This window comes from Hippoglossus hippoglossus, chromosome 8, assembly GCF_009819705.1.
Source record: "Hippoglossus hippoglossus isolate fHipHip1 chromosome 8, fHipHip1.pri, whole genome shotgun sequence".
Taxonomy (NCBI): domain Eukaryota; kingdom Metazoa; phylum Chordata; class Actinopteri; order Pleuronectiformes; family Pleuronectidae; genus Hippoglossus; species Hippoglossus hippoglossus.
The window spans coordinates 9,125,879-9,573,593 of NC_047158.1; the positions used below are offsets into that span (position 1 = coordinate 9,125,879).

The 447,715-nt window shown below is 42.9% G+C and overlaps 19 protein-coding genes, 3 long non-coding RNA genes and 16 other non-coding genes across 55 annotated transcripts in view; 19 read left to right on the forward strand and 19 right to left on the reverse strand.

Moving 5' to 3' along the window:
• rprml (reprimo-like) overlaps positions 1 to 155 on the reverse strand; it is a 1,480-nt gene extending 1,325 nt beyond the window's left edge. Inside the window, exon 1 of the mRNA XM_034593481.1 lies at positions 1 to 155. This exon is cut by the window's left edge and continues 1,325 nt beyond it. The gene's annotated coding sequence lies outside the window, so the exon portion shown is untranslated.
• A 6,351-nt stretch (positions 156 to 6,506) lies between these two features.
• itgb3a (integrin beta 3a) lies at positions 6,507 to 18,738 on the forward strand. The gene is made up of 15 exons (XM_034593480.1): positions 6,507 to 6,794; positions 8,239 to 8,324; positions 8,655 to 8,856; positions 9,014 to 9,266; positions 9,395 to 9,557; positions 9,664 to 9,825; positions 9,916 to 10,011; positions 10,099 to 10,188; positions 10,280 to 10,414; positions 10,491 to 10,920; positions 15,266 to 15,488; positions 16,156 to 16,256; positions 16,487 to 16,606; positions 17,084 to 17,250; positions 17,435 to 18,738. The coding sequence occupies exons 1-15, from the start codon at positions 6,698 to 6,700 to the stop codon at positions 17,498 to 17,500; spliced, it is 2,391 nt and encodes a 796-aa protein (XP_034449371.1). The 5' UTR covers positions 6,507 to 6,697; the 3' UTR covers positions 17,501 to 18,738.
• A 2,933-nt stretch (positions 18,739 to 21,671) lies between these two features.
• Positions 21,672 to 25,553, forward strand: mettl2a (methyltransferase like 2A). Its single transcript, XM_034593430.1, has 9 exons — positions 21,672 to 21,855; positions 22,529 to 22,617; positions 22,878 to 23,134; positions 23,909 to 23,958; positions 24,069 to 24,129; positions 24,229 to 24,368; positions 24,471 to 24,577; positions 24,851 to 24,916; positions 25,016 to 25,553. Exons 1-9 carry the CDS (start codon positions 21,704 to 21,706, stop codon positions 25,177 to 25,179), a joined length of 1,086 nt encoding a protein of 361 aa, XP_034449321.1. The 5' UTR covers positions 21,672 to 21,703; the 3' UTR covers positions 25,180 to 25,553.
• Positions 25,554 to 25,809: 256 nt separating this feature from the next.
• On the forward strand, positions 25,810 to 37,437 carry tlk2 (tousled-like kinase 2). 2 transcript variants are annotated; one of them, XM_034593428.1, is made up of 21 exons: positions 25,846 to 26,530; positions 27,604 to 27,686; positions 29,113 to 29,190; positions 29,296 to 29,365; positions 29,454 to 29,497; positions 29,672 to 29,770; positions 30,322 to 30,423; positions 30,630 to 30,722; positions 30,908 to 31,018; positions 31,130 to 31,266; positions 31,535 to 31,687; positions 31,790 to 31,856; positions 31,967 to 32,064; positions 32,158 to 32,239; positions 32,725 to 32,816; positions 32,941 to 33,030; positions 33,171 to 33,340; positions 33,814 to 33,952; positions 35,500 to 35,611; positions 35,868 to 35,975; positions 36,145 to 37,437. In XM_034593428.1, exons 2-21 carry the CDS (start codon positions 27,606 to 27,608, stop codon positions 36,316 to 36,318), a joined length of 2,100 nt encoding a protein of 699 aa, XP_034449319.1. In that variant the 5' UTR covers positions 25,846 to 26,530; positions 27,604 to 27,605; the 3' UTR covers positions 36,319 to 37,437. The 2 variants fall into 2 exon arrangements, with proteins under 2 accessions (XP_034449320.1, XP_034449319.1); XM_034593429.1 differs by lacking the exon at positions 29,672 to 29,770 and having other exon boundaries at positions 25,810 to 26,530; positions 36,145 to 37,436.
• On the reverse strand, positions 37,168 to 38,904 carry LOC117766426. Its single transcript, XR_004614709.1, has 2 exons — positions 37,948 to 38,904; positions 37,168 to 37,893 (listed from the first exon to the last, which is right to left on the reverse strand). It is a non-coding gene; the product is annotated as an uncharacterized LOC117766426 (long non-coding RNA).
• A 1,691-nt stretch (positions 38,905 to 40,595) lies between these two features.
• mrc2 (mannose receptor, C type 2) lies at positions 40,596 to 68,673 on the forward strand. Its single transcript, XM_034593418.1, has 29 exons — positions 40,596 to 40,949; positions 48,635 to 49,039; positions 52,059 to 52,232; positions 52,387 to 52,551; positions 53,575 to 53,688; positions 53,886 to 54,029; positions 54,127 to 54,318; positions 55,382 to 55,536; positions 55,667 to 55,771; positions 59,241 to 59,356; positions 59,471 to 59,613; positions 60,940 to 61,157; positions 61,257 to 61,399; positions 61,484 to 61,580; positions 61,711 to 61,840; positions 62,030 to 62,062; positions 62,184 to 62,350; positions 62,671 to 62,839; positions 62,928 to 63,070; positions 63,207 to 63,315; positions 63,492 to 63,658; positions 63,758 to 63,866; positions 63,968 to 64,206; positions 64,318 to 64,480; positions 64,600 to 64,749; positions 65,030 to 65,143; positions 65,584 to 65,763; positions 66,093 to 66,116; positions 66,213 to 68,673. The coding sequence occupies exons 1-29, from the start codon at positions 40,829 to 40,831 to the stop codon at positions 66,431 to 66,433; spliced, it is 4,410 nt and encodes a 1,469-aa protein (XP_034449309.1). The 5' UTR covers positions 40,596 to 40,828; the 3' UTR covers positions 66,434 to 68,673.
• A 41,809-nt stretch (positions 68,674 to 110,482) lies between these two features.
• rnd2 (Rho family GTPase 2) lies at positions 110,483 to 140,660 on the reverse strand. Its single transcript, XM_034594598.1, has 5 exons — positions 140,150 to 140,660; positions 139,604 to 139,691; positions 116,850 to 116,959; positions 114,272 to 114,406; positions 110,483 to 111,639 (listed from the first exon to the last, which is right to left on the reverse strand). The coding sequence occupies exons 1-5, from the start codon at positions 140,249 to 140,251 to the stop codon at positions 111,370 to 111,372; spliced, it is 705 nt and encodes a 234-aa protein (XP_034450489.1). The 5' UTR covers positions 140,252 to 140,660; the 3' UTR covers positions 110,483 to 111,369.
• Positions 140,661 to 147,253: 6,593 nt separating this feature from the next.
• Positions 147,254 to 178,641, forward strand: vat1 (vesicle amine transport 1). The gene is made up of 6 exons (XM_034594583.1): positions 147,254 to 147,993; positions 154,769 to 154,976; positions 166,531 to 166,701; positions 168,673 to 168,762; positions 170,586 to 170,827; positions 174,474 to 178,641. Exons 1-6 carry the CDS (start codon positions 147,568 to 147,570, stop codon positions 174,762 to 174,764), a joined length of 1,428 nt encoding a protein of 475 aa, XP_034450474.1. The 5' UTR covers positions 147,254 to 147,567; the 3' UTR covers positions 174,765 to 178,641.
• si:busm1-163l24.3 lies at positions 176,499 to 189,822 on the reverse strand. Its single transcript, XM_034594560.1, has 6 exons — positions 189,776 to 189,822; positions 185,830 to 186,013; positions 185,307 to 185,410; positions 182,079 to 184,739; positions 180,668 to 180,876; positions 176,499 to 180,563 (listed from the first exon to the last, which is right to left on the reverse strand). The coding sequence occupies exons 2-6, from the start codon at positions 186,011 to 186,013 to the stop codon at positions 180,491 to 180,493; spliced, it is 3,231 nt and encodes a 1,076-aa protein (XP_034450451.1). The 5' UTR covers positions 189,776 to 189,822; the 3' UTR covers positions 176,499 to 180,490.
• Positions 189,823 to 191,644: 1,822 nt separating this feature from the next.
• Positions 191,645 to 194,903, forward strand: phb (prohibitin). Its single transcript, XM_034594589.1, has 7 exons — positions 191,645 to 191,779; positions 192,290 to 192,386; positions 192,984 to 193,145; positions 193,298 to 193,440; positions 193,542 to 193,658; positions 193,752 to 193,847; positions 193,952 to 194,903. Exons 1-7 carry the CDS (start codon positions 191,702 to 191,704, stop codon positions 194,162 to 194,164), a joined length of 906 nt encoding a protein of 301 aa, XP_034450480.1. The 5' UTR covers positions 191,645 to 191,701; the 3' UTR covers positions 194,165 to 194,903.
• A 1,944-nt stretch (positions 194,904 to 196,847) lies between these two features.
• On the forward strand, positions 196,848 to 216,009 carry znf652 (zinc finger protein 652). Of its 5 annotated transcripts, XM_034594577.1 has the most exons (7): positions 196,874 to 197,170; positions 201,494 to 202,998; positions 205,478 to 205,625; positions 205,840 to 205,955; positions 210,443 to 210,587; positions 212,492 to 212,749; positions 212,780 to 216,009. In XM_034594577.1, exons 2-7 carry the CDS (start codon positions 201,976 to 201,978, stop codon positions 213,136 to 213,138), a joined length of 2,049 nt encoding a protein of 682 aa, XP_034450468.1. In that variant the 5' UTR covers positions 196,874 to 197,170; positions 201,494 to 201,975; the 3' UTR covers positions 213,139 to 216,009. The 5 variants fall into 5 exon arrangements, with proteins under 5 accessions (XP_034450463.1, XP_034450468.1, XP_034450465.1 ...); XM_034594572.1 differs by having other exon boundaries at positions 196,848 to 197,170; positions 212,492 to 216,009; XM_034594574.1 differs by lacking the exon at positions 196,874 to 197,170 and adding an exon at positions 197,173 to 197,305 and having other exon boundaries at positions 212,492 to 216,009.
• Positions 216,010 to 217,921: 1,912 nt separating this feature from the next.
• Positions 217,922 to 220,736, forward strand: phospho1 (phosphoethanolamine/phosphocholine phosphatase 1). Of its 4 annotated transcripts, none has more exons than XM_034594590.1 (3): positions 217,922 to 218,144; positions 218,580 to 218,659; positions 219,033 to 220,736. In XM_034594590.1, the coding sequence occupies exon 3, from the start codon at positions 219,126 to 219,128 to the stop codon at positions 219,978 to 219,980; it is 855 nt and encodes a 284-aa protein (XP_034450481.1). In that variant the 5' UTR covers positions 217,922 to 218,144; positions 218,580 to 218,659; positions 219,033 to 219,125; the 3' UTR covers positions 219,981 to 220,736. The 4 variants fall into 4 exon arrangements, with proteins under 4 accessions (XP_034450481.1, XP_034450482.1, XP_034450483.1 ...); XM_034594591.1 differs by having other exon boundaries at positions 217,923 to 218,144; positions 219,175 to 220,736; XM_034594592.1 differs by having other exon boundaries at positions 217,923 to 218,140; positions 219,175 to 220,736.
• Positions 220,737 to 221,923: 1,187 nt separating this feature from the next.
• eftud2 (elongation factor Tu GTP binding domain containing 2) lies at positions 221,924 to 236,322 on the forward strand. Its single transcript, XM_034594562.1, has 28 exons — positions 221,924 to 222,065; positions 222,625 to 222,740; positions 222,843 to 223,005; positions 223,139 to 223,217; positions 223,406 to 223,481; positions 223,664 to 223,729; positions 223,831 to 223,866; positions 224,121 to 224,211; positions 224,341 to 224,423; positions 224,537 to 224,703; positions 225,638 to 225,762; positions 225,866 to 225,929; positions 226,039 to 226,129; positions 226,236 to 226,371; positions 227,057 to 227,184; positions 227,488 to 227,681; positions 227,774 to 227,885; positions 227,977 to 228,117; positions 228,343 to 228,444; positions 229,092 to 229,174; positions 229,466 to 229,552; positions 230,795 to 230,921; positions 231,661 to 231,748; positions 231,879 to 231,997; positions 232,306 to 232,400; positions 232,822 to 232,975; positions 235,640 to 235,747; positions 235,841 to 236,322. Exons 2-28 carry the CDS (start codon positions 222,636 to 222,638, stop codon positions 235,934 to 235,936), a joined length of 2,916 nt encoding a protein of 971 aa, XP_034450453.1. The 5' UTR covers positions 221,924 to 222,065; positions 222,625 to 222,635; the 3' UTR covers positions 235,937 to 236,322.
• Positions 236,323 to 242,160: 5,838 nt separating this feature from the next.
• Positions 242,161 to 291,048, forward strand: LOC117767042 (gap junction gamma-1 protein). 2 transcript variants are annotated; one of them, XM_034594580.1, is made up of 2 exons: positions 242,161 to 243,013; positions 289,379 to 291,048. In XM_034594580.1, exon 2 carries the CDS (start codon positions 289,433 to 289,435, stop codon positions 290,888 to 290,890), a length of 1,458 nt encoding a protein of 485 aa, XP_034450471.1. In that variant the 5' UTR covers positions 242,161 to 243,013; positions 289,379 to 289,432; the 3' UTR covers positions 290,891 to 291,048. The 2 variants fall into 2 exon arrangements, with proteins under 2 accessions (XP_034450471.1, XP_034450472.1); XM_034594581.1 differs by lacking the exon at positions 242,161 to 243,013 and adding an exon at positions 281,516 to 281,770.
• On the forward strand, positions 270,397 to 270,468 carry trnac-gca. The gene has a single exon. It is a non-coding gene; the product is annotated as a tRNA-Cys (tRNA).
• trnac-gca lies at positions 271,728 to 271,799 on the reverse strand. The gene has a single exon. It is a non-coding gene; the product is annotated as a tRNA-Cys (tRNA).
• Positions 272,068 to 272,139, reverse strand: trnac-gca. The gene has a single exon. It is a non-coding gene; the product is annotated as a tRNA-Cys (tRNA).
• On the reverse strand, positions 272,635 to 272,706 carry trnac-gca. The gene has a single exon. It is a non-coding gene; the product is annotated as a tRNA-Cys (tRNA).
• trnac-gca lies at positions 272,926 to 272,997 on the reverse strand. Its single transcript has one exon. It is a non-coding gene; the product is annotated as a tRNA-Cys (tRNA).
• trnac-gca lies at positions 273,512 to 273,583 on the reverse strand. Its single transcript has one exon. It is a non-coding gene; the product is annotated as a tRNA-Cys (tRNA).
• On the reverse strand, positions 273,995 to 274,066 carry trnac-gca. Its single transcript has one exon. It is a non-coding gene; the product is annotated as a tRNA-Cys (tRNA).
• trnac-gca lies at positions 274,323 to 274,394 on the reverse strand. The gene has a single exon. It is a non-coding gene; the product is annotated as a tRNA-Cys (tRNA).
• On the reverse strand, positions 274,604 to 274,675 carry trnac-gca. Its single transcript has one exon. It is a non-coding gene; the product is annotated as a tRNA-Cys (tRNA).
• Positions 274,943 to 275,014, reverse strand: trnac-gca. Its single transcript has one exon. It is a non-coding gene; the product is annotated as a tRNA-Cys (tRNA).
• Positions 275,520 to 275,591, reverse strand: trnac-gca. The gene has a single exon. It is a non-coding gene; the product is annotated as a tRNA-Cys (tRNA).
• Positions 291,049 to 297,465: 6,417 nt separating the features above from the next.
• On the reverse strand, positions 297,466 to 303,730 carry st8sia6 (ST8 alpha-N-acetyl-neuraminide alpha-2,8-sialyltransferase 6). 2 transcript variants are annotated; one of them, XM_034594586.1, is made up of 7 exons: positions 303,469 to 303,730; positions 301,761 to 301,835; positions 301,590 to 301,664; positions 300,576 to 300,720; positions 298,346 to 298,458; positions 298,159 to 298,251; positions 297,466 to 298,072 (listed from the first exon to the last, which is right to left on the reverse strand). In XM_034594586.1, exons 1-7 carry the CDS (start codon positions 303,549 to 303,551, stop codon positions 297,595 to 297,597), a joined length of 1,062 nt encoding a protein of 353 aa, XP_034450477.1. In that variant the 5' UTR covers positions 303,552 to 303,730; the 3' UTR covers positions 297,466 to 297,594. The 2 variants fall into 2 exon arrangements, with proteins under 2 accessions (XP_034450477.1, XP_034450476.1); XM_034594585.1 differs by having other exon boundaries at positions 303,451 to 303,668.
• A 6,552-nt stretch (positions 303,731 to 310,282) lies between these two features.
• On the reverse strand, positions 310,283 to 313,803 carry rpl19 (ribosomal protein L19). The gene is made up of 6 exons (XM_034594599.1): positions 313,676 to 313,803; positions 313,200 to 313,306; positions 311,745 to 311,867; positions 311,362 to 311,482; positions 310,836 to 310,946; positions 310,283 to 310,477 (listed from the first exon to the last, which is right to left on the reverse strand). Exons 1-6 carry the CDS (start codon positions 313,678 to 313,680, stop codon positions 310,354 to 310,356), a joined length of 591 nt encoding a protein of 196 aa, XP_034450490.1. The 5' UTR covers positions 313,681 to 313,803; the 3' UTR covers positions 310,283 to 310,353.
• Positions 313,804 to 318,635: 4,832 nt separating this feature from the next.
• On the forward strand, positions 318,636 to 350,406 carry cacnb1 (calcium channel, voltage-dependent, beta 1 subunit). 7 transcript variants are annotated; one of them, XM_034594569.1, is made up of 15 exons: positions 318,638 to 318,922; positions 324,933 to 325,019; positions 335,411 to 335,530; positions 335,693 to 335,815; positions 336,271 to 336,407; positions 337,033 to 337,100; positions 339,315 to 339,478; positions 342,168 to 342,248; positions 342,710 to 342,768; positions 342,870 to 342,979; positions 343,793 to 343,801; positions 345,400 to 345,551; positions 346,676 to 346,771; positions 346,886 to 347,071; positions 348,789 to 350,406. In XM_034594569.1, the coding sequence occupies exons 1-15, from the start codon at positions 318,833 to 318,835 to the stop codon at positions 349,320 to 349,322; spliced, it is 2,016 nt and encodes a 671-aa protein (XP_034450460.1). In that variant the 5' UTR covers positions 318,638 to 318,832; the 3' UTR covers positions 349,323 to 350,406. The 7 variants fall into 7 exon arrangements, with proteins under 7 accessions (XP_034450462.1, XP_034450460.1, XP_034450461.1 ...); XM_034594570.1 differs by lacking the exons at positions 339,315 to 339,478; positions 343,793 to 343,801 and adding an exon at positions 339,976 to 340,004 and having other exon boundaries at positions 318,639 to 318,922; XM_034594565.1 differs by lacking the exons at positions 318,638 to 318,922; positions 324,933 to 325,019 and adding an exon at positions 329,308 to 329,663.
• Positions 324,232 to 324,303, reverse strand: trnac-gca. The gene has a single exon. It is a non-coding gene; the product is annotated as a tRNA-Cys (tRNA).
• Positions 350,407 to 352,698: 2,292 nt separating the features above from the next.
• arl5c (ADP-ribosylation factor-like 5C) lies at positions 352,699 to 356,637 on the forward strand. Its single transcript, XM_034594601.1, has 6 exons — positions 352,699 to 352,934; positions 353,732 to 353,792; positions 353,894 to 354,041; positions 354,760 to 354,843; positions 356,019 to 356,170; positions 356,316 to 356,637. The coding sequence occupies exons 1-6, from the start codon at positions 352,889 to 352,891 to the stop codon at positions 356,362 to 356,364; spliced, it is 540 nt and encodes a 179-aa protein (XP_034450492.1). The 5' UTR covers positions 352,699 to 352,888; the 3' UTR covers positions 356,365 to 356,637.
• Positions 356,638 to 357,377: 740 nt separating this feature from the next.
• trnac-gca lies at positions 357,378 to 357,449 on the reverse strand. Its single transcript has one exon. It is a non-coding gene; the product is annotated as a tRNA-Cys (tRNA).
• A 4,244-nt stretch (positions 357,450 to 361,693) lies between these two features.
• Positions 361,694 to 378,324, forward strand: LOC117767043 (plexin domain-containing protein 1-like). Its single transcript, XM_034594582.1, has 14 exons — positions 361,694 to 361,924; positions 368,974 to 369,140; positions 369,427 to 369,570; positions 374,982 to 375,051; positions 375,182 to 375,304; positions 375,379 to 375,497; positions 375,608 to 375,707; positions 375,808 to 375,903; positions 375,997 to 376,078; positions 376,164 to 376,224; positions 376,316 to 376,427; positions 377,325 to 377,360; positions 377,437 to 377,594; positions 377,707 to 378,324. Exons 1-14 carry the CDS (start codon positions 361,849 to 361,851, stop codon positions 377,815 to 377,817), a joined length of 1,455 nt encoding a protein of 484 aa, XP_034450473.1. The 5' UTR covers positions 361,694 to 361,848; the 3' UTR covers positions 377,818 to 378,324.
• Positions 370,229 to 370,300, forward strand: trnac-gca. The gene has a single exon. It is a non-coding gene; the product is annotated as a tRNA-Cys (tRNA).
• trnac-gca lies at positions 371,860 to 371,931 on the forward strand. Its single transcript has one exon. It is a non-coding gene; the product is annotated as a tRNA-Cys (tRNA).
• Positions 373,074 to 373,145, forward strand: trnac-gca. Its single transcript has one exon. It is a non-coding gene; the product is annotated as a tRNA-Cys (tRNA).
• Positions 378,325 to 378,733: 409 nt separating the features above from the next.
• On the forward strand, positions 378,734 to 409,071 carry lasp1 (LIM and SH3 protein 1). 2 transcript variants are annotated; one of them, XM_034594596.1, is made up of 7 exons: positions 378,734 to 379,245; positions 388,772 to 388,866; positions 394,450 to 394,534; positions 400,493 to 400,600; positions 404,096 to 404,171; positions 405,094 to 405,191; positions 405,921 to 409,071. In XM_034594596.1, the coding sequence occupies exons 1-7, from the start codon at positions 379,177 to 379,179 to the stop codon at positions 406,092 to 406,094; spliced, it is 705 nt and encodes a 234-aa protein (XP_034450487.1). In that variant the 5' UTR covers positions 378,734 to 379,176; the 3' UTR covers positions 406,095 to 409,071. The 2 variants fall into 2 exon arrangements, with proteins under 2 accessions (XP_034450487.1, XP_034450488.1); XM_034594597.1 differs by having other exon boundaries at positions 378,920 to 379,245; positions 405,097 to 405,191; positions 405,921 to 407,871.
• LOC117767058 lies at positions 401,290 to 404,014 on the reverse strand. Its single transcript, XR_004614821.1, has 3 exons — positions 403,392 to 404,014; positions 401,723 to 401,841; positions 401,290 to 401,596 (listed from the first exon to the last, which is right to left on the reverse strand). It is a non-coding gene; the product is annotated as an uncharacterized LOC117767058 (long non-coding RNA).
• Positions 409,072 to 410,766: 1,695 nt separating the features above from the next.
• Positions 410,767 to 412,762, forward strand: LOC117767057. The gene is made up of 3 exons (XR_004614820.1): positions 410,767 to 411,082; positions 411,323 to 412,552; positions 412,586 to 412,762. It is a non-coding gene; the product is annotated as an uncharacterized LOC117767057 (long non-coding RNA).
• Positions 412,763 to 447,715: the final 34,953 nt, after the last annotated feature.

Consider the following 447,715-nt stretch of genomic DNA (forward strand, 5'->3'; position numbering starts at 1 on the left):
AAATTCCATGTGTTCCCGACTCTTGGTGAGTCTTCTTACACGGCGCGCAAGGTGCAAAACGTGTCCCCCCCCTGATGTAATAAGAGACAGACAGTCCCTGTGCTCGCCTGCGAGCGCTTCTTTTGTGCCAAGTCTCTGGTGCGTTTTAAAGTGATGATGAGCTCCCTGTGGACCACACCACTATATCACTGGAGGAGGCAGTCAGCTGGCCAGAGAGAATGCGCTCCTCCTCAGATGTACAAAAGATAAAGAAATAAAATGAAATATATATATATTAATTTGAAGTAGTAATCTGGCATTATTATCCTTCACCTATTCTTTCTTTCAGGAGGCAAAGTGTTTCCTAAAAAACCTTCAAAAAGTGAATGAATTTCAAACAAGTGCTACTCCCTGTCAATGTTTTTTTTATTAAAAATATTAGCTTTCAATGAGGAATGAGGCCAAATGGTTCATGAACATGGATATTTTGAAGTGTGTTCTTCACAGATATAGGTTCATTTATGCACATCAATAATGCCTGGATTCAATATTGACTCAGACATACATTAACTTCAAAGGCTTCTCATGAAAGTGTCAAAGAAAACGTTCAGTTCAGTTAGAATAACAACGAGAAGCAGATTTCTATCTGCTCTGAAAGACAATTAAAACTTTGACAGGCGAGTTTACTGCAGGTTGCTGAGGAAACTGTCCCTGTGACTTATATATAGGAGCCTTGAGAGGTAGACCAAACACAGCACCTTTAAATGAAGACATGAATTAATAAACTATGATTGAACCATGGCAAATATTTATCCGAAATATTGGCTCCACCACGCCTGCTGCTTCCTTTCCTCGGGAGTGGCTGAAATGAAACTCCTGAGAAGCACTGAAGCTCTATTTTTATTAGACAACGTTATCACTTGGTCTTTCAGGTGCTTTGTACCTATATACAGTAGATATATATATATATATATATATATATATATATATATATATATATATAGACAGATTGTTGTTCCATCTAAATGATGCAATTTATTCTTCATGCACTCACTGGCCACCTTATGCATTGTTAGGTTTCATTTTATGTTGTCAGTGTTTTAATGACGGAAATAGCAGTGATGATTTACTCATCCAACAGTTGCTCCTCTATAATATAATAGCAGCTAATTTGTCACAATCAGTCCTACTTGTAATTTTAAAATAACTCCAGTTTTTTTATTACCTCTAAGTTGATTTGCCTTCATTTACAACCCTCGTTGAAAAACACTGACTTCTCTTGGTGTGTCTATTTCACACAATTAGACATTTTTGCACTTGATGGATGGAAACTTGCCCGCTGGGTTTGAAAATTACCCAAGAGACAATTTAGTGGTGCATGAAAACAAAGTGACAGATGTGATTTCCATTTGTGCTTAGAGATTTCAAACAATTCCAATTTATGAGACTGTCGGCGCATTTTTTTATGAAGTTGTAAATGCAGCAAGAAAGGAGGAAGAAAGGAAAAAAAGGTTGTATGAGGAAATTAAAAACTAAAAGCAAATTTGGGCTGACTGGGAACCAATTTAATATGTATTATCTAATTACACCACCAAAGGATTACGTATGTTGTCCCCCAGACTGTAAATATCATGTAATTATGACACTGAATTTGTCTTTTCCCATTTTATCCTAATCCCTTCACTCGCACATACAGTATATGGATACAATTTCAACCGTTGGGATGAACTCTGACAAGTTGATTTTGAAATGACTCCTCAAGCTTTGACAGCGGAGGCCGTCACATTAATCTGCTGTTTGTCTAAAAACAAAGGCCATGAGACTCAATTTGGTAGACAGTATGTCTGGGTAAGCAGCTTTCAGCCGGCAACTGACAAGCATGTGTACAAACAATGATTAGCTCCGGCCACAAATACCTTCCATAAAACCCGGAGGAAAGAAACAACAAGGAGTGTTGCACTGTGTGCTCTTTTGTGTGTGCAATAAAATCAAATAATCTCCTCCGCTGATGGATTTGGCGTAAATTAATTGGCAGCATGTGAATCGATGCTGTGAAATGGGATTTGGCTCTATTATTCACTGCAGGGCGATTATGGAAAATAGTTTGCACTTACACTTCATCTCTCTGTCAATATGTAAATCCTCGGCTACAGTAAAAACAACGAACAATGCATCTGGGGCTTAAACTTCAGAGAATTCACAAATGAGGAAAAAATTTAGTGCAAATTGGAAACCTCAAAGAACACGTTACTCTTCAGAACTAATTATCAATATCTTTTTTCAGTGAAATGTTTTTCCCTTTTAAAAAGCTGAATACTGAAGAACCTGTTGCTGAACCTGTAGGTTCCGTCTCAGTGGAACATCACACGCTCTGAACTGGTTGCGAGTGCCGCACATTTCATTGATGTAGTGGCCACTGGCAGAGGTGCATCTCTAACAAGTGGTTATTGTCAATATATAGCGGAATATGAAGATATATTCATTTGTGGATGCATATAGACATGCGAGTGTCTGACTTGTTCCTAAGCAACAGTAGACCTGTGAGCCCAGTGACAGATGGTTGGTGAAGTTATTTTGGTTTAGAGGAGAAGGAGGGAGGGAGGGATGAGGTGCCTGGACGGAGGAGAGGGAGAGAGAGGGGGGGGGGGGGGACGTTTCCACTTAACATGAGGGAATTGGCAGCCTAGCAACCCAAACTAAGTGAAGACATCCCTAGCAACAAGGAGGAGGCGTTTGACCCCACCCACCTCCCCTCTGCCCATCATCATCATCACCATCATCATCATCATCCTCAACCCTTAGTGTACAGACTTTCCTCACAAGTTCCCTCTCTTCAATTAACAGATTATCTAATCAAAGTAGACACAGGGTAGCGAGGAATCCGCTGTGTGTGTGTGTGTGTGTGTGTGTGTGTGTGTGTGTGTGTGTGTGTGTGTGTGTGTGTGTGTGTGTGTGTGTGTGTGTGTGTGTGTGTGTGTGTGTGTGGGTTAAAGGCCGTGTTGTGTCCTCGAGGGTTTTATTACATTTAGGACTCTTAATCACGTCGATGTAAACACAGTCGTTAATTACACACGGATGCAGTTTGCAGGGATGCGATGCCACAGCAGAGAGATGCTCCACGTCAGCCCACAACTATAAGCAAACATCAGTCATTAAAGTCATTTTAAGGAGGTAATGGCTTCATTGCTTTGGTTTGCAGGGGGATATAGATATTTATTATTAGACTTCCTTAAAGTGTGTACCTGCAGCTCGTCTGTTTGACTGGCTGGGGCAAATTAGTTTGAGATACCGATTACAGACTAACTAAAGAAAGCTCCGCTCGGAGTACGGACATCTCCTGCACTCAGCCACTATCCATTAACTTCAATTCCATTGAGACACATACATCTCCACAGTATAACGCAGGACACAATCATCTGTACTTTATATCCTCCATTGTCTGCTTTGACCAGTTTGTTTTCTTTGTGCCTTCTCCGTTATTTTTCTTCTCTCCTATATTTAACAACAGGCTTCATTAGACTTCTCATAGTTCTGAAGTCTGGATAAACTGTAATTAAAAAAAATACAAGCACAGAAATGCCCCGCTTGCCCTCTTTCTTTCCCTCGTGTGTTCTCAGTTTATTTATATATTTTTTACTCTCTCCGCATATAAGCCGCTGTTCCCCTGAGAGAATTTAAACTGCAGATCCGGAGAGGGAGCAGGAGGAGGAGGAGGAGGCCACGCCAGAAGGCAGAATGGACAAATACACTTTGTCCATTAATGTCAGTGACTCCAGGGCACATTTCATAAGCCAGCGAACCCTTCACCCGAGAAAAACTCATATCTACCACGACGACCTCGGCAAAGCAGGAAAGGGGGAAACCAGCCGTAGTTAACCAAACACAGATTTTGTCTGAATGTATTATGATATTGGCTCTCCGCACAGGTCAGGACTCCTCCATCCCCCTTACATCCTCCACCCCTCCTCTTTGCGCTATGCCTTTGGTCTTAATTGGCCGCCTTCTGACCCAGTCTCTGGCTTTTTATACAGGACAACTGGCGCTATGCTCTTCCCAAAATGCCATTCATCTGTGGGGGTGGTCTACGCAGGAGTCTTTGGAACCAATAGATCCCAATCAGTCAATACTGGAGAGGGTTTTTTTATTGCCCACAGTGTATTACCTGCACCATCCGCCCACACAGAGAGCTTAATGCCAGCAGAACAGTTGACTATTATAGCTTTTCTACTTATTTCTGTCATTTCTCCTAGCCGCAATTCTTGGACACGGGGTGGCAGTAACTTAGCAACCATCTGGAGAATAAGATCAGGGCAAATGGATAAAGATTCAATAAATGGCCAAGTGAGCGATAAGAAGCATCATGTGCTGCTTTCTGAGACTCACCACAAACACACACACACACACACACACAAACCAGCACCACACACATTTCCCAAAAGTTCATTTCTGTGGAGCAATCTGAGCTTTTATCTTATTTTCTGCCTCATTTTCTTTTTATCCCTCCACCCTCCTCCTGTGTTAGATGCTGCTCCATCTTTCATCGAAACAGGGAGAGGTTTTCTGTTGCGGGAACTTATCAGACTCATACATTTAGTGAAGAGGAGATGTAACACAGCAACAGCTTGCAACAGAGATTGTCTTTTTAGACCCTGTAGAATCGACAAACGACTGATGATAATAATAATAAACCTTATTTATATGGTACCTTTAAAAACAGAGTTTACAAAGTGCTTCGACAGCAAAGCAAAAGGCAAATACCAGACAAATGACAATCGGCAGGATGCAATGTGACAGGAAGGCCCAGACATCATCATTGAGGTGGTCGTAAAAAATGTCACACACAAACTTGATGACATAAAGGCAGTAGAGGGACAATAAAAATAATTAAATACATAAAATAAAGGTGATAAGAAAATGATAAAAAGACGATAAAAAAAGACAACATCACATGAAAGCAAATCTATACGAATGGGTTTTAAGAAGTGATTTAAAAGAAGTATCTGACTCTGAGTCTTATCTCCTCAGGAGGGTCGCTCCAAAGGCGAGGGGCCCTGGTCACAATCACTCTGAATTCTCATGATGAGCACTATCATTGTATTTATCCTCTCGTAATTATATTTTTCCCCCACTAGGGGTCCTTCTATCACAACTCCACAAGTTAGTGTTGCATTCTTTAAGTTACTGTGGGCACTCATTTATTGAGCCCAGAGTTTTAAATGGAGTTACATGGCAGATCTTGCTGTTACATGATTTGAAACCTTTATTAACTGTTATGTTGTTCTGTTTTCAGCCCCGTAGAGGACAGGGTGACATGCAAAGGAGGTTTATTTTGTATTCAACAGGATGTTAGTGGACTTTGGACTACTTTTCCTGAATGGTGGGAGAGGCACTGGTTTATCTGTAACTTGATTGTAAAACAAAAGCACAGAGATATCTCACCAAACAGACTCAGCACAGTGTGCATGTGCCCAAAGAACTGCTCATCTGCCACATGAAGTTAAACATTCGCCCCAACACTACAGACCTATGTCCACACTGATTCTCATAAGTTCACATTCATGACAAAACAGCATGTATTAATTAGATTTTTCTACAACACAAATCACTGTGGAAACCAAACTTTATATATCGATGGATGACATGACAACTCTCTAAAACGTGACATAATCAGCGGCAGGATAGTAGCACTGGTATCCAGGATATTTTGGCCTTATTTCTGGATAGTGGCAGGAAAGAGGGTACAACTGGCATGGAGGCAAGACGGTTTGAAACACATGGTGGCGTTATGAGCCCTGTTCAACACTTGCATGTGATTATTAAAACCAGAATTTATGTGTTGTTTCACCAAAGAACAGTCCTGTATTTTAGTTTACAGCTCAAAAAACAGATGTAAGGGTGCAGTATCTCTTTAAAGAAAAACACAAATCATCAGTCATAAATCACTTATTTATATGCTATGGATAAATATTTGAGTGTAGCATTTACATCATTTCATTTAGGAAAAAGAGTTCAACTAAAATACATTCATTTCTGGACTCATGTTGAAGCACATATTGGATCTGATAAATGGATTGTCACAAATTGATTGTTAGTCTGGTTAAGTGAATCTACTGTCACTTATTAAGATTCAAGATTCATGAACTTCATTGTAGATAGATAGATAGATAGATAGATAGATAGATAGATAGATAGATAGATAGATAGATAGATAGATAGATACTTTATTGATCCCGAAGGTAATATAGGAAAAAGTACAAAATATAAGTAAACACTGGTTGAGGTTGGGAGGGTGGGTTATAGCAGTGATGTGATGTAGATAATTACTGTAAATAATAAATGTGTATTTAAGTGGTGTGACGAATATGAGGGTTATTGCACAGAAGGTGACATGATGAATATGATGACTAAATACATAATGCACACGATGCATCATGTGAAATCCTTGCACAGTATTGAGGAAGAAGCGGTTAGTCGTTGTTTTTGTGCAACAAAGTTTTTTTTTTTAATGTATTCATCAGAAATTAGTAGAAGGTCATCATCATACCACGGAGAGACGAGTCTCAGCATGCTCCTGACTCGGCTCCCCGGCAGACTGACGGCTCAGAGGGGCTGGTGTGTGAGGCAGAGCCGCAGCTATGACCCAACACGAGTTTAGTCAAGTCAAGGAAAGAATGAGGAAAAGCGCAGGACGAGCCCACAGAGAACTCACAGGCACCTCATGTCGGCTCTGCTCCGTTACTCCTCAGCCATGGGAACTTTGACTCTCCGTCCACTGCTGCTGCTTCTCCTGCTCTCATCCGCGGCGGAGGTTTTCAGTAAGATGTTTTTGTGTTAGTATTATGTTTATTCTGAGGAGGATTTTTCTTTGCAGAGAAACTTTCACCTGCTCCGGCAGACCGAGGGTGTTTTCCTTCCCGACTTGTTGTTGTGTGGTTTCTTTGAAGGAGACAGTGTATTAACTGATGATCCTGGTTTTTATTATGTTCTCAGACTGAATCAGTCCCTGTTCGCTGAACTGTTTGGTTGTTTTTGCGCTTCATGGAGCTTTCGCAACCTTTTCCTTATATGGTCAGGATGTGAAAATGTCCAGGAAGAGTTCCTTCACGGGAAAATCAATATCGTCTCTTCTAATGATCACTTTATAACTCAGAATGCTCACATGTGTATTCAATGGGTGGTTTCATGTGAATTGTGACTTGTTTTCAATTATGTCAAAACCTAACTGCATAAATATAACACGGTGATAGACTATTCTATGCAGTTTGTATCATAATATCAGTTATATATCATAAGTCATATATACACATGTGAAACAGAAATCGTATACACACACTGTGGTGCTGTCAGCTCAGTCTTATGGGCCTGTTTACCTCAGGGGCCCTTGAAGGCGTAGCTGAATTGCGCTTACATGATTTCTGTTAGCAATCCAAGCGTTATTATGTTTATTTTAATAAATGTATTCTGTCAGATTGCTGTTTTTGCTCCATATTTAATTTAATTTATTATTTTATAAAAGTTTATTAGCAGTAGTGACCGTGTGTTTCACTCTAGTGTGCCACACCCGTAGGCCACACAAGATAACACATAGAAAAGGGTTTGGATTAGATGTGTGTGTTGACTTCCATCAAATGAAGATTTTGATGTGCAGTAGGAGAGTATACGTGCTGAATCTGTTTAAAAACACAACCTGTGGCAGATCAGGTAAAGGTAGCAGACCTGCACCACAAAGTCCTAAAGGTTTGGGTATTAGGCGTTAGGAGAGAGAGGAGGTGCTATTAGAAGACATGAGACTTCATAGAACACGGAGACACAATTTAAAGAAATCTATTTAACTGTAAGAAAGCACAGTTAAAAACAATCGCAATTAAAATGAATGAGATCAAAAAGAGCAGAGTTAAAGAGGATAAATCTGAATAAAACTAAGATGGAGTTAAATAATACAGATAAAATAGATGGAAACGTAAAATGATAAAATGAAATAAAATACAATGGAATGGATGACCTTAGGTTTTGGAGTTAAAGGCAATATGAATTTAAAAGTTGCAAAATGATAGGGGAAACAAAAACGGTTACATAAGTTTTGGAAAGCATACGGAGTATTACTGTCAAGAGTGAGCTGCACTGTGACTTCATCAAGCAGTAGATGTGTGAACATGTGTTGTCGCAGTGGTGTCAGTGTTGAAGGGAGTTGGGCAGAGTGGCCTCAGCCACAATTTAAAAAAAACGAATGTTTGTGTTGACGGACGTGATCTTCCCCAGGCTCCAACATCTGCACATCACGAGGAGTCACCACTTGTCAGCAGTGCTTGGCTGTTCACCCCAGCTGTGCATGGTGCTACCAGGAGGTACGAGCACCACACACACACACAAGCACACACAAACAGCATCCAGTAGCTTCTCCCATCCATCCATCATCGCATGCAAGTTGTGACATAAACCTCATTTCCCAGCAGTTCATGCTGATCCTTCAACATGTTTATACAATACTGCTTCGTAATGACTCACCATGGGGCCCCCTGTACTCAGGAGGTACCTAAACCGGCTGTAGGATAGAAAAACAGTCAACTTAAAAATCTCTTAGCTTTTTATTTTCTTTAATGCAATGGTGCTACGCTAACTCGTCAATGTCTCGAGTGCTGAATGGATTGGATGTGTTTGTTATTTATTTTTTGAAGTCTTTTGGAGTGGGAGGATCCAGTGTGTCCCGCTGCGACACAGTGGACAATCTGGTGGATGGAGGTTGCGTTAGATCACATCTGGAGTTTCCCTCCAGCAAACTCCATATTCAGAAGGATCTTCCGCTCAGCAGCAAGGCCTCTGGTACAGCTGATGTCACTCAGATACAACCGCAGAAACTTCACATTGTACTAAGACCAGGTACGTTTACACACATCATCAATAGCAGAAATAACAATAGAGCCCGGCACTAACAACCGTAGACAACAAGATACATGCAATGGTGCCATTACTATCACCATCTGCAGTGTTTGATCCTCTGTCACTTATCTCCTGCCTGTAATTTTTTCCCTCTGAGGCGATTCCAAGCGTTTCACTGTGTCAGTGAAACAGGTGGAGGATTATCCAGTGGACCTCTACTATCTTATGGATCTTTCGTTTTCAATGAAGGATGACTTGGCCCGCCTTCGCACGTTGGGCAATGAGCTCGCCGAGACGATGGGAAAGGCCACAAGCAAACTACGCATGGGTTTCGGAGCTTTTGTGGACAAAACCATTTCCCCTTACATGTACACTTATCCTCCGGAGGCGGTTGTAAACCCTTGCTATGGGTAGGTGGGGAGATTTCAATGAGGAAAGGGAACTGAGGTGGAGATTTTCCGATTTTCTGAGAAAACTTGTTCAATAACAACAATTTCAAATGCGTTATTTTTCTTTTTCATCTATTCAATATATGCAGAATTAGTCAAACATGCCAGGCTCAGTTCGGGTTCAAGCATGTGCTGGCACTGACAGAGACGGTGGCACGCTTCACTGAGGAGGTGGAGAAGCAGCAGGTGTCTAGAAATAGAGATGCTCCAGAGGGTGGATTTGATGCCATCATTCAGGCCATGGTGTGCAAGGTATGAAAAATATAAACTGTTCAAGAGATAAGAGAAACAACCACATTCATAATGTTGTGCAGCACTGAGTGTTTACTTTACTCTTTTCTTTGTCCATTGTCATTAGGATAAAATCGGCTGGCGTCCGGATGCCTCACACCTACTGGTTTTCACCACAGATGCCGTAACTCACACTGCACTGGACGGGCGTATAGCTGGCATAGTCCAGCCCAACGATGGACAGTGTCATCTTGATAATGACAACAATTATAACCTATCTACTGTGCTGGTAAAGGCCGAAATTTAAGTTATTTCAGTAATTCACAGAGGTTTTCAATACCTATTTCACTCAAGAATATTTGTGTCCCGTGTCTTGCAGGACTATCCCTCCCTGGCGCTCATGAATGAGAAAATGGCTGAAAACAACATCAATTTAATATTTGCTGTAACCAACGTGGTGCAGCCACTCTACAAGGTGAATAAACGGTTCTTCTTGTGCCACAGCATAAGTTTATTTAAGCTTTTCTCATGAAAAAAATAAAAACTCATGTTGTCATTACAGGAGTACAGTAAGCTCATCCCAGGCACAACAGTGGGAACTCTATCCGACGACTCTGGGAATGTTATTAATCTCATTCAGGAGGCTTATGCGGTAAGGAGAGTGAGAGAATTGATGTCTGTTATTTCATTTGTATCATACAACTAACTACATAAAGTGTGATTGATGACTTTATGTTGTGCAGAAAATTCGCTCTAGAGTGCAGCTGGACGTGGTCGGAGCCCCAGAGGAGTTGCAACTCACCTTCAATGCCACTTGCCTCAATGGAGAGGTCACCGTCGGACTCAAGTCCTGTTCTGGCCTCAACATTGGAGACACAGTACGTATTTGCTGAGTAATGTCCCATGTCTTCTATCTGCACAAAGCTATGAACAGAGACATGTCCTCCTCTTCAGGTGACATTCAGCGTGGAGGCTAAGGTGCAGGGCTGCCCAAAGGAGAAGAGCAGCACTTTTACCATCAAACCCCTCGGCTTCAAGGATGCCCTGGAGGTCACGGTGGATATCGCTTGCGGTTGCAAATGTGAGGCAGATGCAGAAGCCAACAGCCAACTTTGCAGCAACGGTAACGGCACCTACGAGTGTGGTGTGTGCCAGTGTCACCCGGGTCGTCTGGGCCCTTTCTGTGAGTGCTCGGTGGAGGACTACAGTCCGTCTGACGATGCTAACTGCATCCCAAAGCCGGGCAGCCCAGTCTGCAATGGGAGAGGCGACTGCTTGTGCGGACAGTGCTCCTGCCACGCAAATGAGTTTGGCCAGGTGTGGGGGAAGTACTGCGAGTGTGACGACTTCAACTGCTTGCGCTCTAAAGGGGCACTTTGCTCCGGTGAGTAGATGCACTTCTTTCTGTCAAGATCACTGGTAGTTTTCTCTGCAGTTTTGCAAACATTCATTCTAAATAGGGAGGTTGTCTCATGGATCTGAACATAAAACATGTTGCAATGGTCGGCAATCAATGTCTACCCCAGTAGAATTCTGCTTCAGCTTCCTTTATTATAGTCAGGGCCGGCCCTCTGCATCAGGGGACCACTAAAGCAGGATAAGTTTGGGGGACCTGCCTTGCATTGGATAGACCAGCTTTTGTTTACACTTCTAACTTATTCACTTGAGGTCTATTAGTCTAAATCATTCTCTTCATCATCATACATCAAATATAGTACATCAGGTCAATTAGTTTTAAACAATAGATTATTTTCACTGAGCGGCTGCTGCGGCTGCTGCGGGGCCCTAAGCAGCCGCTGAGTTGGCTTGTAGGAAGGGCTGGCACTGAGTATAGTGGCTAAATAATGAAAAAGAAAAAGGACCAACATGAACTGGCATCACACTGGTCTTCCACCGGGGTCAAACATTTGAATGTGACTGTCAGCAGGAAAGTCGCCCTTCCCTTCCTCTTTGCTCCTCTGACACATCATCCAGTCTCAGTGAAACACACTGTGGCTGTTTCCCATCCCTCTCAGTCTGTAAACACACCTTCGCCAGTTTACATAGTTTCCTGTTAGTCAGCTTGACAAATCAAAAGTCAACATACTTATTATGGCCGTCTTTGCTTGCTTGTAAAAGACGTGTAAATAATTGCATAATTCAACTGCAGAGCATAAACAGTAAAGCTGATAAATGACCTGTTCTCTGTCAGGCCTGTAAACTTGTGTCCTCCATTAAAGGATAGTCGGAGAAGAACACACCCAGTTACTGCTGCCTGAGTTTGAGGGACGAGCTCTTACCACTCACAGCAGCACGGCGCTCTATCTCGCTCCGTTACAAGTCTGTACAGCTCAGTGCAGAGTTACTCAATCACAGCGATAAAACTTTAATCTGCTGCGTCACTGGTTCATTTAATGCAACAGCAGTTTGGGCCTGTGATTGCAAGGAGGGCGGTGTAGGAATATCAAACGAGGAAAACTGTCAAACTATTAAAATAACGAGTAATAAGTGATGAATAATGAGGGATGTCACCAGCACTATCTCATTTTGGACTCTGAAGTGTGGGGTGCTTCAAGTTTGAAAGATGTGGGTGATTACTAGAGGGTCTGAAAGATGCCACCAAGTTGAATCATGGGAAGAGGACCTGCACTTATTTTGAACTTTATGACAGCACAATAGTAAATAGAGAGTAACAGTGACAGTACAGTCTTTCCTTCAATTTTTCTCCATTGACGTTTCAGAAAATCCTTACATAAAGATTTTTAAACCGGAGCCATGCCGACCATCTACGAGATGAATCGTGACCATGAAACATTTGATTCAGAGCAACAGAAATTATTTCACAGCCTCGTAGCTTGTGAAAAGTCAACATTTCTATCGATTTTTACTTCCAGACCCAGCCTGTTGAGCTCTTAATTTCCACGAGATAATCTCAAGATAAAAGTTTAATTCTGTTCCACAACGATTCTTTAATTTGACATGACAGACAGAAGCAGTGCCTACTATTTAATCATCACAGCCTCGCAGAGCTCTCCCTGTGGGTGCACCAGGACCTTACAGAGAAGATGGACGATAACATGTGATATGGAAAGCTACATTTCTCTAACAAGGAGGAGTTTGGAGGTTGTTTTTCTGAGAGACAGGTATTGAGTCACGCAGCGGTGAAACCCAGGGCTTGTGCTCCGACCTGATCCCCCACACAACAACACACACACCGTAGCTGTTGGATGACAGTCCACAGAGCTCAATTTGCGACCGCTAAGTCACTGTGTCTCAGTGCAGTCATGCCGTTGTTGTCTCTAAAGCGCAAGCGTCCCTCAGAGTGAGCTCGACTGGAGCAACAAAAAGCTCCAGGTCTGTGATATTCCCCGCGGCTGTGTATTTCTTCCTCTGCCGAGGGGCCCTGCGACTGGTGCAGGTCCAGGGAGCAGCAGTCAGCCGAGCGCAGCCCCAGGGCCCATAAATATGAGGACACGGAGAGAACAGGAAAGTTTGCATTCCCGTGCTGGCAACTTGCCCAAACTCTTCCCTCTCCAGTACGTCTCTATCTCCACCATCTCCCGTCTCTCAATCCAGCTGTGTCATGTTGTACTTTTCTGTCTCTCTTCCTGTTTTCTTCGTTTATCATGGCCCCCCGACGTTTGCCCTCTCTAAAAGCCAAGGCATGTGACTAATGGGCAGGATTACTGTGCAGTCTCACAGAGCAGGGCGATGTGAACCTAAGATAAAAACTCTCTTTTCTAAGTGTGCGAATCAACTTTTAAAATAATGACAGCAAAGATAAAAACTTACTCTCATTAATTAAGATTATAAAAAAATATCCATTGCTACAATGACAAGGTCTTGTAAGGTTTTTCTACACGTCTCAGCTGCTATCTTTAAGACTGAGTAAGAGATATTACTCAACGCTATGAAAAACATTACATGTATGTTAACCATTAACCAGTGACACCACCACCAGTAAACACGTCTGATCCTGTCACCGCTCTGAACGCAGTTCAAACGAGAAGCTGTTCCGTGTTTACTCAGGGGAATTGTTTCCTTGAGGTTACAACAATGGACGATTTGTTTTGAGCCCTGGAATTAGGGACCATATAGGACCCTCTGCGATATTTCATGACCAGTCACTCCCCCAGTCTGATCCAGCTGGGATGTGACTCATTGCTTGGCTCTTAGTCATCCAGTGCCTGTTTGGTTTCTTGCTAAGAACACTGTAGTCTCTGGGGTCCTGCCTTTGTTTCTAATGTGCTGATGTGGCACGGCTCTCTGTAACCCGGGGGAGAGAAGCGTGCCTCCAGACTCTGTCAACAAATGGCTCCACTGCTGTAAAACTCTTCCTACACTGACTACTTCTGTGCTTTCTACACTTACCTCAGGATGTGTGTGTGTGTGTGTGCGTGTGTGTGTCCAGGTACTTCTCGTGTTGTGGGGACCTTAATATGTTCACCTAGTCACATTATTTCTTACTTCTCTATCTAATGGGAACAAAAAGCAAATTCTTATAAAGAAAATCATTAGAATTTAAGGTGACGACATATTATAAGGTTAAGTTAAAGTTAGGGTTAGGATAAGGTCTATGTTAGGTAAGCGGTAACTATGGTGAAAGCAGGAAATTATTATAAGTCAATGGAATGATCTCTGATGTCATGGAGACACGCCTGTGTGTGTGTGTATGTGTGTGTGTGTGTGTGTGTGTGTGTGTGTGTGTGTGTGTGTGTGTGTGTGTGTGTGTCTGTGTCTGTCATGAGAAGGGGGGAAATATTAGAGTGTCGAACAATAGGGAGGATTGTGAGATATTTCCCTCTAATGTTCCTGTCTGAGATTAGACCTCATTTAAATGACAGACAGTCACAAAGTAATTTAGTACATTTTATTGTTTTTAAGAGGATATGTTACGTAAAAACAAAGCTGCACAAAATGCTTATGTAAATACAGCTATTAAAAGTACTTTTTCATTACCCAATTGAAACAGCATAAATTTATAGCCACTGTCGTCTGATGTTGATCATTGTTATTTAAAATCCAGGCGGGTGCTTAGTTGTTTTGTTTTTTTAAATGAACCAGGACCGAGTCCATAAAGTTATATCGCTAACAACAAAGGTCCTCATATTTTTAAACGTAACAAATAAAAGTTAAGTTCATAAACATTAAGTCACACCTAACTAGCAATTAAATGATTGCTTAATGAACAAATGCGGCAACAGGTAGGCTTTCCTAAGACACACGGCTCAGAGACAGTTTACACCCAAAACAATAAATCACACACACTCTGATTCATTTTCAGATTGAGTAATTTGTAGTCAATAGCTTTGTTTGCGTGGCCCCACCTGTGTGATTATCAGTCATCCATTATCTATATCGCTTATCCTTTAAGGGTTGCATGGAGGCGGGAGCCAATCCCAGCAGACACTGGGTGAGAGGCGCCTGCACCCTTTACAGATTGCCACTCTATCGCAAGGCCGACAAAACAATGTGTCGCTCTAACACTCACATCAGCGGTCAATTTAGAGTCTTCAGTTAAATCTGCATGTGTCTGAGTGACCGGAGGAAAACCCACAAATACAGGGGGACAACATGCAAACACAGAGCACCACACAGAGAGACCAAAGCAAGAACCATATTGCTGTGAAGCAACAGTTTCCTGTGTGATTATGGACACAGAAAAAAACATATCTGAATGAACATAAAGATGTAATGTTTAAATCTTTTGACTATTATCAACATCCTCATCCCCTTCTTAATTCTTTCAGATCATGGGAAGTGTAGCTGTGGCTACTGCCAGTGTGACGCCGGCTGGAAAGGAGAAAACTGTAACTGCAGCACAATCATAGACACCTGCATGTCCAACATTGGTCTGCTGTGCACGGGCCGGGGGCACTGTGAGTGTGGGGTCTGTCAGTGCACTCAGCCCAATGCCTACGGAGCAACCTGTGAGAAGTGCCCCACCTGTCCGGATTCCTGCACTATAAAGAAGTGAGTTCTCCATCGCAAAGAGTCCCTTCTTCTAGACGCTATGATTTGGAGAGAATAAACATGAGGTTGGCACTCGACTAGAGGAAATGCCAAAGGGTTTATTGCCCTGGGAGCATGAGTGTGCTTGAGAAATTCCATGCAGTCTACCATGAAATCAGTTTATGAGATCCAAAGTTGACATTTTGATCTGAAGGTGGTGCAAAAGGAGAGCTCAAAATGGAAAGGGTTGATCCTTTGGGGATCATGAATGTTTAATCTCAATAGATTCAAAAAACACATGACATAGGAATATCCAGAGAAAGAAATATAATGGAAACTCATCCTCTAGTTTTCAATAAGCTGTAACACGATATGCACGGAAATGTGGGAGATTACCTTGATCTGATGGTGACACCAGATAAGATTTTGTTATTACCCTGTTCCTAAACAACTGACTATGCCGTCTTCAGGCCGTGGCACAAACATTTATATTATTGTATCATGATGTGCTGATAGTCCAGGATGATAACAAACTACTCCCTCACACATCCGCAACAAATTCAGTTGTAGTTTCGCGTACAGCTGGAAAACATCAACCTTTCTCCTCGGCCTTGACAATCGGCAGATATTAACAAGGGTTCATGTGATATAGACAACGTCTTAAGTGTTTCTGTTCTTTCGCCCACAGAGAGTGTGTTGAGTGTCAGCACTTCAAGAGAGGACAGTACACCGAAGACAACAGCTGCAGCAAGATCTGCAAAGATGAAATCAAAGTAGTGGATAAACTGGGTGAGAAATCTACAATCTCGAATTTCCTTAATTTCATAGTGTAACTCTGAGGTGTTGTGCAAATGATTCTGTTTTTCTGATCATATTAGCAGAAGTTTCAAAGTGGCGGGAGCCTTTCTATGCACATCGTGGCAACAGAATATAATGGACTAATAAATATTGAAGATAATTCACCGTACCTTGAAATCATTTTCATTACCCTGTTTCTTCTTCTCATCTTTATCCCGCAGTTCTCCATGACACAAATGCAGTGAATTGCTCATACAAAGACGAAAATGACTGCGTGGAGCACTTCCAGTATTACGAAGATGAAAGTGGCAAATCCATTCTGTTTGTGGTGAAAGAGCCAGGTACGGTGAGAGTTTCTGTGCGCACACTTAATGGTTACATTATTAGGACAGAATGGTGTGTTCTTGAATGTCATTTCAGTCTGTATCTGGCACGCCTCAGCTTCAGGGGAACAGTATGTGCATCTAATAACATGCTCCTCTGTAAAGAACACATCGTCGGCCAGATAACTACAGCTACGCTCTGCCACACCACAGAAACCCAAATACATCAGTGTAGTGACTTGTTGTAAATGGTCTGTATTTATATAGCGCTTTCCTAGTCTTGATGACCACTCAAAGAGCTTTACAGTACAGTTTATTGCCATTCACCCATTCACACACACATTCATACAATACATCCATGGTGCATCGGTTGTGCAGCAGAGTGTCTGACACTGGAGTACTGCAGTGTTTGCTTAACTTTATGTGTCCTTTAAAAGAAAATATCATGGAAACCAGCATTCGATATTAACTATTTTTGTGGCTCTCTTCTCTCAGAGTGCCCCGAGGGCCCGAACATCCTGATTGTGCTCCCGTTGGTGGTTGGAGCCATTCTGCTACTGGGCATGGTTGGCCTCCTCATCTGGAAGCTGCTGGTCACCATCCACGATCGCAAAGAGTTTGCCAGGTTTGAGGAGGAGAGAGCCAAAGCCAAATGGGATACGGTGAGAAATATTTATAACTGGGACATAATAATAACATACACTAGCTGCTCCTGCTTTAAGGATGAATGGAGTACTGTAACAGAAGGTGGCTGCCCTCTGATGGGCATCGACGTAACCCTCCAAAAAGTTGGTACTTCAGTGTGAGATTGAATTAAACATGCTCACTTCTGTTTTAATTTCCCAGGGTAACAATCCTCTGTATAAGGGAGCCACCTCCACCTTCACCAACGTAGCGTACCGAGGCACCTGATGACGAAATGGAGAGAGAAACACTCAGGGGTCAGTGACAAAGATGGAATGTAGCAGAACAGAAATGGACGGGAAGAAGCTTACACTGTCATGTGACCAGCTACTGTAACTGAAAAGGAAGTATTGCTGTCAACAGCCTGATGAAATTTATAAAAAATAATGAGAACTGTTAATATGAGTCACATGAAGGGGTTACATGCTCTTCGGTTTTTGTTTTACACTGTCATGTCTACAGTGAGTGGGTTCTGTCCAGGTCCTCCCACAGTCCAAAGACATGCACATTGGAGATAGGTTAATTGGAGGCTCTAAATTGCCCGTAGGTGTGAATGTGAGCTTGAATGGTTGTTTTGTCTGTATCTGTGTGTTTGTTTGTATGTTGGCTCTGTGATACGCTGGCGACCTGTCCAGGATGTACCCCCCCCCCCCGCCTCCCGTCCAATGTCAGCTGGGATTGGCTCAGGCCTCCTGCGACCCTCACAGGATAAGCTTTATAGATAATTGATAGATGATTGGGTCTCTCAGCACTTAAAGTCAGCACTTAAAGTTCTAACAACTACAGTTCAGATTTCAGAAGTGCTGCCACTGCTGTGACTTGTCTTTTTGGGAAGCCCTTCTACCACTGCAATATTTGTTGTCTGCAATATATTTAGGATTACTAAATGTTACTCTTATTGCCATATTTTCAGACAGAAATGGGAATCACCAATACCTAATAGTAATACGTTGTCATAGAAGATACATTCTGTGGTGTTTTTTCAGTTTCATCAACCAAGATTGATGTATTAATGACTTCTCAGCCTTGTTTCTCTTCTCTTTTTTTTTAAATGTGGTTATTTTCAGTTTCAGAGTGCAGCTGCAGCCTATTTTAAACTTTTCTTTTTCACAAAATTAAAAAAGGCAGTTTCAGGCCAATCAGAACAAAGTTTATTAGAATAACTCAAATGTGCACTATAGAATCTCCAATGCCTTTCATATACATTGCCATCTCTTTTTTTTATAATACAAAATAGTTTATAGTAATGGTTGAACCTAGCGTGTGTTTAGAATGACTTGCTTTACAATGCCTGTGGTCTATATTGTTTTTGAAATGCACACCAGCGATGGTAACTTTATTGGTACCATGACATGTTTCTTTATCACTGCGTCGCCACCTCTTGTTGTGCTTGTTGGGCTGTTTTTCTATTTGTTGTATTTGTACATAGGGATTTGTCCTGCCATTGCTGAACTGTAAATTGTGTTACACTGAAATTGTATTGCACATGACATGCTATTAGTCTTGGAATTGTGAATGACAAACTTGCGCTTGCTCCTTAACCTCTTTGTGTTTACGGGAGGTAATAATAGTACAGTGTGAGGTGTATTTTGGTTAAACAGCTCTGATCCTCTCAGGACATGGTACAAAAATACACTGTCTGTTTTGTGTGTTTGTTTGTTTTTGCACACTAAAAAAAAAAAAAAGAAGAAGCTTGTGGTTTATCGCTTGTTCTTTAAACCGTGGGAAACATAAAGATCTACAAAACATGACTTCCTCAGTTTGGTTGAAATGTGGGTTATTTTCAACAAATGTCAAAGCTGTTTTTAATTCCTTATCAAGAACAGAATTACAGAAGAGTGAAAGACTTAAATATTTCAGATCCACGTGTGTTTAGAAATCTGAACAGAGATTGTAACTCCTATACTTACTCTGTGAGAAGATCACTTTCAACGTGTAAACACTTGAGGATGTTTGTGGATCCTCATTTTCAATTTATGTGTCTTGGATTTGGATAGCTAAGTTCCTGCGTTCAATTCAAACAAGTTCAATATGATGTGAGTGTTGGAAAACTACTAAAATGAACATCAGTGTGTAGAGTCCAGAATGTCTGTCTGATAACACTTTTATCACGGCATAGAATACTTCCTGTTGCATGACATGTCATCAAAAATTAGGGCCTTATCACCCTCTTGCATGTTGTTCACTTCCCTGATGTTCAATATGGTTCCAACTGAAGTCACATAACTCTGCACATTGCCAAACAAACACTGCATATCTGTGTGACCACATCCTGCTCACATCAGTCTGATATGTAAACTTCCCTATAAGGCAACAGTCAGTCTTTACATGTACGACTCTGACAAATATGTAGAGTCTGCTGTTTATCTTACTGGTTACGTGTACATCAAATATGCCGACGCATATTCTAGCATTTTCTAAACAGGTGCATTGTTTGATTGGATAATTTTAGGGAGATTACTGTGCATGTTTAATCCCTTAGACACCTAATTTACATTTTACTTATACTGTAATTTAAAGGGTTTGATCCTTGGTAAGTGGGATTTTTCCTGTTTTCAGCTGAATCTCACTGTAAGTCCTCGTTCTTAATGGTTAGCGTCTCTATATGCAGTGCCGGGAGGAGGTCTTTGCAAATCGAATTGCTCAGTCCAGATGGTAACTACCCTCCTGACTTGAAAGTCATTCCAACCACCAGGTCGAGATTGTTCTCAGTCATGTAGATAAAGATTTTACAGATGCCCTTGCATGCAGAAGCTATTACTTCCGATCTGCTTAAAACTGTAGAAAAGACAATCATAACACACAGACTTCAACCCATTTTAAAGTGAAACTTGGCACTAGCATATGACTGGTCTCTTGTCATTCAGGGGGTAGAGAGGGTTGTCCACAAACCATTATGCCGGTGGTACGATCTCAGATACCTCCACACATTCCGAAGTCCCTTGGGCAACATATACTGAAAATAGGGCTGATTAAATGTGAATGGTCTGTATCTTTATAGAGCTTTTTCACACTTCCTTCACCCATTCACACGGCGCATCTATGTGCTGCACTTTCTCTGTCACACATCACTCATACACTGCCAGCAAGCCTGTCAGGGGAGATTTGCGGTTCAGTATCTTGCCCAAGGACACCGGCACACAAGACAGGGGGGAGACAGGGATCAAACTGACATCCTTCTTGTTAGCGGACAACCCGCTATATCTCCTGAGCCACAGTCAGCCGTGGCATGTGACTTTAAGTTGTCGATGAGACATAAGTACTACATAGAAACAGTCCATTTACCATTACCAGTAAATCTCTACCTCTAAGCAATTAATATAATTAGATATATACTTGTTAAAAAGTTTTTTTGTAGGCTATGCAAAGACATTGCTTAAACCCTTGGGGGGAGCCCACATGTGGTGACAAAAAACAGTCCAAAAATGCATGTTGACCAGCTTGAATGTCAATTCTGATAATCATTTCACTAACTTCGACTCATGTTAATAGTAACAGAGTGTTGTTGTTTGTTGGTTTATTTGGGCAGCTGAAAGACTTTGGTGCACACGTGCGTCATTGTGTGTAATTTCATTCCCAGCATTCTCCTCATTCGTGTGGCCGTGAGCAGCAGCAGTGGGCCTCAGCAAAGGGAATCCTGGTATTTGTCTCCCTCTGGTGTAAAAAACAATGCACTGATCAGATGTTGCCAGGAGAAGATGTCCCTGTCTGTAGAAGTGCTGTGTGTTCCTATTGTCAAGCAGCACGTGTGCTTATAGTGGGGTTATGTGGATCAGTGGATCAGGGGAGTTGTACATCTGGACCACAGACTCTGATCTGGACAAAGACTCCTGTCACCTTCACGTGTCTCGCACGGCATCGTACATTTGTAAATCTCGAGCAGTTATGCCCAGACTGGGATTTATGCTGCAGTCAACTCCTGATAAACAAGTAGTGCATTGAACGTGAGTAATAATAAAGCAGATGCTGTGTGTTATGTTAGCAGACCTAGTCCCGACGAGTGTGTTTGACCAGTTTTAATAGGCATAGTCAAAGTAAATTACATGTTCCCAACACAATCTAAATAGATTGCGCCCCCACCACCCTTTGCAACTTTTTGTGTTGTATAATTTCCATTCCAACTTCCATCCTTCATTTTCTGACACGATACTTTACCATTTGTGTATTTGCACAGCATCTACAGGCTCATCTATCTATATAACCATCCATCCATCCATTCACCTCCCCAAACACACTCACCTTTCTATCTATCTATCTATCTATCTATCTATACATCTATACATCTATACATCTATCTTTACATCTATACATCTATACATCTATGTATCTGTCTGTCTGTCTTTTATTTCCCAAGTATTTTTATTTCCTGGGTGTCTGTGAACGCAGCACACTTCATTGGCCCGGCCCTTCTTCCGTCGCGTCAGATCCAACATGGCGGCGCCCCATGCCGTGGTCGCGGTGGAGGCAGGCAGCGGTGAACCGGGGCTGGTTCTGAAGGACTCATCCACCGGGGACGTGAGGAGGCCTCAGTTCGGGACTCGGCTGCTCACGGACCCGCGGCAGGTGTTCCAGCACAACGCGTGGTCAGTGGATCCGAGACGTGACATGAATGCATCCCTGTCACGGATCCTGCTCCCTGTCTGTCTGTCTGTTGTTATGATAGAAGAGTAACTGAACGATAGATCCTGTCAGATAACCTCAGGTCATAGCATCATTTCAACTGAGTCACTCTGTAATACTGTAATACAAACGTATATAGTAAGGGGCTTCACACAATGTGTATCTTATTATTGTGCTAATACTTTTCTCAATTGATCAAATAATGAATGAATGGATAGTTTAATATAACATGATCTCAAAAACTAAAGTGAAGTCTTTTCTTTTTTGATTCGACCAACACTACAAATATTTGAAAACTTTTTTTTTCTTACAGTCCAGTATATAAATATGCCAGTGTGCAATCTGCCATCCTGTTTCACTGTAAATATACTTGTCAATCTATATATTCTTTCAATTTTTTTGTATTAGGTTTATACTGCACGTTTACTTATTTATTACTTTAACTGCTGTCTATGTTTTTGACTGTCTTTGCTGCTACAACACAGCAAATTTCCCCGTTATGGGACTAATAAAGGATTGTTTGGTCTTATCTTATCTTATCTTATTGTATCGCATCTTTCCCTGTTTATGGTAATGCTGGAAGATTTCCCATCCTTGTATGAATGTCACATGATGAAGGTTTTCTGTTGTGCACAGGGACAACGTGGAGTGGAGCGAGGAACAAGAAGAAGCTGCTAAGAATAAAGTCTTGGAAAACAGTCAGCCTCTACCTCAGCAGAAACAAGGTTGCATTGTTGTTGCCGAGATCCGTTAACAGAACTATAACTTCTCATTATTGTATATCTGTGCACAAATATACTCATAAAGTCCTGGCTGTAATCCATTTTGGGGTTTTGTTTAAATATTTGGCTTCAAGCAAGCTAAAATTGAAACGACACATTACTGTTACATGTGCAAGCCGTGCTCATCTTCATGTTGATGATTCGTGAACATGGCAGAAAGTGGTAGATTGTCAGGATCACACTGGCCTGACCTTCTCTTGCAGAGGAATACGAAGGCCGGGCCAATGAGTACTGGAACGATTTCTACACAATCCACGAGAATCGGTTCTTCAAAGACCGCCACTGGCTCTTCACGGAGTTCCCAGAGTTGGCCCCGAAGTGTGGCCTCCTGAACCCCGAATCCCATCCTGAAGACTCCGGCACAGATGGCGTCCAGCAGGACAGTCTGGATCAAGAGCGAAGCAGAGAGGTCGAAGACGGTGACTTTCCTGGCTCCTCTGCCACACATCGCATTCTGGAGGTGAGAGATTCATTTGAGCACGCGTTACCTAAATTTTCACCACACACACTAAATGAAAAAAAACTAAATCTCCAAAACTTATTAACAGATTTAAATAAATTTGGTGTAAAGTAACCATATTTGTGAAAAGCCTATTTTTATTCTACTTCTAATGTACTACTGCACTAACCTAAAGGAATAAAACAATCCAGCTCATGCAAAAATTGGCAGGTTGCCCTCAGTAAATATTAAAGAAAATAAAACTATATTTTTCTCACTGACTGATCTCACTGGATGGTTGATGGCAACAACTCAAAACAACTGGCTATATTTTAATCTCTGCCAAGGAGGTTATGTTTTCACCCCTGTCTGTTTGTTTGTTGGTTGGTTTGTATGGTTGTTTTTAAGCACTATTACGCAAAAACTACTAAACAGTTTACCACTAAACTTGGAACTCTTTTTTTCACTTTCTTAAACATTTTGAGAGTTTTTTGGATCTCCACTGATTTCCCAGGGAGATAAATACATGGCTCTTGATTTAAAAAATCCGGTCACATTCAGAGGACTGATATCTACGAGTGTGTGCAATTGGGTGCAGCTTGACATTAAGGGTATTTTTGGGGCCTTGGCGGAGGTATGCGCTCTACTGAGTGACATTGTAGTTTGCTGAATTAAATTTTGTGATTTGTTCAGCCATTGCAGATTTATACAGTTTCTAGTAACGGTATCAACCTGTATTTGTCTGCAGGATTTATTCTCTCTGGCTGCTGTAAATGTTACTACTTGTTTTAACAGGTTGGCTGCGGTGTAGGAAACACATGTTTTCCGATACTGAAAACCAACAAGTAAGCGCGGCCAAGACATTGACACGTTAAGATTTCAGACCATGTTTGAACTATACAGTGAAGCAAGCGGAATCATTTACTGTACATAACTGCAGCTTTGCTTTTTGCAGTGACCCGGGCCTCTTTGTTTATTGCTGTGATTTCTCCAGCACTGCTGTGGAGTTGGTGAAGGTGAGATGATTAGGTTATTGTAACAATGATGTGCTGATTAGGACTCATCCCTGGGATTGTGGGCTAACCCATGAATTAAAATTGCCCTCTTGTCATCAGACTAATCCAGAGTACGACCCTGAGCGCTGCTTCGCCTTTGTTCATGACTTGAGTGACGTGGAAGCCAATTACCCCGTCCCCGATGGAACCCTTGATGTTATAGTGCTAATCTTTGTACTATCAGCATTGCATCCTGACAAGTATGAACTCTTTCTCTGCCCTCCCTCTCTTCTTTTTTTTGTGTTTCTACTCAATGGCTGTCAAAAAAAAAAACACTGCATTGGTTTTCTCCCCTGTCTCAGGATGCAGGCATCCATCAGTAGATTGGCGCGGCTCCTTAGGCCTGGGGGAGTGATGCTGCTCAGGGACTATGGACGCTACGACATGGCACAGCTCCGCTTCAAGAAAGGTTAATCAGACTAAAATCCAGCCAGAGTCCAGTCCTAATAGCTGTTAAGATTCAGAGATCCATTATTCATGGTGGATCACTTGTGCTGATCTTTGAAAATGTGTTTCACTGAGGTCTGTTTTTCTGATCGCAGTATTTCAGTACTAACCACTACATTAGTGTTCAGGCATTTTAAATGACAGTCAAAGTAATCTGCTTTTAAATATGTAAATGATTATTGGAGAAGACACTTGCGGAAATAATGTACATTTCGACCCTTTATTTATTTTATAGGAAGGTGTCTGTCAGAAAACTTCTATGTCCGAGGTGATGGAACAAGAGTATATTTCTTTACTCAAGGTAAAAATAATGAAATCAAAAAACAAGTCTATTGAAAAATAAATGATTTGCAGAATTGTGCCTTAGTAAAATACTGCTGTGCTTCTTGTTTGACTTCAGATGAGCTTCATGAGCTGTTCGCTGAGGCAGGACTTGAGAAAGTGCAGAACCTTGTAGACCGAAGGCTCCAGGTGAACCGAGGGAAGCAGCTCACCATGTACAGGGTGTGGATCCAGTGCAAGTACCGCAGGGCTCGAGTTCAGCCAGCTGAGAACCAGGACTGAGGCCGGAGGAGAGCCGCCGCCGCCTGCCTGTGACCTTCAACCACAACTGAAACTCGCAGCTGAAATCAAGGCGTTGCTTTGTTTCGTTTTTCTCGGAGGATGTATGGAATTGAAAAGGTCTATTGTGATTGGGAAAAAGGCCATGCAACTGGATAGTTTATATACTGTAAAGACTGTACACTATCCCAGCTGCTGTGATATCGACGGACTTGTTTTTTGGCGAGTGCGTCTGATGGTGCTGCAGAGTAATGACTTCTCATTGCCTGCTGATGAGAAAGGGCTGGTTACCCCGGAAAATAAACATTTCTGCTCTGCCAGAGGCGATTTTTCAACGAGCTGAAGTTTTGATACTAATCGCATGTTTAAGAAAAAAAAAAAAAAAAAAAACACGACTCATTTTTGTACATGGAAAAATTAAATAAAGATCTGAACTGTAAATATGTTGATCATTTTGACTTGGTATTGAACAATAGAAACGTTTAAATTCTATTGATTGCAATGAATGCTGAATCCCTATGTTACCCTGCAGTGGCTAAACAATAATAGTTTTCCAAATTACCTATACCATGGAAGTGGAGTGTGTGAACATCATGGCAACTTTCTGATAAGTGATCATTTTGTTGTGTGGGTGGGCGCTGTGAAATTGTGTTGTGCGCTCAGGGATTTACCATTGGTCCAGAGAAGAGATTTGGGGGCAGGCGTCGACTGAACTAAGGTGAAAATACTTTAACAATCTCACGAGAAAATATGAGATTTTACTGATTATTGTTTACATTGCAAAAACACGAGAACCGAACCGAATCGATCCGGATTCGGCTGAAACGGAGTCGCGGCGGCACAACTTCCCCGAAACAGATTGGTTTGTCCCCCGCAGCGAGGAAGACGACTGGAGCCGAACTTTGTTTTGATCGGACCCGAAATTCATCTCACCGCCGGGGGAGAGAGGAAAAGACAGGGGGGGTAACTACAACACTGGCTCAAAGACATCATATATACCTGGTGGGAAAACGCAGGATTTCGAGGGTCGCCATTGTGTGGGAGGAAGGTACCCAACGTAGCCGCGGTATGGTCCTCGGGGAGAGGGATGTGATGGGGATCCCCGCCTAAGGAGAACCGAAAGGCGGGTTTGGGATACCCGGAGCTGTCGAGGCCTCCCAGGGAATCCTCCGTGGTCTACCTCGAGCTACACCGCGCGCTCCAGTGTCTCGGACGCGAACAGGCAGCAACTCGAGGGACGCGGCTGTGGATGCGGCCTAGCCTGGGAGGGTCTGCCGAGCACCGGGGAGACAACGGGGACGGTTTTAGGGTTAACTACCGGCCCTCCGGAGGACCGAGAAAATATAGAATTACAGTAAGTATCTCGTCAGGGTGTTTAAAAACAATATTCCGGCACGTATCTCCTGATGGAGTCAACCCGGGCGTCGTGGCCCGAGCACCTGACAACACAGAACCGAGGAGATGCTTCTTTTTGACAGACGAGTTGACGCTAGCATGTTGGCTACCTAACGTTAGCCATCTTCTATATGTTTGTTACACATTTGACTGCAGCGGACTGTAGTTGTGTTGCATTTTTTGACTCGTGAGCTAACACAACAACCCTGATTTGACCAACACAGATCTTAACATTTCCCTCTTTTGGCTTCGCTTCTAAATCATATCTAACGATGCTAGCTAGCGTTACCGTTAGCTCCTGGAGTGCAAATGCTAAGTGATGGCCAGCATCGACAGGCTCGTTAGCTCGTGTATTCAGTGTTAGCTAGCTCCATCACTCACTGGTGGTGTTTCTAACCATTTGGTTAGATCGTTATTTTTGTTAAACCCACTGCAGACCAACTCGAAACGAGAGCGAGGACTTGAACGTGTCCCTAAGTGGACACGAGTGGTGCAGGTAACATTATTCATTGAATGTATGCGAGCCACAGTCACAGCAGGGCGTGTAACTTAAACGTCAACCTTTACACAAGCTAGCAAGCTGGACACTCATTGTCTTTATTGTGGCCTTTTCCATTGCTGTAAGTACACTTGGCAGTGCCCCCATTAGTGACCTTTCAAAACTCCAGCCCCATGTAACTTAGTCTTATGTTGCCAGGGCGTTATCACGTGATGATTTAATTCCCAAGGCAGAGACTCTTACACATCTGGCCCACGTCATTGATGCATACATCTATAATACCTGTCATTGAGCAGGTTTTGGCCCAGATATTATTTTAGCACTCAAACTGCTCGGCGGGCACCACATGATAGTGGCGAACCTTATTGTCAGGTTTATTGATGACTCAGAACAGGAATTTTCCACATCCATATAGCTAAAAACAGCCATGACTCATCACAACCAGTGCCCTTTGAAACAGTGATCCGACGCTCCCATTTGAATACACCAGACCCCACAACGCCCGTCCTTAATCTTTGCTCTTGTCTCTGCAGCCATGATGGAAGAACTGCATAGCCTGGACCCCCGACGGCAGGAGCTGCTGGAGGCTCGCTTCACTGGTGTTGGTGTGGCTAAGGTTCGTGTTGCAGCAGATGTCACAGATATGGAGCACGGGAACGGCGTCCCGTCAAAGTGCTCGAAATTACAGATTGCCCTGATTGCACAGTTTTTTGCGAATCTCTTCCCCTCTTTGTCTCACTTTGCCTCAGTATCATTCCGCTGTTTGGCCTGGACCAGCTTGGCCCCACTCCTTTTCTTTGTCCGTCTCTGGAGAAGGTTGAGCTGTGTCTGTGTTTTTTGGCTGGTGTGATATGGCATCTCTCCCTGGCTCATGATGTAGCGGCTGTATATGCAAGTGGCGATGCCTGCCAAAAAGGCCACAGACGGGACAGGGGTGGTAGGGGAGGAGGAATGAAGGCAGAGGAGGAATGCAGAAATAGTTCTTGACCAGGTGTGAGTGGAGGCAGCATTTACCCTTCCGCCCTCTTGTTTCCGACGTGGATGGAGCTTTCTATGTGGAAGGTGATCTTGGAACAGTTAGGGAGCGAGAATCGGCGCCAGGAGTGGGCCCCGTGCCAGCCATAGGCAGAGCTGAGCCCAGAGCATGGCATGGCTGCTGCCGCAGAGAAAATGGCAGCCCTCGCTAAGGCATCATGCCATAGCAACCCTGTATGACAAGGGATGCAATGTGTGTGGGGGGAAGTGAGAGAGAAGTGTGTCAACTAATGGCTATGAAGAAATGTAGGTTGGTGGTCTAAAAACCCTGCCGTGTCGCTGAGCAGCTTCGACTTTTTTTTCTTGACCTTGAGCAGCTGCGTGTCACTGCTGTTCTCTCTGACATCGCTGAAAGGAAAATTGTCGTCCTTTGATAACAAACAGGTAGCACACCTTTTTGGTAATGGAGCAGCGAAGGCCCACTAAAACGACTAGAAAGTGTATTTCCTTTTGAACAAGCTTGATATCAGATAACCAAGGTTTTGTGTGGGATGAGCAGCCATTCTTAGATCAGGCAGAGGATCTTTCGCTGGCTGTTTCCAGAGTGAAGGGAGAAGAATGGTTAAGACTGGTGAACAGGAGAAAAATGGATGACATTATCCAAAGGTGACAGACAGACGGAGGGATACATCGCCAGCAGCATGCCTAATGTTCAGCCATTTTAGGAGGGTTCAGTGAGAGAGCTCTAGTGTGCTCTGAATGACTAAGTATCTCTTCCTGATTGGACAGTGCCTCCTGAATTCTGATGTGATTCATTTGACTGACAGGCATCACCTAGGGAACCAGCGTTAGGACTGATGCAGGTCTTGATTCAGTGGGGAATAAATGGTGACGTTATTTAGCCAAACCTCACTCTTGTGCTCTCTAACAAGTGCACACACAACAAGTACACAAGCATGTACTTTGAGGATACAGTTTTGTGTGGACAAAACCTCTTGCGTCTTTTTCAAGATCCTTTTGTATTTCCTAACTAATTGTGCTTAATTTTTTTTGCCTCATTTTAACAGGGCTCAGGTCAGAATCAAAACGAGTCCTCCAATCAGAGTTTATGCAGTGTGGGCTCGCTTAGTGATAAAGAGCTAGAGGTAAGTCTGAATCCCGTGCTAACTGTTTTTCTTTTTCTCCCAACCACCTCTGTGTCGCACCTTTTTTATTGCACATTTGCTTGATTCTCGCTGCTTTCCTGACAGACGCCTGAGAAAAAGGCGAATGACCAGAGAGTGCGAAAACGGAAAGCAGACCACTTCGACGGCAGCCAGGGTAAGTTTGGTCGACCGCTGCAACGCTTTCATCGTCTATCCCAAATGTCAGCGTCTCTCTGAACTCATCGCTGCTCTTTCTCATCCAGGCAAAGCCGGAGCAAGGGGGCATAAAATTAGTGATTATTTTGAGGTGAGTGGCAGAACATTTTTCTAATTTGTATATCCAGCAGCGCTCATGTACTTTCAAATGCCTCAGTATTGGGTGCATAACTTTTCATACTTATTTTTTTAACCACTCGTTTTAGCCATCTCTGGCTTTCCATTGAACTACTTTCCTATCCCTCTTTCTTCACATGTCTGTCAGTTTGCGGGAGGTAGCGGTCCTGGTACCAGCCCTGCCAGGGGAATTCCACCAGTGGTCCGCTCTTCCCCACAACACTCCCTATCCAACCCCCCTGTCACGGTGAGCATCTTTGCTCTGTGGTCTGACTTGTGTGTTTTTTATTTTATTTTTTTGTTAATCTCTCAACACTCTTTCCTGTCATTCTTTTTTTCCTGCACTTTTTCATGGATGGGAAGAATCTGTGTTGTAACGTTTAGTTTTTAAGTTTTTGTAACTCATCATCATCATCAGTCATTATTAGCCAAGGTCTTTTCCCGAAAACCAAAGAAATCAATCAATGAAAGTAACATAGTTGAAATGCACATACACATGGACATTCAGATGAAATAAAAAATAGTTTAGATGAACCTGTTGTACAAATGTTTGGGTGTTTGAGTCTTTTTTAATACTTAAATCTGAGAGTTTATACTTTTAATTTGTACAGTCTCATGTGCTTCTAATAGTTAATTTGAGTGTTTACAGTTGGCCTCTTACTTCTGCTAGATTAATGTCGTGTTTTATCATGACCGGTATCAGCTCTTAATTAATTCATGTAATCGAATGAAATTCACACATTAAGATACCCTCTGCATGTGTAAGGTTTTTACTGTTTGAATGTGTCTGCCTCCCAGGTGCAGCAAGGAAGCCCCTCTTCCATCGGCTCGGCCAACACAGAGCACTCGACGTGTTCGCTGAAGCCCGCTCCTCTTCACATGCTCCACAAAGCCACCCAGGTACCTGACACGTCATCAGATGGCCATTTATCTGATTTAACTCGACTGTAATTCAAAAGTTGTTCAATACTTGGCATATCAACAAAAAAAAAAAATCAATCCAAAATATTGTTTGATGGGATGACTTGTTGCTCTACTATTTGTCACTGATACAGAATGATGCACCATTAACATAAACACTGTTTTGTGCTCACTTTACCCTGTAGTCTGACCTTACCATAGAGAAACTAACCGCAATGGAGAACAACAAGAACTCTGACCTGGAGAAGAAGGAGGGCCGAATAGACGATTTGCTCCGGGTACTAATCTCATTACATTTCATTTGTTACTCTGCTTGTCACTTCAAGTGGCTTTGGAAATATTTTTTTTACTCAATGCATGTTGGAGTTGAGACATTCCTTGTGTCTGTACATGTCTAAACAAGCTAATATTTAAATTCTTATTACCTGACCTTTTCCTTTTTGTTTTGTATGTTCTGCTCCAGGCAAACTGTGATCTGAGGCGGCAGATTGATGAACAGCAGAGGATGCTGGAGAGATACAAGGAACGCTTAAACAAGTGTGTGACCATGTCCAAGAAGCTGCTGATTGAAAAAGTACGTCTGTTCAATAGCAATCTGATTTATTATGAGCTATTAGTTACCAAAGTGATTGGATCACTGTGGGCTAGTTATATAAGCTCTAATTTAGGCCTGCTCTTCCTTTAGTCGAAACAGGAGAAGATGGCATGCAGGGACAAAAGCATGCAGGACAGACTTCGACTGGGTCACTTCACCACAGTGAGACATGGAGCATCTTTCACAGAGCAGTGGACGGATGGATACGCCTTCCAGAACCTTATCAAGTGAGGATCTTTCATGCTTTGCCCCTGCAGAAATGAATGTTAATTCGAGAGGTACAGAAAATACAACAGACTTCTCTATGTATTATAAGTACGATTTTATTTATCTTAATTATCTAGACAGACAGCCTAACATGTTTACATTATCTTATACAAGAGGTAAACCCAGCCTCTCAGTCAGGGAGCCAGATAAATTACAGCAGATCATACACAGACTAACAGAGAAATTACTTAAATCTGTATGCGGCACCAATGTACCATCTTTTTTCAGACAACAAGAAAGGATTAACACCCAGCGAGAGGACATTGAAAGGCAGAGGAAGCTACTGGCCAAACGCAAGCCTCCCTCCATGGCCCAGACTCCACCCCCGAGCTTGGAGCAAAACAAACGCAAAAGCAAGACCAACGGAACAGAAAGTGAAGCGTACGTGTATTTTGGTTATTTATCTTCTCTTTTATTACCCACTGGTTAACCATGTGTTCATATTTTTGAACTTGCACTTCGGTTGGTTCTGTGTTCTCGCAGGTTATCGCAGGCAGAGTACCACGAACAAGAGGAAATCTTCAAGCTAAGACTAGGGCATCTTAAGAAGGTAATGCCCATTTATGAGTGACAGGTTTTTGCTTTCGACACACTTCCTCTGGTCTTTCCTTGTTTAGTCGTTTTTGTTAATAACATTGCTTTGATTGTTTTCCTTTGCAGGAGGAGGCGGAGATCCAGGCGGAGCTAGAGAGGTTGGAGCGAGTGCGGAATCTGCACATTCGTGAACTGAAAAGGATCCACAATGAGGATAATTCCCAGTAGGGCTTCTTCTTCTATGGTCCTTTCCTAGTTGATCTGATGCATCTCTGGGCTCTGTCTCATTCCTGAACTTGCGTTTTCACTCTGTGCAGATTCAAAGATCACCCCACGCTAAATGACCGTTACCTGCTTCTCCATTTACTTGGACGAGGGGGTTTCAGTGAAGTTTACAAGGTGAGAGAAACTGCATCCTTTCTTGTGAAGGAATAAGCTCTTTGTCCCCAGAGTGGTGAAGAAAAAGGTCAACCATTCAGCATTTTCACTTTTTTAAACTAATGTAGTGAGTGTAGATCTTTGCCAGAACATTCCCTAGTGTTAGTACTCGATGAACCTTATCAAATAGATTTACGATAAAAGCAAGTTTTCAGCTGCTTGTATGGTGACAGGTGTTGATTCAAATTAAGTTGTCTTTTGGCATTGTAGTGTAAGATACTTTGGGAAATATTTTCAGATGCATTTTTCATTACATTACACTCAGTTGACATCATCAACATTTCAAAGTAAATGATTGTCAGAATGTGAGTGTGATTCCAAGAATCTGTTGTCACCTCTGTAAAAGTGCTGAAAGAACAAGGCCATTTTATGTTAGTCTGTATAGCAGCCATAACAAGTTTGTGCCAAATGCCGCTCACAACTAAATAGAGACATTTATTTTCCAGGCCTTTGACCTAACGGAGCAAAGGTATGTTGCGGTCAAAATCCACCAGTTAAACAAGAACTGGAGGGATGAGAAGAAGGAAAATTATCACAAGTGAGTGCTGTGTTTTTGAAGCAATACATCATTTTATGTCCTGTCACACTGTGTGTGTGTGTGTGTGTGTGATACTCGCATTTAAAATAAATTGTGTAAAAGTTGAACATTATCTTTGTTTCAGACATGCATGCAGAGAATATAGAATCCATAAAGAGCTGGACCATCCACGAATAGTTAAACTCTACGACTACTTTTCGCTCGACACTGACTCGTAAGTCATTTCCTCTTAAAAATATGTCATCCAAAACATATGTTCATGCAGAGTGTATGCAGAGGACTTTTTCAATATGTAAAACCTTAACTTTGTTTGCACTGACACTAATAATAGACTTCTCCCTTGTTGTGGTGCAGGTTCTGCACCGTCTTGGAGTACTGCGAGGGCAACGACTTGGACTTCTACCTGAAGCAGCACAAGCTCATGTCCGAGAAAGAGGGCCGCTCCATCATTATGCAGATTGTCAATGCCCTCAAGTACCTCAATGAGATCAGACCGCCCATTATCCACTATGACCTTAAACCTGGTGCGTCTACACATCACAGTGACTGCTACACTCCGAGAGTTTACATGATGTTGTTTTGGGGGTTACTGCATATTAATGTAGAAGTGAAACTGTCAGTTAAAGGAAATGCTTGAGACTCTGCTGCAGTGACGTTAGTGTTAAGACCGAGTTTTTATTCTGGTTCAGTCTTTTTCCAATAATAGCTATGATTTATTTATCAAAAGTATTTGGACCAAGTGGGACAGAGTATTAAATCTGTCTCTGTTGACAGTTTAGGGTATAATTTGTGAAAGAGTTAGACAGTTTGACCTCTAACCTAGTTGCTGCCCATTATTCCATCAAGATTGTTTTGAACATAAAAAAAACAGACAATCATTATGCTTTGAACAGAGCTGAATCATCCGTGGGATAATCGTCTTTTTTGACTGGAAATGTTATCAATCTGAACTGTGAGGACATTTGCTTTATTAACTCATTTTCTCGCCCCCGCTCAGGCAACATCCTCCTGGTGAATGGCACTGCATGTGGTGAGATCAAGATCACAGATTTTGGCCTGTCAAAGATAATGGATGACGACAGCTACAACTCGGTAGACGGGATGGAGCTGACGTCACAGGGAGCAGGGACCTACTGGTAAGATGTACAGTGGGAGTCGACACTCTGCTGCAGGGGTGCCATTGTCCGTGATATGATAAACTGTGCTTTTTATTTGTTCTTTTGAGCCTCAGGGTCAAATTTATTTCAGATAGTCAGGCCTGACATATTTCTCTGTGCCTGAGTACTTAAAACATCATAGTACATTATGAAGTGTGCTTACATCCATCCAGAGAACACATCAAAGAATATAAAGAAATAGAAATCCTACATATGGTGCTGAATGATCAACCCATTCCAACAGCTTCCTAACTGAGCAACATCAGCCTTGCGACACATTCTCGTTCTAACATTTTACAGTATATCCAAAATGCCTACCCTATATCTGTAATGGCAGGTTAGTGGATCCCCTTCGAAACATGTCATGAGTTTTGACAGCGTAGTGTCCACTATGGTCACTATGTGCGACTGAGCATCGGTTTGACTCTAGTTTTGCCTGAAGGAGCACTCGAGGCTCAGCGGTTTCATTGCTCGAACGTGGGGCATTTTATTGCAACAGCCACGAAAGAGATAATAAATTCCAGAGTGTATAGTGTACTGCGATTAGATCTGCAGATAGTAGTAATGGGTTATTAATAACAAATGAAAACCAGTACACTGCAGTACACTGCATACCTCAGCCTTTCTTAGCAAAAGATTGTGTTAGTTCCACTATATGTACACACACAATGTAACATGGTCTGCAAATTAAGTTCTTTGACACATTGTTGATGCTAATCTCCAATTTGAGGGACTAAATCAACACTAACAATGAATTCCTCTACAACGATATGACTTAGGAAAAACAGTCTCTGGCTACAGACACAGAGACGTTTTTTTAAAGTGTAGCAAGTCAGAGACGTCAGCTGAGAGAGAGAGAGAGAGAGAGAGAGACAAACGGAGAGAGAGCAGCAGAGTCAGTGTGTATGTGTGTGCGCGCGCGCTCTGTTACTTCCCCTCAGGTTCGGGGATCATAAATAAGCTTCACAAATCTTTTATATAATCATCCGCTCATATTGATGAATTTAACTCGGGACAAACGTGATCACTAGAAGTTCCCACAGTAGAGTTTAGACGGGAGGAGGCGGAGGGAGGTTTGACGGAGCCGCCTCGCAGTTCTCTGTTTTCTCTCTATTCTCTTCTTACAACAGTGATTTACTGACGGAAAAAGTCAATGATCTGAATGTCTTTAATTTATCATCTAGGGCAGCAGGGCTCCATCTGATTGGCCAAATACATTGACACAACATCTATCGTGCACGGTGATATCGCAATGACGATAGATTTCCGATAAATCGTGCAGCCCTAGTAATGCGCTGGGTTTTCTCAGAGCAGATATAATATTACCGATGTTTGTCTTGACATATGTACCTACATGGCTTCAACATCCATTTATTTGAAAATGAAAAGTAGAGGTACACACCCTGAGGTCCCCTAAATATAACATACTGCCACACACACAAACAATTAAATACACTGTATAGACAATACATTTAAGTCATGTAAAATTTGACTAATCTGAATGTGGCTCTTCATTTCTCCTTTAGGTACCTGCCCCCTGAGTGCTTTGTGGTTGGGAAGGAACCACCCAAAATCTCCAACAAGGTGGATGTGTGGTCTGTGGGAGTCATTTTCTACCAGTGTTTGTATGGCCGAAAGGTAGGAGACACAAACTGGAAATAATATAAACATTTGAGCTATTATTGACCTATAAGCTTATATTTATATTGCGATACAGAAAAAAATACAGTTGGGATTATGTCCCTATGTTATGTTACATTATTCAACTTTAAATTCTAATCGTATGTATCATGAATTGAATTGTTCCTATTCCTATCCTTTATTTAATTCAGGCTTCATCCACTTTTTGAACATGTTTTCAATGACACTTCTTTTCCCTCTCTTTGCCTTCTAGCCATTCGGTCACAACCAGTCCCAGCAGGACATCCTGCAGGAGAACACCATACTGAAGGCAACAGATGTGCAGTTTCCTCCTAAACCAGTAGTCACACCTGAAGCTAAGGTAATGGACTCCCTCACATCTATGCATCTGCAACTAGCACAATAAGCTCCATTAATTCTCCCTTTCTACTATAGTTAACAATGAGTTATTATATTTTCGTTCAAACATTGTAGTAGTTGGTATTTGTAGCTTATCAGTTATAGCAATCTTTTATTCTTTCTCCCTCCAGGCCTTTGTAAGGCGCTGTTTAGTGTACCGTAAGGAGGACCGCATCGATGTGCACCAGCTGGCCAGTGACCCCTTCCTCATGCCCCACATCCGCAAGTCGGTGGCCTCGTCGGGCACTTCGGGCACGGCCGTGGCCTCCACATCCAGCTCCTCCAACAGCAGCGCCTCAAACTGAACTGACTGACTGAACCATATGAAAGAGTCGAGTGGGTGGGGGCGGCACCATAATGTGTCCACCTTCCCATTAGCATCCCACCTTGCCATGAAGAGTCCAAGATAAGAGGTCGGACGACAGCAAAGGGTGCGTGAGGAGTCATGGTTGGGTTGGCAGGGGAGAGCGACGTCACCCCTTCAGCCCTCTCATGTCCACCCACCCCAACTTACCTGTCCTCCTTTCTCAAAAAAGGGTGGCATTGTTCTGGGGGTCAAAGCCCTGGATGACTCACACAGCAAGGGGCGAGGTTTGGCACTATGTTGGTTAAAAGGGGGGGGGGGGGGGGTTCAGTGTTTTGGATTTTTCTTTTCAGCTCGAAAAAAGAAAATACAAAGAAGTACAGAACTGCTTCAGCTTGGCCAGATGAAAAGGACTGCGGGAGGCATCATACCTGTACGCACTCACACACATACACCATGCATGAGCCATTCTGCTCCAAGGTAGTCTGAACTCCCCAAGCTCAAACATTTAGTTTGTTCTCATTTCCCTGAACCCGACTGAGAGAACCAGTCTGCCCCGTTATTGTATTGAACCCTAAATATCTATGGCTCCACTTTATCCAACTCGCTGTTTCTGGGATCCTCTGCCCCACTTAATTTCCAGACCCAGATAGTTTTTGACGAGGAGGGACAGAAGCTACTATCCCATCTCCACGCTCGCCCTCCATCTCCTCGTCAAACTCCTGTGACCAAAGCTTTTAACTTCCAGCTGGTGGCAGTGTTCCACCTCAGTTTTTATAATGAATGGTTTTAGAGTCGTGTTACGTGATATGGAGTGGAAGCTGTTGAGGAATGACCCCTTTTTACATTTTTTTTTCCTTTTTTTTAAAGAACACTTTTCAATGCAACCAGTTTTATGGACAAAACTGTTGTTTTTTCAAGTTGCCTTTCACTAGAGCTGTTCTCGTTTTGATTGATATCCCCCCCCCCTTACCATAAACACATATTTATTTAGGTATGTTTTTGAATTTATTTTTGGCCAATGAAATGCAAGGGACTGGTTTACCTTATAGTACTGTGGGGGAGATTGGGCCTTAGCAGACAGTTGCATAAACCATTAAATACTATTGGTTAAAATGTGTGTGTTGTTCTGGGTTTAATATCACAGGACCAACTTCTGTTTACAACACAGCTGACAATGTATTCATGAGTATGATGTCTGTACTTAGTTTCTGTTCATTATTGTTCTCTGTAAAATTGGTTTCACAGATTAGAAATCAAATATTTATCCAGGTGCATTCAAGCCTTTCCAAGTCAGTGCTAAAACCTCGTTGATAGCTTGTAGTGTTAATATACCAAATAACGTCTAGTTTTCTGATAAGGGAGTAAATGGGTCAGTAAGCAGATAGTATATTTCGATGGTAATGTCACATTGACTGTAGCCTGCTCCATAAATGATCAGATTTTTATGGATGATTATAATATTTGTGTAGTGCACAAGTAAAATTAGTAAAGCGTCTAAAATCTGGTTTGGGAGTTCAGGAGAGGCCCTGCTTCCGTCGGGAGAATACAAACGCCAAAGCTAAATATTCAACGGCTTCTTATTTGTTCTGTGTCTCAAGTGGCATGTTGAATAATATTTGACACACACATTTGAGCACACAATCCGGGATGCGTGAGAAACTCGATAAGAGGCCGCAAATTGGATATAACTGTCTCACACACTTCAGTAGCTGACCACTAATGTTATTTCATTTTTTCTAGCAAGCAGCTCTCAGCAGACATGTTTATTGGACAGGATATGTCAGCTTTAGGCAGTAAGATGAATGACTGTTTTTGTCAAACTATATTTGTCATTAGAAAGCTTTAGAAGACTCAATTACTTAAAGTGGTACTAAATCATATCACTACCAAGATTCAAGTCCACTAAGACAAAGGCAAATAATGATAAATGTACTGTATAAGCTGTGAGCACTTAACTGAAATATTACAATTGTGTGATTGAATTTTACTCTTCCATGTCAGGACTCATGGGTCGACCACACAAGCTCGACTTTAACTTTCGTTCATATCAATAACACATCCTCACACCATTATAGATAGTTACTAGAGAAGGGAACTTAGCACGGGCAACATATTGGGTCTTTTGAAAGTATCTTATTTTGTTTAGTCTTTGGCTAAAACAAATGGACCAGTAATCGAAATGACCGAAGAAAAGTCTAAAGCTAAAATCTTAGCAAAGAATGGCTAAGCTTGCCTAAAATAATATTCTGGATTCTTTTGTCTGGGAGGAAATATGCTTTTGGATCAATGATCCAGCTTTCCATTGGGATTAATTCAGAAAAGGCTTGCTCACTTTAAATTGGGTTAAATCACCATAGCTGCACGGCTACTTCACGCTATCGGAGCAAAGCCTGTCAACAGCCAATCTCCTGAAACCCTCACATCACTGGAAACATGCAAGTCATTGTTTCTACAGGGTCCTGACTGGGACAAAAAAATCTAGCTTTACGCAAAGATCAATAGAAGTTTTTATAGTTAAGTAGAAACATTTTGCAGTTCTAGTTATGCCCAATTATAATAATAATTAAAGTTAGTTGCACTTATATATTGCACTTACATGTAGCACTTTGTAGTTTGGCTTTTTTTAAAGCTAATGTACTTAAATGATTCTTGTTGTTCTGGGTTTGTACCCTCATGGTTGAATGCACTTTTTGTAGTCGCTTTGGATAAAAGCGTCAGCTAAATGAAATGTAATGTAATATGATTTTCAAACCAATGGAGGGATAGTTAATTACAGAGAATGTAGACTGGTGACATTTACAGCTGTTTTAACTGTGCAAAGATTCTATAATTAGGGTGTGTGACAGTGCAGCTCAGAAAAAAAGTCATGTCTCATAAGAAAAAATAATCCACACATTGTTAAATATCTGGTTATAAATTCCACATTTCTGTCAGAGTGGCAACAAAAAACAGGATCCCAGAAATTCCATGTGCGTCACATTCATAATAGTTAGTTCCTCAGACAAAAAGGAGAAACAGAAGCTCATAGATGAACAGGATTAAATGGAGCTAAACAAACTCAAATAAGTATTTACTCTTGCTTCTTGGCAGCAGACTGACATTTTAGATACATTTTCCAAAATGACAAATGCCGTTAATTGGCTTCTGGTGTGTGATGTCACAAATGCTTAGATAAAGCTATTTCGCTACGATTGAAAATGTGCACATCCAATCTATTTGAAGGATAACTAGAATCTACCCCTTATATTGAAAGCATTAATATAATTGACAGAAAAATGTTTTTGCGCCATAAAAGTGACTCTAACTCCCACATTCATTCTAGGCTGTGTAAGTTCAGGTGTCGCATCGTTAAAAGATCGAATCAAAAATGGGAAGGGCTGGTCTAAGGAGGATTCCCTATCTTCATCAGCAGCTTGTCCTGGTCTTACCTGCTGAACACGCTGCAGCTCAGCATAGCCAACTCATTAGCTTCATCACTGGTGCACAATGAGCCCTCGGATGGGTTGGCCCTAAAAAGATCCACACGTCGGAGCTTTTGTTGCTCGGACGTGGAAGAACACATTTGTCGTCTGTGTTTGAAGGAGGCTTCGAAATGGGAAAGCTGAGAGGCAAACGTACCTCCTTTTACACCAAGAATTTGCAGGTATAGTCCCATACATGGATGTTTTTTATGGCAAAAAGGCGATTGACTCCTTTATCATTGCGAAAACAAGGGCTTCCCTTTCTGTTTGTTTTCTTCCTCAATGAGTCATGTTTGACGTCACATACGTGGTTGGAAACCTGCGCTGTCTTGCCTGTGTTGCATCTTGCACAACATGAACAAAAAACTTGCTGTTGCACGTTGTTTCCAACGCCCACAAGTTCAATGGGCGTTGAACTTTTGAATATGTCACAAACATAAATATTATATTAATACAACACTTACTGTACCTATTTCAAAGTAAAAGCTTTACTATACCATTTCTGACTGAAACCATTCATTAGTTTTAAAAAGCCATTTTTGTAATTTTTGCAGTACTGGAAGATGCGCGGCTTCATACAGTAGAGCCTGGCATTTGGTTGAGTACGTATATATGCCTACTTTTATTTGAGGAAATAATGTAGTAATTTACAAAACAAGACTGAGAACATGTAGAAAGAGGAAGTTCTCCCTGTAGCTGAAACCCTCTGACCAGCCCTCATGATGGCCTCTGGAGGTCCCCGGACCTCAGGTTGGGAACCATACAAACACTGACACTCACGCACACACACACACACACACACACACACAAGCTGGTGACGCTGCTCCATTCATTCCAGTCTCATCTGACTGAGGAGGACGGAGCTCTAGCGGTGAAACTCTTCTGCAACCTCCGTCTTCTGAGTCAAACACTCGGACACTTGTTCACTTTCTTTCCTCCCTCTGGTTTCTTTCCTTTTTTTCCCTCCTGCAGCGTGTGCGTGTGTGTGCATGTGTGCATGTATATGTGTGTGCGGGTCTGCGTGTGTGTTGTAGCCCAGTTGTGAGCATGCAAGGCAGCGACCGAACCAAGGAACCGAGGGGAACATGGACGAGCCGGCAACTTCTCCTGTACAGATGCACTTTATATTTATTCATCCTCAGTGTGGAGCTGCAGAGGAGCGACTCCGGTGCGTAAAGATCTCAACTCTCGCTTTAAATCTCATTCTTGATTAAACTGTGTGTGTGTGTGGGGGGGGGGGGGGGGGGGGGGGAGGGCACACGGTGAAGCTATCGTGCATGCTTTAGTTCTTGCAACGATTTATTGTCATAAAACTGTAGGAAAAAAACAAAGATTCCGAAAGCAGCTCTCTCTCTCTCTATCTCTCGCCCTCTCTCTGTGTGTGTGTGCGTATTTGGTGCTTTGGTATGCCACGAACCAAAAGTCCGAGCAGTGAGTGGAAACAGATGTGGAGAAGCTGGGGGAGGAGGAGGAGGAGGAGGGGGGGAGGGAGCTGGGGCTGCAGGTCTATACTTTCTCTGTTTTGATTTATATTCTATGCCTAAAAGTTTATTTAAAGCTGCGAGGTGAATGCGCCTTTTTTCGCTTTTTTTGTGTTCTGGTTCTGTTCCGGATTCTTTTTTTTTTTTTTTTATGTCGACATTGTTAAAAAACAAAAAGTGACGTGGAGCGACGCCTCGTTGGACAACCTGAGGGCAGATGTGACCTTTACATCCTGTTAGACGCTGCAATTAACACATTCAGTCCAGTGAACAGCAACTACAGTCATTACGATGTTATGGGATGGTGTGTGCAGGGGCAGGCCACCCAAACAATGTTTACTGGCAAAGATCAGATTGGAAATTGACAGCACTTTTATAATCAATACAGCTTTTGAACCAACTTTAATTGACTTTCCCACTGCAGTGTGAGGGAATAGTGTTATGAAGTGGACTGCAGGAATTGTTTGAGGGCATCACATTTTATTAGATAAGATAAGATAGGATGGGTTGAACCTTTATTGATCCCAATAGGGTAAATTCAATTTGAAACTGCATATATATATATATATATATATATATATATATATATATATATATATATATATATATGCATATAGGGATAAATATAGTAAGACATACAATAAGAATAGGAACAGAATCCATGTAAATAAGATACAAAATAGACCAATTCCATACATGTGTAATATGGCAGTAAAATACTGTTTGAAGTGCTTGTGCAACAAGTCCCTTAAATCCAGATTCTACATGTGAACTTTGTCCATGAAATACAGATTGTTATTGTAAATGTGCATTTATGAATTCATGCATGTGTATTTATATAGAAATAACTAAAACAGTCGGATTAGATTAGACATCCGTCGATCCCCTGTAGTGCAAATCCAATTTGACACAGCAGCACAAGAAGTAGTTGCACAGGGAGGAAGATAGTACGAAAAAAAAGAGACAGAATCCAAATAGACAAGATGCAAACATATAAATGCTATAGACAACAATATACAATGAATTATGGACTTATTCTATACATGTGCAGCAATATGTCTGTGCGATATGTCCCTTAAATCCAGATTCTACCCTACATGTGAAATATGTCCATGAAATACAGATTGTTATTGTACATTTGCATATGTGTATACAGATAAAGATAATATACAGTCACTACCCAACTATTTAATATAGTCAAATCTGGGTCATCTCTGGTCATCATAACACAGGCAGCTTTCGTAGAACAAATTTGTTAACCACATGTTTTCTAATCTGTTATCATTTAGTCACATTGATCCCTAAAGAGGGTCTAACGTTGTTTAAATGTTAATTTGTCTTGCTAATTTACTATGTTTTTTTAAACACTGAGTTAATGTGGGTTTACACACTTGCTCTTCACACTCTCTTCTCGTAAAGATATACAGATCCAAAGTTATCTGAAGCTGTTTACATCAAGGCCTCGTTTTAAAACGACCGACACCCATCTGCCAAAAAACTCCCCCTTTGCTGAATCTGAGAATCTCTTTTCACTCGCTCTAAAACCAAATGGTGGAGCTGCACAGGGAGACGAGGGTTTGTTCCTTTGTTTTTACGAAATGTTGTCTCTTTGGATTTGTTTCTTTTCTTTTCCCGCCCACCAGAGTTTAACAGTGAATATATATATAATCTGGGATCTGCAGCAGCTCAGCTTGTTGCTATGAACTTTCTTCTACTGTTTTATGATCAAAAGAAAAGATTTCACTTTGATTCGTCTGTGGCAAACAAAGGATGAAAGCTGAACTGCGACAGTGATGATGCTCAGGATTATTTATATGAAATTCGATTCTGGTGTATGACTATAGCAGAAGAGTTTGTTTGGGGCATGAGAGACATTTGAACTGCTGTGGGATGACATTGAGTCTCCAGTTGGGCAGCATGAGTGACAACACAACAACTATCTGAATATAAGTTCAATATAGATCAATATAAATCACCATGATGCTTGTGGATTGCACAAGTATGGTGAGAGGTATAACAGATGAAATCATTTCCTACCCAATAGAAATGAAAACCATGTTTTTCTTCCACTCTTACCCAGGAGCAAAAATCAGTCTTTAAACTAATAAATCATCCTTTGGCATTTATCGATATCAACTGAAATGAGGATTTTTTTTATCGTGATGACATTTTTGGTTATATCGCCCAGCTCCTGTTCCCAGACAGTAAAGTGAGAAGTCCTTTATTTTGCTGTGCTCTCTGCTCCTCCTGAGCTGCAAGCATGCTTAAACCTGCAGCGTGATAAGGTGTTATCTCCATTATACTGTGCATAAGTGTGGGGGTGATGGAAAGTTTTCGACAGTGTGCACTCAGTCTGACTCTGGTTTCTAAATTTGATTTGCGCTTTACCAAAGGTTCCGGTTTAGCTCTGTTTTCTGAGTGCGGCTGCAAAATGCAAATATAACCTTTTCTTCAATCGCCTCCTCCCCCCCCTCCCCCTCCCCGCTCTTCTCCCCCTGTGCTCCTTGGATGAGGTAAAACCCATCCACGGTCTGGATTGCCTCAGAGGCCAGGACCACCATAAAACACCAAAGACACAAACACAGCAGGCTGGAAATTCCTGCCTGTTTGTTGTTTGTCACTGTGTCACACTGACCAGTTGAAGAGCAGTTCTTTTTGCATGTGCTTCGGTTTAGATCTTTAGATCAGATATACAGAAGGAATGTTGGGACAAAACAATGTACCGAAATGTAATTATCTGGCTGCAACATTGAGTCACACTCATCCACCAATCGGTAGTGTGATTTAGAAAAGTTTATGACACTATTTCTGACAAAAAAACATGCTATTGATTAGTCACCCACAGTCCTAAGTATTGTTCTCAAACCTGATGCAACAGACGACTGTGTTGAGGAGGTGGAGGTTCTGGGAATATCTGCCTCTCTTGGCAAGTACTGCTGGTTGTTCTTGGCCGTGGGTTTCAGCCTCTCTCTTCAGCCGAAAACTGTCTTCAGTGTTGAGGAAGAGAAAAAAAAAGAAAAAGAGGGGGTGACAGGGCAGAGAAGAGGATGAGATCACAGCTGGAGAGCTGTTGTGGCTGAGCCTTCACAGAGCTCAATGGCTTAAAGTTAATCTGGAATTCTGCACTCTCTCTGATTGCCCGGGAGTTTTCTCACATCAAACATCCCATCGTGTCCCCCCGCGCAGACTGGCATTAAAACCTCTTTTTGAATTTGCTTCTTGCTGTCTGGGACTTAAGCCCCAGGTTGTCGAGTGGTTCTGTAGCTTTTCACCAGGAACGTCTCATATTGTCGTTAATACTGAGCCTTACGTTCACACACTGAAGTGGATTCAACACAATGTTCTGCTGATCTTTACAAGCGGGGTTCGGGTGCGCAAGGCGGATTTGTGGTCTGTTTTCTTAAAATGCTTTTTTTTTGCGTCGTGAAAATTACCAAGTGACTGATTTATTGGCATGTATGTCTCCGGCTAAACAAATATCCACATGGGTTTTACTTGTAGCCAAATCCTGAGCTGAGATCACAGCGTAACAACATTTTATTGGTTGTCGTGGCAGAAATCACACTGTAGCTGCAGAGCAGAGCCAATCAGAACAGGGAGTCTGTCGTAGAGGGTTTTATGTGGACCATGAGGACCTGATGCAAAATATTCGGTATGATTTTAAGAGCTGAAATGATTCACTGATGAATCACTGACAAAATTTGTCATTTTAAATCTTGGGGGATTTGGGGATTTGGAAAATAGTGAAAGTGATTTTCACTCTTTTCTGACAATTACTTAGATAATTAAGGAAAATATTGATACGATAAATCAACTTTAATATATTGATCTGGTAGAGGTCAGTGAGGTTTAGGAGTTCACTGGGGACGCCTGACATTTGATGTTTACCTCCAACAAGGAGGATGCAAAAACTACTCAACTGATTTCCATGAAATTCTGTGAAGGGGCGGGACCCAAGGAAGATGCCATTCAACTTTGGTGTGAATCCGGATGAGGGCGTGGATCCTGGATTTATTTTTACACTTTTTTTTAACAATGGGGCGAAAGGGAGTTGATTTGATTGATTTCTTGAATTCATAGATCGTTGCTAAAAGAAATCTGCTTCGGGGAGAGATATTCATATACAAATCTGGATCTAGTCAATTTCGATGTGGTCTCATAAGGAGACTGTTTCTCGATTGCCTTTCTCGATTTTGGACATTTTCTTCAGTCCTGGATTGATATGAACAGATCAGCCTCATGGAAAGATAGTTTGTGTTAGTTGGACAAACTTTATTTTTGGGGGATTTAAAGGTTTTTGGTGTCCCTGTCAGACAACACACTTGCTCTGATTTGAGTCTTTCAAGTTTAAAACAACAAACAGGCTGCAAACAGGCCCAACAGCTGGGTATTAGTGGATGATGGATGGCTTTATAAAAAGAACAGGGTGGTTATTATATCTGATTATACACAGAGCACTTTTTCAAACTCATTCTGAGCCGCTCTGCCACCGAGGCTGTGTTGCTGTGTTTGCTGTCGACCAAACGAGCTAACGCTGCTTCTGAGAAACTCGACCACAGAGCCCGAGTGCGAGGAGAGGGGGCGTGTCGGCCGTCTCCTCCAGATTACAGGGATTTTTTTTTTATGGGGGCCTTTGATGAGACTCCATTGTCTCTGTGTCCGTAAAAGCAGCGCAGGAGGTTTGAGTGTTTCGGCTGAGGGGTAGGAAACGAGGGATTGAGCGGACTGAAGTAGCCACACATGAGAGTCGTGTTTTTCAAGCAAATGCCCAGTGATCTTTCCCACCTACCCCACTTCCTGGCCTCTCACAGGAGCAGGCCAAGTAGGAACGCTGAGGGTCTTACTGTCTCTCCTCTGAATCTCGCGTCAGGGAGAGGAGCTTCATGTTTATGTTGGGGATATGTTTTCTTTTCCAAAGTTGTTTTAATTTACAGTCACTCCTACAAGCCTGAAATATATTTCTTTGTCTTCCTGCCTTCCAACTTCACACACAATCATTACCACACACCAGCACATTCGCAGTCCTGGCTCTTTTGGTTGCCAATCTCTAAATCCTGCAAGAAAAAAGAGAAGAAAAGAAAAACAGAACTGAAGGAAAACCACATATTTTTATGGAGAAAGGGTGTCGGGTTTTGTTCCCGAAATTCCAGTCACTGCGCCTGGCGTCCGGCCACTGCTGCGGATGTGTCAAGTTCAACACATTTTTTTTCAGTAACTCCCTATTTTTTGTTAACATCTTTATTTATTTGGGATGTCGGGAACATGCAGGAGAATACTGCAAGGCTCTGTGGGTAACACCTCACGAGCAGATATAGCTCCTCGGAGAATCAGACCCAAGTAAAAGACATCAGTGTGCGGTGGTGAGAAGTCGGCAGCGTGAAAACAGTTACCCAGTTCACCCCTGAGGGCCATTACAGTTTCATCAAATTAATCAAATTCAGACCTGTTAACATTCACTTACATGAGTCAAATGCATGTGTGAGTCACTGTACAGATTCCCATGATGGTGTCATCACATATTCATGCACCGCTCTCTCTCCGCAGTTTAACCCAGAAGAAATAGACACCACAAGCTGTAGTGAACAAAGAGAGAGGCTTTTCCAGGTCAAACCGGGGAATGGGGTTATTTCTTGAGATGCACTGTGAAATACTTCAACCCTGATTCCTGACCTAACATTAAAAACATGTGCAGCCCCCTTTCACAGTTTATAGCGTGTCATTTCAATGACTTCCTGCTGAGACCCCTGTCGTATAATTTGCATGCAGGATTTTAGGGTTATTACAGGATTACTAGAGGATTAATACATCTGAAGTGCAGGTACATCAGAGTCCACTGCTCAAACTAGTTGTAACTAGGGTTGCAAAATTCCGGGAATATTCAAAGTTGGAAACTTTCCATGGGAATTAACGGGAATATACGGGAATTAATGGGAATAAACTGGAAACTTTGGGGTAATTTATACTAACTGTATTTACCTTGTCATATACAGACATAAATATAAACATTTTGTTTTGTCATAAGCAGACATGCATGCAAACATTTCTAATACAAATTTTAAAAATGACATTTTTGACTTAATCCATTTGTGAGTAGAACTCTACCGTCTCTATGTGGATCTCAGGATAGAACCCGGTCAGTGAAAACCTGCAGGAACGATGGACTTAAATATGAAAATCTGACCTCAGCAGTTTCCTCTATGTGACAGTATGTTGGAGATGAGTATTGGTGGTTTCTGAATATATACTTTAGAGGAAATGGATGTAAAGTGCAAAGGGGAAGTAGTTTTACACATAAACATCAGTAGTTCACAGGTGTTAAATGTCTCCTGTGGCTCAGCGGAGGAGAAAGCGATGTTGATGATGTCATCGACCATGATCAACCATGGTCTTGGTTGTTTTAACCAAGATCATGCTGCAAGATCTAGAATTGCTAACGTTAGCCACTTGCCAGCAAGACAATTTTGTTCCTGTGGACTATAAATACAGTCACCTGTTTGCGTTGTCAATCAATAATGGATACAGCGTGCTTTCTCGGACAAGAGGACTTCGGACTTTCATTTGACACATTTGATCATGTCGGGTTGAGAGAAAAATAAAACAATCCATTAATTCTGTCAATTTGGTTTACAATAGCTAGCTACATCCTTTTCAAAGAAACACAGCGTGTGCTGCATTCCATACATCTTTAAAATAGAGTTTTGAATGACGTTTTTATTGCTCAGCCTTTAATTACTTTTATTTTCCATAAGCCCAACTCTCGCTTTTTTGATGGACCCTAACAGCCGCGAGTAATCGAGGTGATGGTGTACTTTTGTGTGGACATACATACATCCTACTCTCACTGCTGTAAAAAGTTAGCCTACTGTATACAAATAAACTTGGTATTAAAATGAACATGGCTTCAGTGTAACAAGTAATCAATATGCTAGGTAATGACAAAGACGTTCAAAAACCACAGAAAGTCATAGCTTTACGTTTCTGGCAGACAATGTTCCCAACTAGCTGCATCCAGGTTCCAGCTGAGCTTGGCTTGCCTAGTCTGGTTTTCAACTACATTTAAGTTCCCTGTTATAAGCTAACATTTGCAAAAAAAGTGTCAAAATCTCCAAAATTCCCGAGCTTAACTTCCCATGGAAAGTTTCTGGAAAGTTTACGGAAATTTACCGGAAATTCTCCGCCCCTTTGCAACCCTAGTTGTGACCCAGCAGCACATCCAGTAATGGAGATATCGATCTGCTCCCTGACCTCTTCTCCTGCCACACTAGCTGCTAACATGGGATCCTGTTTTCATTAGCATTATTGACTCACACCACTGTTTCTCTCTCTCTCTCTCTCTCTCTCTCTCTCTCTCTCTCTCTCTCTCTCTCCACAGCGCCACTGGACTCTGATGAGTTTGCTTTCTTCCATGAGGGAGCCAACGGGTGCCTGGGGGTGCGGGATCACTCCCTCGTCCTGTCAAAATCCTGTGAGGAAGACAACCAGCGCTGGAAGTGGGTGACCCGAGGACGCCTGTTCAACCTGGGCTCCTCGCTTTGCCTGGGAGTGACCACCGGTAACCTCACCTCCAAGGCGGACAAGTCTCCTCTGGGCGTGTACACATGTGACCGGGAGCCCCCCAGAGTACGCTGGACCTGGACCTGTGGCCAGGTGCTGGAGAACCTCAACAACTACCTTCCCTCGCCGTCGATTTTGAACTCCTCCGCCGCCTCCTCTCCCTCCAAGCTGAAATGGACTCTGCATGGTGGCATGCAGGACCTGTGTGGCAAAATGTATCGTGCTAAGAACCAGGATTACGGTAGCTCTGATTCTCTTTACCTCTCTTATCCAAAAAGGTTTTCAAAATAATTACACTTCCAGATTCCCATTAACATTTTCAAACCATAAATCCTGTGCAATGCTGAATATTAAATAGAAAATGGAATAGTAAGAGATACAATAGGAATATGAATGTGATTGTTTTCATTAACCCAAAGAAAACTTACAATTTTAACATAGCCTAGCAATCAAAACAATAACAAAGATAAACTTTGATGACGTAGTGAAGCAGCGTTGAATCATGTTCACGGATGAGGCAATGTATTTAAATTTTATAGACGTTACTCAGCAAATTGCAATAAATATTTGGGATCCATTCCACAATGGAAGGGGGAAAAAAAGCAGATTGGCTCACTGTGTTTTTCCTATGTCATTTGCCACTTTCCCCGGAAGTTATAGGTGCAAAGCCATGAGTAAAGTGGATATGACAAAATTAAAAGGCGACCAAAATTAAAAGTCCCATAACCTTAAATAAAATTGGGGATTTCACTGGGTTTGAATGTTGTTGGAAACATTTTTGGTATACACAAGTCAACAAAATATATAACTCTCACTATATATAACTGGGTCTAGATGTTTTTAGACATTTTAATGAAGAATTGTTACGTATTTTATCTTCAAAAGTAAATATAAATAAAAAAATATAGACAAAATGATACAGCAAAACAAAAGTGAGGAATGACATACCAGATGGGGTTAGGGTTAGGGTTACGGTTAGGGTTAGGGCTTGCACCCAATCAAAGAGTCTGCACCTCATTCATCATCAGTGATTTGGCCTGAAGGATGAGCTGCTCCTTCCCTGTGTGTTGTGCTGCCTCTCTGCGGCAGATAGTCTTACTGTTGTGGGCGCCACAGCTGCATCCGATCAAATGGACGTTGCTGTGATGGAATCTTCCGGGACACGCGGCTGGCTGCCAGTCAGAAAGCCAAGCAAAACACTGCCGGTGTTTGTAAACTCCAGTAAACACACAGAGTTGTCCCTACCCTCAAGTATATTTGTATTTATTTATAGTTTTCACTCCAGATTAAATCTGACCACGGTGGTTTGCAGCTAAGCCTCATTTCCGCTGTCAGTGCAATTCTTACCCGTATCGAATGTCATGGTTGTTCGTTGATAAACTTCGCCGTAGCTGTACGACTTTCTGCTTGACAGTGATTAAAACCAGATCTGCCAAAAATATAAGACCAGAAACTCAACTTATACTTTATTCTTTATTATTCCTCTCCTCTTTTATTTTATTGTTTTGTGGCAACTTGATCCATTGACATATTTAACTTTCATGTGACGATCTTCACAAGTTTTCTTTGTGGAGTCAACTCGAAGCTGGAGAGGAATACCTCTGACATTAGTCAACCGGGGGAGCAGCTCCACTGCAGCCAGACAGTGGTGGAGCACAGAGGGGAAGTCAGGGAGGGAGCTTCAGAAATCTTTCCTCCCTCATTTAACATGTCTGCCCTACTTTCCATTGGCCATTGGTGTTTTGGTAACACTACAGATCCAGGCTCCCCCTCTCTCTCCAGCTCTCTCCCTCTCTCTCCCTCTCTCTCCCTCACTGTTGGCCTTCTCTTCACACCAAACTACACTGGTGGAAAGAACAAATGGACTCCTGCATTTTGGGGACCTCAGACGATTTTGTGAAACTGCAGAAATCAGATATAGAATAGAATGGCACTCAGTAGAGCGCGATATCTTCGCAAAGGCCCAACAGTTCCCTCAGTTAAATTCACTTTACCCGCCCCCTGATACGGATGTGGACAAAAATTTGGTTGGTTCTTTCTTGACCCATACCACTTCCTTCCACCAAATTTCACGGTAATCCGTTCTCTTGTTTTTGTGTATTCCTGCTTAATAACAGATAAACAAACAAACGAAAACATAACCTCTTTGATGGAGGTAATTAAACTAGTCTAAAAAACTGCTCAAAGATCCAGCTTTGAAATACAAATATTCAAAAAGATACAATAGTCATCTGATTGCTTTCATTACACCAAAGTTTGAGTAAGATCAAAAATAAAATCACGAAAACTTAAACGTTTCATTTGTAACTTCGGCTGCCCGCTTCCGTTTCAAGACACTAGTACTTGCGTACCGTGCTGTGAACTGATCGGGCCCTGTCTACATCGAGGACATGGTTAAACCTTACACCCCTGTCTGTCCACTCCGCTCTGCATCGGCCAATCGGCTCGCTGCTCCCTCACTGCGAGCTAGCCACTCAACAAAATCACGACTGTTCGCTGTCCTGGCTCCTAAATGGTGGAACGAGCTCCCCAATGACATCAGGACAGCAGAAAGTCTTCCGAAAAAGATATTCCGCCGCAGACTAAAGACACATCTCTTCCGACTACACATTGTTTAAGAAGATGATGTCTAATAAAACACTGTCAACTCTGGTGTTTATATTAAAAATAAATAAATAAACAATAAGTGTAGTTGTACTTATATGGCACTTACATGTAGCACTTGTGGTTTGGCTTTTTTGAAGCAAATTGTACTTACTTGATTCTTGCTGTTCTGGGTTTGTACCCTCATGGTTGAATGCACTTATCGTAAGTCCTTTTGGATAAAAGCGTCAGCTAAATGAAATGTAATGTATATCGATGAAAATAATAACAAAAGACCTATATGAGGACGTTGTGAAGCAGTGTGGGATCACTGCTAAAAGAAACTGCTTTAGAATATAAATATTCAAATCCAGCCTTTTTTTCTAAATCCACAGCTGTTGATTCAATTTCCACATAAACTTCAGAATGAAAATATTGAGTTTTCCTCATAACCTGCCTTTATTTATTTGTTTGCCCCTCCCTCTGCTGACCACTGGTTGACTTTATTGTTTTGACTGGAATATCACCCTCTGTTTGATTATACGAGTCGCTGAGAAAACAGATACGGTATTTCAGTTCAGCACAGCTCGCAGCCATAACTTTAGGCAACTCAAGCGAGTCAGGGATTTACAGTCCCCCCCCCTCTCTTTTCCTGACAGAGATCTACACCATCCAGGGCAACTCTAACGGCCGCCCCTGCCACCTGCCCTTCCTGTACGATGGCCAGTGGTTCCACACCTGCACCGGTATCGGCCGGGAGGACGGTCACCTCTGGTGCGCCACCACCTTTGACTATGGCAAGGACGAGAGTTGGGGGTTTTGTCCTGTTAAGAGTGAGTGATCACTTTGTCAGTTCAGGACTGTACTGTTACAGCTCACTGGAACCCTATTATCTCACTGAGCTTCCTTTCAGCCATGTCAACTCCGGTGTCCTCCTACTTTCTCCTCTGCTCTGACTGACTCCTCGCGTCTCTCCCTCGCTCTCAGGCAGCGGCTGTGAGACATTCTGGGATACTGACCCGCTGACGGACAGCTGTTACCAGTTTAACTTCCACGCTACGTTGTCATGGAGCGAGGCACGGATCAGTTGCCAGCAGCAGGGGGCAGACCTGCTGAGCATCACCAAGCTGCATGAGCAGACCTACATTAATGGTAACGTCAGTGTGAAGGAGGTGTTCACATCTGTTGAAGCTTCTGAAATAAATGTTTTTTTTTCCTTTGCCTACAATTTCTGTGACACAGTACTGATAAAGTCTGAATCTATTCCATGAAATCATCTGGTTGGTTTTATCTGTTAACTAATCCTCGACATGAAAAATGGTCACTGTCTGTACACATGTTGCTTCTACACTGAACACAGCTGTTAATCTAAACACAACACATCAGAAATATGAGGCAAAAATCAATGAGGAAATCTACGGTGGCCCAGAAGTGCAAATCAGATTAACAAATTAAAAAAACACAACAAAAGAAAAATAATGGCAAATAAGAAAACACAACAGCAAAAAGTAAAAACACAACACATCAGAAATAAATCAGAAATGTCAACCAATTAATCAACATGGAGAAAATCTACGGTGGCCCTGAAGTGCAAATCACGACGACAGCAACAAATCACAAAACATAACTGCAAATCTACTTACTAACTAACACACTATACAAAATGGGAAAAAAATGTAGTCATTTGGAATTTTATTTTCATGTTTCACCCTCTCCTCTCAGAATCAGTGATGATTTGCACCTTGATTTCTTGAAACTTGAATTATTTCTGGGGTCCAGTGAGACCTCGTTCAGGGAGGCTGTGTTACCACCTTTAGTTTCACAGGTTGCCTTTGACAAATTCAAAAGTCAGTAGCAGGGAAATGTGCTTACAGCATAACGTCTTACAGGCAAACACTGTCTATCTGGTTTGCTTATTCGATCCTCCAACAGGAATAGTGGATTTTCTTTCTGGTCACACTTTCTTCTCACTATTCTCACAAAAAACTCAGTTTTTTATTCAATCCTGTGTTGACAGTTAAAATCCTAACTGACTTGAGAGGCTCTTCAGCCTATAAGTGAAAGCAGTGTTGAAAAGTCATCCTTGTTTTCTGTCCTCCCTCTCAAAAGTGCACAGAGAAAACCGTTGTGTCATATTTGATACCATCTGAGAAAGGTATTGTCCTGCTGTTATAGGTTTTCTGTCCGGCTACAGCGCTGCTTTGTGGATTGGCCTCAACGACCTGGACATCAACGGGGGCTGGCAGTGGGCCGACACCTCACCGCTCAAGTATCTCAACTGGGAACAAGGTTAGCCTGGAAAACCAAATCAAGCTTTGAAGCCTGATGTTTTTTTTTAAACATTTGCTTCCCACAGAAGGCTGAATGTGTCGGCCTTCTCATTTTTAATTCAAACAAACACAGCCACAGTCTTTTACTGTTGAGAATGTTGTGCTTCGATCGAGGACCTGAGAGATGTTCTGATGAGTTCTATGTCTCATCCTCAGACCAGCCGAATCACGAAGAAGAGGAGAACTGTGCTGTGATCAGGACTGAGTCATCAGGTCGCTGGCAAAACCGCGATTGTTCTGTTGCTCTGCCGTATGTCTGTAAGAAGAGGCCCAATGCCACCATGGACCCCTTCACTACAGGTCTGTGCATTCGTCCATTCAATCATGTAGCAGTAACAGTCCAGCCATGGTGCCAACGTCCACAGCTCGATTGTTTTTTATCTTTCTGCTCCCATAGATTCTTGGACCGATGATAAGAAGTATGAGTGTGATGTGGGCTGGCAGGCCTTCCAGGCCGGTTGCTACAAGCTGACTTCAGAGAAGAGCGACTGGGATACGGCTCAGAAAACCTGCCAGAAGATGGAGTCCAACCTGGTCAGCGTCCACACCCTACCTGAGCTGGAGTTCATCATTCGCAACTTGAAAAAAGGTGATTTCTGTTTTTATAGCACTGTACCTTTCCCTCTGAATTGCACGAGATGAAATCCTACAAATCATATTCCCTTTTCACTTCGTTTGTGTTTATTCACTGCGACATGTCAGATTTGTGTTTCAAGCTTAAACTGGACTTCTGTTCTGTCTCTGAGAGCTCTATGGCTGCTCCACAGGGATTTCATCTTGTCTTTAGATTGACGGAATGAAATGTACAATATTTGTATTAATATTTTCTGTATAAATGTAGAAGAAGAAAAAAACATCAGGCTTAGCAAAGACAAAAAATGTAAATGTTCTGAAGTACAGTGGGTCAGGGTCCACACACTCAGATCTATAACAACAATAAAAATTCTCAGTGTTTTCTTAAGTCCAAGTGAATCTTTGTACCAAATTTGAAGAAATTCCCTCTAGACGTTCTTCAGATGTCGCCGGGATGGTTGGATGGACGACCTGAAAACATAATGCCTCTGGCAATTATGGAGTAGAAGCTTCCTGGAGGATTTTGATATCTTTTCTGTAAAAAATATAGTTCAACTACAATAGCACCTTGCACCAAATTGCACACACTCATTAATATCAGTCACCTAAACATGCCCGCTTTAGTTCATCATGATCCATGAATTATTCTCTGTAAAATCAACGAAAATGTTGAAAAGCATCCTTTCTGGCAATGTTAAAGAAAGTGAAAAGAAATTCCCGGATCCTCCTGCTGATCCGTATCCACACCGAAATTGAATGGGTTCTACCCTGACACATACCACATCCTTCCATTATGTTTCGTGGTAATCCAGTCCATTATTGTGTTCTTGGCGGAGGTAAAAATATGGATTATGTTGTGTTTTTAGCCCATGTCTTCACACCAAGCTCAAATGTAGTGGAAACGAGACAGTTCCAGCTTCCTTCCTGAGCTGATTAACAGCACATGATGTGAGAAATCAAATATTTAGGTCATGGATGTTCTCCAACTTCATTATTGAACCCCTTGGAAAAAGTGAGAATTTCATATGAAGGCCATAGTTGCATAACTGCATTCTTGTGTTGTGTGTGTCTTCTGTCAGACATCGAACAACTGTGGATAGGGCTCCATGACACCATAATGCAAATGGACTTCCAGTGGACCGACCACACGCCCGTCATCTTCACCTACTGGCACCCGTTTGAACCCAATAACTTCCGCAACACCCAAGAGGACTGCGTCTCCCTCTGGGGGCTCGTGAGTGACCACCCTCACCCTCACGCTGACCCCTCTCCAAAGCCAAAAGACTGTCAGCAATTCTCCTCCATCTGTATATATTTAACAGCTGTGCTCTCTCGTTTTGTTTGTGTCTTGCTTGCATGTGCAGGACGGCCGCTGGGACGACAGCCCTTGTAATATGACCCTGCCCTCCATCTGTAAGAAACCAGGAACAAAGAGTGAAGGGAAACCTCAACACCAAGACTGCAAACAAGTAGGGCTCTTTTCCTCTCTTGACGATTCTGCTGAGAACGTGTCAGTGATCTTATTCCAGCTGCTGACAGTCTGCAGTGTTAACGGGAACATAACTATTACTCTTATTATTATGATATTCCAGCCATTTCTTCACCTTTGACCCCTTTTCCCAGAGCTGCTGCCCGGCTCTCACCCGTCCGCCCGCCCACTCGTCTGCCCTGAGCCTCTAACTGTAACATAAATCACTCCCTTAAGACTTGGAAGTTTACCAGGCATACCAGACACACACACACACACACACACACACACACACACACACACACACACACACACACACACACACACACACACACACACACACACACACACACACACTAAATGCTTCTGCAAACTCACTGGAAAGACAAGAGAGGGATAAAGTTAGAGTTAAAATAAGTGTTTTTTTTAAACAGCTATCCTTGTAAGGACACTGCCTTGACTTCATTCATTGTGAACAACTTAACCCAAACCTTTTAAAACTTCCCCTATCTAATTGGTCCTGACCAGGACAGTGTTTTTAGTGGGGAAGGTCCTAGAGAGGTAACACACACACACACACACACACACACACACACACACACACACACACACACACACACACACACACAGAGCAATTTGGCTTCATGCATAATTTTAAAAAGCCAAAGTGAAAGTAAAAACAAATCAAATTGAGACGTTTGTATCTTCATTCAGTAAGTGCATTCACTTCATACATTAACATGCACTGTGTTGCGCCCACTACTTCAGCCACATGATGAAGTGAACCACATCTGGAGGATCCATCTACATCTGTCTCTGAGTCCACACATCTTAATTCTCTCCATATGAGATCATACAGCAGATCATACCTGACTTCTACCTGCTTACTGAAAATCTTTATCGTTAAAGTTAGTGGGTTCTTTATCAGTGATGTTTGAATTATAGGGGACTATCACAGTGTGTCTGTGTAGATGAAGGAGTTACATCTTTGTGTGTTCATGTGTTGACTCATGATGCAAATGATCTGAAGCTGAGGGTCGTGCTGGATCTCAGCTGCTCGGCTCTCAACAAAGATCTCTGTATGGATGGACCATTTGTTTGGCGTAATGAATCTTTACCCCCGCTCCCCGGGGAGCGAGGCGTCATGGGTGGTAATGTGACAGGGGTCATTTGGCATGGCGCGCGCTGCAGGGCCCTGCGGCGGCGCGGCGGCTTGTTTTTGAGCAGATGATCTCACTACACGCAACATGTGAAACAACAATGAGCGAGAGCCCGCTGACCGTCTCTGCAACATTCAACCACACAATCCCCAAAACCATTTACCCCATCCTGAGCTCATTCTTCCAAAAAACACAACAGATTGCTCATTATTGCGACGCCGTCATCTTGAGCAGCGGCTCCTCACACTATTGTTTTCTTCCGTCTACCTAGCAAAGATAGTGATTTTATTATGAGGGTAGCGCAGCTGCTTCATGTGCGAATAAACAGTGAGATCTGAAAAGACTGATTGCTAAAGTCGGAGGCACCCTGTGGTGTCAGCAGCTGCTTAGGCCCCTCAGACACAAGGGGGGCCCGAAAATAATGAAAGTGCAAACTCCCTGGGTTCCTGTGTTCATTCTTGTTAATGTTTAAGGATACAGTTGCCGAAGAGTACACCAGATTTCTTTGAGATTTTGGGATTTGAAATTACAAAGATAATTTTGTAACTCAAAAAAAGCTTATGGTGCGACTGTCTGTCGGTTTTATGCGTCTGTGCCAGTAAAGGTGAAAGGTGAAGATCGCTGTGACCTTACAAAACATGTGTTTGGTTTATAAAAGCAACAGCTCTTAAAGACTTTGAAGCAATTTCTTTAAATTTAGTACAACCATTCACCTGGACTCAAAGATAAGCTGATTCTATTTTGAAGGTTAAAGGTCAAGGTCACTGCGACCTCTCAAACCTCTTAGTTTTTGCCTTGTGAACGTGTTATCTTAAGACCACCAGGAAAAAAATCCTTTCAAATTTGTCAAAAATGTTCACTTTGACGGATCAACTGGTTAGATACGGGTGGTGAAAGGTCAAACCACAAGGTCACGGTGGCCTCAAGACACAACAAACATGTTTTTTTGCTCCTTGTCTGCCTTTAGGGAATATCTTCAACTTTTGATAAGGTGTCACTTGGACTCAAATATTAACTCATTCAATTTCAGTGGTCAAAGGTCATGGTGAACCAGGTGTCTGGGGAAAGAATGCATGTACCCTGAAACTGCACTGGGTGACCAAGGCATTCCATCAAAATTCTGTATATTTTCAAATGATTCTTGTAAAATCAAATTGAGGGTATGGGGTTGAAAATTATATTTGCACATTTGGTCATATTGGGGAAATCATGGAAAAATACTCAAGATGTTTGATGTTCTGCAGAAAATAAAGACAGAAAAGAGGGAGAATATTTGAAGGAGATGTGAGGTCAGGCCTCTCCAGCAGGTATAATATTTGAGGTTTCTGTCTAGATGCCAAACGTGGCTGTGCAAAAAGCCCGAGGTGGAGCTTTTTCACAAGAAGCTGCACTTTCTCTCCCTTCCGATCTCACTCAATATCTCACCCCTCGTGACCCTCGGCGTGTTGGCTGCATCTGCGCACTTCCACGACTACAGTGCAAGAGCCGACAGGAGGGATCGAGGCCAGGGAAAAGTTATTTCTGCGTGCATAGACTTGTTCGTTTTTGTATTCTGCATTCAGGATAAAATCAGGTCATATGAGTGGACTCACTTCTGTTGCTTTTTCGGAGATCGTTTGTGTTTTTCACTTCCCCTGTTTGTCTGTCTGTCTGCTAGTGAGCAAAATGTGTTTTAAAGTATTTAACAGATGTGAATGAAATTCAGTGGAAGATTAAGGGCAAAGGAATGATGTGGTTAGTGTTTCAAGTGGAGCGATTACGTCCTCCACCCCAAAATAGTTGAATGCTATTTGATGGTGTTTTCCTTAAACTGCTCCAGTTAGTTGTTGCCATAGTCCCTAACTTTGTGCTGCTACTGAGCTGTTTAAAATTTAGCACTGCACTTCCATTAATATTAGCATAATTGCTGTTCACCTGTAGTTTGATGCCCATACAGTGATTTCAAATTATTGAACCAGAATGGCACAGAGCAGATACCTTCGTCGAGGCCTCACAGTCCTTTTAAATACAATCAAGCTGCGCCAAAGTTCACACACGCTCACAGATATCTGTTCCCTTAATGTGTATGATTGTTTTCATCAAGAGCCATTAATTATTCCTGGAAAACAGTGAAAATGTTGAAAAATCTTGTAATGTTAAAAAAGTGCAAAAAATAGAAGTTCCTGTATCTGTCCCCTGATCTGGATCCACCAATACTCTGAGTTTCCTCTCTTAAGGTGGTTAATTTCCATATCTGCTTAATTGCCTCTTCTCTTCCTCTTCCTCTTCCTCTTCCTCTTCCTCTTGCTCTTGCTCTTCCTCTCCTCTCAGGGCTGGAAGTGGCACAGTCCAGCTTGTTACTGGGTGGGAGAAGACCTACTCACCTTTGATGAAGCCAGGAAATCCTGTGAGGACTACGGAGCCTCCCTTGTTACCATTACAAACAGGTGTGTACAGCAGCGTGCACACACCTGGACACACATACACTTTACCTTGAAAGTCGCCACAGTCTGCCTCGTCGGTGCTTGCTTTCCTTAAAGCCCCTATTTAAACCTCCGCAGGTTCGAGCAGGCCTTCGCCAACAGCCTGTTGTTCGGTCGCTCGGGAGATTCCCTCTGGATCGGCCTCCACGATCAAAGCGGGTCTTTCCGCTGGCTCAGTGGTGACGACGTGACCTACACCAACTGGAATCGTGACGAGCCAGGTAGCCCAAAAACATGATTTACAGAATAAACTCTGAGTTAAGTTGTCAAAACAGACAACAGGAAAAGAACAACCTTTTTGGTCAAAATCAGGGTGTCGTAAAGGATGTAAATGTAATGATCAAGAGGAATCAGATTTAATTGTATATTGATGAAAAATCGATTAAAACCTTATAGATTTCAACATGTTTTTACAAGGTTTTTCATTGGTCTACCTGATTCAGCTCTTGTCTTTTATTACTGCTGTTGTAATTTCATTGTGCTTCATTTATTAGTTGTTACCACTGTCGCTGTGATGAGTTCACTTCCCTGAGGGGATTATTATAGTTTCCTCTAATCCATCGCTGTGGATTTTCAATTGCCCAAAACATGAGGTCCAGTTTGGGACTTAATCCAATTCAAAGAAGAAGCTGGATTGAACTGGATTTGTTTTCTTTTAAATGCTGATATGCTGATTGCTCTATACAGAAGCATTGATAAGCTGATTATCCGAGCGCAGCAGACAAAACCTGAGGTTTTCTGAGGTTAATGCATCAAAATTTGAACCATTTGTTGAGGAAATTGTGAAACAGTCTTACGACACATTGCGAAGGCGGCAGCACAGGAATGAGGCAGGAAATGTGATCATGGTGTTCTTTTTATACAGATAATCATGAAACCAGACCTTTTAGACATTCAAAACCTGGTCATGGCCGAGTCTTCTGGCCTGATAGATCCAGATATTTGGACTTTCACCTCTGCATAGATTATAGCCAGAGTCTGTTACTTCAGTTGGATTGAGTGGCTGGATGGAGGCCGACGATGTTAAACTTTATCTGAAGGTTTTTGTCATAGGATGATATTTTTTGTATTGACACGAGTACCATAGACTGTATATACTCATAATAAGGCTTTAATCATAACACCCCAAATCCAACACCAATGATTGACTTGTAGAAGAAACCTTTGGTTGGATTTTTACATGATTTATTATTATTATTATTATTATTATTATTATTATTATTATTAAACCTCACTTCCACCTCAAGACCTTTACTTTGAAGCCTGTGATTGTATCATGAAGTTTTGTGAGAAAAGCCGTAGGAACAGTATTTCTTAATTTATTTAAGTAAATATGTGTTTGCCATATACTAACAGACCACACAGCATTTTAGAAAATATGATCCATAATGATGATCGGTAAGAGAGTTTAGAGAAAAATAGAGTTCACTGGCTTATAAGATAATGTCCACAGTCCTCCTCATCATTCCTGTATTTCCACATGTTTCATCAGTGCGGTATGTTTTCTTCTCTTTACTCACCTACGTTTCACCCTGTGTCTATTTCAGTCAACGTCCATGGCGGCTGCGTTTCCATGGCGACGGGCTTCGCAACAGGTCTGTGGGAGGTGAAAGACTGTGCGTCATCGAAGGCGAAATTCATCTGCAGACAGGACCAGGACAAGTCTGTGAGCCCCGAGCCGCCCGTCCCCCAGCCCACCCCGAGTCTCAGCGGCTCCTGTCCCAGCGGCTGGAAGAGCAACAGTAACCTGCGCTACTGCTACAAGGTTCGTCCCAGAAACGTTTCACACCGTGTCTTTGCAGTTAAGTCAAACTTTACCATGTGTACTTAAAATGTCATAACCTCTTCACTACCTGTGTTGCAGGTGTTTCATTACTCGCAGCTGGAGCAGAAGCTGAGCTGGCTGCAGGCTCACCTGTTCTGCCGGAGACACGGCGCCGACCTGCTGAGCATCAGCGGCTCGGACGAGGAGCACTTCGTCTTACAGGTCCTCCATGAGGCCTTCGGGTAGGTGGGCACCTCTGACCAGCTGATAGGGGATGATGATGATTGTGATGATGATGACGATGATGATGAAGCTTTGGTCCATAGGGAATCCGAGGACCATGAGCAGCATTGGTTTTGGATTGGCCTCAACCGCAGGAACCCCATGGACAATGGTAGTTGGAAGTGGAGCGATGGATTGGCTGTGAGTATTGAAAAGATATCTGCGCCCCCAAAAAAAGGCAACTTCACCATTTAAAAAGAAAAACTCATTGTCCAGATTGTTTTTTTAAAATGATGCTTGAAACAGAATCTGTTTGTCGTTTGTGTTTCAGTTCACGTACCAGAACTTCGGCCGCTACAACTATAACATTCGGCAGTGTGCTGCGGCAGACTTGGGCACAATGACGTGGCTGGCCATGCACTGTGACTCAGAGCTAGACTGGATCTGCAAGATCCCCAGAGGTACAACTACACCGGACCTTTTCTTTGTGAATATTTAAAAGGTCCTGTGGATGAAATTGGTATTTTAGTCCTGGGCATATTTAAATTCTACATCTGAAATATTGTTTTCTGATTTGTGGTACGTCATTTCTCCCTCCGGCTCATGTTGCATTTCATTAACACACCTTTCCCTTGCTCCTGTCTTCTTAGGTAGTGTTGAGAAGGAACCAGAAGTCTCTGAAGGTCAGTTTAATTTTCTTTGCTTTCAACTACACCACTAAATGTAATGAAATAATCTCATCAGTGTTTATTTGAAAACCTTCCTGTGATGTCTGGCCATGTTTCTCGCCACGTGTTCTATCAGGCACCTCTTCACCCGAGTGGATTCCCTTCCAGGAGGCTGAATATAAATTTTTTGACCACCGCAACACTTGGGACCAGGCCCAGAGGATTTGCTCCTGGTTTGACTCCTCGCTGGCGTCCGTCCACTCAGCTGAGGAAGACGCTTTCCTGGGCAGCACTTTACGCAAGGCACTGGACACTTTATCAAAATGTTCATCATCCTTTATAGGAGTTGATTTAACCCGAAGAGGCAATTGATCACCATGGTGTCTGCAAGCGGTCCAGTTTAATCTGGGCAACGCCGTGATATACTGACCCTAAATCACCACTAATTATGGTGTCTGCATACTGCATCACCACCACACTGTGTAACTACAGTTCAGGGTGAAATAACTGTGCATTTACAGTAACACTGTGGTATAAACCTGCAGTATTTCTTTTTTTCTGAACAAACTTTGAATATTCAAGGTCACTGCAGCCTTGTTCACAGTTTCTCTCTCACGTTTTAGATGGTGAGAGCAGAGGGTGATAACTGGTGGCTGGGGCTTCACACCTACGAAAACGACGGCCGTTTCCGCTGGTCTGACCACTCTGTGCTCAATTACGTGTCCTGGGCCCTCGGGAGGCCGCATCCGCTCAGCCGTGATCGCAGATGTGTTCACATGTCGGCCAACAAAGGTACAAGCAGCCGGGATGTGACACCTCAAGAGGCTAAATGAAAAGGCAGTGCACTTAACGCGCGCTTGTGTTTGTCACTTCCGAACAGCGGACTGGGCCGATCAGAAATGCCCCTCTGACCTGCCCTACATCTGTAAGAGAGTGAACGTCACAGGCACCATTCCTCCGACCCCGTCATCCCCCCACCCCCCCGCGGGCTGCCCGGATGGATGGGCGTCCTATCAGCATAAGGTAGATTTCATTGTGTATTTATCGTGTTAGTTGTATAGCAAACAGGCAGAGAGGCATAGCAACTAAAGAGTAATAGTTTATCTAATGCACCTTTAACTGTCCGGACGCAAACTGACCTGGGCTGAATTTTGTGAAGTGTTTCAGGGTGTTCGATCAGTCGTACCGGGTCACGTGGTCTGCGTCCAAGCTGAGATGTGAGACTCAGGGAGGTGTGCTGGCAGTGGTGACCAATCATCTGGAGCAAGGTAATTACAGCAGAACACTCACAAACAGAGGAGAGGTGGTTAGATCCAATCGATCTGTCTATCTATCCATTGGTATGCACTTGCGTGTCCTTATCTTTAAACCTTTTCTGAAGTTTGTTACCCAAGTCTCTCCACGCTCATGCCCACTGTGACACAATCGATTCTGCGCCCCACAGCCTTCGTCACCACCCTGCTGAACAACGCCAGTGTTGACCTCTGGGTGGGTTTGACCTCGGACTCTAAAGGTCACTTCCAATGGGCCAAGGCTGGCCTGCTCAGCTACACCAACTGGGGCCCCGGAGAGCCACTCGACAACAGTGGACCGCACCAAAACAAGACGCGGGTATAGCTACTCACAACAACACCCACCAATCGCAGCTCTGATGCTTTGGTGTTGTCCTCGCTCTGTCCCAGTTCTGATCATGTCACTGTCGCCTCTCAGGGAAACTGCGTGGTGATGATTCACGGGAACCCGCAGAAGAACGCCGGCATGTGGGCCTCCCGAGCCTGTGAGATGGAGAGTAATGGCTACGTTTGTCAAAGGCATCAAGGTGTGGAGCTCATTATTACCTCAAGCGTGTGTGTTTTTAAAACTGGAGACTTGCACCTGAAGCAGAAGTGTGTTGACGCACAGTGAACCTTGTTTCTTCAGACCAAGGTCTCCCTCCGGCACCTGCCCTGATTCCTGCCTCCCTGTCGAAGCCTGTGGAGTTGGGTGGAGTGACGTACCGGGTGGTGGAGAAGCGCCTGGACTGGACCGGCGCTTTGCATCTGTGTGAATCTTTGAATGGGACTCTGGCCACGGTGAAGGATCCCTACCAGCAGGCGTACCTCACGCTGCTGATCAACCGTCTGCACCGGCCGGCCTGGGTGGCTCTCTACAACTATGGAGTGAGCCTAAGAACTTAACTTTAATTGAATCACTAGAGTCACACGAGGCACAACAGTGTTTTCCACGCTACAGGAGGCAGTGATTCTCAACTTGTACTTTCTTTGATTCAGGGACGGAGCTTCACCTGGCTGGGTGAAGAGGAAGTGTCGTATTCCAACTGGAATGATGGGGAGCCCAATCACATGGCTGGATGCGGTCACATGACCACTACTGGGCGGTGGACCATGACTCCCTGTGATGCTAAGCTTGATGCTGCAATCTGTCAAATTAGTGGTATTTATTTGTAAAATAACACCAATATACAACAGTCTATACATTATAAAAACCTAAACTTGACTTTCATTTGAGTTAAACTAAACTTAGTTAATCCCTGATGTTTTTCTCCCTGCCAGACGAGCCTGTGGGTCACCAATGGATCTACCCTGGCAAGTGTCCCAACTCTGTCGGGGATTGGTCCTGGGTGTCTTTCAGAAACCACTGTTATGCCTTCAACCTGCAATCACTCAGACTACAGCAGGACGCTCGCATGTCCTGTAAAAAAGGTAAGGGGAGAGCTGCAGGAGCGCGCCCGTCGCTTACACTCGTCCTGTTCGGCTCAGACTCCTGCTGCGTTGGCCCGCACGGCCTCGCGACACTGACCTGAAAGCCAATTAAGTGCGACACTTCTGACCTTCTCCGCTGCAAACAATTGACCAAATCCATCAATATGTCTAAATTTAGAAGTGTTTCATTGAGCCTGCTGCACCACTGGTAAATCTCGCTGCACAATCAATTCCGGTTTGTTCCATTTCTGTTCTTTCCTTTCTTTTTTCTCTCTTGTAGAGGGAGCAGAGCTTCTCTCGGTCTTGGACGAGACGGAGAACGGATTTGTGTGGGAACACATCCAGAGCTATGCGGAGCAGGCACATGGAGCTTGGCTGGGCATCAGCGTGAAAGGTCCAACCTCAAACAACATCCACAGCAGCAGACTTATCAACCTTCAGAAAGTTTAAATCCAAACATTACAGTTTTGTGCCACTTTTAGTTGAATTATCCTGCTCTGTTTGAATCTAATTTAGTCAATTTTACCGGATTAATTATGATATCGTTTACAGAATAATCATGAAAGAATTAATTAAGTAGCGGAAACATGATAAAGACTGTTTCTCTCAATGTGATAGCGAGGTGCCTTATCTTCAACAAGTTAATTAATTTAAACATCATAATTACTACGACTCAATTATATAATTTGAAACATGCTTGATAAGCTAATGGAAAGAACTAAAGCCAATCTTGGAAACCCTTATGACTCAGCATGCTATACAATGTGCTCTCCTTAAGATAAAGTGAAAGAGTGTTTACGTCTCCGGGTGCGTGCGCTTGTGTCCCCGCTGCAGGTAGGGGTCTAGTGTGGAGCGAGGAAACAGAGATGTCCTACACCAACTGGGAGACGCACGATCTCGCCTTCTCCGTTCTGTCTCCCAACTCCTGCTTCTGGATCCAGAGCAACAGCGGCCTGTGGAAGCCGGGCTCGTGCCGAAATCGCACGCACGGGGTCATCTGCAAACGACCACGCAGTAAGCTCACACACACGAGGCCGCGTCATCTGAGCTGAGTCTGTCGAGTCTGAGTCGCAGACGAGCCCACCTTACAAGAGAAGATTTCCGTTGTTCAGTGTTTGATAAAAGAGGGAAACGTTGATTGTGTTAGATAATATATATAATAATGATATAAACTGAATATTGGCTATGTCCACCATTGCATGGGTTCCAAATAAAGAAAAACAGAAAAATGTAAAAATCACTCAGAAGTGCAAGTACAATTGAAATTATTATAAGATTATTGCTGAAAAATTTAATTTAATTGATTCAATTAATCAATTAAATTTCCCATCTTCCATTTACAGGTGCTGAGACCTCAGCTGTAACAAGTAAGTGTGATCATTAGCTGCAATGTTTGTGTGTGGCCCATTTGTGTGTATTTGTGTGTTTGCTAATCGACATTTCCATCCTCTGTCTCTGCCCAGTGGATGACGACCATCTGCCCACTCTGATTGTCGTCATAGTCGCGGGCCTGGTGCTGGTGGTGCTGATCGTCGGTGTGATCTACTTGTACCGTCGGAGAACTGTTGGGTCGCGGGGGTCGTACGACGGGGCCCGCTACAGCCGCACGAGCTCCAGCCTTTCCGAGCAGGCCGAGAAGAACATCCTGGTGTCGGACATGGAGCTGAACGAGCAGCCAGAGTAGCAGAGCTTTGCCTGGACCGACCATCCAACCAGCCGCGAGGCTGGAGCCGACCCAACGCCGGAGAGGCGTTGACTCAAAAAAAAAGGAAAAACCCATTGTGGCGTTTATGTCGTCTCTTTTGAAACCAAAAAAGATTTTTTAAGTGCTGAAGGGCTGTGTAGAGCGCAGCAGATATTTAGATTTATAATTGAATCCCTCGTCTTTTCTGTTGTCAAGACAATTCAAGCAATTTACCCTCCAGTCAAATCAGATCATTCCTTTTACGTACAGTTTTTCCCCCAAAGCATCCAGGAAGACCATTTGTGGATCTACTGGGAACTTAATTTTATCACAGTTGGAAAAGTTCAAAACCGTTTTCCCTGGTGCCAACGTAAATATTTGGTTGGTGTACAGTATATTTCCTTTCTTCTTCCCATTTTGATTGAAAGACAATCACACAGCCACAGATCAACTAAAACCATTTGTCTCCGTTCTCCAAATACACAGCCAGTCTTCTTCAGGACCAAATTCCTTTTTTTCAGTTTTGTAAGGGTCTTTGCCATGACAGTATTTACCGGAACTTGAGGTGTCTTTTTTGTCTTTGTTGTTGTTTTGTTGCATTTGTGCGTCCTTCCTTGTTGATTTGTCGTTATCTCTGCAGCTGCAGAAAACTGTTACTGATGATGCATGTGTGGTTTGTGTGAGCCTGCCTCTCTCCTCCGCTCGGATCGGACACGTCAGCACCAGCTGTCCGACGCCGAGCCGAGGAGGGAGAAGTCCAAATGTGAATGTGTGGAAGGTGACAGGGACCAGTGACCTCAAACCGTCTGAGGGCAGCACACTAAAATTGTGCACATAATTAGAACTTAGTATTGAAAGCTGGTCTTTAAAATAGATTACATTGTCTTTGTGGCACAGCAGGACTTAGGGTTGTCATCAAATGATTAGACTTTCAGCATCTATGGCTTTGTGTACAGTTTGGCACTTTCTACTCTTATCCTGATCTAAATCGGCCTTAGTCTCCACCACTTTTCGACCTTTTGTCATTATCCTTAAGACACAGTCGCTGCTCTGTTGTTTGTTTTGGCTCCTCGTGCCACCATCTGGAGCTGATTCAGCATTTTTTATGGACAGTCATTTTCTTTGTGCTTGCCATGAAAAAAGGTTTTGCAATTTGATATTTGTCTGATTCATCACTTTTATACACCACAATTCACAATTCACTCTGTAATGTTTTATCGCTAGTATACTTCTCTCTCGTTTTGTCTTTTCGATGATGCAGGTTTCATTATGCGATTTCGCTTAAGTACAACTGGTGAAGACATTTGGAAACTTCACTTCTGTTATGGGATAAACGCCAACACTTGCCCCCACAGAGGAAAACATCCCTCATGCAAATGACGACGTTGTATATATGAGAGCCAGAGATTGTTTAGCGAAAACGTACTCTTTTCGTGAGAGAAAAACCTCCATCGTCATTTTTACGATTTCACGTTTGTGCATTATAATGACCATAATGAGCATTTCATTTGCCTCCTCAAACTTTCTACTTTTTCCTGCGGCTCTTGCCTCTGAGTGCATTTCTGTCTTCCTGCTCGGAGGAATGCTTTGGAGCCTTTTCAGTCTGAGGCTCACTAACTGCCATGAAAAAAAAAAAAAAAAAAACGCTTCTTTTGCTCTCTGAGTTGGACTAAGATAGAGGGGGAAGGTAGGAGGAGAGGGAGCAAATAGTGTGTGTGTGTGTGTGTGAGAGAGAGAGTATGTGTGTGAGTGTGTGTGTGTGTGTGAGTGTGTGTGCAGTCTCCAGCTGTGGAATGTTGAGTCGGCAAGAAGAGCTCAGTGGCACGTCTGGAACCAATCAGAGAAGCTGGGCTCAGGGATATGAAGGGTCACAACGACGATTGAGGGAAAAAAAAAAGGAAAACCAGATGAAGGAGAAAAGGGGAAAAAGGAGGAGTTGGGGAAGAGAGGGAAGAGAGGGAAGCAGGGAAGGAGGAGTGCAAAGGGTTCAGTGGTGTGTCAGAGGCTTACCCCGGCCTCTGCTGGTGGTTCACTGTACAGGTCGGGCCTCCACGTGCAGGAGAGGTGAACTGAAAGGTGGTGATGTGAAGGTGCATTGGCCCTCGTGTGTGTGTGTGATCGAGTCTGTGATGCAGGCTGGCTCACGTCCCTGTGAAGGTTACCTGAAGCACCTGCTCAACTTTTTAAGAGTGTTTGTGTCATTTTTATACGAAATGAATAAAGTCTATGTTCTGAAAAAACCTATGCTCTTATCGTTTTTAATGGCTTGTTATTCATTTACCAAGTTTACTTTCCATTTGTCTGTAATTCAGTTTCCTTAATGTTGAGTTTTCAAAGCAGTGTGCTGGACAATTAAATATGGAGGAAGTAACGTATTAAACGTGGACTGTGATGTTGATGTCTTTCCACAAGGGGGCACACCTCGCCCGGTTTGTGAGACGCCTCATGCTCATGTGAACATTTGTTTCCCTTGACTCTCACTGTGTGTTTTCCATTGTCTCTACAGAGGCAAACAACCCAAACATACAGTGACTACTTTTGTATAATGATCTTACGCTGCAGATTGACTGCCTGCTACATGTTGACTGAAAATCTGCTTTGTCATTGTAACTGTATCTGAACCTCAGCTGTTAAATGGAGATTATGAGAGATTTGAGCCTGATAAGACAATTACAAGGGACACATTTATTTAAAGATATAGAAAATGTCATTGTATCAGCAGAGTACAACGGAATATAAAGGTGCTGCTCCAGTGATGCATAGAAAACAGAATAAAAGACAATGCACTCAATCCAGTGTACTAACACAACATAAACACATGCACACGCATAAATAAATGCATTCCATATCCATATACGCATATTGCACATGATCACTATAAAGGTATGATAGGCAGATCTATGGACAAACAATGGTTGTTAGATCATCACCAGGCCAAACGTCTTTCTTCAGACATCATTGGCTGTGGCACGGGGGTTAGAGCGGTCGTCCTCTAACCAGAAGGTCAGCGGTTTGATCAAAGTGTCCTTTTATATTACTAGATAGATAGATACTGAATCCCCAAATTACCCCTTCTGCTAGAGAAAAGGGATGCACATAGATGCACTGTATGAATGTGTGTGAATGTAAAACTGGATTTAAAAGTGAGTGGTCATCAAGATATATAAAAACTGATTATCCATTTACCATTTACTTTTTATCATTAATATCAAAATTTCTTTTTTAAGAGACGTGAAAACAAACATTAACCAACAGAATTTGTAGAAATAATGATTTAAGACTAGAATGTCCCAACAGTCACTTTCTGAAACTGCTTTTAAATTCACCACTCCAGTGGCCAAGCAGTAGATCTACGTTTGTAATTTAATTCTATTTGTTAGCTCACGCTAATCGTGTCTATCCCCACATTAATCATTTATCTGACCTGTGCTGGGAACCCAAAGCCTGAGAGTCGGTCCAGACACAGCAGCTTCCTGCTCCATCCCCTCCAGCCCCTGGCTCGACATGCTGGGACAGGTAAAGGCCAACAAAGGGGATGAGAGTTTTAAACCCAACGGTCACGGAAGCTTGGGACCTCCTCCTCGCAGTGAAACCGCGCCCCTGCAGCATCACATCTGAGCCAGTAAATAGCTTGTAATTCAAATTAAACTGGCTCAGTGTAATCTGTCTCACTTAGGATGGATGTCAGAACCCATCCTACTGCGTGCCGGGGGCACTCTGTTTAAAGAATCCTGAGGTTATGTGTTGCAGCAGTTGTTTGTAAGTTTCCCGGCCCAGTTTCCTGTCGTCTTTAATGCGTCTCCAGTGTGAGGAAACTTATCCTCAAAGAATTTCTCTAACAATTTCTCTCTGGGTTGATTTACACCTGCAGCTCAACCTCTATCAGCACCTATTTGCATGCTGCAGCTGCAGCTGCAACCTGTTAGTCCTGTTGTGTTGAATCCAGCTTACCTTGGTGTTTTACTTTGTTGTCCTCAGCCCAAGGAGAGTTGAATTGATTTGAGGGCACCTGGACTTGGCTGTAGCTCTGAGATGTTTCACCTCTTATCCAGAGGCTTCCTCGCACAAATGAAGCCAAATCCAGTCGCCCTCAATTTAACTCTGCTTGGATAAAAACATCATGATGACTGAGAGTTTTCACAGATATGTGTTTTCTTCAGTATTTATCAGAAATCCTGCGTAGTTATATATATATTCTTAAATAATTCTTAATAATTAAAAATTCTCTGGCAACAGTTGAAGTAAATATTATACAGTTTTTGTTTGTTTGTGTGTGTGTGTGTGTGTGAGAGAGAGAGAGAGAGAGAGAGAGAGAGAGAGAGAGAGAGAGAGAGAGAGAGAGAGAGAGAGAGAGAGGGCGAACACCTCTTAACACCAGCAGTGTGTGTGTGCATGGGTGTGTGTATGTTTGTGCATCTGTGCATGTGTGCATGCGTGTGAATTGTTTTTCGTGACGAGAGTATCTGATCTATCAATCTGAGATTTGTTTTTGGCAGCCATCTACTTTTCAATTGAACAACTTCAGTTTGATTTATTATTTGTACGTTTCTCTTCTCGCCTCAGTTACACATCTTTTAGGTTTCCTCCCTTTATTCCCTCTTTTGATGATGCAGTGATGCATCACTGAGCGGTCAGCATAAAAGTGTCAGCTTGAGGAGAAAGAGGTTGAATCATGAGGAGGAACTAATGTGACTTGGGGGCCTCCTCTTCGCACATGTACAGCTTCCATTGCTAAGGAAGCAGCCATCTTGCCTGAGGCTTTTTAAAACGCACCTGTCTGGGGTTTTGGAGTTGAAAGACAGACAGCGGCGATGGAGGTCTCAGCTGTGGGATTAGCAGAACAATATCACAGCTTCGCCTCTGAGACACTTGAGTTTTAAAGTAAACCCTTCAGGATTAATTAACCCACTGAAGAAGAGAGAAAGAAGAATGAAACTCTTCAAATATCTCAGCCCGTGCCTAATCAATGTCCTCTTAATTTGAAGGATGGTATTGAGACCCTGCTCTCGTGTCGGTCCCAAACTGTTGTTTATTTCCCCCCCGCTTCCTATCTGACTGTGTTGGCACTGCAGGTTTGAGGGAGGGGAGCGACGGAGAGAAAACAGCGTTAACAAGTGAAATTAAAAACCCATTCACTCTCCTCAGTCATCCATTTGGAGGCTGGCCAAGGGAGAAGCAGCTGTTGGGCTGGCAACAGAGGAGAGACAACACAGAGAGAGAGAGAGAGAGAGAGAGAGAGAGAGAGAGAGAGAGAGAGAGAGAGAGAGAGAGAGAGGGAGAGAGAGAGAGAGAGAGGGAGAAAACCTCTTAACACCAGCAGCAGAATAAGTTCTATTAAAAAGAAGCTGCCTATAATAATAATAATAATAATAATAATAGTGAAAAATAGCAATAATAACAAACTTTCTCTTATCTGCTTATATAATGAAGTGTTTTTAATACTTCTTTTCCAAAAGGGCACCTAAGAGAGAGCTGAGACCGACTTTATGCAGATGATCAGCAAACAGCTCATTCTCATAACCACACAGCAACTTCACTGAATTCATTTACAAAACAATGTGCGCTGATTAAAGTGGACAACATGTATTGTAACAACAATAATGCAGGTGAATGTTTATGTAACCTTTACCACCATGTGTTGGTTTTGAGACATTTGTCACTCAGTGTGTGTGATTGGCTGTTTGGGTTGATATCTGTGCACGAGTCAGACAGCTTCTTCATAACAGTAAATAAGGATAGTTATCTTTTCTTGGTTCAAAAGAAGAAACAGTAAAGTTCTCAGCTCAAACTGGCTCCATAGGATGGTTATGGTTAAGGTTTGGTTGCTTTTGTGTTTTCTCTTTAAACGTGCTATATAAATAAACCTTGACTTGAACCAAATCACTCAAACTAAACTCAATATTCCTGTAAGTCCGTCCTGCACATTGATTTGCAACATCGCCAACAAAACACTAACAGAATGTGACATTTTAAAAAGATCACATCCTCTGTATGGAGGGTAAAGCAAAATCTTTGAAGGGTGAAATATTTCTATCATCTCTCAGTAAACATCTTCGTAACACTCAGCCCGTCCCAATAATATGATGGTGGATTGAAATGTTTCCTGCTGTGACTTTCAGAAAAACTCTAAAGCATCAAATGAAACTCAAACTATGTGGATAAGAGTAAATAAAACATTTGTATGTGTGATTTGGGTGAAGCTGCTCTCGAATCAATGTGGTTCTTCTACAAGGGGCGCGGTCCCGATAGTCTGCTTTTAAGTGGTCACGCTGCTTTTGCACTTCACCTGCATGGTTTTATATAAGGGCACTGCAGAGATGATGGTGTCACCACCTCTGTTATCTTCGGTGGTAAGAGCTCTTGGCTGAGATTGCTTCTGGTGTGTCATCGTTCAGTATGACAGCTGTTGTCACCACATCACCAAACTCCTCTGAACTGTGAGTGTGGAGTCAATATAATAATCTCCTCGGCCAGCGGGTCGCCTGATAATCACTTTGCGGGGAGCACCGACATACCCAGTGATGATGCACTTCACTCTGAGCAGACAAAGCCCCGTCTGAAATCTGACATTGATTTTTAGTCCGAATTTTTTTTTTTTTATGGCCACGAAAACAACCCCTGCGTGCCGGCTCCCTTAGAATGAGGTTCAAATTCCCTAATCTTTGTCCAAGTTAAACGCTGTACACTTCAAAGTGACTGGATTGGCAGAGATACACACAGGGCGCCAACGCCAGAGCAGGAGGAAGAGAGGGAAAACAAAAAAAAAAACACTTGAGTTGCTGTCTGAACTCATTTTAGCTCCTGTCTTTCTTCTCTCTCCTTGTCTTTCCAGTGAGTTTGCAGCGGCGTGGAGTTTGTGTGAGCGTGTGCCGTGATGGACAGTTGTAAGAGGGAGAAAAGGATGGAGGGGCCAAGGGGAACGGATGGTGTGCAGAGGCAGGTTGGTGGTGGCGGAGGAGCTGAGCCTGGGTGTGTCGTGGTTATCTCCTCTGTGCAGATGAGAACATGTCCCTGCCTGCGGGATGCTGCTCCGTCTCAGGCCAAGGACAGCGTCCGTGTGGTGAAAGGGATTATGGGCAACCTGTTCCAAGCCTCTGTCTTTGGGGAGGCTGGGATCTGCACTTGGTCGTCTTGTTTGTTGGTCTGGTTTTTTTTGGCGTGGTTGTGTAATTAGCATCCTTAATGGGCCTAATTAGGGCCTCCATGGTTGGCGTTAATTTCGAAAGCAAATACTATTATGTACAAATGATGAACGGATACAGGAGCTGAGGGAAAGTATCTCACTTCATGTCTTATTTTGTATCAGACATTGTTTGTTAAGTGTGATTACACGAAAAGTACATAACCAATTTGCACCAAACTTAATGGAGAGATGGGGAATAGATGACAAAAGACTCCATTACATCGAGCCGCAGAAAGTAAAGACCTGCTGCAGGACTCAGTCCACAGAACCCTGAAGCTGCACCCCCGCTGCTGCACAAAGAGCTGTTCACCTGTTTATTCAAAGTTCAGTGAAGATCGACAAATTCAACACTGTATTTCCTTAGGGCCCCTAACAAATACACATGCCAAACATGAGGCCAATAAGATGAACGCTTCTCGAGGTATGGGAGCCACAGACAGACAGATAGATTTCTGATATTAGTAAATAAACAGATAAGAGCTAGAGTTACACATGTAGAATCATGTACATTTGCATTCTAGTGCCATTTTAGTGGATATTTCTGTTTTCAATGCCATTTTCTGCCCCCAGAGACACAATTTGTTCAACATTTTTGGGGCTTTTTCTTCAACAATAGTGCTCTTGTGTTAACTGAAGTCACAAAATGAAGACAAGTGAAATAGCAGTGACTGGATCACTTCAGAAGGTGCCCACTCCTCCACCTGCCTGATGGTAATTCCTCACCATTATTGTCACTAACCATGGGACGGGATTAGACACAGACTCATTTGCATGGATTTCCACCCAAAAATAATAATAACGGGGAGGAAGCACCAACGAGGGAAGAAATAGAGACAAAAGGTAAAGTTAATTTATGGAAAGCTTGGCTGCTCGGAGGTTCGCCGCTTTGATGCCTAATCCGTTATTAACCCCCTCAACATTAGGCACACTAACACGAACATGCGTTCACTTGCACAGTTCCTCATGCACGCACACCTTGAGGAGCTAAGGATTCCTGAGTCAGGAAGAACCAGATACTGAGGCCAACATTATCCCTCTGGGAAATAAAGATAGTCTGAGGAGTGAGATGAGGCCACTGCGAGGACGCGCCGCAGAGCAACAACCCAATCCCACTTGTGTTTACTCTCACCGGTTTCCAGGGCGATGGCAGAAGGCTCTGCCTTTGCTGTGGAGGCAAACCCACTTAGAGGAGAAAATGTCGGCCTTCAGAATGAAAATGATAGGTGGGTGGATGGGTGCTGGGGGGTGTTACATTACCAGGACCCTTTTTTTCCCGGCGTGCAGCGGGGTTCTCAGAATGGAATGATGCAGACTGCATGTGTCCATGCGTGTGAGTGTTTTAAAATTAGCCATATAAAAGAAGCGAAACTGCTTTTCAACCAATGAGCTTCTTGGTGTAATCTCATTATTGACAAGTCACGTCTTATATCTGCAGATGTCTATAGGTGCTGTTTTCACTAATAAGTATGTCCCCCGCCAATTTGCTTGAAATAAACTGAGCAGAAATAAATGTGTGTGTGTGTGTGTGTGTGTGTGTGTGTGTGTGTGTGTGTGTGTGTGTGTGTGTGTGTGTGTGTGTGTGTGTGTGTTTGCCGCTGAGTGTTTTCCTCCATGCAGCAGTCAGGATATGCAGAGATGAGCTCCATTGTTGGCATAAATTGCTTGGCCCAGGCATGCTGCCTCTCCACTGGGCATCACCCCCTCCCCCCACCACACTGATCGATCTAATCCTCAGCTATAATGAGTTTCTCTGTCTGAGAGCGAGGGGTGGGCCGGGCTATGAAGTGGAGACGAGAGGGAGAAGTGGCGGAGAGATGAGGGGAACTGTTGTTGCTGTTTGTGGTGATTAAAGGAGACAGGCATGGCCGGTGAGAAGTGACTGTAATGTGTACGTGACCACACAGGGACAAAGTTTTCAAGTTATGATATGACAGCAGATTGTCTTCATGAGGTGACCCATTCAAAACCACTTGTAGTGTGGGCATTGCATGGTGGAAGAAGCTCCATCTGGATGTACTAAGATATGACCCACCCTGACCCAGCAGTAATAATTATTTCTGTTATTAATTTAGCTATATAATATGTCAGGGGGGAAAGCAGTGAGGAAAGAGGAAACAGGAGTTTTGGGTGAAAGTTTGTATTTGCCCCAAAAATGCAAAAACAATATAAACCAAAAAAACAGGCTGATTAAAGAGTTCAACAAAATATGAACAACTAAATGAATAATGTGTTCAGTATACTAACAGACCTCCCATAATTATATAATATTATTAATAACAACTTTATTTAAAGGTCACTTTTCAATACAAACTACAAAGTGCTCCTCAACAGAAAACAAATTGTTAAATACAGAAGGAAGTTCATAAATACATTTTGGTAAAAATAATAATGATACAGATAAACACTTATATACACGATATATACTGGTTTGACCAATAATACACAAAGGGAATACGATGGACGCAAGTAAATACAAAGCAAACCTAACTAAAACAAATCCCCCCCATGGTATGGCAGCACATGGTTTAATCCATTCACCTGGCCCCAGCATTTAAGTGTCCTCAGCCTTTAGCCACGCCTTTTGTTGAACCAGGAAGTGACCTCCCACCATGATCACGGTAACATGTGGCCATCACAAAACACAATGGTTTACTAAATATTGTACCTAAAACGTTGACTAATGCCGATCAATTTCCACAAAGTGCGAAGTGAGAATCATCAAATTATATGGAACAAAAGAAATATGTCAGAAGCAAAGACTTGCAAAAGTTAAACTTTTACTTCATTAGTGAACAAAAGTTTTAAACTAATTATTGTTAATAATCAGATATATGCAAGAACATTGCTAGTAGATACTTTGTGTGTGTCATGCTATATTTCCGATTGTTGTGAGTAAACAAACCGATTTTCATTGTGATGACATTCTGTTGTAAAATCCAGTGTCAAAGTATCATAAACCCTTTTGCATGTTTTGGTGTCGGATGAGTCACTGAACTCTTTATTACTCAAACCTCTCATCTCACCCATAGACTGTAAATACAGATAGACAGCTCATTTTACTTTGAGTCAAACTCAACTGTCAATCATGATGTTTACCTAAAATGGCAGAAATCATCTTTAAGAAACATTAATATAATGTGTACTTAAAAAAAAATTTGATTGGTCCATGTCCCATCGATAAACATTTAGGAAGGGTTTACCACCTGTACCGCAGCCAGCCACCAGTGGGCAATCAAGGTAAGTTGGCTATAAAGTGCTATATAAATAAAGTGTATTATTATTATATTATGTCGTCAATCTTTATATACAGTCTCACTAGTATCTAATGCACTTACGCTTCAGTGTGAGAAGCATTACATTACATATCATTTATCCAAAGCAACAGAAGCAGCAGTCACCTGCTCTCATATCGGCTTCTGCGGACTTTCTCTAGGCGGACTCACTCGGACATTTGCGTTCACACATACACCCTCTTCGGAGAAAATGTCACATGTGTTAGCAACATGCAAATCTAGTTTTTTCTTCAAAATCCAAAGCATGAAAGAGACCAGCTACCTGCCCCCGAATTCCTGGCATGCATTGATATGATTGAAAACATTAATTCAATACCCCATTGTTTAGACACTGGGCAAAATGAAAATAGCACAAAAATGCAAAGTAGGTGGTGTATATACATAATGTCTGGATGCTCAACCCTAGAACACGGTAAGAACAACCCTCCAAATGTCACGACTGCTGAGCTGGAACAAGCTACAGCAAGATGAAACCAGGGAGGTAACAATGAAAGGCAATGTTGCTTCCCTCTTGCAGAGACCAGACAGCCGGGGAGACGAATAGCGAAGCAGAGAAGTCGAGACAGAGCAGACAGGACTGCCTGCAGTTCACAGACCGACTGTCCATCATCTCCCACGGAGCCGGCACTCTGCACATCAAGGTAGAAGACATGAAGATTTCTCACTACATAAAAAGGCTTTAGAGGAGCAATAAGTCACAGGGAGCCAATGTGAATATATATCTCCCGTCTCTGAACCTTCACACACCGTGTGCGCGAGGCCTCTATACGTAAGGTTGTCTTCTTCTCATCCCTTATCTTCAAGGAACTTTGAGACAAAAGAAGAGTGCTCTGTCCATTAAGCTTAAACATGATGTATGAGAACGTTCTCCTCTGTAAGAACAGGTCACTGTTCTTTTCTTTCTTGCAAGTACTACTTCTCCTTCATCTGTCACTGCAGAAGAAACACAGGATTAAAAAGGAAGAGCTGCAAATTATCATTTTGATTATTTCCACTCTGAATTCATCAGTCAGGTAGTTTAATTGTCATTTCATAAAATAGTGGGGAAAATAGGTTTCGCAGAAAACGAGTTTTCAGATTGCTTGTTTCATCTGATCAACATCCCTGAAGCTTCAGGTTCAAATGATTAATCAATTGCCAAAGGTGAATTTTTAAGTTTATGTCAGTCAACTAATCAATATTTCGACTGATTCTCTCATCTCTGGAGGCAAGAATCGAAAACGGCCCTGCATGCTATGTCTTCCCGTGCTCAGTGTGTCTTTGCATGGGCGAGCATCTCTCAGCGGTTTAGCAGGTTCAAGTGTAGCTAATGTGACCACCACGTGCCTTCAAGGCAGCGGCCTGGCATGACAGCGTGGTCCGTGTGAAAGGCCTCCTTTGTCGAGCCGTGTCATCATTGGAATTCAGCAGGATCAAAGTCTCCTCGGCCGCTTAAAAAATGTGTCCCGTGGCGAGTGTTGCAGGAGCGGTGAATGACGGAGCCAAGGGATGCAAAGGAGCTGCAGATTTACATAGCATGTGACTGTGTGAGGGATCCAGTCCAGAATCCCCAATTTTTTGGGATTGTGTGGCCATGGATCTGTGTATGCCTTCAGTGTGTTTTTGTGCAGTGGCGTGAATAGTAAGCGTTGAATGTGTCTACGTGGGTGCATGTATGAGAAAAGGCTTACAGGAGATTGCTGAAGTTGATCTCAAGGCTGCTCCCCCCCACCCCCCGACATCACTTTCCTATAATCTCTATTTGTCCTTTTCACCTTTATCGGAGTAGTATTGCAATAAAGTTTCAGACAGAAAATATCCACATTAGTCGCAGCCTCATGATACCGTGCCTGGATAATGTGAATTAAATCTCTTCTTCTATGCTCGGCGACCTGAGGAAGTGGCCTTGGGTAACAGTGGCAAACTCAGTTAGCGTAGCATTAGCTAATTGATGTCGTGATGTGGGACTTGGCTCCGTGTCTGCTTTCAGATAGACAAGGTTCTGTCCTAACTCTTTTCATAAACTATACATGGAATTATTAATATGGAAGTTGTGATATGTTCCACAACCTTTCAGAAGGAGTGGAATCAATAGAACAGAATATACTGAATATGCCTCTGTAACTACATTACATTTAATCTTAAGCAGCACCCAACCCGGATGCCGTGTATTTTTCATAATGTGCACATTAAAGTCGGACGACAGCTTTCACATTAGAAGCTCATTTGTTTCACTAAGTGGTCAAATCGGTTGTGATCTCGCAGGCCCACCAGGCGGCTCCACGTCACAGCTCGGCCTCTCTCCTCTTCATCACTCGAGGCTGTCGGAGCATACACACCGATTACACCGCGGCCGCTCTGACATCCGCCGTCTTCATTATCATGGCAGACGCACAACAGGAAATCGATATGGTCATTGTAGACTTAATAAAAGGTAATTTCTCGGGCTCATTTCTCGACTCATTCTTACCTTTCGATGCTCCTCAATTTGTGGCGAGGGATCGATTCATGAGGAATAAAACCTTCCACAAGCAGAGTGTGAAAGAGCAAATGGTGAAGGTTTTATTTTAGGATTTGAATGCAGCAAAACTTTTTAATTGAGTGGCTTGTTTTATTGAGCATTTTTATGAGCCATCTTGGTCGTCTTTTTTTGGGGAAAATGCTAGAATTTGAACCGAACTGATCAAGCATTTTACTGTTTTCTCCACACCACCACATCAACTTAAGATATTCACCTTCTACGTACAGTATCTACATCTGTAGAGGGATGTTATTAGAACGAGAGCATGATCTATGTTGACTACTCCTTTCTCTTGACTGAGTAATATCTGTGCCTGAGCTTTATATTTGACTGATCAGTGTGTAAATGACACTATATGTGCTTTACTCTCTGTTGCTAGATTTTCCCTCCGTCACGGTTGGTTGAGACTGAGATGATGAGGCCACACGTCGATGCACACACTCTCACATTTTATGTAAATCTGTCTCCTCCATCTGGAGTTGTATTACAAAGTCAACAGCCAGCAACACTCATATCCAAGTAAACAAGCAATGTACATATTATCTACAATAATGACAAATATATATACATAACATTTTAGTTTGTGTGTGTGTGTGTGTGGACCTGAAACTTGTTTTCTATAAAAGAACTGTTGGCGAGGCACAAGATTTTGGGGCGGAAATTCTGGTTTCCGTTTCTAACAGTAGTTTGACCAATCGCATTTGAGCATTCATTTGGCCGTCAATAGAGATTTGCCAAAATGTCACCTGGACCTAAAATCCCTACAAAAGTCTCACTGTTTGTGTTTTGTGTGGAGAAATGTTCGCTCCTGTGATGAAAGAAACTAGTCGGACTGTAAACAGTGTGTTGCAAACAGAGTCTTGGCCCGGATGTCTGCTGTGTACACCAGAAGCCCCCAAATATTGGCCGTTGCTCCCAGAGGCCAATCCTTCAACAGGCCATAATCATTTGGCTCCGAGTTTGCCTTATACCTAACAAGATTTTCAAGATTTTAAATTGTGCAGAAAATAAATCGTACCGACCATACGCTGTAATATTGTCTATGGTCCGGACCAGACCTAGAATATCCTCATAAATGGAAGTAATTCTGTCCCTAAAGAGCAATTATCCGCCTAAAAAATAAAAACAAGCAGCTAATTTCTGCTGAGAGGAGTAAAGAGTCTTTAAATGAGTGTTGCAGGGTGGACAAGTGGCCGGATAAAAAGCTGGTTAAAAAGGATTGTCTAAGCTGGTGTGTAGCCTTTGGCGAGTGATTAAATTATAAATGGGAAACTGTGGAGGAGCTTGCCTTGCAGCCATGCATCAGATGGAGGGCAGTTTCTGCCTGTACACAATTTAGTTTGCAGATTAGTATTCTTTTAAAGCAGAGTTTTAGTCTGTTCAAAGTTTATTTTCCTCTCCACTCGGACAAGCAGGTTGATCTGCTGCAGCTGCATCACAAGGACCATCAGAACCTATTCGCCTTAATGAGGGAGTGTGCAGCTCAGTGCCATCCTGAGTAACCAGGGAGGCTTAAATACTGGGAGATGTGATGTTTCATTCCAGGCCTTCTGACTTGACTGTGCCGACATAAATGCCGCCGGCGAGCCCAGGTAAGTTGACTGAGATGACAGTGGCCCAGCTTTGGCCCGGGGCATGTTGTCTTGAGTGTGTTGACCCGAGGCTGCCGTGTTTATCGACTCGTATCTCCTCTCTCCGCTCCTGACATGCCTTTGGATTGGAAGCGCTCCTTTGTGAATTTTAATTTAACCCTTCTGACCAACAAGATTGAAAATCTCAAAGACTATAATACGTACTTTTCCAGCGTGCGCACGATGTCTCATCGAAAACCCCGTGGCACATGGGAGCACGGGTCAGTGGTGTTCACTAAGAGCGATGAGGGTGCTGAATTATTAAACGGACATTGAGAGGCAGAGTGGCGAATAAGGAGGGAATCAGAATTCAAAGAAAATGGACTCTGTGCGTTGAATATGATATTGATTATTTTCCTGTATAAGAATATCATCTGATTTGAATTTGTCTCCAGACAAAGTGGGACAGAGTTTAGCTTATACAAGGTTCACATTAGCGTTTCACTTAAATGATAATTGGGACGCATACCTCAGACAAAAGGCAAGACCCAATAGTCCCTTGAAACTGCACCAAATTGCACACACTTATAATATCAGTTCCCTACATGCACCAGGTTTTCCATCAAGAGCCATGAATTATTCCCTGGGAAAATATCAAAAAATCCAGCAGTTTCTGAGTAATCTTTCAAACAAACATACAAACCAACAAACAAACAGCCTCCTTGGTGGAGGAAATAACACAGATACAGTCATTAAATAATTTACCAAGATCTCTGTCTGGGAAACCTTGTCAGAAAATCTTGTGAGTTAGTCAAACTTATTTGGAGGAGAAAATAAACTCCTGTAGTTGTGAGGGATTCATATTTTAGATTATGTAAATTAATTTTGGTTTTGCTTTGAAAATAAAGTGATAGATAATCAGGTTAAAATGTTAGAATTTTTCTCACAAAGTGTCCTGTCATCCGAGAGTTTATATTTACTGCTCCATCTTACTTATAATCATTCTGCCATGTTCCCAAATCTCAGCAGTTTGAGTGTGACAGAAAATTGAAAATAAGAAACTAGAATCATCTTTTTATATGTTCATAGGATTGTGTTTACATGAAAAGCACATTGGACAGTAGATTTGCATGTTTTGTGTATGTGTGTGCTTAATGTAATAACTAGTGGGGGGGTAAATGTGTAGCCTGCGTTCACAGAAAGCCAGAGTGACACAATGACTTGCATCAACATGCATATCCCAGCATGCACGCTGGTTTTATCCATGATATCCTTCACACCTCCTCTCACTCACACACACACACAGCAGACACGGCTGATTTGCATGGACCCCTGTGCACGTCACTCCAGTGAGTCTCAGCAATGTGACGCCAATCAGCCAACATGGGCTCATGGAGAAGTGACGTTGAGCGAGAGGCCAGTCGGAAGCAGCAGCAGCAGCATCGCGCCGCCTCCTGACCGCTGCCTTTTTTTACTTTGAACGTTCACCTTAGGTGTCTGTTCGCAGGCAAAGTTTAATTCCACATTGACAGCAGCATACAAGCAGTGAATGCTGAGAGGTGTCACTCATTGTTTTGCATGGCGTGTGCTGCACTGAGGCGGCAGTTTCTCTTTTGCATTGTCATTTCCTCATGTATCCCTACTTATCCCCTGCATTGTTAAGCTTTGTGGTTTAACTTGCATGTCTTACATGGAGTGAACATGAGCAACGTATGGTTGTATTTTAGTCTTGATGCATCGCCGTCTCGTTTGCGTCTGTGTATCGTTGTCTGGCTGAGCGCTTCATGAGCGATTCTCTCGACAGGCCCCGGTTATAATGAGATCCCTGGGGCTTAAAACAGGCTGCCTGTAAAACAACAGATGTGACTGGACCCGCTCAGTCTCCCCTTTCTCGCCACTAGCTGACAGAGCCGTCACTCAGCGGGAGAGGGGTTGACTGACAGGCGGGGAGGGGCAGGAGATGGGTGACCCACTGGGAGGAGAGGAGAGGTGGTTACCTGCGCTGACTCTTGATCCCACAGCTCGGTGGTCTCAAAAAAAGAGTCTGATGGCTGAAACATCCCAAATCACAAACGGCTCTATCGCACCGGGAGATGTGAAGATAATGAGACCTTATAGCTCCTCAATTGAAAAGCAAACAGAACAATCTGATATTTAAGATGTCTGGAGGCTTTCAGATAAGACACCATTTATAAGCTGCACATATAGAGGAAAAATCTGATATCTGATGAACATACCAACCGCAAATCCTTCACCCTCCCCCACTCTGATTCACACTCTTCATAGGAGAAGTAGTTCAGTATGTGATTCTTCACCTGTCTGTCTTCTCTAAATCCCAAGACAGAGGCAGGCGAGGGAACTGGCAGCGCCCGCCTCCCCTGGTCAAATGTTGCTGCAGAGTGCCAAGAAACATCACAATAGAGGTTCTGTGTGGGGAAAAGAGCAAATGGAAACACACACACTCACAGAAAAACATCCCTCTGCTCCTGGGCAGACGGCCACTGGCCCACGGAAGCCTCTGAGTCAATAGGCGAGTGTTGTGCTCGCTCCAACAGGAACCTTCTGCAGAAACCTGTTAGTGCGCCCGCGTGCAGGCTACAGCAAAATCTCACAATTAGCCCAAAGCTTGCATGAGAGAGAACCCTGCAGTTCTTCTTTTTTGCTAAAGACTGTTTGCATGACTGAATACCACTTGTGAGAAAATCCACTCTTATCCACCCATAATTTTGGGTGAGGTGACACTGTGACCCTGGCTCTTGTTTACAAAATACCGTTTATTAGAACAGCTCATCTGTCCACAGCCAAACAATTAAGATCCGAGAGGTGAATCTGAAATATGTTTTTTCTCCGCTGTGCTGTACACTAATCCATCTGCTGTAGCTCCCTCTTTATGAGACAACATGCCATTAGCCAGATAATCAAGCTTGTCCCCATTATCGCCACTCATTTTAATGAGCTGTGTACATCCACGACACGGCCCTACAGAGATGAGCCGTCACACATCGGGGCCCGGTTTTCTCCCACACTCTGATTCTCTATCAGTGCGTTTCAAACAAATGTAAACACACACATAATAACGTTAAAGTACATGACAGGTAATCTGTATTTGAAGGCTGTTAATTTACAAACATCGACAGCAACTTTTGCGCTGCATAGCAACCCCCATATCTGCTCTATTGCAATTCAGGAGAGATATGCAGCGTCGCCATCATCAGAGAAGGCTGTGATGCTTGACCTGCTTGACTTGGTTTATAAATGATATATCAAAAGCACACACACACACACACACACACACACACAGCTAGTGTAGGTAAAGGCTGTGGACGCGGCGAGATGCGAGCCGGGAGAGGAATGAGAGCGAGCGAGCGTGAATCTGAGTAGCAGAACGTGGCGGCTCCAGATGGTGTCAATGACAGGTGTGATCATCATGGGGAATTGGGCAACACTCGACGACACAATGTGTGATATTTCAGTTCTAATTTCAGCTACACATCACACAGGAGAAGTGCCTTGAACACGAGTGGCTTTTTTAAAACCAACATTATCAAGCACAAGGACAATGTTCTCACTGTGGTTAAAATGAAAATAATGTGACTTACAGTGACATTAAATCCAAATCTAAGCTTTCATTTTGCAGAATAAATACTGTCAGCTTTCTGCTGCTCATTTTTATAATATTAAATGTATTGATTAATCATAATACATTCACTGCTGCAAAATGTTCATTTTGTCTTACATTATGTACAAATGAAACATTTTTATGTTAATGAACTGGAATGGTTTCATTTTGACATTTGCATCGCAAAGTGCTTGGTTCACTCACTACCTGCTGTTTACCATCTGACAGTAAATGAACTAGGGAACATTAATATCACTTAAAAGCTCAACTCTATTGGAACTACCATACCATCTGAAGAGGAAAAAATTATACAATTTAGAGAAACAGTAATACATGATTAGTTATCTCAGTACCATAATCAAAATGTTGCCTCGTAAAATACGAGAATAAAATTATTCATTGGGAGCTTGACAGTGTGCAGATTTGATTTGCAGTTTTGTAAATCCTGTAGTGTAATTTTAATAGTTCCAAATACACTTAGGTAAACACAAGGTGTGTGTGTGTGTGTGTGTGTGTGTGTGTGTGTGTGTGTGTGTGTGTGTGTGTGTGTGTGTGTGTGTGTGTGTGTGTGTGTGTGTGTGTGTGTGTAAATAGTTAATACTCACCATGGACCATTTAAAAAAAAAAAACTGCAAATCTGTCAACTCTGGAAAAATAACTGTTTAGTCCCCCCCCCCCCCCCCCCCCCCCCCCCCCCCTCTCTCTGTCTAAGGCAGTCGCACAGCCTCAGCTATATGGATTTGAGGGGACTTTGTTCCAGCACAGCACTTTATCACTATTAACTTCCCTCCCAAGTGCCGTGATTTTCTCTCCATTTATTCGAATCTCTCCACCAGACACACAAGCACTTTGTGACACTGCTCGTCACTCGTCCTCGGTCCTCTCCTCACTCTTTAAACTCATTTATACATTTATGCAGATGATGTCGCCTTATTGCCACGATGTCCCTTTTCTATATTTTTCGCATTATCTCTGAAACCACTTCACTTTGTTGAGAAGACAGAGGGGAGGGAAAAGGTTGAGACGGAGTTTCAGACTTTGCTCTGAATGCAATTTACAGCTGACAAAAATGGAACTCGATTCATATTGACACTTGGCTCAGACAAACATGCTCATTCGGCTTAAAGTTGCTGTTTTAGCAGCATCTTCAGCTCAAACACCCATTATAATTGTCATTAATTCAGTGCTGTGAAAATGTAATTTCCAGCTCAAGAGTTCCAATTGGAGCTTAGCTGAAGTGGGGAGCATTACACTATCAGGTTCTGCATGGCTGAGATTGCCCCAGCTCTGCTGAGAGGGATGGGTTAATAGATAGATGGCGGACGAGGCTGAGAGAGTGATACCGACAGAGAGAAAAGAAAAGCGGGGGAGTGTGGTTATTGAGAGGTAAAAGGAGGGAGAGAGAGAGAGGCATGTGAAGGTGTGATGGGGGAGTGAATGATTGGCTTGATTTCCCCCGTGTCTGTCATCATTGGGGGAGCTGCTCTGGCTGCATCAGCCGGCCTGGGGCTCCGCAGCAGCTCCTAATGCCGCCCCTGCCGACATCACATGGCCATTTGCAGGAGGGTGCTATGGTTTGATGAGCAGACATATTGGTCATCATTGCCTCTTTGCAGGAAATGAACGAACAAAGGGGGAAAGGCAATTTCTCATTTGCCCTTCCCTCCCTTCATCCCTCTTATAAATATGATGTGGAGATTTTCTGTATTGTGTTTATTCATGCTGAAAATCTTTTATTAGGCCTTTGCTTTGTAGATTGTTTGCCATTTTTCTGTCTTTCTTTGCTTCTGCTGCGTTATTCCAATCATCTGATTCTTTGTGTGTGTGTGTGTGTGTGTGTGTGTGTGTGTGTGTGTGTGTGTGTGTGTGTGTGTGTGTGTGTGTGTGTGTGTGTGTGTGTGTGTGTGTGTGTGTGTGTGTGTGTGTGTGCGTGCGTGCGTGCGTGCGTGCGTGCGTGCGCATGTGGCAAGCACACCCTCTGCCCAGTGGTCGTAGCTCAGTGTTTCCCCTACCATTATATTAGGGGGGCGCCCCGCCCCCCCTGGAAGGTCAAGTTAATTTTGTTAATTTTATTTATTTTTTTATATAGCGCCAGATCTCAACATAAGTCATTTAAGGTTACCTTTCCTATAAAACAGGTCTATAGCTTGCTCTTTTATTAAACAAACTAAATGGCCTTATGTTATTTATCTTATTTACACGACGGCATGTCATTTCTGTCTCTACATGGTCGCGCGTTTAGATTTCTCCTCTGCTCTCTGTATCGCGCACGGCGGAGTTCCATCCCGATGTGCACACGCGCACACACAGACACGTGCGCGCACACACACACTGACACGTGCACGCACACACAGGTGAGAACAGTCCCACCAGCGGACAGAGAGCATCCATCGGAAAACATGTCGCATCAACCACCTGAAAAGCAGATCAAATATCCGCGTTGGTGAACGCCAGGGTGGTGAAGATGGCAACACTCACTGTCCTGCGAGAAGCAGCCGGAGTAGCTCTCCTGCTCCGGGTCCAAGTACAGAAAAGAGCCCAAGTGTTGCACGCCCTGCCCCAGACAAGCATCAGTCCAGTCACCACCGGATGACAGGTTTTGACCCGACTTGGCTGTCAGAGGGGAAATACTCCCCCTGGCTGTACAAGACTGATCTTGTTAAGTAAGTAAGTAAGGGCCCGTCCACACGTAACCTGGATTGCCTGAATGTGGAAAGAAATGTTGTCGGACCTGCCTTCCCTCCACACGAACCCGCCAGCGGATCCGTGTTCGCACATTTTCTAACCCGATGACGTGAACGCACCACGCCTCGCCTCGCAACCTCAGCCTGAACCCTTATTAACCCCGCTGCGTCACTTCATAACAGCAACAACATAAACCAAATCGATGTTGTTAAGAAGCTGGTTAGGAAAGGGATGACATTACCAAGCAACACTTTAATCTATCACTGTTGAATCTATTTTCATCGGACCATTGTTCAAAACCGGCAAATCTGACGTGAAAAGATTTTTATTATAGACGGAAGTTTCAAAACGGTAACTTAACACAAACGAGGGTTATGGCGAAGTGCGCGATTCTAACTAGTCCTGTTTGATTGCTGTGGTAACAGTGATTTCAGGTGGTAGAGAAGTCGTTGGGAAGATTGCTAGTAGGATCTCGACTTTTGTCTTCTTTCACTTTATGCGCATGCTCCATGACGTCTTTACAGCGATTTCAACCCCTCCGCTCCAGCGTTTCCGTGTTTTCTTGACAGGGCTTCGTGTAGACGGATAAACAAAAGTACCGGATCCAAAAATGTTTCCGGATTCAGGCAATCCAGGTTAGGTATGGAAGTCAGTAAATACATACACTACCGTTCAAAAGTTTGGGGTCACCCAGACAATTTCGTGTTTTCCATGAAAACTCACACTTTTATTTATCAAATGAGTTGCAAAATGAATAGAAAATATAGTCAAGACATTGACAAGGTTAGAAATAATGATTTTTCTTTGAAATATTAATTTTGTTCTTCAAACTTTGCTTTCGTCAAAGAATGCTCCATTTGCAGCAATTACAGCATTGCAGACCTTTGGCATTCTAGCTGTTAATTTGTTGAGGTAATCTGTAGAAATTTCACCCCACGCTTCCTGAAGCACCTCCCACAAGTTGGATTGGCTTGATGGGCACTTCTTGCGTACCATACGGTCAAGCTGCTCCCACAACAGCTCAATGGGGTTGAGATCTGGTGACTGCGCTGGCCACTCCATTACAGACAGCATACCAGCTGCCTGCTTCTTCCCTAAATAGTTCTTGCATAATTTGGAGGTGTGCTTTGGGTCATTGTCCTGTTGTAGGAGGAAATTGGCTCCAATCAAGCGCTGTCCACAGGGTATGGCATGGCGTTGCAAAATGGAGTGATAGCCTTCCTTATTTAAAATCCCTTTTACCTTGTACAAATCTCCCACTTTACCAGCACCAAAGCAGCCCCAGACCATCACATTACCTCCACCATGCTTGATAGATGGCGTCAGGCACTCTTCCAGCATCTTTTCACCTGTTCTGCGTCTCACAAATGCTCTTCTGTGTGATCCAAACACCTCAAACTTTGATTCGTCTGTCCATAACACTTTTTTCCAATCTTCCTCTGTCCAATGTCTGTGTTCTTTTGCCCATATCAATCTTTTCTTTTTATTGGCCAGGCTCAGATATGGCTTTTTCTTTGCCACTCTGCCTAGAAGGCCAGCATCCCGGAGTCGCCTCTTCACTGTAGGAATAGCCTTCATTTCTAAGAACAAGAATAGACTGGCGAGTTTCACATGAAAGTTCTCTTTTTCTGGCCATTTTGAGAGTATAATCAAACCCACAAATGTGATGCTCCAGATACTCAACTAGCTCAAAGGAAGGCCAGTTTTATAGCTTCTCTCACCAGCAAAACAGTTTTCAGCTGTGCTAACATATTTGCACAAGGGTTCTCAAGGGTTTTCTAATCATCCATTAGTCTTCTAAGGCGATTAGCAAACACAATGTACCATTAGAACACTGGAGTGATAGTTGCTGGAAATGGGCCTCTATACACCTATGTAGATATTTCATTAAAAACCAGACGTTTCCACCTAGAATAGTCATTTACCACATTAACAATGTATAGAGTGTATTTCTGATTACATTTAATGTTATCTTCATTGAAAAAAACAGTGCTTTTCTTTGAAAAATAAGGAAATTTCTAAGTGACCCCAAACGTTTGAACGGTAGTGTACATTACATACATACATACATACATACATACATACATACATACATACATACATACATAAAATACAGTTCATAGAGAATGAATAGGGGATTATTTCAGTTTTCTTTTTGGTTTTAGGAATGTTCTGTCGAATATGTAGACAGCATAAACAGGCAGTTGTGAGAGGAAACCAGACCCGGCCATTTATAGAGTCTCCCTGCCAGTCCTACAGAAAGGACAAACTGGACAAACACATGACGTCTGAGCATCACAGAATAGCCTGTCAGCGCCAGTCGCGTTTGACAGCAGGTAAAAATGGTTTATTCTATTATGATTTGATCAATAACATGTTTGGCTCTTCAATGCTGATGATGCATATCATTTCAGGCAACACTGTCCTTGCATCATTTGAGCCCACAGTTGTCCTGGAGCATGAGGCTGTGGTGGGGGCATTCAAGTGCTTGTACTGGCTAATAAAGCATGAAATAGCCCACCACACCAACTATTCAGCCTTGCTGCAACTAGCTCATCTTTTGGGCTGCACCTATTTTGACAAGCTCAATGTAAGCTTCTTTTGTAAATGTTTACCATATTTTTGTTTTGTTTTGTCTTATGCAATGGCTATATTGACAATGAATTGGATTTTTCTTGCATAAAATTAAAGAATTCATATATTGCATTTAATTGTCAAGCATCTTTGAATGTTAACCTTTCCAACATTTAGATCATAGATTGGCAAAAGCACCAACTATAGGTCACATCGAATAGTTGATGAAATGCTGGAAATTCTGGCCGCTGTCTTCGAGAAGCCAATATTGAGGGCTATTTCTCAGTCACAAGCCATAGGCTTGGAGATTGATGAGACCACAGATGTCTCTGTGTGCACTTTGGTCTACCCAAAGTGTAACATTTCATTGACCAATAAAATTTCAATATACAGTTAATTGAAATGTATAAACTGTATCATATGGACATTATTAGATACTTGGACAACGAGGGGAAGGTCTTCTGCCAATTCCTGGATCTGATTTGCCTGACTGACGGGAAAGCAGATTCAATTGTGGCAGCACTAAAGAATATTATTCACACGAAGGGCATCCCCACACACTTAATATTTGGCCTTGGAACTGATGGTGCTGCTGTAATGACAGGTGCCATACCTTGTTTTTTGTACATAATTAAACTGTTCTAAATATTTAGTTTCTCGTTAAATTAATAAACAAATGTATTCAATAGGAAGACATAATGGAGTTGCAAAACAGCTATCAGTGGAATGGCCATGGCTCCTAAGTGTCCACTGTGCTGCACATAGGCTAGCTCTAGCCTGTAAGGATGCATCTGAAGAGGTGCCTTACATGGCTACATTCAGAGACCACTTGGAACAACTGCACCTGTACTTCAGAAACAGTGCAAACCGCTCTGCTTCTCTGAAAGCCGCTGCAGTGGTTCTCGGTGTGTGTGAGCTGAAAGTGAAGGTAAATAAGTTATGCCTCAAATAAATTGACATATGTGAATACTTTACTTGCATTTATATATATTTTTGAAACCAGCTGTTTTTTCTGTCATTGACTAGCAAGTAAAGGACACACGATGGCTCTCCCAACATGAAGCAGTGAAAAACCTCCTCAGAAATATAACTGCTGTACTGGGTGCCTTGGCAGAGGAAGTAGAGACCCGCAAATGTCCTACTGCTAAGGGACTGTATTCATTCCTTGCCACCTATCGCTTCAGTGCCGCCCTTCACCTGCAAGCTGATGTGCTCCCTCACCTGGCACGCCTCTCTAAGCTCTTCCAAAAGGAGGATGTCATGTTCCTGGCAATCAAAGAGCAGGTAACTTAAATAACTCAGCTCAACTGCTATGTTTTATCTTCATGTTTATTTTGCACAAACATAGGGTACCACAATTAATCTTTTCATATGAGTCAATATGCTTATTTTCCCAGGTCCCTGTCACCCTGGCCTTAATAAAGGGCATAAAAGATTCTGGTGGTCATCAACCTGGCTCAAACTTGAGTAAGTTGACCCAAAATTTGGATGACCCTTCAGGACTGGGGGCATTCTGCATCTCTGCTGAACAGGAGAGAGGGAGAAGAGGGGATGATGCAGGAGACAGACAGCAGTACTGGCAAAGATTTCAATCACGGGTATGATTATGTGGCTTTTGGCTGACTTTACAGATGTAACTTCAATTTAGTTGTTGCAAAGTTTTATTTATACTAATAGTTTACTGACATTTTTCATGTGTTTGATCAGGTGATGGATCCATATTTGGATGGCCTCATTGCCCATCTCGAGAGACGTTTCTGCGAGGTTGGAGTCGTGGCTGCATTTGGGATACTCGGTCCTCAAGCAGCTACACTCCCAGACGACACTGCACACACAAAACTGAGGATACTGGCAGAGAAGTTTTGTTCCCGTGTCGATTTTGGCACAGTCCTTGAAGAATGGGCCTCTTTCAAGGAGCAAGTGGTCGCTGGTCCACTCAAGGTTACTTAAAAATGTGACATTTTCACATGACATTATCATGAACACTATACTGTGTTACTGATATCATTTTGAACCTTTTCAGAACAAGACACAGCTGGCCATACTGTCTGATCTGTCCTCAAAATATGAGGAGTTTGGTGTCCTGTACCCAACTATGAGCCTGCTAGCTTCCATTGCCCTGACGGTCCCGGTCAGCAGTGTAAACTGTGAGAGGGACTTCTCAACCATGAACAGGGTAATACTTTTCACAATTTGGATTGCTGCTTTAAGCTATACAAAAGCTGCACACTTAGTGGATAATTCCGTTCATGTTTAGTTCAATGTACAGTTCAAAAATTGTTCAGATGCTATATTGACTGCTGTCATTAAAAGAAACACATGAACCCCCCCCCAAAGCTGTAAACCTAGGGGAAACACTGTAGCTATTTCCTTTAAATTCCTGAACCTTGATTTCAGAGTGCAGATACAAACAGAGTGTTTTGACGTGGAGCCTGAACACTGAACTTTCACATACACAACAACCACAACAACGAAGAGTGAGGCGGACACGCACACCAACTCCCTGCAACAACTCCACACACTGGACCAACAGTAGCTTTCCATCCACAGACCTCTCCGCCAGTACTCATGAAGAAATGTGGGTTTGTTTTAACAGCAGCTTATCTACTCTACTCAAACATGTGTCCATCACAACAACACACACACTTCCTGATCTCTGATCTGTTTTTTAAATTTTTATTTTAAGAAAAGTACAGCATGAAACACAACTCGTCCAGATTTACTTTCTGTTTCTCGTTGTTGTGCTTCCTTGAATTTAAGAGTTTGAGCCCAGGACCTCCTGCTGCGTTCTTCACGTGTGAAAGACTATCGTCAGAGAAAGTCCAGTCCCAAGTCTTCTTCTCCTTCTTTATTCGGTTTATTGGCAGGTGACAACCAACGTCAAGGTGCATTACCGCCCTCTACTGTGTGTCAATATCCTACTTCCTCTTCTTCCCCATTCGGTAGCGTATCTCTTATTACCCTTGATATTTGATAGCTTCTCCTTCGTTCAGTTGAGTGGCGGGTGACAACCTCCTGTGTTGGAGTGTATATCAGAGTTATCTAGCTCATGTTAAATCAGTTTGTCCAATCCTGTCTCCCTCAGCTAATGGAACATACTCCCTATTCCAAAGGTAACTACTATTTCCAAGCTTAGTTCTTCCTCTCTGCTTTGCACTTTTCCTCTTGAGCTTTTCTCGTTCTCGAACACACTTATTAAAGTGAAGCATTACATGCTCCACTGACTCTTCTATAAAATATTTTGTGCGGGGGGGTTCAACACACAGTGGAAGGCGGTAATGCACCTTGACGTTGGTTGCTACCCGCCAATAAACCAAACAGAGAAGAAGACATCCTCCGCAATTCATGACTGAAAACGCCCTTAAAATAATAATGTCTTTGAACAAGAGGCCGGGCTTTCTATTAGAGTCACAATCTTTTTGTGGCTTTGATCTTCAACATTATTTGAGATCTTTAAAATTGTCTTTGGGTCTTTATCATGTCTTTGATGTCTATATGACTTATGGTTGGAAGAAGATACCCTTCATGTTCCATATCAAGGGGCGTTTTGTACTACCTTGGTCAGCAGCGCTAAGTGGAAAGAAACGGATCAAATAGACCTAAACCCAGATATGGAGGAGACTGCAATACAGACATTCACCATGGATACATCTAATGCATTGGAGCTTCCCAGCATGACAGTGGAAACTATTCGCATGCAGATTGAGGATCTTTATACCAAGTTGACTGCGGACCAGTGGGAACTGTTAAAATCAGAAACACCAGACAACGTCACAAGGTTTCTGTTGGCAGAACTTTTTCTGAACATGACTTTGTCTGTGTCCTCAGACCTGATCACAGCACATGGACACAACGACTTTCCCTTTACTGCGGAGAGTGTCCAGTCCAGTCTGGGAGACGCTCTCCGTCAGAGTTTAGCACCGGGCAGCTTAAAAAAGTCTGTGAGTTTGGATCAACTCACTGAGTTGGTTGCAGAGGAGATGACAGAGAGGGTCAATTCCCGCCGGTCTGAGCGCTCCACCAGCGGATGCTCCACCAGTGGATGCTCCACCAGACTGCCACAGTGTCACCAGACCACAGCCAACAAACTTGAGAAAATGGTCAATTGTGTTTGCAAAGTGTTGAAGAAATCTGCCGGCGACATCGAGGGCTCGTTCAAGCCGAAACTACGCAGTCAAAAGACATTTGAGCTGATAAACGAGTTCCCTAGGGGGAAACCAACCTCTTCACGCACTGACTCTTCATCATGCAGTTCTAGCTCTGACAGACGAACATCCTCAGAATCATCAGTCCGCAGCAGTGACTATAGGACAAGTGAGGCCGTCCAGGAAATCATTGGGAAGGAGGTGAGTGACATCATCGAGCCCTTTGTGGACGAAATGTCCGAATCTGACCTGAGTGGGCTGATATCTGAATCTTCTCTGGAGTTTAAAGCTGCTGCAGATGAAATCTATCAGATAATTAGTGAAGAGGAGAGCGTCAGATCATCTGATTCGAGTAGAGGCTCCAAATCCTCAAAGAGCAACAATAAGTTTTGGAAAGGAGTGGGGAAGAGGATCAAGAAGCTTTTTGCAAAGTTTTTGGCCACAGCATCGATGCTCAAGATGGGGACACAAGTCAGGAAGAAGTTCAGTAAGGAGACCCAAGTACCGAGCAGTGAGTCAGTCAAGTCTCTGATGGATAGTGTGGAGTCTCTGCTTCTGACAGAGACCAAGGACAGAGTTTCACCTGCAAACGCCACCGTCCTTACCGATGTCCTCTATAGGCACGTCACAACTGACATTTTAGTGGCGAGTCCAGCTGAAGTGACGAAAGTGTCTGTTCCTAAGTCCCACAAAAAGATGTACGCGGACATAAAGGAGAGAGTGATCAATTTCCTGCCATTGATGAACTGGTGGTTCTCAAAACAGGCCGGTGACTACACCAAGAGGGTGACCTCCGCTTTAATGGAGATTGAGCCCATCGTAGGATCTCCGGTCTCAGAGATCAACAGTGCAACGGAACGGGCAGAGCCCTGCAAAAAGATGTATGTCAATCTCGTCATCGACCAGTTCGTCACTCGAGTGTATGCAAAGTCCAAAGTGAACTTGTGTGACGAATCAATACACCTCACTCAATACCTGTTTGAAAAAACATGGCCCGAAGTCCAAGACATTGACTTAGACATGTCCCCAGATATAATCAATGTCCTCCACAAGGCCGTGTTCAAGGACCTGTGTAAGATGTGGGACTGTCCAGAAACGCTGCTGCTTTCCATTTATCGAAAAGAACCAGAGGTCGAGAAAAGAATCGCCGCCTCTATGGAAAGCCACATGTCCAAAAAACCCGGCAGAATGTCCAGATTCTTCTCCTCTTTGAGCAGATTCTTTAAACGGTAGAAATGCTATTGGTTTAAATGAGGACGTGCATATACGTGTCTTCTACTGAAGGGGTGTGGATTCACTCTGGAAGCTACAGTTTACCACATCCAAACAAAAAAAAAGTCTGCATGAAATGTTTTCTGTAACCATTTTCTGTCACAACTGTTAAAAAAGAATAAAAAATAAGAAGATGAGTCGCAGAGGTTGTCCTCTTGGTGTGAAAGCAGCCAGTGTGTGAGGAGGACCATGCAGGAAAGAGGGGGGGAGAAGGGGGAGCACAGGGGGGGGGGTCTGCTTCATTAGAACCGAGCTTTGGTCCCATGAGCTCTTTTCACATCTCATAGCATGAAGTTGTGTGTGTGTGTGTGTGTGTGTGTGTGTGTGTGTGTGTGTGTGTGTGTGTGTGTGTGTGTGTGTGTGTGTGTGTGTGTGTGTGTGTGTGTGTGTGTGTGTGTGTGTGTGTGTGTGTGTGTGTGTGCTGCTTGTCTGTCAGCAGGTTTTGTGCTGTTGCGTTTTAAAGTTTTTGGGGATTTGTTCTGCACATCAGCTCTGTGGCTCCTCCCTGAACTGTTTGGCTCCGGCACAAGTCTTTGTGATAGTTTGACGTCTCTCTGGACTCCTCGCAGCTAACTGAGCAACGCTGGCACGTCTTGGTGTTTGTTAGACAGCAGGCATGTGTTTGGTCCCACCTGGCAGGGGGAAATAGACGGGGAGGGGTGCTTGAGGGAGTGTGAATGAGAGGCCTGTTGTGACGCTGTGGGTAGCGGGTGGGCATATTGGAGAGCAGCAGGTGCTCGGCCAATCTGGGAGGTGGCCTGAGACCCCGAAACGGCCCCCTCAAAGGACGGAGAGCCCCTGATTGGCTGCCGGTCAAAAGTGACAGGGGCAGCGACCACGCTGCTTTGCCAGCGACCTAGTCGGAGTGCACCTGGTGTGGAGTCACATGACCGGAGATGTCTCAGACAGACCCTGTGTGTGGCGTTTGTGTGGCTGCTTTGAAGTCCTTGGGTCTGGCTTGTTTGTGTTGTGACCACATGGAGAGAGAAGGTCTGGCCCTTCCTCTCAGGAGGACCAGTGGGAATCGCTTTGTCTGTTTGCCAGTTGCTTTAGATGTGGCTGCCTTTCAGCGGATGCCTCGTTGTTTTTTTTAGCTAATTTTATTTTATTTTCACACCTCATCTCTCCAGACAGAGGTGTTGGGAATATTAAAACATTGGCGTAGCCCAGCCCAGAAATCTTGTCATCCAGTATTTCAGAGAAAATTAACATAAGGCTATGTTGGCGATTTTTTAAATGATCTCTGTCCAGACATGCATTGTAGCTTTGTATCAGGAATAATCTGACCATTGATGCATGATCAGATCCCATAGGTGTACATTATTTCATATGCACTATTCCAAGACTAGTGGATGGCAGCAAACGAAATGCAGCAAAAGTTAATCATAAATCAGCACATTTATGATTTACCGCAGTGTAATCAGTGGATTCTGGGCTCCAATTTCATGTGTCTTCTAAAATGTCATCTAACCTCATCAATGCCCTGTGCCAAGAACATCACAGAGCCCGACTAGCCTGCCACAGAGCCCTCTTCTTCTTCGCCAACCTCTCTCACGTCCTGACTCATCAGCTGCCACGGCAACAGGAGAACACTCTTCCTCCACCTCCTCTTGTGCATCATTGTCTTCTTCCCTTTTCTTTTTGAAAAGCCTCTTCCATTCATACCCAAGAATTAGCTTCCACCAGATGCCAAATCTGACAAGTATCCTGTGTGCTCCCTCCTTCTCTCTGTCTCTTGATCTGTGACTATCCATAAAACATTTGGGGCTGTAGCCTCAGACGCCCAGGCCTAACAACGCCTGTGTCTCTAGGGGTGGCCCATCAGTGTTCAGGTTTGCTAATACCAAAAAAAACCACTTACCAGTACCAACCCTCAAACCCCAGACCAGGAGCATCCACCCCCTCATCTTGTGTCCTTTGAGTACACATGTAGGCCATCAACGCCATCTGGAAACCCAGCATGGCTGCCACTGCTTCTGCTGCCCATGTATTCCACTCAGGGTTTCGAAGCATTGGAAGAAGTAAATAAAGCATTAGGATATCACTGCCAAGCTAGTATTTTCAAAACACTAGAGGATTACAGGATTTGAACCAGATGCTGCACCACAGGCACTTTGCAGTCAAAAACAAACCCACCACGCTTCCAACTGCATTAGGAGCTTCTCTCTGGGTGCTTTTGCGCTTTCACTCTGGGGTTGGTAATTCCCTGAGCCTTGTAAGTTTCGTACCCACACTCTCAGAATTTCCAAGCAGTCCTCTCACACACTGAGTGATTTGGTAGGAGACGGTCGAGGTCCATTTGTCAAAGTCTACAAGGCTTTCAACCGGGTGTTGGACCACAACCTCAAAACTTGAGAGCAGTCCAGCTGAGCCGCTGTGTGTTCGCAGTGCGGAGTGCCTGTAGGCTGGGGAACTGAACCGCACACTCACATGGCCACTGCCACCCTGTGCTGCACATACAATATTAAGACCCCTATGTTCAGGATATAAACAATTCTGACCATTAACTATTATAAAATATAAAGAGTGACTTCCCAGACAGCAAAAGTTGTAATTCAACAGTGAAGTCAGAATGTGCGACCTGCCAATTGCTCACCTAAATATTTCTATTTAAATGAAGATTGGGATGCAGGGATATGGACGCATTCTTTTCACTGTGATGTGTTCAACTTGTTTGGTCATTTACATTTTTTCCAGGTCCTTGCTTAAAAAAAACAGTACAGCGCATTCCTCTGCCCAGAGTCTAATCGTCTTAAAACCAAGCTGCACCAAATTGCACACACTCTTATCAGTTCACTAAATATGCCCGATTTTTTTTTTCATCAAGATCCATGAACTATTCCCTGGGAAATCTGGGAAAATGTTGAAAAACAACCTATCACTCACAAAACAAATCCTGGGTCGGTTCTCTGATCCCAGTCTGCATCCCAATTGAATGTGTTCTTCCCTGGCCCATATCGCATTCTTTCACCAAGTAATGTGTAATTGTGCTTATAAACAAACCAGCAAACCAAGCAGGTAACTAGTGATTGCTGTTGCTGGATACCTGAAGATACATAAAAAAAAAAATGAGTCCACCCTTGCAATAAATCTTAGCTTTTCATTCTCTATTCACATATAATTTCTCAACATTCTTTCCATTCAGAGTTGTCAGTAACAACTCTGAATGTCAGTAACAACTCTGAATGGTTGTTGAATATTGAACGGTCATTTCCGGCATGCAGGCCTCATAATCCAAAAATACATAATTCTGTAAATAACACAAAGGTTTCTATTTCTTGTTTCCAGGAGACAGACTCGAGCCATCTTATCTTAAATAATGAGTTGAGTTTCCACAATGCTAAGATTATGGGTGTCCACACACATGTGCTGTCCTACAGTCAGTCACAATGTTCTTTTTGTACCAGGCGACACAAAAATTACACGAAGACCGATTTTAAACACACACTCCGGAGTAGCACACACGCACACGCAAGTAATTAAGTCTGAAAATCTGAAATTAAATCACAAACACGGGCTAATTTTCCTGGCGACGGGGCGCTGAGCACATCGCTCCTCATAGCTGGTCATTTTCGAGTGAGTCTGTGTCATTGTCTTAGAAAAAGAAGTAATCAGCACGAAAGAGATAAAGACAAAATTAGAGTAGAATAGCAGCCTGAAAAAAGCGAGAGGGGGTTGAGGGAACGGGAGACTGACGGAGGGAAAAAAGAGAGAAAGCCTTTGTGAATGCAAGTGCTAAATGTATACATCTCTAATCTGCTTAATTTTACATGCAGTTTAAATAGGCAATCCATTTTTAAATACTTTCCCATTTTCCTTGGCAAGCACTTACTGCGTCGAGGTAAGAGAGCTCTTTTTTTTCACTGCCATTTACCGCCTGGCTCCGACACCGAGGAGAGCTGGAAGTGCTGAGGCCATTACTGTAATGTTGTAGTGAAGCTACGTCAATCATCGAGACACGTCTATACTTGAAAACATAACACTGAAAACAATCTGGAGAAAACTTGTGTCTGAGCTGTCCTGTTTCTGGGACACTCAAAGTGAATGTTTACTCAGATTTAGAGTCATTATGATCACCTATTTCACATCTATTCTGTTTCCCTGTTATCTTCGTAATTTTTCTTCTTCCTCCACCTTGTTAGACGATATATCTTAGCGCGTGCGGATGTCAAACCACTTCAAGTATTGAAAGATAAGCACCATCCATCAGCGTATGTGTCTGCTTTATTTCTTTACAATCATTGTTCCTTTTTTATTGTCACCAAAAACCTTCCTGTGTGGCTGCCAGTTGGCAAAAGTTTGATTAAAAATGTCTTCATGAAGAAAAATGCTGCTTATGCTGAAAGCGATTACTTTACACATTCATTTCCCCCCCTGGAAAATATCAAGTGAAACGCATTGGGCTGCCTACAGAGGATTTCCAGGGAACTGCGTTAAATCTTATTTAACAAAAAGCCCCGGCCTCATATCAGAAAGCCGTAGAAGAAGAAATGATTTGTGTAAAATGGAACACAGCAGTGCAGCGAGGGAAATAAACCACCAAGTTAAAAAATCATGAGTATTTCTAACAGTAAACCAGCTGTCAGCTCGGTACCTGCACCTCTTACAAAAACCACAGATCCTTGCAGCTGCCAGCTTCAGCTTAGTCAACAAACCTAAACGTGCGCTTGTGTTTCGCCTCGGGGAAATCTCCACGGCGCGAGATTCGTTCACGCCTGCGTGGCTGCAGTGACCAGCTCTGGGCGTTTTCAACGAGGTCCTCTGGCTCCGCCGAGCTAACTTTCCTCCGGTGTGCCAGATCCTGACCTTGGCTCCAGGCCTGCCCTGGGGGTGTAGGACTCATTCATAAGCCAGGATGACATTCTGGTGTTGGATGTCTCCCATGTAACCAGCTCAGTTGGATTGTGTAGTTCTGAAAATTTCATTAGAAAAGCCACCAGCTGCAGCTTGTATGTTACATGGATGTAAATGGAGAAAGGAGCATATATATAGCTGCTGTGGTTCAGTTCGTTTTCTCCTCTGTCACTCTAAGTCTGAAGAGGAGAGGGGGGGGCAGGGAAATATATTGTAGCTAACAAAATGTTGAGGTAGATCGTAATAATCATTTGTCTTCAGAGCTTCAATACTCTGTGGAAAACCCCTACAGAGTTTGGTGAACATTCATTCCGTTATTCTGGACAAAGAAGTTGCCTGGATGTGAAAGTTGAGGGTGAGGAAATGCAACGCTGGATGCTTCCTCTCTGTGGCCAGAGTTGTTATGGGGGTGATGGGCTTGTGTGTGTGTAGTCACTCAGCGGGGGAGGCAATGATTTATGTGTCGTGCAGGAGGGAGGCTACACATCTTGCTGACACAACTCAGCCATCAACAGGAGTTATGTCCACGGAAAAAAAACTCAATGCAAACTCCGAGGGTGGACCAAAGCAGGACATAAAATAAGCTTTGGTTATTACCTCTCACTGTCTCCACACACACACACACACACACACACACACACACACACACACACACACACACAGAGAGAAAAAGCCTTCAGGCCAGCCCTCCTTCACTCGCTGTTTGTTCATCTGTTCCTCTTCGCCCAGCATAAATGTATGCATTGCCATGAAGCATAAATAAACAAAGACACACACATGCACACAACACACGACCAAAGCCATAGATTCACTCATACACTTCATTGCATAACAAACAAACCAGATCGCACGGTAAATACGCATATTCAAACACACTCGGCTGCAAACCTACAGCATGTGCAGCTCGTTGAGGGATGTGCACATCAATAATATGGTTCTACTGCTTATCAGGAAGACACAAGCCGATGGAGGCACTTGTTGCTCATAGCAAAGTGGAGCATGAATGCCCTCTACACGCATGTAAGTGTGCGATAACATGTCTAAAATTACATGCATAAATGTGTGGTCGGGCTCTCGACGTGCGAGTCTCTCCCTCGCTTCACTCGTCTGACTTACAAACTGCAAGTCGAAGCCGGCCAGCTTTACACTGCTGCCATTTAACTGCCGAGGCAACCTATAACCAGCGACTCCGCAGCAGCAAGTCCACACGACAAAGTTCCCATTCTGTTTCTCGCTCTTGCTTCTGAGTCTGAAAGCGATCACTGCCAACTTGGTGATATGCCATCCAAAGAACTGGCAACAATGGCTTAGCTGGGCCTGGACTGCAGCCAGTACACCCCCCCCCCCCCCCCCCCCCCCCCCACCACCACCACCACCACCACCACCACCACACACACACTCCCTCTTATGGAGCACACGTATTCGCGGAATAATAGACAGCTGTGCCTGTAAAAGCAAAGTTCAATATAATATAAAGAAACAAGCTTGTGTGGGTGTGTGCGTGTGCGTGTGTGTGTGTAATGTAGGCCTTCTCACACACACACACACACACACACACACACAGTGAAGCCAAGTGAGCTGCAGCTTGAAGAAGTCCGAGGAGTTTTCGTACAATCCTGGCAGCAGCGTCCTGAATAACATTAGTGACCTTTTACAATGCAGAGCCAGACAAAGCAGGATGAGGGGGAAAGGAGCTGGGCAGTCAACTAAACACACTCCAGCCTCTGCATCATGGCGGAGTGTGTGCTCAGGGCTACACAGGTCTGATTAGGAACGGCTCAGTGGCTTTTTCCGTACCAATAAACCACCCATGTCCACACTTCCTCTCCCTTTCTAGTTTTCCTCCGTTCGCCTCCTTCCACCGCTTCCTCTTTTTTACGTGTTGCACTTTTTGGTTTTGCTCGTTGCTCTGAGGTACAGCCGAGCGACTCACCTCCGCCAGGTCAACCAGGCGACGTGTCTTGGACGCCGCTCATCAACATTCTGAAGCATCGCCGCACACGGTTGCCATGACGTCAGCCCCTCTGTGGAAACCCGTCGGGGTCAGATTCACATTCTGCCACAATCATATTACTATTCATCCCGTCAGGTTGTCAGAGAGCCCACTTTGAATAATTTGCTGTGTTTCTTGTCTGGTCTCTGTTATGATAACAGCCGTGATTTACAATCAGCTCTATTGTTCTGCTGCTGATGCGCGGCTGGAACGGTGTGAAACGCCTGCGGGCGCACATTTGGGCGGAGGACTCTAACGGCGCTGAGACGTGGCACAACACCTGACTGGTTCGCTAATGTGTGTTTAATTGTCCAAACCAGACTCCTATTGTCTCAGAAAGCCTCAGGTACGCAGGAGTAGGGTTTTTCAGCAGCAGATTAGTCGGCCCTCACAAGTCGGATCTGTGATACACAAGTGACATATTTTTTATTGCTCCATAATCACCTCGGCTGAGCTGGTGCAGAGGCTGAGATGCTTTCTCCCCCGAGAGAAGACGGATGATGAGCCTGCCTCGTCGCTGACATTATATTTGGACTGTCTGGGTTTTCTTGTTCTCATATCCAACGGGGCCAGATTATAATTATCTGAAGTGTTGTTCTCATGCACATGGTACATAGTATTACATGCAAGCCATTACACACGTTCAATACCAAGCTGAGTGACTGCATTAAACAAAGCTAAAGGACTGGCTGATTATTTAATGATCTCAATTATGTCACTTAGAGTTTATTGAAGCCTTGTAAAACCCAACAGGTGCATAGAATCATTTGCATGTTGTTGTTTTTTTTTTGCTTTTCATGTCATTTTACATGTCAGGATTTCACCACTAACCCTAAAACTCTAGAGTAATGCACAAATGCAAAAATTCCCTGAAAGTGCTTTGCTGTTTATTGCATCATAACTTGTTATTTCTTAGATTGAAATCTTGTTTTTGGTTGAAATGTGTTTATTTCATGATGACACATTTTCTGTGGTTGGTCCTGCTGTGTGGGTTGGTCCTGGTGTGTGTGTGTGTGTGTGTGTGTGTGTGTGTGTGTGTGTGTGTGTGTGTGTGTGTGTGTGTGTGTGTGTGTGTGTGTGTGTGTGTGGTTTGCTTCGTCTCGCTCTGTGTCTGTCTGGCAGACACCAATCCTCTGTCAGTTACCATTCTATCACAGAATCTACATTATAACAAGGTACAGTGGGGAAAAATACAAAAAACTGCTGGACAGATTATCACAAAACTTGGTGGAAGGATGGGGTACAGGTCAGGAAAGAACACATAAACAATATTTGTGGAATCGGTTTAGTGTGAGAATGTGGTTTTTTTTTTGTATGATTGGGCATTTTTGGACGTTTTCATCTATTTCTCAGACAATTATCTTGCTGAAAATAATATTTAGGCCATAAATATTATTATGGTATATTGATGGTTGTGTGCAATTTGGTGCAGATCAAAGTAAAAATCTGGATCTAGTGGATTGAAATGTGGTTTAGTGCAGGATTTTTTCTGCTACTCTTTGGTAACAAATAGGGTTAGATACCTGTAACTACCACCAATGTGTAGCTGAGAAGCGTAATGTACAGCTGTGAGGCTTGTTTTAATTTAAGGGGACTGTTGGGCCTTGGTGGAGATATGCGCTCTGAGTGCAATTCTAGTTGGAAGATGCTATTTGGTAAAGGTCAAGCTATTTATTTTGATAAATAACAGTTTAAAAAACAGTGTTTATGATGCGTACGCTTGATCAGTAAAGCACAACCCTATAGCACATGAAACTATGTCAATGTTTAAGAAAGGTTCTCTTTCCCATAGAAACAAGTTTGATTAGATTTCCAAGCAATTGAATAATGTACTAAACCCACTGCTACCTCTCTTCTTCCAAAATGTTCGGTTGACACTGGGGCCCTGTTCATATCCAGCATTAAGGTGCCTCTTGGGTGTTGTGATCATAAAGACATACTGAGATCCATTCGCTCAGACCACACCTGGAGGTGATGTGAGACTCATTCTTTTAGCTGTGTGTAGGCAAATGTGTCCGGAACCACAATAACGGACCACCTACTCAACTGACCTCCCCTGTGTAAGAGGAAGTACGTACTCATTTGCCTTCTCACATTGCTGGCTTTTTATTCTGCTTTATGTATTGTAGGTTCTCGTCTGTGGGAGTTCTGCGTTTTCACCTGCATGGCTACAAGGCCAATATTTCCTGCAGGACAATAAAGTTGAACTCATAATATATATTACGTCTTGCTGCAATAGAGAGCAACCTCATGCCAAAAGTTTCAATATTTAGGAAGGTCAAACAATATTCTCTGTTCAGCATGAGTGCTGCTTTGCAGTGTGGTCACATTTTATTGACCAGCTGCATACAGGGGAGGAAACAAGAAATACAGGGATGTGATGAAAGTAAGTTTCATCACATCCCTGTGTTCAGGTTCACAGCAGATATCCAAACCACGTCCTCAAGAACCTGCGAACCACAAATAAGCTCTTAGATGCATTATATTCAGAGTTTTTCATATTAAGAAAAAGATATGATGGACCAAAAGAACAACATGTCGGGTTTCCAATGGAAATTAACTTTAAATCCAAATGACACTTACCTTCCTTCTCTGACATATTTCAAGATCTGATATATTTTTTAAACACTGGTTAGTGAAAGAAGCTCCCCTCGACAGGTCAAACTGTAACAGCGATAGGTGAAATGATCTTACCTCATTGGCAGTGGTGAATAATGAATGCTCTTCCCTTCCGAAGCGGTTGACAGTGACGTGCCCTTTATTAAGGCCCAGAACTCCGGCTGATCCAGTCGAGCTGCTCACTGGTAAAATGGTGAACGACTAAAAGGGCATCTCCCTAATGTGTGACTGTGTAACCGGCTGCTACATACTGTATATGAGAATTTGAACCCAAGTGACTGAGGGGACAAGGACATGTTGGGATTTATTTACCCACCCCAAAGCATTGCAACAATTAGAGGGATTGCTTAAGACCAATAAAGCTACAACTGCAGAACAGATGTTTGCAAAGTGACAAAGTGCTTCAATTGCAACTTGCTGCTGTAGTTATTTAGCACACGATTGGCTCCTGACAGTTTACCAGCTTGATCATATGACTTAAAACAAATGTACTTCAGAATCCAACAAGAACATGTAGCTGCTACAAGTTAACAGCGATAGGGGCCCTGTCTAACACCCGACCCAGACTGACTCCAAGCACATCACCACTGACTTTGTTAGTTTCAGACCAACCAAGGCATTTTCCCATCAAGCACCCATATTGTTAAAATAGCAAGTGACCATTTGACCACTCATGCTGTGTTGGTCTAAAACAAGGTGTGGTCAGGCTATAGACTGTATATAAAGATGGATGACATGACATTTCCCCAAAAGTGAAGCCAAAGAGTCTCGATCGCCACCTGTTGGCTGGCTGCAGTACAGGTCACACAACCCACCTCCTCTATATTTGTGGAAAAGGATATGAGCCAAACTAAAAGGTCAAAGTAAATAAATGGTTTGTAAAGTGTTCATTTGTCCAGTAAGTTTGGTTTTAATTACTTATCTGATGCTACAAAAAGAGGATTAAACGTCATGATAGACAGCTGAGATGTGTACCAGTGGGACCTTGCAGTACAGACTCTGGCTCCAAATACACAAGATGGCAGCGTTTGTATCCTGGTTATTTAACCTCCATTTCTGGATGGTGGGAGGAAGTGGAAAGTGATCACACTTTTAACCACACTTTTAAAATCTGATCTGAAGTCAGTGGCACAGTCTTTTTCTGTTACATGAAGGGTGCATTATCAAGATAGTATTACGCACCTACGTATGAAGCCCAAACATTAGCGTGAAACACACAGAGGATTTATTCACGTGTATTGCGAAACTGTTTCCTCTCCGGAGAAGTGTTCTTTCCTATTACCTGGCAAGTCCGCCTTTTAATAGCAATGCACCAAGGTCCAAGCTCACCTGGCTTTTAAAGGGAATAGGAGCTGGCTCTCTGATTGATTTATAGCGCTTTAATTGACAAATTGGGATTCATTAGGTGAGCAAGTACAACCCTTTACAAACTTTGTTCCATCCTGAAACGAGCAAAAGTGGATTTGGAAACAGCCCAGAATGCACTGTGCGCTTTAGACCATGAGCTGAGATAATTAAAATGGAGCCCTAAGGCTGCAGTTTCCTACATTTCCTTGACCTCGATGGAAAATGTCTTCAAGTCGAGGAAAGATGTGACTGGATGACGTAAGAAAATTGCTCTGCTCCAGCTCTGATCGTGGCTGCCATTTTCAGAGCGAGAAAGACATAATGTTAGTAGTACGGCATTAAAACAATTAACTAGGCCCAGCTTAAAGAACACAACAGCTCAGGCCGGCTCCAGCTTTGCAACACACAATAAATCCTCAGAATTGTTCACCTCAATCACAGATAAAAGCTGGTTTATTTTCCATGGAAGCCCTCCAAGATATGAATCAGTCTGTGGACTCCAATTTAAAGACTCGAGCAGTGGATTCTGAATATCGCTGCCAAACCTCTCCATCTTTTACATCTTATCAGCCCCAACCACCACCACCACCACCACCTCCCCGTCGCACAGCTCAGTCACACAATCTCTAATCCCTCAGGGAAATATGTGTGCATCCATCTGAGAACACACCTTCTAAAATATCAATAACTTCTCCCTTTAGTCAAATCCTCCCCTGTTCTACTTTTGAGATGTTGGTCCCAGATGTAAACTCAGTCACAGAGACAAATACAGATAAAGATGTTCGCGAGTACACACACACACACACACACACACTCGATCAACTATATTAAAGCACACGCTCACACATTTTAACTATAGCAGAAAGCACTAAACCGTGGCCTAATTAATCTCCACAGCCTGTGTTTCACTGCTAACCCACCACAGGGAGGGGACCAGGTTGGACTCTACTTTGTCGAGTTTATCTGCTGGGAAAGAGGAAACAATAAAGTTGAAAATCTTAAGAGGTAACAGGGGAAAGGTCGTCAGATTAATATGCCGTTGAAGGCATTTTCTTGTGCAGCGCACTGATCGCCAATGCCATAATCTCTGCCAGTTTCGTGTGTGTGTGTGTGTGTGTGAGTGTGTGTGTGTGGGTGGGTGTGTGGGTGTGTTTGGCGTAGTCGCATACTCCTTCTCATTACAAATCCTCTCATGACTGTATTTAATTTGTGGCTGTGCTCTGTGGCCTTTTGTCAGCAGACGGGCCAAGTACCGTCTCTCTCGCTCTCCATCACCCCTCCTCCGTGTGTCTGGGTGTGTCAATCACTTTCTCTCTCTCTCTCCATCTCTCTCTGCACTCTCTCTGTCGCTCTGCCATTTCTGAGGACACAACCCCATCTGCAAATTGTAGTAATTTGCCAAAGAACGCTCCGTGATGGTGGACTTCCTGTGCACGTGACGTCACCTCTGGTTGCTCAGGGCTGAGATGACTGGGCTCTCTGTGTCGGTCAGAGCCGGAGAAGGGAAAGTCAAGAATGCAGAGACGGAGCGTGAACCTGTGAAGGTACTAATCCTCCTGGCGTCTCAGAGGTAAAGGGCAAATGGCTGATCAGATTGCTGAATTTGAGGACATCCTGCCGTAATAAACCTGCCTCTAAGTGGGACTAGATGGTCCAGATAAACTCAGATGTGGGTTTAATTTCACAAACAAAGCAGCAGCTGATTGGTCTTCGTCTTGGCAAGATGTCCACGCGTCTGGCAGCAGCGTCTGGATGACTTGCTTTATTTGACGGTTATGCAGGCTGATGGGGGAGATGCGGGGCAGTGCAATGGAGATGATGCCATCACACACAAACATTTGCACCGCAACACTAATCCTGTTAAGCATCAGTCTGAACTGTAGGAGCCTGGTGCCCCCGACGCGGGGGTTGCCCTCATTTCCACTGCTCATTTCCTGCCCTGGGCAACACCTCTCTACCGCTCCTCTGTGACTAATGTGGCCATCCTAGAAAAATTACAGCTTCTCTTTCTACTCTTTGGGACACACCATTAAAAATTTCTCTTTCAAATATCAAACACTCACTTCCTTGTGGGTTTAATAAGTGGGTGTTGTGCCAAAAAGCGATCATCCACCAGAAGCTGATTGCACAGCCTCTTAAAGCTGTATTGCCTTGTTTATATACATCTGCAGGTGCTTATCTGGATCCTCACTTGCACACACACTGAACTTTATGTCCCTGATAATTAAGGCATGTCTTTGTGTTTACAGTTTAGAGCGTGCAGGCATGACATTTACACTACTTGATTATAGAGAATACTATTGTGTAGCCTATGTGTGTTTGGTAGCCCATGTGTAATATCATTTTTGGAAGCTTCAGTGTTTTTAACTCGATTTACAGATGGGTTGCTCTTTGCAATTATCCTTATGACTCTGCCTTATTTTACCTGTCACATTTTGGTGGACAATCCCTCTTTGGTATTACACTGGCGATTCACAGCAGTTACAATAGATTAACAATAGAATGCAAACCTTTGTAAATGCCTAACATTCCTCTGGTTGGTGAAAATGTCAAAAAAAATCTAAGAAATTGAAAAGAAATCAAAGATTCTGGGTTTTGTCCAGATCCACGCCAAAAATCGTCTGCATCACAGATTCCTGACCTGTTTGCCTTGTTACCCTTTGTAGCCAACCCGTGAACCCTGGCCACTCACGGCATGAGCTGAGCAGTTCAGCAGATTGATGTTTCCTTCCCAGGCCGTCGAATCCGATTGTTTCTTGAAGCGCGATGATGAAAACAAGTATCTCTGAAGAAATGGACAAATACTTGAGAAAGCCCCAAAAAAGTTTGTGTTGCTGAAATGGTTTTTCTTTTCTATCTTGCCGCTGATTTCTTTCCATTGATTTTTTTATTTTATTTTTCCTATTCGTTCTTTGGACAATTTGATGCATTCTTTGCCCTGACGACATTGTGAAACTGTTGTAACAGCTGTGAATCCATCTCCCATCCTACGTGAGGAAACAAGCTGCAGGAGGTTTTGATATTTGAAATACATATTTCTGTCTGATTATTCCTTCAGTTCTTCCCCTCACACACCCTCTGTCGCTTCCCCTTCAGTTTCTTCTGTTCGCCTGTTTCTCTCCACATCTATCCTGGCTGTCTAGCAGGGATTTAACACCAGTTAAGTTGTCAGACAACACTGACAGTTGTAGAGGTAAAGCTTTTAGTTGCTGCCAGAGTGATTTCGACTTACAGTGGACGGGCCTGTCCACGCTCACCTCCACCTAAATCCTGTCAGGAAGCAGCAGCATCTTGCCAAATGCAAAACCACTCCAGACAGAAAGTCCTGCTGCGTAAGAGAAACTGTGTTCCTGGGGTCCAGAAGAAGAAAAAAAGTCTATGGACCAGCTGGACACCAAAATTGCTCCCTGTCAATATAAGAGCTCGCATGTCACGTCATCTGTCGCACTGAATAGAGTTGAAGTCCCTGAAATAGTTTGGAGTCGGACACTTAAAAAAAAAAAAAAGATTCAGTGCTCGGGTGCTGCTGCATTGCAGTTCAATTTTGTTTTTGCCGGCACAGAGGTCTGCAAGGTATGTGCACATTACCTCAACAGACCTCAGGCTGCAGGAGAGCACAGAGATGGCATTAACACAGGAAGTGGAGCCTTATTATTTACAGGCTGATAAAGGAGAATAACGATCGTGTAAATGATTTATTTGCTTCATCTGATTAAAATGAAACAGTTGGTTGAAGTGTGATAATCACATGGTTTAATGACACCCAGTAGAGTGCATGCTTCCACCAAGGCCAGAGAGTCCCCTTATAAAACCACATTTAAATTCACTAGATCCAGATTTGGATTTGGATCCACACCAAAATTCATGATAATCAGGCCCCGAAACATGCCTGATTTCTTTTTTCATCAAATTCATCAAGAAATTTGTTAATGTCAATAAAAATGTCCTATCTCGCAATGTTAAAGAAAGAGAAATAATATTTCTGGATCCGCCTCTTTGTTTAGATCTGCACCAAAATGTAATGTGTCCTTTTTGTGGAAATCTGTTCAGTAGTTTTTATATAATCTTGACCAACCAACCAACAAATAGACAAGGGTGAAAAATGAACAACCTTGTAGCAGTTAGGAAACATTTAGAATGGGACTCAGTAGAGCACATACCTCCGCTAAGGTCCAACAGTCCCCTTACGAAACCACGTTTAAATTCGCTAGATCCAGATTTGGATTTTTATCTGCACCCAATTGCAAATTGTCAGTTTTTGTGTTTCATTAAGATCCATAAATGATTTCCTGGTAATTCTGTGAAAATGTCCTATCTCGCAATGTTGTGAATGTGAAAAGAATTATCCTTTGTCGGGATCTACTTAGGAAGGAAGGAAACTAACCCGTTGTCTCCCTGTAGGGTCAAGCTGCTGCTTTATTTCAGAATTCAGTGAAAGTACAACAAAATAGCCCTAACATTTTCTCACTTTATTTTCCACAAAGAAACAACTTTAAAATAGTGACAACAGCATTAACTTCAGTGAAACTGACACAAGTTGGAGTCGTTGAGAAAAGTGGTGTTAAAATGAGCAAAATAACATCAGGTTGGCTGTGCTGTGGCATTTTTCTTTATTCTTAAAATGCACTTGTGGTTGTAACGCACACACACACACACCTTCACAGAACTTCCATCAGTGTCACAAAATCTCATTTCCAGCTCCTAATGTTTGGTTTGACTCATCGTTTCACCTAATCCCTTTTCAGCAAGACTGTACATACAAGTTTCTCTCTCAGATATGGCGACAGGAGGCAACTACAGGCCGAAGCTGGACATTTAGTCCTCGTGCGCTCAGCGACATTGTCTTTGACAGTTTCATCCACAGACGTCCATCTTCACCGTGGCTCCTCTCACGTCACTCTCCTCACCGCCCGCTCCGCCGCACAACCATCCTTTCATTTGAGCCGTTTCAGGAAATGAGTTCCTCTTTAATACCCAGGACGAGACGACACTTCCGCTGTCGCAGCTTCCACGTGTCCGGAGAGTTAGTCCAAATTGCCATCATCTCAAAACAACACAAATATGTAAACAGCTTAGAAAATATGCACACAGGCAAAACAAAATAAATCCAAAAGCATTTTGTTTTCACAGCGCAGTGTTTCTTTTATCCCCACCACTCTGCAGTGCAAAAAAATGAAAACATGAGGAAAAAAACAACAAAAAAAAAACAATAAATAGACTTCCTCTGTTATATATTTCTGTGTTTAGATATATACATATATATATTTAGAAGAATGGGTCTCTACATGAGCACGCAGCTCTTGGCTCGGTCCTTCCTGATGGTCGGGGCCTGGTCAATCTGCTCAGTCCGACCCGGCAGCGGCGGCAGGGGGAGCTGTGACACTCGCTTCAAGCCCCTGCGGGAACTGCTGCGTTTGAGCTGCGGCTTTTGCGCCCGCTGCACCGACGCCAGCGTGGTGATGTGGAACACGTCTCGGACACTGTTCTCCGAAACCTTGGAGGTGCACTCCACGTAGGCCACCGCCCCCATCTGTCGACCTATCGTGCTTCCCTACGACACAAAGACGGAGAGAGTGAGATTATTCGTAAGCAAGCGAGTTACAAACTGCAGCGTGGTGAAGATGAAAAGGGAAAGACACGAGCGCATCAAACCTTTAATGAGCAAAACATCAGCATAACTTTTTCAGCTTTTTTATCTTTAAGCCATTTTCTTCCCCGTTTTCTCCTTTCAGTGGTTTTCAGTTGCCGCTTTTTTTCTAGTGCAGTGCAAGTTCTAAACCTGTCTGATTGGAATAAGCCGTTTGTTTGGCCTGTGGTGATGCTGATTGCAGCTTTTCTCTCTGAAACTGTAAAAGTGACCAACAGTATATGAGCTGCAGCCAGTAAAGACCTGCTGCAGGTCTGAAGCTGCACCACCGCTGCTGCACAAAGAGCTGTTCACCTGTTTATTCAAGGTTCAGAAAAGCTCCACTCAGTAACCCTGAACCCCAAACTGGAGAATCAGTTGTCGTGAATGCGCCACATTGTCGTGAACGTGCTGTTGTCATGATCAACAACGTCACTTTTGTTGATGAGTCCCAGCGGTAGCAGCTACAGAGCGCTGGTCGCCTGTTTCTTCAAAGTCAATTAATAATGAAGGTATCACGTGTCCAAATCACACCAAATTCGACACAATGCACTTCATCAGGCCCTGAACAAATTCTTTTGTGTCCTCTGACTTTTTAGTGGACGTTTTTCGACACCACTGCTGTTTGAGCTCTTCACAAAGAGACTGAAATCTTCCAGCATGCACCCCCCGTCTCTCACACTACCTTGGCACAAGCAGGCAATATATCTCCACTGTAAAAGACGAAATGTCCCAGAAAGAGGCAGCGGTCCAGAGACAAAGATGCGGATCGGGACCGTAGACTGAATGTCAATGATCTAAACATGTCTGGAGACAAATGAAGCCCCTCCATCCGAGGCATGAATAATGCAGATGCTCTAACTCCTTGGTCTGTGGTAACAGAGTGGGAGCGGAGCAGCACAGAGCCCAGAGAGCCAGTGTTGACATGGGCTGTGCAGCTATTTAGAGCGAAGAGGCTAAACCCTTAACGGAACTCCTGCAGCATTAAGCGCTCCCCTGAGTAATGTTACAATATGCCCAGTTAATTGAGACTGTAAATTGTTTGCTTGAAATCAAATCAGAAACAAATTTAATTTAGAAATCCCCCGGCCTCCCTCTTCACTAAAGCACAGCGCGGCCTCTTGTTTAATCTCCTGTTTCATGATCGCACTCATAAATGCACGTTCAAGCAAAAATCAACCGATGGAAAGTTTCCTAACGGATGAGGCAGGACTGCGTTTTTTCCCACGACCTTAAAACATCTCTCTGCCACAGAGGGATCTTTTCATCCGCAGTGGACGGGCCTTTGACTTTCGTCGCGGCCACGCAACGCGCCACATACATGTACGAGACGCACTGACGTCCTCCATTAGGTGGAACGACGGCCAAGGTGGAGATTGGCACGAGAAGCAGAGAAGCTCGATCGGATCTCCGGGCAGATTAGCGCGGAAACGTCTGGAGTTCACCCAGTGGTCACTTCTCGCTGCCGACTCCTCAGCTGTGTCGGAATTCAATTTAAGATCGACAACAGGATAACAACACAGCCCTGTTGGATTAGAGCACCAGAGGGTTCATTGTGTAAAACTTTGGCGTCTGCTGTGCCGACACACATTTTCCGGACACGTTTGCGGCACAAACTTTAACTGCCCCAGACAAAAAGAGTGACTGAGGAAGAGCGGAACAACAGTGTAAAGCAAGCCTCGACACCAATGGGCCCTCGCTATTTTACATTCGCTAAGTGCTTTGCCTGCTCCATCTTTTGTTTATGTATCTTATTTACATGAACTCTCTGTTTTTCAGTTGCCGATTTTTCCGAGGCTGCATGTTTTTAGCCTCCAGCGCGCTCTCAGACAGCAGCGGGGGGGGGGGGGAAGGCTCCCTTTGTTCTGAGGGCTTTTGTGCGGCGCTGAAAAAAAAGAGCTCCTCCACTTTTTGTATGTCCGACACGGGAGAGCACGAAATGAACACGGTGAAAGCTGATTAAAAATTCACACATTTACAGAACAGTTTATCATCCCCTCCCTCTCCCCCGTCCCCTCTTGGCTTAGAGGTCATGGCGGCGTGCGATAAAAGGGCTCGCTCGTTTATCAATGTCCGTTTTTTCTATTCATCCCTGCATTTTGAGAAACCCCTAAATCTGCATGAATATTTCATTTCAGGGGGGGGGAAATGTGTCCCTAAACTCCACTAACCGCCTCCTCCACGGCCCCTCGCCATGAGCAACCTTACAGCCCTTGTCAGCAAATTTCAGTCAAAATGCCAACCCCAGCAACATGTCCCCGAGGGGGTTTCACACAGCTCTGATTCTGCAGCCGTTGATTGTGTAGCATGAGCCTCGTCTCTTACTTCCCTCCTACGGGACTTCACAAAAGTGAAATGCCACTGCTGACCCTAGACGGGGGAAAAAACCACTGATTATATCGCTGGCTTGCTTTCTAATGTATTTTCTGCATGTCCTGTTGTTTTCAAATCGGTCTTTCTTCCTATAGGGCACCTCCAAACTCCTTCTCTCGTCATTTATACCAGCCTCTCCCCTTTTTTCTCCTCCTCCTTTATCCATCATGTTGCCTGTGCTCACCTGTTCGTGGGTGACGGGGATGAGCCGCTGCTTGGAGAGTTCCCTCAGGGTGTTGACGTCTGTCCTCATGTCCAGTTTGCAGCCCACCAGCACCACCTTGGCATTAGGACAGAACTCTTGGGTCTCGCCTTGCCACTGTGGAGGAATGAGTTGGCAAGACAGACACAGAAATACATCAGGGATTTGGCCAAATATGGAAACGGTCGCAGACAAATGCTCTCTTGATAAAAGACATTAGTTCTGCTAACCGGTCAAATGTTTTATGAATGTATATTTTCTTTTAACATTTTAAGTATATTTATATCAACATCAAAGATGAGTTAGCTGTTATTATGATTACGCAAAAACTACAGAACTAATTTCTACGGAACTTGGTCGAACGGGGGGACATAGGCCAAAAAACAACCCATGAAAATGTTCATCATTTTCTTTAGGACATATATTGACACATGCACCAACTTTCCAGAATTCATGGATCTGATCTTGATGAAATAAGTCAAGCACATTTAGGGAAGTGATATCCACGAGTGTGTGAAATTTGGTGCAGCTTGACTGAATTTAAAGGGACTGAGGGGCCTTGGCGGAGATATGCACTCTACTGACTGACACAAGAATATGTGTAACATTTTTTTTATTCATTTGAGTCAATTGAAAATGTTTTGGTTTTTGACAGTTGATTGGACAAAATCATTAATCTCAAAGAAAATGTTGAGATTAATAACATGGTAATTGGTAACTATGTACAGTTAAAGTAGAGTCATAAATAAAATCTATTTTAATTAATTCTTACTATCAAAATCATTGTTTGGTCAATATGTCAGAAAGTAGTCAAACATGCACATTATTTCCTAAAGTGCACTGTGATGTCGTCACTTTCCTTTTTTTGTCTGAACTGTAGAACCAAAATATATTGATTTTACTTTCACATAAGTCAAATCTTGTGAAAAAGGAAATGTTGAATATGATTGAAAATCAAAGTAGTTGTCGATCCATTTTCTGTCAAATGACCATCAATTAATAATTTTGGCTCTAAATAATTTATTAAAGGCACATAATTGTTTTTGATAATGCACAATTCACCGTTTCACTGTTTAAATGAGTGATGTGAAAAGATGATTCATGCAGGCTTGGTTTAGGTTTCTGCGCGACCTTAAGCGCGTTATATTTTCCTCCAGACAAACAAATCTATTTCAGGATCTCTACAGAAAAGGTTGCGCAGGCGTCTTCCTTCTAAAATCGCCCTGAGATTAAATGTCTCTCCTGAAACTCAGCTGAACCAACAAAGTGGTCTCTTCTGCCAGCGACACAAATACACAGCAGCCGCTGCCAGCCCTGGAATACTCCACAAGCCGTGTGCAGAGTGCCTTGGGTATCCATTCATCTTTCACGAAGAAAACAGTGTTGGGACTTTCAGGACCATCCCTATTCTGCCAATAACATCCAATCAAAAGCTTTGATGGTTTAACCCTCACTCCTCCCCCAGCTGTCACCCAGAGACCCTCCGGTAACCTGCTTGTTTCCAGAGGTCAAGAGTCTAATTTGGGACGGTGATTGTGCAACAGGTTTTCCATGTGCCCCTGGGTTCCAGAGATTACCAGGGCGACAGCTACAGGTCAGGGGTCACGGCAACCCCCTGCCAAGGGATTCATGGGAAAACCAGAAGCTTGACAGCAGCTCTGCTTCCCCCTGTTGACAAAGTGCACTGAGGCTTGAGAGATATTTGTGGGTTAAAAAAAAAAAAAGGTGTCTCGGGTTAGATCTACAAATTCTGCAGGGGCATTTTAGCAGCTCTCTTCAGACCACTAAACACGTCAACGGGCCAGACGTGGGAACGGTCCGAGGGCCACAAAGAGCGCAGTTCAAAGGGGAGAGCGCAAACACATGGATTCAAGATGACAGACCACTAAATGGCACTGGCCTGTTCTACATGAAACACGTGCACGCAGACACCACCAATTAAGCCGGGTGTCTCAGAATGTGCATTAGGTTTTTCACAGTGTGTGGCACAGAGTCTGCCACTGGCTGTAAAAACATGACCCCAACCTCGCCCCCGCCCACACTTAACCGCCACTCAATCGCAACTCCAGAAATCTCAGCATCTGAACCATAGGCCTCCTTACCAATGTTAACTTTCACCATCTGGCCAACTGCTCTGCATAATACTCCGATTTTGAATTTTAAATGTCTACAAGAGCAGGGATTTCTAGAACTCTTGAGCCGGCTTTGCATCGGCTCTTTGATATGACTGCTGTGGCTAATTTGCGTATCTGATATTCCTCTCGAACCCACCCGGCAGCAAAGCCTCTCGTCTCATTCTTCAGTCTGACCTTCCATTCCTTTGAGGGACGCGGGTCAAGTACCCATGGACATTTTGATGAGATAAAGGAACGGGGAGGCTCTAAACTCTGTGCTGATTTGCTCAATTGTCGAGCCATGAAAATGCAATCTGCTGCCACAGCGATACAAGATGCTGATCGGGGGGAAAACAGGTTTTTTTTCCCCGGTTGGTACTCCGGTGTCGCAGGAGATATTAAATGCAGATCCAAAGTGTTGAGAGAAAAAAACACAAAACACTGACCTTTTTTATGACACTGTCCAAAGTCTCTGGGCGGCTGATGTCGAAACAGATGAGTACCGCATCTGAGTCAGGATACGCCAGCGGCCTCACGTTGTCGTAATAAGAGGAACCTGCGGACACACAAAAACATACGGCATAAGTCATCGTGGCTCGGTTTTAATCCAAGGAGCTCAACCATATGGCGTTTTTTTTTCTTTCGATAGGAAAACAAACTGGAAGGGGATCAAAACGCCATCCATACATGGATAAACCCCAATTGAAGCACGAGCTGTGACGCACACTTGGACATGCAGCGGCTCGAACGTGCCTGTTCACACTCTGCACATGCAAATGAGGGTTAATGTCAACAGTTGTGCGCACGTGTTGAGGATTCTTTGTCTCGTGATGTTCCAGGGATGTCCAGGTGTTACACGCACACTCAAAAGTGAATGATAGTGGGTGGAGGACCGGAGGACTTAAGCACACGATCCGTAATCATCTTAGAACGACAGAGAATGTCGGCACAAAGGCCAAACTAAAGGTTGAGCCCCTTAATTCTCTCGACTCATCCCTCTTCCTGTCTCTCTTGCAAATGGCTCTTGCTTTAAATACTTTTTTTCCCCTCCTGATGAGATGAGATTCACAGGCACTCGCCCACTTTCCGTTCACACACACACACTTTTCATTTCTATACCTTGATCAAATTTGAAGGCAGAGTGGCGCCTCTGTACTTTCACAAGCCGCTCGGTTACACGACTCCTGCTCTCTTGCAGCTCTCATTAGGAGGCTTGTAAAAATATCTGGGCTCTCCGGGAAATGTGGCTGTGGGCGTCCTGCCTCGCCTGGTAACCGTTGCTGACCTGAACTCTTTTTCGATAGCAACAGCCCCCCGAACGCATAAATTAAAAACTCACAGGTTTGGTGACAGATCGCTCGCAGTTGCTAGAAATGGATCCGTGATCCATAATTTGCAGATGTCAATCCCTTGCGGTCGCACAAACATATTCTGATAATAATAGATGATATTTGTTCAAGCTGTCGCTGTGCTTCGTACCTGACCTGACACACGCCAGGCAGTCGGCCTGTTGAAGCTCTGTGTGCCTTTGTCTGGCAGGGTAAATGGAGTCTGCACAATGGTGCTACAGCCTGTTTTAGCACCACTACGTTCTCTTTGTTAATGTCGGAATGAGACGATCACAATAGCTGCATGTGGCCCGAAGCCCCCCCATTACTCAGCCGGCTGTCCGTGGTGACCTGCTCCCTCTCCAATCAGGACAATGCAACAGGCTTCATGTCGCAGCATCACTGGCTTAATATTAAAGTTTGATGGTTTTTGAGTGTGAAACATATTTCGTTCCCCACAAAAAATGCTCTTTGCCATAAAGGATTAACAACGTGTTTAGGGGACTGATATTTTTGAGTGTATACAATTTTTGGTGCAGAGCCAAATACAAATCCAGACCTAGTGAATTTAAATGTGTTTTCACAAGAAGACTGCTGGGCCTTGGCAGAGGCTTGCACTCCGAGTGTCCTTTCAGTTTAGCAATGTTTTCAAACATGCATTGTTTGTAAGTTGGCTTGCAGTCTTTTTCTTTTCTCATTTTATTGTGGTGCTGATGCCGGTGCCAATACGCTCCCTCTGGAAAATGCAATCTATCGTGCCCTTGCTCAAGGTGTGTATCATCTTGGATTGTGTGTGGTAATGAAACTTGTTCACCAAATGCCCCTTGAAAGGTTTCACACTCGTCTGCATTTTGGGGCATTGAGCGTTTGCACCGACGCTGCACTCTCTTAATTGAAATAGGACCTTAAACTGTGGTAATGAGAATTGTAATCATGCAATTTTGTTTTATTGTTTTAAGAGCAGATCCTACCATAATGATTAGTCACAGGAGAACATGAACTAGCCACCCCCCCCCTGTGCGTCACATGACCTGCAATTTTGACTGTAACCACCACCACAAAATTGCTGCATGTACAGCCACGTGCATCTGGACATAGAGCACCAGATACAAACAATACAGGGACCCACTTATCAAATGTTTGCGCTCTTATTGCATGAGAATCAAAAAAAACCCAAATGGTTCTTTTAAACTTTGCAAAAGCCTAAAGGCAGTTTTACAAAATCTCTACTTTTATAAATATACAGTATACTACAAGTATATGTTTAATGTAACGTAATGAGACTCATTTTCATTATTCTACACCATAAGCGACATTTACTAGAATTTATAATCCCCTCTTCATCTTATAAATACAGGATTGCTACTTTTTTCCAGTGGGGTGAAGAAGGGCTAACACACACACCTCCACACACACACACACACACACACGTATACACCAACACTTCCAAAAAAGGCCCAATCACACAGATGCCGAGTCCAACCGTCCGCAAAGCCCTCACTGTACGACAGCGGGCTCTGATTGGTAGCGGTCACACATGAGATGCTGTGAGTGCTGAAGTTGGTCTTTAGTATGTATCACAGTGCAGCAGGCCCGTACTGAGGTTAGAGCAGGAGAAGAAAAGAGACGGAGCATGTGGGGGTGGAGAGGGGACAGAAAGGATTTAATGACTTTGACGCTGGAGCGAGGGCAAGGTGCAGAAGCATGCGAGGATGAGAAGAGCGAGCACAGAATGAACACCGAATCCAGATGAAGGGCGAAAGACGCCGGATGAAGGCAAAGTTGAGACAATGGTGCTTGTTTGAATGAAGAAGTAATTAGTGGCTGGAACGAGGCCGCCGGGATTAATTTGTCAACCCCAAAAGATCAAGATGATTGGCAGGTCATGTGCACGACGGGGCTCGTCACAGCACAGCAACGCAGAGCTGCTCTGCCCTGAGCGACAGGGAGGCTACCTCAGCACTTTTGCAAAGTCAGAAAAAAGTCCTCTGCGGGAAAGCAGAGGAGAAAACGGGCTGTGTTTAAAAACAAGCTGAGCAGGAACAAACAAAAGCCAATCACCATAACAATCAAAAACATGAGGAGGAGGAAGAGCAGGACAAGAAAGGGGGTGAAAAAGATAAAAAAGCTGATGTAGCTGTGGAGGAGAGGAGGAGGAGGAGAGAGGGGGAGCAGGGGGTGTTTGGGTAGGTAATGAAAGCACTGGGCTCGGCAGGACAGATCAAATAAAGAGGTATGAGAGCTCTGGCTTGGCTATTGGTCGAGCTGGCCTGCGCCCATCCACTGTGAGGTGGAACAAAAGGTCAATTGAATTTCAGACAGAGGCAGGGCGAGATGGATGGGGCAGGAGGGAGAGGAGCCCAACCTGGCAGGAACCACTAAAAACCATCACGCCTGGCAAGCTGTTGGGCCCCGCCACTCCGTGCCAAGGACGGGCATAAAACACCCCTCACAAAACCTCCAAGTAGAGTATTAGCATTAGCCTGATTTAGCACCGGCAATCTCTCATTGTGAAAAGTGGATTTCTGTCTTTATTTCCCCGGGGCTAATTAGCCCTAAGCCCGGCTGCAGCGCCATACAGGAGCCGCCGCCAAGCAGAGGTGACTGAGGTGGGAGGGGAGCGGCCCCTCGCCAGCCGTCAGTCGAGCATCCTCAAAGGCCAGACACATCCCAGAGGAGGTTGAGGCAGACAGAAACTTGGTGAAACGCTAATGCACAGTAATAAGGCTCGAGGGTTTGTGGTACGACTTCATTTATGCCTCCTGTCCCTGACCACATCGCCCCCCCCCCTCCCCTGTGGGGATGATCCATCTGAAACATGAACTGACGGCTCTCTATCTGCTCATTCGAACCCTCATCTGTGTTTCCACTGTCTGAGAACACACAGTGAAATTAACTCAACAATAAAACACAAACGGTGCAGTCTGATGGGGAAGAATCTTCAGGAAGCCTGTGAAATTGAGTGTGCATCAGCATCTAACGAAGCCTCCCAGTGTTCAGCGCATTAATCTGCACCATCACTTCAGGAATTTGTCAATTTCGCCCTCTGTTTGTTGGCCGCCAGTTGCAGACGCAGCTAAAAAGCAAACCATAATGAGTGAGGGGAAAAGAATAGTCTTTGCCTCGGGGCTCTCTGATGTGTTCATGCACATATGGCAATATCAACTAACAGCCTCATTAGGGCCACATAGACAAAAACGTCCATGCACACAAACAAAGGCAGTGTTTAGGGTAAAAAACACCTTTTTAAATATCACCAAATAAATAATAACGATTGAGTAACTGCAACTTTAGTAACACAACAAATTCAGCACCACACACACACGTGTGTGTCTCTTTTCTTCCCCTGTTTTCCTCCTGAAATCAACCTTCAAAGCAAAGGCAAAACATTTCAAGTTAGGGGGGCCGAGTATCGTAGCAACCTGGAGGGATGCAAATGACTTCATTGTGAGCCCCTGAAAGGAAGGAAGGAGGAAGCGAGCAGGAGAGCAAAAGGGGGATCGCGGACGCTAATGACTCCGGTGCACATGGCGATTAGAGGCGTCTCAAAGGAGGGAAGATGAGGGTTGGCACTCCATCTTCCAAGAGGGTTCAGCAGACTCGCCATTGTTGAAGGTCCGGTCTGTGTTGTGAACTTTTATCGCTCCTCCTCAGTCAGGGTTCGACTCAAACGGAGATAAACAAAGGCCGCTGCCAAGACACGGTTGGAGAGGAGGTGGGGTTACTTTGACCCAGTGCATCACTCTGGTGTACAAGACAGCACATGTATTATTATGGGACTGTAAGGCTGCACAAAACTGTCCCACATCCAGAATCCAGTACAGTCCACCACATATGGACCCAATGACCTTGTTCCCATAGCAGGAAAAAAAACTCACTGTTCAGGCGGCGGTGAAAAACAAATTACACATATACTGCAGGTAGGGACTTAAAATGTAAAACTCATTCATGTCAGCTACTTATTAAACCTACACATTCAAATGCAAGCTCCTCCATTTTTGGATAATAACAATTAAAATGGCCATACTGTTAGCACCCACTGGTTTCCATTCACTTCCGTGTGATATGAAAATCAATTAGTACACTCGTGAAACTCGTTTGAGTTGTGTAATCCATCATGGTGATGATACAGTGTGCATTTGTTTTGCCCAGCATTACATTGTCGCCGCTTGATGATGCAGTGTAAGTGCATATTGATTTGCAATGCCTCATTACAATAATGTGACAAACATTCATGTAGACTTTATTTTCACCGTGATGGATTGCACAACTCAATGTAGGAGCCGACTTCGTACACAGCAGGGATTAAAAGTCAGGAGATCTCGGCCACTGTTGGCTGTTCAATGTTGAACTTTTTTCAAGAGTACATTTTTGGTCCACCTATTCACTACTTTACATTTTAGGAGCTACCTGCAACCTTTGTGGGGAGGTAAAAATCAGACACCTCTATTAGGTCTAGTGAACACTGTCCTACACTCTCTTGTCCACAGTTTCATTCTTTCAGTCTCTACCCAGACTGTAGGTGAGGATCGGAATGTAGATAGATTCTTCAACCATAATAGGTCACGGTCGGACGTAGCTAACAGAGTCACGTGGTCTGCAAAGAGCAGCGTTGCAATCCTGAGGCTCCCAAACCTGTTACTCTTTTCACCCCTAGAAATCCTGTCTATGACAAAACTATGGTGTCCAACACCTTTCAGGAACATGTCTGACATTATTCTGAGGATATGGACGCAGCTGTCGCTTTGCTTCCAGAGGACAGTATGGCCGACAGCAATGGCCCCTGTGCCCCGTACTCCTGTAGTACTGTGCCCCAGGGTCATGGTCGTGCACCTTCTCAAAGTCCAAAAAAACACACATAGACAGGGTGGTCACACTCTCCTGACCCCGCACTGCGCATCAATATTCCTCCGAATGTGAAAGTTCTTATTGAGATTGACCATTTTCTATAAATCTGTTGATTCTTCTGACTGAAATCTGTCACATGCATGTTTCCCAAAATATTCACTGCTCTTCCAATGATAGGTCCGAGATATTGAACCTTGAGGGCGATATTGCAATTACTCCATCACATTTTGGCGAGATTTAATGCAGTGTGCAGTAGCAGAAGTCACATAAACAGACCATTTACAGCTTTGATATACAGCCTTATATAAAGGGAGCTTGAGGGAATGAATCTGAGCGAAAAATCAGCTCGATCCAATGAAACAAACCATAAAAAAGCCTGTAATGAAGCAGCCATAGCTGGCGTGCAGTCAAGACGGGGGCTTATGCTGTATCTTAGGTTGCACAGTGTGACATATAGACATCACAAGTGTACACACGCAAACATTCTGTGTGTGATAAGGCCGTTTATCTGTTACAGAGATGGCTGTGTCAAGTTTTCAAAGGCATTAGCGCAAAGACGGGGACAGTGGAGGTGACACTGGGTTAAATGGCCATTAACCTTCCGTGTCTGCAGCCTTCACACAAGGGATATTGATCAAAGCCCCCCTGCTCTTTCCCTCCGGAGGAAGCGCAGCCTTTGAAGGGCGTCGAGCACCTTCCGCAGATCTGCTCTCAGCCCTGCTGCCAAGCGAGGAGTTAATGCCCGTGTCTGTCGTCCATTCGCAGGTTGAAACGCGGGGCTGGACGTGGCGCTGAAAGCAGATACAAGGGGGACAGAGCTGCATTGCCGTCTGTCTCCTGCACGGCCCAGGGGGATATAGATGGAGATGGAGCGGCGAGTCCACTCTCAGTTGCGGTCCCTATATTATAATCGCACATATAGACACACACTCGCACTCCCATTCCACTAGAAAAATAGCTATGTATTTCATCTCCTGTTGTTTGATCCCTATATACAGAATGTCTATGGCTCCGGTTTGTGCTGTGCTTTACCTTTAAAGATCACTATGCTTTTTTTTGTCAGGCACTTCCTCTGCGCAATTATATATTCCCTTTCACGCTTAAAAACAAAAACACCAATCATGCAGTCTCAATTTAGATTTTCTTCTTCACACAGTTTGATAAATTACTTCAGACTTGGCGTGGCCGTCTTTTTTTTTCCGGTGGTGGCACCAGATGTCAACTGCTTGGAGATGTTTAGATGTTATAATACCAACACTACCCAGCGTTTGTTTGTGTGAGGAAGTCAGGTAGATGTGAACATCTGCGCGCAGGGGAGAACATGCCGAACCTGTTTTTTATCTGTCTCTGTGTTTCTTCAAGCTCTGCATCTCTCACACCAGAGCCGTGGAGTCTGCTCAAAAGCGGCAGACTGTTTGGACAAGATCCACCAAATAACACAGTTTTAAAAAGACGAGAGCTAGTTAAAGAATACCAGATGCTGATTTAGGGATTATTTGTTCTTTGCACAACCTCTTTCACCTCCCAAGCCAATCAGTGTCGGACCCCAGCTGGTTCCGATAGTCTCAACACAGGCTGCAAGTCTTTTGCTGCTTTGTTTGTTTTCGTCTGGTTGCTCAACAGGAACATGTAAAAACAGAAGGAGCTCACGCGGGGGAACGAGCGCATTTTTTTCTAAGGAGGGTAGGTGGAATATCCAGTTTCCGTCCTGAAAAGCTGGTGTGTTGATCGGATTGGACAAAGGCCTTCAGGAGCCCATCTGTGCTGCCCTGTGTGCGCAGGGGCCTCTGCTTTAGACATCCAGATAAAAGGGGAATATCAAATCAAATTACACAGTCAGGATTAGGTTTTTCCAACCAAACTAAAGAATAGGCACAGTCTGCCCAACTATGTGTTGATACTATGTACCTACATAACCATACAACAAAACGTGAAGTAATTATGTGCAATCTTTAGCTGCCAAACTATCCTGACAGCTTGCAGCCATGTTCAGACAGCATGATAAACCGAAACCCCCTCATTCATTTCAATGAGACCACGGTGCCAAAGCAAAGAGCTCAGGCAAATGATTGCGGCGCCAGCCAACAGTGCAATGTAGTATCATGTCTCATAGCACTGCACTGGACAATTAAATACAAGCATGTGCTCATTCCTGGCAGATTATGAACATGTTGAATTCAACCTGGACTCTAATACCTGTTCTTGCACCGTGTAACTTTGGTTAGCAGGCGTGACCAGTGTCCAACCAAATGATATGATAATCATAACTGTCTGAATCAGGTTTACCAAGAGTAAGAGAAATGCTGAGCTGTAGATTATTGAAAAAGAGTCTGACCAATACTGATCGTCGATACTGATATTAGAGAGTAAACTAAATTGTTTTATTTCGTCCGATATATATATTTTTAAATAATTGGCAATGAATCTTGAGTTGTTATACGACAAAGAAATGTAACTGAGGCTTGATGTTTTACAGTTTAAGCAAAAAAGATATTGTGAAAATAAAAGGGGAAAACAAATACAACTTGTTATATAGAACTCAAAAGATAAATATACGTTTGCCTAATATGTAAGTGCACACCTTTTCTGCGTTGTTCTGTAAAATAATAGTTTTCAAATCGGTACATTTATCTGCAAACATGGACGCAAATACGATAAGATGATATGTCAAAGGCTCATATTGGCCTAACTGACTGATGACATCTCGACGGAAAGCCTTTGTTTTCTGTTCATGAAAACCGCTCAACTGCTCGGTCTTGGCAGCAAAGAGAATTAAGAACCACTTGCGGCTGCAGATGCCTCGTTCGATCAATAAAGTGTCATCAAGGCAAACTTTAAATATGATGTTTGGATAAAATTCTGGTTCTCTCAGCCAGTAGCTTGTTAAACGGCGCCTCCACTTGGCAGGGATGCCAATAATCCCCCCCCAAAAATTAAGGTGAATTGATTTTTTCATTTCAACAGTCTTTGAGAACTCGCCAAAACAGTTTACTGCCAACGTTTAACACCCACTCTAATTTTTTGACCAAGTGGTGGTGATTGCCACGCTACAAGGAGTTCTGCTCTTCCCAATCCTCGACGACTTTCATCCCCTCACATACACGCCGTATTCAAATGTTATTCCTTTTCACATGTAAAACAGCAGAGATCACATCGTTTCTGCTCCTGCACATATTTCAATCTCGCTCTCCTTTTCAAAACTTGTTCTGGAGCTCGACGATTTTCATTAAAAGTTGTAATAAGACTGACTGCAGCCTCTCTGTCCGACCGTCTGATATGAAAGGGGTGAATGAGAAGTGAGAATATTCATGTGGTAGCTACGCAGGCATATGAAAGAAAAACTTGGAGGGGAAAGGGACAGCCTCCGCTCCGACAGCTCCACTTCCTGCAGCGCATAACCATCCAAACACATCCCTATCATGATGCTATCTATCCCCCCAGTCCACTCTGTGACCCCCCAGGGAGCCGCCGGGGAGACGAGGCACCACCCCAAGTGCAATTTCACTTCCACAAAAGCGGCAGCAGCGAGAAATAGAGCGCAAGTGGATCTTGTTTATAAATAAAGTCATCCATAAATGATGAGATCTGTTGAGTGTGTGTGTGTGTGTATGTGTGTGGGAGCGAGGTGCAGGTGGAGGGGGAGGGTTGAAGGATGGAGGTGAAAGTCAGCCTCTCTCCCCGTATCCCCTTACGCTCGGATGGGTTGCAGACGGATGCTGAGTTCCTGGGTTTCGCTCCCGTGGAGGTGGGGAGCCGGAGGGACCGAGCGCTGCAGCTCTGGGAGCAGCAGCAGCAGAACCAGTCAGTGTTTGAAGTGGGCTGATCAAAGCTGGCGCTGCATCGGGTTCTGTTGCACTCAGCAGAGGGAGCTGACCGGGAGAAAGCACACAGAGCCACAGTTCCCTGGGTGCATGGGTTTCCTGTCTGTCTGGATGACTGAGGCATTCACTACTGCTGCTGCTGCTGCAAAGGAGTAAACACCCTGTTTAGACTCAGGGTGGATTAGTTTATGCTTCCTCTCTAGTTAAAGTCAATTTTTCCAAACACATGAACAGTGCTATAATGTAACTTAACGTGTTACTGTGAGCACATGACTGCTCCCGCTAATGCAATAATTAGTTTTTTTAGTAATGACATTACAGTTAGTGGTTAGAACTGTGTTCCTTCTGTTATATTAGACTTTAACTATTTAAACAGAATTAAAACCTGCAGGTTTATCTGTCCATCCGGTCAGTTGACTCAGGAATGTCTTAAGATGGACATAGTTTTATCAGAGAGCCTTTGCTGATTTTACTTGCATCTAAATTTGCTGATTTCATTTGAACTAGTGCAGTGCCAGTTTTAAACCAGTCTGTCTGGAATGGTCTGTTTACTTGGTCTGTGGTTATTGCAGTTTTCTCTCTGAAACTGTAGAAGTGACCTGTGGCAAGTAAAGACCTGCTGCAGAACCCTGAAGCTGCACCAGCGCTGCTGCACAAAGAGCTGTTCACCTGTTTATGCAAAGTTCCATGAAGCTTCCCTCAGTAAGCAGAACCCTGAACTGGAGAATCAGACCAACAACGTTACTTACATTGATGAGGCCAAGCTGCTGCAACAGAGAGCTGGTCGCCTGTTTATTTAAAGTTTATTAATATGAAATTCATCGTGTGTCCAAATAATTCAAAATTTGACCTTGCACCTCCTTCACCCTTAACAAATCACTGATTAGAGCCGATAAGATGAATGGTTCTCGAAAAATATGTTCCAAATACAGACAGAAAGTAATTTCTTAAATTGTAGATTCAAATTTTCATGACAAATTAATTCAAATGACTTGTTTGTGTTAATTTCCGGCTTATAATGCACTATGAATCTGGATTTAGAAATCGCTCTATAGATAAATATTGTGATTATTATTATAGATCAGGTATAATGAAGGACACAGCTATGACTTAGCTATGCTTATAGAACTGCAAAGTGAGCAAAGATAGCAATGTTTTCAAATAGAGCTGCTCTATTAATTTAAAATGCTGAAGAAAAACTTTGATCCTCTTTTAATATCTAGCAAAAACTATTTTGCCCTGGTTCAGTGGCCTCTGGCAATTTGGGCATGAGCCTCTTCACTAAATGATGAGAATAATTTGCCCTGATAAGTAAAAATACTCTTTTGCCTTTAAAATAAAGAGTGGAACAGAATATCAGTGTAAAAAGCTGCATCCAGGTGAAATCTTTTAAAGCACAGAGACAGAAAATAGTCCAGTATCTAACTGTGGGTTTTTAGCATCTATCATTTATTCATTATAAAATGAAAAGCTTCAGAATCAAGTAAGAACTCTCTCGGTACAAGTGTTGTAAAGTCCATGTGCCCTTGAAGTAACTCCATTTAGGATCAATAACTTCCTGTTCAGTCAAAGGATTGTTTTCGTCGTGCCGTAGATCACGTTACTTCAGGTCAGTGGAGACAGAGGTTGCATAATTAAAGCATGCTCCCTCCGTCTCTGAATACAATGGACAAAAGCACTGCGTTAAATCCCTCGCAGGACTGTTTTATATCGCCGAGTGTATATGCAGATGAGTGTTTTGCATGTGAGGGCTGTGCAGTGTGACACACATTGGGGGATTGTGTGTCAGCTTCCCCAAGGAGCGCAGCGGGTCAGGTCCCAAGGGTGCCACCGACAAACACACTCACAGAGTTACTCACAACACAAAGCCTCGGAGGGTGGGGGTCGGAAAAAGCACAGATGTAGGCTTCTCCTTCTGTCCACTCCCTCTGTCCCCTTTCCCACTTTTCAATCCACTGAACACTTGCAGCTCTTATAACATGTACTAAGGGCAGCACCCCCCTTCACCCATGCCTCACACACTTCAACCCCTCGCTCCCCCAATCTCTTTGCCTATTGGTCGAGGCAGCTGCTGTGCTCTCCAGCCTCATTGTGTTAAGGCTCCCACCGCAGCAGCAACCCTCATCAGCCCCAATTATGCCTCTGGTCAGCTGGTAAACAATAGGAAGGGTTACAGGGTCATAACTGTTGGAATTCCCATACACGAACCCATTCAGTCACACACATGCCCACACACGTATACGCTCTCACACGGATCTATCACATCAACATGTTTTTCTTTTGTACCTATTGTATTCAGCTCTCTACCAATTTACAATGCATGTTAAATATTCAGGCTTTCAAAACCCAGGTTAAAGTATGTCAGATGACAATGTGAAAACAATGTGCTAATGTGTAAGGCGTAACTCGTAGTGCTGAACCATAGACTGTAAATAAAGATGGTCGACACGCCTCCACTTCCTCCCGCTACCTAGAAATTAGGCCAAAACTTTGCGGATACGAAAACCGCCATCTTTGCGATTAGATTGGTCCATGTCCCATCCACGAACATGGAGGAAGTGGGGTTTATAACCTATACTGCAGCCAGCCAGCAGGGGGTGATCAAGACGCTCTGGCTTCACTTTCGAAGAGCTGAAATATTTTCTATCTTTATATACAGTCAATGTGTTAAAACTATCAAGTTCAACTGTAAAGCTGAATCTGCAGCTGCCCTCAACTTAATGGTATATATATATATGTATATGTGTGTGTATATTTGTATATATATATATATATATATATATATATATATATATATGTATATATATGTATATGTGTATATATATGTATATGTGTATATATATATGTATATGTGTATATATATATATGTATATGTATATATATATATATATATATATATAGCAATATGTAAATATTTTTGTTTAAAACATTCATAAATGTACTAAGAGTATAAACAGGTTTGACCACATGTCAAAGATGTAGTTGCACTGTGCTAACCAGCTATCGGCCCCCTTTGTACCTGACAGAGGAGATAGTGAGTGACAGTCTGCCCTCAGTCCAACATGGGAGGATGAAGGAGTAGTAACTGAGTGTTGTTCTCCCTCGACCACATTCATCCACTCTTTCCTCAGGCTCAGTTTTGCTGCTCTGTTCCTCAGCCTCAAACCATGCCATCAATACATCTGCCCTGTCTCTGTGACTGGGAAGACTGGGTGATAAAAGGGCATCAGCAGTCTAACGATAACCAAAGAAAACAACCCACCAGTAACATAATCAGATTGTAAGATTATTGTAGATTATTGAACATTGCTCCCTAATCCACGCGGGTTAGTCAACATGTTGACAGATGCACTTTGCTGAGGCTGCAAGCTGACGTTATGTCAACGTGAGGGTGATGGTTGACACTTGTTTTCAGAAAGCTGTCATGTGCACTCTAATACACACGGTCACTAAAAACTTTAGGGATGGACCCAGTGGACGATGGCCCCCTGGGATTTAGTTTAGGGGAGGGGGCGTGGACGTAAGAGTGCAATTTCTTGTTCCTAACAATAGGGGCAAGAAATATATGCTGCCTCCAATTTATTTAGAGTACAGTTGGCCAATTCTACATCTTTTAAACCAAAACTAGAGGGTATGTACGCAGATTCTTTAAATGCTGTTGAATCCACTATAAAAGGCAATCGACTCCTTTCCTGATATCCATAGAAGAGTCTGCCTCGTCACAAACGTGCTGGAAACCAACGCGTCGGAAACCTTGCTGCCTTGCCAGCGGTGAAAATGACACATGGACATTGTTCCCAAGATGTAAAAAAAAAACAATAAGTACACAAATGTTCACCGCTATATTTACGCATCAATGTCAACCCTCAAAACTATACAAAAAGAAGAAGACAGAATTAGCACGTTCACTTTACTGCAGAGCCATTTGACCTGGGAGTAAACGCCTGTTCCATTGCAGAGAAAAGCCAGATGGTAGCGGGTGTTGGGGAGTTTTCTGACCAGTTGAATAAAAGCTTAAGGTTACGTTTTTTTCACTAATTAACTTCAATTCAAAGCACAAATTAGTTTATACACTGTGTCCTTGATATATAAGTGAAAATATGGCATGAATGTAGACGTACTGTAATGAAGACGAATGCTAACTTGATTTAAACCTGAATTGATGATGTATGGTTTTGACCTTCTGTGATTTACTTTGTTTTTGATTCCATTCAGCGTGTCCTCTTCTGTGTGTTGTCTTTGTACTTTGAAATATATTTTCAAGAAAAAAATCTGTTGAAAAAGGTCAATACTGAAAGAAAATAGAAAGATGGTGTCATTTCTATCAAATGAAAATTGAAATATCACGTAATGGTAACAATCTCAGTATTGTGCGTCCCTAATATAAATTTCTGCCCAGGAGTATTTCTGTTTTCTTTTCTGCTTGCAAACAAAACGGTTAAAATCAACATTTTATCCTTTGAATTCCTCTGTCAGTCAATTTAAAAGCTAAATTCTCCTGTGTTAGCGGCGCGGCATGGCGAGGTTTAAGACGAGGCTTGTAATCTGACTCATAGTGAGCTCATCAAAAGCCTTAAGTCCTCTTTTCTTTACAAAGTACCAAAAGACTGCTTTTAATTCTGTCCAGGGAACGTTCAGTCCCTAATATTCCAATGGTACATTAACTAAAGTAAAAGCCATATACGGCCTATCTGCAGTGTGCAGTGCTGCTCAGCAGTGGACATGCCATTTAAGCAGATTATACACTTTCGCCTGCTGCTCCGCGTTAAGCTGACAGTACATGGAGGCTGAGATGTGGTGAAGGAATGTGTGGTGGCTCCCAGCTCATAGCTGTATCCATGGTTTCATTCCTAGCCTCTCCTGATAGAGATAAGAGATCACAAACTCTGCGGAGCTGTATCCTCCGAGGCCTCCCAGAAGTGCTTGTTTTATGGGCGGGGGGACATTTGGGCTGTTCAGGACATTTAGTATCCATGTAAAACGAGGCAGAACAGGGGCTGAATGTCAGGCTGCACTGTGTGTGGGAATAGGTGTCTTTACAAGTGTGTGTGTGTGTGTGTGTGTTTCACCGTGTCACTAAGGAGAGCAGATATTCTGTGGTAATTACAGCCTGTGTGTTCTTGTCAGCGCGGCTGGCTGGCATTCATGCAGCACTTCTGCCCACCCCCTGCTAAGCACTGCCCCTGAATGCTGGTGACCTCAGCGCAGCGCTCCAGCAGCCACCTTGGCTAATGGCTTATCAGAGACGGGAAAGAAGGAGCAGAGGATAAAAAAGATAGCACAGACAAAACTGGCGACCCACCCCCAGAGAAGTTATGTGATGCACTCCTGTTTCCTTTGTTTCTTTCTTTTTCTCTTATAGCCGCTGCAGCGTGTGTGCAGCCATTTCCTCTTCAGCTCGTTGACCCTTTGTGTAATAGTGTGAGAGCAGGAGTCACAGAGTGCTGAGCTCCAGGGATGGAGCACAGCTGCTTGGCCGCTCAAGAACCAAGACATCCAGCCCAGCAGCGAGGACTGTCGGCTCTCACAACCCCTCTCAGAGAGTCAGGGTGCAATCAAGTGCAGCACCGTGCACGAGAACACCAGTATTCAAGGAGTTTGGAGCATAGAGAACATTTACAATGAGGGAAAGTAGACAACGGAAATACCTAACACATAAGGGATGTGTTCGTAAATGTCAAAATAATTATAGAATATTTATTAAATTAGGTATGCAGGCATATGCTTTGTTTAGCTGTAACATACATTTCAAATACTGTTTTAATGGGAAACCTGGACATTTAAGACTTTTAAAGGCAAATGGTCATTCCATGTACATTCTAATTTATGTATTATTCAGACTTGAAATATATTTATTTGCATTAAATAGGGAGTAAATAATAGCATAAATGGAATTATAATATTCAGTTTTACAATGCTACCCTCACTCATCCAGATCGAGATCAGTTCAGAAGTCTCTAAACTCCTAAATGTGTATAATTTACAACACAGTGACACACAAACACTGCTGATCCCCTTCGACACACACGGCATTCGTCTCTAAAACATCTTTGTGGGTCTAACGAATGACCGTAATCTGTGGGATTATCAGACTCAGCCTGCCTACAGGGCAGAGGCTACGGGCTCAACTCAAATCTGACGCCGAGGGCTGAGAGTCGGGGAGGGGGCCGGATGATATTCTCAGTGGTCCTGCTGCCAAAGAACAGAGATTGAAGACTTGGCACAAAGGCACAAGTTTATCTCCTACCCTCGCAAAAATCCAACATGGCAATCACAAGTCAAAGAGCATTACAACAAGCTTAACTCGGTGCTCAACTGTTCCAGTGCTCACACTTCAGCCATCGACATTGAAAAAGGGAAACATCCATTAATTTTTTTATAAAAACACTAGCACCATGCAGACTGTCACTCCTTACGTGTGTTTTCATGCTTCTAGAAGACTTAAAGTCTTCAGTCAAGTGGTTCTGTGGCGCTGCACAGCAGTGCTTTGAGCTACATGCCACTGTCGGCATGGCAACATGCTGGGTGTCTTCTGGGTTTTTGTCTGTTGGTCGGACAGAATTAGAAAACTGAAGACGTCACTTTGGGCTCTGGCGTCATTTTCACACCTCAAAGTCTGAAACATAGTTCATGTCTTTGTTACATTGTTCACATTTGATCCAGTTAGGTTTGGTTTCACATTGTAATTTAGGGAGCAGACGAAAAAGACTTTTGTAAGACACACGTGCGTCCTGTCGTCTTCACCTACATGGACTGTTGATTGGTTTGTGAATGTGCAAGCATCAAACACATTGTCAATTCAGGGATTGTATTCGCTAACCTTTTAGGATAAAGTGCATTAAAAGAAGTAGTCTCTCTATGAATGGAGAAAATTAATGAATCCATTCATTCCTTTTTTTAGTATTGAAGATATTACTCAAGATATTATTACCAGTAAAATTTACTTCCTCATAGATCAAACATTATATCATCGGAGCTGAAGAGAGCAAGCAATACTGAGAGACACTTCTGCATCTTTGTCTTCTGTTTCTTAATGTTTATTCAGTGTCAACTTCCTACATATGGTCCCAAAGTCCAAACTATTTTTAAAAAAGTGTTTTCACACAGCAAACAAACCAAACCATGGTTCTTGTTGATCCAGACTGAGACCACCTCTTTTATTTGAACAGAATTTCGGTGCATTGATCCGAGGAACATTTCACACCTGTTATTTTGGTTCAGACTAGACTGAAAAGTCCGAGGGGTCTGGACCAAACAAGGTACGTGTGAAAGCGCACTGAGAAATTGTAATTGGCAGTTTTTCACAATTTTCTTATATTTTCTTCATAAATTAATAAATACTAAAAAAGGAATCCTCAAATGAATCAATAATGAAACTCTAGTAAGCCTCATTGAGAACCATTACTTTTTTAGGTGTAAGGATTTACTGGTTCATAAAAGCAGGGATTTTCCAAATTTCTTCAGTGTATGTGTTTATTTTATCATTGGGACAGAAATTGTTATTTTAAGTTCCAGCTTTTCCCAAACTTTCCTCTTCTGTTTACTCATTACCCAAAACTGTCATGCAGGCATCTCCCCCCCCCCCCCCCCCCCCCCCCAGCCTGCTACGCATAATCAAAACCGGTTTCGTTTAGTCAGTTATTGCCCTGGGCAGGTAAGGCAAAGGAGCGAGAGCAGCGCTCAGGGTGCTTGGCTCTGTGCAGACATTCAGGCTTGTGAACAGCAGGTGCAAGGATGTCGTCATCCTCCTTTCAGGGGGCTGACAAAAATAAATAAAAGTTGTATTTACAGTGTTTGGTTGAATGTGTAACTGCCTTTCCAGCAGGTTGAAACCACCTGAACAGCATGTATTTCTTGAATTGTTCAGAGGAGAGAGAAGGAAAACGAAAATGTAGCTTTTTTAATAATTTAACACAGTCTAACATTACAGTAGGGATTCAGAGAGGCCAAAAAGCAAAACAGGCAGAGTAGACAATATTATCTCCTGTGGTCAACATGCTCGCTACTCAGATCCAATCAGGTCTGATAGCACTGAGCAGTGAGCTGTAGGTTTGAGGGCGGAGGAGGGGGGGACTGTTGATTTTATTTCTGCTCCGTGTAGTGGTTGTAGTTCACTCATCCTCTATTAAAAATTAATCAAGCGGAACGTGTCGAGGAACGGAAAGCCCACTGAACTCAGCGTGTTTTTACAGGCCTCTGGATGCCCTACTGGTCCAGTGCGCTAAGAATGTGGAGTTTAAAGAACATAGAGTAACCAGGAATGTTGGAGAGTCTGTGTGAGAGGAGGGAGAGAGCGCCGGGTGCTGCGATTCAGAGTGAGTGCTGGCACTGGCGTTACACACTCGCACCATCTTGTTATCGAAACTCGTGTCAAAACAATCACACCTTTGACTGCCGTGACAAATGAGTCAGAAGCACACGCTAAAGACGTCCGTGACAAATTCATTCGAGCAGTGATTATATTGAAGAGAAATACTCTGTGATGCTGCTCCAAAAAAATATTCTGCTTCCTATAAGTGATTGTGCAGCAAAAATAGTGCTTCAAGCTGTAGCCAGGTCACGGAAGCTTTTATATTTATTGTTTTCAACAGCCGGTGTCAGGCAGGTTCTACTGCAGGAAAAATCCTCCTCTGCTCGGCAAGCCATGCGTTTCATGTTCCCAGCAGCAGAAACAGCAAAAGTAAATAGAGAAAACGGGCAGTAAGAATGTGAAGCAATAGCTGATCAGACGGCAAGACTCAAACTCCCCCCGCACAACTTCTCAGGATGAAAGTGATGAGCATGTGGTTTCAATGACAAGTGATTTCTGGGAAGTCGAGTGCAAAAGCACCGCAGCACGAGAGAGATTAGTGCAAAGATGTCAGTAAAAGACGAAGAGGAAAACAAGATTCCTGCGGATTGCCTCGCTGTAGCATGACTAAACAGAATGAAAGAGTTTCAGTTTTCATCTGAGACACAGGTCAGGCATTAGTGAGGCAGCAGTGAAACAGACGGAGAAGTGAAAGTACTCCGGTGTGAACTTTGGGGAAACCCAGCTAGTCCTGACTTGGATTTGTAAGAAACTGCCAGCACAAATCTCTTAGAGGGTTATTAGTCTGAGGCCAAGGCAGAGGAAAGTGTTCCCAGGCACCCTGGCCATATTGGGAAGAGGGCAAGAGTGCATCAGTGCCTCAGGCTCAGTAAAACCCCAGACTGGCTGACTGGCAATGGGCCCCATGAGCATGGACAGTAATAACTAATGGCCCTTAGACAAGTTATCACCAACCACTGACACTGAGCAATCGTTTAGTGATAGCTGACGCTAACGTTTGTTTAGAGGTTTCTTTAAAAGTCATCTGAGATGCATGCTATGTTTCAATTTGTGTACTTCCATACTTAACACTTGTTCCTGTGATTGTATAAGTTCACAATGACAATTATAGCAACTGACACTTACTCCCATACTCAAAATAGTCAAAATGAGAAAAAAAAAAATTTAGCATGACTATTAGCTTGGTCCATGCTCCATCTGCTAACATGAAGGAGGCAGGGACACATATGACCCATATTATAGCCAGTCACCAGGGGGCGATCAAGATGATTCGGCTTCACTTTTGGGGAGTCGTGTCATCCATCTTTATATACAATCTACAAACTGATGTTTCCTGTTAGAAAAACAGCAACAGAGACATACTGTACAATGTTTAAACAGACTTCACCATCCATCACTATGAGGCTGCTCATTTGTACAACATACAGTACATGCTGATGCATGCAGTGGTTTCTCTCATTTGAATTCCATTCAGTCACTTTCTAATTGGCTTAATTCTCCAGATGGTGTGGACTGAATGCAGGGCAGAATACAAAGCGCAGCCGAAAGTTGCCCTCTGTTTCCCAGAAGCCAGAAGGACTGTCCCTGTTTCTGTTTAATGCTTCTTAAAATACTCATTCCTCCAGGGAACGCAACACAAACACGCACGTGCACAAGGACACAGATTCGAATTCAGCAATGATCTCAAATAAATGAACACCTCACCCACCCTGCAAGGCACGAGCCTCGCGGAAGAATCGGAATTAATGAGACCCAACTAATCAATGCCAGATTTCCATGCAGCAACAATGAATGCTGGGAGCTTTTTTAATGGCAGTACACATCTAACCACGACGGAGAAATGAATGTGAACCAGGCGAGACACAAGCTGTTTAAATAGCCTCGCCTCGGATAGCGATCAATAATGCTTTGTGAACGGAGCCAGACCGCAGCAGGCAGACTTCGCCAGCAATTAAAAAGGAGACGATTCTTTATGAGTGGAGGCTGAAAGCTTTGTTGTTACAAAAAAAAGACACAACAGCTGTATATCTGGGGTGGAATGGGTTGTGGCTTATTGGAAGAACAAGTGGAGGATTGACTGATGCAAATGTCGAGTCAAAGTGGATGGTAATTACGCCACCAGAAAGTGACACAGTGAAAAATCATTTGCACATTATCTGAAAATAGCAGGTGCTGGAAGCTCGGCGACGTTCTGTACGCAGGTCCTGCGATGGCTTCAGCTGGTGGTGGGTAGTTTTGTTGAGCGGCACGAGGAGTAAAGTTCTCTGGGCGTCGCTTCTGATTTGGCACGCAGCGACTATTCCGTTTCCCTGTTCCCTTCAAAAGGTCAGCGCTGTCAAGATGTACTGCAAGTGGCCTCACAGAGTGAATCCACAGGTCAAATTTTACCGAGGCTCGACTCTGTGCCAAAGCATGTCACACATCCACTTCACATCTGCAGAGTAAAGCCACCGACCGCAGCAAGTCCCCCTGAAATGCATTGATTTCAGGCTATATCCATACTACAATGTTTTCATTTGAAAAGGCATTAAGTCTTCTATGGACACACCAGCTGTCCACACTGCTCAATAGGTTTAGAGCCGCTAACACGGAGAAGTCTTGAAACGCTACTTAAACCCTGTTAAGGTTAGAAAACTACGGCTCTGCATTTTAGTCTGGACGGGCAGAAACAGAGAAAACGATGAGGTGGACACACAACCGCTTGCGGATTGGGTCTTTTCGGTCACGACATCGCCTTCGCTGATTCGTCAGGCTTTTATCACATGATCCCCTTCCAGAAGAAAACAACCGGCATTAGCCTCGGCTACCAGTGTAGAAAGCAACATAGATAATCAGTTATGAGTGTTGCTGACCCTATTTGTATTTGCTTAGGAGACAAACTATTATTCGAGCAATTCACATGTCCAGGGGGGGATGCGCATGCCAAGTGTCATGGGAGTGGTCACAGGATTCGTGTTTTCAGGTGTGTTGGTATGGACGGGGATTAAACCTCGTACACAACCAAGTCATGTGGACAGAGATCATTGTGGTTTGAAAACAAAGCAGTATGGATGTAGCCTCAGTCAGAAATGTCTCTCTTGTCAATGATGGTGTGAACGAGCCTTAAGTGCACGGCCACTAAAGTGAAGCTGCTGCTTCTACAGTAAATGAAAGAAGAAAAAGAAAGTAAGCAATAAAAAAGAAAATCAGGTTCCTAAAGAGCAACGATGGGAGACATGCTGTTTTCTTCAGATGAAAGCTTTTTTCATCTAAATGTGAGCCAATTATTTATCTTGTTGAGAGAAAATATGAACATCTGTGTTGAGAATCTATGAAAAATGCTTCACCTTACAAGGACCTCTGAACACACACACACACAGTAGCACACATGCTTACCAAACACACACACACACACACACACTTGCCCTGTGGGTTGGGTGACGTCATGTTTGTTTGTGGGGTGGGCGGCTCCTGACTGAAGATTAAAGGCTCACACTGCCAAAGGTGGTTTAGGCTTTTTAAAGATGGACAGAAGCAAAACATTCCCAGTGCATCATTAGGCTGCTACAGCCCAGAGATAAGGAACTCCTCAAGTTGCCGTGGCCCTGAGCCCCGGAGGACCCCGACCCCCCCTGACTGACAGGCTCGAGCTGATTTACTCTCCGAGTCAACATGAGGTCAGAGTAAAAACAACATTCTTTTGTCGGCCAACACAAAAAAAATACTCCCACCATCTCTTTTCCTGTAGATCGTTTTAGGTTTGGGAATGTTTATGTGTGAGAGGAGGAATTCTCCCACATTCAGCCCTCTGACCGGTCCGCCATGTTGACGGTCTGATGGCTGGCACGAGCCTCTGGCCTGAGACGCCTGCGATGAGATGCAGAGTCTCGGAGCAGCTGAGAGCCAGTAAATCCATTCACGCTGACAGGACTGGGAAGAAAGTAGAGCAGGGACTGGAGTCTCACTGGTGATACTCACTGCCTGCTGGCCAAGAGTATACTTCCTCAGCAAGACGTGAATTTATACAATGAAGCTCAATCACGCAAAAGGTCACTGACCAGACAGAGTATAGGGTGATTTGTTTTCAGGGAAAGCCCCTGTCATGACGTGGATTCTTCTCTATATGGATTAAAATGTTTTTTACACTGGCATCACTTCAGAATATAAGCTAAATTAAATTTGACGGTTTTTTTTAATGCCTTGAGAATTTTATTCAGGGTGGAAAAGCCCCTGAAACCACGAGTTACTAAAAACTTTGATGAAGTTGATGAATGAATTTCTTTCTGGGTTAGAGGGCAGCTGAGAAAACTCTAGGGACTTTACTCTCTTTACATGAATAATTCTCTGATAAAAGACGAAGGAAACTTAATATCAGAGTTGAGGAGTCTTCCCCAGATAAGCAGACAGCACGTCTCATGTCCAAAAACCCAATACATTTGTCTTTCTTGGATCAAAATGCTTAAACAGTTAGGGCAGTTACTGTTCCCCCTCAGGCACATCCTGTCTGAATTATCCACGCCTTCGCCCATTTATCCACCCCCCCCCCACTCACAGTTGCCTGACCCTGCGGCCAGAGCATGGGAAGAAGAATTGAGCCACACACAGTGGACAGCACAGGGTGGAAAGCAAACGCAGGAGACAGGAGGGAGACGAGGCTGGCACCGACGTTTCTGGCAAAGACAACAGTCGTAAACAAGCAGATGCCACAAGCTGAGAGAAAAAAAATACAAAAGACATTCACCTGAAGCTGAGTGTGTCAGAGGAAATAGTCAAAGAGAGGACTGCTGGACAAGTTGGAGAAGGGAAGGCAGCAGTCCTATAGGGACAAGGCCCCTCAGGGCCGGGGAGTGGATGGGTTTTGACGTGAGCCTTTTCTAAGAGATGCTACAGACAGAGATGGGAAATTGTCTTACCTGACGTGTCCCACATATTCAGCTCAATCCGCTGCTTGTCGATCTCGAAGCTGGCCGTGTAGTTTTCAAACACAGTGGGGACGTAGTTCTGAAAACAAGGCATTTAGTTCAGTTATCCAGTTAAGAGGGTCAGGATAATCCTGTGTTTGCACATCCACAGGCCTCTGAACTGGCGGGGATATGACACAGCTGTCACATAAAACTCTGGCACAGACACATTTCACATAAAACCTGCTCCTGCAAATTCCTTTTTTGGGGGGGATATTATAGAAATATAGAGTCTGTAGCACAGGCCTTAAAGTTTTATGTGCAGACACAAACACAGTAAAAGTTAATTGAGGCATTACAGGACTATTATTCAGATTTCCTCTCCTTCTGTTCTCCCTCTCTCTCTCCTGTTTGCTGTCTGTGGTCAGGTGTATGTAACCTGCAGAACAAGTGGAGAAGTTGAGCTGCACAATAATACACGTTAATGACGGGGCTCATCGCTCATTCACAAACTCTCTCCTTCTCTCTAGGGAATTCAAAAAATCGGACTTTTCTCACCTCTGGGTAACAGTCCTTGGCGAAAACGTGCAGGAGAGCGGTCTTCCCACACTGCGTGTCCCCCACCACCACGATCTTACAGCGGCTGCCTAGGCTGTCCATGGTTTGTCCGTCAGAGGTGTGTTCTTGACGCGGGGATGGATCGCACCCAGCATCCGACTCGGACCAGACGAGACGCAGCGGAAACCGAGAATGGGGAGAGACTGATCGGATACATGCGCCGTGCCGCCGGTGCGCTCTATCCAGCTCCTCCTGTCCGACGCGCAGCGCTGCGCTCTGCTCCGCTTCTCCCTCACTGAGTCCGCGTGTGTGAGGCTCCGCGACCAGACACCCCGCAGCCAGGACGCGCACACGCACACGCGCAGGCACGGCCCTCCCTGGAAAACTCCGCTACTTTGATTATGCTGGCCACGCCCTCCTGGTACTCACGCCCGAGTCACATCAGCCAAGTTTGACATGAGGCTGCTCACATGGGAAATAAAAGAGTGTGGAGGACACTTTGTCCACAGGCAGCGCGTCCTCTTTGTTTGTCCCTCTCACATGACATCACTGTAACATCAGTGAAGAGGTTAAGAACTCTGCAGGACACAAAGTGTTAATGGAGACAATTCTCGCTCCTGTTCTAATCTCATAAGATCTTTTTTTCTTCTTGGCACATGAGCTGAGGACATCTGAAAACATGGGAGGATAAAGATGGTAAAAGAAACAGCTGAGTCTGCTGCTGTGGAGTCAAATATAAGAACACGACTTTTTATCTTTAGATTTAAAAAATAAAGATTTACTGTCAGGTTTTATATTTGACATTAGGCCTGTCATATCTTTTTTTTAAATAAAATGTCTCCCTTCTTAACAGCTTGGGCCTGGTGATTATTTCTGGAGACCTGTGAGACATGTGAGAGCAGTGGGAGCAGTTTGGTGTGAAACCAGTGACTGCAGTAATGAAATCACTTGTTCAAATCAGCCACCTCAGCTCCTGCAGCACACAAACCTAAATTAGATAAACAGCTAGTGGATGAATCCCTCGTCTTCTAGGGTTCGTTGTAGCTAATAGATCTGCAGGACAGGGGGAACTGTAGAAAATTAAACCTATTTTAATGCAATTTATCCTTGCACAGAACATATGATAGAAATACTCACAAAAGTTGTTTTATTTATTCTTATTAATATTTTAAGTAAAGATTTTGGTAAATGATGCACATGAGTGTTTATTATTTGGCTGTATATATTTGTTTGACTGAATGTAAAGAGCATTTCTTCCATCGCTGATGGGAAAGAAACAGAAAGACTCACTCTGCTTGATTTAGAGTCAACATGACTTCTTATGGAGATACAATCAATGCAGCAGCGTGTATAATAATGTAGAATGAGTCCATCAGATTAAGCGGTGACACTGAATGACTGTGTTTTTCTTTATGAGTCTCATCCATAGACTGTATATATATCTCATCCCCTTGAATTCAGCTGATGCTCCCTTGCAGTGCAGCACTGAGGCGTTATTGGTTTTGTGAATGAGATAATTGTCAGCACAGGTCAACACTGTTGAGTCATGTTTTTCCCCTGCAGACCGACACTGCCTCCCTCTGGACACAAATGGTATGGGATCACAGTAAATGTACAAGAAGGACACATGAACAGTATTTATACTTCTACAGAATTACTGCTTTGATATTCAAGATGATTTGTGCTAATTATGTGAAAATGCTGTTAATTCAATTGTATTTTTTTTTTTTAATGCAGTTGGATACAGTCATTCTGACTTGACTTTCACAAATGATTATGATTATCAATATTTTGAATCTCCTTTATGGAGACTGTTGGCCTGTAGGCTACTCAACCTTTATGGAAATCTGCAGTCAAAATAAATCAACATGTATGTCCTGCTATGGAGATTTGATATCACACATTGGTCTCAAGAGTCGAGAACATATTTAGAAATATTTACGAAAATTAGCTTCAATGGTGTCACATACTACCACACTGTGAATTATTTGGATTTGCTGCAGGAATTTGCATGGCACAGAGCACTGGGCTGATCATTTGAACGGGGGAAATGGTTTAACATCTTGTTATTGTTATTGCTATGTTGTGGTTAATATCTATTGATATTATCATACTCAAATTGAGATCAGAGGGATATTGAGACCAAAATCATGGTGGTCATGGGTTGTTGGTCTGGTTCAGTAAGTTCTGACATGTTTGTTAAGGTTACTAGGGGACAGAGATAAAGGAAAGAAGCTAAAGCTCCTGGTTTGAAAGACTTTGTGTGAATACAGTGCATAGACTTCATCATGTGAACATGCTCAGTATCTTAAAGCCTGGTTTGGATTGAGACACAGCCTGGGACCTTGTGTTGACTCTGCCAGACGGAAATCTGGAGAGCTCCTGCTTCAATTTCAAACAGTCAGAAGTCTCTTTGCCAGATTTTAATTTTATTGTGCACTGAGTCTCTCACTTTTCCTATACAAGCATGTCTTGTAATGGGGCCTTCTGTCATTTAGATGTCAAACTAAAGTATATACAAAGTTACATGACAGGAAGTTCCTGGTGGCATTCATCCAGTAGTCCAGTTTTTGTGTTTTATTTCTGTTACATTTAGTTTTGGTAGTTGGTTTAGGGTAGTTGTGGGTTTAAGCTTCTTTTATTGATAATTTCTTGATAATCTCTTTCCTTTTTGAGCTGTTACTCTCCGATCTTAATTTTGTGTATGTTTGTGGAGAGTTAATGTAACAAAACAATAGGTATTACATATAAAATAAGACTCCTCATATACATATTGATGTCACTGAAGTAATTTGTTAGAAATCATATGTGCATCAGTCCACTGTTATATATTTCTTTCTTTTCTGTGTTGCAACATGTTGCTGCAGAGCTGTTTCAGACTGCACACACGAGATATAATTCATTTTTACTGTGCTTGGGTGGAGGCACAAGTTTCCGAGGCAGACATCCAAAATAAAAACCATTTAGTTCTGCACCGCTGGATGTCAGCATAAGGTAGGTTAAGAAATATGATTGTTTGTGATTTAGGGGAATTGACCCTTTAGAGTCTTGGGGAGCTCTTTGTAACTTTTTTAAAGAAAAGTGCAATATAAATCAAGCTTATAATAATAATTATTACTAGTTGTGGTAGTATTAGAGTCATAGTCACTTTTCTGTCTTGGCATCAATACAACAGCAGGGGGCAGTATTTACTTATTACTACAGCGGGCTTTACGTGTTGTTTATAATTCAATAAGTCTTGAATACATTAGAATCTTTCAAGATCAGTTGAAATCCATTTCATTTAATGACTGTAAGAAGTTTTGGATCCCGTTTGTGGATCCCCTTCCTCTGGTGAGTTGTTTGTCTTGTTGAATGTATTGGATTATTCAGCTGAACCCAGTGCACATAAAAGATACCACATACAACTCATGGAGACAGTGTTACTACAGGGGCCAATTACTCTGACACACATTTTTATAAAAACCCTTTTATTTAAATGCACAAACACTTACAGTAAGGAGTGTTTGTGTGTGTTACAGTTCTTGCTGACCGTTGAACACAGCCCGGAGCCTTTGCCAGTAGGTGGGTGTAGTGTTCTGCTTTCTCTTTGTCTGCATTATCAGTTTGACTGTGCAGAATAGTTTTGTGCTGAGAGAGGTGGATGTGTACTCCTCATCAGAAAACTCATTACAGCGATGGCTGAGCAGAGATGACAGCGCCAGGTCTCGCAACAGGTGGCTAAATGAAAATGAAAAAAGAAAAGAAAAACAAATAAGGGGTTAGATTGAATTGGTTAAGACCCAGTTTGTGATTTCTGTTTTTTGGGGGATCTCAGTTTCTGTTAAGTTATTGCTCCTACGAACATTACTTACTACTAAAGGATGTAGCATAGGTATACGTGCTTTACATTTCAAACTGAGCAGATCATTTTCGGGGCATATTGGTAAAAAAAAGCAACTGCAGACACAGCAACTCTGAGGCCAACCAGTGATTTTTCTTTATTACCCCCACGAGGGACACGGTTTTAATGGGATGAGGATAGAAATCTCGGTTTATCCTGTAGCTCAGTGGATCCTGACCTGATGTTCTGGATTTCCAAATGAACAAGAAAGTCTATTCCCTTCTAATCCCACGAACGTCTGTCTGTATGTGGAACGCACATCTTTCAAACCATTCAATTTATCGGCTTCAAACTGGGTATCTGTATTGTTAATGGCCCAGGGAAGTGACGTGTCAAATTTGGTGCAATCTGGATATGCAATACATTCATGACTAATATAAATTGACAGGCGACCAGCGCCCTGTGACAGGCGACCAGCGCCTTGTGGCAGTCAGAGGGAGCGGTGGACCTTTAGTCTTTGGACTGTGTTGAAAATGTCTTCTTCTCTGTCCACGGATAAACAGCAGTGGTTGGCAACTAAAACAGTGCATCAAATCTCCGCCAGATCATTTTGATAATTTGATACATTTTATTTCACCATATCTGACTGAGACACACGGACACAACACAGATGCTGATCTCTGTCATGGTTAACAGTATTGGCAATTTGTCTTCAAAGTAAAAGACAAACGTTTTTTTTTTTTATTGCTGTAATGCTTTAGGCTGAGCGGAACTTCACTTTGATTTTGAAAAGCTGTGAACTTGGCTCTAAAGATCGTGTCAGTTGTGTAACACAGACCTCTGAAATAGCAAAGAATAACGGTCTTTAAGTAAATAATTCAAACTTGTATAGAAGCCACACATGTGAACAATAAATAATAAAGCAAATTCAGTTTAGTTTTATGAAAAACACAGATTATAAAATCTTGATTGCAGACAAACCAGGTAGGACGAACGCAAAGTTTTCTAATTTCACTCCGCACCATAGACTGTTGATGTTCTCCGTTAAACGTATCATCTATTGCACTTCTGTCCATCCTGGGAGAGGAATCCCTCACATGGGGCTCTTTCTGAGGTTTCTGCGTTCTTTTTCCCCTGTTAATAGTTTTTCCTTATACTCTTGTTGAGGATTAAGGGCAGTGGATGTCGCACCTTGTTAAAGCCATATGAGACAAATTCAGATTTGTGAATATGGGCTATACAAATAAAATTTGATTGATTGATAAAAAAATCTCTGCACACAGCGTCCAGCACACAAACAATAAAAAAGTGACAAATGGATTCATTCTGAAGTAGAATCCAGGGAATTAACACAGGACAAGAGAACAGAACATTCCAAATTGGCAGGTTCAGAACAGGCACTGCACTTGTAACTTTTAACTGTCCCTAAACCCATAGACACATTGTGTGGGGGGGGGGGGGGGGGGGGCACACACACACACACACCACTGAAAGTGATTCAGCATCCTGCTTAAGGATGTAGTGCTAAAACCAGAAAGAATAACATTTACCTTTGTGCTTTCACAAGGAAACCAGGCGGAACAGAGCAATAAAACATTTCAGCAGTGTAATACTTGCAGCAATAAACAGATAACTCACCGCATGCTGTCACTAAACCTGCAGGGTATTAATATTTCTTACATCTGTGGTGATAACTCATGCGGGCTGCTGTGTGGGATTTGCACAAATTGTCATCGTGGCTTTTTCCTAGATTTGTTGCAAATCTCTGCAGTGTTTGCTGTGTTTGCTGTGTTTGTAGTTCAGACACACACGCATCCTCAGAGACCTGCTGCAGACTCAGATTGGCCCCGGCAGAGTGGGCTGCGTTATCCAGGCCGAATTACGCCGCTGAGCGACATTATGCGTTCAGTAACCTACTTAGACAATAGAGGGAGTCTCCAGACGATACCAGGTGTCCAAGTGCAGTGCACCTCTGTCCCTGCGTCCTACATGTGCTCTTTTAAACTGCAGCTATTTCCTGTGATGGATACGCCAATTTTCCTCTTGGCCCCCAGGTGAAGCTAATAGAGAAAGCTCTTGCATCATGTTCTCCTTCTAATCCTTTCTTCAGACTCCAACCTGCAGTCCAAGTTATTTTTCCTGTCTGTGCCTTGCTGGTACATTACCATACCAGGCCCTGTCAGAGCTAATGACAAGAAGAGCCACTCTACAGGCACCCGCAGCATACTGATGGATACCCAGAGTGGATGAGGGGAACAGACAACCTGCCTTGTAACATTTTTTTGCCTCGTGCCAAAGCAGCAGATCAATCACGCCTGCATCCTACATCATTAAGCCCCTGTGGGATATTGATTGGGACGTTTGGCCTGAGAAGTGCTGAGTGGCACTTTACGGCCACAAGGTGTCTCACCACGTCTACTGTGGTCCCAGCTCTGAGCGGACACTGGGCTGCTCTCTCAGCTCTAAAGGCACAGAGCTGGAAAATGTGAATAGACTCTGGCTCTCTCTCTCTCTCTCTCTCTCTCTCTCTCTCTCTCTCTCTCTCTCTCCCTTTGGCCGTTACTATGCTCACAAAAAAAGAGTTAGTCTCACACAAACTAAGTGACCTCCTGAGTGGCCCTGTACCATGTGTGTTGGGATTTGATGGAGGAGGGATCCTGCCCTGTGGCTCTGGTTGAAGGAGAATAACACAAAGCAGGTTGTATTGTCTAATCAGGAGCTGGCATGGCCTCAACACAAGCTCATATTTTTCTGAGCTGCCTCTGCAGGGAAGTGACAACAATGAGCCGTACGCAGGCCCAAGGTTCCTGCGAATGCTGCTGTAGAATAGGCAGCATAAACAGACGTTTCCTCTGCCTCTCACTGTTCGTGCAACACAAACCTCCCCGGTTAAACACAGTGGCACAGTAAACAGACAGAGGCTGGCGTTTGCTGGCTGGAAGAAATATGAATTCACTACATGTGTCCGCAGCTAATTTACATCTGAGGGGCATTGTTCTCCCGAGGACACGTCACAAACACCACTCCTATTATAATCTTTGCTTCATTAGAGGCTTTTCTATATTTGTCAAGTCATTTATTCCCCCTGACCACGCCACCCGCAGAATATAAGGGAGCAATCAGCATATTGTCTTTAAGGGCTGGTTTCAACTGGATTTGGCTTCCAGCCATAAAGGGCATTTTTGCAAATCACCTCTCTGCTTGATGCAATATAGGCTCATCTTATAGCCCTGCCCAAAGAGCCAAGCCCACCCAGTCTCGCACACACACACAGAGACGCCGGTCCGTGAGTTCCAGCAGCTCTCCGTGTTTTCCGGGCTGCCTCCGTCTCGTCCCACTCACACTCTCTGTCAGAGCGCGCCGTTGACAGCCACTGGCCACTGATCAGCCCACTTTGTCGGGGTCTGTGTCTCCACGCAACACTGCTGAGAAAGAAGCTCCGACTCTCGCTTTTTTTTTGCTTTGAGTCCAGAGCAAACACACGCAGCCGAACAAGCGAGCCCGTCCTCGGCATCGACAGCACAACAAGTGACGAAGCCTCTTTGAGTGCATTTTGATTCCAGACTCAACTGTGTCTCTCAGCTCCCCTGCAACTATGTCTGGAGAGGACGCACCTGCCCAGCAGCAGAACGCCGTGGACCAGAAGCAGGACACCAAACCCGCCGAGGAGCCCAAACCCGAGCCGCCCAAGACGGAGTCCGCTCCCGCCGCCGCAGCGGAGGCAGAGGCAACACCCGCGGCCGCCACCGAGAAGGTCCCCGAGGAGGAGACGTTCAGCTACCGCGCTCTGGTGCTCACCGGCTACGGAGGCTATGATAAAGTCAAGCTGCAGGTGAAGAAGGGGAAGCCGGTGCTCAAGGCCGGAGAGGTGCTGGTGCGGGTCAAGGCTTGCGGGCTGAACTTCGCCGACTTGATGGCCAGACAGGGGCTGTACGACCGCCTGCCGTCCCCGCCAGTCACCCCGGGGATGGAGTGCTCCGGGGTGGTGGAGGCTGTAGGGGAAGAAGTGACAGAAAGAAAAGTAAGCACACATGACGCTCTGTTTTATTTCCCTGCCCATTGAAGTCACATTTCCTTGTGTTTTTTTTGTTTTTGTTTCATTTAAATGATGAATATTGCCGTGGATTTGGTGCTGAGCAGCTACATCTGGATATGGGCGTGTCAGGCTGTGCTCGCTGCTCAGGCAGCGGCACCGGCGCTGCACATTGTTACAAACTGTTTTATGATTTAATGAATTTAACACTGTTACTTCAAACAGTCAACACTAAGCTAAACTAACAACACAACCTGGCTCTTATATAGTTAATTCTTGGTGTGGTTTCGCTGCTCATCCATTCTCTCGTGCGTAAAAACGAGACACTTGTTCACTTGTTGTCTGAAAATGTGAAGCATTGAAGCCTGGTTGTGTTCATGTTGCATAGTATCTGTTTAGAAGGAAACCGAAGAAACCAAAGTGTAGAAATGACACGAGTTGAGCACAATGAAAGCAGGCGTCGCCCCTCTTGACTCCCCCGGTTTTCAATTGTGCTGCCTGTGCGCAAGGATGAATACACTTCGTATTTAGGCCACGAGATAGACTGGTCTCCGCGGTGGAGATGTACTAAGCGTTCATATACGCAACATCTGTGTTGTAAATGTTAAGTCGACATGGGCACATGCAAATCCGTAGGATGCTTTCCACCCGGGCTGCGCCTACGCTGTGCGCTCTGCTGTGCGCCACGGCGCGCAGAGGCGTGTCAAGCGAACCAGAGAAAGCCACGATGAGACCGGATATTAGACCGTCCCGGCTTCAAAATTAAAGCTTTAACGTCACATGAGCACCTTTGTGTTTCTGTGGAGACAAAATAAGCAATATTGAAAATGATCCTACAAGAAGGAAAATGTAAAATATAATATATACAGCTGGACGTGCAGAAAAATTTGTCATATGCTGCACACATATGCTGTAAATCCTCCACCCTGCTTGGGCCTTTACGGCTCTAACGTTAGCTGCAAATAAATCATTACCGATGACAAACAACTTAATTCCCTATATCCACCACTTCAGATATGTTTCTCTCGAAATGTTAATTAATAAGGGCCTTTATTCTGGAGACTAAGGAGTGTCACGTTGTTAATACGGCTGACTTCACACCGGTGGGGGGACCGGAGTCACAGACGTCTTTTGTTAACCGGGAGCGACGGTGGCGCACAGACGCACCGAGCGTAAAGGGCGAGGCGCGTCGCAGATGCAGACAGCACGGTGTGATACACGGGATCACTCGCCCTCTTTGTCAACACGGAGACATTATTAACAGTCATTAAGAAGTCACGGTTAAAGTTCAAAGTTTCAACGAAACAATCACGATTAAAACGAGTTTTCCCTTCAGCGTTGTGGATGGAGCGGGCGATGAGTCACAGGCCTATATGCCTGTCTCCTGGCTGCATGGCATCACCACGGTAACGCCTCTGCAACGCAATTAGGCGACAAAGCCCTAACGTTACACATCAGCCTGCGTTGACTCACACCGTTTATCTGCTCGAGCACCACATTCTTCTCACATCAGCCTCTTAATATCTGTGTTATCCACAGATATTAAGAGGCTGATGTACACACACACTATCAGTACATGTGTGATGCAAGTGTGGAATCAGTGCATTTGGCTGGGAGTGGCACATGTCAGATCCATATGAATGTGATTGGTGATGGGCCGTGGCCTGTGGCAGCCAGGCCTCACAGAAGTTTGAGACGCCTGTGTTTTTATGGTAACTTCACTGCTTCCTCCCACATTGTCAGTAATGTATATTGGACATAAAGGTCAAGCACGATCTCTAACACACACGCACGAATGTACAGCTTGTCACCGAGGCCTCACTTCCACATACCACCCCCCCCCCCCCCCCCCCCCCCCCCCCCCCCCCCCTTGTAGCACTCAGCTTATAAAATCAAGAGCCAATCTTTCTAATGGACTGAGATCTCTCAGATCTTTTGGCAGCAAACTCAGAGGGAATGTGCTGAGCCTGGTGGCACTGAGAGTTTTGGGGAGTTGAAATCGCTCGCTGCAGCTTTATCAGTCTGCCTGTCAATCTGTTTCCCTCGCACACACACACACAAACACTCACACACACACACACACACACACACACACACACACACACACACACACACACTATACACAGACACAAAGACAAAACCCAGAATCGGGTGTGTCTGAGGGTTTGCTCCCCCGTACACAGTAAGCAAAGCTATATGATCACATGCCATTTAATTAGATGATGCAACCAAAACATCAGAGTCTAAGTAAAGTGTGATTGATTCTTATTTAATCCTACTGACATTTGGATATATCGCTGAACCCGATGTTCCCAAATGTCAGTGCCTGCTTCCTTACACATAGATCAGAAATATTTAATAAACTTTAGTTAGTTTTTCAAGAAAATAGGATATCTCTTTCAAGATATGAAAAATATCCTCATTTAGACAATACCCAGCTCTAAGATATTATTTAAATTTCTCTATAATTAATTCTTATTTCCATAATTATTTTACATAAATGCTACACTTGTCCCCCTGACTTTGTTGTGGTGGTAAATGTTTTCATATGGATTTATTATCCCTGCCTTCTGTTGTGTTTCAATAACTGCCGCTGCTGTTAAATAAGTGTCCCCTGGACCGACGGTAAAGTTGAGTGAAGTAATACTACAGTGAGCTCACCCGAAATGACCTACAAGGGAGCACAGGGAGAAAAAAGTATACCAGTGAGTAAGAGAGGGGAGAGGGGAAATATCACAAATCACACTGAAGCTCCCATGACACCAAACATCAGCACTTTTTTTCCTCCAGACCTTTTTTTTTTCATTCTCTTCCTCTGAGTTTTGGTAGGATCTGACCCATATGTTCTCAATTACCTTCCTCTGGCCCACATTGTCAGTCTGGTATTTCCTCCAGCCCTCCTTCCCTCCCCCTTGTCTATCAATCCCTCCTTCCTTCGTTTAATCTCTTGATTCTTCCTCCATCAATTGTGCCGTCAGTGAATCCTTCTATCATGCTGCCCTCCCTTTATACCTCCATTCTCCTTCTCCCTTCTGCTAAACCAATCTATCCCTCAGGACGACTAAACCCTCCTCCCTGTCCTGCTCTTCCCTGCTACATGTCCCTCTCTCCATGATCTCAACATTTAAAGCTTGATTTCATACTCGACATGCGGCCTGTTGACAGTCGGCCTTAAGCTGCCCGGGTAAGAGAGGAAAATCAGATGTTTCTACTTTGTTTTCAACCCCCCCCCCCCCCCCCTTAAGATTGTCCAGTGTGGTTTTCCCCAAATTCTGGACATTTCTGAGATTGAAAGTGTAGCGTGGCATCAAGGCTGAACAAGCAAGGTCGAGAACAAATGGCATTTTGCCAGCGCGATATGGTGATTTGTGGCGAGCAGCATGTAGGCCCCTCCTGTCAGGGACGTAGCTGTGTGCGGGCAGGGCTTGGCTCTTTATCTTACCATCATGCAAACTGTGATAAACCACAGTAACACCTCTATGGACACCGGGGAGATATTAATGTTTCATTTGAATTACATTTACTGGAGCCATAAGGGGTTGTGTGTGGGCGTTCCATTCAACCATCATGCGATGCCTCAACCTGACTCATGAACACTGCATCAGAACCTTTTCTGCCCGTCTTTTATTTTTCCTTGCTGATTTTTTTTTTTTGCTGAGTTCAGCAAAGCTCCGAGCCTAGAAGCAGCTGACTCGGAGGCCTGCACACCCCGAAAAAACTGAATCACCATCTGATTAACTCCATTCATATACAGTTAACTGGACGTGTCTTTGTTCTGCGCCCACCCACCCCCCCTCCCCCTCGTACCCATGACCCCAACTGTGACTACATTAGACGCAGTGGCATGAAGGCTGAGAGGGGGAACGCAAGAAGCGCCTGTGTGTGTGTGTGTGTGTGTGTGTGTGTGTGTGTGTGTGTGTGTGTGTGTGTGTGTGTGTGTGTGTGTGTGTGTGTGTGTGTTTCTGTGTCACGCTGTGAAGATGTTGTAACAGAAGTGTCGCAAGGCTCACTCGCTTGGCCTTGAATGTTCCTACTCAGTTTATTTGTGACTGACAGTAACTCACATCCTTTATTTGGGCACTGACGAATAGCTACCGATGCATTTGAATGGCATGTGTGAGTCATGGTTGTTTGTGTGTTTCCTGGAAAAAGCCTGAACTCCCCCGTCTATCGATTTGTGCCACACTTTACCCCCAATTAAAGCAGCAGGACTGATGAGTTTGAAGACCCCAGGAGGAAGGAGAGAAAGGGAGAGGGACAGCGAGTCAGCATGAATAACAAAGAGAAGGACGGAGAAGTAGCCCACGGTGAAAAAGTGAGAGCAGAGTTTTAAAATAAACCAAATGACTTGGCCTGGGACAGAAAGATGCGGCTATGAAAGAGAAAGAGAGAGGGAGATCTCTCTAATTGGAGAGGATAGACAGCGAGGCGCATGGCTCCCTCCAGACCATTAGAGAGGGCCGGGTAGAGAGGGTTTGTTCCCAGGAGGAGAGAGCTTGTCTTATGCTCAGCCATGGGGAAGAATCTGGCAGGGACTCTGATGAGTGGAGAGAAGCCAGGGGAGAAGATGGGGCCCCATTGTCCTGCGTCGCTGATGAGGAAGAGGTAATACGGGACACGCCTCGCAATGGAAAGGAGATAGAGGATGGGGAAGACAGACACAGACACAGACAGCGGACGATGAAGAAATGGTGGATGAAAGAGGTAGCGTCGAGAAGACCGAGACGCAGACAGGATGAGACGGAGGGGGGACCGGAGAAGGGGAAGGAAGACGCTCTGAAGTTGCGAGAGGAAAATGAGTCGGGAAGTGAAAGAGAAAGAAGGGAAGAGAAAAAGTGAGAATAATGGAAACGGGGCAAGACAGAGAGAGAGAGACCTGTGTCGAGAGAGGTGGATAAGGGGGAGGAAGAAAACAGGAAGAGAGTTATAATGCTGCAGTCGTCTCCGTTTCCTGTTTCCCTCGAGTAGGCTTTCCTGATTGGTTAGAAAGGGCGCTTGGGGGAAGTTTACATCGGAGCTGCTCCTTCTGGAAAGAGACAGTTGTGAACCGGAGGATCCTGCTGTTGATAAGATATGAAGTCACAGAAAAGGACAAGATGGTGATCAGGAGTTAAATGACGCCTGTGGCTTCCTCGCAGTCAGAGTACTGGTTCTGAGGGATTAAAATGGCCTAAAACTTAAATGACAATCACATATTTGATCGTATAAAAAAAGATTCTAATAAACGGTAAAACTAAAGCAGACAGAAAAATACAATAGCACAATTTGTCTCTGTAAAGTCAACACAGCCCTCCTTACTGCTTTTACTCTTCTTTGGGTTACCACTCTCTTAGTTTGCTTAAACTCGTACGCTGCTTTCAGACATGCACTCAACTCCGCACCTCCTCCGCATTTTCTCTGGAGGAGCCTCCGGATATTCCACAGACTTTATACGCCTGGCCTCCTAGTATAGAATCCGTAGAAAGTCCGTGAGAACACAGCAGGTTGATCCCACCGACGACGATGTCATGTCGAGGTGCTGTAAAAATGATCACCTGATCACCTCCGCAGCCGAAGAGCAAACTCTTTGAGGTTTGTTGGAGGAGGTGGCTGCATGTTTGCACGTCACGCTCCCATCATTTCCATGGTAACAAAGAAACAGCGAGTTTGCAGGATGCTCCAAACCACTTCAGGGTCGACCGGTGAAACCTCCTGGGGAACTGAACCGTCGGTAGAGCCTCTTGATTTATGAATTTAGTTTTCGTTTAATAAGATAGGGATGCGGTCTGTCTGTGTGAGGTTTCCGTGTTCTCCCTGTGTCTGTGTGGGTTTCCTGTAGTTACTCTGACTTCCTCCCACTGTCCAAAGTCATGATGATCGATGTTTGGGTCAATGGAGACACTAAATTGCCCACAAGTGTGAATGGGAGTGTAAATAGTTGTTATATGTTAGTCCTGCAATAGACTGGTGACCTGAGTGCACCCCACCTCCTGCACAATGTCACTATATACAGTGGATGTGGATGAATAAAAGCTCCCCATGCTGTCATTGTGCTGTGACGTGGCTCCTTCTTAGAACAAAAGTTTTGTCTTGGTGTGGTAACACCCCCAGTTTTTGTGTCAAGTGGTTCAGAGGATGATCCAATATCTCACTGCGTCTCCAGTGCATTAGAGCAGTGGTATCCAATCCTTTTGTGGCCCCGGTCAGATGAACTCGAGCACCTCTTCATCTCTGCAACCCATCAATGGTTATTAATTTTTGTCTTACTGATACAGGCAGAACAGTTTGTACCGTCACCTCACTGCAAGAGGGTTTCAGGTTCGCACCCCGGTTTCGGCTGAGGCCTTTCTGTGTGGAGTTTGCATGTTCTACCCAGGCCCTCCTGGGTTTTCTCCTTGTCGAATTCCACTAACATGTAGGCTGGGCTTATTGGTGACTGCACAACATCACTAGGTGTGAATATGAGCGTGATCTGTTGTTCGTTTCTATGTCAGCCCTGTGATAAGTTGACGACCCAGGGTCTCCGGGGTGTGACTGTGAAAGGATGATGGATAATGGATGAACGCATGGATTGCTGATGAAAACTGTTGATGTTTAGGCCAGTTAAGTCATTAAGTCTGCATTTGTGTAGTAGAGCTTGGAGTGGAGTATGTCATTTTTGCATCACTTTTTCATTCATTCTTAAGCAAAATTCAATTTCATCAGATTATTTGAGCTAAACAGATTTTGAGCCCTTTGCTTCACCCTCTTTTCAGCCCCTGTCATTCTGTGCCTTCTGTTGCAGGTCGGCGACAAGGTGATGGTGCTGAGCCGTTTCGGCCTCTGGCAGGAGGTGGCAGCGGTGCCGGCGAGCCACACCTTCCTCATCCCAGAGGGCATGAGCTTCGAGGAGGCAGCGGCGCTTCCTGTCAACTTCATCACCGCCTACATGATGCTGTTTGACTTTGGCAACCTCCGGCCCAACCAGAGCGTCCTCATCCATGCTGCTGCAGGTGCTGAGATACAGGATACACAGCGTACAGTGCATGCATATAGAGGACACACACACCCTTTTATTCTATGTCGGTCTTAGGTTGGGAATCGATGGATCACTCCCCATGAAAGGGCGATTACTTAATTCAATATAAATTGATTCATAATTAATTCACAAACTAAAATGAGCATTGTTTTCCTCTTTGCTTTAGTAGCTTTAAATAACTCAAGCGGTAAAAGCCCCAATATAGGTTTATGTTGTAATCCTGCAACCGAGAACCACATTTAATCAGTTTCCTCTCATCGATTGTTCGTAAATTCTGCACAGAGCTCTGCTAAGTCGACACAAAGTAGATCTAGTTGTGCAGATCCATAGCGGGTCCTCTGCAAAACCTCAGCGCGCCGACACAAAAGATTGTGTTATTGCTCTGAAGAAACATCCTGACATATTTATCAGACTTCTTCCTTCTCGGAGCCTCCTGTTTATACATTTCTTTATTCATGTAAAATATGGCCGTTGGAGAGGATCCCACTGTTACTGTGAGATATGGCTGCACCAAACTTATTCCGGAGCACCTGCCACCTGGACTGTAAGGTCAGAGTTCGGAGTGAGTGGGTGGGGAATAAAGATAGGGATTGAGGGAGTAAAAGCACCTGTTTTGGGGCGTGATGTACAGAGCCTGAGAGCATTTGATTTAGCTGTGTTTACACAGTCGGTCCAGCTGGAGAGAATAGGAGTGAATTAACAGAAAAAAAAAAGATTGTTCTCTCCCCTCTTCTCTCTCCCGCTGTGTCGCTGTAGAGCTCTCACTTTGCCTCTGGTTCCCACTCTTTTTGTTGCACATGGAGTCAGAGAGGGATCCCTCGACATTTGGGAGAGTGTGTGGGTGTAGATGGCTCAGGGATGTAAATTGTATATATTGAAACCTGAGCCTGTTTTCTCTGTGGGACACACAAAAAGTGACAGAGGGCTTTGAGGGAACCTGCCAACCCAGGTGGATGTTTCTCAAAAGGATGCAGGATCAATAAATTTGCAAGATTCAAATGAAACCGTTGTTTCCCTCAGAGCTGAATCACAGACTCATACTTGTGGGATTTTTGGTCACAGAGGAATCCCGAAGGTTTGCGTTCGCAATATCATTCAGCTGACGTCACTCGTCCCCGTGAACACACACATCGCCCGAGGTTTTCTGCGCGGGGTATGTTTTGCTATAGGAGGAATGCTGTGGAAGTGTGGTGCAAGACGCTTTTCCCCGCCGGTTCGGTCCAGGCGGCGTCTCTGGTTTCTCAGGGCGGGCTGCCAGTCTTGGCTCGCCAGCTGTCCCGACATCAGGATTGTAAAAGCACATTACTGAGGCTCTGACAAAAACATTTGCTTCACAGTCTGCTTGCCTGCACTCTGTCAGCCTTTGCATGTGTGAATGATTATCATGCTGCTCTACAGCGCTGCTCCACTGAGACCTTGGAGCTTTGTAACAACTGTGTACATTATGGTAGTAGCTTTTGTTAAAGAAAAAAAAGCTGTCACCATTGAGTGAGATGTGAACATTTTGCTCTTAACGCTGTCTCTCTGCAGCGTAGGGCTGTGTGTGTGTGTGTGTGTGTGTGTGTGTGTGTGTGTGTGTGTGTGTGTGTGTGTGTGTGTGTGTGTGTGTGTGTGTGTGTGTGTGTGTGTGTGTGTGTGTGTGTGTGTGTGTGTGTAGCAGGGGGGTCCCACCCCTGAGTCTGTCAGAAATGGTTCCTGATGTTCCTTGATTAGATATATCAAAGGTGTCTGCTGTGACAGATCCAGGGAGAGACAGAGAAAGCGAGATTGTGTGTGTGTGTGTGTGTGTGTGTGTGTGTGTGTGTGTGTGTGTGTGTGTGTGTGTGTGTGTGTGTGTGTGTGTGTGTGTGTGTGTGTATGTGTGTGTGTGTGTGTTGGGTGTGTGTTGGGTGTGTCTGATATTCTCTAATATTCTAGAGGAGAAATATCAGCCAGGGCCTCATATTACTCACTGGATTCATTTTAGTCATATTGTTCGCAGCAGTGTGGTGTTGAATCTATAAATCAATTTGCTGATCAACCGGAAATAATTTAAAACAATTTGAATAATTGAATAATATTAATAATTCAACAAATCTCCTGTTTTCCATCCATCCATTATCCATTCCGCTGATCCTTCGAGGGTCGCGTGGGGAGCTGGAGCCAATCCCAGCTGACGTTGGGTGAGAGGCGGCGTACATCCTGGACAGGTCGCCAGTTTATCACAGGGTCAACATACAGTGACAACCATTCAAACTCACAGTCACAGTCTCCAATGATCCTAACCCAAGTCTGTAGATGTCTGCTGGAGAACCCGGAGAAAGCTCACATAGGGAGAACATACCAAAAATCTTTTTTACCAGATTTGATTATCAATTAAACAGAATCCCACATATGAGGTTTTACTGATCTCATCAGTTTGGTATCGTTGTCAGTTGAATATCTTTGCATTTTGGACTGCAGGTCAGACAAAGCCAACGATGTCAAGTCCTCACCCAACTCTGGTTAATTGTAATCAGCAGTTTGTCTGTATTTTATTTCACATATCACCAAATGATTAGTCGACAGTTTCACAATTGCGGAAATGTAAATTAAAGGCGTGGTTCAATATTTGGCTGTTCAGTATTGCAAATCAATACAACCGCAGGAATGGGTGATGGGTGAGTAACAATTATATGTGTTCGGCTCATGGAGTTGAGCAATGCTTAAGCATCGTATTAATATGTATTGAACTTGTTCTATTGCTACTGCAGCATATTATATAGCGATAATTATTGTGATTGTTTTGTAACCCTGACCTTTTTCAAATGTCATTTATTTGGCAGTAACGAGTCACTGGAAGATGCGGAACACCACCACTATTCCCTCAATTCACATTCCTTGTTTCACTTTCAAAATCTTCCAAGAATTGATGTTTGTTTCGGAGTCAAAATCGATTCCGAGTAAGACGTCAGAACACAGAGCGTTTGTTGTATTTGGGTAAACAGTAAATAACAAGTAGCGTGTTACTACCCAACCCAGCCCACAGCTCGGTGAACACCCCATTTCACCACAAACAGTATTAGCATGCGGTTAAATGGCTTTATTTTGTAACTGACAATTTCATAAGAAGTCTTAGATCCTAAATACAATGCAATTGTTTTGTTTGCCAGACATGTCAGCACAACAATGCATTCCTGCCGGACCAGTTTACGCTGATAAAATACTGAGGTTTCTACATTACCTGCAAACATGGTACAGAAGACAGAGCTTCCTTCATGGTGTGGTTTTCGTAACTATCATTTAAACCATCGCCATTTTTATTGTAGGCCCAAATAACATCAACAGGGTCTTATTGCTGCAGCTAGACTGCGTTTGAGGAGCAGTTTCTTTTTTACTTCATAAGTGCATCTTTCTAGTAAAAGCTCAAGGGGGCTCAGCGTCACTTGACCTGTCACATGGTTGACCTGTTTATTGTGCTAATTATCCACGGATTTCATCGCTTCAGGAAAATAACCAGCCGTCTTTCAATTACTTTTCAATGTCCCTTTCCCAAAAGTCCCCGAAACTTCCAGTTAAACACATAATTCGTTTTTAATAACAAAATGCTACGTATCATAAATTTGACTTTATGTAAACAGCGCAAAATCATAATTGTGTCGAAAATGAATTTACAATGTGAGCACAACCTTCTATCCCTTAAAGTATAAAATCCTTTAATTGGAACAGAACTGTAGGAAACTTGAGCAACAGACCTTTATCCAGGATATAGACAGCCATGCACAGTCTATGGCTGTGGTAGAATTACAATATGCAGAAACAGAATAAATATTAATGATAAAGGATTTAACAAGTAAACATAGAAGATTAAAGGAAACACAAGATCTGTAGCATTCTCACGTCTGAACGTCAATGTTCTGACCTTTACCCATGAATGTCTGACAGGTGCTTTGACTCTATCAGTAGGTCATCCTTCTATATGTGTGTGTGCGTGCATGTGTGTGCATGTGTATAAGTAAACTGTGGTGAATAGTCTCTCTCTCGTGGGTCCGCTCCTGTCCTCTCTCTCTCTCTCTCTCTCTCTCTCTCTCTCTCTCTCTCTCTCTCTCTCTCTCTCCAAACAATGGCTTGTTGTACTTCCTCCCATCGTGCCTCTCTTCTCCACCGCACATCTGCATCCTCCGTTCCTCCTCCTCCCCCCTCCGGCCCTCCGTAACCTCCGCTCCCTCTGCGCGACCTCGCCATATCCGTACCGGAGTCCTCGTCATTGGGGAACGTGCGCACGTTTCCCCCTTTGTTTTCCCCGGAGGGCCTGGGCGGGGGGAAGTTCAGTGACATTTGGATGTATCTCGTGGGTCCTCTAGCTAGCCAACTAGCTTTTCCTCTGACCTCTCCCTGAACTGGTCGTGATGTTTATGAACCCTGGCCGGCCGCCCCGCCACCACACCCACACTACGCATTCCTGCATACATATGGGGCTCCGCAGCTTCCAATGATGACGTGCACCTCAGTTTTATTTATGAGATCTTGAGTAACTGCAGGCCAAAGTCAAGTGTCACGCATTGTGTTGCAGATGTGGAATGCATAATATGGATTAGGTGGTGCTGCAGGAGCCAGTGTCCTCAGATTTATCTGACGATTGTGCTTCATTGGCTCAGTCGCCCCCACCCCCCGCACCGACGCCGAGTTGTGGTTGAGTTTCAAATGGAGCCCCTCAAACTGCACTCGCTAATAGCGCTGTAAGGTGCTTTGGTTTATTAAATAACACATGCTATCAATCATCTCTTCTCATAAACCTCCACAGCAGTGTGTCTGAGGTTTGTGTGTCAGATTCCTCACATCCTCACATCCTCACAGCCATTTAGGCTGGCCCTTATTAAACCTTTTTTATTTTCCCCCTACAAGCCAATTACTGAGGCTCCCTTACATTTGCAGCTGCTTCTTGTTGGAGTGTAGCTACACCAGGATTATCCAGAAAATATTTGATGTGTGAGGTTTGCAGCTGCTGCGTGTGGGTGCAGTACAACCTTCACAGTGACGGGTGACAGCAGTGGATAGGTCAAGTCCTTGTTAATGCTCCTCTCAGGAGTCGAGCTGCTGATTATGCAAGTAGTTTTTTTCCGAGCTCTAAATTAATGTTTAATATTTATAATCCATGATAACCTCAGTGTCCTTCACCATCAAAACGACACCCTCTCCCGGATGATTTAATTTCCTTATAGATTTATGCTGCAACCATCAGTTTTTATCATTTTATCTTTGTATCTTAGAATAACTGAGCAAATTGAAATTGTAATTTGGAGTAAAACTAATTGCCATAGTTGCCAAATTCAATTCACAAAATTGATAACAGGTATGAACTGTAATGGCACTCAGCAGAGCACATTACTGCACTAAGGACCAACAGTGCCGTTTAATTTAATCAAGCTACATCAAATTTCACACTTTCATAGATATCAGTTCCTCACATTCATTATTTTTTTCATCAAAATAATTATCTGGGAAATCAGTGAAAATGCTTAAAGTGATAAAAAGAAATTCCCACATCCACACCAAAATTTGATATGGTCTTTCCTGATCCATGTCACATCCTTCCACTAAGTTTCATGTGAATCAGTCCACTAGTTTTTGAATAATCTTGCCTCCAAACATACAAACAAACGGACAGGCTGAAAACACAACCTGTTTGGCGGAGAACTTTAAGCTAACTAAAGGATTCTTTCCTGTAATGATTGTTTGTGTTTGTATGTGACGCAACACAATTTCCTTACAAAGCTGCTTATCTAGGGTCTAGCATTGACCATGCAACACATGAACTTCCTTAACCCTGGATGCCCGTAATTCCTCCACCCACGTTGTAACTCCATCAACTTTGTGTAACAGTGAGCGTAAAACGTTTCTGTCTTTAAAACATATCTGTGCCTCAGTCTAAGAAAGGCGTCGTCAGAAGTGAACTGTAAATGCTGAGAGCAAGTGGAACAGGTGGCTGGATCTCTTGGGTTTGGTTTGAATGGGGGCTGCATCGTGGTGTAGATCTTCACGGCTGCAGTCAGAGCTGTAGGCAGTGGCCTCGGGCGCTACGAGCCTCCAGTGCGCAGATGACTGCAGATGGGGCAGCTAAATGACAAGCAAAAAAATAAATGTTTTGGGAAGACTGATTATTGCAAAACAACTTGTGGGCTGTGAGAAAAGAGGAAGATGGCTATGTATCTTATCTCTCCCCGGACTCCCTTCTAGATTACGTTTCTCATTAATTTTTCACCAGCTGACAAAGCCCCTTGATGTTAAAGCACAAGCTCGAGTGTAGTCGCGACTCTCACTTTTATAGATGCATTATTCCTGCGTGGGAGCCATGATAAAACTCTGATGTGCCTTGAAAATGGTCCACCCCCCCCCCCACCCCCCCCCCCCCCCCCCCCTCTCTAGTCTGTCTGCTCGGGAGGTCGCACCCTAGTTTAGAGAATGCTAATTCAGTCTGACCACCAAGCGGGAGTCTGGGCTGCGTGGTTGAACCGTCTCTGTGTTCCCTGGGCCTGGCATCGCCGGCGGCAGATCAGCTGCACTGATAGGAGAGGGAAACCAGGGCAACCTCCAGCCTAACCCGCCAATCACATTGCAAGCACACGCGCACATCGCTGCAGCGACAGAATGACCCCATCCACCCCCCACCCACCCTAACCACAGCATGCAGCTGCAGGTGTGTGTGAAACCTGTGTCAGGACACCTGTTCTATGTGTGTGTGTGTGTGTGTGTGTGTGTGTGTGTGTGTGTGTGTGTGTGTGTGTGTGTGTGTGTGTGTGTCCCTGTTTGTGCAGGGGAAGAAAATGGTTTATGACATTATAGCTGTGTCTCAATTCCGGTGCTGCATCCTTCAGAGGCTGCATTTTGAAAACCACTTGCGTCACACCAGCGCTACTAGACCCTTCTTGAAGGCTCCTTCAAATGCGGCTGAGAAATGTGTCCTTCCATCCCCAAGAAATGAAGGCTCCAATGAGTGGATCCTTCTCTGGAACAACCTATCCCAGGATTCATTGCGCATCAGTGGCTAACCGTTTTTCAAAGAGGTAATGACGCCGCCAAGCGAGGAGACGTCCGATGCTTGAGTATCACGCTCTAATTCAACTGAACAGCTAATGGTATACATGTTTAACAAAAACTAGGGGCATACAAAACTTCTGCCATGTCCAACATCGGCGCTGTCGCTAGGCAACAGCAATAAGGGCAGGGACAAGCAGGTGTCGCCAATTATGGAAAGCTTCGGAAGACCAGACCGTCTCATTTCAGTTTGGCCTTTGCAGTCCTCCTAGGCCAGATAGACCGAATCCCCAGAAGGATGCATCCCCTGAATCGAGCCACGGCCGATGTGTTTTTCTGTGTCCTGTCTTTGTGTTCGTTTGCTACAATCTCACTCAGGAAAACACAGGGACCAACTTCACACACAAGCAAAGGGTGGTTTTTTTTTAATATACTCACTCAGTAACTTTAAATGCGCTTCCTCCAAGCTGCACTGGGAGAAATTCGCCATCAGAGCGAGCACATTACGCTGCTCATGAAGCCCACAATGTGAGCACACACGCACACAGTCACACACGCACACACTCATCCAAGAAAAACAGCAGGGTTATATAATGCAGAGTAATACCTCCAGAGTACACATTCACAAACGCCGAACCACATCTCCTATCGCCATTACGGGGCTCTATTTGAACTCCGCTGCAGAGAGTGGCAGTAAAAATTTCATTTATTTGGTTCTGTTTTGTTGGTGTAACACCGCAACAGCGAGTTTGAGTCAAAAAGAGATGCTTGGGTCCACATTTGTATTCCATTCTTTGTCGGCCGCAAAGATAATGATAGGCTAAGGAAGGAGAGAGTCCTTCAAGAAGTGTGGAAACAAATGCAGGAGAAGTCGCACAAGTAAAATCATATGGAGCTTAGAGACCAGGGCCCAGTCATCTCTTTGGTGTCGCCATACGCGTCCCCCTACTCACACCTATACATCGCTGCCCGGCTCACGCGGTTCACAGATGCTGTGCCGTGACATAATCTGTATTTACACCAAAAACAACACGTGTGCGGTCAGTGAGCACGTAGCTTGACAGTAGGTTGAGAAATTAGACACAGCAGACACTGTGTTTTTTGTATGATTCTGAAAGAACACGTCTGAAGTCCCTGTCCGCTCCTGAATGAACTCTGGGTGTGGAGCAATAACAGTGGCCTCAGTGTCAGTGTGGATTCCTCTGTGTTTTGGGGGAAATTCCTCGTTGCTGCTAACAGTCACGTTATGGAAGCCAAGTGCAATTTGTGCCAGAATGCGAGTATGTAAAGGATTCAGGGAAAGACAAACCCCTGCTGTGTATCCCATTCCTCCAGAGACACAAATGGATAGGTGGAGGTTTTTTGTTTTTTTTGACATTTCCCTAATTTAAAAGAATTCGCTTAAGCTGCTCTCTGTTTCCTGTGCAATGGGTAAGTGTTTGTGGATGGTCCTCAATCACACTCCACCTCCACCGAGAGAGAGGATTCTGGTCCAAAGTAGATAAAGAGGGAGAAACTATAAATCAGGAAACATGGGAAGCAAAGGGAACTAAACTACTGGGTTGATTAAAGGTTAATATTTTAATCTCTGTGCATATTTGTGAAGATTAGCAGACACTGTTCAAGGCTGCAGCCCTGCTCCTGTCTGTTTTGCTCTTTTGAGATCTGTGTATGTATGGATGTGTGTGTGCGTGCGTGCATGTAGGGGCGCGGTAAGGGGTTCTTGGCACAGCTTAGCAGTCTTGTGATGGGATATCAGGAGTTTGTTCTCAGGAGTTTCAGAGACGGGTACCTTCTTCTTCTTCCTCCCTCGGCTCAATCTCTCCGTGGAAACATGTTTTTCCTCACCCAGATTTTGATAAAAAGAAATAATTCTGATTGCAAATTGAGGCTTAGTTTGAAAAAAGAGAAACAGTAAGCAATATGATACGTATAAGCACTGATTGCTTCGCCGAGGTTGTTCTCCCCTCGCTCACTGACGCCTTCAAGTAAACACAGAAGTGGAAACGCTGTGTTTATGACAGCAGCGTTAGTTAAATATTAATATGTGAGTGCCTGGAGCAATGGATGCATCATCCTGTTGGACACTTCTTCACACCTGTATTTGTGTCTGAGGCCTGGCTGCTACTACGTGACACAGCCATGTAATAAAAACAGCTCTTAGCCCCTTTATAGCTCACATAATGTGTCAAAGGCACACACGCACATTTGCTTGTAAAGTTTGCATGTGTCAAAATATTTGTAGAAGTGCATTAAGCCTCACATTTCACTGTAAATACACAGCTCTTTGATTTTACTATGAACAATTCCCGACTATTCTAAAGACACATTCACAGGTGATGAAGTTCGGTGGCTGCTAAGACGAAGGATTGCACCGGTCTGTCAAATGCCAACTGATGACAGACTGACAGGCCGTGTATGTTCAATGGCAGAGCAGTCAATGAAACAAAATGGCTCCCCTTGCTCAGTCATTGTTGGCAATTTGGCCGAGGTTTCCCTGGCAACACAAACCTGGTTTCTCGCTGAGGACATGAGACGAGAGATGGTGATGTTATAACACAGCAGCCGCCGCAACAACGCTCCCATCTAACGGCATTGATTTTGTGTTTTCATCAGTCCTCCGCTCAGTGTCGGCAGCGTGTGTGCGATTATACAGCGATGCAGAGCAGCCTGCCCGTCTCCCACTGACGCTCGGATGAGAAGCACAAGTCAGGAGCGATGTTTGGTCTTTACACTGACATTAAGGATGATGAATGGGATCATATTCATTTTCTGACTTTATTTTTTCCGTCTGGGAACCATTTTTGTAACAACCGCGGTATGAGACTGGAATAAACCTTTTTCACATATTTATACTGAGCGATTTTCTGGTCAGAGATGAATAAAGAGGTTCATCTGATTTGGCCTCAGTCTTATGGTTCAAGCTGGTTTTATGCCACCATCAGAGAGAAACTGCCAAGATGTCGCTGAGGAAATTGTGCTATTCAGCTCACTTCAAATCATTTTCGTGAAGAGATGAAGGGAGCAGAGGTGCATCACTGTGCTGATCTGAGGACATTATTAACATAGAGATATTCTTCACATGAATCACAAAATAAATGAACTAGACAGACTGGATGAAGTAATTATGATTCATTACCTAAAGTATAATTTTCATTTTTGTCTAATTTATATAAACTATTGCAGAGTCTGTTTGGAATGGGCTGTTTGTTTGGTCCGTGGTGATGCTGGTTGCGGCTTTTTTTCTGAAAGCGTAAAAGTGACCTGCAGTAATGGAGCCACAGCAAGTGAAGACCTGCTGCAGGACTCAGTCCACAGAACCCTGAAGCTGCTCCAGCCCCTGCTGCACAAAGAGCTGTTCACCTGTAAGTTCGGTGAGGCTCGACTCAGTGCCCAGAATCTCATGATCCCGTCACTTGTGTTGAGTCGCAGCAGCCACTGCTACAGAGCGCTGGTCGTCTGTTTATTCAATGTTAATTAATATTCAACATATCACATCGCACCAAATTTAATCTTGCACTTCGTTGGGCCTTTAACAATACACATGCCAAGTGCGTATGTGCCTGTCGTCCTGCCTTTCAGATAATCTTACTGGGCGTGCATCCTAAATGTTTGGTTTAAGTTGCCCAGTGTAAGCAAGCAAATCGTGCTTTGATCATTAGTTTCATATAAACTTGTTCCTTAGCCCTAGTTATGCCATTAAAAGGGATGTTGTTTAAACTCACGTGTTGTTTTATTCTCTGGTATCAGACGTGCTCTTTACTTAGGACTAAAGGAGTAAATGACCTTTATGGATGCCGTTCACTTCAAATCCTCCAGTCGGCCTGCAGTTCAAACAAGCCCCTGCTTATCAGTAACTTATTACTTCTTGCTCTGGCTGCCTTGGCAAACACCGGCTGAGGCATTTGTACACACGTCCAAATACAGCGAACACAATTGCAGATATCAGAGAGTGCACATTCTCTCAGCTTGTAATCTTTAAACGTTATCTTGGACAATGTAGCACATTTGGATTTCAGCAGGCATTGTTATAAGGAGCCATGGTTAAGTGATTTGCAATAGAATGATCCCGTTCTCCTTTCCCAACAAAACAGATACCTCAGGGACATTTTTTTTACGTCCTGTGGAATTTCTACGCATGTTGTTTTGTGTAAGGGAACCAAAAAATGGGATGTGTCATCTGAGCTACAATGTCTACTTCTCCCAGAGTTGGATGTGTGTGTCTCTGTGCATCTGTGTGTGGGTGTCTATTCTCCCCAGGCCAGCTGGGGTAATGTGATTGTGTTCAATTCCCTCTTTGCATACCCCTGAGCAAAACACATCCACTGCTGTTATTGACTGTTTGTCTTGTTTGGGGACAATAAATAATGTAAATCACATTTAGCTGCCATTCTTGGTGTTCTTGAACAGATGTACATTGATCTTGAATCCTCATCCGTATAGTCTTTGCATCGGAATCAATCACATGTCCCCGAATTGATACTTTCTTCACAAATTCACGGCAATGTAATTTACCCAACCTTTTCTTATTCCAGGTGGTGTCGGTATCGCAGCCACCCAGCTGTGCAAGACAGTGAAGGATGTGACTGTGTTCGGCACCGCATCAGCCAGCAAGCACGAGACCATCGGAGAGGGCGGGGTCACGCATCCCATCGACTATCGCACCAAGGACTACGTGGAGGAAGTTCGCAAGATCAGTCCAAAAGGTGAGACACTTGACTCTCTGCTAGGGGCTGGGCAATAACCCAGTATCAATAAATAGTGCAATATCATTTTCATCAATAGCAATATGATAAAGGTTCAGTATATAATCGATATATTGCTCAATCATTGGGCAAACAAAATGAGGAGGAATGACTAATAAAAATAACACATAATTGATTTGATCTGTAAAATGTTTTGCTGTTTATCAAGTGTAATTTTCTCCTTATAAAGAAGAGTTAATACCACTTCCTGGTGACATAGCGGTGCGGTGGTTGGCACAGCCACCTCCCAGTTCGCGTCCCAGTTTGTTCAGGATCTTTCTGTGGGGATTTTGCATGTTCTCTCCGTATATGCATGGGATTTCCCCGGGTGCTCCGGCTTCCTCCCACAGTCCAAAGACATGCAGATTGGGGTTAGGTTAATTGGAGACTTTAATTGAACCGTATGTGTGAATGTGAGTAGAAACGGTTGTTTGCCTCTGTATGCTGGCCCTGTGATGCACTGGCAGGCGACCAGTCCAGGGTGTGCCCCACCTCTCACCCAATGTCAGCTGATTGGCTCCAGCTCCCCCACAAACCGGTATAGACGATAGATGAATGAATGGATAAAACCACAACCTTCACTCGGGGGCAACGTCTGTCTTTAAACTTAAAATAAATAATAATATGATATTTATCCTGATAAATGTCCTGATGTCCATTTTTATCTGTTTAAAGTTCTCTAGATCAGAATTTTGTGTGTGACTGGAAATAATGTTTAAAAATTGGCCCTGTGAAGACCGTCTATTAGTCACAATTTACAGTAATATGCACTGAGATTGTTTCATAAGAAAAATTGTCCAGATCAATATGTTCCCACCGGCACAAAGCAATACTGTGTGACTGCAGTGATTGTTGAACGGTGCTGAACAAGCTGCCGACAGTGAGATGAAGCATTTTCATACACGTTTTTTTCTCTCTTGACACAATTCTCAGCAGAGCTTGCTGCCCTGTGCACTAGACAGCATGTAGGGAGTCATTTTCCCTTCCAACGAACTCATTGAACTGAGCAGTGACGTTTTGGATTCTCATCAACATCAATAATGTAATGTAATGAAATGTATTCTGCAGAGTTTTATTTAAATGTGCTCCTGGACTCACAAATAGATAGAGCACAAAGAAAATGCTGCTTTTCAGCAAGATGAAAAAAGAAAAGAAAAAACGCCCAGTTCCTGTTTCTTCTTTTGCTCTGTTCTGTTTTCCTCGCAGGATGGAGACTCTTTATGCTGAGGCTCATTTCACAGTCGCCTCTCCAACCCGCCTCTGTTCGCTGTAGCACAGAGAGACAGACGGAGAGAGACGGATAGGAAGACAGCGAGAACTGACACTTTAGACAGAATGTATCTAATTAGAGGCCCTGGATCAATGTGCAGTCCTGCTCGCTACCTTTCCTCCCTGTCTTTGGCACGCCGTCAATTCATCTGCGCTGTGGTCAAGGCAGAGCCCTGCTGTGAGCCTCTCCAAATCAATAGAACCAGGGTTTACTGGAGCAAGCAGGGGTAGCCCAATTTGAGGAGTCCCCTCTGGCACAAAGGAACGTCATTAAGGTTGAGCCGACATGGTAGAGACGTTAATCAGGGAGCTTAATAGTTAGGTTGCCATGCTTTACCGTCTGCTCAGAGGCGGGATTGTTTGTTATTCCGTCCTCCAGGAATGGAATGAACTGTGATGGAGAGAGATTTTATCCTTCTTGTCTTATCAGTGACAAGAATGAAAAACATAAAACAAGAGGGATCTTGCTCCGCTCTCCTCCGCTCCTCTCTTGGCATAGGTACATGGGCTCCTCTTCATGTAAACATGGCACAACTTGGCACAACGCTCGCTACTCCTAGTCAACTCTGGCATGCGGAGGGGGCCGCTGAAGAGACTTGGCAGGCTGCTCGCTCAGAATTCAAACCAGCGATAACTGTCCCCTTCTTATCTCTCCTGCTGCAGGGCTGGACATTATCCTGGACCCTCTCGGAGGATCGGACACCCATAAGGCCTACAACCTGCTGAAGCCTATGGGCAAACTTATCACCTATGGTAAGTCAAAAGAAAGATATCCTTTACCTGAGTGTTCAACAATGTGAATTTGATTGAAACGGTCACTCCGGACGAATTCTCGCCTATGTCACTGATCCAATACAACGCAATCAGATTCAGAAGAAATTTGATGCACCTAAAGTCCCATAAAAATCTAACCTCAGATTCTAATAGCAAATCTCTTGTATGCAAAAAGTGTTCTATGTCCGCAACTCCAGATTTCAATTTTTTTAAGTTACTAGAAGATGTTGCCTAAAGGCCAACATGGCGTTTATTATGCTTTTTAGCAGCGCTGCACCGCAAACTAAGAAGCACTGACCTTACTGTTAAAGTTACCTGCACAAACTGGCATCTATTGATATAGATGCCCATGAATAGGCTATTTCGTTCAATCACAAAACATCTCTGCAGTTGAAGAACATTCACCACATCAGTATAGCGCATAAAACATGAAAACATGCAGATATATTTAGGGGCGTGGCATCGATGAGTTCATTGTTCATCCAAATAAAAAAATTTGAATCTTGTGGATCTAAAGTGGTTTCTTTAGGGTGTTTTTTCAGCCACTGCGTTGTAATAAATAGGGTTAGAATCCTGTAACTACCACCAATGTGCAGTTGAGATAAGGTAATGTGGCCTTAGCTTTAAGGCCTGTTTTAATTTAAGGGTATTTTACCTGCACAAACTAGCATCTATTCACATATCTACCCATGAATAGGCTATTTCTATCTGGAAAGGTTTGGCTACATATTATAAATACAAATAAGTTCTTTACCATCTCCAATTAATTGGAAAGTAAAGCTTCATATTCAGTGATTTCAGACTGAAACTATCACGAAACCCCTCTGCAGTTAGCACAGTGCATCAAACTTGCTGGGGAGTAGAGCTGCTTCCTGGTGGGCAGCGTGACCTCTGCAGAGGTCCGTGTCCTCAGTGCGCTGTGTGTCATCCGTGGGTAGGCCTTATACGCTTGCTCTGCCGCGGTGCCAATCGGGAACAGCATGCATGCAACAGTGGGCAGGGTCGGCATCCATGGAGAACAGGGCCCTGCCTTTGCATGTTGCACAAAAAACCAATACCCAGCATGGTGCCCCCCCACCCTCTCTCACCCCAACAGAACAACCCCCCTCCCACAGGCCGCACCCCACCCGCCCAGTCCCTCTGCACTGGCTGCTTCTCTTCCAGCTTATCAGAAGTATGCATGGCGGGACAATGGGCGTTCTATGCACACGAAACCTGGAATGTGTCTGAATGTAGCAGGCTGGGTCCCTCTCTTCTCTCAGAGCGAGCTTTGTGTCCCCCTCATTCCCCTGAGAGTGAGGCAGAGGCAGCGAGAGCACAGGAGGCTGAAGGAGAGGAAGGTGATGTGGTGACAGTCGGAGCTGAAGTGCTAAAGAGGTGTTCACGGTGGAGGGAGAAGCTGAGAGGTGGAACAATAAAAACAGAAAGTAGAGGCACCTGACTGGAGTTGATGCCATGTCACTAAAATATGAGTCAATCTTTTATGTTTGTCAATAATAGTTTGGTCAATAAGATGTCAGGAAATTGGAAAAAAGAAAAGAAAAGAAGACATCACCAGTGACAAAGCTCATATCTTCAAATTGTACGTTTTTTCCAAACTCCAAAATCCCTCGGATAATAAACATTTGAGCGACAGGAAAAAGCTATAGTTTTCTTTTTAAATGACTTAAAATATACTCAAATACATCAACATTTCAAGCTAATGATCAGGCAAGGGCAAAGTGAGTCAGGTCAGAGGGAAAAAAACCCATGCAGTAGAGATTCAGGCCCCTTTCCCTCCTTTCTCCATCCTTCTCCGTCAGGTGCGGCGAACATGCTGGCGGGCCAGAAGAAGAACCTGCTCGCCGTGGCCAAGAACTGGTACCACCAGTTCTCCATCCACACACTCAGCCTCATCCAGGGGAACAAGTCGGTGTGCGGCTTCCACCTGGGCTACCTGGACGGGGAGACAGAGCTCATCACGGAGGCCATGAACACCATCCTGGATCTGTACAAGCAGGGAAAGGTCAAGCCCCGCATTGACTCCACTTGGCATCTTGAGCAGGTCTGTGTCTGTTTCACCGTTGTCTCTTATGTGGATTGTGTCTGGATTCATTCTGAAATTCTCTACAAGCACGGTAAAGATAATACATGTCACATTATTGTTTGTTTGATAGTAGCAGGATTACACAAAAACTACCGGACAGATTTCCATGAAACTTAATGGAAGGATGTGGTATGGGTCAGGGAATAACTCATTAAGTTTTGATGTGGATCCAGATCTGAGGGTGGATCCAGGAATGTTTTGTCACTTTCTTTAAAATTGCGACATTGGGCTTTTTTCAAAATTTTGTCTTGACATCTCAGAGAATTATGTGGGAGTCTTGATGAAAAATCTGACATGTTTAGGGGGTTGGTATCGACGAATGTGTGCAATTTCCTGCGGATCCTAATAAAAATCTGGATCTAGTGAATCTAAATGTGGATATGATGATATACTCCATGAGCTGCATATATCTGGATTTTCATGCCTGATTGTTAGTGTAACTAAAAGCATCCCTGTGCGCCACAGTTTGAATGACCCAATGATTCATTGTGACGCGGGTGTATTTCCACATGAAAGACACGGGTTCTTCCACCGTGTGCTTGCGACGCAGTCACCCAGAATGACTGTGGATGTCAGGTGGCTCTGTGGTTGGAGGATGGGATCTGCTGGAGCAGGGTGTGGCCCCAGATTCAATAAGACTTGCATTCAACAGGCAGAGCTTGGCCACAAGACGCACAGTGTCATAACTCACTGGGCAAGACAGAGTCAGATTGTTGCTGACAAAATTAACGCTGCGAGCACATATGAATAGAGAGAGTGTGAAATACACACAGGGAGAGAGAGAGAGAGAGGGAGTCGGAGGCTGACATCTTCTGTTGTCCAAGAACGGAGCTGGTCAGTATTTTGGCCTGTGTGGCTGCTGCCGGAGAGAGAGAAACACCTGCTGTCTTTCTCCGCCATCTGACGCCCTTTCTCTGCCCCTCCATCTGCCCGCTCTTCATATCAGACTCTTTCTCTCTGTCTTTAGGTTATTGACTCCCTCTGTGTCTCTCTCTCCATCTCGCTGTATTCTCCACTTCTCCCGTCTCACTGTGTAGCTTTTCTTTTTTTTCTTTTTCTCTCTTGTTGCTATGGTGACATCCTTTAGTCAGTGTGTGCGTCTGTCTCAGGGAGGGGCCCTGATGTATGAAAAAGAAGGAGTGTGGAAAAAACAGAGGAGAGAAGAAGGTATATCTCACTCTGGCGCGGTGTGTAAAGCTTTGGATAAATGACTGCTAAACACTGATGCCCATAGTATCATCCGTGACGAAAAGCTGTTGAACGAGTATTGTCATTTATTACAGCCTGATTACAGACACCAGGCCCTGACCCCATCCATCACAGTCTTTCTTTAATTTTCACCCCTTCTTTTTGCTCCAATAATCAATAATTGGAGCAATAATTAAAATTCAGCGCTCTCCCTCCCTCCTGTGGTTTCTCTTTCATTATCTACATCTGCATCAATACCCAGGAGGATAACGGTCACGTCTGTAGCTGCAAATATAGCAGATGCCTGGGAGCCAGGGAGGCTGATGGATCTTAAGACAGTGAAGGGTGGAGGTGGGTGGAGTCGCAATAAAGAGCCTCAGTCGCTCTCACTGTGACTTTCATTCACATTGAAGATGATTCTTATAATTCCCGGACTCACCCCTCCCTCTATCCCTCCCTCCCTTTCAATATCAGGACACCAGTTGCTCCCTCCATCCCCCCGAGCCTCCAACACCTCCTCTCTCTCTTTCCCATGTGTCTGAGTCGTCAGGGCCACGTTTCAGCCAGGCTTTACGTTGCTAGGAGATGGTCCCGTTGCCGTGGCACTGGTCGTTAGGTGGTCTGCCTGCCTCGCACGAATAGGGGCAATGGGAAGGGGGGCGGGGGGGTGATGGAGACGAGAGCAGACAGTGGACAGAGCTCTGCGGTCAAGAGGAGGGTGGGGCTGGACCGGCGATAAGACTCTCCTCTCGTCGTTATGATTGACAGACAATCCTCCTTCAGCTAAAACCCGCGTGGTGTTTACACAGCTTCTTCTGCCGTCAGTTTTAACTGTAACAAAAATGAATTGTGACTGTGGTCAAATTTCCTCTGTGATAAACGTTTGATTAACCACTTCTGACTTCCTTTTCTCTTCGGCTGTGAGGAAGCTCTCTCTTCCAGCAGCGGTTTATTGATTCATTCATCTGCAATGGCCGCCTCCATCACCAGAGTTCATACAATTATGATCATCATTTTATTGGCCTCATTAGTGATTTTGCCCCATAAAAAGAAAATGAAATCAATAAAAATTGAGTTGTACAATTACTCTACATAAATCATGATATAAGCAGTCAAAGTAGAAAAATTATAAAAAACATCCAGCACCTAGTCATCCACAGCCACAGCCTGTTAGAAGTGAAACGAATGTCACATTTAGCAGAATTTGGATATTTAATCAAATAAGTAATGGTTTGATTTGCACCTTTGTTGTTTTCCTCAAACAAGCTCTAACGTTCCGCAGCATCACCCTTTTTTTTACCTACTTTAATCCTAACTATTTGGTGCGATTTGGATATGCAATACGTTCAGTAATAGTATTTGGAATAAACAGGGGACCAGTGCTCTGTCACTGGGGGCGGGGCAGTGTGCCTTCAGTTGACTGTGTCTTCTTCTACTTCCTCTGATAAACCACAGCAGCAATCGACAACTGGGTCAAACCACAGGTCAAGATCGCAGCTAGATCATTTGATTAATTTCCTTATTTTTATTCCATCATATCTGACTGTTGTGTGTTCATTGCGACAACATTCATAGAATCGCTTCCTCTTTAGCAACTAGTCAAAGTAATTGACAATGTTAATGCTATAATGCTCTATATTGATTTGAATTGCAGAGCTTTCATTTTGAAAGCTTGTGAACTGTGTCGGTTGCTTAACAGACCTTTGAAATAGCCGACATGCAATGTATGAAAAAAAAACGGCAGCTCAGTAAATCCCTCAAACTTTTATATAAACCGCATACACAGGGTTTCATTTTATGAAAAAAACACTGACTACAAAATCATCATTGCAGATAAACCAGGTAGGATGAGCACACAGTCTGTTTGACTTTACTCTGCACCATAGACTGTTTATAATAATATAATATAGTAATAAAAGCCCTGTTGCAGTGTATTGGATTGGGATTAGATTAATTTGAGACTCAAATGTTGAAAATCTCGACCCTCGAAGGATCAGCGTTATAGATAATGAACGGATGGAAATTCTAATATTTGAAAACCTCTATTTGCAGTATGTTACTCCCTCCATTTATTTTGTCATCCTTCTGTTTCTTTGCTGCGTGCTGCTGCACCATCTCATTTCCTCTCAAAGATTATTGAAGGCTCATCTAAACAAATGTAATTTCACATATACTGCATATTAAAGTCATATTTGTGGGTTTAGAAGATGTGCTCCTATCAAAACAGAAGATTATAAGCACAGAATGCAATAGTGCAGTGGAAATGTGTTGGTGGAGGAGAAACTGGCTCCTGTGGAACCTCCATAGATTATTCTTCTCAATGACAGGTGTATTTAAAATCCCTGCCCTCCTTTCACCTTTTCCTCTTTCGTCCCTCCTTACGTAACCGTCTTCCTTCTTTTCATCTCTCATCCAGGTGGGCGATGCCATGAGGAAGATGCAGGAGAGGAACAACATCGGCAAAGTCATCCTCAGCACGGAGCCAATGCCCGAGGAGGAGAAGAAGGAGGAGCCTAAGAAGGAGGACAAGAAAGAGGAAAAGAAGAAGGAAGAGAAGAAGAAGGACGACAAGAAGAAGGAGGAGCCCAAGAAAGAGGAGAAGAAGGACGACAAGAAGAAGGAGGAGCCCAAGAAGGAGGAGCCTAAGAAGGAGGAGGCCAAGAAGGAGGAAGAGAAGAAGGAGGAGGTCAAAAAGGAGGAGAAGTGAGAGGGAGGGATTGATAGTCAAGCAGACCAGCAGGGAGTTTGTGTCCTGGGAGCACGGGGAGTGGGATGGTGGGGTGGGGTGACGGATGGGGATGGGGTGGCAGGGGGGGAGGGTGGAGCATAAGCAAGAACGGGGAGGAGCTAGAGGGCTAGATTACAAAATTATCTCACCACTGTCAGTCTTATACATCTCTTCTGCTTCAGCCTCTCGAGTCCACACTGGCGGCGGTCACTCAGGCCTGGCTCCACCCACGGCCCCTCGCTTACCATTTTCTAACTAAACAAAAAAATGATCCGATCACTTTTCCCACCCTGAGTGCTCCGAACTTTTCCCCTTGCCTCACTCCTTGCGAGACCTGAAAGATTTTTCTTCTCCTATTCGGAACGACTGAGACAAGGGAGCCGTGGAGGACTGTGGGTAGGGTCCAGGCTTGGGGGAGCTAGTGGTGGTGGTGGAGGGGGGTTGTTTCCTTGACAACTGTGAATCCCCCCCTGCCGCTCGTGCTCCGACCCCACCCTCAACCTCCCCCCATGCCTCTCCGCACCTCGACTCCCACTGTGCTAAATTGTTCTGCTCTGACTTCCACCTGCCACCTCCTCTCGTCTCCCCCTCTCACCCACACCCTCACTGTGCTGAGTCCACACCTCACACTCACCTCCCACACCACCCCGCACCAACTCAGGGGCCGGACCCACAGGCAGGCGTAAAAAACACAGACGGACGGCCAGGCAAACGAAGAACCACGCCCACCCACACGTTGCTCTCTCTTTGCGTCCAACGCTCAAAGTTATGTCACTGAGAGTGAGTCAGAGATGCCTGTGATTGGCTCATGCACCCCACCTCCCCTGTAGATATTTGCATCATTGGTTTTTGATTATGATCTTCGACAATGGTGTTAACTCTGCAGGGCCTGACGTTTTTCTTTATGTGGCTTCATCAGCAGCGGGAAGGGGGGGGGGGGAAACGGCGCCATAACACATGCGTTCCAAACCCAATTTCTGTAGAGTTTATTTAGTGGCTGCAGAATATGAATTTCCCCTCATAATGAGCCTTTCTCTCCTTAGCTACAGATTTTTCTAGCTGACCAACTGTTGGCAAGAAGTGCGCAGTGCCAATTAAGGGAGAATTTGTTTCTGTTCAAACAAGCCACACACACACACACAAACATACACACTCTGAATGTGATGAAAGAGGCACTGTCACGCTGAGACAGGGAAGCGTCTGAAATGAGCAAGTTAAGAAGGTGAATACCAGCTCTTTTTCCTCGGGATCAGACTTTCTTTTTTTTTTTCTCCCCTGATCCTCCTCGAGGCACTGTGTGGCATTCTGCTCCTTTCACAGCGGCCGCTCGCCTGTCGATCAGCCTGACCTGAGAGAGAGGAGAATTCAATTCAAGCCGGCGTCCATACTTTGCCTCCCCTCCTTCTCTCTACTGCCCCGCTCTCTCTCTCTCTCTCTCTCTCTCTCTCTCTCTCTCTCTCTCTCTCTCTCTCTCTCTCTCCCTCCTCTTTCCATTTCCCTCTCTACGGTCGGCATAGCAACAGGCGTCAGGCTCGTCAGAGATGGCACTGTGGTCTGTTTCTCTGACTCCCTCTCCCTGTGTCTCTCGCTCCTGCCTCCCTCGCGCTGTTTGCCAACAGTCAGAGCCGGGGACCAGTTTTTCATCAGGTGTAAAATGTATTAATAATTCATGAGGCGGTGAAGCCCCTTCTTTTTTCTTTTTTTTTTGAAGATTGTGAGTATTGCACCACCAAACTGTGTGTAAAAGTCTAAATCTAGTATTGAAAATGTGTGCCATCAGCAGTATGCCAGCTAAAACTGCACATCGCTCCCTCTAATGGCCTGTATGAATTTTGGCTTTTGCCTGGCTGGTGTCATGTTAGAAGTTTAGGAGTAAGATCCTCTAGTGTTTCATCACAAGTCCGACTGGGTGGACTCCTAAATCTGTCCCGTAGGTGGATATCAACCCTTAAACCCGTAGGCATCTAACTACCTGCCTGCCTGCCTGTCTGCCTGTCAGTCCGTCTGTGAGCCCGGCCTCGGTGTTGAGACTCAGATGGTGACCAGTGACTTTGTAAAAAAAAACAATATGAAAATGTAAAAAAAAATTAAAAAAAAGACAGTAAAAAAGATGTTGTGTTAGCATGAGTGGCCTCCCTCATGTGCCGTGTGTGGTGTGCCATTGTGCGTGAAGATGTGTGTGTGTCCTCAGGTCGTTTGTCAGGTTTCAAAAGCACCCATCCTCCCCACCCACCCCCCCCTGCCACCGCCGCACCCCCACACTTCTCCGCTACAGTACTATGTAGCTCCGGCCCTGCCTCCCCTCTCTCTCTCTCTCTCTATCTCTCTCCCCGTCTGATAAGAGGCCTGTGTTGTGAGGACAGTTGGTATTAGTATTTTTGCACTCTGCTCGCTGATCTTAATGCACTTACGAGCATGGCAGTCCCACTCCAGTCCCACGCGGGCTTTGATTCTGCTCCAGGTCTGCAGCCCCTGCTTCCCATCATCCACCTCCCAGTGTTGTCTGCTGAAGCTCACTGAAAGCACTCACCTAAACTCACACGCATGTAGGAACACACACTGGTGTTGTACCGGTCCCCTCATTTCCAGCTTGCCAGTCCCTGTCCAGGCCAACTTCACCTGGGTGGCAGCTAAGAATCAAAGCGTCCATCCATCCTCGACTGGGGAAAGTAAAACGCGGAGCAGGGGCGGAGTCCAACTGGGCTGGAGTGTGACCACCACGCTGGTGTGGGGAGTGACTGTGTCCTGTCAGCCTCTGGTTAGTGTTCTGTTCTAATCTGCTGGGCTCCCTTTGTGAACCTGTGGACGGTGCTTCTGTTCCGAGTGCCATGTGAGAAACAAACGCTTCAGTAAGAAAAAAACAAAAAAAGGATGTTTTACTTAATATGTTATTTTTGATTGACCTTTATATTTTTTTGGTTTTGTTTATTTGTTTTATTATCCAAGGGTTTAAAGTTCAAAGCTCTCATACTCTCTTTTACCTGGCGACCCTGCGCTCCTTTTAAATGTGATGAAGTCTTTCTGTTGGTCTGAACCACGTGTGCCAAATTGTATGTATATTCCTCTGTCAATGCTTTCAATATTAACAGTGCATAAAAAGATATGGAGAAAAATCCTGTTTTTGGATGCGTTTCCGTCAACCGTGAAGAAACAAAATGAAAACACAAAAGAGTTGTCAGTGTGTCAGATTTGTATCCCAAATGCTCAATGGTGCTGACAGATTTTCTGCTGCAGTTTACAAAAGGTTTAACACAATTTGTAGCTTTTTGATGGATCGGAGTCCTGCTCAAGCGTAGGCCTGCACTGTGCCTCTCTCCTTGCACACAGCTTACCTCAATCCGAGGCGCCTCCCTCCATATTTATATCCCTTTTCACTGTGCTTTACCAGCTCTTGCATCACGTCGACCTCAACAGGTAGAGACGACTCCTGCGCGTTTACCCGCCGTAACATCCGTATCACAGTGAGAAGGAACTGGACAAGGTGCGTTTAAGCTTCAAAACTCCGCCGAATGACATAATAGATTCACAGACGTTGCAAAAATCCATCCAAAACCCAAATCTCCTTGGTATTTCTCTCTATGGATTTCTGTTTCTTTCAGTTTGTTTCCAAATGGCTTGTATGGCAAGTCGGGGAGCAGATGTTTTCACACAGCTGTGCAGGCACGCCAATTCTGTAACACAGCTGCGCAAAGTCCCACCTCGCCGGCTGATCGTAGCTCAGCCCCGGTTCGCCCCAGACGCAACATTTCCGCTTCACAGCCGATCTCAGTTCACTCAAGGATTATCAGAGCTGTTTTTCCCTGCGCAGTGTCCGCAGACTTCTTGGCCTGCACGACAGTGCGCTGGCAGCAGCCCGCCAAAAAATGCCCCTACATGTCCCCCCTCCCCCCCCTTGTATCTCCACTTCACAGCAGATAAAACGCCACTCTGACATCTGGAATTTGAAATTGCATGCGTTCATCAGCATGTGGAAAATAGATTATCGGGTTTTTTTCTCTCTCTTTCAACATTTTCCCCCCAGGTTCTTTTTGAGCTAAGATGCCTTTGAGATGAACTCAATCAGTGGGGCGGGTGTTTAATGTCAGGGCTTTGGGATCTGTTGGTTAAACTCAAGCCCACAACTCTCAACCGAGGCCCAGCTGCCCGAGAGCTTTTCCACCGTGGTGACGCTACGACGCACAGCATGTCTTCATGAAACGGTTTCCCAGTCATTCCAGACACTTATGCAAGAGCGACTCAGAGATGCGCGGGAGTAAAACAGTGTTTTAAAGTGATTTCAGAATTTTAGATTTGATATTACCAATTAGCACTCGTACTTTTAGGACTGAAAAATGCACTAAGACAATGAGTTTGGTATTTCGAATAGCTACTTTTCATTTCGTCTCGGCTTCACAGACACACCCACCCACCGTTCAGCTTTGAGGAGATTTCTTTTCTCTCTCTTTTATATGGTTTCTCAGGTCATTCAGAACTACAGACTTTGTGATGTACGAAACCACTTCGTTTTGCATTCAGCGACATCATTCTGTTTCACCGAGTTCACTGCACAAACTGTCACGCCGACTTTCCTTCACAGCGTCCATGTTTGATGTAAGCTTTAGCACTGCGAGTCGCAAAGGAGAGGCTCTGTCAGTGGGTCATTTCCAATCACGGAACCACTGCGTTCACTCATCCACACCGAGCACCCAAACAACCACATCCGCCTGCAGCTATTGTTTCCTTACAGTCATTTAGAAAGAGTTTTGCAATGCAGCAACTTGCAGAGATGCTAAGAAAAGTGCAACCTGGCTGGGCTTGTCATGTACAGTACTAGGATCCATGAAGATGAAGTGTACAGCTCGCCTTCTCTTTCCACTTTACTTTAGTCGTCACGTAGAAGCCCTTCTAGTCGTATCAAGTCGCCAACTGAAGCCAATCCACTGCCCCCTGTGCCGCCTTGACTCCCTGTCCTCACCTTTAGCACGGGCACTGTCACGGCCAGCTGGTACATTCATGACACACCTTTAACTATCTCTGGGAATGCTTCAGAAACTCACCCCACATCCCTCCCCTTCACTGGTAATTTTCTACAAGGCATACCCGACAGGTTGATTTCGAAGCTACTTCTCCGACTCTTTCCTCCCTTTGCATTGTCCCCCCCCCCACCCCGTGGTTGCAAACACTCTTTCTCTCGTCTCGACTTTGTTTTTTAAACCCTTTGAATTGATGCTGCTTCTGTGCTTGACTCTGGGTTTACTGCGTGGTGCCATGTTGTCCACATGGCCTCTAGAGCTTGTAACGCTTCAGTGTGTAATGTTACCATATGCCTTACATGTTTTCCAGGACTAATAAAAAAAGCATAACAAAAAAAAACTCAGGAGATGTGCTTTTTTATTTCTTTGCCCATTTTCAGGAAAAATAAAGGAAGCAAAGGAAAGTTTACAAAATCAAAACTTTACTCCACGATATTCTCTATATATCTTAATATTCATAAAGCCACACAGGACCGTACAAAATGAACATCAATACAATACTATGCACACTTTACAGTACAAAATCTATTTCTACAAAATGAGCTCTTCACTGAGAAAAAGTTCAGGAATGTTATTTTAATTCAAACTGTCTAATAAAAAAATGTAATGCACACATCATCAGACATTGTGTATAAAACCACATAAGAACATCTCCACTGCTGTTTTTTTGTATCATTCTTGTGATTTGGCTGGTTACTCTTCAATCCCATGAGAGGTCAAGACCTCAGACAAGCGAGTCAAGTAAGTGGAATCTGGGTAGCCTTTCCTGAGAGAGACAAAAAGAAGATTGTTCAGCTCTGATTCATGGACTCGTGTTTGTGACCTTTAACTCCACAGCTCTGTTTGCACATTCCCACCGGACTCACTCACCCTGATTTGCCTCCCTGTAGGCTGGTCTTGTGCGGGATGGAGTCCCAGGTGACCGTGGCCCCTGTCTCTGTGCCCGTCACCATGAAGGTGAGTCCCTGCCTGAAGGCCTTCTCCAGCAGGGGCAGCAGCTTCCTCGACTTCGTGCAGTCAGGAAGGAAGGCTTCAAACAGGCCTCCTTGAAACGGGTTTCCTGGAAATGGGTGATCACTCTGAAAGGACACAAAGCAAAAAACACAGTCATTAACAAAGCCTCTAAATACTACCATGCATAAGCCATATTATTAGAGCTCAATGTGATAGTGTCACCCAGTCTGTTGATGATATTTGACCATAAACAAGTGTTGCCTGGTGCAGATCACAGCGGACCAAGAAACACCCAGGGGACGGAAACTGTAATAATGATTTCTGCCACGCAAACAAAAACAAAATCTCCACTTCCTATGCAGCACTACAATGTTATTTCCTGTACAACAGAAAAGAATCAGCCTCCCTGAAGGGTGTTAGTTTGATGCTTTTTCACATCCTGTAAGAGTCTAAATATAAAACAAGTTACCGCTCTATCTATATTCAAAATGAGGAAGCCTTCACAACTATTTTTTATTTGCCTGTAATAAAGATATAAGCAAAGGATGTTACTTGTACTACTGCTAGAGATACTGCACATTTAAATGTGTTTTTTGAGCAATAAACTAAATTAAATTACTGTTTGTTTATTACCAAATGTATAAAATAAATCTACATCTATGGGTTTAACATGGCTCATAACTCCTTCTAATGTTTCAAGCCGTCTTGGAACTTTCAGGGCAAATGCTTATGCAGTGTCAACTATTTGGGACGTCTCTCTACGTCAGGAGATTTATGTACATGAAAAAGTTCAGACGCTTTAATCAAAGATTGGGTGCTGCCCCCCCCCCCCCGCCACCAGTGACTGCTCGAGAGTGGGAATCTGGAAAGCCCCGTTCATTTTATAAATCTATGCTGCAACTAAACCCCAAAACCACCACATCATCTACCATTTAAGAGACGTCCCCCATATTCTCCTGCCCCTCCATGTCCTCAGACATGGCGGCTTCAGCCCTATGCTTCAGCCCCGGCTGTCTCACACACACAATTTGATCGACTGGCTGAAAAAGCTGCCTGCATCAACAGTTCAAACAACCGTGTTCTTCACCTACAGAGAATCCCTCTACTTCAATACGACTTTCTGTAGCCAGAGTATGTGTGCTGCTCCTGGAGTTGTCGCTTATAGCTACACAACAAAGATAACTCGGCTAATTGGTATTACCTATGTGTGTGTGTTTAAGATGTCTGTGTGTGAGGGAAGGGCAGAGAGACGGAGGGGGTTTCTGTGAAAGGCATCTATTAGATACAGCTGTTCTCAGTGACAGAGTGTTCAGAGTTTGGCACTCACCCCTTGGATACCATCAGGAATGTAGTAAGTGATCTTGATAGAAGGGTCCTTGCTGTGACCAGTTAAACTGAACTGCAGCTTAGAGAGGCTCATTTTGCCCTGGATGCCCGGAGGTGTCGGATCCGCCGCATAACAAACTCTGCAGTGGACGTGCACTGAGTCCAGACATTTTGAGCACATAGTGGCCCCACACTTTGTCCTCGTCACTGACGTCCCACTGTCCCCACACACACAGGTGTAACCCTGTTCTCCCAGGCCCGCCCTGGTCTCCCCCGGGTTGTCCTGGATCTCGACTTTTCGTTGTTGCACGTCATCTTTTTGGTTGAGGGGCAAGGTTCTCTCCTTGTTATGAAGGCCCATGGCTTTATCAGTGCGGGCTGTTGCTGACCCGACACCATTCACATGTCTCATACTTCCTGCAGTAGCATTGTTGGTTAGTGCGTTGTCCTTCTGTCCGTCCATCTCTGCTGTACCAGTCATTTTCACTTTCTCCTTAATGACAGGGTTTTTCCAAACAAATGTTGGATTCTCACGTCCATTCAAAAGCTCTTTCTCATTGATATCACTATTATGGTTTGTTCCCGTTTCCTGGCCTCCATCAGGGCCTGTTTGGCTTTCTAGCATCACCTGAGAATTGCTTTCAAAAGAATATCGCTCCTCATTCGTTTGTAAAGGAGTATCCGGATTCCAGTAGGAGGTGGAGGGGACAGAGAAGTCCTGTTGTTTGGGTGTTTGGGCCACATCTCCAGAAAACACCTCCTGCAGTGTAGCCCTGACCTGAGAACACAGCTGCTTTGGGCCTAGAAGGCTCAAGCTATTCTTCCGAACCTTGATACTGACCTTCTTGTAGCGGCTCCGCACCTCAGCACAACACACCTGTAGAGTTTCATCTGCAGGATCAGAGACGCCCAGCTCTGACAGAGGCAGCTCCTGCACAGAGAAGTCCACACTCACCGACTCAACCAGCTTCTGTAAACCCAGCTGGCATGAACTCACTCTGGACTGGTTTGCCCCTCTTATGGTGACGGTTATCGTACTACTTCCTTCCAGGGAATTTTCTTTAATCTTGACGTCAGAAGTCAGGTCGTCCATTCGGGTGCTGTAGGCTTCTTTTATGTGCACCCACTTCACCGTGGAAACCTTAACCTCTGCCTTGTAGACTTCCTTCTTGTCCCTCCCTTCAGTTTGGCCACTGAAGCTAGAGGACCTGCCCCTTGGTCTGACTGCGGACTTACTGGCGTGCTTCACCGTGGATCCAGACTCTGCAGGTGGAGGTGCAGTACTTCCTGACAAACTGGACTGAGCAGTGCTGAGGGGGGATGTTACACTTTTGGACCAAGTGTCCATTAAATTTGTGTTCAAGGAGATTTTATTCTGCATAGAGGCATATGAATCTCCACTTCTAAATAAGATGTCTCCTCCTGTGATTTGGGGTACTGCTGTGGAGAGTCTTCCTCCAGGAATCCCCGCTGTTTCAGAGAAGATGTCGTGGCCTAAAATGGGCCCTGTGACTGTTTGTCTACCCAGAGATGAGAGTCCTCTGATGGTGAAGTCAGTTGGTCGATCGCTTAAGGCGGCCAGCCCTGATTCCCGAAACCGAGCTGCTAGTTTGTACCTTCTGGTTCCTTCAGCTCTCCTCTCATCCTCGTCTGACCTCTCCAGCCCGTCGTTCAAACACCCTTCAGCGGAGGATATGGTGGTGGCTCCCACCTTATCTTCAGGAGCAAATGAACTTGAATCATAAGAGGTATGTCTAAGGAGACTGGCTACATCATCTTTTTTAGCATTCACTTTGTCGTGGTCCAGGAGAAGGAGCTGCTTCGCTTCAGATATGTCACTGCTGCTCCCGATGATGAAAATATTTCTGTCATCCTCGTTCAGGAGAAGCTTTGGAAGTCTGATCTTTAAGCTTTCTATCGCCTTTTGCAGTCCTCCCGTGGGGGACAGGACACACTTAGGGAGCGTAGCCCGACGGATCTTGGTCTCATTCTCCTGGTAAAGTCGACTTAATGCCTTTTGTGCCAACGCCAGGCGCTCCTGCTCTTGACCATCCTCCCTCACTTCTGCTGTAACCTGTAGAAACAGTGTAGTCAACCCCTGGTTTGTCATATCCACCACCTCAACGCCATACAGGCTGAGGATGTGCTGGTACTCTGTCCAGCAGTGCTTCTGCAGATACTGGAACATGTCTGCATCCAAGATCAGTGAGAAGTCCTCCTCTGCTGCAGTCGGATTCCCAGAATGCCACAGACCTGCACCCTCGGCCTGGCCGCTATCTTCCCCGCTATAACCACTAGGCATCAGGTCTCTGAGAGAGCTTGATTGTCTCGCTGTCTCGCTTTGTGCTCTTTGCCTGTTGGGTTTCCTGCTGTGATTTTCTGACCCCTGATTATGAGACGTCCTTGTGGGCTGAGCAGACTCCGTGGAGCAAGTCGGATCTGGCTGACCTGAGTCCCTGTGTGGTGATTGTGGGCCTCCAGGATGCCCAAGTATTTGATCCAAAGCAGCCTGGACTTTGGAGTAAGCGCCACGCAATGTGCAGAATTCTTCTGCGTCATAGTATATCTCGACATCAGCGTGGCTCTTGCGGAGGTTTTTCAGTGCCGGTATTCCCCCAGGAAGCTGGCTGCAGTTGACAGTTGCTGATAAACCTATAATGACCTATGATCACAAAGGAAGACAGACAACAAGCATTCATGGATTATCCTCAGTATACAGAATTGAAAATATACATTTACCAACATTCTAGTTAAAACGTACAATATGTAACTTCGGTCGCTTGGCGTCTCTTAATCAAAACAATCACAAAAGACCTTGTTTGATTATGAGGTGAAGTAGCATGGGACCATTGAAGTTGTGATGGAACTGTACCTGAGGCGACTAAGGCGCACATCATCTTCATGGATGAGTTAATGTATAAAAGTTTTATTCACAATAAACGGAGGTCAATCATCATGATACGTTACTAGTGACTAATACGAACAGCCCTGGAAGTTCTAGCAGAGATGGGAAAAGCCACGGGTCAAGTGGATATGACGCAATTAAAAGGTGAACAAAATTAAACATCCCTTGAATATGTATATATATATATAAATATAAATATAAATATATATGGGAATTTCTCTGGGTTTGAACATTGTTGGAAGCATTTTGGATAATGTACGTACACAGGTCAACAAAATAAATGACATAATGAAGAATTGTTATATATTCTATCTTTACACATACCTTGTCTGGCTCCAGGCCTTCGTGATGCTCAATTGCAGTGAGTTTATACATCTTCCCATCCACTTCCAGAACGTGCCGGCTGTGTTGAACCACTCTGCGTGCCACTGTGTGAGAGGGGTCACCAGAGGGAAATCAATCTCAGTCTGTGAAGCATCCTGACTAAGCGCTTTAACCATTGGCCACTCCATTGACCATTGCCAACATTCCAGCTCAGTGTAAATCACTGGTGACAGCCAACACAGTGCAATCCCTGACTATTGCTGCTGCTTTGGAAATGGTTGCAACTTTCTTTTGGAGTCTGTAAATTGAAAGTTAATGGAGCGTTTTATGCTGCACCTTGAGACCTGTGTGTTTATGTACTTTCAGACCAGTCAATTCAGTTCAATTCAAATGGGCTTCATTGGCATATGAGAAAAAGACATTTACGCTGCTGAAGCGAGATTGAATTGAAAACGACACCCACCCACACACTTACACACACACTTCATATGCACAAACATGCACAGGACCTGACCCCACTGACCTTCACTGTCCTGGAAGGTGATGAGGGCAGAGGCAGGTGTTGCCTTGACAATGGTAACAAAGTCTACTTCCCCTCCCCCGTTCTTGGCCCTCAGGAAGTGGATTAATAGCTTGTCTGTCAGTCTGTCACCGTTAATGTCTGTGGGCAGACCGCTCACCCTCACCATCCGGCCCTGCTTCGCCATCTGCTGGTAGGAACACAACCACTGTTTTCTGTGAGGGAGAAGCTCTCTGCAAGGAAGCAACACACCCACACACCCACACACACACACACACACACACACACACACACACACACACACACACACACACACACACACACACACACACACAAAACAGGAATGGTGAGTGTAAACATCAACATGACAAAATGATAAAAATGACAAAGCACAATGCTGCTTAGAGAAGCTGTAAATGTTAATGGCAGGCAGACATGTAAGACCCCACCCTTGCAAATAGGAAGGAATACATACTTGATAATGTGACACCCTCTACTGGGGGTTTCTCTGTCACTACATCAGCATGAAATTTCCATTCCAGCTGCCAACAACAATAGAAAAAAAATTGACATTCTGAGCGAATAATTCTCCAACTCAAATTTTATGAATGTGTCTCCTCCAGTTCATCTGACGCTGATTTTATAAAGCATTAGCAGGAGAAGACAATGTCAAGCTCTGGAGGCTGATATTTGACATTAATGCTCCAACAGCAGATATTTGTTCTGGGTTGTAGAAAAAAAACGCAAGAAACTGACTCCTTTCAATACACAGTTACAAGATGCTTTACAAGTTAAAAATTGAAAAATTGAAAGCAAACAATAGGAAACAATTAGAAGCAATTTGAAGATCACAACACATTGCAGCGCAGATTGAGAAATAGAAAAAGTTACAGATGAGAAACAAGTAAAAACAAGATCAAATAAAACCTTATAAAGGAACAAAGAGTGGGAGCCCTGACAGAAAAGGCCCAGTCTCCTCTAGACCGCATCGGGGACTATGGACTGGTGAGCAGGGCCTTCACTGTGGACCTCAGGTAGCAATCGGGCACATGTGGTGTCAAAAAATCCAAAATGCACGCAGGTGCAAGTTTAGAATCAGTGATAAATTCTTAAATTCACTTCTAAAATTAAGATAGAGGGGATAGAGAATCCAGGTGCATTATGGTGCAGGTATTGACTGTGTCAGGGCCAATCTTGATTACCTTGGACTTGTCAGTATTTAGCTGCGAGACATTTTTGAGCCATCCAGCATTAATATCCAGGATACAGTCACTGAGAACACTAATTATAATATAACATCCTCTTTTAGTGCAAATGCAGCTTACAACTAATATGTGTGTGGTAGGGCGGGGCAATAAAACAATATCAATAATTAACGTAATTACACAAACAATTCATCTTCCATTAGTACCTTCAATAACTTCAATTTATTGCTTCATGTACTTATTTATATGTGTTTGTGATTGTGATTATATGTGATTGTATCTTGTGTTCAATAATTCTTCTAGTATTTTGTATATTTCAGAAAAGGTGTGCTTGATGTCTGAGTTATAATATTGTATCAAACATTTTATTAACCCTTTGATACACAACATGGGTCAAAAGTGACCCGGTTCAGTTTTTATTTTCTATATCTTTGCAGTGAATGAATTTCATCATTCAGTATTTCAGGTATTCCCCAATTAACTTGTTTTTGATCATTACTAATCCTTATTTAAATTTGTCCTTTGTTACTTTGTAAAAAAATGTACATTTTGTAATTCTTCATCACTTTTACACACATGGGTCAAAAAATGAGCAATACAGTATGTATTCACTACGGAACCCCTACCATTCATTTCACTAGGCGGCTTTTGCACATCTGATGCATGTTAGTCTTATTTTACAATACATTACTATTGAGAAAGAGAAATATGTACAATACTAACTAGCTGTTAGCTAGCTAGCTTCTTTTCTGGCTATCTAACCATTGCTAGATCAACTAAATAAAACTCAAAATATAACAGTGTATACTTAATAAACTGATTGATGTGCATTTCAAAATATGCTTTTGATTTTCTTTATCCAGACTGTTAGTATGGCTGGTCGCAATCATTTAAGACTTACAGTTGACGTGTTCATAAAGATGCTGCATGAAGAACAGAATGAGGCAAATGAGGAGGCAATTCTTGGTCTTGTATCCGAGTCTGAAATCTCTGATGCTGAGGACCTAGACTATGTTCCACAGGATCAAGCTGTTGTGGGTGTGTCTTGGAATCCAGCTCTCCTAAATGAGGATGGTTCCTTTGATGAGTTATCAAAGGAGCCTTTTCTTAAAGTAAGAAGGAAGAATACGCTATAAAAGAATATAGCAAAGAAACACCCAGCTATGCATGAAATAACACAATGAATACGGGTCATTTTTGACCCATTAGAATTAATTAAAGGGGACATAGCATGCCCATTTTACCACAAGTTGATATGGTTCCTTGTGGTCTTAATGAAATGTCTGTAACATACTTTGGTCAAAATACCACAAGGATCATTTCAAACAGCACCCTTTTTACCCTGTCTAAAACAGCCCTCCACAGAGTGACCTGTTTTGAGTGCCTGTTCCTTTAAATGCTAGTGAGCCAGCTCCCCCCTCCCCCCTCTCCCCCCATGATTTTAAAAGATATAAATTACATATTTTATATGATATAAATTATCAAATATGCATCCCATACTTTGTATTCCCCTTCTGTTGTCCTGGAGTTTTAATTTTCCCAATCACATAATTAAATGTCCCCCTCTGCCCATCCACTACAAGCACACAAGCAGACAGACAGAGAGAGAAAGAGAGGGGTGGGGGGGGGGGGGGCTATGAAGACCATCATTTACCCCCGAACCCCGACATTCAACGGGTACAACAACAAGCGGAGAAAGCAGAATCGCGGGCTGACCAGCGCGGAGAAATGCGCGTCCCGTGTGAACAGCCAGGCGGCTGCGCGCTTGAGAACGGCACGGCGCTGCGCGGCGCTTCCGTGTCCGCGTCCGGTGTAAACCCGGCGTACCGAGTGGGGGGGGGGGGGGGGGCGGCGGGGGGGGGGGGGCCAAGGCCATGTAGGGAGACTTCCAGTGTATTGTGACGACACAGTACACAGGAAGCTCATTCCAGTCACTCAAGCATGACGTTTCTGACTTAGAGGAACCATAAGAAAACGCGCGAGTGTTTTTTTTCCAGAGTTTTTGGGTTGGTAGACATGCCAGATACCCACATTAACGTGTAGAAGCACTAAAAAAGTGGAATTTTCGTGATATGTCCCCTTTAAAGAATTAGAAGGGGTTTGCATAGCTTGTGCATCAAAGGGTTAAGGGGTGCTGGTTATGGCTTTACTCTCTTTTTCTGATTAAATATTTATCATGCTCTGCCCATAGAGAAGAGTTTAAAACCACAACCTTCACTCGGGAGCAAAAATCAACAATTTCCTATTCTTGCATTGTTTGGCCATGTTGTGCAGCCCTGGTTAAATGCGTAAATTGTGCGTAAATAGTACGTAATGTGCGCAGATTGTGCCAGGTGATAAAGTTAACGCCCCTTCCTCCTCCTTCCCACCTTCAGTTTACTGTCGGTCATCTTCATACCAACGACTATAGAGTAAACTCCCCCCACAGCTGCATCTGTTGTGATTGTCTGTTTTTATTTAAGACCATCAAAACTTATTTGTAACTCTGGCGCTTTAATCACTAATTTTCTATTCAGCCAAACATGCGAGATATGCGACAAATGTTAAATGCTAACTTCTGCAGGCTGTCATAGAAACACCACAGAGAAAGCAACAATGCACTCAGAGCTGAAAGTCACGGAAGTGGGGGGAAAAAATCACACATCAGCTCATCTGTCGATCTAGCTACACGATCTCCGTGTGTCTGCACCCGACCCTGTAACAATCGATCACAAACATCTGTCAGATTGTTTATCTATACTGACCTTACAGATGTTTTTCGCGGGCGGTTTCTCTCTATCCCTCACAGACCGTCACACTTTACACACCACTGGAGGAAAGTGAAACTACAGCCTGTGCTGTGATTCTTTGTGTCACCGCGAGGGGGAGACCGATTGCTGTTTGTTCTATTTCGTGTTCAAGCACTGAACTCCGCTTGATGATTTCCACTTTACTTTTATACTTTATAACTCCTTCAGAGGAAGATATTTATTATACTTTTACTCCGCTAAATTTGTATTTGACTGATTTAGTTACACATTCTTTATTTCAAATAATAGAAATGTAATAATAATGTTGTATTCATGTAATAAAAGTCTGTCAAGTTGTATTCTATTGCAAAGTGTTGTATTCTATTATGTTTTGGTGTATTTTATAACAATTTATGATATCATACTGAATATACAAAAGTAAAGGCAGGTAACATTGTTTCACATTGGATGGTTACAATATTAAAGCTGATAATGATGATTTTTACTTGTGGAACAAGGCTGTTGAGCTCCAGTTACGGCAGATCACCACAGTAAAGGGTAGGCATGGATGTATTATAAGATAAGGTCTTATAATACAGTGAAAGGTAGGCATGGATGTATGATAAGCTAAGGTCTTATATAATACAATTTACAATAGATAGGGTTATATATATATATATCCATGAGTGTAGGCCACAGGTTTTTCAGTGGCTCCAGTGAATGGAAGTGACAAATATTACTTTTTACTTCAGTCAAGATGAGCCTATCTTGTTATGCCATATTTGCTCAATTGTGGAGTGTTTAGGGGGTGAAATAAAAAATATGGTCGCAGAGGCATCCACGCAATGAGCAAAAATAATAGTTAAGTAATCTAAGGTGGAACGAGGAGACTTTGTCAGAGGGGAGGCCTCCAGTCTGAGACTTTACAAGGCTTGGTGTCAGCTGATCATTATTATACTCAATGCTCATACAGTCACAATTTAACACTCCCTTTCACATTATCTAGAAAAATTACTCCATATGAATACACTATCCCTAATTATGAATGATCGCTGATTTTGATCAAGTAAATAAGCAATGAGCACTTCTTAGTATGTATATTATTAGTGTAGGTACATAGTGACATTGTATGTATAAAAGACCTGAGAACTTCTTCTACCATTGGCTACAGTACCGAAATTACCTACAGAGAGTCGAAGATCTGACCCATCTTGGTGTAATAAATGCATAGTGTGTAGCCTATTTGTCAGCCTGCATGTGATAGAAAGACTGATCCATTCAACAACAACAACAACAACAACAACAAAAAACACAAGATCATACAAGTCACTAATTTACTTCATGGTAAGATGGGTTTAATTGTTAACAGTTGTCATATATTGCTATTTTCCGTGGATATGGCAATTTGCAAGAAAGCTGTTATTTTCTTCATATACAGGGAACTGGAATGATGTACTCAAGTAATGTGGTTTATTTCCATTTACATTTCAAATTAGAATATAATGCTTTTTATGCTTTCATTTGCAGATTCTGATTATAAATGTAAAATATATTCAACTCAATGCAGTATTTAACTGTGTATTTAGAATAGTACTTCGTTTGGCTCAATAACATTTCAGAATAAAATAATGAATAGAAAAAGAAAATTTCGAGCAGAAATTAAACTCTCATACTGTCATTGCTCACTAAGATTGATTTGAACGGCCTACAGTGAGATAATGGTAGATACTGATTGGGTTATGGAGCTATTATTTATCTAATCATTTATTTATTCAATCAATGAAGCAGTCACTTAATCCTTGGAGCATGTGATGTCTAGTCAGACACAGTAGGTGGCAGTGCTACGTGGTTAAAGTGGGTGCGCCCCAGTTACACGGAAGCCGTAGAAGAAGAAGTTTGCCTTTTGTCCAATCAGAGGCTTCGTTGCTTCATCCGGTGCGCATGCGCAGAGAGGCGGAAACCTCATGTGTTGTACGTCGTGTCCGGTGGAGGTCACACACACATCTGAGAGGATCTGAGGTGAGTTACGACACCTGCAGTGGAAACTATCACATGGATCGTTAAACGTTTGCGTATCAACAATTATAAAGCAAGCAGGGGGCGTTTGTTTCCCATGTTTTCCGTAGATAACGTTAAATCACGAGTGTTGGGTACGTCCATATGTGAGAGGTAACATGCGCAGCCGGCGTGCTACTCGTACTCGGCCGACACTCGCTTCATGTTCGTTATAATATGTCCCTCGAGTGTTGTGCGTAGTATTTAAATGGTCCTCTCTAAGCTACAGTAGTGTGGTTATTCAACTTTACTTTCCAGAGGCCGCAGTTCGCTGTTAGCTGGGGAGCTAATGCTAGCTAGCGCCCTCAGCCTTGGCATCAGTCAGTCCAAGGCCAAAGCCAACTGTTTTTTTTAAAGAGGGGGTTTAACCTGGCTTCCCAAAGACGTGTTGTCACCAACTGCTGAGTGGTTCACAGTTTGTAGGAGGAAGCTTTAATAGAACCAGTCTGTCTTCTCTTCTTCATCACCTTGAAGGTTGCTGTCATCATGGCCAAGCTGTTTGAGACTATTGGAAAGTTGGGGCTGGCCCTTGCCATCGGTGGAAGTGTTGTGAACTCTGCCCTCTACAATGGTGAGTGCTGGTCAACCGGACACATTACACGTCCATTAAATAGTTCAAATGTGTGAGAATTTACTGCTTTGTCTTGGACAGATGTGAGGCTGAAACCTATTATAGCTTATTTGATTGACATTGACATGTGATGATGAATTATTTACTTTTCAAGCCCATTTTTAGAGAGGGTTAACTAATAAGAGTATATTCAATTTGGGCCTTTATTTTTAGTTATTACAGTGGTTATTGTAATGCCAGTGATATGAATACTGTATTATTCAGTCAATTAGATTGGGTGAATACGGCCTGTTAAATACAACTACTCATTATATTCTCTGTTTCTTTTCATTACATCTTCCCACTTAACTGCAGAATTTATTATTATTAATAATAATAAAATGTATAATACATGTCAATAGTAAACCTGATAGCAGCCATGATAGATAGATGGACAGCCATGTAGCTCCTCAGCAATGTAATTCTTGTGATTTGAAAAGTTCTCAACAAACGTTTGACACTCTTAGAGCTATAAACTATTAAAAAGTTAACACCCAACTAGAATGGTATACACACAACCTGTTTGGCAGAGAGAGTAATTGTCCATTCTCTCCACAGTGGATGCAGGCCACCGGGCTGTGATTTTCGACAGGTTCAGAGGAGTGCAAGAGACTGTTGCTGGTGAAGGGACTCACTTCATCATCCCCTGGGTTCAGAAACCTATCATCTTTGATTGCCGTTCCCGTCCACGCAACGTGCCTGTCATCACCGGCAGTAAAGGTACAGGAATTAGCTACTTGGTCATTGCTCCGCTGCCTCCTGCATTTGCTTAATAGACATTGTGAATCTCTCAAAAATCAGCCAACTGTGCTAATTGTTTAAGGATGCAACTACAACGTGACTGAACTTAATTTGAACTGTTCACCCCACAGATCTGCAGAATGTAAACATCACATTGCGTATCCTTTTCCGGCCGGTGACCACCCAGCTGCCCCGCATCTTCACTAGTATTGGTGAGGACTATGACGAGAGGGTGCTACCCTCCATCACCACAGAGGTCTTGAAGGCTGTAGTAGTGAGTATCCTTGTTTAATCAAGAATAACAAATAGACTGAGTTTTTTTTGTTGAGAATGAGAAGAAAAAACGACTCGTACTAATGGGGGTCTTTCTCACAGGCTCGGTTTGATGCTGGTGAGCTCATTACCCAGAGAGAGCTTGTGTCGCAGCAGGTCAGCGAGGACCTTACAGAAAGAGCCTCCACCTTCGGCCTCATCTTGGATGATGTTTCACTGGTATGAAGCTGCTTGCAAATATTATTACAATGTCCATTTTATATTTTTTATGGGATTTTAAACAGTGGAAATGTTTTTATTTTGCTCTTTCAGACACACTTGACCTTTGGCAAGGAATTCACAGAGGCTGTTGAGATGAAGCAGGTGGCTCAGCAGGAGGCAGAGAGGGCCCGTTTTGTTGTTGAAAAGGTATTGTTTTTAACATGCATATCACCCCTATACTACTTGTGCAAAGTTTGTAGGCTGTCCCTGTTGAGGGGAAAATATCTAAGCTTGAGTTCTTTTTTCATTAGGCAGAGCAACAGAAGCAGGCTTCCATCATCTCAGCAGAGGGAGACTCCCAAGCTGCCTTGCTCATCGCCAACTCCCTAATGGAGGCTGGTGATGGTCTGGTAGAGCTACGTAAGTTGGAGGCAGCTGAGGACATCGCCTTCCAGCTCTCCCGCTCACGCAACGTCACTTACTTACCCCCAGGACAGGGCACGCTGCTCCAGTTGCCCCAGTGATGACATCTTATTGCATGTCCACCCCACTCTTGCGGTCTCCCCCTGTTACACGGCCCATGGAAGGGGTTGTTGGAGGATTCACTGACTGACTCTCCCAACTTCACGCACATTCCTCCCACTCTTTCTCTAACCAACTCTGGACTGGGTTTTGCTGATAGTAGCATGGTGGGAGACAAAGTGAGAGGACTGATGGGATGCATTTATGAAGTCCACCCATGTGTAAGGAAGTGGAGAGGGGTTAATTGCTCAATCTGTGTTAACCCACATATATTATATATAGTACTTTGTTTTGAGAAGAATTGATAATGCAGTAAATTCTCTAAAGATTTGTCTTGCTCCATTGTGTCGGATTTACAGTACTGGATGTCTGGAAAGTAACAATGATCTTTACATGGTGAGAAAAGAGTGTGATTCCTTTAAAAGATAAGCTGATAAGTTATGAAAGATGAACTCTATTACTCTGTTATTGTGCTGAAACACTTGATCGTTAAACCATAGTTTATTGAGTTGAATTAATTTCTGTCCTGACTTCCGAGATGGATAAAAATTGACATTTATCTGCTTTCTAGCAAATTCAATCATATTGTCACCTGCTGACAATTGGAATGTGCCTGTCGGAAAGTAGATGATGATCTTTCATTCTCTATTGATGTGTCTGTCCATAGTTCATGTGGAGACAGTAATACGCCCAATGTTTCACAAATGGCTCAGCTTAATAAAATTTTCTTTCTACCTCCCAGTGGTCATGCTTGTTGTTCAAGACCTCGAGTGTAATCTTAATTGTCACCACATGAGGGTGCCTCATAATTGCAACCTCTTTTTTTATTAAAATGCCAGAGAAGCAGATGGTTGCACTTATTAGTGGTGCTTCACTTTTAACTCAATGTTTCAAAAATGGTGGAAAGTGTATCGGTCATTGGCTTTGATGACAGAGGGCAAGTTTTGTAGTGTTGTCTTTAGAAAAATGGAGATGATTGGGAAAAGTAAATCCTAAATGTTGATATGTAGTTCAATTCAAATAACTTTACATGTTGGATTTTTTAAAGTTAAAGATCAAAACAATTCAGATTAAAGGAAAGTAGTTTTTCTAGATTAAAGTGGCTGAATTTTAGTTTTTAGTGATTTTATATAAATGTTCATGCCCTCCTCCACTGGTTCCTTTGAGCACTTACTTGAAGGTCCCCATAGAAACAAAAGGGGGAAATGCATGAAATCCCTTCCTGAGACAAATCATACGTGTCAAAAAACGCTGATAAGGTTCAAGTCAACATAGATTGTCTGGTACAACAGGGACTTCAACATCCAACTAGATCCAATGTATTTTACACTGTCCCAGAAGTGACAAGCAAACAAAGGTATATCTGACACATTATTTTAATGATTACTAAGTAAAATTACGTTTATTTTCCACCGAACACAACTCAGTGGATTCAAAGGCTAAAACAAGTCCATTCAATGAAGTATATGACCGTGGTCAACATACCGCTGGAGGGTCCTGGATCCTCACTGTAAGTTACATGGTCAGTGCATAGAACCTGAAATTATTAATTAAACTAATCAATTAAATGATTACCAATAACTGTCAATCTTGATAACTGAATAATAGTTGAAATAATTTTTAAGCAAAGGTTCACTTGTACAAGATTCTAAATTCTGAATATAAATCTGCTATAATCACTGTTGAAACATCTTTGAGTTTTTGACGGTCAAACAACAAAAGTAATTTGTTCACTTGGACGTCAGAGAATAATGGCAGATAGTTTCTTTCATATTTTTTACATTTTATACACTAGAAAATTAATTGTTAAACAAAACCATAATGATGTAATAATACTGATAAATATGTCAGATTTATTGATATTGAAAACAATTTTGGTTTGAGTCTCACACTACTTGTAAAACTAACGAGGTTTGTGTGTCTGTGACATGGCACAGAATAAAATTATAATTTTACTCTATTTTACATCAATTGACCACAATATAAACTCAGACAGTTGGGCACTCTCCTATGCTGACCTTGTATAAAACCAGGACTACAAGAGAGAGGAACCATCATTGTGGAAACTACACAGATAATAAATAAACTTGCAATCAATCAAATTATTTAGACTTTAGAATTATTGGGGTTTATTTGTTTTGTAAATTCCTGTGAAACTATGACCCCAATGTCGAGAATTGTGAAAAATAATAAATATAAAAAACACAAAATTATAATATTAAATAGTGAGAGTTAACAGTAAAAAATAGACTAAATTACTAACAATATCAGGACTTTCTAATGAGAAGATAAATTGTAATCAGAGTCCTACTATGAGCCCAATGTCAAGATTTGTGAAAAAATAATAAAGTAAAAAAAAAACACCTTACAATGATAATATTAAACAGTGAGAGTTAATAGTAAAAATAGAATAAATTACTAAGAATATCAGGACTTTCTAATGAGAGGATACATTGTCCTCAGAGTCCCATTATGAGCCCAATGTCAAGAATTATTAAAAAAATAAGAAAGTTTAAAACAAAATTAAAATGATAATATTAAAGTGTGAGAGTTCGTAGTAAAACAGACTAAACTAAGTACATCATCAGGACTTTCTAATGAGAGGATAAATGGTCCTCAGAGTCTCCACATTATTATTTAATCAATCAGTGATTTAAACCCAGCGGGAGCGCGCGCCGCCGTGCCCTGTCTGCTTTGAACGGGAGAACCAGACACTCTGTCGCGCGGCCTGGGATGAGCGCGGGACGGCGGCGGCGGTGGTACGCGCGAGAGCTGTGCCGGGGCCACGTAGCGGGGCTGAGGACGCACCGGCGCAGGTTCCTCCGCTGAGCCCGCAAACAAACAACAACAAATAACAACAACCTCGCGCATTTTGGACTAAACAAACCAGCGGCGCTTCATAAATGCACGTCCGCGAATGTGGAGGGAGCGAGAGAAGTGCGCGTGCAGACCCGAATCTGTGCAACTGTGATTGCACGAGCGCAGGAGGGAGGTCGCTCCCGGCGGAGGTAAGGCAGCGAACCGACAACAAATATGTTGCTACACAACTTCATTTCAAGCCCCCGTAGCGCGGGGGTGACATGCGTGGCAGCCGCCGGGGGAAGCGCACACGGGGTCGCCGGTAGCCGGTGGCCGGAGCTGAGGTGAGAAACCAGCGGAGCTCCCAGCAGTGACTTTGTGACAGTGTCGAGTTGAGTTGTCAGGAGCGTTGCACCGCTCCGGGGTTTTGTGTCGTCTTCCACCACAGGAAAGACACGGTGATAACCGAGCGTGACATCGGCTCTTCCTCGCCCTTCACGTCGCTCCAGCTACTGTCAACCCCGTCAAGGTGCCGTGTCGAAATCCAGTGTAACGTAGATGCTAAAAATCCGAGCTTATGCTAGCTGTAAGCTAACTAGCCCCAATCAGGGCGGTTTGGGGTTTAAGTGAAAGTCTTGTATCTGTTAGCTCGTGCATGTCAGCGAATGCTAGTGTTCAGCTCTAGTTGCATGTGCAGTGTAGTGCGTTTGTTTTCCAGGACGAGTAACCTATCCTCAAATATCAAATGGCTGCACCTTGAGCTAATGTAGCCAAGTTAGCTTGTCATGTGTGTGCAGGTTAGTACCTATGGAATATTGCTTGCTAGCTAGCTAGGTAGCCTAAGTTGGCCGGGCCTGCACAGTGTTTCTGCAGTTCGGTGTTTTTGTTTTAACGCTGTCTTTGCTTCATACCCACCGCAACTCTTGTGCTGTGGTCTTGTAGCTGAAAATAGTAGCTTCTGTCTTGCGAGCACTATAAAAACAGATGATAGCTGCTGCACCACATCTCGTTATAGTTTCCAAATTTATGTTTAGGGTTCGCCTTCGCGCTCTGTAACCTCGTTTGAAGCTGATTTTGTTGACCCAGTCCTCACGTTTGTATTTCAGTATTGTTCTACAATCTGAACTTTGAACAAAAGATCCGTGTTGAATATTCCCATGTTGTCTTTCCCCCCCTTTCAGAATAGAGGGATCACAGTTGTAAACATCAGTGGACTCTGTCTCCTGTCATGTATGACAGTATCTCTGTGTGTGTGTGTGTGTGTGTGTGTGTGTGTGTGTGTGGTGAGGAGACTAAAGAAACATGGAGTGGGAGATGATAATCCTGCCTCTCTTCTAAGATACCTCAGACCAAAAACATTAGTTACTGCTCTATGACCCGATTATGAGTTTGAGGGCCAAATACCTACAGAGGCTCGGAGCACCCCTGCAGTGCACCACACAGTGAGCTGGTTAGGTCTTATGAGTTGGGACCGGGTGAGGAATGTGAACCCTCACACGGTCCGCTACAAGCTGCAAAAGGGAAAGCTCATTAAAGTCTAGACTTTAGAGGGAGCGTGGATTCAAGGAGCACTGCTGCATAATAAGAAGCAAACGTGACACAATTTGGCTGCTTCAGACTCGTCTCATCTGCCTTACTGTCACAGCTCAGCCCGAGCACTTGTGAACACTCGTGCCATGTAGTGCTGTAAAGGCTTTCCATCCTGTGTCATTCAGATCTTAAGCCACAGTCGAATCTTCTTGGTATATGAGGCTTTGTGGCTTACGCTATATGAAATGAGGTTCGGCTTCTCGTAATGTTGCTGAAGCATTGTCAAGAAAGGCTTTGAATTGGTTGTTATTTATAAAACTTTTGTATTTTTGGGCAAGTTTTGCTGAACATTAATGCTTTGGAGACATTCAGGGCAAAGTTCTACCGATCAATGTGACAAGGTGATTGTGTCAACTAATTACCAGTGATATTGAGAAATCTGCACTCTACTTGATTCCCCACATCAAAGGGTTGCATTATGAGTGAATCTCTGAAATGACTCATTGATAACAGAAAGCGAGGCAAAGGATTTTTTTCAATATTGGTAACAAAACACCCTTTGTTTATTTGCATGTTTGCAATTTTCAGTTGTGAATTTAGCACTTTTTAATTAGTTTGATTTGGTAATTGTAAAATTATTTACATTCTCAAAGTTAGCTGTTGTATTAAATAATAGAGAATGGAACCAGCTGGTTGGATTTTAGGTCAAGTTCAGCCAGTGGTTTATCATGGAATTTATATTCCTCGGCCATCCAGAGGCAGGATAATCTATCAGGCTTTGTGTCTAAGACAGCCATGTGAGTTCAGATGCTCTAGTAGCGCAGAGCGGGCCCTCCCCCTGTGGTCTTAATGCTCTCTCTCTCGAGCTGCTGTCCAATTCTCAGAAAGGATCAGCGTCGGCGTGCACAGGAAGACAGGTGTGTCTTGTAGCGTTGACAGTAAAGTTCTGCATAACTAGCTTTCACTTTGAGTTTCAAACTGGTAGAACAGATTTATGTATGTTTTGGCTTTAATAAAAATGCAAACATAATTTGGCATCTTTTCTATCTACCAGGTACAATCTATTGTAATGAAATGACGAGATGACCAAGAAAATCAGTTCAAACTTAAGCCCTGATTGAATGTTATGATACACACAATGTCTCTGTGACAGTCTTATTAATGTTCGCTTAAAACCTGTGTAAGTCTCCTTTTTAGCTTTCAAAAGTCTGTCTGTGGTTTGAAATTATTCTGGTTTTATTTTATATTTTTGTGAGCAGGTGCAGTTTATGTTCAGTGTGAATTAGAGTTTGAACTGAACTCTAAAGATATTGCAAGGACTGTACAAGTAAAACAATACAAATTAAAACAATATATTTTAGGTGTCAAGTGCTCTACACTCATCGTGTCATTGTTGATTTCCCCCCCCCCCCGGCACACTGTTGTTCTTTCTTCCACTCTCACAAACCCTAAATCATGCTTGTAAATAAATTACTGGAACAAAGAAATCTTGATGGGTCAGGTGGGCTGTGTTTGAATATAAAAGTTCCTCTTGGCCTATTTGTATTTTCTTTGCACACATTGGAGCATCAGTTGTTAATAGAAGTCAAACACAAGATGTTTGTAGACACACAATAGAATGTTTGCTGTCTCCAAGAAAGGAAATGTTTTGTTTTTTTTCTGGCTTTGGGAGGTTTTCTATTGAACCAACCGTCCTGTTGCACACTCATTATGTTTAACGGGGTGTAAGGTTGTTTGAGGTCACCCAACTGTCAGCCAGGGACACCCCAGCAGATGTATGCAAAGCTCCAGAACCAACCAACAAGTATAAAAGCAAAGATTCCACAAGGAAATATATTTATTTGCATTAAGGGTTTTGGTTAGCATTGCATTTATCTTCAACCTGCATAAACATGATGATATGACTGTAGGTTCCACATTTTGCAATGCTTAGGCATCATTGAAAGGTTGATATACAGTTTCCTGTGGTTGTGTTTGCAATACAGGCTCTGGAGCTGTGGTTTACACTATGCTCTCTAACAGTTAACAGTCAATGGGAGGGGTGGCACTTTAGCATTTATTGTTTAAAAACTAAGATGATGTCGTGTTTTATCTGTGTTTTGCCATCAAATTGGTGTAGGTTGGTTTTTCCGGGAAGTTCTTCAAATAGTTTTTCCAGATTTTAAACAGGAAAGACACGAAACATGACAACAGTAAAAGGTTTTTTTGACTGGAGCAACTAATTATTATGATCTACAGCAATTCAATCTGTGCTTACATATTTTCCATTTCTAATTAAATGGAACAATTAAAAAGCTTTTCAGGTGTTTTTGCTCTAATTGTTACTGTAAGATATTAGAAATCTTTTCTAACCAGCGTGGGACTAAGTTGCATTTCCATTGCTGTAAATTAGGGCTGGGCGATAAGACAATATCATTATTTGTCGCAATATAAATTCCATCATTAGCAATATAACAAAGGTTTAATATAAATTGATATTTTGCTTATGCATTGTGTAAGCACAGTGAGGAGGTATAACGCATAATTGATCTGCCTCAGATTTGCTCATAAAGAAGAATTTAAAACCACTACCTTCACTAAAGAGCAAAAATATACTGACACCAACAATTTCATTGCAGTATAATTTTAGGCCATATCGCCCAGCACTATGGTAAATCTGATCTTAAATTAACAAAATGTTTTATGGTGGATCACTTAACAAAGCAAACCATCTCTGTTGTATTATATATTGAAGTGTTTCACTTGTGGTCGGGAAATATTTAGGTTGCTCTTTCTTTCTTTTTTTTTATTACGCTGAATCTCACAGTAATTTGTGAAGGCTGTGGTTTCAACTCCTACACACAATACTGAAACCTTTGTGGGCAAATGTGGCGCTCAGTGCCGAAAACCTGACAGTATCGCTTTAGTTTCACCTCACACTCTAGAGATGCTCAACAGTGGAGAAGAACCTTCCCCCATTTCATATGTATTTCTCCCTTTTTCTTCTCTGTCTCATCTCACAGGTAATGGACTGTAAATGGCTCTTCAAGCAAGACACAAAGGTCCTTATAGCCGTTCCATGTCTGGCATTCAGCTTGTCTTTACCTGCTCTGCAATTTGAAGACACTGGTACCAAGCAGAGCTGCAGTCTTCACAGACACTGAATCTGGACCTGGTCTACATCTCGCATAACTGGAGAGGAATTTAACTTCAAATGTTTGGCATCAAAGACACTGAGGCTTTGATTTTTCTGTCAGATTTTTTTTAAGCGTACAAAACAAAACTTGGAACAGATTGTATGTCTTTCCAACAGCGTTCCCTACCTTGGACAGCATGGATGCTCTCTTTGAATCAGGTTGACTGTCTCTCACCTCATCCCCTCCTTCCTGTCTCCTTAGCAGAAGGAAGGTGGGGGATTGGTGCGGCGTCCCCTGCCTCTCCTTATAGAATACGCTAGTCTAACAAGGCACCATAGCAGTAATTTTTCCAATTTCTATCCCTCTTCATGAAATCCTGCCAGAGCCTCAAGGAAGAGGTTTCCGTCCCTAGCCTTGGCGGGATGTCACAGGAGGAGGGACGCAGGGCGCAAGTGTCCCAGTCCTATTTTCACTCCCCTAACCCAGATCTGGACCTGACGGGCAAGCTGTACAAGAGGGAGGTTGGTGGCAAGCCTTATTCTGTGTTAGTGGACAATAAAATGGCGGCCAAGTCATCCATGGGAGATCAGAACATTGGTCAGTTGCCCACACAACATGTGACCCCTCAGCAGCATCAGCAGTATTTCAGAGAGGGAGGAGCAGTGCAGGAGGCAGAGATGCAGGCTGGCAACAACGGCACGTCTGATGACACTGAAGATGACGACGACGATGAGGAAGAAGAGGGGGAGGATGAGGACGGTGAAGAGGAGAGCTTTAAACGTGAGCAGATCATTGTTGAGGTTAACTTGAACAACCAGACTCTTCATGTTTCCAAGGGTGACAACAAAGCTGGAACCACACCCGATAACTCTGAGAGAGCTGGCAGTGACGACGATGAGGAGGAGGAAGACGAGGAGGAGGAGGACGAGGAAAGCCCTGATGAAGAAGAGGAGGACGAGGAGGAGGATGAGATAGAAAGCCGAAGAACAAGGTCAAAGAGGGCCCGTCGGGGTGCCAGTAGCTCAGCAGCTCCCAGCAAGCCACAGAGGAAAAGCCTCAGAACAGCTCTGAGCACCGCCACTGGTGGAATGACCACCAGGGGGCGTCGGAAGCGCATGGAGCCTCCGAAGGGCATGCGCAGGTCAGCCAGGTCAGCCCCATCGTCTGCAGGTTCCACAACCACAACAACCGGAGGGAAAGCAGAGGTGGAGGAGAAGGAGATGCTGGCGTGTGAAAAGTGCCCTCGTGTGTTCAACACGCGCTGGTACTTGGAGAAGCACATGAACGTCACGCACAGGCGAATGCAGATTTGTGACAAGTGTGGCAAAAAGTTTGTCCTGGAGAGTGAGCTGGCCTTACATCAGCAGACTGACTGCGAGAAGAACATCCAGGTAAAGCAAACATCTCCTGTCTCCTACCATATCTCTGCAATTAGCCCTGCAAATGTTATTCTAAATGGGAGAGCAGTGTATTGCCATGATTTACCATACTGTGAGATATTTGTTATTTAAATACCAAGATAGAATTTGATACATTTAGCACCTGCCTTGGCATTCATTATATTTATAGTAGATTTGTTGTGTGTTTTTATGCAGTAGCATTAGTTTTTGCTCACATAGAGTCACATTCTTAATGTAAAAAATGTGAGGTAATATACTTTAGTAAGCATTAGCAGGAAATCTGAAAACATAATTGTTTTAATATTGGGGGTTGTAAGTACAGACATGGCACACACGCCCTTTGAAACTGCCAACATGTGTAATTTAAACAAAGTGAGAACAATATGTTTTCAGTTCTCTAAAACTGAAAAGGGTGATTTGATATATTGAAACCCAAGGGGAATGCGTTTGGCATGGCTTACTTTACCCTCCTGTTTTGCTTAGAATGATTTGCATCTTTAGTTACTTTATGAAGAAAGTATATCTTAACCCAGTTGTTTAACCCAGTTGAAACATAATTTCTGATGATAAATGTTTTCTAATAATTAGGTGAGCTTCATGGAGGTGAAAATGGCATTTATTGATGCAGAACCTGATTCTGTCTCGTTGGAACAAACAAATGAAAACTGATTTCTCATAATATTAATTTCTTTCATTATTTGGAAAGAGTTCTTTGAAAAGATCAGGCTTACCTATCCATGTGCATTTAAGCTCAAGTCACTTTTTTTAACAAATCAAATGCATTTTATTGACACACTGACTTTTAAATCTATAATTCAGACCATAAAAAGTTGTCATCTCCTCATATATCAGGTTTTATCAATAAGAACGTATCGTAGTGGGTGTAATAAATTTAAATGCTAATGAACAAGAAAAGAATTCAAATTCTTTTCAATTAAGTGCCAATACTGTATAACGCATTAAATATCTGTTCCACTCTGATGACACAAAAAACAATTAAAAACTGGTGGCATCAAGTGTCTTTTAGAATTCACATAATACGTTGAACGGAGATTGTTTGCATTGGATCGCTGTTTAGAGTGAATCTTGAAGGTCTGTCAATTAATTGGTTTGCATATTATTCAAAATGATGATAAAGATAATCACAAATATCATGTTCATGGCTTAGATGGAAGACGATGTGCACACAACTGTTTATGTGGTGCTTAATGGAAGTAGGAAAGAAAAGAGACTGGCAAAAAAAAATCACATGATATGTTGGCCAGTGTTTGCAAGAAGGCACGTGGGAGATGCTGCAATAGTTCTATTTTATCTGAAGACACCCAATTTAACTTTTTGTCCATCATATGAACTGCTTTATTGTTTTTGCATATTTGTGGTGTAATCACAGCGTGATTTTTTGCACAGCTGCCTCTCTGCTGTAGGCCCTGCAGACTGTGAGATAACTGCCTTCACAACTGGATTTATTTTCCTGAAAGTTGGCAACCCCAAGCATAAAGAAACAAAGAGAACATTTAGAGAAAAAATAAAAGATACGGATTGATCTACTAAGTTTATATCTGTATTTGCTTCCAAGGGTGCCTAACCTGAGTTTAAATTTGAAAGGAAGTGAATATTTCTGCATCAGTTTTATAAACCTTTATTGTTTACTTTGACATTCAAGCCTGTGTCTTTTGAGCAATCTCAAATAGCATCCACTGTCATTCAGTTTCAAAAAACAAAACATGACAATGTCCCCACTTATGTGAATTAATACCTCATAAGCATGGCAGTAAAGCATCTGCAGATCTTGAGGTCATAAAATGAAGACATTTTCCCCCATAAAACCTCAGACAACGTTAAAAATTCAATTAAATTTACAAAGCTCTTGAACATTTTTCTTTTCTAATCATTTTATGTGGTTGTGGGCTGTCACAAGATAATTTACAGCTTTAAACTACAAGTGTGGTGGAAGGTTTTCAATCTTTTTTGTGGAGTTTCAATCTTAATTCTCTGTCTTGCAAACTCTACAAAAATGCAAATGAATTAATGTCATTACAAGATATATATTTAATTAATAGTTAAGGTTTGATTGTCCCTGCTAGCTTTCCCTTTGACTGCGGGACAAAAAGTATTACAGTGCATTTTATGAGGTATTAAAATCTTAAAGTCTTAAATTAAATTTGGTAAACAATGTATAAATCCTGATATAATTTAACCAGGAATTATATCAAGGAACTGGCATTGACAAAGTCCACTTATTTCTCCTTGTTTCTTTTCCCCTGTTGGTTTATTGACTGTGATCAGCAGATACCCAGAGGAGTTTCAGCAAATTAAATCCATACTGACTTTAACCCAGCAGAGGGAGCTGGACTATAAGGAAACAATTAAAGCAAATGGGAACCAGCTAATGGCCCTCAGGTTGTGTTGCTCATGATACTAATCAGCAACAATAAGCTTTTTTTTGTATTTTTATGTGTTTTACTTTTAGTGCGTCTCCTGCAACAAGTCTTTTAAGAAGCTGTGGTCACTGCATGAGCACATTAAGATTGTCCATGGTTATGCAGAGAAGAAGTTCTCATGTGAAATCTGTGAGAAGAAGTTCTACACTATGGCTCATGTCCGTAAGCACATGGTTGGTAAGTAGGAGCCTTTTTTTTTTCACAATTCAAACCTTAATGGCCCAAACACATCCCACAGTTCAGCATGACATGAACTACAACAACATGTTTTATATTATTGATTATTTTGATAGGATTGTCAAAAACAATTTCTTTATCTGTGTTCAGGTTCAGACCAAAACTGATATTCAGTTATCTCTGTGTTGTTTTCCTCTGTCTTATCTTTCTTCAGCTCACACTAAGGACATGCCCTTCACCTGTGAGACATGTGGGAAATCGTTTAAACGCAGCATGTCCTTAAAAGTTCACTCTCTCCAGCATTCTGGAGAGAAACCCTTCCGTTGTGAGGTAAGATTGTGTCTGTTTGGATGTGATATCCTGTATTCACAGGAATCTGGACTGGGCTGGAATCTAGTAGAGTTAGATATCATTTCACAGCAGGCACCAAAATGTGACACCACTGCATCCAGAGGGACCACTTTTCATTGGATTTCTGTTCTTTGCTCTCATTTGACTATCTGTTAATACTAAAGTTAGGGCCCAAGGAGAGCAAAAACTTATTTCTGAGGCTACATCAATACTTGCATGTTTTATTTTAAATATGTGAGCATTTTAGCTCCATCATACGAACACCTGAAAACTCCTGTCATGTGCACTGCTCCTGCTGTTGTGTACAGAAAGCCAATTGTCCACTCTACATTCGGTTGCTTAGTTGCAGATAATACTTAGAACTAAAAACATCGGTGAAAAGTGAAAGGAGGGATTTCTTTTCTTGGAGGGGTGGAACTGTGAGTAGTCGAACTGTTACAGAGAGTAGTTGAGTCACACTGATAAAAAACAATCAGGAAGCGGTTGCGGGTGACTGTGACTCTGTCATACCTGGTATTAATGTGTTTTTTGTGATCCGATCACAAGTGGAGAGCTCTGAGTGTGTGCGTTCACACCTGACATTAATATGTGGCCCCACATGTCTTGGGATCAGATCTCAGCTCCCCCCTCTATACAAACATACATGTACGTCATCTCTGTTCAAGTCGTGTGTGTGTGTGTGTGTGTGTGTGTGTGTGTGTGTGTGTGTGTGTGTGTGTGTGTGTGTGTGTGTGTGTGTGTGTGTGTGTGTGTGTGTGTGTGTGTGTGTGTGTGTGTGTGTGTGTGTGTGTGTGTGTGTGTGTGAGCATGAGCGAGCGAAAGTGAGGTGGAGAGTCTGAATGAATCTCCTGCAGCTGCACTGTGAAGAAATATTTGACCAATTAGAGGAAAGTATCGATCATTTTGTGCTGGTCAGTGTCATAATAAAACCTCAACGAGAAGAGAAAAAAAATACGTTTGATTTATAGTGAAACTGCAGCGGGTCAGACGACCTCGGCTAAGTAGGAGGTCCCCTCATATGTGGCCCAGGTTTGATTTGCGTTCACACTGCTAAAGGAATGTGGACACGTGTGGCCCAGACCACCTCCGAAAGTGGTCTGGCGTGATCGGATCGCTATCCGATCTCAGTGCTTTCACACATGTACTTATAGCTGTCCACTTGTGATCGGATCACAAAAACCACATGGTAATTACACATGTGTACGGGTTCTGTGTCGTTGTTTCCAGACATCTCCTTGTCTGCCCATTCTAGTTAAAACACAGCCCCAGAGTTTTCAACCAAAATGAGACAGGCAGCATTTCCAATGTGCTTTGTTTTAAGTGCTCGAAAACTAAACAAATATGTATTCATGTGGATGTTGCTTGAGACAAAGCGGCTAAAACAGCATGTGGGAGATTTTTTGTGCTTTATGCAAATTGTCCCTCTGTGTGTTAACAGTGTTTCACACTTGGCTGCTCAGTATGAGTACAGTACAGAACATCCCTGTCTTTATAAGTCATATTTTAACTATCATTCACATAACACCAATGCCATATGACTCAGCAGTTCCCAACCATACACTGGTTTTCTAAGTTGTGTAAATTCTGACATGTTTCTCGTCATTGTTGAGGTATTCTTTACTTTACTGCTCATACCAAGCATGAACAAATATGTGAACAGAATATAATGTTGATATAGTGGAGTGATGTTTGTCATAAATACACACACACTTGCATTTCATCGTCTTTCTTCTTGTCCTTTTCTAACATATTTATTTTGAGCTGAATTGAGCTCTCAGGGCTGATTGTCTTGAGTGGAGTAAGGTCACAGTTTTGGTGAATGTGCCCTTGTTTGCCTTAGTAGAAGCATCAGAGAAGTTTTCACTCATTGGTTTGAACAGATTGTGGTTTATGAACAACACAATCGCTATTTTCAGTTGAAGTCTTCATGAGCGAGGGAGAGCGTCCTCTTTTATTTTTGAACCTTCACTGGACTGTTGGAACATTTGAGTTGTACAGAGAAGCTGAAGTCAAACCATGTCAAATATTAGCAAACCACATGTATACAGAGTTCACCATTACCTGGAACATAAGAGGAATGTTGGAACAAAATATGTCCGTGTTTTAAAGCTTTCACAGACCTCATTCAATGACCATGTTTACACAGACAGCAATACTCCAACTATTTACCTTATTCTGAATGACGCATTATTTTGATTATGATGTTTACATGACTTGCTAATATAATATTCCATTCATATTCATGTTTACATGTTACAGGGCGTAATACCTTTGCTATACCCTTGAGTGGTAAAGCTTCAACTCGTTATTATTCCATCTTGTTGACACTCGAACCCAGGCCATGTGTCTTCTGGCAGTTGGTAACTTCTGTTTGTCGACGTTACAAAATGCTGTGAAATCTCCAATTGGACGTTATATTGAGATTGAGACGTATACATGTCAACATAATGTGGGTAAGGTTGGGAATACTGCATGTTTTAATTTGATTATTGCTTTTTTCCGAATCTGACCTCATTCGGGTTAAGGTCATCAGAAAATGCTCTTTACATGAGAGTACCTTAACATGCTTTCAAACATTCAATGAACTCCAGACAATCTCCAAGTTTTTTTTATAGCAGGATATTGTCTGCAGAATTCACCGCAAGCAAGTGGGAGCGCTGATGACATTTCTAACACGCAATGGACGCAAAAGAGACGAAAGCTAAAAGAGTACAAATATCTTAGGATAAAAAAAAGAGTTGCCGTACATGTAAAAGATGCAGACGAAGAACTTGGAAAGACAACGAGATTCGAGAGCTTTAAGGTGATAAGGACAGACGCAGGGTCATGTGCTATAAACAAAAACATATGATCTTCACAGCAGAATACATTGTGTCCTGCCTCCTGCATGCTCTACCCAGACGTCACCCCTCATCTATATAATCTGGAGAATTTCTGATCCAGAGAATCTCCTGCTGCATTCTTCATATTTGACAAAGTCTGCACCCCATTGTCCTGCAGTTCATATCTTATGACTTTATTCACACTATTGTCTTAATCAGGTTAATGTTTAAATATTACTGTCCATGTAAGCATATAAAGATACATTTTGTCACATTGTGGTTAGGGATTTGTGAGCTATTTCTGCTTGAGAGTCCAGAGTTGGCAGCAGTTGATAATCATAACCCAGTCGAGACTCATTAGTTCAAGGGCTGACAGATGGGCTGCTTTACTCCCACCCAAGGCCTTTTAATGTCCAACCGCTTAAATGGACAGCACACAGGGAGCATGTGTGTTTGGGTGGAGTTGTCTTTCTACTCTCTAACATGTAATTACATGCTTATTAAATGTGCGTTTCATGTATAGGCCATTCTCCTTAGTGGTCTTACACTGTACTGCCATATGGAAGCTGCTAGATTCTTTTTCCACAACATTTATTTAGTCAGGTTGTGTCATTCAGGTTGTTAAAGTCTCACTTCAGGAATAGACATGACCAAGAAAGCCTCATAAGTCAAATATACAGCCTGGTCACATTCACACAAACATTCTTGGTATTGTTGGCTTGGTGCAGTAACCTCATTTCTTATGTATACAAAGCTGCTTCCAGACATTCACTGGACTCCATAGAGCCTCTGTGATAACTCCGGAGGAGGTGCATGTGTCAAAGCAAATGTCTGAGTGAGACGCTCCATAGTTTCTACAGACTTTATCCTCCTGACCTCCTAGTATTAAGTCCGTAGAAATCCAGGAGAAGTCGATGTGTGCAGGGGAACCCCGCTGGATTCACCACAAGCGAGTGGGAGTGGGTGGGGGGGGGGGGGGGGGTTGATGAAAAAATCCAAAAAGCAGTGACACGTAGAAGACATCGAATTTGTGGTGATAAGAAGTGACGACTGTGTCGAGGTGCTCTAAGCATGATCTTGTGATCAACGAAGCAGAGTTAATACGTCACTTCCTGCCTCTGTCTTCTGCACCCAGTTGCTCCACCTCTTGATTGAATAATGCAGAGAATCTTCCGGTGCGTTGTGCATGTGTGAAAGGCAAGCTACGGTTAAACCCTGTTGCCAAGTCTCCAGATTTTACCCGGAGGTCATGTCTGAAAACGACTCCGGCATCCTGGTGGACTCCCTCATATGCAAAATGGTTACGACCAAGTTGTTTCGCTCTTTACTGCCCTAACCTAACTTGCCCCTTCTGCCTGGTTTCTCTTTTGCATATAAAGTATGCCATGCACAGTAGTCACATGACAGCAGTGTACACACAATTCTAAATAGATTATATAAGAATAAGGGATAGTCACCATCTTGTTCTATAATCTAAAATAAAATGGATCTTTTAACGTAAGATGAGTATGTCAAAAATCAGCAGCCCATTCCAGTTTTCAATGTTGTGTGACTGCAGGTATGTTTGTGTGTTTTTGTGTTCATCCTTGTGCACTGACCTGGTGTGTGCGTTTTATCTGAATGCCTCTGCTGTCTCTGTTGTAGAACTGTGACGAGCGGTTCCAGTACAAGTACCAGCTGCGCTCCCACATGAGCATTCACATCGGACACAAGCAGTTCATGTGCCAGTGGTGTGGCAAGGACTTTAACATGAAACAGTATTTTGATGAGCACATGAAAACACACACAGGTGAGAAAAGACAAGGGTTGTAAGGTTTCTTTGGCCTTTTGTCACATCTGTTTTTGATCAAAAAATGTTTTCAGAATCCTAGTTTACACTTTTAAAGTCTGTTATGAATACAGAAGCTTCTCTACAAACTGGTAACCTTTGCCGGAACATAGGAACCTTACCAATCTAATGTCATGAAAATCCTATGTTTAGGCTATAAGATAATAAAATGTTCCTGTTCCTGAGATAGATCCTGGGCCTTTGGAAACAACTATCAGGGTGGAGTCTCCAGTAAGGCTTATACAACTTGTATACAGGAATACTTCAGACTGGTGATGACTAGTTTCAATATTCATACTTGGGAAAAGTAATGTATTTTTACATTGTTGACATTTAAAATATGCAGCCGTCTTTCCAGCCATTATAAAAGGCGGTAGCTTTACAGAAAATGAGGGAACATGAAACATTTACAAGAAGGTTTTAAAAAAGTTTGCTTGTGAACTAGCTAAAATCTGAAAAATGCCATATTGTAGATGTGCGTCCCGCCTCTCTGGCATTTTTAGTCTTCCCTTCAATCTTTGCTAATCTCCTTTCTATTTAAATATCATGCAGTACTGCAACAGGAAATTACAATGAACAAGAAAATGACTGTGCTTCATGCAAAGCAGTCATTTTGTAAATTTAAATCAGTCTTTGTTGCTTTATTATCATAGTTTTCCCAATAGAGACAAGGACATGAATACAAAATATTAAGGATGAGTTCAGTATGATGAGTTTTTTTTTTTAGATATTCTGCAGTTCTGTAATGTTGAGCAATGAAAACAAACAACTATGTTCAGGAGATCGTCAGTCAGCCAGCTTGTCTCCATGCACTCCCTAAAAAAGGAAAAACATGAGATGTAGCCAAGATGAACATTATAGTGGTGAGAGCAAAGGGACTTTGCCCAGTTTATGTAATGAGAGGGATATTTCACATCAAAGAACGGCCTTGTACACAGTATAATGCGGCTTATAATGACTACCCAGACACATGGTGTTTTAGATCCCTCAGATTTTCTGCCCCTGCTGCATTGCTATTTCTAAGACCGAACTGAGCAGCGCAGCCTGTACGTCCTTCACTGGTTTTCTCAAGCCGTGCCTGTCGTGGGTGGACACACCGCTCTCAATTGGCCCTCGCTGTTCTATTTGTGATGTGTAATTACACTACCCTCTCCTCTCCCTGCCGCTAGAAACCAATTTAGTCTCCAGCAGGAGGAGGCACACCCAGTCATGCCCTGTAATAGGCTGCACACATGTTAGACACCCAAAGTTTGGTTCACTGCAGACAGAGTTTTCCACGAATTCTTCGAAGTGCGTGTAAGTTAACATTTACTTAAGACTTTAGCACATTAGCTGTCACCTTTTGATATTCAGTTGGTTTGGAGGAGCTTCACACATAACATGGCAGAATAAGGCACTTAAAGAGCCCCTCAGCAGCCTGTTAATAGATGGCTGTGTGGGTGGTAGCAGGCACATTCAGTGGCTCCATCGAGGGAGGTTAATGAGAGCGGCATTCCACCCAGGCTCCTGTTGTTCACTTTCACATCTCCTCTTCTCAAAGTGTGAATGGTAATAGCTTCCTGTGGAGTGGGTGGGTTGACAGCAAAGACCCTCTATTCAAGATGGCGACTGATTTGCATTTTTAAAAGAGAACTGTTACTCACTATCGAGAGAAATGTTTCATAAATGAAAAAAGTTTACTTTGTCATTCTGAGAGCTTTAATCAGTTGATTATCTCAAATTTTGAAAGCATCAGATTTGACAACAAAGGATCTGACTCCCATGCATCATATTATTTTCTCTGTATAGCCACTGTCTTTTTTTGTTAACTGATACAGTGTCTGTCTCCCTCACTCACTGGTCTCTTATATTCTGAATCTGTGTAGGAGAGAAGCCTTTCATTTGTGAGATCTGTGGAAAGAGCTTCACCAGTCGACCCAACATGAAGCGTCACCGCCGCACCCACACAGGGGAGAAGCCCTATCCCTGCGAGGTGTGCGGCCAGCGCTTCCGCTTCTCCAACATGCTAAAAGCACACAAAGAGAAGTGTTTCCGGGTCACCAGCCCTGTGGTTCTGCAGACCAGCGGCCCACCCTTGCCTGTCCGCATCTTCACCAACACCTTCTCCTCCTCTTCCTCCACCTCTGGCCCTGGCCCTGGCCCTGGCCCTGGCCCTGGCCCTGGCCCATCAGCTGCCAGCTCGGCTACCCCCTCAGCTCCGCTGGGCCTCAGCCCGACGGGAGGGCCCATGCCTCTGCGAGGCCCTGTGGGACACACATTCTCCCATGTGCAGCTTCACTCAACCCCTTCTCACCATCACCCCCCAACAACCCAGCAACATCTCTCAAACACACCCCAACACGCCCCACCTCACCCCCACCACCACCTGGCCGTGCCCCCAGTCTCTCACCTTCCCCCACCCCCTGCCCTATTCAAGAGTGAGCCCCTAAACCACTGTGGGCATGAAGACAGCAGCTACCTGCACCACATGGCTCATCCAGACAAGGGTCCTGGGGCCCCACAGCACCACTGAACTGTGCTCCGGCACTGCGGGGCCACACCAAACCGCGCGTTGTTTCTCTTGTTTCATAGTCCTGCCTCAGCCCCTCTGATGCAAGGCTCCTAATTTAAGGGTATTCCTCTCAAAAAGAGTTAAATAAGTTAAGCTAAACATACACACGTGAAAGATCCAGACTTATACATCCTCAGTTCACGCATTATATAAGTATGACCCCTACTTAAAAACCCTGGTCAACTGATACGATTTTACAACCTTTTTTTTTCTTGGAACATTTTCTAAGGAAATCTAACGATTCCTGTACGAGTTCTCTACTTGTACATTGATGAGTGTAAAGTATCTCCCGTTCAACATAAGCTGCTGATGGAAGTCAACATATTAATTACCTGGGCTTCTTAAGTCTTCAAGAATCAGTGTCATTGAGCTCTCATCTTAATGTTAATGACTTATGGTTGCACATTGGCTTTCTGTGCAGGTCTGCCCCACAGCAATACTCAACCTGTCCTCCGAGTTGTACTGCAGAGGCTCGGGCATCACATACATGTTAAATGAATGTTGTAACTGGTTCTACCTGAGTCCTTCTCTGCCCTAAGTCGGAGGCTGAGGCTTTCTGTCCTTGGGCCACTGAAGTCGTGCGAGATGCAGTAAGGGGGGGGGGGGGGTGTGTTTGTAAAGGACATTGAAAAAAATGTTTTGTAAATGCTCGGTTGAATCTTGACATAGTCTAAGATTCATATTATGGATAAATGGTGCTTTCCATTCCAGTACATGAAATATTTCTTAATTTTTCTCTTTCCATTTGATTTTCAGAAGTGTAATATTACACATAGTCATGTATCGTGTGATATAGGTCATGTCTTGCCAGCCTGGCTTTTCTTCAACGGATTTGAGGTTTGAACTATTTTGTGAACAAGAAACTCAGTTTATGCAGAACTTGCTCTCGGCACACGCAGCCTCACACTTACTCAAGCACACGCAAAAGACATGAGGCCACATGGCCACTGATTTACTTACTGTGATCAGTGCAACCTCAGTCTTCAGTACTGCTGGTCAACAGATGCTTTTAGATAACAGATGACTGTCAAATACTGCCACTGTGAGGGGCCAGACATGCGGCCCCATCAGGATCTACCCCACCTCCCTTCGCTGCTGACGAAATGATACGGGTTACCATGTTAAAGGTCGTTGGACACACACACACACACACAGTATACACAACTGGGACCTTTCTCATCATCGGTCTTAACAGACAATTATGCATATTCCTCTCAGCCTGTTTTCCACGGTTTGGTGTAGGGAGTTGTAATGTAAAGGTTTATTTTTCACTTTTCATCATACTGACATTCTTTGAGCCACACAGGCAAAGGTGTCGAAACCTGTTGAATGTTGCCTACGCAGAATGATGGCTGATGAGTCATTTGTGTATTTTTATTTTTTTTAATGTTCTCTGATAATTTTCTCAGTTTTGATCTTATGGAGGGTTCTGTAGTGTAGATATACTGTCGTTAGCACATGATAGGAAACGTCAGGATAAAAGGCAGTGGTTGTACAACCTTAAATACTTGGAATTCTTGTATAGATAAGCATACATGTGAACAAGTCAGTGCAAGAAATTACATTTATCAATGTAACAGCCAATGGTGTGAATGTTATTTGTTAAATAGAAGCTGGTTGGCGAGTATTTAGGTTGCTTGTTTGCACCCGGCCTGGTGGTATGTTGAGGAGGAAGATTGCGGAGAGCGAGTGCTTAGGTATGCATGTGTTATTCTCAACCAGTCTGGTTGTCCCCAGTGCTCCCGTACCAAAAGCTGCTTTTACACTGTGTGCCCCAATGTATTCGTATTTGGGGATACGTGAGATGGACAATAGCAGTGAATTCAACATCTTTCTGCCACTCTAACAGAATTCAGCATGAAGTGGTTAAGCTCAGTAGTTTAGGATGTCCCTTTTTTTTTTTTCTTTTTTTTTTTTTTGAGACCTGCAATTATCCTGCCATTTCTGTGGGTCTTAATACCGCTGCATTAATTGCTTATCATCCTTTCCCTCTTGGTTTCACTGCAGTGCTTCAGCATTTTTGCAGTATGAATCTTTTGTCTTATTTTTTTTTTGGAGCCTTTTCATTAGTGTGTATTCTCTGCACTTTACTGCTGCGTGGGTGAGGCGCAGGGAAGGGAGGGACTGACAATGCATTGTGGAAAAGAGTGCAGTTGTGGCTGCATGGGAAAGGGTGGAGGTGATTACTTCGAGTGGATGTTTTTAGGCAAGGAAAGGAGGAGAATCCTCGGGTGGAGTCGGTTAGTGCGGAAGGGACCATCGCAAACACAGGACAATACTTTTAGTATGCGCTTACATTCAATTTCTTATTTAAAAAACACACAAAAAAAAAAAACATTTTACTCCAGTATGGACATTCACTCAAAGTAAAAGCAATGGTCATCCTGCTTTGGCAACTTTACACTAGCCCCTCCGAGCTACACCTGAAATACATTCTACTTTTACGTCTGTTCATGGAGCCTCTCTGTCACGTCCTGCTACGTCTTCAGTTTGACGAACGATTCTCCTCCTCCTTTCTTTGTTATATAGAATGCACTTTCTACTAAAATTCTTGGCTAGTTAAGAAAAAAAATAACATTGTATATTCTTTAAAGATGTTTTTAAAAAATCAATATACTTTTTCCCCTTTGTATTTTTAACCACTTAATGTAGCATTGCGTATTTTATTATTGTATCTGGTACAAAATGTGCAGCTTTATAATGTCCTGATTTGTCTTTTTTGTATGTTACCTGGAGATTGAGGAGAAGTGGAAAAAGTTGGGCCTTTTTTGATAATATACATTTAACTGACTGCTAACTTTGAGAAGTAAAAACGAGTAGCCATGATTATCACACATTTGTCATGTCTGTGTCTCTGTGTGCTGTCTTCAAACACGATGGGTTTACAGAAGAGAAACTGAATATCAATGATGATTGTGCACTGATGGGTCAGTGGGTTCAAATTCAGGTAACTTCCATGTGAAACTTTGCCTAAATGCCTTAATTCCAACTGGCGCCTGCTGCAACTGCACATACTGGATTTGCTAAAGTCATAATCTCATTTTTGAAACTCTTGAAACAAACAATATCCACTCCCTAGGTTCAGCAACTTCTCAACTCAGCTTTGTTTTGACTAGGGAAGTTTTAGGTCCTCTTCTCTGTCGCACTTCCTCTTATTTCAGTGTGCCTCGCCCTTCACCTATATTTGCAGCAACATGCATGTTAGCAAGTCTTTTAGAAATTAGAGTTAGTTTGACGTTGCAGATGACCACTTCCTTGCAGTATTGTTTTATTGTTGTCACCGGCAGTGACCTCAGACAGGAAATCTCCTGGTTAAGTAAAGTACCGCTTTAATCTCATCTAAACCCTACATAAGCAGTAATATATGCAGAAAGCTTCATTAAATTATTACCATTTCAATTTCAGACCAAGAGTAAAAAGACATTTTATTTTCAAGTATTTTTTATTCTGTGGACACACAGGTGTTTTTAAGTGGTGCACCAATGAGTCACATAATCCTATAAGGTAGCAGAGCAGGCCGGTGTGTGTGTGTGGGGAGAAAAGTGTGAGTGACTCACTGAGGGTGAGTGGGTGGTCAGGTACCCAGGCTCACTTCATGAGCAGAGGAGATAATAACACAGCACCGGTACATCTCCGTTTCCATTCGGGGTTTGGAAGTAGTCAGCCACCCCAGCTGTTAGTCATTATGCCTTGTACTGTGTAGAGGAGGGAGGAGGCCACGTCTGTCAGCAGGCAGATAAGCAGAGGAGGGCTTCAGTGTCATGTTGTTCAGGCACGTGATCGCCGCTCTCAAAGTTGCTGCATGTGCCCTGCATTAATCATGGTGTATTTGCAGGTTTGTATAGTTTTATGTTCCAGAGAAACGAGCAGACAACATGCTCCCTGCACGCTGAGATTATAATGTTTCACTATGGTTAATAAATAGAAATGCCCCATTTTTTTCAGATTTTAAATTATGTAGGCTCCTGATGTGATTTAACTTTATTGATTTAATGCTTTATCAGCTTTATCCTAATTCCTTGGAAGCAGATAGAAGCAGGGACAGTTAAATAGATGATTAACCTGAACTGGAACAATGCAGTTCAGTTTGTTAAGTTAAACTAAAGTTTTCTGGGTATTGTTGTCCTAATGAGGTGAGCTCGTGCTAAAAAGGTCAGTGTGACTATTTGAAAAGTGGAAAAACGATGATTCTGCAGCTCAAACGTCAATACAGCTTTATCCTACTTCCTTGAGCTCCCTTACAGCAGAGGTCAGAGGTCACAGCTTCAGAGCGGATTTGGGATTTTTCCACTTTTTTTTTGTCCCATTGACTCTTTGTAGTCGTTTAGCTTATAGGACAATAATACACTTAAAAAGTCTTGTAACTCAGTTGTATGTTACCGGTTGGTCAAATATTGAACTGTCGGCTTGTATCTGCTGAGTTTCCCGGACACAAGGCTCCAAACTGCCTTTTTGCGGATTCCAGATTTTTGCGGATTTGACCTTGGTCTTTTTCTTGGAGCTGTGACCGCCAGAAATATTTATTATCTCCTATGAGCAAATGGTCCACATAAGGAAAGTGCGTGAGCGGCCTAAACGACGAACAGATACCTCTCTGTGTCAGTAATTTGACAAACATGTACACATCTCTGGAAACAGAAGGTAACAAGATGTACTCTATTTAGTTTTTTTGTTCCTTCCACAAAGCTCGTGAACGCGCGCGGCAGGCTGCTATTAAATGGGCGGGCTCGTGGGCGCGGTCACGCTCAGCGCCTTCGGGTGGTGCGCGCTGTCACAATAAAAGTGCGCGTCCCTTCTGCCGAGCGGCGGGACTCTGTCTGGACTCTGAGGGACCGGATCGGACCAGACCGACACCGGAGACCGGATCCAGCACCGGGGATGCACATTCAGCTTGTTTTTAAAAAAGCCCGAAGCTGCAGAGCTCCGCTTGTATCTGTCCACCAGGCGCTGATGTTGTGAGGAAGCAGGTTCGTTTTGCAGTAAATAGATAATAGAAAACAAAACAGTGACTCCAGAGCAGAGTCTGCGTTTATCTAGGAATGTTAGATCGAGTGAACTGTGTTTGACAGACTAGTATTCCATTTAGTATAGATATAGGTTACAGTAAGGGTAGCCTATTTTTATATTTGTTCAATTTAATTTAAAGTGTGTGTGTGACACGCTGGTATTCCATTTATAATGGTATAAGCTAAGATACAGTAGCCTATTTTTAGGGGATAAAATGGATTGTTCGTCTTGTGTGTATTCAGTAATCTGTTCATACATATTGCAGGATGAATGTATTTATTCTAAATGAACGCAAAACTACTATGTGTTCTGCAGGTGTGGTTCTTTTTACGGCTTGATGCTTTGCCATGCAACTCATTGTGTGCGGGCGTGCGCGTGTGTGTTTTCTCATACAGGGAAATACAGACACCAGCAACGGCTTGATTGGATCATAACTACACGTGAGGTCAGCTGACATCAACCAGGTCCCAGACAGGTACAGCACCACAGGCAGATACGATATTTTTGTATATATATATTTGTATATTTATATATTTGTATAGTCTGCTTGCTTGCGGGAGCATGAACACGCCCATTCTGCCAATTCAGTCTGGTCTGGGCGTAATTAGATTTAATTCGTAGCTTCTCTCCTGCTCGAGCAGCTTCCTCCTCCTCCTCACCTTTTACCTTCATAGACACATTGCCTCAGAGATCCATGAGTTGGAGGATGCTGCCTCCTCTGGGCTGACAGGCTGCCGGTTGGCTGCATTGCTCCCTTTTTATAAGACTTGTATCACATTTGTTCTTTTATGTATATTCCTATCAATTAAATCTGCTGTTGGTTCTGTTGACTCCATCCTCCACCTTAGCCTCCACCCTACCGTGGGCCTGCCCGGCGTGGGATGCAGGAGAGTGGGATTTGATGCCACTTGGCAACTGTAAGAGGTGTGGCATAGTCAATCATGAGGGATTCAGTCTTCAACTGCTGTTATGTCCCACCCCATCCTCCAGGAGAGGAGGAAGCCCGCAGGTCCAGACGCACGGAGACCATGGCCTCATCCTCGGGGCACTTCCCCAACGACAAGCGCTTCCTCATCTTCTTTGACTTTGACGAGACCATCGTGGATGAGACCAGCGACGACATGGTGGTGCAGGCCGCCCCGGGTCAGCACCTCCCGGGCTGGCTGAAGGACACCTACCAGCCCGGCCGCTACAACGAGTACATGCAGCGCGTCCTGGCCTACCTGGCGGAGCAAGGCGTCACCGAGAGCGACATACGCAGCATCATGGAGAAGATCCCGTCCACCCCGGGCATGACCACCCTCTTCCAGTTCCTGCGCGCCCGGCCCCCGCAGGACTTCGAGGTGGTGCTGTTGTCCGACGCCAACAGCTTCTTCATCGAGTCCTGGCTGCGGCGCACCGGGGCGCGACAGCTCTTCCATCGCATCTTCACCAACCCGGCCACCTTCAACAAGGACGGCCGGCTGGTGATGAGACCGTTCCACTCCCACGACTGCCTGCGGTGCCCCGACAACATGTGCAAGCAGGTGGTGGTCAGGGAGTATGTGGCCCGCAGGACGCAGGAGCGGGGCCGCCCCTACCAGAGGGTTTTCTACGTGGGGGACGGAGCCAACGACTTCTGCCCGGCGCTCGCCCTCGGGCCCCGGGACGTGGTCTTCCCGCGCCGGGACTTCCCCATGCACCGGCTGATCACGGAGACCCACGAGTCCATGCCCGGGGAGTTCAAGGCGGTCACGGTGCCGTGGGCGAGCGGGGAGGACGTGGTGCAGCGGCTGAGGAAGCTGGTGGCAGAGTAGAGAGGCTCACAGAGACACAGGAGCAGGAGCAGATCTAGGGCCAGTTTAGACTTTTAGTCATTTTCTCAGGTAAAAACAGTGACAGGAACCAACGTGTACAAGGCAATATAAACATGCGAGGATGTGTAAAAATAAACTGTATATCTGGAGTCCAGCCTGCACAGGACTCAGTCTAGCCTCTCACGTTGTGGTCCAGAGGTCCCTCAGTTTACCATCAGCTGGTTAATGATTCTAAAAGCCTGCCACTGTAAATCAATAACAAACCCAATGCTTTGTGCTTTAAACACTATTTAGAGCTATATAGCTTTAACGTATATGGGTGCATGTGCATAATAAATATCATGCAATGGGTATTCTTTACAGGTTTAAGGGTTAAAGTTATCACCTTAATAACAATATAAAATGTCATCATTGGCCTACGTTAACCAAGTGACTGGTCGCCTTTGAAATACTATTATAAGTGTGTTTTCATACAAACTGCACTTTTTTAAAGATGAAATATTAAATTATAGTGTCAATAAGTGAAATAACAGTAACATTGTTTTATGGGCATTACAATAGCTCTCCAAGGTGACTAAGCAAGAAGTTTTGTATCTACATGTTTTTCATGAAATATACTGTACGTCTTATTTTACAAATGTATGTCTGTCGGTTTTGGTATCTTGTTTATCAGTCTGTTGTGTCTTTGTTGTGTATAGGCCCGGCCTATACTGGAAAATATGTTAACACCAGCAGGAATAAAGCCATCAACTGAAACCCTGCGTTTGTCTGGTCTTATCATCCAACCTCACAACAATGAACTCATTCATAACCATTACACTAATAGCACCCCTGCCATAAAGAGGCCCCATGATTAATATTTGAGCATTAGACTCCACAGTTAGAATGAATATCACAACTATTAAGGACTGTCCACTCTGCATAGACCATCAGTTGTTTAAAGTCCCAAAACAGACAGTGATTAAATAAGATTTTGAAATAAAATGCAGCATTAAAGGTTTTAAAGAAGTGTACTATCTCAATTGATTGTCTAATTATTAAATCTTGTATTTTATAATATTACATTGATTTATATAACTCCATAATTGTCATAGCTTTTATTTCCCTGAGGGTTACAATACACACACATTGTCCTTTTCAGTGTTTACATTTATTTCTGAAGCGTAGAGTTCATTCAGGTGAACAATCTTAAAATTCCGATTACAGCATTTATAAACCTGTCAAAAAGGACTATACAAGCCTAATCTGCAAACACACACACAAGCACATGCACGTCTCTCTGTAGTCGTGAGGACAGTCATTGACATGCATTCCCTAGCCCCTTACACTAACCCTAACCCTAACTCTAACCCTAAAACCAAGTCTTAACCCTCAAAAAGCCAATTTGATTGGTGAGCACCAGCCAAAATGTCCTTATAAAAGGTGGTATTGAACCAAAATTGGCCCTCATAACTATATAAAGACACACACACACACACACACACACACACACTCACACACTCTGAACTAGTGTCCATGAGTGTTTAGTGTCACCTGGTGGTCATAGTACGTAACTGAACCTCTGTCCATTTTCATAGGTCTACTGTAATAGTATCAGAAAAACTGAAAATAAACAAACAATATTTGAGGTTTGTAGATGTTTGGTTTTTCTCTATTTACAATGATTAGTGTAACATCTCATTAGAAGGCCAAGAGGAAATTGCACTTAGTGCCCAACCGTTTGTACACACTACAATTACTGTTTGTTATTATTTATTTATTCTTATTTTTATTTAGATCAAATGTGACCGAGCGTTGTGATTTGAAGAAAATCTCGTGAATTATGTGCCATGTTCTTCTAAAATCAACCAAACAGGCTTTTCTGCCCACGGATTAGATGTGACGTCTCTGTCAGCCAGTAGGGATGCTATTGAGTTTTAACGCTTGAATGGTCCATGCCATATCGGCTCAGTAGAAGAAGAAAGCCGGAAGTAGTTTACCCATACGCATGGCGGTATTTGGGAAATTATTTATTTTCTGAAAACGTCTCCAGCTTTTATCTTGCTTTAGAATAATATTTACCGACTCCGTTCTAAGAGAATCCAGGTGAGTGCATTTTAAAGGATTCAAGTCATAGCTCAGTGTCGTAATTTAGCTTAACATCAACGTAACTGAAACGTCGTCCACGGGTCATTCATTTCTTTGCTTGTTAGCGGGTTAGCATGCTAGCTTTAGGCTAACAAATGACATGGTTCAAAACAAAGTACAAGAGCAGTTTATGGTCATTTAAAAAGTTCAAAGTTAAGTTTAACTTTTCTGGCGGCGGGAAGCTCGTTTTTAAAGTAAATAGCCAACGGTGCGTATTTTGCCAAAGAAGTTAGCGTTAGCTTAGGTGGTAATGTAGCTTTACTTTACGTGGCAAATTTAAATTGTAAAACCACACAAATATGCCAGAAGTTGTTTCTGAAAATGTACTCGCTCAGCAACTCGTCACATCTTTGGTTAGTTACACAATCGACACGTTTGGTGTTAAATTATAATATAACAACAGCAAATATGCTAACGGTTAAAAAGATGGATGTAATCTGTTCCTGCGGCACAGAAAATAAATGAGCTGCATAAACCAGATTTGTTTAAAGTCATTAACGCTGAATGTCTCTCTCAGGTCTCTGCAAGATGGAGGCAGATCTGTATGATGAGTTTGGAAACTACATCGGTCCAGAGCTGGACTCTGATGATGATGAAGACGATCTGGATGCAGAGGACAGAGATGTTGATGAGGTACTCTTCTTAAATCCAGTGTTGATGGTTATTGCAACATGATGCCTAAAGTTAGTTTACGCAGTGTGTGTGCATAATGGTAATAACACTTTCCTTGTGTAGGGCGATGAGGATGATGACGACGAACCCGCTGATGCTGACGACGAAGTCCCGGGCATGGAGGTGGTTCTGCATGAGGACAAGAAGTACTATCCTACAGCGGAGGAGGTTTATGGGCCCGAAGTGGAAACTATCGTCCAGGAGGAAGATACACAACCTCTTACAGGTTAGAATCAAACAAAAGTATAACCTGTATTTGCTGAATTGTATTGGACATGATTGGTGTTTAAAGTAAAGTTGAAGCTAAAATATTCTAATTCCACACACTGATATTAGAACTTTCTCTCTACTCTTTCCAGAGCCCATCATCAAGCCTGTGAGGAACAGGCAGTTCACCCTGATGGAGCAAGAGTTGCCTGCCACGGTTTATGATATGGAGTGAGTGGATTTAAGTGGTTCCCTGCTCATAAGGAAATGTGTCCAAATTTGAAAATGCGAATGTTGATCCAGAATGTAACGGACTGAACAGAAGTGTCTGTGCATAATTATGTATTTTTTGGTGCACGTTGTTTAAATGTTCGCTGTGTGTCGTTTAAAACGTTTATATCCTTTGTCTCTTTTGACAGATTCCTCGCAGATCTGATGGATGGTCCTGAGCTAATCCGTAATGTCACCCTTTGTGGTCACCTGCATCATGGCAAGGTAAGAGCCTGTCTCACGGCCCAGAGTCTCTTTTATCTGGGCATCTGCAGCAGTTTGCCAAAAAGGACATGTGTTCCCAAAATGCCAAATTTAGGAGCACAGGAATTTTTGGGAGCATTTGCTGATAACTGCACTTCATCTGTGACTCATAGAGATCTAACGGATTTGTTTATTCCCTCCAGACGTGTTTTGTCGACTGCCTAATTGAACAGACACATCCAGAAATCAGGAAGAGATATGACATGGATGTGAGTGTTATTTACACATGTTTGATAATAGTATTTCCTTTTATAACATATTCATTCTGTATATGACAGAAGGATCTAACCTGTTTCCTTAACATTTCCAGCTCCGCTACACTGACATCCTCTTCACAGAACAGGAGGTAAGAGATTGGTTTGAACTGTGATGTAATGTAATAGAGCATCCACAATTACACTAGGTTATAACATCTTAGAATGGCTAAGGATCGTAAATATGATTCTGGACAGAGTGATGTTTTAAATTGACAACATGACTTAGTCTTTTAAAGATTGCAGGATTATGTCATGAGAAATGATTATTTTAAGAAACTTAAAAATAATAGATTTATCTTTCATTTCCTGCAAAGCTGATTTGTGTCTGGCAATATTTCAATAGAGAGGAGTTGGTATCAAGAGTACCCCCGTCACAATGGTCCTGCCAGACTCCAGAGGCAAATCTTACCTCTTTAACATCATGGATACACCAGGTATTATACTATTATTGATGCTTTGCTTGTTGAAATATTGTTTGGAGGGTTTGGTCAAAAGAATAATGTAAAACTGTAAAAAATCAAATTAAAAGTTTGAAAATGATGTAAAATGTGTTCTTCTCAAAGGCCACGTGAACTTCTCTGACGAGGTCACATCGAGCATCCGGCTCTCTGACGGCGTGGTCCTCTTCATAGATGCAGCAGAAGGAGTGAGTGACTTTTTTTTTCTCCTTTCGATTATCCCATTCCTGTGCTTTCTCTTGACACAAGTAGATTTTCTCCGCCCTCCATATAACCTCAACCTTTGTGCATCTCTGCTCAGGTGATGCTGAACACAGAGCGACTAATCAAACATGCGGTTCAGGAGCGCATGGCCATCACCATCTGCATCAACAAGGTGGACCGGCTCATTGGGGAGCTCAAACTGCCGCCCACAGATGCTTATTATAAACTGCGCCACATTGTCGATGAAGTCAATGGTTTGCTCAGGTAATACTGGAAACCTGTCACACCCACATTGTGCTTTAATGTCAGCAGAAGTAATGAGCATAGAGGAGAGTGCAACTTATTTCATAGAACAGATCTTTTTTGTGTGCATGATAGGGAAGTAAGGGTTTTTTCTACTTTCACCAATTTCTAAAGCTGCATTAGAAGTGGGAAATCTGATACTGAATTTTGTTGATTCATAAAAACAGGAATAACAAGATTTCTTCTAAATTGGAATAAGATTAACCATTAAATCCCCAACACACTGATTTTTGGGCCCTGTTCAAACCTGGTATTAACATCCGCCCTGAGATATCTGATCACAGGTGGACAGCTCTACATTACATTATTATTAAAATGTGATGTGAACACTTGTGATCATATCTTTCTTCCCCACTCTTCCAGGAAGACCAAATCATGTTGTTTTTAGCCAGATGTGTCGTAAGTCTGCTGGCATGAGTGTGGAAGAGAGAGGAGTCAGAAGGGGTTGAATGAATCTCTTGCAGCTTTGCGCTAAAACATTTTTTAGGAGAGAATCAATCATTATGTGGTGATCAGTGTTGATATTGTGGCCACAAACAGAGCAACGTATGGGCACAGAGAAGAGTCAAAATATGTTTGGTTCAATGTGGAACTGTAGTCAGTTAGGGGATATCCGCTGAGTAGGCAGTCCTTCATACGTGGCCGAGGACACATTTGTGTTTACGCAGCAAAAAGAATGTGGCCACATGCTCAGACAGCCTCTTAATGTGATTTTTGTGATCTCAGTTCGCACTTTGGTATGTTAACATCTGAACTTATCGCTGACCACCTGTGATCCGATCAATCAGAATGGATGTTATGCCCAGATCTAAACAAGTTATTATTGTCTATTCTGTCAAAATCAGAAAGACCTAACACTTGGTGTCTGTGTTGGGTCATGTTTCTTGCCTTTTAGCACGTACTCCACCGACGAGAACCTGGTGGTGTCGCCTCTCCTTGGAAATGTTTGCTTCGCCAGCTCTCAGTACAGCGTCTGCTTCACCCTGGGCTCCTTTGCAAAGATCTACTCAGACACCTACGGTGAGCAGACTCCTCGGCACATAAGCACGAACAAAGACCTTTCAAATCCTCCTTATCTCAAATGTAATTAATGTGTTATTCATTTGCTTTATTTGTATTAAAGGTGACATCAACTATAATGAGTTTGCCAAGAGGCTCTGGGGCGACATTTACTTCAATCCCAAAACGTAAGTAGCTTATTTTTATTAGGATGCAGCAGATGCTGAGACAGTGTCTTTATCCTCCTCATCCAACACACCTTTCCCTGCAGTCATTTTTGTTTTTGTCTCTTTTCAGTCGCAAATTCACAAAGAAGGCTCCCAGCAGTAACGCCCAGCGCAGCTTTGTGGAATTCGTGCTGGAGCCCCTCTACAAGATTCTTTCACAGGTTAGACAATTTTCAAACTGGCAGCAACCGCTACCTCAACACCTTTGGGCCCCATCAGGTTCAGACTAACTTGTCTTATCCTCACCTGAATCCTCTTTGTGTTCAGGTGGTTGGGGATGTAGACACTTCTCTCCCTCGAGTTCTGGATGAGCTGGGGATCCACCTGACTAAAGAGGAACTGAAGCTGAACATCAAACCCCTGCTGAGGCTCGTCTGCAACCGCTTCTTTGGGGAATTCACTGGTATTGTCTTATGTGTTTGTTACTATCTTAGTATTTGAATCATTTTATATTTGTATTCAGAGCTCTGCATTACTTTGTTTTGATGTGTAGAGTAGCCTGTTCTTTTACACCTATTTTAAATATGGCCAATATTAAGGGCTCTGCTTCTTGACTCGTGACATTTGAAACATTCAAATCACAACCCCATAGTTTTAGAAACTGTTTCCTTTATTTCAGCTGATTTATCACCTATCAAATAAGAAAAACTTGGCATCGTTGATTCGTTGCTGAGGCTAACATGAGCTCAAAGACTGTACTGATTCCCAATTTGACACATTTGATTATCTTTCTTGCTTTGTGCTCATTCCTTTTAATAGTTTATGAAATTGGGACAAATGGCCCTAAAGCTCCAGCTCTAATTACATATTATATCACAACTATAACAACTTATCAATGGAGAACAAGCTTTTTGAAAATTACAATCACACTCTTTTAATAGCATTAACACTTCAGAGTGTGGTGACAGAGTTAATCTTTTTTTCTATATAAATGAAGTAACCATGATAGTAGTGCATGCACTGACAGAAGATCTGAATCTGTCTCACTTTTCTGCTCATAATTGTTATTTTAATCTGGAGATAAATGGTCATGCTTCAGTAAACATGATAAATCAATTTCAAATTGACCATGAACGTCCTCCCTCCAGGCTTTGTGGATATGTGTGTGCATCACATCCCCTCGCCACAAGAGGGCGCCCGGAACAAGATAGAGCACACCTACGCAGGAGGTCTGGACTCAGACCTGGGGGAGTCAATGGCGGAGTGTGACCCTGAAGTGAGTATAACAACGAAGGCAGACTCTCCTGTTTACCTTGGTTACCTGCTAATACCTGCAGTCTGTTTCCAATGGAAGTCAATAGTGTCTTTGAGGTGGTTGTGAAGGCAACAGGATGTTTGAATCTGCTTGAAATAATCCAAGTTAAGACCAAGCAGGACATTGATCACAGTTTTCCAAGTTCCTTTTCAAAGACTTACTTCCTTTTGCCGGAGCCATCTTATGTTTAAGGTAGAAATGTTAGATTCTAGCGTCCTAATTTCCTATTTTCTCTCTCTTTCTGTGATCGTCTCTCGGCCTCAGGGTCCTCTGATGTGCCACACCACTAAGATGTACAGCACCGAGGACGGGGTCCAGTTTCATGCGTTTGGCAGGGTGCTGAGTGGGACCATTCATGCAGGACAGCCCCTCAAGGTTTTAGGAGAGAACTACACCCTTGAGGACGAGGAGGACTCCCAGATCTGCACCGTGGGCCGTCTGTGGATCTCTGTTGCTAGGTACCATCCAGCATTTTGGTTTATTAAGTTTGTAGAGATAGGAATCAACAATTTTTTGAATTATTTTCTAAATTTGGCTTCTTCAATTTTAGATACCAGATTGAAGTGAATCGAGTACCTGCTGGCAACTGGGTCCTCATCGAAGGTTGTGATCAGCCAATTGTCAAAACCGCCACAATCACAGAGCCCAGAGGCAACGAAGACGTGAGACATAAAAGAGAAAAACCAATGAGACGTTAAGAAATAGCATACGAGCAGCAGCTTAGTATCGTTTTTTTTTTGCTTTCTCTTCCAGGCTCAGATTTTCAGACCGTTGAAGTTTAACACAGCGTCAGTTATCAAGATTGCGGTGGAGCCCGTCAACCCATCAGAGCTTCCGAAAATGTTGGACGGACTGAGGAAGGTCAACAAGAGCTATCCATCTCTCACCACGAAGGTACGTCAGTCATCCCTCTGATGCAGAACTGGCCCAGAAGTTCATGTAGTTCATTGCAGTGACATTTGAAAAGGTTGCAGTAAAAAGATTTCAATCTCCATCAGGTGAAAAGGAAATATTATGCAAACCATCACTACAACACACAGACTGATTTAAGTCATACTTAGAATTATCACAGCAGAGATTGTTATTAACCATACCTGTGTATATTTGTGGTTGTTTCAGGTGGAGGAGTCTGGAGAACATGTTATCTTAGGCACAGGAGAACTCTATCTGGATTGTGTCATGCATGACCTGCGCAAGATGTACTCTGAGATTGACATTAAGGTAATATTTCTTTATTATGGTCACATTATATTACAAAACAGTGTTTATTTTAGTACCATGTGGTTAACATAAGAATATATCACAGCAGTTCCACAGAAAGACAATAAAATATGATGTGTGTGTGTGTGTGTGTTAGAGATGTTTCGACACCAGCATTAGAAAAAGCCTCTTAACTTAGGCGAGTACATAAATCTATGCAAGGATCCGATACCACGTCTTCAAGGCATATTAGTTTCATTTCCGTACCGAACCAAAACAGCAGCTGTGCTTGTTTTTCGAGCTGAAAAGAAGAAGCCACAGTTGGCAGCATTTTGACTATATTTCACGCTGCAAAGTCCCACAAGTAAAATGGCAACATGTACCATTTGCAAGACTTCAGTTTTGTGTGGTGGCCCAAGTGTTTCCAGTTACAACGATAGAAATCATCTCTTCCATACAGGGTTAGTAGCGTACAGCTTTTTAGCTGCTGTATTTAAGTTGTTTTTTTTAAATGCACTGGTATCTAATCGTACTTGTTATCGGCTGAAAGGCAAAGTCAGGGTGTCGAGGTGGGAAAATGATATTGGAACATCTCAAATATGAATGTATTAATAAAGAATATTTACCTTAGATTGTTTTGAGCATCTTTTCCTCATCTCTAACCACAGGTTGCTGACCCAGTGGTGACCTTCTGTGAAACAGTTGTGGAGACATCATCTCTCAAGTGCTTTGCTGAAACGCCAAATAAAAAGTGAGTATTAAACAAGATATTTTTAAATATCTTATTCGCTCACTTAACGACGTGAGTGCAATTTGGAGAAATCTTACTTAGCTCGATTTATTAATGTCACTCAAAAGTCACAGCTTTGTTTCTAATTTCTGACACAAGCTGTTGTTCAGACGGCTGCTTTGGATGATGTGTTTCGTGTTGTGGTTAACTTTGGGCACTTGGTGACTCTGCATCAGAGTCCGTCCTTCCCACTGGCCGAGTGTCTCCCCAACCCAGAGTATTTGATTGACAGCTGTGTGATGTGATTGACAGGAATAAGATCACCATGATTGCTGAGCCCTTGGAGAAAGGGCTGGCCGAGGACATAGAGAACGAAGTGGTGCAGATCACGTGGAACAGGTATGATATAGAAGATATTACCACACTCACTCGTATAGAAGTTTAAATGACGTCTTAATTAATTGAGATGATGTAATGTCAGATGTGCCTATAGATATTCTCCACTTCAGTGATATTGAATCGAATTAATTTCTTCATATTTTAGAGATGATCATTTATAATCATTTATCCTTCAGTTAGCTGCGATAAATGAGCAGACATGCAAGACTGATGATTGGTACATTAATTAAATGTTGTCATTAAAGAAAGTAGAGGAATATAGAAATGCCCACGGCTCAAAGAGTAATTTAAAAAGTGCAGTTATTGGAATGGAAGGTAATAAACCTATTTAAATCAATACGTGATTTTACTACTTTACTACTTTTTAAAGTAGTGACGACAATGTGCTGCACTTTGATATCGCTGTCGTCACTCAGTCTGGACTTTTTTTTATTAAAATACAATTTTGTTTCATTTGCTTGACAAGTAGAGTTTTGAAAATTGTCACGACTGTAGAGCAAAGTGCCAATAAACTGCAAACCCACTCAGACTGAATATGAATTCCTGCTTCACGTTGTCTGTTTGAACTCAGTTTTAGAAACCAATCCTGATAAATGTAAAAGCCATATTCATTACTGATACATATCTTATGTTAAATACATGCAGAGCTTCTGTTTAATTTGTATATTGAAGCAAAGTAAAGCTCCATCTGTACATTTCGACATGTGCTTATAAAAAACCATCTTAGGACTATTGATTAGTTCTCTCAGTAATTGAATCATGCACTAAAAGCATGCATGAATTTTTCTTGTCCCCGTGACTTGACAAGCAGGTGTGTGTGTGTGTGTGTGTGTGTGTGTGTGTGTGTGTGTGTGTGTGTGTGTGTGTGTGTGTGTGTGTGTGTGTGTGTGTGTGTGTGTGTGTGTGTGTGTGTGTGTGTGTGTGTGTGTGTGTGTGTGTGTGTGTGTGTGTGTGTGTGTGTGTGTGTGTGCGTGCGTGCGTGCGTGCGTGTTCTGCTCGGGAGCAGCTTCCTGTCAGTATGCAGCTCGTCTTTGAGGCCATCTGGACCCAGCAGTGCCAGCATGGAGTAGCAATGCCAAAGGAGTGACATACTTCACACGCTATTAAACTAAACCTTCGCTCCGCTCCTCCCATTCCATTAACCCATGTGACCCCCGATCAACCAATCTCCTTAATGTTCCGGCCTGACACAATGAGCAAAACCTCAGTTTAAACCACGGCCGCTCTGTTTCCTCACGGCAGGAAGAAGCTGGGAGAGTTTTTCCAGACAAAGTACGACTGGGATCTGCTGGCTGCCAGGTCTATCTGGGCCTTTGGACCGGACACGACGGGGCCAAACATTCTTGTAGACGACACGCTGCCTTCTGAGGTGAGTTATGTGTTGAGGAGGCAGGTGAATCACTGCTAAACAGGGCTGCTTAAGTTGTCTGTTTTGGTCTGGTTTATATTTATTTAGGGGAAAAAATATAGATTAACAGCTGTAGTTTGCACACTCTAAATGCAGGGCTCCATGCTGACTCCTTTCCCAAAGAGCACATGTTCTCCTAAATGAAAGCACAGTGAAAAAGAAAGGAGGGATAGGAATAGTTGTTAAGAAAGGAGGGAAATAGAATTTTACTTTTCGACCCCAGCCTCTGTTGTTGCCTGACTGAGTCATGAGTATCAGCCGAGTGTCCCCACTTCCTGTATGTATTGTTTAAAATGAGCGTTTCTTATAGTCTTATGGTTTTAATCTTAACTTGCACACTGTCCTAAATAATATTTCCTGTTTGCAAATTTAGCACATTGTATTTTCAGTGTAAATGTGAGTATGGTACTTGTCCTCCAGAACCCTGAAATGTCACATTAAGCTGCAACAGTTGCATTTTATATTATGTTTTTAACTCTGTAATAATTTTCTATATTATACAACACTAGTAAATGGTGAAAAATGTCCATAATGGCAGCAAAGATTCCAAAGTTGGCATCTTTAAATAGACCAACTGTTCAAACCCACAAAATATCAGTTCACAGATGGAAAAGAAGCAGAAAATCCCCACACACCTGAAGCGGGATCCAGTAACAACTGGCCATTTCACTCAATAAACATGTTTGCGTTTCCTCTGTAGGTGGACAAGGCGCTGCTGGGCTCGGTCAAAGACAGCATCGTCCAGGGTTTCCAGTGGGGCACCAGGGAGGGACCTCTGTGTGATGAGCGTAAGTCCTGGAATTCCCTCTTCGCCAGAACATCTGGCATCACACACATGCACCGTGCTATAGGGAAAATGTATTTTTTTTCTCATCAGTATTGTGTCGCCATAACTCTGTTTCTTTCCACCGCCCTCAGCCATCAGGAACGTCAAGTTCAAGATCCTGGATGCAGTCATCGCCCAGGAGCCTCTCCACAGAGGAGGAGGCCAGGTCATCCCAACAGCCAGGAGAGTGGTGTACTCTGCTTTCCTCATGGTGAGCTCATTCCCTCCAAACCGTTCATTCTTCCTCTCATCTACCATCAGCCCCCCCCTCCTCCTCCTTCATATTCCATTACCTTGATTACAGCTCAGGATTTTGCTGACGTGCGTTCTTCTTAATTGTAGTCCAGTAACATTGTTTTTTTTTTTTTTAACGATCTTTGGCTTTGTCCCTTGACTCATTCTGCTCTTTGACGTCTCTTATCATAAATCCATGGTTTAGCCATACAGTACATTGGAAACCCACATTGTTTCTCCAGGCTCCTGCCGTCCCTTTAATGCACAGTCTCCCTTGTGTTGCAGGCCACACCGAGGTTGATGGAGCCCTATTACTTTGTGGAGGTTCAGGCTCCGGCTGATTGTGTCTCTGCTGTCTACACAGTGCTCGCGAGAAGAAGGTTGGTATGAGCCCAGGCTGAAATCTTCATTCTAGAACCCGACAAGCACCTATTTAATTGATTATTTATGTGAATTCATTAAGAAAAACGACTTGAGGCTTTTAACTGTAAATATTTCCTGTTTCCGAGTCTCTTGAGATCATAAACTGAAGATTTTAAGATTTTGGATGCCCGATGGAATAAATGAGGCAATTTTCAAAGTCAACATGAATTTTGGGAAAACAGTTTTTTCTCTGATTCCTTGCATGATTCATTGAAAGCAATGAATCAAGAAAAAATTATCAGATTAACATATAATGAAAAGAAACATTTCTTGCAGCCCTGCTCAATGCACATGCCATTTAACTTTCATCTGCAGTAATTTGATTGTTGATTTAAATTGATTAGTTTTTTATTCTGTCCTGTGTTTATCCTCTATCAGGGGTCACGTCACTCAGGACGCACCTATTCCAGGGTCTCCTCTCTACACCATCAAAGCTTTCATCCCGGCCATCGACTCCTTTGGCTTTGAGACAGACCTTCGCACACACACACAGGGACAGGCCTTCGCTCTCTCCGTTTTCCACCACTGGCAGGTATGATTTACACAGACCTGCTGAAATCTGAAATTAGATGGGTCTAAACAGGAAAAATAATTTAGGAGACATGGGTAGGGAGTAAAGATTGCCACCATAAAACTATATCACCCCTTTTCCACTGGTCTATAAACCCACTAACACCCTTTAACATCTGGCTGTTGTCTGCAATGGGATTGGATACAGTCGGCATTCACTCCTGGGGCACATGACTTTTTAGTGATGGAAATGTGACGTCCGGTTGAACATGCTCATTTGGCAAGACAGCGAGATGAGAGAGCACCTCAGTTGTTTGTGTGCATTTACCCACATTTAAAAAACAGTGTATACCAGCTACTTTTGGTGTGAAAGGGGAATTTTTGTCCGTTACAGTTCAACCTTGTTGTCTGGCAAAGAAAAGAAGCCTATGATCTCGCTTTTCACCATATTTGTTTCTTTTTTTCGTTCTTAGTATTTTCTGTAACTAAGCAGCCAACTGCAGAGTAGACAATCTGCTTCCTGTTTGCACCAGCACGCACAAGCCCAGTGTGAGTGAATGGTCATGTTTTCGGAGCAAAAACGCTTGTGTGGACAGAGATTGTTGATGCTCACCTGCATGCATCCTTACTGTGACAAGCAGCGCCACAGGAACTTGTCATAGTTCTCCAACAAACAAATCCAATTTAGTCTTTTATGAATTGCAATGTTGCATATTTGTTTATTTAGAAAAACTCCTCTGCTCAGGTGGGAAATTGGATTTCTTTGTGTCTTGTCTGGTCTGTCACTCTCGCATGAAACTGTGCAACTTGTGCAGCAGAGTGAACAACCTTTGTGCACATGTCTGACATTCTGACTAAACTGCTTTTGATGTGGAGTAGAGCAGAGTGTTGAGTCATTAAGTTTCTAACGTGGCTGTCGTGCCTGACATGTGTTGGTGTCTGCACTCTGCAGAACTGTGTCAGTAAAAGTTAACTTCACTCAGTGCAGATTAATACCTCCCCCCCCCCAAAGTCTATTCGCCTGGAAGGAAAATGAGGATTTTATAGTTACAAACATGAATGTTTTATCCTCCTATCTTTTTGTTTTATCCCCTTGAGGTGAAAATGCACGTGTTCGACAAGAAGCCAGACATTTAATCAAAGAGCGGATACAGAATGAATAAAAAGCATTGACATATTTTTGATTCAGCAGAACCACAGAATGTATTTGTAGTAATATCGTCGGGGGCCAAATAAATTTAAGTTATTTCATGAGGTAGCATTATTTTACACATCTGTTTCTCGGATTTCCTCTGGGACAAATGTTTTTGTGGTTAAAATCAGCTGAATCGGGCCATTTAATTTTCGATCCCATTCAGTGATTTATTTCCATTTGGCCCAACAGTCGGTCCAGCACCAATCACCTTCTCCATCTCGTCCCAAATTACTTTCTAAAGGGCAGCTTCAGTCAGTCCCAGCTTCAATCACCACTCTGAGTCTTCTTCTCCGGTCTGGACGTTGACAAAAATGACTCCTGCTATCACATATCAACTCAAGTGCCTCAGAAAATAAGCCCCTGACATACGAGTCCCTGAACTGTGGTGTTTGCCCCGTTAAACTATTAAAGAGGCTGTATTCTTTCCCTCATAAGTTTGATTATGTTCTGCTAGTGCTGGCATGCAAACAGGGGAGAGTTGCATTACTGTTGTAAGCAGCCCTCTTCCATCTGTTGATTGGGCCTCAGCCTCTCCATTGACCATTTTCCCTTGTCCTCCTGTTTGTATTCTTCCCTGAGGCTGGGAATGTCTTCAACACAGCAGAGGCCTGTTTATCAGGGTTACTTCAGGTTTAGTTCTGGGTTTCTGGTCCTACGAAGCTTGTTCACGTCGTATCGGGGTAAATCACCATGGCATCTTATGCTGAACGGCTAACCTGCTCTGGACCAATCACAGCTCTTGCAGTCTGCGTCGCATCAAGAGCTGTGATTGGTCCGACAGACTCGCCACCATTTTTGAGTTGAGTTGAAGGAACGAACGCTGGCGACGTCTTTCTTTTCTTCGTTGCTGTTCTTTAAGAAAAAGGAATTGCTCTTCAACATCTATCAGCTAAATTCACCCCGATATCGGAAGGATAGCCTGGTTATGTTGAACTTGCTTCGTAGTACAGGTTTCATCCAGAGATTTTTTTAAAAAATGTTCTTGTCTGTTCATTAGAAAATTGCCCGCTTGCTCACAGGGAGTTCTGTTGAAATCTCCAGCTGTATTTTGACACAGGCTCCCTCGGAGAAGTGCCGGAACCTTTTGCTTGCACACTTGCGTTCTCGCACACATCCCCTCTGGAGAATATCTGGAGTTCAGTGCCTGTCTGAAAGCAGCATTAGATATTGGATTTACTGAGTCATTTTAAAAGTCTGTAAACTTCTTCCTACTCAACCTGCTAACGTTGCATTGATGCTGTCTTGGTCGCAAACCAAAAGCGTGACAGCACTCACACATTGCTTTCTCCATCATGTTGATGGATGCAGTCCTGACTCAGTAATTACAGAAGAGACTGGCAGCATAATCAGATATTTAGCGAAGGGTCAGAGTCAAAACTAGAAGTGTCCCATCAGCTTATTCAAGCTGAAAGTGTTATGTGTGCATGGAGAGATTTGAATGGGAAGATTTACAAAGATTTTTCTCTGCTTAACTCCTGTATTACTTATCAGATCGTGCCTGGTGACCCCTTAGACAAGGGTATTGTGATCAGGCCTCTTGAGCCGCAGCCTGCCCCCCACCTGGCCAGAGAGTTCATGATCAAGACCCGAAGGCGCAAGGTGAGCTTTGTGTCCGCTTGTTGATCATTGTTTATTCTATTGTGCATGTAAATGAGCCTTTTTGCATCACTAATGTATTTTGTGGTCCTGCAGGGTCTGAGCGAAGATGTGAGTATCAGCAAGTTCTTTGACGATCCTATGTTGTTGGAGCTGGCCAAACAGGACGTGGTGCTGAACTACCCCATGTGAGACTGCAAACCTGGCAGACAATAGTAAATCCTGCCTTTACACTGTAATCCAGAGCCAAGGAGTTTTCATAGATTCGGGAAACTCGCACAACAGAACATTTTAAAAGGTCCATAACAATGTAAGATCCCTGGGATCTGTTGTTAGATTGATGAAAACCACAGAAGTACACAGGGCTTTGGGAAGTGTTTGCTCTTTTCTTTGGAGAGCAGATGTAATTTGTCAAGTTTGCAAAAGTTTGTTTCAACTCCTCTTTGTATTTTTATTTTTTACATGTATAAATGATTGTTTTTGTAGAATAAGATATGTCGGAAGCTTTTTTTTAAAAAAAGGTAAAGAAATTGGCTGTCAATGATCTATGTCTGAATAAAATGTGTAACTCAAAGACACATTCAGGTGTACTTTTGTTTTGTTTTTTGCCCTTGTTAATGTTTAAAGCTGGTGTGGTTGAGGTGTGGATGTAATCAGGGTGTAGCTGGAGAGTAGTGGAGTCAACTCCGTGTGTGTTAGTTGGAGGTTTGCTGTTGGTCTGAGTGATCAGTGTCTGTTCGGGATGCTGTGTGGGCGGTGACTGATGGACAGGCGGCGGGATGGGTGGAGGCAGCAGGAGAGGCTGAGGCCACGCGGCTGACTAAAGGAAAAAGAAGGAACGATGGCACATATCAAACGAGACAGATGTTAATAACCTAGAAAGACTTGGTTTTGACGTCTGAGGTAGATGGACATGAAATGTTTGCTTTCTTTATCTTTTGAGTCAGTCAGGGACATTTTGGGCATAATAACAAAGACCTGTGTTCAACACTAGGGGAACGTGGGGGGAAAGTGTTGAGTTATCTTTGCCAATATTAGGATTCAAATAAAAATAAACTTTATTCTTCACACTTTTAATAGCATAAACTAAACTTGAATTGCCCTCACTAGAGCACATATCACCGCCAAGGCCCAAGAGTCCCATTAAATTCAATCAAGCTGCACCAAATTACAAACACGCATAGATATCGGTACCTAAATATTAATTTCTTTCCATCAAGGTCTATGAATTATTGATTAAGTGGGAAATAATTCCTGGATCTACATCAAAATGTAATGGGTTCTTCCCGGACACACACCGCGTCCTTCCACAAAGTGTCATGTAAATCACTTAAGTTGTTTTTGTTAAATCTCTCTTACAAAAATACTCAACCAGCAACAGAAAAAATTGGTGAATCACTCAAAAACAAGATCATAAAAATAAGTTTTGAGCAGGTTTTAAACTTGTCAACAAAGGAGGCCCTTCTAATATGTAGTGGGAGTTTGAGAAAAACAGAATTGGAACATAATGTCTGTCAGATACCGAGGACATTTAATTACTCACTAATTAATTACCAGAGATAATCCATTAGGATTTTTCTAAGTTAGTGAGCAAGCAAATAGAAAAGTGAGAGCACAAAGTAAGATACCAGATAAAGGGTTCAAATGTTAATGTCTCCAAATAAAAGCCGTGCAAATGTGACCAAATCTGCTGAAACTAGAGTCAAAACATAATTTCAGGATCTTAAAGAGAACAAAACTGACCAGATCAACATTCATGTGATACTGTTCAACCACATCCAGTGTATTATCAACCTACATTAATATAACTGGAGCACGTTGGGTGGTGTTGATGACGAGTTTCTTTAAACTCATCTGATGGGGCTGTGGGGGGGTGTCAGACGAGGTTAGGAAGAACTGTATTATACTATATTTAATGCAATGATGCACCCTCATCTGAAACCACTTGAATCTCAAACTGAGGCTGCAATGGAAACAACATTCCTATGTCACCCGGTTGTGACACACTTGGTTCCTTCTGTATGAATAAGTGGCTCTAATTGGGTCAATACCCCTCGTAGACGTCACCTGCAGGATATTAGATCTTTCTCCTCTGGTGCTAATCTCACAAAGTGTGGAAGGATTTGTACAGTTCAAGTTCAAGTGTCAGGGTTGTAGGTGAATAGTTTTCATTTGCAGCTGCGAAATGTACCAGTGCCCATTTATTATATAACATTTTTCAAAGTAATTCTGTTGAATAAACATGCGAGAATCCCATTAAAACGTGTTTGTGTTGCTGAGCTGGTAGCTCACCATTTATTTCCATGTATTTGAGCTGTCCTAAAACTCTTTCATTAGAAGTCTACTTTTGGGGGGAAGAGAAATGTATTTTGGGTAGTTTGCTAGTTTCTACAGATCGTTAACTCTGCCCAGGAGTTTTAACACCTATCCTACTTGTTTGTTTGTTGGTTTGTTTGTCAGCAGGATTATGCAACAACTACAGATTTCAATGGAACTTTATCTCAAAGTTTCTCTGCACAAAACTCTATCAACAGCTATCTACATATGAATGCAGATAAATTAAAAATGCTGATGTATTTCTGTCACCGTCTATTCCTCTGGCCCCAACATCTTGTCCCCCGTCTACAGATTCTGCATATTCACATGCAAGAATCTGTTTCTAGGGATTAGGATTCTACCAATTCAATTTTGGTGTGACTCCGCGTCAGGGGGAGGATCTGGGAATTTATTTACCATCGTGAAATAGAACGCTTTCTGACATTGTCACCAATTTTATCAGGAAATGACTCATCGATTTGAAAATAACAAAATCTGGCATATTTAGGGGAACTGATATCTATCAGTGGTTGCAGCTTGATTCGATTTAAGGCGATTGTTTGGCCTTGACAGAGCTATGGGCTCTACTGAGTACCATTCTAGTTTGGCCATGTCCTAAAGCTCTCGAAGGGATCTTTGATTTGAAGTCTCCTGCTTGTAGGGCAGCTGAATATCCTGTGGGCAGTTTGAAAAGTTTCCACAGATGAGGGATCCACCATAACTGACAGTAAATTGAACCGCCAGCAGCCACTGTCCTCTGTGAAAGGTGAAAGCCACAGCGGTCACCTTTCAAACCCCAAGTACTTGATCTTTAAAACCAAGATATTGAGTGGAGCAGCGGTTAACTACACTTCAAGATGAGTGAATGTTGTGTGGGTCTCGTCACCCCCTCAGACGACTGCTGTGTCCGACCGGCTCAGTCCCTCATCACTCAACTGCAGCCCCAACAGTCCTGGAGGTGGTGCAGATCGGGAAGGTAAGAGGGGCGCTGGCATGAAGTTTAAAAAAATAGCTTGTGCTGCTTTGACATTTGGACTGAATGTCAATCCTGTCCAACGAGACGAGGGATTTTTTTATTTCAGCCGACGTGTGTAGACGGCGATGGGGGGATGCCGTGCCCTTTTCAAATGCATGGAGGAGGAAGAAGAAATGAAGGGATTGAGGGGATTCCTGTAAACAAGGAATGCGCCGTTTGGAAAGAGCTACTGTAACTACAGTGATGGTATCGACGCACAGATGCTTTCAGGATTTCTATCCTCTCTCTTTGCTTTGAAGGCGTCTAGTAAACGTGCACTCAGACGACACGGTCCCATGGCTCCTCTCTTCTGCTGGCATGAGCCGGGATCGTGCCTGGCCCCCGGGCGCTGAGACGGATGGCAGCAGCTCTTGCCGGTCTGAACGCAGCCCCGGCCCTGGAGCACTCGCTACAATCTGTGGTCCTTGTGCTAAATATAGACGGGAGCGAGACTCTGTCCTGGTGCAAGGCTGATTAGGGGCAACCCCCTCCCCCCCTCTCCAAGTCAGGCCTTCACCTTTTTTTTTTCTTTTTCCAGCTCCATCTGCTCTCAACACACCTCATCAGTCACCTTTTCCTGCAGTGAATCTGTCTTCTGCTCCTACCGCTCCTTCATCTTGTCCAGTCTCTCTACGCACACCTCTTCTGCTCTGTCCTGTGTCCGACTGAATCACACTTGTCTCTTCCTGCTAACGTTAGGGGACAGACCTCTGTCCCCCAGAACATCCAGCCCAAAGTGGGAGGCGACGGTCACAGGAAGTCATCAAAGATCTGTGGGCACAACGGAGATGATTAAGATTGAGTCCGTCTCCAAGAAAGGGGAAGTGACCACGAAGCCACAAAACGATCAAAACGAGATGCACGTAACCACAAAGACTCAGATGATAATTTTGTGTCTTGACCCTTTCTATGAGGGGGGGCTTCTACAGTACATGTATGTGTAGGCTGTTCATTGCTATAGGTTACTACTCTGGGTAAAAAAAAAACAGTAAACATAAACAGTTGTTTATTTGGCATTCACATATTTCATTGAATAACCTTCTATTAATAATTTACAGTTCAATATCCCCTTTAAATGTGAGTCCTAGCATGTTTGCTATTATTTCCCAAACGAAGTCCTATTTCCGACATCTTCTACTTGAACGTCCTGTCCTACAGAAACACAGGGGGGCGCCATCACTGTCCAGCAAGGTCAAAGCTGAGAACACACACACACACACACACACACACACACACACACACACACACACACACACACACACACACACACACACACACACACACACACACAAAACGCAGAACCACATGACTGTGTGACTCCTGCACCCTAGGGCACCAGAAGGACCCACAATACTGAGTCACACTCTGCTGACTGAGGATCCAGAGGTGAATCCATCCCAGACTGACTGAGGCTGTGCATGCCCGGGCAGCAGGATTAGAGGAGGGGTATTGGGGGGGTGGAGGAATTTGTGAGCAATCTCCGTTTGGAACAATCAAGCTACAAACTCAAAGCAACTCGCTGTTTTGTTTGGACGAATGAGCCCCGTTCTCCCGTGCTCGAGGCCTTTCCACATATTGAGAGCAGACGTGCGGCCTCACACAGTGAGCTGCTGTAACATTTAAAAAAAAAAAACACCTTGGGATAATTCTGATCACTTCCACTGATTTCTGGGTGGAAGGAGGCTCGTCTGGATGTATGGGATCACAGACATCATCCGCCGAAGGATCCGTGTGCTGCAGTCGTTTCCTTCGGAACATGGTTTGAAGCCTCGTGGTGAAATCGGTCATTTTTGCCATATGTCTCGTAATAGGTGCACTGGGCTCTGCAACCTAATAACTGAACAACTGAGGGCCTAATGATGCAGGGGCCAACACACACACACACACACACACACACACACACACACACACACACACACACACACACACACACACACACACACACACACACACACACACACACACACACACACACACACTAGACCGGAACAAACCAGACCAAAGCTGATCTGCTCTGTTCTAACTCTACATTGTCTTTTCTGTCAGTGTTTTTACCTCCGGCACGGAGGGTATATTTTAGTCTGTGACTCAAACGATTTCCATGAAATTTTAGAGAGCGCTGGAGCATGACCAAAGGAATAACCCTTAAAATGTTGGTGTCGATCCAGATCAAAGGGCGGATCCAGGATTCTTTCCCCCTCTTTCTTTAACATTGTGAGAGTGGGTTTTCCACATTTTTGTTTATTTCTCAGGGTTAGGGATCTTGACGAAAAAGAAATCCTTGGCCGAGGTAGGCCCTCTACTGAATGACATTTTAGGTTCTATTTTATTTCATTTTAATTCTTTCACAATGTGTTTTCCGTCCCACATCACAGCATGCGTTGCAGAAAGCCCTTGAAATTGCTTCTGTGTTAAAAAGCTGCAATAAAAAACAAAGTAAAAAAACCTTGGTTTTATTTTGTGAGGCAGCCCAACATTTTTGAATATAGAGAATAAAACGTGGTGCATTGAATTCACCGAATATCAAACACACAAAATAATAGTTGTTCTATATTTTTAGGTAATTCTATACAAATCTGTAAAAACATGATAATGAAATGACATCTCAGCAGTCAATCCCGTGGATTGTGGTGGCAGCTGATTATGCCGACTCACATACCACCATCATAACAAGTGTCATTGCTGCTCCCTTCATCTCTGTACTGCTTTAAACATTGATGTTAGACATGGTCTTTTCTCATGAATGTTGTAAATATTGTTATTTTGTTGCTGTGACTCTGAGGTTTCCACATTTTTTCTCTGTTGAAAGATTTTTTATAGTTTTTCCTCACTGTTGTCGAGGGTTAAGAACAGAGGATGTAACCCCGTGTGGCAAAATGTGATTTATGAATATGAGCTGTACATATAAAATGTAATTGATTGATAGATAATCCCATGATTATTTCATTCATATCAATATAAAATCATTATGTGAATCCACTGGGTAATTTATTTAAGGCTCCGCAATAGATGCTGCGAACCCAAAGTGAAGCTTTTGTTTAAATGTGGCTCCACTGCCCTTTTCTTTTAGGGCAGATGTTTATGTACCCGAGATGTGTGTGTTTGTGTGTGTGTGTGTGTGTGTGTGTGAGACAAGTCGGCTGCGCGCACTGTCAAAGACGAGTACGCGCAGCATCCTGCTCTCCTGCTCCTCCTGCGAAGGAGGGTCGCCACAGCTTCAGTCAGAGGATCCAGCTGTCACTCAGCAGAGACCCCCGCTCAGCCGGTGTCAGGTTGTGTGTGTCTGTGTGTGTTTGTGGCACATCGCGGAATCCCCGCTCCCGATAAATACGAGACTAAAGACCCCGCTGGATGCATGTGGACCTCCGGTGATCAACAGATCTGCAACTCCGCCGTCCGCTCCCCCTGCGAGCAAGACCGAGATGCGGGACCCGACGGACGAAACCGGAGCGAACTGGCACGTGTGACACATTCCTACCAGATTCTCAGGCCCGTCTCACGAGACATGGACCCACCAGCTCTTTGGTTCTAATCCTCAAACTGTTCCTGGCAGCGGAGCAGCCTCAGCTTGTGCCAAAATGACCAGACCTTTGTCTCGCGTCGCTGTAACGGAACGGGCCCGCAGGAATTTTGGCACGGGTTTTACGCAGCAGACCACATAGTGGAATCGAGGCTCCTCCACCGAAGACAGACTCGTGCGGCTGACATGGACAAAGAGAGCTCACGCGTCTCGTAGTGATGCTTTGAGATACGAACAACGCAACAACAAAAAAAACGCATCAGTGAAACACGCCGCTGGTTCCTCCCAAACAAGTGGCGCTGATCGTCAACGGCGGGATTCAAGTTTGGACCCCACCAAGTCCACAGCGACCCTTCCCTCCCAAAAACACCAGGATCTTCTTACATCTTAAAGCATCTTCACAGACTCGCACAGAGCGGTAAGGATCCACCTATTGATAACCGGTAATGTGATGTGCTTTTCGTACAATGTGGCTGATCTCCCACCTAATGGGAGCCCTGCTGAGAGGGGGTGTCGGGGGGTCACGGACGCACGGGTTGGCACCCTAACGCGCAGGCGACGGTTCGCGTCTCCGCGTTTCATTTTTCTGCTTTAATTTCGCAGCAGATTTTCGCCCATTTGTCCCCGTGTGGCACTTCGCACGAGGTCAAGCTGTGCGCGGCCACAGATGAACTTCTCTAACACAAACGTGCTTTTTTCTGGAAACAGCGCGTTTAATTGGCATAAGCTGCTAATTGGGATTCCGCGTGCAAACCCACCAGCTTCAGTTCAAATCCAATTTCAGCCTGGAAAAAAAGAAAAAAAAAAATCTGGTTCGATATCTAACCACAGTGATTCCACAGCCTTTTGTTCTCAGACCCAGGAACATGGTGTGGATGGGCGGTGCAGGGATTCTCCTCTTGGGTTTAGGTGAAATCCTGCAGGAGATGTTAAAATCACACGCACACTTTGTAAGGACTTTATTGGTTGACTCATGAGAGTAATTAAAATTGAATATATTTCACAAGTGTCTGCGCAGCTTTGCCTGTTTGTGCTGTAATGATGTCAGGCTCATATATAAATCTATTGAGCTGAATTATTTCAATTGGGAGGAGAAACGTGGAAATTGCACCATTATTTAGAATATACAGCAATTCTGTAATTCAGATTATTACAATTCCAGGCATACACTATCACCCAAACAATCTGAAATAATTATTGATATGTGCTTTATCTATGATATATGATATAGTTGTTATATGTGCGTATATAATATATGCACATCTAAACCCGTTGGATTGAATTTGCACCACCGTGATGGTGCTGGTGTTTTTACCCATGATGCTCCGGCTCTAAAAGCCTTTTACCTCTCTTACACCAGAATGTGCCAATTACTGTATTGCTCTGACAGCTCCCACACCTACACACACACACACACACCTACACACACTCACACTCACACCCACACACCCACACACTGATCCAGTGATTATCTCATCATTTCTGAAGTCAATATATCAAAAAGAAACACACCCACCACTCAGAGCAGTTAACCCGGGAGCAGCCGGCACCCGGCATCGTTCACCATGATGAGAAACCGTTTCATTGTGCCCGGACGCCTTTGAAATGTGCCACGTTGCCTTTCTGTGTGGAGCATTTGTCAAAGCCACACCGGCAGCTTCTCAAATATGAGCCACCGTAATGAGTTTCTCCCCCGTGTGCCTCGGAAAAATCCTCGATACACGTAGAGTCGTTGTGATGGATTTGGGTTGAAAGACGTTGTGATGCCAGTGAGTGATGCTTGTTTTCCATCGTAGCATATAGGTGGTACGTATGTATTCTGAATGCATTCGTTTAAGCTGCCAGTTGAAGCACATCTACTTCCATCTGCCCTTCGTTCCTTTTTCGTTTCCACCCAGCGAGTGTGATTTTGGCATTTCACAGCCTTGCGTTAGCTGTAGATTTACTGAACATTTTTTTTGGTGAAACTGTTTCTGCGAGGCAGTCCATCTCTGCTGCTCCTGCATCCCCCCCTCCACCCCTCCCTCCAAACCATTATTTCACTCCCTCTGGGTTGGAGCAGAAACTTGCACCAATATATGAGGAGGCGAAGTCGACCCCTGTGCACTCCAGCACCGGGAGAGAGATGAGGAGCAGATTCTGTGTGGCAGCAAGGAAATGCCCCCTCACTTGAGCTGTAGTATGAGTGCACTGTTCCTGTCCTCCTTTCTTTTACTGTAATATTACACAGCGCTGGAAACACTGCTCCCCACAATCTCATGAGTTGGCAGATATAAGTCATTAATCGTGCTCTGATGTTTATTAAATGATCCAGAGACATCTTAGAAAAGAATGAAAAATGTCACACATCCTTTTAGGTGACTGCTGAGTAGATTTATAACACGATGTATAAATGAATTATTCAATTGGGAGGGATCCAACAAGAGTCCATCCAAGAAAAGGCTCCAAATACGACAAGTAGAGAATAGAAACACTGACAAAACAGCTGTGTGAATTTCACATTTAAATGATTAAAGCCTGAAATGTAGAAACATTCAGATACTCTAAGTACAATTACTAATACTACAATAGATAAATACTCCATATACAAGTATAAATCCTCAGGTGTTTCAACAAAGTCAAAGTATCAAATTAAAGAAATCTCCTAATTCAAAATACGGCCACAGACTTGGTTGTACTGTCACATATTTGATTATTTGAATATTATTACTGATCTGTTAAAGCACAAGTAGCATTTTACCGGAGATGGTCGAGGTTAAGTAAAAAAAAAAAGCATGATAGTGAGAATTTGAATCTGTTGGTTCTTATTTCTATAAATAATCATGTGGTTTGCATGAAAACATTACATCTAAATAAATCTAATTTGTAGTACATGCATCATCTAATAACATAAAAATACAAATACACTTAATTGCAAATAACTCAGATTTATCCATAGCACTTGAATCTATGTATTTAGTTGCATTCCACTAATGCAAAGCACGTTAAAATCTTCAGCCATGTTAGAATCAATCACAGTCATTTCCTGGTGTAACGGTACCTGGAGCCTTTGTAAACGGGTTGAAGCTGCTCTGCTCTGTTCTCTGCTATTGAATTTTAAATTACTTGTGATATATGGAAAATCCATATTGCAGAATGCATTATTCTTTTTCTTCCACCTAGAGTTAAACTGGGTGGAAGTGATTGATTAACTGAAGACGCAGCAGATTTCCCTGCAACTTTCCAGTGAATTTTCAAGAGTACAATGTAAACAGCGTCATGGTTTCATCGTATATTTAATTACGTGGAATAGGGAATAAAAAAAAAAAAGACTCCATCACATAAAAATGCACAAATTCTTTCATAGTGAACGTTATGCTGAAGCTGTAATGGTGGTTTCTCACCAGCCAAGAAAACATCAACACCACAGCTCCACCATTCTCACATATTACAGAAAATGCATCAGTAATTTTCAATCATTGCCTAATTTCCACCATTTAAACTAAACATCAGCAGAATATCATCCGCAGCAAACGGTTATGTTTATTGATTGCAATTAAATCAGGCATTTACAGTTAACTACATTGTAAACTGAAATGTCTGCGGGATGTGTTTAATCACAATCACATGCTTTGCGGGGAGATATCTTTGAGTAACTGGAGTAATTCACTTCCTGTTTTTCCTCCAACTCCTGCCTTCAGAGTGTGTGATGTGGAGCCAGGACAGTAAGAGCTACATCTTATGCTTACATCCCCCCCCAAAAAACCACACCCACTTTTGCCGTACACGAGGAGCGGGGGTGCTGCAGCATTCAGACGCTCGACATGTTGTGACATTGGCGTCCTAAAAAGTCTGCAAGAGCGATTGGAGTTGTGGATGAAATATGAGGAGTTGATGGGAGATCCTTCACCACTGAGGCCTTTTTTTCCTTTAACTGACTTCGTGCAATATGAAACATCAAGGTGTTGTGTTTATATCTTGTTCAGCAGACGTGAGAGCAGTGCCAGCCTTAATCCTCGGAGTGCAGCACACCGAGGGGAAAACGGTGTCTTTCTTCGTGCCAACAGCGTCTGGATTCCCTCCGCTTGACACCCTGTACCCTGCTTCTGCCTTTTCTGGCTGGCAGTTCCTGTAAACGACGTTACGTACAAGTGCGAGCACGGCGAAGGTGCCTCGCTCTCTTTGTAATTACAGAGTGATTAGAATTGATAGAGGTCATGGAGTGTTGAGCGGGAGACACAGCAGAGTGTGTTAAATCACCGGGCTCCCCTGTATGTGTATATTTGTTCCTTATTTGGAGGGAGAACTTTCATCTGTACTGACGCTGTTGAAAGTACGATGTCGATGTGATTCATGGATTTGGATGATGTGGGGGGGGGGGGCTGTTAATGGAATGAGCAAACAGTGATTTTCTTGGAGAATAGTCTGAATGAATATGATTACATTTTGTTCAGTTGCAGTGATATGGAAATATTTGGAGAGGCTGTGTGTCTTTAGATGCTTGTGAAGATTAAAACCAGATTTGAATGAAGATGTTTTTGACCTTCATGTGTTCCCCTAACTCAGGCAGATCACGTGCTGCGGATGAATCTGCTGAGCGACAGATTACTGGGGTGTTAAGTGGCCGTTTACAGAGCACAGCTCGACCTGCTTCGTTTTCCACAACGCCTGATATTTCAGGGGAGACTCCGAATATTAGGCAGCGACGAGGAGCGTGGGAGGGTTGTGTCGAGCTCCCTGTGACTCACGATGACTCCTCAGGAAAACGAGCCCTGCGGTCGACCCTGACCCTTCGCAAACAGCCGACATGTTTCCAGCTGTGTCGCTGCACGTGTTGCTGCGGTGCCACAGCACATCTCTTGAGTCTTTAATTGAAAGAAGAAAAAGAAAAATGGACGAGAAATGTCTGACGAATTTGAATCCTGACCACCACGGTCCATGTCATCCATGTAGAGCTGCAGCAGCCACTGATGGATGTGCAACACATGCAGAAACTGCAATGCAGCAGTACTGTTTACTTCAGTTTTTATTCAGTGCCATGTTTGCTCACATGTAAGCTTGTAATTTAATAAGCACCCAGGAGAGTTGATTTCATTTATTCACCATATTCCTAAATAAATGAGCTGAGGAATTGATTGATCTGTCAACAGGAAATTACTCCGCAACAATTTTCACAACTGTTCAATCGTTTTAGGATATTTATGAGGCAAAACTATTTATAAAAGTTGCTGGTTGGAGCTCCCAGCTTATGACAATCTGCCGCCTTTTACAGTTTTATATCAGTATTCAGTAAATTCTCAAGGGTTTGAAGTGTTGTTCAGGTGAAAGAGGCAATTTAAAAACATGATTTTAGGCACAGAGACGGTGTGATGATTCTATTTTTTGAATTTCATTAACTAAACAACCAATGGATAACATAGATGAACGGAAAAATGAATTTACTCATTATTTGACAATGTAAACAATTGTTAGTTTCCCAAATTTACTCTTCAATCAGGTTATCAGGTTTTTCTTAATGAATTATCTGTAGAATGTTTTCTATGCTTTATACTGTATTTGAAATGAAGCCTTTTTGCCCTGTCATGTGGAATTATCATATTAGGGCTTGAACCAATGATTATTGTCATTGTGCAGTGATAATATCTTTACATGAATCAAAATAAAATACCATTTTTCATCACAGACCCAAAGAGATACCTAAATAGTAAATTTTCTACGTTTGACTGACCCCCGACCATAAAAACTGAAAAGGTTTGAATAATTTCCAATGATATGAAACAGAGAGAAGCAGTAAATCCTCGTCCAGGCTCGGTGAGGAGGGAGACCCTCGCTGAGTGTGGATGAAATCTGATGTCACATCCATGTGGCCTCCACTCATGAAGAGATATGGGCAGTCTGGCAAATGAGAACAGTCATGAGGCTCCTTCCCAGCGGGAATGTCACTACAACATACCTCAGACGTACATACTGTGAGCCTGTACACACACACACACACACACACACACACGCACACACATGCACACACGCACACAGATGCACTGAGCCCTGCACGTACAGAGATGTTTACGCTCCAGTCCGTGTTGAACATGCATATTCAAACTGATATGTCGGACTCACGAATCTGTGCATGCTGACACATTTACATATGAGCTGAGCCGTCGGGGCCCGGGCTGTGATGCGGGGTGACAGGTCTTATGCCACTTCCCTCGGGGTCACCAGGGGGGGGCGGGGCCACAACATGACAGGCCGAGAGATGCGTTTCATTCACTGTCACCGTCCAATGACACAACCTTACCTCCTCTCTCTCTTTTAGTCACATTCGTGTGTTCAGCAGCGAGATGGCGGAACGTTGTGACTCATACCTGTTGTTTTCCTGTCGTCTGTGTTCTGCAGCTCGTGCTGCTAGTGCAGGTTAACTTCCTCACTGGGATGAGGTCAAATGATCACTTTGTTGTTCTCTTGTTATTGGACACGGACCAGTCATGAGGTTTGAATTCTTAAAGGACTTATTTAGAGCATATGAATGATATGCACATCTCAGACTTCCCTCTCGTCACCTTTTCTTTACATGTGGGTTATGGATAATACGCTAAAAGCTCCTGTGTGACCACAGATAGGATCAGGAGATACATATGAAATGGCAGCAGTATTGTTTTCATCACTTCTGTTAATTGCAAACAAGAGTCAGTCGTTCTTAAGTGTGTTAAACTTGTAAAATACACAATCTTTGGCAGCACTCATTTCGGTGTTTTTTAGTTTCTACCAGAATCAATCTTCACACAGCCTCGACAAATGATATATTGTTTTAAAACGCCAAGTCTCCTGTCTTTTGTCTCGATGATTTCCACATCCCTGTAGCAGCTGTTAAAACAGAACCGGCTCCTAACTGTAAGATAGATACTGAGATACTACTACAGACAAATTCCTACTCTGTGACAAGATATATGTATATTTTTGTGTTATGTTTATGTTTGTGCCTTTATAGGTTTTCGTCACTAACTCTTATATTCATTCTCAACTCTAGGTTATACTATTTAAAATGAGACCAGGGTTTTGACTGTGATCAAATGGCTTGAGGAATGGTGAACTTTTGGATTTGGGTGCATTATTTTCAGGGTTGGGCACAGTTGTGCTTTCATTTGTCTTCCCTACAGTATTTAGCTTTTACAGTATGATATCTGCTTGTAGCAAACTCAGCACGATTTTATGTTTTTTATTGAAAAAGTCAAAAGTGACTCAGATGTCGAGATGAATATACAATTAGCATTTAAAGGTCTATTGGTACGTTTCTAAAATACTTCTTCATCTTATTTGTTCTAATCCTCTTTACATTCCGACAGCCATCAACAATTAAAGTTGGGGGGGGGGGGACCTGATGTTTATGGCCCTCGCAGGACTGTAATAAAACGGACCAATCACTTCATTTGGACTGGATGAAAGGATTGGCTGGTGTAACTCTCTGTCACAAACTGACCCACCTGCCTGCGTGCACCCTGTCCATGCTCTCACTGCACATGACGGTGGAGGATAACCAGAGGTTAGCGAGCGAGTCACCGAAAAGTCGGCCTCATGTGTTTTTGGGGCGTAGCTTTGATGAGAGGGCTGATGGGATAGGGTGGCATGTTGTAGCCTGCTCTTGGTATTTTTTTCCAGGTTTACCAACCATAGCTTTAAGCTAAACCACCATCTTTCCCAAACATTACACAAAATCCGTTTGCCTCTATGTGTATCTCAGGATCCAAAACCCACAGTCCTTTGCTTTGTGTCCCTACAGTCCCTACATACATTCATACACCACCACTGTATTGTTAGATTAGATTCTTAACTCAGATGATATAATCCAGGAAACAAATATGTTTCAATACAAAAAGCAATTAATGATCTATAAACACAAATTCTAGGTGACAAAGAGTTGAAACAAGGTTAGATTTAGTTTTCCTTTGAATCTGTCAATAATAATGGTTTGAAACATTTTTCTTTCAATGTTGTCGTAGGTCAGGTTTAACAGAGCCATTAACCATATTACAACTTTAACAGGTTTACACAGATTCCAGCCTGGTAAGAAAAACATCCTGGGGGAGGCTGCACATGGCTCAAAATACAGCTACTGGTGTCAGCTTTATGGAAACATAGCAGCCAAAGTTTAAAGTGTTCACAAACTGTTTCCACTCTCAGGATCTATAGGTGCAGGGAAGGAGGCTGCAGAGATTCACAGTCACCTTCATAATCTGCAAAAAACACACTCACGAGTGATCAGCAGAGCAACGCTGACACTGTGGAGAACATATTAGAATCCATAAGGGGATCTGTGCCACAGCACTGCACATGGCGGAAGGCATGCGCTGATCCGGCCACGAGCGCTCACGCCTGATTGGCCCAGATGGGGCAGCCACGGCCGGGCGACGTCCCCCTCGCTCTCTGTCACTGGAGTAGCTAAGCAGAGCAGCCAGGTTCACGGACCGCGGCCGACACCCTGTCACTGCCTTGCCTGGCACACTCCACCACACACTGAGGCAGGCGGACCCACACACACATAGAGAGTTACACACATAGAGACTTACACACACACTTATGCACAGACAGAAATGTGAGGAACACTGGACCACACAGCGCCGAGCAACCCGAAGTAGTCGAGGACACAGCGAGGATTGCGTGATGTCCGAAATATATTTCTGGAAAGGAAACATTTTTCGGGGGCATTTTTTTGGCCCGCGTAGTAATGATTCATCACAACAATAACCAAATGCACATATTACTCCCATTTCGTCAGTGCTGTGTCAGCGTTTGCAGACCCTCCATCCTCTTCCACTCCTCCCTCCCCTTATTTGCCACATTCAAAAGGGTCACGGCCTCCGTTACTGGGCCACGGAGCTTAGCTCGGAGTAATGCACAGGTTTGTGTACCTTTAATTTATTTTCAGCATGGAGTGAGTTAACCAATCCGTTTGTCTATCAAAGCGTATGTTTCTCCCACCTCCACCTTCTCCAGAGTCAACATTGATTTATTCCTCTTAACACGCACAGCTAACCCCAGCAGCTCCTTTCTTGAATGTGCTTTTGAAACCTAAACCCTTTTCACACTAATGCAGATATTTAGCAAAATTCGGTTTCTGTATATCCGTGTGTAAAACAAATCTTTTGGGAAACGATGACATCACGTGACTTTGTGCATAATGTGATGTTATTGCCACCTACTGGCCCGGCAGCTTGTATGACCGTTTTGAGTCGTTCTTTTTTATTTTTTAATGGAGGAGAAATTATCATGTTCAAAAGAAATATCCGCAGTAGTGTAGACAAGGCCTTGATGTTTATCCCCACATGAATCATCCGAGTGGTGGCTCTTTAAACATCTCAGACACTAATTTAACTCAATTGAGCATCTACTAGGGTTCATGAAAAGCTAGAAGGAGACAAGTTAGACCAGGGTTATTTTTAGCCTCTGTTCCATATACAACATGTTCCTCCAGACACTAAGATGCTCCCAGGTCATTCTCAGTGTTTACTCTCATGGAAACCCTGTGCCTTCCACTTTTAACTGGGGCTTTATTGGACTCTCGGATATCACCAGAGTGGATTTCAGGATATGTCACAGGAAGAGTCTGGATTAAGTTTATCCAAATACATTTCTTCCAAATCCATGAATAACCATAAATATATGAGTGAAGTGTTTACAGGTTTAGTTTTAGTGTTTTATCAGATGGTCCAGTAATAACAAAAAGTCTGTATATGAGTTTTATTTCAAACAAACTGGATAAAAATAACTAGCATGACCCTCAGTGGAGCACATACCTCCACCAAGGTCACCAACAGCCCCTTAAATTCAGTTAAACTGCACCAAAGTTCACACACTCATAGATATCAGTTCTCTTAATGATTGTTTTCCTCTAGAACCTTGAATTATTTCCTGGGAAAAACGGTGAAAATGTTGAAAAACGCACAAAATCTCCCAATGTTAAAGAAAGTGATTTGGATCTGCTGCCTGAGCGCACATTCTTCCACCAGGTTTCATGTTAATCCAAGCAGTTGTTTTTGTGTAAACACACGGACATGAAAACACACGGACATGAAAACAAAACCTCCTTGGCGGAGAAAATGATCCTGAAACTGTCTGAAAAACAATTTATCATTTCAGAAGTTTTATGTACAAAAATGCCTCTTAGTGAGGATACGATTCTTTTCTTGTCATATATGAAAGTAATTATGATAATTTGGGGCTTTGTATCATGGTCGGATAAAACAACAATTTGAAGCGAATTTGGGAAGTCGTAATACACAGTTTTTAGAGGTTTTTTTTGTTATATAATTGTGTAAGAAATGATCTTTTCAAAAAAGGATAAACGACAGATTAATAAGACTTAACTAATCACTGAATTAAATTTATCTTGATTGATTTCATGCTTTTCTGTCAACTCGTCTTCCGTATCATGCAAACTAATCATATTAGGGCTGTGAACATTGATTTCTTTCATAATTTAGTGATAATAGATCTCTGCCTTTTCAGTTTTGTCTGAGTGTAAATAATCTGCTATGAAGCAGAGAAAAGGTGTGAGCTGCATGGACGTAGCGAGGAAAAGGTAGCAACACCACTAAATCTTGATTAAATCAATGAAATAAGGATATCATTTATTGATTCCTTATGAAATGATGCTTAGTTTCTGATCAAATTTTAATCCTGCTTTTTTACTGACTTCATTTTTAACCAGAGGGCGACTCAGTAGAGTTCATACGTCCGCAGAGGTCTAACAGTCCCCTTGTGAAACCACATTTGAGTCTGACTTTTATTTGGAGATCCATCAATTATTCTCCGAAAAACATCGGATCTCACAACTGTAAAGAAAGTGAAAAAAAAGAATTTCCTGGATCCGGCCTGATCCAGATCCAAACCAAAATGTAACGAGTTCTTTCCTGACCCACACCACATCCTTCCACCAAGCTTCATCCTGCTTACATCCAAACAGACAGGGGTTAAAACGTCCTTGAAGGAGATGATGAGATATTGAACGCTCGTCCACTGATTTGATTTTTCCCACGAAAAATTGTTTTTTAAGGACTTCATGTTTACTTCTGTTTGTGATTTATTGTGATTAACTTGATTGCACTGTAAAGCAGAGGTTGAATAACGCTTCATCACCAACAGACTGATGAATCAACCTGTCAGCTTCCTTGTGCCTCCATTTGTTTTTTGGCACAAAAACACAGAAGCAGCAACTCCTTTCGCTTATTTTTGTTCTTTCCTGTTACATCACCGACACGTGACGTGTCTCCCAGGACGGTCCTGCCCTGTCCTTTCCTCTCTGTCTCTTCTCCTGGAGTCATGTTTAAACAAAGTAACATTCATACATGAGTGGGTTTCCATGGCCACAAGGCCTCAGGATTATCTGAGCCCCAGCCCACCATGGTGTGATGGGTAGGAAAAAGCCCAAAGGGGCGCACAGATGCTCTCGTGCTACTAGTGTAGCCTCGCTGATAGCCTCACAGGCTAACACTTTGAGACTCCGCGTCTAAAACAAAGGGGAAAAAGGGGAGGGTGGGGTGGAGGGGGTTCACTTGACAGAGGAGCTTAAGGCCTAACTTTAAATAGCTCTGTGCTCTGTCAGATTTTTTCTTCTTCTCTGTTTATTATTGGTGCGGGCCTCTGCTGCACGGGACAGACTTGAACGCAATGAGCAGAGGAGGGAGCGGAGCCTCTCTGCTAAAGAAGCCTCAAGACAGACCGTTTACATAAAGTTTAACTCAGATGACGAGCGTGTTTGTTCTGAGAATGATAATGACTTAGTGGTTGTATGCCCCCAGCAGCTGCAGGAGCAGCAGCAGCAGCTTCCTCTGCTGGCACAAGGCGATTGTTTCTGGATCTCATCATTGCTCCTGCCTCCAGCCTGGTGTGGGAGCTCAAGAGAAGTTGCAGCCCCTCGGCTCCAGCCACACACTTCCCCTTCAAGTCAGTGAACCCGTCTCAAGCACTTAACCCGAGGGTTTTTTGTTTTGTTCCTTTTGGTTCATTTTCCCCTTGTCTCAAAGCTGTAGTCCTTAAGATTTGGGTCCTGGTGGATTTAAAAACACCCGCGATCATCATGATGTAATAAATGTGTCTTAATATTACTGCAATCATTCCTTTAGCAGCTTCGTTTTCATAAATCCAACAAAGGACAAGCCCCTAATGTTGCTTTAGTAAAGTGGTCAGTGAAAAACTATCCTCTGATCAATCGGATTCAAACAACCTGATGAACATGCAGCCTTTTATTGCCTCTTTTTGACTGTGTCTTTGTTTCTGTGTTGGTTTATTTGTTAGCAAGATTATGCAAAATCTATTAAAATGATCTCCACCAATCCTCGTGGAGTGTTGGAGTCTGGGCCTGGAAAAAACCTTTTAAATTCTGGCGCTGATGCGTTTTTTTAAGGGGCAGATCCTTTTTCTTTTATCATTAGAAACATTTTCATTAATATTTCACGGAATAATACATAATTAGAACGTTGTTTTATGATGGATAAATCATTTAGGAAATCAGACCACTTCCTTTTTTATTTTATATTACTATAAGAGCTACAGGAAGTAGGAGGTTTCTGGTTTGAATCCTGGTTTGTGGAGTTTGCATGTTCTCCCTCTGTCTGTGGTTTCATCCACGTAAAGAGATGCAGATTGGGGTTAGTTTTAATTGGAGACTCTACAGTGACCATGGGTATGAATGGGAACATCTCTGTTGCTTGGCCCTGAGAAACGCTGGCGCCCTGTCCCTGGTGTATCTCGCCTCTCACCCAGTGTCCACTGGGATTGGCTCCAGCTCCCCCTGCAACCCTCAAAGGATAAACATTATAGATAATAGATGGATGGAATTTCTCAACTGTATAATTTGTACTCTCCTACTCCTGCCCTAGTATTGAATGTATTGTAATTTACAGTAAAATAAAGTAACCTTGTTAAAAGGCCGGAGGCGTGCAGCCTGTTTGCTGCAGACCGTGGCTGCTCCTGACTGTGAAACTACAATTAAGGAATAATACATTTCTGAAAATGACTGACTTGTTGCTTTTTTAGACGTAGTTTTGTTAACTGGTTGCGGTCAGTACTGAAGATGGTGATATATAGTGTTTCATGTGGCCACTTCCCTTTTAAAGCAGCGGCAGCAGGATGCACTGTTTGCTTCAGCATCTGCAGTGATTTAATACAGCTCTGGCACACTGTAAAGACAGGAACGTGTGAGGCTGGTATCACTGAGGTAAAAATGTTATGGATCGTGTCCATGCTTGGACTTTCCATCTTATGCTTGTGTTTACTTAATCTGTTCTTGTAATAGAAGCTGTATGTAGCCGTAAACAAAAAGAGCTTTTACTCTGTCCATCGCTTAATGTAAGCACTGCACTGTGTGGTCCTCAGTGTGATGTAGGAGGCTTCATCAGGTTGCTGTGCACACTGCTGTGCTCCTCGGCCCGGAACGAGTTTCCTCAGGCTACAATGGGCTTATGGATTCCGTACTCTCAGCTCAGACACCATGTTTAGGCAATCCTTAATCAGACGTCTCCCCTTCTCCAGCACTTCTGTGACAAGGTTTGATCCTACAGAAAATACTGATCCGTCAACATTATATAACCATCCCCACGCGGCATCGCAACAACTCTTGTGTGGCCCTATTTAAATGTGTCCTTATGTTATTTTCTCCCTCTATGTTCTTTTTCTTTTCATCGTTTTGCTTTGTTCATTCGTCTGCGGACGACATCGAGACCATATTGATGACAACGTTTGCCTGGTTTCTTTCATTTCTGGCTTTTATATGCGATGTCAGTTTGAGCCAAATCCAATTTTGTACACAACCAGACCCGTCAGCTGACACGACAAGCACGATTGGATGATTAAAGTTGCATTGGAACAAGTGTAACCGTAGGCGAGGACATATTGCTGCAAACGGGGCTCTTTTTTGTTCTCCAGTCATTCAGCACGTTTCCCTCTCAGCTCCTCCATCCATCCCTCTCAGGCCTTTTTCACTTTCTTTCCTCCCCATCCTTTAAGTGCTCTGTGGAAAATTTGATTGCTCGGTTCCGTTTACATTCACTCGCCATCTGCTGAAATTGGCTGCGGCTGTGAATCAATTCTTAATGTTGGCAGCTTTGCGTTGACTTGCCTCCTTATCTTCCTCCTGGTCTCCGGCGTGTTTTGATCCATAAGCACCAAACAAAACAACAGTAGAATCCACGGCTCACGGAGATGACATCGACATAAAAGACGAGGCCTGCATGGGCGTCTGTCATGGATCGAAAAACAGGAGAAAAAGCGGCAGACATTTTACTTGTCGTCGTAGGAAAAGGGCGGCTGTTACTTGACATTAACACTGGCTCTGTTCTATTCAGGTGTCCCCTCTAAGCCCTGACAGTGGGTACAATGCTTTAAATCAAACATAATTCAGCCTTTTTCATTTGTTTATTTACAATACACAACAGCCCAGAGGCGTCTTGCTGCCCTGTATGCATAAAACTAAATTACAACCACATATATTAAACGTTTTGAAGGGAACCTAATGCAAGTTGGATTAGTTTTTGTTATTATATTCATATAGAGGAATAAACTACACAAAATGTTGTAAACTGCTCACTCACAACACATTTATGTTTTAAGTTATTCTAAGTTAAAGAAAATAAATCACGGTTTCGGTTCAATATATAAAACGACTTAAAGCTTGGGTTGGTAATCCTGGATAAGCAAGAGCAGGCTACACTGTGACAACATGGGACCGATACATCCCACCCCCTCCCATCAGGCCTCTCGTCAGAGCCACGCCCTCAAAACACACGATGTCAGCGAATTTGAACTGAATTAAATGAATGGTCATGTTAATTACACTTAAAAAAGTAAGTCAAAGTTAACCTTATATATAAATCTATACATTAATATATTAAACACACATATATTGAATCAAATCTCTTTCAAGTTATTTGATTTGAATGACACTAACATAATAGAAAGCCTTTCATTAAAAGTGACCCATTGCATTAAACTTATCTAATAAAGTTACATGGAACTTTAATATATAATTAAAATACAAGATAAAAGTCAATATTTTAGGCCAAAACAGCCACAGACACCACATTTTTTTCTTTTTTTAAGATGATTTTATGTATTGATGGCAATTAGGATGTGAAGAGGATTTCAACAAATAAACAGATAAAACACGAGACATGAAACGTGAAACGTGAGATTTTTAAAGATATTGTTTAGGCATTTGTGCGTCTATTGATAGGACAGCGTGAGGGTAAAATGGGAAGAGAAATTTGGGAAGACATGGAGCAAAGGGCCAGGACCGGACCTGCGACCACTGCAGGGGGCTCAAACCTCTGTATGTGACTAATACAACCACAATTTGTGTCCCAAACTGAACCAAAATCCAAACTCAGAATTCAATCCTGGTTTCCAGGGTCATAATTTGTGGTGTTTGTCCATCCACCATCCACCTCAACAAAAATTGACTTCTTATCTGCTACCTTCACTTTAAAAAGAAAAAAAATTCTTGTGACCATAATCTAGGCAATGAATATAAATCCTATCACAATAAATTTGGAAGACAAGTTTATCCTATTAATATTCATACTTGACCTGAAGATCCTATAACATGGTGTAGCTTTCTACCAGATGATTCCAACGAGATAATAGAAAATATAAACGATACCATCTTCAGTTTTGTCAGTTTAATCATTTAAACAGTTTAATCCTTTTTACCCTTGAATGCGTTTCAGTGTCAAGCCACAAAACTGACCAGCTGGAGGGCTCGTCGTGCCCTCTCCATTTCTCCACATGGATGAACGTTGGAGGGATTTGTCCTAATAAGGCGCCTGTCTTATGGAGATGGGGTTTATAAATCAGTATGGAGGTATTATAATACTGATTTATAAATAAGTACTTGAGCAGTGCAGTTGCTGAACTCAAAAGTGACGAAATATACTAAGTGGTTTAGTTCATTTAGCATTTTCTGTGTGATTCAGCCGGAACTCAGAAATCTTCTGTTGTAAACAGAAGCAAAGGAGATATTTAAGTGGAGCTGCTGCCACCCACTGTTCCCGATTTATCGCCTCACCACTGTCACCCATTAATCTGTTATTTACACCAACATCTATGTCGAGATCCTGTGCTTCTCTGTGGCTTGACTTGATTGAATTCAGGCTGAACTCTGTCCCGTTGTCTGATAAACCTTGGCCGCTGCATCCCGACTGTTCGCTCCTTAAGGCGAGTGCAGTGGTGGCGGAGCAACAGTGTCCATGGTGCAAGCAGAGGAAAGTGCGTGATGGCTGATGAATGCTTCACATGGACTGACTTACTACCCAGTGTAATAGCTTGAGAGATCCTTGTCCCCTGTCATTCATGGCCAGAAATAAATATGAACGATGTCCTGTGGATTGGTCAGAATAAACAGTGTCAGGGTCAGTGTCCGCCAACACAGCCCTATTTTTTTGTGATTGGATGTCCCATGAGCGTATCCTTGAGCGAGGTGGTTAACCCGAACCAGCCCTGAGAAGAGGGTTAATTGTCCCGTCAAGGCAGCAAACAAATTACTCTTATAAAAAGAAAAAGATGTTTGTACAGAGATGTTTGTTTTTGGATAAGTAGCCAAATGTTTCTGGCCAACAAAATTCTTCCAGATTCGACTTAATCCCATTAAATGTTGAGTTCCAACTTGATAATTAAAACCTGCATATCTCATATACTAAGATACTGAAGCCTGCTCTTCAACAAGCAAACATTTAACTTCTTTCACTTCATGGCCAACTGCACTGAGACAAACTCAGGATCAGGAGGTTCATTTAAACAGGCAAAAATTCTTAGGTTATCTTCTATAAAAAAATTAAATAATAAACCTCATGAATTATATTAATTGTATGAAAATAAATATAAACTGCAGTATGTATTTGAACTGAACCGACTTCCATGTAGTAAAGATGAAGAAGGAATAGGAATGAGACTATTTGACTTGTGAGTCTTTTCAGAGATTACAGGTCTGGAACTGGAATCATTTCTTTTAAATATATCATATTAATGTGAAAATTAACATGAGGAATAAAACTGCAGGACACAATCGTCCTTCTGTTCCTGAGTTATCTTGAAAAATGTGTTTGGTAGGACATAATGATGTCGCAGTAAAGTTAACCTTTGACCTTTTACTCACAAAATGTATTCACTTCATCATTTCATCCTATTTTGTAATTGTGGCCAAAAAAACTACGTTTTTTTCTATTGGTCACCATTGACCTTTGACCTTTGACCCTTTGGCAGTTTGACCTTTTGACCTTTGGACCTTTGGCCATCCAAATCTGATCAGTTCATCCTTGAGTCAGAGTGAGCATTTGTAAGAAATTAGAAGACGCTGCTTCAAGGCGTTCAAGGCATTCAAGACTGACAAGATGGACAGATAGACAACCCAAAAATGTAATGCATCTTGCCTCGGCTGCACGGAGGCATAAAACATGTCAGTATCAAGAGGGGATGGAGTGAAACTGCGGGTGGGGGGCTGGCAGCCGACCGCTCACTCTGCAGACCACACACCACAGGTGGACAAGAACATCAGTGTTAACTGAATTATTCATGTCAACAGGGAGACTCAGTTGCAGATTATCAAGGATTCATGTCAACAGCTTAACTCAAATGAAACATTAATTAGAATAAGGAGTTGCTCTGTGTGTGTGTGCGTGCACTCCTGCGAGTGTGCATGCCTGTGTGTTGCAGACGTCCCCGCTCTTTCCTCCACACAAGCTCAGCCAAGATCATCTTCTCAGCGTTCAGTCACTGTGATGGCAACGATGTCTCTACTTATCTGGAGTAAACAAGTTCAACTGTGGCTGGCAGTGGCATTTGGCCTCTGAGCGCTCTCCGTCCTGGCAGCGTGTGTGTTTTTGTGTGTCTGTGTGTCTGTGTGTCTGTGTGTGTGTGTGTGTGTGTGTGTGGAGCTGCTGCCATTGGACGCAGCAACACAGAGCTCCGATCCTGAAGTTAACGGTAGCTCCACTCAGATTTTAAACAGCCCGCCGCCGCAGGGCGAAAGCCACATTTCATTAAACAATGCAAATTAATTTCTGCAGGAAGTCAAGTGTGCTGCTAATTGATTGACTCACTGTCACACCCCCAAATAGATGTCCACGACTCATGACGCCCTGAGAGCCAATTTCACGCTAGCTACAGGGGTGGAAGTTGAATTATTAGCATGTTTGAAGTGTAATGTCAGGTGCTAAGAAAGAGACGGTTTTAATGGGACAGCTGTTAATCAGTCACTCATTAATGTTGTTGCATCGTGTTACATCCTCGGGGGGCCTGTTTGTGATTTACCTTCTATTAGACTCTGCTCGACACCTGTGCAGGGACAGACTCGGCCCTGACCGAGCAGAGAGCGATGAGCGCAGTTGGCAGGTCTCAGGTCTGCTTTGGCCCGAGACAATTAGCTTCACAGTGAAGACTGTGCAGGAGCGGGCCTGATGCTCGTTCCCTCTGTCCCGCTTTACCTCGCTTAACCCATTTGTCTTTTCGCTATGCATCCCTAGCGTCTCTCCTCTCAGGTCCACCCAGCGAAGCTCTTAGAGCGGTTACTCACGGTCACTCGTAAATCTTCGCTCTAATCAGCTCCAGTACACATCAGCTCGCTGGGAACAGCCCCCCTGAGCTCAAGAAAACCATCTCATCAATAAGTGAAGAAGTAGTGCTGTTTTGTGTGTGTGTGTGTGTGTGTGTGTGTGTGAGTGTGTGTGCGTGCGTGTGAGTGTGTGCGCGTATGTGAGTGTGTCTGTGTGTGTGTGTGTGTGAGTGTGTGTGTGTGGGTGGTAATTGACCCCTGTGCTGAAATCTGTAAATCTTCTTGCTCTGTCAGAGGGTTACTCATTCCTTTCAATGCTTGTTAGCAGCTTGTTTCACCCCAGTGCTGCATTTAACTGACAGAACATGGAATCCTGTGTTGATGCAGGATGATGTGTGTTTGCTGGTCTATATCTGCACAAATGATTACATTTTTAAGTCAACATATATATATATATATATATATATGTTCTTGTCTTGGCTAAGATAATATTAAATAGCATCATTTAATCCCCATAAAAGACACGATTTCTTCCAAAACCCCTAAAGCCAGATCGTCTCATTAGTTTTATGGTGCTGAGCTAAAGGCTTTGTATCTGTGGCCCTTCGTTCAAAATAAGATCTAATAGTAAAAATTAGATGCTATTTGTGACTCTTACACATCATTTGAAGCAAAGTGATTGAAAACCTTTTTAGGTAAATCTTTTACTTATTGTGTTGTTTTAATATTTGATAAGAATAGTGAATTGTTGCTAGGTTTTCCCTTGATGGTGTGAAATCTGGTTGGAGGGATAAACCATCACTTGAAGAGATGGTTTGAATTTGGGACGCTGTGACATTTCCCATGAATGTCCTGCAGGAAGAGGAAGAGCTGCGGGTGACTATACCAGTGTGGCGTAGGAAACGTTTACACTCCTGCACACACATATTGTTTTAAACTCTCAGATTGGTTTTAAAATAATTTGATTTGTGGGGAAACCCTAACTGTACATGTCATTACTATAGACTTTATATAAAGATGGACGACACTTCTCCAAAGTCTTTGCACAAAAAATTCATTTGATGCTTACTTATCCTATTCTTTAACATGTAGGATGTATGATTTTTGACCTACACTGCAGCCAGCCACCAGGGGGCGAGCCAGATGCTTTGGCTTCACTTTTAGGGAGCTGTCATGTGGTCCATCTTGATGTAAAGTCTCCGCCCCTGACTTGTTCGGCAGCGATGATTTCCTGTTTGCTTCTTAACGGCTGTCATGGACACTGAGAACAGAGCTTAAATACTCAGTGCAGAGCTCCACCCTCCTGCCTGTGGCACAGGACAATGTAAAAGTGAAACTTGTGTTTTGTGTAAACAATATCCGGGTCATCTGGAGTTGAACTTGGGAGCTGCTGCTAAATGTGTTTCCCTGCGACTGTTTCAAATTTAGCATCAGCATCACAGAACTTAAGAAACTACAGCAGAGGAGGAGGGAAACCTGTGTGTCAACTGTGTGTAGCTGCAGTCACATCTTCCACATATCTCACATTACATATACTGGACAGGAATCCAAACATTGTTTTTATTAATGGATTATTACAAGTCTATGAAGCATTAATAAATTATTCACTATCTATTACAAAATGTAACTGTGGCCACTAGGCGTCTCTCAATCAAAACAATAACAAAAGACCTAGTTCAATGGTGTCGTGAAGCAGAGTGGGATCATGGGAGTTGTTGTCTTCACCATCATTGTCGATGAAAATCTACCTGACGTGACTCAGGCACAAGTCATCTTCACCGATGAGGTAATGTATTGACGTTTTATTCACGTTACGCAGCAAACAGCAATGATTAATCGTGATCCATCACAAGTGACCAATACAAACAGTGGAAGGACCAAACAGCCGACTGGCCAACTGGCTAACAATGTGTGTTTCCTTTAAGTCGTTTGCTCCCAAAGTCACAGCAGAGAAGCAGACATGATGCAAACAAGAGGCAAACTGAAGCGTCCTATTACCTTGAATTAAATCAAGGATTTCTCCGGGTTTGAACATTGTTTGAAGCATTGTGCAGAACTCAACAAATATATACTATTTATACTATATATATATAACAACGGTCTAGTAATTTTTAGACATTTTAATAAAGAATTGTTACATATTATGTCTTTAATTGAGCATTACTTACAACGTAAACCTGGAATAGGCCTGTGTTACAGAGAGCTCCTCTAATATCCTTTTAGAGGTTTTATATTAGAAACAATAAAACGACTAATTATTGGTCAATCGTCATTAATTGCATGGCAACGTTTATGAGGATATAAATCATGTTCCTCAACATTCATTTGTCCCTTTTCTGTTGTGAAGATTTGTTGATTTTCATTGAACTGTCATTTTTCACTACTTTCTTACATTTGATGGATCAAATAGTAACCAACAGACGGATCAACAATAAAAAAGGATCATTAGTTGCAGTCCTGAAGCCCAAAATCTTGAAAAAAACAAACATCTATTGTGTTAGGGTTGGGTTGTGCAGCTGGTTTCTGGCTCACATGCGTCGCACTGTACATGAGTGAACTCTACATGGAATGAACCATTATTCACACGCGGTGGCATGCCGTGTATGTAATGTGCAAAAAGCTCTGGGTCTGCCCTTATGGTCCCTGATTGATGCTGATGAGGACGAGGAAGTGGAGGTTCTGTAGAGGGGGGGGGATGGGGACGGAGTGAGAACAGTACAGTGAGAGCACGAAGCGGGGAGGTTGGCGGAATGGTTCGGCGTGTGTGTTGGGATTTGTGGGGGCGGGTACGGCGAGGGCCCACGGGGAGGGAAGTGGGGGATGGTATTGAGCCGAGTCACCCCCACCACCACCGCTATCCCCCCACCCCTTTCAGATATTATAATACCTCCATACTGTGGAGCTGAGAGTTGGGAGCAGCGAACGTTTTCTGCCCTCAGTGCCAGACTGTGAACGGGGGATGTTGCATGAGAGCTTTGTCTCTGCGCAGAGCTCGGTGCCACGGGCTGAATCAGGGCACTCCATTCATGCACTCTGTCCGATTTGGTCTCATTAGACTGTGGGCACCATGCGTGTTTAGCTTCCCGTTTGTGTCTTCCTGTGCAAATGTCTGTTTGTTTCTGTTGAGTGTGAGAATTGATTGCTTCGCTTGCAGGGTTTTTACTCTGTAACATATGTGTGCGTCAGGCGTAGGTCAGCATCTGTAACCATGGTTTTTTATTTTTTTTATTTATGAACATATGAGACCTCATATCAGGGAGGGAGGGATGCTGGGAGGGGTGGACTTCTCTTTTCCAAATTCAGTCCAAGATTTCCCAGCCCTCAGGCCAGTTGTGAAATCGACACACGCGTTAATGACTGGAGAAAAAAAAATGGCTCCTCGCGGTGCCTTATTGTTGATCCTGCTTTGAAGCCTTGACCCGGAAATATTTAGTTTGTCTTTTTTCGTTTTTCACGTCACACAAATGTTGAATCGCAACATGCAGACGGGCACGAGTGTGTTTGAAACGCACCATCAGCGCTCTCCTCTGAGTCACCTCTCATCACCACTCGGCTCTTTGTATCTATCAGTCATTCAGACAGCAGAATGGCCCCTACAGTGTAGACTGAGGCTGAAAGCTGCAGCTGCTGCACACACCGAGCAGAGGCAGGGGACAGCACTCCCTCTGCTCCTCCACACACACACACACACCCACACCCACACAAATCGAGACAGAGAGAGAGAGAGATGGAGAGAGCTGCTCCTCCCTGTTTGTCTGATGTTTTTGCTTTGCTTTAATAGCAAGACTGATGCCATTTAAATCTTTCGCTTCGATTCACTCAATGCAAATCCAGCTGCATAAGTGGGTTAGCAAAGTCCTTCACTGACACATCGGCGAGGACAGTGAATGCAGCAGGCCCACAGACAGCTCAACCTCTTTTAGCTTAATGTCAGCTTTTTTTCTAAGTGATACATTAAACCAAACATGAAAGAGCGTCCCCCTCCAAAGTGCTGTAATTAAGATTTTTTTTTTTCACATACAGCAAAAACTCTGAATCGGGATTTAAAAACACATGTCCATGTTTCATTTCATATGATACAAAAGCATGGATGGAGGTTACATGCAACTAATGATGACTGTTATCAGGGTTGTTTTGTTTTATCTTTGCATGTTACTAACTCAATATATGACTTTACATTTTTTGGCTGCACTTCATTTCAGAAGGGGTCATTTTTACTTCTTCCTTGACTACATTTATTTGACAGATGCTTCAGATTAAGAGGTTTTTTTGCAAAGCCTTATAAATGATCATGCATAGACAGTAGGCTATATAAAACAAGATAAAAATGTATGTTATGTATGTTTGACAGGAGATAAAGGTGATTTACATTAGTTTGCACTTACTTTAACAACTTAGATTAATTCGAAATAATCCATGCACAATAATATTTGAAAATGTATTGCGTACAAGTTTGTAAAAAACTAAAGGCTACTTTTAACTACTGAAAAGGTACCAGGTTAGCTGGTTTGCTTAATTATTTACTTTACTTATTCCTGTATGTATATGTACTGTATATATTCCTCTTAATTGATGAGCAAAGATTTAGATATCAATTAGTAGGCATAAGGTGTCACTATCTAACGGGGGTCATTGTGAAATGAGGAAAAGTCAAAAGTTAAAAAAGATTAGAACAGCGCGATAAAATCCTGCTTAGAATTAATGTCACGTTTTACTACTTGCAATGTAAAAATCGAAATACTCCCTGAAGCATAATATTTCATACATTATAAATAGTATATTTAGTCGTATCGTTTAACCACAAAATGCTTTTAGCTAGTTTATCAGCAGGTTTTATGGGTTATGACGCCATAAAATGCACCAACATGCTTCCACTTCCAATATGCACACACACATTTAAACACACAGGGAGAAAGCATATTAAATCCAACTTCATTTCTCATTCCCAAATTTTACAGCCTTAACATATAGCTGAATACATTTTGGAACCAGCTGCGATATTTATACATATTTTGGACGTTATTCAAAGGAACCCTCCTCGCCTTAATCCGTCTTTCCCCTGCCCGGCGTCTTTTCAGCTCCCGCGGTATTAAAGATATGCTGCCGTAAATGAAGTCATCCCTAATCCCACATGTGCTGCACGGGCCCTGTGACGAAGACTCATCAAGGTGAGAGTGCAGTCAGATTTTGAGGATATTATTAGCATGGTAATGGGGTCTTAGAAGACACCGAATGAGCGGGAGCAGCACACACTGTGCATCCAGGTGTGTGATATTTAGCAGCAGCAGCAGCAGCCTCAGGAACAAATATGTCTGACAAGTGAACACACAATGTAATGAAACACTGGCCGCTTCCCTGGAGAATGTGAATAATATGAATAGGAATAACACCCATGTACAGCAGTTTACACACACGCACATTCAGAGCATTACACAAACACAAACACACACTTTCTGAGGTCTACACAAATGTAAGCACACATGTTCAGAGGTTTACATAAATACACATTCACACACAAACACACATACACGCACAGACACACACATTACCTCTGCCCTCCAAACCTGTCACCAAAGGCAAGAATGCTCTGCACACACATAGACACACACACACACACACACACACACGTCAAATATGCTCCATCCATGCCTAAAGACACAACAAGAATCATCTAATTCTGAATCGCCCTCAGTCTGACTCACTCACAGGCACAGGCACATGCACAGGCACAGGCACGTGCACATACACATACACGTACACACACACACACACACACACACACACACACACACACACACACACACACACACACACACACACACACACACACACATAGTCAAGTACACGGATATACAGAAGTACAACCACACAGCAGCTCTTTCCCTCAGAGCACTTTGCTTTACCAATGCCCTTTAACTTGGGGTTGGGACAGATTTTACCTCCAATTCATCATATATTGTACAGTTATTGTACAATCAAGTCAATACATTACACAAACACACACACGTTCACTCACACACAGACCCTCAGACCGCACCTCTCACTGCCGTCCCTCCCCCAGCTCCTTCCTCCCTCATCCTCCTCCTCCATCCTGCTCTAATGAGATTTTGCTGGTGAGCCGCAGCCTGAGGAGATGATAGGTGCATGCTACCACGTGTGTGTGTGTGTGTGTGTGTGTGTGTGTGTGTGTGTGTGTGTGTGTGTGTGTGTGTGTGTGTGTGTGTGTGTGTGTCTTGGCATGCATGATTATGTATGATAACGTACACATGCTCGCAGAGATGCCCAAGCGTCTGTTCACCTGAGGTAGCCCGTTGCTTCTGCGCTAATTAGAGATGAGAATCTGAAGGCTGATGAGTCGAAGAGTTTTTACGACAAAGCCTGAGATGAAGTGTGGCTCAGTCTTGCTGGAGAACATGAATTATGAATGTATAATGTGAGTCCACGGCTTTGCCAACTGGAAGAACATAATAAGCCTGATGTTTTCATTTAGCATTTACTGCAATAGGGTTTGGCAAATAAATGAAATGTACAAACTAGAGTGGCGCTCCGTAGAACGCATACGTCCGCCAACGCCCAACAGTTCCCTTGTGGAACCACATTTAAATTCACTAGATCCAGATTTTTTAATTGGATCTGCTTCACATCGCTCAAACTCAAACATTAGTCGAAAACATACCAGATTTTTTTTACACCCATGAATTATTCAATGAGAAATCAATAAAAATGTTGAAAAACGTCTCACAATTTTACATTATTTTTGTTTGAATGCATTTGCACCAGAATGTAATGGGTCCTTTCCTGACCCACATCCTTCCATGAAGTTTCCTGGAAATTTGTCCAGTAGTTTTTGCATAATCCTGCTAATCAACAAAGAAACAAACGCAGATGAAAACATAACCTCTTTGGCCGAAGTAATAAACAACGATCAAGTAGAAAACAATTTATTACAAATTATCATTAGCTGTGTAAAAGAAAAAAGAAAATATTATGGGCGTGTGAGATGAACGGGAGAGGTGTTAATGTCGGATTCTACAATTATTTCAGCTAAATCTTAATTTTCTTGTCAACTTCAAGGTGCCAACAATGCAAAATAAAAGAAAAGCTCCATGGTGGCCAATAAAAAGTTACAAATCTTTATCTATAATTACTCAAAACGTTATTATGGAACAGATCAAGGTTGTGGAGAACATTGTTTCACTACTTATACACAGATACAGCAGTCAAATGTTAGAAATAAAACTATGCTACCATCTACCTACATGTAAAGTGATATTATCTTTGTCACTGTAAGTCTGTGAATACCTGCAAATCCCCTCTGGTTCCCTCAGCTTGTCTCTATATATAAAGCTATACTTTGAAAAAACCTGCATTTACCAATGAATAGAACGACTCCCGATTTAAGTAATTCATTTTTCAGTAGATAAATACAAACGTGGGTAACATTCCAAAGTGATGGTTGTGTATAATGTGTTTTATCAACATACCAGTAGTGGAAGAAAGGAACCACTTTCTCTGCAGCCAAGTGTGAGCTATAAACACGCAGGCCGGACCAGCTTTGAGATTACAGTAAGGTGGTGGCTCCTCTAATCTTGTTTTGTAGAGAAACATATTGAACATAAATGTGCATTATAGATCTTATAGGGCTTAATAATCCGTGGCTGCATCCTCTAAAATCTCCCCACGGAGCGGTGTAAGCTCCTAGATGTTTGCTCCTGTGTCGGTTTTCACATGCTGCACAGCTAGGTCACGCATGTAATGTTTATGTTGGTCATAAACACGAGCGAGGGACCTGTTGAGCTGCAGTTAAATGCTCTGCCATCGACCTACACCCCATTTATACTACACTGGAACATGAGTCGTTTATTACCTCCAACAAGGACGTTAGGTTTTCATCTGCGTTTGTTTGTTTGTCTGTAAATAAGCAGGATTAGGGAAAACATTGATGAAAGGACGCAGTAGAGGTCATTAAAGAAGCCATTACACTTTTTCAGTGTACATTTTTCTCACTTTCTTTATCATTGTGAGATTTTTTTCATCATTCTCATTGAGTCCTCACAGAATGATTCATAGATCTTGATGAAAAACGTCAGACATATTCATGAGTGTGTACAATTTGGTGCAGATCCAAATAAAAATCGAATGAATTTAAATGTGGCTTCATATTGGGACTGCTGGGCCTCGGTGGCGGTACATACGCTCTTCTGAGTTTTTAATACCTTCTATGTCATGTGACGCACTGACTTCAAATCATATCAGATGTTATTACTACCCCCAGACAAATAGGACAAACCTCATTTTATTAGATTTTAGCAAGTCCTCTATCTAATATGAACATTACTATTTAATAAAGACATCATTTTTTAAATAGGTTCCATGTTATATGACCCACTGACTCCAAACAAACAGCTCATAGTAGTTTATGAATATTATTATTTAAAAAAGCATGGTGGGATGTAAGTCTTGTCAGAGGGATGCGTTCAGAGTGCCCTTCTCGTTTTGGCTCTGTTCCAATGCGGACACACACCTACAAGGCCTTAGCTCAGCACCACAACAAAACACACACACACATTTGCCTTCACTCTGAACTGCAAACCGTCAGACGGTGTGTGTTTATGCCAGGGACTCAGATAGTCTGCTCCTGTTTGTTTAGGACCATGAATCTTTGCCTGTGGACGCCTCCGTTCACCCTGTGTTAATTCAATTTTGCTCCGTGGTGATTACAGACAAAAGCCATCAAGGATTTACTGTTCCAGAGGATATTCCTCACGGTCAACAGGGGAGATACAGAGTTTAAGCACTGCTGTGCATAACATGGAGATAAATTAACCTTAGTCACACGCAGTTTTTATTGTATTGTAATTATTTACTAAAGGCACCAGGAAACAAATGATATAAAAAATGTTTGCTGTTTTTCTCTCATGTTTGTTAATAGATGCTCAGCAAGAAGATTTCCATCAATTGCATTAGATGGTTATTGGTTTCTTTGTTGATTAGTGTTCATTAATTATGGAATGGTTGGTTCGGGATGATGTATACTCCATCCATCCATCCATCCATCCATCCATCCATCCATCCATCCATCCATCCATCCATCCATCCATCCATCCATCCATCCATCCATCCATCCATCCATCCATCCATCCATCCATCCATCCATCCATCCATCCATCCATCCATCCATCCATCCATCCATCCATCCATCCATCCATCCATCCATCCATCCATCCATCCATCCATCCATCCATCCATCCATCCATTCATCCATCCATCACATATGAGTCATCATAGGGGGTATAGCTCAGTGGTAGAGCATTTGACTGCAGATCAACAGGTCCCCAGTTCAACTCTGGGTGCCCCCTGCAGGAAACCAATTACTAAATGCATTACATTTAACCTTTTTAAGCACTATCTCTGCCAATGAACAGTGATACAGCTTCTCTACACTGACTTTGAGAACTGCTGTTGTATTGTTATGTAACATCTCAGCAGCCTCAGGTGTCAAACACTGTGCACCAGTGAGTCCTGAGAGTCCACAGGTTTTCCGTTGCTCCACACACGACACTGCAGGTAATTGTCCTGATAGATGCCCCCTCTCTGGCAGAGGAGTCAGTCAGCAGCTGCAGATACATGGATCTGAGCCATTCAGTTTTTACAATATAAAATGAACACTAAGTAAAATTTCCAGAGCATTCTGTTTAAACTGGGCACATGAAATTACTGTTGATTTGCTGGATAGAGGGTTTACTTTTTTATTCAGAACTGAATTTTTCTTACAAGTTGCCCAGTGGTTCTATTTAGAGTTATGCATTTATCCCTTTCTGGCAGTGTATAATAACACATGTGAAGGCTTTGTGTACAGGAGACAAACTGGGGACCTGTTGAACTGCAGTCAAATGCTCTACCGCTGAGCTGTACCCCCTGACTAGTCTCATTTAACATAAATTAAACTACTAAGGGGCAATTCTGCCTCCACCTCTATACTATTGGACCAACACAGTTAATCGTGAATAATCATAAAACAGAATTAAATGTAGATTACCATAGATATAGATTTTATTATTTATAAGGGGGCACCCAGAGTTGCACTGGGGACCTGTTGATGTGCAGTCAAATTCTCTTCCACTGAGCTACACCCCCTTATGTTATGCCAATGAGTGATTATAGTGGTAAAATGACTAATACATACAATTGGAATGACACTTTATATTTGAAATTAAATAAAATTGTAGGTAAACATTTTCTTATATCATTACTATTACTATTACTATTATTATTTTGTGCAACAACAAACTATAACTCCCTCCGGCTCTCTCTGAAGACTTTAATTATGCGTTCTCATTGGTTTATTTGTTTATACTGACTCTGTTATCACAATGATTCAGTGTTGTTTGCCAACTTCAACTGCAGTGGATGCTTTCTTTCTTCTTCGATTTTTAAACAGAATTCAGGTTTGTTACAATCATTATGTCGACTTTTGTCTAAAACAACCATGCAACTCTGACAGATAATGATTGACCTCTTCTATCTCTGAAGCATTTACACATTCAATTTCACGCCTATTTGAAACCTGCAGATCTGCAGTGACAGTGCACGTAAAGATTATTGATAATCCTTTTTAAGGGGGCACCCAGAGTTGAACTGGGGACCTCTTGATCTGCAGTCAAATGCTCTACCGCTGAGCTATACCCCCTGGATGATAACTATCAGCATGTCTGTCTATCAAACACATTGAACAATATGGCAGACTATGGATGGCATGTTTTCTCTCTGAAGCATTTAATAGTATATCTCTGTGCCTATGAAAACATTATTTTGATCCATCTGCAGAGAAATAGCTTATTTGATGATTATTGTACAACTCCTTTTATTTACAGGTAGCCTCTGATTATGAACGAACAATTAATGTTGAAGTTGGTTGACATAAAAGGTATTTCATTTGAAAGTGACAATCCCTTTTGAGGGGGCACCCAGAGTTGAACTGGGGACCTCTTGATCTGCAGTCAAATGCTCTACCGCTGAGCTATACCCCCTGTATGACAACCATCAGCATGTCTCTTTGTCAAACACATTGAACAATATGGCAGACTATGAATCGTCTCTTCTCTCTCTGAAGCATTTAAAGGGATAGTTCACAGAAAAATGAAAATTCACTCGTGATCTACTCACCACTATGCCGATGGAGGGGTGGGTGAAGTGTTGAGTCCACAAAACACTTCTGGAGTCTCAGGGGTAAACAGCGTTGCAGCCAAATCTAAAACAATTGAAGTAACTGGGGACCACTTCTTCAAACGTAAAACAACAGAAAGGACTTCCATACTGCTCCTGTGGTGTCATCGAGCCCTGACATTTAAATTTGACTAGAAATGGCGTCATTTACACTTTGTTTTTAGCCTAAATGTCCTCTGTGATCCTCCTACTAGTTACTGCTGCAGTATCTATATTCTCTATCTTTAATATTTAAGCTACTTCTTTAATGCACAAGTTACATACAACTTTCTCTCTTTTGAAATTGACAACCATTTTTAAGGGAGCACCCAGAGTTGAACTGGGGACCTCTTGATCTGCAGTCAAATGCTCTACCGCTGAGCTATACCTCCTGTTCTTTATGATGAGCCAAAAGGTGTAGAGTGATCTGGCTTTGTATAGGCTAAATAAAGCTAAATAAAGCTAAATACCATAAACAATTCACATGATTATTTAGAGTGATTACGATTCATTTGATTGAATTCTCCATAAAATCTTAAGGTACAAATCAATAAAGAGGTGAATGTATGGATCTTTTTGGTGTTATATACTTCTCTGTCAGCTCTATCTTAAGGGGGCACCCAGAGTTGAACTGGGGACCTCTTGATCTGCAGTCAAATGCTCTACCGCTGAGCTATACCCCCTGGATGACAACCATCAGCATGTCTGTTTCTCAAACACATTGAACAATATGGCAGATGATGAATCGTCTCTTCTCTCTCTGAAGCATTTAAAGGGATAGTTCACAGAAAAATTTAAATTCACTCGTTATCTACTCACCACTATGCCGATGGAGGGCTGGGTGAAGTGTTTGAGTCCACAAAACACTTCTGGAGTCTCAGGGGTAAACAGCATTGCAGCCAAATCCAAAACAATTGGTAAATAGTATATGGGGACCACTTCTTCAAACATAAAAAAAACCCAGAAAAAAAATCAGAAAACACATCCGTACTGCTCCTGTGGTGTCATCCAAGTGTCAGTGAGCCCTGACATTCAAATTTGCCTCGAAATGGCTTCAGTTCCACCATGTTTTTAACCTAAATGTCCTCTGGGATCCTCCTCCTAGTTACTGCTGCAGTATCTGCATCCCAAGCTCTCTATCTTTAATGCACAAGTTGTGTATAAGTTTGTCTATTTGGAAATTGACAACCATTTTTAAGGGGGCACCCAGAGTTGAACTGGGGACCTCTTGATCTGCAGTCAAATGCTCTACCGCTGAGCTATACCCCCTGGATGACAATTATCAGCATGTCTGTGTCTCAAACACATTGAACAGTATGGCAGATGATGATTCACCTCTTCTCTCTCTGAAGCATTCAATAGTATATCTTCGTGCCTTTGAAAACATTGTTTGGTCTGAAAGTAAATAAAAATGACAACAAAGATGCAAAATGACCGAAAATGGCATCACTGAGTCATTTTGTGCGTTAGTGAATCTAAGCGTTCTGCTTCACCTGAAATAGATACAAATGTCTTTGCCCAGGGGCCCATTGTCTCATCATCTATCCATGAGAAAGAGCTTTTTTGATGATTAGTGTATAAATCCTATTATTTACAGTTAGCCCCTGATTATGAATGGAAAATATATGTTGAAGTAGTTTGTCACAAAGTTCATTCTTTTAAAATTAATAATCATTTTCAAGGGGGCACCCAGAGTTGAACTGGGGACCTCTTGATCTGCAGTCAAATGCTCTACCGCTGAGCTATACCCCCTGTATGAGAAGAAAGAGCATGTCTAAGTCTCAAAGTTATGTGCAACTTTGCCTTGAACAATATGGTAGACTATGATTCACCTCTTCTCTCTCTCTGAAGGATTTAATGGTATATCTACATGGCTATGAAAACATTATTTTGATCCACCTGCAGAGAAAGCCCTTTTTTGATGATTATAGGTAGCCTATGATTGAACAATACATGTGGAAGTACGTTGAAAGAAACTTCTTTCTTTCAAAGTTGATATTCTTTTATAAGGGGGTACCCAGAGTTGAACTGGGGACCTCTTGATCTGCAGTCAAATGCTCTACCGCTGAGCTATACCCCCTGTTTTTTATGATAAGGCAAAAGGTATAGAGTGATCTGGCTTTGTATAGGCTAAATAAAGCTAAATACCATAAACAATTCACATGATTATATAAAGTGATTACGATTCATTTGATTGATTTCTCCATAAAATCTTAAAGGTACAAATCAATAAAAGTTGAATGTATGGAGATTTTTGGTGTTATATACTTCTCTGTCAGTTTTATTTAGAGGGGGCACCCAGAGTTGAACTGGGGACCTCTTGATCTGCAGTCAAATGCTCTACCACTGAGCTATACCCCCTGTATGACAACTATCAGCATGTCTGTGTCTCAAACACATTGAACAGTATGGCAGATGATCATTCACCTGTTCTCTTTCTGAAGCATTTAATAGTATATCTTCGTGGCATTGAAAACATTGTTTTGATCCACCTGCAGAGAAAGAGCTTTTTTGATGATTAGTGTATAAATCCTATTATTTACAGTTAGCACCTTATTATGAATGACAAATATACATTGAAGTAGTTTGTCACAAAGCTTATTCTTTTAAAATTGACAATCATTTTTAAGGGGGCACCCAGAGTTGAACTGGGGACCTCTTGATCTGCAGTCAAATGCTCTACCGCTGAGCTATACCCCCTGTTCTTTATGATGAGCCAAAAGGTATAGAGTGATCTGGCATTGTATAGGCTAAAAAGCAATTCACATGATACATAAAGTGATTACCTTTAATTTGATTGAGTTCTCCATAATACCTCATTGCTACACATGACTAACGTGGTGAATGAATAGATCTATTTGGTGCTGTACATCCTTTTCTTTTTTAACTTAAGAGGGGGCACCCAGAGTTGAACTGGAGTCAAATGCTCTACCGCTGAGCTATACCCCCTGTATGAGAAGAAAGAGCATGTCTAAGTCTCAAAGTTATGTCCAACTTTGCCTTGAACAATATGGTAGACTATGATTCACCTCTTCTCTCTCTCTGAAGGATTTAATGGTAAATCTACATGGCTATGAAAACATTATTTTGATCCACCTGCAGAGAAAGAGCTTTTTTGATGATTATAGGTAGCCGATGATTGAACAACACATGTGGAAGTAGGTCGAAAGAAACTTCTTTCTTTCAAAATTGATATTCTTTTATAAGGGGGCACCCAGAGTTAAACTGGGGACCTCTTGATCTGCAGTCAAATGCTCTACCGCTGAGCTATACCCCCAGATGTGTATGACACCGCAAAAGGTGTAGAGTCATCTGGCTTTGTATAGGCTAAATAAAGCAAATAAAGCATACCATAAACAATGCACACTATATATAGCGTGGCACACTAATGAACAAACAAACCATTCAACCATCACATGCTTATATAAATACTCCCGCTTAGCACAAATGAATGTCCACCAGCATGAAACAGCAAAGTATGAAGTGGACATGTCACTACAAAGGCAACTATATCATTATATGACTTCAACTTTAAACAACAGCCGTTTGATATGTGAGGGAACCTATTGATCTACAGTGTTATGTTTTCACTGAATCAATTATGCGCACACACTGAACAAAAACATTCATACTGTCGCTGTGTAAACACGAGAGAAAGCGGAGGCAGCCAGAAGTGAAGAGGGAACCTCCTGACCCGCTGTCAAATGTTTAGCCAATGAGTTTTACCAGCGGACGGGATGTTTCTACATCTTGGCTCATGTGTTCCAGTGGAGGCCTCTAACGCAGCCCGGAGAATGTTGTTGTTCTTTTAAAGGAGACTGTGATGTCAGTGTTTCTTTCCTCTAGTGTGTTGTGTAGGTTTTTAGTAATTGTAAAAGATCTGCAAAGAACATTCCCAGTAAATGGAGTTCCTCTCGCCCACAGCTCTTGAATCACCTCCTCAGCAGTATTTGGCCGATACTTCCACATTATTGTGATCACATTTGCTTAATGCTTGTCGAGCAGCTGACCCACGGCTTAACAAAGCCGGGTAAAGCAAGAAAGGAGGCCCACATTTCCTACATGTGCTGGAAGCAGTTGACCAATCGCAACAGTGTGGCCCTCGCGGCGAAATGCCTCAAACTTCAGTTACGTATCAATTTTATGTCGGCTGTTAGTTCCATTTTTACATCATACTCGTAGTTTACAGCAACAGCTACTCTCCATGTAAAATATGCAGAGTCAAGAGGTTTGGTTTGGTTGGTTTGGTCCCATTGGTTTTTACTCAGATGATGTTGAAGCAGGATGTTCAGAAAGGACACTACACTGAGTAAAGTTAAGTATGGAAAAGTATTTGGTGTTCAGTTAGTAAACTTTCTACTTGTAAAATTGGAAATTCCTGACCACCCGAACACACCATATTGTCTTCTTCTTTCCCTGGACGTTAAACTTTAAGTCCCTGTTTCATGATGACACTGCTGTCTTGGGCTTAAACGCACATCAGTCGCCACTCGTCAGTGCACAGCTCTGAAATAGAGAGATTTCTGAGTGGAGCCATATTGTAAAAAAAAAAAAAAAAAAAAAACTGACAAGAATACAAGTGAAAAATCTGTCACTCAAACATCTTCTTAAACAGCTTTGATGTTTACATGGATGATACACTGTCAAATGAGCCAAATTATCTTGGCTTATGCAGACGGCCTGAAGGATTATGGGAGTTAAGCAACAACCATCTCCTCTGTCCATCTCTTAGCAGTGTGACTCATGACACACTGATGTAAACATACACAGTTTTTCAAGTATACGTACTCAGAAGATTACTTATTTATATACTTACTGATTCAAATGACTTATCTGCATTATGGTCCCAAGATGATTCCCATGGTGAAAAATTACATGTATGACCATATTTGTATGTATTTCTTTGTATTCTGTATTTAGCTGATGACATGTATTTCTGCACTTTATACTATTACCCTGAGCAGCTGCATAGTTTTTTCGTACCCTCATATGGATTTTCATCAAACTTGGGAATATCAGGGTCAAGATCAAGATATATTAAGATAAAAAATGTTTGTGCAAATAATACGGCCATAGACACCAAAACCTTAGATTGATTTGAAAATGATTCGCCATCATATGATACCTAAAGCAGCATTGCTCCTCCGATATAGTCCTAGCGCGCATAATGTTGTGCAGCATGGATGAAGGCCTAGATTTATGCACTGAAGGCTGAAAAAGTTCTATTGTACATGAGAGGATAATAGACCTCGGTTAGATCTGTGCCAAAATACAAATAGGTAAAACTCTATATTTATATATTTTACCTTTTTATACCCGACAATCTGGGAACAGCTCAATGACATTGTCTTTCATTTTTCATGCTTGAAGACAGATACAGAGTTTATCTCACGGCGCCAGTCAGAGTCAACCAACTGGCACTGCATTATTAACGCTGGTCCCTGTCAAGCTGGTCGTGTCTGTAAGGAAGCCAGCCGATCGTCCCCGTGTGTGCACCACAGACAGCTAATATGAACCGTCTCTCTCACGCTGGACTAAAGACACCATCATGCATCATGATTATAAGGTGGCACTTTTATAGCTACAGCAATATTGGTTATATAAAGTAGTTGTCTTAACTACTCATCATAAATTTAAGCAGTGAAACGCTCACGTGTACACTGCATGGATGGATGATGCCCCTGGGCAAAGACCTTTGTCTCTATTTCAGGTGAAGCAGAACGCTTAGATTCACTAATGCACAAAATGACCCAGTGATGCCATTTTCGGTCATTTTGCATCTTTGTTGTCATTTGATTTACTTTCAGACCAAAAAATATTAAACGCCTCATTCAGAAGCTCTGACCCAGGGGCCCTCTGACACCTTTATGGCCCCCTCTGCCCTGTAGACTAGTACTGACATACTTATAAAAACAGGAAGTGAGACAATAAGAGCAACAGAAAGCCAAATGTTGTTCTTAAGATTAAATACTTCTTTTAATTATGATCTTTCTGGAGCTTGGTCACCAGCCACAATGTCATTTTCCAGCTTCTCCACAGTGGGAGCATAATATATATATTTACAGTTAGAAGTTGATTGTGTTTAGAAGAATTTCTAGTTTGAAAGGTCTTCATTTTGTTTTCATTTTCCCAGACTGTTTAGAATGAATGTGTAGTGTGATTTGGGGAGTCAGTGATAGAGGAGAGCTGTTTTGGCTGAGGTGATAGTGTGCATGAGTCTGATGTGAAATATATTGTAAACCTGTTTTGCAAAGGTGAGGTAGTTAGACTGAAACAGACGATCTCTCCCTCTGCAGTTTAATACCACTGAGCTGTACCCTCATTGTGCCTGCAACAGGAAGAGATAGAGAGAGTGGGTTGTTCTATTGTCTATAAAAGCACAAAATCACCTCAACCCCTGTGCTGATTGAGTCTGCAAGGATTTACCGAAATGTGGCATGAACAATCTCACATAGATTTCTAAACAACGTTACTCAATAAGTGAAATAGTGTGTATTTGGGGTTTGGACAGGAAGTGGGGGCATTTTAATCTGCTGTCAAACTCTCACAGCAACAGACAAGAGTCTTTAGTTGAATTGACTGTGAATAACTGCCACCATTCCTCCTTAGAGTGTGTGTCTGTGTGTGTGTGTGTGTTTGTTAATGTTTTTTTCTGATGGTTTTGAATGATCATTAACATCATTGTCGTCAACACCAACATTGACACCATCATCACATCTACAGTAGTTGCCCATAAAAATTAATATAGCTGAAAAAAATCTCTCCATAAAAGAGCTCCCATCAGAAGAAGACGAGAACGTCCAATGATTCAAGGTTATTACCGAGATGACGTGTCCAAAATAATCATTTCACTACTTATCAACTTCACATTTATGGGGGGAAAAAAAGCTGGACATTAAAGGAAAACACATTTTAACATAAACTGTGACTTTGACTTTGAGCGACATGATATGAATTTAAAGAGGATTTACGCTCAGCACACAATCTGTGAAATTTGGTGATAGCAATTGGTCCGCTCAGAGGACAGAGATAAGGAAAGAGACGGAGATTGCGCGCATGCAGTCCTAATTTGAGCCACCACCGCTGGTGAGTGGATTTGGACAATATCAAACGGACATCTTTTATTGTTTGTAGCGCGGCGTGATTATGACTCCAAGAGAGGCATTAGGGAGGCAGCGGAGAGATGGAGTGAGGAGGGCACGAGGAGGCTGAGAGCGATGCAGAGGATAACAGCCGAGGCTCCGTCTTCCTGCAGGCAGAGGCTACGGCATGTGTGGCTGACATAAAACATTCAGAATAGCCAGGGTCAGCTGATTATTAGGATTTTTCCCAACTTTTTTTATCTCAGAGTTCAGTGTCCTCTCATGACTTTTTCAACTTTTCCCAAGTAGCGTTGTTGTTTTTTTTTTTTCTAGTTGGCAGCTCGTTGGGTTCCTTCTCTCAGAGCCCCAAATCCTCTGGCATTGGTAACAGGCAGCCTGTTGGGCATCAATTATTTGTTATACTTTGTCACAACGGACTTGGTATGAAACTCATTGCCAGTTCTCTTTAAACGATACGGAAAATAAAGCATAAAATAATACTGGATTTTTAATGCAAATATACTCAATAAAGAAATAAGCACATCACTTATCCTGATGCTGATGAGGATCCAATCAATTTATTGATGATTTATTTAAAGAAAAACAGAGACCAAGACGTTTTGTAATCATAATATGTTACAACACAACTGAGGGTGTTTTGCAGACCTTTCCTCGTCATAACGCAAAATATTAGACTCCTCTCTTTTCATTTGAGTTGGCAATAAATAAAATGTCAGTGAATCACGGAAGTTATTTCAGTTTATCCTGAGGGGGGATATAATTATCTGTATCAAATTTTATGGCAAAACATCCAACAGTTGTCGTTCAGATCAGCGTCTTTAGGATGCATCCTCCGGGGATAAAGAACATCTGTGCAAACCATCCAATGGATTGATTAATAATGAAAAGTGATAGATAAGCTGACTGAAGGACTGATATTTCACAGATATTTGTATCTAAGTGCTCTCTTGGCAAGACAGTGTCGTTTAACTATCGCTAACAGTTGCCATTTCTGTCCTGCAATCTCTACTTACTTATTGGCAGACACAAGCAAGTATTTATATGTCGGACGTAATCTCTTATTGGTCTTTTATTGCCGCACATTTATTTATTTTATCTATATATTTTTTTCATTATTACCTCCACTTAACGGATTACCTCTAAACTGTGTGAAAGGATGTGGTAGGGGTCAAGGAAGCACCCATTGCAGGTCAGGGGCCGGGATTCTTTTTCACTTTCTTTAACATTTTGAGATAGGAAAGATATCTATGTGAAATTTGGTGCAGCTTGATTGACTTTAAGGGGACTGATGCTCCTTGTTGGAGCAATGCTATTTATTTATTTTTAAATTGCTTTTACAGCATTTGAAATCTATTTTACTGTATTTAATTGTCAGCATTTGTCTTATCAGTCAAATGTAAAACACTTTGAACGGCACTAACATCTATTAAGGATGCTTTTCACATAAAGTTAAATTGATTGATTAATCATGTTATAAAAGGATGCAATGAATAAACATGTTATAAAATTGTGTTTGTGCAGTTAACTGCTCCTTCTAAAAGGTTTATTGAAACGAGAGATCTCATAGTAGTTAGTTTCTATTATTTCCCCTATTTTCCAACCAATCACAATGCTTGAATAAAATAAGCTTAAGATATTTATTTAGGGTCTCCTATCTCCATGTAGTTCATGTGACACTTTTAAATTCATAAATTTAAGACGCATTATAATATGGCTGTAAAACACAATGGCCAGATTTCTAATTGCTCCTCTTACCCTGTCCTGAGAGCCTCAGCCTGTCCGGCTCCTCGCTGGTGGCCAGAGGGTTTAGTATCATTTACCTCCAAAAACAATCCACTTCCCCACCCATCCTATTACTGTCTGTCAACCCCGGGCTTCCCCTCCCTCCACCCCTCCAAGGGGTATTAAAAACCCCACCACCACCACCTCCTCCTCCTCATCCTCATCGTGAGCACACATAATACACACACACACCCATCCATCCCCACCCCCAACCATGACCCATTTTGCAGGGGGGTGGATGATGGGGTAAGTGAGGACCATTGTGAGCACCGAGGGGAGAGAGGAGCAAGATGCTCTGCCTCCCTCATCCCTCTGCCTTTCAGGAAGAGCTCACACTTGGTTAAGCACAGACACTGCGGCTCTTCACGAGAGATCGGCCACGAAGACGCGTTTTTTTGTTTTCTGTTTTTTTTGGTTGTCTGGATGCCGATTTCAGGTCAGGGCTGTTTGATATCAGCCGAGGTTATCGGGCATGTAAAGGAGTGTAAGTGAGACAAGCAGACAGAGATGAGGGGCCTCAGGTTGGGAGACAAAGGACACAGTACCTGGCACCTGGGAGAGAGGGAGTGAAGTGAGTATGCTGCTTCATCCCTTTGCTTTGCAGCTTGTGTTCGGTTTGTTTGGGATTGTGTTTTTTGTATAGGTAATATGAACGCGACTGAAAGTGATAATCTGATCAGGTGATTCAGGAAGTCACAGATATTTACCAGGTCTCAGGAGAAGTTATATCTCTAACTCTAAACAGTAGTTACTTTTTCCCTGCATGACGCTGAATAAAAAGGCACAGATGCACACAGAGAGGCTGCTCCTGCCTCAGAGATTCTCCTCGTAACATATGGAACCAGTTCAGCGTTACGTTTCTCCCCTTCGGACACTGTTAATGAGGGAAATGTTATTTTCCCACGAACACTGGGGAACAAATGCTCAAAGTGAAGAAGAAATATCTCATTCATCCAGCTCAGCAAGGACTTCCTCCTCCTAAGAGTCTGTCGTTTGACCACACAACAAAATAGCAGTTTCTACTTTTATCCCTCACTTCTAACGTCTTCTGATTTGCAATTCTTTATGTCTCCTGCTACTCGTTCTATAAGCCAGGGGCCCAAACCGGGGTCCACTGTCAAATCAACTCCTCTGGAATTTATAGGGTATTTGTGTTTCATGGCCACTTGCATTGATGACCCCGCAAGTAAGTTTCATCTCTGCATTGGTGCGTGTCCGTTTAAATACATGCACCATACAATTCTGGTGGAGATTAGTCCTGTGAAATGGATATGATTAACAACTCTGATAACCTTCTGCGGCTGAACTTAATGCAAAGTCACTCTCGGCATGCATGTTCTTAATCACTTCAGGGACTCTTTTGAACACAGTTGCTGCTCTGGGGGGAAAAACAGAAACTTTTGATAGGAAATCCATTTTTAGCTATGTTGGAATTTTTGTATTTGAACATCTCTGAGTGATTAACAAAAGAGCTTATCTAGCCCTTCAGCGCGCGAGAAGGGGAATCACAAAATAAGAAACCCCTTGTGTTTTTTAAGCCGAGCATGTGCTGACGGTCGGTCCTCCGCAGCGCTTTTATTGTGGTTATCTCTACTCGTATTGTGATTTTCACCAGCTTTGACCTTTTCTATGGTATGAATTTTTGCCGGTTTTCCTTCGAGGGGTCCCTTAGCATCAAAGCGGCCACGGTTTAACCTACATGCGATGATCCAGGTGGTTATCGTGGACAGATGTCTGGCCAGCAACTGTGTGAGCAGATTAGTTTGATCTGTGCAGGCTGTGTGGGACAGGGGCATGAGGGAAGCCTGAGGATGCCACGGGGCAGAGCACAGGGAGAGGGCGCCGCGGCCAAAACCCCTGAACAAGGACAGTCAGAGCAGCGTCAACCCTAAAAGAACCTGATCCGAGGTCCCAGCCTTTCCTCTCATAGCTCTCCGATATCTTCATTGTTTTTCTTTTTTGTTTAAAGAAAGCCTTATTACCTCTGGTGCCTCGTGAAATGAACTTCAATGAAATAATAATGACAGCGAAAAGGCCCATGTGTCACTCGTTGGCATTGGGATCATAGTGATGTCAAAATTTATTAAGTCATTGATTTATCTTTCAATAGTTTGAAAGAACTTCATAGCCCGAGTGGCCCTCAGACAATAGACCTCATTGTGCCTGCACATTCTATCTCTTCCAATTAATTATTCGCTACTTTGTCTTTTTTTATTTATTTAAATAAAGGTGTTTCCTTTTTAGAAGACTAAGCTTTACAAAGCAGAAAATTAAATCTCTGCACGCACACGGCATGCAGCCACTTTGTTATCGGCGGCGAGGGCGGCTTCAAACTCCGCCGCCGCACATTTTGAAGTCGCAGCTTTGGTCTGGATCTTCTCCGATAACATTTTTGTCGAGTATCTTTGATATAAAATGTAGTAAATGTGACTCCTTTTACACAGATAGAAGGTGTTTTGCAATGAAGCGACGTAATTAACCTCTCTCTCTGTTGAGTTCTTCTTTTGCTTTCTGACTTGGCCACGCTGTTGGCTATGACATTCTACTTTGTCAGTTAAGACTGATGCACAGCTGTAGTTTTAACAACATATTGTCCAACCTATTTGGAATTAACAATTGTGAAGTTTATTTTGAACCATTACTTGGTTTTTCAATTCTTACTTTGAGCCCAATATATGCAAAAGGCCTGTATTATTATTGTTATCGTTATTATTATTGTTGTTGAGCGAAATATCCTGTCTTACATGAAGAACTGGAATCTCACAAATTTGTATATTTGATAAAAAATACTTCTGATATCAGGGTAATATTATTCCAGTGGATTTCATATGTGCATGCACAGTAATAATAGTGAGAAATAGTAAATATACTATTGTCACCAAAATAGAAACTAGTAACAGAGAAAATGAGAAAACAAACTATAGTCCTCTATTTTTTTCACCTTTATCCCCTTTCCATTGGTTTGCAGTTAAATTGCTAAAATTCACTCTGCAGCACTTGTTCCTCACCTGGTATTGTTTCATAAATAAACAATGGGTGCATAATATTCTGGTTTAAAAATTAATGAATCTGCTGAAATTTTTATCAGAACACGTATAATGACAACATAACAATCTGTTTACTGCACAGTGCTGCTCTCTGGGCTTTTTAATATTGAAAAAGCAAAGGGTTTCATATAACATTCAGTGTGGTCACGTGAAGGGGAAAAGCTTTTTTCTACCGTTATGATGATGGAGTGAAAACAGTCGAATCATGCAGGTCATTAAAGGTTGCATACGAAACCACTGGAAGCAATCAAAACCACGTAAAGTGTAAAGCGTAAAAAATGAGGAGTGTTTTAAAGGCAGCGGTCCAACAGCAGATCAGCAGCGTCAGGAGCCAAATCAATCTGCAGTGAGCGCTGAGAGTTTAGTTCATTGGATTAAGATCTTTTACAATCTCTTTAAAAACACTAAGAGAAGAAGTTAGTGATAATTAGCACGTTGGATGTCGACCTGAAGCCTGTGCTGACATTCAGACTCCGCAGGGGGGGCAGCACATCTCTGCTATGAGCTGAGTCATGACTGCTGCATCTGGACGGACATTTGTCTGATTGGCAGAGACAAAATATTATGAAAGCAATAAGGAAATGAGCCGATACATTAACACTATCTGCACTTGCTTGAAATGCACGGACCAGACAATGCATTTATCAATGTTATAGTTTCACGTAGCAGTTCAATAGGTTTCATCCGTCTATACGTTTGCATGCTTCACTTGATTAAAGTTCATCCAGAGGCAAATAAATCTGCTAGTCTTACATACACTCATTAGAGCTCTTTTTCTACCATTTACAGTAGGTTCATTATCCAGACTGCCGCTGGCCTGTGCTCATTAATATGAATGTGACTTTGTGTGTGTGTGTGTGTGTGTGTGTGTGTGTGTGTGTGTGTGTGTGTGTGTGTGTGTGTGTGTGTGTGTGTGTGTGTGTGTGTGTGTGTGTGTGTGTTTATAGGCACTGCATATACTGTGTCTGAGCTTGAATATGGAATGAAAACAGTTTAAAGCCAGAGAGAGAGAGAATAGGGAAAACGCAAAGGATGTTTCAACTCACCTTCACAGTGTGTGTTCAATAACAGGGAACAGACTCAATAAAAGCTTTTAACTCAGGCTATTAGGATGATGACCTCTGACCTTTGTATATCTATAATTTCCTCTATGATTATTTTACCTCTCCCTGCACTTTTGCATAAATGGACTCCTGCATGTACATAGTTTGTCTTATAACCAGAATCTGTACACTTTGTATAGGCTACTGAAAATGTACACAGTTCATCTACATATAGTGGCCCAGTATTCACTTGTATGTATATAAAGTGTACTATTATATTGTATAATTTATGATATTTGATACAATATTTTAATATATTGACAGTATTATAAATTTAGAGAATATTGTATATTATATAATATTCTACTTTTGCGTTTTTGTTATATATTTATAATCATACTCATTTTAGCATGAAATTATAATGATAATATAAATGACAATTGTTCTTATTTTAACATAAAACAATCATCTACAAAACATCAATGAAACAGGCCATATTAATACAGAATATAAAAAAAAGGAAATCAAAATGTTGAGTTCACCAGAATACAAATCATTTTCTACGTTTGTTGTTTTTTTCATTTTTCTGTATCGCCAGATATTTGGCTCGACCCACATGTGATTACAACACAAAATATCACAAATACTACAAGAGATTTACACAAAAATACACCAAAGCAAAGGAAAACCTTGGTTAAATATGTGTTAATGTGGAAAATCTAAAGTCTAGAACCTGATATTCTCATCTCAAAGTCTTTGTGACTATTTATGTATAAATATACCCAAATTAGTGTTCGTCAAATGGAGCTGATGCCGTTAAAGTTCAAACCTGACACACTATACAGAAACCATGACCTTCTTCCATGTACTTCCACCTGTTGCTGTGCAGAACTCTCCTAATTGATACATGCAGTCACAGCATCTCCCTGTTATGCAATTACAACCTCCGTCCACCTGCAGTCGTCCCGTGGTGGCCCTCATTCCCCCGGTGTCCCTCCCCAGCCCGTGGCCCCTGCAGCTGCAGTGCCGTGCTCCCATGATGAGTCATTAGAGTGAATAAGGAGCACCTCGTCTAACCCCGCTTCAGTTTTTCTCATAGTCACGCTGCTTTTCTGTCTGTGTGTTTGTGTGTGTTGGTGTGTGTGTGTGTGTGTGTGTGATTGTCTGGATGTGAATCTCTGTGGATCCCATGGAAGGAGAGGCAGTGACTGCGGGGATCCCTCCAGTGACATTAAGCTTAGTTGTATCTGTCTGTTTGACTCAAAGCACGAGGTCCTGACGTGCAGAATTCACTCCTTAGGAACTGATCTTGTCGACCTTTGACCTTGTTCTGTTTGGTAGGGCTACCAGCAATGTCACAGGCTCAGATGTATCAGAGACACTGAGGTTTTGATGGCCCACGATCACACAGTGATGACCTTTTGGGCCGATGACTATAGAGCCATTGATCCCGAACGCAATTCCCTTTCAAAGCTCATTAGTCTCCCATTATGTAAAATCCCTGTGAGATTACACTGGAGGGAGTTTTCTGTGTATTTTTCTGACTTTGATTTGTTTTTTTGTTTTTTTTCATGTTTTCCACCAATTGTCTGTTCATTGTTTATATCAAAGAGAAAAGCTGCCATGCTTTGTCTGGGTGCTGCTGCTGAAGCTGAGTCACCCGGCACAGCTTGATGCACAGAGTCAGCTTCCTACCCCCAACTGCCCCACTAGCTCTCGCAGACACAAATCGGATGAGAAAGCAAAATGCCAGGTTACATGTGCCTGTTGTAGCGGGAGTATTAGGCTCAGGCCGAGGTGTGCTCTGTGTTAACAACAACACATAAAGCAGCAGCTGGAGCGTCTCTCCTGGTCGGGAGGGAATGTGACAGTTCCTGGAGCACAAGCTGCCTGTAGGAGCTCAAGGGATCAAGTTCAAGTACTTAACACGTTTTAAAACTATTGCTTCAAACGTATTTCTTCTAGGACAGACTTGACTGATATTTAATATTTTCTTTAATGTTATCTTCTGTCTTTTCTGTTCTGTGTTGTTATATTCCCATTTTGTGAAGGACTTTGTAACCCTATATTAGTGCCACAGATATAAAGTGTCATCATTCAATTATTATTATTACTACTATTATTATTATAATGTTAGTTTAAAAAAATACCAAATATTTAAGATTTAAATTGAAATGTGTATTCAATGTAGAATCTATTTCAGGAGGCATAAAAAACATGAGCTCTTTGGTTTTAATGTTTTTTTGAAAAAACACATACAGAACATACAGACAAGTATATGTCAAAGGTTTTAAGGTTAATTTAAACACAGCCAAAGCAAATATGGTTCACATACAACTATTTTAACAGATGCTACATCTTCACTGTCAGAATCAGATTCACAGAAAACTCCAGATAAAGAACAAAAAACAGAGTGGAATGGAAAACATCAGGCAAAATATATCTGAATCAGAATCAGAAATACTTCATTAATCCTCGGGGGGGGGACACACATATTATTACTTAAAAATAATCTGCTACAAGAATAAAGAAATTAAAATTGAAGTGGACGGTGACAAGTGAGCAAACCCTTGGGAACAAAACATGTGTCCTAACAAAATGGGATTGACTTTGAATGTTTCTGCTAAAGGACAACTGTGCAGCCCAGTAAGAGTTATGTAAAAAATAAAATGATGTAATGCAACTGCTCTGACTCTGTGTGCTCCTCGCTCCTCTGCGACCATGTGCTGCTTCTTCATACATGATTGTACTGATACTGATTGTAGGCAGCGTGCACTGGAATCTCCCAAGGATTCCCAACATCCTGCTGCTGTGGCTCAGGCATGGCCTTATATGGTCAGAATGATCAATACCCAGCATATGTTTCATAGCGAGGCTTGTTCAAAACGTCCCGCCCTCTCTGCTCCTCCTGGAGACACAGAGCAGCACTGGGAGCTGCTGCCTGAGACGTCTCCTCCAGCTACATTTCCTCCAGCTCACTCATGCTATAAGCTCTCAACCTGCTTGGTAAGGATATCGTCCCCTGGAAGCCCTCTAAACCCCAAACCTAAGCTAGTATTCATGGCTGGATTTTCCTCTGCGTCTAGCGCCATAGCAGCTCCATGAGTGGGGGGGAAAGTTCTGTGGAGGTGTCATACTCATCCCTCAAAGCCGCCCTGAGGGACAGCAGTGTTTGGGTTCAGCTCCACTGCCTGAGCTAATGTGGGTCTGCTGTCTCCGCGCTCCAACAGTTTGTGCCAGTGCCACCTGCTGATTCTGCTGGTTTGGGAGGACTGCCTGGAGCCCAGACCTAACCTACATAGGCAACATATCCCTCTTCCTAAACTGTGCTCACACGCACGTGCACACACACACACACACACACACACACACACACACACACACACACACACACACACACACTATTGCACATGCACATATAGCTGCACAATGCCATTTACCTCCCAAACAGAACAAACTAGGCAAGTTAATACAATCCTGAAAACTGCACCTCGCACAGAAGAAGGCTCACTAAGAGGATTTATTTCTTCAAGAAGAGATAGGCTGTTAAATAAAGAGTGTGTGTTTGGCGATAGCAAATTCCCCATTTGGATTATTTCGCCCTCTTCTCAGTGCCGCTTGATGGTATTTCTTTAACACCGATATCCTCTTTCCAGCGTGTTTGGTTTTCTAATTCCCTAAAAAGCTTGAACTTGACAGCAACCTCTCGGTGGCACTGAGCCCCATCTTCTGTGTTTGTGCGTGTGTGTGTGTGTGTGTGCGTGTGTGCGTGTGTGTGTGCGTGTGTGCGTGTGTGTGTGCGTGTGTGTGTGCGTGTGTGTGTGTGTTTGCGCCACAAGAAGCAACAGATCAAATTTAGAATATAGTGATTTTTTAGCTTTGAGCTTTGAACTTTCATTTTAATTGAGGCAATTATTATGTCTCCGCCTTTTTACATTTTTCCTCAGGGATAAAAGTCTGATGAGGAACATTCGGACAAATCTTACTAGTTGCTTTGATCACATTTCAAAAGAATTTATTGTGAGCTCATACGTTTTTTCTTTTCCCTCCCCCTTCTCTTCCCCCTTTCTCCCCATTTACCTTCTGCAGAGTCTGTGAACAGGTGAGAGAGGGACACTGTCTGCCCCACTGTCCAGCGACACCATGAGCTGGAGCTTCCTCACGCGGCTGCTGGAGGAGATCCACAACCACTCCACCTTCGTGGGGAAGCTGTGGCTCACCGTGCTCATCGTCTTCCGCATCGTTCTCACCGCCGTTGGGGGAGAATCCATCTACTACGATGAGCAGAGCAAGTTTGTCTGCAACTCGGGCCAGCCTGGCTGCGAGAACGTCTGCTACGATGCCTTTGCCCCTCTGTCTCACGTACGATTCTGGGTCTTCCAGATCATCTTGGTGGCGATGCCCTCTCTCATGTACATGGGCTACGCCATCAACAAGATTGCACGATTAGATGAAGCGAAGGGAGGAGGGGGATCTGCTGCAGTCAGAACAGGAGGAGGTGGTTACACTCACAGGAAGCCCAGGAAAATCTGCTTTGGAGCACGGCAGCACCGGGGTATCGAGGAGACCGAGGAGGACCAGGAGGATGATCCCATGATCTATGAAGTGCCAGAGATCGAGCCCCCTAAAAGGCCTCGGGATCCACTGCAACCCGCACCCAGACCCAAAATCCGGCATGATGGACGCAAACGCATTCGAGACGAGGGTTTGATGAGGGTCTATGCTTTGCAGCTGGTGACCCGCACGGTGCTAGAGGCGGGCTTCCTTGCAGGCCAGTACTTGCTGTACGGATTCCGTGTGATGCCGGTGTTCGTGTGCTCGAGGCAGCCTTGTCCTCACAGCGTTGACTGCTTTGTGTCGCGGCCTACAGAGAAGACCATCTTCCTGCGTATCATGTATGGCGTCACTGTCCTCTGCCTCACGCTCAATATTTGGGAGATGCTCCATTTGGGGATTGGCTCCATCTGTGACATTCTTCGCCGTCGGCGCTGCCCCCCTCAGGAGGACGAGTACCAGTTGGGTTTACTTGGCACCAACGGAGGTGTGGAGGGCTCTGTCGGGGGACCAGGGCCCGAGGCAACTTCTGAGGGAGGGGTGGGTGGAGATGGGGCTGCTGATTACGTGGGTTACCCCTTCTCGTGGAACACTCCATCTGCTCCACCTGGCTATAACATTGTGGTCAAACCTGAGCAGATGCCCTACACAGACCTCAGCAACGCCAAAATGGCGTGCAAGCAGAACCGGGCAAACATTGCCCAAGAGGAGCAGCAGCAGTTTGGCAGCAATGAGGATAATTTCCCCACTGGAGGGGAGGCCCGTGTGGCCCTGAACAAAGACATGATCCAGCAAGCTCACGAGCAACTGGAGGCGGCCATCCAGGCATACAGTCAGCAGCACCGAGCGGAGGAGCAGCTCGGGGACAACCAGGACGACAAGCCACAAAGTAACATCATCCAGGCCCAACCTCAGCCACAGTCGCAGCCTCAGAAAGAGCGCAAGCATAAATTCAAACACGGCAAAGGGGGCAGCAGCGGAGGAGGCAGCAGCAGCAACAGCAGCAGCAGCAAATCAGGAGAGGGAAAACCCTCCGTATGGATTTAACCCCAGAGTGACATGTATTAAACCGTGTGTATATATTACGATAGATGTTGGATGATGAGCTGTTGCAATCTTTCTTGGATATTTAAACACCGCTATGCCTTAAAGAATCCTGCAAGCTGGAGAAGATGTGTGTTTGTGCACTAAGGTGTGTAAAAAAACCAACCGTGATGTTGCAGCTGACAACTTGTCATGTCTGGGCGCTCACTGTGTAACTTGAAACATCACACCAACACAAACTGTGTGAGGCTACAGTCTGTCGTTTACATGTCTCATTCTCCTTGAGTCCTAAAGCAGATTATTGACCTCTGTTGTCTAACGTTCATCCTTTCCTAGGGATTTGAGCTTCAAAAAATGACGGTGAGATTCCGAGTTCCCTCGCAAATCAGATTGATCCCAGATTTGGCTAAGCTCATTTTCTTGCCGCTCTTCTGCAAAGACACTGAATCCATTAACACATTGGCATCCTAATTCTTAGGACGTGAAAATGCAATGACATCAAAATGTCGTCTCAATACAAAGGCGAATGCCGCCCTGGGGAGAAAAAGAAATGACTCGTTAAGGCGTCACAAAGGGACGTCATTACCACGTACATGCAATAAAGTGATGCATAATTCAGTGTCAGCGCCGAAAGCAGCAACTTCCTAATGCAGCGAGAACATCACCTTCCTGAAGGCTGTGTCCTGTCCTGTCCGTCATGTTCTGTGTTGGCTTTTTTCTCCAGCGTCAATCACAGTGTTGCGTTGCTGTGACTTTGTATTTGACAGCATGTTTCTAAATGTCTCCCGAGTGTTTGGGTGTGTAAATGTCTCCAGCTGCTGCTCAGGAACCTCTGAGTACAGCAGGTGGCTCTTTAACCAGTCTACATCTGAACGTTTTATAAAAAACAAAACATTCTTTTCAACAAGGTGCATAAGAAATCCTGTTTTTAATACCTTACTCTTGAAGTTCTCAGTTTCCCTCTGTGGCTCTTCAGTGGCTATTGAACAAGGCAGCTCTGCCTTGTAGTTGACTGCCCCCTGGTGGCTTCCTCTACAGGGTTTCCTATATTGCAGAGTAGATAACCAGTCGCCAACGCTACCCATCCAGCAACACTTAAACCAGCTGTAGCGCTCCTTTTCTATTGAGAAAGCCTTGTGTTAATGAAGTCTTCCCAGCACCATGGGTTCAGTGTTAGATGCACAAGGCTGCAATATCACCACCTTGTAATGGAAAAGGTACAAAGCCATTTCTATAGTATAGTGAGACCAAACACTGTTTGTGTGATGCAAGTGTCAGTGCCAAGATTTTACTGCTAGGCTGCTATGAAGCCGGGTTGTTTGTAGCTTTGGAATACTGTGGCCATGCTACTCCAATTGTGGAAATATGCCTACGTGAGACCAACCCTTTTGTAAAAGCCACTCGTTTTTTTGTATTGCTGTGTGTGTATCGCTTTTTGGAATGGGATTTAAAAAACAAAACTCCAAACTGGAGTTGGTTCTTATGTTCAAGCCTGTGTTTTGTATGAAAACACTCCTTTTTCCAAAGGCTTTTTGTAAATAAAGGCAAATACAAGCATTATTATAATTTTTTTTATGAATTAGTTGTATGAATATTTATGGTTGTTGTGTTTTAAATTGCCTTCCAATTGTAAAAAATGTGAAATATGACATAGTATATTTTTATAATATGTCGGCTACAGTGACTTAATGATGTTGAAGAGAAAAAAAGGCCAGACTCTTTCTTGTATGTTGACGTATCAGTATTTAATGTATTTCGCAACCCTCCCGACTGTGTTTTTAATAAACAGTGCTTCTCCTTTTCCAACATTGTTCTGAGATCTGCTGAACAACAGTGTGTGGAGACAAAGTGGCTGATGGGAAAGGACATGAAAAGGGCCAAGTAATTGATACAGTCCCCAGCTTTGCCCCACGGAAGCTTTCCAAACAAGATCTGAAAAGACGACACACAGTGTCACATGTTTATATATTAAATCTTATCTGGAAAAAAAGATCAGCATCTTTCTCTCAAGAGTGAACAAACCGCCATTGTGAGGCCTTACACAGTGATGTGGCTTCCTTCACATAAACATGGTGTTTGATTCATCAAAGTCAGACTGGTGTGTTCACCACCAGGCACCACATGTCTGCTACACATGCCCAGCCGGCAGCAGACATAAATCACCAGTACCGCTTCAGTCAGCAAATCCCCACAGCAGTGATTGACACTGGCTCCTCAGACGTCTGCTCGGATCCCAATAAGCCACTGGTGATTTGCTGATAGTTTCCCAGTCAGAGTCACACTCGCCCCTTGGAGGCCAGTCAGCCCTTATTAAATCTTTCCCCAGTGAATAAAGTTTTGCCAACTAAACTATTTGAAGCGAATCGTGGAAGATATGAAGAGTGATTGGTTAACAAGCAGCATTGGTTTAGCAGCTGGAGCCACAGGAGGGCGACATCTTTCGACACTTCAGACAGTGAGGAAGGGGAGTTTTGAGGAGGGGCCATGTGGGAACTCAAAGACTCCATCTGTTAAAAGTGTGCGTCTTCACTGTCAGTTTGGGCCTTACATCTCCACAACTGTTGTACCTGATGGGAAAGTCAGGGATTCTGGCAGCTATCCAGGTCTAAAGAATTACCCTGTGGCACGATGATGTGTTTGTGTCTTTTCTCCATTCAGATAAAAAGAGTGTTCACTGAACAGATATGGCTTTTATTTATACTTTTACAAGGGTTTATTCTCCTCTGCATATTGTTGCTGTCATGTGACGTCCAACATGTCACCGGGGCTTTTTAGAGAAACACATTGACAACAAATGCCTTGTCTGGTGTGATTCTGGTGGTTTGATAGTCTTACATTAAGTTTAAGTTCTGACCTTTGAGACAATGCTTAATGATAAATAAGGATTTGGGCCTATTAGGAAGGGATTTTTTCTCAACACATGTTAAGCATCTAATCCTTCAGGTTTACCAGTAATTTACTCCTACAGGCACATTCCTTGTATTTGTGTTCATTCCTTTTATTCTGAAAGGATTTCCAGTCAACAACAGCACTGTATAATTAACTAGAACAGCACTCAGAAGAGCATACATGTCTGCTAAGGCATAACAGTAACCTAACAGTCAATCAAGCTGCACCACATTTCACACATATAACAGTTCCCTAAATGTGTTTTCCCTAAGATCCATGAATTATTGCCTTGGAAATATATTAAAGTGATGAAAAATGCCTGCAATGTAAGGAAAGGGGGAAAAAATCTTTTCCCTGATCCATCATACATCCTCCCACCAAACAAATGCACAGGGGTGAAAACATAACCTCCTTGGCAGTGCGAACACTGGGCAGTAGTTTGACATTTTCTTTTGCAAACGATATTAAAAAAGATAATTTAAGACAAAAGTCACCGACATTTGAGATGTGTTTCACTCGACAGACACAGTATGCATTTGAGCGCAGACACACCTTTGGAGAAATGTATTCTTCATAAGTGCAGGTGTGATGCTGCTGTTCACAGGTACAGTGTTGGAACACGAACAGCGGGAGCACTAACAGCGGGAGAGACAATTATTCCCTTGTGATTTAATGTGTTTGAACTCAGTCAGAGAATTAAAAACTGGTCGTATCACAGATGAAATGGGTCTATTCATCAGGGATACCACTACGTCCACCCTCAGCGTCCGTCTGTCTCTGTAAAACAACGTCTGTGTTCAGAAAAGAGACTGTGCTGTTTCCCTACATGTTTCTTATATAGGTACCCATGTGGGATGTGTCAATAAAACCAGTGTTATTACCAGTACAAACTCTGATTCATACATGCATCTGTGTGTGTTTTGTGTGTTTTTTTCTAAGCCTTTTTGTAAAAAGTTTACTTCCTCGAGTGCCATTCCGGTATGCCCTGGCAAAGACTTTTTTTTTTTCATATTCTTAAATGAATACATTTGATTTGCATGTGAAAAGACCTATTTTCCTAGAAAAAAAATGAAATAAATCAGAAATACATATTGAATTAAGTCTCTGCATCTTTTGTTTTGGCTCCAGAAAAGAAAAGGATATGAATGAAAGGCTTCCCACCCTTGACAGTATTGTCCTGTTCATCTTGTCAGTGTGAAACACGCTCCTGATTCTAATTGGTGGAGAGCAGGGGGTCTCTGCAGTCCTATCAGACACACGAGCTGATGCTGCTTCACTGGCAGGAGCGACGCAGGAGACTGAGGGGACGTCACTTCGGCTCACGTCAGCCGGGGCTGTTTTGTTTGTCACTGGGTGACAGCTGAAGTTCAGCTCTTGATGAGACAGAGCATCTGCAGTGTGTGTTACAAGTAGCCACTGGTTTTACGTAACAGAATCCAGCTTGACAATGCAGTCATTCAGTGTTCGTGGGAATTGAAAACAGTGAGAAGATGAAAAGAACTGGACAGTATGTTTTGAAACAAAAAAAAAACGTTCCCCCGGAGAGACGAGTCAGTGGGAACAAGCCCAGTGCTGCAGCTGGATCTACAACGAGGTCACTGCCGATATAAGTGGAATCCCATGACCAAAATGTCAGCGATGGCAGCTTGTGGCAGCCTCTTTCCTCTACAAAGAAACACACATCTCGTCCCATTAATGGCCTAATTGGCCGGATGCACTGACCCCAAGCAGAGACGCTGCACACAACATGTTACAATGAATTTGGAAAAGAAGGAAAAAAAGAAGGGAACTAAAAGTGACCCAGTATTTTTCATTCCTTCTTTTGGGGAGGTTTTGTTTATGCCACGGCATCATCCAGATGTTTGCATGTCTTGTGCACATGGTAAGTGTGGGATGATGCCCTGCAGCAGAGTACACGCCACTGATACCACAGCTGTATGGAAAAACAAGAGGCCTAATGATGAACAGGAACATAACGATGTGTTCATGTGTTTGCAAATACATCTGCACATGTCTTACCTCCGGTTCAAAATGGTATAAGAAGTGAACCAAAAACAGAGAATCGATACAAGAATGCATATAAAAGTATGATGATATTAAATAACTGGATCATATGTGGTTCCAGCCATGAAATAAACACTGAAGCACTCACTGTGCTGCCTGTGAGTAGAACTACTGAATTCTAATGACACATCTTGGCAGGTTTCAGGCACTTAATGGCTCAAAGACACAGACGTCGGGAAAAAAGCTTTTGCTGTCGGGCTGGAGCGCTTTTCCCTTCGAGTCACTGATTACAAGTCACTTTTTTCTGATAAATATTTATTCACTTTAACTTCATTTTCCCAAATGTTCAAAACAACAATCACGACATGATTTTTCAACAGGCTCGCCACGAGTTCATCATCATCATTTTCTCGCTGGTAAGACTTAATGCGTACGTTTGTGAAGAGAGCTTACCCACAGGTTGTCAGCAACAGATTCACCCAAAGTGCACAGCTCACAATCATTGTATCACCTCGCATTGGAGTCAGTTAATTCTACATTGACAGCAACAAAAAAAAAGGACTTGTTTTCAAACGTTGTACCAATATGTTGCCACTTTGTGACAGTACCTATCCATGTGTTGTCGCCACGGTGACAAGGGGGTAACACACTGAACGCAAGCTCACCATAGCAACCGTGTGTTTGCTAGTGTTATAATTCCCCTCTCTTTCTGTGGCGTCTCTGTTCGGGCCTTGGCTCCGAGCCTCACCGGTCCTCTGTGGTTTGAAGTAAAGGCTACAGGGGCACGACCCCCCCCCCCTTTACTTCATGTGCGAATCACATCCAGCATCAGTGTCAGCGGTGTGGAGTACAACTTCCACAAACAACAACAGCATTTGTGTAATTTAAGTGAGCGAGAAACACATATTTCTCCCTCAGTTGACCTTGGTTACAAGGATATTTTTCAAGAATAGGAAGAGGAAGCAGACATAGAAATGTTGGTAAAAGCAGGGGAACTTACACGCAAATGTCCACCACATGAATGAAATGTAATCACTGAAGGTCACGTAAAAAAAACACTTTCACTCACGTAGGAAATTGAAACCTCTCATCATGTAACTGACCTGTTACAAGAATATTTTTCAAGAATAGGAAGAGGAAGCAGACATAGAAATGTTGGAACTTACATGCAAATGTCAACCACATGAATGAAATGTAACACGCCGTCACTGAAGGTCACGTAAAAAAAACACTGTCACTGACGTAGGAAATTGAAACCTTACATCTCATCATGTAACTGACCTGTTACAAGAATAGTTTTCAAGAATAGAGTGGTTAAAGGTGAAATGTCCTTGAAACAAAAAAGAAAAAAGATTCTTTACATTCAGTGTGCTGGTGTTTTCATTTAAAGTTTTTGCAGCCAGACAGTCTTCATGTTGATTTTCTTCAAAATACATTCAGGTAGATCTAACGCTCCCATGGTCAGATATATAACAGTCACTACTAGATGATTGGCATAAGGCACTACAATGTAGACGCTCACAAAGGCCTCACAAAGGCTTCCCAGTTAAAAATACTTCCCTCCAGACTCCAGCTGGAGCGTTTGTGTTAATAAATACAGTTGTACATACACGATGAGGCTGTTTGCAGAACATTTACAATCTGTTGCATTTTGATTTCAGTGCAAATTTCTCAGCTGCTGATCGTCCCGATCACCCACTTTGCTTGCACTTGTCATCAGCCAGAATAGATCCATCCAGTCAACTAAAAGTGCATGAAATGGGATTGGCTTCGTCGTGAGAAGGCACTTTGGTGTCATTCCCGGATCCAGGGAACTACTTTTCACCGGGTTGACAGTCTCCCAGGTGAAGCTTGAGCGCGCCCTGACTGTGCAGCCGCAACAAGAGGTCAAACTCTGCCGGCATGGCGTGAAATTTCGTTTTAGTTTGTCTGTTGTCGTAGTAGTGGTTAGTCAGGGCGTGGAGGCCATGTGGGTGATTACTGAAAGGCCAGAACCCGTACAGATGCACGTTGCTGCAGAGTTCCAGCGCCAGGCTTGCCATGATAATGCCGGTGCTGAGCCGCACTGTCCTCAGGCCCTGGGAGCGCCAGAAGACGGCCAGACTCTGGAGGTACTCGGGGTTGAAGAAGATGGGCCGTGTGGGGCTTTCAAAGTCCTCGATGGTGTAGGCGGCCCGCAGGGACACGGGCGTGTTGTGGCCGTAGGAGAAGGCGGGAATGAGCAGCAGGGAGTCTCCGTAGCTGCGCAGGCTCTTCACAAACGGACGCCGACGCCCCATCAGAGCCCCGTACCTGAAAGTAAACAGCAGATGTGAAGGACCACAACAAGAGGAACATCATCCGGTGAGATTGTGTGTGAGATTTATCGTCTTGCTCACTTCTCCACGAGGATGCTTGGGTTTGCTGTCACAAGGTCAGTCTTGGTGCCCACATGTTTCTCGTAGCCGTTCTGCAGAGGAGGTAGGTTGCATCTGAACGAGCATTCAAGACGATACAGAGAAGGTTAGATGGAATATCAACATTGATCAGTCATCAATCCTTCAGTCCGCTAGAAATCTTTCTCACCTGATGACAAACTGAGCTGAGTCGATCATCTGCCCACAGCTGCTGTTGGTCAGGATCCCTCCGTTCCCGACCACAGCACACGTGTCCCATGTTTTATTTGAGAAAGGACGCTCCTGCGATCAGCAGCAGTGGAAAAGAGTGTCGTTAATTCTAATTTCAGGATTCTGTTTGAGAGCATAATGAATAGGAAGTCTACAGCCAGATCTGTTTCCTCTTCAATGCAAGACGGAAATCCCCTGCAGCAGCCACGTGTGCTAACATGAATTGATTTATTTTTGCTACTGTACAAGATTAAGGTCCCTTCTTTGGTTGAGTTGCCTCAGACTATTTTCTGTTATCGCTTGAGAGTCAAATGATTTAAAAAAATGCCCAAATAATAAGCAAATAATTACAATAGTATTGATCTTTTTCCAGATTACATCTGAATCCGCATATCAGTATTCAGAAGTTTACAGATATGTTATTTACATCATGGTGAGGAATATGGTTTATGTATTGAGCATTATGTTCAGAGTCAAATTGAAATTCCCAGCATGCAGGACACTGAAGCTATGTTTTACTGATAACGATACAGGTTCAGGCAAAAGAAGCGGCTGCGTTCCTCAGCCCTGTTTGACAGAGAGTCTGAAACAGAACAGGCCTCGTCAGCCTGTTATGACATATTTGGTCTAGAAATGCAGACTTCAGAGGCTGTGAACTCTCTCCACTCTCAGCACTGGAGTGAACGATCCACTGAAATGAGATTTTGTCTAATTTCTTCAGACGTTCCAGACTCACTGCAGAGCAGAACAGACATAAACAAATACCACATCCTCAAGACCTGCGTCTGTAGCAGGAAGTAAAGCTCGGTGGCAGAGCATTTGTTGTTGGATAAATGTTTGCATAGTGATTATGGAAAATATGACATTTTATTGCTCTAAAACTGTAGATATTAAGTCCAGCTGTTTATGGCAGCCATTCAGTGCACACACTAACTACAGATAACCACTGTCAATACACTTAAAGACACTTCAGTGTTTTACTGAAAAATTTATGGGTGAACTATGTTTATCTATTTATTTGAATCTGTTGATGTGATGAAAAGACATGAGGGGTAAAACTCTTCTTCCTCCCACCATCCAGAAATGAAGCCAAATTATCCTGTATACAAACGCCAACATTTTGTGTATTTGTCGTCTGGGCGGTAGTGATCAGGGGGTGGAGCCGCATTGTAGGTGTGAATTCAGTTACCGCAAAGTACCGCAGATGTGTCCTGAGACGCTATTTTGTGTACAGAAACAGGAAAATGACATCAACGCTGAGAAACTGACCCGAGCTCTCACTGACTTTCACATTTGCACATCATGAACTGAACAAAATTCATGCAGCATGTTGGACATTTACAGTTGACAAATCGCCTTCAAAGCAAAAAACATTTCAGTGAATCTGCACCATCCTGTGTTTCAGGAGATTTACGTCTTCCCATCTGATTCAGTTATGCACTAGAACACGCTGTAAACTGCCTCTCGCCTCTCTGAACTTTACATTATCTTTTATCTAATTTCTTGCCCTTTTTAGTCGTAAAGCAGCGTGACACTAGAAATGCCAATGTCCTTCAGTCAATAAGTTCAGAGGTATGTACGATAAGAACTCTTTCCTGGAGTGAAGCTAGTTTCAAATAATAGTAAGTGGGCTCATATTGATATTTATTCTCATCAGTGTTTTTCGTCTTTGAGTCTAAACTCCCTAATTTTATTCACAACCTTTATATTTTGAGTTACTTCCAACGAATGATACGACTGTAATCATTGTCATGTACAGTACTTCAAAGTCAGTTAGGTGGATTCTTCAGTGATGGAAAAATGTTTTTATGGGTTTGAATAATCCTTCCATAAGAGTAAGCTTTAAAACTTGAAAATTGATTATCATATACATTAAACTGCAGGGGCGTATAGTCCCCTGTGAGTCTTACTTTTTCCCCTAAAAGAATTCTAACGAGAATACCTTTTATTTTAGAAGATCAGTGTTGTCTCTCTGTTGGACATGAGATAGAACTGTTGAAATAAAAACTTGTTCATTTACTTCACTCACAGTAAAAAAACGTGTTCACCATTCATGGGTTGGAATTCTCTGTCTGTGTAAAATTGAACCGTGCTGTGTCGAGTGTATCAACGTGTCGACTCACATGTCGCAACGGAATAATCACTGCGATCAAATATTACACGTTTTGCGCAAATGACGAACAACATACCTTCGTAAAGGTGCTGAAAACCTCCGGGGTCACCTGCAGGCTCCTCCTCTTCTCACCGTCGTACACGAGCTTGGACCCCACTGGAGTGTTGGCCTGGGTGATAATGGCCTTGTCAAACCCATGGCACTTGCTGTTGAGCTGAGATCTGGGGAAGACACAGGACAGTGAGCATCTACATTGTAGTGCCTTATGCCAATCATCTAGTAGTGACTGTTATATATCTGACCATGGGAGCGTTAGATCTATCTGAATGTATTTTGAAGAAAATCAACATGAAGACTGTCTGGCTGCAAAAACTTTGAATGAAAACACCAGCACACTGAATGTAAAGAATCTTTTTTCTTTAAAGGACATTTCACCTTTAACCACTCTATTCTTGAAAACTATTCTTGTAACAGGTCAGTTACATGATGAGATGTAAGGTTTCAATTTCCTACGTGAGTGAAAGTGTTTTTTTTACGTAACCTTCAGTGGTGGCGTGTTACATTTCATTCATGTGGTGGACATTTGCATGTACGTTCCCCTGCTTTTACCAACATTTCTATGTCTGCTTCCTCTTCCACGGTATCTGTTCTTCTTTCTATTTTTGCTTAACCAGGACGTCACATTTACTTTGCAAATATCGTCTTCAACTGTTTGCGACAATTGTAAACCAGGGCCCTGAAGCTAAAACATTTTGGAGCAAGTATACTTGCTTCCTAATTTATCAAGGAAACAAGCTGTGTACATGCTGTTCTGGAATCTCTCTAAAAACAACTGCCACACGAGAACAAACAGGATTTAATGTCGTGCATGGTTAAAGCCAAAAGGGTTGTTTAGTGACAGCATCAATCTTCTTGTTAGGAAAAGTGGTGCGACAATGTTGTTTTAAGATTTGTGACACCAGAGTTGAAAACGAATGAACTCGGCTAAAGTGATTTATGCGCCTGTGATGAGTGTGGCTTCATCAGCAGTTTATCTTGAATGTGACAGCGTACTGACATCTCCAGGGGATTGTCGTCTTTTCTGTTTTACCTGAATTTTTGGTAATTGTCCTCTCGCCTCTTCCAGGTTGGAGAGTAACGCTGTAGTACTTTGTCGATGATTTCCCTGTGTAACACAAACACACATGTTGAAATACACTGTCAGATGTGTATGGTAAGGTAAGGTTGTATGAGGAGAAGCAGTGGCGGCGTTTGCTCTCACCTGCAGCCTTTACAAGGGTCAGCGGGCTGGGGGGCACTTTTTTTCTGAGGAGGCACTTTTTGAGGTTGCACACTACTGTGAAGCAAACAACACACAAACAGGACAAATGAGGAAAAATGCACAGACCTGCAGCCTCACAGCACATTCACACTGCTCCTGCTTGAACAGTGACAGTCCCCATGCACTGGCTTGATGATATAGGCATCACCTCAATGCAATGGTACACTCGACTGTCCTGTGATTGTTTGGTGTGACACTTCTTTTAAAAATAATATAAATATAATCATAGATACCAGTCCACTAAATGTGCCTGATCTTTTTTATAGTTTTAAAAAAAATGATTCCCTGGGAAAACACTGAAAATGTTGAAATAAGCCATCTCGCAAAATATAAGAATGTAAAAAAATTATAATACTGGGTTTGCACCATAATTGAATGGGTTCTTCCCTGATCCATACAACACCCTTCCACCAAGTTCCATGGTAATCCAACTTGCTAACAAATAACCATACAAACAAACTGACAGGGGTGAAAACATAACCTCCTTGGTAATCATACACCCTTCTGCGTCTGCAGGGATCCGACATAAGCGGACCAGTGGTAAGTCGTTCAGCTTCATCTGCCATGAATGAACAACCAGTGTACAAACTCTCGAGCAGAGACCTTTGCTTCTTTGCAACTTTTCACCAGGAGACTTTGGTCTCATTGTGTCTGCGTGTGTGTTGTAATGTCTGTGGTCGATGTTCCTCAAATCCAAACATATGTACCATCCCAACTTCCTGTTTTTTATGTTTATAAAAAGGAATAGGATTTCCCGACAGTCTTCAAGAGTGTGACCCTGGGTTGTGTGCACCTGTGATGCAGTGTTGGTCAGAGAGGAATAATTCAAACTTCAAATTTAGGGGACTGATATTTATGTGTGCAATTTGGTGCAGACCCAAATAAAAATCAGTATCTAGTGAATTAATTTGTGGTTTCAAAATGGGACTGTTGGGCCTTAGTGGAGGTATGTCCTCTACTGAGTCCCATTCTAGTTCATTTCTTCAACTTATATGTTCAGTTCTATGTTGTCTTTGCCTCTATAGTAGCTGTATGTCTACTTAAGTGTCAGTTCACTAACTGCAATGCTAAACCAGAGTCAGTTTCATTGTATGTGTTCACATACTTGGCAAATAAAGCTGGTTCTGATTTTGGTTTTTCAGCGCCATAATTTTAACATCACAAAAAGTGTACATCATGTCCACAAAAGACTCGGGACAACAAAAAAACTCTGCTATTTCCAAATGTATCGGTAACTCAATTCTCAAATGTGCTTAGTATAAAAAAAAAATCGCACATCCATACGAGATGCATTCACATGTTCAAGGCCACAGAAAAGGAGGGGGAAAAAAGAAAAGTGGCGAAATAAAGGGCTAAATCAGCTTCTTATTCTCGACACGAAAGTCATTTCACACGTGCGAAAACAAAAGTGGCCAAAGTGTGGAGAAAACAAGTAGAAGAAAAACTCATAAAGCTTCCGTTTTTCCGCTTTATCATCACCAGTTATATCTGCATTTGTTTGATCAGCATCTTTTACCATTATTATCCCAGCATGCATCTTTATCTTATCTTCTGCCCCCACCAACACTGAGGTGTGTGTGCGCGCGCGCGGGTGTGCGCACGCGTGTCTCTATCTAAGTCACACACTTACTTTTCGTTGAACACGTACCAAATGAGAGTGGTCAGCAGGGTCCCCACAAAGAGGAGGGTGATCATCAGGGAGACGAGTGTCTTCAAGAGCTGTCCCCTCATACCTCTCCCCTCCTGCAGACCTCCCACTAGCCCCCCCCTCCCTCACCTTCCGTCCCAATTCACCTACAAGCTCACAACCAGCCGCTGTCTGCTCTCTCTCACCCTCCCTCTGTTTTCACATTTCCTCCCTCAACCTCCTCAGCTGGCTGTCTCTGTCCCTTTCTCTCTCTCTCTCTCTCTCTCTGAAGAGTGTCAATCTTTTGCCTCTCTTGCTTGCTCTCTTCTATATTTTCTTTATACCTCACTCCTCCTCTCTCTCCCACCCTCCTTCCTGTCTGTCTGGTTTGACTCAGTGCTCAAACCCTCCTATGGTGAGTGAGAGCACGCCTCCACAGTTATCAGATTATCTTCCCCTTGCCCCTTGTTCAGGCAAGTCCTCTGTGCTCCTCTACTTTGTCTGCCCTGTCTTCCCGTTGCTGTCCAGATGATCCCGATCCTGCGTTGCTCCACATCCTACTTCAATCCCTCCGTGGTCCACCCTTTCTTTTTTCCCCATGCGCACACAAACAGACACACACAGACAAACTCCACAGTCCTACTTTCCGCTGTGTTGTACCAAAGCTGTAGAGCTCCTTCTCTGCTCTCCGCCCCCACCCCGGAGCCTCAGCCATGCCTCTCTGCTTTCCCTTCCCTCCCCCAGCACGTCCTCCGCCCACACCCCCTTAAGCCCCTCTCCCCTTCGCACAGAAAACAGGCAGTAACACGAGTGCCCAGTACTGAATTAGCCCACAGTTTGCCTCTTGACTTGTGTGCGTGTGTGTGTGTGTGTGAGAAAGGAACCTTGTTGAAAATCAGATAGGGGAAGAACAGTAGAGAGGCGGAGGCCCCCTTTCCAATCAGAGTATTAATGCTCAAAACTCAAACACACACACTTCTTTTATTCAAATTTTGACAGCTGTATCCACTCAGAAACTGAGCCCGGGAGGGGGTCGGGGGGAGTCCACACTCAGCTAAGATGGGCGCTTGTTCCTAACATGGCAGCACTGCCGGCTGAATCAACAGGGGAACTGACTAAAAAACTAAAGATGGAAACGAGAGGAGCAGAAAGTCGGTGGAGGCCGGAGAGAGCGAGGGACAAAAGAGCACAAAGAGATTGGGGAGCCGGTGCCCAGAAGAGTCATAACTCATCGGCTGTTTGGCTTCAAGTGCTCGGTGTCGCAAGCCGTGCGGTGGAAGGATAATTAAGACTTGGACGTTAAGCTCAAGGAGAATTATGTGAAATATGTTGAGCATATGGGATGAATTTAGCAATTAACACCCGCAAATAGATGACCACACCCTGTCCTCCTGCGTGTATCCCTCCTGATTTAGTTTTGAGTGGAAAACTCCACGCTGAGCCCCTCGCAATAAAGTACCCGTGCCGAGTAACGGCATGCTGAGTAAGCTGAGCTGTGCCATAGCAACGCCGCCACCTGACGCTCACACACAAGGTCCAAAACACAAGGAGGCCTGGGAAAGTTTCAATTTGGCAGAGGTCAGTGTTGTTCAGGAAACTTGTTTGGTTTGTTTGAGGCCCCTTTGCTGTGACCAGAGAGTAAACAGGGGGTATTCGGTTGAGAAGGTTGTTCAACTAATGTCTAATGGTATCAATAAAAACAGAGTGTTGTCGAGGAAAGAAAAAGATGCTCTTCACCTGCTTTTAACCTGCTTACATTTATGTAATGGCTCCTTAACCAACTATGGCACTCAGTAGAGCTGATACAACAGGCCCAACAGTCCCCTTGAATTCACTCATAAATATCAGTCCCCTAAACATGCCTAATTTTTTTCATCTATATATCCATGAATTATTCTCGGTAGAAATGTTGGAAAAGGCCCAATATTACATGTGGGAAAAACATTCCAGGATCCGCCGCCTGACCCACATCCGCAACACAATTTAATGGGTCCTTCCCTGATGCACACCTCATCCATCCACCAAGTTTCGTGGAAATCCACTCAGTAGTTGTGGCGAGATCTTGCTGACAAACAAACAAACGGACAGGGGTGAGAACCTCCTTGGTGGCGGTAAAGAGCAGATCTGGTGACTCCTGAGAGCAGCTTGGCTTATTGGGAATGTGTGGTATATGTTTGTGATGGCACACGTCTAACACGTCACAGCATGCAGAACCAATGTCCTAAATTACTTTACCATCTGGGTTTTGCACACAGCGTGACCTCAAGAGGGACTATAAATATTTGAGTCAAACGCAACCTTTCAGTCCGAGCACACGTCCTCACGAGGCCATGAAGACTGAGGAAGCCGAAGACAATTTCCTGTTTGTCACCACACCAGCGTTTTCTGAATGTATCCTGATCTGAGAAGCGGTAACAAGCTGTGAGCAAGGCCCCGGGGAGGAAAACACACATATGTACAACCTCTCATGCATCATGGGACGCGAGCAGGAATGTGAGGAAAAATGTGGAGGTGGGGGGGGGAATGACTTTCTCCAGCATGGAAACGCCGCTATAATAACAAGGCTGTGGGCAAGAAAAAAAAGCAGCCACTGCCCCAGTATAATTGGAGTGTTCTGTGGACGAGGTAAAGCAGAAAACACCTTGCTTATAGCGGCCGATGTCCAGAGCTCTCATCTGGATTTCCCCTCATTACAGACCGTCCTGCTGCTCCCGCGTGCAACAGTCTGTCATTAGCTTATTACAGACAATGCCATTTCCGTGTAAAGCCTCCATCTAAAGCTATTTAACCACATCAGAAGCAAGGCAGTGATTTTTCACGATCACCTTCCTTATCTTGTGGCACAGGGGACTTCTCAGCGTTGTGTCCTCAGCAAGCTCTCAGCATCTCTCTTTTTCTCAGCATTGACAAACGTGTTGAGATGGATGAACGATTGTGTAATTAGTGGCTGCCTTTTTGTGATTTATTTGTTATTGAGCATCGAGAAGACTAAATTGACAAATCATATATTCTGCAATGGTCCGCGATTTAATCGTTTCTGCATGTTCGCAAAGTTGGACACTCCCAAATAAGTGTTTGTGACAAAATGGTTTTAATTCCTGTATTTGCAAAGCTGGCGGTTGACAAACGCGCTCACAGTCCAGGGTAAATGTACGTTTGTCTCTACAGTGTGAACGTTGCATGCTTCAGGGTGGCAGGCGCTAATGGGGTGGGTGACTCGATGCAGGGGAAACAAAGTACTTCCCCTAGAGAGCCCATGTGACATAATCACAAGTCAGAGAGGAGGACAAAGGTTCCATTGTCACCCAGACAGACCCTTATAAGTCTGTCCTCCCCCTCTTCCACCTTGTTCATGCGAGCTGCTCCTGCTGCAACGAGGAGGCCTCTGCTGTTGCTCTGCCTCGGCTCTGACGCAGGTTGCAGGACTATTCATGACGTGAAAAACATGAGAGGCAGGATGTGAGCCGGGCCAACGTTTGTCGGCAACGTCTCTGAACAAGGATAGTTCCCCTGAGAGAGCAATGAGCTTCCTGTCAGGCATCAAGCTATGTTTCTGAGTTTCAAACCAAAAATGGACAGGTGTGCTGCCAAACAGGGGACGAATATGAACATCGTTTATGGTTAAACACTTGTTTCCTTGTGCAAACGGACTCAGTCCTGTTGCTCGTACACGACAGTTGATAACAGGATATCGTGCAGAAACAGGATATCGTGCTCTCTTTCAGTATGAGTGTGAGTTTCTGACAGGTGACTGATGAGGGGCCGGGGAAAATGGGTCAAGGTCTGGAAACAGACGACTACACAGGGGACAGTATTGTGCTGTCTAACACTTGCCATTTTGTATTTTTTCCTAAATAACAACAGCATCAAGAATGTAAATAAAATACCATGTCAACAACTGCAATTTTACTCTCTCTCTCTCTCTACACAAGGGAAAACAACGTAGTAGGTTTTGTTTTCATAGTAGCAGACAAAAATATGCAACAATAACATTAAAACTCACACTAATAACTAAATCAATGACACCAATGTGCCACATTAAGATCCTTACATATCGTAACACTTTTTCTGCCGTGTTACACTCCATAGATTGATGTAGAGATAAAATACAAAATGTAAACCTGCAACTTTCACCTGTAACGGAAAAGATTGGCTGATTGATTGATTAGTTGATCTGCAGAACATCTGTCATCAAATGATTTGATCAACAAGCCGATCAATCAAATGTTAGTATTTGCTGTTTGTCAATGTCAATGTAAATTACAAAATCTAACTAATTTGGTACAGGACTTTCATTCAGACGAAAAAGCTAAAAAGGAATAACATTTTCTGTAGTTTTTTAGACTGAATGATTCATTGATTAATCAAAAAAAAATTATAATTAATTTTGTGCGGTTACAGCCTTATTGTTTAATTTCTGCATAAAATTACTGCCTACAACCCCTGACCACACAGAGGCTACACTACCTTCACCTTGTGGCAACTGTGGCTGAGGGGGAAGAGCGGTCATCCTCCAACCAGAAGGTCGGCAGTTCAATCCCAGTATTCCCCATTTGCATGCTAAAGTGTCCCAACCCTGAATGGCCCCTGTATGTGAGTGTGAATGGGTGGATGGGGAAACTGTACTGTAAAGCGCTGTGAGTAGTCATCAAGACTAGAAAAGCTCTATATAAATACAAACCATTTAGCATTTGTGTACACACAAGAAGTACAGTACATCACATAATGTATTAAATTAAGCCTATGTAACCTAATATGGGTCAACTTTGAATCTTTGAGACAGTTTTGAACATTTTACCAGCATTTTCTAAATATGAGCCCTGGGACTCCACCTAATGGAACCATTTTCTGGCCTTTCTCCAGCTGTCAGCCCCTTGAAATTGCCATCACGTCCTGTCCCACTTGCGTTGGCTGAGAACTGGTGAATGGCTCCACTGGGAGGTGTGATGGGACAGGCAGGCCTGAGGGTGGCAGTAATGGGGTCATGTGGTTGAGGAACAGCTGATCCTGCTGCATTCCACAGCTGCTTAGCATGAGGTCTGGTGCCTTATCTGAATGTTTCTCAAAACACTCACACAACCAAAACACTCACGTAAACACCGGGACTCACCCTCGTGCTCAGACCCGCGGGCCACACTGGGCACACTGTGTGCCACACACACAACCACTTAGAGGGCCACATGCATAATTTACACTTCCTGCTGTGGCTGTAATGCACACAAGGGACCTCCCGTTCCAAAGTATTACAAATCAATTTCTAACAGCCTGAGTGGAGATGATCACAGTTGTGAGTGTGTAATATTATAGTTAAATTAACAGGTACGTTTTCAATCTGTGGCAAACTGTATGATGCAAACAGCAGCGGGAACCAGGGGAAACTTTGACACTCAGAGGGGCTAATAAGAGTGAAATGTGGAATCACCACAGTTGGGATGCCCCCTGACCCTGTGGAGGTGGTAGGAGATGAAAATCATGTGGATAACCAGTACTGCCCCCTGCAGGACGCCAGCACTCACAACTTCTTCAGTGACAGACTGATCCACCTGATTCACCAAATGTCTAATCTCGGATCATCAGTCCCAAAAGAATTCTGCAAATACAACAGCTTCATGACATATGCTTTAACCATTAAATTAGAGCACAGGTTGGATTACATATACAGGAATGTATATAGCACCTCTATTATAATGGCAAAATATAAAAACATGTACAGGCCATAGAATCAACATATATGTTCATGCTATGTATCCATGTAATAGTTATCTGAAGAAGAGGCATCACAGGCCATTCCTTCCCGCTGCCATCAGACTGTACATTCAGTAGAAACACCAAACTCTGGTACTACACTAAAAAAATCCAAAGATATGTTTTCATCCCTGTGCGTTTGCAAGGATTACACAAAATAAGTGAACATATTTCCATTAAACTTGCTGAACGGATGTGGTATGTCTCAGGGAAGCTTATAAACTCCTGGTGCGGTTCACTTGCCAGATCAATTCGGCATATTTAGAAGACTTATATCTATAAATGTGTGTAATATGGTGCAGCTACATTGAATTTAAAGAGACTGTTGGGCCATGGCAGAGGTACATGGCAAATTTGACCCTAGTGGGACAAATGATTATATCATCTTTAGATTGTTCATGTGGTCCCAACATGAAAAAGTCCCAACACATCCCAATGTGACCTCAAAGCACTTCACACATATTCTCAGAAGTCTTTACCAATTCACACATAACTAAAATAGACACGATGTCTGCAGCTATTCATCAGACCTTTAGATGTTCAATTCCAGCTGTGACCACTGGATACCAGCAAAATGGTTTAAATGAGAACCAGACATATTTACACAGTACGTCTGTTATGTCAAATTTCAATATTAGTATTGTAGACTTTTTCAAACCCTGTGGAAACCCTTATAAAAGAAGTTAGCATTGAGTGAATGGGGTATATACAGTGCAAACCGCCCATCTGATCGTCTTCATTAACATTTTATCAGTGGCGGTCTTGAAGTCATTAAGGACCAAAAGATTCACATTATATTCCATCTTTCACAATCTCTCCCACTTTTCATGGACCATCCAACTGATAAATTGTGTTCTAACAACTATTGAAAGAAAAACAATTACTGCTCATGGATATTTGGAACCCCCTGCACAGCCAAATGCAGAATGCCAAAGCAATTACTTGAGGCCAAGGAGAAAAAAAATAAAAAAAAAATCACTTTGGCTTCAAAGTCTCTTGTAGACCAGAGCGGTTTGCTTTCCCCCTCCACAATAATTTCCTGCTAATAACATATTTTCATTTTGAGAGAACAAAGCACAGGAGACCATCGGTGTCTTTATGTACACTTTTATTGTCACAACTTGACTGTTGGCAGAGTCAGGCAGGACGGACAGAGCCAGATTACTTCTTGGCCTCTTCCTCCTTGGCCAAGTTCTTGATGATCTCCTCCTTCTTGGCCAGGAGACGCTCTTCTCTGCGCTTGCGGGCCTCCTTTGTCTTGGAGCGACGAGCCTCGGCCTGGTCGCTGTAGGAGAGGCAGGGAGAAAGCAACAGTTGATTACAAATACTGAAAACGTGAAGTCATGGTTCTGCTGCAACTTTAAGTTCAGATAATTCAACACATGTTCATAATGGAAACAGTTTTCAATAATAAATCTGATGTGAACTAACCCAAGCAATCTGGTGCACAAAAAACAGTGCTCACATATTGGTGATGTGCAAAGGCGTTTTACAGTGTGGAGCCACACATAACTTAGTTTAGAGCATAATGAGAATGCCCATTAAAGTGTATGACTGGGAGCCTTAATGATCTAATTGCAGCCGTCTAATACGGTTGTATTTAAGTTCTGGAAACAGGAAATGGAGTTTGGGTGTTGACTTACGACAGGAGCTTCTTGCGGGCCTTGTCTGCCTTCAGCTTGTGAATGTGCTCCATAAGGATACGCTTATTCTTGAACACGTTACCCTTGGCCCTCAGGTAGAGGCTGTGGTACCTGAGGGAGAGCAGAGCGGGAAAAGGGCATCAACAAAAATTCAGATCACACAAAGTAATAGCAGAGGACTGTTACTTTTTAAGAATCTACAACGCCAGTGTTGTTAGAGGTGTAATTGAGTTCAGTTTAACATTTGCAAACACCTTCAGAGTTTGTTAATGTGAAAGGAGCCCATTGCCACAAAGGGGAATAAATGCAGTATAAAAAAAAGTTTCTATGAGAATGTAAGTTCATCCTCCCCAACATTTAACAGAAAATTAAATGTTATAAACATGCATGTTTAATTTTAAAAAGCAATTCAAGATGTTTTCAGCTCCCCTGAAATAACCTCATTTTAATATAATCCATCATTGTACATCAGCAGCAGATCGACACAACCAACAAAAGGAGCAACAACAGGAAGTCATGAACGTACATGTGCCTGTCAATCTTCTTGGACTCCCTGTAGCGACGCAGAAGACGACGCAGGATCCTCATGCGGCGCATCCAGGACAACTTCTCTGGCATACGGGCATTGGCAGTACCCTTTCTCTTACCTGAGAAAATAAATTAAGTAGATACGTCAACTTTACCGGACACATTCATCGCCATCATCAATTACTCCATACTACTGGTCACTATATCAGTAAATACTGTCTCACTCAGATTCCTCAATTTATCAATTCAGTGGTATAACTTAAAATTTGTTAATGGTTTCCTCTTTCATTTGACCTGCAATTTGGCAATCTGAAAACATGTTCTGTTAAGTTACGATAAACATTACGTACAAACATCAGCTCAGGGACAGTTTCAACTCACCGACACCAGTGTGTCTTCCCTTGCGGCGTGCAAGTGTGTTCTTGCGGCAGCGGGCCCTGGAGTGGACCGTAACAGGCTTGCGAATGATAAGACCATCCTTCACCAGTTTACGGATCTGCTGGCCTGAACACAGAAAGAAACAGGTGAGCTACAGGGATACACTGAATAACACCACAATAATAACATTATATTCTTCCTATCAACCAAACAGTAATGATCCAAGAGAACATTCAAGACCAGAACACCAGTGCTGTGAATGTGATTACCACACAACTAGAGCTATTCATTAATTATATGAACAACATTGCTATTTGAGATCAGGACAATACAGCATATACACTATAGCTGCTTTCAGACATGCACTGAACTCCACAGATCCTCCCCATTTTCTCCGGAGGAGGTGAATGTGTGACTGAAAGCAAATGTCCCGAGTGAGGGGCTAAAAAGCAGTGACACACACAGAAGACAAAAATGGCAAGTTTTTAGGTGTTAAGAGCTGATACCGGCGTCTGGGTGCTGTGAACATAATCATGTTTAACCCTAACTGTGTGTTGGGCAAACTGCAGGTAAACTCTAGCCAATTCATCAGATTTTACCCATGGGTCACATCTGAAAACAGCTTGTGTTATAAGAGCTTCAAAGATCAAGAGATGTGGATCTATTGCTAAATTTGGATTGTGTCATTTAACCTTTATTAAGCCTCAATCATCGTGTTTCTGCAGGGTTCAACAAGTCAATTATTCCATCACACTGTACAATGAACCACACAGTGTTAAAACACGATGGAAAACCAATAGGGACAATATAGGGAGAAAATTAATTTCAAATGAACTTCAACACTGATTCATAATGTTATACACTTATAAATTAATGGAACCGGGGGTCAGATTCAGTGTCATCAAGTGGGCACTTGGATTAATGAAAATGATCATAAAATTCAAGCAAGAGAAAATATTTAAGACTCTGAATGACATCTAAGGTATTTTAAAAGTTATTCAGCCATTGACTGTATTTTTACAGGGGACTATATTCATTAAACTGCAGATACCGTGATCCAAGCTCTGGCTTGATTTCACACGCACTTAAACAGGAAGCCCAGACATAGTTAAAGAGGAGGGTATTTACACGACTTGAGGTCAAATAACAGACCATATCTGACACTATTAAGCTGCAATGTGAAAAAGATAGCCATCAGCCTATTGTAATGGTGCTGTACTTCAATGAGTTCACCTCAAAGACAATCAGTAATTCCACACAGACCTTTCCACTCATTCCTTAACCACTGTGGATTAGTTTCTAGGCACCAGGCTACCACACGTTTATGTGACTGTGCTGGAGCCTGAGAGCCTTTACAAAGAAGGAGCCGGTAGCTGCTGGCAGGGATTTCACTGTCACAGTCAACTGAACATGTAACGCTGATATTCAGACTGAAAGACGACTTGCTGCTCCACTTACGCGAGTTGGCGTTGGCGATCTCGTTGGTCTCGTTAGGATCCAGCCAGACCTTCTTCTTCCCGCAGCGCAGGACGCTGGAGGCCAGCCTCTTCTGGAGCCTGAGCATGCTGCGGGACACACAGCACACAAATAAACGTACAGCTTCTGCCTCCACGTGTTCGACAGGATTTGACGTGGCTCGTTTAATTGTTAATTTACAGAGTTATTACACCGAATCAGAGAGCCGAGTGGCCCTTAGCCGCACAGCTAGCACTAAGCTAACAGGCAGCCGGGTTTACAACATGGCCTCCACGTCTGCTACATCGTGTCACACTGAGACACGTGAAAATAAGAGATTTTAATGTTTCAAAGAGGTTTAAACTTTGTGTGTCGATAAACGAGGAAGTCGCCGATGTTATTAAGGCGGTGTGAGGTTAACATGTTTGTTTTTAAGAGCTAAATAATGACTTTTATCACGCGCTGGGCTGCGGTCCTACCTCATGGCTGCTACTTCAGTAGGAAAAGGAAGGCTGGAGAGACGAGCCGGGAGCTACCATTATAAAGGAGGCTCCATTATTCAGCACTGACCAGCCTCGTCTTAGCAAATAGATTGTTAACATATGAAAGAATCCTCAGTGCAGATATTTTACCTTATTTAAAACGCACACGTGTATAGAATCGATAACGACAAATGCAATCCGGACTTTACTTTGAAACTTTAGAATCCCTAAACCCCCTTCGTACAATGATGGTACCGACCAACGTTTTCACAATGCATTATGGGCGAAGTAGTGCTTAGGTGCTTTCTGCCGTTTTACCACGTGGTGGCGGTGTTGAGACCAAAAACCGCACAAGGAACATACAGTACGATGTTTGAGTGGTTTTTAAATTGCATTTGTATATTTTTGATGGGAAATTGAAATAATAAACCAAAAACACTAATTCTGCCAGTTTTTCTACAGAATCCTTGATGTGATACTTTCAATTCGGCCTCCCTCACAAAAGGTTTGACATTTTGTTGCAAAGATAAAAATCAAATAATGAAATAAATAATGAAATAAGTTATAATTATAACTTTTATTCTACTGTAGTTTAATGTAATTTTTCATTGTTTTTATTTGTCCTCTATGTAATAAATTATTGTTTAACTGCTGGTAATATTGGTGTGGCCAATATTTTCTAATAGAAATGGCATCTCAGCATTTCTCCTGTAAAGCCAAAAGTCATTCTGATTTAGGAGAGGGCTGTTTGTCCATTCATTTTTTGTATGTTTTCATATAAATGACCATTGAAGCATATAAAAAGCAGGGACCCTGGGTACTATTAACCAGAGGTCATAAAACACCTCCAACTGTGTCTTTAACAACACAGTTGGAGGAGAAAAAATGTTTGTGTTCCCAAAATATTGTACAAACCCAAAGTATCTTGATACGATCTGAACTCTAAAGTGATGCACCTGAAGTTAACTTAAAGATGTGAGTCTACAGGAGAATCAGAGGAAAAATGAATATTGAAAAGTAATTAAGATATTAGACAGCTTCCCGGTCAGGCTTTTGAGTGGCCTCCACTGAAAACAATAACTGACAGCAGTGAGTGCTTTACTGAGAGGCCACTTACAAAGACATTTGTAAAAATAGCCAACTGGTACGTTGCCAACTGACCGACTACTTATTAAGGCTGCAACCGACTCTCTGGCAGCAGCCCGTCTCCGTGGCAACGCTGCACACAGCGATGGTGCATGAGGAGCAGTTGTGTGGCTCCTTCACCTCACATAACCCAGATTACCAGACAAAATCATTGTCACCAGGCAAAGTATAACCCAAAGTACCGGGTGGTGAAAAAGACCCACCCGGTACTTCTCTGGGAAAGAATGTGTCTTCCAGTGAGAGAAGAACAAGGTTTAAATCCTAAACAAGTTGGGGTCTTTACTGTTTATCCCTATGTGTCTGGACAATGATGCCTTTTCAGGGTAATTTACTATACTTAAACTATATTATAATGATGTTTCACACCTCTGCTGTTTGGTAACAATCAGGGAATCTATAACAAACCCCCCAAAACGTAGTCACAATGAATGGGTTTATGTAAAGGTAAGGTAAGGTCAACTTTAATGTCCTATAGGGAAACTTGTCTTGGTCTCAATTAACCAATGCCCAAAAATGTCTTATGTCTTAAAAATAATATGTACTTGTTATGATATTGACACTATTTTGTGATTTTGAATGATCAAACCCTATGGTAAACCTCATTTATCTGTCCACATGATCATAAGTGTCCAGCCTTCTGATGATCACTGTGCAGCTTTGTCTTTGACTCTATGACGCATTCACAGCATGTGAACAAGAATATCAGCCAAATGCAAAGGTTTTTCTAGAAAACTGAAAAAAGCTGCCGTTGACTCAGTCCACACAGTTTCCTCTGGGCACCACCACAGAGCAGGAAAACAAGTGATCCAGAGGAGAACCTTTAGGGAAGCTGTCATCATTTTTAAAAGTAAACCATTCTTCTGATTCTCTGCTTCTTCTTCTCTTTTTTGTTCATTTAATTTGAAGAGTTTAACGAGCAAAGCGTCCTCCTACCAATCTCTGCGGAAGTATGAGCAGCAGCCACGGTCGGCGGTCTTGTGGGTGTTTCAATGCCATCAGCTCGAATCAGACCACGTCACGCAGGTTTCCCTTCACCTCCCTGGGTGATTTCTGTGAGAAGTGGAGGTGGATGACTCAGCCCCAGCTTGTTCAGGCTTATTTAATCACTCAATGTGATCTCATCTGTGCCGTGTGACCTCAGTATTTAGCTCTCGTCACTGCTACACTCAGAATAAACCTGACAATTTAAAGGCCCTTTCTGTTATATGACGATAAACATTATTTAGGGTTTCAAGCTTTTATATCTGTCGGCTGATTGTGACTCATAGATATGTTTATAAATCCAAACATCATCAAGCAGCTAAAAGTCAAAGTGGCACTCCATCCTTTGAGGGTCACTGGTGCATCTGGAGCCAAATCCCAGCTGATGTTGTGCAGGAGATGGGGACAGGCTGCCAGTGTATCACAGGGCTGATAAATAAAGCTAAATCCACCTGGCAAGGCCCCAGTCAAATTGGGATCTGAACCAATAACCTTCTTGCTCTGAGGCAATAGTGCTAACCGCTGTACCACTGCGTCACCCTTAACTGGCAAAAATCAAAACAAATTAACAAGACATATTTTGAGTCAAACATCAAGGTCTGTTTTCGGTCATGACTGCTGTATCAGATTTGGCATTCTGTGACATTGTCATGATGTTACCCAGCCGCTGTGAGGTTATATAAACCAAATTTCTACCGGGAGTGTAAGTGTAGATATATAGAGGCTGAAATGAAGAATTGGATATGATGTGTTTTCCGTGACTCTGTGTGCCAGTTCCAGTGTGAATTCCATCATTATGTATATGCACGTAAACCATCATTTGTTATCCTCTAAAAAAAACCTTGAAAAGTAACTGTTGACTAAAACTACTGTTGAATTTGAAATAAAAAAAGCAATTATTCATCATATTTCTTGTTTTCAGGTGGCACAACTGATAATTGTCAGGTGGTGAAACCAGCTAAAATATCTATATAATGTATCATCCATGATAAATATAAAGTAAATAGTTATTATTGTAATGAATGCATGGGTTTTTTGTATTTGTGTAATTGTTTTTCCATTTTTAAATGTCAATTTGGATGTTTAAGAATGTACTGAACACATATAGCTGTAATTTCTGGCATGTGTCAGGGGCTCTTAAAGCTCTGGGGCCTTTGACACACCCAGTCCCCTGTGTCAGAACATAACAGGGTCAGTTATGGACCTGGAGGCTACGTGCAGCTGGCAGCTCTTTGGTGTTTCTGCTCGAGGCCGCATCAAAACCTCCTCTTCTTCAGATACTTCCTGCTGCTGCAGCAAACTAACTGTGAAATTGAACCATTCTCACCCTCATTACAGCACCATAGTCACAACCACCAAAACCACCAAAACCACCAGCAGCAGCAGCAGCAGCAGCTCCCCTGCTCTCAGGGTCCCAGTGTGTTTGTTTGTGTGTGTGTGTGTGTGTGTGTGTGTGTGTGTGTGTGTGTGTGTGTGTGTGTGTGTGTGGGGGTGTGTGTGTGTGTGTGTGTGTGTGTGTGTGTGTGTGTGTGTGTGTGTGTGTGTGTGTTGGGGGGGAGCAGTGTCTTACCAAACTCAGATGTTACCCCCCCATCAATCGATGAGTAAGGGAGGGGTCTGTTCAGCGGGGCGTGGAACACGGTTCTCAGCTGGAGTGTGAGAAAACCACATGACTATACCGGTAGCTTCAGGATACTGCCTTCAAAATAAAAGCCCGATAGGCAGATACAAGACTACCTCAGTTATGTTGTATTAACATACTCTCAATTTTAAATGTGATATCACTACTATGTTTGACTTGTTTTACAATGTCATGTTTGATGCCATAGTATCATGTGGCCTATATTACATGGTAGGTATTTCTAAATCAAACAGAAATATCATGACGTTATTTTCAAGGCAATAACAATATCAGTTCTGTAATTCTTCAGTTACATGTGAATACCTATCGTGAAACATAAAATATACACTTGCATGCACGAGTCTGGTTTTGCCAAATAACTCTCTCATTTAAATTTTTTTTTAATTATGATACAATAAAATACACTGACAAGCAAAACACTGATACCTGCAAATCCTGTGTGATCGACGCATGAGGAAATGTATTTGAACCTAACTTACTTTGCTTTGGATCTCTCATGGGATAGTGGTTTCCACATTGGACCTTTGTTGTTACATTACCCAACTATACATATTATACTATACTACACTATACTAGATAGATAGATAGATAGATAGATAGATAGATAGATAGATAGATAGATAGATAGACAGACAGATAGATAGATACTTTATTGATCCAGAGGGAAATCTATACTGTACTGTACTATACTAGTAGAACATAATGGATGATGTGTACCCTTCTCGCTCCATTTCTCGCACAATATCAGCTGTCCACATTACCCTTAAAAGGATAAGCGGTATAGAAAATGGATAATATAATATAATATAATATAATATAATATAATATAATATATAACTTTTTTCCATTTAGACTGATTTATGGCTGTTATGATTAGATTACATTAGATTAGATTAGATATTTCCTAGTTTCCTTGCCTTCTGAGATGTTTTGTGATCGCTTTGCTTTGATTGATTGATTTTTTTTCAAAATAAAAATAAATCCTCTGTGGGCTGCGTTTTTAACTGTTCATTGGAAGAAACAACAAAAGTAGAAATAGGAAAATGAATGTATTACCACCTCAACATGATGTAATTGAGACCCCTCCTACTTTCTGCCCTCTTTTCTTCCCATTTTCACTGACGTTTATTTTGAAAGCAGCAGTTGCGTCAATTCCGCAGACTTGACGGCGCTCGGAGCCCGGTGCGCCTGTGTGTAAAGCTACAGGCTGGAGGGAGGCAGCTGTTCTCTTACCAGCTCCCACAGACACATCCGCGGCTTCACCATCCTCCCAGACCAGAGAGGAAAAACCAGAGGAAGAAGAAGAAGATGATGATGATGAGTCTGTCGACAGCATCATAGACACAGGAAGCTGAGAATATATATTTTTAAACAAAGTTAAATCAATGGTACAGAAAAGTAGTATGTCCAGGACGCCTTCGACCTCAACCCAGGAGATCCAAATGGACATGTTCGACCATCATCCACACACACAGGTGAGAGGAGGAGACACAGGGGGGGGAAACACAAAGTCTGCTCTGCGCTCACATTTATTCTGACAGCAACCATTTCACTTCTGAGGATTAACAGGTTGTTCCTCCCAACGAGAGTCCAACGCTTTTTCTTCTGCACTGATTTAAACCTGAATTGCTTGTGATGTAGGATTTTTTTTTTTACCAGGAAGCAATGAATGGATGCTGTGATGCAGTTTTACATCATTTCGATTCAGATCTATTATTTCACACATCATTTCCTTCTGTGTGGCAGGGTAAATGTGTTGGTTACAGTAAGTGAGCATGTGTGTAACCATATGTGAGGATATGATGTAACGCTGGTTCTCTCATAAACCAAGTAGATGTTGTGGAGAAGAGCTGGACTTGAGAGAAAACATGAAATTATAAAGTAGTTGAATTGGGTTCTGCTGGGTGATGACCGAAGTCTTGTATCTTATTCCGTAATTTGTTTCTTTTAACAAATTTAACTTGGTGAGTTGATTTCCTATCCAGTGACGTCCCTTCACTTTTTATTTTCATGGTGTCAGTGTTTTCACAGCCACAAAGAAACTGCAGCTTTTTAGGATGTGACATGGTGTCGTGGGCATGTTTAGTCAGAATGAAAAAAAAAAAAAACTGAAGAAACATGATGAGAATATCTAGAACAAACACACCCACGCTGAGCTCCGTCATTGTCTCTCTGGAGAAGGAAAAAAAAAAAATACCTCACACAACACAGCACCACAGATAACCAGTGCTTCCAACCATGCCAAGTCCCTCTCTCTCTCCTCTTTTACTCCCACACCTCCCAGCTCTCTCCCCAGCGCTCCCCTATTCCTCCTGCCTCCACTCTGGATGTCCCACCGTCTTCATCCTGCTCCCGCCACCTCACCTCATCCTGGGTGTTTTTAGAAATCAGATCTTTATCTGCTGCAAGGCCGAGAAACAGATGGACCGCCTTCCTTGTGCCAGGCACCAGGAATTGGTGTGTGTGTGCGTGTGTGTGTGTGTGTGTGTGTGTGTGTGTGTGTGTGTGTGTTGTGCATGTGTGTGTGTGTGTGGCATCTTTGATCAATTAGATATAAAGTTCATGCTGTCACGCTGCTATATGCGCATTTGTAACTCTTGATGTGGAGAGATGAGCAGGAAAACCACATTTCTAATATCCTGAAGGGGATGGTTCGAGTTCTCTACCCAGTGTGCCCGGGGCCGCACCACCGAAGAAGAAATTAACTGAGAATTCAGGGCCTGGGGGGGGGGGGGACGGACGGACGAAAGATTGTGTCTGCTGATCATCGGCATCAGGTTGCAGATCATAGTGGATCTCTAAGGCATTGGAACATTACGCCTGAAGTGAAGTGTACTCTGGCGGTCGTGATATTGTGCACCTCGCCATCAACCTCCCTCCACACACACACACACACTCACACACACTCACACACACGCACACACACGATCCCTCCAGTTTAAACCCCCCTGCCCCCTCACAACTACCTCTTTAATTATATTGTTAATCTGGGAGGATGTTTACCGGGAGGAAGCCTCCCCATCATCCTTCCTCTGGCATTTTCCTGCCCTTTGCTGAGAGGAACTCGCCCCATCATGGCACTGATCGTAGAGAGAGACCCCCTTAAACACACACACACACACACACACACCTCTACCAGCACCCACAGACACGTCATGTTAAATTTTGTTCAATTTTGTGTAAACTGTCACCATCAAATCCTTGAAGAAAATTCTATTTCTATCAACAGGGACTCGTTTTAATAGTCAGGGCTTCATCTCTATTTCAACATTTTATTTAGAAACTTAATCGGTGAGATTTCTTGGTGGCGGAGCAACATCTCCAGCTGGATGAGGACGATCATCTAAATCACAAGCAGAGGTGAGCAGTAAGATAACTGCTTAAAGCGAAATGACGCCCTTCACTCTACACGTTGGTGGATGATATCTTGATAATTGGGGTGTGTTCAGCTTTGTTTTCACTTTTCAGATGAACTTGAGATTTGTTAGTGTTAGGATAGGGACAGTTTATAGTAAACCTGGATTGATCAGCAACTCAAAGCACTCTGGGACAATTTGGGGTTCAGCATCTTGCCCAAGGATACTTCGGAGTGCTGTCTCTCAAGTGAACAACAGTCAGGTGCTCATATTGATGTTGAAACAGTTCTTGGTTGCCACAATTGTTCCTCCTGTTAAAAGATCCTAACACACTTTTAATAGACAGTAGAAATGGGGGTTGAAATCCACAGTGTTTAGTTTTTTTCTCATTCAGACATTTATCTGTAAGTTCTGAGGCTTCAGCAGCCTGAGTTTGTACAATCAGATGTATATCATTCAAAGTTTCCCTGTTGAGCTGCAAAGAGCGGATAGTAACACAAGGAGGAAATTATGAACTAAAAACTCTGTAACTTTGGAAGATATCAATTTCATTTTGTATAAATTGGCCGTTAAAGCCTCATGTTGGCTTCAGATTAGAGAACAATTGAATATTGTTACACAGAACCAAGACTTTAGAGCTTCTCGCCCATCACTTACACTGAAAGCACATGAGGAGGGCATCTCATAAGGACCAGTGTGAACAGGAGTAAGGATTACAAGACAATGTGACTATTGTTTTTAGACAGACATGAAATTATCTTTCTAAAATAAAAATCCATTAGATTTGATAGGTCTCCTGAAACCATCTCGCCCTGCTGTCCCAAGCAAACCTTGAAAAAACATGTATAACCTCCATTCACACATTTGTCTTAAAACATCATCTAGCTTAAATTTATTCCTAAACAATCTATTTCTACTAATAAAACACAAATCACTGCACCGTTCTTCTCAATTTAGAATTCATCCTTCAAACATTCACAGCGTAGGTTTGAAACAAGAGTAAGAACCTCAAGGCTAATAACATCAACGCAAGCTAATTGAATGCAGGAGTTGGCAAACATCAATAAAATCAGATTGTAGATGTGGGTTAGAGCTAATCTGTGATTTGCTATTCACAAGACATACCTGCTGATGTGAAACCTGCCTCATGGAAAAAAAAACAGGGCCCAGAACATACGGGCAAGAATTGCTGATTTGCGTAAAGCTGGAGAGGGTGACTGAGTGATTTCGAAATAATAAGATATTCACTCATTGACAGGAGATGCAGAATATGATGTCATGCACAGTTAAAAACTATATTATTATTATTATAGATATCATTTATGATGATATGGTATGGTATGATATGTCATCAGGACGTCATATTTTGTAGTTATGCATTTTACAAATAACATTAGAGACACGAACTACAGCTTATTTAGATTAACCAATCATGTGTCATTGTTAACGAAACGTCATTGTTACATAATAGAAGAAGCATTAACTTTGCCTGTTTGTGGTTTACACATTGCAAACAGGGTAAACATCACCCCTCCAATGCTTTTCATCGTTTGTGTGGAATTAACTAAAGCATATTGTCTGTATTTTTTAAATAGATCCAGATCAGATCACATTTTATGAATAATAACAGCAAAAAATGTAATTCGAAAGCGTTTGAAAGAACAAGGCAGTGATCCATCGTCACTGTCAGATTGGTATTTCCTGATATATGTTTTCTAAGATGTTACCCATAGATCGTAATTAAAGATGAACAAGATGAAGTGTCTCGACCTCCTCCCACTAGCCATAAATGGAGCAAAAATATTGCGTATATAGAACACTGCCATCTATGATGCCAACGATGATGCCATTTGGGGCCGAGGCTGCGCAGTAGCGATCAGAGGATGGAGCCGTGGTATCGAGGTCAGGCCCAAACACGTGCTCAACCAATCATGAGTCAGTGTCAGCTGTCAATTATGACATTGCACCCAGTTATTATTGGATCAAATTACAAATTAAAACCAATCTTATGAGAAAAGCAAGAACTTGAACATACAACAACATGATAACAACTACCTCAAATGAGAGAACATCAGCGGTTCGGTCCAGCAGTGTTTAATCGAGCGTCACACAAAAGGCAGAGATGACACATTATTTTTGCTCTAAAATAAATTTTATTGAATCCGTGAGCTCTGTTTTTTGGGAGTAGCGTGCAGCAGATTTGTTTTTCTTTTCATCTGTTGAACCTCTCAGCTGCAGTGTGGTTGTTTTTCTCTGTGTTCGCACCAGTTGCTGCTGGTGTTACAGGTCATGTTTGTTTAAAGGCAGCGTCATCGCTCCGAGGGCCACAGTCTGAACTGTTGCACACGATGTGACAGTGATAACTGAGTCCAGGAGGGATCACTGTTGGCAGGGAGTTTCCTTGTCTCTGGATCGCGCCTGCTGACCCAGGAACAGATATTCAGACATAAAGCTTTGAAGCAGTTGACAGGTTTTATTCAGTGTTTGGAGGTTTGTGTGCAGAGTGAAGGGTTGAAAGCTGGTTGGTTTGCTATAATCCAGTATGTGGGAACAGTTGCTGATGAAAGAAACTGTTTCTCAGCGATCAGAGGGATAATGTTCAGTAAAAGGATAATAGATCATGTGCAAGGAAAACACTTCTTATTTTGATTCCTCTGATGTCAGCTGCATATTATTTGAAAACTAGACCGAGGCCCAAAAGTTCCCTAATGAAACCACATTAAAATTCATTTTGGATCTACAAAAAAAAATGTACACACTCATAAATATCAGTCCTCCAACATTGTATCAGAAAATATCTTTTCAAATCTGACGAGGTAGACCTTTGACTAGATCATCACTATATTTGACACTTTTTTGGTTCCGCATGGTACCAGCCAGTCAGTGTGGCTCAACAATCACTTGAATTTGCTTCAGTTATAAATCTCACCGAACGTTTATAGCCTGTGATCCATTTGGGAAAACGTCGTGTTTAGCGTGTTGTTGAGTTAGTTAACGAGACGTCTCAGTATCTATATGAAGCTAGATTTAAATCACAGCTGTTTTGCAGACTGCATGACAAAAAAACAACCACTTGTACATAATGTTCTTCTAATTATAATGTACTTACTGAATATTTATTTAAGTCATTCATGGCGGGAAAAAAAGGTTCATGAACGCGCCACCTTTCCATGTTTATGCTCTTTTATTCTGGATTTTATCTCTGTAAATTAAATATCTTTGGGTTTTGTACTGGTGACTAAAGATGTCACTTTGCACTCTGGGAAGCTGTGATTCCGGTTATAGCCATTAAAAAAAAGAGGTTTTTTTTTTTTTTTATTCAGTGAACAGTCCTACCAGGAAATGTGTAGTTAACAGGGTTAAAGATAAAAAACCAAAACCACCTTCCTTCCTTCCTGCTACTAAAGAAAGTTATGCAACAGGAAACCAGGGGGCATCCGGATTTGAACCAGAGACCTCTTGATCTGCAGTCAAATGCTCTACCACTGAGCTATACCCCCTTCCTCATGAGAGAACAGGAGTACACAGGTGTCTCCTGGGTGAAAGAAGAAGTAAACGTGCTGTGTAGATGTGGTGACATGTTCTGTACATTAACCTGCTGTGTTTGTCTTTCTAAGCATTATTCTGTGCCGCTGCGTTTTCCTAACCAGCTGTTCTCTCCTCGAACAACACAGCCAGTCCTCTGATTGCCAACAAATGTGATTAGTCGGCATTGTGTAACCATGGCGATGTGGGCAGAGTGGGAACATAATGCAATGTGTGGCCTCTGCCCAACCCGGATAGGCCGTTTGCCAGGGGCCTGCCAATCAGATTACAAGGTCCCAGTTTGCATCAGAACATGAAAAATGACAAGTAATGAAGCCTGTTCACGGACACGCTATAGACAAATCTCTGGTCGACTTCCTGTACGGTCTGGGACTCGTGCTGCTTTATCTCTGCCTCCATCTGAACGCCTGATCATATTCAGAGGCTTTTAACAAATGCTACGCCAATTGTTTGTGGTCATCCTGCTCTCTGGAAATGGGGTTTTCAAAGAAATATGTCAAGATAAGTTATAATGGATCAGCACCATTAAACTTTCTTTGTGTTCTTTCTCTTCCCTCCGTCCTCCATCCCCCTCTGGTTTCAGGGAAAGTACGCCAAGAGGAAGGGCCGATTCAAGCGTTCGGACGGAAGCACCTCCTCCGACACCACCTCCAACAGCTTTGTCCGACAGGTAACGTGTCACTCTTAATCCTTCCCTCAGAGAGCTCAGCCTCCACTTTCCTCTCAACTTATTTAATGAAGAGTCATGTGAAAGTTTAATGGAGTCAAAGTGAGCACATTTAATGCTGAGAGTTCACTGGCTCCTTATTAAAATGTGAATCCTTTAAATTAGTTTCATCTCCTCCCAGACTTAAGATTATTGTATTTTACTTTTTATTGCATATCCAACTTTCACAATTTACACAAATTAATAAATCATCTTTAAAAGTTAATTGGACAAAACTAGGAAATAACCTGAATGGAATAATTGGATCCTGAACCTTGAAATACTTTGATTCCTGGAGGTTTAGTCTGGAGTTTGTCTTCTATTTTGCATTATGTCTATGTTTAAAAGTCAAATCTCCTGCAGGAATCTCTGGCAAAGACAGCCAGGGATACATGAAATATTTGTGGCATGACCACACTCCCTTAGAATGGCACTCAGTATAGTGCATACCTCTGCCGAGGCCCGACGGTGCCCTTATAAAACCCACATTTAAATTCACTAGATATCATAAATATCAGTCCCCTAAACATGTGCATCCACATCCACAAATTATTCTTTGAGAATTTATTGAAAATGTTGAAAATTGCCCTATCCCACAATAGTATAGGAAGTGGTCAAATATATAAATATATAAATATATGTGTGTGTAATTATGTGTGTGTGTGTGTGTGTATATATATGTATACATATATATGTGTGTATATATATGTATTTATATATATATAAGACTTTTATACGGATATGAGATGTACTGCAAACAGGAATGAAAATAATCCCTGAAAAAGAAAAACCTTCTGGCTCCTGTGATTAGTGAAAAATGTATCATACTTCAGAGTTGAAGGCGTCTTATTTGCAATTTTATTCTATAAGTTATACCCCTATGTCAGTTTTCACCTCAGTTTTTCTTCATGTCCCAGTTTTATTCTCAGTTTTTACGCTGTGAAAACCTTCCATTTTCCTGCCTTTAAAAGCGGTGGCTCTCCCTCTCTGCACCTATGTGTGTCCCAGCAGCCCACAGACTGCTCTGTATCTGACACATTGAAATGGCTTTGATAACATCAGCAGTAAACCCTGGTGACTACAGCTGTGCACAGCATTATTGTCACAGTGGCGGAGCTGAGAGACACAGGCAGAGATTCCTTCAGGGCTCGGATACTGATTATCAGTCCCCAGGTGTTAGACTCACCCCCTCACGCTCCTCCCCTCTGACCCTGACCCCGCCCTGCTCTGCAGATGTGGAGGCATTGATTGGGAGAGAGCTAGGGAAACATGTCACTGGTCAAGAAGGCTCTCGTCCTCGGACAGGAACATCTCCTCTCCTCAGGGACTTCAGGAGGCCCGGGTTTAAGGCCTCGCGCCCTGGACCCGCTGAGCAGTCCTTGTCTGGACATGACATTTCTTAAAAGCCACAATGTGTCACGGCTAAATGAGTCCCCCTTTTTTCCGTCTGACCTCTTCATTTGTGAGAGGAAATGATTTGCCCCGTGCTGAATGACATTTACCTGTTCAGCGCTGGTGTTGCTTTAGAAAAAAAAAAAGAGAAGAAATCCTATCACTGTTGGTGAACACAGGGAGCTGAACTCTCCTGTGGTTTCTAAAGGTTATAGCTGCATCCTCGCCTGCACACACCACCCGTCCGTCCACCTCATCCTTCTTGGACTCGGGGCTGCTGAAGGAGCACGTGCACTGGGGCCTGCAGGTTAGGCAGGACTCATAATCACTCGCACTCTTTGAGGAACTCATTAACCATAGAAAGGATGATTTAACACATCCTGAGATAAATATCCTCCCAGTCTCGAGCTATTGCTATTTCACTCAATAGACTGACAGTGGAACGAGCAGGGATTTCAAACAGTCGAAATGCCGCACGTAATCCAGATATTAATTTAGCGACTCAGCCGTTGAACGTATGAAGTGTCTATTAGTGTTTCTACACATGGAAGTTATTCCTGAATCCTTGTTAAGATAAAAAATTATAATAACTGGTTTTAATTAAAGAAAAAGAGGAACACAGGCGCCCTATAGGTTTTTGTACATACAGCCTATTTTAGCCTCTCCTTGAGGAACTCAAAGCAGAGCCCTGTATAGGCTTTACAGTCTCACACACACCTACGCAAGTGCACAGTCACTCACCACACACACACAAATACACGAGAGCCACAATCAGCCAACGGTAGAGCTGGCTGGTACACTGGGCCTGGTTTCCATGGCAACCGGGCCACTGAGTCTCCCTCTGTGTGCAGACACAGTGGGATGAAGAGACGGAGGGGATGATGTTTAGATGGGCTTGTGTGTGTGTGTGTGTGTGTGTGTGTATGTGTGTGTGTGTTGGGAGGGAGGTGGTGCCGCCTAGATGTTTGTTCAGTGTCCATGTGTGTGTGTCTGTGTGTGTGTCGAGTTCAACAAAAACACACTCTGTCTTCAGGTGTGTGAAGACAGCCTGAGAACTGTCTGCTGCCGTGGCTGCTCTGTGGAATATGCAACATGTCTGCTGTTGTTCCAGCGATGTTATGGCATTATCTCATTTCCAGCCAGAGAAACACACACTCACATGCAACATTATAATAGCACAATAATGTCACATCAAATCGGAAGGTACGACGAACACATGGCAGCTGCGTCACGTTTGTGGATTCGCTCTGAGACCAAAACTAATGGTCCGTTCCAGTTCCTTTTCCAAGTTCCTTCAAATTGCAGAAAGTGGCTATTGACACCTGAATTTATGTTGCGAGATGTGACGTGATTTGCCCTTCGGCACATCACCAGTACAACATGGAGGAACTGAGAAAAGAGCTTAATATAAAAAAACAAAACATCAATACAACTTCCATTTCCCTGTAATCAACCATATATTCACGCTGCTGACAAGAACAAACAGCAGCTTATGCTCGGCTGCCATTAATTAGACTCTGCAGCAGCTTTTTCAGTCGTCCGCTAAATGTAATATGTTCACCAGTGACTGATCACCACCATATTTCCTGGGGAAAATGTGGCTTTAATGATTTTGGGCGTCTCCCCATCACACGCTGCCCTAATTTTCTGTCGTCCCAAGACTGCGATTTACAAAGCGTGAAATGTTTTCACCTTTTTTAGATAAATTGAAAACCATGTTTGGAGGGAAAGAGCATTGTAGAAACTGATTCCACCGGAGTAAAGATCCATCCATGTTTGTTTTTTCGTGGCTGCATAGAGATGACATCCTGGCTTGTATGTGAAAGAGAGACACAGCAGCCATCTTCCTGTCAGTCCTGACATATGAAGACCAGTTGCTGCTGCTGCTGCTGCACTAGTGGCTCCTTTTTTTTTTTTTTTCACCTCTCCCAGCTGGCCGTCTAACACAAGAGGAGGAGGTGGTCGGGGGCTGTAGCCATGGAGAAGCCCCCGTCATTGTGTCAGAGGTCGCCCTCTAGTGGACAAATAAGACCCCCCCCCCTTGCACCACCACCACCCATTTAACCACACCTATCAGCCGGTGGACCTCCTTTCTGATTTTTAACATTATCCAACACTATCTAGCCTACTGATGCCCATAGTAATATACAAGACAACACATTTTGGATGATGTTCAACATATAGTGGGTTTATAAATGGGTTTTGATCAGCAACTATTCAGCGGGTACTTAAAGGTAGTTGAGCGACAGTTGCTTCAAGAGCTTCATGTCCTCAGTTCACTGGTGTTTCACCGGACCAGCCGGACTCCCCCTCTTTTTTTTCTCCCCTTCCTCCCCTCATATCCATATTAATACCTCGTCTGACACCCTGATATCCGGGAGACAAGAGACGGAGAGACAGGTCGAGAAGAATGACATCAGGACAGAGGCCGAGAGGAATGAATCAAAGAGATGCAGAGAGAGAGAGAGAGAGAGAGAGAGAGAGAGAGAAGGGGAGGGGGGTTTCCCCGGGCACTGCCCCAGCCCCCCTCCCACGTCAACGGGGACATCAAATGGCTGACGGCTGCATACCAAGCCTCCTTCTGGGTCTTGGTGTGTTCACGTCCCTGTTTCGGACCGGCCAGGGCTAAATATATTTCCCCAGTTTGCAAATGTAGCACAAGTCCTGCAACCCGACCCCAGGCCAGCTCCAGCTCCCTTTCCTCTACACAAGGTTCACGTTCCTCTGGGTTGTGGAGGTGGGTGGGTGGGGGCAGTAGGTGGAGGGGGGGTGTGTGTGTGTGTGTGTGTGTGTGTGTGTGTGTGTGTGTGTGTGTGTGTGTGTGTGTGTGTGTGCGTGCGTGTATGCATGAAGGGGTTGGAGGTTAAGGGAGCGCTCTCCTGGTTTGACACATACAGCACTCTTTCCTGTCTTCCTCTCTCTATCATACACACCACACACACTCACACACACGCACCACACACACACACACACACACTTACATACACACATGTACACTTATGCACTTGTCAGACTAACCGGCAGACACTCACACTAGTTGCCACTATCTCTCTCTCTCTCTCTCACACACACACACACACCCACACATCACACACACACACACACACACACGTAACTGTCTGTGGACTCCGGCGCTGCCAGCTTGGTTTGCCGTGGTGTGGCAAGCGTGGCAAACGAGGTATGGAGAGAACCGAGAGGATTCAGAGACCCTTCATGGTAAGATCCACAAGCTGTGCACTTTTTTTGTTGCATCTACCTGAACTGGAATCTGCGGCCGTCCGAGCTTCTGTCCTTGTGTGGGTGTGCGTGTGTGTGGATAGAGTTTTGAAAGTTCAGCAGACGCTTTTGCTGTGAGGTATGACAGGAGATTCTAACATGCAGCCCGTGTCCCGGTAGTTCTAAACCTCCCGGTCTGCGTCCCCCTCTCTCTCTCTCCCCTCGCTCCCACTCTTCTCACCGCACTGTGCGATTCCATTTTGGGCCGGACCACAGCTGCGGGAAAGGCGCTGTGTTTTTAATTAGACTTCCAGTCCCACCGGTTGCCTGCTGCTATGTGCGCTGCCTCTCGAGCGTCCTACCACTGTGGCCATTTCAGGGGGCTCCTATCACTGCTGTTTCCCCCTGTCCCTAACAGGCCTCGGCTGGATCTTGTACTTTATAGTGGACGGAGCAGAACAAACATGTTCTCTGTCGCAGTGTTTGCTGGGTTGATGATTATAATAATTCAGTATTATCATTTGATTTTCAGCGCATTCGCAGAGCTGCAACTAACAAGTATTTTTTTACTGTCAAATAATGAGTTGATCAATATTGGTCTGTAGATTATGGCAAATAAACCCAAACTGGTTTAAATTTCTTTAACCCAAAGATATCCAGACTACAATCATGTAAAACTAACAAAAAATAACAAACCCTCACATTTCAGAAGCTGGAAAAAACAAAGCTTGAAACATGGCCTCAACTATCAATTGATTTTTAATATTGTTGTAGTTTACCCTTCTGCTGATTAAGTATTTATTAAAAAGCTGATTATTTTTGCAAGTGGTTGTTTAAATTGTATGTGGTTTCCAAAGTAAACAAAAGAAGAGGTTGTTTTGTTTCATATTTCTATCAGTCCTAGTCTGTTTACTTTATATTAGATTATATTAGATTCAATTATTCAGAAATGTCAAATCATTAGTCATATGTCATATTTTCCCAGAGTCTAAGGTGACACTGTGGAATTTCTTGTGCGACCAACTGTACAAAAACAGATGCTTAAAGTTGTTCTCGAAAAAATGTAATAGATTATCAATAACTTTCTATTTCTTCTTATCTCGGTTGACTCATAGTTTCACCTCTAATATAGAATAGAGGAGTTTTGATTTGCATCGCTGGGTGTTCAAAACATGTCTGTAGCATATTAAATATCAAGTGTATGAACTTTTTGATCAGATATCAGATGTTGATTTTATAAGTTTATGTCGTATTTTGCTTGTTGGAGCAACATATTTATATTACACAAATCAGGTATTGATCTGTAAACGTGGCATTGTCTTGAACTATTAAGTCTTTTTTTCACTTTTGGGGATTTTCTTTCGCTAAAAAATAATGACGTTATTTGATTCCCTTGTTGCTTGTTTGAGAAAATGGGAATTTCTGGTGAAGTCGGACCATGACTCAACTTTCATCAACACACACACTGACACACACACACACACTGACACACACCATCCAGCTGGTTGCCATGACGCTGCTGTGACAGAGGAAAGGAATATAGCCATTTAGTGCCACCGGCCATGAGCTTCAGACAGGAAATCTGTCCTTTGTGAAGCCTCAGTTTGTACATCTGCCTCTCCTGTGAGTTTCTCCCTGTACCTGTGCTTACTGAGCTAATCACACTCACTCTGGATGTGATCTGAATATACAGCAGAGCTCCGGCTCGGCTACTAATGCATTCTGATTGGCTTCCAGCTGGAGAGAGATGAGCTGTTTTGTTCTTCTTCCCTGAAATGTTTGATAAGCGAGACCCGAGGAGACACAGCGCGATAATCCAAATAGGAAAAGGATATTTGATGCTCTCGCTTTCCTGTCTTCCTCTTCTTTTTTTATATTTTCACATCATCTGAGCTGATAAGTACATGCAGATATTTTTATCTGTTTAATTACCCGGGCAGGGCTTGGAAGTATGTGTTAGCTCTCAGATGGTAATCACTTCTTAGTCACACATTGTGAAGCCTGACAACACCTGCTGCGATGTTCCTGTTGTCTGTGGCAGAAGCAGATTAAAATGTTTGACCTGTGAGCTGTCTTGCGGCATGAGGAAGACGGCGGATCGTTTCTTGTGTTTTCCGAAGATGTTAAAAAGGATCAATGAGCATCAAACTACAAAGATGTCAACGCCAAATCAATATGTGTACACTCCTTAATAATAAGCTTTATGCCGATTCCAAAAGCAAATCTTCTTTATTGCCTCTCTTTTTTTCTACTTTCCCTTTTTCCTGAAACTCTTTACAAAGGATGCAGCCTCTCATCTGGAGAAACGACGTTAACTCGCTCCCTTGCTGCAGGGCGACTCTTTTCAAACCTCATTATTCAAAGCGCTTGTCTTTTGCCATCCCACCCGTGCTCACTATTCCATTTCCCCCAACTCCCTGACGCCACCCCGTCCATTCTGTGGCTCTTTTTTTCCCCACCTCCATTTATTCATTATCAATGCTAAGGTGTCGATTTATCACGGTGGCGGCCAATCTGCAGAAAACAGAGGAGAAACGCAGAGGCTTCATTTTCCTGATAATTACAGAGCCTTGCCTCCTGCACCTTTTTCTTTTTTGTTTTCCTTACCTCCCGTGCAGTTTAGTTTGGATTTTTACCAACTAAATATAGAAAAAAGTTTCAGCTCTGTTGTTGTCATTGGTAACCAGCCAAAGACTTTACTGTCTTGATGTACCGTGTTGATACAAAGCTGATTTAACAAACACTGTGTAAGAAAATAGCTTATTGATCACCTGTTGTAAAGCTTTTATGCCATTTCCCCCCCCGCCGCTGATTTCCCCTCAGGGCATTTTATTTGCTATTGATCACTCTATCTTCTGTCCGACTCCCTCCTGATGCAGCTCTCGCCGGCTGCCTGGAATAAGCAGCAGAGATGGTTACTATGACACTTGTGGGGGTCTCGAGTCTGGCACTGCCAATAGGAAAGCGGCTCCGCCATCAGGTGGCATGTAGCTATTTTGAACAGGAGCTGTATGTGAAGTGAAGCAAGGAGCTAAATTAGAGACACAACCCAGTGACATGAGAGGAGGAGAAGAAGAAGAAGAAGAAGAAGAAGAAGAAGAGGGGAGGAAGGAGACTGTTAGAAATGAAAAGGTAGAGTGAATGTGTCCAGTTGTTCTCTCAGTCCTCTGTAGAGTTTCAGGGTAGAGAGCGTGCAGAGAGGTTATTGATCAGTTGCTATTTTCATCCACCATCACCGTTTCTATTATTCTTTTAAGTACTGTTGTATCCGTGCTCATGCTTCTCTTTTTTTCTTTCCCTTTTTTCTTTTCGGAGTTGTGTGTGACGTGAATGGAGTGTAACAGTGACTCAGAGACACAAGCATTTGTCCACACACAAATATACACATGCACAGACACACACGGAGTCATCGCCCATCCCTCCCACTCTCTCTCTCGCTCTATATTATATTTTGCTGCATCACCGACCTCTCGCAGCGAGCCGGGTGGTCACATTGTGGTGGTTTCACCGGGGGTTTCCTGAGCGAGGTGTCTCAACCTTCGCTGAGTCTGTCCTCGGTGTCAGGATGCACCTGTGCGGTTCAGGGGATGACTCAGAGCCGCTGGGTGGGGGCGGCTGTTTACCGTCCTCATTAGACTCTGTGTGCCACTCACAGGATGGTTCTTCCTGCTCGAGTGGGATGCAGGCACGCCGCGGTCTGCGCTCGAGTTTGAGTAAATGAATCAGGAAGTTGGGATGCTCTGTGAATGCCTGAGGATGCGAGGCGTATAAGCAAGCCGTCACCTTGGCAACAGGGAGTGTCTCTGCTCTCGGTGTTCCGTTGCCAAGTCACAGAGCGCCGCGACGCGACAGGTGGCAGAGCCAGAATCAACATTCATGTTTGCCCATTCATTGGAGATCATACACAGACGCACTGACAGGAATCAAAGCGTAGAGGAGCGTTAATCACACACAGCTGCACATGTAAACACCGACAACCGCACAGGTGCTTGAGCTTTTCACTCTGGTACCTGCAGGTCAACTCTAATTCTAGTTCTCTTCACAGGTTTGTGTTTGATTAATGGTACAAAGCACTTTTTCTTTTGATACATTTTCCTGTTTGGTTTAATAATGTGCAATGTTGTGGAATTTTGCCGTCTGCCTCCACCGAGGCCCAAAAGTCCCCTTGTCAAACTATATTTAAATTCACTCGTTTCAGATTTGTATTAATATCAGTCCCCATAACATGTTTGATTTTTCTTTTCATAAAGATCCATGAATTATTCTCTGAGAAATCAACAATAAAGTTGAAAATCTTACAATGTTAAAGAAAGTAATAAAAATACCTGGATCTGCCCCCTGGTTAGGATCCACATCATCCACAAAATTTCATTAAATCTCATTACTTGAAAAAGTGTGCTACCTATTTAGCAACCCACTCCCGCTTTAAAAAGCAGAACAATATATGTACAATACAACAATATATTTCCTGGCATCTTTATTACCCACAATACTCGATTCCAGAGGATGTTCACTTTCGTTCAATCAAATATTCCCTCGTCCAGAAATCCTCTCAATTGTTATAGATTATAATATATTTGGCTGTAATTTTTTATTTACCAAACTCATTTTGTGCAAATTTGACATATTTATTTTAAATGAAAAAGGGTGAAAACATGTTTCTCTTCCCCTATAAGGAATTTAAAATGTTGTTTCGATATCAGAAACTTGGGTATTACGGTTTCATTATCCAGCCCTAAACCGAGAGAGTCTGTTGCACTCACTCATTGAGCATTTTTCTGACTACACACGTTCAGGGTTTTTTTTTTTTTTATCATCATCACATATGGCGTGTGTCATCTTTGCGTATTCTCACCTCTATTTTAAAAGCCCACACCTAGTGACTCACTTCTTCTGCCTGGCACATTCAGCTGTCCGCATTCTTGTCGGCACCTCCTACAAAGCGGCAGGCTGCCTGTCGGCTCAAAGACGGAGGGGGGAAAAAAAAACACAGCAAGAAGAGAACAAGTGGGATTGTTATATAAATTGAACACTCAAACACTTCAGAAGTTCAGGCTGCCTCCCTCGCTGCAGCAGGAGAGTACAGTAGGCCGACGCCGCAGGCTCACCGGAGGCTCGGGTTTTTATTGTGCTATGGCTGTCTGCATGAGGGGTCACCGGGAGAGAGTCAAGTTACCGTGCATGAGTGGTGGATATGTTGGAAACTGTAGCCACTTCATGAGAAATTTATATCCACACTAATGTTATAAACAGTCCTCGGGCCATTTTTTCTCTCTCTCTCTCCAAATCTTTCTGTTTCCACTCGACACCCCCCCACACGCTGATGTGTTCTACCTGTGCGAACCCAGTTAACACCTCGGCCTCTCTGAAGCTGCGGCGCGAACGTGGACCTGTTGTCGATGCATCCTCCCCACCTCAAATTACACAGGGTCAGCTTTCATGCAATATGAAGGCCAAGGCCCCTTTTGTGTACTGTACTGTATGTAGGTTACGCTTCATTAGACAGTCTTGACATCTTGACCGCAAACAGATTGCTGAAAGGCTGAGGCGCAACCTCTCCTCTTCATAGTCAAGGCGAAAAGGAGCAGGAGAACATCGGGAATACCTTAAGATGAGCAAACAGGTTTTCATACCCAGACCACACTGAGTGTCCCCTTCCTGTTTGTGTTCCCTTCAGGGGTTGATTTTTATACCTGCTGTGCACTGTTGTCCTTTCTTCGCTCCTCACCTCTCAATATGCATTTCAGGGCTCGGCAGACTCCTACACCAGCCGGCCGTCGGACTCAGATGTGTCCCTGGAGGAGGACCCAGAGGCTCTGAGGAAGGAGGCTGACAGACAGGCGCTCGCCACACTCGAGAAAGCAAAGGTCAGAAAGAAGCTGTTGTAGTTAGTTTTTGTTTAATTTACATTATTGCTTCATAATCTTTGCATCAGTGTCAATTTTTTTTTCTCGACGGGAGGTCAGCAGCTCACTCTGATGTTTTTGGCGAGCTGTTGCTAATAGCTGTCTTCTTCGTCACTGCTTCAGACCAAACCAGTGGCGTTTGCTGTGCGGACAAATGTCGGTTACAACCCCGGCCCCAGCGATGACGTTCCTGTGCAGGGCATGGCCATATCGTTTGAAGCCAAAGACTTCCTGCACATTAAAGAGGTTTGAACTTACCAAAAATTAAACAAACATACAAATCAACCAACAAAAAAAGAGACAGGTGTAAACATAACCTCCAAGGTAGTGAACGGAAGAATTTATCAATTTATCTTAACATTACCAAACGATTTTGTTTGTTTGTGGGACATAATTGTACTTTTGTCGGAAAAATTGTTATGCATATAAAAAATGTCTTGCAAGAAAGTGTGCCATAATGTACTTTGGAAGCATTTGTGCTCTGTGCTGTCTTATACAGTCTTAGTGTATATGCAGCACAAAGACAGCACTTTGTAACCTTTTTCAGATAAGTGCCATACAAATTAAGTTATTATTATAGTGTCATTATAGTGTATATATAGTGTGAATAGAGGCACTGGTTGCTGCTGAGTGGTAATATATGTGAGCAGGAAAATGCAGGCGCGTCATTGCTGACGTCTGGCTGTCTGTTCCCTGTGCAGAAGTACAACAACGACTGGTGGATCGGGCGTCTGGTGAAGGAAGGTTGTGAGGTGGGCTTCATCCCCAGCCCGGTCAAACTGGAGAACACCCGTCTGCTGCAGGAGCAAAGGATGAGACAGAACCGACTCAGCTCCAGGTGACCATAAAAAAAAAAAAGCCCTCTGAATCTACAGTATCAGCAGCACAAATAACCACACCGTTTAAAACAGGTCAAAACTGAGTCACACTTCAGCCGCTAGGCAATGTAAAACATCCGGAAATAGACAAAAGCACTGCAGTGAGTCACTGTATTCCACTACGCAAATAAAGCGTGCACATATACTTCATGTCTCTGTAGTCTCGGGCTGTGTTTAGGAAAAAAAGGAAAAAAAGAATGCATTGTATCTTTCAATTATTAATATCTGTATTACAAAATCAACACCACAGTAACCGTAGGGGTCAGAATTACATATACAATTTCTAGTGAATGCACTTAAAGCACAACAGCTCATTCACACTTATGTGAAATTTTTTTCTCTTTACTATTTAATACCAGAGGTCACAACAGCACCTTGTTTACTACATATCAGTGTCCACTGCAAAAATACAACTAACAATTTCTTGCTTGTGACATCAATTAACAATCAAACAATCATACAATCAATAAATCGAACTTATTTCATGCCGCAACTTTCAAACAAACCATATGCAAGTTAAAGACTATGAGCACCATGTAATTTGTACCGAGTAATAATCTCTGCATGTCTGTTTTCACATTTCAGTAAATCTGGAGGAAGCTCCAGTCTGGACGTTGCCACGGGAACCCGCAGGCCCACCCCTCCTGGCACAGGTGAGGTCACAGGGGTCTCCCTATCAAGTGGCGAAATAGTGACTGCGTGCGCGTGTTTGTGTGGGCGCTCGTGCAATCCTGTCAGAGGGAAAAAAGAGAGAGCGTGTGAGATGAGCGCGCTGATATTTAGATGAAGATTTTAATTGGCTAGTTAGTCGGGCATGATGATGAATCACGCCGCGTCTCAGTGGCTCGCCGTGTGAAGTGAGAGAGGTCTTGAGAGGTCTGTCAGGACTGAAATAGAGCCGAGAATGGACTGCACTCATTAAACTTGATAAGTATGCCTGTGTTGTGTACGTGTGTGTGTGTGTGTGTGTGTGCGTGCGTGCGTGCATCACCAGGACTACACAGAACGTCTGCTTGATGTTCAGAGAGACAGCAGGAGAGAGGGAAGTGCAAAAATAAACAGTTTGTATTGACTTTAGGGGGTTTCATTAATCAAATAGAGCCACTGAACTGAACCTAATACTTGTATAATAGAAACCGCATCCGTCCGAGCTCGCCTGGTACATTCTGAGCGGCTGATCTGACTGAAAGCAAACATTTTGAGAAATACACTTACTCGTCTCCTGGTGAGGGAGTGCGACGAGACAATCGTTAGCACTCTCACATCTGTCCGTTAAATAAAGATACGGCTTAGCTGAGCACAAAGACTGAACAACAAAGGGAACTGTAAGCATGGCTCTTTCAAAAAGCAATACAATCTTCTTACCAGCGCCTCCAACACTCACTAATTAACACGTTATCTCTAAATGCGTGCTAAACCTACCGTTTGCCATTTTACAGGGCGTCATGTGCTTTTCTGTGTTACATATAAACATACATACAGATATAACATGTTTATTAGTAAGGTTTAAAGGTGCTGGTAGGTACATTTTGTTACTGTCTCAGGGCGCTTTCACACCTAGCTTGTTTTGTCCAAACTTTTCAGTTAGGTCAAAACTACATGTGTGTGAAAGTTGCCTCAGACCAACGCACCAAAATTTATTCGGACCAAAAAAAGGTGGTCTCGGTCCGGATCAAACTGATCGATGGCTTTGGGTCGTTTGCAGTGTGAAAATTACGTTTTTTAATTGTTTGGACCTTTGGACCAATTGCAGGAAGTTGAGACGGCAGGGAACAGTAGGAAGTGGAAGCGGCTCTAAGGATTACTTTCAGTCTACACCTCCACAAGATGTGATGTTTGAACTACGATGACGTTCATTCTGCTGGTAGTATATCGGAATGATATTTCACTGGCTACGAAACCGATTCATTCATTTTCTACATTTAAACGAAAAGGCGGAAAGTTAGCGAAGACAACAGCCGAATTGACAACACGCTGAGGTCAGACCCAGACGCACGCCAGTCTACAAACCTGTGTCAAGTATAGGTAGACACAGCCTACGTAGGCGATGAAGACATGGCGTTTACTTGTGTCTTACAAAATTCTTTGGAGCACAATGTGAAACTAACTGATCAATTGTTACAAAGAACAAGGTGTGAAAGTCCTTGTGCTAAACTAAGCTAATCCACCGCTGGCTCCAGCTACATATTGACTTTTATCATTAAAGTGGTATTGATCATCTCATCTAACTCTTAGCAAATAAAAAATAATCAAACAAGTGTAATTTTCTTTAAGACACCTGCTGGCCGAGTCCACGGTCCCCCAGGACCAACCACACCCGCTTCACCCACCAAGGACAATCCCGACACACACTCGACTCCCAGTCGCAGCTTCCCCTCTCAGCTTCCTTCTCTCCCATCTCGTCCTGCTTCCTCCCAGTTTCCTCTGCAGCCACTCCCTTACCTCACTTCTTCCACATCTACACTTGGGGTTTTGTTGCTCTCCTGTCACAGGGAACTCACTTCCTGCTCTGCTCTTCCCGTTATCATTGCCTCGCTTCGTGATGAATCTGACGTTTCCTTTTTCAATCTCTTGTCGCTGTTATTCCCAGTTTAAATGTGTTTCAGTTTTAGCTTGTGCCATCTCTTGCAGTTTCCTCCATGCTTCTTTCTGGATGCATCTCACATTCTTTCTTCTATTTACTCCCACCCCTCATTTTTTTAAATTTCTCCTCTGTTTTCTTCTCAACTCTCTTCCACTTTACCTTATCTTGCCCTCTCCTCTCGCTCCTCCTTTTCATCTTCTCTCTCTCTCTCTCTCTCTCTCTCTCTCTCTCTCTCTCTCTCTCTCTCTCTCTCTCTCTCTCGCCCGCCCTCGTTCCTCATCAGCTAACATGGACATGTCCACTGTGACCTTTGACGTTGACCCCCTCGACCTGGATGCTGAGGAGCCCCCTGAGTCCCTGGGGGGTGACCCTCGCTCCTCCAAGGGCATGTCAGGCAGCGTAACGTCCCCTCAGGCCAACGCCCACCGACTGCCCTTCTTTAAGAAGGTAACACAAGGGGCCCAGGACACGTCGCATGCCCCGCCAGGCTCCCTCCTCTCCCCTCCCGCACTTGCTCCCCCTTACTCTCCCGGTGTGGTCAGGTCTAATCTCTCCTCCCTCTCTCCACCTCTCACTAACTCCCAACCGCTGCTGCCACTGTGGCTCCTGAGCCCTAACACTGTTCGGCCACTGAAGGCTCCAGTCATGATGGTTCCGCTGAGATGTGTTTGGATATTTGTTTTCTGTGCTTGTCAGCCGGGGAGAGGCGTTGAACTAACTGACAGACTCTGAAATGGCTGCTGCCGCTGCTGCTGCTGCTGCGTATCAGTCTGGATCTATTTTAAAATGAAGCCACAGAGGAGGGCGTCAGTATGAACTCTGTTTTAATCAATAAGCAGCTCCTCTCTCACCCCCCCTCCCCCCCAATCCTAACCTGTCAATAACTGAATGTGCTTTTGTGTTTTGTGCTTCTCTTCTGGCTTTTGTGTGGAATGATACTTTAGGTGGCCCAGCTAAACAGAAACAGAAGTCGGTGAGTGTGAACTAACCTCTAACATTTCTACTCTTCACTGTCCGTCCTCTGTTCGTCCTCTGTTGTTTCACGTTTTTCCTTCTTGTGGTGGTAAGAAATCAGAATATTACTTTCACACACATGTCTTCATGCTCGTGTGGACCCATTAAAACCAAGGTGCTCGCAGGACCATTTACCGAGAGCTCGTATCGCAGCTGTCGGTGTGAAGATGCAGGTGCACGTGCGTCTCAGACCCTGTTAGTCAGAGTGTAACAGTAATGCATCCTGACGGGCTTTCATCGCCATTCACGACTGTTGATTTGAGTGACAGTCGCCTGCAATCAGCTGTTTTTATGCTTCTCATTGCAACATGAATCACATTTAAAGGATTTTTTCCCAATAGTTATCAAAGCATTATGTTAATATTAATAAGTAAAAACATTTCCTAAAGTATTATTAATATATATTTTAGTAAAAATGTTATCATGAATTTAATGCAAAGAGAGCAACTCTGAAGAATATCTTAACTTTATTATTTTGCTGTTATATATTGATAATATTAGACATTTTTAAAATTTTCAAAATGGTATGTCGTAAATATTGATTTAAAATTCCATGTTTGAAAGTCAAACCCTAGTTCATTCCATTGATTTTAATGTTTTTAGTATTAAATATGGATATATTGTGGAAGATATATTAAGTTGTTTACAATTTACATGTCAAACCAATGCTCATCATTTTGAGTCCAATGCTTTTATTTGACTAGAACAAAATCATTAATTTTCCACACAAATTATGTTCTTAGTTATAGTTCTTTAGTAAATGCAATGTATTTTATTTACTGTAAATATGACTGTTATACGAGTCCAATACAAAACACTGATTGTACGGACTGACAGAAAATGGTGAAACAGAATCAACATGTAACACTGTATTACATACGCCACCCTCCCTGTTGCCCACCGCACTAAGCCGTGCACGTGTTATTCAAGACCAATGAGCACTATTGTTATGTGCAGCACTTCATCGCTGCCCCTTTAGAGACAAGAGCCATTTGGAAACTTTTAAAATATGTATTTTTAGCCTCTGTGAATACAAATGAGGTGAAATGAGCTTCCGTTGCTGTGCTTTATGTAACGTAATGTAGTGGAACGGTGCCACTCCAGCACTATCTCCTGCCTGAAGAGCTGTACAGTGCGCACACAGGGAGGAGGGGGCGTGCTTGGAATACGGATCTGAACAAAAAAAAAATACATCCAGTTTCACAGTGTCAGTGTGTATGTAGGACGTGTGACTGTTTTCCCCCCCAGTCTCAGTGAGGAACAGTCGGTTTCTACAGACGACAGATGCTTATGGAGTCCTTATAGATGAATCATTGCTTTCATGATTCCTAACATACAGATGAGCCAAAGGTTCATGTGCTGCAATAAGCCGGTGTGTGGGTGTTCTGTAGAAGTCTCTGTGTCAGCTATAGGTTTTTCTGTTTTTGGTGTAAATGGATTGAGCAAAGCAACATACTACTGCATTCCCAGGAAGTTTTTTTTTAAGTTTTTAATTTAAGAAAAAAAACATTTCTGTTTAGTTTTATTATTAAAAACTTTTAAAAAACATAAAAAAAAATGCGTAGGTGAAGTGTAGGTGAACATCAGATTATATTTTGGAGACTATTTTTCGTTCTGTTTTAAGCATAAATGGTTGGAATAATAAAATATCTCATGTCAGAAATTCCTGGCAATGATAATGTGACAATTTTATTTGTGACGCTGATTCATACAAAAAGTGTGAAGTCTGACGTGTGTGTTGGAGCAGCAGGAGACGTTCACAGGAGCTCCCCTGACATCCCGGCGTCTGCTTTAATTATGGACACTTTAATTATGTGAGGCTGCAGAATAAGAAATAGAGTAGCGAGGGCTTTCAGTGAGAAATTGATCCTTAGGATGATTCATAGGAAGTCAATAAAACTCATGGACTCTGGCGTCTGAACTGAAAGTCACCGTCCATCAGTCAGAGAGCTGAAGGAGGACCGGGGTTGTGTGTGTGTGTGTGTGTGTGTGGGGGGGGGGGGGGGGGGGGGGGGTTGCGGTAATGTTGATTTCTTTGTGTGTTTCACTGTGAGTGTACGTTTCAAATGCAACATGGCGACGTTACTCACCGCTGTGTCTTTGCTTTCTTTTCCTTGCTCAGATGGAGCATGTCCCACCGTACGACGTGGTTCCCTCCATGAGACCCATCATCCTGGTCGGGCCGTCACTCAAAGGCTACGAGGTGAAAACACCCTCAGCAACATGTGCTTGTTATGGCTCCGCGGGTTGTCTGTCCATCCCGTTCTTGTGAACCTAATATTTCAAAAAACGCCTTGAGGGAGTTTCTTGAAGTTTGTACAAATGTTGAGTTGGACTCGAGGATGAAGGGAATCGACTTTGGTCAGAGGTCAAGGTTACTGAGACCTCACAAATCACATTTTTCCCTTGTGAACCCAACACCTTCAAAATATCTCTAGGGAAATTGTACAAATTTTATACAAATGTTCAGTTGGACTCAAAGATTAACTGATTAGATTTTGTTAGTCAAAGGTCAAAGTTAACACAAAACTGATTTTTGGCCTCTTGAACATGATATCTCAAGTCTGCCTTTAGGTTCTAACTTGGACTCAACTGCAGCGGGGTAACTCTAGTTTTAAATCTAATTTAGTTTCAATTGTTTGTTGTCTTTTTCCTCATCTTTAGGTGACAGACATGATGCAGAAAGCGCTCTTTGACTTTCTGAAACACAAGTTCGAGGGCAGGTAAGAAAGTGTTTCCATAGCGACTGTTTTTTCTTTTTCTTTTTTTCTTTCCTATGCCAGCAAGCCACTGATCACTGTACTGCACCGTATCACTGTTTCAGGATAGCCATCACACGGGTGACAGCCGACATCTCCCTGGCCAAACGCTCCGTCCTCAACAACCCCAGCAAACACACCATCATTGAGCGCTCCAGTACCCGCTCCAGCCTGGGTGAGGCGACGTGTTTCACTCATACCATTTAGTTATTTGATGGATGATAAAGTGAACGATAGATGTTTACAGTGGAGATCAGTCAGAAGGAAAACATTTCTGTTCATCATGTCATGTTGCTGAACATTCATTGAACAATATTTCTCTCTGTTTCATATCTATATTGCTAGATAGATAGATAGATAGATAGATAGATAGATAGATAGATAGATAGATGTCGTCCATCTTTATATACATAGTCTACACCGAACAGTGATTTACATAATGGCAGTAAAGGCATATTTATGTGTATGGTGCATTATCATACACAGAGGTCATTTTTGTGTTTTACAGAAATAGTAGAAGCATAAAAAGATGGACAAAATTTAAATCAAAGGGTAAAACATCAATCAATTTTTTTAAAACAGTATAAAGTAAGAAATGCAACCACTGGAGGTCAGCAGAAAGATTTCAGGGGGATGTTGAGTTGCTCTTTCAGCCATTGAGATAACTTATGATTTCACTTTATAATTTATATGGAATGATTTTGAGGGCGACTTGTAGTTGACGTAATGTTGTTCCTTTTTGATAAGGATGAACAGAGCGTGTAACCTAAACCAACATTGTACCTGAAAATGTCAAGATTTTCCCTTTTATTCCCGCCCTCACTGCCAGAGTCTGATCTCCTTTCTCTCTTCATCCTGTCTTTTCTGCCCTTTGCCCATCCTCTCCCTTTTCCTCCGTCCCCCCCCCCCCCCCCCCCCCCCCCCCCCCCCCCCCCCCCCCCCCCCCCCCCCCCCCCCCCCCCCCCCCCCCCACTCTCTTTTGATTCAGACGTACTGGGTACGTATGCTTTCCTTTCGACCACAAAACGCTGAAGCCTCTCTCCTCTTCCCTCTTCCCTTCTCTTCTCCTCACTATATTCATCATCTGCTCATACATTGTTTGTCTGCCTGTCTGCTTGTCTGTCAGTTTCTCTGTTCCTCATAGATCTGTGTGACAGCCTGTAGTCTCGAACAAAAAGGAAAGAATTGCAAATGCAAAGCGGGAACAGATCCGTGGGAGGCCAGCAGGGCGGCTGCTAGCTGCTCTGCTTCTCTGTGCAGAGAGGAGCCAGTACTTTCCACACCGCTCTGCAGTGTTATGCCTATACTGTATGTGTGTAATAATAATACATTTTATTTATACAGAACCTTTCATATATAAAATGCAGCTCAAAGTGCTTCACAATAAAATCAAAGACATGATATAAGATAGATCAATAAGAACTCTAACGTAGACCTAACAAAGACTTACGAGAAAAAAAAGGCAAAAGGTGTAAAAATTGAATAAAGACAATGGTGTTACAAAACAAAAGATTAAATTTATTAAAAGCAAGTTCATAGAAATAAGTCTTGAGTTGTTTCTTGAAACTTTTAAAACGAAGTAGCTTGTCTGATCTGAGGTGGGAGATGTTCCAAACCTTTGGTGCGTATAGAAAGCTGCTTCCCCAAAACTGCCCAAAAAACTCCAGATTTCCAAAGTCCGAGTCTTTGTGGAGGTTAATGGCAACCTCGCCTGCCATTTCTATAAACGAGTTGAAGTTTAAGTTTGCTATCACTCTACAAAAGCTCGTTTTTCCCCCTCCAGCTTCTATTCTCAAGCCCTCTGGAGGCTGCAGGTCCCTGTTTCTCTGCAGATTGCCTTACCCATGTTATCTCTCTCTGCTGCCGGGTTGGAGGCGCTGAGGTTTGACGAGACAGGCGCAGAGCACTCTGGTTTTGCAGTTTTTTAATCTCTCTCCTTACACGTCGACAGAGCTGATAAAAAAAACCGCGTGGAACTGTGCTCAAAATCCTGAATAACAAGCTCACATAGACTGTTGCCGAGGAACAATGAAAACAAAACGCCCAAGCAGTCCACAGACTTGAGTGGCTCACCTGATAATCACTGCTGTGCAAATTAGTGCTAACAAAACTAATGCTCCACTTCATTTGTTTGATGAGGGTGATTATTTCTTTTTTTGTTGCTGTTTTGTTTACATGGTGAAAAATTGTGCCCTTATTATTATTAGTTATTCCAAGTGCCACAGGCATCTCATTCTTAAGTGCCTCCTTCCTTCTGCAACTTTGAAATACAAAAGATTACAAGCACGTGAGGCTCACCCTGAATGTCAGGAGGTGGCAACAGAATGAGGATGCAACACTGCTCCATTTAGCTATGTGCATAAATGGAACTTTGAATTGTGATCTAATTCATACGCTTGGAAGTGTTTTTTCCTTAAACCTCCACATGCATGACTAAGTACTAACATGTTGGTTATGTACTTGTTCACAGAGTAGAGGAAGTGTGGCTGATGTACATGCGGTGCTGTGTCTCCTCAAAGAAAGACGTTTTGAGTAATCCTAAGTCTGACTTTTTCCGCTGTGTTTATGTGTCTTATCTGTTTCCCCGGCCTTCAGCGGAGGTGCAGAGTGAGATCGAGCGTATCTTTGAGCTGGCCCGCACCCTCCAGCTGGTCGCTCTGGATGCAGACACCATCAACCACCCCTCTCAGCTGGCGAAGACCTCCCTCGCCCCCATCATTGTCTATATCAAAATAGCCTCACCTAAGGTAGGAACCCGGTGGACAAAAGCTATGTTTTCATTCAGTGCTCCATGACAAACCTAACCTGCATGCATGTTTTCCCGTTGATATTGTGCATGTTAAGTAGCTGTTGTTGGTGCACTGCTATACTTGTAGGTGGATTGCTGCCACCACCTGTCAGCCAGCGCTGCCAGATGGGAAATGTTGAATCGCACCAGAAGCTTAAAATGATGGTATTTTGTGGGAAATCATCGAACACGAGTCACAGTCCAGAAAAAAATAACAATAAAATAACAATAAAAAGATAAATACTACTTTCATAAAATGCATAGCAAATGTTAAGACTTGACATAAGAAAAGATGCATAAAAACCCATATTACCCATATTCACATATGTATATCATCACAACAAGCTTATACACAAACGCAGGATCCATATTTTACTACGCTGATTACGAGAACTCCTAACACTGTCACTAAAAGATGAAGTCATCGTACATTATGGGAATTTGGGTATTATTGATCGTACAGAGGGCAAAATTACCATACAAATACAAAAATTATCATACATCTGGCAACGCTGACACCCATGTCCTTGTGCTGAGAATGCTACGAACAAAACATGGACCTACGCGTCAAAACCTTGCTCCACACAATGTTTTTTTTATTCAAGAGCATGGTCTTTCACGTTCAAATTATGTAATACTTTCACTCAAAACCCTGTGCTCGCACTCAGATAAACCCTGCTAGTGCTCCAGGTTCAGCTCTCTGATTTGTTTCTTCTGCTAATCTAATGAGAGGAAGAGATACAGGGCGGCATCTGTTTAGTTTTTTTCGTTGCTTGCAACAGTGTTCCCAGATCGTAAAGACCTTGAGATCCTTGATTTTGCCGTTCCATGTTGACCTTTTGTCCTGCTTCATGAAGCTGTCTTCGTTTTTTCTTCAAGCACACTGGAGCCCAGGAAATCTAAGCACAAGCAGGGTATATATTTGTAATTTCAGGAGTCCTGCTCTCGAACTGAAAGACCACACTCTTGAATAAAGATAGAAATGAAACCATACATCACACTAATAGCTGAACAAATGTGCACATGTATAGTATCAAGGATAAAAGTTGTATCAGGAGACACAGTGTTGTTTTCTCCCTGCAGGTTCTCCAGAGACTCATTAAATCCAGAGGGAAGTCTCAGGCTAAATACCTAACTGTGCAGACGGCGGCAGCAGACAAACTGGCTCAGTGCCCTCCTGTGAGTTCTACTTTGCAAACCATCGATTTTGTGACAAAACAACTATCAGTTCCTATAATTTGGCCTTAAACAGAGAAGAATTATTCACTTTGGTTCGACATTATTTTCATGCAGGAGCTGTTTGACATCATCCTGGACGAGAACCAGCTGGAGGACGCCTGCGAGCACCTGGCCGACTACCTGGAGGCTTACTGGAAGGCGACGCACCCCCCGAGCAGCAACCCGCCCAACCCCCTGCTCAACCGCACCATGGCCACGGCAGCCCTGGCCGCCTCCCCCGAGCCCGTCTCCAACCTGCAGGTACAGGTGCTCACCTCCCTGCGCAGAAATATGGATCTGTGGCCTGAAATGGACGGTGTAGCCAATGATGCGAGAGTGGCAGAACACGCTCTCTGAAGTCCAGTGGAGAGAGAGAGAAAGAGAGAGAGAGGGGAAGGGGGACTCAACCTCCTGCAGCCTGCTCTCTTTACCCTGAAGGAGGGGTGCATCTAAAGCCTGTTTATGCTGTATATAGAAACACAACACAGATGCACCTTCGCACAAACACATCTATGCAAGAATTTCACACACAAATGAGCCGATTTCCCACGCATGAACAGCCAGTTTCATAACACCAACCAGCAAAACCATCTTTATTGTAGCTGGTTTCTCTCCCTGCTAAAACTGTGTGAGCAGCTCAAACTCCAACAACACTGGACCTAAAGAATAACCGATACCTCTGCCTGCCGAGGCCACCCCCCCACCCCTCCGTTTCACTGTAATCAAGAGTGAAATGACATCTGCAGCCCCCAACCCTGCCCTCTTTTGCTCCGTGGCCTCCTTTCTCCTGCACTTTCTCTTCTCCGGGAGGCTGAATACAGTTTGCTGTCCTCCTCCTCTGTGTTGCCATGGTACCGCCCCTGAAAACAGCAAGTCATGTCCGCCTCTTCAAACAGAAACACTGAGTTTGGTGGAGGCTGTTGCTAACACTGTCCAGTTTATTATCGTTTGGTATTAACTGTTAACAGCAAAAACACTAATCAGAGCTGTCTCGACTGGAAAGTTATTCCTGGCTCGTCCTCACTTATGATGAGTTCCATACTGTCAAAGATATTCAAGTCTTCAACATTATGGAAATGAAGTGGCAAGTGCTGCACTGAATGCCTGAAAACATCTACTATTTTTACGTCAACAAAAGAATCTAACAAATTTATTATTATTATTTATTTATTGACATAAAATCATTAAATTGATTGAATATACTGAGCTCTGTGCATCACTATAAACATCCCATAGCGCAGAGTTAAATTAATTACGTAATCACTTGGTAGTCATGGTGATCGTTCTGCTTTTTTCTCTGCCATGAGGTCACTCAGCCAGTAGGTGGCACTGCTGTAGTGGTAGACACTGCTTGGTGAATAACTGCTTGGGAGTGTTTGCTGGTTGGGTTTGTGATTCATGACAACACTGTGTTTTGACAAATTTGTGGAATGTGTTTGTGTTGGTCCTGTGGAGGATTTGAGTGCACGTTAGTGTGTGTATGTTAAATTGTGTGTGTGTGTGTGTGTGTGTGTGTGTGTTCCTGTACTTATATCTTTGTGAGGGCCAATAATTAAGCATCTATTAAGCATAGACCCTACAGTGTGAGGACATTTTTGGAAAGTGAGGACATTTTGACCAGTCCTCAATTTTTCAATGGTCTGTTTGAGGGTTAAATCTTGGTATTAGGGTTAGGCTTAGATTTATGTTCAGGTTAGGGTTAGGCATTTAGTTTGGATGGTTAAGGTTAGGGTAAGGGGCTAGGGAATGTAATATGTCAATGATTGTCCTCACTAAGATAGAAGTACAAACGTGTGTGTGTGATGTCACATGTTTCATGTAACGAATCCCTTTAATATAACAAGTTGTGGTCCTTATGAAGCCGGTGTTGTAAACCCTGCCTACTAATCCTGCTGACTAATGACTGACACTTGGGTTTTGCTCTGTTGTTTGTGTCTCTGCATGGTTTTTCATGTGGCATGGCTGTGGCTGGCTGCAGGGGTCGTACCTGGGGCGTGGCGAGCAGAAACGAGAAGGGCCTCTGACAGATTGCGGCGGGAGCGGCACTCTACATGACTTTCAGACAGACCTGGGAGGAAAGCCTCAGCAGCAGCAGCAGACGTACCTGCGCTCCTCCCGTGGCCAGCCACGAGGAAGCAGCGGCCGAGGCCTTTCAAGGCAGGACACCTTCGACTCCGAGACCCAGGGCAGCCGGGACTCGGCCTACACCGAGGCCGGTGACTCCTGCATGGACATTGAGACTGACCCCTACGAGGAGCCCGAGCCTTACCGAGGCAGCGGGGGCAGCCGCCTGCACCTAGCGCAGCATCACGGCAGACAGGCATCCTGGGAGGACGAGGGCGCCGAGCCGGACCAGGAGAACCTCAACCACCCTCCGATCCCGAGCCAGACGCAGCCGCACGGACGAGCCAAGCTGAAGGAGCGTTACTGCCAGGACCCTGTGGACACAGGGGCCAACATGAGCCACAACAAGAATCAGGACGAGTGGGGGAGGGACGTCTACATCCGCTGAACATGCATCACATCACAGAGGCAAGAGAGCTCCTGGACAGACTGAGGATGGAGGGAGAAATGTGGGGGCCATGCCAGTCAGGCTAACAAATGAATCTGTTTACATCCCTGTACAATGTAAATGAATACATCAACTGCCAGATCCAATTCTCATCACCTTCTTCTTGCAATTCTATTTCTTTATGTTTAGAAAAATAATATTGGTCTGTTTCTTTTGTTTCTTATGTTAATACTGCATGAATATCATGGATTTCTATACTGACAGCACGAGGACAGTAAGTGTTACGATTGTGAATCTATGATTGTGGTCTGTATGACTCAATCCCTCCTTCAGTTGTAGAGTGTGAAGGCTGGTAGAGCCATCGTCTGTCGTGTCTGTCCTCTGCAGTCTTAAACAGGGTCTAACGTCACCGTCCCCCATGTGTGTACAGTGTCAGGGTTCTTCTTTACCTTAATCGCACTCTGTGCTTGTGGATGTCAGGGTTTCCTCCCATTATGAGATCCAGAGGTCACGAGTCTCACACCTCCACTTTCTTATCACCTAGACCTTAAAAATAAATGAGCTGGTGGAGAAGTTGCCATATTTTATCGAGAACACGTGTTGCTACACTCATGTCAGCTTGATAAGGACAAAGAACATGCTCCAAAGATGTTTACTTCTTCCCCCCACCTGGTTCAGCCACTGTACCCGACTGTACACGTCTGACCCAGTCCTCCCATTTCCGTTTACCCCCTTCTCTGTGGGTGCCGAGGGCGCCTGCAGTATTCACTCGTTCTCTGGTTTTTCTAACGCGGTGTAGATTCAAAGCGGCACTGCAGTCGTGGTCGTGTGAATGAAGTGTCCTGCCTTAGTCACTCTCCCACCCTTATTCAAGAAATCTCCAATCACAAGTGCCGGATTGTCTCACCAAGCCATGTCCACCACTGCCATGGTGGGATGTCTTAAACTCTCGTTACACTCGTTTTCATATCATACCCGTGTCTCTTCGTGTCCCCGCCCCACACTGTCGTTTCAGCACGTCAACGCTCATCTCGTTTTATTTGCACCAGCTTTGTCGTCTGTTTTTCAGGGCTAATGGTTATACTAAAAAAAAAAGTACTTGTGTGTGGCTGATCAACTTCCACCCAAACAGCTAGCTTGTCTGATATTAAATACCACTTTCTTCTTACTTTTGATTTCTGACTGAATTATTGTTGTTTTGTTTTTTTCCTGTGGACATTTGCAAATTTTTTTTTTCAACTCTTGTGAGGTAGTGAGAGGAGTATCAATTGGGATCGGGGAGGGGGGGTAGGATCAGCTTTGGTCTTTACTCTGTTATCTATAATGAAGAATCCATGAATGTGTTTGGCGGGCTGCCTCGGCCCGCCCGTCTTCAGTCGAATAAATAGATATTAAACAATGATCAGTAAATAATGTTATTGTTGCGTTATCGCAATTGTTAAAAATATGATATAACATGTATCATTGGTGCCTGATTGTAGCTGCATTTTGCTTTTTCTGCCTTTCATTTTTAATCTGTGGATAAATTCGTATTTTAATTAAAAATTTAACCAGAAAATGCCACTGTGTCGATTGATTTATATGAGTAGACCATTATTATCTGATCTCAAGGATGCAAAAACTGATCGTGCACATGAACACTTTGATCTTTATATCTCCACAGTCAGTGACCGGAGGTAATAGGTTTCTGGGTTGTCTGTTTGTCCCATTCTTGTAAATATCTCAAGAACAACTTGAGGGAAGTTGTTTAAGTTTGGTCCAAACATTCACTTGGAGTCAAAGATGAACTTATTAGATGTAAGTAGTTGATGTCTTATATACAGAACATCCATAGGGAATTTCATTACATTTGTAAGGATGACCTTATTAGGATTTGGACGGCAAGGGTCACTTCTCACAAACTTTTTTGCCTCGTGAACGCATTATTATTATATAATAAAGAACGCCTTCATTGAATAATTTTAAGTTTGGCACAAATGTTCACTTAGATTCACAGATAGACTGATTAATTGTGGTTGAAGGTCAAAGGTCACAGTGATCTCAGAAATCATGTTTTTGGCCTCTTGAACACGATACCTCAAGCCTGCCTTTAGCGAATTTCTTCAAATTTGGACCAGTTGTCACCTGAAATCAAGGATGAACTGATTCGTTTTCAGAGTGAATAATTTCTAGTTGTTAGCATTGTTGACTTTTATGGACATCAGAAGTGAGTTTTTCTCTCTTCTTCCTGAGTTTCCTTCACTTCATTATTTTGAGAAAGATACAACAAAAGACTGTTGTGTAACAATGTTCAGTCTAACACGTAACGCCCCCCTGCCTGTAGAAATGATTATCCAGTTAAGGTGCTATGATGAGTGTGAACCTGCAAAACCTAAACAAAGACCAGACAGTTGGCTTCCAGTGAAATACAGATCTACCTCTCATAAAGAAATAAATGAAGAAGGACCTTTGTAACTTTATTGTTCCCTGCTTTGCATTGACATGGATGATAAACTCTAAAATGCTCCTGTAAAAACACACAATCAGCAAAAGGCTGAAGTTGCAGAGCAGCTGCTTCCAGGATGTGGTTTTTATTTCTCAGTGTCTTCTCTCGCTGATCATCTGCAGCGGAGGAAGTGTCACGGTCGAGATGGTGGTTTCCAGCTGATGCTCAAACGTGACACCGATGTCAGAGTTATTCGACAGTCTATACAGCAGTGGTGGTGAAGAGCCTGGTAGGTTTAGAGAGCTGTTGTTTCAAACTCTTTGTGGGTTGGAGCTGAAATGTCTCAATTCAGTCCATAATTAAAGATACCTTATTTACAGATGTTCTCATCCTCTTCTTTCTCCTTTTCCTCCTCCTCCTTCCTCTATTTCTCCTCCCATGCTGGCGTACTATCATCATACATGCTGAAGTTAATTGAAATTAGTTTATATAGGCCTGCTGTAGGGTCGTTAAGTGCATAACAAATCCATTATGCGTTGGAACTCAAATTTCTATGTTATTATTGCCGTTGTTGTCGTTGCTGTTAGAACAGAGTGCTTGAAAGTGGAGAGCCCTGGACAGATCTGGACTTTTCAGTGGAAACTCTAGGGGAATCCTTCCAATAACCACTTTTGCTTTCTGTTAGATCGTAATAATTCGTTTCCTCTTGTTACAGAAGGAGGAAGGAAAACTGCCTCACCTCTCTGTCCATGTATGGAGTGAAGGAGGGAGGGAGAAGGGAGGGGGTGCTTTCCAGTGGACATTTTAGGAAACTTTATTTTTACTTTTACTTTTATTGTAGCAGTAATACTTATTTTACAGAACTGGAAAACACCCCTGGGTTCCTTATCTGCTTCAGTTCAGATATTCCCCATAGCACCTGAACGCAGCACTACTGTGCACTTTGTCCGTGTGAGTGTGAGTCTGAAGAAGAAACTTTGCTGAAGCTCCTCCCACAGAAACTGGTGTTTTTATGTGGAGCAAAAGAGAGTTGTCCTGACAGTCAGCTTAGATCACACACTGAAGTCTGCCTCCACTTCATTAGTATTAATAATATATAACAATATTTATTTACTCTCCTCATCACAAACAAGTGTTGGACATGGGATTCCTGCTCACAAAGATGTTGGCTGTGTTTGGTGACAAAGGTAAGACTTTAGACTGAGGCTCATTTTTAAGAAACGTTTATTTTGTTCCTGAGCAGAGTGTGAATATCATGAATGAGACAACATGTGTTGGTTATGATTAGAATAAACACAAAATAAATAGAAATATCCATTTATTTCCTTACAACGTCTTTTTATTCTGACTGTCGTACAATACAAGTATTTTTGTCACTTTATTTAATTCAGACTTAGAGTGAAACTGAGATTATTAAGTTCATATTCATCACCTTAGTGAAATAGTGGTTTATCACTTATTGAATTATTCAACTAACTTACTTTAAAACTTAACTGTTAAATGTTTTTTCCCCCTCTAAAGTGTTTTATAACTTTATATTAATGCATTTATTTTTATTCTGGCTGACTAGAGTAAAAGTAAGAATGATGAGTTATATTTTTCACTGTAGTGTATTATCACTCTTTTTAACCTAGAGTAAAACTAAGACATTTCAGTGTATATTTTTCATATATATGTTTTATCCCTTTGTTTAAATGCTTTTGTTTTGATTCTGTCTGACCTACAATGAAACTGTGACGTTCAGCTTCATTCAATTGAAGTATTGTACAAGAATTCTTCAACTTGACACCATTATTTTAAAGGTATTACAGCTATGTGGTGATGTAATAGCACCATTTTTACTCTGCTCAGGACACCGCGGTCCTGCACGTGTCCCTGTCTTATCTCTGTGTATCTTACTCTGCCTTCAAACTCAATCATGCAGCTCCAGATTAGACTGCGGTCAAGTGGGAACACAATAAATATTTGTGATCCTTTCCTGCAGAGCACAAAGTCATCATAGTGGGTCTAGACAACGCAGGAAAGACGACCATCCTCTACCAGTTGTAAGTGATCTTGGATAATCTCACGTAACTTCATGTCCGTGCTGCCATTTCTTCTGTTTCATGTAAAATGTTTCCTCTTCTTCTCTCACAAACTCATCCAGTCTGACAAAGGAGGCCGTCCACACGTCCCCGACCATCGGCAGCAACGTTGAGGAGATCATCGTGCGGAAGACACACTTCTTGGTTTGGGACATTGGAGGACAGGACAGCCTTCGAGCCAGCTGGTACTCGTACTTCGGCAGCACAGAGGTGTGGATCACTAACTGTACTAAGCTCTTCTATCTACTTTAAACTGTATGTGCAGATACTGAAACACTTTTCATAGGTTAGAAATTGATCATAAGAGTCAGAAACAAACATTTGTGAGGCCACTGCAACCTTGACCTTTGACCTTTGGCTATCTCAATCTAATTATTTAATCCGTAAATCTAAGTGAACATTTGTGCCTAATTTGAAAGGGCTTTCTCGAGGCGTTTTTAAAATAACACACAAAAAAGGGGCTTTGTTTTGTGACCTTTGGGCTTCGACCACCAAAATCTAATCAGTTGATCTTTGAGTCCAAATAAACGTTTGCACCAAATAAGTTTCTTGAGATATCGTGTTCACAGCCACTGGCTGGAAAAACATTGATCACTTAAAATTCAATATATACATCAGTGATAGTTGGAACAGGCTGTGACACGTGATAGTCTCGAGTTAAGACAGAAAGAGAAAGCACTTTAAATGTTTATAGGCTTGTGCTGACTGAGCTGCACATTAACCTACTCTGGCTCTTTATTATCATCCCCTGCTGCTTGTGTTGATAAAGCCTGTTACATAATTAACTATGTCAGACTTGTGCTCCCTTCACTGATAAAATGGCCTCAGATATGACATATCTCTTAATTGTGTAATAATACAAAATTATTGTAGCAATAATACTGATAATAATCAATATGGGTTTTCTTTTTTGTCATGTTTTTTTCAGATTGTCATCCTGGTTGTGGACAGCACCGACCGCGAACGTCTGACTCTAACCAAAGAGGAACTTCACCGAATGCTCGCACATGAGGTACAAAACCCAGATTGCATTGTGTGCGTGTGTGTGTGTGTGGTGTCATGGCTGAGAGGTTTCTGGTCACGCTTTCATTCAAGCCCAACATTTAATATTGGCCAAAAAAGGGTTTATAACACAATATGGTGTAGTTAGAAGCAAAAGTAAACATCTTCTAATGGATGACAATTTAATAAAACAAAGTTGTAATAATATAAAATACAACTTTATAACTGTTATGAGAAAATGTTTATGCTTATGTTATGATGTAACTTGAAGCAGCTATTATATTACATTATATTACATAATAATATTGTATATTATATTAAATTATATTATATATTTAAACAATATTATTATAAGTATTCATTCATGTTTAGTACAGTATTTTTCTGTCAACAACTCCAGGGAAGGCGTATTTTATTACAAATGTAATTCACTGTTCATCCATTCATTATGGTTGTTGATAAATACATAAATAACCACTTTTATCTCCTTACAAATATATTACATTTGGTTATAAGCAATTAATTAAATAAAATGACTATAAATGCTAATTAAATGATTTTATAGTACTTTATATTGACGAAAACTTAAGAATCTGCTTTTAATCAGTGATCAACATATATACACTTATATATTTTGACATTTATATAATTGTAAAAATATAAATAAATAAGGAGAGTTCAAATTAAGTGTCTTTTTTTATTTATCAGTACTCATTAATTAACAAGAATAATTATGACTTTATTTATGTAGTACTTTTCTTAACAATGTTACAGCGTGCTTCACAAGGAAGAAATAACATCAGACTGGAAGATACAATATCAATAAAACAAAGGAACATTCCTCTTTTAGTTTGAATTCTGCCTTGACGTAAAACCTGCCATGACGTAAAAACCTTATTGAGCATTAGTGAAACTGCCGCGCCTGCAAATTATGTCAGGGACTGATTGAGACATAGCTCGCTAACCCATGACAGCAAACGATGAGGAAGTTTCAGCGTAGACTGTGTGAGTCAGCGCGTCAACATGTGTTTAAATATTCCGCTGAGGCTGTTCTTTGTTCTCGAACGTGACGTGGGGACAGTTTGTGGTGGTTTCCTCTTCTGGGCCTAAATATCAGAGCTCAAAAAACATATATGCATAAAAGGAAGCAGCACTGTTAATCCATCCACTCTTGTTTTTACGCAGGACCTACAGAGAGCAGCCGTCCTCATTCTGGCCAACAAACAGGACATGAAAGGCTCAATGACGGCGAAAGAGATCTCGCAGTGCCTCACACTCGACTCCATCACAACTCACTCCTGGCATGTCCAGGCCTGCTGTGCCCTGACAGGAGAGGGGTGAGTCCCACACACCTAGCACTCTCTCTTTCTCCCCACTATTATCATGGTGCGTGACTCAACACTGACAGTTAACACACATAGCCAACAGCAAAATACCATCAACGTGCGCTTGACTGACCTGTTTATTCTTCTCTCTTTCTAGTCTACCTGCCAGTCTGGATTGGATGAGGTCAAGGGTCGTAGCAAACTAAAAAAGTGGATCAAACTTCCTGATAGTGAGCCAACCTCAAAGACGCCGCACAGGCCACAGTGCCAGGATAATTTACAGTGTTTAGGCAGAGCCCTGTGAACATTTTGTCTATGACTGAGTCTGTGTCACCACACCTACAGTACATTATGTCTTACCCTCAAGGATGGGCCTCGCCCCTTGTCTGGCTGAGCCTCAGGGTGGATGAATGAACATGGTTCTAAGAGCTGTCCTGTGGTGTGATTATGTTTTAGTAATCTGGAGATGATTCCTCATATAAAACAGCTTTTGAATCACAAAGTGAGTTTGTGGCCTACAGCATTAAACCTGGAGGAGGATACTGTAACTGAGGAGACTATAAGCAGGTGCTGTCGCTCCTGTGCAGCTTTGGGACACGAGTCTGCACCAGATGAATGACTTCATGTTTACACCAGAGAACAACAGGACTGTTTTGTTAAACCGAAATATATTTAGTAATTTATTTTTGAAAATAAGCTCTTCAACTATATATTTTATATTGGCGGGGAATGAGATAGCTGCTAATGATTGAATTCATATTATAAATGTATATATTGTATTGTATAAAGTTTTTTTAATAAATATTATTATTTCAATACATGCAGTGCGTGTGTCCTATATCTGTCAGCTGGAATGTTCTTTGTTTCTGGCTATGCAGCATGCCCTTGCAGGTTATACCTGCTTTAAAAGTACGGAAAACAAATGAGTGAGTAAACAGTCACAGTCTCAGCACCTGGTTTTGGTACTTTGGTAGCACGACACAATAAATCACATAGTTTTTAACACGAGTATATGCTACAGATACTGTTGTTACTGATATTCTTATTTATCTCCACGTTTGTTATTAGAACAAAGGAGCATAAATTAAAGCAGATGTGTTACTTTTCTTAAGCAAAAATAACCTTATCCCTACAGTCAGTGTGATTTTATATGACTCTAAATATGTTTGTCTTCCTGTAAACTAAGTAGAATTCGAGAATGCGAAAACGCCAAAAATAAAGGGGGCATCCGGATTTGAACCGGAGACCTCTTGATCTGCAGTCAAATGCTCTACCACTGAGCTATACCCCCTGTATTCGTGTGGCGCTTCAATAGTCATATTTAAATGTTATCGTCACAACCTTTTTCTGTGTGTGGTATATTGTGGGTCTGATGAGTATAAAGCTTTTGGCAGAATACAGCTTGGCTTATACCGTCGGTCGCTCTTTATTCCTGTTTATCTTGTGGTGGCTCTACGCAATAAATCGTTTAGTCGTGATCCAGGATCTCAGTACGTGGCGGATGTTTTTATCCAACTACGGCTTCTGGTTTGGGGACGTTGTGTTTGTGGTTTTGTGAATTGTATCAACTAGTTTCCACAAAAATTCCACTAACACTTCCCGCAAACATGTTGATGTCGTCAGAGATGTCGTCAGAGATGCTCCCGAACATATTCCATATACAAACATAGAGGTATTAACAAATAATACACAAATGCACAAATGAAATGATATAAAATGAACAAATATATGAATCAATAAAATACCATTTTAATTCCAAAATCACAGTAATAAGCCAGTTCTCTATTAGTTCCACTAGAGGTGCTCATGTGTTTTTTCCATCGTGCGAGCTCCCTTTGAACTGGAACTTCCTGTTTAAGCCCTTGTTTGTATTTTGGGATGAGGAAGATGGCGGACGGGACTGTGTCTTGTAGCTTTGAATAGGCAGTGATTTCCCGACTCCATTGTTCCGTCCATGCGGTGAACCGAGAGGGGTCTGCCGGCGGGATGTGGTGGTCCGGGGCCGCTGGCTTCAGCCATGTCTCGGTGGAGCAGAGGAGGCTGCAGTCACCGAGGTTCCTCTGTACGTCAACCATTGAGTTTTCATCACTAGTGTTTACTGTAGATACTGTAACTCTGTCATGTGTCTATTAGAGCAATAGAGTATAAACTAAAGCAGAAGTGTTACTGTCCTAATGCAAAATTAACCTTATAGACACAATCAGTGGGATTTCCTACAGCTTATAAATATATAGAATTCACGAAAACAAAAAGGCAGCATCCTGTTTCGAACCTGTTTGTGTTTTTATTACATTTGAAATTAAAAAACCTGGATTATTTAATGGTTTTAAAACGAACATCATCTTAATATCCGCACCATGAGCTGCTCAGTGGTTTTGATTATATTTTAGTAATCTGGCAAATATTCCTCATATGACTGAACTTTCATATTTTGCCATTCATATTGTATTTGTCACATTCACCAGCCATACACAGTACGACATGCAGTGACAAGCTTTCTACCACTCCCCTTGACATAAAGATGAGATTAAAAGATAAGAACTGACTATTTACAGAGAGAAATGGTGTGTGAGGAAGGAAGAAATATATACATGTAACATATATAACTGGTGCAGATAGGTGCAGCAATAGGCTGTATGGAATAAAGTGCAGACATGAGCTGTGCAACATCAGGCGGAGGTAGTTGTGTTGTTCAGCGTGTAATAAATATGATAGAAAGGACAGGAGTGTTTTGTGTTTTGTCTTGTGTATTGAGTCTGATGTGTATAAGCTCTTGGCAAAATACTTTAATTCTTTACATGAAATACGACCTGAACACTGTTACTAATTAGTCTATATTATATTAGTTTTTAACTGCTTACAAAAACTACATTGGGAGACTTTAAGTTAAATGTTACCTCTAACTTGTATGAAGACAGATTTTACATGATTGCAACAGTTCTATTGTACAATTCGCATGACCTTGCATTTGCTTTTATGAAATCATGACTTTTAATGTTGAATAAACATTATGCATTGTGTAAAATTGTGTTCTGATCTATGAGAAATGCTGAAATATTATCTAAGAACCCCTTTATAGTTTTAAGTTATTGAAATGTCATGAAAGCTCTATAATGCTGACACAAGCAGTGCTATATTCATCTAAAAAAAGTCTCCCTGGCTCTATTTTTCACTGTAAATATTCCTCCTTCAGTCTAGTCGTCAGCTGAAATTAACATGAGGCTTCAGTTAGACTGAATTAGACAAATGAAGAGTCTTTATATTCCAGCAGTGTTTTATTGCAACTCTCCTACAATTCAGCATCTGTGGAAACACACATTTCATACTATCATTGCTCTAACTAACGTACATATTTTAATTTAATCTTTAATAATAAGTAAAATAATAATGAAATACTTAGTTTAAATAGATACAGACTTGTACTTCAATACTGGACAGTATACACTGATTTCACACAAAATCATCAATCATTTTATTTATGATATTCTAACTTTTACAACACAAAAATGAGAAACATCATGACAAAGTAAAACACAGATAGGAACCACAAACAAAAGAACTGCCAGGTTACAGACAAAAATACACCTTTGCATGTCAATCCAAACTATTTTCAAAATATACGGGTCAGAAAAACAAGATACTACTGATAATACTGGAAATATGATCGAGTGAGGTTGAAGGCCAGAGAGCCCAAACTCCTGGCGGGTCAGACAATGCAGTACAATTCAGTGAAAAGCAGCGAACAGTACAATAAAGTATTTGTGATACATTAAGTTCCAGGACTTCCTGCTAATATGCATGGTTAAAGGTCCCCAGATCTTTGAGGTAAAAACAGGAAACCACGTCATTAAGCTATTTTTAAAGCAAGGAGGGGAAATATTTCCACTCATAATCACCATTTCATCTATGATCATGATAATATGCGGGCTTGTAATGCTGGAGAAAGACTCATTAAGTTAATTTGAGTCATTCTCTTTATATCAAGCTACACGCCCTTGTAACTCATATCTTCAAGAGGACAAATTGTTTTCCCTTTGTAACTGTGTCACCCTTTGTGGTTGCTATGTACAAAATAATGGTTTTAACCTGGAATCACCTCTTCAGTACACCTCATTGAAAGTGATCCTAACTGTATGCACAGTAAGTAAAACACAACCTCATTTTCAGAAAATGGGGATGTGAAAATGCTGTATTATGCTTCAGCTGCCATAGTTCTGTATAAATGCAGATAGATATTTTAGGAAGTGGAGAGTCAGAATGAAATACAAAGTATTGGTTTTATTTCTTTTCGAGGAATTTGACTCACAAACTTATCTTGTAGCTTTTATCACGTGATAATATGAGGGCTTGTTGTAATACTGTAGGAAGAGTCCGTTAAGTCACTAATTAAGTAATTTGAAAGTAATTTCTGGACATTCTCTACATTAAGCGACACTTTCTTGTAATTAATATCACCAAGAGGAGAAATATATATTTTCTTCGTACACTTGTCTTCCTGTGTGGTTGCTGTGCATAATAATGGCTTGATCCTAACTTTATGTACAGTAAGAAACTGTTTCAGGGGTAAAGAGTATAATGATTTGAATGTCGGGGCTTATGGACACTTGGATGACACCACACCAGCAGTATGGAGGCATGTGATGTTTTTTTCTGTTGTTTTTTTTTTCCCCGTCTGAAGCTTTGGTCACCAGTTACTTCAATTGTATTGGATTTGGCTGCAACGCTGTTTACCCCTGAAACTCCAGACGTATTTTGTGGACTCAAACACTTCACCCACCCCTCCATCGGCACCTCTCTGTCACAGGCGCCTGCTGCTGTGGCACTGTGCGCCGTGTGTGTACGGTCTGGGTTATTGGATGGGGCACTGATTGCCTTTCCAGCTGTGAGTCCAGCAGCCATAAGGATTCCCATGTTTGCTCCAAAAGCAGATAAAAAACGAATAAGGCTGTGGCACAGACAAAAAGCCACAGTCCTTGTAAATCTTTCTTTCTGTCAGCTTTACATCTCATAAACAATACAGCTTTTATTTATTTACCTTTTCGTGCAGGAAAAAACTTGCAACAGAGAGACTCTTCTGTTCCACGGGGACAGCAAACATATGTTGTTGTTGGGAAGTATGCACAGTGTTTTGAGGAGCTATAAACAGTCATGACATGGAATATGCAACATCATAATTAGTACCGATTTAAGGGCCGGCATTGGCAGCATACATATTCATGTCTAATCTCAGACGGCAGATTTATTTCTGTCTTTGCAGCTGTTTGGACAGAAGGAGGCGCCATTCTGCTGCTGCTCAGACTCCAGTGGAGGATCCCATTTACACCTTTATTTGGTGCTGGAATCCCAAACAGAGAAAGACACTGTGGATAGAAAGAAGATAGAAAGCCAATAAAAAACAAGAGAGTGCACACGATCAACTTTCTCCTAGCTGCTCCAAAGCCTCATCAGCGGATCCTTGTGCCTCTGCAATCACCATGGCAACAGACGGACAGCAACGAGGAGGAGAGAAAGGGCGTACTTAGAAATGGGGTGGTGTGTGGAGAGGGCGACATTGGGAAGGGAGGTAGAGGGCGGCGGATGGAAGTGGGATTTGGACAAAAGTGTTTTTGCAAAGAGGAAAAGAGGAAGAAGAAAGGAGCGAAGACAACGCTTTTATTCAATTTTACTTTTTTTTAAATCTGTTGCTGCCCATGATGTGGTTCAGCTTAGTGATGCTGCTCTTCTGTCTCCCACAAACAGAGACGGCTACAGATCAACAGCAAACAGGTGAGTGGTGTTTTTCCCTCCATCATCACTTCATCTTACTAACTAACATCTTACTAACTTCATCAACTCCAGCCTCTCCAATTAATATTTTACTTAAATTTTTTATTAAATGCTGTGAAACCTGTGCAACTAAACTTTATTAATTAGCTAACACATTGGTCCTGCAGTTAAAAAGAATAGTTGAAGTTCTTTTTCATTCATTTTTACATTTATACTGTGTCTGCTCTCGCTTCTATTTTAACTGAACCACAGAAGCCGAGGAGGAATCTTTGTGGGGCAGCAAATGGGCATGCCATGCTCTTTATATGTTACACACTAAAGTGAATGACCTAGTTTACAATAAAGTGTACAATAAAAATACCCGAATCCACAAGCATGTGCCTGAGTCTGAACAACAACCCGCAAAACAGCCCGTCTCAGAGTTTAAAATTAGATCTGGACTTTGTTTTTCTTCTTGCCTCCCTGCTAGAATGTGGAGAGAGGCATTGTTTTCATCAGCTGCCATGTATAGTGTTTTATAAATGTAAAGAGATATTTTAGGAAGTGGAGAGCTTCAGAATGTAATACAGGACTTTATCCTGTATTTTTTTTTTTTTTTTAATACTTTTCATATTTTGAGGAGTTTGACTCACAAACTTCTCTTGTGCAGATGAAACAGCATCAAATTCATCTGACATGTGTAAAATCAGAGGTCAGCTGGAAATATTGACCTAACATACCTTCCTATGCGTCACCCAATTTGCTCTTATCTGCCTCGTCACACAACTTTATAAATTGTTCAGTTTTGAAACTTTGGTCCTGAGGGAGTCCTCTGACGCTAACCAGACTGTAAAAACACAGAGCCCCCACGGGCTGAGATTCAATTGTGTGCCCGACGATGACCTCAGTGTTTGGCCTCTCGTCTCTCGTCCGGCTGAGAGGTTTGCTTAACAAATTGCCTGAAGCTGCTCCAGATATGTCGGAGCTGCACGAATGAAAAACATAGGAGGAAGAAAAATGTTGTGTAAGATTGAATCATAGTCAGTGGTCCATGGATTCCAGATTGACTCTTTATTTTATAAAAAGTTAGGTCCAAGTTGGCTTTAGGAGTAAAGCAGCAAGGTTAAACGCTTTTATTTGCCAACAATTTAGCAATTTATTTTGAATTATGCTGTAATTTGGAGGATTTGTATGGGAAATGATTTTGGTCAATACTCCTTCATTTCTCTTATCAGAAAATAAAAAAGCAGAAACGATTTTATAACAAAAAAATCAGTGCTCCCGTGTTTTCTTTACAACATTTGGACCAAAATTGGAATGTCTCGTTTTTATATATTTAATCATGAAATGTAACTTGTTCAGCGTCTCGTGAATGATCCTAATTGTATTTGTCATTTGAAAAATTCCAAGTATTATTTATTTAAGGTTTTGCTGTTATATCAGCAGCTCAGTTGAGATATACAGGCTCAGCTGCTTCCTTAGTATTTAACAAAAGTGGAAGTTAAATATGCACATTCCTTTTTCTCACAAATACTTCAACACAAAATGCTTTAATTTGGTGAAATGCATTGAGTTGAGATATACTGAGGAATTGCACATCTGCAATGCAATTCACACACGCTCTTTAAAATGAACTATACATGTTTATTGTGGCTGATGTTGAGGCGTCGGTGCCAACGGCTGCAGCCTCTGCTCAGGAAGGGTGTGTCCTCTCATACCGCTCTGAGCTGACCACTCACAGAAAAAGACGGCTAAACGTCGTGGTTTGGTAAAGAGAGGAGAGAGGTCAGTTCTCCGAACTAAACAGCTGCCCTCTCTACTGCCTTTATTTGGAAAAAAAGGTTCCTGTTTAATATAACCGGATACTTTGCCTCAGTCCTGTTCCCATTATGTTTTTTCTTGACTTTTCACCCTTAAATAAATTGTTTCAAATGTAAATTGAATTCAGCTCAAACCTCATCCGTGTCCACAATTAACTAAGAGTGAGAGGGTCCATTAAACATTTTTAGGCATTATCTTCCAACCACGGCACCGCCCCTGTTCTTTGTCCGAAAAGAAGATATTGATTCATCACTTTGGTATTCTGCTGTAATGTTCTCCCTTTGGCTTTTTGGGGTGGATATTTCAGTAAGTATTTGTTTATGTAGCACCCTGTGAGAGCAGAGACATAAAAACAATTTGTATTATTGAATTAATGTGCATTGCAACAAAAGACAAAATGAGCACTTTATTAGTAGGATTTTTAATGCAGGATGTTTACTTTTACATGAATGTGTAAGTATTTTTACACAACTCAATTATGTTTCTTGTTTCACCACTGAATTAACAAGTTTAAAAATGTTCACCTTTTACAATAAGGATACCAGCGTTGTTTAAGACTATGGATACAGTATTTCTACTTTGAAAACCAATGAAAGTTCAGACCAGAGACTGTTAAATTATACGTGTCTCCACTTTCTCCCACTATCCAGAAATGAAGCCAAAATATGCCAGAGAAGAACGCTGCCATCTTGCGCGTTCAGAGGCAGAGTCTGCACAGTAATCATCGGGGGGGGGGGGGGAATGGAGCCGTTGTAGTGAGGAATCGTTTGTACCGATACACACGAGCGACCAATCATGAGTCAGTCTCAGCTGTCATTCATGTTTTTATTGCATCAAATAACTAATCAAAACCAAACTTACCAGAGAAATGAACATTTGAACAGACATCAGTCTGATGAGAACTACCTAAAAATGATAGAAACCATCTTTGAGAAAAATTTATTTAACGTGTACTTTGACTTTTTAGTTTGGTTCATCGACTAACATGGAGGATTCATTACCTTTACTGCAGCCAGCCACCAGGTGGCGATTGAGGCTCTTTGGCTTCACTTTTGAGGAGCAGTCATGTCTTCCATCTATATTTACAGTATATGGTTCAGTCATTACCATGAAAACCAGTACAATAAAGTGTACACTGCTTTATCAATAGTCATATGTAAGTTTAAAGGTGAGTTTTCTTTTTTTCATTGGACTGTTTCGTATGAATTGTTATAAGATGCTCAGCAGTAGGGGCCAAGTTTGGACGAGGTGTGATCCAGTGAATCATTCATATGGGATGGGATGAGTAAACCTTTTGTCAGTTTATACAATATCACTGTTTTTGTTCATCTGCCAGTTATTTCAATACTACTGGCAGAGGAAGCGATGACCTGAGTAGATATCATAAGCCGTAAATCCACATTTGACGTCTACACCCATCTCAGCTTCTATAAACCAGAGAATATGTTTATCTGCAGCACTGCACACAATGTTTCTCCTCTTACCTCATAGATGCCATAACAGGGTGGATCCGGTTCTCTACAATCACACATTGAGTGTTTAATAAATGAATGCATTGACGCACTACCTAATTAAATCAAAGGGCGCGGGGGAACTCGCGAACAAATAGACTGAGCTCCAAATGAGGTCAAGTCATTAGGGTTGTCACTTCAGCGCCTTGTTATATGACGCACAAGACATCAGTGTTTATGGCGTGAACGCAGAGTGATGGTTAAACCAGGCCTCGCCAACCAATGTCCCACACAGTCTGAACTCCGGGGGTTTGGCATGACGACAAAGCTAAGGGACCATCAGGCCTGTGTTTCCCTCCCTACACTCAGGACAGAAATGCTGGCTGCAAACCAACGTCAACTAACTTTTCTCTGGTGTAGGAGGAGCTGCGCTGGGTGCTGGTGCCCAGAGGATGTTGTTTAGTGGTTCATGAAAATTTGGCCAAATTTAATATATCAAATTTAACATTCAGAAATTTGTTTTCTGGTTGTTTATCCAGATTTTTATTAAAGACCAATGCTCCGAACTGCAGCTGAGGCCCCCTGCCTTAACCGCTCACTGTTTTACGATGAGCATCTGCAGTAAAAGCACAGTAGGGGAAAGAGTTGTCTGCTGTCTTTAATTAGACTTGAAACATGTATAAAATGGCTGATCTTGAAAGTATTTCTTGAAAAAGCAGAGTTCAGGTGCTCAAGACCAATACTGAAGACACCTCATGTTATATTGGGAGTTTGCTATACTACGCCTTCAAGTTAAACTAAAAAAGTTGCGCAAACCTCAAATTTTGGCTTGATCACAAACATTTTATTGAGCGTGCACCCACAGGCTTTAAATATCTTTATCCTCACCCATCTTTACCAAGTCTGACATGTTTTATCCTTTGCAATAAGTGCTGAACACACCCATCCTCCATCAGAAACTAATAAAAACACTGTGCTGCCAACATTTGGTAATCTCAGCCATGTCACTGAGAAACCGTTTCAAAATTGAAAATAAGTATTTTTAAATGTGATCAAGATAAACTGTGCAGGGGCCCTGAAAGTCCCATGTTTACTCCAAAAAAATTTGAGTCAGCATAATTTAATAAACTGCAAATTAGAATTAGAAATCTGAACCACTTGGCAGAACAATATTGATTCTGGTGGGGTTTTATATCTTGAGGGACACGATCAAAATCAAGTGTTATGGCCTTTCTTGTTACCTCCATCAAAGAGGTCATGTTTTCATCTGCATTTGAGGGATTTTCTACGAATCCTGGTGAAAGGATGAGGTAAGGGAAGAATTAAATTTAGTTTCGGATACAGATCAGGATTTTATTTTCACTTTATTTAACATAGCAACATTTTCGTTGATTTCTCATACATGGATCTTAATTTAAAAAAAACAAAGATCTGACTTAAAGGGAACCGGTATCCATTTTGGTGCAGCTTGATTGTATTTAAGGGAACTGTTGGGCCTTAGCGGAGGTGTGGGCTCAGTTCCTTAGTGTTTATCGATCAAAGTTAAATATGGTTTTATATCAAAAACCCAAAATGTTGAGTTACCTATCATAGAATATGCACTTAAAAAAATCATGTTAGGTTTACTGTGATAGCAAATTTTCTCATTTGAGAGGGTGGTTTTAAAAAAAATGACAGGAACAATCAGTAGTTTCCAGGTGTATAGAGTAGTGGTATGATTTAGGGTGTTAGCATGAAGTCAGGTGTCGGGCCTGGTGTCAGGTGAGCAGCGGCGGCTAACACACTAGCACCGATCAATTTACGCACGTTTTTCGCGTTAATGCTCACGAAAGCTCCAGTTTACATGCGCGGATCTCAGATTAAATACGGATCACTTGTATATTGCACCTTCACCACTGCATGTGCCAGTACTCCGGCAGCTGGAGGGACTGGGTGTGTGGCGATTAGTGGGGACTCAAGTGGGCAGAGCTGGAAGCTAGCTGGCGTTAGCATAGGCTGGGAATCCAGCTAGCCGCAAAGTGAGGAGAGAGCCGGACAACAGTTAGCGGACATGTCAGCATGTGTGTGAGCCGGAGCTTCCTCGCCACACCACTGCAGATGTGGCAGAGTCGCCCTGCTCAGCTTTGCTCTGCTCAGTTTGGGGGAGACTCCCGACATGAAGACACCGGAGCAGCAGAGACCAACTCTTCGCGGCAGCCGGGCTGACCACGGCGGGAAGTTCACGGCGCTTCTGTCGGGAAACTGAACGAGGCGGAGTGACCATCTTGGCTTTTTTTTTTTTTTTTTTTTTAAAGAGCGTCTGGTTGGTAGACGTGTCAATCCGGGTAACAACAAACCTCCTGTAGTTCCCTGAAAGCCAGAGAAGAGAAAACAGCGAACGTCAGGTACAGGAGGCCGCGCTGATTTAGGGTTAGAACAGACACCCCGCACCCGGAAGCCGCTGCGCCAGGGTTTATATAGGCTGCCTGTGACGTCACCACGCGGTCCCGTAATCTACCTAAAACCACCAACTAATTACCGTAATACAAAAACAAACCAACGACCGATAGATAGATAGAAACATGCAAATAGATACATAGATAGATAGATACACACACACACACACACACACACACACACACATATATATATATATATAAACATTGTCAACAAATAACAATGAAACATTTTATTAAACAATTAAATTCAAAATTTAAATACATTTAATTTATAAATGATATAATACTTATTTTGAAAAGGACAATCCTGCATAATGAGTATTTTTTATTGTTTTAATACTTTAAGATTTGATAGATAGATCATATGGAAATTCATTATTTAGCCCCTTCAGTTTGATTTGAATAATTTTTAGGATTAGGTTTATTCATGTCTCTTTCTTGCCATGCGCATATTATACGATTGTCTGTCTCTATGAATTCTTGAATCTGATTATGAGCACACAATTCTTTTTATCAACTGGCTCGTGGAAAGAGAAGAAGCGTGGCTGAAAATTTTCAGCACAACTGTAAACTCAGAAAAGCAAAACTTAAAACAAACTTGTTCATGTGTTTGTAAAAGAGTCAAGCAGCACTTGTTTTGTGGAAACTAAATATATGTAATTGATTTTTGCTATTATTACAGACTTCTGGAATCATCAGTGACCGACTGTTAAAAGTAGATCTGGAGCTGTTACAGAATATTTCTCCTCTTTCTCCTCTTTGGGGCCCCTCTGGCTGCTTGTGCAGGCGACCACCCAGGTGGCCCATGCCCAAAGACTCGGTATAAATGTGCCAGCAGACATGCCTTTTTCAACACTCCACAGAAAATCGTAAACTCCTATCTTCTAGAAAAGGAACCCCCAGCGTCAGTGTGGCTTTGAATCATAGGCTCTGTTCTATGCTTTGGATATGTGGTTTGAGAAAAGAGCCAACACGTCCCGGTTTCTCACCAAATATGGTTTACATTGTTTTTAGGATCTGACAGCTCCTCCTGAGCACCACTAAATGTTTCTTGTATAGTTTCTGACTTCATTCAACAATGGTTTAGACTGACAAGGCCGCGACCGACGATTTCAAAAGCAAAATGTAATTCCTCGTTAGGCTGACAAAACCCAGCTCTGAGCCGCAGCCGTAAACATCAGTCTCATGAGTGAGAAAGTATTTGGCGTCTGAAATGTTTCCCAACAGTGTGTGGTTTTTAAATAAGTGAGAGAATCAGTGGATTTTGAGTTTCAGGAGATAAAATACAACTGCGTATATCATCATATTACATAATGAGCAGAACAGCATGCTAACCCGATGCTCGTGATTTTTCTGACAGATGATTGGTACAGTGTGACCTCACAGCATCATGAAGCGTCAACTGGAGGTGACGTTCATCCTCACAGAGTTCAGAGGTCATCCTCAGGCCAGTCCATGATAAGCAGGGCAGTCTTGGGTGGAGGACTATCCATTGACACTCTGCCAGACAACATGACACGCGTAGTGGTGAGTGTTGCACCCTGGTTGCACCACAGTGTTTCCATTGACTGTAATGGTTTGTGGCGTTTATTATGTTTTTGGCTCTTGACAAGTTCTATTTGTTTTAGTTGGAGTCAAACACTGCCCTCTTTTGGAAAGTAAACATTACTTTTTTCCACTCACTTGGAGACACATATGACAGCAAAAGATGAAACTGTGCTCATTGTGAACTCTTAATGACTGTATGACACACTCTCTGAATGCGGTCACACCATCGCAGCCTCTGATCCTCCTGTGTTTTTCTGTCTGGAAGGAGGATTCTGGCAAATATTACACATGGCGTAGCTTTGGCCCCGAGGACCAGCGCACACAGGAACTATGGGTAGACATGAGTGACGTACGGCACGGCCAAGTTAGAGTCCACGGGATTCTGTCAAATTCTTACAAACAAGCTGTGGTAAGTTTCTCACGCACAAGAAAACACATGCACTCTTTCTTGAGTAGCTAAAATAGGATTTTCTAATTTTCTAATTTTCCAGGCCAAACACAAGAGCCATTGCTCATTACTCAGGCTTTTAAAACCAATGTAAATCTGTGTGATCCATGAGGCTCTGAAAACATCATGCATGGTGAATTATATTAAGGTGGTCTGAGTTCTTTCTCAGGAGCAAGACTGGCAGATATGATTATAATCCAGCCTGAAACCTGACTAAACATATAAATGGATTAACTCATAAGGTTGTATACCAGACTATTTTTTATCCATAATGTGAAGGGGTATAGCTCAGTGTTGGAGCTTTTCACTGCACATCAAGAGGATCCCAGGTTCAAATCTGAGTGCCCTGAGCTGCCCTCTACTTTAAAAAGCAGATACTAATTATTCAAATATGATCGAAAGTCTTGGTTGATCTCTGTTGTACAGTAAAATGTTTAATATTAGTAATTCATTAAACATGTTTGTAGCATATCAGATTTTAATGAGAATAAGCATAGATTTCGGTGTTCAGATGTGTTAGTATGTGAAAAGACAGAAAGTATTTTTGTTGTCTTCCTTTATACTTTATATTCAAAATGTTTACTAGCAGATTGCTATAAACCCTTGCATTGCTTCCATAGGGGGTATAGCTCAGTGGTAGAGCATTTGACTGCAGATCAAGAGGTCCCCAGTTCAAATCTGGGTGCCCCCTGTTTCATTTCATTCATTCATAGGCAACTCCAGACAGACAGACAAACATTTCTGTGTACAGTCGCATCAGTATGCAAATACTTGAAATTTTGTTTGAAAGTATCTACACGCAACCAGAGAGATAATTAAACTGTATTTGTACCACGTTTTGGGCAGCTGTGGCTGAGGAGTAGAGCAGCTGTCCTCCAACCAGAAGATTGGTGGTTCAATCCCAGTCTTCCTCATCTGTATGCCGAAGTGTCCTTAGGCAAGATGCTGAACCCCTCTATGGCCCCTCATAGAAAAAAGTGCTGCCCATAGATGAACTTTATGAATATGGGTGAATGGGTGAATGAGTGGTCATCAAGACTAGAAAAGCGCTATATAAATACAGACCATTTACCATTTGAACGTTTTTTTTTAAAGTAACATTGTGTGTGAGGACACGGCAGGATGGAAATCAATCTGAAACATAAAGTAACTGTAAGTTTTCCAAACGTCTTTAACAGACACGACACTTCTCACACACACTGCTCTCTTAGCAACATGTATGTACGTCCTTGCAACACAGCAGGAACTGTAAGTGACAAGACAGCTGCTGATTACAGATGCTGCTGAGAGAGGGAGGAGATGATTCAATCTGACACTGAGGTAACAAGTGATTTCACAGGTTTTGAAATGTATTTTTAACAATTTTATGCTGTGAATAAACAGTGGGAGGCAGGACTTAAATGGTGTAAATCTTAGTGGCAGGGTACTTGTCTGAATATGAAGAGACCCTCAGTTCAAATCAGGCTGTCTCCCTCTTGTGCATGCAGCATGCACCACACCAGTGAAGCATCATTTTTAAATGTTTTGAATTGTAATCCTTATATATTCACTTTCTAAAGTCATGAGGGAGGCAGGGCGTTGAAACCAAGTGGCTTATTTACACATAGCTGTGTTCATGTTTTCATAAAGTCAAGGTGGGAATCCTCTTAGCTCACACACACAAATATGTAAACATGCTGGGTTAATAATGTTTCCAATGTCCAATGTGAGAGATGCACAAAACTGGAGAAATTTCATGATTGCCAATTTGTGCCCACATATTTTATGTGAAGAACAAACCAGGAAAGGATTCAACCTTATTTAGGGGTTTAAAAAAAATACTTACTCTTTTGTTGTTTTTCTATATATTTCATATTAAACATTTAAAACGATGTGTGATTCCTAGCGGGTGTAGCTCAGCGATAGAGCATTTGACTGCAGATTGAGAGATCTCTAGTTTAACTCAGGGTGTCCCCTGCTCCAGTAAACAAAAAGTAATTGTTCAAGCTGAATTCAGCATCAAATCTCTTAACAGATTTTAATATATCTATGCAAGAAATTCTGTATTCAGACGCATCAGTATGAAAGCACTTGACTTACTCAGGAAGATAATTACACTGCATTTGTAAAAGAAAAATCAACAAAACAGGAGAGGATTCAACCTGATTTACAGGTTAAACAATACATTTCTTTCTTTGTTGTCTCCTTATCTATATTTACTCAAAATTATTAACAAGGTGATTGATAACAATGCATCAGATGATTTATGTAGGGGGTATAGCTCAGCGGTAGAGCATTTGACTGCAGATCAAGAGGTCCCCAGTTCAAATCTGGGTGCCCCCTGCTTCGCTTCATGTGTAAGGGGTCATCTCCTCCACAATCCTGTTTGCTATTAAGAATTTGTCCCTGTCCTTCTTAAACAAACAAATGTATCCACTTGGCAATTGACTTTGTAAGACATATTTATGTTTTATGCATATGGTCATTTGTAAGTGGTGGAGCATTTTCACTATCGATCAAGACGTCTGGGTATGTGAAGCCCCTGCTATGTGTAAAATGTCTCTACTTGTAGTCTTTGAAGTGATCCACTGTACTGGAAAAGAATGTTGGATGAACTCTCTATTCATCAATCTGATCAAATATTTGACGGAAGCCAAACTAAGCAGCTCACACAGGCCAGCGTGCAAATGTACTGTTTTGATAGCAAAATCTATCTTTCCAAGGATCTTTGAGACAGTGTTAAAGTGCAAGTACACAGTTACCATGTTTTAAAATTCATAGGAGACAATCCAGGACTTCTGATTAAATTGTTTTTCAAAGGGTTCTTTTATACATGTTTATCCTCTGTATGGTAATGTATGAGGCCAGGCAGCGAGCTGTCACTGTGGATCAAGAGGTTCCCTGGTTCAACTCCAGGTGCCCCCAGCTGATGGAAACGTGCAGCCTGGAAGCTGCTCTGCTTGTGTGACGACTGTTTTTAAAGCCACTTTTGAGCTAAGTGGTTCAGCTTAGTGCAACCTAGTGCAAACAGTGAGGTATATTGTGTGTGGTTTTTATCACAATATCATGTTTTTAAATACATATGTGCATTTTCAGAGTCAAAGTCAACTTTATTGTCAATTCTGCCATATGTGCAGGACATAGACAGGATTAAAATGCCGTTTCTCTCTGATCCCCGGTGTAAACATATAAGTAGACAGAACATATAAGTACGCAAAAACAGAACATATTAGTACGCAACATATTAAGTACTCAAGACATAGTACAGAGTACGACATAGCATGCAATCATTTTGTAGTCAAACCGTATCTTTCGTTCAGTGTTAAGGACAATAAATTCTTTCAAAATGAATATAAAATGAAGGAGATAATTCAAACTGAAACATAAACAAAGATATAAATTCATTCTGTTGTTTAACTTGATTATTATATTGACATTTGTATTCATATGGTCGTATATCAGACCATTTATGGGAAATGATAAGAGGGGGTATAGCTCAGTGGTAGAGCATTTGACTGCAGATCAAGAGGTCTCCAGTTCAAATCTGGGTGCCCCCTGCATAATTAAACAGGTAATAGTTACTTTAATATGATTGGAAATCCTGGATAATCTCTTTTGTACAGTAAAATGTTTAAATATATGTGATTCGTGCACCATGTTTGCTGCCAAATCCAACTTTCTCTCAGATCTAACTAAAGAAATTAATGAAACTAAGCACAAATTTCTGTGTTCAAATGCATCAGAATGAAACTCGTTCTCTTTTCTGTGTCCTTGGTGAAATTCAGTCATACAGTAATGGCATGCACATAGACAGATGCTGATTTTGCATTTGTAAAAGAAGTACAGTGCATTTGAATGTTTCCCTAACATTCTGTGTGAGGGTTAGTCAGGATGGAAATCAACCTGAAGAGTAAAGTAAAACAGGGGGAGCTAAGAGACTGGGAGGTGTTCGAGCACGCCAAGAGCTGCAGGCGGGCCAGGGGCTGCCAGCACCTGCCTGCTCACGACCCATTCTGTTTTCCAACACCTGCTACCTGTGCAATACATTCAGCTCCCTTTAGTACAGAACATACATAGTGCATGAACACCGCTGAACAGAACCCAGGATTCTCCACTTTGTAGCAACATCCAATCCATGAGAAGCAGCCGTCTGAGCAGTGGTTCTTATAAACACGACTATAAACGGACAAAATTAGAAAGAAAAACAAAAAGGCTGAACTCAAGGCCGATCATGTTCATCAGTGGCTCCAGCAGCATTACTTGTTCCATTTCCCTGTTGATCTTGAGACTGATAATATGGCTTTTGTGAAGTTGAGGCCAAGTTGTGTCTACGCAGAACTTTGCAAAATAGTTACATCAGACTGGGAAAAATGCAGGTACAGGGGTTATATTTCAGTGGTAGATCCTGGATGTCCCTGGTTCAAATCTAGCAATACTTTCAGCCCTGGGGGATTTGGAGACAACAATGGTTTACAGTGAATAATAACAATATTTAATCTCCTCTGGCAAGGCTGTGTGTTAACAGCGAATGTGATATGATTATATACTTCTTCGTCTTCTATATACTTCAACCCCCCCATGTGCAGGCAGGCAATTTGAATCCAATCAAAAAAATAGAATGGCACTCAGTCGAGCGCATATCTCTGCCAAGACCCAACAGCCCCCTCATGAAGCCACATTTAAATTCACTAGATCTGGATTTTTACTTGGATCTGCACCACATTGCACACACTTGTAGATATCAGTCCCCTAAACACTGTTCTCCGAGAAATCAAGGAAAATTTGGAAAAACATCCCATCTCACAATGTCACAATGTTATTATTTAAAATTGAATGGGTTCTTTCATGACCCCCATACCACATCCTTGACCAATTTTTCACTGTCCAGTGGAGTTTGTGTAATCTTGCCTAAAAACAAACCAACCATCAAAAAACTAAAAAAGACATAATCTCCTTAGTGGAGGTAGAAATATAAATGCACTTAATAGTTACTGCTAAAAGAAGAGAAGTAGGAGTTGATTTAATACAATTCTTATGGGTTTTAACTTGTAACTTTAATGTCTGAATATATATATATGTGATGAAATTACTTAGTGGGCAAGAGTGGTGTTCTAAAATGTATTAAAATGACCTTTGAGTGAGAGAAATTTACAGCTTTGTCCAGATAAGTCAGCATTTTGCAGCTTATTTATTCCATCCCAGTCCAATGGGAACTGGCTGTTTCTCCTCCTTCGCCTTTAGGAGCTGATTGTGATGTTTACCATGACAGGATAACAACATCATAACCTCAACATCAGAGCCTGCAGTTTGTAAATTGTGGATTCAGTTTGTTTGAAAGTTGCATAAAAAATGTACATTCAAATATCTCATTCCCTCCATCTCTTTTTTTGCAGAGGGTTGCCCTGTCATTTGACTTTCCCTTTTACGGACATTACCTGAGGCAGGTTACCATAGCAACAGGAGGTACAGTTTGCTTTTCTAGCAGATGTTTCGAGTGACCTTTCCAGCTCAGATGTTCAGAGGGGAAAAGTGTTTGTGCAATGTAACGGGTCGTACTCGAGCCTCACCCATTTTCCCATCTGGACGTTTTCAGGGTTCATCTTCACGGGGGACATTACTCACCGTATGCTGACCACAACACAGTACATCGCACCTCTAATGGCTAACTTTGACCCCAGCCACTCCAAAGAATCCACTGTGCAATACCTGGATAACGGTAAGACATGACCTGGTGTTTCAACATCTGTCTTCTACTTGGTTTGACTCCTGTTTGACCTGCGCTCTCTCCAGGTGAGGTGTTTGTGGTCCAGTGGGAGCGGGTGAGACTCTCCGGCAGAGAGTCAGAGGGGGCCTTCACCTTTCAGGTTGCGCTTCACAAAACAGGAACCATCTCGTTCAGCTACAGAAACGTAAGAGGCTCACATTGACCCTGTGCTCATTCGAAATTTAAAAACTTTTTTTTTTACATCGTTCTCTTCCTGATGCATAAGTGGGTTCTCTTTTTATTTCTGTTTACTAGATACCACAGTCATTAGATATGATTGGTTCAGCTGAGCATCCGGTGAAGGTCGGCCTGTCTGATGCCTTCATGGTCTCGTCAAACTCTTCTCAATCACCAGGTCAGAAATAATGTTCATACATGTTCTTTTAGATACAGTCATTCCAGTATCCAAGGCTTTTGTGAACATCTTTAGTAACTCTGAGACATCTCTGACACAGAGGCCCAGCGGCGGACCATTTACGAGTACCACAGGGTTGAGATAGACAGGACAAAGATCACAAACCACTCTGCTGTTGAGTTCACTGCGCTGCCCAGTGAGTGATTCCTGTCTGTATAAATCATTGGCAAAATATCAGAAAAGATTAGTTTCAGGGATCCAACATCAACTTGTTCTTCCCTCCGCTCAGCCTGCCTGCAGCATGACAGCTGTGAGCGCTGCCTCTCATCCAACCGGACCTCAGGTTGCAGTTGGTGTCATGTGCTCCAGAGGTGAGTGAGGCAAACTGACGGCTGCATTGTTAATATCGCACAGGATCAATGATTTATGTTTATTTTTCATCCCGTGTTGTTTCAGGTGTTCAGATGGCATGGATAGACATAGACAGGAATGGTTGGACTACGCCTGTTCGGAAGAGGTACTGCTGGACATCATGAATGAATACCTGCTTGTTTTTGCCATTTTTGAGACTCAAATATATAAATGTATATTATAATCTGTGTGGGCAGAGCAAAGATGCAACCTGCGAAGATTACGGCAGAGGTGACAGCTCCTCTATCACACCAGAAGTCGAGGATGTGACATCTTTGACTCCGCTACAAAAAGACTGTAAAAGTGATGGTGAGGATGAGCTAATTCTCTGCATCAGTGCAATATATTGTACAGTATTTTCAACTTTAACTTGTATTGGCCCACTACACTGTATCTATAAGTGTCCATTGAAGGGCATATACAAGTCCACTATATTAAGGTTTGTATATCAACAAGAATGGCACTCAGAGAGCACAAACCTCCACCAAGGCCCAAGTCCATGAATTATTCTCTGAGAAATCAACAAAAATGTTTGAAAATCTCGTATCTCACAATATTAAAGAAAGTGAAAAAAGTCTGCCCCCTTATCTGGATCCGCACCAACATTTAGTTTTTTTCCTCACGCATACTGCATCCTTCCACCAAGTTTTGTGATAATCCATCCCATAATTGCGTAATCTATGCAAACAGACAAACAAACATACAAACCAACAAACAAACAGGAATGGTACTCAGAGCGCCTGCCTCCTCCTAAACCCAGCAGTCCCCTTGAATTCAATTCAGCTTCACCAAATAGTACACACTTAGATATCAGTCCCCTAAAGGTGCGTGTTTTTTCATGAAGAATCATTAAGTCTTACAAGGGAAATCAGTGAAAATATTGAATTAAATTCCTGGATCGAGCACTTGATTTGTTTCGTGTTAATCTGTCCTGTATATTGTTCATAATCTTCCTAACAATGAATCACGCTAACCAACAAACAAATGGACAGGGGTAAAAACATAACCCCCTTGGCAGAGGTAAACCCCCCCCCCCCCCCACAAATTAGACGTGAAAACATAACAAAGAGAAGCATTTACAAGTCCATCTGATAGGTCATTTCCCCCATACTATAAAGCTCTCTCATAATTTCGATTGCACAGTTACACCGTTTTTCACCATATAACAATATATTCGTGAAATAAATCATTTGTTTCTTCTTACAGATAAAACCAAACATCATATATTAAAGACAAGCAATGGTGAGTTCACAGTTGTATTTCGCTTTACAGTTAAGAAAACAGTGTTTTTAATCCGGCGTCTTCATCCTCGATACAGATGTGAAGCCAGATTCTTCAACCTGGAGCGAAGCGTTTCCAAACACAGGAGTGATAGCAGGTCTAGCAGCTGCTCTCGTGTTGCTCTTGGCTCTGATACTTGTTGCTCTCTACATCAACTGCCATCCTGCGGTTGCATCACCTCTTTACCTCATCCAGGTAAATGCCCCACACTTACAACTAGAGACAAGCTATTGCTGACAAACAGACTTTCCTCATCAAACATGTGTTGTTCTGTGCTCTCTCTCTCTTCTTTTTTTTTCTTTTAAAGCGACGCAAGAACTTCTGGCCTTCACTGAAGTTTCAGAAGCAGCAACCAGGCTACACAGAAGTGGAAGGAGAAGGACATGAGAGAGACAGCATTGTTGAAGCGGGGCTATGATGAAAGCATGAATACAGACTTGGGGGGGATATTTGCATTGAACCGATTTCTTACAACAACACATTCACATTTCAAACCCAGTTACATTTTTGCATTCAGCTTATGGTTGTTTTGTTTTTTTGCAGTTTTTGCAAAACGATTAAATTTTTGCAACAGTATTGGTGGATTACAGCGAACCATGGCTTGATATTGAATGATTTTCATTTTCATTTTATATCTTTGTTGGAATAAACAGTGGCTGGACTCCAACTTGTTTATAAACTTTATAAAAAGAAATGCTATGTCAGTCTCCTTCCCTGCTTTTCTTAATGGAGAAGTTATTCATTTTAAGTTCCACCTTTTGTTTTGTGAGAACAGCACAGTTCCTCAACGGTACATAAGCTTGATTTGGTGTTTTTGTTTTACTTCATGTTGCACAGATATATACAAATATTATAAAATCTTACAGCAGCAGGAGAGAAAATACCAACAGTGCCATAAAAATGCCATAAAAGTAAGAGCACACACTAGCTTCACCTTAAATCTGCATCCCCACGTGTATGGCAGCCATTTCATTCCAGTGTCTGTTGAATTTGGAATTTGGGAGAAATGTTCACAGCAGTTTAAAGGATTGTAGAGAAAAAAATGAACTTGCAATCTTTCCAGAGGTATATAGGAGGGATTCAGTACAGCCCTTTGGCCAGCAGGTGTCACCCTATCCAAACGCAAGAACACGGACGTCCAGTGGGACGTGCAGTGAACGTGGCAGATGTGTAAAAATGTGATTTGAGATCACTGCATTGGTAAAGTCCCCCCCCCCTCAAAAAGAAAAACCCTTGCAACACAAACAAATGAGTGCATGAGTTTTCTATGTGGGCGCAGATGGGGCGAGGACGCACACCGTGCACGAATGAGGCCTGACCTGGATTTTCATAACCCAGAGTGTGCGGGCTTCGTTTTCCTGCGAACGCGCGCATCACGCGGAGGTTTCCACAGTATCACGTCAAACGACGATTTCCCGACATGTTGCTCTCGTGTGTGAAAACATTTGAAAACCTCCCTCACTGGTTCGTCCCTTTCTGCTCGGACACGCGCATGGGGAAGAGCGAGGCAGCAGAAGAAGGAGGAGGAGGGGGGAGGTGTCGGGAGCGCGCTTTCCGTGTCTGGTTAGTGGACTGACAGCCAGCTGTGCGGCTACAACGACAACAACAGCCTCCTGGATTTGATTCGTACGAACCCCCCCGGTCCCGCCGCCCGTCACAACCGAGAACACCGCGGCCAGCTCGCATCCCTGGACTTGAATACCCGACGGCAGACAGCCACCACCCGGCATCCTCGGCGGTTTCCGTGCTAACTCGCTGCGAAGAGCATTCCTCCAACATGAATCCGCTGTGTGGCAGATGTAACCGAGTCGTTTACCCCACGGAAAAAGTGAACTGTCTGGACAAGGTACGAGCACGTTCATTACTTTCGATTCTTCTTCTTTTAAAAACGAACACAGAGTGTGACCCCCCCCTCCTCACGGAGCCCCGACTGAGCTTATCCCTGCTCGCATTTAATGGCACGTATTTTTTTGTGAATGAATTGAACACCCCCCACCAGAGGACAGGTATGTCGCTAGCCAAACCAGCTAACGGCTAGCTAACGTCTGGGAGGCGGTGGGGAAACAACGTGGAGCCGAATCGAACACGCACCCTTTACTGTGGTTATACTACTATAAACACTCTTTATTTGACATATATCCTTTTATCTTATCAAGACGGGGGCTAAAGGCAGTTTTCGTCCAAACTAGCGCCTCTCGGGGCTTCCAGACAGCCGGGGCAGGTCTGGGCCTGGCTGGCACCGCTGCCTTCAAGAAAACGGACAGAGAGCGTCTCACACCTTCCGCATAAAGAAATACGCAATGAAATGATTGACCCCACAAATAGTGTACGAAACCAAGCCCTTTGAGGAAACGCCACAGTCCCAGAACAAAGCTCTTCCTGTCCACCGCTGTTAAAAGCAGCGTGGACTGATGTCTGTGTCCAATTCGCTGGCTAATCCATGTCAGGGATGATCAGTTTGCCAGTCAAACGTGGTGGACTAATCTCAGCCGAGGTGCTAATCTCATCAGTTTTACCCACAGTCCCACCATCGTTCATGGGAACGTCAGTTTGAGCTCAGATTGCAGTTCCTGTGACACCTTCAGCTTTGAGGGAGTGGAAGGTGACCATATTGCATTGATTTCATGCTGCTGCAATTTGATTGCATTTTATTTTTGCAACAAGATAAAGAAGCAAAATGCAACATGGTTAATTTACGAGGTGGGTGGAGGCTTCTCTGCCAGGTTATGAACAGGCATGTTTACACAGTTTTACTAAAGTGTGGCTTGGGGCAAGTAGATAATTTGTCTAATGGACGTCTGAATGGCTGTAGAAAATCAATCCCTGTTGAGACGTACTTATCTGCTTGGGTTGACAGACAGGAGAAGGTGGAGAAAGAGCGCACAAAGCACATTATCTAAAGTAACATCAGCTCTTGATTGGATGCATTACTGGTCCTCTGCAGTGATGTGTTCTTGAATGCACCATGACTAATGTTTTCCCCAAACTGCTCCAGGCTGGAATTGATTTATCTCCGAGACCCTCCTTTCGTGCACAAGCATTCCACTAACGTTACACGTCATGTTAGCCCGTTCGAAAGGCTGGTATCGATGATGAGAACCAAATTGCCACAAGTACACCCTGAATGTGCTGGGGGAATGTGGCCTGTGGCAGAGTGCATTCCAGCAGACAGACACTCCCATAAAACGTGCTCTGTCAGAGGCCCACTGTGCTGTCTCCCTACTCTGAACCACGCTCAGGAGAGTAGCCTGGTGTCTGTCTTTGCTGTCTTTCCGCATCAGCGCTCACCCCTTCAGACACGCCAAAACAACCTCCCCTTTTCCTTCTCCGAAGCACACTCGCACTGCCATTCTCATTTGTTCAACGCAGACGAGGCCACATTTGCCGGGGATTTTCCCATGTGCTAGGCTAGCTCAGGTGAAGGCAGGAGACTTGAGGGTTGTGCGTAGCTTCTGAATTGGTATTCTCAGCCTCACATGAACAGCTTTTACCTGACAGTCCTCTTCTATAATATACCTCTGTGGCGAGGCTGAGCCACAGAGGCTTGTTGGTCTGTCAGCTTCATTCTTTAATAGCAGGGCTGGGCCCAGAGCGAGCAGCCGAGCACATGCAAAGACAGGAAGTGAATTCAGGTTGAGGCTGTTGTCGATGAAGGTTTTGCCTTGTTATTTGGCTTCCCCCTCAATACATAAATGCTTGTTGATGGTAAGGAGTTAGATGCTGCATATTTGCCTCTAGTAAAAGGCTCGTATATGTCACAGTAGCTTTTTGTGACTTGAGTTGAGCACTACTGTTGAACTGCAGCCAATAAACCTTGTAACAAGGAAGTAGGAACAAAGCCTACACCATTTTAATTCTCCAGTGCCTAAATTTCAAACTTTACCAGCAAAAGCTGTCACATTTGGGTTAATGCGTCATGTCTGGAGGAGTGAAAGGATTTGTATGTGTGTCACTTTAAGATTAATAACCTTTTTTTGCACTCAGGAAGTGTGTATTTCCGAGATAAATTGAGAGATTGTGTAAAGTGGTTAGGCGTAAAACTCATCTCTCACTCAAACACTTGTGTCTGCTGGAGAGTCTCTCTACTTACTATAACTATGGGCTGTCTGCACGTAACATGTCTGCATTACAGGGCTGGTTTCTTTCTGCAGGTAAAGAGATGCAGTCCTCCTACATCACGGCATATGATTAATTATAATTTTATTGTGAAATATGTACCATTATGTCATAGATTACAAAGTGGTTCCTGGGTTGTAAATCAGTGACTGTATCAGTGAATGTAGTTCATGAAAGGTCTATAAATAATGTGAGAAACTGACATGTTAGGACAGCTTATCCATTTAATAAGTATGTGAAGTACTAATATTGCCGCTGGCTCTTGAAGATGTCTTTTGGCTCTTGAATTTGTTAGCAACGTCTAAATATTTTGAATTTTTTTACCAACAGTATTGGATTTATTTCTCTTTCTCTCTCTGAGGCAAGACCTAATTTTGCTTGTTTCAGATCATAGCTTTTATGAAACAGTCTCCCACTTGGCACCCGGTCTCATAAGCTGCTGCTTTCAGACATGCACTAAAGTCTGGACATTTTCCTAAAATCTTTCCAGAGGTATATGAGAATGCAAATGCCATTCAGTTGCTCCGGACATCTTCTGGGTCTTTCTCTGCTAGTTCCCTAGTAAAATGTCCAGGAAATGGGAAAATCTCATTGAGCGAGTGGGTGTGTTGATGACGAACGCAGAACCGGAAAAAGAAAACAATACAAATATGTCAGGATGAAAAAGAGGTGCACTATACACACAGACGGCACTTGAAAAGACTACAAGAGTCTACGCAGGCGCCACCTCTCATCTGAATGTTCCGGACATTTTTTCTATTGGTGGACCTGGACAATCTGCTGCTGCGTTCTTCACATGTGAAAGGCACACTCCAGACTAAATTTTTTCGGAAATCTTCCAGTGTTCATGTCTGAAAACGGGGATAGATAAGTCCTGGCCTTCATTCTAAACTAAACAGCCTATTGGTAGTGTGGAAAGTCAAAAAATTATGGGTAGAAAAAAATCGAAGCTTTTACATTGCTAACAGACAAGAAACAAACCCATGTTTCAGTTATTCTGCTGCTTTGCTTTTGTTCCGTGATGTTATACTATAAGAATGATCCACTACAGGAGGGAGTTTGACTATATGATTAACAGATTCCTTCTTTACTTTGAAAGATGTGTTGTAGAGATGTAGTTGGGTTGGTAGCAGTGGAAGCACATCTTGGTTTACATGACCCCAAATGTTCTGACACAGTTGCCATTAACACAAGTGAGTGTAGCAATCAGATTTCATACACCATTTGCCTCACACTGAGTTATATGATACATACTGCGTGTGTGTACTTTTCCGCCCATACATTTTTATTACTCAGCTAGCAGACTTTGTCGATGTATTATTTGGTTTCAATGTGGGATTTCTGGTTAAGATGTGAGCCCCGATTGTGCTGCTGCTTTTCAATCCCAGGAAATTGCTGGAAAAGGGGGTTAAAGGTCAGACCTTTAAAGTGGTGCCGCTCTGTACAATCTCAACTGTATGAAGGAGCTTAAAACATGCAGCCCCATGTTATAAGTATACAGTTGTGAAATTAAGTTAAAAATGGTCTTATTTTAAATCACCAAAGCTTTTGGCTTCATGCATTTGTTGTAATTATTTAAGCACTAAACAGTTTTGTGCAGGCATTCTTATTTAAATGGGGAACATTTGCCTGCAAACACTTTATCACTAACCCCAGTTTTAGAGGAATTTGTCTACCAGCGTCTCTATATTTAGCCAGATTATTCTGGGTGCTGATTCATGTTGTCCAAATGCCACAAGAGGTGAGGAATCTGTCCAGCCACCACCTTGCTTTGATGACTCACAGTCACAAACGCACAATTACCATCAAAATCAGCACAGTGTGCAGCCAGGTACTTCTCCTTTGTTCATGTTTTAATCAGAAAAAGGAACTAGAGCACATCTTCTGTTTTTTCCCCCAATATATTAGTACATTTACCCCCCCAAACAAAAAATCTGGACTCTTTGTGTCACTGCCTTAAATAGAGTTATAGAAAGGATGTCGGAGAGATTGTCTTAGTCCCTATAATTGTAAAATGATTGGATGTTTTGTAAAGTCTATTTATATGTTGACTTATGAAAATGCAGAAGGGTTTTGACATTTCACCTGTACTTATGCGTGTGTGTGTGTGTGTATGCGTGCTACAAAGTGCACATCACAGGCTGGAGTGGTTCAGAAAGTGTGTTGAGTGCATACTCTACTTAGGCATAGTATGTCTTCCTGCCCCTGGCTTTGGTAGAAATGAATGGCAACAGGTAGGCTTATAATTAACCAACATGCTTTGATGGCTGAAGAGTTTCCTCTATTAGCACTAGCCAGATGTTGTGCTTTGTCTTTAGGCATTTTATCTTACTCAAGAATAGTCTTTCAAACATGCACAGACCACGTGGCTGTAATGGCCCACTCTGTGTGCGTGAGTCTCTAGTGGTGTTTTTGTTTTATTTAACCACTATTGGTTTCAATTAATATCTCAATCAAAGAGCCATCACTGCATATTTCAAACTGTGGCCCTAATCAGCCTCTAACGTAGAAAACAAAGTGGTTTAGACTGAAGTTAATTGCTACCGATTTGACCGAGAGATATCAGACATTTCAACAGGGACCCAAGGGATGTCCTTCAGTGCTATAAGGCACTAAATTCCTCTGTGGCTTAATGTGGTGATCACCAGAGGACTGGAGCATTCAAATCCATTCAACGCGGGTTATTGATTGTGTAGATACCCTTTTTTTTAAATCTATAAATGGCATGATTTAGTCAGAAATTCTCAATTAACTGGTCAAGAAAATAACACCAGCCAAGATTTTGAAAATCTGTCTGTTCTATAAGCTACTTAAAATGCTTTTAGACATGCACTTAACTCCACAGTTCCTCAGTATTTTCTTTGGAGGAGATGCATGTGTGAACGCAAATGTCTGAGTGAGACGCTCCGCAGTTCCAGCAGATTTTATCCTCCTGGCCTCGTAGTATAATGTCCGTAGAAATCCAGGAGAAGTTGATTTGTGAACACAGCAGGGGAGCCCCGCTAGATTCACCGCGAGCAAGTGGGGGGTTGATGACGCTTCTAACACGACACAGGTGCAAAAATTAAAAAAACGGCAAATGTGTCAAGAGAGTTTGTGGTGATAAAAGCAAACACCGTTGTCTGTGTGTTGTCAAGAAAATCACGTGATATATGCAACGGAGTTAACACATCACTTCCTGTCTCTGTCTGCTGCACCTGACTGCTCCCCCGCTTGCCTGAATAATGCGGAGGATTTGTTGCTGTTTTGAACTTGTCTGGGCAGAGAACCTCCCACTGCGTTGGGAACGTAGGGAAGGCAAACTGCGGGCAAACTCCGTAGCCAATTCTCTGGATTTTACCCGCAGGTCATGTCTGAAAACCAAAGTATCCAACTACCACTGCAACTATTAGTCGAATAGTGGATGGTAGCTATTATGAAAATCGATTTATCTTTGAAAGTACTTTCTTTTAATTAAAAGCAGGAAACACAAAAAAAAAACAAGCGACTAATCAATTAATTGAAATTGGAAATATCTTTTTTTTCTATCAGTAAAAGTCAAATGGCAGCTGTCATTTTGTAAATGTTTTGCTTTTGTTGTTTGACCACAACAAGGGAGTGAGTAATGTGCCCTGTTTATATCACAAACTAATGCTGACTTAAGAAGTTGTTGACACAAAAGGCCTGGAGCTTTTAAAGATTTAAGTTGGACACTTTATTGATTCCTATCAGTCTGTAGTAAGTGAGAGCACAGTCTTGGTCAGACTATCACCAAACATCCCTCTGTTTGTGCAAACATGTTGTCTGAAATTGTGGCTTTCCTATAGCTGCAGGGTTTTTGTCCAGGCCAACTTGTATCTGGTTCTCACCGAGAGGGAGCAGTGAGGCTGACTGAGCATTTTTGCTCTTGATTGGCTCCTTGGATTGCATCTGAAATGCATGCATAACACACACAGACATATAACCTACATACAGTAATACACACATGTATACACGCGTACACATGTGCCTTTGAGCTGCGCTGATGCAGGGAGACAGTGCCGGGTTTTTTTTCACGAGTGTTTTATTTCTAGGGCTCTGTCTCTGCAGTGTCCTCATTTTCCAGCCGACTGCCAGATCCCGCCTCGGTACCCAAGGGCCAGGTTTTCCTAGAGCAGGACTAGGTTAAGTGCTGGATAGCCTCTCTAACGCACATTTGGGCTCTTTCTCACACCCACATCTTTGTTTGTCCCTTCCATTTGACATCTTATCCTAGACCTCATACCAGACCCAGACTAAATCTATTCCTACCTGATAACGTTCATTCAGATTGTGTATAGGTTTAACTGAAATGGGTGGTGATTCATACCAGACACTAGAATATGTGTCTCGAGTGACCACTTGTGATTATATTTCACCTCCATGTGCACGTTTTTGATTTTATCTGAGGGAAACTGCAACCACTGATGAGCTTAATAAAAAGCCAGTCAGCCAGATAATCTGCCTGCAGTGCCTAAAATAACATTGAATCATCTTTATCAGGTGTTCCCTTTTATAGGTGTGAGGGATGTATTCAACTTTTGATATTCAGGGTATGGTGCAAATGTGGACAAATGCAGCCCTGCCTACCTCCAATTGAGGCCTGAGCAATCATTTCCCAGTGTGTCCTTAGAGCTGTCTGCTGGGTATTTGTTAATCTAAGGGTTTGAGCAAGATCACCTGAGAGAGTTGTGCTATCCACAAGGAGGTGGAAGGATGGCAAGGGCTGTCCTGATGGAATGTGGGTTAGCGGGTTGGTCGAGGCTTCGGAACAGTTTGCTAAACAGTGGAGTTCAGCTGGCACTTGGTCTCTGGAACAAATCACAGGTCAATATTTATTCTGGGAAACAACGGTAGTATCAAAGTCCATACTCGGCTGATGTCTCATCTTTCTGCACAAAGTTTTTCCATTTACTTCTCTGTATAAGCGTTACACCTAGACTGTATATAAAGAGAAAGCTAAAAGTGAAGCCAAATCTTCTTGATTGCCCCCTGTTGGCTGCCTGCAGTATAGGCCGTAAACACCTGCATCCTTCATGTTAGCAGATAGAACATGGACAAAACATTAAATTATTTTTCTCAAAGATGGTTTCTGTCAGTTTGGGTAGTTCTTGTCACACTGATGTATGTTCCAGTGTCAGTTTTTCCGATGTTTAGTTCTGATTAGGTATTTGATACATAAACAAGGTAGAATGTCATTGGTCGAGAATGTATGTATTTGTGATACAGGACCTCGTTATCTCGACTCCACACCTTGATAACTACTGCGTAGACTTTGACTCCAATTGACATCAAAACTGCAAGATGTCAGCACCCAATTTGTTTTAGCTACATTAGCTTTGTTAGCTTCAGCAATTGTAGACACATAATCTGTCTTTATATACAGACTATGGTATTACACAGTTTTGCCATCATTACAGATCTGGACAAACTGGGGAGAGAGTGTAACGGACAGACAGTATGCCTGAAAAGATGTCAGCCACCACAGCTGCAAGTCAGCTGAAGCTACAGGAAATGGAATCTGCCTGCTGTATGCTGTTGTTTGTAGAGGGATTTGCTATTGCAGTGCAAGCCAGAACAATGGAGAGGGAGAGCAATGGAAAGAGTAACACAAAGTGTCCATCTGCAACTCCCTCCGGCCTCGATTGGGCTGTAGTGGGATAAGGAGTTTGCATTCGAAGGCTTGGCCCAGTGTGTTTGGCTCCGGATCACAGTTCAGAGCTTGGCCTCGGTTTTCAATGTGAGCCTGCTCTTTTTTCTTCTTTTTTGTATACCTTAGTACAATATTGTTGGCCGACAGCTACAATCACCCATGACACACACACACACACACACACACACACACACACACACACACACACACACACTCGTCTGTTTTCAGAGCATACCACTCTGTGTGGTCCATTACATCCAGACAGAGCAGACAAAACTGTTCTTAAGACCAGCCTGAAGCCACATTTCTGGCCATTCAGTAATGGAATCTGCGAAGTCTGACGTGAAATGCTCATTGTGCTGTGTGTTTAGTCATGTTTCCAAACACAGCACTGCCATGATGGCATCTTCTATCGATCTGTAGCTTCCACAAACCTCAGTGTTATATAGCCAGCTGTGAATCAGTGCTGGCCTGTACACATAAGAAAATTATAGATTATTTATTATAGATTTGTTATGATTACAGGCTTCTTATCCTGAGAAGCCTGTGTGAAATCAAACTTGCATCCTGCACGTTTTTATTGCTAAAGTGATGTTATACTTTAATGTTTTATCCTCTGTTTTGAATCATCTGTTCCGTGTCGTTTGTTTAGAAGATTAGTGTTTTGTGTGTGGGCAATTGGTATAGAAAGTGATAAAGAGTGGGTGAAAGAATGAGGGATGTCAGAGCACCCTGAGGCCATGTTAACAAGGACTCCCTCTTTCTTTCCCTCCTATTTTTTTCTCTCCCTCTCCATGTCTTTGCACTCCTCCCTCCCTTCCCTTGATGATGGCAGGAGCAGCCAGATCATTGCTTCACATTCTGGTGTTTTCTCTCTCTTGCCCACCCCTCCCCTGCCTGCATTGCCTCCCTTCCTCTTGCTCTCTAGCTCCTTCCTTTCATGTCTCCTCCCTCCCTCCTTCCAGTTTTTCACCAATCCTCCCTCCCTCAATCCGTCTTTGAACCCTCAGGCCGCAGATCAGCCGAGTGCCAGGAGAGAAAAGGAAAAGAGGCAAGAGGGTGGGTAGGAGGAAGGGTTGTGAGAAAGATAGAGGCACAGCCTCTTAGAAGATGGATAGACGAGGTAGAGAACATGAAGGCCTGCAGAGATGACAGAAGGGGTATCAAGAGGTGGATTTGCTAGCGGTCAAATAACGAGGGTGTAAAAATTGACACAAACCCGATTACACTGCAAAATGCAGATACATGCTCATCAATCACAAATTTAACAGTTCGACCATAACGTTCACACCATCCACTTGTAAAAACAAAACTTTGAGTAAAAGGGGAAGTTGGTTTGTGTAACTGTCTAATGCAAACATACACAAACTTCTGTGTTTCCACATTGCTTCATGTTTTTCACACACTCTTTTTAACGGTCACTATTCTTTCTGTCTGCAGCTTCTGTCCCTGTGAAACCCAGAGGGATTAGAAATGAGTCCTGGCCTCACTTTTTCACAATTAGCTTTCCTGTGTTTGTGTTTGTAAGGTTTTGTGGAGATAAGGTGAAACAAATGTCTCCTGATCTCACCACTCATTGTGCTTTCTGTCTTTGTGTTTTCAACAGTACTGGCATAAAGGATGCTTCAGCTGCGAGACCTGCAAAATGACTCTAAACATGAAGAATTACAAAGGCTTCGATAAGAAGCCATACTGCAATGCGTAAGTTGTTTCATAACTCATCATTTAATGTTTCATACTGGTTCAGCCATCATCTCAAAGACACTGAGTGCAGTGTTTAATCTGTCAACAAACTGAAATTGGACTCTCTAAATGTGTGTGTATGTGCATGTTGCAACCCAACTACGGCCCCTCTCTCCCTCCTCTGCTGTTTATCTGTGACTATTCCAGCTCCCCCCTCAGAGAAAAGGCCCATATATGTGGTGTGGGAAAGTGCCTCTATGCCTCCTCCTCGGGAGGGAAAGGGGGGGTATCAACAAAGGAAATTCCTAAAGTTCCTCTACAGTGACACAGGCGGACACTCTGAAAACTAGCATGTCCACTCTCGCTCCAGCACATTCTCACACACTAAAGGCTCATCAGGAGTCCATGGAATCCTCCTCTCCCATTACTTATAATGATTTTCTTCTCTCTCTCTCTCTCTCTCTGTGTGTGTGTGTGTGTGTGTGTGTGTGTGTGTGTGTGTGTGTGTGTGTGTGTGTGTGTGTGTGTGTGTGTGTGTGTGTGTGTGTGTGTGTGTGTGTGTGTGTGTGTGTGTGTGTGTGTGTGTGTGTGTGTGTGTGTGTGTGTGTGTGAAGAGAGAGAAGAGAGAAGGCGTTGCTTCATGTTCTGACAAGCTCTTTTGCATTTTTTCTGCCTCTGAAATGGCATTTTACTGCCAGAGAAATAAATCAAGCCACGTCATGCTTAGCATTGTCGTTTTCTACCCTAGTGGAAACTCTGTGGTTGTAGGCTAGCTTGTGGTCAGCTGTTTTGCATTTGGCATTTTTATGATAAAGAGAAATTTGTTTCGAAATTGGAGTAAATAACATGACTAAGGAAAAAAAACTGACAAACAAACTCTTTTAAAAGGAAAAGGGGAAACAAATTATGTCTATGAAAGGCTCATATCGGTCATTTTTTGTCGACCAAACAATAAATTGGCTGGGCTGTATTCTTGCCCGATATGTGCATCCAAATTACATTTTTGCCTGGCTGCTGTCTGGTGTAAAGATACAATTGGTTGTGGTGTTTCCCCAGACAGAAGATGGGTGACACTGCTCTGAGTCGATATCGACTGCTTGTGCAAGTGAATAACATTAATGTTAATTCTTTAACTCTGATGTTGAATGTTTGCTGCCTCAATCCACATGAATATTGAATGATATTTTTAGTCTCAAAGACAGTCTAGAGGAGAAGTATTAAAAGAGAAAACCTAGAGTCTTAAGAAAACACACATTGGAAAGCTATTTTGAATATTTCCAGACTTAAACCAGTGCTGCTGTGGCAGCTGGAGCAGCAAGAGAGGGTCAGGAAAAGATAGCTGTAGCTAATGAAGAGAGAGATACAGGAGAAGAGGAGGAAGACAACAGCCAACATGCTGCTGTGGTAGAGTCAGTTAGGGTAGAAGCAGCAGGAAAGAGTGGCAACAAACACAGAGAGAGCTGTATGCATTGTTCAGCTATTTATGTAATAATATTGTTGTCCCATCTGATAACATGTAGTCGGCAGGTTTATCTTTACATACAGTCCATAACCTAAACCAAAGATAATGTTATGCATTACTTACAACCTTTGCTTTTCCTACCTGCTTTTCCTTTCTGGTTTAACGTCTCATTGTGACCTTGTCCCTACTTGCTATCTTTCATGTCTGCATCAAAGCATTAACCGTCTACAGCGTCATCCTACTATCACATTTATTTCCACAGACTAAAGCAGCTTCTTCTTTTCCTGTCCCTGCTTCAGATGTTCCCTCCGCTCGGTGCGCCGAACAGGAGCAAGGCCCTTCAGAGCCTGTTTATTATGCCTCTTTCCGTTTGTTTAAAACAAGCCATGCTCAAGTAAACAATAACAGGGGAAGAGCCTCCCACTTTAGGAAAGGAATGCTATGAAGATGGCTACGTTCTCTGTTGTTATTCTGTGGGATAACTACTTTATCATTACTCCTCTATATTTGGCCTTCTAAATTGATATAGGTCTTGTTTGTTTTCACTGTATTCCCACCCACCTCCTCCTAGAGAATCCTGTCCCTGATTAGATACTAGAGTCACAGAACGGGATTGTGGGAGATTTAGGAGGGCAGATAGGTAGACGGTAAAATTCTTCATTTCCCCTTGGAGACAATGGTGGGACACTGCCTTAATGACTGATATTAATCTGGACATCAATGTGGTGTTATTAAAACTTGTCACAAATGTCTTGATTTAGTTTTATCGTTTATTTTAATGGCTGACCGTTTCCTGCAGTGTAAGACCAGCTTTAATCACGGACGACGTAATTTGTTAACAAGTTGTTAATCATAAACCAATCAAGCGGCGTGACAATGCTTGTTGTACTTTTATTTTGTTTTAATCGGGGAAGGGCTCTTTCTCTTTGGAAGGTGACCAGCAGAGACGCCTAGTCAGGAAAATATCAGATGAATTCTGATACATGAGATTTACTGTATTGTAGATTTCTTCCTGCCATGTAAAGCAGGGATCTCTGCTTTTGGTTTCACTATGTGTCTTTCTTTAATCCTTCCTCCATGTGTGTGTCTCTGTTCAGATTTTCTTTTGTCAGTCATTTACCTTGCTGAGTTGATTGATATGTATATGTTTAATCTGAATGATGCATTACAACCTTTCCAGGTCTTACAGGGTCAAGCCGGCCACAACATCTCCTGATCCCACAAAGCAAACAGGCCTCTCCTCATGCACAGTAGGCGGGTTTTGTGTGCGTGTGTTTTGAATTTGATTACACATGCGTGGCCCCCCTCACCCCTACACCCCAGCTGCGCCTCCCCTCCATTTTGATCACACCCTTTTTTTTGCGTTCACAGGGCTAACTGAGTTTGTGCATGTGTCACCCACTCTTGTCTGCGACTCATTACCTTGTTATACAACCTGACAGATAGTTGAGCCTTCTTGTGACTCATCCATAGTCTCAGAGACGCATTAAAACACAAGCATGGTTACACACACATAACAAGACCTCACTGAGTCACAAAGCTCATCTACAACACTGTTGTATGTTTGTTTAGCAATCCTTAAGTGCGAGGGCAGTTTCTAAAGCCACATTGACGATGACAGCGCGCGTGTGCGTGTGCGTGCGTGCGCGCGCGTGTGTGTGTGTGTGTGTGTGTCACACACACATCCTCTGCTTCAGACAAGCAGGAGCACAGTGTTGCTCAGTGACAGGAAGTGTGTTTCACCACAGAGCAGACACACCCAACTCCAGAGAAAAATGAACACATATTACTAGTGTCCGTCTCTGGATCAGGATAAATTTGTCAAGAAATAGGAGATACGGTGCCAGTGAATATGAGTGCTCAAAAAGTACAACACATATGGCAAGTAGAAATTGATTTTATTCTTTATGTTGAGATCATCTTGATACAGATATTCAGGACATCAGATGCAACTAAATGATATATAAAAAAATAAACCATATCATACGTATGCATACTTGTCCAGTAAATCAGCAATTAACGTTAATACTATAAAGGATGGATCCTCAATATTTCCGTTAAGCTGAGACTGGGTTGACATCATTGATCAATGGAGATAGATAACTTGAGATTGCCCTGCACAGAATTAGAAAAATAAAGATTGTGTCTTTTAATGTATTTATAATCTCTGAGCCCGGTAGCTATCAGCTGATGACAAATTAGCCTCTGAGGGCAACAGCCAATATTTTGAGTCTTCTGGTGTAGACAGCTGATATCTGGGCAAAGATGCCGTCTTCTGTTCACCATACACTGTTTACAGTCGGTAAAGTTCACCCAAGTCAAACATTTTTCCACGCACAACACAAAAATTTGTACTTTTTGTAGGGTTTTTAGGTCCAGATGACATTTTGGCAAATCTCAATTAACAGCTATCTCTACATGAATGCAGATAAATTCAAAGCGGATTTTGTGCATTGTGTTCTGCTCTCCACACAGACTGTTAACCTGCATGCAACCAAAGACTTTTCAAATGTGACCGGTCAAACTAGAAACCAGAAGGCTTCCAGCCCCAAATCTTGTCCCTCGTCAAACTGCATAAGCGCATGCCGAATCTTTTAATTGAGATTAATGTAGACGTTCCTTTGTTTAAGATGTAACAGGTAACTACGGATCTTTTCAATCTGAAGCGGTAGGTGTGCTTGTATAAAATGAAAGTTAGATGGTTAGATAACTTACAACGATGAAAGAGTAGCACAATTTTAATTATTTTGCATTGCAGTTTAATTAGCATGCTTGACTGCTAACGTAGATAACAACCACATCTGAATGTTGCCCTTTCAGGAAAAGTGCTAACAGTTGTGAAAACAAAGTGTGCACAGACCTGCATGTTTTTGGGTGGATGCTAGCAGGATTCAAGTGCTTGAGTTTCTTATGCATCACACCAACTTCTGCTCTTGTTCCGATGTAATTGCATTGATGTTCCGCTTCCCTTTCTTTCACATTATCATTGGGGTTTCTTGTGACTCACATCTCTTTTTATAGCTTTGTAAAATACGCCAACCACAATCCTTTTGTAATTTTTTTTTACATCCCATAATAACAGCAGGAGGAATGCTGATACAGTTTGTTTCCTATGTTGTCAAGGAAACAGTAAACACATTGCCTAAATGGGTTACCCAGAGGCACGGATAGTGGTTGAAGATTTTTGAGGTCACCCAGTGCCCTGAAGCATGCTGGGAATTGCAGTCCTTATTAGATAAACTGTGAGGGCTCTTCCTCTCCCGCTGGATTTGAGCCATGTGTTTTTGCTGCCTTAAGAACCACACTGAACTGGCAGGCACCATTATTTGTGGACCTCACGGCCTCTTGTGCACAGAAGCCTCCAGTGAATAAAAACACTGCCTTAGGCTTTGCACTGGCTTTTGGAATGATGCTCTGACTGTGTGCTGCATGCCTGCGTGTCTGCGTGGAAGATGTACATTTCAGCTTACTTGAGTACATTTATGTTTGCTGTTTGTTTCAGACAGAGCAGTGGGAGGTCGGGTGGTTATTGGTCCGCGACTGTCAAGAAATTTCCCAGAATCCATTCAGAAAAGAGACTTGCCTTCATGCTGTGCTTAAGGGGGATGCCCATGACATCATTCACACTCGCCCACTGTCTCTTTGACCCTGTTGTGTCTGTTGCATGCAGTTTCTCTTCCTGTTGTCCCTTATAGGGACGTGCCCGTGAGTGTTTGCACACATTTGTGTGTGCCTGTGCTTTGTAAGCTTTTTAACATTAATATTTTTTCCACACCTGCTATGGCTCTCCGCCAAAACTCTGAAACCTTCAGGCTCTCTTCCCCCACACACAGCCCCTGCCTGCACTTCCTCGTTTCTTTCTGACTACCTTGGCTCCCACTGACAGAGCATTGTGTGTTGTACTGACATGCCTTTTGTCTACAGGGGCTTCTAACTCAACCTCAAGACCACCTTGAATAACAAATGCCCCCACTACGGGGCCACAGACTGCGCACTGTTATGTTTTTGTTTTTTTTCTTGGAGTCTTGGCTTGAGCGTCACAGTGGGAGACTGAGTAAAAGCTGGCATCTGCTTGTATGTTTGTGTGCATGTTTATGGTGTACTGACATTTTTTACTGTTTTGTGTGTTTATTTTGCAGACACTACCCCAAGACAAATTTTACCTCTGTGGCTGACACTCCAGAGAACCTCCGCCTCCAACAGCAGACAAAGATGCAGAGCCATGTAAGTCAGTAACCAAACATAATATTAACCCGAACCCAAATTCCAGCTACACAGTTTGTTCCACACGAGGTAATAAAACAATGCGTGCGTAATTTGAAAAACCTTATTTGAATTCACCCTAAAAATTATCTTGGAGTAAGTGCCTCCACAAAGTCAACTTTCTGATAACTTTATCAGCCTAATTCAGACCTAGTTTAAACATTCAAGATAAGTGCGTACTCAAACTTGAAGACACACCTGAGAAGTCAAGCATGAAATTGATTCACAATGGACAAGGAGACATGAAGAGAGGGCAGGATTGTCCATGGCCATAGAATATCATAATGCATTAAATGTTATAAAGATAAAATAATTTATTTGTTTGTGAGGTTGTGTGTGCCACTCCTGTGTGGTTCAGTCAATTGAAACACTAGTACACCTTAAATTATATTGGAAAGTTTAGCAGTATTGAGCTTTCAAATAGGACAGACTTGGATGAGTTTCGCAACACTTTACATTTCCTTACATGACTCGATGAAACACAATAATTGTTACACAGGAAAGCATTGCAACACTAATGTCCTTAACACTGAATATAAGCATATTGAGCTTTTTAGTTTCAATATACACAGGAGAAAGCTTGAGTTTAAGCCCAGTGAAAGAGGATATACTGTGTTTGAATCAGTTCAAAATGAGGTTGGAAAAGAAAAATGTATGTAGATCTGTGCACAGCATGGGTTGTGTTCCATCAGATTGGCTGGTTATGTTTGGCTTTTGTTCATTGACAGACTCCATCCTCCAGAATGCTAGGACCCAAAAATGAGCTATATATACCTGTAGTTTAATAGTGTTTCTTTAACCAGTACAATTTCTGTCTGGAAGAGAAACTTCTTGTTTCACTCAACAGCCTCCGTCAGTGTTGAGTATGTGTATGACTGTCATTCATATGCCTTTTTTATGGGGGTTTCAACCTGGATTATAGCTCCATAAATTGTGTGCTTTTTATACCATTTTGACCCCAAACACAGGGCTACTGAGGCCTCTACCACTGCACTTCTACTTTCTCTGCATCTTTTGCAGCTGTACATTTTTTAAACAAGTTTAGGCTTAAATGTTTTTTTTCTGCTTTTAATAGGTTTTTTTTGTTAGTTTTTCCTTACACTTGTTGAGGACAGGGGATGTCGCACCTTGTTAAGCCCTCTGAGACAAATTTTGATTTGTGAATATGGACTATACAAATAAAATGTTATTAAGTGATCCTCCCAAATATTCAGTTTTTCTCCCATCCTGATCTGATTTGTTACCCCAAGAAAACATCACTAAAGCTGCTCCAGCTGAAGCTAAAATAAAGACCCAAATATATTCTGAGAGAAAAGAAAAAAAACCTCATCAGACCAAAATATCCATCTGAACTGGGCCATGTGTTGACTTAATAAAGACGGCCCCGACAGAGATTCTGCGAGATTTACACTCACCGACAGACTTTCAACAACGTTTTCCCATTGTGGCTTCCTGCAGTTATAGGAAGAATAACAAATCCCAGATAGAGTGAGTAGAAAATGTTATTATATGTGGTGGAAAACTAGTGGCAGAGTGTCATCAATTTTGACGGCTGTCATGTGAGGTTTCACTTCTTATTCATGCCATAATATCTGAGCTATGTTTCTTTGCAGCGTAGGAACTTGTCTGTCTGTGTGATCGCTAAAACAACCACAGAAACAGCTGCGTAATACATTTATGATTGCACACTTTTAAGTTGAAAAAAAAAAACCTGCTGTCATCTTCAGCCATTTTCAGCCTCATTAATCACAAGATGGGGAACAGGGGAGCATCCATGGTGAAAAGCTGTTTACACATCATGTAGCAGAGGAGAGAGTTATTCATGGAGTGGGCGGGACTTATTAAAGAAGGCACATCAGTCATCCAAGTGTCTGTGTCAAAACACTACATATGATTCTGCGTGCGTGCGTGTGCGCGTGCGTGTGTGTATACAAGATGGGGATTTGTGGAGTATTGGGTTGGGGGTGGGGGTCATACGCGGAGGGAAATGACGAAGGGATTGACGGACAGATGGTGTTTTTCTACACTGATTGTGTGTTATAACAGCCCCCCCCCCCCAAACAACTCTCTACCAAACACCCAGAGATAGTGATCATACGAATGGTTAATCGTAAACAGTTGCCTCAAAATGAGCTTATAATACACAAAAGATGTCTGTTTGACAGGAAGGATTAATGCGATTGTGAATCAAAAGTAGTGTCATTGCTCTGTTTGTGTGAGAGCAGTGGGCTGAGTGCACAGGAAACTGTGATTCCACTAATACTTAAAGCTTTTAAAGGAAGTAGGTCTAAAAGGATTTATGATCAAGACGTTCCTCTCTATAGGGCTGTAGCTAATGATTTTTTATTATCAATTAATCTGCTGATTATATTCTTGCCTGTTAAATGTCATAAAATGGTGAAAGGGGGCTGTTAAAATGTCACCTGTCAAGTTTGAAGGAAGGTATTCTCTTGTGTTTTTAGTTTTGTTTCAAGAAATAATCAACAAAGTATAAAATATTCTTTAAAAAAAGAAAGTATAGAAAGTCGTTTTTGAAGAACTAGTTTAAAACTGCAAACTATTTGTGCTGAGACTTTAAGTAGAATGACACTAAGTCAAGTGCATACCTCAGCCAAGGCTGAACGTTCCCCTTAAATTCAATCAAGAACACCTAAATGTGACAGATTTTTTTCATCAAGATCCAGAAATTATTGTGAAAATGTCAATAAACGTCTAATCTTGTAGTGTTAATAAAGTGAAATAAAATTCCTGGATGAGCCCCCTGTTCCGGATCCACACCAACATTTTATGGGTTAGGAATGTGAGAAAATATAAACTGAACATATGGCACACAGTTTACACATGATATGTACATATGTAGTTATTGTGTATTTGTTAAGATAATATGAGAGAGGCCTCTTGCACTGTGATGATCATGTGCTATCACAGTATTATTGTGCTGTACACTTTGCAAGGAAGTTGAAAGTGTTTGCGGATAACTGTGGCCGTCTAACCCCTCGCCACAGCTGCTGCTGCGTTGCTACGGGAAACCTATTGCTATGGTAGCAGGGTAGAGGTTTGTCACACCTTATTACAAGACTTTGCGGGGGAAACTGAAAGAAACAAGATGGAGAGACGGAGAGAAAACTGGGGAGAGCAAATTTGGGAGGAGGGAGAGCAATGAGGCGCACATGAGTGAGGAAAAAAAGGAAGAGACAGGAAGGCACCAACACACAGAGAGAGAGGGAGGAGTTCAGGGTGAAAAAGGAAGAGATAAAAGTAAAATCCCCAGAGGAAGGAAAGCCAGAGGAATGCAAATAGATGCAGAGAGAAAGATTATCATGGGGAAGAGCTGCTGCTCTATGGGATGTCTGCGTCTGTTGCAGTTGAGGCAGTAAAATATGAATGAATGAAAAAGCAGCAGCGCTAGAGGAGGGAGTGTGGGTGGGAAGAGAAAGCAGAGGCATGATTGGAGGAGGAGGAGAAGAAGCTGTTGCATGGATCCAAAAAGACAAAGGAGACGGTCTGAGAAATAAAAATAGGGGGAGGATAATTCGTTGACTGATGGGAGCGGAGCGCAAATGAAGGACAAAGATGGGTCGAGGCCGCATTAATCTTCTCCATGACTTATCTTTGTACGCAGGCTTGAGAGCCGTGTATAATTTCCCATGGAATGAAGCTCATCTATAGTTTTCAATCTATCTCTCAGTGGACTTCATGCCATGGATGACAGCGGATATCTCTCACACACACACACCATCGTTGAATCACAACCATGTCATGTCATCACAAGACGAGAGGAGGATTGGTCAGCACTCTGTTTAGCAGTGTCAGACATTATGTGGACACTGTGGGAGAGGATGGAGGGATGAAGCTTTTGTGTGCTGGTAATGGGCTGTGCAGGCAGAGTCCTTTCATGGGAGGAGTGCGTTGATATTGGCGCAGTCGCCATGGAGGCGGGAATAAGGATTTGGTGTGGGGAGGAGGAATTAGGTGATTTGTCACTGTTGAAATGTCATGGCGTGTGCGGAGGAGATCGATTGGGGTGGGGGGGAAACTGAATGCGTGGCTGCGTTTTTGGGGTTAAAAATAAAGTCTGCAAGACGTTATGCGTGAGATCAATCATGGCGCCCAGTCACTGAGGAACAGCAAACTTTTTCTGCTCTGACTTTCTCAAACAATGTTTTAAAAACATCATCATCCGGAGACACCAGTGACCTTCAGACGGCAGGAATCGTGGTCATTCTGGTCCAATCCAATAATAAAAACCTGAACTTACACTTCATGACGAAATAAAAGACCTGCACTGTAGCCTCAAGTTTGCCCATAACTACAACGAAAAGCTACAACAGTCAACAACTCCCTACAAATCACCGGAAAAACACCCACCGCGAAATTGGACAATATAGACTACAAATATAAGTGGTGTTTACAGGGTTATTCTCTACTCTATGACTTTAATATTCCTTCGTATCTGTCGTACTTGACATAGGTTCCTAAATTGAATTCAATATGATCTAAAAACGTCTTGAATTTCACTTGTTGAAACCTGCAGAAACTCAGCAGTGAGGGGGGGGGATATCTTGTAGCTTCAGATATTCATCTGACTCTTCCTGGGCTGGACGTTTCCTCTTCTGCCCTTAGGGTCAGGACAGGGTGGGAGGGCTAGAAAGCACGCACACAATTTGTCATACCATGCACTACCTCTCAGTCTGACCATATATGGTTGCTGCCACGTCCTGTATGTAAGGCCTTCACTCCCCCAGCAAACAGGAAACAATCGTCACCACAAAAGACTTGAATACATATAGCCAACCTCACCTCATTATGTGCTTACACACATCACGCTTTCTGAAGTCATTGTCTGTACATAGGAAATTAGTGATTTATTTCTGGTTCTGGTTTTCTGTAGAAAATCTGAAAATGGGGAAATACCAGAATTGCAGAAACATTTGGACACTCCCACCTAACAGTCACTGCTTAAGGTCATGAGCTCAACGGATGAATCAGCCTGACTGATAATTACCAAAATACCTGCAACAAAATGCCAAACATGTTTTGAGGAAATTTAGAAACAGTGTAAAAGATGTAAATTGGACCACTATAATCACTGAAGCTCTTAAAGATGTCATTATAAACATGAAAATGTACCACTTGATATTCCTTTGGGATTTTTTTTGTTTTGTTATTGGTATTAATTAATTAATTTTTTGACATGCTGGGGGTTCTGGCGGGGGTTCTCTTGTGGGCCTACCAGGCCTGTAGCACTATATGGAATTATGATTTCCATATAGATTGTTGATCATTTTCTTCTGGTTTTCATCAGTATCATCAGTTTGTTTTTTTCCTTGTTGTATTATCATTAAACTTCTATTTTGTAGTGAGTAACATTGTCAATCCACTTGGTGAAATGGAAATGCAATGATAATAGTAGCATTTCAAATTTAATTTAAACATAGGCTCCTCAGCCAGTCCTCTGCCAAGGAAAAACATTAGCAGAATGTTCATTTCACTGGAGGTGACATTTCAGGGTTCTCGTATTAGTTATCTAATGGTGTCAAGCTGCAATAAAGTCAACAGTAAAACCATTTTCCTCCCGCTATAAAAATATTTTATTAGGCCAGCACTCAGCTCATTAAAACTCGGGGGAGATCCATTTGCTAGTTCATGTTCGTGCACTATACAGATACAGATGCTATAGATACAAATATTTTAATCTTGGAGGAAGTGAAAATTATTCCCACGTTAAGCAAGAAGATCTCTTTATGTATGTTGAACGGATCTAGGTCAGGGTTTCCATAAATAATAACTTGAGCTGCATTTGTCGGATTTTCCTTGTTGACCCACACAAACGAGTAGAAAACTGTTCATAGCTGTGCGATTCGCTTTGTGTATTTTGAGCTTCTCTTCATTTCTAACTTGATTGTGTTTTGTCTACAGGTTCGCTACAGGGAGGATTTTGAGAAGAATAGAGGAAAATGTTTCAGCTCGGTCGCAGACACACCGGAGATCCAGAGAGTGAAGAAATTGCAGGAGAATATCAGCAACGTAAGTGTCGGCAACACAGGCACTTAAAAGGATCACCCCTCACTTCACCTGTCCATTCAATTTCTCTAAGTCTCTAATAATCTCTTTTGGCAACAATAAATTGAGGATTTTTTCTCAGGAAGATAATTGGTCGATATGAAGTCCACTGAACAGGGTCCTGTTCTTTCTCGCTGATATCACAACTTAAAGCGGACTTTTAGACTACATCCTTACAAATACATTTTCCTTGTATTACTGCTTTGACCTCCGTCCAGACCAGTATTTTAGGTCTGTATCAGAAGTAATCTCCATCAATACTGACGCATGATTTTCATGGATCGACGACAAGGTTTAACTGCTACTGACAATAATACCTCTTTTACACCAAATGTAGCATTAAAACCTGTGTCTGCTGCCGAGTCATTCGACCCGGGAGTGAATGCTGATTGTATCCATTCCCATTGCAGACAAAAGCCTGGTGTAAGAGGGTGTTAATGGGGTTTTTTGACCTGTGGAGAAGGGGCGAAGTGTTTGCAACGGTGTCCCCAATCATTTGGCGAGTTGTGAATTGATAAGAACCAAATCAGGAAGTGAATGTGGGTGACAGTGTCATCATTGCCAAATATCTCTCTTTTTGTCTGTCCATTCAACACAGCCTGGAGTTTTCAAACTAAAACGGGGCCAGCGGTTTTTTCCACAAAGTTCTTAATTTTTAAGGGTGGATTGTTTCCTTTATTTTGACATCCTGGCTGCACCACCTCCATTTCAGGCCCTAGAGATTCACTAGATGAAAATCTCAAGCTTTATTTTTTTTAAGTTATTGTTTTTTGGCTGGGTTTTTTCAGAGTATCTTTCCTCCCACTTACTCACCGACACCAGTCAATGTCATTCGCCTCCTGCTCACATCACTCCTCATTTATATTGATGAATTCTCCTCAAATCACTTTGCGCATGGACCATTCTCCTCCACTCTCCCCTCGTCTTTCCCTCAGCTCCCGTTATTGATTTGCCATTTCTCTGTAAATACAGAGCAGCGATGTATAAATGCAAACAGTACTTAACTTGCATCCCCAGACTGCTTAAGTCAGCAGCGAAGGCCTTTTATTTTGATGTGAAACTCCCTCACTCAGACACGAAACGTACAACGTTACACATAACCAGCTCCGCGCCGGCCTCGCTAATGGTATAATTAGTGTGGAGGGTGATGGGTAATTGCTGCGTTCATGCGATGAAAGATCTTGCGTGACTGAGATCAAGGAAATCTGCAGGATGGAGAGAGACACACATATATTACATGTATTTATGGGTGCGCACAGGCAAGCCACATCAAGATAACAAGTGCGTTATGGCAGGATTGATTTGGGCACATCGTGGGCGCATCAGTCATCCCGATAAACACGACATCTGCTTGCAATCATTCATCGTCATTCACAGTCAATCATGATGGAAACGCTTCAGATGAATGTTACGTCCCCCTCCCCCTTTGCTCTCTTTCCCGGACATGCAGAAACAAACCAGTTCAACCAGCACCCTCTGCAGAATGTCCGTTGTGTCACTCATTCCCTTCACTGGCCTCTTGTCAAACACCAACAAATAAATAACAGGTTCCAGTTTATTTGAGCAGCATTCTGGGCTCTTCCTGTAGATCGTGCTTTCAGACATGCACTGAACTCCAGATATTCTACTGAAATTCTCCGGAGGGGCTGTAAGTGAGAACGCAAATGTCCGAGTCAGTTGCTCCTTGCTTTTCCTGCCAGGCCCCTTGTAAAAACTCTTCAATACAGCAGGAAAATGTCCTGAGAATTCCCAGAGAGTGAGTGGGCATGTTGTTGATGTTTTGAAAACGTGACGGACACAAAACCGGAAGAATATGAATATCTCAGGACAGAAAAGAGGTGCTGTACACGTAGAAGACGCTGGAGATGATGTCATCTTGGAAAGACGATGAGATTCAACAGCTTTTGGTGATGAGAACGTAAACAAAAATATTTGATATCCGAAGCCGAATATATACATCATGTCCTGCCTCCTGCATGATCTACCCAGGGGCCACACTTCACCTGAAAGCTCCGGACATTCTCCTGTTGTTGTGAATGTGTCTGACACAAACCATCTCCTGCTCCCTTCTTCATATGTGAGATCCTCAGAATCTCTGGACCCCATTATCCAGACATTTTATGGAGTTTGTGTCTGAAAACTCCGCTACTCACGTTATCTGTTTGACGTGCTCACTCAAAACAAGCCAAATGAATCTCCCTCACACACTCTCACGCAGCATATTGCACTCCAGAACAGCCACTGTGTTCTCTCAGTCACTCGCTTCACTGTTCTTGCACTAACACTCCGTCATCCCGTCCAGTCTGTGAACACACTCCTTGAAAATGCCGCTGGCACAGTGGGCTCATTTAGCGGGGACAGAATCGAGCGTTGTAAATCTGGAGCGGAGACACTGTGAGTCAGTCTGTTATCAGCCCTGGCAGTAAGGGGGGGGCGGGTTATTGAGTGTAGTCATAGAGTCGGTCGGTTTCCTCAGAGTGGCCCTGTTTCATGTTGTCACACTGAATGCTGCCCTTGTCACACCGGCTCGGGAGGTGAAAGGATCATGAACTGAGTTTATGACTCACAGATTCAAAAAGCTTTCAGCAAAATGTTCACTCACACTTGCTGTAGTTGTAATATAAATGATTTAAGTGTGTGCAGTCGTATGATTCCCCTCCTCCTCCTCTCAGTGTTTCCTCTTGAATCTAGCCGGCTCATTCTCACACCGAGTATCCAGGCTTAGAGTGGGTTCCCTTTTTTTTTTCCACCTCACCTGTTCTTCTTGATATGTCAGTGGCGGTTGCTATGCTACTCTGACCTCACACTACTTCCGGCCACTGCTGAGATGTCACTTCCTGTCAGCGTCGAGCTGCTTCTAGAGGCTCTGCTGCCCCACCTAACACCACAAGAACAGGAAAGCTGTAGAACAAGTGGGAGCCCTCTGGTGGATAGAAAATGAACTACATGCTGTGACAGCTTCCTGGAAAAACAACTACACCTGTAGATTTAAAGCTCTTGGCAGGGTATCTACAGGTTTTCAACAGTCCTATAAAAGTTTATATTCAACAATATTATGTATTAAAAATATCTAGCTTTCTGTAGGCAGCAATGTTACATATACATTTTTTTTTGTGGCAATAATTGGCTAGAAAATCTCATCCAGACCAAAAATGTATTCCTGGACCTTAAGAAAATTGACATTGTTTTCATTTTTTAATCATTGTATTTATTTTCTGCTGCTTATCCAGGTGCTGGTTGTGTTAATTGGTTTATTAATGTTACGTTTTAAGGAATTATTCTTGTTTACAACTCCGAAGACTGGACAAAAAAATGTGATATTAATGTCAATAAATTCATGCACTTACTAAATAATTCAACGAAATATCATCCCAAGTGGTTTTCACTGATGTCTGTCTGAAGGTGTATGGACTCCATCTCCTTCTGTGAGCTCACACCGTTCTTGTTTGTCTCTTGCAGATTAAGTACCATGAGGACTTTGAGAAGGCTAAGGTGGGAAAAGATGTCCCACAACCCCAAAGTGGCCACAGCCCAGGTATTTATTTATTTAATTTTAAAACACACCTTCAGCACTGGGCAGAGGCAGCAACAGTAGCAGCGTAGGGGTGTGGTGTGTTTGAAAAATAGTACACGGTGGGAGGGAAACGTTTTGAAATGGTTCAAGAAAATTGAAAAATAAATACAAAGTAAAAGCAAACCATCTGTATAAATGGATAGCACTATTAAAAGTGGCAAACAAGTTCTTTTTTTGGAGAACTTTAACACTTTGGTTTTCTCAGAAAAGTACAAGTGCTGCACCTACATTTTTCTTTAAGCTCCTTGCCTTGTGTGTGGCTTTATTGCTGCCCCAGGCTATATGAGCTCACCAGGCTGGTCACCTTGTCACACCACTCGGGGATCTTGGTCATAACTTGTTCACTGCCGCCCTTGTCTGCATTCATCCCACTCGGCTGTAAATAGTCACTTTGCTGCACAAAATGCTGTGTTTCACAGTCTTGTGTAATCTGAACTTTAACAGACAAACTGTTGTATTCATTTCTCAAGCCAAAATGGTTTGCTCATGCTCAGCAAGTTTGAAGTAATGAAAATGAGAAACATTACAAACCTTGAGCAACCAGTGGACCCTTAGTTTGTTTTGTGTTACTTGTCCTATTTACACTTCAACACAGAAAGGCATTGTTCACATGGTTGCGTAACAGTGAAATCAAGAGCTACTTGATGCATGTATTGACTTGCCATGTTTTTGAATTCTTCACCCTCTCAGTCAGTGCAGGCAGCAGTAAATACACCTGGCTTTAGCAGGCATTTGCTTTATGCAATCAAAGCTCAGTTCTCCTCCCCAGAATAAGTGAATACAAATTTAACACTTGCGGCTAAATCCCCGGGGATCCCCCTGTGAGTCAGATCTCTGAGATATTATGTTCCCTGCATATTAATTTATTTTCTTTCTGTTTAATCAGCAGCTTTCCAGTCCTCTGCAGGATCTCAGAACAACTATGATGCTGCTCCTGAATCAGTGGGCCAGGCAGCTGGCGGCCCAGCTTCCGGTTCTGGGGTAGGTCTTCCACTGTCCAATGACTTTTGCTGAAGGTGGACAGGATGCTTGACTTCATATATTCAAAACCTGAAAAGTGTCCCAAGATATTGTTGTAATTTTCTCAATATTGCAAAAATCATGTTTACACCTTTTTAAATCAATTACTTGGCAAGTATATTGTCAAAAATGCCAATAGTTCAGATTTTATCTTTTCAAATGTAAATATTTGATGGTTTTCCTGAACTTATCACACAGAAAACTGAATAGTTTGGGATTCTGGCCTGTTGGTAAGACAAAATAAAATATTTGAAGACATTAACTTGGGCTTCAATACATCATAACAGGACGGACTTTTTATAGAAAACAACTAAACCCAGACACCTCTGCCAATGTAGAGGTATCTACATGTGTCATCTTTCTCCCAAGTTTCTTAGAAATCTTGAGTAGTTTTTGTTTTTGTGCGAACAAACAAACCAACCAACCAACGGGGGCTAAACATCACCTCCCTTGAGGCGATCATTTATCAACTATCAACTAATAATGCAGATAATCATTGATAATATTTGATAGTTTATTGTTTATGTGGCAGAGACCATGTTAGTAACATGGTTATGTTGTTGACAATAAGTTCCTGAAATACTTAAGACATTTTATGCTGTAACTTTAGTGCTAGGCATACATAACCTAAGATGATTTCTGCTGTAGCTCCTCTGACTGAACATCTTTGTGTTATGTCTGTGTCCACAGAAACGATACAGGGCCGTGTACGACTATGCTGCTGCTGATGAGGATGAGGTGTCCTTCGTGGACGGAGATGTGATCATGGACGTACATCAGATCGACGAGGGCTGGATGTACGGGCGCGTGGAACGCACCGGCCAGCAGGGCATGCTGCCTGCCAACTACGTGGAGGCCATCTGAGTGAGAGGGAAAGTAAACGAGGGAGAGAAAAAAAGGAGGAGGAGTAGGTAAAGAAAAGGAGGGAAAGAAAGAAAGGAAAAGCCCAGTGCCATCTCATCTTAATGCCGCTTTCTCTTGATTTTACTCTTGTTCCCTAATCTGTCATGTGAGAACTCAAACCCATCCCACCCCACCCTGCTTTCCTTCTCTGCTCTTACCGTTCAGCTTGCCAACCACAGACACCCTCTATCTATCTGTCTGTCTCTTTTTGTCCTTCTGTCCATCTGTGCTGATGTCTGTCTCCACTTGGACGACCGCCATCCTCTTCCATGTTTTTGACTTTTGTACATTCCCTTAACCTCTAACCCTGTTGCACCAATCAGCCGGTTATCAGTCTTAACAGAGAGGTTTTTAATATATTTATAGATTGACACACATTTTGCCATTGTGTGCTCAAAGAGGCCACCTTCGCGTTCAGCTTTGCATTGTGGGTAGCTGTGTGAAACTGGAATCGCAGCCTAACTGAAGAGCACCTCCTGTTGTTGCCTTTTCACGAGCGTGACGGTTATACGGGAGGGATCAGGGACAAAGTTAGGGGACGTCATCAGTCCATTTTCTGCAGCCGAACTGAATACATCACCTCAGTGGCTGTGCATTTATCGTCTATACATGTTTATTTCTGTTACTTGCAGCCTTCAGTCCTCACATAGTTTTGGTGATAAATGTTTGAAGAAAAAAAACGAGATGGGAACAGGTTGAGTCTTTTTTCCCTTTTTTGCTATGAAATCACCATCAAAGGAAAAACATCTATGAAACAGAAGGCCAAGCACAACTCTCTGTATCTTTTATTTTAAATTTAATCCACAGTTTTTTTTTCGAGCGAACATTCCAGTTTGTTTTTCCATTTAATGTCGAGAGAAACTGGTGAAACCTTGGCTGTGCTAAATGTTTTTTTTTTTCTCATGCTGTTCTTCCTTTTATCTTTTCTTGTTATTGTGAGAAGCTTATTTTCAAAAAGAATATTGGTGTGTTAAATAAATGCAACCAGCAGCCCAATTTATGAATCGAAAGAGGAGTTTATCTTGACGTGTGCACCCCCGCACATTTGATCAGTCGTGGGATTAACCAAGCTGACCTGCAGTTTTGTGCTCACAGCTCGTTGGAGAAATCGGCCGAATACGCTCACATTTAAACCTGTTCCTGAGTAAAGTTAGACTGGCATTTAAAACACATGAAAGAGAATTTTATTTTATGCGCTGGTCATTAAAACATCCATAAAGGTAGATTTTTTAAAAGTCCATCTGGCAGGTGAATCCCAAACTATTTTTGATATTCGACCGATGAAATCTGCCATAAATTTACCAGTTTTTGGTCGTCTCAAATCAGAAAATTTAGCGTTCACGTTTCTGGCTATTACACAAACGCTACATCCTTCCTCCACTCTAGATACTGTATTTCTGTGAGGACCTTATCAGACTTTCAAAAAGATATTTGACCATCTCTCAGTTGTGTAAATAATGCGATTGGCCCATGCTCGTACAGACCTCCTCCCCTTTTCCTTGCTTATTCATCCTCCCGTGTGATGCACTGTGACTGTCACAGACATGGAGCGATCAGGGCGGTGCGCTTTCCGATGGGGTGGGAGGGGCCTGGAGATATTTCAGCTTTATTAAAACAAACAAGGCTCTCACTATTGTAGCTAGATGACATTGTACAATTGTATATGTATCATAAAGTTAAGTTAGGGGAAATGTTTTTACTGGTCATGGTGCTCGGGGGAAGTGGTTTGCCTGCAGATTAAAAAAAAAAGAAAATAGCAGTTCATATTATTTTGGTGAATTTGGCTGGGGGGGGGGGGGAGGTGATGTGTTTTTCAAAACTCATGGAGAAAGTCCAGTGTGGTGCAAGTTGTCAGTTGGTGTTGAACATTCATTCAAAAAATTGCATCTTTCTAATGTGATGAATTGTGACAGTGCTGATAAAAATGATTACTCCACCTCAAAGTGGTTAATGGGTTGCCAAACAAAATGGATGGACACACTGTATAGTATGTATGCCTGTGTTGTGCATTATCCCCTATTGACACCCGGATGAATTTACGTACTTGCAAAGCAGATGCTAGAACAGAAAGCTGTTTTAGAGCTCAATGTTGTTTCTCTTGGGTAAACTGGAGCGTTTGAGGTTTTTGCTTGTAGTGACATGATTCTTGCTCCTGGCTAATGCTGATGTTTGCTCAAATTTAACTAAATAACAAAGCTGGTCACACTGGTAGCCTCCTGCGGATTGATGATGTCAGTGGGTGGCCTAGATGAAATGGAAAAGTGCACAGCAAGTGTTTTGGAAGTGAGGCTCAGGGTTGAGTTGTTAAGGCAAAGTCAAATTTGTGCGTGGGATGATGCAAGCGTGTGTGGCTGGGAGGGCAGCGATCTCGCTCTCAGTCTGCCAGCCTGTGAGGCAGGGCAAGTTTTTGTTGTCTGACCCGGATATTAGTCAGAAGTTAACTTCTTGCCACCAAATACCGCTTTTCTGCTTTTGCAGCACTCATCTACTGAACCGTAACGACATATCATATCCCGTTTCCATTCAGTTTCTGTCTAGTATCCTGTCCACCCGTCTGCCGTGATCCCTCTTTTTTTCCTGCAGCCTCCATCGTAGGCTCCTGTGCTTCTGCTGAATCATCCTCTGCTTCTATGATACTGGTTATATACTGTAGACTCTGCAGATTGAAATCATATCATCCACAATGGCAGGTTTAGCCTTCAGACCAATTTTGTGCATTCCATCTTAAATTGTTTTTGTTTTTGATATAATTTTGTTATTTTTTTGAATAAAAAAAATAAAGATATCATATGCATATTGACATACACATGTATTCAAAACTCATACTGAATACATCCTCAGAATTAAGGACCTGATATCATCTCCTGTTGCCCTGTTACAGCACTTCAAATTGTACTTATGATTCTGCAGATTCAATAAAATGTCATTTTTCTCAGACTATTGTTTGTGCTGCGTCTTCTGTTCAAATCCTTCAGACCACCATGATATTAACTTGTTATAGATTTTTGTGTAATCCTGATACCAAACAGATGCCATAAAATATGGTCATAATGAAGGAAAACGATTATACTTTTTTGTTTTAGTTGCACAAACTACCTGACAAATTTTTATTTAATCAAACTATTAGCATCCTTGAGCCTGCAGGGTGCGGAGGAGTCTGGAGCAGCTGCCCTCTTACTGAGCCTCATTGACACAGTTCTGCTCAAGGTCCAAACTACTGAAACAGCTCAGTAAATCGACCTTTTGCAATAATGAACTACATGTTTTGAATGAGCTGCAAGAAACATAGATTCATCACCCTCCCTTGGCATGATGATGATGAGGTTAATTATTCAGACTCAGGGTCCAAATAAAATAAAACAACATAGATTAAAATACATACAAAAGTCCAAAAGAGAAAAAAAAAAATATAAATATTAATGTCTAACATGAGGACAACTGCACCAACGCCTCCGCAGTTCAGATTGGCAGCATAAAGTGCTAAACCTAATATTTGTTTATACCAGGATGATTTCATTTTCATTGAATAAACAACAGTTTGAAAAGTATTGATTCCTGCAGCCACATAATTTTACTCGCACTAGACCATCCAGGTAATTATCTTATGGCATCATTATAAGTAACTTGTTTAAAAGCCTTTTAAATTTTTTTTACATAGAACAATGTCATTGTTTTAACATTGAGCCACAGATTCGTATGTGTTTTTATAATTCTTTCTTTTTTATCGTGTGTGTGTATTTTTGCCTGCTTGTATTTATATTTGAAACTTTTACTTCAGTGCTGCTCATCTTCACCAGGATTCCCTGACAGGACAGATGTTGTATCTCAGTGGGACCTTCTTGGTTAAATAAAGGATAAAGAAATAAAAACACATGAACAATAAACACTTGGTCTTGCTCAGAGTGGACTATTGTATCCATTCAATGACTTTTCAGACAGGACTGAAGGATTATATATTGTGTTAATTTAATATTGGTGTCAAATTAGGCTGTAAAATATTATTACACATTTTAAAGATGAGAATTATAACATTGACTTTATTATTAACCTTATGATTTGGTAAATTCATATAACATCCATAAATGCAGAATGGAAAACAATACTAACTTCAGAGGATTTCTGCATAAATTTAAAGAACATCTCAAGAATGTAAAACTAATAGAAACTACAATATGCAACGAAATTCAGAAGTGAAAATTTCGCAATAAACAAACTGTTTTATTTTACTTTCTTTCCTTTACATTTATGTTATATATCATTTTTGACATAATGAATGTCTTAACTAATATCTAATACCTAATATGTATTTATCTATATGTTCATTAAACTGCGCTGTCACGTTAACTGGTTATTTCCTGTGTTGGGCAAATAATTGCAATGTTTGTAAATGTGCAAGTTTGTAAATAAAGTTGGTGAAAAAATGGAGGGAAATCGCCCTTTAGTGAAATGTCAGGTGTTTTTCGTCTTCGTGTACCTGACTCCTTCAAAATGTCACATTCTGGTGCCTGAAGTAAAAGACTTGATTTTGATTAAAACTGTTTTAATGTGAACTTTTTAGGCGAGAGTGTAAATGTGGAGTAAAACAGAACCGGAACAGATCCTTCCTTTCACTTCCGGTTCTGGAGCAGGAGGAGTCACAGGGGGGAGGGGTCGGCCGGACTCCCTCCGAACACTGCCGATCTTTGCCGAAGCTCCTGCACCGGCTGCTGTTCGTCCTCCTCGCACCTCCACCGCCTGACACCATTTCCACCATGATGGACATTTTGATGCTGATGTTTTTCGCCATCATGGGCCTCGTCTTCCTCTCCTACATCATCTACATGCTGTGATGAGCAGGAGGAGGATGAAGAAGGAGGAGGATGAGGAGGGCTCCTGCACACAGGCGGCTGGTAAACATGGGCGCACACGGGATGTTGTGTTTCTCCTGCATCCCTGGTGTCCGGACAATGGTGAGCGATCACTACGTCTCACATGATGCGTGTGCTGTTTCTGTTGTGGTCTTATAATACTATTAAATGTATTATTCATATATTATAACACTATACAACTGCAGAGATGATGATTGGTTGAATTCCCCTGAGCCTGTGCACCTTTCTGTTTCTATATGAATTTAAAATCAGCTCTAATTGCTTTTTATTCCAAAGAGACAATCTGCAAATTGTCTGAGAGCAGCTGTTTCTGTGTTTCAGGAAGAGGAGCCAGGGCCATGATGGCTTCCCATCTGTGCTCTCAGGTGGGACGTGAGGAGTGATCCAGCGGAAGTGAGGGAGCAGTGGAGGCCAAACTCTCTTTCCTCTCTTTTTCTATATCTCCCACTTGCACTATGTCATCTCTCCATCCACCAGAGGACCGGTCCAGTCCGAGGAGACTCCCCTGACTTCCTCCTCAATGGACCCAACTCGTTTTTTCTATCCAGACTGTGTTTTCTCTGTCGAGGAGGAGACGTGTCACCTCCGCACCAGTCCAAAAATACCAGTCTGAGTGTGGGATTTGCCTTTTTTCACGACACTGTGAGCTAATTATCACTTCCACCTCATGTGCATGTGAGTTTAACAGTATTATCCATGTGTGGCCAACACCTCTGCACTCATGGCTTTATTTTTGTCGTGTGTGTTGCATCAAATGTCTCAGACTTGACGTCAGTGTTAATATTATTTTCTCTGTGTTGCCACAACATGTGCTCCTCCTCACTACAATCAAGGTTTCCCATCACGGGGGGGGGGGGGGGGGGCGTCAGTGCAATAACTCAGTGAAGAGATCACAGCACATCACCTTCTCTGTTGAAACGTTTATGTTGCTGTTATTCAGTTTGTCTTAATAATATATACAGTATATATATATGTTGTTTTTGGCTGCAAATGACACGTATGAAGAGCAGCGGTGTCATTTCAGAAACGTGTTTCTCATTCTTACCACCAAACCTCAAATATATATTATGTTCTTCAGGATTTAAATGATGTTCAGTTTACTGATGCACTGATTATTGACAGTGTGTTATGTTGAATAAAGATGATTTCAGTAAAGCAGAGTTGCTTTTTCCTCTGTTCGACTCACAAGTCACTTTATTTTTTATTCTGTTGACAACCACAGATTATTCGGGTTTGTCAAAGGAAACGTGTCAGGCAAATAAGTAAACACTTGTTTGTGGAATTACATATATATGTACATGATAAACATGGAGAGAGAAGATTATAACATGTAACAAAGGTCCACAGCTGGAATCAAACCAGCGACACTGCTGCTGCACTGAACGCCTCTTAACCACAATGTCTCCAGGCAACTGCAGAAATAATTATTTTGAATAATTTTTTAGATGCAACTAAGACAACTATTTTGAAAAGAATTTCCAAATTGGTAGATAAATACTTTATTAATCCAGAGGTACATGTAAGAATTCAGTATGAGAGTCACAAAGAAAAGTGACACGTAGGAAAACAACAAAGGAACATGAGATAAGAATAAAACTAATAAGAAAAAACAATCCTCAAGAGAAGCCTAAGGATATAAAAAACAAATCTAATCATGATTCAGCCCCAGAAGAAGAACTCTTGTAAGACTTTAGTTATATCAGTTGTTGTCTTTTGTTATTTCCTTGTGGAGTTTTTCTGATCTTTCTTTTTGTTTGAAAAGTTTATTTCCTGTTTTTTTATTTTGAAGCCACTTTCCTCGTGTGTCTCTTGGTCATTTCTCGTCTTTGACCCGTTTCAGCGCCCTTGTGATCGTCTGCTCCTGACCTCATGGGTTTCACCCTTGTGGATTTGGTCTGTGTGTTCCTGGCTCAGTTTTTCTCCTCCTTGGTCCCCAGTGTTCCATGTGTGAGTCTTGGATCCCTGCAAATAGAGACTGTGATCATGCCTATTTAATAAAACGTTCTTTCCTGCACTGCCCATCCTCACCGACATCTGCATCTATGTTGATTATAAACTAACTATAAACTCGACAGTAATAATCAGATATAGATCTAGTATATACAGTTTTTTTAATGTGGCCTCTCAGTGAACCCAAACGACTGGATTACTCTGCAGGAGCCAATCCAGTTTTTCACATCATGCACCTGCAACATGGAACTAAAGCTTCATTGCATTAACAAACTTTTTAATCTCAGCTGTATTTCATGTAATTCATTCAGTTGCTTTAAATTTCATGTTGTATTTATTCTTTAGGCTTTTGCTTTTGCCATTATTCAAATTGTATCGTTTCTTAATTGTGTTTTTTAGATGCTTGGAATGATTTATTTTCTGTACTCCGGTTATATTGTAATGAATTCTACCTCAATGTACTCCCAACTTAAAATAAAGGTTGAATTAAAATGAATAAATATAGATTTAAACAAAAGGTTGTATCCAAATGTTAGTGTAAACATGTAAGTGACTGACAGCTCAGCAGCAGCCAATGAAGTGTTCAGTCCACATCATCTATTTGATTCTTATTATTTCATTACTTTGTTAGAACAGTAACAACAAAAGATATTAACATTTAAAAACAACCTCAAATGACAAAACACTCCACACCTCATTAAAATGAAACTCACACCACTATCAAGTCACAAGGTTATTCTTCTGTATTTGTGGAGGGACATAGATGAAATTTGAAAAGTGCTTTAATGGTATCCAAAACAACTTACTAAAACAAGACCTAAATCTGAGTTCAGGCCTTTAGACCATGTAACCGATTAGCAAACATCTTGAGCAATTTCTTTTTCTCCTGATGAGCCCCTGTAGGAATATAATCATGCAGCTGAACTTGACTATTACTCCCCTTTTAGCTTCTCTTCATTGGCTTCTGCTAATTTTAGAAATCAATTGTAATGTTTTATTGCTGACTTTTAAGGCTCATTCTGGACTCGTACTTAAGATCTGTTGACACCACATGCGCCTGGTTGAAACCTGAGGTCCCCATCAAGGCCCTGCCCGCTGTTCCACAGTCCCGGCTGAGGGCCAGAGGTGACCGGGCTCCCACTCTTTTTGGGACACTAACTATAGTAATGAGACAGCGGTGATGCAAAGCTGAAAAAGCTTCAGGTGGCATATAATGATAGATTTATATTTTTGCTCAAGCATCATTGCAAGTCACATGTTTGTGGCTCTGGCCCCACCTTTCATGCTCTGCTGAGGAATTTATGTTTCAACTAACGGGTTCAAAATGAAACCATAAGGGCCTTAACTGTCTGAGACGATATCGTGGTTTTGGAAACACCGGAAGAAAAGTCTGTGTTTTTGATCCCTGTTACTTTTTGTTTTATTTTCCATTAAATCTCTCTTTAAGACACATTTATATAAGTGTGCTTTCTCTGGTCTTGGGGTCTGAATTCAGCCTGAACTTGTTATTTTTTATTTACTTACTTAAGCTCTGATCTTACAGACTGTTTTAATTATTTTATAACGTTTTACTTTCCTTAGTTTTTTCTTGTTTTCTCATCTGTTACATTTTCAGTTTTTATTGTACCTTTTAACTGTGTTTTGAAAGGTTCCATATAAATATAATTTATTATCATTACTATGTACACTACAGCTCTAATGTCTTCCTTCCTATGTCTTCTTCACCTACTCCAGCACTTTATTTCCTGTCGACACTTGGACGACAATCTATTCTGAGCATGATGCCCTCTCATGACAAAACATTTTCCAGATAGAGGAGCCGTGTTCATCACGTCCACATGATGTGAGCAGCCACCGTGTGAATGAGAGGATTCATGCAGCGTGTGCTCCTGCAGATGGTGCTGCTCACCCACCGCACAGGCTCCGGAGACTCGGCCTGTGGAGGTGAGTTCATGGAGAGAATAAGCTCGGCCCCTGTCCAGATGTGTGGAAGAGCAGGTCACATGAGACAGGAGGACATGAGGGCGATTTTAATTCAGCCCTCACAGCTGTTGGCAACACGTTTACTATCTTTGAAAGGATTCAAACATATTAGGGAAATGGGAGCCCTTTGTTTATGAGGGGTAATATTCAGAATGATGGTTTATTATATCTTCAGTTTTACACAGTGTAATGAAGTGAATTATATTCTTATAATAATAACTTTTTCCAGTAGATAGCATAAAGCTTATTTATCAGTGATCGGATCTAAACACGTCACTGAGGCCTAAAAAAAAACCTTGTTAGGTTTTTTTTCTTCCTGTTGCTTGTATCTGTTATTGCATCGACCTGAACTCAGTGCTGCTGTTATGAAAACAAGATTTATTTCTCCTTTTTCATTTCATGCAGCAGATGCCCCCCCCCCGCCCAGGCCTCTCCAATGTGTCCATCCCTCTCCGGGGTCACAGGTCAGCTGCTCCTTCTGTTCCATAAATTTGAGGACATTTTCAGGCTTTTATACAATCCCTTTAAGTAATCTTAATCTTTTAATCTTTTAAAACCCTTCTACTAAATGTATTTCTTTGAAAACCCAGTAAAAATAGGAACATTTATGGGAAATGTGCCTGTTTGCTCTGCTGCCAGGAATCCCACTATCCTGTGTGTTCGCCAAATATCAACCAGTCAGACTATGAAGGACAAAAAAATGAAAGAAGTATAGATGAATAAATAAATGTAGAAATAAATAAATTAATGAACACATTCAGAAATAAATAAATGTGGAAAAATACCAAAATAGTAGTTTTCATTGCAAGCTTACTTTTTATTTATTTCTTTGTTTATTATTTCTTTGTGATTAATGACGTTGTTAAACTTTCCCTTTAAGGTCAGAGTCTCACCCTCGTCTCCACCTCCTCCAACCACTTCGCTAAAGTTTCTCCCACATGTGTGCAGACAGACCCACTGTGGCAAATAATCGGAATTCCTCTGCTGATAGTATAATCTACCACCCTCTGCATTACAATACACCCGCTGTTCTATCTGGGAGCACACACACACACACGCACACACACGCAGACACACAACCCCACACACACACACATGTGCTTCCCTTCATGCTGCATCCTATGTGCGACCACATCCAGTGACACCACAGCGCTCGTGTTCATTTGGTTAAGAAAAGATAATGATGTATTGAAGCTGGACAGTGGAAAGTGGGGCAGGGTTTGTTTTGCTGTTTGCTGCCCTGCACATGTTGTATGACCTTGTTGTACTGCTGCTGTAACTTGGACCTGCATTCCTGAGCTCCACACACACACACACACACACACACACACACACACACACACACACACACACACACACACACACACACACACACACACACACACACACACACACACACACACACACACACACACACACACACACACACACACCCCTTCCCTTCACTCACTGGCCTGCCACACTGCTTCTAGCATGTCACAGCTGTGTTATGTGCCAATATTGAATCAAAATAAGCCAGAACAGGTGCTCTTTTGTTTTTCTGCCGCGGAGGCCTTGGGTTGCAGTGGCATTTCTGGATAGATGCAGTAACATGGGACATTTTAAAGTCTTTATAATGACTTTTAAAATGAACAATAGTACTCAAGCAATACTACAGTGTATATTCATGAACATATTTCATTGTCTTCCTGTATTGTTTTTTTGTTCTTTTTTGGATAGCTTGTTAAACCTCCACGATGAGATATCGCTGCCAGATGTTTCCAGTTAAGATATTTTGGCAGATTTTGTCTCTCGATCTAAATCATAAACACGCATGTAAATCAAGCACAAACCTCATTGTTCCCCCTCAAAATATCAGACACGATCTATCGTAGAAAGAAGCAGCGATACTGGTTTCTTCACAGACAGTGGCTTCAATAAAGCAAAATGCTTTTCAACCACAAGGTTTAACAATGATTCAAATACGGGGAGTTACTTTTACTTTTAAAGAAGTTCTCTGCTGTAACTTTCTGCTTCTCTATTTCTCTTCCTGCGCTTTTCAGGGGGGGAAATATATGATCAGTCATTTAAACAGGCCTCAACAACACAGGCTGAAGACAAGTGGACGCCATATATATCATAAATTACAGTATTTAATCACACGGTAACTCCTGGAATGCACTGAACAGAACAAATCATTGATATATAGCCATGTGAGAGTATCCCAGTGTTTTATTTTTTACCTTTAAATTGATGCTGCACAATGTGACCGTTGATGCTCTCTGCCAGTTTGTAAGAACATATCCCCTCTGTGGCACCTGTAACCTCACGCCGCCTTTCAGGAGTGCCAATGAGACGGAGTTGGGGGCAGGGAGGCGAAGGGGCGTAAAGCGTCATGGAATGAAGCGTAATAATACAAAAGGTAGCGGTGGGGAAGGAGGGGAGGAGAGGGGACAGAGATGGAACAAATGAAGAAAGAAGGAGGCCATGAAAGAAATGAGAAGGAGAGAGGGAAGGAGGGAGGGGTGGACCAGATAGGGAGGGGGGTTTGCCTTTGGGCTTGTAGCCACGATGGCCTTCAGCTGCGGAGATCCTGTTGTTGTGGGGTGGGAGTTTCCCTCTGCACGGGGGCCGAGAGGGAAACGACAGAGGATGTCTTTTTCCTGGCTGGCCAAGAATGCCCGGGCCTCGAGGTCTTTCCTCTTCTCGCGTGTCTTTTACACAAGTTCATGTTAAATGAGATGAGCCGCCCGGCCTCCTCTTCCACGCTGGACGACAGCCAGTGTTACACTGATGCATAAACACCTCTGCAGAGGGGGGGAGACATTCCTCCCAAGGTCACAGGGATGTCTGCTCTTAAAACATCCACCCAGAGTCCTCCTTCCAGGGGCGGATCTGGAGAAATAATCATGGGATGGCAGGAGGGTGGCATGGAGAGTTTAAGGGGTGGCACTTCAGAGATATAACAAACAGGTTTAGAGCGGCCACTGCACTAGTTTACGATAACTTGCCACAATTTGCTGTCTTTTGCATTAGAGCAGCAGGGGGCACCAAACTTACGCAAAAATGCTACACTATGCATGTTGAATAATTTGTATTTGTCAGGCAATAGATGTGATTGACAGCTGATGGAATATGGATAAGTAGATAAGAATGATTTAGGATAAGATAAGATACGATAAGATAAGGTAAGATAAGATAAGATAAGGTAAGGTAAGGTAAGGTAAGGTAAGATAAGGTAAGATAAGATAAGATAAGATAAGATAAGGTAAGATAAGGTAAGATAAGGTAAAATAAGATCATCCCCACAATGGGGACATTTGTGATATTACAGCAGTAAAGAGGACAGTCGAAAACATATATATATTAGTACAGTAATTGTATTACAATTGTATTGTACATACAGTAATTGAATAATTCAACACATTGAATTCTTTGAGCTCTGCAGAGCTTGGACTACACGTCCCGACATGCTCCCTCCCCAACAACAGGGGGCGGGGCCGGTAAATCCTCCCAGCCAATGGCTTTGTTCTGGGGGGGGGGGGGTGCACGGCAGCTGTTGTCAATGGCAACAGAGGTTTTGAGGGGAGGGATGAGCTGGACAGCTGGCAGAGGGTCCCCGGGTCCCGTGTCACGTGCTCCCCCCCGCTAGCCAATCGCCAACCCTCGCCCTCCTCTCTCCCCGGCTTCCGCTCCCTCATTGGCTCGGCGCGGCTGCAGCAGGCGGGGGAGGGGTGGAGGGAAGTGGGGACAGAGAGGGGAGGAGATGGGAAGGAGAGCAAACACAGTCCAGGGAGCGAGTGAAAGGAGGTGGAGGAGGAACACGGGAGAGCGGGAGACGTCTTCCCTCTGCAGGAGAGAGGCGAGGACCCCACGCGCGCCCGGCTTGCACCGCAGCGTCCACCCGGAGGAAGGAGACGGAGGAGGAGGAGGAGGAGCAGTGCAGGGATCACACTGACACACTGTGAGACACAAGGAGAGAGAGAGAGAGAGAGAGAGAGGGAGTCATGCCTGTGTGGAGCCGTGCAGCAGCAGCAGTGAGCTGCCGGGCTGCCTCGCCTGTGTGAGCGGAGCAGCGCCTGCTTTGCTGTTGTGGGAATAGTGAATCGAAAAAAAAAGGAGGACAAGAGAAAAGAAGAGGAGCAGGAAGGAGGTGATCTCGTGCCATGACTGGGACCAGGAGGAGGGAGCAGGCTCGCTGAGATCATGGACCAGGTGAGGATGGAGAGGAGGAGGAGGAGGAGGGGAGGGGAGGGGAGGGGACCACATATCCACACCTTGACGACACACACACACACACACACCACCAACAGCAGCTCCTGGTGCATTCATATCATCCATCATCAGCTTTTCCATTCCCCCAAGGCAAAAGCAAACACTTTCTTATCCCCCCCCTCGCTCACTCTGGGGGTAGAGGTAGGATGCAGGGGCCCACCGGCGTGCATGGGCTGGGTGGCCTCTGGTGAGGGGGGGGGGGGACGGGTGGTGACACAGCTTAAAATCATCCCCGGCTTTATCTCTGCTCCTTACATCAGCAGCACTTGGGAGGAGGAAAGCATGAAAAAAAGAGGGGTGTGGCTGAGACATCCTCATCATCATCATCATCATCATCTGTCTTAACATAACCTGTAGCAGCTGACAGCCACACCCACAGTCAGCCAGGGTGGAGTCGGGAGGTGGGATGTCATGTAGCAGGGTCCAGATCTGTGTGTGTGTGTGTGTTCATTCATCAAGCCTCAGACGTCTGAGGCCGCTGCCCCGTAACACTGTGTCCTCCTCGTGTCACCGGCTCTTTTGCAGCAATTGTCATCAGCGGCGGCTCGGCTTGTTTACACTGACAGCCCACAGAGCGGTGAGACCCACCTCCTGATGAATCTCCTCCTCTGCTGCACCTCTGCTGCACCTGAAGCCTCCTCAGAAACAGACAGGGGTGCTTTTCCCAAATATTTGGTGTGTGTTTAGCAGAGAGAGCAGAGGCCGGCTGCTGCTGCTGCTGATGCTGCCTGGCGTTCGCAAGCAGCTGCTGGGAGTCGAGCGTGTGATGAATGGTTGTGGCGCTCAGAGAGAGAGAGACCCTCCCCACGTCTCCCCTCTGTTGCCCTCAACACGCGGCCAGTGTTCGTCCTGTTCATTGATTACCTCATCCTCCCCCTTCCTTCCCTCCCTCCCTCTGTCTCCTCTGTTGCTTTGCGTCCTCTCCTCCTCCTGAGGTCGAGCATCAGGTTCGTCTTAAAGGACGAGAAGGAGGGATTTGGGGGTGTGGATGGAGGCAGGCAGGGAGGGAGGGAGGGAGGGAGGAGGGTGACACACCCAACCTCAAACCTTCCTCTGGGTGAATAATTCATGTGCTCCACTAGAACGTCTCCCTGTCTGTGTGCGCCTCCCCTCACAGGTCAGGGTGACGTTAGCTCCCCCAATTTAGCTGAGATGATGTCATCACTTCTGCTGGCCAGACTGTGTGTGTGTGTGTGTGTGTGTGTGTGTGTGTGTGTGTGTGTGTGTGTGTGTATGAATGTGTGTGTGTCATGATGCCGGGGTAAATGCCATGTTTGTACTTCTTTGTGTTTATTTCTTAACTTTATTTCTCATCATGCACCTCTTACAAAACAGCACAGGTGTGTTGGTGAACATGTATGGGTCACGGCCTCACTGTTCCACACACACACACACACACACACACAGGGAGGAACACACTTACTTTAAATATTCGCTCACAATCTGAACTGAAAAATAAGAACGGTGTGTCTTACAGCACAATATCGCTCTCAGGAAATGAAAACTATTTATAAGGCTGCGCAGCGCGGTGAAATGCTGACACGGCAAGGCGTTGGCACAGTGCTAAGGCTGGTTCAGTGTCATTTTAACACACTTTCACAATGTCATGTAAGAGCCAAATATGATTATAGCACTTCCTGCTGATCACGTGACTGTGCGTTATTGTCATTTAGCGATGTGGCCATGACGCATTATCTCTTGGGTTTCCTGCTGTTGGCCTCTGTCTGTGTGTGTGTGTGTGTGTGTGTGTGTGTGTGTGTGTGTGTGTGTGTGTGTGTGTGTGTGTGTGTGTGTGTGTGTGTGTGTGTGTGTGTGTGTGTGTGTTTACACCAAAGTGGCCCCATCATCCTGCCGTATTAAGACGGCTCTGCACATATACAGTGTGTGAGACTCGTCAGAGGATCTACTGTCGTTTGGAAGTGTAAACACGCACCAAACCTTCCGTTAAAATGTAAACAGAGGTATGTGGTGTTTACCATAGTTTATGGAAAGAGTTGTGTTTTCTGTGTGTGTGTGTGTGTGTGTGTGTGTGTGTGTGTGTGTGTGTGTGTGTGTGTGTGATGGCAGAGACACACATGCACAGTGATAAGGAGGGCAGTGGCTCAGTGAAGAAAAGGAAAAGGCTGGTTATATAAAGCGTCTGTGAGAGAGAATCCAGGGCAGCAGTGGGACACCTCTTCCTCCTGGAGTCTGTCTGCGCTGCATTCTTCTCCTGCATCCGAGCGTTGCACACTCCACACGAGATGTAAATCATCTCAGAGGACGTCTCCGGTTTTTATCAGCTCATGAAACTCGCTGACTGACACTGACCAACGACCTCTAACCATTCGCAGGATACTTGCCTGAGGATGATTCAAATGCCAGACCCGCTGCAAATCAGTTTGGGTCATTAGTGCTTCGCGATCAATAGTCATTAGTGCAGAACCTGGGCCGGGCTGTGGTGACCGCTGCCCTGTGAACTCTGGGACTGGAGATGGAATTTTGTTTGACCACATCCATCAGAGAGAAACCAGTGGTTCACGCTCTCTCTCTGCTGTAACAGCCCCTGTGAGAGTCATGGAGGAAAGAAACGAGCAACTCGATCAATGTTAAAGCGTATCAGATATATCAGATGTATTAAAGCTACGGTTGGTAATTCTGGAAAAGCTATCCGACTTTTCTGTGACTCACTCGCTAGTTTCTAGCTATCGTTTTTTTGCGTCCGCGGTGTTTGTCTCTCCGGCTTGTGAAGACCTCGGGTCATGCACAGTTAGGGCCCGGTCACACATGTGAGAATGTGAAGTGAATATCACCAAAAATGAACTCCACGTGAAGCCACGCTGCGCTTTTGCCTCGCCACAGGAAGCAAATGTTTTATTCGCCGTCCTCGCTCGCACAGATTGGAAGTAAACCGATACATTGGTGCATGTGTGAAGAGGATTTCAACAACTAAGATAAAAAAAGTGTTCCAGAAACAACTCACCAACCCTATCTTTAATGTAGGGAATTCCTCAGTGATGTGGATAGTGAAGTGACGCTGTTGTGTTTATTCTGCTGTCTGAACTCGACTCCCTGGAGGCTTGATTTGGACGGCAAGGCGACATATGTCTAACTGTAATATTTGTGTGTGTGTGTGTGTGTGTGTGTGTGTGTGTGTGTGTGTGTGTGTGTGTGTGTGTGTGTGTGTGTGTGTGTGTGTGTGTGTGTGTGTGTGTGTGTGTGTGTGTGTGTGTGTGTGAGAGTCTCTGCGGCTCTCAGCCAGAGTTATCTGGCAAATTGTTTTGTCTGTTTCCCATAGATGTGACTGACATGGAATGCAGTCAAAATTAGCCCGGAGCGCAGAAGCCACGGAGCAGAGGGACATATTTTATGAGAGTGAAAGTGTGTGTTTGTGTGTGTGTGTGTGTGTGAGAGACAAGAAAGGGTCTTATTAAGTTACAAACGAGATAGTGAGAGGGAATGTGCCAGACAACAAGTGTGTGCGAGAGAAGGATAAAGGGAAAGAGTGTGTGCGCCTCATGGTGGAACAGGTGGTCTAATCTGACGCCCCACCCATGGCACCCCGAGGCCCCCCCCCCTTGGCCCTCCAATCTATGGACTCTCAGGAATGTCTCGCTCTATTGTCCTGAGCAGCAGACACTGAGCGGCTCTATAAGAATGAACTCTGCATGAGCATTTGCATCTAAATTGAAATTAAACACACACATATAAGCATATATCGATCTCCTCACCCATGCTGGGAGCGGCCGCGGCTCCTCTGACCTGTTTGTCACAGGACAACAATGAAAATTAACCGCGCTGCAAAGGTTTTTCAGCTGGTTTTTAAAACACAGAGCTGTGCTGGGACATTTGTCTGACGTGGAGCTCTGGGGACTTCTTGATTGACCCGGCTGGCCACCATCACAATGTGCTCTGCAGCAGATGAAGCATGCAGCCTGCTCTGCTCTCAACACTATGTTAAGATGAAAGCTTTATGGTTTTAAATACTTTATGGCACATTTAAAGCACCACCCCCAGAAATATATTTTTTATCTTGGCAACTTTTCTTTACAGCTTAATTTTGTATATTTATATTTATACAGATTTGATCCTCACTTTTCTAATTTATCAACTTTTATGAATCTTGTACCTCTCCTCTTGTCTTCTGCTTCTTCATATGACAAAGAGAGAATATTTTAGCTGTTAAAACTTGCATATCTAAACAAATTTAAAAGTAAATGTTAACTTTTTTACCTCAGTATTTGTCTGTCAGTACAGAAACATACATGGTGTCGAGTGTGAGATGAAGATGTTGAGGTGTAAATGTTTGCGTGTGAAGGATGTCAGCACAGGGTTCACGTTCTATAATCAATTTGGTGAATGCCTGCTGGCAGACAATGGGCAGATTGTCCTGTGAAAGAAACTAGGACAAACCATCTCCAGGAAGTAAACAGCTCCTGCTCATCTCAGGACGACGGCGTTGTCGGACCTCAGCCTCCACGCGCTTAAGTGGCGAGCAACGAATGAACGCAGATGGCTGTGGCAGGGAAGGGGTGCCGTGTTTTTTTGTCTCGCAGGGGTCGAAGGTCAGTCAGTGTGGGCTAAAGCCCTTCCTGTCAGCAGCACTTTGCATCGGTCCAGCCCGTGTCAGAGACCTGCATGCTGATGACACAGGATGAGAGCAGCTGAGCAGGGATAAATGGAGAAAAAACAGAGGGATGAGGTTTATCAGTAGCATGAGGCGGCCGTCCAATTAGGAGGCTGTTTGCTACTGGGTTGGTCCAAGTTAACCTAATGGGCTGGTTAGGCGTGCACAGCGCTCGGTGCCGGTCAGTTTTCCAGCCTCCTGCTCCTCCTCTCTCCTCCTCGAGAGGACGCCGGTGTGGAATGAGCAGCTGTGCAGCCGACGCCTGCTGTTTCATTACTTTGATCATTAAACAGACCACAGAGATGCCCCAGTGTTAGTGTGATAGTTTGCACCACAGCTGCATATTAGTAAGGAACTGAACGCTGCGTCACGCTGACCCATTGGCCTGTTTTCCAAACTGCTGCAGACATGCTCCGGTCTTAACACAATTCCGTGAGAAAGAAAGGTCGTCCGTCTAGGAAGCAGAAAACACGGCTCATCTTGTTTTCGCCCTCACACACTTCGCACATGCCGAGCAGAATACCCTGTTCCTCTCCATGCTGCTCAGTCTAACACGTTTTCTTTGCTTTAGTATCATCGCCATAAATCCACTTTAATCCCACTGATGGGGATAAAATGAAAACCTCACCACAACTTAATATTTAATTTCCCACCCTTATCCCGTCTTGTCCTTCCTGCACTGTGCTGAGCCCCCTTGTGGCGTCCACACGCAACTATAGCCCAATTTTCTCGGTTTTCAGGGGGATTGAGGATTATCTATTTTGGGAAATCTCTGCGGAGGCAAGCAGGGGAACAGATGGCCGCCCCTTTGACAGAATTCAACCTAGAATAAGAAGACGTTTGGTTTTGCTGGCGACATTGATGACAGTGCAAATTTAGATACACACTTTATAATCCTCTCTCTTACGGTGCATTATTCTTGTCGCTTATTGATCACGGTTGGAAGAATGCAAGATTTCTCGATTGATTAATAAATGTGAAGAATAAAATAATAATAGAATAAAAATGAAGAATTGAGGGCAAACAATAGACAACATTTAAAATCAATTTGAAGTTGACACAGCATTAGACAACATTAGAGCACAAGTCTATGATGTTGTCTCAGGCCTGAAGTCAAACTCAGAATTATAATCTCATGAGACTCACAGCAGTGTTCAGGACGTGTGAAGTAAATGTTTTAATGGTGAAGGCTGAACAAATGAAAACGTGGACCTTTCTGAAGGTTAAGAAATATCTGTTGTGGCCTCCTGTCCTCCTGCAAACGGAGAGCACGCTGCTCTAAGGCCGTGTCTAGACAAACTTATCTCAGAGTTTTAAGGCCGGGGCAGCACTCAGGATTAGGATATGATCTCCTGGAACATACAGGATTATTCAGTTTACATTATATACTGTAAGGGGTGTGGCCTAAAGCTTTTGTTGTGCTCAGGAGACGTTCAGGAGATCTGTCGTTGGCCATAGGCTCCTTTATTTAAGTCACAAGAGTTTCTTTATTACTAGAGGATGCATGAATATACAAATGATATCTGCGCACTGGATTATAAAATGAAAACAGCTATAACTCCTGGACCTTAATTAATTTTCCAAACTGGTTTAATTACGGCACTTTGTAAAACTGGTTGACATTAAACCTGTAAATAATGAATCATATAAAAAGTCCCCTTAAATTCTGCACCAAGTCTGTCACTGTCATTTGGACGTAAAGTAGATTTCCTATTGAAGCCAAATGATCTCAGTTTATTGGCCTATATCCGCTAGATCAAGATTTTTAGTTAGATCTGCACTAATACTCATGTGCCTGACTTTTTTCGTCAAGATCCATGAATTATTCTCTGACAAATTGGTGAAAATGTCTCATAAAATTGCAATGTTAAAAAACGTGACGGGGGGAAAACATAAAACAATAAAAACACAAATGCAACTGTCAGACCAAGTCCAGTTTACCTCAGTTGACTCAACATTTCATATTAAATATTAATATTGATTAACTATTAATGGGAAGTGGCCATCTGGATTTTTCCAATAGTTACAAAAAAACAAAAACAATTCCCTTTTCCATTGTAAACTTACAATGACACATTCAGGCAACACACAACCTTGAATCCAACAATATGCCATTCTTATTTTGTGTGCGTTATTTTCGGATATTCCTGACTCAGCATTGCCCAGCAGAGAAATCTGATGTCAATATTTTTTTTTGCTGATATCAAAGTGGTTGGTTCCCACATGCGACTTGAAGACGAATCTCTTCCTTGGAGATCACTTCCATTGTTTGTCCCCGTGCCTCAGGAAGCGATGCTCGAGACAGGAAGTGGAGTTGTGAAAGGTAAAGGAGGCTGCAAACACATTTGGGCTCAATGAAGTGACGGGCGGCAGGAAGGAAACTCGCGCCGTTGCTACTGGAACTACCAGCCTGTGTTTATTTTCCACCTCTGTCTCTCAGAGGAGATTTAGCGGAATAGAAAAGGTGGAGACAGGGCTGGGATGTCCTTTTGAAGAATGTGTGCCAAGCATTTATAGTAACTGCTTATATTTATAGTAACAGCGGAATACCCCTGTATGTGATTCACTTGTTGTTTGTCTGGAGCTTTGAGGAAAAGATGAAATGGCACAGACTGGAGACTGAAGCTGTGGTCAATTGTGCAAACTGTGACACCTGAACATCCACCACGCTCCTCGACAGGAATGGGGGTATTTCCTTCTCTTTGTTCCCGTATCTTAAACGCTCCCACACGGCCGCTCTAATCAGCTCTGGACAGTTTAAGACCAATGTCTGTGCCAGACAGAAAACTGCACCTTGTGTTTTGGGACGAGATAGTAGCTCATACGGGAAGACAGGACCTAAACGTACAGTGGGCATATTGTACAACCCAGTAAAACATTACTGCTGAGGAGATGTTGATGCAAGGGAGTTTGAAAAAGTTCCTAAATCAGAGTTGAGCTCAGTTTGGATTGTGGCAAATCAGCATGTCCAGTCAAGAGCACAAGCTGGTGGTGTGTGTGTGTGTGTGTGTGTGTGTGTGTGTGTGTGTGTGTGTGTGTGTGTGTGTGTGTGTGTGTGTGTGTGTGTGTGTGTGTGTGTGTGTGTGTGTGTGTGTGTGTGTCTCTGCGTTCTTGGCCCCAATGAGTCATTCTCTCCAGTATCCTACCCAATCGAACGCCCAGCTCTCCCAACAGCCAAAGCTCCAACTCGAACTTGCCCCTGTCTCAGAGATTCAGATTCGTCGTCCGCAGGCTCGTGGTCATTTTCTGTTTGAGTTACAGCGTCCTGCAGGAGAATGAGTGAGGCAGCTGCAAGAGACATGGGGGGAGCTGCAGGCAAATCCAGTGTGGGGGGGAGGCAGGGAGAGAGGACGGGTCAGAAGGGAAACAGTGGACGAGTAAAATAAGGGTTTGACTGGTTTTCCTTTTATAAAAAAAAATCTGAAGTGTCTCTTAAAGACCATAGTTAGGAAAACAGCCAAGAAAAATACTGGTAGGTTTTTATTGCCTTTACGTTCTTCTATAAATCTAGAGATTTCTGTTGCCCAAGCCAACTTGTGACTTTACACAGACCATAAATATTTGGACCGCTACACATTATTTGCTTTGTAGTCTCAGCACATTCAACATGAAATAAAAGAATCAAACTGCGTTCAATTCTGAGCTTTAGGTGGCGTAGGTGTGTGTCATCATTCAGAACTGTGTGAATTATAGCTCTTTTAACACATAGCACCTAAAGTGCAAAAGCAATTAGACACTTGGCTGCTAAGTGCTTCTTGGGCAGTTGTGTCTTCACATTCAATAACACAAAACAAGCACACACGTTTGCTGAGAGTTGGCATTAGATTGAGGTGGAGTTCTCTGTCGATATGAGGAATAAAGAGATGATAATCCGTTCATTAGTTATTTCGCTTATTCTTTGATGGTCGATGGGGCGCTGACGCTGGGCGAGAGGCGGAGAACATGATGGAGATATCAGAAGTAGTACAGGAGAACTAGAAGATGACCAAGCGAGCCAACCAAGGAGCATAAGTCTTGTGGATCATTTGCGCGATCACTTCTTCATGGCTGCACAGCAGAGCAAGCATCCCCTCCAGGATGCAGACGGCCATGTTTCAATAGAAGACTCCATGACCAGAGGTGCAGAGGATTCACCGCAAGGTACAAACCCCCAAAACAGAAAGAGCAGGCTGCAGTTCACAAAAACTCACAGTAGAGTCCTGTTTAGTTCCATAGAGAGGAAGGAACAGCTAATGGGCCAAAGTTTCCGCCTCAAATGTCAAACATGGCGCTGGTTCTGTAGTAGCGTGGGCTTGTGCGGCTGCCAGAGGAACTGGGACACTGGCATTTATTGATCATTTCACCGCTGACAGAAGCAGCTGGATGAGGGCAGAGGTACACAGGAGCACTGTGTGTTCCTACAGTCAAATGCACCAACTAACATTGCATCATTGAGCATCGATCCCAAATATACAGCCAAAGCAACCAAACGGCTTCTCGGGGTTGAAGAGGTGGAATATCCTCGACTGGTTGAGTCCGTCACCTGATGGAAGTCTATTGAGTGAGCAGCGGCAGGAATGCGTTCTGTGTTTGAACACGCTGCAAACTATGGGTGTGTGTTTTATCCATCGAATTTTAATTTTTCTAGTGTTCCAGACCTCTGTTGGTTCCAGTGCAACATAAAAATCTATTAGCAGACCTCTGAAACCACAGTTTTTCAAATAAATGTTTTTGCTTTGCAGCGCGGACATTTTAAATTGAGCTGCACTTAAACTGCATTACCACTCAATGATAATGACACAATCCATTTAATCCAGACTGTGATGGTTTGTAAAGCTCAAGCGAGTTCAAGAGTCTACTTACTAATCTTCTACTAATTAAAGGGGAGTGAAAGGAAATCAAAGGCTAAACCAAAATGGGAGGAAATATTTATTTTCTTTTATTATCCAGACTCTGAATGGTACACCACAAATTTGAAAATGGTCAGCAATGGCCCCAGATTCACTAAAATGCTGCTTCTGTAAAGTTTTAGTGTCACCTATTTGGTGGAAACTATTTTTGTGGAAATCTGTGGCCATGGGCTCGAGCGGTATAATGGATGGAGGATGGGCCTGAGCAAACACTGCCGGTCAAACTCCGTTCTTCATAACCTAAACATGTCAGTCAGGTTTCCACATGTCTGTATAGTGGAGTTACAAAGCCCGTCTGTGTGTCTGACTGGTCAGCTGTTTCCTCTCCTCGTGCCAGTTGTCGGGCCAGACAGAGAAGACTCCTCCTGTCAGGCAGAGTGGTGGTGGGGGGGGGGGGTATTTACGACGCATGGGCCAGGGGTCGCTGCCCCTCATGTCAACTCAACCTTCCCACAACCCCATTCAAAGAGTGTCGCAGGAGCCTATGTGTCAACAGGCAGCCAGACAGTACTCACAAGTAGAGACGTACAGACATGTGAATCTACATCTCATTCACAAGCACGTATATATCCAAAGCCCCCTTTGCCCATCCACGACATCCATGGCTTAATCACTCATGTGTTTGTGCATGTATAAGTACCTGGACTCTGTCTAACTGCTTTCACCAGACAGGTCTCATGTTATCAGGCCCAGACGCCGAGAATCAGCTTCTTATTACATTTGAGAAGAGGACAGGAACAGGGTTTCCCTTTAAATCAGATCAGCGCAGAGCAGGAGATAGTGCAGCTCGGCAGGAGTTGCTCATTGTCTGGTCTTGTCTCTTCACAGTGGGAATGCACATCCAGACACCTTCATTAAATACAGCTGTATCAAGTGGAGGGACAGGGTGGCCTGGCTGACGGAGAAAGGAGTGTCTCTGTAGATGCTTGAAGTAAATAATGTTGAAAAGATTTGGCAACTGCACTCCTTAGACTGAAAGTATGCGTGTGCAGAGCAGGGTGACGGACATTTACTCAGAGGAGGGACTCAATAACTGGAGGGAAGCGAAGTGAAACAGACGAGATCTGAAAGAATGAGGGGCCAGAAGCCTCGGAGGGGGGGTTAAGTTGGAATAAATGGAGTGACCACAATTAATAGTAGCATACCAGCGCAAACGCTCTGTGAAGTGGCCTAGAACGCAATGAGGGACGGCAGGGGAAGCCCACTCACCACCATTCCCTCCATCTCTCCCTCGTCTCCTCTCGCCACCGCAGCCTCAGTGGCAGAGCGGGAGGCTCGCACCGCCCAGGCCAGAGGAGGGAGGTGGGAATCGGGGCGCGGTCGACTGGGCAAATAGGATGATGGTTGTTTATGGGGTGGTCCTTCGAGGCGCCGGGCTGTGTGTGCGATTATGTAATGACCCAAACAAGGCCCTCTCGCAGTCTGTGGATGCTGCCTGCTCGTCCCCAGCCGGCCCTCGAGGGGAAAAGATCAGGGCGTGTTGCCTCACATCACCGTCAGATCGGGAGCTTGCTCACAATCTCCAGGACATACCCAACGCCTGAGGCTGTGTGTCAGTAAATAAGCCTGACCCAGAGACGAGAGAGTCTTCAGATGCGCACTTTCAGCCAAGTGCAGTATGTGAAATAGAAGACACTTCTTTTGGCTGGTTATGGATACAATTACAGCTCTTTCCTGTATTTTAAGATAAGCGTTTTTACCCACCTGCTCAAATGTGACACATGATGCCTGAAACCCACAAATCTTCCCGCGTCTCTCCGCACCTCTCAATCTCAGAGGCGACCATCAATAATTGAAGGCCCCATTTTTGCCCGGCTGACAGGCAAATTGATGCGTAGCGTGAGTGTGTATCTGCATGCAATCTGGGATGAGATCTGGAAGAACCCCAGCACAGGAGGGGCGCACTAACACAGGATCATTCTTCCCGCAGAAAAGTGTCAGGGCACGGACTGATTTATCCCTCCGTCTGCTGGAATAGAAAACACATGGAGTGAGGAAGGCGGCTGCAGAGATTGATCCGTATTTGAGGTCAGAGAGGATAGAAAGCATCCAGCTGTGATATCCCTTTGACCCCCCCCCAAAAGAAGAGGTACATGAACCGCACCTCCTCTCGTCTTAGAGGCCATCTGTCCCACCTTAAGACCAGGATACTCTTTGCAGAGTCTCTCTGGGCTCTCGCTCTGCCCCTGGCGTTCAGTGAAACTACTTTGGCTTTGCTGTATGACCAACCTTGAGGAGGGGATTTAAGACCAATATGGTAATTATCCATCTCAAATGGGAGATGAGTTGGAGATGAGTGAAGGTCAAGACTAGTACTTAAGAGGAGTGTCCTCTGTAAGCCTTTGGCAGGGGCTGTGTGTCTCGGAGCCGGCCAGCAGCAGCAGAGGTTGTAGATCCATGAAGAGGGAGCGAGCACACGGAGGAGACGTGTTGAGATAAAGGCTGAGTCTGCAGCTGCAGCTCTTGGCGTGGGAAGGGCTCCTGTAAGCTGCTTTTTTCCCCCCTATGACTCCGCTCTGTTTCCCCATAGGCAGGCAGGCTTTTGAAGTGGCTCTCTGATACTTGCACCCCTCCGAGTAATGGTAGCCACATGGGCCCCCAGCTCTGAGCCATCAGCAGTCGAAGCCAGCACCATATTTCTCCGCATTTTCATCTCCCTTCCCTTTCTCATTTTTCTCTCTTTTACTAAATTGTCTGGACTGAAGCTCACATCTACCCCCCCTGTGCATTATGCCACAGCCAACACAAGACACTGTATATACAGTATGATGCAGAGTAACTTCTTGGCATAGGCGTAAAGTTCCTGTTGGTCTGATGAGTAAGCTTCCCTGACTGTAGCATACGCCTGATACGCCTTGATTCATGTGTGCTGAATTCCACTGCAGCCAGAACCGACTAAAAATACAAATATGTCAACACATTTCTGAGAATGATGGTCGACTGTGTCTGGGCATGGAAGGAATTCTCTGAGCGAATTATGCTTTCAGCCTTTGTTCGGCCCTTATCTGTCACACACCCACTCGTACTGCGTGGCTTTTGTTGGTCGCACTGATTTATGATCAGGATATGAGATTTTTCGTACGTGTGGATTTAAGTTAGAGCAACAATTTGAATCATCTATTCGGCCTTTAAGTAATTTTTTTTGTGAAACTGACAAAAACGTCCTTGATTGTTATCTCAAATGTGAATATTTACCTTTATTTAAGTCTTTTATAAACGTTGAGTAAATATTCTTGGCTTTTTGTCTGTTGGTTGTCCAAAACAATTTGAAAATGACTCTTTGGAAAATTATAAAGATCAATTTTTTAGCTGAAACCAAATCAGGAAATTGAACCAAAAATACCTGCAGAATATTTGACAACGGCATAATTGTTATGTTACAAGTTAAAACAAGAAGTTATAGAGCACATTCATGTCGAAATACACTTATAGTAAATTTTATTAGAATCAATCTGATGTAACATTAAAATGCTGCGTTAGTATAATACAATATTAGGTTATAATATATCACTGGCCTCCTGCCATTCTGCCTGCACAGTGAACTCTTCTACTTTTGATACTTTAAATGTCATTTTTGTATTTAATGAAGTTTTTTACTTGTAGCTGAAGATTTCCAAAGATCCTTTTACTTTGGTTAAATGAAAGATCTGAACACATGTTAAACATAATTTAAACTTGGTTAATTTCTCAAATAGCCCATAGTTTAACCACTTGACAATAATGTCGGTTATTTTTACTTCCATAATGTGTCAAATGTTTTACTTTCTGTCCATGACGGCCCCGGCCAGCTTCCCCAGCACCCAACTGTGTTTGGCACAGCCAGAGGGAGCCCGCACGCTGTGGGTTCGCAGGGCGGAGCGCATGGATTTACCCAACGCACCCCTCCTCTAATTTGTCTCCCTACAATCCCCCCACACTGTCAAGTTGACCACAATACAAGTGCACCATTTCCGGTAAAGATGTTCACTATAAAAGCTTCGACTAAAAACTAGTTAAATTTAGTATTCCCCTTTTAGATTCAATTTTAATTGAACAAAAAAACAACTATATTTATCACACTGTTATGAATGAAGTGCAAACTGGGTCAGTGTGACATTTATGCCAAATTTGCTTATCATTTCTTCAAGTTTAAAATACTAACAATGAGAACTGAGCTCTCAGCAAACTGTGTCCTTCCCTGATATAGTTCAACACTGACTTTCGAGGGGATTTTACGCATGAGTCCCATCGTGATTAATCTGACTAAACTGCTCCGCTTCTTTTGTTGCAGCTCAGACAACAGCTTGTTCACGAACTTACTGTGAAAGCGGCGTCTCCTGACTTCCTCTCTCCCCTCCTCCCCTCCTCCCCCCCCTCCTGTCCGTGTGTTTTGACGCTGCTGCAGTGCGTTTCCAGGCAGGCCGCGCACAGACGGATTTAGTTATGTACGACTGATGCGGTCTGGCGGAAGAAGAGGAGGAGGAGGAGGAGGAGGAGGAAGAGGAGAGGGAGGAGGGGAGGGGAGTGAACGGCCCGAAACAACGGGAACAGAGTGGGGGGTTTTTTTTAGGAGGAAGGAAGCTGGAGAAGAGTTGAACATATAAAGTTTTGCGCACAGTTACGCACACACGGCTCCTCGTCCGCCTCCGTCGCCGCTTTAGCGCAGCGACAGATCTGCCCCTCTCCTTGTTGCAGCCGAACAGTTTGTGCTGTCCAATGAATGGAGTTGCTTTTTGCCTTGTTGGAATACCACCCTACTCTGAGAACCACGTAAGTACACGCAGGGCTGACACCGTTAACTTGATACCTGTGCGTTATGTTGTGTTTGGAGAGTGTGGAGCGCGGCGCTGCTGCTGGCGAGGGGTTGGCCAGAGAGCGTGATTTCCTAAGAGGATTAACACTCGTTTACACAGCCACCGTGTACACACACACACTCAGCGACATACAGTACAGAACCACAAGTGTTGGATCGGTGTTGTTTCTGCACCATTGTGGTCGACAAGTGGAGCAGCAGCCGAATGAATTCAGCCGCTGCTCCACAGAAAAACAAGGGATCCAGGGGCACATCTGACGCCCGGGTTGCCTCAGGCTTTTGTCCGCCTCTCGCTGCACCAGGTGTCGGGAAGGCTCGTCAGTCCAGACCGGACGTCCCGAACAGGGATGATGCTTGGAGCATGTGTCACCACAGGCGTTGGTTATTAACAGTCAACCAGTTAATTGTGTCTGAGTGGAGCTTTATGACAGACTCGGATATTTGCTTCTTTAGTTGTTGGTTTAACCATAGATAATATGGTTATACTTCATATATAGTGACACAACTATGAAAAAGTGACTTCATTGAATCAACATCACATTTCTGACCATTCAACCACCTCAGAAAGATGCGTCACTTCTTTTTTGTTTATGTTTTCCCTCCTAAGACTATATAAACATACATACCTACAAGCAGTCAGATCATTTGGTGGGTTTCTCCTCATTTGACCAATCAAACAGGACGAATAAGACGTGTTCAGTAAATTTCGCTTTTCTCAAAGTGTCATAGAATTAGATATAGGTAGAATTCCTCCTGCACTGACTCCAGGAATGTGTGTCGAATCACTGATGTGTCATAGTGAAGTCATGAGGTAAAGAGATGTCAGTCTGGGCGGTGGTCTGCTGTGTGTGTGTGTGTGCGTTCTTAATTATTCTCGGCTCCTTGGCTCTTTATATCTGTGTCTGTGATGTGGTTGTGTCAGGGAAATGCTGAGGTTGCAGATATTTGCTTCAGTCCTGCGCTTTATGAATGTGGTGTGTGTTTGTGTGTATTTGTTTTCGCTACCTCTCTAGGACTTTTTCCAGTATAAACACTAACCTTGTCAGGACCAGTAGACCTGGGGACCAAATGTCATTTCTGAGGTCCTGGCGAAGTGTTAGACATAAATTGGTCCTTGTTTTATTCTGATAATCTCTTATTATCTGTTGTGTTTTTTCTCCTCCAGTAAAGCTTCCTCCTCTGTGGTTGCTCTTAAATCGAGCCTCTCTGTTTGCATGTTTCTTCAAACGCGTTTAACTCACTTTAATTTACATTTTACGGTTTTTACTTATGTAGTTGTTGTAAAACATTAAACGCGACGCGTGTTTAGCCACAAAACTGTCATCTTAATCAACAGGAACTCGTTAAACTGAAACGTTCAAAGTGTCACGTTTTACTCTTTGCGTATGTCTCTTTTTACAGAGGCCTCTGTGCTGACCTCAACTTGTCTAAATCCAGCCCCTGACCTGTTTCATACCTGACCTTTGACCCTGCATTTCCCCGTCAGTGCCCAGCCCATCTCACTCGCCGAGCAGAGAGGAATTCACCATGGACTCAGACTCAGAAATAACCTGCACACATTTTCTTATCATCCCTTCCCCGAGTCGCGTGATTGAACGTTGATCCGTGTACTGGCAGCGGTCAAGACCGGCAGTGAAACCCAAAACTGCACCAGAATCTGATTAAACGCTTAATTTGTCCAAATGAGGCGCGAAGTAAATCAGCCTTTGTGCGTTCGTTCAGCGCCCGAACACAAAGGGGAGTGGCTGAAAGTGTCCGTGTGATGGTAGCAGTTATGATGATGTCCTGTGGGACTGTGTTAATGTTGTTAGCAGGCCTCGCTCTAATGCAGCGGCGCAGGGTTTGTGGGTGAGATCAATGGGGCAGTGGAAGGCAGGGCGGGGCCAGCAGGCAGGATGATGTTCTAATGCTGTAACCGAGCCACGTGATGTCGGAGAATATTGATGATGTGAAACACGAGAGCGCTTTTATGAAAATCTTGAGGCGAGCCGGTCGATGCTGAAGCACATGTACTAGTTTGTGTGATACACTGCAGATGCAACGCAGCGTTTTCCCGGCAGTCTCCAGATGTGACTTCAACGTTGCTGATGAGAGTTTTCTTTTCTTTGCTGATCTTTGATCATTTCCGCCCTGATAAGAGATCCGCCTTTACATCGATAACAGCCTTCAGATCGAGGCGTGGTCTGACCCACAAACTGCTGATCCAGCTGATCACAGGACAGCCACCTCAGAACGACGGCAGACCCTCAAACCACCAGAGGCCGATCCTGTCAGCGGGTCCAGGATCAGTCCCTGGTCCAGGCCATGTTAACTGAGAACAGCTGTATTATGCTGCCGAGGAAAGCACTTCTCTGATCACAAGCAGATGGCTTCACCACGCAGTACCACGTACCACAGTCAATAATACAACGCTGGCAGTTTCAGGGATTTTCTTTACGTGAACTGTCACTGAGATTTCATGTCCATTCATCTACTGTTTGTCCACCCCACCGGTTCCCAACCTGAGGGTCAGATCTTGGTCCAGATCAATTTTAGTAGCAGCGAGATTATCTGCATAACAATAAAGCTCGAGTGATTTAAGACTTACATTTGTTACTACCCTGGAAAATAGTATTAGAACGTGTTATTACTTCCGCCAAGGAGGTTATGTTTCTACCCATGTCTGTTTGTTGGTTGGTTGTTTTGTGTGTTTGTAAGCAGGATTACACAAAAACAACTGGAATGATTTCCACGTAACTTGGTGGAAGGATGTGGTGTCTTTCAGGGAAGAACCGCTTTGAATTTTGTTATGTATTCGGATCAGGGGGTGGAGCTAGGACATTCTTTGTCACTTTCTTTATCTTTACATTGTGAGATTGGGGCGTTTTTCAATATTTTACCTGTTTTCCGAAAGAATAATTCATGGATCTTGATGGAAAAAAATCAGGCACATTTATAGGTGTTCGCAATTTGGTGCAGCTGGATTGAATTTTAGGGATTGTTGGGCCTTGGTGGTGTTAAAGCTCTCTGAGTAAATTTTCATATTTTTAGGTTAAAATTGCTGAATACCCCAGACCTGATTTTTCCTAACACTGTCTTTTACACTGTCTGCATCAGTCCGTTAACACCACGAAAACGTCCCACACACCTTCACACCTCCACCCTCCCGCCTCGACACCGTCACCTCTGCTGCATTCCTCAGCTCCGGGCCTGGAGACGGCAGCTGCACCGCCGCTCACACATCACATCCACAATCATTAACCTGGAGAGTGTGTGTGTTGACACACTTTAATCACTCTCACACAAAAAAATACACACACACAGTCAAGCACAGGTGTTCAAAAAAATATATGCAATCCCACGTGTTTACAACACACTCATAATGTGGACGCAGGTGTGTAAAACATGGACTCATCCACACACACACACACACACACACACACACACACACACACACACACACACACACACACACACACACACACACACACACACACACACACACTGTATTCAGTTTGGCCTTCTCCTCTCGTGCCTTCATGAGGAAGTCCTTGATGTTGAACAGATATGGTGCAGCCTGTATGTAGGTGGGCGAAGGACATCAGTCATCATTGACCTTGTTTACTGTGGTGAGAGGGGAGCGGCCGCTGTGGTGCAGCTCTGCAAAGCAGCCGTGTTTCTGTTGCTAATGGATCTTTATTGATCTCCCTCTAGTCAGTCCATCACTCTGCTCTCTGTGTGACACACAACTGACTTCAAGTGTTTTCTTTTTGCATGTAAATTATGGAATAGATGGAGGAGATATGATTCTGTTAGTTTCTTCCTTTTTTTCCCCTTCTTAAGCAAAAGATTAAAATCTCTTTCAGCTCCGTTTGGCAATATCATTATAAATCTTTTCTGTAGTAATGTTGCACTGAAAACTAAAAGCATTCAAATTGTCCATAATAGCCCGAGACCCCTAAGGTTTAGGAGCTGATAATGAGAAAGTGCCCCAAAATACGATCACATCTTATCTTGGGGTCTCTGCTGACACCAAGAACTGATCTGATTCCTCTGTTTTGTTTTATTCAGCTTTTAAAACCCGATGACCTCCTGGAAATAATCAGACAGAGATCAGTGGGACGCAAAAAACTGAGCATCAGAGCTGATACTGATCCAGCAAATCAGAGAAGAATGTTGATAAAATATCATGATCCAAAGATCTGATCTGCACTTTTCCGTTAAGATGTTCGTCACGGAGTAAAAGTGAATATTAAATGCTAAACAAATGCTCATCCTCTCGTGTCCCAGCTGTTTGTCATGTGGCGTCTGACTCCCAGGTGCTGCGAGCGCCTCTGAGAGACAGATGAGAGCTAATTAGATTCAGTCTGCGGATGGTCTGCCCTGTGCCTCTTTGTGTCCCAGCCTGCAGAGATCCTGTGCTGATATGTGTGTTTCCACAGTGTGTTTTCTTTTGTGCGGGGAAATATGAGGCCTGTCATAGCGCACTGTACATGAGGGGCTTTGTGTTGATGTGATGCTCGCCTCATAGAAGGAAAGGAGGAATGGTGAACATGTCATATCTTGTTCTGAAATGCAGACTTGACTTCGTATCTGTCTGCCGGATCGGCCTGAGGGCGGCCAGGCTGGGTTTGAATCTGGTTAAAGGTTCAGGGGTCAGGGGCCCCCCTAGTCACACACTTGGCCCCCAGTAAAGAGGCTAAAGAGGCAGGAGGGGGACCCCTGTCAGTGTGTGCAGCAGGGGCCACAGGGGTTAAGCAGGGGCCGACATTTAGCTCATTCAGACGACCGGGTCCTCATTTCGTCCTTTCTCACGTTCTGATATCGACCGTGTACATTTTTGCATCGTGTCCTCCTCGTGTTTACATTTTTGTGCAAAGAGCGTTGCAGATAAGAGCAAGTGAGTGTTAGCAGGAAGTTGAAAGGCACTCTGTGTCCTGCTCCAATCAGCTGTGCAGGCTTTTTAAGAACAGCGGGGATTTCGTGGGAATGTGTTATAGACAGTGAAGGAGAAGGGCAAGGGAGGAGGATGAGGAGGAGGGCAGGAGGTGGTAAAATAGAGACGAATCCCGATGATTCATGGGGGGGAGAAGGCATGGCATGGTGACAGTGGAAACACAATGAGGCAGTGAAAAGTGAAGACGGGCTGCAGCAAAGCAAGTTCCCACCTGCTGACAAGCTGGCAGGTCTCACACTGCTCTTTTTAACTTCAAGCACAGAGCTGAGGCCTTAATTAGCTGCTGCTCTGTTGTTATTTACTTGTTGATGTGATATGTTCAATATTAATAAAGCCCTCTGTAGCAGCAGTGACGTCAATGTAACAGCAATGACAACTGATTCTCCAGTTCGGGGTTCTGCGTACTGACTGGAGCTTCACCAAACTTTGAATATACAGGTGAACGGCCCTTTGTGCAGCAGCGGGGGTGCAGCTTCAGGGTTCTGTTCCTGCAGCAGTTCTTTACTTGCTACAACTCAATTACTCCAGGTCACTTTCACAGTTTCAGAAAGAAAACTACCACCAGCATCACCACAGGCAAAACAAACAGTCCATTCCAAAAGGTTTATAATGGACACTGCACTCTGCACTTTGTACTGGGGCCATTAAGTCTATTAATTAGCAGAAGTAGAAGAAGAAGAAGAAGAAGAGGAGCTCTTGCAGCAGCAGTGTGTGATGCTGTTTGTTCACTGTACGTAGCTTTCAGATCCGAGATGCTCTTCTGGGCTTGTTTATACTGTACATGGCAGCCGGCCAGCGAACGCCCATCAACCCTCCGGTTGAGAGTTGCTGAACTGTGAATTGCAGGTCAGATGCAGTGAATTACTGTTGTTTCATTGGGGTTAGTGAAGCTGACTCACTCACCTCGAGCTCTGCTTCCTAAACAACCCGTGCTGCAGTGGGAACACAAACACACACACACACACACACACACACACACACACACACACACACACACACACACACACACACACACACACACACACAGACTGGTACACAACTATCAGTGCTCCTGATGGCGGAGGGGGGGAGTTTGTTTTGACCGTCCGGCAAAATCACGGGACAGAGATTATCGTGAAGCCAATGAGGAGCTGTGGATGCCGGGAAGAGATAGAGCGAGCGCTGTGGTTTTTTCCTGATGCCTGCTGGTCCGGCACAACAACACCTCTGTTTACATGTTCTGATGTTCACCAAGATTCTCTGAACGAATGATGCTGCTCATACCAACGAATCTAAATTGTCATCTCTCACGGGGCTGTGTTCGAAATGGAATCCACATGAGATCAACCGACCTATCTCTACATAACCATTAGAAACATCCTTCTCCGAATTTGAATATATTTCCCTTTTGTTTAGTCCAGGCTCAAAGAGGAACTGAGGTTTTACGTGGAGTTCCTTTTAAACGTTTTTTCTGTATGGTTCTTGTGTAGTTCATCCTCTCCATCTCTCTCTGCTCCAATGGAAAGTAACAGAAAAATACATTTTGTGGTTTTATGTATACTTTTTGCCGTCACAGTGACGTTCTGTCTTCTTGTCGCCCATCCTATATTTATATATATATATATATATATATATATATCCTAGATTTTATGTTTTCCCAGTTGCGTTTTTGTGGTGGCGGCGTCAAAGTTCTTAGACATTGTTTTGAATGAATTAAGGACACTTAAGTTTTTTTCCACTGATTTGTATCATGCTTTCAAATTGGCAGCTAATTTGACTGTTTCCGAGGTTATGTTTTCTGTTTCAGTTTGTTTGTTTTGTTTGTTTACAGAGGGATGGGACATGCCCCAAAGAAGGACCTATTTTAAAGAACCAGATTTTGGTTTTGATTCGGATCTTTCACATTGTGAGACAGAGCATGTTCAATATAATAGAGAATGAAGAAAATCAGACATGTTTAGGGGACTGATATTTATGAGTGTGTGTTTGTTTGTTGCAGATCCAAATAAAAATCTGGATGAAGTGAATTAAAATGTGGTTTCATAAGGAGACTGTTTGTTGAGGTGTGGACTCTACTGAGTGCCATTCTAACTTGAAGCTGAAAAGTTACAGCTTATCACTAATATCACATTATGCTAATGCGGTAACTCTGCATCACACTGAGCTGCGTTCATCACTAACTCTCTCTCTGTTTCCTCATTCCCGCTCCATCCCTGTTGATGGGATAATGTTCTTTCTCTAACCTTGTTCGACCCTGTGCAAATTCCAGCCTTCTTGTTTTTTTCTTGTTCTCCGTTTTCTCGTAACTTTGAGCAACCGTCTGTCTGCTTTGATCTTCTCTTTGCTGCCTTCTTTGGTCATCTCCTTTCACCGTCCTCCTGTTTTCAACCGCTTTCATTTGTCAAGCCTCGTCGGACGTTTTTCATTTAGATTTCAGGTATGCTTTCAACAAGAAAACGCTTCTCGTCCTTAACGCAGCAGGTTTTCCGGTGTACATTTTGTGCCATAAAAGGTTGTTTCGGTTCAATTCTTGTGTGTCCGCTCCCCCTCCTCCTCCTCCTCCTCCTCCTCCTCCGCTGCTCGCTCAGTTTACAGAATGAAAACTAGCAGGACAGTATGTTTCTGTTAGCATTCCTCTTTGCTCGAAGCAGTGCCAGTGTGTCTTTCATCTCAAAAACAGACTGAGCCCATATGCCTGTGTGTGACTCCCATGTCAACATTCGCAGTCCTACGCTGTCATCCCACAAGGCTAAAACAGGGAGACGAGCGGGACACATCGTCCCTTGAGGCCGCACATTTGACCTTCTTTTTTTTGCTGCGGTGAAACAAGTCATGGAACCATAGAGCACAGTTAATTTCTGTGTGGTGAGCAATTTCAGACTCCGAGCAGCTGCCGTCCTGGCGTTAAAAGTTCGCTAATACAGAGTGACAGGGGCTGGAGAGACAGTCGCAACATCAGCTTGGCATATGGATCCAAACATTGCATTAAATATACAAAGGGCAGGGGCCTCTGGGATCAGCAAGAAAACAGCGAACACAGACACCAGCAGCATCCCTGTTCTCCAGAGATGTCCTCCTCCTCCTCCTCCTCCTCCTCCTCCTCCCCGGCTGGGTCGTACAGTCTGTCAACAGGAAGGAGCAGGCAGATAAAACGATAGTGCAGTATTAAAAACATGTCGGCCGGTATCGGTGCACCATCTTTGTGCCATTGGGGATTGCTGTAGAGAGGAGGAGGAAGAGGAGGAGGGAGGGCAAAGGCCAGAAACAGTTTGGATTTGATCTCTGTCCCATCGCAGTGTGAGAAAGAGCAGCTCATGTTAAGTTGTCTTGGCATTTGCATCACATGCCATCGGGTTAGTTTCCCCCGCGGCTTCTAAATTGACTCGATTGGAGAAAATTAGGATTTTACAGGAGAGGAGATTTGATTTGTTGGCCTCGAAATTCATGCAGTAATTGATTATGTTGTGTGAATATCTTTTTAAAAGAGGTCAGTGGGAACCTGGCAGAGGGTCGCGAGGGCTGATATTTTGGGAAAAAATACGGTGCTGTTTGAGCTTTTCAAAGTCAGGAATTTGCACAACTTTGGAAAAAGCTGCATATTTACCAGGAATTCTCAAATATTTTCACATCGCAAATACTCAGACACAATCCAGAGATTCCCAGCTGTTTACATTCTGTTCTGTGAGACCCAAACACAGGAGTGTTTTTGATGAAATTAAACTAGTCCCTGCTGCTCTGACAGCTCCATAAACGGCTGCTCTGCACCCAGAGACTCCAGTTTGAGAGTCGCTGGACTGTGCGATCCTGTGCGAGCGGAGCCTTGGTGGACGTCCTCGGCGTGGTGTGAGTGGTGGTGCATGGCAGGAATGTAAAAACCAGATGACCTCAAATGGAAACTCCAGGGCTGTTTGAGGCGGGCAGGCCATCTCGCCTGCTCTAATAAACACTCAAGGCTCCTTCTCTCTGCAGCCCTGCTCTCTCTGCCTTTCTTTCCCTCTCCCTCACTGGCTCAGCATCGCCTGCAACACGCCCCAAACGTTGGACCGCTGCCTGGGTCCCTGGGACTACGGGCTGAGATGCGAGCTTCAGTGAAGGAGAACAACAACGTCATCTTCAAGTCTCCAAACTTATAATTTCCTCGGTTAATTACACAGAGGCAGAGATGAGCTAAAAATACACATCTGGCCTTGTGGAGGGGGAGGGAAGTATAGCCCAAAAGAGGGGGGGGCTCCGACTATGGCCGTCCTTCATCCAGACGCAGACAAAAGGGGGGGAGGTGGAGAGAGAGTTTAGAGGCCTGCTGGAGCCCTGTGGTTTTTCTGCTGCCGAGGCCTGCTCCTGAAAACAACCAGGAGAGAAAGAGAAGAAAAGAGCAAGAGGCATTAAAAAAGTGGGGGGTGGGCTCTTATTGCAGCGGAGCTCAGACATGACGCTCTGATTGCTCCCAGCGGTTGTGGTCAGTACAGAGAAGGGGGGAGGGTGTGTGTGTTTGGGGGGTACAGTGCGAGGAGAGACGAGTTAGCTCTTTGCCAGATGTCGTCATTGGCCCTGAGGGTATATACTGTATGGTATATACACACACACACACACACACACACACACACACACACACACACACACACACACACACACACACACATCAGGAGACGGATTTATCTATTCAAGAGAAAGTACATCAGGGAGCTTACCTGGCAGAACACAGCCGCCGTGTCATGGCGACACTCACAAACGGCGAGATGAGATGTGGCAGTTGAGTGTGAGAGCGAGCGACAGCTCAGGGATAGAAACACTGAGAAGATATGGCACCTTTAACTGGAACAGATTTGTCTCAGTGTTGTTGGTGACCTCTCATATCTTTGAGCTCTCACCATAGACTGTATATAAACACAGATGACATGACGACTCCCTAAAAGTGAAGCCAAAGCATTTCCATCGCCCCCTGGTGGCTGGCTGCATTATGGGTCATAAATCCCACCTCCTTCATGTTAGTACATGAGACATGGACCAAAATAAAAATTAAATGTCAGATACATTTTTGTCAGCGAGGATTTTTGTTATCTTAGGTAGTTCTTTTCACACTGATGTATATACAAGTGTGTATTTTTGCGGGGAGACGTCATGATTGACAGCTGAGACTTGTGATTGGTTGACTGCAGACTCAGTCTCTAAATGACTTCCTCAGCGCGAGATGGCAGCGTTTGTATCCCGGATATGTTGTCTTCATTTCCGGATAGTGGGAGGAAGTGGAGATGTGTTTTATATCGATCTAAAGAAAACAAACATTTTTCATTCCAGCTGTAAAAATCAATCATGTATATAAATAATCCTAAAGGTGCCAACTGGTTTTCTGCGTGAGAGAGAGTTCGGGCCTGAAGCTTCACGCTCAGAAAAATCAGCTGTGAAAACCAATTTTCAACATGTATTGATTGTGAATGGCTCTGCCCTCAAACCTGTCTCCCTGCAGGGTGTTTTTTCTTTTTGCACCTTCTTGGTTCTCATGGCAACTGTCCAGCGGAGGTGAGGGTTGACGAGTTGATGATGATGATGATGAAGACGGGTGTCAAAATGAAGAACCTGGAGAAAGTCAGCAGTTGTTGACGTTGGTTGTTGAGGATCAGTTCACTCAAAAATGCACCATTTCTTATTAACCCCTTGTGAAAATATAACAATAGCAAATATAGCTGCTGTTATCTTATTTGACATGTGGTGGTATCAGTGCATGGCGGCTGACACGTAACAAAGTTTGTTGCACTGATAAATTTGCTAATATGTGAGCATTGGCAACTGAAGCCAGACTCAACAAAAACAACACAACACACAATATTCCAATCCTGTAGCCTTCATCGAGCTGCTGAGCAATGCTAAGCCTGCCGCAAAAATGCAGCCTCATTGTGTCTAAGTGACTGTGGCAACTTTCATGCCGTTTGCATTTTTCAGTCAGATGTTTTAGGTCTCTCACCCACGTCGTTGTCCACAGTACCTCTGTGCCGACAGCAAACAGGGGAAGCAATAAAAGACATTACTCGCACCACATCCAGTTAGTCAACTCTGTTTCTCATAACAAGATTGGGGGAAGCCCCTGGTTTAAGCCCGTCCTCATCACTTGCCGGCTGCTGAATCTGTAAATCTGGTCGGTTTAGACCAAGCTCCCTATTTTTTTTTTTTTTTTGTGAATTACCGGATTTGCCGTAGTTCCACTTGAAGTGCCCGTCAGCTCGCAGCGGAAGTAACTCAGTTCAGCGGATGTACCTTAGACAGAGTCGAGAGTCGTCCAATCACATTAGATTTTAAAAAAAGGAAAATCCTAAAACTATTCGCTGTAAATATACTTGTCCGGGGCGCAGAGAGCTGCGTCCTGTGGAAAATCTCCAACAACCAATTAAAAGAGCAGCCTCAGGTCCCGAAAGTTTAAGGACCCACATTCACTTCCATTTGACCGGCGCCCCGCACCAGGAAGTATATGTATTTAGACAGAAAATAACCAAATACAATTTGAAAACCATTTCTATTGAATCATACCAGGTGCATTGTATGAGTAAACTATTATTATCTAATTAAATTATGTTTAATATGTTTAAATAGGCTTTTTTGTCTCAGAACGTCGGAGGCGCCCCGTATTAACAAGCCGCCTCTGAATTGATGCCCACTTTACATCGTGATTGCTCAGTGAACTTTTCTCTCAACCTCTATTTCATTCACCCTGTGTTTGAAAACATGTGCCATCCTGCCCACGTTTGAACGATTATCACGTCTCCTCCCTCTCTACGATGCCCGCCTTTTTTTCTTTCTTATTTTGTACCCCACCTTCAAGTGTGGTCACCGAAACAATTTATGCAACTGCAGTGGTCGAACAAGTCGTGCAAAATGTTCTCGATTTAGCAGAAAACGCGACCTCAGTATCAACCTCAAAAATCCAGTATTTGGTCGTGCTCTAGTTTGGGTGTTGATCCGTTCGTGTTTGGAGATGTTTTCTTCTGTTCCTCACGGCTGCTTGTGCTGTAAACACTTAATTTTGGAACTACTTTTCTCTTTTTTTAAACCAGAGGGATATCTTTGATTATAGCAAGAGCTGGTGTTGTTTACATAAAGACATGTGGCTGCTGTGGCGGGTGCAGAAGCTTCGGAGGCAGATATCTGATAGAACCACAACTAACAATAGTTGCAACTGCAGGATAAACAGGGGAAAATTGTGTGTGATGTGGACAAATGTTCATTATTCTAAAAGATTCAGCTTCTTTGCATTTTTGTGACCTGAACATAAAGCTGAAGAAACTCCCTGCTAATGAGGTTAAATTGAAGCAGCATCTCTCCACTTAGTGTTCTGGGAAATGGGTTTAGCTGTGGGTTTCTCTTTCTCTCTCTCTCTCTCTCTCTCTCTCTCTCTCTCGCTCTCTCTCTCTCAAACACACACACACGTTTACAGTTAGATCACGTATGTCATGGACGATAAAGCTTTGCAGAGCTTTATAAAACAGGGTCAAATATCTCATATATGCAACAGATACAACTCCAACACACACACACACACACATGCACACACACTAACACGAGTCTAATTAATAATTCATTAACATGCCAAGACTCCCCTGAATGTGGAGCCTTACGCATGGCAGCGTATGTGTGCTAATGTGTTCTCGGCCATGCACTCGAGTCCTTCGGCATCAGTTTGTTGCACTAAATTCACAGAGTCGAAGAATCCCAGTCACAGATGATAGAGAGGCGGAGAGGAGATGTATCGGAGGTAACTGGAGCGAATCTGCGAGTAAATATGTGTCACGTAGCTGAAATGTATAAAAGCCCATCTTCCTCCTCTTCCTCCTCTCTCTTCACCATCTGCTCTCTCCAACTTCTTTCCTTTTGTTTCTGCTTTAAATCACTCGCTGCCCTCATTTTTTATCCTCACTAAGTTGACCCCTCCTCCCTGGTGTTCGCTTTCCAACATCTGTGAACCCCCCTCACCTCTATCTATCTTTCTTTTTGCCTCCGTAGATGCATGGCTGGCTGGAGGGCTGACTCATGTATCCCACGTTCCCCTGGGGCACTTGTAACGAGATGGACACATTCAGAATCCCCAGTTGGCCAATAACATTTTTCGTGTTGAATTTCCCAAACGACGTGCTGTTGTGTCTCTTTATGTGGTTATTTATAGATGAGGGATGGAAAATATATTTTCGTCATCACTTTTGGGGGATTTATGAATGAATCCGTTAGTGTTTAGATGACATAAGATTTCCTTTAATGAACTTTTGAACAGCAAAGTTCTGGAGCTTTTGATCATATTATGTGATCATCAGCAGATGGAGATGGCCCAGTTGTTGTGGACTAGCTTTTTTTTGCAGATTTCTCATAGATATTTAATATACAGCACCCGATTATCACATTTGAAAAGCCATAAAACATAATTTATTTGCCTATGTAGATGGCTGTAGGGCTGGAGGGCTGACTCGAGTGTCCCACATTCCCTTGTGGAACATGTAGCATGACGGACATGTTCCGAATCTCGAGTCGGCCAAAAACATTTATAACAACGTGCTGTTGTGTCTCTTGGCTGCAGTTTGTTTGATTCAACATGCAGCGGATACTTAATGTGGAAATGGAAAATCATATGGAAATCATCACTCCATCTGCCTGTTTTTATTTAAATGTCATTAAATAATTAGAGATTCAAATCCCAAAGTACAAGGTGACATCTTCAGATTTCTTTTTTTACAAAACCTTTAGAACTCAAAATCCATTTCGTAGCTGTTCTGGAGCTTTTGATCACATCATGTGACCTTCATCAGCACAGCGAGTTTGCCCAGTTGTCATGGAATTATATGTTTCATTTACAAAGATTAAATAAAGCACCATCTTACATCTGAAAAGCTAGAACTAGTGAAACCTTTTCCTAAAAAAATAAGACGAATTTTATTATAAATATGCTAATCTATTATCTTTGCAGTGTGTGTGTTCAACAGATGGGTTGAAAGAACATACAGCTTCATTGAGCTGAAACAAATAGTTACAAGGAAAATAGTGAAAACCCCCAAAATTCACTAGTTTCAGCTTCTCATATGTGGTTAAAGTAAACTTAGAAACTTACGTTAACCTTAAAAACTTTACGTTAAAATAAATATAACATCTCGGATTTTACACTATTGATCGCACAAAACATTATTTTGAAAGATTTCACTTTCTTTGGAGAGAAATTGAGAGACACTTTGTTGTTTACTGACCAAACAATCGCTTGATTAATCTACAAATATCTGAATTGATCATGAAAATATTCACTGGCTGCAGCTCTAATGTGATTTATTTTTTTTTAAAGCTGTGTAGTATAGAAATC

Bases quoted from the DNA above. Each gene is read 5' to 3' on its own strand.
- itgb3a (XM_034593480.1), top strand. From the start codon at position 6,698: ATGTCGGCTCTGCTCCGTTACTCCTCAGCCATGGGAACTTTGACTCTC. The intron at 8,857-9,013 runs GTACGTTTACAC...TTTCCCTCTGAG, and splicing joins TCACATTGTACTAAGACCAG to GCGATTCCAAGCGTTTCACT. The intron at 9,558-9,663 runs GTATGAAAAATA...CATTGTCATTAG, and splicing joins TTCAGGCCATGGTGTGCAAG to GATAAAATCGGCTGGCGTCC.
- mettl2a (XM_034593430.1), top strand. From the start codon at position 21,704: ATGGCGGCGCCCCATGCCGTGGTCGCGGTGGAGGCAGGCAGCGGTGAA. The intron at 22,618-22,877 runs GTTGCATTGTTG...CTTCTCTTGCAG, and splicing joins TCTACCTCAGCAGAAACAAG to AGGAATACGAAGGCCGGGCC. The intron at 23,959-24,068 runs GTAAGCGCGGCC...TGCTTTTTGCAG, and splicing joins CCGATACTGAAAACCAACAA to TGACCCGGGCCTCTTTGTTT.
- tlk2 (XM_034593428.1), top strand. From the start codon at position 27,606: ATGATGGAAGAACTGCATAGCCTGGACCCCCGACGGCAGGAGCTGCTG. The intron at 29,498-29,671 runs GTGAGTGGCAGA...CATGTCTGTCAG, and splicing joins AAATTAGTGATTATTTTGAG to TTTGCGGGAGGTAGCGGTCC. The intron at 30,723-30,907 runs GTACTAATCTCA...GTTCTGCTCCAG, and splicing joins GAATAGACGATTTGCTCCGG to GCAAACTGTGATCTGAGGCG.
- mrc2 (XM_034593418.1), top strand. From the start codon at position 40,829: ATGCAAGGCAGCGACCGAACCAAGGAACCGAGGGGAACATGGACGAGC. The intron at 64,481-64,599 runs GTATTTATTTGT...TCTCCCTGCCAG, and splicing joins TGCAATCTGTCAAATTAGTG to ACGAGCCTGTGGGTCACCAA. The intron at 65,764-66,092 runs GTAAGCTCACAC...TTCCATTTACAG, and splicing joins CATCTGCAAACGACCACGCA to GTGCTGAGACCTCAGCTGTA.
- rnd2 (XM_034594598.1), bottom strand. From the start codon at position 140,251: ATGGACAGCCTAGGCAGCCGCTGTAAGATCGTGGTGGTGGGGGACACG. The intron at 139,692-140,149 runs GTGAGAAAAGTC...CCTTGTTTTCAG, and splicing joins CCAAGGACTGTTACCCAGAG to AACTACGTCCCCACTGTGTT. The intron at 116,960-139,603 runs GTAAGACAATTT...GTGTGTCCGCAG, and splicing joins GAATATGTGGGACACGTCAG to GTTCCTCTTATTACGACAAC.
- vat1 (XM_034594583.1), top strand. From the start codon at position 147,568: ATGTCTGGAGAGGACGCACCTGCCCAGCAGCAGAACGCCGTGGACCAG. The intron at 154,977-166,530 runs GTGCTGAGATAC...TTCTTATTCCAG, and splicing joins CCTCATCCATGCTGCTGCAG to GTGGTGTCGGTATCGCAGCC. The intron at 168,763-170,585 runs GTAAGTCAAAAG...CTTCTCCGTCAG, and splicing joins GGGCAAACTTATCACCTATG to GTGCGGCGAACATGCTGGCG.
- si:busm1-163l24.3 (XM_034594560.1), bottom strand. From the start codon at position 186,013: ATGGCGAAGCAGGGCCGGATGGTGAGGGTGAGCGGTCTGCCCACAGAC. The intron at 180,877-182,078 runs GTGAGTGCCAAA...GTGTCCTTTCAG, and splicing joins TTCCTGATGGTATCCAAGGG to AGTGATCACCCATTTCCAGG. The intron at 180,564-180,667 runs GTGAGTGAGTCC...TGTCTCTCTCAG, and splicing joins CTACAGGGAGGCAAATCAGG to GAAAGGCTACCCAGATTCCA.
- phb (XM_034594589.1), top strand. From the start codon at position 191,702: ATGCGCAGAGAGGCGGAAACCTCATGTGTTGTACGTCGTGTCCGGTGG. The intron at 193,146-193,297 runs GTACAGGAATTA...TTCACCCCACAG, and splicing joins TGTCATCACCGGCAGTAAAG to ATCTGCAGAATGTAAACATC. The intron at 193,441-193,541 runs GTGAGTATCCTT...TCTTTCTCACAG, and splicing joins AGGTCTTGAAGGCTGTAGTA to GCTCGGTTTGATGCTGGTGA.
- znf652 (XM_034594572.1), top strand. From the start codon at position 201,976: ATGAAATCCTGCCAGAGCCTCAAGGAAGAGGTTTCCGTCCCTAGCCTT. The intron at 205,626-205,839 runs GTAAGTAGGAGC...ATCTTTCTTCAG, and splicing joins TGTCCGTAAGCACATGGTTG to CTCACACTAAGGACATGCCC. The intron at 210,588-212,491 runs GTGAGAAAAGAC...GAATCTGTGTAG, and splicing joins GCACATGAAAACACACACAG to GAGAGAAGCCTTTCATTTGT.
- phospho1 (XM_034594590.1), top strand. From the start codon at position 219,126: ATGAGGGATTCAGTCTTCAACTGCTGTTATGTCCCACCCCATCCTCCA.
- eftud2 (XM_034594562.1), top strand. From the start codon at position 222,636: ATGGAGGCAGATCTGTATGATGAGTTTGGAAACTACATCGGTCCAGAG. The intron at 227,185-227,487 runs GTGAGTATAACA...TCTCGGCCTCAG, and splicing joins TGGCGGAGTGTGACCCTGAA to GGTCCTCTGATGTGCCACAC. The intron at 227,682-227,773 runs GTACCATCCAGC...CTTCAATTTTAG, and splicing joins CTGTGGATCTCTGTTGCTAG to ATACCAGATTGAAGTGAATC.
- LOC117767042 (XM_034594580.1), top strand. From the start codon at position 289,433: ATGAGCTGGAGCTTCCTCACGCGGCTGCTGGAGGAGATCCACAACCAC.
- st8sia6 (XM_034594585.1), bottom strand. From the start codon at position 303,551: ATGAGGGGACAGCTCTTGAAGACACTCGTCTCCCTGATGATCACCCTC. The intron at 301,836-303,450 runs GTAAGTGTGTGA...TTTGCTTCACAG, and splicing joins TGGTACGTGTTCAACGAAAA to TAGTGTGCAACCTCAAAAAG. The intron at 301,665-301,760 runs GTGAGAGCAAAC...TGTGTTACACAG, and splicing joins GACCCTTGTAAAGGCTGCAG to GGAAATCATCGACAAAGTAC.
- rpl19 (XM_034594599.1), bottom strand. The intron at 311,868-313,199 runs GTAAGTGGAGCA...TTCTGTGTTCAG, and splicing joins GATCGCCAACGCCAACTCGC to GCCAGCAGATCCGTAAACTG. The intron at 311,483-311,744 runs GTGAGTTGAAAC...TTATTTTCTCAG, and splicing joins GGGAAGACACACTGGTGTCG to GTAAGAGAAAGGGTACTGCC.
- cacnb1 (XM_034594569.1), top strand. From the start codon at position 318,833: ATGGTACAGAAAAGTAGTATGTCCAGGACGCCTTCGACCTCAACCCAG. The intron at 325,020-335,410 runs GTAACGTGTCAC...TATGCATTTCAG, and splicing joins CCAACAGCTTTGTCCGACAG to GGCTCGGCAGACTCCTACAC. The intron at 342,769-342,869 runs GTAAGAAAGTGT...TCACTGTTTCAG, and splicing joins AAACACAAGTTCGAGGGCAG to GATAGCCATCACACGGGTGA.
- arl5c (XM_034594601.1), top strand. From the start codon at position 352,889: ATGGGATTCCTGCTCACAAAGATGTTGGCTGTGTTTGGTGACAAAG. The intron at 354,844-356,018 runs GTACAAAACCCA...GTTTTTACGCAG, and splicing joins ACCGAATGCTCGCACATGAG to GACCTACAGAGAGCAGCCGT. The intron at 356,171-356,315 runs GTGAGTCCCACA...CTCTCTTTCTAG, and splicing joins TGTGCCCTGACAGGAGAGGG to TCTACCTGCCAGTCTGGATT.
- LOC117767043 (XM_034594582.1), top strand. From the start codon at position 361,849: ATGATGTGGTTCAGCTTAGTGATGCTGCTCTTCTGTCTCCCACAAACA. The intron at 376,079-376,163 runs GTGAGTGAGGCA...GTGTTGTTTCAG, and splicing joins TGGTGTCATGTGCTCCAGAG to GTGTTCAGATGGCATGGATA. The intron at 376,428-377,324 runs GTGAGGATGAGC...TTCTTCTTACAG, and splicing joins AAAAGACTGTAAAAGTGATG to ATAAAACCAAACATCATATA.
- lasp1 (XM_034594596.1), top strand. From the start codon at position 379,177: ATGAATCCGCTGTGTGGCAGATGTAACCGAGTCGTTTACCCCACGGAA. The intron at 388,867-394,449 runs GTAAGTTGTTTC...TTTATTTTGCAG, and splicing joins AAGAAGCCATACTGCAATGC to ACACTACCCCAAGACAAATT. The intron at 394,535-400,492 runs GTAAGTCAGTAA...TTTTGTCTACAG, and splicing joins AGACAAAGATGCAGAGCCAT to GTTCGCTACAGGGAGGATTT.